Source organism: Schistocerca piceifrons, chromosome 1, assembly GCF_021461385.2.
Source record: "Schistocerca piceifrons isolate TAMUIC-IGC-003096 chromosome 1, iqSchPice1.1, whole genome shotgun sequence".
NCBI classification, from domain to species: Eukaryota; Metazoa; Arthropoda; class Insecta; order Orthoptera; family Acrididae; genus Schistocerca; species Schistocerca piceifrons.
This window is the reverse complement of record NC_060138.1, coordinates 622,223,266-622,712,379: the sequence shown is the minus strand read 5'-3', so window position 1 is coordinate 622,712,379 and position 489,114 is coordinate 622,223,266. Positions and strand designations below refer to the sequence as shown.

The window sequence follows — 489,114 nt, the reverse complement described above, 5'->3', positions numbered from 1 at the left end:
CCATGATTTTACGACGAGACCAGCGTGGGAAACACAAAAAGATGAGTGCCTAGTTTTTTGATTATTACATGAAATGACTTTATTAACTGTGCTCTAATGACACCTGCTACATAATATGACTGTTGTTGCCCGAAAGTGCAGTATTTAGCAGCGTGAGCAACACCACAATCGTTATTAAATGCTGACCTTCGTTGTGGTACGGTTGTTGGAACGTGGGTGCTCTTGCCGGGATAGGCAGCACTAAATATTCACAAATTAACTGTAGGAAAAAGTACACAGTGAATCTGTTATGAAAAACATCGACAAAAACCTGACAATCAAAAGGAGACAACCACAGGACGAAAAATGGACGCAAAAAACAATGGGACGACAAAGGATTTAAAATAAACACTACGTCTGGATTCCGACGGAGAAGACTTCAGCTATAAGTTAAGTAAAAATTCTAACGAATTTTGTTAATTAGTATTGTCATTTCTAGTGGTTCATTTTCTGTTAACAGTTAATAATGGATAAAATTAATGCAGGGGAAGAAATAGTGGGGGAGGATCAGAAACGCGATGGGATTGAAATAATTCTGCAGCTTCTGAGTAAGCAGAATGAAAACAAAAATAATTTAAAATCTGAGATGAGGGCTAAAAGTGACGAAAGGTTAGGAGAGAATTTGAATAAGCAATTAAATGCAGTAGAAACTGAGTTAACTGAGGTCAAAAATACTCTGGAAGGTAACTTAAAGGTGGTAGAATCGAGGGTAGACAACGTGGAGAAAAAAGTAATTGTTTTTGAAAATGAATTCATTGCTGAAAATAGGAACAGAGCCAGGGAAATTCAGGAACTTCAAAATGAAAATGAATCACTAGACGAAAAACTGAATGACTTGAAAGTAAACAGTGCTAATGCAGTCAGTAGTGTAGAGAAAATGGTTGACAGTTTAGAATCAAATCTTACCAATAAATTAGACACATTAAAAACTAAAATAAATCAAGTTGAAGAATATGTTGTTAACAAGAATTTGTACATTTATGGACCAGCATGGTCGAACCTGTTAGTGAAAAGCTTTCCTTGTGATAATTTGCACCCAGTTGATTTTTTTCACCATTGCAAGGACAATTTTGTGCCAGGAATGTCTGATAATTCAAAAATTAAGTTTGTCAAAAAATTTCTTGAAGGGGAGGCCCTATCCTGGGCTAACCAAAATTTCGATCAGTGGGAAACCTTTGCAAATTTTGAGAGAAGCTTCTTAAACAAATTTTGGTCAGAATCTGAACAGGGGAGAATTAAATCTGAATTTTTAAATGGACCTATTTTCAGTGGGAGAGTGGGCACCATGAAACCGTTTTGTAAAGATCAATTGAGAAAATTAATACATTTAGATAAACCTTTTGATGAAATGACATAAATACATGTGCTGAAAAGAAGGCTACCTGAAAAATTGCAATGGGATTTAGTTCATGGGCCTGATGATTCTTTGGAAGAATTTTAGAATTTTTAAAATATGTGGATAAATTGGATAGGGCATTAGGAAGAGGGAATATGCAAAATTTTAACAATGGTGAACACCAACAGAGGGGGGGGGGGTGGTATTCAAACAGGTATGGAGAGAGAAGAGACTGCAGAGACAGTAGATATGAACAACACAGGGGAAACAATAGGGATCATGATGGTAATGACAGAGACAGGGATAGAAATTTTGGAAATAGGAACAGGTGGGATGACAGAAACAGGGGAGAACAAAATTGGAGATCAAACAGAGAAAACAGGCACAAAAACTCTGGACCACCTCAATGAGGGTCCATAATTTTGGGGCGAGAAAATTTAATCACAATAGAACCTACAATAACAACTGGGAATTTACAGACACAGGAAGAAGGAGAAATGTAACTTATTATTATAATAAAACCAGTGGAAGACAAAACAAATATACACCACAAATAACAGACACTCATGTTCATCACCAAATTAATAGTTTAAATTTTGATCAGAAATTTTGGGATACGATAAGAGAAAATAATAATGTTGACAGCAGTAAGGTAACTACTTCTGAGAACAAGCCAGATGAGGATATTGCAATTGTGGCAGAATTTTATAATTGGGTGGAAAATGATAATCTGTGTAATTCTGAAGTATCTGACAAACATTACAGCTCTGATTTGAATAAGTTATTTAATGAAAATGAAAAGTTATGTGAAGAGAGAGAGATGGAACTTAATGTGACTGTGGACAGGATGCATGATAAGGAAAGTTTTGATTTTGATGAAAATATGGAAGCTAATGATGTTGATGAGAGTTGTACGGAGGTAAGTAATGGTGAAATTAATGCTGTAGGTGAGTATCAGGTATTCATCGAGATTATTTCAAGTGAAGTAGTGAAGCTATGTGATAATGAAGTTGATAATTGTGAGTATTATGATGAGGTAAGTTTGGTTAGAGATGAGGTAAGTATGGTTAGTAATGAGGAAGAGGACACTCATGCATCTGAAGAACAGGTAAAGTAAAGTCAGTGTAACCAATTTAATGTAGCAGAGGACTGTAATGTTGTGCCAGCTAATAGTATGTAGTATTTAAACCTGCATACAAGTTCTGAAGGAAAAGGCGAAAAATTTTTAAAAATATTATGGAACAGATGCAATTACAAAACAGATAGGGAAGAGTTGTGGAACTATTTAGCTAAAATTTGTAGAAGGTTATATCCTCACTGGTGGCAAAGTGTAAAATGTAATGAATATCTGTTGTATGCTCAACCTGTCGTATCCATAGATGATGATAATGAAAGTGTCAATGTGTGTGAAGTTGTTAAAAACTGATCAGGAAAATAATGATGGTACTTTTAGAGAAATTGAAAATGACCTGTTACATGAACCATTAAAAGAAAAAGAAGAAGAATGTGAATTAGGGTGTCCATACATTAAAGCTAAAGTAAACAATTGGGAGGGTAAATGTCTCATTGATACAGGGAGTCCTATTTAGCTATTTCAGAAAAATTTAGAAATAAAATCAAAGACAGTGTTGATTTTGTTGAGGCCCCTGTGATGGGAGTAAAGATAAGAGAAGCCACAAGTAAACAGATTACATTTAAATTAACCAGTGATTATTTCAGTAAGGTAGGTACTCCACAAGCAATCTTGTCAGACAATGGGTCACAATTTACATCAAAAGTATGGAAAGATTTTGTTGAAAATACAAACATAAAACATATTTTGATTTCAGTTTATCACCCATCCAGTATTCCAGCAGGGAGGTACATGAGAGAGATAGGGAGGTTGTGCAGAACATATTGTAGTAAGAATCATGTAAATTGAATTGAATATGTAAATCATTTCGAAGATATAATGAACAGTTTGCAACATATATCCACTGGCTTTTCACCATTCGAAATTATGTTTAACAAAAGACCCACTAGCTTTATTACTGAACGCATAGACATTCCAGTTTGTCATTTTTGTCACCTCAGGAGAGAGAACAAATTGTAAAAGACACCATGAGAAAACATGCAGATTACAGAAAGAAAAGACACGATGCAAAATGCAAGTTTTCACACTTTAAAATTGGTGATTTGGTTTTGGTTAAAATGATAGAAAAATCTAAACTTATGACTTCAGAATTAAAGAAATTTTTTGACATTTATATAGGACCATTTGAGGTGAAAAAAATCCTCACCCAAATGCTTACAGATTGATCTATCCAACATCTAGGAAATTATTTGGTTTGAGAAATGTAACTGAATTGAAACCTTATAAGTCTGATACCTAGAATGAAATTTGCAAATATCAGTAACCAGGAATACAAGGAAAACGTTTCACATTTTATGTTGTTTATGAAGTTATTTTCTTTCATGTGATATGGAAACTATATACGGTACTAAAGCTTACTTCATGTAATTTCTATTTTGATTACATGTAATATACATACTATTCATTGAATATGTGGCTAGATGTAAGAAAATATTTTGATGGTTGCTGCTGCATTTTATTTTCTTTGTGCGGTAGGACATGTGCTATTTGTGGTGTCACCGACAGACACCACACTTGCTAGGTGGTAGCCTTTAAATCGGCCGCGGTCCGGTAGTAAACGTTGGACCCGCATGTCGCCACTGTCAGTGATTGCAGACCGAGCGCCACCACACGGCAGGTCTAGAGAGACTTCCTAGCACTCGCCCCAGTTGTACAGCCGACTTTGCTAGCGATGCTACACTGACAAATACGCTCTCATTTGCCGAGACGATAGTTAGCTTAGCCTTCAGCTACGTCATTTGCTACGACCTAGCAAGGCGCCATTATCAATAGATATTTAAATTGTGATGCCTGTACCGTCAGACCGATGTTCTCCAATTGTGGATTAAAGTTAAGTATTGCATCAACTACGTATTTTATTTGCTACTATAAATTCCCTTAACTGTTCCAGACCTCACGTCAGTCTGCGTGAGCTTAAAAGCGTGCATTTCGGCCTCCTCTAGCAACACGGTGTTGGCTCTTCTGCCAACACTTCACTATTGTATTTGTAATTTACTCATGTTAGTTATTAGACATTTTAATGAACATTTTGACATTCATATTTTGTGCTTACTACTATTTTCTTCATGTGCTGTTGTCATTTATGCTGAAAACATTTTGTTGCTGTTATTATATTTTCTGAGCCTATATGTTGGAAAAGACTGAAATTGGAATATTATGAACAGGCTATGCCTGCTTATTTGCCCACTTGACAGCTGGGATTTATGAAATTGAGGACTTTCCACACTGTGGAATTAAATCATTCTTTTGTGTATTATTGGTAAACCATTCTGTCTGCCTAAGGAGGCAATACACAGACACTAACAATTCTCATTTTTCTTAATTTTGTCTTTTTATATAACATTTTTAGGATTTGTGTGATACCTTTTGATATTTTGCATATTATGTTGATGAAATGAAGATGATGCTTGTTGTAGAAACCAACCTCTACTGTTGTCATTTCGATAATATTCCTGGTGTTTTTGTAAGACTCAGTGCAGCCCTGAGCACCTTTCTTCCTTTGTACATGTCATATTGTAGGTTTTCATGCTACAGTTAGATTGTATCTGTATTAGGGGGGGGGTGAATATTGGGATAGACAATATATATCAGTGATGGGCTTCTTAAGCTACTGTAGGGGAATTACCACATTCGTCCGTTCTGCCACGTCTGCGTTGTATTTTATATTGGTGGGAGGCTGTTGATATTCTGCTATCAGTTATATTTTTGAGCCCTCCCCTTTTATTTCTTATACTACTGCCTGTCACTGATTCTATTCTATTTTTCTTCTGCTGCTGATGAGAGGGGGCTAGGCTGAACTCTCCAGTAATACCTATTTCTATCTTTCTTCTCCATACACAGATTTTGAGGTATCGCTCCTCCCTTGTTGCAGTGTCTATAATTGTACCATGTCCTCATACTCTTCAATACAGATCAACAAGCAATTGTTTTCTTAAATGCTGTCTGGTAAAACTTTTCTTTGTCACGATTTTCCATGTTAATGTAGTAAACTGTATCTGGTTGAATAACTTTGAAATTAATTTCCAAAATTTATTTATACACTATCATACCATATTATAGTGGAGTAAAAACTCCAATTACTTTCACATCAGAATGTTGAAGGCCTATGGATGATAAAAAGCTTTGCTAATGACATGTCACAAACAAGATTTTTTTAAAGTAATGTTAGAAAATGAGAAATTTAATGTGTGTTGCAACATATAGAATTTTATTGAATATGAATAATTTTTAGACTATTATAATTTTTCATATTGTTTCTTTTACGTCATTTTACTAGTGCTTGATCATTCTTGGTGACACAATATAACACTGGATATTTGTGTAGGAATTTATACTGAACTGAACAGTAAAGCCTATGTAATAATTTCAGATAAAGAACCCACCAGCTAAAAGGAACTATGTAAAGTGAATGCCTATGGACCTGTTATTAGAGGAAAAACTTAACTAAGAGAACAGGAACTACAGTGGTGAAATGGTCAGTGAGTTATATGTAAATGATGGACTGAAAATAACAATTGGACTCTTGTTTGAAAAAATTTTAATACTTTTCTTATTTTATTGCCAAGAGACATATTCTTACTCATGTATATAGTTGTAACTAAGATTCAAAAATTTTATGAGTTTTTCTTTGCATACAATTGTTACAGATTAACAGATTACATTTTGATATTTACATGTATTGTTGTAAAGAGAGTGAAGGGAGGCCTGTTGTAAAATTTAGTAAGTTTTGTAAGTTTGAAAAGATATGGCTAAAGCAAGTTTTAATCTATTACATTTCATTTCTTTAATATTATACCACGAGGATCAAGAATATCTATGTACTGTTTCAAAGCTACTATTATTCTCTATAATGATTACTGTAACTTACTACCTTATTATCTTGCTGTTTGGGACACCCAATCCCATGCAGCTTGTGCATGGAATTGTGTGTGTGGGTGTGGGGGGGGGGTATTGTAATGGTACTTGAATTACGTAACCATTATGGTACCTCATCTGAACCCCTTGATACCAGTAATATTCTACTGTGTTTCTGTTAACTACTTAACATATTTCTGAGACAACATTCAGATTTGATTTCACTTTTGATACATCGATATGTTTATATTGCAATGATATTATTCTTATGTGTATACTTTCTTTTGTCACTATGATCTTTGACGTACTTGTAACTCTGATTTTTGGACGCGTAAGCGAAAGTTAGTTAGTTGTTAACATGTTAGAGAGTCGGACCTTGAGAAGGTCAAGTCTTGGACGCCATGTTGGAAAGACGCGTATTGTAGTCCGCTTATAAAATGTGAACTTTAACAGTGACTGAAGTGATATTGCAATTAAAAGGAAGTGTAACTTAAATTTTGAGTGCTGATTATTTTTTTACATCACCATTGTGCTAACTTTGAAAGGTTTAATCTTGAAGAATGTTTTGTGAAGCGCATCTACAAAACTTTTGAATATAGCAGAATAAAACCTAGGCCTCTTTGCATCCGAGCTTGGAATCATAACCACCTAGATTTTCAACGATTGAGCCATGATTTTACGATGAGACCAGCGTGGGAAACACAAAGAGATGAGTGCCTAGTTTTTTTATTATTACATGAAATGACTTTATTAACTGTGCTCTAATGACACCTGCCACATAATATGACTGTTGTTGCCCGAAAATGCAGTATTTCGCAGCGTGAGCAACACCACAATCGTTATTAGTTGCTGACCTTTGTTGTGGTAGGGTTGTTAGAAGCCGAAGTCAGCTGGGACATTGAGTGGCGTTGTGTAATGCTTATCGACCACAGTAATGACCCACTCGTAGCAGATCGACGCCCATGTTTCTGTTGAAGCCCCGGCAAGAAGCCACAGGTAAAAGCCATTGTAGAGACCCATATTTCTCTATCTTCTGAAATCCAGGTGTGGGAAAATTTTGGAAGTGACAACAGGACGGATTTGGCACTTGTTGAAAGGAAGCTGAATGCTCGGCAGTTGTGGAAACTGTGATAAACTCTGGTGTCATATCCCTCATGGTCAGCGTACGTAATGGCTTATTCCAGAAGGCTGACAGCTGGCCACAAACGAGTGCATTTCTGCGACGGGCCAGAACAGCGGATCAGTTGTAAATTTGACTGATGCGGCTTGCCAATCTCAGTACCATTGTTCTCTACTAAAGCGCTGGCCCCGCCTATCGGATGTAGTCCTTCAGGCATGCGCTGAGGCCAGGTCCCCTCCTGTCTGGGGTAAATCGGCGAACTTTCATGACTTATCCACAGACCCACGACTAAGGTGCATTTTCTACAGGCCAGCCGCCGAATTTCGAAAGTTCTGGATATATCTCATCGAAAGTATGTTGTACAGTGAAAGTATTTAGGCCCTGTTGCGTTGTAATACGTTTTCGGATTTTGAAACTCGTTTATATCGTAAAGAGGAAGTTAGCTTGGACAATAGTAGGAAGAAGATAGTGGCTGTCACCAGAGGTTTGCACGGTATCTTCAGATATATTTGTTGAAAGAAGAATAGCACCAAATGTTCTTATTGGCACTCACCATTCCCACTGTTCATCCTGCCTTTTTCCGCTTCTTTCAGATGTCTCCTCCTTTCTGGGGTCTTCTCTGAGACCTCTGAGACTTGAGGTTGAATTTTTGTAGCCTAGTTTTTATTGCATTGTAGTCCTCAGCTAGGATATAGTCTAGAAATGGTACAACCATCTCTTCGTACGCCATTTTCTTCCATTCTTGTTCGATTAATATTAATGGGTCGATTTCCATAAGATGGTCTTCGATGTGGTTATAGGTCCACTCCTTCGCTATACCTGAAGCAAATAAGACTTGCTGTCACGTGAAAACCACGGAAAAACTCGCGGACTTTCCGAACGTTGCCCACAGCAGAAATGTGTTTTTGCGTGCCCAGTGAGAGAGGCTGGATCGCCGGTTCCCAGAACTGCGGGTAACGGCCCGAACGTCGCGCCTCCACCAACGCACAGGCGAGTCTTGCCGGTATTCCAGAATCCGTCGGAAACACCCGGCGCCCGTCGCTAAAATCCGCTTATGTGTTGTTTGTTAATGAAAGACCCCACACTACAGTTCACACAGAAAAGGCCTTGATGAATCTACAGATCTTTGAAATAATTTGTCACCCATAGAGGACGTCTTGGATGCGATGTTAAGACGTTCACTTTCATACCGGCCTCCAGCCAGCAATTTTCATGAATTCACACAGCACGTGTATCAGGCATGGCAACAAATTCCCCAAGAAGACATTCGGAAGCATTTTCTTCGACGACACAGATAGTATTCGTGCCCTTAGAGGTCTCTGTTCATTATCGTGTTGATGATGGACATCACTTCTGAATGGAACGAATGTTTAAACATTAGACGGCAAACATCTCCACCGAGTTTGATAAATTTCAGATCGATGCTTCATGATACAACACTTTCCATTTCCATCAGCGTATGTCACGAGTTTCTCTACCGGTGTGGTATTTTATATCGTGATTGTTATTACCAGAAGTGTGACATGACATTTGTAGGATGTCATATCCCACTTCAAAGATTCCGTGGCTACGAAAGGTGTTTGAAGACGTTTAGAAGACAAGGAGGGAAAGAGAAAGGCTACAATGGACGCCGTGACAAATTACTGTGGAACTGGCTTATGTTAAGATATACTTCTTGTCTTGATCTTGCACAAGCTATGTTGTTTAAGACAGTGTGCCAGCCTGATTAGTAAACGAAATTTCGTTGTGAAAGCTCATGTTGTTGTAAAAGAAAGTGCGAATACAGAAGGTTTCAGGTGCAATTGTTTACTTAATTTAAGTAGCTTTGAAGACAATCAACGCTCCCTCTCAGCATCTACCCACGCATAAGGTTTAAGGATAAGAAATCTTTTGAAGACTGCTGGAGCACGGTTAGGTACACTGATTAGCAGGTCCACCTAAGCAAACATCAATAAAGGCGACCGAAAGAAATTTTAGTAAATAAATCTACTGATATCAAACATAAAAGGATTACAGATCGTACAAAGGAGATGTAATAACGAAAAGTCACCGTGATTGCATTCTATACTGATAGTCCCAACTTGTTATATTTTTGCTGGAAAAAATAAAAGTTATTGTGACAACCAGCCGAAAGTGAAGGCTTCTTCAGAACAGTGTCACACTTACGAATACTCGAGGCACACAGAGTGAGGTGATCATTTCTTTGCATGATGGATACTGGATATTACATTTTTCGGATATGAAATGGAAGAGAGTTTGTGATGATGATGTTTGGTTTGTGGGGCGCTCAACTGCGCCGTCATCAGCGCTCGTACAAAGTCCTAATTTTTACAAAGTCCAGTTTTTTACGCAGTCCAATCTAGCCACTATCACGAATGATGATGAAGATGAAATGATGAGGACAACACAAACACCCAGTCCTCGGGCAGACAAATTTCCCATCTGGGGCCACGAAAAAAAAAGAAAAAAAAAAGAGAAGAGGTTGTGTTCCTCTATTGCGCCATTCATATATTATGCTGCTTGAAGGGAGAAAATATTTTGTGGCGCTGAAGAATATAGTGCTGCGAAACGGTTCTGTAGTACAGTATAAAAACGAACGCCTTGTTGTAATCAACATGAAATCTATATTTAAAAATGAAAAATATATAGATAAAAATTAGATGATGCAATAATAAAAAATGTGAGATATGATACAAATATATAGCAATTAGGGCACAAGACAGAAGTGAGACCTACTTTGCAATACTGAAGTCTAATTTTATCTTGCTAATTTTGAATTTCTACAATCTGTCAAAAGATGTATTATTTAGGACAAGACTGTAACTCTAAAAAGATGTAAATTTGCCGCTGACTAACACTCTTTTCTCAAAAGAAGCATATATATGTGTATCCTGAATTATAAAACGGGCATTTTTAACTATGATCTGCTCACGTTACAACTCGATGCTATATTTAGCAGAAAGGCAATAGGATGGCAGTCTCAGAAGCAAATACAAGGTGGGGCCTGCTTGCAAATAAAAGCTCTGTTGTGAGAAGAAACGCCGCTTTGAGATGTGAGACGCTCAGGCGGTGGACTGGCCTCCGCTACTTAGAGCTGAGGTGCGCTCTGTACGCAGCTACCGCCGGCGCTTCTGCAGCGCGTCTGCATTGTCCAGCAGGGGTCGAAGCACGGCCCGCTCCTCCGCGTCTGTCAGCAGGTGCTCTGCAGTCATCGGCTGAGGGCTCTGAAACAAATCGCCACACAGCCTGCTTACACTCAGGCGATGTCAATGTTACACGACGGCGATAAGAGCGAGCCCAGCGAGGGCTCCACCTCCCTCAACCCCCTCCAGAATCTAGGAAAAAAATCTTTGCAACTCGAACTTGCATCCTTTCCCGGGAAAAAAAGAGACCCATAAATTAAGTATCAGTGTGGACAAACCCAGAATATCGACGGCATATTATAATTAATAGCAAAAACTGGAACACGTGACAATATTCTATAATGTTTCAACACTACTGGCCATTAAAATTGCTACACCACGAAGATGACTTGCTACAGACGCGAAATTTAACCGACAGGAAGAAGATGCTGTGATATGCAAATGATTAGCTTTTCAGAGCATTCACACAAGGTTGGCGCCGGCGGCAACACCTACAAAGTGCTGACATGAGGAAAGTTTCCAACCGATTTCTCATATACAAACAGCAGTTGACCGGCGTTGCCTGGCGAAAAGTTGTTGTGATGCCTCGTGTAAGGAGGACAAATGAGTACCATCACGTTTCCGACTTTGATAAAGGTCGGATTGTAGCCTATCGCGGTTGCGGTTTATCGTATCGCGACATTGCTGCTCGCGTTGGTCGAGATCCAATGACTGTTAGCAGAATATGGAATCGGTGGTTCAGGAGGGTAATACGGAGCGCCGTGCTGGATCCCAACGGCCTCGTATCACTAGTAGTCGGCAAGACAGGCATCTTATCCGCATGGCTGTAACGGATCGTGCAGCCACGTCTCGATTCCTGAGTCAACAGATGGGGACCTCTACAAGACAACAATCATCTGCACGAACAGTTCGACGACGTTTGCAGCAGCATGGACTATCAGCTCGGAGACCATGGCTGCGGTTACCCTTGACGCTGCATCACAGACAGGAGCGCCTGCGATGGTGTACTCAACGATGAACCTGGGTGCACGAATGGCAAAACGTCATTTTTTCGGATGAATCCAGGTTCTGTTTACAGCATCATGATGGTCGCATCCGTGTTTGGCGACATCGCGGTGAACGCACATTGCAAGCGTGTATTCGTCATCGCCATACTGGCGTATCACCCGGCGTGATGGTATGGGGTGCTGTTGGTTACACGTCTCGGTCACCTCTTGTTCGCATTGACGGCACTTTGAACAGTGGACGTTACGTTTCAGATGCGTTACGACCCGTGGCTCTACCCTTCATTGAATCCCTGCGAAACCCTACATTTCAGCAGGATAATGCACGACCGCATGTTCTAGGTCGAGTACGGGCCTTTCTGGGTACAGAAAATGATCGGCTGCTGCCCTGGCCAGCACATTCTCCAGATCTCTCACTAATTGGAAACGTCTGGACAATGGTGACCAAGCAACTGGCTCGTAACAATACGCTAGTCACTACTCTGGATGAACTGTGGTATCGTGTTGAAGCTGCATGGGGAGCTGTACCTGTACACGCCATCCAAGCTCTGTTTGACTCTGCCCAGGCGTATCAAGGCCGTTATTACGGCCAGAGGTGGTTGTTCGGGGTACTGATTTCTCAGAATCTATGCACCCAAACTGGGTGAAAATGTAGTCACATGTCAGTTCTAGTATAGTATATTTGTCCAATGAATACCCGTTTATCATCTGCATTTCTTTTTGGTGTAGCTATTTTAATGGCCAGTAGTATACATCTACACTGCTGCCTTTACGGCCGCTCTGCCGAAGCCTTCTGTACACCGTTTGCCTGGATACGATACGTCCAGATGCCAGTCGCTGTGCAGTACTAAGACGGTACCGTAGTGCCGTTACAGCCAAATAACAGCTGTCTCTTTCTCATTCTCACGTTACATGTGTCCCCCGCCCCCCCCCCCCCCCCCCCCGTAATCTTCGGTATAGTTTCGATCTCTATAAGCTCTCGCCACAGCCGAAAAAAAAACAGAACGATTCACATTAAGCCATCGGGCCACATCAGTTTGCGGCTGTCCTGCTTCCATTCTTCCCACAGCCGTCAACCGCAGAGAGCCTGGTAACGCAAGTATCAACGGAAAAACATGGTGCCGCAGCCTTAAAACCTGGACTATGGAGCAATGGAAGAATGTCATTGCTCGGATGAATCTTGTTTCCGATCGTTTCCAACTTCTGGCATAGTTTACATCCAAGGATGAAATATGGCGTGGGTTCGGTGGTGATTTAGGTAGCGATATGGTGGTTTTCCACGAGCCCCATGGTTACACTGAGAGGACGCGTCACTGCCAAGGATTACGTGGCTGTCTGACTGTTTGGCTGATAGGATCCATTCCACGATGGGCTATAATGTTTGTTCCCCAGAGGTTATCTTTTGTTCCAAGACGACAGGGCCACTATTGACACAGGACTGGTTTTGTGAGCACGATGGATTTTCGCATCTCTCCTGGCCACCATAATCACCAGATCTCTCTCTTGCTGGCCGTTGTGGTCTACGTTGGAGGAAAGGGTGCCTGAACTTCCATTATCTCGCAGGAAAAATGGTACAATATTCCATAAAAACTGCGACTGGAAGCTGTTTTGAATTCCAACGATTTTCCTACGCATTATTAGGCATGTAACGTGTTGTGTTTTTCGCGTTTCCATACTTTTGTCCACCCCCTGTACATTTGAGACATGATAATTGTTACAAAGTGTTCTTGGGATATAGGTTTTCTAGACTTATCCAACAGACTTTCAAGACAACATCCTCGTTTGACTTTCAAGGAATCCAATTTAAATTCCCAAGCATTTACGTTAAACTTTTGTTTGGAGTACACCTATCTATTACGACACTGGCAGGGCATCTCTGAATTAGTTCGGTGTCTGTTGTCATGCGCACTTGATAAGGACTCGAAACACAGGAACATTACTCTCCAGTTCGCACCAGCGTCGTGTTTGCAACTTCGTTTACAAATACCCACGAAACAGAGATTCAAAAATAGTGAAAGTCGATCACATCGCAGAAGGTTCTGTACTGAATCAACAACAGTCACATTACAAGCAATGGCCTGCCAGGAAGATTCCAACAGTCCTCCTGGAAACACACCTTGACAGCGGACTTCTCGTCGATTCCAGTGGCACGTCGCTAGGAATTCTCACAATAACTGCTCCACAGAAAAAAGAAACAAAAACATTCCAGTTAACTTGCCAGACAGTGGTGAATGTGTGGTTACGAGCCTACATTGCCTTCAGTGTGAATTAGTGTCCTAGTTAGTGCAAATGATTTTGATTACTCTCCATCTAACTGGACTCAAATTTCACCCATTGTCCATGGATGGACAATGTGGTAGATGCACGATGATTAACTGGTATATTTTATTGCTTATATGAGATGATGTCTAACATACCAGTATGGTCGAAGGTAGATAGGTCGAGCAGGACCTGTACCTTAGCCTCCAAGATCATTTGAACTAAAGTCTCTGGATTGTTCTTTTTGGGATCAGCTGAAAAGTTGTAGCGTTTATACTATGGAAGAACTATAGCAGCGGATTGTAGAACTTTCTCAATGTTTACAAGAGGCTCTGCGAGTTAATACTCCAACTGGTGATGGGACTAGAGCATTTGTTAATCCAAAATGGCTGCAGGAATTGAAGCACTTTGCTGATGTACCAATCACCAACAGTAGTACTGATACCAGTGCGGATTAAACGACTGTTATAATCCAGAAAATTGTATTCGTCTACGTCAATCAGTAGCTGTCCTAGCGAGTTATTGACGTACACATATAGTATTACAGAAATTGGAAGGTAGCCGATGAGACTGCCAGACTTACTGTGAAAATTCTTGCTAACCATTACGCGGCAGGATTCTCGCACCATGCATTTTCTGCTCTCTCGCAGACGGCTCGTTTTTGGAATCATGTTTACTTCAATATTTTTGCATGTATTATCATATACACCGAAGCGGCAAAGAAACTGGTACAACCATGCGTATTCAAATACAGAGAGATGTAAACAGGCAGAATACGGCGCTGCTGTCGGCAACACCTGTATAAGAAAACAAGTGTTTGGTGCAATTGTTAGCTCGGTTACTCCTGCTACAATAGCTAGTTATCAATATTTAAGTGAGTTTGAACGTGGTGCTATAGTCGGCACACGAGCGATGAGACACAGCATCTCGACCATTCCACGAGTATACCGGGAATTCAGGAATCCGGTAAAACATCAAATCTCCGACATTGCTGCGCGCAGAAAAAGATCCTGCAAGAACGGGACCAACGTCGACTGAAGAGGAACGTTCAGCGTGGCAAAAGCGCAACCCTTCCGCAAATTGCTGCAGATTTCGGTGCTGGGCCATCAACATGTATTAGAATGCGAACCATTCAACGAAACATCATCGATATGGGCTTTCGGAACCGAAGCCCCACTCGTATAACCTTGACGACTACACGACACAAAGCTTTACGCCTCGCCTGGGCCCGTCAACGCGGGCATTGGACTGTTGATGACCAGAAACATGTTGCTGGTTCGGACGAGTCTTGTTCCAAATTAAATCGAGCGGATGGACGTGTACGGGTATGGAGACAACCTCAAGAATCCACGGACCCTGCATTTAGCAGGGGTTTCTTCAAGCTGGTGGGAGCTGCGTAATGGTGTGAGGCGTGTGCAGTTGGAGTTATATGGGACCCCTGATACGTCTAGCTACGACTCTGACAGGTGACACTTATGAAAGCATCCTTTCTGATCACCTGCATCCATTCATGTCCATTGTGCATTCAGATGGGCTACGGAAATTTCAGCTGGACAATGCGACACCTCACACGTCCAGAATTGCTAGAGAGTGGCTCCAGGAACACTCTTCAGTGTTTAAAAACTTCCGCTGGCCACCAAACTCCCCACACATGAACATTATTGGACATATCTGGGATTCCTTGCAACGTGCTATTCAGAAGAGATGCCCATTCTCTCGTATTCTTACGGATTTACGGACAGTCCTAAAGGGTTCATATTGTCAATTCCCTCCAGCACTACTTCAGGCGTTAGTCGAGTGCATGCCACGTCGTGTTGCGGCACTTCTGCATGCTCGCGGGGGCCCTACACGATATTAGGCAGGCATAGCAGTTTCTTTGGCTCTTCAGTGTACTTTCATACATGGCATTTGTTGCTATTGTGATACTCCGTCTGATAATGGATATTTACTAGTAACAGATATATTATTTGTTGTGATGTACAAAAATATTTCGTCAGTCGCACACGTGGGCAGCGAATGTCCAGGAAGGCCAAATTGACTTAAAATCAAGTCATCTGTTGTACTACATAGGAATAGAAGAGAGATAAAGTTCAAGTGTACATTTTATTGTACACAAGAAGATTGAAAACTATTTTACGGTTATAGCAAAAATCTTAGATGGAATAGCAAGACCCTTTTTAAAAAATAAACAAAGTATCATATTCCATGAAAATTGTAGTCTGCTCTCATATTATGGTGAGGAGGCAGAAGATCTCGGCTGAGAGTTACAGAAACTGGGAAATAACCGTATATCCCATTATAATGTGGCAGTGGTGGAATTTTAATACAAAAGTAGAAAACTTCGAATGCGATAGCAGAAACGACAGAGCTCATACGCTGTTAGAATTTACTGAAAGAAAAAAAAATCTTGGCTCTTTCTTCCAAAGAAGGCCAATCGAAATGCATATGGAAAGACCAATGGAGCTAAAAATGAAACTCACTACATTTTATCGCAGCACTTCATCCTAATCCCTGTTTCACGTTCACCGAAGATGAGAAGATTTAGATGTCCCGTCGCTTTGAAGAACACTAGAGACAGATCACTACGAACTGCTCATTTCCAGAAGGGTGGCATAGGAAACGAGGCTTGACCAGTTCTAGGGAACACTGCTAATATTTGCCACGAAACATTTTGAAGCCCTCAGAATGCTGATCCACCTCTCTCAGTTCAGAGGAATAGCAGACCACAATCCAGATTCTTTTTTCCGTGGTCAGGCAAATGTGGGAAGAGAAGCTTTAGCAAAGTGAGGCAGATTCATTTTACCTTTCTTAGCAGAACTTAAGTAACATTCATTTTCTAACAGTTGGTGATTTCTCAATGAACAGACGGGCGTTATCGTGTGTCACTGTGCGCTACATCTAGCTTGCCAGACAGAGAAATGAAACAAACCTGCACTAAATTCGCAGGTTGGATAAATAAACGCTTAGAGCCTGCTTGTGTACGGTTTCCCCGCACCTTTCTGGGCAAAATTCAAAAACACACACAAAACACTAAAATGGAAAGAACAAATTTTACACAACTCGCAGACAGAAGAAGTATATAACTTTTTCTTCGCATCTTAGGTTAAACTGGCTATGCAGTACTACTGCCAGTACCATGGAAAAGCAGATGACAGATTCAGAGAAAGAAACTTAAAAAAGTGTAATTCATCCACGAAAGAAGTGACTTAGAAACCACTTGTTTGATGGATTCTTGAGTGCTGCTCACCAGTCTGGGACCCTTACCAGGTTGGATTAATGGAAGATATAGACAAGATCCTACGAAGAGTGGAAAGTTTCGTCACGGGATTGTTTAACCGGCACGAAATCATACGAAAATGCTGAACTAACTCAAGTGACAGACGCTACAAGAGTGGTATTATGCTTCACAGAGAGGTTTACGATTGAAACTCCAAGATAGTATTAATGTCCAGAGTATGGAGTACATGATTTCCATATGTCACAGGCCACCGCCCAGTTCCAACTATAGCCACCTGCTGCCGTGATGATTCATCGTGATTTATAGTCACACACACCTGATCACTCGCAGTAAACTTGTTGACGTATCAACATAAGCCTGGATAAAAGGAGCAGGGCATTATTGGTGAAGCTCAATCATCAAAATAACAGCAACGCTGCAGCTGCACTTCGCGAATATCGCCGGCTGAAAGGGTTCCTGAAGGGTCCTCTTTAGCATGATGAAAAGTTCGAATGAACTGGAAGACCAGTTGAACCACAGGTGGTTGATGAAATAGGCAGCGCGTTTGCTGTGTCACGAAAGTTGAACATCCCGTGGTCCACTGTAAGGAAAGTGCTTCGAACCATTTTCAAATTGCATCAGTACAAGATCCATATCGTACAGCAGCTTGCACCACGAGACGCACAACGACGTGTTGACTTCGCTTTCACTTTCTCGCAAGGACTGAAATTGATGAAAGCTGACCCTGGACCATCCTATGAATAGACGAAGCTCATTTTTCTCTGACGGCTGAGGTGGACACACAAAATTGCCGTGTGTGGGGATCTTCACCTCCAGTCACTGTGTATGATGTTCCTCTGTATGGTGAACGTGTCACCGTGTGGTATGGCTGTACCGCTATATTCATCACTGGCGCATTCTTTTTTGAACAGGCTGGCGCTCAAGGATCAAAGACGTGCAGTTGGACTGGCCAGCGTTACCGCGGTGTACTTCGCCAGCGTGTCATACCCGCCCTACAGGAGACAGACGTATTGAACTCAACAGTTTTGATGCAAGATGGCGCCCTATCGCACATCGCTCCTGAAGTTCACCTGCTTCTACGAATCACATTTGGCCGACGCGATCATTTGATCTCAATCCCTGTGATTTCTGGTTGTGGGGCTACTTGAAGGACAGGGTTTACAGAGGAACATTCACACATATGCTGATCTGAAGCGCAGCATATCAAGAGAGGTAGCCAGCATACCTACAGACATGCTTCGTCCTGATGAGCAGAATGCAATCCTGCGCTTTCATACTCTTCTGGAGACTGATGGGCGCCATATTGAGCCCCTTTTGTAGCAGTAACGGTACCGGCATAATGGTATGCAGTACCATAGCAGAGCATTAAAAGTGTTTCAACTGAACTGATTCTGCATTATTTCTCTTCCCCATGTCCTTGATATTAATGTTACCAAGTTTGGTATTCGCACGTAATTAGTTTCTCTGTTATAACGTGTTAAATAGAGAAAGTTTAATTATAACCCCGCGGTATCTTCTCCCATATATGTCTCGCGGAATGACCACATCGAAAAATTCCTAGAAATTAAAGTTAATACGGAAGTTTAACGGCAGCTATTCTTCCCACGCGCTAATCACGAGTATAATAGGGAAGAAGGGTAAAAGAACGGATACGCAAAATTACAGACCAATATCCCCAACACCAGTTTACTGCAGAATCCTTGAACAAATGGTTCAAATGGCTCTGAGCACTATGCGACTTAACTTCTGAGGTAATCAGTCGCCTAGAACTTAGAACTAATTAAACCTAACTAACCTAAGGACATCACACACATCCATGCCCGAGGCAGGATTCGAACCTGCGACCGTAGCGGTCGCTCGGTTCCAGAGTGTAGCGCCTAGAACCGCACGTCCACTCCGGCCGGCGAATCCTTGAACATATTTTCAGTTAAACATAATAAATTTTCGTGAGACCGGAAAGCTTTGGTCCACGAATCAACACGTATTTAAAAAGCACCGCTCGTGCGAAACTCAGCTTGCCATTTGCTACGATAAAGAACGACAGGAAGATTCCATATTTCTGGATTTCCGAAAAGCATTTGACACGGTGTCCCGTTGAAGAGTGTCAATAAAGGTACGAGCATATGGAATGGGTTCACAGATATGTGAGTGGTTCGAAGACTTCTTAAGTAATAGGATCCAAGGTGTTGTCCTCGACGGCGAGTGTTCATGAGAGAACAGGATACCGTCAGGAGTGCCCTAGCGAAGTGTGATAGGACCACTATTATTTTCTACATACATGACTGAAATGCAGACACTGTGGGCAACAATCTTCGTTTGTTTGCTGATGATGCTGACGTGTACGGGAAGATGTAGAAGTTAAGTGACTTTACGAAAATACAAGATGACTTAGACAAAATTTCTATTTAGGATGATGAATGGCAGCTGGCTCCAAATGCAGAAATATGTAAGTTAATGCGGATGAGTACGGAAAACAAACCCTTGATGTTCAGACACAGCATTAGTAGTGTCCTGCTTCATACAGCCACGTCGTTTAAATGTCTCGGCACAACGTTGCAACGCGGTATGAAGCGGAACGAACATGTAACGATTGTGTTAGGAAAGGCGAATGGTCGGCTTCAGTTTACTGGGAGACTTTTGGGAAAGTGTGGTTCATCTGTAAGTGAGACCACATACAATATGCTGGTGCGTCCTATTATTGAGCACTGCTCGAGAGTCTGGGATATACACCAGGTCGGATTAAAGGAAGACATCGAAGAAATTCAGAGGCGGGCTGCTAGATTTGTTATCGGTAGGTTCGAACAACACGCAAGTGTTACAGAGATGCTTCGGGAACTCAAATGGAAACCCCTGGTTGGAAGGCGGTGTGCTTTTCGAGGAACACTAACGAGAAAATTTTGAGAACAGGCATTTGAAACTGACTGCAAAACGATTGTATTGCTGCCAACATACATTTCGCGTAAAGACCACGAAGATAAAGCGAGAAATTAGGACTCATACATAGGTACCGGGTGATCAAATAGTCAGTATAAGTTTGAAAACTTAATAAATAATGGAATAATGTAGATAGAGAGGTAAAAATTGACGCACATGCTTGGAATGACATGGGGTTTTATTAGAACAAAAAAAAGAAAGTATTGCTAGATGCGTGAAAGATCTCTTGCGCGCGTCGTTTGGTGATGATTATGTGCTCAGCCGCCACTTTCGTCATGCTTGGCCTCCCAGGTCCTCAGACCTCAGTCTGTGCGATTATTGGTTTTGGGATTACCTGAAGTCGCAAGTGTATCGTGATCGACCGACATGTCAAGGGATGCTGAAAGACACCATCCGACGCCAATGCCTCACCATAACTCCGGACATGCTTTACAGTGCTGTTCACAACATTATTCCTCGACTGCAGCTATTGTTGACGAATGATGGTGGACATGTTGAGCATTTCCTGTGAAGAACATCATCTTTGCTTTGTCTTACTTTGTTATGCTAATTATTGCTATTCTGATCAGATCTGTGAGACATTTTTTGAACTGTTGTATTTTTTTGGTTCTAATAAATCCCCATGTCATTCCAAGCATGTGAGTCAATTTGTAGCTCTCTATCTACATTATTCCGTGATTTATTCAGTTTTCAAATTTATACTGACTTTTTGATCACCTAGTATATAAACAGTCGATTTTCCCTCACTATTTATAGTGTAACAGGAAAGGAAATGGCTGGTAGTGGTACAAGGTGCCCTCGTTCACGCACCGTATGGTGGCCTGCGGACTATGTACGTAGATGTAGACATACAAGAGGACAACACACTGTGATACCAGAAGCACCCTATGCTCCGCCCCATAAGGTGGCTTGCAGAGTACAAATGTAGATGGCGATCGTGGTACATGGAAGAATTCAAGAAGTTTGTCGATCGGAAATTAAAGTAAAACGAAAATAATAAGAGTGTGAGTGTTGCAAACCAGAAACTTTTCGTCAGCCCCTGGCGCAGCCGGCTTCCCCGTGACGTCGGAGCCGTTCCGCAGCTGGCCCTGGGCGGGCGCGCCGCGTTTTTGCGTCCTGGCCCTCGCCCCGACCTCTGGCTCGCCCTCCGATCCCTCCTCCTCCTCCGCCTGCTGTTCTTCTTCCTGACGATGGCCTATCGGTCCCAAGTTGAACTTCGTGCCGAAGTTGCTGCTGTTTCCGAGGCCCAACAGTTCTAGGTCCTGCAACAAAGCACAGACGCTCTTCAGATTTTGAATATGGAGAAGACAAAACAATATGTAGTTTCATATCGTCCATTGTTGACAGTTTTGTCACCGTGACTCTACTACTTTCGTACAAAACAGTAGGGAAACAAACCGCCTTCAGTCACTAATCTTAATTCCGTTACAATGCACCACGTTTTAGAGCCGTTTGGGCTCATTTCTGGACCTCCATATTTTGCTACCGGACCCGTTATGTATACATAGGTATGTTACAAGTTCTGTAACGCAGGTACAATATTTTACGAAACTAAGACAAAAAGGGAATTTCTTACCATTTTCAACAGTACATAGTAAAATGAAACACCTGCAACCGTCGGTTTGATGTTATTTCATTATACTGTAACCAGTTTTGGAGACTCAGTGCACCATCCTCAGAACTTAACAGTCGCTGAGGGATGAACTCCAATCGTATACTCGATCCCCTCAGTGGCGAACATCTATGAACTGGCTTTCGTAGAATAATGTAAAACAGGGCCGGCCCGGGTGGCCGAGCGGTTCTAGGCGCCACAGTCCGGAACCGCGCGACCGCTACGGTCGCAGGTTCGAGTCCTGCCTCGGGTATGGAAGTGTGTGATGTCCTTAGGTTAGTTAGGTTTAAGTAGTTCTAAGTTCTAGGGGACTGATGACCTCAGAAGTTAAGTCCCATAGTGCTCAGAGCCATATGAACCATTTGTAAAACAGATGCTGTGTTATCAGCCATCAACTACCAACTTTCCAGTAGTGGATACGTGCTAAAGCATGTGTAAACATACATGTTAATATGTTTATACATGTTGAACCTAAAGACTATGTAACCACTGCTGACAACAGTAAGTAATACTCCTTCTTGTCTCGAGTTGATACGAAACTGTAGCTGCATTACAGCACTTGTAATAGATCTGTATACATTTAACAGGATCTGTAATGACTTGTTTCAAACAGTGATGTTAGAATCACGTCAGTGTCCTGAGGGAGAGCCCACAGGGCTCAAAATAGACCGTGCATTGTAATAAAATCGTGATTTATGACTGAAAGCAGTTTGTTTTCTCACTGTTTTTGCGAAAGCAATAATATATTTCTACTGAGTAGTAATTGCAATTCACTAATAAAATTATATCACAAGGCAGAACGATAACTCGTAACGACATTAAAAACAATTTAGTGAATAATTGTTGAAACAGACTTAATGTATATTTACATACACTGGGTGGTATGTAGTATTATCTGTGAGCATTCTACACCACGTTGACTTTTGCATGAGCACAAAGAGGATGCCATTATCCAGCATTGTCTATAAGAATGAAGTCTGATAAAAATAAGCAACTGTTGTTTACTTTGGGTGTCAAATGATCTCAAGATAAAATAAATGCTAGAACAACGATGAGGAAAGAAGTTTTATCAGAACTTTGGTAAAAATGAAGTAAAAGATTGTAGATGTCTATGAAGTATGGGATTTTAAAAATAAAAGTGACATATTGTTTACAAATAATGTGAAAGATTTTTTGTAAATAAAACTATGAGCTAAATCTTTACATTTTATAAATCCATACCATTTTTAGTATAATATTTTGGCCTATATATTCTTGCTTCATGTCGTTTGGGATCATAATATTGTACAGTTGGATAAAGACTGCACACATCATCTAATCTAATTTTATTGCATTTGTATGCCCACCATAAAAACTCTTGGAGTCGATTGTTTGACAACTTTGGGTAGTTATTTTAATTTTAAGCTTTTTATACTCTGCTGAGTTAAGATAATCACATTTCCACATCTTTACTAAATTATATCCTGCATTTCGTATTTCAGCACTTCTTGTTAAAGTATTTCGATAAACGTTATCCATTGTTTCTTTATTTATATTGTTAATCGTCGCACTTTAAAAAAAAATTTTACAACCAAGCCAAAAACAGACATGATATTGAAAAGCAGTATTTGTTTCTTTATCAAAACCATCTACTTTTGCTCCACTGTTTTATTTCTCCACCATTAAGTGCATGTTGAATATTTTTATTGTTTAACTATTCAACCAACCTGTAGATTCTTTACTATAATTTTCTTTTCTTTATTTATCCAATACAGCAATTGTGTTTTCATGTAAATATTTAGATCTGTAAATAGCCATACAAACTCTAGCAATAGTTAAATAAGAGAATGGGTCAATATTAGCAATCTCTAGAAATGGCTTAAAGCCAGGCATGCTCTTTTCAAAATATCTACATCAGAATTACAGCACTCAAATACTTCTTTCTTCATATTGAAACCTAATTTTCTTTAACTCTGGAACTATGCCACTTGAGAAATACTTCTCTGTCTTTCGGTTTCATAGTGTCAATATAATAATATACAGTACCTAGAATTGGTCCTATATAATTTTCATTTTCCTGCATATTAAACAACTGTGGGAAGTAGCCTTTCTTCAATTCTTTCAAATCAAATGTTTCTGGAAAACTACTAAGTGGACCTTGTACAAAATTACTGCTATCTACAATTCTTAGACATAACTGTTTTATCTCCAATAACATCAATTTAGTTCCTGCGTAGATAGTGTATAATTTTATTGTATTTTCAACACATTACTTCAGAATGAATTCTGAATCATATCCTTAGGCATAGTGAGCTATGAATGTGTAATCCCTGTTTTCTTCAGATATCATCCACCTATGGTATTCATCATTTCTCTTAAATTGTGACTATTATGAGATTTGGAATATGTACATCAGATTCTTGTTGAGATTCATAATCAAACGACATGTATCTTCCTGTGTAGGTACAATTTACTCTCATAGGGAATGCAACTTCACAACTCTCAAACTGTTAACTGACAACTATTTTATAGGATTCCCAGCATTGAAAAACATAATAATCTTGGAAGTCTCCATTAATGTAACGACCTCCTTCATTACAGTTTTCACAAGCATTGATTATAGTATGTTCAGCAAATTCTCCTTCAGAAATACCTACTTTTAGTAATCTGTTTTGCAAGTAACTTGTATGAGTTTTAATTTTCACTGCTTGTTTACAGTTTCTACATAATTCAAAACCACATTTATGTTCTTTAGATCTCAAACTAATGCACTTACATCCTTCGCAATTATAAACTGGGTGCAAAGTTCTTAGTGTTTTTTTAATCCTTCTTCGTTATAACAGTATCTATTTCAAGTTTCACAGTAAAACTTGTTTTCTGCACTTTCATGTTCAGGACAATTGCATAGTATACAGATTTTTCTCTCTATTTTCATTTGTCATTGTCTTTGTTGTTATATGGTCTGTTACATTTATAACAGAAATATACCAAACTGAATTAAAATTTTCTGCACACACGACATTTATTTGAATATCCAACAGTTAATCAACATTTTAATGTTATCTAAGGTAAACCCTTCTTTGTCTTACTAACGTAACTGATTACATCTGATTACATAATGTGTCAGTTACTTCTTTTTGTAATTGTATTTATCTTCTCTAATTTTCTTAATTTCACCATTGATTAGTTCTCAGCTCAAAATATTATTTGTATGGTGATTTAATACTGCGATTATTTGACTAGGACAGCACAGATTATCATTAATATTAATTCTTGTGATACATCTTTTAGTCTTTTTGTCTTCAGCTAGATTTATTATTTTTTTACCTCTACCACCTCTGCCTCCAGGAACTGCTAACATTTGAATATTAAAATATTTCAATATTAAACTTGAACAGAGTCTCGACTATTATTTGATGCATTATAGCCTGTAGAAATTGGATAAAACATTTTTGAATTTTTTGTTGTCATAGTCACCTTATCTCCTTTTATAAATTAGTTCTACTTTTTGCTCCTTCTACCATGGAACTGAGTGTTTTCGTTACATGATCTGTTTTCTCACTAATGCTATCGAGTTTGGCAATATTAGCATTGTTGAAAACAATTTTATAGTAAATGGACTATGCCTTAAATTTTTCATTAAATCTTGATGTTATTTCTTTAAACTCAAATAAATCCTTTTTAAAGGGTTTGGCCTCTTTTTCTTGTTCAAATAGTTTGCTACTGAACAGATAAATTTGGTCTAGTCTCACTATTTTTTCTTGTCACAGTGGTCGAATTTTTCCAATAATGTCATCGCCAAATCTGTAAAAATATTTTAGGTGCACTTTCTGGTCTTGATTTAGCATTCTAGAATAATTCTAGATAAAATGTGAACTTCTGAAACCCAATAGCATTAATTAACTCTGATTTCCTTACTTCACTGTATCCTCTAATAGCAACATTCTTAGTTCTAGCTATGACTTCAGCTATTTTCAAATTATCTAGTCATTTTAGGAGGTGGCAAATAAAATAAAATAATTGAATATATTAAATCATCTCTTCTACATCTGCTATACTCATAAATTATTCCTTCTGCAATAACCGAAAAGTTGAGTGATCATAAACTTTCTCAATGAAGTTTCCATATTATTTTTTATTAGAAAAAGTTTTTAATTAGACTTTTAAAAAAGGGTGTGCTTGTAGAAGGAGGCAAATTACATGAAACAATTAAATTAATTAAATCATGAAACTTCCTGGCAGATTAAAACTGTGTGCGGGACCGAGACTCGTACTTGAGACCTATGCTTTTCACGGGCAAGTGCTCTACAACAGAGCTACCCAAGCACGACTCACGCCCCGTCCTCACAGCCTTACTTCTGCCAGTACCTCGCCTCCTACCTTCCAAGCTTTACAGAAGCTCTCCTGCGAACCTTGCAGAACTAGCACTCCTGAAAGAAAGGATATTGCCGAGACATAGCTTAGCCACAGCCTGGGGGATGTTTCTAGAATGCAGCGGAGTGTGCGCTGATGTGAAACATCCTAGCAGATTAAAACTGTGTGCCCGACCGAGACTCGAACTCGGGACCTTTGCCTTTCGCGGGAAAGTGCTCTACTAAGCATCTTTTTCAGTCTACTATATGCTCGTAAATTATTTGTTCTGCAACAGTCATGAAGCTCAGTGATCATAAACCTACTCAATAAGGCTTCCATTTTATTCTCTTGTATTTAAAATTTAAAAAATTGAATAACATTAGATGTTTGAAAAATTTAGGACATTAGACTTTTGAGAATACTTTACACTTCTGAAGTTCTATTCTTGTGTCTCATTCTGATATCAATTGGAATACAGGTCTTACATCTACTTGAATGTTTGTCCTTAGATGTTGAACTACAATAAAAACAATTTAAATATTTAATTTCTTGAGAACCAATACATTTTATGCCCAGTTTGTTGTTTGTTCTTTTCGACTGATAATAATGTTTTAGAATGTTTATCACTCAAAATTCGTTTTAGATGTTACTTACAATTATGTGATTTAGTATATTTTCCATATACTCAGATAACTTTATTATTGTGTAGAATTGTTTGACAGTTTCTAATACATTCTATACATATACATGAATGCTCAATCTTTTACTGATTGTTGTGAATGAAAGTTTTCAATTGACTTCTCTACTTCACATTTTCTACACATCCAGTTAATAAGAAAATTTTTCATTACGTTAATAAAATTTAAAATGTAATAAATTAACACTCTTTCATGTCACTGCGTACTAGATAACTGTATGGATAAAATATTTACATTATTAGTTTTCTTTTTATCACTAACATTCTTACTGTGTATTTTATATTTCATATATGAGTTCTCAGTATAATACACTTTTCATGAAAAGAAAGTCTTACCTATAATGTCACACTCTGAAGGAAATAACTGAAACCTGGCTAAATAATTTTGAAATTATTACCCATAACAATTATCAGCTGAATTTATGAACTTAAAGAGAAAAATGTGTTGATATTTTAACCTTTCTGTATGGAATTTATGATGTCAAATATTCAGCACCTGAAAATTATTATAAAATTTAAAATGTAATAAATAGAATCAATTCAAAATACATCTGCTTCAGAATTACCTATGATGAATAGATGTGAATTTATTGAACATAGCAATTATTAGCTGAATTTGTTGGTTGGTTTATAGACATTTGCATACTGTTAATTAATCAAAGGAATATTTTAATCACTAATGATATTTATGTTTTATTAACTATGGAATGTCAGGGTGGATGAAACTGCATTGTATATACAGGCCTTGTGATGGTAGAACCTGAAATAATTAATAAAATTTAATAAAATAAAATAAAATTTTCTTAAATATTTATTTATTGTAATCTCGAATATACTGAAATAAACCCAATGATCCTTTGGCACTAGAATATGAACATATTCAAAACGAAATCAAGCAGTTAACTCCTAACAGTCTTGTTCAAAAGAAATAGATTTTATTATGTGTCAAAAACTTCAAAAAATCAGTAGTGAGTTGAGGAACTAAGGTTGATGATGAAATTAAAGATTATTCCAATACTTTAGAAAAAATATTACTCAATTGTCTGAAGTATACAGCAATTGTCAAAAAAATAGATCTCAAAAAAATTCTGAAGAACGAGTGATAGAAATTCAAGAAAAAGACCAAAAATGTCTATAACTAAGAAATATAGTTTCTGATGTAGTATGAAATGAACAGTTAACAAATTACTTGCATTGTCACATCTAAGCACTATGGCCAGAAAAATTATTTGGAAGTTGGTTGTCTATTGCCTAAAAATCATCTTTTAGGAAGATTATCTGGTTATAAACTATTTTTGCTAGAATTTATGAATATACTGATTATAAATTAGTAGAGCATAGCTTTAATACTTATTTTGGTGTACACAGAGAAGATAAAAGTAAAGAAAGATACAGTATTTTGTTGAGAAATTGTATGTCTCATCCAATAACATTGTTGATGAAATAAAGGAGAAGGGAAAAAATATTTATGATGAAACTTTGAATGTGCCCGATATAGAATTAATCTTTATAAAGGGAGTCGATCATTGACGTGGTCAACAACCAGCTGGCATATAACGGCAAGCAAGTCTATATACCAACTGATGATCAGAATAATGACTTCAAGGGCAGATGTAGCTATAAAAGACGTAGAGATGCTATTTATAATATACAGGATGTGTCGCTAACTATTGCCACCTGGAATAACTCCAAAACATGATGGTATCTTTAAAGTTTCTAAGGCAAATGTTGCAGGGGCAACAGGGGCCATAATATAATGTTGTTTTTTTTTTTTTTGTTGCCAGGTGGGATCGCATTTATATCACATTGTGTTCCTTGTTCCTAATAGTATTTCTTCCAATAAATGACCTAATATTTCTTGCAGGAATGCGCTGTACTCCCTACCATTAAGATTTCCTTTGATGAAATAGGGACCTATAATTCTGACCTCCAAAATCCCACACCATACATTCAACGACCAGGGTTTTTGGTGTGCAGCTTGCCGCAGCCAACATGGATTTTCAGTTGCCCAATAATGCATGTTATGAAAATTAACAATTCCATGGTTCGTTAATGTAGCCTCATCAGTAAATAAATTCAATTTAATAAATGTGTCAGCCATCTGAATCTGAAGTTGAGTCCACAGGAAGAATTACAATACTTACCAGTTAATTCTTGGTGGAGACTGATATGGTAAGGTTGATATTTATGGCGATACAGAACGTGAACAACACTACACTGGTTCGTACCAGATTCCCTTGCGATTTGACACAAACTAACGTTAGGATATCGAACCACAGTGGCAAGAGTACCAATTTCCATTTCCTTGTTAATAACATTCCTTTGCCAGATATGTTTCTGGTGTGTTAAAGAGCCAGTTCTTCTCAATTTATGATACAAATATTTAAATGTATGACGTGTAGGGTGAGTATGTTGAGGATATTTTTCAGTGTATGTCTCTAGCTCTCACTGAATTTCCTTGGCATTCTGTGTAAATGAGAAGCACATCGACATGTTCTTCGAATGAATACATCATTCACATTTGCTTGATTCAACGATACTAGTCTTATCATTCCTATTAGTGTTGTACTGTGAAACCATGGAATGGTATTTATGTGTCAATGGTACATTACATGGATACGCAGTATTCGTCGAATATTTACTACTTGCATGATATCTGAAAGAGAACTGTCAGAGCATGTGCTTTGATAAGTGTTGAAGTGATAAGGAATACCAACCAATCCATGGTAAGAAGATTGCAGCTCTGCACTGATACCAACGGTCATCACTTTGAACATCTTCTGTAAATGGATGGTCATGCCACTTTTGTGACTTTTGTTGACCTTCAAAGACCTTACTGCTACACGTTATTGGATTTGTCACGATAGCTGATATCAGAAAATAAGTGCCAAAATATAGTATCTCATATTGTTGACCTTCATATTTCTGAAGCGACCCCACCTAGCAAAAAAAACCAATGTCATATTATGGCCCCATTGTTTCACGCAACATCTGTCCCACAAACTTTTCAGCTCCTTTCATAATTTCTGAGTTACTCTTGGTGGCAATAATTATTGACTCACCTTATAGATAAAAAGGACACAAGAAATATGTAGTGAATTAGGTGTGTGTCAATCACTGGCACCTTGTAATATACAAACAAACACAGCTTTTTTCAACCAATCAGCTGTCTACAGACTTCTATTGAAATCAAAAATGCCTGCAGCCGAAACATTTATAGATTGGATAACTAAATAAGTTTTATCATCAATTAATGAACATGGTCAATATAAGATTAGAAAAGAAATAGTAGGCTTCTATAGAAATCAGACAGAAGATTTACAATAAATATGTAAATTGGATGAACAACAAATAAAACATTTTGAAGAAACAGTTCATAATGGTTTAAATGTATTAAACAGAAGAAACAGTTATCTTGTTGCTCATACTGAAGTCCATAATTTAAGACCAATTCCCGTTTTTTTTTAAAACTATTCGATGATGACAGTGATTATATTTACTTTCTCATTAGAAAACGAAGGAAAAATTTCTAAAACAATTACATGCTATTCAAGATAGACATCCAAATTGTGAAGAAATGTTTAGATTGAATTATGTTTCTAATTCAATAAATTTATATCAAAGAATGAGAGAAAACTTGGGCATGGTTTGCTATCAAATACATGGTTTGCTATTTTAATATTTTGAATGATAACTCAAAAGAAGAATTGATCGATGATACAATAAATATTCACCAGATTGATGTAGTATAAAAACGAAGATCGGTTATTCGCCACCTTCACAAAAATTCAACTTTTTTAATAAAAGTAATGGGGCCATCTATTCATCTCACTGACAAAATTTCCACTTATTAACAAAAATTTTTAAATATAAATGGTTAACAACTTAAGTGGTTTAGCAGATACTTATAACAACTTCTCTACATCTACATCTACATCCATACTCCGCAAGCCACCTGACGGTGTGTGGCGGAGGGTACCTTAAGTACCTCTATCGGTTCCCCCTTCTATTCCATTCTCATATTGTTCGTGGAAAGAAGGATTGTCAGTATGCCTCTGTGTGGGCTCTAATCTCACTGATTTTATCCTCATGGTCTCTTCGCGAGATATACGTAGAAGGGAGCAATATACTGCTAGACTCTTCGGTGAAGGTATGTTCTCGGAACTTTGACAAAAGCCCGTACCGAGCTACTGGAGTTTATCTATCATCTCCGTGACGCTTTCGCGATTACTAAATGATCCTGTAACGAAGCGTGCTGCTCTCCGTTGGATCTTCTCTATATCTTCTATCAACCCAATCTGGTATGGATTCCACACTGCTGAGCAGTATTCAAGCAGTGGGCGAACAAGCGTACTGTAGCCTACTTCCTTTGTTTTCGGATTGCATTTCCTTAGGATTCTTCCAATGAATCTCAGTCTGGCATCTGCTTTACCGACGATCAACATTATATGATCATTCCATTTTAAATCACTCCTAATGCGTACTCCCAGATAATTTATGGTATTAACTGCTTCCAGTTGCTGACCTGCTATTTTGTAGCTAAATGATAAAGGATCTATCTTTCTGTGTATTCGCAGCACGTTACACTTGTCTACATTGAGATTCAATTGCCATTCCCTGCACCATGCATCAATTCGCTGCAGATCCTCCTGCATTTCAGTACAGTTTTCCATTGTTACAACCTCTCGATACACCACAGCATCATCTGCAAATAGCCTCAGTGAACTTCAGATGTCATCCACAAGGTCATTTATGTATATTGTGAATAGCAACGGTCCTATGACACTCCCCTGCGGCACACCTGAAATCACTCTTACTTCGGAAGACTTCGCTCCATTGAGAATGACATGCTGCGTCCTGTTATCTAGGAACTCCCCAATCCAATCACACAACTGGTCTGATAGTCCATATGCTCTTACTTTGTTCATTAAACGACTGTGGGGAACTGTATCGAACGCCTTGCGGAAGTCAAGAAACACGGCATCTACCTGTGAACCCGTATCTATGGCGCTCTGAGTCTCGTAGACGAATAGCGCGAGCTGGGTTTCACATGACCGTCTTTTTCGAAACCCATGCTGATTCCTACAGAGTAGATTTCTAGTCTCCAGAAAAGTCATTATACTCGAACATAATACGTGTTCCAAAATTCTACAACTGATCGACGTTAGAGATATAGGTCTATAGTTCTGCACACCTGCTCGACGTCCCTTCTTGAAAACGGGGATGACCTGTGCCCTTTTCCAATCCTTTGGAACGCTACGCTCTTCTAGAGACCTACGGTACACCGCTGCAAGAAGGGGGGCAAGTTCCTTCGCGTACTCTGTGTAAAATTGAACTGGTATCCCATCAGGTCCAGAGGCCTTTCCTCTTTTGTGCGATTTTAATTGTTTCTCTATCCCTCTGTCGTCTATTTCGATATCTACCATTTTGTCATCTGTGCAACAATCTAGAGAAGGAACTACCGTGCAATCTTCCTCTGTGAAACAACTTTGGAAAAAGACATTTAGTATTTCGGCCTTAAGTCTGTCATCCTCTGTTTCAGTACCATTTTGGTCACAGAGTGTCTCCAAAATATATAAAAAATATGAAGTACAGTATACAAAATTTTTAAAGAAAGAATATTTGGAACTCCTTGAAACAGCAAAAGATTTGAATGTAAGAGATTCTTCTTAAAATCTAAAACAAAATTTAATGGAATGTATCGATAATGTACAGTTCAATTGTATCAATTCAAAGCACATCTTATATCCTAGAGATTTGAATATTGAAGCATTAAACATAAAACAACTCCAAGCTATTGCAAATAATTTAAAGATAGAAAAATACTACAACTGATGTAGAGAAGTACTAACAGATTTAATAAGAAACTATAAACAGCTATTTGAAAGATTTAAAGAAGAAGAAAGTTGAGAACGTAAAACAAACAGTAAAAGAATACAAAATACTTGGCTATTCTTATGTTAACGATAGTAAGAGTATTCGAAAAACAGAATTAATAAAATTAATATTGTAAGAAGAGGAAAGCTTTGAGAGATTACATGACTTTAACTTTGATTACATGCTGTTCCAAAAATATACCCCTTCTGTTCATCTCCTTCACAAAAGTTCACCTTTATTCTTGGCTGTAATTATAAAGACAGTTGGTGACTGGAAAAATCGACTGCTAAATTTTAAATCACGAAAAAAATTTTTAAGTATCAATAACCTTTTTAAAATACAATACAAGTTTGATTATCTTTTAAATAACAATAATGATTCATGTTGTGATTAGTTAATCGATTTATGAATGTAGATGAATCTTCATTAGGATATCATATGAATAGAAAGAATGAAAGTGAGTTTTTTCATTCTTAGTGTAGCTATTTACATGTCTTCCCAACTACTATGTGAACTAGCAAATCCCAAACATTTAACATATACTTTATCTCCTTTCTTTCTCAGTCCTTTTTCAACATGATTTACAAATTTCGTAGATTTCTGTGTCTGCAGTTATTGTTCATGTAAATACCTTTGGTATCTTTCAATATGAATTTGACTGGATTGCAATGAACAATAGATTCGATTTCAAACATTTCTCTTGACCAATTTGTTGAGTATCCTTTTTCAAAACGTTCCTTAAGTTTACTGATTCTAGCTTTATTTTCATTTTTAAATTTCAGATTATCATTAGACATAACACTAGTGGTTTTATAATTCTTTTCATTGACTTCTATTGGTTTCATTTTTATAGTTCAATGTTTTGTATTGTTGTAATTATCAACCAATTTTATGACGTTATCAACCTGTTTAGAATTCCTTGTGAGCAAATTTTTTCCTCATCTCTTCTATAAGTGTTCTATTAAATGTTTCAAAAACAGATGCTTTTAATGCAGTAAGAGTTGAATAATGATTAATGTTATATTTTTCAACTGTTCTTTAAATACTGTGTTATATAATTCTTTACTATTATCTGTTTCGAAATTTTCACGATTTTCTGTATCTAAATATTAGTTCAAAAGTATCAACTACATCTTACCCATTTTATCTTTAATTGGAATATCCCAAACATATTTTGAAAAAATATTCATAACAGTTAATAAATATTTATATTATTTACTTATTTTGACATTCCTTTGTATTTTCTGAAGTCCATTTCCACTATATTACCTTGCCATAAATCATCAATACCGAGAGAAATGACATTTCTTCATTTAAAATTTTTTCTTATTGGTTTATGAAATTCATCAATAATTTCTTCACGAATATTAATAGATTTTGCTTCATAACCTACAAATTTTTTTTAAACAAAGCTACTGTTTTTAGTATTACAAACTGAACAGAGACCTTCAATTTTTGACTTCCACTTCCAGTTGTTACTGTGTGAGGACTATTTGCTTCATTAACTTTTTTACAACTCAAACAGTAGCTATGTTTATGATTGTCCATTTACATAGAAAAAAATACTTAAATTTTAAAATATTTCAACAAATATAATTAACTTTAATTCAATTGTACAGTGTTAATAGAATGTTTTAATTTTACAGTTTGAAAATTTGACTTGTGTTCTATTTTTTATTGGCTGGACAGAATTAATAACTTTGTAAGTACACTCTTTGAAAGGTTTAAATCATTTAATTGTTAAATCTCTGTTTATACTTTTACCAGCAACAACAACATTTTTAAAAATAAAATCATACTCACTGAAACTACTTAGTTTTGTTCACCTTCAGTCATAAATTTGAATTCAATAATTTGCTTATCATATACTTTATCTTTTAAGATTACTTAACTCATTTAAGTATGGGATTAAATCTGTTGTTGGGAAATAATCTGAAAGAGCTCTGTCTACATCATTTTCTTTAAAGTAATAGTTAAATTAGTTTTCTTAATCTGATTCAAGTTTTTATCAAATTGTGATGCAGTGGCATAGTTACTAAGCTGTGTTAGAGTTCTTCTGTATTTAGATTTTGTAACAAGATTCGATAACTCATTTTTGAAATATTGTTTGGTAACTGCATCATAACCACATACAGGATCTTTTAAAACTACTAATCCTCTACCTTCAAAATAAGTATATCATTTAGTTACTTTAAAAATCTTATTAAATATTAAACTTTCTATGCTGTATCAGTTTTTGCTTCTTATTTTTTTTTATTTATTTGACCATTATTGGTGTGACCTTTAGGCTGCAGCTTATAAGTCAAAATATCATTAAACTTATAATCGTCTATGAAAAATTTTAACACAATTATACACAAATGAGCACAGATTACTTCATCAAAATTTTGTATTCACTCAGTATTGTAGTATAGATCATTCCCCCAACCAGTTACTAGCTGTTTTGGTAAAGTACCACCAAATAAATCAAAAACAAATTTTATATATTTATTTTTGTAATAATAAATCTAATGGATACCAACATGAGTCGAGCATTTGAATTTTCTATTGTACATACAAGATTCTTTGGTTTACTGGATAATTCGTCAATCATGAATACAATCAAAAAATACTTGATTTTTAATTACTTAACTTATTCTTCCATGTCAAAATTGTATAAAGGAAGCTAATGAACCAATCACACCTAATGCTGCAAGTCCACCTTCATGTTTTGTCAATCAAGGCCACAGGCTTAAGCCTGCCCCAGCTGGCTCTACACTATCTTCCTTTTTCGTCAGAGATTCGAGAATGTTTTTCAGAACTGGTATATCTAACATATAATTAAATTTCTGCAAATTTTTTCTTTCACTTCCTTTTTTGTATCAGTTAGAAATTGATCAATAGTATGCAACAGATCATTATTTAGTTTACTATTAATTCCTTTGGGTTTTGTCTTGCCCTTAGGTAGAAAAAGTAATCAACTCAAAAGTTATTCATTTATGTAGATAAAGAGTTTATAGGGATTAATATTTTTATGCCCCCCAACCATTTTCATCCACACCTAAGCACATATCTAATTCTCTCTTTCCATACATTATTATTCTAACTTCAGTACAGCTAAATTGTAACTAATGAAGCATCAGAAGCGCATATTCTTTTTTTATCAACCAATTGAAGTTATTTATCTGTTTCATGTCATTCTTCTATATCTTTATTATCTCTGTAGGCAAAATTGTGTTTCTTACATTGTTTATCTAATTTATTTATTCTGGATCACCATGTTCTTGTCTTTCTTCTAGTTTAGCAAAAGGCCTGGTATACAAGTAACCTAGTAGATGATCTCTGGCATTGGTAAATTATTTAAAACCAAATTCACTGAACCTTTACCATTCTTCTCACTTTTCCAAAATGTTTGAGGAACATTATTCTAAAATAATTAAATATGGAATTCGTTTCACATTATTAATAATAAAATCACTAAATTTATTTGTTAACTTGTGTGTTATTCCATCTCTTTCAGTTTGATAATTTTTATTTCCAGCTAGTTCTTCTCCATGAATTACAGCTAATCTAATCAAAATATCCATGGGCATGCTGCCGGTCTATAGTGTCCAACGGGCACAATATTTCGGCGATCATACATGTCGCCATCATCAGGTGAACTGACGGACTGAGCTCCTGTGAACGTGCCGGCACGGAGATCCGTACGCTATGGCTGCTCAGAGGGAACTGGGTTCGGTCGCGGCGGCGGCCGATTTAAATACCCTCCGCCCGCGGCGCGCTCCCTCCGCCGTCCGCACCCCACGCCACGGTCGCGCTGTGGAACAGATTGCGACGGCGTCTGAGATGACGTCGGTGTGATGGCTCTGTCCGCCGCGGTCGTCACAACTATACGTTTGCTCGATTTACTCTTGATTAACCCGATCGCTGGTTCCCAAGCCTTGCTAAGAATATAGCCACAGTCACGGTTTATGAGGTCGTCATTGGTGCGAATTTCGATGGCCTCTCTAACAACGCTGTCCCAGTATCTCGACGTCTGTACCAGAATCCTCGTGCGGTCATACTCCATGGCGTGATTTTCCGACAAACAATGTTCAGCGACCGCCGACTTGCTCGGATACATCAGTCGAGTATGCCTCTGGTGTTCACGGCATCGATTCTCGACGGTACGCATCGTCTGACCAATATACGACTTGCCACATTGACACGGAATCTGGTACTCGACGGCCTTCCTCAAACCGAGGTCATCTTTGGCGCTCCCCACCAGTGCACGAGTTTTATTTGGAGGACAAAACACAGTTCCGACCCGGTGTTTCTTCAGAATGCGGGCGATTTTCCCCGAGAGTGCGCCTGTGTATGGAATAAATGCAGTGCCTACCTCCTCCCTCGTGACTTCATCCACCTCAACAGGTTGTGCTGCAGTGGTTGGGCGGAGAGCACGTTGAATCTGCCACTCTGAGTACCCATTTTTTCGAAATACAGTTCTCAGATGTTCCAATTCCTGGGGTAGACTCTCTGCGTCAGAGATAGTGCGCACCCTATGTACTAGAGTTTTAAGTACCTCATTCCTCTGTGAAGGGTGGTGGCAGCTGTCTGTGTGCAAATACAGATCAGTGTGCGTAGTCTTCCGATACACCCCATGACCTAGGGTGCTGTCAGCCCTTCTCTTGACCAAGACGTCAAGGAAAGGTAATTTACCCTCCGTTTCAGTCTCCATAGTGAATTTGATGTTGGGGTGTATGTAGTTTAGATGTGTAAGGAAGTCAAGGAGTTTATCCATACCATGTGGCCAGATGACGAACGTGTCGTCCACGTAACGGAAAAAGCAAGTAGGTTTCCATAAGGATGACGACAGGGCTTCCTCCTCGAAGTTCTCCATGTACAAATTCGCTACCACTGGTGAGAGTGGGCTACCCATGGCGACTCCCTCCGTTTGTTCGTAGTATTCTCCATTAAAAAGAAAATACGTGGAAGTCAAGACATGCCTAAAAAGTTCAGTGGTCTTCTCGTCAGAATTGATTACTATCAGAATATAACGTTCATGGATGAATCAATATATCTACATAATTTGATAAAACAGTACCTGTAAATAGTGTATTCATATCTTCCATAGTAATCTCTTTTTTAGTTAACAGATTCAGTAAACCATGAGTTCCTTTATATAATCTACCACCAATTGTTAATATAGTCCTTCAATTTTAGTGGTACTTTACCAACAAATTTAAATGTCCATACACGTTTTAATCCGAAAAGCTTATCTTCATTATGGTTAATATATTCAACCATTCTTTCACTTATATTTATTTCTTAGTGGGTTGTTTCTATTTTTAACCTCTTCTCCATATTTATTCAATAAATCTTGGGTTTCTGATATGCTTAATGTATAATCCCTATCAGGTTGCTTAACAGCTCATATGTCATTAAAGTCTTCTGAATAATATTGATTATAGCAACCATTTGTTTATCAGGTTCTCTATTTTCCTCAATAAGTTTCGATACATTAGCCACTAATCCTGTAACACATTGTTTTACTTGTTGAATTGCACTGATAACTAGTTGATCTGATTTATACTTTTCACATTCTGTTCTTAGTTTCTCCATTTTTCAAATTTTTTTAATTGTTCTTTTACTTTTCTATTTAGCTTACGTTTTTAACAATCTCTAGATCATGCAACGAAGTTGTACTTAGTCCTTTAGAACGATCATATTTGGCAAATATTTATTACAGATGAAAAAAACATTAATTGAAATAATTTTTAACGTTTATGTTTATTAAATCGCTGAGAAATACTTGATTTCATCTCTATGTCCCTTCATTTGGTTTCCTAGTCATGTCTATTGTAAGAAATCCAAACTGGTCATTTCAACATTTCTTACACATTTCTTTAAAATATTCAAATTTTAAATCACCACCAACAAATTCAGGATAAATGTGACCTAAATTGAGATTATCTCTAATTGTTTTGATATTTTTTAATAAGTTTGAGCTAAATAAAAGCAATATAATCCTTTATGTCTACCTCTAGTAAAATATTCTCTAACTACTTCTTGATTTCCAAGAAGTCATCAAAACATGCAACAGAACTGAAACTTCCTGGCAGATTAAAACTGTGCCAAACTGAGACTCAAACTCGGGACCTTCGCCTTTGGCAGGCAAATGCTCTACCAACAGAATTGTCTTCACATCCATCTAGGGGTATAATTTAATCATTATTTTCAATAAAAGTAACAATGTTATCACTATGCTTATCTTCGATTTTTTCCAATTTTTATATATTCTTGAAATATCTGTTGGTCCAGACTTTTAGAATAAATGTAGAAATGATTTTTTCCAGTTTGGAAAAATTGCAGTTAAAATATAATTGTCAATCATTAATATCTTTTCTCACAATTACTTGGTCTATTATCACACATTGAATAGAATTTGTTAAAGGTTGCCATGTCCATATTTTGGTTTCTTCTCTGGATTTCTTATTTTTGGTTCTCAGTTGGGCTTCATTTAATTAAATAAAATTTATTAATAAATGAGTAGATTATTTAAATTGAGTTGTAAGTCATCTGTTCTCAAAAAAAGATTGACTGCACCTGTATGAAACAGCTTTGGTTTCATTCAATTTTTCTAACTCTCAATATTACATAGAAAAATAATAAACTTTATTGTGATATAGAAATAATGGAGATTCGATTCAATATAGTTTAAAAACATAGAAAAATTCATTCACTCGAAAAAGCCTAATATAAACATTCAAGCAGATGAAATTTTGAGTAGAGTTCTTATTAAAAGTGAAGTAAAATTATATGTGGATATAAAAGATAGTACTAGGACTTAGTAACAAAATTGTTGAAGTTAATGAGAATACAATTAATAACAATGGTTCTAAAATTATTCAATTTTAATTAGTTACTATAAATTTTAATTTAGCTGCTGAAATGTTCATAAAGCATAATGATCACTTTCACTGTGAAACTAATATAATTGTATCATTTAAGCCTAATGCAGGATTTGGTGGACCAATAATTCATGAATCACATTATCCTGTGTATATTCCGATTTTTTGTACTATTCAAGATTTAGAACTTACTGTAATTGAGGAGAATGATAATTTGACTGATTTAAATGGCGCTTGTGTAACAGTTTTTATAGAAATCTCTTAGTAAAATGTTTCCTTATTAAATCAGGAACAGGATCAAGAGTTATCAGTTTTACTCATTGCCTGTAAATGAGAAGGCCAAAAATAATCTAAATATCCCCAACTGGAACATGGAGATAATATAAATTTTGGAGATGGTTGGGTTCATCTTAATAATGCTGAGTTGTACATTGGTTCTAGTATTGTTGGAGCTGATAGTACAGGTTATCCAGCATGTGATGGAAAATCCAGCAAAAAAATAATTGAGAACTATGTGAAAAAGCTGTTTGGGGTCATCAGCATAAAGAAAAGATACTATATTTTGTCTTGAATAGAAAATCCTTTCATTTCTTCAAATGTCTTTTTGCAGTTGACTTCGACACTAGTTCATGAGTTAACCATGGATGGTCGTATTGTTAAGGGGTTCCAGAAAGATTCAAAATCGTTAAATGTTCAATTTTAATTTTTTTGCATTTTTAAAATCTACAGAGTTTGTCCTTTCAATTGGTATATAATTTATTCGGTTCAGAAGACCACAGCTGCTTTTAAAATATTTTTGAAATATGTTCTGCATGGGGGTGGCCCACTGGGCGCTGTTAAACTGCAGTCCAATGTTGCACTCATGAATCTACATGTTCATCATGCACATTTTAGTGATGTGAGAGAAAATACGTGTTAGAAAATAAGTGTTGTGCCTAACCTATGATAGATTTATAATCTTTAATAGATTTATAGGGTGTAAAGTAGAAGATGTCTGTATAGAATATATGAAGAAAGCTATGGGACAGGCAGTAATAGGAAACAGTGTTAACAGAGACTTGACTGCAGCATTCGATGGTACCTGGCATAAACAATGACATGGTGTAGCATCTGCCACCAGCATGTATACAGGGGAACGTTTAGATCTGCAGTAATATCTAAATATTATAGGTATCCACAAAAATATAAAGGTACTAATGAAAATAACTTCACAGCTAACTATAGTGGCAGTAATGGAGGAATGGAAGTGGCTAAGTGGCTGGTGTTGCTAGTATGTTTCAACTTTCGGTTGTGTGTGGTAAAGTGCAATATGTGAATTACGTGAATTACCTTGGTGACAGTGATTCTAAAAGTTTCAAACATATTCAAGAACTGACGCCCTAAGGTGATGATGTCATAGTGCAGAAATCTGGGTGTTCTGGACATGTACAGAAATGAATGGGATTAAGACTTTGGTGACTGAAAGCTTCACACAAAAAACAAAACTCAGTTATGGTAAACTGTTGGATAGGAAGGGAAGGTTAACTGACAGTGCAATTGACAAAATAAAGAACTATTATGGAATGGCAATTAGGCAAACCACACAGAGTGTTGATGAAATGAAGAATGTTTGGTCTCCTTTTTTCATACTTTTTCAACCAATGAAAGTCCTCTTCATTACTAGAGCCCCAAAAGAGAAAACACTTGGTGGAAATACAACAAGGGACTGCTAATTGGTGAAGTGTACACTCATGAACATAGTCTGCCTGACGTGGTAATGGAGGTGATCAAACCTCTTTTGCCGGGCGGGGTAGCCATGCAATCTGAGGCGCCTTCTCATGGTCCGTGGCTCTCCCCCTCCCCCCTCAGACATGGGTGTGTGTGTGTGTGTGTGTTGTCCTTAGTGTAAGTTAGTTCAAGTTAGATTAAGTAGTGCATAAGCTTAGGGACCGATGACCTCAGCAGTTTAGTCCCATAAGTCCTTACCACAAATTCAAAATCCAAACCTATTTTCAGAGATGTAGCAGTACATGAACTGTTCAGAAACTGTATTCATGGAAAAACTCACAACCTCAATGAAAGTCTAATAGTGTTATATGGTCAAGAATTCTGAAGACTGTTTTTGTTGGAACAGAAACACATCACTTTGGTCTGTATGATGCTGTTGCTTTGCTACTTTCAATTATGGCCACGTTGTAATGTGCAAAGTTTTTCGAAATATGGGATGAAGATAGGTTTCAACATGGTAAGAAAGTTTGGAAGGTAGGAGACGAGATACTGGCAGAAGTAAAGCTGTGAGTACCAGGCGTGAGTCATGCTTCGGTAGCTCAGTTGGTAGAGCACTTGCCCACGAAAGGCAAAGGTCCTGAGTTCGAGTCTTGGTTGGGCACACAGTTTTAATCTGCCAGGAAATTTCATGGTAAGAACAATGTTTGCTTTAGACAAGGAACGTCTTCGGGTTGCTGATAGGGCTGTAAATAGCCTAGAAATATAAATCACAGTAAACAGGACGAGGACAAAGAAGGGGCTGGAAGAGGAGTTTGGAGAAGATGAAGCTAATCCAGCCTACAAACCTGGAATGCACTAACAAGGTAGTCCAAACTTTGACACTCGTTTCTCAAAAGTTTTATTTTTTCATACAAATTACATATTTTCTCAGAATCTACCAAACAAAATTGCTTCAAAAGTTCAGGAAATGTTGCACAGTCTGTTCTGTGTAACTTAACACAGCGTTTTTCCCAAAACCCGAATATTGTTGAATTTATAAACAAAAAATGCAACAAAAAGTAGTGCATTTTCGTTACAATAGAAAGATTAGTCTCTAACAATTGAATACAAATTCTTAAAAGTCCCTGTGTTAATTTGTAGCCAATACTCCAGTAAACAAGCTGTAAAAATTTCAACTCGCTAGCTCAGATACTTCCTGGAGAAACATGTAAATTATAAGTACTACATTAACATTGGAGAGATAGGGCCTTCTGGAACCCTTTAACATTAGAAAGATAAAAAGTAAGAAAAATGAAGTACTTTTTCCACTATATTTGTTTGGTGTTTTTTTTCAGATATTATAAAGAACTGATTGGGAAGGAGATTTAATGGTAATCTTTACTTGGAGTGAAAGTACTGGAGATGCTATTTTTAGATGGGCTCATAAAAATGATACTGGAGTTGAAATAAAAGATACTCTTCTAAAAGAAGGTACAACTTTAGTAGAATATATACATATTCGTGTTCCAGTGGTAAAATATGGACCAGAATATTCACTAGAGCTAGAAGAAGAAAAATCCAAAAATTCTAGTTTCTTCCTTTGAATCACAAACAGCTGAAATAGCTGGTTTAGATGGAAAAAGAAATTTTGAAATAAATATTACTAATGATTATAATTCTTTAGAATTTGATATCCTTTAATTTTATTTTTGTTGTGTTTCAAACTAATGGAAAAAATAATCAGATAATTGATTCTTCTTTATTTTCTTATGTTAAGTTACGGATTATCTATTCAATGAATGGATGAAATGAAGTTTTTCCTAAAAAAAATGTGGAATCCAGATCCACCAAACAATTATCTGAAAGCATATGATGCTTTCCTTAATTTTAAGAGCGCCACTCAATTAAATGCTGATGTCAATGTAACTCCATTCAATTTTATTTAAAATTGTTCTATTTTTGTTATAAATATGTCTAGGAGAATGAATCTGCTAGCCACTTTTAATGATAAACTTCCAAAAGATATAATTGCCTACATATTTATGTATGGTAAGAAAAATTTGACATATTACACTCAACATAGAATTCCAAGTGAAAATTTTTAATCTAATTATTTTTTATTCTTTACTGTATAAATGGATACTCTACTGAAAAAGCTTAATAATGCAAACAGCTCTAATTTGTTTCAAAAGATTGGTGAGCTAGGAGTAAATGAAATGTGTTATATTATGGGTTGAGAATATTTAAAAACTAGATATGGGGAGAAAATTTGAATGGAAATCGATAACAAGTTTAAAATTATTTTACCAAACAGATATAATCCATTAATTACCAGCTGGGATTATTCAGTTATTTGAAAAGGTACTATTAAGCTTAGATATAAAGGAATGAAGAAATTTAAAAATAATGATAATGCATTTCATGATTTGGAGTTCATTATGTGAGAATACATTGTTTTGTTTTTATATTAAATTTGTGTGTGGGTTGATTTGCTCATTGAATTTTGTCCTAGCACATTCAACCTACCCACTAACTATTAGCATGATTAGTAACAGAATTATTGCAACAAAACCACAAACATGATGTGAAGTGCTAACATAAATAATAGCATAAGCCAAAGGTCGAAATACATAAAGTTTCCAAACTCTGCATCTAATAGCAGAAACATCCAAACATACCAGATGACAGATTGTGGACCAGTGAAATTAGAAGGTAAAAGCTAAAACATAAAATTGCTGAACTTGCTTCCAGCGTCAGAAGAGTCCTAACGTAACAAATAATAGGTTTTTTATTTATTTCTATAGACTTCATGACTCCCAGTGGCAATTTAGAAACAAGAGGCATTTTCTCACGCCGCGATTGAAAGATGGGGTTCATTGCAACCACAATTTAGGTCTTAGAATGTTATTTGATGATCCACCTACGACTGAATTTCACCTACTAGGTATTTGGGCATTGACAAGATGTCCTGCTGCTGCTGCTGCTAGGTAGTAGGTTACTTTTGTAATCATTTTATCCCATTTTTTAATTTATAAATTTTAGTCTTTATTATTTTCATTTCGTAATTGTTTAATGGAGTACATTACAATTGTTGTTCCACTTCAGATTTCAGATATGCCTGATGATAGAGGTAAGACTACGAAACAGTGGTCCTGTATAGTGACTTCTGTCGCGTAAGAATACAGTCAATAGAAGTATTTTGCTATTGTGGTGGATTTGTTCACCATGAACATGTTGCAGAACGTTGTGAACGTCCCACAAATAAAAATTTGTTGTCCAGTTACTGTCACTAAACTTCATGGGGCTATCGTCCTAGAGGCCATTTTTCTCACTACTTCTGCATAAGACGTCGTCAGACGAAAGAACGGGAGTTGCTAACGTCGTATTTCAAATTTAGGTCCGCTACTTTTTCATCACGTAGCTGTTACTTCGTCCTCATGGGCCAGAACCTACCTCGTTTCAGCCCTCCCAAGGAGGGAAAAAACTTGGCAGTTCTAAGGACCGAACGTTTTTATTACATGTAGGTGTCAGATGCACTGGCACTGTGGCCATGGATGTAGAGTCTAAGAAATCAGGTGTTCCAACTGTAACATGTGGCATGCATTTGTTAATTTATCTGCTTTCACCCATGATGCCACTCTTCAGCCTCTGATACAATAATTATACCCAAAAAAAAGTATTGACGAGAAAAAACACAAGTATCCTCAGCTTGATGAGGCAGTGATGTGTGTGATCTTGAGACCTGTAAGGAGCATGGGATGATGGTGCCATGAGCTCTTGGTAATATGATGAGGTAAGGGATTCTGATGCAGATGTACTGGTATGGGAAAGACGTGGGATGAGTTTAGAGAAGGGTCAACAGATATACAGTGAGATTCAGTTGCCCCTATCAATGAGGTTTCTGCAACTTACAACATGTTCAGAAACCAGGCACAAGATTTTCATATTCTCCCACTCGCTACATGCGAACTATTAGTTCTCCAGGTAAAATAAACATTACCTTTTTGTGGAAATTTTAAACTAGTTAAATTTTGTATTTGCATATGTTTTCTCTGGAGGCTACAGTTTTCGAATTATTCAATAAAAACGCATTTGACGGTCACAATTGCGTGTTTTGCTTAATACGAAAACTAAACCCTGTAATGAAATCCCACGACAAAATTTAACTACATTACATTTCCTGTAGGACTAATAATTTTCATGCAGCAAGTGCGAAAATATTAAAATCTTACATGTTGTATTTGAGAGCATTGTGGGTTGCACAAAATACATTGGTAGGAGCAGCTAAATCATTCTGCATGTGTTACCAGGCGGCTGGGATAGACATTATGCAGGGAAACTGCGGAATGGAGTCTTCACTTGGACTTGAAAAGCTAGGGTACGATACAATAAACTAGACTATATATAGTTGCTAGGATGGGTAGATTTCAGGAATGATTCCACGTTTACGATAAGGACATAGGGTGAGTTGAAGTGTAAGGAAAAGGGAGCGTGGTTATAGAAGCACTGCAGAAGAGCAGTATTGTCAAACATAGGGGAGGGGGGGGGTTATAGTGAGGTGTTGGGAGAAAATTTTGAGGAGACATAGGACTGGTGTAGATTTGCTAGGTGTTTGTGAAGGAGTGGGTACTTTATCAGCTGGAAGAGAATCGGAATCGGGGAGGGTAAATGGATACGAAAAGAGAGGCGGAGTGCATGACATATAGAGATATGGAGGGTGAAATAAACCTTGGGAGCGGTGGGCGACAAGAGGAGACCATATACACTCCTGGAAATGGAAAAAAGAACACATTGACACCGGTGTGTCAGACCCACCATACTTGCTCCGGACACTGCGAGAGGGCTGTACAAGCAATGATCACACGCACGGCACAGCGGACACACCAGGAACCGCGGTGTTGGCCGTCGAATGGCGCTAGCTGCGCAGCATTTGTGCACCGCCGCCGTCAGTGTCAGCCAGTTTGCCGTGGCATACGGAGCTCCATCGCAGTCTTTAACACTGGTAGCATGCCGCGACAGCGTGGACGTGAACCGTATGTGCAGTTGACGGACTTCGAGCGAGGGCATATAGTGGGCATGCGGGAGGCTGGGTGGACGTACCGCCGAATTGCTCAACACGTGGGGCGTGAGGTCTCCACAGTACATCGATGTTGTCGCCAGTGGTCGGCGGAAGGTGCACGTGCCCATCGACCTGGGACCGGACCGCAGCGACGCACGGATGCACGCAAGACCGTAGGATCCTACGCAGTGCCGTAGGGGACCGCACCGCCACTTCCCAGCAAATTAGGGACACTGTTGCTCCAGGGATATCGGCGAGGACCATTCGCAACCGTCTCCATGAGGCTGGGCTACGGTCCCGCACACCGTTAGGCTGTCTTCCGCTCACGCCCCAACATCGTGCAGCCCGCCTCCAGTGGTGTCGCGACAGGCGTGAATGGAGGGACGAATGGAGACGTGTCGTCTTCAGCGATGAGAGTCGCTTCTGCCTTGGTGCCAATGATGGTCGTATGCGTGTTTGGCGCCGTGCAGGTGAGCGCCACAATCAGGACTGCACACGACCGAGGCACACAGGGCCAACACCCGGCATCATGGTGTGGGGAGCGATCTCGTACACTGGCCGTACACCACTGGTGATCGTCGAGGGGACACTGAATAGTGCACGGTACATCCAAACCGTCATCGAACCCATCGTTCTACCATTCCTAGACCGGCAAGGGAACTTGCTGTTCCATCACGACAATGCACGTCCGCATGTATCCCGTGCCACCCAACGTGCTCTAGAAGGTGTAAGTCAACTACCCTGGCCAGCAAGATCTCCGGATCTGTCCCCCATTGAGCATGTTTGGGACTGGATGAAGCGTCGTCTCACGCGGTCTGCACGTCCAGCACGAACGCTGGTCCAACTGAGGCGCCAGGTGGAAATGGCATGACAAGCCGTTCCACAGGACTACATCCAGCATCTCTACGATCGTCTCCATGGGAGAATAGCAGCCTGCATTGCTGCGAAAGGTGGATATACACTGTACTAGTGCCGACATTGTGCATGCTCTGTTGCCTGTGTCTATGTGCCTGTGTTTCTGTCAGTGTGATCATGTGATGTATCTGACCCCAGGAATGTGTCAATAAAGTTTCCCCTTCCTGGGACAATGAATTCACGGTGTTCTTATTTCAATTTCCAGGAGTGTATTTTAAGGATAAAAATGCGCACTTGCAAGATATTAGCCCCATCAATCGATCCTGGGCAAAAATTTTGGACATTATTCTTGTAGTATACAGTTATGACCTTCTAAAAGTACAGCTTTTAAACTATCACGTGATTTGGATGTTTGCCACTCGCTCTACCGCACAGCAGCAATCTAATACCCGAGTGCGAAGTATTGTACAGTGTAGTAGGAGGTTTGTGAATTACTGTTCACATATTGTTAACAGGCTTTGTTCAGTGTGTCAAAAAGAGCGATTTCCAACCCGGCGCTGGTGCCAGAGATCTCTCTGATTTCGTTACTTTTACGTTGAGATTCACACTGGCAGTACAATTAATGAAACGAATTGGTTTGTCGTTAAAGAAGTGGCGTGGTGCTGTTCAGTTGTTAACAACACTGTTGTGCGTTACTTTCCTTGGATTTTAAAGCTAACAATGTCAAAGTGAAGTACTGTATATTTTCAGGAGATGTGCTATTCTTCAACGTGACTGGCATTATTAAGTTGTAAATCGAAAATCATTTACTTCATTTCATAATAATTATTAGGTTTATTCATTTTGATTTTGAGACCAATATATGGCTTGAGAATATCAATATGAGAATACTGTTACAATAATGTTGAACGTATGTGTCCGTGAGGCCAAATTATTATGTACTCATATTACTTCCCATTTTTCTCGTAAAACAACATATGTCGTCGAACAAAATTTCGAAACACGTTGGGCAGATGTATCCACCTCCCGCCTCTACTTCACTCGTGTGATATATCTCCCGAAAAGAAGTTCTATTCTATAAGTACTTCATGCTTTGACATTTAGAGGCTGCAGTGGGACGGAACAAATGACAAACAACTGGTGCGCGATAGATGTAAACAAACCTATATGATAACTTGTGAAGTATCAGAAGCGACTAGGAAAACTATTTCAAATGCGTGTACCAACTGATGTTTAAGTTGACAACTGTTGTGGAAGCAAGTAAACACTCGAAAGGCTTGATACAACTGTGAAGCATGGCATGTGAGCCCTGCTTGGTGGTGAGTAGACCGCAACAGCCTATTCTGGCCACTTTTCTTTCAGTTCTAGAACAATTTTAGCGTATTTTTGTGAAAAGTTTCGAAGTCAACGTTAACAAGCGTTTTATAACTGTACTCAAGTTTTCAGGAGCTACAAACAGTACATCGTTCCACTAAAAAAATACTTGCTTCATTATTATTCGGCATTATTGGTATAATACTTCATAATATTTCCCAAACAACGTTGCGTGCCCATCAACCTTCCATCATTTGCGGAAAACATTGTTTAGATCTCCTGAATCGTTCACGAATCAAAAGAACTGTAAGTTTTAAATGATTCGTCTTGTATGTACGGAGTGTTTCGGGAGGAATATTAAATATTTAAGAGGTCGTAGTATAGACTACTTTGAATGAAACATTTCACCTGGGTCCAGTTTTATATTGCTTACAGAGATACGTGTGACTACAGAGGTAAGTTTTCATTTCGCTTGTTCTTACTCAAAGAGGTATGCGTTTATTTTTCCATTGTCATTTTTGCTCCGGACTTTTAGTTGTCACGTTGCGCTTTAGTTCATTTGATTGAATTTTTCAACTGTAACTGTGACGGTGACTCGTTGGACTGTTGTATTACCGCATCGCATTACAGGGCCTGCAACGAGACTTTCCTGAAAAGGAGTTTCCAACATTATTTAAAGAGGATGCTTTAAGTATGAGAATGGGTAGTGCTGGCTTCATGAAAGAAAGTCAAAACGACATCAGAAGAGCTATAGGTGGTCTTCTCAAGAGGCATACAAAATATTACGAAGACTGAAGTGTAGTTTATGAAATCAACTTGAAGCCTAATCATTTGCCCTTGTTTAACACATTCTGTGAGAGTTCCTTTGGTTTATCTTATAACAGCTGTACGTCTGCAAGCAGTAGAAATTGGACACACATTATAAGGAATGCTTTATTAGAATCAGTTTATACTAGCACGTCCTAAAATATATACGAGGGGACTTCAAAAAGTAAGTTATATGTTATTATGGCACGCCAATTAACTTTTACTGAGTAGTGCACTACGCTTAAAAGTGACGCAGACACATGACACTACTTTTAAACATAGTCACCGCGCCTTTGTGGACAATAGTGAGAATGTCCTAACAAGTGTTGAATTCCTCGATGATAGGAATCCGCTCCTTGGTCACCGAGCCGTTTCAGAATCGTTGTGCGAACGAACTCACAGTTGGAAAATCTTTTTAACCAGATTTTTTCAGCTTGCCGAAAACATGGAAACTGCATGGTGCAAGACGTGGACTCCTTGATCAGCGTCACACACGTCTATAGGACCTTGGTCAAATTGTTGACGCCATTTCACTACTGCTGGACGTGAAATTTGCATGTGATTCGTACTCCGCCGGATTTTCACCATGAATCTATGTGGACGTTTTGCCCACAACAGTTGTACTATGCCACGTACTTCAATTTCTGTGTACATTTCCATTTTGCTGTGCAGTTTCAATCCCACGGTATGATGGTCCTATTATATATACCGTAGCAGAGCTGTGTCTCCAGGAAACCTGGAGCATGACTATGTGCCATTCCTGTTGCGCAATGGTCTTAGCTTGGAACATGTATCACTTGTTTTATTAAGTCCCTACGTACTGCTTCTCCTGAAACGTCTTATATACAAGATGTTTCACAATTCATTTTCTACACTTTTTGACGTTGTAGAGGGAACTTAGTAGATCACGTTTTACTTAGGAAGCAATGTCCTGAAACGTCATCCAACGACGCCACAGAGCCTCAAAGCTATAGGTGCTGGCGCCTGTAAATGTATGGATTTAAAGGGTGATTCAAAAAATGGTTCAAATGGCTCTGAGCACTATGGGACTTAGCATCTGAGGTCATCAGTCCCCTAGACTTAGAACTACTTAAACCTAACTAACCTAAGGACTTCACACACATCCATGCCCGAGGCAGGATTCGAACCTGCGAGCGTAGCAGCAGCGCGGTTCCGGACTGAAGCGCCTAGAAACGCTCGTCCACAGCGGCCGGCTAAGGGATGATTCCGTGAAGATTTTGCAAACTTTCAAGGATGATGGAGAAGGGTAACTGTATCAGTTTGAGGTAAGGATCCCTGTACCAGAGACGAACGAGGCGAAAGTTACAAACGAAAATCGTTCTTATACCTGTGACAGTGGAATACGGGTATCGGTATTGTTGTTGCTAAGAATGTAGGGAATGAAACTTTCAGAGGTGGTAGTATCGACCCAAAAAAAAAGGAAAAATATCCAGTAAACATGGGCTCCAAAATGCATATCTCAAGAGCTGTGAACACTTATTCAATAAGGGAGATGTCTTTCACACTAGCGAAGATGAAGATGTGCTCACAGCTCCTCAGGTATGATTTCAGAGCCCACTTTCACTGACATTTTTCCTTGTCTTTTGTCCATACTACCACCTCTGAAAGTTGCGTACCCTGCATTCTTAGCGACAACAGTACCGGTACATGTATTCCAGTGTCGGAGGTGTAAAAATTATTTTCGCTTGCAACTTGCGACTCTTTCGCTTCTGAACCAGGGATCCTTACCACAGATTGACTGTTTTATCCCTCTCTATCATCTTTGAAAGTTTGTAACATCACCACGGAATCATTCTTTACATACATACATTTACAGGTGCCGGTGCCTAAAGTTTGATGCTGTGTATAGCCGTTGGATGATGTTTTCGGACATGGGTTCCTACGTAAAACTTGATCTCTATTAAGACCCCTCTGCAACCTCTAGATCTTTGTAACATGAATTGCGAAACATCCCATATATATATATATATATATATATATATATATATATATATATATATATATATATATATATATATATATAGAGAGAGAGAGAGAGAGAGAGAGAGAGAGAGAGAGAAGAGGGGGGTGCCAGGAAGCGGCACATGCCGTGCCTTTTCTATGAGCTCATCCTCGCCCTCCATGGGCGCGACAGTCTGAGCCATCGCGTCCTGCGTCGCAAGCCGCTCCATTTCCGCCTGCGCCACGACCGTTTCAGCGCCAGCCCCGGCCTCAACTGCAGCTCCACCTCCAGCGGGGACTTCGGCTTCTTCAACTGCACGTTCAGCTTCAGTGCCAGATTCGGCACCAAAGTCGTCGGCCATCACGGGGGCGGCTACCTGCTCAGCCACCTGTTCATGCTGCTCCAACCCAGTCTCCTGGGTATGGATCTCCGCATGCTCGGTCTCCACGGACTTCTCCAGCGGACCTGGCTCCACCGGCTTCTCCAGCAGATCGGGCTCCGGTGGCTTCTCCAGCAGACCGGGCTCCAGTGGCTTCTCCAGCAGACCGGGCTCCAGTGCGTTACCCGTCTCCAGACGTCGCGTGGCCAGCTCCTCTGCCGTCCCTTCCTCTCCTGCACCAACCTGTCAAATGTACATGTCCAAATACACCAAACCTTGTCTCCTGGAGCAATAAAACGTAGCAAATAACTTTTTTGTCAAAATTCCTTATCTTCTATGTATATGTCTCTGGTTCCTTACATGAATGGTGTGCATGTATCCCTGCAGCCGCCCCCATCTACATCTACGTGATCACTTTGCTATTCACAATAAAATGCCTGGCGGAGGATTCAATGAACCACCTTCAAGCCGTCTCTCTACCGTTCCACTCTCGAACGGCGCGCGGGAAAAACGAGCACTTAAATTTTTCTGTGCGAGCCCTGATTTCTCTTATTTTATCGTGATGATCATTTCTCCCTATGTAGGTGGGTGCCAACAGAATGTTTTCACAATCGGAGGAGAAAACTGGTGATTGAAATTTCATGAGAAGTACCCACCGCAACGAAAAACGCCATTTTTTTAATGGTTGCCACTCCAATTCACGTCTGTGGCACTGTCTCTCCTATTTCGCGATAATTCAAAACGAGCTGCCCTTCTTTGAACTTTTTCGATGTCATCCGTCAGTCCCACCTGATGCGGATCGCACACCGCACAACAATACTCCAGAATATGGCGGACAAGCGTGGAGTAATCAGTCTCTTTAGTAGACCTGTTGCACCTTCTAAGTGTTCTGTCAATGAATCGCAGTCTTCCGTTTGCTCTATCCACAACATTATCTATGTGATCTTTGCAATTTAGGTTATTTGTAATTGTAATCGCTAAGTATTTAGTTGAATTTACGGCCTTAAGATTTGTGTGACTTATAGCGTAATCGAAATTTAGCTGATTTCTTTCACTACTCGTGTGAATAACTTCACACTTTTCGTTATTCAGGGCCAACTGCCACTTTTCGCACTATCAGATGTCTTATCTAAGATACTTTGCAGTTTGTTTTGGTCATCTGATGACTTTACAAGACGGTAAATGACATCGTCATATGCAAACAATCTAGTAGGGCTACTCAGTTTGTCTCCTATGTCGTTAATATAGATCAGGAACAATAGAGGGCCTATAACACTTCCTTGGGGAACGCCGGATATTACTTCTGTTTTACTCGATGACTTTCCTTCTGGTACTACGAACTGTGACCTTTCTGGCAGAAAATCACGAATCCAGTCACACAACTGAGGCTATATTCCATAGGCACGCAGTTTGGCTAGAAGACGCTTGTGAGGAACGGTGTCGAAAGCCTTCTGGAAATCTAAAAATATAGAATTAATTTTTGACATCCCTTGTCGATAGCAGTCATTACTTCATGAGTATAAAGAGCTAGTCGTGTTTCACAAGATGATTTTTTTCTGAATCCGTGCTGACTATGTATCAACAAATCGTGTTCTTCGAGGTAATTCCTAATGTTCGAACACAGTATAGATTCCAAAATCCTATTGCAAATCGAAATTAGTGATATGGGCCTGTAATTCAGCGGATTACTCCTATTTCCATTTTTGAGTATTGGTATGACTTCAGCAATTTTCCATTCTTCAGCTGCGGAACTTTCTGTGAACGAACGGTTGCATATAATTGCTACATATGGGGCTATTGTATCAGCACACTCTGAAAGGAACCTGATTAGTATACAATCTGGACAGGAGACCTTGCCTTTATTAAGTGATTTAAGCTGCATTGCTACACCGAGGATATCTACTTCTATGTTCTTCATCTTGGCAGTTGTTCTTGATTGAAATTCAGGAATATTTACTTTGTCTTCTTTGGTGAAGGAGTTTTGGAAAACCGTGTTAGAAGCACTGTCATCAGTGACTTCACCGTTGTTATCGCGCAGTCAAGGTACTGATTGCGTCTTGCCACTGCTGTGCTTTATGTATGACCAGAATCTCTTTGGAGTTTCTGCCAGATTCAGATTCCGAGACAGAGTTTCGTCGTGGAATTTATTAAAAGCATGTCGCATTGAAGTACGCGCTATCCTTCGAACTTTTGCAAAACTTTGTCAAAGCCCATCAGGCTACCATATGTTGTCTGCCGAAGAGTACATAGGTATATCTATCATTTTCCCCTTCCTGTTCCATCCCTGTGCAAAACCGAAAATAAGAGAAATGAAGCTTTTGAAATGTGGTGCTATTGAAGAACGTTGAAAATTAGGTGCGCGGATAAGATAAGGAATGAGAAGGTTCTGCACAGAATGGACAAGGAAAGAAAACTGTTTGAAGCTCTGATACAAGAAAGAAAGTGGATGTTCAGACACCTACATCTGCATCTACATGGATGCTCTGCAAATCACACTTAAGTGTCTGGCAGAGGGTTCATCGAATCACCTTCCCAATTCTCTATTATTCCAATCTCGTATAGCGCGCGTATAGAAAGAACACCTGTATCTCTCCGTACGGGCTCCGATTTATCTTTTTTTATCATGGTGATCGTTTCTCGCTATGTAGGTCGGCGTCAACAAAATAGTTCCGCATTCGGAGGACAAAGTTGGTGACTGGAATTTCGTGAGAAGATTCGCAACGAAAAACGCCTTTGTTTTAATGATGTTCATCCCAAATCCTACATCATTTCAGTGACAGTCTCTCTCCTATTTCGCGATAATACAAAACGTGCTGCCTCTCTTTGAACTTTTGCGATGTACTCCGCCAATCCTATCTGGTAAGGATCCCACATCGCGCAGCAGTATTCTAAAAGAGGACAGACAAGCGAAGTGTAGGCTGTCTCCTCAGTAGATCTGTTACATTTTCTAATTTTCCTCTCAATAAAACGCAGTCTTTGGTTAGCCTTCCCCACAATATTTTCTATGTGTTCCTTCCTATTTAAGTTGTTTGTAATTGTAATTCCTAAATATTTAGTTGAATTTACGGCCTTTAGATTTGACTGATTTACCGTGTAACCGAAGTTTAATGGATTCCTTTTAGCACTCATGAGGATGACCGCACACTTTTCGTTATTTAGAGTCAATTGCCAATTTTCGCGCAATACAGATATCTTTTTAAATCGTTTTGCAATTTGTTTCAATCTTCTGATGACTTTATTAGTCGATAAACGACAGTGTCATCTGCAAACAGCCTAAGACGGCTGCTTAGATTGTCTCCCAAATAGTTTATATAGATAAGGAACAGCAAAGGGTCAATAACAATAAGTTAGAGAACGCCAGAAATCACATCTGTTTTACTCGATGACTTTCCGTCCATTACTACGAAATGTGACCTCTGTGACAGGAAATCTCGAATCCAGTCACATAACTGAGACGATATTCCATACTTCACTACAAGTCGCATGTGTAGTACAGTATCAAATAGCTTCCGGAAATCCAGAAATACGGAATCAATTTGAAATCCCTTGTCAATAGCACTCAACACTTCGTGCGAGTAAAGAGTTAGTTGTGTTTCACAAGAACGACGTTTTCTAAATCCGTGTTGACCGTGTGTCTTCGAGGTAATTCATAATGTTCGAACACAATACACGTTCCAAAAATCTGCTGCTTATCGACGTTATTGATATGAGCCTGTAATTTAGTGGGTTACTCCTAATACCTTTCTTGAATATTGGTGAGACCCGTGCAACTTTCCCGTCTTTGGGTACGGATCTTTCGTCGAGCGAACGGCTGTATATGATTGTTAAGTATGGAGCTATTATATCAGCATACTCTGAAAGTAACCTAACTGGTACGCAGTCTGCATCGGAAGACTTGCTTTTGTCAAGTGATTTAAGTTGCTTCACTACTCCGAGGATATCTACTTCTAAATTACTCATGTTGGTAGCTGTTCTTGATTTGAATGCTGGAATATTTACTTCGTCTTCTTTTGTGAAGGCGTTACGGAAGGCTGTGTTTAGTAACTCTTTCTTGGCAGCAAAAAATGGTTCAAATGGCTCTGAGAACTATGGGACTTAACAGCTGAGGTCATCTGTCCCCTAGAACTTAGAACTACGTAAACATAACACATCCATGCCCGAGGCAGGATTCGAACCTGCGACCGTATCGGTCGCGCGGTTCCAGACTGAAGCGCCTAGAACCGCTCGACCACTCCGGCCGGCTCTTGGCAGCACTGTCTTTGATAGTATCTCCACTGGTATCGCGCAGAGAACGCATTGATTGTGGCTTGCCGCTAGCATACTTCACATGCGACCAGAATCTCTTTGGATTTTCTGCCAGGTTTCGAGACAAAGATTCGTTGTTAAAACTGTTATAAGCATCTCGCATTGATGTCCGCGTTAAGTTTCGAGCTTCTGTAAAAGATCGCCAATTTTGGAGATTTTGCGTCTGTTTAAATTTGGCATGTTTTTTCGTTTTTTCTGCAACAGTGTTGTGACCAGTTTTGTGTACCAAGGAGGATCAGCTTCGTCGTTTGTTAATTTATTTGGTATAAATCTCACAAATGCTGTCGATGCTATTTCTCTGAATTCAAGCCACATCAGGGCTGCACTTATATTGTTAGTTTGGAAGGAGTGGAGACTGTCTCTCAGGAAGGCATCAAGTAAATTTTTATTTGCGTTTTTGAATACATACATTTTTGTTTATTTGCGGAGGTTTTGGGAGTTACAATATTCAGTCTCGCTACGACAACCCTGTGTTCACTAATCCCTGTATCCGATTTTATGCTTTTTGTGAACTCAGGATTATTTGTTGCTAAGAGGTGAAGTGCGTTTTCACAACCGTTTACTATTCGCGTGGGCTCATGAACTAACTGCTCGAAATAATTTTCAGAGAATACGTTTCGCACAATTTCGGATGATGTTGAATGCGTACCTCCCAAATTAAACAGGGAACAACTTCCATAATATTGGAGGGAGCTAAAGAGGATAAAAACTGCAGGAGAAGAGAGAAATTGGAATACTCATATATCCAGCAGTTAACCAAGGACAGTTCGTGTAAGTGGTACAGGCTAGGTTGACACAGGAGAGAAATCCTTGTTGGGCGGTATCAAACCGGTCAGAGGACTAAAAAGTCACCCCCCGTCCCAAAATTTAAAAAAAAAAATCTACTAGGCAATGGTTTGTGGACATACTGTCTCTACCCCGCTGTATGATCTCGAATATCTTTAATTTTTGTGTCTTGCTCATTACCTCGGATATATGTTGGAGAGAAACGTATGATTTTGAACGTAGTACCTTGGAATTTTGGGAGTAAAACTCTCCATTATCAAGCATCTTTACTACACTGTCACGCTAAGCGAAAACCGAAACGTATCGTGTACTTATTCTCGACATATTTTCTTTCTCTTTCATCAGTTCAGTTTGTCATAAATCCCAGAAAAATGTACAATACTCAATAACTTGCCTAAGCAACCGCTTATGTGCGTGAGTTACACTTCCTTAATATACTTCCAATATATCTGAGACTGGCACCTGTCTTCCACGTAGTTTAATTTATATGATCAGACAGAAACTCGCTGTTACTTGAAGGGTATGACTTATTCAGTGACTGACTGCGAGCAGGCAGTGGTACTACTTGATCAAAAGCATCCAGACAATCCAGACATATAAAGGTAGTCATTCAAATGCGATGTGTCTACCCTTCGCCATTATGACGTCTTGAACTCTGCAGGGTACACTTTCAATGCGGTGTCTGAATGTCTAATGGGGGAATGGTAGCCAGTTCTTCCTCAAGAGTCGAAACGAGACAAGGGATTGATGTTGGACCCTGATGTCAAGAGCGAACCATTCGGTTCAGGTCGGGACTCTGCACAAGTCAATCCATTTCAGGAATGTTACTGTCCACGAACCACTGCCTCGGATAGCGCTGCTTTTTGACAGGGTGTGCTGTCATGCTGATACAATTATCGTCTCCGAACTGTTTCTGTACCGTATGCAGCACACAACGCAGTAAAACGTGTTCGTATTCTTACACACTTAGCATTTCCTTGAGCGCAATAAGGTGACCACACTCTTACCACGAAAAATATCCCCGTACCATAATACCACGCCTCGTATGTAATTTACTGTCGGCACTGCGCCTGATGGCCGCTAACGTTCTCCATCACTGCCACAGCACATCACTCCAAATCACTCATTTCCGGCTATCCTTTTCGAGTGGCATCGCTCTTTACACTACTTCAGGCGTCTCTTAGTACTAACTATCGAACAGTTTGTCCTGTTATTTTTAGCTCCCTATGACCGGCTACCGTGCAAGCAGAATCGCTGGTAGTACTTTCGAATTCACGAGTGACAGTCCCCGTCCGTCAGTACATCAGGACTGCCTGGACTTGGTTTAGCTGTTTCTTCGTATTTCCGCGTCACAGTCACATCACCAACAGACGACTTGGGCAGTTTGGAAGTGTTGAAATGTCCCAGATGGATTTGTTAGTCAAGTGACATCCAATGAATAGTCCATATTCGAAGTCACTGATCTCTTCTGACCGACTCATTCTGCTGTTAGTTCTTTGCTGTTGACAACACAATACCTCCTTTTATACCGACAGGTCCACTGCTCATGACATCCAGTCGTCAGGTCCACATTCCCTACGGGTGCCCGAATACTTTTGATCATATAGTGTGTACGTTTCATTTATGGCTTGTTTCATCTCCGGCAACGATTTGTATGCGTGAAAAATTTCAAGTTGCACAGTGGTTGGGATTTTACAGTGTGTGTGTTTGTGTGAATTCCTAAGGGACCAAACTGCCGAGGTCATCGGTCCCTAGACTGACACACTACTTTAAACTAACTTAATCTAACTTACGCTATGGACAACACACACTCCCATGCCCGAGGGAGGAGTGGAGGATTCGAACCTCCGGCGGGAGAGGTCTCGCAATTCGTGACATGACTCCTGTAACCGCGCGCCGGGGATTTTACAGTAAACTATAGATCTCTCTGTAGCTTAAGTCACTTCAAAGGTTAGGAAGGCAAAGACATACCACATCTAAAAGGATCATGCCTAGTGAAGCATAGCAGAGTTCAACTAACCTTTAGGTCGACAACAACTTTACACTGTGATGAAGGGAAAGACTGTTCAAATGGTTCAAATGGCTCTGAGCACTATGGGACTTAACATCTGTGGTCATCAGTCCCCTAGAACTTAGAACTACTTAAACCTAACTAACCTAAGGACATCACACACATCCATGCCCGAGGCGGATTCGAACCTGCGACCGTAGCAGTCGCGCGGTTCCGGACTGAGCGCCTAGAACCGCGAGACCACCGCGGCCGGCGGAAAGACTGTCAAATATAACTAATTCAGGAAGCATCGACTCTCGATCTCTGTTACTGTAATCACAAGTGGTACAGTGATCAATTGTATTAATATCAATTTCGCCCTATTGATTCGATTACCATTTGACTGACTAGTTGGGTGGAGGAGCTCCACTCAAATCGTCCGTCTACCAATCCGGATGTGGATTTTTGCAGTTTTCCCCCGCCCCGCACCTGTCCTATGAGCCCAAAATTTCTCTAATTTTACCACTGCCTTCATTACGCGAGATGTATGTTGGAGGAAGCAGTATGTTGCCCGATTCGTCTGGCCACTTGGGGTCTCGGAACTTTGTAAGGATCTCCATAAAGCACAACGTCTTCCTTTTGCATCTCCCGCTGCAGTTTATCGAACATTTCCGTGACATTCTTACACTGGTCATGCTGCCCCATATACACTCCTGGAAATTGAAATAAGAACACCGTGAATTCATTGTCCCAGGAAGGGGAAACTTTATTGACACATTCCTGGGGTCAGATACATCACATGATCACACTGACAGAACCACAGGCACATAGACACAGGCAACAGAGCATGCACAATGTCGGCACTAGTACAGTGTATATCCACCTTTCGCAGCAATGCAGGCTGCTATTCTCCCATGGAGACGATCGTAGAGATGCTGGATGTAGTCCTGTGGAACGGCTTGCCATGCCATTTCCACCTGGCGCCTCAGTTGGACCAGCGTTCGTGCTGGACGTGCAGGCCGCGTGAGACGACGCTTCATCCAGTCCCAAACATGCTCAATGGGGGACAGATCCGGAGATCTTGCTGGCCAGGGTAGTTGACTTACACCTTCTAGAGCACGTTGGGTGGCACGGGATACATGCGGACGTGCATTGTCCTGTTGGAACAGCAAGTTCCCTTGCCGGTCTACGAATGGTAGAACGATGGGTTCGATGACGGTTTGGATGTACCGTGCACTATTCAGTGTCCCCTCAACGATCACCAGTGGTGTACGGCCAGTGTAGGAGGTCGCTCCCCACACCATGATGCCGGGTGTTGGTCCTGTGAGCCTCGGTCGTATGCAGTCCTGAATGTGGCGCTCACCTGCACGGCGCCAAACACGCATACGACCATCATTGGCACCAAGGCAGAAGCGACTCTCATCGCTGAAGACGACACGTCTCCATTCGTCCCTCCATTCACGCCTGTCGCGACACCACTGGAGGCGGGCTGCACGATGTTGGGGCGTGAGCGGAAGACGGCCTAACGGTGTGCGGGACCGTAGCCCAGCTTCATGGAGACGGTTGCGAATGGTCCTCGCCGATACCCCAGGAGCAACAGTGTCCCTAATTTGCTGGGAAGTGGCGGTGCGGTCCCCTACGGCACTGCGTAGGATCCTACGGTCTTGGCGTGCATCCGTGCGTCGCTGCGGTCCGGTCCCAGGTCGACGGGCACGTGCACCTTCCGCCGACCACTGGCGACAACATCGATGTACTGTGGAGACCTCACGCCCCACGTGTTGAGCAATTCGGCGGTACGTCCACCCGGCCTCCCGCATGCCCACTATACGCCCTCGCTCAAAGTCCGTCAACTGCACATACGGTTCACGTCCACGCTGTCGCGGCATGCTACCAGTGTTAAAGACTGCGATGGAGCTCCGTATGCCACGGCAAACTGGCTGACACTGACGGCGGCGGTGCACAAATGCTGCGCAGCTAGCGCCATTCGACGGCCAACACCGCGGTTCCTGGTGTGTCCGCTGTGCCGTGCGTGTGATCATTGCTTGTACAGCCCTCTCGCAGTGTCCGGAGCAAGTATGGTGGGTCTGATACACCGGTGTCAATGTGTTCTTTTTTCCATTTCCAGGAGTGTATATTCTTCATTATCCAATGGATGTTGCAACGTAAAACTGTAATTTTGAGAAATGTGAAATGATAATGCACGGACACACTGCTCTTTTTGTTGATTCCTATCGGATAAATAATAGTCTAACGATGAAGTCAGTCACTGTTGCTTTCAAAAAAGATCCACTCGAGCCCCCACGTGCTTCAGTACGAATAAAAATTAAATAAAGAAAGAAAAACACTGTTCGAGGGCCTCCTAAAGCGTAGCTGGATTTCGAAATATTGGTTACGTCACTGTCGCGGGGCCAACCAACGCAAACGCCGGATTAACCCCAAATGAAATCAGTCACAAGTTAAATAAATGTGCAGGTAGGAATTTGGGGTGAAATAATGTTCGCTTCTCACAGGTACTTGATCTTGTCACAAACTTAGTTTATTGTACAAAAAACAGACGAAATATCTGTTCACACTTTTCACAGAAGTTTATTATTCAAATAATATTTGTTAGTTGAAGAACAAAGTAAATTAACCAGCATCACGTGTTCGCTTAACCTTTCGAAAAACCACGAAAATTATTTAAAGTTGCTTCAGCAAACTTCTAAGTTGACGTTTTGTAACAGTGACCTAACGGTATTTTAAGTGTTAATCACTCTCAAAGTTAACTGTAGAATAGTTGTTAAAGATTAGACTATGTCGCCTAATCCAAAATAACTCACAGTTCTCACACTGAAAATGTTTCAAAGTCACTGCGACCGTCATAAGCAAAATATTACAAGTCCTAACCACACAGTTCACCCGAAGCTAATTTTCCAAAGCCCACATGAGTTGAAAATATTTCAGAGCTCTCAAGCCTCATATAACGCCTATGACTTCACGAACTCTGCTCCAAGTGATTGCCGAATATCTAGTGCCCTGGGCGAAAATGGATGCCGTTACTTATAGCCTCGCACTGGCGTGAGTCAGACTCATGCACTTTACACTTATAAGCTACAAACTTAATGTTATATGTACTTATTACAAATGAATTTGGGCGAAATTCCATCAGCTTTTTCCAGCGTGTGATTTAATATTCACAAAAATATATATCACCACAGTGTAATAGTACTCACTGATGCCTATCCACTTACACAACGTCTGTGTGAATCGCTTATGCTATTAATTTTTAAAGATCATTTTATACCCAAAATATTTAACATTAAATAAGTTAAAATCTAAATCTGGTAGTAAGGGCGTATCTTTACTCACAAACTCGTCTAATTTTTGTCTTTGAAATCATGTGACGGGATTGTCTGTGACTGGTTTTATTTGGTTTTTATTTAGAGTTTCCCTTACTTCATGTTTTCTTTAAGCAGTCAATTCGGCGGCTACCCTCCCCAGTCCATTCAAACGGCCAGGCTTTTCCCACCATGTGGCTTGTGTCTCCAGTTGACTGACATGCTCTCAGGATTTCTCATACTTTGTCTGCCTGTTGTCACCTATTGACAATGCTGCAAAGCTCGTCCGGCTAGCCATGGTCCCCTCAGCTGTCAAAACATTATCTCTTGGCTGTCAGCCGCGCCGTTAGAGTGCGCCATGTCACGGATTGCGCGGCGCCTCCCGCCGGAGGTTCGAGTCATCCTTCGGGCATGTGTGTGTGTGTGTGTGTGTGTGTGTGTGTGTGTGTTTTGTGCTTAGCATAAGTGGTGTGTAAGTCTAGAGACCGATGACCTCAGCAGTCTGGTCCCTTAGGAATTTACACACACACAAACACACACACCTCTTGGCTGTCATAACATTTACTGATTAAGCTGCTAGCGTTACATCGAGACGTGCGCACATAGCTGCCTGCGTCTGTTCTTGCAGTTTTTCGTAGCCATTTCCGAGGATGTGCCGCCTGAATGTCTACCAGAGTCCGTCCTTCGGCAACCACGAAAAAATTAACAGCACGTTGGTCCTGTTTTCAAATGGCTCTGAGCACTATGGGACTTAACTTCTGAGGTCATCAGTCCCCTAGAACTTAGAACTACTTAAACCTAACTAACCTAAGGACATCACACACATCCATGCCCAAGGCAGGATTCGAACCTGCAACCGTAGCGGTCGCGCGGTTCCAGACTGTAGCGCCTAGGACCGCTCGGCATGGTCCTGTTTTGACGGATTTGGTAATAATGTCACCATAGTTCACGTTTCCGTATTTACTGCAAGCATGTTGGACAGAAACGAATGCCACACTAATCCCTTGCCTACATGTCAGTGCTTGTATACCAGCATCGGAGTAGTACTACGTTGCTTATGCGCTGCAGCAACGCCCTCAAATTTTTCGATATCCCCTTATACTAAATGCGGAAGGATATGAATACATTTAACACTATTGTGTACTGCGTACACTAGAGGAACAGTTCCAAGAAGATGATTTTTTGTATCAGCTTGACGATGCAGCCCGAACCGAACGAAAAACATTTGGAATGAGTCAGAACATCGAATTCGCTCTAGACCCCAGTGTCCAACATCAGTACCTTTTCTGGTTTCGGTTCTTGAGACTGGGCTATCATTCCTCCACCGACATTTAGACACCTCACTGAAAGTTTTTCCCCATCACACAGGCGAAGGGTGGGTACACACCATATTAATGTCCTCTAGTATGTGTCTGGATACTTTTGACCATATAGTGTAATACGTAGACTGGTGAAACAAGTATTCCTGAAAAAGAGAGATATGTTAATAACGAATGCAAATTTTAATAGGCGGTCGTTTTTCCCTCGCTCTGTTTGCGAGCGGAACAGGAAAGGGAATGACTACTAGTAGTACAGGGTACCATCCGCCACGCACCGCACGGTGGCTTGCAGAGTATCTATGTAGATAGAGATGTAGATGTAATGTGAGGAAGGCTTTTCATAATGTAGCGTATATTCGGAGAGTAGCCGTATGACAGTAGACGATAAACAGTACAGACAAGAACAGGATAGAAGCATTTTGAAATGCGTTGCTACAGAGAAGAGAGTTGAATACTAGCCTCGTATATCGCGTAACTAACGAAGAGGTGCTGAAAATAAATTTATTGCGCAACTTGGCTAAAAGTAGGTATATGTTGATGGCACGCGCCTGAGACATCAAGGGATAGTTTCTAGAATGAAATTTTCACTCTACAGCGGAGTGTGCGCTGATATGAAACTTCCTGACAGATTAAAACGGTGTGCCGGACCGAGACTCGAACAACACCGTTTTAATCTGCCACGAAGTTTCATATCAGCGCACACTCCGCTGTAAAGTGAAAATTTCATTCTAGAAACATTCCCCAGGCTGTAGCTAAGCCATGTCTCCTCAATATCCTTTCTTCCAGGAGTGCTAGTTCTGCAAGGTTCGCAGGAGAGCTTCTGTGAAGTTTGGAAGGTAGGAGACGAGGTACTGGCGGAATTATGGCTGTGAGGACGGGGCGAGAGTTGTGCTTAGGTAGCTCAGTTGGTAGAGCACTTGCCCGCGAAAGGGTAAGGTCCCAAGTTCGAGTCTCGGTCCGACATACCGTTTTAATCTGCCAGGAAGTTTCAAGGAATAGTTTGTTTGGTAACGGAGGGAAGGGTTAGGTTCAATTTATAGATGGAGACCAAGGCTTTGACACAGCAGACAGATTCAAATGCGTGCAGGGTGCAATAGTTACGCAGACACGAAGAGGCCTACGCAAGATAAACTAGAGTGGAGAGTTGCATCAAACTAGTGGTAGGACCTATGAGGGAACAATAGTAAACAAATCGGAACAAAAGCAGTTGTATCAGGCTACCTCGATAAACTACCTTCGCTGGAAACAACACCTCCCATTAAACTCTTAACGACGGTAATAGTCACACGGTGTGTCCTCATGTGGTATGGAATAAAATACATATCTTCATCTTTGGACCAAAAATAGCTAAATAATAAGAATGTATCTGTATGTTGTAACTTCCAAATTATTGTATATTATTATTTTTTACTGCAAATAAAGTATTAACTCTACGTAACAAAAGGTGAGTATATCCCACATCCGACTAGATAAATAATGCGCTGGTACCTAACTACAATATTCGCTATACACAAATTCCTTCCAGGGAGGATGGAGGGGGTTTGAGGGGGGATGCGATGGCGACAAGATGGGAATCCAGCCATACTCTGGTTCTAACACTCTTAAATCGAGTAAGTGATGTGCCGACCCTGTACAGGTGCGACATAAGGGCCAGGGGAAAAGAAGATACACACTGATGGAAAAAAATCGCAACACCAAAAAGTAATTAATGTAGAGTAATGAAGTTTCGGGAATGCATTTGTCTAGACAACATATTTAAGTGTCTAACATTGAAGATCACATGTTAACGTAATCGCAAGGTAAGTCGTTCTCGAATCGTGTTCTACAGGTACCCGATGTCAGCTTGTGGGATGGAGTTCCATGTCTGTTGTAGTTCGTTTGTCAATACGGGGACGGTTAATTCTGGTTGTGGAAGAGGCCGGAGTTGTCATCCGATGATGTAGAACATGTTATCGATAGGAGAAAGATATGGCGATCGAGCAGATCAAGGCAACATGTCGACGCTCTGTAGAGTATGTGGGATTACAACAGCGTTATGTCGACGAACGTTATCCTGTTGGAAACACACCCTCGAATGCTGTTCATGAATGGCAGCACAAGAGGTCGAGTCACCAGACTGACCCACAAATTGGCAGTCAGAGTGCTTGAGAGAACCACGAGAGTGCCCCTGCTGTTATACGAAACCACACCCCAGATGATAACACCAGGTGTAGGTCCACGTAGACAGGTTGGTTTCAGGCCCTCAACTGGCCTCCTCCTAACCAACATGGCCACCACTGGCACTGAGGCAGAACAAGCTTTCGTCAGAAAACACAAATGATCTCCAGCTTACCCTTCACGGAGCTCTCTCTTGACACTGCTGAAGTCGCAAATGGCGGCGGTTTGGGGTCAGTGGAATGCACGCTACAGGGCGTCTGGCTCGGAGCTGTCCTTGGTAATCGATTTGCAGCAGTTCGTTCTGGTACCAACCGCTGCTGAAAATGTTATTGCAGATGCAGTACGATGCGGCAGAGTCATACGCCGAACACGATGGTCTTCCCTCTCGATGGTGCCACTTGGCCGTCCGTGTCCCGGTCTTCTTGCGCGCGTACATTCTCATGACCACAGCTGCCAACAACGATGTGGCCAAGTCTTGCTACAGTATCGTAGAAGGAACATCCTGCTTCTCATAGACCAACTACACACCCTCGTTCAAACTTAATAATGTGTTGATAATGACCTCTTTGCCGTCTTAAGGGCATTCTTGACTAACACCAGTTCAACACGTCCAATTTCAAACGTAACTACTGCTCACGACCGTTATAGCAAACTATATTTGCATCTTCATTATGCCGCTACTAGCGTCACTTTTATGTGAGTGTAGCGAAAATTGAATAGACGTCATCTTTAAGATGAAGAAACACGTCTACTGACTTTCGTTTATGTTGCACAACTGCTTCTCGGTGCAGCGACTTTTTTTCCGTCACTGTATGACATAATTACGCTATTTTGCGATCTATTGTACAATAAAAAAATTACTCAGTTTTATTATCAATCGACAAGTCTACAAACAGAAGAAAAATTAACAGAAATGTAGCCGGATTTGATCTTTCAATAACGATATGTTTACAGGTTAGGGAAAGCTGGGACAAGCTGTCGCAATTTATAACATTTAACTCTTGAAGAGCCAATGTTTCCACCTCCCACTTTCTATCATTAGTGTATTTCGTAATATATATCCTTGGATATATTTTCTCACAAATGTGAGGCTTTAACAGCGTTTGGCTTTTCAAGAAAAGAAATAGTTCTATCGAAGTAAATTTATGTGGCAACTTGCCCTGACTACGGGTTGGATGTGATGGGTTATTTCGATGGGAAAAAAATAAATTACTTATTAAAAAAGTTGAATTAAGAATAGAAAAATTAAACAATGATTCTGGTAGAGCACTAATACAAATTTAAGACCAATTTAGCCACTAAAATAGAATGTAAGTAAATTTTTTTACAAAATTATATATTGTGTGTATTGTGTATTAAACCGGGGAATTAGAAACGGGCCGCGCGGGATTAGCCGAGCGGTCTCAGGCGTTGCAGTAATGGACTGTGCGGCTGGTCCCGGCGGAGGTTCGAGTCCTCCCTTGGGCATGGGGGTGTGTGTTTGTCCTTAGGATAATTTAGGTTAAGTAGTGTGTAAGCTTAGGGACTGATGACCTTAGCAGTTAAGTCCCATAAGATTTCACATACATTTGAATTTTTTTGAACCTAGAAACGGAGTCGGAGAGGCTTCATCCCGCCGTAGCCTTCAGTGGTTCACAACCGCACAACAGGCCACAGCAGTCCACTCACCTCACAGCCACCCCACACCGAACCCAATGTTCTTGTGCAGCTCGGCTCCAGTAGACCCCCCCACCCCCCGAGAACGTCTCGTACTAGACGAGCTTAACCCCAAATGTTTGCGTTCTAAACTAATGCTGCTGTATGCGTACGTGGAGGCAATGTTTGCGCAGCAATCCCAGACATGGTGTAACTGAAGCGGAATAAGGGGAACCAGCTCGCATTCGCCGACGTAGATGAAAACCGCCTTAAAAACGATCCATAGGCTGGCCGGCACACCGCACCTCGGCACCTAATCCGCCGGGCGGATACGTGCAGGGGACCGGCACGTCTTCACGCTCGGGAAGCAGCGCGTTAGACCGAGCGGCTAGTCGGGCGTGCTAAAATTATACACACATCAAAACAAGTTTTGCATCACCCCGGTTCCCAGAACTCCTAAAGATAAACGTTGACTGTGGATTTGTATCACAGATACAGACCCTTTGACTGTTCAGAGATTTCACTACACCCGCCCAAAGATGTAAACAACCATGCCTGAGCAGCATCTATTAGACGGAGGTGTCCGACAGCTGATCAGTTCCCGTCATTCCACCATGAACGAGGTACACGGCTCTTGTTGTTTGTAGTTCAGCCATGCCTTGACGGTCAATACCACGGTTGATGGCGTCCGCATGGTTACTTTGTCCAAGGAAGGGCTCTCAACAAGGGAAGTGTCCAGGCTTCTCGGAGTGAACCAAAGTGATGTTTTTCGGACATGCAGGGCATACAGAGAGACAGGAACTGTCGATGATATGCCTCGCCCAGGCCGCCAAAAAGCTGCTACTGCAGTGGATGACCGCTACCTACGTATTATGGCTCGGAGGAAACCTGACAGCAACGTCACAATGTAGAATAATGCTTTTTGCGCAGCCACAGGACGTCATTTTACGACTCAAACTGTGCGTAATAGGTTGCATGATGCGCAACTCCACTCCCGACGTCCATGGCGAGGTCCATCTTTGCAACCACGACACCACGCAGCGCGGTACAGATGGGCCCAACAACATGCCGCTCGGGATTGGCATCACCTTCTCTTCACCGATGAGTATCGCAAATGCCTTCAACCAGACAATCGTCGGAGACGTGTTTTGAGGCAACCCGGTCAGGCTGAACGCCATAGACGCACTGTCCTGCGAGTGCAGCAAGGTGGAGGTTCGTTGCTGTTTTGGTGACATTATGTGGGGCTGACGTTTGCCACTGGTGGTCATGGAAGGCGCCGTAACGGCTGTACGATACGTGAATGTCATCCTCCGAACGATAGTGCAACCATATCGGCAGCATATTGGCGAGGCATTCGTCTTCGCGCCCCCATCGTGCACATCTTGTGAATGACTTCCTTAAGGATAACGACATCGCTCGACTAGAGTGGCCAGCATGTTCTCCGTATCGAACAGGTCTGGGATAGATTTAAAAGAGCTGATTATGGACGACGTGACCCACCAGCCACTCTGAGGGATCTACGCCGAATTGTCGTTGAGGAGTGGGACAATCTGGCCCAACAGTGCCTTGATGAACTTGTGGATAGTATACCACGACAAAGACAGGCATGCACCAATGCAAGAGGACGTGCTACTGGGTATTAGAGGTACCGGTGTTTACAGCAATCTGGACCACCACCTCTGAGGGTCTCGCTGTATGGTGATACAATACACAATGTGTAGTTTTCATGAGCAATAAAAAGGGCGGAAATGATGTTTATGTTGATCTCTATTACAATTTTCTGTACGGGTTACCGAACTCTGAACCGAGGTGATAAAAAACTTTTTTTGATGTGTGTGTATTAGTCTAGTTACACCCGACTGCACCCTTACAATTTTCGCATGTTATTTGGACTTAAGGTGCATAATTCGTGATCCTATATCTTAAAGTCTACGCACTGGATCCGGGTTTCCTTAGGTTTACTATTAACAACAAATATATCTGCACTGAAGTAGCTGCCTTTTCGCCCATATTCCACATCCGAGAACAGTTGTCAAATTATTGAGAAAATATTCCACATTTGTTTAGTTGGAGCTATAAGGTCGTGCTAAGATGGTCTCCTTTGGTTTTCGTAATGATTGGTTCAAATGGCTCTGAGCACTATGGGACTTAACATCTGTGGACATCAGTCCCCTAGAACTTAGAACTACTTAAACCTAACTAACCTAAGGACATCACACAGATCCATACCCGATGCAGGATTCGAACCTGCGACCGTAGCAGTCGCGCGGTTCCGGACTGAGCGCCTAGAACCGCGAGACCACCGCGGCCGGCTTTCGTAATGAGAAACCATGGTTGAAAGAAAGAAAGATACGCTCAGCGAACCAGTCGTCTTTGGCACAACCATTCACCCGCCAAGATTTAGGCATTTAATAGAGTATGTCTCGCAAAGACAATAAGCCATTTGATTTCTTTTGGCGTTAAACAGTTGTAAAAATCGGCTGCTTGTTCATATTAGAAAAAATGTTTTCTATTTGGAAAATAACCAACGGTGGCGGAGGCCGAACTATCTTTTCATTATCAATCTCATCTTGAGGAATTTTCTAATAATATTTTCAAACATTTCGATAACTGATTTGATAATTGATTTGGTAATCAACTGCAGCTTTATGAATTGAGAGTGCCTCTTTTTTTTTTTTTCTTCAACTCCCTTTCCACTGAAAGGATTGAGTCCGGACCAATGTCTCTTCGTTTGACTCTTTCTAAGTTTTCTTAATATCTTTGCGTGAAACAAGAGAAAAAGTACTAAAAAGCTGCCAGTGTAGGTTGCCGCACGTGACAACCATCCCTAAAATTTTTGTAACAGTCAACCTGAAACAAATATTTCAGACACACACCGAGCTGAAAAAATAGGCATTGGACCTAATTTCAGTGTTGATACTAGTAATATTGTGTAACTGCCGTCCGTTACTGCGGGTTATCATGGCCAGCGCTTTGTGGGCCGGAACGAGCCCGTGTTTAGGATTGAGGGTGATTCACACTGTGCGTCAGTGGAACGGAAGGCGTCATCACCGTCAGATGGTGGAGTGTTCACATTAGATGAAATGTTAACAAGATGTTACTTCGCTTAAAGCGGTACCGATCGGCGGACCGCGCAGTTAGAGGCGCCATGTCACTAATCGTGCGGCCCGTCCCGACGGAGGTTCGAGTCCTCTTTCGGGCATGGGTGTGAGTGTTGTCTTTAGCGTTAAGTTAGTTTAAGTAGTGTGTAAGTCTAGGGACCGATGACCTCAGCAGTTTGGTCCCTTAGGTGGTGGTGGTTAGTGGTGGTTAGTGTTTAACGTCTCGTCGACAACGAGGTCATTAGAGACGGAGCGCAAGCTCGGGTTAGGGAAGGATTGGGAAGGAAATCGGCCGTGCCCTTTCAAAGGAACCATCCCGGCATTTGCCTGAAACGATTTAGGGAAATCACGGAAAACCTAAATCAGGATGGCCGGAGACGGGATTGAACCGTCGTCCTCCCGAATGCGAGTCCAGTGTGCTAACCACTGCGCCACCTCGCTCGGTCGTCCCTTAGGTAACAAAAAAAAAAAAAAAAAAAAAAAAAATTACCGATCGGTGAAAATGAGTTTATGACATAATATCTGTGATACCGAAAATTTGGACTATAGCATCAGAATTAAGAAACTAGCAATAATAAATTTTGGTAATGGACAGGGTAAAATTCATAACGGATGTTATTTATAAAGTTTGTATAGTAAACAGCTGAGAAGCGGAACAGTTCATACATTGCCGTGCAAACATATCATAACACCGCCATTTATTTGCTAGAGAAAGTACATACATACAAACTCATCAAACAATATTTAGTAGCCTATACATACAGCCTTTTTCTTACCCGTTGCATTTTTCCCCCTTTGTAAGTGCCAAATAACGCGAAAGACAACTGTTTTCTTGAATGAATTTTTCACTCTGCAGTAACGTGCGCTGATGTGAAACTTCCTGGTATATTAAAACTGTGTACCAGCCCGGGACTCGAAATTGGAATATTGATCGTGTTCATAGAAGAACGGCACGAATGGTAACACTCTTCCCAGACCCATGGGATAGCGTCGCCGAGATGCTGAAGGAAATGAATCAGCAAACCCTTGAATATCATGCAAACTATCCCGTTAAAGCCTACAAAGAGAGGCCCTCAGGGGTGGGATTGGCTTTTTGAAATTACCTGTAATGTTGCGTAGGTTAGACTGGCAGGTATCACACCCTGCAGTCGTTCAGCCTGGTCGTCACTCGTTTGTGAACAATCGATGAACATAAATTTCGTAATTTCGCGTGATGCTCTAGAGCTTTGAACGCATAATGGCACAAAGAGTGGCAGTATAGCTTAATGAGTTAAGTCTGCTTTCCACAGCCCTGCGGCGAGGACGACCTGTTTACGTCCCGTTCGCGCGGTCACGAGTGTCCGTAGTTGTTTACTACTTCGTCGCCGCTAGTTTAAAGAGTCCATCACTACCGACGTAGTATGGCACATTCATACAGAAAAACCATCATCAATGTCAGTTTTCAGCCATATCATGCACGGTCGCGGGCTTTTGAAGTGTACGTTTTCTACGTGACGACGTTAAAATTGATCCGCAGGACATAATTAGTATCCATCTCTCTATCATGAGCAGTGTTATCTACGTCAAATTAGTAAGTGACGACGTATGCAACAGAATCGTGAGCGCCCACATGCGGACGATCTTAAATTCAAACGTTCTGCTGGCCATATTGGGGCGGTCTCTATCGATCACGCAGGGCTTGGCCTTCATATGATAGGAGTCTTCGAATAGAATTCCCGTTCGAAGTACCACGGTTTTCCAGCCTTACAGCATAGTGGTCAGCCACATGGCCGAAAAATGGACCACCTTTACAAGGTACCCAGTTCTTAATGGGTACTACAGATCAAAAATGAACTGACAGAACATGTTGCTGTTGTTGTGGTCTTCAGTCCTGAGACTGGTTTGATGCAGCTCTCCATGCTACTCTATCCTGTGCAAGCTTTTTCATCTCCCAGTAACTACTGCAACCTACATCCTTCTGAATCTGCTTAGTGTATTCATCTCTTGGTCTCCCTCTACGATTTTTACCCTCCACGCTGCCCTCCAATACTAAATTGGTGATCCCTTGATGCCTCAGAACATGTCCTACCAACCGATCCCTTCTTCTGGTCAAGTTGTGCCACAAACTTCTCTTCTCCCCAATCCTATTCAATACTTCCTCATTAGTTATGTGATCTACCCATCTAATCTTTAGCATTCTTCTGTAGCACCACATTTCGAAAGCTTCTATTCTCTTCTTATCCAAACTATTTATCGTCCATGTTTCACTTCCATACATGGCTACACTCCATACGAATACTTTCAGAAATGACTTCCTGACACTTAAATCAATACTGGATGTTAACAAATTTCTCTTCTTCAGAAACGCTTTCCTTGCCATTGCCAGCCTACATTTTATATCCTCTCTACTTCGACCATCATCAGTTATTTTGCTCCCCAAATAGCAAAACTCCTTTACTACTTTAAGTGCCTCATTTCCTAATCTAATTCCCTCAGCATCACCCGACTTAATTAGACTACATTCCATTATCCTTGTTTTGCTTTTGTTGATGTTCATCTTATATCCTCCTTTCAAGACACCGTCCATTCCATTCAACTGCTCTTCCAAGTCCTTTGCTGTCTCTGACAGAATTACAATATCATCAGCGAACCTCAAAGTTTTTATTTCTTCTCCATGAATTTTAATACCTACTCCGAATTTTTCTTTTGTTTCCTTTACTGCTTGCTCAATATACAGATTGAACAACATCGGGGAGAGGCTACAACCCTGTCTTACTCCCTTCCCAACCACTGCTTCCCTTTCATGCCCCTCGACTCTTATAACTGCCATCTGGTTTCTGTACAAATTGTAAATAGCCTTTCGCTCCCTGTATTTTACCCCTACCACCTTTAGAATTTGAAAGAGAGTATTCCAGTCAACATTGTCAAAAGCTTTCTCTAAGTCTACAAATGCTAGAAACGTAGGTTTGCCTTTCCTTAATCTTTCTTCTAAGATAAGTCGTAAGGTCAGTATTGCCTCACGTGTTCCAGTGTTTCTACGGAATCCAAACTGATCTTCCCCGAGGTTGCCTTCTACTAGTTTTTCCATTCGTCTGTAAAGAATTCGTGTTAGTATTTTGCAGCTGTGACTTATTAAGCTGATAGTTCGGTAATTTTCACATCTGTCAACACTTGCTGTCTTTGGGATTGGAATTATTATATTCTTCTTGAAGTCTGAGGGTATTTCGCCTGTTTCATACATCTTGCTCACCAGATGGCAGAGTTTTGTCAGGACTGGCTCTCCCACGGCCGTCAGTAGTTCCAATGGAATATTGTCTACTCCGGGGCCCTTGTTTCGACTCAGGTCTTTCATTGCTCTGTCAAACTCTTCACGCAGTATCATATCTCCCATTTCATCTTCATCTACATCCTCTTCCATTTCCATAATATTGTCCTCAAGTACATCGCCCTTGTATAGACCCTCTATATACTCCTTCCACCTTTCTGCTTTCCCTTCTTTGCTCAGAACTGGGTTTCCATCTGAGCTCTTGATATTCATACAAGTCGTTCTCTTATCTCCAAAGGTCTCTTTAATTTTCCTGTAGGCGGTATCTATCTTACCCCTAGTGATATAGGCCTCTACATCCTTACATTTGTCCTCTAGCCATCCCTGCTTAGCCATTTTGCACTTCCTGTCGATCTCATTTTTGAGACGTTTGTATTCCTTTTTGCCTGTTTCACTTACTGCATTTTTATATTTTCTCCTTTCATCAATTAAATTCAATATTTCTTCTGTTACCCAAGGATTTCTACTAGCCCTCGTCTTTTTACCTACTTGATCCTCTGCTGCTGTCACTACTTCATCCCTCAAAGCTACCCATTCTTCTTCTACTGTATTTAATTCCTCCATTCCTGTCAATTGCTCCCTTATGCTCTCCCTGAATCTCTGTACAACCTCTGGTTCTTTTAGTTTATCCAGGTCCCATCTCCTTAAATTCCCACCTTTTTGCAGTTTCTTCAGTTTTAATCTACAGGTCATAACCAATAGATTGTGGTCAGAGTCCACATCTGCCCCTGGAAATGTCTTACAATTTAAAACCTGGTTCCTAAATCTCTGTCTTACCATTATATAATCTATCTGATACCTTTTAGTATCTCCAGGGTTCTTCCATGTATACAACCTTCTTTCATGATTCTTAAACCAAGTGTTAGCTATGATTATGTTGTGCTCTGTGCAAAATTCTACCAGGCGGCTTCCTCTTTCATTTCTGTCCCCCAATCCATATTCACCTACTATGTTTCCTTCTCTCCCTTTTCCTACACTCGAATTCCAGTCACCCATGACTATTAAATTTTCGTCTCCCTTCACAATCTGAATAATTTCTTTTATTTCATCATATATTTCTTCAATTTCTTCGTCATCTGCAGAGCTAGTTGGCATATAAACTTGTACTACTGTAGTAGGTGTGGGCTTCGTATCTATCTTGGCCACAATAATGCGTTCACTATGCTGTTTGTAGTAGCTTACCCGCATTCCTATTTTCCTATTCATTATTAAACCTACTCCTGCATTACCCCTATTTGATTTTGTGTTTATAACCCTGTAGTCACCTGACCAGAAGTCTTGTTCCTCCTGCCACCGAACTTCACTAATTCCCACTATATCTAACTTGAACCTATCCATTTCCCTTTTTAAATTTTCTAACCTACCTGCCCGATTAAGGGATCTGACATTCCACGCTCCGATCCGTAGAACGCCAGTTTTCTTTCTCCTGATAACGACATCCTCTTGAGTAGTCCCCGCCCGGAGATCCGAATGGGGGACTATTTTACCTCCGGAATATTTTACCCAAGAGGACGCCATCATCATGTAATCATACAGTAAAGCTGCATGCCCTCGGGAAAAATTACGGCTGTAGTTTCCCCTTGCTTTCAGCCGTTCGCAGTACCAGCACAGCATGGCCGTTTTGGTTATTGTTACAAGGCCAGATCAGTCAATCATCCAGACTGTTGCCCTTGCAACTACTGAAAAGGCTGCTGCCCCTCTTCAGGAACCACACGTTTGTCTGACCTCTCAACAGATACCCCTCCGTTGTGGTTGCACCTACGGTACGGCTATCTGTATCGCTGAGGCACGCAAGCCTCCCCACCAACGGCAAGGTCCATGGTTCATGGGGGGTGACAGAACATGTACCATCCTATCTTGCCATCGGCGGATGTAGGGCGATTATTATGTATGACAGACAGCCTCGCACTTGCTCTGGTTGTGGCCAATATGGACACGTCAGGTCAGATTATCTCTGGTTGACGGCTTTGCTCAAATCCCGACAGGTGAATCTATGGCTCCTTCTATGGTGACGACCCTTCATCTTAATTATGCCGGGATTGCACGGGCGGCCACCCTTTCTGATGCTGACCGCATTCGTCCGAAAGCCGCCCCCGATCGTGAGGCCACGATGGATGCTGCAGTACTGGATCCAGCCACTACAACGGCGCTCCCTACTGAGGACAATCACTAACCGACCTGGCAAGAAAGCACGGATGACAGAATGGTGATTGACCCATGGGCTGTGCTGACAGCAGCTTTTCTTCCAGACACTGGAGCAGCTGAAGAGATTCATCCACATTCGGATTCTAAAACACAAGTCCGTAAACAGCGTTGCCTGTGGAAACACAAGAGATGGCGGCGTGTTCCATCGGACAAGTGCTTGCAGTCTGAAATGGACTGCGGGCAATCCAACGACTGTACCAGCGGTTCAGATGCCACAGTAACTTCCCATCCAACAGATCGCCATGGTGACGGCTTCAGTCCCTCCGATCCCAGAGAACAGCAAGATCAAATGCATACAGCTGCTGCCGATTACCAGCCAACAGCTCCAAACACGTCTGTGCTGAGTGCCGCAGCAGCCACCAACTGATGGTGTTTCATGGCGACTGGGCAGATGACAGTGAGGTAACTTCCTTGCCCATCGTGTCGGACAACACACGAGGGACTTCACCCCACCAATGTTGATCCTTTTCCACCATCAGTGACAGCAATGAGACACCCTGACATCATGTGCACACACTCTTTATGAGGGCGTTGATGGCCAACACGGGTGCTATGGCTATACTTCAAACTTATCGTGTTGCGACTATAAACTATAAGTTGGCAGCTTGAATGAATGTCAAGTTCGTACTTTACAAGAGAGATTTTATATGTTTTAACAAGTAGATGAATATGTCACTTGACTTACTTTAGCGATAATGAGCAGATTTGCCTATCAAAATGTACGGTATGTAATGCAAAGGGATGACACTCAATTTTATGGTATCAACACACCGAACCTAAATCCTGCATGTCAATGAACAAAAGGTGACAAAAGCTGCTGGGGGAAACGTTTTAGTTTGGGGGCAGACGCAAGTTACGCCGTCACAGCCTCAGTACAATGGAACGCTTCTAAAAAGGGGTTGGTGACCTGCAGTGAGAGGGACAACGAATGCGCCGGGTGATACATCGAGAAGAGTGGTAGTGATCCAGCGCTGCTTGCAACGGAGACATTCTTTAGAAAACTGCGTTGGGGAATTTCCAGACGGATAGAAACACCACAGATGCAGTTGATCACATGAAATGCTCGTGGTACACTTGTGATGTATGAGTATAACTTTAAAGGTAGGCCCTCTGCAGTTGGCAGCGGTAGTTCCCACAAGATGAAAGGAATGCTCCCATTGGTCTGAAAAAGCCAGCGGGATAAGCCGAGCAGTCTAGGGCGCTGCAGTCATGGACTGTGCGGCTGCTTCAGTCCGGAACCGCGTGACTGCTACGGTCGCAGGTTCGAATCCTGCCTCGGGCATCGGTGTGTGTGATGTCCTTAGTTTAGTTAGGTTTAAGTAGTTCTAAGTTCTAGGGGACTGATGACCTCAGAAGTTAAGTCCTATAGTGCTCAGAGCCATTTGAACCATTTGAACTGTGCGGCTGGTCCCAGCGGAGGTTCGAGTCCTCCCTCGGGCATGAGTGTGTGTGTGTTTGTCCTTAGGATAATTTAGGTTAAGCAGTGTGCAAGCTTAAGTCCCATAAGATTTCACACACATTTTAACATTTTCGTCTGAAAAATCCGTGACGTGAAGCACAAAGGGACCCAAGTGTGGGACAGTTTGCTACGAAAGACACAAGACCGAAAACTTTGGGGACTCGCCTCTGAACCAGCGTTAAGTATAGAACAGGGCGCATCACGCTCCGTGCGACAGTAAACGAGGAATTTTGTGTGAACACTGCGATAACTTTGGCTGACATTCAGCTAGAAATTAGATGAAGAGTCGTTGAGCTCCAATAGCGGAGAAACGAAACAGCTGCGTAGTTAATTGTTCATGCGAGAACTGTGAGGGCGTTGAACCATACACGCTGCTCCATCTATGCGCGTGTATATCGTCATATTTTCCAGACTAGGGATGAGTCCATATCTTCTCGCCTAACGAGAAACATAGGACAGTTTCAGCTGATAAAATCACTACAGATTTTGATTAGCTTTTTATAGGATTTTCAGATGGCGATAGAAGTCATGCAGCTGACAGCAAATCACAGCTAAAAGGTAATTGCCGCTGGCAGAGGCGTAAACTTGTTTGTTCACCAACTTGCATCCACAGTGAACTCGAGCAACCTTGAGTAATCTTTTGCTCATCTTGTCACAAAAACTAACCATCCTCTGTAGACTTGATTGTCATCCTAAGTAGTACCGAACTTAGAAAAGGAATCGGATGATTTGTCGTAATATCGGCCAATTTCATGGTGTAGTAGTAAGAATAATCTTGTAGAGAACGTTCGCTTTAAATTTAATATTGTAGTGTTTAGGATTATTTCTACTAAACAGGATGTAATACGATGTATTGACAACTGTCCTGTAAGTGTCATGTCACAATCTATGAAAATTCGAGAACTTCTTCGACAATAATTCCGAAATCAAACAAACTGTGTACAGCTAAACACCGATGTGCTCTGTCAGAGAATAAGGGTCCACTCCTAACCCCAGTCATTTATTCTTTAGACGCTAACGCATTCACAGGGTGTTTTTGCTGATGTCTGACGAATGTGAAAAGGAGTGGCGTGTGAAATACCTGAACACTATACGGACAGGCGATAAGTTATCCTTGCTTCAGAATATGTTGAATTCTTCTTCCATCAATATAGCCCTTCTCCAGCAGCTGTACGTCGACAACTTCCCAGGCCTCTATGGTTATGACACAAGCGTCTCTCCAGCTTCCCCCACAGGCAGCGGCGTCGCTGTACTTCTTCGGAAAGGGATAGTGGTGGACGATATCCTCTTCCTGCCTGGGGCAAGAGGAATGGTACTCACAGTACTGGGTGTCCGCCTTATCAATATCTACGCGCCTTCTGGGACGGACAAACGTCGCAAACGTTCACGATCCTTTACGGTAGACGTCGCCCCGCTCTTCCAAGGCTGCCACGACCATCTGGTGTTTGGAGGTGACTACAATTGCGTCCTGGCACCCATAGGCTAACTCCCATGACATAATCCGTGACTGGAACTCGAGACGCTAATCCGAGACCTGGAGATGGTGGACACTTGGGAACATCTTCATGGCCACCGACCGGGATTCACACGCTTCACGAGTCATTCTTCCAGTCGCGTCTACCGGATTTATGTCTCACACAGGATGCGGAACTGTAGCCTGCAGCTTTCTCGGACCACTCAGCTTACGTCTGAGCCATCACCCTACAGCAACAACAAATGTGGAGAATCTGCAGCCGGTGGAAATTAAATGTCGCTCACCTGTTGTATCCACATGTCGTCAAGCCGTTGAGGATACGTAGCATTCGTGTGAAAACCACCGCTGTGTATACCCCACAACGATCCGCTGGTGGTTGGACTGCACCCAACCGGCACTGAGGCGAACGATAATAGCCTACGACTGCGACCACGCTGCTTGGCGTAGACATACACTTGATTTTTACATCAGGGTACTGAAAGACTGCGATCTATGGCACCATCTCCGGAAAACGGCGGTCCACCGTCCTAATGCTCAGCTCATCGCTAATATGCAATGCCGCCTAGATGGGGTGGTCATCCGCTCGAGGATGCAGGATAGGATAGCGAGCGAATGCCCACCTATGTTCCACGTACTCCGTGAACATAAACAACGCCAAAGAGCACTGACACGCTTCTTCGACACAAAGGACGGTCGTTGCCTCACTACGCAACAAGAAATAAGCACAGCGTTCTACGAGCATTATTCCCAGCTCTATTCAGCTCAGACTCCTGATCCGACAGCACTGGAGGACGTCTCTAAGACGATTTACGGCTCCATCACCCCATCAATGGAAGCGGCCTTGATGGAATAAATTACGGAAGAAGAACTGGTCGACGCCATTAAAAAAGGAGCTGTAAACAAGTCTCCGGATCCTGATGGCCTCCCCTTGGAATTTTACCTGAGTTTTCAATATTTATTAGCCACCCGATGGATGGACATTTGTCGCGAACTACTATCCTCAGAAGTGCCGCTCCATGCGACCCTTGTAGTAGGGTTGATTATTCCTATTCACAAACTGTCCGGTGGCTCACAGATGCAGAACTATAGCCCGCTGAAGCTACTGAATTGCGGCTTTAAAATCTTTTCTCGACTGTTGGCAGTGCGAATACACCATACTTTACAACACATCATCTCACCCAATTAAACGTCATTAGCAGGCGACAATAACATTCAAACAGCACTCAGTGAATATCGTGACTTGATCTCACTGGCGAGGGCATGTCGTCTGAAGGGTGCACTGGCGGCAATCGATTTCAGTCAAGCTTTCGATAGCGTGGACCACGACTATTTGGAAGCGGTCCTCCAACAAATGTGATACCCACAGCCATTTTTCACTGTCGTCATGCGACTACTCCGTGGCGCTACATCCAAAGTGATCGTCAACGGCCGACCTACGCAGCCCCTCACCATTTCTCGATCGATATGCCAAGGCTGCCCTCTGTCCACTTTAGTTTTCCCTGTGGCCATGGAACCACTCTTATGCGGCCTGTGCCAACGACTAAAGTGTATGACTTTACGAGGCCACACTTTTCGATGTAAGGCATACGCTGACGACCTGGTGATTGCCATCCGCAACCGCCAGCGCACTGAATTGGATAGCTACATATAGCATGGCCACTGGTAGTCGTACCAGCGTCACAAAGTCAGTGGCGATGAACATCGGGGTCGGACTGCCTGAGGACAGCGTCACCCCCTTACAGCTCAGAGATACTTTGAAATGCCTCGTCATTGATTTCACAACTTTCGACGGTTTTTACGAAATGTTCGGAATGGGATAGCCAACATCCGCCTACGATCACTGGAGATCGTCCAATGGACCTAGTATGTCAACACGCATTCCGCACATCGCTCAGATGTTACCTATACCGTTGATGTCAGCTCGCCATATACTGACGGCTTTTGGGTCCTTCGTGAGTTCAGGAATGATTTTCAAGATCACATATGAAACTCTCACACTTCCACCGGATCGGGGAGGTCTTGGCCTTTATCACGTTCATGAGAGAGCGGTCGCCCTATTTGTGAGCATGTTAATCAAACTATGGCACCGCCGTCCTGACGGTCTGACGAGTTTGTTAATAGAAGAACTAGTACCGCCCTCCCTCTCGCCACCTGTGCCGATACACCACGTCCCCTCGTCACTCTTCTACAACGGTGTCTTTTACCTCAAACTCAGTTAAGTTCGACTTGTCTTACCAGCAGTATTGTGTCCTGCAGCGTGGACGACCCGATAACATAGTGGAGAGGAAGCATCCGAACTTCAACTGGCGAGTAGTGTGCAGGACGGTTCACCACGTAACACTGGACATTGCCGTGACGGCGATGTGGTATATCATTGTCAACGGTAATCAGGTGACCAGATCAAAGCTACATGCGATCCATATGGTAGACTCACCCATGTGCAAGAGCTGTGGCGTTTAAGACAACGATGAACACCGTCTTAGCTGTGGCGAGTCTATTGCAGTGTGGCACTTAGTGAAGCAAATGTCAGCGTACTTCCTTCTAGTAACGCCGAATCATATCGTACCGAAGAATAATTATTCCCGGATGAGACGGATTACCCACGAACGAAAAATAGTGCCGTGATGTGGCTTCGTTGACACGCAGTACATTATTTGTTTCAAGACGGCAATAAGGACTCTTTAGACTTTTGGAACTATCTGCAGGAACGACAATGCAAGATCCTCCGGAACCCAAGATATCGACAGTTATTTTTCCAGTTATTTGTGGAGTGCTTTCCACGACCCTCCACGCAGCTCGATCATCATGGGTAAGAGAAGCTCAAATTACAAGACGATGATAGAACACCACAAGGTACAACGTGGGATATACCCTGTTCATTGGGAGAAGTCATACCCGGATGATAAAGCAGATGGAAAGTTTCGTCGTGACCCCTCGTACTGTGTAACAGTATTTGTCCCCTTTCCTCTTTTTGTCCTCAGTGCGAAAGGTTCTTCGCAGTTTTTGTTTTCCATCTGGTGCAAGATGTAGTACCGGTTAATGGTGGTACGCATTCCACCCTTAGGTTTCATTTAATGGCTTCCTTAGCCATGCACTTTGCTCTCTTTCTTTTTGGCCTATGCTGCAACTGTAAGTATGTTTTCAGTTATGTGAGTCCCCAATTCGACACATCGAGTGTACTTATCAGTCTCAGTTACCTACTGCTTAAAAAATTAATTAAATAAATAAAATAACAAAGATAAACAAGTATAAAAAACAAAAAATGAGTAAGATATGTTCCCCAAGTGCAGAAGGTTAAGGGTTCGGATCTCATCACATGATTTGATATTTTTTATTTTTTTATTTTTATGAAAATGATTTTGATCATTAATTTTACTCAGTTAATTGGTTTAAATTTAATTTTTCATTCCTAATTCTTAGTCACGTCATTTTAATAGTGGTATTAACTTTCTGATTCGCTCTCATTTTTTCTTTCTTTCATTCTTCTTACATTTGGAATTGAGTTCACGTAACTTTAATTATTATTGTGTATTAACTTTGATTTAATCTTATATTTTAGTGCATTTTATTGCATACATCACTCCTGTTCTCCATTTTCCTTGAACTTCGTTTTACTTACAATACCATTTTTCGTTGTACTTATAATAGCTTCTTTCATTTAAATCTTCATCTGCGCTACTTTGTCTATAGTGCACCAAGAATTTATGTTTTAAATGATTGTATGACGATAACCATTCAAAAAAATGTACATGTTGTAACGAATAATAAATTTTTCACAGCACTGCATAGTCAGTATAAATAGATTATTTCGTCCTTTGATTATAACCAATAGGTGGGCATTTCCAAATGCTTAAATATTATATTGGATAAATTAAAATAATTAAATTCACATGCATATGGATGCCAAACGGGAAAGCATGAAAGGAAGGAAAACGTAAGCACATTGTAAAGTTAAAATGATGATTAAAACGACTGGCAGTGGATTAGAAATTAAAAAATTACATTTACCAATAAAAATAATGATCAAAATCATTTCCACTAAGATTAAAAGATTTCAGAAGCATCTGTGGAGATTCAAACCCACTATCTTCTCCTTATCGGGAACGCACCTTAACTATTACGCTACGCCACTAGTCTCTACAACGGCTTCTACGTATAGAGCTCTAGGACATCACGCGAAATTACAAATTTGTTTTTCGTCAGTTTCTCACAAAAGATTGTCCACTAGGATAAATGGCTACAGGATGTGATAACTTGGACCTTAATCAACATCACCGTACAGATGGTTTCAAAAAATCGATCCCACGCCTGCTGGCCTCTATTTATTAGTAAGTTTCAAGAACCAGCGTTGAGTGATTAATCTATAGGACCCATATATCGCTGCCGTAGGAGTCGCGATTGCAAGAGAAGAAATTACAGCGCGCACAGAGGCTGTTAAATAACCATTCTTCTCACGGTCTGTGCGTGAATGGAACGGGATGAAGCCCTAGTAAATGATACAGTGGGAAGTACCCTCTGCCATGCGCTTCACAGTGCTTTCTGAAGCACGGATGCAGATGTAAATGTGGATAAACAGGGTGGTCCATTGATAGTGACCAGGCCAAATATCTCACGAAATAAGCATCAAACGAAAAAATTACAAAGAACGAAACTCGTCTAGCTTCAAGGGGAAAACCAGATGGCGCTATGGTTGTCCCGCTAGATGGCGCTGCCATAGGTCAAACGGATATCAATTGCGTTTTTTTAAATAGGAATCCCCATTTTTTATTAGATATTCGTGTAGTACGTAAAGAAACGTGAGTGTTTTAGTTGGACCACTTTTTTCGCTTTGTGATAGATGGCGCTGTAATAGTCACAAACGTATAACTGTGTGGTATTACGTAACATTCCGCCAGTGCGGACGATATTTGCTTTGTGATACAGTACCCATGTTAAAATGGACCGTTCACCAATTGCGGAAAAGGTCGATATCGTGTTGATGTATGGCTATTGTGATCAAAATGCCCATCGGGCGTGTGCTATGTATGCTGCTCGGTATCCTGGACGACGTCATCCAAGTGTCCGGAAGGTTCGCCGGATAGTTACGTTATTTAAGGAAACAGGAAGTGTTCAGCCAGATGTGAAACGTCAACCACGACCTGCAACAAATCATGATGCCCAAGTAGGTGTTTTAGCTGCTGTCGCGGCTAATTCGCACATCAGTAGCAGACAAATTGGTCGAGAATCGGGAATCTCAAAAACGACGGTGTTCAGAATGTTACATCAACATCGATTGCACCCGTACCATATTTCTATGCACCAGGAACTGCATGGCGACGACTTTGCACGTCATGTACAGTTCTGACACTGGGCACAAGAGAAATTACGGGACGATGACAGATTTTTTGCACGCGTTCTATTTAGCTACGAAGCATCCTTCACCAACAGCGGTAACGTAAAGCGGCATAATATGCACTATTGGGCAACGGAAAATCCACGATGGCTGCGACAAGTGGAACATCAGCTACCTTGGCGGGTTAATGTATGGTGCGGCGTTATGGGAGGAAGGATAATTGGCCCTCATTTTATCGATGGCAATCTACATGGTGGAATGTATACTGATTCGCTACGTAATGTTCTACCGACGTTACTACAGGATGTTTCACTGCATGATTGGCGATGTACTTCCAACATGATGGATGTCCGGCACATAGCTCGCGTACGGTTGAAGCGGTATGGAATAGCATATTTTCATTACAGGTGGATTGGTCGTCGAAGCACCATACCATGGCCCTCACGTTCACCGAATCTGACGTCCCCGGATTTCTTTCTGTGGGGGAAGTTGAAGGATATTTGCTATCGTGATCCATCGACAACGCCTGACGACATGCGTCAGCGCATTGTCAATGCATGTGCGAACATTACGAAAGGCGAACTTCTCGCTGTTGAGAGGAATGTCGTTACACGTATTGCCAAATGCATTGAGGTTGACGGACATCATTTTGGGCATTTATTGCATTAATGTGGTATTTACAGGTAATCACGCTGTAACAGCATGCGTTCTCAGAAATGATAAGTTCACAAAGGTACATGTATCACACTGGAACAGCCGAAATAAAATGTTCAAACGTACCTACGTTCTGTATTTTAATTTAAAAAAACCTACCTGTTACCAACCGTTCGTCTAAAATTGTGAGCCATAAGTTTGTGACTATTACAGCGCCATCTATCACAAAACGAAAAAAGTGGTCCAACTAAAACATTCATATTTCTTTACGTACTACACGAATATGTAATAAAAAATGGGGGTTCCTATTTTTAAAAAAACACAGTTGATATCCGTTTGACCTTTGGCAGCGCCATCTAGCGGGCCAACCGTAGCGCTATCTGGTTTCCCCTTTCAGGCTAGACAAGTTTCTTTGTAGTTTTTTCGTTTGACGCTTATTTCGTGAGATACTTGGAGCGGTCACGATCAATGGACCACCCTGTAGACATTCCGTTCCGTTCCGCCAGGTGTGAATCGCGCTCTCGCAGTAGTGTGGCGCGCGCAGAGACCTCGGCGGTGTGTGCGGGCTGCTGCGGGGCGGAGGTGAAGGCGGTGGTGGCGGCGTGCAGCGCGGCCAGCTGCTGCTCCAGGTACTGGTGCACGCTGTGCAGGCGCGTCTGCTCGCGCGCCGACAGCGCGTGGTACTCCTTCAGCAGCTGCTTCAGCAGTCGGATCTGGCGATCCCGCTCGTCCTCCAGTTCCTTGCTCGCCGCGCACGTCCCCTTCTCTGCAAAAGAACAGTATGTGCTGCACCATTACTAGCACACGCTCTTCACTTCAAAACTCTTGCAACCGTCGTTGGACAGAGTAGTTGAGACCGCTAAGGCACACCCGTGTGTAGGCACTCGACTCGGAAGTAGCCGATTGTACAGGGTGTTACATGGACATGTGTCCGGAAACGCTTAATTTCCATGTTAGAGCTCATTTTAGTTTCGTCAGTATGTACTGTACTTTTTCGATTCACCGCCAGTTGGCCCAGTTGAAGGAAGGTAATGTTGACTTCGGTGCTTGTGTTGACATGCGACTCATTGCTCTACAGTACTAGCATCAATCACATCAGTACGTAGCATCAACAGGTTAGTGTTCATCACGAACGTGGTTTTGGAGTCGGTGCAATGTTTACAAATGCGGAGTTGGCAGATGCCCATTTGATGTATGAATTAGCACGGGGCAATAGCCGTGGCGCGGTACGTTTGTATCGAGACAGATTTCCAGAACGAAGGTGTCCCGACAGGAAGACGTTCGAAGCAATTGATTGGCGTCTTAGGGAGCACGGACCAATTCCATGGCCTCCACACTCTCCTGACCTCAACCCTCTTGACTTTCATTTATGGGGGCATTTGAAAGCTCTTGTCTACGCAACTCCGGTACCAAATGTAGAGACTCTTCGTGCTCATATTGTGGATGGCTGTGATACAATACGCCATTCTCCAGGGCTGCATCAGGTGGATGCATGTATCCTCGCTAACGGAGGACATTTTGAACATTTCCTGTAACAAAGTGTTTGAAGCCACCCAGGTACGTTCTGTTGCTGTGTGTTCCCATTCCATGATTAATGTGATTTGAAGAGAAGTAATAAAATGAGCTCTAACATGGAAAGTAAGCGTTTCCGGAGACATGTCCACATAACATATTTTCTTTCTTTGTGTGTGAGGAATGTTTCCTGAAAGTTTGGCCATACCTTTTTGTAACATCCTGTATAGTGGTGTGCACATAGCCAAGCGGACAGTGATGCGTTGCGCGATGTACTATGTGACGCTCGAGCGTATGGCGACATTTTTCTATCTCTGCCTGTGGTGTGCTTTTCAAAGTGTGCGTAGAACATTTAGCACGGTTTCCATGTTAGTTTAGATATGATGATGGTACGGAGCCTCTGCACTGTACACAATGAGTGGTATAAAGCCAACATGCCTCCGCCCGTCTCCGAACCGTGAAACATGGATGTTGTCAGTAGTGGAGAGGCTTTCGTGTCTCAACGATACAGGTAGCTGTACCGTAGGTGTAATCAAAACAGAGGGGTATATGTTGGCAGGCCAGACAAACGTGTACTTCCTGACGAGCAGTAGCAGCCTCTTCAGTAGTTGCAGGGGATGATTCGCTGATTTGACTTTGTATCATCATCACAACGGCCTTGCTGTGCTGGTATTGCGAACAGCTGAAAGGAAGGGGAAACTACAGTCATTATTATCCCCAAGGGCAAGTAGCCAACTGTATGGTTAAATGATGATGGCATCCTCTTGAGTAAAATATTCCGGACTTAAAATATTTTCCTATTTGGATATCCAGGATGCCGTCATCGGGAGAAACAGAACTGGCGTTCTATGGGTCGGAGCGTGGAATGTTAGGTCCCTTAATTGGGCAGATAGGCTATAAAATTTAAAAAGGGAAATGGCCAGCTTGAAGTTATAGTGGGGATTAGTGAGGCTTGGTTGCAGCAAAAGCAGGATTTCCGTCAGGTGAGTACAGGATTACATAAGCAAAAACTTATACAAGTAATGAAATAGTACGTTTAAGAATGAATAATAAAATAGGAATGTAAGTTAACTAATAGAAACAGCATAGCGAACACATTGTCACAGCAAAAATAGAAACAAAACCAATACCCACCACAGTAGTACTAGTTTATATGCATACTAACTCCACAGATGAAGAGATTGAAAGAATGTATGATCAGATAAAATAAATTACTCAGATAGTTAAGCATTCCGTCTTCAGGCCACGAGTGGTCTACCGGGACCATCCGACCGCCGTGTCATCCTCAGTGGAGGATGCTGATGGGAGGGGCGTGGGGTCAGCACACCGCTCTCCCGGCCGTTATGATAGTATTCTTGATCGAAGCCGCTGTTACTGAGCAATAAGTAAAGGAAACCAAAGAAACATTGGAGAAGGAATTAAAGTTTAGGAAGAAGAAATAAAAACTTTGAAGTGTATTGATGACACTGTAGTTTTCATAGATTGCAAAGGACTTGGAAAAGCAGCTGATCGGAATGGACAATGTCTTGAAAGGAGGCACATGAACATCATCAGAAGCAAAAAATAACTGATGATAGCCGAAGTAGAGAGGAAGTAGAATGTAGACTGGCAATGGAAAGGAAAGCGCTTCTGAAGAAGAGAAATTTGTTAACATCGAATATAACTTTAAGCGTTAGGAAGTATTTTCTGAAGGTATTTCCTTGGAGTGTAGCCTTGTATGGAAGTGAAACATGGATAATGAACAGTTGAGACACTAACATCGAATATAAATTTAAGTGGTCGGAAGTATTTTCTGAAAGTATTTCTCTGGATTGTAGCCTTGTATAGAAGTGAATTGTGGAGGATAAACGGTTCAGACAAGAAGAGAACAGAGGATTGCGAAATGTGGTTCTGCAGAAGAACGTTGAAGATTAGATGGGTAAATCGCTTAACTAATAAGGAGGTATGAAAAGAATTGGGGGAAAGAAGTCTGTGGTACAACTTGACTTATGGAAGGAACCGGTTGACAGAAAACGTTATGAGACGCCATCAATTTAGTATTGGAGGGAAGTGTATGGGAGATGAGGAGGTGGTAAAAATTGTAGGGTGAGGCCGGGAGGTGGATTCAATAAGCAGGTTCAAGTGGATGTAGGTTGCAGTAGTTATTCGGAGATGAAGAGGCCTGCACAGGATGAGTAGCATTGAGAGCTGCATCAAACGGGTCTTCAGCCTGAAGACCACAACAACAACAACAACAACAAAGAAGCAAACACGACGAGTATTACGTTAAGAAGCGACAGCGACAGTGTAAAGTTCTAGTGAGAGCCAGAAGAAGAATGGTTCGGTGTGGAACTTCTCCAGGAATGTCAGTTATCAGGATAGGCAACGGCTGGAGCGTCATATGTGGGACGGAGACAGAGCGCACACTGGAGACGCAGTGAAGTGCCCGTTCTGCAGAACGCATCACGCATCCATCTTCTTAGTTGCACACTACTTAAATCCTGGTGGCGCAAGACATTTTCACTGTCGGCAAGGGATAAGAGGTGGTGCCGTTAAGTTCCTGACAACCAGACCTTGCCTCAAAGGTCTGGCTCTCTGCAGTGTCTCGTAAGTGATGGCAGCGATTCCTCGAATGAGGGCGTTAAGCACGGAGGTCCAGTGGTGCTATTCTCCGCCCGCACAGAGATGCATTCCGTCCCTTCTATCACCATTATCACAGAACACAAGCATCATACACACACAAACACACACGCGCGCGCATACACACACACACACACACACACACACACACACACACACACACACAGGTGTATCGTTACATATACTGAACATATACACGTTTAAAACTATACTTTACCACTCTTAGAGTGCTATTATATGGATGTGTAAGCATGCGATGGACAATCACTTTCCAGAGACAGCTCAAATGTGGTGTGCAGGGATAAACGGTGGCTAGCTGGATAAAAGAGAAATCCAGTAAAGAACAGTTTGAAGAAATAAATAACAAAGGGAGCATCACGACAACGGTTGGTAAGAGATAAACAAAGCTTTTGGATATTCCTTTACGCATGACAGCTTCTTCAAATTATAAAGGCTGTCCGGATAGTAGCTTCCTTCTTCACGTTTCATTTTAAGCAGCTTGAGGAACGGAGAAGCCGCTACGCTGATTCACTCAGTGGGTCAGTGCACTTGTAACTGAAATGGGGAAAAAGTCACATTGCACAGAGTTCAAACACGGTTACCGTTCAAAATGAGCGTTGTAATCACCTTCTGTGGTTCGATTTTTAGTGCGACAGAAGTCAGAAGTATTGCCATTAACGGCGGAATTTGTGCTGTACAGAGACGCAATGCAATTACTGAGGGTGTCAATGGCGTACTTCCTTTAGCATGGAACGATGAGAGTTCATGATGAAAGGATAAGTGTCCATTGCCCATGATCAGCAGCGAACTGTTACGGAAAACTGACGAAAATGTTCACGAAAAATCGGCGTTTCGCAATATCTCAATCGTTGGACAACTATCTGCAAATTTCTCGGGGAGTTTTTGCATGAAATTATGACTTAATATAATGGAAGCCAAATGTGAATGGAAAAGTAAGTAAACTATTTATTATTTCAAAATTAATCACCATAACTTTTAATACATTTATCCCATTGTGAGACAAGACTGTCGATGCCTTTATGGAAAAATGTTTGCGGCTGCCTACGGAACCATGATTGTACCCAGGAGTGCACTACTTCGTCCGACGTCAATCGGCAGCTGTAAATATCTTTCTTCGAAGCTTCAAAATTATGGATATCGCATTTGGAGGGATCAGGACTGTATGGAGGTTGTGTAAGGGATTCCCAGCGAAGCTTCTGCAGCCTAGTCAAAACAACAGGCACGCCAGCTCCGGAAAGTCACGATGACCTTTTTCTTTGACTGCAAGTTCCCGCTGCTCATTCACTGTGTAGAACACGGCGTCACAATTAACGTACAGCGCTACGTAGCACTTTGCAAAAATTGAAGCGTTTCATCAAGTCTAAACGCCAAAGAATGTTGACGGACAGCATCAACCTGCTGCAGGATGTCCGCCAACGTGTTGCGAAAGGTGTTTCGAGTGTGCTGCAGACGTTTCGCTTGGAATCCCTTACACATCCTCCATACAGTCCCGATCTCTCACCATGCAATTCCCAACTTTTTGGAGCCACGAAGAAAGATACCGTCTATTTGCTTCCAATGAAGAGGTTCACGGCTTGGTACAGTAATGGTTCTGTAGGCAACTGCAAACTTTTTTTCGTGCAGGCACAGACCGTCTCACAATGAGGTGAATGTATTAAAAGTTATGGTGATTACTTTTGAAATAATACAGAGTTTACAAATTTTTAAAAAGTCTGTCTCATTTCATTTGACTGCCTTCATAATTAGATTAGCAGATATTCTCTGACAGGTGAGTTCCAAAAGTCTGAGGCGACAGAATTTTACCCCGGACAGCCGTCGTATCCTTTATGATGCATTCTTCCGTTTCTTCCACTTGTTAAAAATGACATACATACACAATAAACACACATCAAAAAAAGTTTTGCATCACCCCGGCTCCGAGAGTTCCGGAACCTGTACAGAAAATTGAAATAGATAGCAACATAAATAAGATTTCCGCCATTTTTATTGCTCATGAAAACCACACATTGTATGTTGTACCACGACACAGCGAGACCTTCAGAGGTGGTGGTCCATATTGCTGTAAACACCGGTACCTCTAATACCCAGCAGCACGCCCTCTTGCATTGATGCAAGCCTGTATTCGTCGTGGCATACTATCCACAACTTCATCAAGGCACTGTTGATCCAGATTGTCCCACTCCTCAACGACGATTCGGCGCAGATGCCTCAGAGTGGTTGATGGGTCACGTCATTCATAAACAGCCCTTTTCAATCTAACCCAGCCATGTCCGATAGGGTTCATGTCTGGAGAACACGCTAGCTACTCAAGTCGAGCGATGTCGTCATCCTGGAGGAAGTCATTCCCAAAATGTGCACGATGGGGGTGCGAACTGTCGTCCATGAAGACGAATACCTCGCCAATATGCTGCCAATATGGTTGCACTATCGGTCGGAGGATGAAATTCACGTATCGTACAGCCGTTAAGGCGTCTTCTATGACCACCAGCGGCGTACGTCGGCCCCACATAATGCCAGCCCAAAACAGTAGGGAACCTCCACCTTGCTGCACTCGCAGGACAGTGTGTCTAAGGCGTTCAGCCTGACCGGGTTACATCAAAACACAGCTCCGACGATTGCCTGGTTGAAGGCATATGCGACACTCATCGGTGAAGAGAACGTGATGCCAATCCTGAGCAGTCCATTCGGCACGTTGTTGGGCCCATCTATACCGCACTGCATGGTGTCGTGGTTACAAAGATGGATCTCGCCATGGACGTCGGTAGTAAAGTTGCGCATCATGCAGCCTATTGCGCAAAGTTTGAGTCGTGACACGACGTCCTGTGGCTGCACAAAATGCATTATTCAACATGGTGACGTTGCTGTCAAGGTTCCTCCGAGCCGTAATCTGTAGGTAGCGGTTATCCACTGCAGTAGTAGCCCTTGGGCGGCCTGAGTGAGGCATGTCATCGACAGTTTCTGTCTCTCTGCGTCTCCTCTATGTCCAAATAACATCGCTTTGGTCCACTACGAGACGCCTGGACACTTTTGTCGAGAGCCCTTCCTGGCACACAGTAACAATGCGGAGGAGATCGAAATGCAGTATTGACTGACTAGGCATGGTTGAACTACAGACAACACGAGCCGTGTACCTCTTTCCTGGTGGCATGACTGTAACTGATCGGCTGTCGGACCTCCTCCGTCTAACAGGCTCTCTCCTCATGCATGGTTGTTTACATCTTTGGGCGGGTTTAGTGACATCTCTGAACAGTCAAAGAGACTGTGCCTGTGATACAATATCCACAGTCAACGCCTATCTTCAGGAGTTCTGGGAACTGGGGTGATGTAAAAGTTTTTGATGTGTGGAAGTACACATTACTAGGAACTGAATGTTAAGGTTTAGCTCCATCATCAGGTGGCACGTCTATTGTTTGGCTCAGGTGTATTCCTGCTGGGATGCCAACTATGTCGAAGTATCTGCAGTCCTGTTCATCTTCATTGTACATTTTTTTTAGAGCATTGCCACTGAACTTTCCATATTCGCTGCTTGTGAACGTTATCGCACAGTAACATCTTCGGTGAAGTATGTAAACAGCGAATGTGTTAAGCACAATGACAGTGCTCTCGCCGGCCGGAGTGGCCGTGCGGTTCTAGGCGCTACAGTCTGGAGCCGAGCGACCGCAACGGTCGCAGGTTCGAATCCTGCCTCGGGCATGGATGTTTGTGATGTCCTTAGGTTAGTTAGGTTTAATTAGTTCTAAGTTCTAGGCGACTGATGACCTCAGAAGTTAAGTCACATAGTGCTCAGAGCCATTTGAACCATTTGACAGTGCTCTCGAGAAAAAGTATAAATGAAGAAGCACAAGACTGCAGACATTTCGACATAGTTGATTCCCCAGGAGCAATGTACGTGAGCGAAACACCAGATGTGCCACGTGATAATAGAGCTAAGCCTTCGAAAAGCGTCATAAATAGAAAACTTCAGGTTTTGTGACTGGTTATGTTGTGTTCTTGTTTCTGTTTCAGCCCTTGTAGGTTTGAAGAATACGTTATGGATAAAAAGCAAAGGAGAAAGCTACGGCAGAAACGAGAGGAATATTTCTTACAGGTAACAAAAACTGGAACCTACTAAACCACGCTGAGTAGCGGGAAATGCAGATTGGTTGCAGCGAAAAGTCGTAACCTTTAGAAGATGATGAGACCTCAGGTTACTCTCCTGGAACTACAGACGTACCAGCACCATAGATTGCAACGGGAGCGTTAGTGTACTGAGGGATTTTCCGGGCGAGCAACAGGCGACACGAAATGCCCCTACCTCTGTGTTCGGCGCACGGGTTGGACCCCTCGGATTGCTCCTCGGGAGGAGGGTGCTCGGTGACGGGCGGCACCGGCGGCGTGGGCGCAGGCTCCTTGTAGTAGGCCGCGTAGAAGGCCAGCCGCTTGGGGTCCACGTAGCCGGGGTTCCGCGGCCGGAACTCCTCGTGCGCGCCCTCCAGCAGCCACTTCGCGAAGCAACGCAGGCGGGCGTCCATGGGCTCGCAGCGCGCCACGCTCACCTTCGGCAATCGACCCAGTGTTCGCGGTCCGTCAGTCAAACAGGCTGAGGACAAGCGAAAGCGCACATTTGTACAATGAGGTAACAGAAGTCATGGGCTACCTTCTAATATCGTGTCGGACCTCCTTTTTCCCGGCGTAGTGCAGAAACTCGACGTGCCGTGGAATCAACATATCCTTGGAAGTCCCCTGCAGAAATATTGAGCCATGCTGCCTCTATAGCCGTCCATAATTGCGGAAGTGTTGCTGGTGCACGATTCCGTGCAGGAACTGACCTCTCGATCAAGTCCCATATCGGGCGATCTGGGTGGACACATTATTCGCTTGAATTGTCCAGAATGTTCTTCTAACCAGTCGTTGACAATTGTGGCTCGTCACAGGACATCATTGTTTGGGAACGTGAAGCCAATGAATGGCTTCTAAAGGTCTGCCAGTAGCGAACATAACCATTTCCAGTCAATGATCGGTTCAGTTGGACCAAAGGACTCACTCCATTACGTGTAAACACAACGCACACCATTATGGAAGTACCACCAGCTTGCACAGGGCCTTGCTGACAACTTGGGTCCACGGCTTCGCGGCATCTGCACTTCACTCGAACCCTATTATCAGCTCTTATCAACTAAAATCGGCACTTATCTGACCAGGTCACGATTTTCCAGCCGTCTAAGGTCCAGAAGAAGAAACGGGAGTAAGTTTATAAGAAACGGGGGAACCAGTATTAGCATCAGAATTTAGGAGAGCTCTCTATGACTTAAGATAAATTAAGGCTGAAGAGATAGATACCATTCCATCAGAATTTCTAAAATCGTTGGGGTAAATGACTATTCAGTTCGTGTGTAGAATGTATGTCGACATACCATCTGACTTCCGGAAAAATATCGTCTATAAAATTCCGAAGACTGCAAGAGCTGACAATTTGCGAAAATTATCAGCTTAACAGCTCATGTATTCAATTTTCTGACAAGAATAATACACAGAAGAGTGTAAAATAAAATGGAGGATCTGTTAGATGATGATCAGTTTGTCTTTACCAAAGGTAAAAGCGCCAGAGGCAATTCTTCCGTTGTGGTCGATAATGGAACCAAGACTAAAGAAAAATAAAGACAAATTCATAGGATTTGTCGACCTGGGAAAAGCGTTCGACGATGTAAAATGGTGCAAGATGTTCGAAATTCTGAGAAAAAGTGGGCTAAGCTATAGGGAGAGATGACTAATGAACAATATTTGCAAGAGCCAAGAGGGAATAATAAGAGTGGACGGCCAAGAACGAAGTGCTCGGATTAAAAAGGGTGTAAGACAGGGATGTATTCTTTCGCCCCCTACTATTCAATCAGTACATCGAAGAAGCAATGATAGAAATAAAAGAAAGGTTGAGGATTGGGATTAAAATTCAAGGTGAAAGGATATCAATGTTAAGATTTGCTGATGACAGTGCTATCCTCACTGAAAGTGAAGAAGAATTACAGGATCTGCTGAACGGAATGAAGTCTAATGAGTACAGAATATGGATTGAGAGTAAATCGTAGAAAGACGAAAGTAATTAGATGTAGCAGAAGTGAGAACATCGAGAAACTTAACTTCAGGATTGCTGGTCACGAAGTGGATGAAGTTATGGAATTCTGTTATCTAGGCAGCAAAATAATCGATGGCGAATAGAGTAAGGATGACATCAAAAGTAGACTAGAACTGGCAAAAAGGGAATTCCTTAACTGGGGGAAGAAACTTCTGAGAATGTACGTTTGGAGCACAGCATAGTATGGTAGTGAAACATGGACTGTGGGGAAATCGGAACAGAAGATAATCGAAGCATTTGAGATGTGGTGGTACAGACAAATGTTGACAATTAGGTCGACTGATAAGGTAAGGAATGAGGTTCTGCGCAGAATCGGAGAGGAAAGGAATAAGCGGAAAACAGTGACAAGAAAAAGAGACAAGATGATAGGACACCTATTAAGACATCACGGATTGAATTGCATGGTATTGGAGGGAGCTGTAGACAGATATTGGAATACATACAGCAAATAACGGAGGAAGTAGGTTGCAAGTGCTACTCTGAGATGAAGAGGTTGGCACAGGGGAAGATTTCGTGGCGAGCCGCCTCAAACCGGTCAGAAGACTGATGACCCAAAAAAAAAAGAAAAAGAAAAAAAAGTCACGAGCCCAGGAGAGGTGCAACAGGCGATATCGTGCTGTTAGCAAAGGCAGTCGCGTCAGTCGTCTTCTGCCACAACCCATTAACGTCATATTTCGCAACACTGTCCTAAATGATAAGTTCGTCGTCCGTCCAGCGTTGATTTCTGCGGCTATTTCCTGCAGTATTACTTGTCTGTTAGCACTGATAACTCTATTGCATACGCCGCTGCTATCGGTCGTTAAGTGAAGGCCATCAGCCACTGCCTTGTGGTGAGAAGTAATGCCTGAAATCTGGTATTTGCGGCACGCTCTTGACACTGCGGATCTCGGAATGTTGAATTACCTAACAATTTCCGAAATGGAATGTCCCATGCCTCTTGCTCCAACCACCACTCCGCATTCAGGGTCTGTTAGTTCCCATCGAGCACCCATTACCACGTCAGAAACGTTCTCGCATGTCACTTAAGTACAAATAATAGCTCTGCCAATGCCTTGCCCTATTATACTCTGTGTACGCGATACCGCTGTCATCTGTACATGTGCATATAGCTGTCCCATGACTTCTGTCACCTCATTGTACACATACCAGTAAACCCCCTATTCTTTAAAGAATTGGACTCCCATGTATGAAACAGCTTCAAGCACCTGGTTACTTCACAAATGAGTTACTGTATTAAACGTGCTGGTGTACAAAACTTAAGGATGGAACTAATTATGGCGTGATGTCTCACTTTCAAGTAACATGGCTCGTTGAAACTTGGATCATACATAGAAAGAACTGCACAATATAGTACGGAAGGTAACTGAAAGAAATACGCAGTGACATGAACGGCAATGCAAGCTCTGCCACATGCTACCACGCTGGTCACTACGTTGGTAAGGAGTTCTGTGACAGGGCATTCCATTCCTCCACCAGCGCGTATACTGTCTCCTGGTTAGGATTTACTGAAAAACCGACAGAATAATTTTTGATCTATGTGATAAACTGAAAGTACTGTAGAAAACGAGAAACCGTGTGAAGCGAGAGATAAAACGTGATCAGTGACGCTGATGAACAATTACATGTGACTCTGTGATCTGTGATTCTGACTACAAAGGACGTTCATAATTACTATTCTTTCCTTCTGTTTGCCCAGTGAACAAGGACTGACTCTAGCTCTCTTGAGATAACCGCTGCCTTAGACGGACGTGACTTATAGCTCTTATTAAGATACAGATCTGTTAATAACACTGGGCAACAACCAAAATAACGTCATGGGTTTCTCAGCTGATTTAGACTAATTTTGGTGTTCTGAGTCCGAATATCACATTGATTTTGCTCTATCAGGTCAACTTTTTGAGATACAGCCATAGGCCTACATGACCATTTTTCCCTGAAATGTAAGCCTTTTTATAGGCTTCAATATGCCAATATTAGGGGTTTTAAGGGGATTATTCAGGACATATGAAAACAAAAGAAGCCTTTAAGATTGTAACAGTTACTCATTCCAATAGATGCCTTTTTTTCTTACTATAGTATAAAATTTATTCTAATTTTTATTGTCTGACAGTCAACTGCATATTTCTATTACTATTTCAGATTGATATGGCTTCTGCGCGACGTTCATGCATGAATAATCCAGACGTTTTCTGCTACATCTGCGGAGAATACACGCTTTCAGTGGACAGGAAGAACATCACGGGATTTGTGAAGAACGCCTACCAGGCTTACTTTCAAGTCAAGCTGGGTGACCAAGATACGCCCTGGGCACCGCACACGGTCTGCAAGAAGTGCGTGGAATACCTCCGGCGGTGGACGAAGGGCACGAAAACTTCACTGAAGTTTGGGATTCCGATGGTTTGGAGGGAGCCCTTTGACCATGCATCGGATTGTTACTTCTGCGCCATCAATACTACTGGCATCAACCGGAAGAATCGGCACAGCCTCCAGTACCCCGACCTTCCATCTGTCCGCCGTCCAGTTGCTCACTGCGAAGAAATTCCTGTACCAGCGTTCACAGAGCTTCCTAACATCGACGACGAGGCCACCACTGCAGACGAGGGAGGATATATAGCAGACGAGCAGTATGAAGCACAAGATGGTCGGCAGCTCTTTTCACAATGTGAGCTTAATGATATTGTTCGGGATCTCAGCTTGTCGAAGACTTCATCCGAGCTGTTGGCCTCCAGACTCAAAGAGAAAAATCTACTTGGCGAGGACGCGCGTATCACTTTCTTTCGTAGAAGGCATGAGGACTACATGGGCTACTTCTGCCAGGAGGAAGACCTAGTGTACTGCCGAGATGTCGCCGGTCTTCTTGTTAAACTCGGGGCTCCAACATACGATCCGAGAGATTGGCGACTCTTTATTGACAGCTGCAAGCGCTCTTTGAAGTGTGTGCTCCTCCACAACGGGAACGAGTTCGCCTCAATCCCTCTTGCTCACCCCACAACTCTCGTAGAGAAATATGAAGCAGTGAAGTACGTGCTCGACAAAATCCAATATGAGCAGCACCAATGGATCATCTGCGTCGACTTCAAGATGGTGAACTTTCTACTTGGTCAGCAGTCCGGGTTCACGAAATACCCATGCTTTATATGTATGTGGGACAGTCGAGACAGAGCCCAGCACTATGTAAAGAAAGTGTGGCCGCCACGAGAGCAGTTAGTACCTGGTGCGAGAAACATCATAAACGAACCTCTTGTTGACCGGGAGAAGATATTGATCCCACCGCTACACATGAAGCTTGGGTTAATGAAAGAGTTCACGCGTGCTCTGGACAAGGATGGGAGGTGCTTCCACTACCTGTGCCGAGCCTTTCCGCGACTGACCATTGAGAAGCTGAAGGCCGGCATTTTCGCTGGGCCACAGATACGGCAGCTCATAAAGGACACAGAGTTCGAAAACTCCATGAACACGTTAGAGTGCGCCGCGTGGAAATCGTTTGTGCAGGTGGTGAACAACTTCCTGGGGAACACGAAGGCAGCAAACCACGCCAGACTTATCAGCAGCATGATAGAGGCCTTTCAAAAGCTCGGGTGTTTGATGAGTATAAAGTTGCACTTCCTGTACTCACACATGAAGTTTCCTGAAAACTTTGGGGCGACGAGCAGGGAGAAAGGTTCCATCAGGACATGCGCCAAATGGAGGATAGGTACCAGGGGAGGTGGGACGCAGTCATGATGGCGGACTACTGCTGGATGCTGAAGAGAGACAACCCAGCAGCTGCTCACAAACGGGAATCGAAGAAACGCCGATTCATGCCGTGAACTCTGAACTTTTGTGTCACGTAACGCTCATTGTTATACTAATATTATGATAAATATGCTTATTTAATTTGATGGAGTAAATAAAAACTTAATGAATTTGCATACGTTGACTTTTATTTCTTGAGGAAAACGGAAAAAATCTTCCGGGGTTTCTCAGCAGATGATACAAAGAAATTTGTTTTTTTACGAAAAATCGATTTTTAAAAATTTCTGTAGCAAAAAATCCTGACCTGATAGAACAAAACCAAGGTCATTTTCGGACTCAGGGCATCAAAATTAGTCTAATTCAGCGGGAAAACCCTAGACTTTTTTTAAAAAAATTTTTTTTGTTGCCCAGTGTAATTACTGTGTGAATTATTTACTTAAGTGCTTTCAGCATACAGCAGTATATTTGATGACTACAAAAAACCTCTTTCATTTCTAACTTAAGATATTCAAGATAGTTTTACGTAGCTCCAGTCCTCTAATGTTGGCCGCCATTGCTATCGACCTCACTGCTTTTGTCAATTATGGTCTTCAAGCCTGCCTACTTATGAAAAAGTTCATTCAGTCTTTATCCAAGTTTAAAGGTAAATGTTTAATAACAAAATTTGTTGGTTCTTTGTAAAAATAGTGGTCGTAGTAGACATATGTTACGGAGCACATGTAGCCTACCATATTTGCCCTCACAGCAATCACTGAATATTTACTGAAAATACAGGCTGGTTGCGAAGTGAACATTAGCAACAGTGTGATACCCCTTTACGTAAGAACGAATCCGCTTCCGAGTGAAATCTCTAATTCATGCTGTACTGACATTTATTGCTCCGATGTGTTTAGAAGTAATGTACATAAACCTTTTCCGCTTTTGGCCACGAATAGTTAAAATTTGACATGGCATCAGAGTGTTGTTGGCGTCATAATTGTGTTTGAGTATGAATGTGGTTTTCTGGAAATAGTATCAGTTTTAATGCAACATTCACTTTCATTTGCATTATACGTATACTGAAAGATCATTGAAACCACAAAGCAACATATCAAATACGTGGAGTCTAGGAAACCTGCAGTCTCGGATTGCTAGACAACATTCAAACAAATCGTATTAATTATTTTCATTACGAAAATTAAATGACAATACTTAACTATGAGAAATATACAGATGTGGCGCCAGCAAAGGGCGATATACAGCCGGCCGGGGTGGCCGAGCGGTTCTAGGCGCTGCAGTTTGGAACCGCGCGACCGCTACGGTCGCAGGTTCGAATCCTGCCTCGGGCATGGATGTGTGTGATGTCCTTAGGTTCGTTACGTTTAAGTAGTTCTAAGTTCTAGGGGACTGATGACCTCAGAAGTGAAGTCCCATAGTGCTCAGAGCCATTTGAACCATTTGAAAGGGCGACATACAAATAAGAAATCTCTTCGGTATATAGAATTCCGAAGTCGCTGGTCTTGAAGTAACTAATCTTGATGCTGCTGTAGAAGTGGGCCGCGACCACTGACTCACTTAAAGCACAGACTGAACCTCGAGTCCGATGGGGCAGGGGTCTAAGCACCGAAGCTGCTGTTCCTCCTTGGTAGGCAATGATGGTAACAATGGCCTCTGGTCCTCAGGCTACTTTCGAAGATTTTCGAAGTAGGCGATGGCGACTCCGTCCTCTGGGGCAGGTTGTCTTCTACCGGAGCGCCACTCCTCCTTCAGCCACCTCTTTAGACGTACTCCCAGTCGTCGGGGGTGAAGATGGGCAGGGCGTTGATCGCTCGCAGCTCCTTCCGAGACACCAGCTCGTGCAACAGACCACAAGTGTGGCGGAGGTCGCACAGGCGGTGGGGAAGGGGAGGCTTGGGTACATCAGGTGGCGTAAATGGATATGGGTTGGCGACTGAGGGTACGACCCATCCTTGATTGGCGCCGCGATTTTCTTAACAAAGGGTTGCACACTGCGGTCATCTGGGAGCGGCAGGCACAGGAGCAGCTACTCCTCCTCGAAAGTCCCTTCCTCGACGTGGGAGGTAACTGGCTGCGCCTTTTTCCTGGTTCGTGGGACCGCCGCCAAAGCGGGAGGCAGTCCAGGTGAGTCGACGTCCATAGCCACCCGCATTTCTGAAGGTGGCGAGGTGATGGGTGTCTGCGTGGCGGCGTCCGCCCCCATCGGGCGCACCGCACGGGAGGCGGGTGCAGGTGCGGGCACCTTCTTCTTTAGAACTCGCATCTCCTCACGCAGCTTCTGGAGCTGACGATGAACACTTACGAGTTCTTCCTTAAGCGCAGCCCGTCCGGCCGCAAAGGCGGCTTGGAATGGCTCTGAGCACTATGGGACTTAACTACTGTGGTCATCAGTCCCCTAGAACTTAGAACTACTTAAACCTAACCAACCTAAGGACATCACACACATCCATGCCCGAGGCAGGATTCGAACCTGCGACCGTAGCGGTCACGCGGTTCCAGACTGTAGCGCCTATAACCGGACGGCCACTCCGGCCGGCGGCGGGTTGGAAGGCGGCCATGGCGTCGTCAGCGGCGGCTTCGAGTCGGCGCGGCTCGCACCCCCGCTAGCGCGGGAAGGGGGGGGGGGGGCCGGCCGTCCTGGCACCAGACACCGCCGCAGGGCGTGTCGCGGCGGGCTGGCGGCGAAACTCCTTGAGATAGCCGCAGCTACGCGAGTTGGCGGCGTGGGAACCGCCGCAGTTCGCGCATTCGTTGGCCACCCCTTGTGGGTTGGTGCAACTGCGAGTGTCGTGTGCTGCTTCACACTTCAAGCACGCGACGGCGTTCTTGCAAACATTCGCAGTGTGCCCCAGTTGCTAGCACCGGTAGCATTGCACGTCCTTGCGTTTCCGCTGAGAGCGCTGAGGCTGTCATCGGCGGCCGCTGTTGCTCCCCATCACGGCGATGAGAAGCTCCAGTGCAGCTGGAAGCTGCTCTCCCTTGCGGCCAACCATGGCGTTGGGCTAGTGGCGTTGGCGTGCCTGAGCGGCGGTAACGAAGTGAGCCGCAACGAGTTGAGCAGCGGAGTGCGGGCGTGCGTAGCGGGTCGCGAACAGTCGGTGCGGCGCCTATGTCCTCTTCGCATAAGGGCCGCTGCAGTCGCGTTGTCGTCCTGGAGAGGGGTCGGTCAGCGTGCAATTGGCTGACGTGTTCTAGCCCTCCCTGCTCTAACGTTTCCGACTGGCGTGCCGGCGCTTGACTTTACGCCGTAACACATTACGCTATGTAAACACGGCACGACACGTTACACTGTCACTCCATAACGCGGGGCTCGATAACAGAATTTATCTATAAATTTGCGTAAAAATATGTGATGTACTTTGTGCTAGTGAAGATATGTTTTCACTTTCATGTACTATATTAAGGAATCTCAATGACTCACAACAACCAAGAAAGAAAACTTGATGAGTACGAAAAAAATAACGATGTTTATTAAAAATTACACGGCATAGTATGCTGCGGAAACTGACACGCGTAAGGGTAAGTGTGCATAAGTATGTCTCTTCAGGTCGTTTATCAACAGTACTACGACGTATGCGCAATTAAAAGTTTTTAAGTTGTCAGAAAGTAAGCAAACGAAGCGCGACTAGCGTGCGAAGTAGCAACTGCGAGCTATTATACTGTTCTGACAAACGCTAGAAAGCGGTTTTGTTGACAATTTCCGTATATATGCCTGTGTTTAATATTAGGTTGTGTATTTATTGTGTGATAACGTGTGAGCATTATAAAAATTTGACAATATGGTTAGACCAAAGCGTACAGAACGTAATGACGTCGACGAAATTTACGACGCCGACCAACAGGAAGTTGTTCGTGAAACTGACAACGAACAGATATTACACAGTTAACGGCTGAAATTCCTACAGAGGAAGAAGATTAGTACGAAATAGACCAAACTGCTATTGCCACTGACAAGGGGAAGGCCTCAGACACGGCCAACCGATTCGGCTCAAATTCGGCAGCTCGCCTGCGTACAATCTGAAACGAAGGAATCTAAGATATTTTGGGTCAATGCCCTCCCGTTTTTGAGAAAATCACCTCTAAAGGTGATGACGAGCAATTGATTCAAATGTGGCGGGATCAATACATAAATGTAAATAGACCATTTATCGTCATCAGGTACGGGATCCACAAATGCATACTTTTCCGGAAATCGAGGAAAGAAACTTTTACAACTGTCGCTTATGTACCGACATGGTAAACGCTTTTCGCCGAGAGCGCCAATAGCGCAACGGCCATGGTAACACCAGCACGGTAGCCCAGCGTGTTCGGTCAGAGGATTAGTTCCCCTCTGTAATAAAAAAATAAAAAAATAAAAAAAATTGAACGGATCCACAATGAATTTCAACGGGTGCCATGGGACGTCCGTCCCGAACAAAAACAACGAACTATAACGAAAAAAAATTAGATTAAAAAAAAAAAGATAACTTGCCGGGAAGCGGAGAACCCGGTTTCGAATCTCGAGGAAACCTAGCGGATGTTATTCTTCTCGTTCGTATTTTTCCATATTTCAATAGATAGGAATAGGAGGGTTAATAAGGTAAGTAAATCAATATGGAAAGATAAAAAGGTAGACAAATAAATTTTTCAATCCTCATTGCCTCGAAAATCGGTGCTGAAAGTTGGTTATGAATTATGCTGTGAATAGTCATTTCATCTGTGCGGTTTTGCGATGCCCACTGGGTTTCCAGAAGCACACTGCAAGTCTGAAGCCTCTAAAATAAAGTTTTTAACCTGATGATAGAAATAAACATCACACAGCTGGCACAGAGGCGTGCAGTTTCGCGGTATTACTTTTACCGTGCACGTCGGTTGACCCTCGTCATCTATGAACATGGTGTCATACAATAGAGTATTAGTTTGTCTACCCCAGGAATCCAATATTAGACAAAACTTGTTATCAGCAACGTATGGTCTGTAAATCGCATTTGTCAATTTTCCGGATTTGAAGCAAGTAACGTAAACATTTTTCAACAAGTCAGTTAAGCGATTGACTTCTTCTATAACCCGAGGACTAAATGCAACATTCGTTTCTTGTAAACACAGGAAAACCTTAGGCAACACTTTTCCAGAGGCTGTGATGGCATATTGCGCCTTGTACGAATGTGTTAGTTTTTTTTTTTTTTTTCACTATCAGCTGCGACAAGGGTTCGTTTTTCTCCGTTGTGCGATAACGTGCGTCGAATGTTCATACGATACGCATCCTGTTTGAGCGGTGTTGATCACATAATCACACTTAACACTGGTCACAAATGACACCGTTTGCGTGAGGAATGTAGCCGCCACTTTCTGTATATCTGCTATATTTTCTACCTCCTTGTGGGAGACGTACTTACTGACGTGCCGTTGACGAAATTTATATTCCGATTTGAAATTACTTGCCCAGGATAATGATGCAGCAAACGTAAAATCCTTCTTGGTCGTATACTGCGCTGCACCTGCAGCCCACTTGTGAGTATTCTCGTTGTTATATTCTCGTTACAACGACCAGATTCGACAAATCGGTCATATGTCGACTTATTTATCGCCTGGTATTTGTCGTATCTTGTCCCTCCTTTAACGACACCATTTCCCCACAGTTTTATGTCCTCCTTCCTTTTCAGGGCAGTTGTTGCTCCATTCTTTTGCAGTGTTTGTAGGTTGCAATTTGGATTATTCCTGGCTAGCGCTACCGCCTTTACTTTTACTTCAAGTGGTGTGCGCCACTGTTCAATCGTTTAGTAGCCGTTTCGTATTACTCATCGAGAACAGATGAAGCACAGACTGCTTGCGACGTCGACATTTCCAAAGTATTATGACCATTTTGCGATTCACTATTCGAGGCATCTTCCACTGATCACCTTCTGCTTCGCCTTCATGGTATAGCTATTCAGTATCAACAAAAGTCATTTCGTTTGTCTGCTCCAAAAATCGCTCGACGATAGCCACTCCTATCAATCTGGAACGCCGAGTAACAGAACTGCCTGCTTCGAGTAGTGCATTGATAATACATTTGTCTTGCAACACTTTTACAAACCAAAACACGGCGTCGGTAACTTCCCGCTTGCTGTCGTCTGTGAATGGCTCCCAACTATATACTGTATTTCAGCGCTGGTCGAAGGGTGTACATTCCCCATAATTCAGATTATGCAATTGAAAGATATGACACAACAAATAATAACTACGGCATAAACAGAAAAGCTAATTACTACAATCTACATACAGTACAAGTCATATGTTATTTAAGGAGGATCACTGAATTCTTTCACAAAACATATTTTATTTTTTCGGCGGATTAACGATGAAAAATCATTACATGTATACTCGAGGTTCGCGGCAGCCTAATGACGGAAAACAACTCTTTCCGATTGACTTATATAAGGTTCGTGCTGGACACTCTCACTCTTCGAGGTTCACCACTATAATATGACGAACAGGCAACCGGGACAACATAACTCTCCTCGCGTGCATTCTGTCCTGCGCCTCGCTGTAAACAAGCGTCGCGCGGTAGGCTATCTGTGGTCCCTCGTGAGGAATTCGCAGCACTCTTACTCGGAGTTGTTTTCATGTGAAAAAGCTTAAAAGTTTAATTCTTTACTAATTCACTTCGTTTGGGAAATTAGTTTGCCTACCTTATTACTATTATTATTCCGTGTTGAGATGCATCACTTATTAACTTTCCTATCCCTATGAATTCTGATACGAAAAACTACAGTTTAAAAGAATGAAAACCGTGCAGTTCCCTCGAGATTCGAACCCGGGTTCTCCGCTTTCCAGCCAGTTACCTCGGGCGTTGCGCTATCTGCATTCTCGGCGAAAAGCTTTTACCATGTGGATACATAAGCAGCAGTTGTAATAGTTTCTTTCCTCGATTTCTGAAAAAGTATGATTTTGCGGATCCCATACGTGATGATGAAAAATGTTCTATTTACAGTTATCTATAAATGCCACCAATTTTGAGTCGACTGCTCATCGTAACCCTTAGGGTTGATTTTCACAAAAACGATGGGGTGTTGACTCAAAATATCTTAGAGTCCTTCGTTTTAGGTTCTACACAAGCGATCTTCCAAATTCGAGCCGAGTCGGTTGGCCGTGTCTGAGGCCTTCCCCTTGTGAGCAAGAAGCAGGAAGTAGTAGCAACACATACACTGTAGCCACAGTAATAGTGTTGCTAGTATGTCTGTGCTGGGGGTGGCGTAAACTAACCTTTCGACACATCCAAAACTAGAAAAAGACATAGTTTCGCACTTAGTTCGAAAGTCAGGAATAAGGGAAAGAGAGCGCGAAGAAAAGCAAGCTAGGCTTGAACGAGAACGTGAAGCTATAGTAAGCAGGCTTTAATCGAAGCCGGACAGGGTGGTCGAGCGGTTCTAGGCGCTACAGTCTGGAACCGCGCGACCGCTACGGTCGCAGGTTCGAATGCTGCCTCGGGCATGGATGTGTGTGATGTCCTTAGGTTAGTTAGGTTTAAGTAGTTCTAGGGGACTGATGACCACAGCAGTTAAGTCCCATAGTGCTCAGAGCCATTTGAACCTTTAATCGAACAAGAACGTGAAGAGAGGCATGCTGGGATTATAAAGAAGCTATGTAGAACTTATTGAAAAGGAAAGAGATAAATACGAGTTTATGGAAGAGGAAGGGGAAAAGAGAAAGGAATTAAGAGAGAAGGAGTTAGGCAGTTGAATGTAGCTGTAACTACTCGAAATGCAGAAACAGAGAAACGAATGAATATGGTATTAGACGCTAGAGGTAAAGTTATCGCTGATGCTCTAAGCGGATAGTTGGATAAGGTGCGAACTGAGGTAATATCCGTGCAGCAAAGCTGCAAGGGCTTACCACGCCAGATTGAAAGACTATGTACTGATGTAGGTAACATACAGCTCGCATATAGTAAGATCGAACAGCGAGTTAAGGACGTCACTTGTACCGTGGAAGAAATGTCATCAGGTTGAGGAGCACCAGTAAAAAAGAAGTCAATCAAGAAACAGGTAACGCTAAATGTAAGAGTTACTGTTGGTCAAGGAGACGCTTGGCAAGGTTTGCGTGGGTAGTTAGCCAACCTCAGAAGTATGTTACAATCTACTTTTGTGATGGTACGTCACATAAATTGACATTTCAGTAAAAGAAAAAAGTTTTTGCTTGTGTCACGTGTGAATTATAAATTTTCCAAGACTGTGTGCGCGATGTATAAGAAACATTAAACAAATTAAATAATACCTCCAAAAATCACAAACAGCGATGCGATATAAAAAATAAACATTTTTTGTATAATCTCTGTGTAACATAAGCCATGAAGATCAGAGACAATGCTTTGATTGAACCTCTCTCCTGTTTTTGTTTCGTCAAGCTGGATAATATTTAATGTAAGTTTGGTTATAATTTAATAAAATATACTTATAATTGTTATTAGAAAGTGTGTATTATTGACTTAGTTGTCACCTCTCATGATAGTAATCATTAATTATAACTAACAAAGTTTTTTACAGAACTTCGTAGTTCAGGGAGCTCATTCCCCTACCAGGATTTAGTCGGCCATCACGCTGACTGTATTATTTAATTAAAATTTCATGTCATAATATTAAATGTAAATGCGAAGAACTTCTCAATTTTGATCTTTCGTTAATTTCAAAGTTAAAAAGAGTAGTGACAGATTTCATTTACTAAAATCCGCAGCACTGAATGAGTTCAGTATGTTTCATTTTGGCCACCTAACAGCAGATGAGATTCTCTGCAGTTTCGCCTTGCAAATATGAACAAGAAATATTGAAAATCATTCCATTCAATAAGCTCAGAAATATCTCAGTTAATCTTTGTGTAGTTTGGTACATAAATAACCAGTAGCCCCTGAGATCCATATTAATAATTACAGTTTGCGTAAGAATACGCATATTTTCTTTTCTAAATAGCAGCGCTCACGCAAACTATAATTAGAAGGCGGTGAGTCGCGCTGTGTTTAAAACATACACTACTAGCCATTAAAATTGCTACACCAAGAAGAAATGCAGATGATGAACGGGTATTCATTGGACAAATACATTATACTAGAACTGACACGTGATTACATTTTCACGCAATTTGGGTGCACAGATCCTGAGAAATCAGTACCCAGAACAACCACCTCTGGCCGTAATAACGGCCTCGATACGCCTGCGCATTGAGTCAGACAGAGCTGGGATGTCGTGTACAGTTACAGCTGCCCATGCAGCTTCAACACAATACCACAGTTCATCATGAGTAGTGACTGGCGTATTGTGACGAGCCAGTTGCTTGGCCACCACTAACCAGACGTTTTCAATTGGTGAGAGATCTGGAGAATATGCTGAGCAGGGCAGCAGTCGAACATTTTCCGTGTCCAGAAAGGCCCGTATAGGACCTGCAACACGCGGTCGTGCATTATACTGCTGAAATGTAGGGTTTCGTAGGGATCGAATAAAGGGGAGAGCCACAGGTCATACCACATCTGAAATGTAACGTCCACTGTTCAAAGTGCCGTCAATGCGGACAAGAGGTGACCGAGACGTGTAACCAATGGCACCCCATACCATCACGCCGGGTGATACGTCAGTATGGCGATGACCAATACACGCTTCCAATGTGCGTTCACCGCGATGTCACCAAACACGGATGTGACCATCATGATGCTGTAAACAGAACCTGGATTCATCCGAAAAAATGACGTTTTGCCATTTGTGCACCCAGGTTCGTCGTTGAGTACACCATCGCAGGTGCACCTGTCTGTGATGCAGCGTCAAGGGTAACCGCAGCCATGGTCTCCTAGCTGATAGACCACGCAGCTGCAATCGTCGTCGAACTGTTTGTGCTGATGACTGTTTTCTTGCAAAAGTCCTCATGTGCTGACTCAGGGATCGAGACGTGGCTGCACGATCCGTTACAGCCATGCGGATAAGATGCCTGTCATCTCGACTGCTGGTGATACGAGGCCGTTGGGATCCAGCACGACGTTCCGTATTACCCTCCTGAACCCACCGACTCCATATTCTGCTAACAGTCATTGGATCTCGACCAACGCGAGCAGCAATGTCGCGATACGATAAACCACAATCGCGATAGGCTACAATCCGACCATTATCAAAGTCGAAAACGTGATGGTACGCATTTCTCCTTCTTACACGAGGTATCACGACAACGTTTCACCAGGCAACGCCGGTCAACTGCTGTTTGTGTATGTGAAATCGGTTGGTAACTTTCCTCATGTCAACACGTTGTAGGTGTCGCCACCGGCGCCAACCTTGTGTGAATGCTCTGAAAAGTTAATCATTTGCATATCACAGCATCTTCTACCTGTCGGTTAAATTTCGCGTCTGTAGCACGGCATCTTCGTTGGTTAGCAATTTTAATGGCCAGTTTTGTATTATATCGTACGTACTTCGGGGCACCCGATGTCCGTACGAGTTTATCGCAGTATAAGTTAATTAAAAGTCTCAAGCTAGCCCACGATATTTAAAGCCACCCCAACTAAAATCATAAAATATAATTATAAAAATAAAAATATATAACTATCCCGTGATACGTGGTCCCACACATCCATGTATATAACTATACTGTGATACTTTCTCAGAGCTGCAAAGTAACACACAGTATCTGGTAACAGAAACTGAACAGACAGTGTGTAATGATACACTGTTGAACAATGGAATGTATGGTCTGTGCAGAATACTGTGGCCGGTAGATGCACGGATTACAGGGCACGCGACGGCAGAAGGGTAGTGGTGGCGATTACAGGGCAGGCGGTGTAGGGGAAATGCCGATAGCTGCAGGGGAAGTGTCGTACTAAACTGAAGCCCACGGTCACATTTTTTTTGTAAATATTAAGCGGGGAGCCTCCACGCCCACACTTGCAAGGTAACCATTCAAAAAGATCTGTCACTTCTGCTTTGGTTGGTATCTAAAACGAATTTCGCCGAAAATGCAGCGATTTATTTTCGCCTGGCTTGTTAACCATTTGTAACTTTCAGGGAAGCATCATGAGACGAATTTTGAGTGAAAGCTACACAGTTCTCTTGTTGCCCTGTTAAAATCTGCTTCTTTTGCTGAAACAACACATACACAGTCTCACCTCACTAACATGGGGTGCAGGCGCAATTATGAGAGAATTCTAAAATAGTGGTTTACTTAGTTCATTAAGTGAGGAGCTGAGGAAAAGTAAGCTCAGTATCTTATGAAAAAGCACATCGTCGGTACGAAATAAACATGTAATGTCTCACTTATGTTGTTCCAAAACCCATAGCATTTCTCGTTTCACCAGCTACCGTTGCCCCTTAAAAATTACATTCTTTCATTGAGAAAGTCGGTAGTTACTGGAAGAACATGGTAGATAATGGAGTTTTGCATAATAACCACATAGGAAAATACTCTCCACTTTGCTTGCTATCATGTTCCAAAGTCTCATTTCGATATCTTAAACCGTTTATGAAATATGAGAAATGTTATGGGTATTTCTCTCTGGCTTTATCGCTCGCGCGGCGCGATCGCAAATTAGTGTGCTACGTCAGATCAATTTTCTCGAGGCTAGTGACATATAGAGACCTCCACCCAAGTCTAAAGAAAAATTCAATATATTTGTTAAATTTCACACACAGCAACATATGTAATATGCACCAAAAGCAAAATCGCAACGATTTCTATTTTTCATTGCAAACTTTTTCAACTATCGCACAGTGTCTTACTTCCACATAAATATCACAATAACTATGACCATTAGCGAAATGATGGGCACATCACGATGGACCTGACATATAAAGCTACAAGTAACGCAATTTTTTTTTTTTTTTTTTTTTTTTTTTTTTTTTTTTTTTTTTTTTTTACCGAGTAGTTTCTGTAAAAGCATTTGAGAAAGACTGCAGGGTGTGCGCCTCGATTCTGTCAACATCGACAGGCCGAAAGGTGGCAAACACTGTTGGCCTCCCCTTCGGAACAAACGAATGAACTCGCCCTACGCTTTGGACGAAAATTGGTCACTGCGCAACAGCTACCGTATCCTGCGCGGACTCTATCCAAGGCTGCATCGTACTACGGAAACACACCTTAGTCACAACCAGTTTATGAACCCATGCATGGAAATGACATGAGATCATACACCTATGAACATCAGAAATACGTAGGAATCTAGCTAGCCCTGAACAAGGGATGACTACATTGACAAATCTTATGCAAGAAGAAAGCCTTATAAAACATAGGCAATTTCAAACATTTAATGAAGCTAGCAAGAAAAATATTCACCCAGTAGTTTGCAAAAAGATTTTAGGAATGTACTACTGCAGTCATGAAGAGAACGTCAGAGAATGCAGTTTACACCGAAGATGTGTCATTTGGGTGCTATCCACAATGGAAACATGTGATACATTCACGGAATTTGAAAGAGCTTTCTTGGGACGTTTTTGGCCACCTCCCGTACAAGAACCTCTAAGAAAAGCAGTTCACAACCCAGGACCATACAATCCCAAGGTAGAAAGCCTCAGACGGTATTCTGACAAAAACATTAATCTTACTAGAGACTGGGACGAGCCTATCTCGCATACCGATGTACTGCGAATACTTGAGGCACGTTTGCCAGTAAATATTAGATAGAAACTGGTGATTGTACCTGACATATATATAAAAAATTTCTTATCTGTGATAGACTCACTAGACTTAATATAGAAAGATGCTTAGAAGTCGTGTAACAGTAATGGTTCAGACCGGTCTAATAATAACAGCAACTGGAATCATGCTAAACAATGGAATGATGGTAGTCCAAGAAACGGTTGTTCTAGATTACAGAATACAGATAATCCTAGTCCGAATCATAATAATACGCTACAGTTTGATAGCAACAGTAACAGTTACCATCATAATCACAACAATAATGGCAACTATCAAAACGGTAGTAGTAATGGCTTTGAACAGGAAAAGAAGGAACGACAACGGCTATAAGAACCGGAATAGAAACATGCAACGAATGGGTCGTGGCAGGACCTAGGACCGAATGGATGGAATCCTTGCGCAGGGCCACCACCACAGCAACAACATATAAATCAAGTATCGGCTATACGTTGCCTGATGAAAATTATCAGCAGCATCGGCAATCGCCACAGCAGAATGTGCAACAAAACCAAAGCCCAACACAATGTGTGTGTTTTATAGATCTGACAGATGCCAAGAATAAAGAGCAGCGGGCGTCAAATTTTACGCGAACTCTGTAGGCCTCCGTCAGAAATGAAGGCACTGGCCGACAACGAAACCTATGCATGTTACGGTGCAATGACGGGAAGGATTTACTGCAAGAGCTCTCGAATAAACCCGTAATTGCGCTTGCGAGAAAGTCGAGGTAGTACAAACTGCCACTAATGATTCGATAAATGATAATAGACACTGGCGCGTCCGAGTCAGTTACGGAGACAAGTTTCTTTAAACAGGTAAACCTGGTAAAAGTTTACCAATTTCTCCAGTGCAGGACTGCAAAGTGGTAGGTGCAAAAGGTACGAAAAGCCAACTCATTAGTTACCAGGTGCTAGGTGAGCTATTATATCGAAAAGGAGCTATCAATTGCACTTTTCTCTTAGTGAATCACTGATCCGTTTCTGTGAACCTGGGCTGGGAATTCATGCGGAAGAGGACCGTACAAATAGACCTCTCACGTGGACTTTTTCGACTGATGAACCATGGAGAAGAAATGGTACTGAAATTAATTAAGAATGTAGACATGCAGAGCAAATATTGCATTGCTGTTAAAATAAAGTTTGATCGAACAAGGATTTTGTTCTTACACGATGATCAATTGCAAGAGGATCATTGTAACTACGTGGCTGACCAAAATAAAGAAACGAAAACCACTAATAGTCCGACAGGAGACAAGGTATCAGAATCTGACTACCTGAATACTATGCAACGACAAGAATTAGCTGAGCTTTTATATAAACATGCTGAAGTATTCTCAGAGTAACTTGTGGTTATCAGAGGATACATTTATGTCATGCAAGTCTGTGATTACCAGACTTACTGCCATGCCGCATATTCAGAGCCGTGGACACAGAAATACGCCGTCAATCAGAGAGATACGCAAAATGTTAGGATGGTAAGTAATAGAGACATCTCACTCAGACTATAGTAGTTCGTCACTAGCTGTAGCTAAAGCGAATGGTAGCATTAGTTTGGTGCTCGATACACGAGACATCGATAAGATCATCATACCGGTGAGAAGCCGACCTGAGAACTTGGTTGGACAGATCCAAACTTTTTTGCTACACAGTATTTCAGTTCGATCAATCTGCTTTCTTCTTACGGGCAGATAATGTTGTCTGAGCCCTCACGTAAATACACTGCGTTTATTTTCGCTGGGAGGAGTTAAAGTTTTACCATCTGGTTTGAATGTAAGCGCAGGCATATTCATTGCAGCGCTTGACGCAGTTCTAGGGCCAGAATTGCTTGATCGAGTCACGTATATGTAGATGATCTACTTATGGCCAGTGGAATCTTGGAGGAGCATATGGAAGTAGTAGAAAAAAATTCGAGGTAATATGGAAATGCAGAAGCGATTGCAAATTTAAAGAAATCTAAGCTAGGGTGTCAGGAGATAAAGTTCCTGGGCTATTTCATTTCGTCAAATGGTCCTCGCACTGGGAAAGGTGGAAGCAATACAAAACTTCCCGTACCCAGGAATAAGAATGCAATTGAAAGCTTTCAACGGACTCCATCTTTATGCGTTTTGTGCCGGCACAATTACCTAACAGTGATGTGCTTTTGAGTGTAATAAAGAAAAATGCTCACTGGTGCTGGAGTGATTCTTGTAAAGAAGCGTTTGATAATATCAAACAAGCTCTAGTGAAATCAGATATATTGCAGCACCCTGATATGATTAAAGATTTCTGTCTAGCGACAGATGCATCGACTTGTGGATTCGGCGCTGGCGCTTGCCTTCTTGCAGACCACAGACATGTCAGGAAAAGTAGAAATGCGTATTACTGGGTTCGCAAGTAGAAGCTTATCAGGCTGTGAAAGACCATATACAGTCACTGAGCTGGAAGCTTTACTCGTCGTGTGGGCATTCAAAAAGCTTCCATATTATGTCTACGGCAAGCATATCTTTTGTGACCACCAGGCGTTACGCTTCTTATTATTGTGGAAGTTATTACCTGCTGGACTATCGATATGGACGCTGGCTCTGCAAGAGTATGGTTTTGAAATGCACCGCATCAGAGGACAGGATAATGTTGCGGACGCATTATTTCGCTCTCCACAGGGACTGCCAGAATTCGCAGACATAGTCGAAAAATCGACTGAATTTAGAGTGTTGCTTATAAAGGATGCTACATACAGGAAAAATTTTTTAAATATGTGCAAAGATCTCGACAAACTGCAAGATGTACACCCAATGTGGAGAAATTTTAAACATATCATAAAGACAGACCGCAAGTATGTTTCATCAACGTAATCAGTTTCAGGACGAGGCACTGTTTCATAAGCAGGGCATAACGGAGGACAAATGGTGTGTCTGCATAACAGAAGATAGTCCCGAAGACATCACGTCTGGTGTACTCACAACTCATGGTATAATTTTAGTATAATAAAGTGTATGAATAAGATAGCTACCTATTGCCACTATCCGAATTTAAAAGAGACATGCGCAACGGGTAATTAGAACGTATACTATTTGTCATAAAGCTAAAACCACTAATGTGTGTTGTTGAACTGAACTGCATTCTGTTCTACCTACTTAACCTCACCAGTTAACTGCCCTCGATGTCACTGGACCTCTACCGACAACTTGAGGAGAAATGAAGTATTTGGTTGCTTTGCACGACCTCTTTACCAAGCATATTAAATTATACCGTGTTTCGTCCGCAAGCAGGAAAATTGCTACTGATTATTTGACGTCTGTTGATAAACCTGCTGCCATCGTGTCTGATAAGGTTTCATACTTCACCAGTAAAAAGTGGAGAGATTTCATGCAAGCGCACTACGTTAAGCGTATCCTGATACCACACTTATCTCCGAGCAGTAGTCCAGTGGAAAGAATCTTCAATTTAATCGTGTCATTAGAACATACGCTTCTGGCAAACAGAGTAGATGGATAGAATATGTTGTTTCTTTTGAACCATCTACAGTAATTTACCCCTCATTTCTACTGGCTTTCCACGTAATGAACTAATGATCGAGGCAGTAGAGTCAAATGAATAGATTAACGATCTACCTCGTATTCCGAGCGAGAATGCAAAACAGGAAACCAAGATACACCAAACTCTTGCTAACCTGACAGAACAAGCTCGTATTCGCAAGATAAAGTTCGATAGAAAGTAACTAACAAACAATCTTACCAGATTGGCGACCTAGTATTAATTAGGTCAAACCCTAAGGCTTCATTGTTAAAGAAGCAGAATAAAAAGAGGCACCTACTATACACTGGGCCACACAAAATAATAAGTATTCCTCAAGAAGAATGTTACTTTCTGGCGCATGCACATCTGATGAAGTGCAAGTGGTACTCTGCCAAGAAATAATTGCGATTCCATCAGACTATAAATAAACAGTAATGACAGACCCATTGAGTAAATAGAGTCAAGACATTTTTCTCTTATTTTAAATGTTTACCCGTATGACCTTATTTATTTGTGTATGTATATAATACTGTGTATTTCATGTGTAAACATACAGAAGTCACTAATTTGTATGTTTGGAATCATAACGTAGCATAAGTGACTAAATGTACCCTATAGGGAAGCACATGAGCCGTAGACCTGCGGGTAGCGATCAGATAAGAACCGCGATTTTACTTAATAGTACAGGGACAATTTTAGCCCACTTGTGACGAGTATATTCTGTGGTACTCAATTAAGATCCTTTTGTCATATTTTTGCTCGTAGGTTTGTTCTGTAATAGGATAAACGCAAGCATACGAACCTTAATTTCACGTGATAATGACCAACATCGCACCTTTTGAATGAATCAGCAACAACACTGTACAACAAACTCGGCACGTATAGTCCGATATGTTCAAGTGATCGTAATTTGGACAGAGGACGCCATACAATCATGCGTCATCATTGGTTGTAATGACAAAGACCATGTAAAAGTGCATCATTGTTGAAAATTTCATCAGATGTTTTCACAGTAACAAAGTCAGAAAACATTAATAATATTCAAGTGTAAAGAACCAGTACTTACATGTAGATTTGATAACGGAAAGTACGGTGGTAAAAAAGAGCTAACGTATGCTGGAACATGCAGTTGTTGCTAACAGTGTTGTCAGCGAGAAGTATAAGTGGACTGATTAGCCATATTATGGAGTGCAATCAGTGAGTTGAAAAACGCTCTAAGAGTAATATGAACACCTTAACATGAGCGAAAAAGCGTTCAAGTGCTAATTAATTAATGTATAAGTGTTAAATTGTTATTCAGACCTGGACTATGAGCAATTTATAAGCCAAACTTAACGCGGTGATAAAAGTTTGTGGAGCAGACTATATTGATTCAGCGCTCAACGATTCAGGCTGATGTGGGCGCCACTACAAACAACGAAAGAAATAAACAAACAAATAATAGCACGCGCAAAGTGTACGGACGCTTAACATAATGTAATTCAGCGATGCAGCATGAGCCGCCCATGGTGACCGAGCGGTTCTAGGCGCTTCAGTCCGGAATCGCGCTGCTGCAACGGTCGCAGGTTCGAATCCTGCCTCTGGCATGGATGTGTGTGATGTTCCTAGGTTAGTTAGGTTTAAGTAGTTCCAAGTCTAGGGGACTGATGTCCTCAGATGTTAAGTCCCATAGTGCTTAGAGCCATTTGAACCATTTTCTTGATGCAGCGTGTTTTGGCCCTATAAAATCAGTATACGGAAATAGCCATATCTGCAGTAACTAAGCTGGAATATATGTAGTCAATAAAGCCACATACAGACACACAAACTACGACAAGAGCGAGTAAAGTGCAAAACAGAAATGCTAATTTCCTTCCTTGCAGGTAGTTTGGAATAAACTATTTGGATTAACGCTATGATTTCATGATTATCCGGCAACCTGAGACGTAGAAGAAGCTGCTACCTGAACTGCAGAGAATTTCAAGCAGCATGCATTCCTGACCGCTGCCTCGCACCGAACCACACCAGTACTAACTGCAGGAGTGTTCCAGACCACCACACGACGTGAGATGAAGACCGTCATCAAGACCATAATTGCAATCAAGAAAGAAGAATGTACAGTAAAACTTCGTTGAAAACCTGTAATAGAAACATGGACACACTGTAAAAAATGCAAACTTAATAACCTCAAAGACATTTCAGTACTACTGACAAATTCTATTCGAGGAAAAATCTATAAACCTTGTACGAAACTGTATAATTCTGTTCTGTAAATATATCAGTGAAATAGTATACCTTAATGATGATAACGCAATCAAGATTCACAACCATATACAAAGTTAACGGACACAACACTAGTGTAGTGAATGTAGTCTGAAGCTTTGGGGTGGTTTTCTCCCTGCATTTATCATGCCCGTGAACCCAAATAGGGGGGCAATGACAATTTTCCCGGGAATTCTACAAAGTTTATTCCGAACTATAATCATGTAGACTATACAAACACAATAGATACACCATGTTTAACAGAACACAAAGAAGAACTCAAACCTTTTGCTAAATAACAAGAAACCTTATACTAAATAAAATATGAAAACAATTCTTGTGTCACTTTGTAGAAATTCTTTAATTTATCTACGTATTCATGTAATGATGAACTAATTGACAATTTATTTACTTGTTTACTAAAAATGTTTGTGAAATTGTCGAACTACGGTAGACAAGTAATGGCCTATGAAGCCATGAACATTTCATGTTAGTGACACTAAGGGTCCAGGGGAAACATACTGTCACCCGGTTGGGATTTACTGAAAAACCGACAGAATAGTTGAGCTACCAGCACGCTGGAATAACTGTGGGTCAGCAACTTCTGTTAATCAGTACAACGAAAAACCACTCCAAAAATGTAAATATCACTCTTTTTATTTACTAGATTAGTTTTGGGCCGCTATCCATTTTCAAGTGATCGTAACATAGCAAAAACGTGCAAACGAACAGTTACAGTGCATACAGATAACTTATCTGAACACGCTGCAACTGTTCCTTTGCTCATTTTTGACATGGTTTTTACATTTTCGGAAATACCATTTTTAACTATCTTATAAAGACTTGAAAATGGGTATTGGCCCAAAACTATTCATCGTGTGATTTAAAAAAGTTATATTTGCAACGTTGGACTTGTCTTCCATTGTCCCGACAGAATAATTGTTGGTCTGTATGAGAAACTGAAAGTACTGTAGGAAACGATACAAATCGCGTGAAGCGAGTGATAATAGGTGGTCAGCGACGCTGATTACTATGATCGTGAGGTCTCTGATTCCGATTACAAAAGACTTTAACAATTACTATTCTTTCCTTCTGTTGTTCAGCGAACAAACACAAGTCTGTTAACAATAACTGTATGAATTCTTTACTTAAGCGCTTTCAAAATACGTTAGTATACAGGGTGGTCCATTGATCGTGACCGGGCCAAATATCTCACGAAATAAGCGTCAAACGAAAACACAACACAGAACGAAACTCGTCTAGCTTGAAGGGGGAAACCAGATGGCGCTATGGTTGACCCGCTAGATGGCGCTGCCATAGGTCAAACGGATATCAACTGCGTTTTTTTAAATAGGAATCCCCATTTTTATTATATATTCGTGTAGTACGTAATGAAATATGAATGTTTTAGTTCGACCATTTTTTTCGCTTTGTGATAGATGGGGCTGTAATAGTCACAAACGTATAAGTACATGGTATCACGTAACATTCCGCCAGTGCGGACGGTATTTGCTTCGTGAGAAATTACCCGTGTTAAAATGGACCGTTTACCAATTGCGGAAAAGTTCGATATCGTGTTGATCTATAGCTATTGTGATCAAAATGCCCAACGGGCGTGTGCTATGTATGCTGCTCGGTATCCTGGACGAATCATCCGAGTGTCCGGATCGTTCGCCGGATAGTTACGTTATTTAAGGTAACAGGAAGTATTCAGCTACATGTGAAACGTCAACCACGACCTGCAACAAATTATGACGCCCAAGTAAATGTCTGCTGTTGCGGCTAATCCGCACATCAGTAGCAGACAAATTGCGCGAGAATCGAGAATCTCAAAAACGTCGGTGTTGACAATGCTACATCAACATCGATTGCACCCGTACCATATTTCTATGCTCCAGGAATTGCATAGCGACGACTTTGAACGTCGTGTACAGTTTTGCCACTGGGCACAAGAGAAATTAAGGGACGATGACAGATTTTTTGCAAGCGTTGTATTTAGCGACGAAGCGTCATTAACCAACAGCGGTAGCGTAAACGGCATAATATGCGCTATTGGGCAACGAAAAATTCACGGTGGCTGCGACAAGTGGAACATCAGCGACCTTGGCGGGTTAATGTATGGTGCGGCATTATGGGAGGAAGGATAATTGCCGGCCGAAGTGGCCGAGTGGTTCTAGGCGCTACAGTCTGGAACCGCGCGACCGCTACGTCACAGGTACGAATCCTGCCTCGGGCATGGATGTGTGTGATGTCCTTCGGTTAGTTAGGTTTAAGTAGTTCTAAGTTCTATGGGACTGATGACCTCAGAAGTTAAGTCCCATAGTGCTCAGAGCCATTTAAACCATTTTGAAGGATAATTGGCCCCCTCATTTTATCGATGGCAATCTAAATGGTGCAATGTATGCTGATTTTCCTACGTAATGTTCTACCGATTTTACAACAAGATGTTTCACTGCAGGACAGAATGGCGATGTACTTCCAACATGATGAATGTCCGGCACATAGCTCACGTGCGGCTGAAGCGGTATTGAATAGCATATTTCATGACAGGTGGATCGGTCGTTGAAGCACCATACCATGGCCCGCACGTTCACCGGATCTGACGTGCACGGATTTCTTTCTGTGGGGAAAGTTGAATGATATTTGCTATCGTGATCCACCGACAACGCCTGACAACATGCGTCAGCGCATTGTCAATGCATGTGCGAACATTACGGAAGGCGAACTACTCGCTGTTGAGAGGAATGTCGTTACACGTATTGCCAAATGCACTGAGGATGACGGACATCATTTTGAGCATTTATTGCATTCATGTGGTATTTACAGTTAATCATGCTGTAACAGCATCCGTTCTCAGAAATGATTATTTCACAAAGGTACATGTATCACATTGGAACAACCGAAATAAAATGTTCAAGCGTACCTACGTTCTGTATTTTAATTTAAAAAACCTACCTGTTTACAATTTTTCGCCTAAAATTGTGAGCCATATGATTGTGACTATTACAGCGCCATGTATCACAAAGCGAAAAAAGTGGTCGAACTAAAACATTCATATTTCTGAACGTACTACACGAATATATAATAAAAAGTGGGGGTTCCTATTTTAAAAAACACGGTTGATATCCGTTTGACCTATGGCAGCGCCATCTAGCGGGCCAATCATGGCGCCATCTGGTTTGCCCCTTCAAGCTAGACAAGTTTCGTTCTGTGTAGTTTTTTCGTTTGACGCTTATTTTGTGAGATATTTGGCCCGGTCACGATCAATGGATCACCCTGTACCTGTTAATTATAAAAAACTTCTTTTATTTGTAATATAGTACCCTCACCTGAGACATTTAAAATGGTTTAGTAGCATCAGTCCTCCATACTTGGCCGCCATTGCTATTGGCCTAACTAATTTTATCAATTATGGCTCTTCAAGCCGACTTACATATGAAAAAGTTCATTCAATCTTTATCCAAGGTCAAAGGTAAATGTTTAATAACAAAATTTCTTGGTTTTTGGAAAAACAGTCGCCGTACTGGTCATACGCTGCCGAGTACGTTCAGCTTACCGTATTCGCATCACAGCGATCACAGAATATTAATTAAAAATAGAGGCTGGTTGCGAAGAGAAAATAAGCAACAGTGTAATACACCTTCACATACAAAGAATCCATTCCGAGTGAAATCGCTGAGAACTTTATTAATTCAGGCTCTACTGAAATTTATTGCTCTGTGTGTAGAAGTAATTTACGCAAACCTTTTGAGCCCTCTCCCACAAATAGTTAAAAATATTGACATAGCATCACAGTTTTGTTGGCGTCATAAATGTCTTTGAGTATTAATGTGGTTTCTCAGAAATTATCGACGATAATAACTTTAACTTTCATTTGCATTTGAAGCATATTTGACGATCACTGAAACCATAACGCAATACACTACGTAAACACGATACGACACGTCACACGCGGTTGAAATGGCTCTGAGCACTATGGGACTTAACATCTGAGGTCATCAGTCCCCTAGAACTTAGAACTACTTAAACCTAACTAACCTAAGGACATCACGCACATCCATGCCCTAGGCTGGATTCGAACCTGCGACCGTAGCAGTCGCGCGGTTCCGGACTAAAGCACCTAGAACCGCTCGGCCACCACGGCCGGCACACGCCACCCATTCGCCGAATATCCTCTCATTCCAAGAGCTGCTCCACCTGCGCTGTTCACTGCGGTCGTGAATTGTCGAGGGATGGCGGTTATCGCTGAAACAACCGGTTTTCGGTTATACCGTTTCTTTTTTTAACTCTATTTTAACCAACAGTTAAATAACCGGTTTCTCAAATAATCAATTTCCGGTTTTTAACTGCTATTATTTCGTGTATAAACGCAGACATCGAACAAAGACTGAAATATTCTGACTCTCTCAGACATTTACATTATCAAAATAATAGATCAAATTGGCCAGTCAATCTCCATCTGGCGCGTCCCCAGTTGGCGGATAGGCGAATGCCCGGTAGATATGCAGCGTGAGTTGGAAATAAAATACCACCCGTGGACCAAAACGACAAGCAAAATCCATGCTGTGTCTGACATGGAGCAAGCGGCAGTATGGTCAGCGTGTGTTCACCAAGAGGTGCGGCTGCAACATGTGCTCCAGAAACTGACAATCCCTGGTTCTAACAAACCTAGTGGGCAACCACTGGACACCATTGCTTACAAGCAACCATGTCCCGTGCAAGTAATAACAGCAATACTCCAGGTGGTAAACAATTCATACGCCAACAGACGGCTACCGGGAATGCGGATCCTGTGGAACCCGGGCTTCCACGAATACAGGCAAAATCAGAGTTGTCTGGCAAACTCCCACTCAAAACAACAACCTACTTAGGGTCTCTCAACATTTAGACTCTCATACTGCCTGGAAAGCTGCACGACCTAGTGAAACAATAGACAGAAGATTGATATCATTGCGCTTCAGGAGACACGTATCACACACGAAGACACCACGAATTAGGCAAATACCACATCTTCAAAAGCAAAACTGACAGGTGCGTTACAAAAGGCCCTCCAATACCGTGGATGCCCTTCATGGTTCACAAGACCATAGTCGAATTCATAAAAGAAGTTACACCTGTAAACTACCGTCTGATGACTATGCGGCATCAGTGCGCTAACAAAAAGTACACACTGATCAACGCACACGCCGCCACTAACCAGAGTAACAAGAACGAACCACAGGCCGCAGAAAAATTCTGGTGGACCCCCGAGAAAGTTATGTCCAAAGTCCCCAGAGATGACATCAAACTCCACGTTGGTGACTTTAATGCACATATCGGCAGAGAATAACGACACAGGAAAACAGTCGGAAATTATCCAGCGCATAAATTTACTAAAAAAAATGGCACATGGGTCATAGAACTCTGTCAACAGAACAACCTCAACCTTATGTCGACATCCCTCAGAAAAGACCCCATAAACAGAAAACCTGGCTCTCACCAGCCCAGCAGTTAGGTGAGCTCCAAATCGACCATGTGGCAATCTCGTACCCAGTACAGAAAGAGATCCACAACGTGCATGTACGCAAGGGAGCCAATATCGACTCGGATCATTACCTCACAGGTGTCAAAGTCAAATTCACCCCAAAGAGAACTTTCAGTAAGAAAACCCCAGTAAGAAAACCAAATTTGACACAAAGAAGATCGCAGAATCTGGAGTGAAAGAAGCCTGGGAAAAAAACATGTAAATGACTGGCAAAATTTCCACCGAAAAATCACAGAAAAGGCGCAAGACCTCATTCCTCTGAAGAAGAACACCAAACACCCTTGGTGGAACACCGACTGCGAGAATGCACTCGTCACTAGGAAAGTTGCATGCCAGAAACACAATAGCAAAAAATCCCCAGAAAATTTACAGGCTTTCAACAAAACACGAAAAAAAATCGCAAAAATTATCCGACAAGCCAAGAGAAAATTCATGAAAGAACAGTTGGACTCCATACTGGACAACTTCCGTAACTACAAGAAATTTCTACAGGACGTTTGCAGGGCAAGTCCGAGGATACACATCACCGAACCTCTGCTTCAGGAAAAGGGATGGAAAATTGGCACTGACACGTAAGGATAACTGCAAGGTGCTGGCACAGTATTTCTCAGAACTTCTGAATTGCCCAGAACCCACAGAGAGGTTCCTAGAGGAAGAACCGACAAAAAGCACACGGACTCACTAACCATCCCCCCTTCTCCGACACAAGAGGACGTCCACAGACACATTTTCAAACTCAAAAACAACAGAACATCTAGTGAAGACGGAATAGTGGCCGAACTACTAAAGAAACTCGGACCAAACTCACTCAGAGAACTCACACAAATTATCACAGACATCTGGACATAAGAAAAGTTGGCAGATGACTGGAAATGCGCACTGATTAATCCATTACATAAAAAAGGCGACAGCGCAGACGTAAATAATTACAGGGGCATTTCCCTACTACAAGTCACATACAAGGTCCTTTCAACATGTCTACTCAAAAGGACACAGAACCAGCTGGAACATAAGATCGGCGAGTACCAGGCGGCCTTCCGACCTGGCCGCTCCTGCGCAGAACAAATGTCTAATTTGAAGACTATGCTGAAAATCAAAGCCGCAGAAATACGCCAGTTATATGCACTTTCACTGACTTTAAGAAAGCGTATGACTCCGTTGACCACCAGTCATTGTTCAACATCCTTTAGGAACAAGGTCTGAACAGCAAGACACTGTGACTGATCAAACAGACACTGACAAACACGAAATCAAAAGTGAAATTTGGGGAAAGCTCTGAACCCTTTGAGTTCAGGACAGGCGTGCGTCAAAGGTGATGGTCTCTCACCACTCCTCTTCAACCTGGTATTGGACAAAGTCATTAAGGAATGGGAGAAAGAGCTGAAATTGTAAGTAGGCTGTTTAGGTTTTTATGTTGGTAACGCCACGTAGCGCTCTGTATGAAAATCATTGACTGTGCTGTGTGCTATGTAAGTAGGCTGTTTAGGTTTTTATGTTGGTAACGCCACGTACCGCTCTGTAAGACAATCACTGACTGTGCTGTGTGCAGTCTGTGGCTGGTTTGCATTGTTGGAATATTTGCTATTGTAGTGTTGGGCAGTTGGATGTGAACAGCGCGTAGCGTTGCGCAGTTGGAGGAGAGCCGCCAGCAGTGGTGGATGTGGGGAGAGAGATGGCAGAATTTTGAGAGCGGACGATCTGGACGTGTGTCCATCAGAAAGAGTAAATTTGTAATATATATGATGACTTTTGAATATTATTAAGGTAAATACATTCTTTGTTCTCTATCAAAATCTTTCATTTGCTAACTATGCCGATCAGTAGTTAGTGCCTTCAGTAGTTAGAATCTTTTATTTAGCTGGCAGTATTGGCACTCGCTCTATTGCAGTAGTTTGAGTAACGAAGATTTTTGTGAGGTAAGTGATTCATGAAAGGTATAGGTTATTGTTAGTCAGGGCCATTCTTTTGTAGGGATTATTGAAAGTCAGATTGCGTTGCGCTAAAAATATTGTGTGTCAGTTTAGTGAATGTCTGAGTACGCTCAGTTGTGCTCAGCTGTTTGAAAATCAAATAATGTAGAGGTTTTCCAGCACTGTCATTTATAAAAATTTTCTAAAGGGGTGTTTCAAAATTACAAGGATACTGGAGCAGATGCGATTAGGACGACCCAAGGATGAATTGGTTATTGGCTCTTTAGCCTTCACGGACGACCTGGCGCTACTTGCAGACAACAAAGCCAAAGCAATTAGGCAGGCAGAAGTACTCAAAGAGTGGGCATAAAAAGTAGGGCTACAGATCTCCTTCCAAAAACAGAGTTCTTCTGCACGAAATTCAGCACACTGAATTTAAACACAGAATATGGTATGATCAACACAGTAACACATTTTAAACATCTAGGGGAAGTCCTCGAACAGACCGGAAAGGAGAAAATCACGCAGAACACCGGGTTACTGAAGATGAAGGGAGCCTTATAGAAAACACAGGGTATCTACAACAAAAAATGGCCGTCCCCCCATCAAAATTCGTCACTACGATACTGTAATCAAACCTGAGGTGCTACACGCCTACGAGATACTGACGCTACACACCAAGGGCGACCTGAAAATCCTCACAGAGGAAAGAAAAATTATCAGGAAGATTATTGGACCAAAACTCACAGACGAAGGATACCGGCTCCACTCCAGAGACACCACAGAGAAGTTGTCCAACCTCGCAGCAGACATCAGAAAAATGTGACTAAAATTTTTCGGCCTCATCAGCAGACTCCCACAGACCAGACTCATCAACAGAATACTCAGATGCATACAGAGGCTAAAAAACGCTACACCTTGGATGGCACAAGTCAAAACAGTCCCCTAGAACTTAGAACTACTTAAACCTAACTAACCTAAGGACATCACACATATCCATGCCCGAGGCAGGATTCAAACCTGCGACCGTAGCGGTCGAGCGGTTCCAGACTGTAGCGCCTAGAACCGCTCGGCCACCCCGGTCGGCCGGAATTTATTCATCCAGTATTTGAGAACGAGAACACTTTGCGATCTCCAGCAGAATTTACACATAATTTTAAACTTTTAAGAAACTTTTTCTCGCCGACAGCCCCCCTCCTCCCCCCCTCGCAACACGTTGAAAGGGGAAAAAAATTATCTTTTATTACATTTCCGCTAATCATGTAGATAGACTTCAGACTGAAGCATGACTTTTGAATTTATTACTTCTTTAGTATCGACTCTATTCGCAGTACAGTTTGCAGACAGTATCCATACATATCACTGAATGTACCTGCAAAACTATATCATTGTACAATACAGACACACACTGACGAAACAATGTTGAAACACCGAAAAATAATTAATTTAGGGTAATGAAATTCCGGGAATACATTAGTCTAGGTAGCGTATTTAGGTGATGTACATTGCAAGATCATAGGTTAATGTAAACTTAAGAAAGCTACTGCAGATGTGAAATGCTTCCACATTAATAACCGACGAATCCGCCAGAATGTTGCATGCAAGCTTGCAGACGTACATGCATTGTGTTATTCACGCGCCAGATGTCAGTTTATGGGATGGAGTTCCATGCCTGTTGCACTTGGTCGGTCAATACAGGGACGGTTAACGCTGGTTGTGGATGATGCTGGTGCTGTACGATGATGTCCCATTTGTGGTCGATTGGAGACAGATATGGTGATCGAGCAGGCCAAGGCAATATGTCGACACCCTGTAGAGCATGTTGTGTTACAATAGCGATATGCGGGCGAACGTTATCCTCTTGGAAAACACCCCCTGGAATGCTGTTCATGAATGGCAGCATAGCAAATCAAATCACCAGATAGACGTACAATTTTGCAGCCTTGGTGCATGGGATAACCACGAGAGCGCTCCTGCTGTCATAGGAATTCGCTCTCCAGGCCATAACACAAGGTATAGGTCCAGTGTGTCTAGCATGCAGACTGGTTGGTTGCAGGCCGTCAACCGGCCTCCCTCTTACCAACACGCTAAAGGGTGTTTGGCTCGGAGCTACCCTTGAAGTAACCGATCTGTAACAGCTCGTTGTGTCACTGTGGTGAAACTGCTGCTCAGATTGCTGGTGGAGATGCAGTACGATGCGGCAGAGCCATACATCGAACACGATGGTCTTGCCTCTCTGTAGTGCCGTGTGGCCGCCAGAGCCAGGTCTTCTTACGACCGTACATTCTCGTGACCACCGCTACCAGTAATCATGTGCAGTGGCTACATTCCTGCCAAGTCTTTCTGCAATATCACAGAAGGAACATCCAGCTTCTCGTAGCCCTATTACACGACCTTGTTCAAATTCAGTGAAGTGTTGATAATAGCGTCTTTGTCGCCTTAAAGGCGTTCTTGACTGTCATCAACTCTCATGCGACTGGCGCGAAACCGGAATAGACATCATCCTTCAGATGTAGAAACAGACCTATCAACTTTCGTTTATGTCGCACAACTCCTTCTTGGTGATGCAATTTTTTTTTTTTTTGTCATTGTAGTTCAGGAGACATAACGTCATAAACATTGAGTTGCGTCAAACACAAGCCTTACCTAACATGGAACGCAACTTACCCATATTACAAACATCCAGCGTTTCATAATGAGAACACCTAGCGACTTCTAACAAACTTTAAACTTTGTTTTAAACCTTTTGTTAATTTTGTCTCGCTTACATGCTTAACATCAAATATTTAACACATTAACTCGTTTGTAAAGTAATTAGACGTTTGAAGCTCTTTCACACACGAGCGTTCGATTCTTTAAAGAAGCAGGGATTTACTTGCCGGTTATAAAACACAGGAGCTATTCGTTTGTCAAGGTCCGATCGGTAGTGGAATAGAAGCAACAGTGAAGCTCCGATGAAGCTTTGCACAGATGTGTTGGGTAATGTATCTAGTACGCCTGCCGATCGCATCAAGTCTCTCTTTTCAGTACTGAGCGCACACGGAGCACGTAAAGATGCCTAGAAGATAGTGCCTGCTGAGAGGTTTCATCAGATTTCGTGCAGCCCGCATAAACGTAACTGTCATGCATTTCCTTCTTCATCGCAAGTCTCGGCCGCACAGTGCAGTGGCATTAAGACGTTCTTGCGGCGTTCTTGGTGGCAAATGTTTGAATACGCATCATATAGCCCGGACTTGACTTCTTATGAGTTTCATCTCTGCTCACATGTTCCGCTAGCTATAAAGACAACATTTTGGCACAGATGACGAGCTACAGACCAGCGCAGAAAATTGCCAGAAGCCACAGGCACCGGCTTCCTATGACTACGCATTGGAAATTTGGTACAATGCTACGACAAATGTCTCAGTCGCAGCGGCGACTGTGGTGTCACCGCCAGACACCACACTTGCTAGGTGGTAGCCTTTAAATCGGCCGCGGTCCGTTAGTATACGTCGGACACGCGTGTCGCCACTATCAGTGATTGCAGACCGAGCGCCGCCACACGGCAGGTCTAGAGAGACTTTCTAGCACTCGCCCTAGTTGTACAACCGACTTTGCTAGCGATAGTTCACTGACAAAATACGCTCTCTTTTGCCGAGACGATAGTTAGCATAGCCTTCAGCTACGTCATTTGCTACGACCTAGCAAGGCGCCATGTTCAGTTACTATTGATATTGTGAAAAATGTACAGTCAAGAGCGACGTTCACCATTTATGGATTAAAGTAAGTATTCCACCAGCTACGTCCGTTTTTTCTAAAGTCTAATTTCCTTGTCCTGTTCCAGACCTCACGCCAGCCTGCGTGAGCTAAAACGCGTGCCTTTCGGCTTCCTCTAGCAACCCGGTGTTGGCTCTCCTGCCAACCCACAACAGCGACTATGTATAGAAGTAGCTGAAAAGTTTAGCTAACTGTTGAAAAGGAAACATTTTTTATTTTCACCGTGGTTTCCAATTCGCGATTTATCAGACCTTATAAACGAATAGCTGTCGTCGTTCACAACAGACTTTAAGTCGTCGCCCACATGAACCGTGCATTTGAACGTTCAGTGTTGAGCGTTGAGCGTGAGGAGTTCCTGACGCCATTTCGTGGAAAAAGCACGTTGGGGAGTCTTTCCAAAAGTGATGAGCAATATCTAGCATGACAGATATTCTGAACGTGCGTTTGAACGTTGACCTGTGAGATGGAAGAACGTCAGCTACGTCACGTTCACGCCATCTCTCTTCAGTACAGTGTCGCGAGACGCCATATTGCCTTTCAGCTGAAGCCTCAGCAAACTGAGGATCTCTCGAAAAGTCGTCGTCAGTTGTATGAATTGTTGCAATAAAATGACGGGAAACCTGATATTGGTGGTTAAAGAATTATTGTAACTTGCATATTAGGGAAGTATGCCGTTTCAAGACAACGGCACCCTGAGGATCCAAAAGAAATGCAATGTTTCTGCTTGAGTTTGTTCTAATTAATGTCAGTTAATAACATATCTAAGATTAGAGCTCTCAGGACACTGTAAAATGGGAAGTTTGGTCGTATTACACTCAAGGCTGGTAAAGTGAAGTGAACAGATACGAGAACTGTGACATATGGACTAGTATGTTGCCAATTTACGTCTAGCTGGACAAAAAGAAAAGGAAAGAAATACTGATCTTCGCGTTTTCTTATAGGGTCTGATACTTTCTCATTAGTTTAATAAAAGTGTATTCTATAATATTCGATATTATGCAAATTTATACGCTCTTTCTGATTAGTGGGTTTGTTCGAGAGGCTTAATTGACACGATAGCTTGCACTACCAACGGTAAGATATTTTACACTTTGTTGCTTTAAGTTTTGCACTTCAGATGTTGTAAAGATGACGATGAATGGGAAGAGTAATCTAGTAAGACTGACCTTAGGATTTTAGTAAAAAGTGAAAATGATGAAATAATTTTTATCTTACGTGGAGAAATATAGTAAATTTGTATCGTATTATTTGTAATGGAACTTTTATAAGCCGATGATCTTATTGACTTGTAACGTGTCCATGGGTATGGAAGTTTTTATTTATGTATACTAGGAATAGAACAACATGACTAGCGAATGGACAAGGGAGCAAATGTGCATTTTAATAGAGCTAACAAAGGAATTTTACCGCTCGTCCATTTCGTAAACAGTGTGACGTGCCGCATTAAGAACACTTAGCGTGTGCGTAAGCTGCATCGTTTCTGAGCGTTCAGCAGCGCGTTGAACTTGGCACGCTCAACGTTGACGTTCGAAAGGCCCAGGTGCGGCGAGTTCCGAGTCACATCACTGCGTAACCGGAAGTCATTCTATTTTATTATACTTCTAGGAATTGTTTTCTGAGGAATTTACGAAATATGATTAATGTAAGGTAATTCGAATGAAGAAGACAGGAGTGTTCGCCCGCCACCCTGCAGCGGCTAGCGGCTGACCTCGTTATTGACGATCTCGGCGACAGCGTCGGTGAGCTTGGCGAGCAGCTGGTTGGGACACTGGTGTCCGGCGCACGCAGTCGCCCCTGGCGGCCGGTGCACCTCCGCCTCGGCCGCCTTGTCGCGCTTCAGGAAGGGGCCCAGGTGCTTGCTCACCTCCTTCGACTTCTCCACCTGCCTCAACACCTGCAACAGCCGCGCCACTGTCGCTCTCACTTCAAAACTAACAGCGCCACCTAAGCTGGTGGCTTCGTAATGTTTCGGCTGGATGGGGGACCTCTACCCACCTGGAGCCACAGACAGAGTGGCGAGAACGTCGCTTTAAGAGTTTTCACATAAAAATTTAGAGGCGTTACTTTGTCGCGCGCCCTCGTACTACTGTGGGTGGTTAGTGTTTTCATTGTAATGTATACTGGAAAGATATTGATTATTTCGTAATTGTGTTTTTGCAATGGGTAACTGAAATCAACTAGCCCTGTTCCTTATCAGATTTATTTTGTGGAAGTGAAACAGTTGTAGTGTACTCTATTTATATTTCTGCAGCTGTCACACCTTACCTTTTTATTCTTTATTAATTAAAAATGCCATTTTTGTGTGTGTTTTATAATTAACAAATTAACTTCCTTTTACATGTGGCTCACTATCTGCTGCACCCGTTTCTACTCGATGCTATTTCAGCAACTTGTGTTTTTCTGTATGTCAGGTGTGTGGTTGTCTAGTGTTGGTGACTGTGATCAGAACGTTTAGAGAGTAATTTCTGATTATGTTGTTAATAGTAATGAGAGAGGATGGAGAGGGAGAAACCTGGTGTCTAGTAGTCACGAATAGCACCAAGTAGGCCTCCACAATTAACGTCCTTACCAAAAGAATTTATTTCCATAAAAATCATTGTTGAGAGAAAACTCATTATTGAGAGACTGTTTAACCTGGGATACTCACGCAAAGTCTGCTGATCAGGAAATTTACTCCATAACATTTCCTCCTCTGGTCTTCACCAGAATACGAAGCGTCACTTTCATTGTCCAGCACCATCACACAAGTGTGCGGTAATAGTTTCAGCTGTAGGTATCTGTAATTTCTGTCATTTCTGTAATGTCTAACTTTTCACGGGACTGTTTACTCCGACAACATTAGACAGGAGTTTACAGAGGAAAAAAGGTTCACAGAAGGAGATGCGCTACTGTTCAACAAATAAAACATCATTCCTCCATGCCATGGAGTGTAACAGACCGACATGTAAGGAATGGCGAGATCTTACCCATAAAAGGAAAAGGAATAACCGATTAAAAGTTATTCCTGAGCTCGTAAACTAGGATGGGATGTTTGAGAACTCTGGCCGTGGCAGATCCCAGTGGGACTGGAGCGAGAAAAACTGGTGTGCGGTAACCAACTGCAGTATTTTCTGGAGCTCCTTAGTTCGTAAACGTGTAATTTTCAATTTGTTCTTGGTACAATACGTCCAAAATAAAAATATGAGTACCTACTATGTGGATATAGTCGATAGTGATTGTAACAGAGTTAAGTCGATGACTTACTCAACAGGCAACGAATTGTAGTTGGCCATGGTTGAGCTGAACCGTGTCGTCGAGCACACAACAAAAACAACGTTGATACCCGTCAAACTGCCTGTGGGAACGTATAACGGTATTGTTGTTGTTGTTGCGGACTTCAGTCCAGAGACAGGTTTGATGCAACTCTCCATGCTACTCTATCCTGTGCAAGGTTCTTCATCTCCCAGTACCTACTGCAACCTACATCCTTTTGAATCTGTTTAGTGTATTCCTCTCTTGGTCTTCCTCTACGACTTTTACCCTCTTCCATTTCTATAATACTGTCCTCAAGAACGTCGCCCTTGTGTAGACCCTCTATATAATCCCTCCATCTTCCTGCTTTCCCTTCTTTGCTTAGAACTGGGTTTCCATCTGAGCTCTTGGTATTCATGCAAGTGGTTCTCTTTTCTCCAAAGGTCACTTTAATTTTCCTGTAGACAGTATCTACCTTACCCCTAGTGATATATGCCTCTACATCCTTACATTTGTCCTCTAGCCATGCCTGCTTAGCCATTTTCCACTTCCTGTCGATCTCATTTTTGAGACGTTTGTATTCCTTTTTGCCTGCTTCATTTACTGCATTTTTATATTGTCTCGTTGCATCGATTAAATTCAATATATCTTTGTTACCAAAGTATTTCCATTAGCCCTCGTCTTTTTACCTACTTGATCCTCTACTACCTTCACTATTTCGTCTCTCAAAGTACCCATTCTTCTACTACTGTATTTCTTTCCCCCTTTCCTGTCAATCGTTCCCTAATGCTCTCCCTGAAGCTCTCTAGAACCTCTGGTTCTTTCAGTTTTAACCAGGTCCCATCTCCTTAAATTCTCATCTTTTTGCAGTTTCTTCAGTTTTAATCTACAGTTCATAACCAATAGATTGTGGTCAGAGTCCACATATGCCCCTGGAAATGTGTTACAGTTTAAAACCTGATTTCTGAATCTCTGTCTTACTATTATATAATCTATCTGATACCTTCTAGTATCTCCAGGGTTCTTCCATGTATACAACCTTCTTTCATGATACTTCAACCAAGTGCTGGCTATGATTAAGTTATGCTCTGTGCAAAATTCTACCAGGCGGCTTCCTCTTTTATTTCTTACCCCCAATCCATATTCACCTACTATGTTTCCTTCTCTCCCTTTTCCTACTATCGAATTCCAGTCACCCATGACTATTAAATTTTCGCCTCCCTTCACTATCTGAATAATTTCTTTTATCTCATCATACATTTCATCAATGTCTTCGTCATCTGCTGAGCTAGTTGGCATATAAACTTGTACTACTATGGTAGGCATGGGCTTCGTAACTATCTTGGCCACAATAATGCGTTCACTATGCTGTTTGTAGTAGCTTACCAGCACTCCTATTTTTGTATCCATTATTAAACCTACTCCTGCATTACCCCTACTTGATTTTGTATTTATAACCCTGTATTCACCTGACCAGAAGTCTCGTCCCTCCTGCCACCGAACTTCACTATATCTAACTTTAACCTATCCATTCCCCTTTTTAAATTTTCTAACCTACCTGCCCGATTAAGGGATCTGACATCCCACGCTCCGATCCGTAGAACGCCAGTTTTCTTTCTCCTGATACCAACGTCCGCCCGGAGATCCGAATGGGGGACTATTTTACCTCCGGAATATTTTACCCAAGAGGACGCCATCACCATTTAGTCATGCCCTCGGGAAAAATTACGGCTGTAGTTTCCCCTTGCTTTCAGCCGTTCACAGTACCAGCACAGCAAGGCCGTTTTGGTTAGTGTTACAAGGCCAGATCAGTCAATCATCCAGACTGTTGCCCCTGCAACTACTGAAAAGGCTGCTGACCCTCTTCAGGAACCACACGTTTGTCTAGCCTCTCAACAGATAACCCTCCGTTGTGGTTGCACCTGCGGTACTGCTATCTGTATCGCTGAGACACGCAAGCCTCCCGACCAACGGCAAGGTCCATGGTTCATGGGGGAGGATAATGGTATTACAGTTACTGAAAATTAAGTCCTCTTTTATCATAAATATTTGCAACAATTACCTAATAAAGTTTTCCTTATCATCCGCGTTGTCGCATTTTAGCATATCCTAACGAAAGCTCCCTCAAAGAAACATCTACATCTACATCTACATTTATACTCCGCAAGCCACCCAACGGTGTGTGGCGGAGGGCACTTTACGTGCCACTGTCATTGCCTCCCTTTCCTGTTCCAGTCGCGTATGGTTCGCGGGAAGAACGACTGTCTGAAAGCCTCCGTGCGCGCTCGAATCTCTCTAATTTTACATTCGTGATCTCCTCGGGAGGTATAAGTAGGGGGAAGCAATATATTCGATACCTCATCCAGAAACGCACCCTCTCGAAACCTGGCGAGCAAGCTACACCGCGGTGCACAGCGCCTCTCTTGCAGAGTCTGCCACTTGAATTTGTTAAACATCTCCGTAACGCTATCACGGTTACCAAATAACCCTGTGACGAAACGCACCGCTCTTCTTTGGATCTTCTCTATCTCCTCCGTCAACCCGATCTGGTACGGATCCCACACTGATGAGCAATACTCAAGTATAGGTCGAACGAGTGTTTTGTAAGCCACCTCCTTTGTTGATGGACTACATTTTCTAAGGACTCTCCCAATGAATCTCAACCTGGAACCCGCCTTACCAACAATTAATTTTATATGATCATTCCACTTCAAATCGTTCCGCACGCATACTCCCAGATATTTTACAGAAGTAACTGCTACCAGTGTTTGTTCCGGTATCGTATAATCATACAATAAAGGATCCTTCTTTCTATATATTCGCAATACATTACATTTGTCTATGTTAAGGGTCAGTTGCCACTCCCTGCACCAAGTGCCTATCCGCTGCAGATCTTCCTGCATTTCGCTACAATTTTCTAATGCTGTAACTTCTCTGTATACTACAGCATCATCCGCGAAAAGCCGCATGGAACTTCCGACACTATCTACTAGGTCATTTATATATATTGTGAAAAGCAATGGTCCCATAACACTCCCCTGTGGCACGCCAGAGGTTACTTTAACGTCTGTAGACGTCTCTCCATTGATAACAACATGCTGTGTTCTCTTTGCTAAACACTCTTCAATTCAGCCACACAGCTGGTCTGATATTCCGTAGGCTCTTACTTTGTTTATCAGGTGACAGTGCGGAACTGTATCGAACGCCTTCCGGAAGTCAAGAAAAATAGCATCTACCTGGGAGCCTGTATCTAACATTTTCTGGGTCTCATGAACAAATAAAGCGAGTTGGGTCTCACACAATCACTGTTTCCGGAATCCATGTTGATTCCTACATAGTAGATTCTGGGTTTCCAAAAACGACATCATACTCGAGCAAAAAACATGTTCTAAAATTCTACAACAGGTCGACGTCAGAGATATAGGTCTATAGTTTTGCGCATGCTACAAACTGATCCCTGTTATGCATGCTTACAGCGTTGTGAAATGCGCTGTAGCACAAGGGGCATATCAGTTACTGAATATATAAGTATGGATAAGATTATGACACAAAACAGTTTTTGGAAAAAAATTGTGTCTTTCAATAAGTGCTGGTAAAGGAGGGGCGGGCTGTTGTAGTGTGAGGGGTCCACTTGTACGTGGAGCCCGATTTTGTAACATAATTCATGAAACATGACCTGAAACGATTGTCATATGTAGAGATATTGTATTTTTGACACCACTGAACCAAAGATGTTGCCTGAGTGGCAGAATCAATTGTAAGTAGGGGCGCGTGGAGCGCAGTTGCAGTTGCCATTGCACTCTGTTATAGGTAGGATGTAACACTTAAGTGGCTAGGTGAGAGAATTTAGTTGTCGGTCTACAGACGCAGCAGAATACTATTTTCATAAAATGAAGTGATGAATGTTACTGAAACTCAAAGATGAAGCAACTAGATCAATTTTGTAAGGTAATGAAATTTTGTATATTTAGTTTTAAGTATGCAGCAATGCAATGTGGCTTTCGCTAATTTTTACAGCGCTGATCCTTGACTGTAGGAACCAAGTGTTTTCCATCTGGTTTAATGTACAGGTTGATTAGGTTTATCCGATTTGTAATATTTTGTCAAGCGATGTCAGACTCTTTTTCATGTAACAATCCAAGTGTTTTTAATTAAAAGTAAGTGAGAACTGTACAACAGTTGAGAAGTTCATTGATTTTGAGGTTAATGTAAAATGTTTTATATCAGATTTTGTGAAAGAGAAACTTTATTTTGAATACAATATTCAATCTGAAGCATTCGGTCTTAGCATATCAACTTATCAGTACCTCATCCTATTCCATGTCGTGTTTACTTGAACCCAATGAATAATTTTTAACAGAAATCATTTTTCAATCAGAGTAAAAAACAATTAATGTGCCAGAATCAGAAAAGTGTTGATGTTTGTAACAGCTTCAATGCAGGCAGCATTACACAACGCTGAGCCAATATCCAGTTTTTTCACTGAACATTTGCAAGGTTATTCATTTATCAACCAATCTACTGATATTATTTGTATGAAGCTATTTTACGCCCGACATTGCACTTCGAGTGCCAAGACTGAATATTTTCTATACCTACTGCCGAGAGGACAGAATACCAAGATTACATCCGTTGCGACTCTAGAGCTAAGGAAAATTTATTTCATTGTTTATTTGCACAGAGAAGTTTATTGCACAGGGACATATAACTCGGTGCTCACGACACTGGGCAAATTTCTGTAGGATTGATTTCATTATGAAACTTGCGTATTGGTTTTGCAGATTAAGTCATTTGCTCAACAACACATCACACAGTAAATTTGCATGACACAAACATTACGCAATTCATATTCATTGGCAAACAAAAACACCAATCAAGAACGTTACTTTATTCTTTTCAGTCATATACCCTAGAAAGCTGGGAATGGGGAGAGTCATTCCCAATTGGGAATATTTGTGAGCGGATTTCCTCTTCCGGCGTTCATCTAACAACCAATGGGAACCTCCCGAACGCCTTGGTCAGAACTGGAGAAATGTAACTATTTCAGTTTATGTCTGGGACAATATTCCGCAAAGCACAGTATATATATATATATATATATATATATATATATATATATATATATATATATATATGTGTGTGTGTGTGTGTGTGTGTGTGTGTGTGCACGTATGTTCCTGATGTGTTAGCACTATGGTCATCGTCCCTGCATAACTTGCAATCACGTCACCATAACCGAGGTCACCTGTCAGTAAATGGCGAGCAAAAATGTTTTCTTATTGAACACATTCTGATTCTCACCCCTTCTCCGTCACCAGACACTGATCAACGACAGAAGTCAGTTTTTATTGACTGAATTTCAAGCGGCGCTATATACATACCTCACGAAAATGCTTTGTGTTCTGTGTACACCAGATGGCAGCTTGATGAATTTTTGAAAAGCAGTTTTTAATGCTCAAGAACAACAGAGAGGAACAGCATTTTGCACAAAACTGTGATGAGTGAAATACAGAACTTCAGGAACGATTTCTCGTGTGACTAATTTCTAATCTCAAGATGGAGCTGATATTTCGAATACAAAATTGTTTCTTAATAAACGGACGATGTCGGCTAGTTAGAAGAAACCATGGAAATAAAGGCCAACAATACTTCATCATGAAGGACAGACAGCATTTATAGCTAAGAAACAAAACTAAATGCTTACGTGACTAGATGATTTTAGGCAATGATGTGAAAATATTAATGGTAAACATACATTCTAGCTCTTTGTTTTATGTGGACGTTCGTTACTATCTCAATGAATGGCTCCTCCAAACTAATCGACGATAAGAGAGATTTTGACTGAACATTGACTATTCAAGAAAAAAACATTTTTCCTAACTACAGGGTCTCCCCAGCACATTTGTTTCTGGGCTAGTGGCGCGCACGTTTGTGTCTTATGCGTCCAATGGCGCGCACGTTTGTGTCTTATCCGTCCAATCTCTTGGACGTATTATTCTATCCCTCAGACAAGGAACAACACAACATGTTCTCCCAAGAGTGCACAAATCTATTGAAGTTGACAGCGGGATATTCGAAAAATTATTGTGAACTGTACAACAGCTATAGTATGTATGACATGTATGATGATGGTTAGAGGTAAATGTGTAGAAAATACGTATTTTTCAATAGATACTTTGTGAAACGCAAGTTGTAATGTTACTAACAGTTGTACATGTGTATACCTGACAGTGTATTGCACAATACAGAAAATAAATAACAATGTACATAAAATTAGTTCTATCACTAAAACTATCCGGAATATGAAGGTTTTTTTCCCCAAATGATCGTTCCCGTTGTATCCCTGAATATTCACCATTCCTCCAGGGTAAACCTATAATTTTTTTCTTTATCAGACATGTGTAATAAAATAAGATTATCTTGTTGGGATGAAGCGTTCTCCTACCACCCATCTCTATAGCTCTGCAAGTCAAAGCTGGCGCAGGATCGAATCACTCCGGCAGATTAACGGTGAGGGTCCGTGTGCTGGCCAAGCAGCACGTGGTTTTTAGACGGTTTCCTACGTCCCACTAGGTGATTGTCGGTCTGGCACCGAAGTCCCGCTTCGATTAGAAAATTTTCGCCACTTTCACCTGAATAACGCTACATGCAGACAGTTGGGCTACACATTTTCCGTCCCGGAGTTTAAATTAATCATGCCTAATCCGTTAAAACCATGCCGACCCTTCGCCAATGCGGAACTAAAGCACAAGGAAAAAAGGAAAATGTAGCGTTCTCCTTATTACAAATGCAGGAATATCCGGTGACGTTTGAAAGTAATGAAGAAAAGTATCCGCCGTAGCCTAAGTAAGAGAAAATTCACGTACATCCCGATAACGCAATAAGTAAACAGAGAATGCTAACTTCGATGTGTTAGAATACAGCGCTCTTGAATATTTTACAGGTTACACCTCAGTCAGCATCTTCAATTTTTTGCCATTTTCCAAGTAACTGTACCGTCAAACTTGCTGTTCACGTCTGACTCATTTATAGAGTGGTTATAATTGAACTTTCGCTACTTGAGAGGGCACCCGTCAAAAACTAGTGATCGTAGGACCATGAAACTTTGTGGAAACATTTGTAAGATCGCGCGGAAGAGAGATAACGAATAAAAAATTGAAAGAAACACATTTTAATTTCCACATGAGATGCTAACATTTGTTAATTGCGTACCGTGTTAACGTACGAGGTTACAAACGTTGCTCAATGTGACGAACATCTGCATCTACAACAGCCTGGAACCACACTGGAGATACCATTTCACAATTGTTCGCAGCACTTTTCGAAACATGGAGTGTTCAGCTGTTATGTGCCATTAATTCCAACTTCCCATTTATGTTCTTCAACCACAATGCGGAAAGAGGGCCTCGCCGTATTCCTTTAATGTGTCGATACTCGCGAAGAGTAGCAGCACTTTTGCTGTTGTTTTGATAAAACAACTTTACGAGCAAGGTCCTGCTCATCTTGTCGAGACCCATATTGACTGTCTGTAACTGTAATGCACAATGATACTTGTGTTTCTTTTTAGGGAAGTAGTCTGCATCACAAAAAATGTGATGCGGAATTAAACTGCAAAAACACACTGAAGATTGTACACCAGACTGTACAGTCATTAACAAACAAAGTTGAAATAAATATACTCCTCAGGAGTGAATGGAAAGATGTTTCAGTTTTATGTTTTTGTGAGCATTGGTTACAAAATGAGTAATTACAATACCTAAAAATATTGCCCCCCCCCCCCCCCAATGAACCATAGACCTTGCCGTTGGTGGGGAGGCTTGCGTGCCTCAGCGACACAGATAGTCGTACCGTAGGTGCAACCACAACGGAGGGGAATCTGTTGAGAGGCCAGACAAACGTGAGGTTCCTGAACAGGGGCAGCAGCCTTTTCAGGGGCAACAGTCTGGATGATTGACTGATATGGCCTTGCAACACTAACCAAAACGGCCTTGCTGTGCTGGTACTGCGAACGGCTGAAAGCAAGGGGAAACTACAGCCGTAATTTTTCCCGAGGGCATGCAGCCTTACTGTACGGTTAAATGATGATGGCGTCCTCTTGGGTAAAATATTCCGGAGGTAAAATAGTCCCCCATTCGGATCTCCGGGCGGGGACTACTCAAGAGGACGTCGTTATCAGGAGAAAGAAAACTGGCGTTCTACGGATCGGAGCGTGGAAATGGATAGGTTTAAGTTAGATATAGTGGGAATTAGTGAAGTTCGGTGGCAGGAGGAACAAGACTTCTGGTCAGGTGACTACAGGGTTATAAACACTAAATCAAATAGGGGTAATGCAGGAGTAGCTTTAATAACGAATACAAAAATAGGAGTGCGGGTAAGCTACTACAAACAGCATAGTGAACGCATTATTGTGGCCAAGATAGACACGAAGCCCACACCTACTACAGTAGTACAAGTTTATATGCCCACTAGCTCAGCAGATGACGAAGAAATTGAAGAAATGTATGATGAAATAAAAGAAATTATTCAGATAGCGAAGGGAGACGAAAATTTAATAGTCATGGATGACTCAGATTCGATAGTAAGAAAAGGGAGAGAAGGACACGTAGTAGGTGAATATGGATTGGGGGTAAGAAATGAAAGAGGAAGCCGCCTGGTAGAGTTTTGCACAGAGCATAACTTAATCATAGCTAACACTTGGTTCAAGAATCATAAAAGAAGGGTGTATACATGGAAGAATCCTGGCGATACTGACAGGTGTCAGATAGATTATATAATGGTAAGACAGAGATTTAGGAACCAGGTTTTAAATTGTAAGACATTTCCACGGGCAGATGTGGACTCTGACCACAATCTATTGGTTATGAACTGTACATTAAAACTGAAGAATCTGCAAAAAGGTGGGAATTTAACAAGATGGGACCTGGATAAACTGACTAAACCAGAGGTTGTACAGAGCTTCAGGGAGAGCATAAAGGAACAATTGACAGGAATGGGGGAAAGAAACACAGTAGAAGAGGAATGGGTATCTTTGAGGGATGAAGTAGTGAAGGCAGCAGAGGATCAAGTAGGTAAAAAGACGAGGGCTAGTAGAAATCCTTGGGTAACAGAAGAAATATTGAATTTAATTGATGAAAGGAGAAAATATAAAAATGCAGTAAATGAAGCAGGCAAAAAGGAATACAAACGTCTCAAAAATGAGATCGACAGGAAGTGGAAAATGGCCAAGCAGGGATGGTTAGAGGACAAATGTAAGGATGTAGAGGCTCATCACACTAGGGGTAAGATAGATAATGCCTACAGGAAAATTAAAGAGATCTTTGGAGAAAACAGAATCATTTGTATGAATATCAAGAGCTCAGATGGAAACCCAGTTCTAAGCAAAGAAGGGAAAGCAGAAAAGTGGAAGAAGTATATACAGGGTCTGTACAAGGGCGATGTACTTGAGGACAATATTATGGAAATGGAAGAGGATGTAGATGAAGGTGAAATGGGAGATATGATACCACGTGAAGAGTTTGACAGAGCACTGAAATATCTAAGTCGAAACAAGGCCCCGGGACTAGACAACATTCCATCAGAACTACTGACAGCCTTGGGAGAGCCAGTCCTGACAAAACTCTACCATCTGATGAGCAAGATGTAAGAGACGGGCGAAATACCCTCAGACTTCAAGAAGAATATAATAATTGCAATCCCAAAGAAAGCAGGTGTTGACAGACGTGAAAATTACCGAACTATCAGTTTAATAAGTCACAGCTGCAAAATACTAACGCGAATTCTTTACAGACGAATGGAAAAACTGGTAGAAGCCGTCCTCGGGGAAGATCAGTTTGGATTCCGTAGAAATGTTGGAACACGTGAGGCAATACTGACCTTACGACTTACCTTAGAAGAAAGATTAAGGAAAGGCAAACCTACGTTTCTAGCATTTGTAGACTTAGAGAAAGCTTTTGACAATGTTGACTGGAATATTCTCTTTCAAATTCTGAAGGTGGCAGGGTTAAAATACAGGGAGCGAAAGGTTATTTACAATTTCTACAGAAACCAGATGGCAGTTATAAGAGTCGAGGGATATGAAAGGGAAGCAATGGTTGGGAATGGAGTGAGACAGGGTTGTAGCCTCTCCCCGATGTTATTCAACCTGTATATTGAGCAAGCAGTAAAGGAAACAAAAGAAAAATTCGGAGTAGGTATTAAAATCCATGGAGAAGAAATAAAAACTTTGAGGTTCGCCGATGACATGGTAATTCTGTCAGAGACAGCAAACGGCTTGGAAGAGCAGTGGAACGGAATGGACAGTGTATTGAAAGGATGATATAAGATGAACAACATCAACAAAAGCAAAACGAGGATAATGGAATGTAGTCGAATTAAGTCGGGCGATTCTGAGGGAATCAGGTTGGGAAATGATACTCTTAAAGTAGTAAAGGTGCTTTGCTATTTGGGGAGCAAAATAACTGATGATGGTCGAAGCAGAGAGGATATGAAATGAAGACTGTCAATGGCAAGGAAAGCGTTTCTGAAGAAGAGAAATTTGTTAACATCGAGTATAGATTGAAGTGGGAGGAAGTTGTTTCTGAAAGTATTTGTATGGAGTGTAGCCATGTATGGAAGTGAAACATGGACGATAAATAGTTTAGACAAGAAGAGAATAGAAGCTTTCGAAATGTGGTGCCACAGAAGAATGCTGAAGAATAGATGGATAGATCAGATAACTAATGAGGAGGTATTGAATAGAATTGGGGAGAAGAGGAGTTTGTAGCACAACTTGACTAGAAGAAGGGATTGGTTGGTAGGGCATATTCTGAAGCATCAAGGGGTCACCAATTTAGTATTGGAGGGCAGCGAGGAGGGTAAAAGTCGTAGAGGAAGACCAAGAGAGGAATACACTAAACAGAATCAAAAGGATGTAGGTTGCAGTAGGTACTGGGAGATGAAGAAGCTTGCACAGGATAGAGCATCATGGAGAGCTGCATCAAACCAGTCTCAGGACTGAAGACCACAACAACAACAACAACAAATATTGCATTTTAACCTTGCAAACCGCTTTTGTAGAATGGAATCAAAATATGGGGGAACTTGTGTATATGTAAAATAATACGTAGATTATAAGAGTATAGCCTCTGTTTGCAAACTTGATTGTGAAAGAGACTTTGAAATCTCTGTAAGTGAGTTAATGTTCGAAAAACTATTATTTTATGTGTGTATAAATCTCCTGTTAGCAACTTAAGTGGTTTTTTTTCAAAAAACTTGACCTAGGTTTATATTATCCTTACAAGGATTTATAGTCAGAAAAATATTGGATACTTCCAGTGTTTAATCAGCGAACTATCTTGGAGAGAAGTATATGATACTTCTATTACCGATGAAAAGATGAAAAAATTTTTGAACATTTTCAAGCATAACTTTGACATAGCTTTTCCACAAAGGAAAGTGATTTCCAGAAGCACAAATAGATTCAAAAACTGGATTTCATCAGGTATTAGAGTATCTTGTAAAAAGAAGTGGAACTTTTTCTGCAGTCAAAAACTGACAGCAGTCCATAATTTCTTAGTTATTTCAAAAAACACAAGCTAGTTTTTAAGCATGTCATAAAAGAGGCAAGAATTAAGGAAAATGACAAATATATTATGAAGTCATCCAATAAAACTAAGTCCACATGGAAAGCTGTGCAGGATCTTAGAGGAGGAAGACAATACACAAAAATATTGTGATATCACATGATGGCAAGAATGTCACTGACCCTAGGGCAGTTGCAAACCACTTCAATTCCTTTTATGCAACTGTTGCTGGAAAATAAGTGAAGGAGAAATTTTGTAATCCACCTAATACAACATGGAAAGAACTTTCATCTATTGAAATAAATAATATATCCATGTTCCTCAGTCCAATATTCCCAACATAGCTCCTAAATAACATTAATTAACTGAAGAGTAATTATTCAACTGGTATTGATGATATTCTAGATTATATTATAAAAATAACAGCAAGACAAGTATACTCTCTCCTTTATTAGACATATGCAGTTCATCCTTATCATGTGGTGTCTTCTCACAGAAACTGAAAATGGCAAAAGTAATACCCCTGTATAAAAAAGGTGATCAACAATAGATGGGTGACTACAGGCCTATGTCTTCACTGTCAGATTTTTCGAAAATTATTAAAAAAAGTGTTCCTTTCACAACTAACTACATTCTTCGACAAGAATAATATTATTTCTGGATGTCAGCATGGCTTCAGACCACAGTGATCAACTGAAAGAGCCACTTTCAATCCGATAAACCATGTCTTAAATGCAGTGGACAACCACAGAAATGTCTCAGGTTTATTCTAGGACCTAACAAAAGTTTTTTTTCGATTGATCATTCTGTGCTCCTGAGGAAGCTTGAATGGTAGGATGTAAGTCGTAAGAGGAGTGCCAAATCAGTGGATTATGTCATATTTGGAATATCGCTCTCAGGTAACTGAATTCAGTACATGAAAGGAAATGAACTCCAGGTACACCTTTCAAAACCATGTGGACTAAGTCATGGTGTTCCACAGGACTCTATTTTTGGTATACGTTAAGGATTCCCCATCACACGTTAGGGATTGTGAACCAGTGCTGTTTGCAGATGACACCAGTCTATTGATTGAAGGGAATAAAGAAGAAAATCTTACTATATCTGCGAAAGATATTACAAAAGAAGTAACTGAATTGTTTACCAGAAACAGGCTAATAGTTAATCCTCAAAAAACGGTACTCATGAATTTCCACACAGATCAAAATAAAAATGTGGTACAGCCCATGATAAGTATAGATAACAAAAACATTAGTGCTGTCAATGAAACTACATTTCTTGGGATTAATATCCAGGGAAATCTTAAATGAAGCACTCATATCACATCCCTAAATTCAAAACTAGCAAAAATGAGGTATGTAGTAAGAATTCTTTGCAACAATACTAGTGCAGAAACAGTTGGGGCTGTATACTTTGCTCGTGTACATTCAATACTGAGGTACAGTATCATTTTCTGGGGAAATGTACACCAGGTTTTCAGGAAACAAAAGGCAGTTATAAGAATACTGACACAAGTGAGCAGCAGAAAGCCATGGAAACCTTTCTTTAAAGATCTAAAGACCTTACCCCTTCCCTGCATTTATATACTGGAAGTAGTCATGCATGTCAAAAAAAGTACACTGTGAAAAGAAAACCTTTCTCCTTCAAAACAAAAGTGTCCATGATTACAGTACCAGGTCAGATAAGTGACATGTTAATCACTGTAACATCACATTATGCCAAAAAGGTATATCATGCAGGAACAAAACTATACAACAGACTACCAAGACATATAAAATCTCTTCCTGAACTACAGAGCTTCAAAAAGTCTGTGACAGCCTACCTTCTGAAAAACCGCTACTGTTCAGTCTCACAGTATCTTACGAAAGAAAAACGTAATCTGTATCTTTAATTGTAAAAACAAGTTATAAATATACAGTATTTTTTAAAAAATTGTAATTACTAAATGTATAGAATCAATTTGTTATAAAAATTTAAATAATGTATGTTTGATGTTTGAAAACCAATAGAAAGAATGTCTTCTGTCCAATATCCTGTGTACGATATATGTACTGAAAAAGAGATTTATTGAAATGGACAAATAAATAAATGTTTCAGCCTACGGCTCCGTACCAGTGCTGGCGCCTAGCGGCAAGTCACGACATTAACACTACTGAGACGCAACTCCTGCAGCGCACAGTCTAAACATCAAGTTGGGTAGCCACACGGTAAATAGTTTTCCAACTACACTAATTCAACTAGCGAAAGTTTAAATATATACAACCTGTAGCATATACCTCCGGTATATTATCTGTAGTGCCTGTGATTAAGGGTGGGTTCGGTTTCATATTTAAATAAAACATCGAACCCAATGAGTGTCTGCAAATTCCCAAGAACCAGACTAAGTTAACATCTGTCAACGATTTACCCTGTGAATCCTAAATATCAGTACCAGAGTTCTGAACTCTCATGGATCTTTACTACCGCTCGTGACACGATATATCACTAGACCACTTGTAACCATTTATAAACTAAGGTGTTGACAGACTTCGTTGTCTTTTAGTCATACATATATACAGACTAGTGCTCTCTCTCTCTCCCAAAAATTTGCCTTCACTGAAGCACAGAAACTATAATAGAGGGAAAATGGAGAAGCCTTCAAAAGGCCTAATGGGATACCAAAATCAAAAGTTTATTACACAAATGACCAGGGATTAGTGGTTGAATCCAATTAGGACTCAGATGCGGATAACGACATGCCCGATGAGCGGCAGCAAGACGTTACCACACCAAAATTCTGAAAATTAATTAGACCCATTCACATGTGGCAACAACTGGATCCCAGTCACTGACCTGTGTACAAGACGCTTCCCTGAGACACACAAGTGCAGCTCCTTCCGCATATTCGGTACCAGACCGCTGCATTGGTACCCGCGGCTCAACTGATTAGGTGATCAGCACGGCAGGGCCATGCACGGTGTCTACCAAATGTCTGTCATTGCCACAAGTTCTACTAACACCGCCACGGAGTCTCCGCCATACCTATGACCCCACTGCCGCTGATGCCCCCAGGCCGTAAACTGCTAACCCCAACATGACCATCCAGACCGATGGTAGCCAAACTCTGTCGTTCTCCCTACGAGACCTCTCGCCGATTTACCTGTAGCCTTGATAGTAAGTTCGCCCTCCATGCTGTCGTAACCATCAAATCCGATCGCCTACTAAAATTCAGACAGCCAAAATACACTTATTATCTTAAATAAAAAGGGGAGCAACTTACATTTGTCGATGCATGTAAGGTTGTACACGTCTTTAATCTTTGGCTGTGTTCACTAGAAAAAAATAATGACAGCAGGAACAATTTCCAAACGTTCGGACACGACGAGAACATCTATACAAGAAAGGAGAGAGTGGAAGAAGCTGGACCACAGAGCGAGTCAATTGATCAAGCAGCTGTCACGTCGCAGCACACAGTAGCCAGCAGTACCAGAAAACAACGAATGTGGGTGTTGCAAATTGCTGTAGGCTATTAACAAAAAGTTCATGGGTGCAGTATTCGAGTAATGATAGATGCTGTAATAGGCTAAATAGTGTATTCAGAATTGCATGAGATGTAAAGTGATATTCACGAAAGGAGTTGGGTAATGTTCAGGAAAACTAACAGGGAACATAAAATAGTGTAAATAGAGATAAGGCCCAGCAGATGTGTGTATAAGTGAGGACGATTATTAATTGAATCTAGGGAAAACGGGACAACAATGTGAAATTAAATACGAAAATGGGTCTTATGAGGAGTACCAATTGGTAACTCAACACAGTTCTCATCTGACAGTAGCATGGGGCAAGAACGTACCAGGGGAAATCTGGCCAACACCAAACGTTAAGCGCGGGAAGCATAACCACGCACAGAACGGCACAGGGGGAAATCGTAATGACATGCACAAATAGTGACTATGACACACACATAGAAATACCAAAGACCAGGATAGGAACTGATACTGACCTGGATCTTATACTAAAGGCGTTACGGAAAATTTTAAATTGTCAAAAGCAATGGAAATAGATGGAAAATCAGATAAGCGAGTGAAAGAAACAAAATAAAACCAGAACTTCGAGCAATCAAATAGAATCAGGAAAGACAAGCAGTAACTTCTGAGGGAATGTTTAAAAAATGAGAGAAAGCCATAGGTGAGAAGATAAAAATAGGAGCAGTAAGCGCAGAAGGAAACGAACGATATAATGAAGGAACAGATAGGAAAACTAGAAAAAAAACCATTAAAAACATGGGATAACAGCAGAAACAGCAGCACGAGAATGTAACAAAAGATGATGAAGCAATAGCAGTTCTGGTGAATATGAACGCAAAAAAACGAATAGAAATCACTATACCTATAGATGAAATCGAACAAAATGTGAAAGGCGTGAATCAAGTGGTGAGGAAAGTAAAAAAAAATGCAGCAAACAATACAACAACTGGTCGAGCATGCAGTATGGAACAAAATAAGCAGTAAAGTAGGATGAAGGAACGGTTCGACACCAATAGCAGGTGAAAACGACCCCCAAATGGAAGTTATACGCAATTGTAAGTTCAATCAATTCCATCCTAAAAAAAGGGACATCCATTGACATTCATCATAAATTTCCACATTTTGTTGCCAGAAATATGGGTTGACAAGATATTGATTGCTTACGTCGTCAACCAAACGGACGTCAAAGTTTATAATTGAGGTCTGCAGACGGAACGTTAAAGTATATAGAGTTCGAGAACATATTCCTAAACAAATACTGGTCCAAGAACAGGCAGGACGATATCTTAATTTCGATATGCAGTTGTCATGTAACCGAAGATTGGGTGGGACGTACAGAGAGTTCTTAGAAAAAGAACTGGAAAGAAACCAATACCATGACGCCCCATACGACGAAAGGAATGTAGTGAGCTGGGTAGTACAAGCACTGCCGCGTGAAATACACTTAGCCACCTAATAGAAACGATAATCGAAAAAGTAAAATAAGCCAGGATAATCTTCACACAGTTAGAAAGTGACGAATGACAGCTAGAAATGCAGAGAGACATTTTCAGCACAGTGGAAACGGCCCGAAGTGGGCCGTGAACTATAAATAAGGAATGAACTATGAGATCGGAGAGGCTGAGGACGAGGCGTTTATGGCTGTGGATACTACCAAGAACAAGCAACCACGTGGACAGGAAGGAGGAGACGGGCCGTGAGATAACAGATAGCCGAGAAATGGCGCGGAGCCGGTAGCCAATGAAGGCGTGGGAAACAAACTGTAGTTTCGGGACCGGGCCGCCTGAAACGAATGTTGAAGGGCCAACAGAGGTGACGACGACTTGAGAAACATACATGTTATAAAAATAGAAGAGTTAATTGACGTAGAGGAAGAATTATAGAAGATAATATTATACTGCTGGGTAAGGCAGTGATACTACCTATCGTGGAGGCAAAGATATGTGAGCAAAAAATGATGTCTAACTGATTTATGCAAGCCAGTTATTTGTGATCGAGTAAACGTATACAACGAACTACTGAAGTCAGGAGCCGAAATACTGAGTCTGTCCGTTAACGGATTCAAGATAATCGATGAATATGGAAAAGCAATTAACTGTCAAGTACTCTTGGATTTCCAAACACGAGAGGAAATGTATCACATAGTCGTTGTAGCAGTGCTTAATTTATATGAAGAACTAACCGTAGGAACCGATTGATTGATTGAGCACCATGCTGAAACAAGCTACAGAGGAAATTAAATAAGGTTCTAGGAAGAACAGGAAGAGGAAAGGGTGAAATTTTTTGAGGAAACGACAATATACAGGATACCAGTTTTTTTCCCAAATATACCATGTAGCAGTATATGAAAATTACGAAGAATTTTTGGTGGACGCTAACCAAGGCAGGATAACAAAGACAAGTGAGCGAGAGGAAGGTGAACTCTCCAGGGAAGAAATCAGCAGTAAAATGTGTCGGATTACAATCTCAGGTTGTGAAGAAGCAGTACGGCTGGCCGAATTAGTAGGAAAATACAGAGAAATTTTTGCAACGAAACCGGGAGTAATCAAGTGCCCACCTTAGGGGATAAAGATAGAACCTCATAAATCATATTTTAGGCCATCTAATCGAATACAACATGGCAAGGAAAGAAGCTGTAGAGAAAGAACTACAGAAAATGTCTGCATCAGGCGTGATAGAAAGAGGTCATAGTGAATATAACAGTGCCTTGGTCGTCATGACAAAGAAGACTGGCGATGTGAGGCTTGTTCTGGACGCTCAAAAAGCTAACAAAGTATTTCAACTGGAAATAGATCGCGCAGCTAATACGGACGAAATCATAAAAATGTTTAGAGGAGCGAAAAATCTTGAGAAGTCGCGATTTAGCATCACCAACATTATCGCACCGCAGTATGACGATAACCTTTGACCTAGGACGTGATAGGTCGGCCTGTTGACTGGGGATCGAACTGTATCAAAAGGAAGAGGAGAATGGAATAGTCATGACAGCGACAGTTTCTTTTGGCAGTTGTGTTTTAACCATGCGTGAGCACAAATATTCTGCAATTTCAGAAAGATTAGGTATTACATGGCCAGACAAAAGTCAATTGTAGTGAGATATCATAAAGCTCCACCCTTTATCTTGATAAGTAATCTGTGCCGTGGCAGACTAACAAGACAAAAGTTAGCTCTTCAAGAATTTGATTTTTCCATACCCTACACTGCATATCAGGCATGCAACAAATGCTGGCATATGTACTTTTATGCTTGCGTCTAGGTGTAGAAAATCAGCCCATACCACCAAAAGTACAGGATTATAATGTGTACCTGATAAATGGTATCATGCCTGAAGGAACTATATGGGGTATGTTACGGAACATTAGGAGAATAGCAGATTGAAGACAAGGAATTGGTACTAATCAAAAGGTAATGTAATAGTGCGACTGAAGAAAAGATTAGGACCTATTATATTATACAGGAGGGCAAGTTATACCAAGGAATAACGAAGATAAAAAGGAACAGAGAGTATGTATTCCCGAACAAGGCATAGAAAGTACATTGTGATATACCCACCTCAACAGTATGCATTTCCATTCAAAGAAGTGTGCGGATAAGCTATGGCAAGATTTTGGTTCTCTAATATGGCCAGGTGAACAAGGTATTCATTGGGACAACACAAAAAAGTTTCATGCACACATAATTGTCCGAAGAATTTACGGGAGCAGTCGCTGTGGATTTTTTAGTAATGATCGAGTTCATCTCTCGTTAAATATGTTTATACACACTAAGAAAATCCCCCAGAAGCAAAATGTCAGAAAAGTTGACCAAGGTTGATTTTAACAAGATGTGCAGGCCCAAACGCATCATTAGTGACGATGGTAAACAGTTCACTAGTAAAGCGTGGACAAACGTATTGCATGAACAGAGCGTGGAGCCAAGATATATTTCAAGGTACTGGCAGTCTCCAACCCCACCAAACGACTGTTGAAAGAAATAAATTGGTTTGCTGGATCTATTGTCACAACAGTCACAGTCGATAGCCACAGAGAATTATTACATTCAAAGATATCAACAAAGGAATATGCAGTTGTGGAAGTTTTGTTTAACCACCTACCAGACAGCCTAAGGAATATGCGTTAGAAGAATGTTACATGGGACGAGAAAATCGAAAAAGCAGAATGGACTCTTATCAGAAGGGACAAGACATGCAAGAAACAGTACAATAAACTTATACATCCAATTGTGTGCAAAATTTGTGACTAGAATTGATACAAACACGTGGTTAATCCTCCTAAAAGGATGAACATCAGATGAAAAAGTTATATCACTTGTGTAAAGGTTATATAAAATCATGGAATTGAAGCATCCGAACACGTTTGAGCTTGAAGAGTGATAAAGCGGTAGGTGGAACGGATTTTAACATCTTGAAAATAAAAGAGGTATTACACCAAGGATCTGATACAGCGAGAGGAGGATAACGAGGGAAATGAAGAGTAGAATATCAGACGTAAATATCAACTAGGCATGACTGTTGTGAAGGACCAGTATCAATATATATACAATTAAATACGCCTTTTTTTAAAGACAGTGCTATGTGTTTGTTTTAACTTTGTTGTAGAATATGGAGAAGAAGTGTTGTGTGTGTATACTTGAAATGAGGTAACACTAAAGCTATAAACATATTTACCAGCAACTTATATAGATTTTTACAATACCCCATGATGCTTGTGTCGTGCACACGCCCTGATATCTATTCTGCTACTCGTTGAACCTCTTTGGTTGTGTTGCTACGCTACTTGGGTGTTATTAAAAATTGAAAAGTTTAAGTACTATCACAGCATTCTGCTCCGTCGGCTTCACGCACAAGCGTAGTTTATTTCACATTATAATATTTTTTTATTAACATCGTGCTCCGTCTGCTACATAAATGTGTATAGTTTGTTACTTTGTCATACGTTAGTTTTTTTTACCCGTCCCTTTTAGTATTTATTATAAAAAATTGAACCTTGTCAGCTTTAAAGACGTGTACAAACTGTTTTCTTTCAAAAACTTTATATTAATAGTTTCACTGTCTGCTTCAAAAATGTGTATAATTTTTTGTTCTTTTCAAATTTTTCGTATTAATGATTTCACTCACTTGGTCTAATAAGCTTTGAAAGTACAGTTGAGTCTGATTCACAGAGAGGTTCAATTTGTTGCAAGTCATTTTGCATTTGTGGTTTCACTATCTGCTTCACAGACGTGTATTGGACATTAAATGTCAGATATCTGCTACTGTTTACTACAGAACTGTCGCTAAGGTCTTTGTTAAAGTCTTATACATTTATCAGAGTCTGAAGTTTTTTATTGGGTTTGTTTATCTATGAAATCAAAAGTTTGCACGTTGTACCGAATCAATTTTACTTGTTTTGATACTTCTAATACATATCTCTGTAGTAGATAAATTATTATTATATTAAGTTATTTTATTTACGCTTAGCACCTTACTACTCTCTGATGCCAGTTCCCTACCAGCTCAGTGATGTAGTGGTAGATAGGTGTGGGCCCAGGAATTGCAACACTCGTTAGGTCATGTGACAGGTACGAGTAGCCTAATAAATCTGTCAGCAGAAGCTGATAATAGCCTGACACATACCTTTTGTTAGACGGGGCGAGCCGAAGGCGACGGGAGGCAGCACTAGAGAGCCTGTGGCCCTCTAGGCAGCACTCGACCGTAGCGCCAGAGACAACCGGGCAGTGTGTGGCAATAGTCTACGACAGCGTTCGGAGCGTCGGCAGCTCCGGAAGAGAACAGTGGTAGCATTCGAACCAGCAGCTAACCTAAATCGCAGGACAGCGGGGTACAGCCGACTACCTCGATCAGCTGACCGAGCGTGGTGGCTTAGTGGTTAGCGCACTGACTCGCGTTCGGGAGAGCAACGGTTCAACCTCGAGTCCGGTCAGGCTGACACGAGTTTTCCGTGATTTCCCTAAATAGCTCCAGGCAAATGTCGGGATGGCGCCTTTGAAAGGGCACGGCCAATTTCCTCCCCCATCCTTGAAACAAATCGAGGTTCCGCTCCTTCTCTAATGACTTCGATGTTGGCGAGACACTAAACCCCAAACTTCCTTCCTTTCTTTGATCAGCTGGGCAGAGCAGTGTGCTGCCTCTTCGTCGTAATTACCCAACGCGGCGCCGTACCAAGTGACGTGCGAAGAAGGCGAATTGGCAGCTCACAAAATAGTGAAATATTTGCATGTGTGCAGTCCCATACCACTCCATAGTGTCCCCATGGAAGTATAGTTTTAAGTGAAAAGACATGATACTGTGTGCACGAAATCATCGGTGTTACTTTCTCGTACTTTCTTCCAGCAAAGTTGAGTCTTTCCATATTCTCAGATTCTGTCTTTAACGTCTACTTTATATCCAACTGTTACATGAGACAAGATCGCTTAGAAAGCGAAACGCTAATGGCTTTGCATATAATTAAGAATACTTCAGTACTAATGCGACTCTTCTGTAGGGTTTGCCAATTTCACTGAAGACTGTTTTTCAGTTTTGATATGTGTTTAATACGCTACTTTCTTGCAGATCTGAAAACACTGTTCCAAGAGATTTGGAAATGAACTGAAACTAAATAAGATTGTAAAATGTCATGATTTTTGTTAAACAGTTTATGTCATGTATAAACAAACTCTGTAAGAATTATAAATTGGCAGGGATGGATGGATGCGATGTATGTGCTCTTTTATGATACTGACATTCAGACGATTAATGTAAAAATGAGCGAGCCATTGCAATCCGTGGTTAGATGTCTGTTTTTACAATATTTCCATTACATTTTGGAGATTTTATTTTCCTGCTCATTCTTTTCATTAGATTGGGGGACTTTTTTATATTTCCGAAAATCATTCATTCTTTCGGATTTTGGAAGCATTTAGCAAGGAGATGCAAGGGTACAGATATCAATCCTGTCCTGAATGCAGCTTGACGCCCACAATTTGCTTTGGCGCGCTCGAATCAGTCCCGCCTGAATCTTCTTAAAGATAGGATCGCGAGAGTGTGTTCGGCACGCGATCGGGAATAAAAGGCCTTTATTTGTGGAACTGAAATTATTTAGATGATGAGGGGATGACTTTAAATTATGGACGAACTATAGAACTTACCATCAGTGGTAAAATCGATTCAAATGCGGCGGCAGAGCGAATGTGATTAGGCTCACAGGATAATCGTGTTTGTGATTAACGTGCAATAAACCGAGTGCTGTCAAAGCTATGTGAACTTCATTTAATCTGGGCATATAAAAATAAAAATTATGGGGAATTTTGGAAACCGTAGATGGGGCACGTGTCAGGAGCCATATGATTAAGAAATTTCTCGAACTGGCGCGTGTACCTTGGAAGTAAGTTCTCCCTCCATGCTATCGTAACCGTCAAGTCCGATTGCTTATTAGAATTCAGACAGCAAAAATGAGCGAGTTAGCTTAAATAAAAGAAGTAACTCACAAGCTGTTGCCATTTGGCAGTGGGTGGAACCGCAGAAGCTTCCTGGAATTTGGTTGACTTGTGGATGTTCGGTGTGGAAACGTCTCGCTCCTGCTCACCAGGCAAGTTGTCGCTCGTGGCTGAGGCCTAGTTACGACTCTTGTCCTTGGCTGTGTTTTAGACCATAACGGATTTAACCAAGGTTAGAATGAAGTGGTGACCAATTGAGGATACGGTTTGTTCAATTGCGAATTGAAGGATCCGACACTTCGTAGGCTGAAAAGATGAAAGACAACCCGTTAAGACATCAACAATAAAGTTTTGATTAATTTATATTCCTGCTGACTCTCGAGAAGATGCTTATCGTTTTTACTTCTTTCCAAAGAAAATGCAATAATCATACCTAACGTATAATATAACTGCCTTAAATGTGGAGAGTTTCTTTCGGGAAGGTCAAATTGAGCCACTGAGCAGACAAGAAACTCAGGAAGCCTTATATAATAATTACAGCACCCACAGTCATTCAAAGCCAGAAGAGCATCCGAAAGCTAACGCTGCACTTCTCATTTGAATTGCAACGTGAACTGTTGTTATTCCAGTGTAGCCTGGACGAGATGCGCCTGCTGTTCTAAGAATAAAAAGGAAGCTGCTACTGGGTAGTAAATGCTAAATACTTTACCTCATCGACAATTCCAACGATGGCTTTTCCACTGTGAACGCCCTCCATTTCTGGGTCTTCACGAGGCCCTTGTGAAGTCTGCTCTTCGATGTCGTTGAGTTTCTGGATTTTACTCGAAGAGTTTTGATTATTTTTCCCCATATTTTGTTCCGTATGCGCTTCCGCACTGCGCTGTTCCGTCTTATTTGACGAAGCATTATGGTGCTTATTGTCGAACTGATTGTCCCACAAGAAGTGGTAGCTGTCATCGTCTTTTAGTGATTTTGCAGACGACCTTTGTCTCGAAGAGTGGCTCATATCGAAGAGGTCGAAATTTCCAGGCGAGTCCTCGAGGATTAGTTGCTCCTTGGTCGCTGCGGCAGCAATGTCGTTTCCGACTAAATGGCGCAAAGAATGTTTCTGCTTAGCTGAAGAATGACTTTTCAACCTACCAGAATGTGGCTGCCGTAACGTAGAATATTTATCACGGCTAAGCGATTCTTTTGCTTCCGTCGCGGCCTTTCTTTGTTTCGTTGATTCGTAGTTGGCTACAGGAGCGAAGGAATATCTAAAACGCTTGTTTTTTCTGTATTTTGAGTTTTGCTCATGGGTTGTTCCTCGTTCACGCTTACTTTCAGGCACCTGTTCCATCAGTGTCCGCCGTTCGTTGTCGTGCCCGTAATCATTTCCTTCCGGGTGCCTACCTGTATATGACATTAATCTGCCTCTTCCGCTGGAATATCGGTTAACATCATTATTATTTAGTTCATCCCATCTTCCAGATTTTCCTCCGCTCAGTTTCTTTCTTTCTGTGTCAGCACCACGAAAATTAGTCTTTTGTATCCTTCCATCAAGAGAGAATTCAGTTCCTTTGTCATTAAAAGGTGCTCCATACCCTGATTCGATTCCGTTTTTCTCCTGTCCAAGATGCTGCCTGAGAGCGAGTGAATTTTTTTGATAAGGGATTATTTTATGTTCTCGTCGGACAGGAACACCATTCCGGTTATTTTCAACCATGACTGACTCAAGCTCATGCTGTCCTTGAGGTGAGTCGTATTCGCTGCCTGTTTGGCTTCTAATATCAGATGGTGGTATATTATCTGCCTTCCGTGGACTTTTCTGCTCGAATATTTCTTCATGGGACTCAGGTCTCTCCATCTCTGACTCAGTATCTAATAGAGACCTCTGCATATTTCTGGGATAATTGTCCATTCCAGTTAAAACATATCTATTTGGTAACAATGCATTTTTACGCGTGTGCTGCATACCACCCAGCTGACTTTGCGATGACAAACCATCTGCTGTTGAGTTCCCATAGAATTCTCTCATTCGTAATGTTCTAGGTGCAGCCAAATCGTGGCCCGACATACTTTCCAATCCATACTGCTCTTTGCTGGGCGTTTGAAACTGCTTCGACATTTCAGCTTCCTTATACGTCTGGTCTCCCGCATACGGACGCCGTCCTGAGTAGCCCATTTCCCTGCTCAAGTCATGGTATAACTCTGGTCCCTCATCACTTGTAGGCACATAATCTTTTCTCGAACCATACGGTATGGCCATCCGATGCTGTCGTCTCTTGTTACGCTTGCTGGCTTTTGACCCACGCTTTACGGTAACGCTTCCAGAGTTAATCTCTTCAAGTTCTCTCAGGATAGCAGCTTCGTCGGAGGCCTCGTTGTCAGGCAAGGAGGGCTCATCGAAACCTTGTAAACTGAAAATGGAAATGATCCTCTATTATTCTCAACTTATTGTACAGTTATTTTTATACAATATAGCCTTTCATGGCCGATGTCTACAGTTAAAACTTCCAGGCTGATAAGCTCCCTGTCGCTTCTTGGTCAATTGCGGAAGATATTTCAGATGTAAAACGACAACTGCAACCGTAGCTTGAGGGGTCGTCTCACTTATAGAACAACTTAGGGAGCACCACCATTAGTCACTCGATGTCGATTGCGAGATTATCTCTGGCTGACGCTATCGTCGTCGATTAAAAGTTAAATAAAAAGTCGACTTTGCGCCAACAGAAACACAGTCAATTACTTTTAATCGAGAACGGTGGCTCCCGCCAGAAATAATCAGGCAGTCGGCATCACATGGGTGCTCTATAAATGCGGGGCCCCCTCGAGTCATGTCTGTAGTTGCCGTTTCACCTCCAAAGGATATCTCTCACAGTTGGAGACGAAACGACGGAGAGTAGTTTTATATATCAACCAAGACCTGTCAATCCGGAAGTTTTAACGGAAGTTATTTTTATGCTTCGAAATACAATAGGAAATGCATTAAGAAAAAATTCTGAGAAAAATACCTTATTCCTATTTAGCTGCCATTACTGAAACAGTCGAAATATTATTATAAGCTATTTCACAACAAAGTACTAGGTTGTACTGGTAAGTATAGTGGTTTCTTACGATTAACGGGAAATATTGGATGACATGGCTCTTGTTAAGTGCTAATTTTGTAATAGTTTCATTCAGAATACTAAGTAGATACAAAGGGAGTTTGTTTGCTGGTTGTTATTTAAGTGACCAGTTTATAAACAAGACTAAGGTGCAGTGGAAAAACCTTTTTATTTACAAACGTAGCAATGGCCCAGGATAAGCTGATCTAAGAGAAAGAACGCAAAGTTCCTCTACAGAAATAGACATGCATCCCGCAAACAGGATTTGTGAACTTCAGCTCGCCCAAGAGACCCAGATGGCGCCTAGGTTGATAGATGCTATGTACCTCGACTTTTGGTAGGCATTCGACACAGTTCCAGAGCGCCACATTGAGAGCCAAAAATGAGGTCACGGAATATAAGATCAGCTTTGTCACAGATCCCAAGACTTCTTAGCAGATAGAACTCAACACGTCATCCTTAACTTGGAGAAATTGTCAGACGTAAATGTAGATTTGGAAGTACACCAAGAAAGTGATAAGGGAGCGTTAGTGTTCACAGTATTTACTGCGTGTTACTAAACAGTCACGTGTTCCTACAGAAGGTAATATTGGTCAAAACTAAAAGAAAAGTTCCTATAATGATATGTTCTGAAACCAATACCCGCTGAGATTTGGGCTGCTTTACTCGTGGCGAATAATATATAGTACATGGTGTTTTAGACTATCTTACAAGAGAGGGCATAATAAACTACTACAGTATCCAGGGGAGGGGATGAGAGGAGAGGGAATGAGAGGAGAGAGCAGAAGATGAAAGAGAGGAGAGGAGATGAGATGATCGCCATATCATCTTGCTTTCATATGGCTGATTTCTGCAAATGGCAAGCAAAATAGCTCAAAAGGTTTTCGTTTACTTTTGGCACGTCAGTTCATCCTCTTTCAATAACGCTATTATTATTAGTGTGTTGGACACCCAAATAATGAATTTCTGGTATTTTGGCTTGGAGATTCTGAAAGCCCACCAGAGAGCATAGAACTGGATCTCAACCGCAAGGCGAAACTGTTTCAACTCTGAGTGCTATCAACAATTTGCACGACACAACACATTAATCTGCAGGCCTATTAGACTTCGCTGCCATCGTATAACTACTGCCGAGGAGCGACATGGGACTCGGTGGTGTATGTGCTTCTCTATCGTCTCACCATCATAACACTCCCTGCAGATATATGGTACCCACCCAATACAAATGCAGAGGTCACTTCCCAGGTGGAAAGCCGCCAATCTGCGTTTCCGCCATTTAATGATACCAAAGCGGATTACGGTGGCTAAAACAACGCCCACCGCCTTGCAGATCAGTGATGACAGTTGCTTACGGTCGCTCTTCTTGTCTCGAGCTTCCCCAGATACATTTTCCTTTCTCAAGAAGTTGGGTCCTCTCTGGAATCCAGTGGCCTTCGGATTAAAGGCAATGTGCGCGTTACTGTCAACTTATTATTCACAACGATTCCATTTGGCTACAGCACGACTCGAGTTTCAGCAATACCTCAAACAATCTAGTCAGTTGTATCGCTCCTGAGTGACTGGTTTATAAGGCAGAAGCGATTTCACTTGCGTAAGCCCAGCATGCAAAACCTCTTACACACATTACTTAATAAGAGATGTACGACGTGCATTCAAGTTCTAAGGCCTCCGATTTTTTTTCTCCGGACTGGAAAGAGATAGAAACATGCGCATTGTTTTAAAATGAGGCCGCGTTCATTGTCAATATGTCCTAGAGATGGCAGCACCGTACGGCAGATGGATTTTTACCGCCAGCGGCGAGAATGAGAACTGTTTTAAATACTTAAAATGGCGACATTTTCCTTACTTGAACAGCGTGCAATCTTTCGTTTTCTGAATTTGCGTGGTGTGAAACCAATTGAAATTCATCGACAGTTGAAGGAGACATGTGGTGATGGAGTTACGGATGTGTCGAAAGTGCGTTTGTGGGTGCGACAGTTTAATGAAGGCAGAACATCATGTAACAACAAACCGAAACAACCTCAGGCTCATACAAGCCGGTCTGACGACATGATCGAGAAAGTGGAGAGAATTGTTTTGGGGGATCGCCGAATGACTGTTGAACCGATCGCCTCCAGAGTTGGCATTTCTGTGGGTTCTGTGCACACAATCCTGCATGACGACCTGAAAATGCGAAAAGTGTCATCCAGGTGGGAGCCACGAATGCTGACGGTCGACCACACGGCTGCCCGTGTGGCATGTTGCCAAGCAATGTTGACGCGCAACGACAGCATGAATGGGACTTTCTTTTCGTCGGTTGTGACAATGGATGAGACGTGGATGCCATTTTTGAATCCAGAAACAAAGCGCCAGTCAGCTCAATGGAAGCACACAGATTCACCGCCACCAAAAAAATTTCGGGTAACCGCCAGTGTTGAAAAAATGATGGTGTCCATGTTCTGGGACAGCGAGGGCGTAATCCTTACCCATTGCGTTCCAAAGGGCACTACGGTAACAGGTGCATCCTACGAAAATGTTTTGAAGAACAAATTCCTTCCTGCACTGCAACAAAAACGCCCGGGAAGGGCTGCGCGTGTGCTGTTTCACCAAGACAACGCACCCGCACATCGAGCTAACGTCACGCAACAGTTTCTTCGTGATAACAACTTTGAAGTGATTCCTCATGCTCCCTACTCACCTGACCTGGCTCCTAGTGACTTCTGGCTTTTTCCAACAATGAAAGACACTCTCCGTGGCCGCACATTCACCAGCCGTGCTGCTATTGCCTCAGCGATTTTCCAGTGGTCAAAACAGACTCCTAAAGAAGCCTTCGGCGCTGCCATGGAATCATGGCGTCAGCGTTGTGAAAAATGTGTACGTCTGCAGGGCGATTACGTCGAGAAATAACGCCAGTTTCATCGATTTCGGGTGAGTAGCTAATTAGAAAAAAAATCGGAGGCCTTAGAGCTTGAATGCACCTCGTAATTGTCCAGTTGGCTCCCAATGACGAAGTACGCACGTCATCCCTCGAGACAGACGATAGATAACCCATCATTAGAAGATATTTTGACAGTCACGCACTCTTTCGAAATTGCGCAGGCGGCAAATGAGCACGTCATGGTCAGATTGCAAGTAGCAATGGTCCAGAGGGCACATCGCGTCCCACCAACACGAAATGCTCGTACACCATTTCCAAGACGGCGGCGTCGTGTTTCGTCAGCATCAGATGCATCAAGGGCCTCTCAATAACCAGTCATACCATGTCGGCCCGGGGAAGTTGGGACTTCCGCCATGTCAAGGTGGAGTTGTGATTTGCCAGTATCAGATTCATAAATGGTCTCCCTACAGTCAGTCGTACCCTGTGGGCATGGGCAGTGGGGACTTCCGTCATATCCAGGTGGCACCGTGATTTATCAGTATCAGATGCATCAAAAGCCTTTCAACAGCCTGTCATATCCTGTAAGTGTGGGCAGTGGGACTTCCATCATGTTCAGGCGGCGCCATGGTTCGTCAGTATCAGATGCATGAATGGCCTTTCAACAGCCAGTTGTACCCTGTCGGTGTGAACATTTCCATTTCCCTGTAAAGGCACAGGACGGTGCATGAACTACCGACAATATTTTCCCAGGTGATACTCTAGCTAACACTCTATTTATAAATCCCAAAGCTACGAACAATGATGTCGATTTACAGGTGGACACAGTGGCTACAATTTCCTTGGTGAATCCTCAAAGGTATGCTAAATTCTCATCTAGATTCCCCAGCCTACAAGATGGTCGCATGGCTGATAATGCTATATGCTGTTGATAGTAACTCAGCTAGAAACATATTCTGTCTGGACGTCTTCTAGTTGTTTGGATTCTCCATCAATGATGTACAGGCCTTCTTTGATAAGGTTCCCTACCAAGAACACGACGATCTGTGTGTTGCATTCACACCAATATTCGTATGTGGAGTGTACCAAAGGTTTGTATGCTCATACCACCGTGCGACTAGACGAGGTGCTTCGTTTGTACCGAGCATAGCCCATTCTTATCTCCTTATGCCAATTAAGTAGAAACTCGAGCGACTCAGGAAGGCTTGGGAGGTTGAACTAAAAAGGCCTGAGTCATGTCGCTGGTGGTAATAAAGAAAACCAAAATCTGCCTCTGTCTCTACAGTAACTTTAAATCAACACTCAATGTTTAGACACAAGTAAAAACGTACCCTACACAGCGTCAAGAAGACCTCCTCACAAACCTTGCTGGAGGAGAATATTTTTCTAAGTTCGACCTTGTTGATTCATATTTGCAAATACCGCTGGATGAGCAGTCGCAGAACATCTTAGTTATCAACACTTCCTACCGTTTGCACAAATAGAGGTGCTTTCCTTTTAGGATCTCTTCTGCTGAAATAATCTTCCAGAGACACCTGGAACGGTAAACAATGCCTGTCCCTTCTTGCTGACTGTAGACAACTTAGCTGTCTTGGACGCTATGCATTAGCAACAGCTGCGAAACCTTCGCACAGTATTTATTACAGTACGTGATGCAGGGGTAAAGAGCCACTTAAACAAATGCCAGTTTTTGTGGGAGGAAGTGGAATGCCTTGGGCACTTGCTAAACAAAGAAGAGATCCACATCACAGATCATAACCTGGTAGCTAAAGACTTCCTGCTCAATCCCCAAAACTTACATGAGCTGCAAGCTTTTGTTGGGAAGGTGAATTATTGTACAAAGTTCCTCATGCTGGCCACAAGATTAGCAAAAGGTTTTGTGGTAGGGCGTTGCGTTCCTCCACCGGCGCGGTTGACAATTGCCGAATGGTTGTTGGTGCCTGTGGACGTGCTGCAGTATATCTTTCCAACGCATCCCACAAGTGCCTGAAGGGCAGGCTACTCCATTCGCCGAATATCTTCTCTTTGCAAGAGCGCCTCCACTTGCGCTGTTCAACGCACTCGCGCATTGTCAGCCATAAAAATGAAGTCAGGGCTGAATGCACCTCTGAAAAGACGCACATGGGGAAAGAGTACAGTGTCACCATAACATTCTCGGCGAGTGTCCCTACAACATTATGCCTCCCCACCTGGTCCACCAAAACCATTACATTTGACAGTGTTCTTGGATGTATTACGTGTTCCCACCTCTCGTCATATGAGGATACGTCCGGCAATGAATAACATCCATTCACAGCTCAAATTAGCAGTTCCTTCTGCATGCATTTTTTTAAGTTACTAAACGGAAAAAGTGACATGAGGCCAAATTTGATATTGCGATGAATAAGGAAATATTTCTACGTTCAGCTCGTACACTTCCGCCTCCACCATAGCCATTGTGCGGGCAAGCACGTTCTCCTGCTAAAACAACATTTTCCTGTGTGGTATTATTTTGTTTCAGCGGTCTGGTTAAGTTGCATAATAGAAAAGGAAGAGTCGTATGACATTGTTGACTTATGAATGGGCAGTTTCAGTCACCTTAATGGAAATATTTTGTTTCTTCGTGCACAGTTACACTTATCCTTCGTAAAGTGTATGTATTATGTTTTAAGTGTAACTATCACTTTTTGATGTTGGGCAGAGTGTAATGCCATGCCATGCTTGTGTTGGGCAAAATGTTTCTATTTCTAAGCCGCTTCAATTGATATAGGATTTTTGAGCTTCCGGCGGCTGTCAACGCCATCGTAGTCAAGTCTTAAAAGTTCTGACTACTGAGATAGGCAAGGGTCCGCCTTAAGTGAGACATGTTCCATAGGGGGGCCAAATCAACGCGTTTGCGGTAAAGTGAGTTAAGCCACGTTTTCACATGCTCCCCCCACGCCCACCCCCACACATTGCCCTCCGAGGCCAGTAAGTCTTTCCACACGTGCAGTCAGGTTTTCTTCTTACACTTTATTCAAGATGGCATAATCTGAAACAAATAGTGCAGGAGTAAGTGCAAATGTGTATTTTTTTTGGCTCAACAGCTCACGTTAACGAAAGAACACAATCCCACAAATATTTGGTATGAAAATGGATTTCTTGTAGAATTATACTGTGGCTGATATTTGACCGAATGTTGAGATCGTTGCGAGAGAAACCAGATGAGGCTGGACTGATCGGTCTGGAGGCGTCAACAGCGGATCGCCGAGTGGGAACGGAAAAGACAAGTACAGGGAAATGAACCTGTGGAGACGGCACTACAGATAAACAAAGTCGAGCAGTTAACATAGAGAGACCGCCTAAGGCATAACAATGATGCAGACCAAGAACCACCGGTACATCACGACAACGAGACGATAGCGAAGTGCAGACGGCACTACAGATAAACAAAGTCGAGCAGTTAACATGGAGAGACCGCCTAAGGCATAGCAATGATGCAGACCAAGAACCACCGGTACATCACGACAACGAGACGATAGCGAAGTGAATAGCTACTCAATCCCATGTCGTTGTACAGCGGAACTTGTAGATCTCCATCTCTGTGTCTCTGTCCAATGAAATTTCCATTGGTTTTCAAGGGTGCAAGTTAAAACTGTGAGGTGGTGGCACTGACGATGGTGGGCTTTCTAATCTGGTGTGTACCACTGATGGTGGTGCAGTTGGTAGATGTGGGCAGAGTTGGTTTGTATAACAGCATTCCTCGCTCTTTGCTGTGTCGACTGACATGATGTGCCACCCACACATATTAACAACTGTGTCTTTTGCTCGTTATGAGGATCCCCACAGTGCTGTCCCCAGTGGGTGCCTGCTTCATGGTTAATGGGGCTGTGTGGCCCGGAGCCAGAAGAACATTCACAGTTAGGTCTCACGGAGGAGCTCCACCAGGCTATGGTCCTGGGTGGGGATGGTCATGTATGTGCTCAGGAACAGCGTGAGGGCTCTTGTTGTGTTGGTGGTTCCCACTAATTTCAACATTTGCTGCTCAAATGTCTACGCCATATACTCTGCTTCACCATTTGATGATGGGTGATATGGAGGACTAAAAGATGTTTTGCAATTTTTGGTGTGCAAAACTGACTGAAAGACTTTGCCATAATTGGGGACTCATTGTCCAGTATTATAGTTTGGAGAAACCCTTTGATGCCTTGTATCTGGACTAGCATGTTAACTGTGACTTCTGTTGTGGAAGACGGCATGCTTGTCACATATAGATATTTGGAGCAGGCATGTGCGACTGTTTGCCACACAGTGCCCAGAAATGCTGACAAAGTCTGGCCGGCCGCAGTGACCGAGCGGATCTAGACCATGCGGCTGCTACGGTTGCAGGTTCGAATCCTGCCTCAGGCATCGATGTATTTGTAGTCCCTAGGTTAGTTAGGTTTAAGTAGTTCTAAGTCTAGGGGACTTATGACCTCAGATGTTCAGTCCCATAGTGCTTAGAGCCATTTGAACCATTTGAAAGTCCAAATGGATGTGGTCCCAAGGTTGATATGAGGTGGGCCATGTTGTGAAAGATTGTGATGGTGCTGCATGATGCTGGGTCCAAGTTGAACGACTGCACTCCATGGCTTTTATGTCCCTGGTCAATAAGCATGTCATCTCACAAGAGTTTTCACCCTTTACACTAGAGTTTTCACCCTTTACACTCCCCATGCCCATGATGAAGTACTTGTAAAGCCTGTGGCTGGAGGGCAGCCAGGATGGCGACACAGTACATATCTGTCTCAGCATATATTTTGAGGACGTAGTTGATGACTAATAGATGGTTGTAGACGCAAGACCAGGGATGGAAATCTTTACTTTTGTTTTTTGAAATGTATGTGAGCCATCCATGAAGCATACATATCATAACTTGTCATAAGATAGGGCCAGCGCGCATGTCTGCAGCGATTCATGCTATCATTATGGGAAATCATTCCAAGACCTGTCGCCTTTTTGCATCTGTGTGAAAATATAAGATTTCCTGCTGGTCAAAGGCCGAGTCTGGTTCCGTGGGACAAAACGTCTATTTGCATGTTGCATTGTTGACTTGTCCTTAAACGCATAATTGTAGAAGCTCAGGAAAAGTGTCCAACGTTGAAGGCATTAAGCTATTCATTCTGAAAGACTGGAATGTTGCCTGAATACCGCTACTAGTGGATTGTGGTCCGTGATTATAGTAAACTTAGTTCCAAATAGGTAAACATGGAATTAATTGATTGGAAATACAATAGCTAATAATTCCTTTCCTACCCTCTGAGAGTAGTTCTTTTGTGTTAGTGTCAGCATCATTGATGTACCTATTTGCCAGCGCTGCACCAGTGTCATATGGAGAGGCACCTGTGGCCAGGACCAGTCAACACATAGGTGAAAATGGTGTAAGAAAGTTGTTGCGCGCAGCATACGCTTCAACTTTTTGAAGGAGCGCTGAAACGCGGCTGGCCTCCTGTACTGGACATCTCTCTTCTTCATCTGGTTTAGTACTTACATCATATAGACGCTTGTTATTCATTGCCGGACGTATCCTCATATGACGAGAGGTGGGAACACGTAATACATCCAAGAACACTGTCAAATGTGATGGTTTTGGTGGACCAGGTGGGGAGGCATAATGTTGTAGGGGCGTATTGGCCTCCAAATCTTCGAACACGGAACACTCGCCGAGAATATTATGGTGACACTGTACTCTTTGCCCATGTGCGTCTTTTCAGAGGTGCATTCAGCCCTGACTTCATTTTTATGGCTGACAATGCGCGAGTGCGTTGAACAGCGCAAGTGGAGGCGCTCTTGCAAAGAGAAGATATTCGGCGAATGGAGTGGCCTGCCCTTCAGGCACTTGTGGGATGCGTTGGAAAGATATACTGCAGCACGTCCACAGGCACCAACAACCATTCGGCAATTGTCAACCGCGCCGGTGGAGGAACGCAACGCCCTACCACAAAACCCTTTGCTAATCTTGTGGCCAGCATGAGGGCACGTTGCAGAGTAGGCATTGCTGTCCGTCGTAATCACGTACCCCATTAAGAACCACGTCCCGCCGTTTGTAACGTCTAGGGGACTATAATGAATAGAGGCATCTTCAGTGTAATAATTATCTTTGAGTAGAAGTGCCATTTCTGTTCGTCTCATTGCGTATTTCTTTCAGATACCTTCTGTACTACACTACAGAAGTTCTTTCTACTTATTGACAAACTTTCATCGGCCTATCATCTGGCAGTGACATATTATGGGAATGTTACTTTCGTCCTTAAGTTTTACACGCCAGCCTATTAACCGGTTAAATATAGTTCTTACACATTTACACAACCCCCTACACTTAACGGGACTCCTGTCTCACCTATACTCAACTTTCTTCAAGTAGCCTGGATGGCCCCATGAGTCCAAAACTTTCTAGACTGGATTAAATAAAAATAGAGAAAAGTTAAGATGATGGTTTTAACACTTCAGGTGCTTTACATAGTCTCGCGCCACTTGATCACATGGCGCAGAACGTTTATACAGCCACGTGAAACTGTCAGAAAAGTTCTTCTTAGGGACGTTGCTCCCCTAGTGTGTAACAATAGCTTCAGTGATGATGATGATGTCCGTTTGTGGGGCGTTCAACATCGTGGTCATCAGTGCCCGTGTAAGTTTCAAATATTTCCAGTTCCAGTCTCGGCACTTCCCGAATGATGATGAGTACAACACAAACAGCCAGTCCCCAAGCGGAGAAAATCCTCGACCGGGGAGAGAATCGAACCTGCGACTCTGTGATCCAGAGGCAGCAACGCTAGCCAATAGACCACGAGCTGCGGACAATAGCTTCAGTCTTTGTTATATCGTGAGAGCTTTGCCCGTTCATATGAATTTCTGCACTTTGTCATTTTGTAGTAGGTTTGTTTTGATTACATCAAGTCTCGTCACCCATGATGATGCGAGAAATTAACTGTCCGAGTTTTGCATTTGTTTTGTCCGAGAGTCAAAATGTGCGGCACAAACTCCGCACATACTTTTCTCTTACTGAAAACGTTCTGGAAAACGTCTTGAACATTCGATTTAGAGATGTTGCTCTACTGTGATTTGCGACACGACAACGTTTGCACACTTCGGTCGCACGTCCACTACTTAACACTGCCTCCTCACAGCTGACTGGTCGAACGCACGTCTCTTGTTTATACTTGTTAGTTCAAGCTGCCACCGTAGCTACTGCTCTGACGTCGCTTGTACGCCAGGATAAATAATTCTCTGAACTGTTTGGACGGACGGAGTACTTTCCCGACCCACAATCTATCATTCCCTCCATGTCAAAGATAATCGCTGCCCCTGGCTTCCCGTATCGACCGAAACTCCCCAACACATATCACATACCAGTCAATGATGTTCCCATCTCTTCAACAATACAATGAATATATGTGTCTTCTGCAAACTCACTAGTTAACATGTCATTGCTTATGGCCTTCTCATCAACCTAGATTGCTACCGTGACTACGCCAGCATATCTCGGCTTCCCTCCAAATTCATACTCCCTGTGTCCTCTCACGTTATAATTTTAATAGTTTCTCTTTAACAAACAACAAAATGCGGCCCGATACTATCATTCCCATACGAGATGGAGAGTGGCTGTAGGAACTGGGCTAGTGTTTGGGAAGAATGGGGTTCAAATTCCCGCCCGGTAATCCAAATCTATATTCTCTGTGGTTTCCCTAAATCATATCAGGCGAATTCCAGGCTCGTTCCTTCAACAACGTCGTTACTGTTTTCCTTCACTATGGTTACACTGTCCTAATTTAGTCACCATCAGAATGAGATATTCACTCTGCAGCGGAGTGTGCGCTGATATGAAACTTCCTGGCGAATTAAAACTGTGTACCCGACCGAGACGCGAACTCGGGACCTTTGCCATTCGCGGGCAAGTGCTCTACCATCTGAGCTACCGAAGCGCGACTCACGCCCGGTACTCACAGCTTTACTTCTGCCAGTATCTCGTCTCCTACCTTCCAAACTTTACAGAAGCTCCAGGAGAGCTTCTGTAAAGTTTGGAAGGTAGGAGACGAGATACTGGCAGAAGTAAAGCTGTGAGTACCGGTCCTGAGTCGTGCTTCGGCAGCTCAGATGGTAGAGCACTTGCCCGCGAATGGCAAAGGTCCCGAGTTCGAGTATCGTTCGGGCACACAGTTTTAATCTGCCAGGAAGTTTCTTAGTCACCATCGTTTACGAAGTAGAAGATAAACTCTAATATTTTTCTTCGACAGAGGGTGTGACCATGTTGTGTCAAAAAGCATTGCTGAAATATCCGACATACTGAAGAAGTACCTGCAACAACACAGATTGTACTTTTCACATTAAGGAGGAGCCTATTTTCAAAGTTCAGGTTGGCTGATGAGAGAGGTATATCCATTACTTCCATCACATATTCAATGAGACTTGAGAAACTTTCCTACAACTGTACAAGTGTAATGTGCTAGTACAGTGGATCTGTAATTTCGTCCTAAACGAGCAATGACGGTGAGTTGATACTGAAGTTAATATGATGATTGTTTAATAAATAACGCCTCAAATTTATTTACAGTCGTTAATGAATACTAAAGGGAAAAAATCACAACACCAAGAAGGAGTTGTGCGACGTAACGAAAGTTGTTAGGCATGTTTCTACATCTGAAAGATCATGTCTATGCGAATTTCGCGCCAGTCGCATAACACCGGAGCTAGTAGCGCCACTATGAGGATACCAATCAGTTTTGCTTTAAATACATGCTGTACAGGCTGTGAACGTCAGTTACCTTTGAGACTGGACGTGGTGAGTTGATGTTAGTCGAGAATGCCTTTAAGACGCCAAAGACCCCATTATCAACACCTCACTCAGTTTGAATGCGGTCATGTAATAGGGCTACGAGAGGCTGGATGTTCCTTATGCGATACTGCAGAAAGGCTTAGCAGGAACGTAGCCACTGTACGTGATTGCTGGCAGCGGTTTGTCACGAAAATGTACGGTCGGAAGAAGTATGGGTTCCGGATGGCCTCGTGGCACTGCCGAGAGGGAAGAACATCGTATTCTACTTATGGCTCTGGCGCATGGTACTGCATCTGCAGCAGCAATATGAACAGCAGTTGGCACCACAGTGGCACAACGAACTGTTACAAATCGGTTACTTCGAGGTGCAGCTCGAGCCGACGCCCTTTAGCGTTCATTCCACTGGTCCCAAACTACCGCCATTTGCCACTTCATTAGTGTCAACGAAAGCTCATTGGAGGGCAGGGTGGAGGTCTGTTGTGTTTTCTGATGAAAGCTGATTCTTCCTCGGTGCTAATGATGGCCTTGTGTTAGCTAGAGGGAGGCCAGTTGAGGGCCTGCAACTAACCTGTATGCGTGCTACACACATGGGACCTACATCTGCAGTTATTGTCTGGGATGCGAATTCGTACGACAGCAGGAGCACTCTTGCGGCTGTCCCACGCATCCATGCTGCAAAACTCTTCATTCGATTTGTTGTGCTGCCATTCATGAACAGCATTCCAGGGGATGTTTTCCAACAGAATAACGCTCGCCCACATACCGCTGTTGTGACCCAATGTGCTCTACAGACTTTCGACATATTGCCTTGGCCTGCTCGATCACTATATCGATCTCCATTCGAGCACATACGGGGCATCATCGGACGAAACCCCCAGCGTCATCCACAAACAGCATTATACGTCCGTGTTTTGACCGTCCAAGTGCAACAAGCACGGAACTCCATCCCACAAACCGCCATCCGGCAGCTGTACTACACAATGAATGCACGTTTTCAAGCTTCCATTCAACATCCTGGCAGTTACACCTGTTATTAATGTACCAAAATTTCACATTTTCGATGGCTTATCCCGTGCTTGCATTAACCTGTGATCTTGCAATATTAAGCACTTCAATATGTTACCTAGACAAATGTATTCCCAAAATTCCATTACTCTACATTAACTGTTTTTTTGTGTGTTGTGAGTTTCTTGGCATCCGTGTATGTAAGAAAACTTCAAATTTAATGTTTCTTCTGCACGTGTACTACGTTTCGAACCCTTTAGACTGATGGTATAGCTGTAGTGAAGCATCAACATTACGTCTATGCAAGAGACATTCCTTAAAATCATCGTTCTGTCATTGAATTCTTGACTGCGGAAAAAGATGTCGTCATGAAGAGTCATAAACGTTAGTGTGCAGGACGATAGATAAAGGTAGTTAAAGAGTCGTGGAGTGCACAAACCGAGCTCCATGATCGGTCACGTTCAGGACATCCTGCTACAACGACTGCTCCTGACCTGGTGAATAGTGTGGATGTCATTATTCGTGCAGACCGACGCAACACAACTCCACGATTCGCTCTACTGATATCGGTGAGTACTGGAAGTGTGTGTGTGCAATGAATGAGACTCTTGGATGTTCACGGGTGTGCTGAAGACGTATTTCAAGAATGTTCACAAAAGACAATAAGATTCAAAGAAAAACCGTTTCATCTGAACTGTTGAACTAGTTTCAAACCAATGGACAAGGCCATTGTGTCACTCGGGTGGCATTACCCGCAATCACCAAAAATGAATAAATTCAAGACAGCTTCCTCTGCTGGCAAAGTCAAGATAACAGTCTTTGGGGGCAGTGGTGCTGTCATTATCGTAGATATGTTGCTAATTTAGAGGCATTTATGAAGACTCTGAACAAGCTGAAGAAACGTAACTGACATGTTAGGTATGACAAGAAATCAAAGGAAATCTTGCTCCCGCACTACAATGCACGCCCATACACAAATCTCAGGACCCGTTAATACATCGCCAAGTAGCTTTGCACACCGGTGCCTCATCTACCGTATAGCCTAGACCTAGTGCCCCGAACTTCCATTTGTTTGAGCCATTTAAGAAGTGTGTACGTTGTACACCTTTGGAAGATAATGAGAAAAAACATAGCTACGAGCACAGGACAACAGCTTTTACCAACAGGGAATACATGCTCAAACACAACAGTGGCATAAGATCATAGCATGTAAAGTATACGTTGTAGAAAAACAGTACACGTGAAAAACAGTTGTCTGGCGTTGTCACCAAATTCTGACCGCTAAGAATAAATATGTTATGAGAAAAAATTATGGGGTGTTATCTGCTGAACGACCGTCGTAGTTTCCCCAGAGACTAATGCCGCTCTGCTGTAAAGTCGACTCTTCGGACACGGCTGTGACAAGCACTGGAGGCAAGTTAGAGGCACGATCCAACACTGAAGATGGAGTTATACCATGTGTCCGCCACGCGCGGCCTTTTCCAACACCACGTCACTGCGCGTCAGTGGAGCACTTACTGCAGGTACAGTTTCCTGTTGGTTAGCTGTTGCATTTGAACCATTAAGATCCAAAATCATAATGGAGGTTCTCAGATGGCTGCATGCATATGGTTATTGATTGTTCATGGCGCCACGTTTACTGCAATACTTACTCGAATTTGCGCTTTAGATGCTCGGAACATACTAGTGATGCGGGAAACCTCACATGATGTTGCGCAATGGCTCGATTCTGTACGAGGTTTTTAGTCAAGTGCTGCTTGATTAGTGGTGTCAATCATTTTATACTGCTAATACTTTTCGGCGAATACGCAATGTTACAGTGTTCACTGATAACAAATTCTCATTGTAAACAATTACTGTTTTACAAGTGAACACTTCTCGTCTCTTAAACCTCTGCTTACCAGAAAATCTGTACAGCGTTGCCTACCTGTCGGGCCCGAGAAGCATAAAATGACACTTTTTTGGCTATTTACGAAGTGAACGGCTATTGAGGTATAAATACTCATAAATTAATTTTATTTATTTAAAGTTTACATTTCAAAAACACATTTTTTATACTTTTACAGGTGGCTTTTATTCTTAGTGAAAATTTGCGCAGAATATACAGACAACTGACTGTTCCGAGCATACAGGTTTGGTGCACTTATAACATGTAATGTGACATTTTCTATCTTTCTTCTACACTCCTGGAAATTGAAATAAGAACACCGTGAATTCATTGTCCCAGGAAGGGGAAACTTTATTGACACATTCCTGGGGTCAGATACATCACATGATCACACTGACAGAACCACAGGCACATAGACACAGGCAACAGAGCATGCACAATGTCGGCACTAGTACAGTGTATATCCACCTTTCGCAGCAATGCAGGCTGCTATTCTCCCATGGAGACGATCGTAGAGATGGTGGATGTAGTCCTGTGGAACGGCTTGCCATGCCATTTCCACCTGGCGCCTCAGTTGGACCAGCGTTCGTGCTGGAGGTGCAGACCGCGTGAGACGACGCTTCATCCAGTCCCAAACATGCTCAATGGGGGACAGATCCGGAGATCTTGCTGGCTAGGGTAGTTGACTTACACCTTCTAGAGCACGTTGGGTGGCACGGGATACATGCGGACGTGCATTGTCCTGTTGGAACAGCAAGTTCCCTTGCCGGTCTAGGAATGGTAGAACGATGGGTTCGATGACGGTTTGGATGTACCGTGCACTATTCAGTGTCCCCTCGACGATCACCAGTGGTGTACGGCCAGTGTAGGAGATCGCTCCCCACACCATGATGCCGGGTGTTGGCCCTGTGTGCCTCGGTCGTATGCAGTCCTGATTGTGGCGCTCACCTGCACGGCGCCAAACACGCATACGACCATCATTGGCACCAAGGCAGAAGCGACTCTCATCGCTGAAGACGACACGTCTCCATTCGTCCCTCCATTCACGCCTGTCGCGACACCACTGGAGGCGGGCTGCACGATGTTGGGGCGTGAGCGGAAGACGGCCTAACGGTGTGCGGGACCGTAGCCCAGCTTCATGGAGACGGTTGCGAATGGTCCTCGCCGATACCCCAGGAGCAACAGTGTCCCTAATTTGCTGGGAAGTGGCGGTGCGGTCCCCTACGGCACTGCGTAGGATCCTACGGTCTTGGCGTGCATCCGTGCGTCGCTGCTGTCCGGTCCCAGGTCGACGGGCACGTGCACCTTCCGCCGACCACTGGCGACAACATCGATGTACTGTGGAGACCTCACGCCCCACGTGTTGAGCAATTCGGCGGTACGTCCACCCGGCCTCCCGCATGCCCACTATACGCCCTCGCTCAAAGTCCGTCAACTGCACATACGGTTCACGTCCACGCTGTCGCGGCATGCTACCAGTGTTAAAGACTGCGATGGAGCTCCGTATGCCACGGCAAACTGGCTGACACTGACGGCGGCGGTGCACAAATGCTGCGCAGCTAGCGCCATTCGACGGCCAACACCGCGGTTCCTGGTGTGTCCGCTGTGCCGTGCGTGTGATCATTTCTTGTACAGCCCTCTCGCAGTGTCCGGAGCAAGTATGGTGGGTCTGACACACCGGTGTCAATGTGTTCTTTTTTCCATTTCCAGGAGTGTATATACAATATGCATGTCTTCCCCTTTACTTAACTGGTAATTTCACTGCCCTTCCCAGATCGGGTGCTACTAATGAATCCACTGACTTCCTTACCCCTGCTAGCTGCTTTTCCAAATTGATGATGAAAGTCCGAAGTGGCATTTTTTATTCGTATTATTTATCATCCAAATTATGTCTACATTCATTACACTAACATCGATTATTTTGAAAAAAACTACAAATGGGCAAGGCTTCTCTACTTTTGATGGTAACACCGTTGGTTGATCATAAAGAAAGGAAAAACGGTAACAGTTTTGTTTTTGTTAGGAACGTAAAAGGCTATCATCACATCTGGTTGAAAACCAGGTGATGTAGACTATAGTTCACGTCCTTTAGGTATAATAAAATCGGCAGGCAGTTCAACTTTGTTTTTTTCTGCTAGTACCGACCAGTGTTAGATCTTTTGACAACAAATAATGAGATAAATCGAGAGATGTAAAAAAATATCACAGGCTCTATTATGTCCAGACTTTTCAAGTTCCATCACCAGGGTTTTCGCAACATTCTCTCCAAATTGCACAGCTCTGGTTTCCTCCTTATTCCCCAAATACAGTTACATGGTGCAGCAGTACCTTGTTGAACTGTCACAAATTGCCAAGAACTTTATTCCGTATCTACCAAGTTTTGATGGGATGTATTGTAGAAAAGGACAGCGACTTCGAAATGTGAGCAGCTGTTCATCCACAGTCATGCACCATCCTGGAATGCAGGCATCTCTAAGGGTAATTTCCTACGTATCAAAAACTACTCTGATTTGTTCCAATTTGTCACTTGACCTACGTTCAAGTCGGGCTGCTGCATTGTTAAAGCGCAACACCCTCAGAATACCATGGAAGAGGTTGTGAGACAAAATTTCACTGAACAGTGTTCGGCCATTCTCAACACTCCAAAGCTGACTGATACTCGTATCTTCTTTCCTTGAATTGTAAACTCCAGTCAGGATCAGAACACCAATAAACTTTTTCATTTCATGCATATCTATGTGCACTCAGTTTTCATAAACGATTCGACCTTCTTTGTTGGTCCACATACATACTTTGCCAATGAGGGGCACACGAAAGAACAACATAAAAAAGATTCTGCATTATCACAGTTTCTAATCGAATTACTTGTGGGGCTCTGGTCTTCTTTCAATACGTCTTTTTTGCTCCGCCTCCCAGAAATTCGATCTTGAGGAGCTGTATCAAGTATTTCATTCCCATTACGAGAAAACAATAAGTCACACTCAACAGAAATTGCACTGAATTGTTCTTCTCTGTCTTCGTACAGGCATTCTTCATCATCATCATCATCGTCGTGCAGGTTTGAGTTTTCGGCGACTTGCATCTCATTATCATCATCATTGGAAGATTCACATTCACTAGGCGGGATTTCAGAGTCAGAAGACTGCTCCAACAATTCTCTTATCTTCTCATCTGATCCCCGTAACATTTGCAGTTTGTAGAACTGGCAATTGTTATGAAAAAATGCACAAAAATAAACATGTTCTTATCACAGGACTGGTGAACACTGAATAATAGCGTGAGTCAACAAGGGCAAATGACGTAACACAGCAGCGCAGACAGACATCTGGTTGTTGAAAAATTGCAGTTGAGGCCCGTACGGGAGGAAACTTGCACCAATACCTTAACATACATCTCTAACATTCTGCGTGGTGTCTGTTTGTTCTATATCGTGTCTCCCTACCACTTTCGCGCAACGACGCTCTGAGCGTGTTTTTTTAGGGAATTGACTAGTTTGAACCTGGGACCTGCTGCTGGTAAGGAGACGTCAGACCACACATGACATGTAGAGTTCAGAAGAGTTCAGTGAGACTAGCGATGATATAACCAAATACTTAATGATTTCAGCGTCAGCTCCACTGCACTCCCTGTAAAAGAATCTTAATACTAACTAAATTTAGTGGAAGGGGTTCAAGGCTTTCCTATTTTTAGTTAGCTGGTAAAATAACGTCGAAAAAGCAGTTAAGTTTACCATTGGAAATTTTATTCTACTCACAAAACATTGTTTATAAATTGCACTATTGATAAAAGGAAATGTTTTAATACAGGATGGTAAAAACCAACTGCATTCAACAAAAATGTGAACGAATATTCCCTGAATGGGTTTCCAAGTTCTACAATGGATCGAAGGATGACCTATGCCATATCACATCTATAATCTAGGTTTAAATTAAGTTTCACAAAAGAGAAAACTACCAAAATGGTCTACAGTGACCCTTAATTATCTTTAATTACTTATCTAACTTGTCGTAAATTGCAGTGGCTGATGTGGTTTCTCAATAACTATATAACAGAAAAATCATCGCGTTTCAGATTTTTACTTCAAGTGGCAGATGTGAACACCATGAGCTTTAATTGACGATCGACACTAGTATTACGCAAAAAGGGGGTGTAACAGTTGAGACTTCTGCAGTTCTGAGTGAAGCTTTATGCGCTGTTATGCAGCATCGCGTGCATTCATTACCTTGTCGGTGTTCATCAGGGGGCGGCGGGCAGCACAGCTCCGCTCACCTCGCCGTCTCGGAAGCAACTCTCTCCTAACTTCTCCTTACTACAATTTGCCGAAGTTGGTTTAAAAAAACTATCTGGTTGTGTTTTCATCTGACCAAACAGGGTCTCAATGTTAACCTAAAGCTCCGCCTACAAAAATTCTGTCTATCCAATGAGAAACGTTATACTTTTCGTGGTGGGGCAATGTTTTTAAAGTTTGAAACGTAACAGAGACGCGAAAAAGTCTCACGCTAAAACTTGCAGCTGGTGTGGTCATTTTAATGTTATCGTAAGATCTATACTGTTCTTCTGGAGGGCTCTACCTTTTAACATGGTTGGGGGGTGGTCCTAACGTAACAGAGACGCGAAAAAGTCTCACGCTAAAACTTGCGGCTGGGAGGGGGGGGGTGGCCATTTTTGTGTTATCGTAAGATCTATACTGTTCTTCTGGAGGGCTCTAGCTTTTAACGTGGGCTGGGGGGTGCTCCTGACGTTACAGAGACGCGAAAAAGTCTCACACTAAAACTTGCAGCTGGGGTGGTCCTAGTGGTTAGCTGGCGACGTGGGTGTCCAGTCTGTCCCTTATCGTAGGGCCTTCTAGCTTAACACGGTTCTGCTCTCGGCTTCTGTTCTCGTTTCTCCCCTCGGAACTGCGTCTGTCTCACAGTGGGAAGGTATGACATGCATTTAGGCATTCTTATGTTAGTCTGTGGTATTCCATTTGCTCACTCGTTACTTGTATTACTTTGGTTAATTTAATGTCACGATTTATTCGGAGCTATGTGACATACTACTGGATTTGCTTATCATGTCAGGGTTTTCATGGAAGGCGTTGGATTTGCCTGACACCTTACACATCCATAGGTAAATTTTCATAATTTTTTCCAAAATTGTGACTAACTTGACAAATTAGGAAAATTCATAAAACTTGATTATCATAAAATGTATAGTTACTAATAGAGAAGACATTAAACATCACGGACGGGCCTCTGAGGCACGGTGGTAGGTAAAGGGTTAATTTTGCGGCCTGTATGTCTCAACTAAGTTGTACACGGATTCACTTATTTTAATTTGTTTGTCTATGGCGAATCCTGTGTGTGGCTGTATAAATAGCCCAAACAGCACTGACAACATGTTAAACTTGCAGCTTTCCACTTCTCCAAACGTAACACATACGAGCATTTCCTTCCGTTTTATTTCATACAATTCGTGCCGTCGCACACTTCCTGAATTTAAATTGTGTTCTAGAATATTTCCGTGATCGAGACTGAAGAGCGACGATAACTGACTGCTGTCACTCTTTCCGCCCGTGAGAGTATGTTCCAGCGTAGGTCTGAAACACTTCGAGAAATTTCGACCAAACCTGGTACACATGTAACTTATTACCACGAGATAATTATCGTTGAGACAAATCACATCTAGCGCCCATATTTGTGTAAGTGTCGTAAGAAAGTGGTGACATGTAAGCGTTACTCTGCTAGACACACTTTCGATGGGGTGTCTGAACGTCTGTGGAGGAGTGGCAGTCCATTCTTCCTCAAGAGTCGAAGCCAGAGAAGGCAGTGATGTTGGACGTTGGGATCTGGATCAAAGCCGACGTTCGAACTCATCCCAAAAGCTTTCCATTGGATTCTGGGCAGGCTATTCCCTTACAGGAATGTTATTGTCCACAAATCATTGTCTCAATAATGTAGCTTTATAGCAGATGTATTGTCATGATTTAGTGTTCTGTCAAGTGCGATAAGAAGACTATATCCTAACCATGGAAAACTTGTCCGTTTCACCTTCCATGTACTTCACTGTTGGCACTGCACTTGATAGCAGGTAACATTCTCCAGGCATTCGCCAAACCCAAACCATTCCAACGGATTGCCACAAGATATACCGTAATTCATCTCTCTGAATCACTCGTTTCCAGTCATCCAGTGGCCAGTAGTGTCGTTCTTCACACTACCGCAAGCACCGCTTAGCTGCTGTTTCGTTTATTTTCTGAGATAATTCACCGAACTTTTCAGACGAATCTTGGATGTGGCGTCCCCTCTAGAGCCTTTTGTAGACAACACTTTAAGCACACGCACATACATTGACAACAGTTTCACAGTATATTTACTCTCTTATGAAGATTGTTTCCAGTATCGAACAATAATTTGACAGTAACAGTAACACTAATAAATATAACACCGAACGGTCAAAGGAAAAAGAAAGAGATTGAACGTAGTTAAGAATAAATCACTGTTGTTGCTGTGCGATGGGCAAGCATACAAAAGTGCAAAGAAGGAGGCAAAACAAGCCGTGGCTAAAGCTAAAGCTGAATCAGTAAGGGAGGCATACGAACAACTACAGAAAAATCAGGATATGAGACAACTGATACGGATAGGCAAATCAAGAGATAAAGCTTCTAAGGATCTAACAGCAATAAAACAAATGAAAGATGAGACAGGAATAATTCTGCATGACCATGGAAAAATAATCCAAAGGTGGTTGAATTATTTTGAGAAATTGCTGAATGAAGAAAACGTAAGAGTGAAAACTGAGGAAGGAGGGGCAAACGAATGATTAACGATGGATATAAGTAGAGATGAAGTCGAACGGGCAGCTGAAAAGATGAACAATGGGAAGGCAGTTGGACCAGACCAGATCCCCGTTGAGGTATGGAAGTGTCTCGGTAAAAAGGGAATTGAGCTCGTTTGGGATTTAATGAAGAAGATTTGGCGACAGGAGGAGATGCCAGCCGAGTGGAGAACTAGTGTACTGATCCCAATATTCAAGGGGCAAGGTGATGTGCAGGACTGCAGTAACTATAGAGGTATTAAACCGATGGCACACACAATGAAAATTTGGGAAAGAGTTATAGAGGCAAGACTACGCAAGGAGACTGTGGTATGTGAAGAACAGTTTGGGTTCATGCCTGGAAGAGGAACGACTGATGCAATACATGCTTTAAGGCGGGTAGTGGAGACACAAGGGGAGCTACAAGCCGACTAAATATGGCTTTCATTGATTTGGAGAAAGCATATGACAGAGTCCCAAGGGACGAAATATGGAGAAGCATGAAAGAGCAGTGCGTGCCAGAGAAGTATGTGAGGTTAGTGAAGGAAATGTACAGAAGAGCAATGACACTGGTGAGAAGTAGTGTGGGCATGACAAAGGAGTTACCAGTAAAAGTAGGGTTACATCAAGGGTCTGCGCTTAGTCCCTACATCTTTGACCTGATTATGCATGTGCTGGTGAAAGATGTGAAGAAGGAAGCGCCGTGGAATATGATGTTTGCGGATGATGTGGTTCTTTGCGAGATGAGCATCGACAGACTTGAGGAAAAGCTAGAGGATTGGAGGAAGGCACTAGAGGAAAGAGGGATGAAAATTAGCAGGACAGAGTCAGAATATTTAGCACTGAAGGATATGCAGATGAGGTCTTGCAAGATCCAGGATGATGAGCTGAAATCGGTCTGCAAATTTAAATACCTGGGGTCGTACATACAGAGGGATGAAGGACTGGAAAGCGAGATACAACACCGAATAAATTGCGATTGGAACAACTGAAGGAAAATGAGTGGAATGTTGTGTGACAAGAAGGTGAGCATTGGGTTGAAAGGGAAAGTGTACAAGTCGGTGGTAAGGCCTGTTATGATATACGGGGCAGAGACATGACCAATCACAGTAGCCCAGGAAAGGAAGATGAAAGTGGCGGAAATGAGGATGCTGAGGTGGATGTGTGGGGTAACAAGGAAGGACAGGATTAGAAATGAATTTGTTAGAGGAGCTGTGAAAGTGGGACCCACGGGGAAAAAGATACAAGAGAGCAGACTAAGGTGATACGGACACTTAAAGAGAAAAGGGGAAGAGTATATCGGAAACAGAGTTGAAGATATAAAGATTGAAGGAGCGAGAAGGAGAGGAAGACCGAAGATGAGGTGGAAGGATAAGATTTCCGGGGACCTAAGGGAGAAAGGATGGAAGAAGGAAGAGGCAATAGATAGAGTACTATAGAGGAGAAGGATCCAGAAGAGCAACGCGGACCATACGTGTCGTGGGACAAGGCGACGATAAAGAAGAAGAAGAAGAGAGAAGTTGCTGTTGTGATCTTAGGTCTGAAGAACTGTTTGATGTAGCTCTCCACGCTAATTTAATCTGTCCTGTGCAAGCCTCTTCATCTCTGGTTAGCTACTGTAGTCTACATCTATTCGAACCTGCTTACTGTACTCAAGCCTTGGTCTCCCTCTGCAATTTTTAGTCCCCTCCCCCCCCCCTCCCCCGCTACGTCGATCCGTTAACATTCTTTGACGCCACAGAATGTGTCCTATCAACCGATCCTTTCTTTTAGTCAGCTTGTGCCATAACGTCTCATTTCGGACTCTAATTCTACCAGCATCAGCATTTACCTATTAAAAAAAGGAAAATAATTAAGAGGTTGAGGGAGAGAGATTGGACATAGTTAAGTATGAATCACAGTATGAATGTAAGAAAAAGAAGTAAATCATGAAATGTAAATGGTTGGCGTGTTGTCATATTTTCCCTTGAACAAGTGTACTATAATTGTAAAACTGACTCGTTTCACATCATAGGGAGAGGCCACTGTTATGACCGATGGAAGACACAAGTAACTAGCTAACTGACTAGATGTGGGACTGACGATGGGAAGGCGTGGGACAGGGCAATTACAGTATTATTGCATGACATGTGGAACAATTTCAGCCAAAGTAAATCGGCTATGCCAAAGTAATCAGCTCGTTAACAGTAAAGCACCCAGAGGCAAATGAATGAGTGGGTAGGGGGAATAGTCTAATAAATGTAGAAGAAAAACTTCAAAAAGCAAAGATCGCAAGTAGGGCATTTGTTTCTACGTCTGGTTTCGATACGACTGCATTACCATCTTCGGATCTGCAACGGATAGAACCAAATTGGCAGGGTAAAACAAGTGCGGTATAACTATACACAGAATTAATTGTCCACACACTTGGAAAAGTAACATACCTTATGCTCTATAAATGCACACAATTACTTCCCTGTGTCCTATGTATCGTGTCACATCATGAATATCCATGTGAAGATCATCAGCATCACTGGATATCTGCATGTCAAATTTAAAGCAAATAATATGTATAAAGACAAGGACAGTGCGCCGAATACGAGCAGACTGAGATGCAGAGTACTCACAACACTCATTCCATTAGCCCACGTGGCACTGTGGTAGGACAATTTGGAATCATCTTGTGTAAAGCCAAGGCTTGATTACACAATACCGAGTAACTCCATGCTTACTAAAAAAAGTGCTTTCAAAAAACCAATATTTATGTACAATGCATCATCCAAATCAGAAATCGTAGTGATTTTAAAACAACAATTTATTTTCTACAAAATGTTTTAGCGTATTCTTAAAAGAGTCAATTACATTAACATGAAAGACTGGTTTACATAGTCAGTTTATAATGTAATGTAGTAAGTTATCAAGCCAAAACCCTTCATGCTCTATAACATACATCAATAAAACAGGCTCCAAATTGTCGAGTTTGTGTTTAGAACAACACATTGAGAAACTAAATCTACTATGTATTCATATTCCATACCAAGAAATAAGTCTTAGAAGTTTGTAATGGGAATTTCTCAGCATCCTGTATATACTTATTATGGTATCTTATACATTACACGACTATCAATAAAGTATGATATCTTGTGTCGGCCGATGTCCCTGGTGAATTTACGTTATGGCTAATTATCGAAAGGTGGCGTTAACCATTTTAATTTAATTCATAGATACAGTTTAAGTTCATAGCGTTTGAATAAGACCACTTAAGTAAAACAACCTGCACTATATACACTGATGAGCCAAAGAAACTGGTACACCTGCCTAATATTGTGTAGGGCCCCCGCGACCACGCAAAAGTGCCGCAGCAAGACGTGGCATGGACTCGACTAATGTCTAAAGTAGTGCTGGAGGGAATTGTCACCACGAATTCTGCAGGGCTGTCCATAAATGAGTAAGAGTAGGAGGGGGTGGAGATCTCTTCTGAACAGGACATTGCATGGCATGTGAGATATGCCCAATAATGCTCATGTGTGGGGAGTTTGATGGCCAGCGGAAGCGTTTAAACTCAGAAGAGTGTTCCTGCAGCCACTCTGTAGCAATTCTTGACGTGTGGGGCATCGCATTGTCCTGCTGGAATTGCCCACGTCCGTCGGAATGCACAATAGACATGACTTGATGTACGTGATGAGGCAGGATGCTTACGAACGTGTCAACTGTGAGAATCGTATCTAGACGAATCAGAGGTCCCATATCACTCGAAATGCATACGACCCACACCAATACAGAGCCTCCACCAGCTTGAACAGTCCCCTGCTGACATGCAGGGTCCATGCATTCATGAGGTTGTCTCCGTACGCATACACATGAGACTCGTTCGACCAGGCAACATGTTTCCAGTCATCAACAGCTCAGTGTCGGTGTTGACGGGCCTAGGCAAGGCGTAAAGCTTTGTGTCGTGCAGTCATCAAGGGTACACGAGTGGGCTCTCGCCTCCGAAAGCCCATGTCGATGACGTTTCGTTGAAGGGTTCGCACGCTGACACTTGTTAATGGCCCAGAACTGAAATCTGCAGCAATTTGCGGAAGGATTGGACTTCTGTCACGTTGAACGATTCTCTTCAGTCGTCGTTGGTCCCGCTCTTGCACATCTTTTTCCGGCCGCAGCGATGTCGGAGATTTGACGTTTTAATGGATTCCTGATATTCACGGTACACTGGTGAAATGGCCGTAGGGGAAAATCCGCACTTCATCGCTACCTCGGATATGCCGTGTCCCATCGCTCGTGCGCCGAGTATAACACATCGTTCAGACTCTCTTAAATCTCGATAACCCGCCAACAGTAACCGATCTAACACCTGCTCCACACACTTGTTGCCTTATATAGGCGTTGCCGACCGCAGTTCCGTATTCTCCCTGTTTATATATATCTGTATTTGAATACGTATGCCTATACCAGGTGCTTTGGCGGTTCAGTGTAATTAATTTCATCACATTTAGAGCATAAGCTATGTTACTTTTCCAAGTTATGGACAATTAATTTTTATACATTGTTGTAATTGACCCATCGCAAACTAGAAGATGGTAACGCAGTCTTACGGAAACCAGTTATCGAAATAAATGCTTTACTAGCAATCTTGGCTTTTTGAAGTTTTTCTTCTGACCTTATTGCATTGCAGATCCCCATATTCTGGCACAGTGGGAGGAATATATACGAACAGCTTAAGATTTGAAGCGTCTAGGAGCTGTGAATGGTTAGGGAGGTTAGAGATGGGTGTAAAACCTCGACGTGGCATCGCCCTACTTGTCGGCTGCGGGCTGGGCTGACCTCTCCTGGTCGGCGTCGTCGCTGCCGGCGCCGGGCCCCCTCAGGCCGACGGCGTCGTCGTCCACGCGCTCGTACGAGACCCCGGGCCGCTTGACGACGTTGCGGCGCTGGCGCTGCGGCGGCCCCACGTCCTCGCCCAGCGCCGGCAGCTGCAGCTCGCGCTGCGCCGCCTCCAGCTTGCGCAGGAACTCCTCCAGGCCGCCGCCGCCGCCACCGCCGCCGCCGCCGCCGGCCACCTGTCCCCGCCGCCTCCACTACAGCCATTCCCGCAGTTACTCTCTACTTCATTCTAGGCTTAAACCTCGATTCAAATTGGACGCCAACGGAACGAAACGAGGTGGCAGGCGACGCTGCCGTCAAATCGTAGTGTCTTCACACTAGACGAAACGTCAACACGGCGTCCTTCGCTTATGCCTGTACCGCAAGGTGAATTTCGGGTCATGAGATACCATCTGTGATACACTACTAGCCATTAAAATTGCTACACCACGAAGATAAAGTGCTACAGACGTGAAATTTAACCGACAGGAAGAAGATGCTGTGATATGCAAATGATTAGCTTTTCAGAGCATTCACACAAGGTTGGCGCCAGTGGCGACACCTACAACATGCTGACATGAGGGAAGTTTCCAAACGATTTCTCATACACGAACAGCAGTTGACTGGCGTTGCCTGGTGAAACGTTGTTGTGATGCCTCGTGTAAGGAGGAGAAATGCGTACCATCACGTTTCCGACTTTGATAAAGGTCGGATTGTAGCCTATCGCGATTGCGGTTTACCGTATCGCGACATTGCTGTTCGCGTTGGTCGAGATCCAATGACTGTTAGCAGAATACGGAATCGGTGGGTTCAGGAGGGTAATACGGAACGCCGTGCTGGATCCCAACGGCCTCGTATCACTAGCAGTCGAGATGACAAGCATCTTATCCGCATGGCTATAACGGATCATGCAGCCACGTCTCGATCCCTGAGTCAACAGATGGGGACGTTTGCAAGACAACAACCATCTGCCCAAACAGTTCGAGGACGTTTGCAGCAGCATGGACTATCAGCTCGGAGACCGTGGCTGCGGTTACCCTTGACGCTGCATCACAGACAGGAGCGCCTGCGATGGTGTCTCAACGACGAACCTGGGTGCACGAATGGCAAAACGTCATTTTTTCGGATTAATCCAGGTTCTATTTACAGCATCATGATGGTCGCATCCGTGTTTGGCGACATCGCGGTGAACGCACATTGGAAGCGGGTATTCGTCATCGCCATACTGGCGTATCACCTGGCGCGATGGTATAGGGTGCCTTTGGTTACACGTCTCTGTCACCTCTTGTTCGCATTGACGGCACTTTGAACAGTGGACGTTACATTTCAGATGTGTTACGACCCGTGGCTCTACCCTTCATTCGATCCCTACGAAACCCTACATTTGAGCAGCATAATACACGACCGCATGTTGCAGGTCCTGTACGCGTCTTTCTTGATACAGAAAATGTTCGACTGCTGCCCTGGCCAGCACATTCTCCAGATCTCTCACCAATTGAAAACGTCTGGTCAATGGTGGCCGAGCAACTGGCTCGTCACAATACGCCAGTCACTACTCTTGATGAACTGTGGTATCGTGTTGAAGCTGCATGGGCAGCTGTACCTGTACACGCCATCCAAGCTCTATTTGATTCAATGCCCAGGAGTATCAAGGCCGTTATTACGGCCAGAGGTGGTTGTTCTGGGTATTGATTTCTCGGGATCTATGCACCCAAATTTTGTGAAAATGTAATCACATGCCAGTTCTAGCATAATATATTTGTCCAATGAATATCCATTTATCATCTGCATTTCTTCTTGGTGTAGCAATTTTAATGGCCAGTAGTGTACAAAAATGTCGGAACATAGTACCAGATTTAAACAAATAGCAATGATAAAGTTTATTAATGTCCAAAGCGAACTTCGTAACTGGTGTTCTTGAGAAACTTTGCGTGGTATGGTACACTGCTTAGAAGTGAAACAACAAAACAAGTGTCGTCTAAACATTTCAAATCACCGACTTTTTATTTTCTAGAGAAAATACCCGGTAAGTGCAAAAAGTCTCTAGCCTGGATTAATAAAAAATGGACAAAAGTTATGATGGTGGTTTTAATGCTTCAGTTGTTCTCCCCCTCTTTGAGTTCAACGCATAGAACGTTCAAATAACCGTACGAAACTGTTAGAGAAATCCTTCTTTGGGATGTTCAACTAGGGCCCCACTTCCATTTGAATGTCGGCTATGTCGTCAGTGCATCGACACAGTGAATTTCTGCATTTTATCGTTGTGCTGTGGGTTCGCATTGACAACATCAGGTCTCGTTTATTCGAGAAAAGAATTGTCCATATTTTGCATTTCAGTCAAGTCGCGGCAGGTGTCCACGCGTAGTTGTTTTTGTACAGGCGGTCTAGTTAAGCGAGACCCGGAGATTTATCTCCGCGCGGGGACTGGCTTTTGGGTTGCCGTTACGTTCGTGTCGTGATAAGTATCATTCCTCTGTCGAGATGGCTAGACGGGGTAGGTCCCGAAAGCCAAAAAAAAAAAAAAAGTTATTTTTGGACAGACAGTACACAGGGTGAGTCACTAACTGTTCCCATCAAGAATAACTCCGAAAGTATGATAGGAGCTGAAAACCTTGTGGGACAAATGTTGCATGGCATAACGGGGGCCATAATTTGACGTTCGTTTTTTGTGGCTAGGTGGGGTCAATACAGAGATATGAAGGTCAACTTTATTTTTTTTAATGGTATGCTATAGTTTTATACTTACTTTCTGATGGTGGCTATCGAGGCGAATCCAATGATATGTAACAGTAAGGTCTTTGACGGTCAATGAAGATAAAAAAGGCGGAATGAACGTCCATTTACGGAAGGTGTTAGAAGTGATGACCATTGGTATCAATGCAGTGCTGCAATCTTCTTATCATGGATTGAGTGGTATACCTTATCGCTTCGGCATTCATCGAAGCACATGCTCTGATAGTTCTCTCTTGTATATCGTGCAAATAGTAAATATTCGCCGAATACGGCGTATCCATCTTACGTGCCATTGACATGTAAACACCATTCGACGGTTTCGCAATACAACACTAATAGGAACGGTAAGACAAGTATCGTCAATCAAGCGAATGTGAATGATGTATTCCTTCGAAGAACAAGTCGATATGCTCCTCATTTACGGAGAATTCCAATGAAATTCAGTGAGAGCTAGAGGCTTACACGCTGAAAGATATCTTCAACATACTCTCCCCACATGTCGTACATTTAAATACGTGTATGATAAACTGAGAACAACTGGATCTTTAACGCATCGGAAACATATTCGGCAAAGGAAAGTTACTAACGAGGAAACGGAAATTGGTACTCTTGCCACTGTGGTTCTAGATCCTTGTGTTAGTTCACCTCAAATCGCAAGGGAATCTGGCATGAGCCAGAGTAGTGTTGTTCGTGTTCTGCATCGCCATAAATATCATCCTCACCATATCAGTCCCCACCAAGAATTAACAATGGGTTGCATTGAATTCTTCCGATGGGCTCAACTTCAGATTGAGAGGGATGACACATTCATTAATTTGATTTTACTTACTGACGAGGCTACATTCACGAACCATGGAAATATTAATTTGCATAATACGCAGTACTGGGCAACTGAAAACCCATGCTGGCTGCGGCAAGTTGCACACCAAAAACCGTGGTCGGTGAATGTATGGTGTGTGGGTTCTGGAGGACAGAATTATAGGCCCCTATTTCATCGAAGGAAATCTTAATGGTAGGAAGTACACCACATTCCTGCAAAAAACATTACAATATCCAAATCGTTGAATTGGACGCGGAGGAGACGTGTCGTGGGCGGCTCGCACGCCAGACTTGACGCCTCCGGATTTTTTCTTGTGGGGATTCGTAAAAGACGTTGTTTATAAAGACTTTCCAACTACACCTGAAGATATGCGAGACAGAATTGTCAGAGCATGTGCATCGATAAGTGCCGGTGCGATAAGGAATACCACTCAATCCATGATAAGAAGATTGCAGCACTGCATTGATGGTCATCACTTCGAACACCTTCTGTAAATGGACGTTCATGCCAACTTTTTGACCTTCGTTGACCTTCAAAGACATTGCTGTTACACATCATTGGATTCGTCTCGATAGCCGCTATCAGAGAATAAGTACCAAACTATAGCACCCCATAAAAAAACTGACCTTCATATCTCTGAAGTGACCCCACCTAGCAACAAAAATCCAACGTCATATTATGGCCCCCGTTGTCCCACGCAACTTTTGTCCCACAAACTTTTCAGCTCCTATCATACTTTCGGAGTTATTCTTGGTGGGAATAGTTAGTGACTCACCCTGTATTTACATAAAAACGCAGCAAACGATATTTATAAGGTAATACATAAAACCTCTTCATCTTAGCGACTGTATTTTCTTTTTTAAGTAGCAAATGAAGTCAAACCAACAATATTTCTTCTCGCTCAGTAAACCTGACCTTCTCACTTTTTAAGAAAGTTTATTTAACTAAAATCGTTTCTTCCGTTCTTGTCCATATTCGTAAACGGAGTAAACTTTTTCTCTGTCCGGTTATTGTAGACCTTAACTCATTTTCGCTTTCACATATCTCGCCTCTCTTGTGAACAACACTCAACAGCAAAAAATATTAATGTCGCCTTGGAAAATTTGCACCTCGTCCCAAAAATATAAACACTAAGACAACATAAAAGAAACGAAATTCAGTACTATGAGTGAGAGAGGCGAGAACAGATCAATTTCCAGTTCTAGGAAATGACGGCAGAGTTATCCCCCACCAATGTCATAACCAAAATTTTCTTGTCGACAAACCCTGACCTTGACGTCCCATTCCGTTGGTGGTCTGTATGAGTGCAGCCATTTGCAATGCGTTGTGGGACGTTTTGACGTTCGTTCCATCCAGTTCCATTCCGTCAAGCGTTAATCAACCTTAACACTGTGCTAACCTTTAAGTACGCAAACTGGACAAAAAAATAAAATTAAGTCACTCCAAAGAGACCGTGAAGCACCGCCGCTAGTCTTGATAATGAACACATTTCGACGAGGAAGAGAATCCAAAAGTATCTTCAGATATGGCCTATCAATCTGATGCCATTTATTGATAATTAGACTCAGTAAGGCTACCAAGCTGCGGGGAAGTTGATTGCTGCGTTTCCACTGCTGTTCAACGCTCATGCTGATAAATTAAGGATAATGCTGATACATGGTGAAACAACGCTCTGGTGGGCGGTTTGCAGGTTTAAATCACCTCGGGGTATGACCATGCGGTGCATTTGACCTGCGGTCGTCGCACGGTGGCACTGGCAGCAGTCCACATATGTTGAGGTGTGTTGGTGCATGTCAGAGTACGGTGCAGCGAGTAAGTGTGCAGATGTCTTCAGACATGCTAATGGTGACTGTGTGTTGAAAATGGCTCAAAGAACACATATTGATGACGTTATGAGGGATATAATACTAGGGCGACTGGAGGCTGGTCAAACACAGCAGGTCGTAGCACGGGCCCTCCGAGTGCCACAAAGTGTGATCCCAAGATTATGGCAACGATACCAGCATACAGGAAACGTGTCCAGGCGCTAGAGTACGGGACGTCGACAGTGTGTAACACCACAAGAAGAACGATATATCACCATCAGTGCCCGCAGACGGCCACGAAGTACTGCAGGTAGCCTTGCTCGGGACATTACCGCAGCCACTGGAAAAGTTGTCTCTAGACACACGGTCTACAGACGACTGAACAGACATGGTTTATTCGCCCAGAGACCTGCAAGGTGCATTCCACTGAGCCCTGGTCACAGGAGAGCCCTTAAAGCTTGGTGTCAAGAACACAGTACATGGTCATTGGAACAGTGGTCCCAGGTTTTGTTCACGGACGAGTCCAGGTATAGTCTGAACAGTGATTCTCGCCGGGTTTTCATTTGGCGTGAACCAGGAACCAGATACCAACCCTTTATTGTCCTTGAAAGGGACCTGTAAGGAGGTCGTGGTTTGATGGTGTGGGGTGGGATTATGACTGGTGCACGTTCATCCCTGTATGTCTTTGAACTGTAACAGGTCAGGTGTATCGGGACGTCATTTTGCACCATTATCCGCCTTTTCAGGGGTGCAGGTGGTCCCATCTTCTTCCTGATGGATGATAACGCACGGCCCCACCGAGCTGTCATCGTGGAGGAGTACCTTGAAACAGAATATATCAGGCGAATGGAGTAGCCTGCCTGTTCTCCAGACCTAAACCCCAATGAACACGTCAAACGCCTGCGACACTTCAGGAGCTCCGACAGGCACTGGTGCAAGAATGGGAGGCTATACCCCAGCAGCTGCTCGACCACCTGATCCAGAGCATGCCAACCTGTTGTGCGGCCTGTGTATGAGTGCATGGTCATCATATCCCATATTTATGTCGGGGTACATGCGCAGGAAACAGTCGCGCCTTGTAGCACATGTGTTTCAGGACGGTCTTCTCAACTTATCACCAATACCGTGGACTTCCAGATCTGTGTCGTGTGTGTTCCCTATGTGCCTATGCTATTAGAGCCAGTTTCGTGTAGTGCCACGTTGCGTGGCACCACATTCTGCAGTTATCCTTAATTTATGAGTATGAGTGTAAGTATTCCTAAGGATTTTCTGCGCGGTTAATATCGGGTGATTCACCGAACAAGTCGAGGTGCAATAGGGTTTCTGATTGTCCATTATACCAGGAACGTATGTGCGCAGTTCTGTGGTTGTTATCTTGGAAGGCAGGAGTGTCCACAGCATACTCATCACAAAAATGTAAAAGAAAGGCCAACACTTGAACACGAAAAATGTTCAAATAAACTTCCTGGTTTACGGTTTAGTAACCAGAATGAGTAGATCCAAATCATGGTACGAAAAACAGTCCCAAAACAATGTTCACTGGAAAACTGGTTGAGAGGGACCTTCATTCACTGACAGCAGAAATTCCTGTCGGGTACGAAACCGACTACCACGCACAGATTATGACACTCGCCTCACGTCGCTGTAAGTTCAGATCTTTTTTACGACCAGTGTTCTTACGCCATGCTACAAGGCTGTGAGTGGTAGGCTGTCCTTGGAGACACATTGAACAATCCGTATCGACACGTCAACAAACCGAGCAACTTCATTCGCAGTGTGTTCTTGGGCCTGTACAAACACAATAGGTTCTTTCTGCCATTTTATCACGTCACCCCATCTTACTGCGCAAAGTCTACACAACTGCTGACACATACAGCACTTAATTGACATTCTCTCCGTCAGCGATAGAGCATCATATGACCGCCTGGTAATTGTTCCACAACACACACAGCGCTTCAAAGCGACTAGTGTGCTCCTTTGAGGCTTTGAATAGTATTTTGTCCAGTTGCGTCATGCTACCACATCACCCTAAACTTTTTAAATCAAGCAAAATCATAACAATAAGAACCAAGAGACGGCAACGTCTCAGACGCCGAACCGAGCAGGCGCGCCAGCAGCGGTAGCCGCTGCAGCAGTTTTCTGATACGCAGTAATTTAGCTTAGTTTGTGTCCTTTTTTTTCACGTGCTTCGCAAAGAAGTGAACTATATTTTACTATGTCCACTATTGGTGCTTATCCTTGTGTAAAGCAGCTTCTTAGCATAATTCTCATACCGCCAGAGGCTCCACGTCACGCCACTAAGTGTAAATCTCGTATGGTACACAGTATATAGTTTAAATCAGTGAATTCTAGTTTGCATACTTTTCTCGTGCAGTAGCTTTGGGAAAGCAGAGTTTCTAGTAATAAGTTGACTGTAGATACATCCACTTCAGTACAGAAATTTATATATGTTAAAGAGCTTTCTGTCTCAGAGTATAGTGCGAAATTTGCAGAGCAGTTTTTAGTGTTTCTTTAGTCTCCTCGTTATATTTTGCGTACATTCCAAACTCATTAGCGCCACTCGAGGTCTTATCTCTATTTTTTATACACTACGAAATGGCTAGAGACTGTGCTTGTTGTGAGCGGACACAAGGAACATTGGTTGCTATCCGTAAACAGCTGGAAGCAATGTTGGCTGCCGTCGACATGTTTCTGGCTAATGTTCAAAGTTGTGGCGACATCTTGGCGCTGGTGACGATACCTGCGACACCTTTGGTGCCGTTGGAATTCGCTGGTGACCCATGTGTCGCTGCATCTTCTGATACGCAGCCTCTGACTGAACCATCCTCATTCGGCCGCGCGGGGTAGCCGCGCGGTCTCGCGCGGGGTAGCCGCGCGGTCTTGGGCGGCTTGCCACGGTTCGCGCGTCTCTCCCCGTCGGAGGTTCGAGTCCTCCATGAGGCATGGGTGTGTGTGTTGTCATTAGTGTAAGTTATTTTAAGTAATGCGTAAGCCTAGGGACCGATGACTTCAGCAGTTTGGTCCCATAGGAACTTACCACAAATTTTTTCATCCTCAATCGAGAGTGGGTGGCAGACAGTGCAAGGTTTGCGTGTCACCGGGCGGAAGGCGAAAGAGGGGCAGGCCGCACGGCCGGCTCCCTACGCCTTAGCAACAGGTACGGAGTGCTACCCAGTGTTGATCAGAACTCTGAAACGGCACGGGATGTCTCTCCCGTTGGATCAGCGGCCGATTTTTCTTCCCGGACCAGACAAGTGCAGAGGGTGGGTACGCTTGTCATTGGGACCTCCTTGACATGGAGGAGACCCTGCCGGCGGCTATCGAGCGCACTGGGTACAACCGGCTGCATACAGAGGCACAAGTCGGCACGAATGACGCCTGCTGCTTGGGTTCTGAGTGCATTCTCGGCTCCTTTCAGTGGATGGCTGATTTGGTGTAGGCAACTAGCCTGGTCCGTGGTGTGCAGGTTATGCTGTCTATTTGTAGCATTGTATCCAGGGTTGATTGCAGTCCTCTGATTAGGAGCAGAATGGAAGGTCTAAACCAGAGGCTCAGACGACTCTGCGACGGTTTTGGAACGGAATTTCTCGACGCCCACTATCGGTTGCAGAATTGTAGGGCTCCATTTAATAGGTCAGGCGTGCACTACACGCATGAATCGGCTACGGGTGGCGCGCACATGGGGCTTTTTTGGTTAGAGAAACCCTCCCTTGGTATCAAAAACGATTTGCCAGATAAATTTGCCACAATGTCCTCAGAGAACGTTCGTCGTCCCAGATCAGAGATAGGAAAGTTTAATATGATTTTAGTAAACTGAAGCAGCATCAAAGGAAAGGTTCCAGAATTAGTATCGCATATTGAAGGTTATAATGCACAGATAGTATTAGGAACAGAAGGCTTGTTGGAACCGGACGTTAATGACCACGACATCCTAAGTTCAGACTGGAATATTTATCGTAAGGATAAATCAGCTGTCAAATGGTGGCAGCGTGTTTATTATAATAAAGAAATCAATAAAACCTAGCGAGGTTATCACATACCGCAATTGTGAATTAATCTGAGTGAAGGTTAGTATGAAAGATCGGTAAAAAGTGGTAATCGGAAGCTTTTAAAGGTCGCCTGGGTGAGGAGCTTTAGTGATAGGGCTTGCAGACAATCGTTAATAATTTTCCTGATCATGCCGTTCTAATAGCGGATGACTTTAATTTGCCAGGTATAGACTGGGAGTGTCATGCCATAAAGACTGGTGCCAGAGACAGGGATTCGTGTGACGTTGTTCTGGATGTCTGAAAAGTACTCTGGGCAGATAATTAGAGACCCAAATCGCGAGGGTATCGTCTTAGACCTCCTGGCAACAAACATACCTGAACTTACCTAACCAGTTAACGTAGAGGAAGGTATCAGTGATCATAAGGCGGTGATAGCATCTCCGAAAACGAGTCTTACAAAGAATGTTAAGAAAGATAGGAAGACACTTTTGCTTGGCAAGAGTGGTACAATACGAATTTCAGAGTACCTGAGCAGTCAGCATCAAATATCCGGTGATGAGGACGAAGATGAGGAGAACAAAAGAAAAAAAAATCAAAGGCATCGTGTAATATGTCCTACACAAGTATATTCCCAGTAAGGTCTTAATGGATGGGAAAGACCCGCGATGGTTAAATAGCCGTGTTATAAAACTGCTAGGTAAACAAATAGAACTTCATCTCAGATTCAAGAGAAGTAAAAATCTAGCTGACAAACAAAAGCTGAAGGAAGCGAAAACGAGCGTCAGGAGAGAAATGAGACTTTTAAAGTAAAATTTTGTCAGCCGATATGAGTAAAAAGTCTAAGAGGTTTTGGTCGCATGTAAAATCAGTAAGTGGGTCAAAATGATCTATTCATTCACTCAGGCATCACACTGGCACCGAAACGGAAGATAACAGAGAGAAGGACGAAATACTGAATTCGGTCTTGCGAAACTGTTTCACCGTGGAAGATCGTAACACGGTTTCTCTTTTCAATCGTCTTAAGAACGTCGAAATGACAAATATTGAGGTAAGCGATCGTGGAAGAGAACTACAATCGTTTAGTAGTGGAAAGGCGTCAGCACCAGATGAGATACCAACAGGATTCTACAAAGACTATGCGAAAGAACTTGCTGCCCTACTAGCAAAAATTTATCGTAGATTGCTTAAGCAACGAAGGGTACCTAGCGAATAGAAGGAAACTCAGTTCATTCCCGTTTTTAAGTAGGGCCGTAGGACAGATGCGCACGATTACAGACCTACATCGTTGACGTCAATCTGTAGTAGAATTGTGGAACATGTTTTACGCTCAAGAATTATGACATTATTGGAGAAGGAAGTTCTCCTCTATAAAAATCAACATGGATTCCGCAAACAGAGACCCTGCGAAACTCAACTCACACTATTCCTCCATGAGATCCACAGCGCCGTTGACAATGGCGCTCAGGCTGATGTCGTGTTTCTTGACTTCGGGAAGGCATTTGACACCGTCCCGCACTGTCGTTTAGTGAACAAAAAAAAAAAAAAAAAAAAAAAACACAAGCTTATCGAGTATCGGAGAACATTTGCGACTTGATTCATGAGCTTCTTGCAGACGGAATTCAACTCGTCGCTCTTGACGGGAAAAATCGACAGACGTGAAGGTAATTTCCGGAGTACCCCATGGAAGTGTGATAGGACCGTTTCTGTTTACAATCTATGTAAATAATCTAGTAGAAAGCGTAGGAAGCTCTTTAATACTGTTCGAGATGATGCCGTTGTCTATAAGAAAGTAGCAACGCCTGAAGACAATATCGATTTGCAAAATGATCTGAAGAGAACTGATGAATGCTGCAGGCTCTGGCAGTTGACCCTCAACGTAAATAAATGCAGCGTATTGCGCATACATAGAAAAAGAAATCAACTACACCACATCTACACTAGTGAAGGCAAATTGCTAGAAACAGTATCTATCAACATATCTAGCAGTAACTATCCACAGCGATCTTAAGAGTAATGATCACGTAAAACATATAGTAGGAAAAGCAGATGCTAGATTGAAATTCATATGAAGAATTTTAAGAAAATATAACTCATCCACGAAAGAAGTGGCTTATAAAACGCTTGTTCGACAGATTCTTGGTATTGTTCATCTATCTGGGACCCTGCCAGGTACAACTGATAGAAGGGATAGAGAAGATCCAACAAAGAGCGGAGCGTTTCGTCGCGGGATCGTTTAGCCGGTGAGAGAGCGTTACGGAGATGCTCGAAAATCTCCAATGGCAGACGTTAAAATAGAGGCATTGTGCATCACGGACAGATTTACTATTGAAATTTAGAGAGAGCACTTTCCGGGAAGAGTCGGACATGTTACTTCCCCCCACATACGTCTCGTGCAATGACCACTAGGAGAAAATTCGAGACTTTGGAGCCAATACAGACGCTTACCCACAATCTATCTACATCTACATCCATACTCCACAAGCCACCTGACGGTGTGTGGTGGAGGGTACCCTGAGTACCTCTTATCGGTTCTCCCCTCTATTCCAGTCTCGTATTGTTCGTGGAAAGAAGGATTGACGGTATGCTTCTGTGTGGGCTCTAATCTCTCTGATTTTATCCTCATGGTCTCTTCGCGAGATATACGTAGAAGAGAGCAATATACTGCTTCACTCTTCGGTGAAGGCATGTTCTCGAAAGTTTAACAAAAGCCCGTACCGAGCTACTGAGCGTCTCTCCTGCAGAGTCTTCCACTGGGGTTTATCTATCACCTCCCTGACGCTTTCGCGATTACTAAATGATCCTGTAACGAAGCGCGCTACTGTCTGTTGGATCTTCTCTATTTCTTCTATCAACTCTATCTGGTACGGATCCCACACCGCTGAGCAGTATTCAAGCAGTGGGCTAACAAGCGTACTGTAACCTACTTCCTTTGTTTTCGGATTGCATTGCCTTAGGAGCTACTGAGCTACTGAGCGTCTCTCCTGCAGAGTCTTCCACTGGGGTTTATCTATCACCTCCCTAACGCTTTCGCGATTACTAAATGATCCTGTAACGAAGCGCGCTACTGTCTGTTGGATCTTCTCTATTTCTTCTATCAACTCTATCTGGTACGGATCCCACACCGCTGAGCAGTATTCAAGCAGTGGGCTAACAAGCGTACTGTAACCTACTTCCTTTGTTTTCGGATTGCATTGCCTTAGGATTATTCCAATGAATCTCAGTCTGGCATCTGCTTTACCGACGATCAACTTTATATGATCATTCCATTTTAAATCACTCCTAAAGCGTACTCCCAGATAATTTATGGAATTAACTGCTTCCAGTTGCTGACCTGCTATTTTGTAGCTAAATGATAAGGGATCTGTCTTTCTATGTATTCGCAGCACATTATACTTGTCTACATTGAGATTCAATTGCCATTCCCTGCACCATGCGTCAATTCGCTGCAGATCCTCCTGCATTTCAGTAAAATTTTCCATTGTTACAACCTCTCGATACACCACAGCATCATCTGAAAAAAGCCTCAGTGAACTTCCGATGTCATCCACAAGGTCATTTATGTATATTGTGAATAGCAACGGTCCTATGACACTCCCCTGCGGCACACATGAAATCACTCATACTTCGGAAGACTTCTCTCCATTGAGAATGACATGCTGCGTTCTGTTATCTAGGAACTCTTCAATCCAATCACACAATTGGTCTGATAGTCCACATGCTCTTACTTTGTTCATTAAACGACTGTGGGGAACTGTATCGAACGCCTTGCGGAAGCCAAGAAACACGGCATCTACCTGTGAACCCGTGTCTATGGCCCTCTGAGTCTCGTGGACGAATAGCGCGAGCTGGGTTTCACACGACCGTCTTTTTCGAAACCCATGCTGATTCCTACAGAGTAGATTTCTAGTCTCTAGAAAAGTCATTATACTCGAACATAATATGTGTTCCGTAATTCTACAACTGATTAACGTTAGAGGTATAGGCCTATAGTTCTGCACATCTGTTCGACGTCCCTTCTTGAAAACGGGGATGACCTGTGCCCTTTTCCAATCCTTTGGAACGCTACGCTCTTCTAGAGACCTACGGTACACCGCTGCAAGAAGGGGGGCAAGTTCCTTCGCGTACTCTGTGTAAAATCGAACTGGTATCCCATCAGGTCCAGCGGCCTTTCCTCTTTTGAGCGATTTTAATTGTTTCTCTATCCCTCTGTCGTCTATTTCGATATCTACCATTTTGTCATCTGTACGACAACCTAGAGAAGGAACTACAGTGCAGTCTTCCTCTGTGAAACAGCTTTGGAAAAAGACATTTAGTATTTCGGCCTTTAGTCTGTCTTCCTCAGTACCATTTTGGTCACAGAGTGTCTGGACATTTTGTTTTGATCCACCTACTGTTTTGACATAAGACCAAATTATCTTAGGATTTTCTGCTAAGTCAGTAAATAGAACTTTACTTACGAATTCATTGAACGCCTCTCGCACAGCCCTCCTCACACTACATTTCACTTCGCGTAATTTTTGTTTGTCTGCAAGGCTTTGGCTATGTTCATGTTTTCTGTGAAGTTCCCTTTGCTTCCGCAGCAGTTTTCTAACTCGGTTGCTGTACCACGGTGGCTCTTTTCCATCTCTTACGATCTTGCTTGGCACATACTCATCTACCGCGTATTGTACAATGGTTTTGAACTTTGTCCACTGATCCTCAACACTATCTGTACTTGAGACAAAACTTTTGTGTTGAGCCGTCAGGTACTCTGTAATCTGCTTTTTGTCACTTTTGCTAAACAGAAAAATCTTCCTACTTTTTTCAATATTTCTATTTACGGCTGAAATCATCGATGCCGTAACTGCTTTATGATCGCTGATTCCCTGTTCTGCGTTAACTGTTTCAAATAGTTCGGGTCTGTCACCAGAAGGTCTAATATGTTATCGCCATGAGTCGGTTCTCTGTTTAACTGCTCAAGGTAGTTTTCAGATAAAGCACTTAAAAAAATTTCACTGGATTCTTTGTCCCTGCCACCCGTTATGAACGTTTGAGTCTCCCAGTCTATATCCGGCAAATTAAAATCTCCACCCAGAACTATAACATGGTCGGGAAATCTACCCGAAATATTTTCCAAATTATCCTTCAGGTGCTCAGCCACAACAGCTGCTGAGCCAGGGGGCCTTTAGAGACATCCAATTACCATGTCTGAGCCTGCTTTAACCGTGACCTTCAGCCAAATTATTTCAGATCTTCGTCAATTTCCTTCGATACTATTGCACTTCTTATCGCTATAAACACTCCTCCCCCTTCACTGTCCAGCCTGTCTCTGCGGTATACATTCCAATCTGAGTTTACGATTTCATTACTGTTTACGTCTGGTTTCAGCCAACTTTCTGTCCCTAGTACTATATGGGCGTTGTGACCGTTTGTTAATGAGAGCAGGTCTGGCACCTTTCTATAGACGCTCCTGCAGTTTACTATTAGCACATTAATATTGTTATTCCTTGTTGCATTTTGCCTACTCCTACCTTGCCGCGTCTCAGGAGGCGTCTTGTCGGGCCTAGGGAGGGAATTCTCTAACCTAAAATCCCCCATGTGCACTCCACACGTACTCCGCTACCCTTGTAGCCACTTCCGGCGTGTAGTGCACGCCTGACCTATTCAGGGGGACCCTACATTTCTCCACCCGATAGCGGAGGTCGAGAAATTTGCACCCCAGATCTCCGCAGAATTGTCTGAGCCTCTGGTTTAAGCCTTCCACTCGGCTCCAAACCAGAGGACCCCGATCAGTTCTGGGAACGATACTACAAATAGTTAGCTCTGATTCCACCCCGCGAGCGAGGCTTTCCGCCTTCACCAATTCCGCCAACCGCCTGTACGAACTGAGGATGACCTCTGAACCCAGACGGCAGGAGTCATTGGTGCCGATATGAGCAACAATTTGCAGTCGGGTGCACCCAGTGCTCTCTATCGCCGCCGGCAGGGCCTCCTCCATATCTCGGAAGAGACCCCCCCGGCAAGCAGACAGAGTAAACACTGGCCTTCTTCCCCGATCTTTCCGCTATTTCCCTAAGTGGCTCCATCACCCGCCTAACGTTGGAGCTCCCAATAACTAATAAACCCCGCCCCCCGTGTGCCTGCTCGGACCTTGCTGAAGGAGCAGCCACATGTCCACTCGCAGGCAGAGCGGGCGATGCCACACGGCCAGCCTCCACATTTACCCTCCGCCTCGTGCGCCGCGAACGCCGCTGAACCCGCCACTCCCCTTGGGGAGAGGGTGGCCCAACCGCGCCCGGTACCCGCGAAGATGTCTCGACAGCAGGGACAGTGGGTGAAGCATGTAACACCTGGGGTGTACCATGTGACACACCAGACACCCCACTGCCGCTACACTCCGAGGCAGCAGCCTGAAGACGGCTGACCGCGGCCATCAACACGCTCAGCTGTTCGCGAACAGTGGCCAGCTCCTCCTGCATCAGCGCACAGCAGTCACACATCCTATCCATCCCAAGGAATCAATTTACTGTAGAGAGTTAATCAACTTTTAACTAGACTGCTAATTCACTAAAGGCGGCTGATTGTTGACTAAACTGTGATTGCTAGCCACTTCTTGTAGAAAACAATGAAAATAGCACTACCTGTCTCTGGACTGTATTCAAAACAAATACTAGCACTACTGGCACTGTGGCTGACTAAAGGGACTGTATTCAAAACAAACACGAAATCTATGGAACACTGTTACTAGCACTCGACAATTAAAGCTTCCTAAAAGCAAAAACACACTGAAGAAGAAGTGACAAGTAAGAAAAATACAGTTAATACTTAAATTAAGGTAGCTCGCTGCACACCAGACGTGAAGCAGGCGGCAGTTACGCGAGTCGAACAGGGTTGGAGAACTCAGTTAGTGGTACAAAGGTACACTCAGCCACACACCATTAGGTGACTTGCGGAGTATGATGTAGGTGTATCTGTGGGACGCACTGTGAAGACACCGGAGTATCTCGAGGATCATATATGCTTGCTCCTTAATGTTTTAAAAGTGTTCAAGAAAGAAAGATTTACATTTCAACATATTTTTGTGCTAGGAATCAGCTTACAACAACACATATTTAGTAATTTAGGGAAACAAGATTATTGAATGTTTTTAAAGTACAATTATATTTAAGAAGAAAAATTAAGAACAGTATCCATAGACTTGCAGAATAGGTAACTTACACTATCCATACAATTCAAGAAAAAAAAGAAAAAAGAAAAACTGAACGCAACACACAAGGATGGAGAGAAAGTTTGTTCATATTCAGCAGTAGATGGCTTTTTTATTACATAAATCTGAAAATATTATTCCTATTTGGCATTATTAAACACAGTGTACTCAAGAAAAGATCACGCATCTTGAATCTGAACGAAAACAGAGAAAGAAAATCTACATTTCTAAATTTGTTTACATATCGCGATTTGCGCTGTCCGAAACGACTTGTGATGTTTTTGAACAGTGTGTGCCATCAGCAAATCAGGCACAAGATTAATTAAGTCTTTTCTGTCCGTAAATTTTGATGTAAAAAGTACGCCTGAAGCTTCACACCAGATAATTGGAACAGTAGAGGAAATTACGAGGAACGCCGAGCAACACTGCATAGTAGCAGCCATGCCATCTGTAAGGAACTAAACAACGATTACGGCATAATTCTACAACATTTAGAGAAAGCTACATAGTAACAAGTCTATTGCACCTGACTCACAGTGGATCATGGTTCTATGCGCAAAAAGTTCGAGGCCAGACGACTTTTCACAATTCATTAAGGGCGGCAAAATGTTGTTCCTTATTTCAATGACGCACGAAAATGGTGGTCGTACGATGAATTTCTCTGAAAGAAATGGCGCATGAAAAGTGCTGCTTTTGCATGCGCGCGCGCGGGTGTGTGTGTGTGTGTGTGTGTGTGTGTGTGTGTGTGCGTGTGTGTGTGTGTGAGTCCTTTATCTTTTCTGATGTAGTCACTGCTCTTTGTAACGTTTCAAATACTATAATAATAGTGATGATTAAAAATCTCTTAGTGTTTTCGACGGCTGCGGAGAAATTTGTGGAAAGACGTTCCTATCTGAAGTTAAGACGCTTCTGTAGGTTTCTATACTTCGGACAACGTGTGTTACATGACAAAAGGAGAACTGAGTACCTAGAGCTGGGCTATCTTTTGTAGTAATTGAAGGTGAAGACGACGCTCAGCACAGTCGCTGATGGGTGTAGCAGAAACAAGATAATGTACGACTTTGGACCAATATTCACTTGTTTTGGGTTGCTACTAACTCTAGTCCAACATACAATGCAGCTTGCTCTGGCAGTTTTGTCCCATCCTGTGTTGTCTTCGCTGCGTTTTGTTTCGTGTGTCGCTAACTTCACGTGTCACGTCCGCTTTCGTATAGACAGAGCCAGTAAGCTCGGGCCTACGGTATCGAGATGGATCTCGACGGGTGCTTGTATTTTCGTTAGACCAGTGTGCTCCGCGGAGCCGTAGGGCTCTGCAAGGCCTCTCTGAGGAAACAGCCAAAATAAAATACACAGTACATCAAGTCTCGAAACATACACTGAGAAAAACAACTCTTATTAATATCACATCAATGTTGATTTTTCTTGTCTCAGAGCGAAATAGTCCATAGTGAGGCGAAAAGAGCGTAACAAATCTACAATAATGCCACGACGAAAACATACGAACAAAAGAATTAAGCTTGTACGAGTAAGTGTATGACGACTCGATACATGTCACTGACTACACACGTACTTCTGTTTCGCTGCATGCTGTCTCATCTACACACATGTCTGCAAACCGACCACCACGAGTAATGGTCTGGGATGTTGCTTCATTTCATAGTACGACCACTTTGATTGTCATCTGCAGCACCTTTACAGCAGTGCGGCAAATCGACGATATTCTACGTCCGCTCTGTTGCCCTTCATGACAAGCCATCCTGGGCTTACATTGCAGCAATATAATGCACGCCCGCACACGGCGAGGGTTTCTACTGCTCGTCTTCGTGCTTGCCAAACTCTGTCTTGGTCACCAAGTTCGCCCGCCGGATCTCTTCCCAATTGAGAACGTCTGAAGACTATGAGCGGGATCTTCCAACCATATCGAGGTTTGATGATCTAACGCCGGCCGGAGTGGCCGAGCGGTTAAAGGCGCCACAGTCTGGAACTGCACGACCGCTACGGTCGCAGGTTCGAATCCTGCCTCGGGCATGGATGTGTGTGATGTCCTTAGGTTAGGTAGGTTTAAGTAGTTCTAAGTTCTAGGGGACATATGACCACAGCAGTTGAGTCCCATAGTGCTCAGAGCCATTTGAACCATTTTGATTATCTAACGCGCCAATTGGATATCCCTCAGGACGATATGCAACAACTCCATCAATCAGTGCCGAGCCGGACAGGTGCTTACGTAAGAGCCAGAGGTGGAACGCACATTATTGACTTGGTCAGTTTGTCTTTCGCTGGAATAAATCATTCAATTTTTCTGAAATTGCAGTCATTTGTATGTCTGTACATGTACAGTCTTAGACATAAAACCTGGCCGCCGGCCGGCCGCCACAGAGACGAAGTCCGAGTCGTTCAGTAAAGGTGGCCAATGAAACTGACCGCCCCTGACAACCGGCTATCTGCACAATCTGGCAACACTGTAAGATGCGGAAGTGTTAGGAGGAAGTGTTGTCTACTTCCGAGTGGTTCTCGGACTGGGTGAGCCCGTGGTCTAATAGTTTGCCGGCACGGTAGCTCAGCGTGTTCGGTCAGAGGTTTAGCATCAGTCTGCCTTCGGCAGGGCAACAGAGCGGACGCGTACGTGTTGACTTCGTGCGGCGCGCGAGCTCGCCTTGTTTACTTTCTGACGGCCGTTGCTTAAGTGCCGGCTTACCTTGTACGATCCATGGCGAACCGTTACCGTAAATCAACACTCCGATTTACTTTCTGCAACGATTATGCCCGACCCAAAGCACTTGAGGTGGAGCGTTTTCTGCGAGAGGAAGTGAAGATCCCGGCGACCGATATTATAGGCATACATTTGTCCATCGTGAGCAGCACGGTCTATGTGAAAATCATTAACGACGCGGCGTGCGAACGCATACTACGTGAGACCAAACAGGGGCTCCGCTTCTGTCACGCTGATGGCAATGTGGGAGAGGTAACCATCGACCACGCAGGCTTAGGTATGCGAACGATACGCATTTTCGAATTGCCATTCGAACTTCCAGCTGAGGAAGTCGTCGCGGCACTACGCCCATACGGCACAGTCCACGGCCACACTGCGGAGAAGTGGACACAGTTTCGGACGTATCCTGTCCTAAACGGGGTCCGACAGGTCACCATAGATCTCCGAAGCCACGTCCCGTCCTACTTACAGATCGGCGGATGCCGTGCCATAATTATATACGATGGCCAGCCTCGGACCTGTTCCGGGTGCGGCAAAGAAGGCCACCTTAGATCCGAATGCCTACAACGGCGTATTACGCAACTTCCAGCTGCCGAAAAACCGCCCACGTCGCAACCTACAGTGCTACCGGTGACCTATGCCGCTGCTCTGGCTTCTCCTACCACTTTGCAACGTCGCCCGGTCACCACAAACGACGCCACCAACGAGCCCGACCAGACACTGACGGAGAGCGCCTCGGACGACCCGCCGCCTCGGCCGGCCATTGACGCCGCTCCGAAGATGCCGACGCAACCAGACGCTGACCCTGATCTCGGAAACACGATGGAGATCGACTCGCTCATCGTTCCTACAGCGGCCTTTCTGCCAGAACGACGTGACTCCCTTCCGTCGTCGGACACGGAGGGTCGCACAAGGAAACAACGTTCCCCGAAACGTCGCAAGCGAAGACGTCGCACCGTTTCCGGCCAAGAGGAGACGTTACAAGTCGAGGAGGACGTACCCGTCGACCAGCACGAAGCCTCAGAACCCGCTACAGCTGACGAAGACGTCATGAGCGCGGAGACATCTATCGGTGTGTCTGCGCCCCGTGCTGACGCTGAACTAAATCATGAACGTCTCACAGGCGACACGACACCACGCACAATTACAACATCTTCTGAAGACAAAATGGACGATACACCAGTTTCCGCTTCCACGGCGTGGCACGAGGAGGAGGTCACGGAGCAGGAGCCGTTACGGGACCCTGCGCCGTCACGGCCGCACCACTAATCATACTCTCCCCAGACTCCCCTGCGGCCCAGCGGGATAACGTTCCGCTGCGACGCCCACACCCTTGCGCGGACGGCGGAGTGGACCAGCCACCAGCAATCCGACACCAGGCCTACCGGATAGCAACCATCAACACCAACAACATCCGTTCCAGGGTGAAAATCCGCCTTATGCAGGAGATGTTCTGGGCTTCGGATATTGATTTCGCCCTTCTGCAGGAAGTTCACTTGGCTAGTCTCCCGGATATTAATGGCTATACCGCCCACGCCTCTGCGAGTGATCCTATGGGCCGCGGCGTGGCCATCCACGTCCGCCACGGGATTTCTGTGACCGATGTCGCCTTCCTTCCATCAGCTCGGGGCATGGCACTCACTGCCATGGGGACACGCATCATTAATGTCTACGCTCCCTCAGGCACCGAACGACGGCATGAAAGAGCCCAGTTTTATTCCGAGGAAATCGCTCCCCTGTTTTTAGGGCGTTATGACCATTGCCTACTAGGAGGTGACTTTAACAGCGTTCTGCATCCTAAAGATCAGATTCCCCACTATACTACATGCCAGGAGCTACGTATAGTGGTGCGAGACCTCCTGCTTCACGATACCTGGGAAGTACAACACGGCGACCTTTCTGGCCATACCTTTCTTACAAGTCATTCCGCAAGCCGACTAGACAGGATATATGTCTCACAAACTCTTAGATCTGCGATACGGGGCGCCGAACGCTGGCCGCTGGCCTTTTCCGACCATTGCGCTTACATCTGTACGGTCCTCCTTCCGCCGCAATCAGTATGGCGCAGCCGTGCGCCATGGAAACTCAATACCTCACACTTGCATGACCAGGCGTGTCGCCAACAAGTCACTGACACGTGGACAGCCTGCGAACGACGCCTTCCCCGCTACCGCTCGACATTGACATGGTGGTTGGACTGCGCCAAGCCGGCGATCAGGAGGACACTGATGAGATACGGGAAGGACATGGCCGACTGGCATCGCACCACTGTTGACTTCTATTACGCGATTCTCCGAGATCTGGATGCTCAACCGCCAACCCCGGACAACCAGTTGGAACGGCAAAGAACTAAGGCGAAGATAATTGCGCTGGCACGCCGGAAATTGCAAGGGGTCGTGATACGGACGCGGCGCCACGATCACGCGGATTTAGAAATTCCATCCATGCATGATATAGTGTCCGACAAACGAAGGCGTCGTCGGCAGATCATCAGCACTCTGACCACGCCTCATGGAACGCAGGTGACCACTCAGAATGACATCGTCCGCGCATTCGTCGAGCACTACCGTCGTACTTATAGTGATGACGACTCTGAAACTGCAGCAGACGACTCCATTTTGAATTACGTCACGCGCACCCTCCCCCACACGGAGGCGGATGCTTTGACAGTGGCGGTCACGCTAGACGAAGTCAACAACGCAATCGCCAAAGGTGCAGTCAACAGATCGCCCGGCATTGACGGCTTACCGATTGAGTTTTACCGTACCTTTCGGGACCTCATGGCCCCACGGTGGACGACTATGTATCAAGAACTGATAACATCTGACCAAGCAATCCCACCCGCCTTTGCTGAGGGCATCATTATACCAGTCCACAAACCAGCCCGTGGTTCGATGGTCACGAGTTACAGACCGCTCACCCTCCTCAATGCCGATTACAAGATTTTCGCGCGCTTACTGGCAATGCGGCTCCGAACTACACTCCCTCATATCCTCTCGCCAGAACAAACGACGCCTGGCGGACAGATTAACATACAGACTGCCACAGGGGAATGCCGCGACTTAATTGCGATAGCGGCGGCCTGCAGGCTCCGGGCAGCGGTCGTCGCTATAGACTTCGACAGCGCCTTCGATAAAGTGCGTCATCGTTTCCTGTTTTCGGTGGCAGCCCGAATGGGCATCCCCCCTCCGTTTCTCGACGTCATCCGGCGTCTTTACGACAGTGCCAGTTCACGTGTCCAAGTCAATGGACGTGTAGCAGGGCCGGTACCTATCTGCCGTTCGATACGGCAGGGGTGCCCCCTCTCTACCCTCCTGTATGCTATTGCCCTTGAGCCCCTTATTGGGGGCTTGACGACCAAGCTTTCTGGCCTCACCCTACGCCAACACACTTTTCGCTGTCGGGCATATGCTGATGACCTCCTCCTCCTCATTCGCTCCGGCTCTGAGATTCGGGATGTCCTCGACTTGATTACCCGTTATGGGGCTGCCGCTGGCAGTGCCACGAATGTCGCCAAATCTTCTGCAATGCACATTGGACGAGGCCTCCAGGAGGGTGAAGTGGCACCACTGCCGCTTGTGCGGACTTTCCGGTACCTGGGCATTACCTTTACCCCCACGGTCACACGCACGGCGGCAACGAATTTCCGTCGCCTGTTACACGTCATCCGCAACGACGTCCGCCAGAACCTCTTGCGCCGCCAGGACACACTTCAAAGGGTTGCGTTTATTAATCTTTATGTGGCATCAAAATTGGTTCACATCGCGCAAGTTCTCCCTCTGCCAACTGCAATTGGGCGCAACCTTCAGGCGGCTTTTGGCTATTACCTCACGGCTGGTTCAATGTTTAAAGTCCGTTATGAGACACTTACCCTGCCCACACGGTATGGTGGCGTCGGGCTCGTCAATGTCCGTATGCGATCTGCAGCCTTGTACATGAGTACCATGAGAAAACAGTGGATGGGCCAGGGTACATCTCTAACACGCAGCTTGCTTGAGGTCCTCCTACCAGCTTCCACCTCACCACCAGTGTCTGTCGGCCATATCGTGCCTCATTTGTCCCATCTTTCGACCTTTTTCGTCGACTACAGTTATATACATACCAGTCTCCCAGATACACGCCCACCTAGGACTAAGGATTTTTACAGCCTGTTGCTGCGCTGTGTTCCCCGGAATGTGATGGAGACCAAACACCCCTCCATCCAGTGGCCCATAGTGTGGACTACCGTCCACCAGCCCTTCCTCCCTACGAACGTCCGGACGCTGTGGTATCACATAGTCAACAGGAAATTTGCCACGAAGCAGCGCCTGCACAACATTGGCTTGTCAGAATCCCCCCTTTGTCTCCTTTGCCAGCAACTGGACACTGATGAACACCGTCTGACATGCGCCTCATCGCAAGATGTATGGCGCTTCGTGCAGCAAATCATTGCCTGCTATCTCCGGGTGCCACCAGACACAGTCGAGCCTCGAATGTTTCTATACCCGGAGGACCGACATTTTCCCGCCGCTAAATGTCATGCTATTACGTGGGTCAAAGGGTGGGCGGTCGCGTATCTCTTTAATGAGGGACCTAAATCCCGCCTCGACTTCTGGACCTATTTACGAACAGCCCATGCAGCTCTCGAAAACACGCCACGTTATCGAACATTATTTGCTAACTATCTTCGAGCGGTCCTTGTTAGACCTCCACTGAGTTGGGGGGTGCCTGGCACAGAGGGCTCCCTCCCCTCCTCCCCCGGCGGTGTCTGAGTTTCAACCGCCTACGATCTATTCTACTTCTGACCTCCGCGGATGGGAGAGCGCGCCGCAGATTGCGCGGATTTTATTTCTTTTTGCTTTTCCTTTTTCCTTTCTTTTTCTTTACCTAGAATTTATATTTCTTTTATCTTTCGCATATGTGTTCCCATAATTTCATGCTATTAGTGAATATTACAAAAACACATGCAAATAAATAAATAACAACGCCTTCCACTACTGTTGATTCCTGTTTCTCCCACTTCCCTAAGCACCACAGGCTCGGTGGAGGTGCGGGGGACACTGTGGCCAGGCCTCAGGTTTCGACCCCTGCCCACTTTGCCCCCCGAGCCCCCACCGGTCCACTAAAAAATTAAAAAAAATTAAAAAGTCTTCCCTTGAGTAAAAAGTTAAACTTTTAAATAAAAAAAAAAAAAGTTGGTAGAGCACTTGCCCGCGAAAGGCAAAGGTCCCGAGTTCGAGTCTCGGTCGGGCAACACAAAAAAAAAAGAAAAAAAAAAAAAAAAAGCGATTCTAGGCGAAAAAAAAAAAAAAAAAAGCAGCCCACTGTAATAAAAAAAACTGAGCTAATCGATCAACAACGAAATTAAACGGATGTCTTACGACGACCGCACCGAGCAGATGCAACGAACAAAAGCGAACAAAATGAGATAAAAAAATGGTAATCGTCGTGCATTCTAAACTTGAGGTCGCATGTTCGCGTCCGGTGTATTTTTTTTTTTTTTTTAACCACATGTTGGTCTAAAGTTGTGAGTCTGATTGAACATGGAAGATAATTCGCTTAACATCCTACCCACCAGCAATAACAAGTATTCCAGAAACAATTCCGCAGGACAGCTCGTGGCTGCGTCGCGATCACAACAGCTTACGCTCGAGCGTTTCCTCGCGCTGCAGCGGCTACCGGCCACCGGCCAGACGCCACCCGCCGCCTGAAATACGGCGCCGCCCATGTGAACGCGGCGCGACGCTGTCAGTGTATGTATCAACTGTCATTTTCGAATTTGATGTTCTAATTATCATCTTGCAGTTAAGCATTGGATTTCTGCACACTTGAAAATCATGAACTACAGTTCAGCATTGTAAAATTGAGTCGCAAGTGGAAAAAGGTGTAACACTGCAACACAACGTTTACTTTTGGTATAACAGAGGGGTGAACGCAGAGGAGGCAGCTAGAAAGATTTGAACTGTGTTTGGCGTATTTTTCGCAAAAACACTCGCTCCAAAGACCGTTCTGGCATGAATGATTTTCCACGTTAAAGAAGTCTCGACTACTGATATATGTGAAAGGTTACCATTTTACCATCATGCGACATTTGCATTCAACAGGCAAAGTTCAGAAGTCTGGTGTAGGAGTACTGCATGCTCTAATTCGAAACATCAAAAATCAACGGAGTGACTATTATTGAACGTCATCAGGTCGCTCATTGAGCAGTCCTATGCAGTACTGATACTGGTGAGGTGTTATGATGCCTTTATCGTTATCCTCCTAAGAAGAAATGAAAGTCTGAGCTCCACTAAAAGACGTAAACTCGAGCAAAGAGTAGTGTGAAATAATATTTTACATCTGATAGCTCCAAAAGTGTGTTTTGGGCTACGAATTCTGCCCCAAGGGGTGTGTGCAACACAGCTGGAATTTGTTGCCAACAACACCCAGGAGATTGATAGGAAAGTCGTCTCACAGGCACTTGAATTGATAGGGAACTCCTCTCCCAAGCACTTGTCCCTCTCGTCATATATTCGTAAAATTTTACCTTTCCCGCTCTTGATCGATCAACCGTCAAGGCCATTCATTTCTAGACGATAACACTCTTAAAACTACACTGGTTTAATGACATTGTTAGAACCAGTGGGTTTCTACGGGCGTAGAATTTGTAAACAACTTTAGCATTGTCAGATTGTATTAGATATCGTGAAAGAAAATTCTGCTGCTGATTAATTTCTCTTTAATGATTACTGTTGCGTTTAGTAAACTAATGGAAAATGGAATTAAAATATTCACTGTACAAATACAAATTAAATTCAGCTTACTACAGAAATACCACGACGGCAGTCTATCTTAATAAAGCATTAAGTTCAAAAGTGTTTCAAATGGGTCTGACCATTATCGGACTTAACTTCTGAGGTCATCAGTCCCGTAGAACTAGTTAAACCTAACTAACCTATGGGCATCACACACGTCCATGCCCGAAGCAGGATTCGAACCTGCGACCGTAGTGGTCGCAGGCCCCAGACTGTAGCGAAGCATAAAGTGTCTCTGAGACGATTGAGGCTATTTTAACAAAAATTAGTGTGATATTACCGACTTTTGACCCCGAAAAGGTCTGTATTTACTTCACTTCCTGTATCATTCGCATGTGTTATGAAAATGTGGCAATTCATAGGTAAAATTATGTATTCACTACAACAAAAAATATGTCGGCAGAAAACAAAAGTGGCATTATGAAATCGGCAGTACCGTATAGTTTTCGCTCTGACACTAGGGATTACTGAAAGTAGCAAGACGAATTTTTCTCGAGTGTTATCTTATGATTCCCTTATTGATTTTGTATCTGCCTGCTTGTAGCTCTGCTAGAAAAGAATTAAAAATCTGGCCTTCACCGAGTCTCGAAAGGCGCTTGCACCTGACAGCCAAGCATGTTAGCTGGGAACTGATTTTTTCCTAAAGTGGGAAGATATCCTTTTGTGGTTAAATTGTTGGCAGATGTCAGTCACACGTGTGCCGTTGGTCTAATCGTTTCGGTGTGTTGAATTTGTACCAATGATTTTTCTGTACGTTTTTTCAGTCCCAAATAGAGAGTTGAAGTCTCCCGCTAGTATTTTCACGTCATCTTGGTGAATTTTGCTCATAGTATCTTCGAGTGTGTTCCAGAATTTTTCGATATTTCCGGTGATTTTCTTACTTTCGATGTTGGTGGGGGCATGTGCATTGATGAGTGTATATTTTTTACTGGGGCTCTGAATGAGCATAGGCATAAGTCGATTGTTGATGGGTGTGATTTCTTTGACAGAGCTGATGATAGATCTGTGTTCGAGAAATGCAATGCCGAAGACTGGTAAGCTTTTCGCTACCTTTTGTTGTATTTTGCTCTTGAAGATACAATGGTTTCCTTAATGCAAGATTTCATTGTCAGTTAGCCGTGGTTCTTGAAGTGCAAGGATGAGAATTTTTTGTCGCTTGAGTTCTTTTGTGAGATTATTTATTTTTCATATTTGGATCAATGTATCGACGTTTAGTTTGCAAATGCATGTTTTCTGCTTGTAGGGAAATTTACCAGAGATCTTCGATATTCTCTGCCATGCTGACCTGGACTCCCCAGAATCCGAAAATCCAACTGCCGCCTGTCGACAGCCGGGTTGTGTACCACCAGGGGTAAAGTTGACTTTGCTTGCGTAGTTCATGTTTGCTTGTGTTTCATTGGTTTGGCCTGGGTGATTCCAGGACCGGACTGGACCAGAGGGTGTTGAAGCCTTTGAAAGCGAATATTTTCAGCCGAGATGATTGAGCTAACAGACGGTGACCAGAGTAGCGGTGATTTTCACTCAGACGTGTCTGGATTTTGGGTTCAACGGATTGAGTAGCCACTCAGGATTGTGTAGGAATTTGGTTCACCCCAAGTAATTGAATTCAAAGTGGTTCAAATGGCTCTGAGCCCTATGGGACTTAACTTCAGTCCCCTAGTACTTAGAACTACTTAAACCTAACTAAACTAAGGACATCACACACATCCATGCTCGGGGCAGGATTCGAACCTACGACCGTATTGGTCGCGCGGTTCCAGACTGTAGCGCCTAGAACCGCTCGGCCACCCCGGCCGGCAGTATTTGATTTCCTCGGTACCACCCATATGGGGTAGGGTTTCCCCTGTCCGCCACACGGGATTATTATTATTATTAGTGTCATTATGTCATCAGCAAATCCGATATGGTGTATCATCCCATCACTGAAATAGATGTGTATTGTTCGATCCAGTATTTCCATCACATACATATGGGCTATAATTACGTTACATTGCTGCTAGTAGACATATTTCTCACTTTTTCTTAGACAGTTGCTACCTGTTACTCCATCATAAGAATTTATGTGCTCAGCATTGTTGCAATACAGACGTTTAAATTATCCGATTTCTGTAATTTATTTTCGATACCAGATCGTTCTAATCGGATTCAGCCATTCAGTCTTAATGTGGATATCCCATTACGACTCTCATCATATGATGAATTTTGTAAAGCACATTCTTAATCGGACTGTTGAATCTAGATCACTTATCTATGACAGGGCCTGAATTCTTAAACACTGTGGAAAATAATAATCCAATATGCTTATTACAAACACGTTATTTAAATATAAATCCATGAACTAACGAGATAACAGTTTATTTACAGGAGCAGAGCCCCATCCATCATAGCAGAGCAGTGCGAGATTGGTTTCAGCGCCAAGAGAGGATAAAGCTGTTGCCGTTTGTTCCACGATCACTGAACATCAACAAGATATAGAATATGTGGGCAGAGGTAACAAGGTCATTGCCATGTGGATCTACTAATGCAAGCGCCCTTTGGACGAATATCGAAAACGTATGGTGGGAAGTAAACCACACTGTCGACGACTTAATGAAATCATTGCCCCTACGCCTTCGAGAAATCATTCGTAATGATCGTGGGTGGGTTGGTTACTAGTATACTCGTCCACAAAACCCATATGGACAATTATCTGATAATCGGTCAAGCTTTGCTTTGTCGCAGCTCTTTGGCTTACAAGTCCATTTACTTTCAGTCTCCTCCATACAATTCTTGCAATGCAAGGTAATTGAAAAATCTCATCCACTCAACGCCAGCTGAGGAATTGACTGATGCATGTGTTGCTCAACACACAGTAGTTGTCACCCTCACTGGAATCAATGACTGTTTTCGTGCGTGCCCGCGCGCGCGCCTGTGTGCGTGTGTGTGTGTGTGTGTGTGTGTGTGTGTGTGTGTGTGTGTGTGTGTGTGTTTTCGTGTTCACGCACAATCTGAAGCAATACTATTAACATTGGAAAGACAACCAACAATAAATATTGCATCAAATATGACTGTAAAGTATTTTAATGCGATGGGAAGTTACAAACTCAATTTTTACCCAACCCACGTCCTGCATATTACGTTAAGTAAGATGTATTAACTCCATAGTATAGTTAGCAGAGACAGTGCGCTCTTGTTGTTGAGGCTCGCGACAAGTGCAGCGATTAGCAGTGCCCAATGCCGCCGCGATTTGTTTACGTTGGCTGAGCGTGGACACTGCAGCAGACGTTTTGCCATAAAGAGAAAGAAATCACCTTGGCTCTGACTGCAGTGAGCGGATATCACTGCCTGCGTGTTCTTATAGTAACCAACGTGAGACTCTACTCACAGGTGCCATGGAGCAATTACAACGGGTATCATGGCATTAGTCATCAGAATATTAACCAGTGATGAAATGTCCACTTTATTTGAATCCCAAGAAAATAGGAACCTTCTCACAAAGGCATGTGGGGTGATATCAAGATTTATCCAACACACAAAAATTAACTGCGGGGCTTTCATGTATGCAGTAGTAGCACACAAGGAAATATTGTGTCTTGGAAGCGTATATTTCATTTCCTCCTCTCATATTAACGCCCTCGTTTTAGTATGAAGTGAAAAAATAAACACGAATAACTAAAGTTCCTTAGAAGCATATAAGTCATTTCCTCTTCTCATATCATCACTTTTGTTTTAGTATGAAGTAAAAAATTAACAGTTTAGGGTTGTGAAGCGTAATATGACACCAGATCCTTATCGTAGGCGCTATCGGAAACGCATAAAGCAGGGAGCTGTCCATTCTTTTGTCCAACAGTCTGTTTCCTTTCATGCATTACTCCCGCAGGAGATTCTTATTTAAGGACTTGTGGGCATCAAGTTCTTCGGCAGAATAAGCCTTGTGTTATTGTGCTAATTACGGTATGGAAAAAATTCAACAAAGACTAGTTCCCCTAGAGCAGCGAGGATATTTGCACATGTCTGTATTCAGAAATGACTGCCAGCTGCCACAACACTTCACAGAATCCATGCGGCAGGCAACACAAATGTGCGTGCACTTCAGACTTCATTCAGTATGACGCCAGGCGATGGATGGAAACGTCAAATTAACGTCGTTTTCCGAGTCGTATTCAATCCAGAATGAGGTGTTATTAAGGTAGTTGAGCGTTCTAGCAATTACACTTTTATAATTCCCACATGATTATTTTGATAGCCAAAAGAACCCGTTAGTGTGAAACCATCGGGAACTGCATTAATATCAAACTGCAAGAACTTGAGACAATAAGTGGACTCTTCCCTTCGCTGGGTGATCTATTACTGTTATTTGGGATTCTCCCCGTCCTAGTCGTAATGCAAATGGAACTTCAGAGGCGCTTTACGCTATTCTTGACAAACATCAACAACTTGTAATCGGTGCGAGTAACAACTGCGTGATGATAATGGTTCAGGTTGTCAGTAGTCGTGGTGGTGTTATGCTGTCAAACTGTGTTCAGTAACGTTAATGGTGGCGCACATAATTTAACACTGACTACTTACTTAAGTAAAGATAGTGTTGTGGCGTCGTCGCTTCTCTTTATTTGGCCTCAGCTTGAGTAATCCGATTTAACGAACATAGTACTCCATTCGCGGGCTGCTAATGATACAGTATGACGACAGAGATAATCGTGCGGGTATTACATTAATTCTGCAATGAATTGCTTTGCAAATATTACCCTCAGCTATGCAGCTGGAATGACTCATTACACAGGTACTCTATGTTGCACTTGGTTAAGTGATCAGTTAGCTGCAATGCTGCTTCTACTGTTCGTAAATACTTGTATACTTCAAAAATGGTTCAAATGGCTCTGAGCACTATGGGACTTAACTTCTGAGGTCATCAGTCCGCTAGAACTTAAAACTACTCAAACCTAGCCGCGCGGGATTAACCAAGCGGTCTCAGGCGCTGCAGTCATGGACTGTGCGGCTGGTCCCGGCGGAGGTCCGAGTCCTCCTTCGGGCATGGGTGCGTATGTTTGTCCTTAGGATATTTTAGGTTAAGTAGTGTGTAAGCTTAGGGACTGATGACCTTAGCAGTTAAGTCTACATCTACATCTACATTTATACTCCGCAATCCACCCAACGGTGTGTGACGGAGGGCACTTTACGTGCCACTGTCATTACCTCCCTTTTCTGTTCCAGTCGCGTATGGTTCGCGGGAAGAACGACTGTCTGAAAGCCTCCGTGCGCGCTCGAATCTCTCTAATTTTACATTCGTGATCTCCTCGGGAGGTATAAGTAGAAGGAAGCAATATATTCGATACCTCATCCAGAAACGCACCCTCTCGAAACCTGGCGAGCAAGCTACACCGCGATGCAGAGCGCCTCTCTTGCAGTGTCTATCACTTGAGTTTGCTAAACATCTCCGTAACGCTATCACGGTTACCAAATAACCCTGTGACGAAACGCGCCGATCTTCTTTGGATCTTCTCTATCTAGCAATACTCAAGTATAGGTCGAACGAGTGTTTTGTAAGCCACCTCCTTTGTTGATGGACTACATTTTCTAAGGACTCTCCCAATGAATCTCAACCTGGTACCTGCCTTACCAACAATTAATTTTACATGATCATTCCACTTCAAATCGTTCCGCACGCATACTCCCAGATATTTTACAGAAGTAACTGCTACCAGTGTTTGTTCCGCTATCATATAATCATACAACAAAGGATCCTTGTTTCTATGTATTCGCAATACATTACATTTGTCTATGTTACGGGTCAGTTGCCACTCCCTGCACTAAGTGCCTATCCGCTGCAGATCTTCCTGCATTTCGCTACAATTTTCTAATGCTGCAACTTCTCTGTATACTACAATATCATCCGCGAAAAGCCGCATGGTACTTCCGACACTATCTACTAGGTGGTGGTGGTGGTGGTGGTGGTGGTGGTGGTTAGTGTTTAACGTCCCGTCGACAACGAGGTCATTAGAGACGGAGCGCAAGCTCGGGTTAGGGAAGGATTGGGAAGGAAATCGGCCGTACCCTTTCAAAGGAACCATCTCGGCATTCGCCTGAAACGATTTAGGGAAGTCACGGAAAACCTAAATCACGATGGCCGGAGACGGGATTGAACCGTCGTCCTCCCGAATGCGAGTCCAGTGTGCTAACCACTGCGCCACCTCGCTCGGTTATCTACTAGGTCATTTATATATATTGTGGAAAGCAATGGTCCATAACACTCCCCTGTGGCAAGCCAGAGGTTACTTTAACGTCTGTAGACGTCTCTCCATTGATAACAACATGCTGTCCCATAAGATTTCACACACATCTTTTTGGAACTTAAACCTTAGGACATCAGACACATCCTTGCCAGAGACAGGATTCGAACTTGCGACCATAGCGGTCGCGAAATTCCAGACCGTAGATCCCAGAACCGCTCGGCCACTCCGGCCGGCATACTTGTATACCGACCATTCGTTATTTGACTAAATATGAACTACAATCTGATTCGCATGTATATGACATGGGCTAGTGTTGGCACAAAGCAATGACTAAGGGTTGGATGCCGTTGAAGTCCTGTTACATTGATGGCAAGACAAATGTTCGCAAATCACCTCTATTGCCTCAAAAAACAATTGCATCTTAAATATCGAAGGACCGACGCCCACACTGTCACAGCGCGTTAAAATACTTCAACGACGGCAGATGAAAATTTGAGACAGACTGGGCTTCGAACCTGGACCTCCTGCTTACTAGACACACGTGCTGATCACTGCACTATTATTTTTTTTAAGTTGAGAAGACTTTCAGCGCCAGGTAGGCGGTGGCAAAGAGGGGAGGGGTCGAAGATCCGAGGCCTAGCCACAATGCCTCCCCCATACCTATCACCATATATTACTTTAAATTGTAGAACAAAATTGATGTAGTTATTAAGGTAAAATAAATTACAGATTGCAGCCTCCAATGGCGTGCGTTCCTTGTAGAACATAACTTATAACAGTGAAAAGGGTGACGGAAAAATACACAGCAAACATTCATTCAGAAATATATTCATAATTTAAGTTATTATGCACTGGATGCATATGAGGTCTGTAACGAAGCCATTTATTTTTCAACAAATGAAAGAAATTTCGGAGCCGGAGGGATTTTGCCAAATTATAACAGTTCTGATTTTAGAATCAACGTAAAAGAATATTCCAGGGATTAAAAAAGTGAAAGAATAGTATTCTGCTTAAGAATATTCCAGGAATAAAAAAACGTTAAAGAATAGTATTCTGTTTCTAATCAAAAAAACTGTCCACCTCTTTGTAGCCAACATATAGATAAAAAAATTTGAAACCATTTCTTATATTTGTTATTCTTCTTCAGCTTAATATATTCTTCTGTAATATAAAACAGGTACTCTTCTAAGTTCTAAGTTTTGTTTGTTACGACGTAAAACAGAAACTGTCCCAGAAGCCACGAATAACTGTTATTCTTAGCGGACGGGTAACATTTCCAGTCGGGATGTAAAGCTTCAGTTATCGGTATATGACTTCCTGCGGTTCTGTTGATAGTGCTAATTTCTTCCTAGTCCAGTTCCAAATTCTGATTCTATTTTCACATAAGAAGATGTGCGCTACAGTTTCTACAAGCCGACATTTGTCGCAGTATGGAGATGGTCTGAATTTGATTTTCCATAATCATTCCGCTGTGGATATGGTTTCGTTTACAACGTCGCACCATACGGCACTGACTCTAGTTGGCAGAATTTTATTGTTGATATTTTTCCAGACGTTCCTCCAGTTTTTTGTAGGTTAATTTACCGGGTTTTGTTTTTTGAAAACGTTGTTCAAATGGTTCAAATGGCTCTGAGCACTATGTGATTTAACATCTGAGGTCATCAGTCCCCTAGAACTTAGAACTACTTAAACCTAACTAACCTAAGGACATCACACACACCCATGCTCTAGGCAGAATTCGAACCTGCGACCGTAGCAGTCACGCGGTTCCGGACTGAAGCGCCTAGAACCGCACGGCCACCGCGGCCGGCGAAAACGATGTCTGGTAATATAATCATAGACGGTTCTAGTGTTAGTTTGTGCTGGTGGAAGTCTTACACAGCTCCAATTGCCATAGTACTTTCGGACGTAATCTAGGCTGGCATGCCGCATTAACAGGAGCGTTCCTATCCCCAGGATCTAACGAGAGGAACAGAAGTTTCGTATTGCCTGTCTTAGTGGCATGTATTAGTTTAAAAGTACGTCTTTAATTCCAAGTCCTCCGTTTTGCCTCTGCAAAGTCGCCGTGTGGAAGGATACTTTGAAGATATTTTGTTTCCACACGTACCAAGAGGCTACAGCTAATATTTTATGTGCAGTCACCTGTGGTATCGGTAAGACTGCTACGACTTGATATATTTTGCTAAGTATGTATGTATTTATAAACTGAACTTTCTGCAGTCGGTCTAACGATCGCATGCCATGCTCCTTCAGCCGGCCGCGGTGGTCTCGCGGTTCTAGGCGCGCAGTCCGGAACCGCGCGACTGCTACGGTCGCAGGTTCGAATCCGGCCTCGGATGTGTGTGATGTCCTTAGGTTAGTTAGGTTTAAGTAGTTCTAAGTTCTAGGGGACTGATGACCACAGCTGTTAAGTCCCACAGTGCTCAGAGCTATTTTTGAGCCATGCTCCTTCAACAAGGTTCCGATGACATTAAGTTTCCGCTCCCAATTGTTCGTGGCCATGCGCTTGGGATTCGCCCTTAACCACAATCCGAGTTGGAGTCTCTCATCAGTTACATCTAACCAGTGCGCACCTATTGCACTATTGTAAGAACCGAGATGCAGTATTTTGGATTTAAAATTTTGTAAATTTGTTGTAAGAACTTATGAGGCCAAGCTGCTTAGGTCATCGGTCCCTAAGCTTAGACACTACTTAATCTAACTTAAACTGACTTACGCTGTGGACAACACACACACACATGCCGGAGGGAGGACTCGAACCTCCGACGGTGGGCACTGTCGGGACACAGCAGCCAACCTCTCTGCAGCACATATCTACATACACACGCTCCTCGTCAGACGCGAATTCCCATCTTTGCCGCATACGCAGTACCCACCGCCCCCGCCCCTACTCCCCCCCCCCCCCTCCCCCACCCCAGGCCGTTATTGCACTCGCTCGCGGCCACACTGTATTCCCGCGAGGGTTCGGACCATGTCATTAGTCTAGCACTGAAAACTTTCGATGACCCGTTGAGACCCAAATAATTATACCGGATGTTTCAGGAGGAATAGTAAATATTGTAGGAGGTGGTAGTATAGACAAATTGCAGAAAAAAATACCATATAACACCCTCTATATGGATACATGTGTAGTGTCTTCTTTCGGACATTTCCGAAAGAAGAAAGACATTACGAATCCGGGTTCGAACTTGGTCAGGCACAAATTTTCATCTGACGCTGTTGTTGTGTTTTAATTCTCATGACAGCCTGGACATCTGTCCTTCAATCTTTACCGGTTTAACAATGCTGTCTATTTCGATTCTTAGTGTCTGTTCTTTCGGGAATGTCCGAAAGGACACACACACACACACACACACACACGCACACACACACACACATACACATACATTTTTATCTTAAGTGCTATCGGAAAATGTTTGGCAACTCAGTGATAGTGCCGGACTGCAGCTGCATCAACCTACTCATTTCACTAGATTTAATTGTAATTTTCTGAACAATTCCTGTTTAATAAGTGACAGCGACATTGTCTCTCATTGTTTACTTTGTCGGAAACCTGCTTCTTTCTGCCATAGCCTATACTGTAGCAATGAGTGATTGCTCACATTCTTGATACCTCAAGAATAGCGAAAGATTCAAATCCCGCTGGAAAAGTATGCTTCAAGTCAGATGGTTTTGCTGCTCCCCTACTGTCATAGAAAACGATCACAACGAAATTAAGTATAGGTATCCTATGAAACCCTTGAGTTCATACTGCGGTGCTGTGAAGATGAAAAAAGTAGTTTTTCACAATTATCAGATGACAGATGGAATTAGTCAGATTCCACTAATTATGATCGCATTATTAACTGTTGGTTCACAGGCGCTTTTCTGCCGCTTATTGTAACTGTTATTTGAATGTTAGAGATGGAAGAATAGAAACATCAAATTTTCGCCATATGGAATGTTCGAATTCACCTTAAGTCTTCACGTTTCGAGCAAAGGCAGAGTATCCGTCAGGAAAAATGACAACAATAAGCCAGGCTATGCCTGTCTTCTGGTGGATGGGCCAATGACTGTGATCTCATAACAATATTGTACAGCAAAGATACATTGCCAACTCAACCACTGTAGAAGCTCCAAAATTGTGAATCGCGTCTGGTGAATACGCTTTCTAGGTTTCGGCCCGATTAAGACAGTAAAACACAAATAATTGTCGCAGTTGGATAAATCTTGATATCACCTCACATTCCTTTGTGAGAAGGTTCCTATTTTCTTGGGATTCAAATAAAGTGGACATTTCATCACTGGTAATATCTGATACCTAGTGCCATGACACCCGTTGCAATTGCTCCATGGCACCTGTGAGTAGAGTCTCACTTTGGCTACTATTAAGAACACGCAGGCAGTGATATCCGCTCACTGCAGTCAGAGCCAAGGTGAATTCTTTCTCTTTATGGCGAAGCGCCTGCTGCAGTGTCCACGCTCAGCGAACGTAAACAAATCGCGGCGGCATTGGGCACTGCTAATCGCTGCACTTGTCGCGAGCCTCGACAACAAGTTCGCACTGTCTCTGCTAACGATACTATGGAGTTAATACATCTTACTTAACGTAATATGCAGGACGTGGGTTGGGTAAAAATTGAGTTTGTAACTTCCCATCGCATTAAAATACTTTACAGTCATATTCGATGCAATGTTTATTGTTGGTTGTCCCTCCAATGTTAATAGTATTGATTCAGATTGTGCGTGAACACGAAAACACACACACACACACTCACAAGTGCGCGCGGGCGCGCGCACAAACAGTCATTGATTCCAGTGAGGGTGACAACTACTGTGTGTTGAGCAACACATGCATCAGTCAATTCCTCAGCTGGCGTTGAGTGGATGAGATTTTTCAATTACCTTGCATTGCAAGAATTGTATGGAGGAGACTGAAAGTAAATGGACTTGTAAGCCAAAGAGCTGCGACAAAGCAAAGCTTGACCGATTATCAGATAATTGTCCACATGGGTTTTGTGGACGAGTTTACTTTTAATGTAGCGTGGTGGTTTACTTCCCACAACACATTTTCTATATTCGTCCAAAGGTCACGTGCATTTGTAGGTCCACATGGCAATGACCTTGTTACCTCTGCCCACATATTCTATATCTTGTTGATTTTCGGTGATCGTGGAACAAACGGCAACAGCTTTATACTCTCTTGGCCCTGAAACCAATCTCGCACTGCTCTGCTATGATGGATGGGGCTCTGCTCCTGTAAATAAACTGTTATCTCGTTATTTCATGGATTTATATTTAAATAACGTGTTTGTAATAAGCATATTGGATTATTATTTTCCACAGTGTTTAAGAATTCAGGCCCTGTCATAGATAAGTGATCTAGATTCAACATTCCGATTAAGAATGTGCTTTACAAAATCCATCATATGACGAAAGTCGTAGAGGATCTCCACATTAAGACTGACTGGCTAAATTCGATTAGAACGATCTGGTATCAAAACGAAATTACAAAAATCGGATAATATTAAACGTCTGTATTGCAACAAAGCTGCGCACATAAATTCCTATGATGGAGTAACAGGTAGCAACTGTCTAAGAAAACGTGAGAAATATGTCTACTAGCAGCAATGTAACGTAATTATAGCCCATATGTATGTGATGGAAATACTGAATCGAACAATACACATCTATTTCAGTGGTTCTCTGCCTCGTGATGACTGGGTGTTGTGTGATGTCCTTAGGTTAGTTAGGTTTAAGTAGTTCTAAGTTCTAGGGGGCTGATGACCATAGATGTTAAGTCCCATAGTGCTCAGAGCCATTTGAACCATTTATTTCAGTGGTGTGAAGATACACCGTATCGGATTTGCTGATGACAATAATAATAATAATAATAATAATAATAATAACAATAATAAAAATAATAATAACGTTTGGGGATAGGGGGAATCCTCCACAATATGGGCGGTACCGAGGAAATCAAATACTTGGGGTGAACCAAATTCTAACACAATCCTGAATGGCTACTCAGTCCGTTGAACCCAAAATCCAGACACGTCTGAGTCAAAATCACCGCTACTCTGGTCACCGTCTGTTAGCTCAATCATCTCGGCTGAAAATATTCGCTTTCAAAGGCTTCAACACCCTCTGGTCCAGTCCGGTCCTGGAATCACCCAGGCCAAACCAATGAAACACAAGCAAACATGAACTACGCAAGCAAAGTCAACTTTACCCCTGGTGGTACACAACCCGGCTGTCGACAGGCGGCAGTTGGATTTTCGGATTCTGGGGAGTCCAGGTCAGCATGGCAGAGAATATCGAAGATCTCTGGTAAATTTCCCTACAAGCAGAAAACATGCATTTGCAAACTAAACGTCGATACATTGATCCAAATATGAAAAATAAATAATCTCACAAAAGAACTCAAGCGACAAAAAATTCTCATCCTTGCACTTCAAGAACCACGGCTAACTGACAATGAAATCTTGCATTAAGGAAACCATTGTATCTTCAAGAGCAAAATACAACAAAAGGTAGCGAAAAGCTTACCAATCTTCGGCATTGCATTTCTCGAACACAGATCTATCATCAGCTCTGTCAAAGAAATCACACCCATCAACAATCGACTTATGACTATGCTCATTCAGAGCCCCAGTAAAAAATATACACTCATCAATGCACATGCCCCCACCAACATCGAAAGTAAGAAAATCACCGGAAATATCGAAAAATTCTGGAACACACTCGAAGATACTATGAGCAAAATTCACCAAGATGACGTGAAAATACTAGCGGGAGACTTCAACTCTCTATTTGGGACTGAAAAAACGTACAGAAAAATCATTGGTACAAATTCAACACACCGAAACGATTAGACCAACGGCACACGTGTGACTGACATCTGCCAACAATTTAACCACAAAAGGATATCTTCCCACTTTAGGAAAAAATCAGTTCCCAGCTAACATGCTTGGCTGTCAGGTGCAAGCGCCTTTCGAGACTCGGTGAAGGCCAGATTTTTAATTCTTTTCTAGCAGAGCTACAAGCAGGCAGATACAAACTCAATAAGATAACGCTCGAGAAAAATTCGTCTTGCTACTTTCAGTAATCCCTAGTCTCAGAGCGAAAATCGTACGCTACTGCGTCACTTTTGTTTTCTGCCGACATATTTTTTGTTGCTGGGAATACATAATTATCTAAGAAATTCCACATTTTCATAATACTTGCGAATGATACAGGAAATGAAGTAAATACAAATCTTTACGAAGTCAAAAGTCGGTAATATCCTACAAATTCCTGTTAAAATAGGCTCAATCATCTTACAGACACTTAACGCTTTACTGAGATAGATTGCTGTCGTGATGCTTTTGTAGTAAGCCGATTTTAATTTGTATTAGTACAGTAAATATTTTAATTCCATTTTCCATTAGTTTACTAAACGCAACAGTAATCATTAAAGAGAAATTAATCAGCAGCAGAATTTTCTTTCACGATATCTAAAACAATCTGACAATGCTAAAGTTGTTTACAAATTCTACGCCCGTAGAAACCCACTGGTTCTAACAATGTCGTTAAACCAGTGTAGTTTTAAGAGTGTTATCGTCTAGAAATGAATGGCCTTGACGGTTGATCGATCAAGAGCGGGAAAGGTAAAATTTTACGAATATATGACGAGAGGGACAAGTGCTTGAGAGAGGACTTCCCTATCAATTCAAGTGCCTGTGAGACGACTTTCCTATCAATCTCCTGGATGTTGTTGGCAACAAATTCCAGCTGTGTTGCACACACCCCTTGGGGCAGAATTCGTAGCCCAAAACACACTTTTGGAGCTATCAGATGTAAAATATTATGTTCACACTACTCTTTGCTCGAGTTTACGTCTTTTAGTGGAGCTCAGACTTTCATTTCTTCTTAGGAGGTTAACGATAAAGGCATCATAACACCTCACCAGTATCAGTACTGCATAGGACTGCTCAATGAGCGACCTGATGACGTTCAATAATAGTCACTCCGTTGATTTTTGTTGTTTCGAATTAGAGCATGCAGTACTCCTACACCAGACTTTTGAACTTTGCCTGTTGAATGCAAATGTCGCATGATGGTAAAATGGTAATCTTTCACATATATCAGTAGTCGAGACTTCCTTAACGTGGAAAATCATTCATGCCAGAACGGTCTTTGGAGCGAGTGCGTTTGCGAAAAATACGCCAAACACAGTTCAAATCTTTCTAGCTGCCTCCTCTGCGTTCACCCCTCTGTTATACCAAAAGTAAACGTTGTGTTGCAGATGTTACACCTTTTTCCACTTGCGACTCAATTTTACAATGCTGAACTGTAGTTCATGATTTTCAAGTGTGCAGAAATCCAATGCTTAACTGCAAGATGATAATTAGAACATCAGATTCGAAAATGACAGTTGATACATACACTGACAGCGTCGCGCCGTGTTCACATTGGCGGCGCCGTATTTCAGGCAGCGGGTAGCGTCTGGCCGGCGGCCGATAGCCACTGCAGCGCGAGGAAACGCTCGAGCGTAAGCTGTTATGATCGCGACGCAGCCACGAGCTGTCCTGCGGAATTGTTTCTGGAATACTTGTTATTGCTGGTGGGTAGGATGTTAAGCGAATTATCTTCCATGTTCAATCAGACTCACAACTTTAGACCGACATGTGGCTCAAAAAAAAAAAAAAAAAAAAAAAAAAAAAAAAAAAAAAGAATTATACACCGGACGCGAACATGCGACCTCAAGTTTAGAATGCACGACGATTACCATTAGACCACGGGCTCACCCAGTTCGAGAACCACTCGGAAGTAGATAACACTTCCGCATCTTACAGTGTTGCCAGATTGTGCAGATAGCCGGACTTAAGAGTTGTCAGGGGCGGTCAGTTTTATTGGCCACCTTAAGTGAAGGACTCGGACTTAGTCTCTGTGGCGGCCAGGTTTTATGTCTAAGACTGTACATCACATCTACCGATTTCCGTCCCATCCGGGTAATTACTTAGTGATGCATATTTTGTTTTGTTTTCTTTACGGTTAGCAAAATTTCGAATAGTCCTTGACCGATTTACTTCAAATTACAAGACACTCTAGTAATCATTTAGACGCACATACGTAAATATTTTTAAGATATGTAATCGATAAATATGTACTACTATGTAGTAGGGAAACGTTGGTAGCAAAAATCCCGAAAAGTTCTCGACCAATTTACTTCAAACTTTTTATACACTGCATTATATTTTTAATGCACACTCCTGGAAATAGATAAAAGAACACATTGACACCGGTGTGTCAGACCCACCATACTTGCTCCGGACACTGCGAGAGGGCTGTACAAGCAATGATCACACGCACGGCACAGCGGACACACCAGGAACCGCGGTGTTGGCCGTCGAATGGCGCTAGCTGCGCAGCATTTGTGCACCGCCGCCGTCAGTGTCAGCCAGTTTGCCGTGGCATACGGAGCTCCATCGCAGTCTTTAACACTGGTAGCATGCCGCGACAGCGTGGACGTGAACCGTATGTGCAGTTGACGGACTTTGAGCGAGGGCATATAGTGGGCATGCGGGAGGCCGGGTGGACGTACCGCCGAATTGCTCAACACGTGGGGCGTGAGGTCTCCACAGTACATCGATGTTGTCGCCAGTGGTCGGCGGAAGGTGCACGTGCCTGTCGACCTGGGACCGGACCGCAGTGACGCACGGATGCACGCCAAGACCGTAGGATCCTACGCAGTGCCGTAGGGGACCGCACCGCCACTTCCCAGCAAATTAGGGACACTGTTGCTCCTGGGGTATCGGCGAGGACCATTCGCAACCGTCTCCATGAAGCTGGGCTACGGTCCCGCACGCCGTTATGCCGTCTTCCGCTCACGCCCCAACATCGTGCAGCCCGCCTCCAGTGGTGTCGCGACAGGCGTGAATGGAGGGACGAATGGAGACGTGTCGTCTTCAGCGATGAGAGTCGCTTCTGCCTTGGTGCCAATGATGGTCATATGCGTGTTTGGCGCCGTGCAGGTGAGCGCCACAATCAGGACTGCATACGACCGAGGCACACAGGGCCAACACCCGGCATCATGGTGTGGGGAGCGATCTCCTACACTGGCCGTACACCACTGGTGATCGTCGAGGGGACACTGAATAGTGCACGGTACATCCAAACCGTCATCGAACCCATCGTTCTACCATTCCTAGACCGGCAAGGGAACTTGCTGTTCCAACAGGACAATGCACGTCCGCATGTATCCCGTGCCACCCAACGTGCTCTAGAAGGTGTAAGTCAACTACCCTGGCCAGCAAGATCTCCGGATCTGTCCCCCATTGAGCATGTTTGGGACTGGATGAAGCGTCGTCTCACGCGGTCTGCACGTCCAGCACGAACGCTGGTCCAACTGAGGCGCCAGGTGGAAATGGCATGGCAAGCCGTTCCACAGGACTACATCCAGCATCTCTACGATCGTCTCCATGGGAGAATAGCAGCCTGCATTGCTGCGAAAGGTGGATATACACTGTACTAGTGCCGACATTGTGCATGCTCTGTTGCCTGTGTCTATGTGCCTGTGGTTCTGTCAATGTGATCATGTGATGTATCTGACCCCAGGAATGTGTCAATAAAGTTTCCCCTTCCTGGGACAATGAATTCACGGTGTTCTTATTTCAATTTCCAGGAGTGTATATACTGTATGATTAAGGTTGGTCAGAAAAAGTCTGCAAAGCTTGTCAGGGTGTTGCAGGGTAGGTTGTGCTGAGAAGTAACTGTTTAGAAAAAATTCGAGACATTGCGCTGTTTCCGAGTTATTTAGTACTGAAGGTAGGTTGGTTGGTTTGTGGGGGTTGAAGGGACCAAACTACAAAGGCCATCGGTCCCTTTGTACTGAAGGTAGCCTATCAGGTCGCTACGCGCGCAAATTCAAGCACTTCCACGCACTAAAATGCGGTAATGTACAGACATCTGTGATCCGTGAGTTATCACTTGTTGAACACTCATTACCAGTTGAAATGTGCCCTTTTCGGAAGTAATAAATTTAAGCTAGGTGAGCAAAAGCTGCGTTTGTTCGGTCTGAGGAAACCAGTCATTGTCCTCTGGTTTCGAAGAGAGTAGAACATCTAAACCAGAGCTTCAGACGATTCTGTGGCAGTTATCGGATGAGAATTTCTCAACCTGCGCTATCGCGTGGATAATTGTAGTAATCCCTTTAATCGGGCAGGCGTACGCTACACACAGTAAGCAGTTATTAGTGCAGTGGATTGTGTAACGCGTGCACATAGAGGATTTTTAGGTTAGAGGAAACCACGTCCACTCCCCTTGGGGTCAGAGACGGATTCTCTACCAAAATCGATGATACATCAGCGATAATATTCTCAGAGACTGCTCGTCCTCGCTGATTGGACACAGAAAAGATTGAAATGACATCAGGGAACTGTAGGGGCATCCAAGGAAAGGTCCCAGTATTAGTATCGCTTTTTGAAGGTTATTATGCCCAGATAGTGCTAGGAACAGAAAGTTTCTTGAAACTGGAAATGAACAGCAACAAAATCCAAAGTTCAGATTGGAACATTTTCGTAGGAATAGGTTAGTCACCCATGGTGGCGGCGCATTTGTTGCGGTAAAGAATTCGATAATATCTAGCGAGATTGCCACGGATTCCGAATGTTAATTAATCTGAGTGAAGTTGCGCATCAAAGGTCAGTCAAAAATGTCCGCTGGGTCTAGAGCTGAAGTGGTAGAGCGCTTCAGAGAGAACTTGCAGAATATTATTCATAACTTTCTTATCACGCCGTTGTAATATGGGGTGACTTCAGCGTCCCACATACAGATTGGGAGAGTCATGCTATCAAAACTGATGCCATTCATTATTCTGCATGTGTTTTCTGAAAATCAGTTTGTGCAAACAATCAGAGAACCAACTCCAGAAGCTAACGTCTTAGATCTCCTAGCAACAAAGAGACTTGACCTTATCGAATCAGTTAACGTAGATGAAGGTATCAATGATTATAAGGCAGTGATAATAACTATGACTAAAGGTATTACAAAGAATGGTAAGAGAAGTAACAAAAATCTTTATTTAGCGGGAGAGCAGGGCACAAATTGCAGAGGATTTGATTAATCAACATCAAATATTTAGAACCAGGGACGAAGCTGTGGAGCATAAATGGAAAAAATTCAAAAGCATCGTTCAATATGCTTTAGACAAGAATGTTCCAAGATGGGAAAGACCCACCGTCGTTTAATAGCCGTGTTAGAAAACTGTTGCGTAAACAGAGTGTTTCATTACAGATTCAACAGAATCAAATCCTAGCAGACAAATAAAAGGTGAACGAAGTGAAGGACTGCAATGAGAGAAACGTTCAATAAGTTTGACAGTAAATTTTTGTAAACCAATTTGACTGAAAACGCTTACTTGCAAAATATCGTTCATAACTTATGTAAAATCTTATGTAAAATCAGTGAGCGGTTCGAAATCATCTATTCAGTCACTCCGTGACCATACCGGCACCGAAACGGAAGATAACAGAGAGAGGACCGAAATACTGAATTTAGTCTTTCGAAATCCGTTGATTGCAGAAGATCGTAATCGATACCCCCTTTCAGTCGAAATAGCAGATATAACAGAGAGAGGACCGAAATACTGAATTTAGTTCAAAAATGGTTCAAATGGCTCTGGGCACAATGGGACATAACATCTTAGGTCATCAGTCCCCTAGAACTTAGAACTACTTAAACCTAAGTAACCTAAGGACATCACAAACATCCATGCCCGAGGCAGGATTAGAACCTGCGACCGTAGCAGTTCCACGGTTCCGGACTGCAGCGCCTAGAACCGCACGGCCACCGCGGCCGGCCACTGAATTTAGTCTTTCGAAATTCTTCCATTGCGGAAGATCGTAATCGATACCTCCTTTCAGTCGAAATGGCAAATATTGAGACAAACGATAGCGGAATAGAAAAGTAACTACAATCGCATAGTAATGGAGAGGCATCGGGACCAGATGAGATATCTGTAAGAGTCTACAAAGATTATTCGGTAGAACTTGCTCCCTTCTAGCGACCGGAAAATGCACAAATCATTCCCGTTTTTAAGAAGATCTAGGACAGATGCACATACTTACAGATCTACATTGCTGACACCAAGTTGTTTTTGGATAACGAAAATCTCCTCTATAAAAATCAACACTCGATTCTGCAAAGATGTTATGAACTTAGCTGGCTCTGTTCCTCCATGAGATCCATAGCGCTGTAGACAACGGCGCTCAGGTTGATGCCGCTTACCGAGTATCGGAGCACATTTGCAACTAGATTCAAGAGTTCCTTGCAGACAGAACTCAACACGTTTCTCTTGACGGAACAAAATCGACAGTTGTAAAGGTAATTTCCGGAGTACCTCAATGAAGTGTGATATGATCGTTTCTGTTTACAATATACACTAACAATCTAATAGACAGCGTCAGAAACTCTTTAAGACGGTTCGAGATGATGCCGTTGTCTATAAGAGAGTAGCAACGCCAGAAGACAATATCGTTTTGCAAAATTATCTGAAGAGAATTGATGAATGGTGCGGGCTCTGCCAGTTGACCCTTAAAGTAAATAAATGTAACGTATTGCGCTTACATAGGAAAAGAAATCCACTACACTAAATCTACATTATTGAAGGCAAATTGCTGGAAACAGTGTCTATCGTAAAAGATCTAGCAGCAACTATCCAGAGCGACTTTAAGTGGAATGATCACGTAAGACATTTAGTAGGAAAAGCAGATGCTAGACTGAGATTCATAGGAAGAATTTTAAGGAAATATAACTCATCCAAGAAAGAAGTGGCTTATAAAACGCTTGTTCGACAGATTCTGGCATTGTTCATCTATCTGGGACCCCCACCAGGTACGACTGGTAGAAGGGATGGAGAAATCCAACGAAGGGGATCGTTTAGTGGGTGCGAGAGCGTTACAGAGATGCTCAACGGACTCTAGTGGCAGACACTACAAGAGAGGCGTTGTGCATCTTCAGATGTTTACTGTTGAAATTTCAAGAGAGTACATTCCCGTAAAACGTCGGACAGCATATTACTTCCTCCCACATACATGTCGCGAAATAACCAAGATAACAAAATTCGAGGAACAGGGGCTACTAGAGATCCTCACAATCATTTTTCCCGCGTGCCATTCACGAGTGGAACAGGAAAGAAGACATCGGTTAGCGGTACCAGACGTACACTCTGCCAAACACAGTCATGTGGCCTGCGGTATTGATGCAGACGTAAATTATTATTTCTATCTGTAATAATACATAAAACAGAAACGTTTAACATTGTTTCCAATAATCTCGAAAACTTCTTGACCGACTGACTTCAAATTGTTGCCCGAAACACCAGCAAACATTTGACATTTGGATGCACATAGGCTGTATAACATATATGTAATAGGCAAATGTTGTTCGCAAAAATCTCGTAAAGTTTTCCTCAGGAATGGGTGGACGAATCAAACTGAAATTTATCTGACATGCTAATATCTATGGTCCGTTGGCCATGTAAAAAATTACGCTTCTACGTGAATTCAGTCAAAGGGTATCGTAATTTAAGTCTCATATTTTGATACTCGCAAACTCATTCGTAAAAACCTATAGGTTATCTCCCGTTGACTTACAACATGAAATTTGGCGGGAAGCAAGATTCCACAGCATAAAAAAAGGGAAAAATCCGAAAATTATCTCTACTTACACACACAAAAGAATTTTTTTTTAAATTTTTATCCGACTGTCTGTATGTTCCTCTAATAAGACCCCTTTTTTCTCAGGAACGGGTAGACTTATCAGGTTGAAATTTGTACCAGATACTGTACAGAGGTGACAAATGTCCTGGGGTAACGATAAGCACATTGTAGACTGCGGTAGTATCGCAAACTCAAGGTATAAAAGGGCAGTGCATGGGCGGAGCTGTTCAAATGGTTCAAATGGCTCTGAGCACTACGGGACTTAACATCTGGGGTCATCAGTCCCCTAGAACTTAGAACTACTTAAACCTAACCAACCTAAGAACATCACATACATCCATCCCCGAGGCAGGATTCGAACCAGCGAGCGTAGCGGTCGCGCGGTTCCGGACTGAAGCGCCTAGAACCGCTCGGCATCAACGGCAGGCGGCGGAGCTGTCATTTGTGCTCAGGTGATTTATGCGAAAAGGTTTTCGACGTGATTATGGCCGCACGACGGAAATTAACAGACTTTGAATGCGGAATGGTAATGCGACTAGCCGCATGGGACATTCCATTTCGGAACGCGTTAGGGAATTCAATATACCGAGATCCACAGTGTCAAGAGTGTGCCGAGAATACCAAATTTCTGGCTTACCTATCACCGTGGACAATGCAGTCGCCGACGGCCTTCACTTAACGACCGAGAGCAGCGGCGATTGCGTAGAGTTGTCAGTACTTGGTTCAAAAAATGGTTCAAATGACTCTGAGCGCTATGGCACTTAACTTCTGAGGTCATCAGTCCCATAGAACATAGAACTACTTAAACCTAACTAACCTAAGGACATCACACACATCCATGCCCGAGGCAGGATTCGAACCTGTGACCGTAGCGGTCGCGCGGTTCCAGACTGTAGCGCCTAGAACCGCTCGGCCACTCCAGCCGGCAGGTGTCAGTACTAACACACACGCAACACTGCATGAAATAACCACAGAAATCAATGTGAGACGTACGACGAACATACCCGTTAGGACACTGCAGCGAAATTTGACGTTAATGGACTATGGCAGCAGACGACCGAACCGAATGCCTTTGCTAAATGCAACGATATCGCCTGCAGCGCATCTGCTGGGCTCATGATGACCGTATCTGTTGGACCCTAGACGACTGGAAAACCCTGGCCTGGTCAGATCAGTTCCGATTTCAGCAGCACTTCCGCAGTTATCAATTATGGACGGCTATAGAGGCAGTATGGCTCAATATTTCTGCAAGGAAAGGATGTCCGACAAGATATTGGGAGGTATTCCATGACTTTTGTCACCTCAGTGTAAAGCTTATGGTCCCTTGGCGGTGTAAAACATTTCAGCTTCTACATTAATGTAATCAAAAAATAGGGTCATTTGCGTCACACATTTTGATATCTTGTCAGTATCAATATCAGCAACAGGCAAAAATCGCAGACATTCGCGATTGTGTGGTTGGATGAACTATCTATACACATGATTAACTTTGTGCAGGTAGTTGTATACACAGTAATTTGCTGTTTTGTTTTCTTCCTCGCAGTTGGTTTTAAAAGATAACAGGGAAGTTGTATTTATGGCTTTTTGGCTTATGATTAGACTACTACTACGGAATATGAATCATCCAAAACTTTGCAATGCTACGCGGTTATAGATTAAGACTACATGAAATACTGTCATTGAAGCTGGAAATGTCTCTCTCTTACCTCATTTACCACTGATCTCTACCGATGTACCCATTCTTTTTAAACACCTTCAATTCTCAATCTCTGCAACACCAACACCCATAAAGTAAGCTCAGGGTCACAGAGAATCGGAAAGAGCAGGTACACAGAGGCTTGGAGAGGGGATGGGAGGGTGAGGAAATGGACATAGGGAGAGGGGAAGGAGGAGTTGGACAGAGAGAGGGGAAGGAGGATATGGAGGGAGAGAGGGGGGAGGAGATGGACAGAGAGAGAGGAGGATGGAAGTGATGACCAGAGAGAGGTGAGAACAGGAGGAGAGGACAAAGATGGCGGAGAGGAGGAAATGGATAGAGATCGGGTGGGGGGGAGGGGGGCAAGGGAGAAAGGAGATTAGTATGTAAATACCATTCCTGTATATATATAGCAATTACGAAGCACTGCCAGATTCGCTAGTACATTATAAAGTGCTTAAATATGTAGAGCTTTCAATGTTTACAAATGAGACACAAAAGACATCCTCATGTCCTACAACAACAAAGACAGTCGAAAATGCCAGAAAGTACACATCGCGGTATATGTGTACATTCCTTCAGATGATTTTAAAATTGGTCATTAGACCAAAACACCGACTACAAAACATCGTGTGTTCCTAGGTTCACTACCCTCCACGCACAATGGTCTCTCCTATATTGCTGGAAAAAAAAAATTAGTCTCCATTGAGAGTTTTCCAGTTCATTCAAAATATTGTAGAAACAATGCAGATGTAGTACCTGGAATAGTTATGTTTATAAATTAATAGCTCAAGCATTTCTGAGGTATCAGGTACGAATGCATCTTGAAACATCAATACTAACATGAAGTGTAGATCCAAGAGTGGCGATGTAGGCACTGACTCTGGCATGCATTCGATCGTAAAGGTGATGAATACTATCTTGAGATACGTTATTCATGACCTATTTGGGACCGATGACCTAGCAGTTTGGTCCCTTCCCCCCTCTTTAAACCAACCAGCCTAACCTGTTCAGTCTATTCATGTAGGTCTGCAAGAGCTGTGAGTGGATTTGTTCCATTAACTGCTCCACTAGAGACAAGTCTGGTGATCGTGCTGGCCAAGAAAGCTGCTGCACATCTTGCAGAGCACGTTGCGTTACAATGATTGTGCTTAGGCGAACGTTCCCCTGTTGGAACAGCACATCAACCTTCCTGCTGCAAGAATGACAGAAGAAATGGTCACACAACATTCTGCACATATCGAGCACGTCATAGTTCCCACTAAAAACACCAAAGGTGAACGACAGTTACAGCTTATCGCACCCCCACATCATGCTGTGTGAACTATGTACCACAATATTTTAATTACTTGTAATAAGCTGTATATTCACTTGTAGATATTTCTTCTTAGTAAGATAATTTAACTATTGTTTGTTACTCATATTCTGTCTGTATCTCACATATGTATTCTGCTATGTGAACTACGTACCACAATATTTTAATTACTTGTAATAAGCTGTATATTCACTGGTAGATATTTCTACTTAGTAAGATAATTTAATTATTGTTTGTTACTCCTATTCTGTCTGTATCTCTTATATTTATTCTGCTATGTGCAGTACGCACCACTGTCATTTCTCATCACACACCACCTTTTTTATATTTTGTCTATATATCCTGTACGTATTCTGCTATGTGAGATATGTACCACTACTGTCATCTCTCATCATATACCATCTTAACATAATTTTCAAATTGACTTGTCCTAGATCATGATGTGCTTTGCTGTTCAAATTGTTTGATCTACAGGACCAATAATAAATCAAATCAAATCAAATCAGGCCTAGGGAGGCACCAGTGTGTCTCGGATGAACGCACTGCTTGAGACAGCACTCACTAGGTCTATGCCATATGTGGCAACGATCATGATTTGCATGCAGGCAGTATCTGTTTTCATTGCTGAAGACCACGGCGTGTCAATCCATCCTCCAGGTGACCCTCTGATGGCAACAGTCAAGCCGTTCAGATCGATACTGTGGTGCGATTGGAAGACTGGCTTCAGTTGTGTGTAACCGTAGTCCCACTGCTAGTAACTGCTTCGCAACAGTTCGTGATGACACTTGAGGGGTCTCATTAGCTCTTATCCTTTCTGTGGAAACGGTACGATCTACCACTGCAGCCCACACAATACGACTGTCTTGGTGAGCATGTATGTTCTTTGGTCGTCCAGAACCTCATCTATGAGTCTGAGAACGTTCACGTTTCTGCTGCTACCTGCATCACTGACATGGCACATCCAACTTGTGTGCCAATTCTCCAAAACAACCATACAGCCACTCGAAAAGTTACAATTTCGCACCTCTAAAACTCGCTTAGTTGGCTGTAGGAAGCACGATTGCTTCTTCTTGTCATGGTACCTGCTTGCTCTACACGTCTGCGTCACACTGAGCCTTTTAAAGGGTAGATATAGATGGCGTTCTGGTAGCTATGCGGCTATGTCATCTGCTGGCGGATGACACTGAAATCATTACCACTACAACTACCACCCCCAGGTAGGATATTGTGTGATTGGATCAAAATCGACAACATCTTTCAAGGTGCCATAATTTCTTTCCAGCAGTGTAACAGTAACAGTCGAGATAAATTGCTATGAAGTAATTAATGAGTAAAAAAAGTTTGTACAAGCGGAGTGCAATAAAGGTTATTAATACACTTATTAACACTTAAATGTGGTTTACTGGAGCACTTGTTTACACATACGTAAATGCTTAATTACAATAGTATATTGATTACATAATTTACATATTAATTACATACATTTACAGTTTACCATTACTTGTAGTTACTTGAAGCAACATAGGACAGTAGTATACGTGCTAAAATGTATATAAATGTATAATTTTAATTGTACGATAATCAGCTACGGTTTCACTGATAAGTACTGCTACTCAAAAGTACAATTCTTTTTAACTGCTCTCCGTAAATTCGTCGACTGGGTAACTTCATGCTTTTTAGTCAAGTCTTCTAAAACCTTTTTAAACTTGAGTAAAAGAATCAAGTGGGTTGTTTCTGACGATTTGTTTCTGGCAATTGTTTGAGTGAGAATGTGGTGAATATGGTAAATCTATCATGTAGCTATTTCTTTTATTGTGTTAATGAACATTATTTCTTAGTCTAAGTTTCTTTAAATTTTCTGTGGCATAAATTAGAGAACTATATACGATGTGAGTTGTGTTGCTCATTTTCAGTTCAGACAGTACCCCAAAAATGTTGATAAGAGAGACATGTATAGAACTGGTCTTGCTTCTCCTATACAGCGGCTCTACACCTACCATTGACTCGTCACTCACAGTCTAGTAGTTTAATAAACAACCGACGTCAGCATCTCTGGCGCCCAACTTGTAGGACAACAACTTATTCTGGCATAAAGCAGCCTGACAGAACCACCTCTTTACACAAGATTTGTAGGACCCGCCGTTCTGACGACAAGACAGTTTCCACTGGAGAGGACAGGATGCCTCTGGTATCTCTGATACATGAATCGAGGTACTTCGTCCAACTCGCTCAGTTCGAGCATCTTCCAATGAGTGACTTATAGCGGGCAGCGAATAACAACTACTTCAGCTGTGAAATAATTCTCTAGGCAACATTGAGATGTTAACGTCCGTCTCCGTTAAAACAACTGATTCACCTCATACCCCATAACATATTAACAGTGGGGGCTGTAATGTGGCTTGTGCAATATTTATCTGTAAACTAAAGAGATTATTTTAAATTAACCACACTAATTCTCTGTTAAACTGAGAACCTGTTACGCAACAAGCATTGCAAGTTCTTCTTTAAGATTTGCTAATACATTCAAGGCAGTAGTTTCTAATGGAACAAGAGAGGATCCTGAGTCAAAATTACCGATTCTTTGAAGCAAATTCGATGTCTTGTGCTTTTGTCTAGGCTATGCTCCGTAACAGACTGGCGTAACTTGTCTAAATGAGGGTTAATGTGCGACAAAAGTGGACAATGGAGTATGTACACTACTGTTGAAGGGGGAAACTCACTGGAACACGACATGACGGTTATAATACTCGCAAAACACTATATTAGACCAAAGCAGTCGATTTTGTAAGAACTAAGTTTACATCATGGTCTTAAAATTTCCAGTGCAGACTTGGAAGAAACAGGTCAACGAGAGGGTAAAGCGAAAAATGTTGCACTAATCAATGTTGCTTCACAACTGTAGATTTACTACGAAAAATGTTGCACACAACACACATAACATTCTGAAAATACTCAAAAACATACATTTTATCATTCTTTACTGAAACTGGGAGGCAATGACGTGGATAGGGCTACTGTTGTAAAAACTTCTAAGAAGCGCAATGTTGTTTACAATTGTCGATACGGTACGATGCGAATTTTGTGTAGCACTACGAAACGTTCGAAAATACACAACATATCATGAAACAAAGAAGCCTCAATACACTTAATAAAAAATAATGGGAAAACGAGATGAACAGTAAAACAACACACTGTAGAATATCGAAATGGATCTCTCTGCCACATGTTGTCTCTCACAAATGAAAATCCAAAATTCGATTTATACATGTAAAGAAATGTGCGAAATGCAAAGATTTTTTCCTTTAAGTGAAATTATGACACCTTTTGTCCAGTGTGCCAAAGATGAACACTTTAGCTTCAGTTTACCCACTCAGAATGCCGAAAAATCAGGTTCCAAACCACTTGGATTTATAATTTTATAGCAACTAATGCCAAAAATCTATTATGTTATTTCCAAATATAGTTTTGTTACTGGGCTACGAGACAAGAGGGAAAGTTAGATAAATGTCATTTCTGTGTAACAAGCTTACCAGAAACATAGATGCTCCACAAACTAGCAGCAGTTCCCATGCTGGAATGCAGTCCTGCTTCGGACTTAAAATCATATGCGAATCAACAAGTAAATATCATCCATACATTATCAGTGGCATCTGTTTTGCAAAAGAAGTCACAAGGCATTGACAACAGTTCTACTGAAAACAAAATCTTTGGTTGACAAAGAGTATTTATGGCGCGATCTGAGAGTAAAATTTTCGTTAGAAAAGGGGTGGCAGCTACCTCAGCAATAAAAGTTAGTCCTGCACTACATATCTCAAGTGCAGAATGGGCTAAATCAAGGTCAGTTCAAAAGTAAACCTTAATACTCTATCTCGAAGTAGGCTATCTCACGTAAGTACAGAACACCATACAGCCTATATTTATTTATGAAAAATCTGTGTACTATTTCCCATCTTGTCGACTGGAGGCAATGAGTAAACCCCAGATTTGTTAAAGAATCGAACTACAAACCATCTACAAAAACCTCATTACTTAACAAATAAGGTAATGCGTTAAATATTAGGGTAACTTACCAGATCACTTGCAACCGGTATACATCGAGCGCGCGATAAGTTTGGCAAAAGTTTGAAATCACATCTGAAGTCTGTTGAAGATCGCTAAGTGTTCTCAATCTCAAACACTGAATGCATAAAAGCCCAGATAAGCAACACTCCGTTTTAAGCAATAGCTGGTTTTTCATGTATCTCAAAGTCTATGGCGCAGATCTCCTCAACTACGCGCCATACATCGGTAAAATTTTTCACGTACATTCTGTGATATCTGCGAATACTGCCTGTAAAATATGTTGCTAATAGAGTTAGCACGTGAGACAATACTGACCTTACGACTTATCTTAGAAGAAAGATTAAGGAAAGGCAAACCTACGTTTCCAGCATTTGTAGACTTAGAGAAAGCTTTTGACAATGTTGACTGGAATACTCTCTTTCAAATTCTAAAGGTGGCAGGGGTAAAATACAGGGAGCGAAAGGCTATTTACAATTTGTACAGAAACCAGATGGCAGTTATAAGAGTTGAGGGACATGAAAGGGAAGCAGTGGTTGGGAAGGGAGTAAGACAGGGTTGTAGCCTCTCCCCGATGTTGTTCAATCTGTATATTGAGCAAGCAGTAAAGGAAACAAAAGAAAAATTCGGAGTAGGTATTAAAATTCATGGAGAAGAAATAAAAACTTTGAGGTTCGCCGATGACATTGTAATTCTGTCAGAGACAGCAAAGGACTTGGAAGAGCAGTTGAATGGAATGGATAGTGTCTTGAAAGGAGGCTATAAGATGAACATCAACAAAAGCAAAACAAGGATAATGGAATGTAGTCTAATTAAGTCGGGTGATGCTGAGGGAATTAGATTAGGAAATGAGGCACTTAAAGTAGTAAAGGAGTTTTGCTATTTGGGGAGCAAAATAACTGATGATGGTCGAAGTAGAGAGGATATAAAATGTAGGCTGGCAATGGCAAGGAAAGCGTTTCTGAAGAAGAGAAATTTGTTAACATCCAGTATTGATTTAAGTGTCAGGAAGTCATTTCTGAAAGTATTCGTATGGAGTGTAGCCATGTATGGAAGTGAAACATGGACGATAAATAGTTTGGACAAGAAGAGAATAGAAGCTTTCGAAATGTGGTGCTACAGAAGAATGCTGAAGATTAGATGGGTAGATCACATAACTAATGAGGAAGTATTGAATAGGATTGGGGAGAAGAGAAGTTTGTGGCACAACTTGACCAGAAGAAGGGATCGGCTGGTAGGACATGTTCTGAGGCATCAAGGGATCACCAATTTAGTATTGGAGGGCAGCGTGGAGGGTAAAAATCGTAGAGGGAGACCAAGAGATGAATACACTAAGCAGATTCAGAAGGATGTAGGTTGCAGTAGGTACTGGGAGATGAAAAAGCTTGCACAGTATAGAGTAGCATGGAGAGCTGCATCAAACCAGTCTCAGGACTGAAGACCACAACAACAACAACAACAGAGTTAGTAGCAAAGAAGTGATAATTTAAAACGTCATGCCTGATGCTTAAGCTTTGCTCTGTGAACAGCGAAGATGTGGTAGGCGGTTACTTTCTTTTCTTTCATTATTTGGTGGAGGGAATCAACGAGAAAAACTTTCGTAAAGATCTGAAGTTATGTGTAAAGTTTGTCGGAGGTCAGTAAGTGGTCTCATTCTCAAATACTGAATGAATCAAGTCTGGGTAATTTGCACGCCATGAGTTACACAGCCTCATAAGTGTAGCAATTGTTAAAACTGTAGCGTAAGATTATAGCTCTTACTGAATAGAACCTGCAGCTGTCACCGTGCCTTGGTTTAATCATTCAGTAATAGACATCACTGGAAAAAGAAAAGATCTGAATATTTCGACGTGCCACACGCGTGCAGTTAGAACGGTACCTACAGACGCACCTGTGCAGTTTTCCCTATCATGTCACCCTGATATTTATTGATCCATCACGGACTCGGCATACGGCGCTGTAGCGATACTGTGTTTAGTTCAGACAAGCAAATTTAACGTTTCATATGGTCTATAGAAATGTTAATGAAGAATCAAGAGCATTTATATATCAGTTTCTTACAAGAAATTATTTTACTTTACTTGCCTGAGCTCCAATCAGTTTCAGCAGATTTGATATTTAAACATGAGTTTCGTTTCAGATCTGCAGCCTGGTGTATCTTTGGTGACTCAGACAGGCAACCAAGCAGCAGAACCCCAGAAAGAAGAACATGAAGATGTAGTCCGTCGTCATTTGGCTGTCTTCCTCAATGGTGAGGATGACCCAGAGGACAAACCCACACTTTTCGGATCCTCCCCACAAAAAAGGCGCCAGGACATGACAATGTCACCAATCAGTTAGTTAAAAACACCCTTGGCGATCACACACCTCGCAAACGTCTTCAATGAGATTACTTGTTCCCAGTGTGCTGGAAACATGTGGAAGTGGTTGCGATACACAAACCAAGGAAATACCCGCTATTCCCGCAGCACTATAGGCTGATTAGCCTCTTGTCAACTCTCAGCAAGATCTATGAGCGACTCCTGGTAATACCCATACAGGAACATATTACCAGAGAGCAACTTCTGCCGGATTTCCAATTCGGATTCCAGCAGAACCACTCTGCCCCACAACAGATCATGAGGGTGCTTTAAGCAGCCACAGAGGGCTTCAAACATAGAGGCTACTGCGGGATAGTGCTACTAGATGTAGCCAAAGCTTTCAACTCAATATAGCATAGAGGGCTACTCTACAAGTTGTACACACAAGTGTTCCCCGGGAGCATAGTTAAGCAGATCAAAAGCTATCTCACGGATAGGGCTTTCTCTATCAAAGTAGAAACCGCCACCTTCACCAAAAGGCGTATTCCTGCTGGGGTGCCACAGGGATTGGTCCTGGGGCCCGTTTTGTAGTCTGTACACTTTGGACACACCAACAGCCCCCCTGGTGCACACTGCACAGTACGCAGATGACACAGCCTTCTACACACGAAATACGAACAAGGACCTGGCCATCCATAGGCTACAAAGGGTTTTAGGTGACACAGAAAAACTCGGACCTGTCACTGGCACATTATCATCAACTCTGAAAAGACACAGGATATGCTGATCAACTGGAGGTTTTGACTTCCTCAACGCACGCACCCCCCCCCCCCCCCCACCTTCACCTAAACGGAACCCAATTCCCCTGGTGCAGAACCGCCAAGTACCTTGGACACTTGTCTTACGTGGAAACCCCACATAGATGAGGTTCACAGGGTCTGAGCCAGAATATCCATCCTACACCCAGTCCACAACTCAACCAGCTCCCTCTCCCACTCTGTAGGTGTTAATATATATCAGGCCCTGATACAGCCAGTAATGGAATATGCAAGCCCTGTCTTGGGATATGCCGCAAAGCAGCACCTGGACAAACTCCAGAGGCTGCAGAACTGCGCCCTCAGGAGGGCACTGCATCTACCCCTTGGATTCCCTACCAGTGATCCGCACGCTGGTGCTGAAATCCCATTCCTGAAAGAGTGTTTCCAAGATCTGGCAACGGACTTCTATGAGAGCAGAGCTCTTCCAGATCAGGAAACGTCCTCATCCACTCCCTAGATTGGTATGATATGTCCTGCAACATGCACAAACACTCAAGACTATCTTCGATGCCTAATCCTCCTCCCTCCCCCTTATCAATCATCTCGCCAACCACAGGCAAGTACCGGACACACAGAACATTCATCACATTACGCAGACACCCAAAAATTACAGAAGTAACCACACACAGAAGTAAACATGTGGAGTAAAAACCGAAATACTACAAACTCCGCCACCCACTTCTCCAAATAGGGGAAAGTATTATATGAGAGTGAGAGCGATTGCCAAGCATTGTTTAGAACTCATTCATTCTATGAACTATAATGATGTCAAGATTTTCACACAAACATTGAGATACTGGGACAGCAAATCTATTGAGATTAAGGTCGCAGATAATCTCATTAGCCGGGACACCGGTTTCCTGCTGAGCTTGGCTTGCAACCTGGCACTCTATCTTCTGAAGACACAGTGGAGGCAACATCAAGACCCCAAGGAACACAAGTATGAAGATGAAATTAGAGATAACAGCCCAGTACCTGTAACAAAGGACTCACATGAAATGGTACCTCAGACAAAAGACACAATATCTGAGGATGTTCTTCCAAGTCTCGAGCGGCAAGGTGAACACCATTGAAAATAACACTGCAGACATTCCTTGGGGGGGGGGGGGGGGCAAAGACTTAAGACAGAATGCCTAACATGGCACACTATGGTAATAGTATGTCCTAATACACAGGAGGACATAAATGTAATATCCACAAAGAACATGCACAGCATTCGGGACTGCAGCAGCTAGAAGAGAACGCTACAGCTGCTGCTATTGGTCGGCGCACACCACAAACAGAGCACGGACTGCAGAGGGAATGCCTCACACAACGCAGGCATAAATACTGGACTCGTTCCACACTGGAATCAGTATCAGACAGCACCTGAAGAAGACTGTGAGTCACACGGTTGAAATATCATTAAGGAAAGATGCGAGTAGCAGGCAGAAACCTAGTTAATCAACATTAAATGCCTCGCTGGGAAATCCTGTAGAATTATCTTGAATGATGCCCTGAGGCACACACACTGAGTGCATCTGATGATGTTCCTTGCAATCCCTGGCTGCTATTTCCCATGTGTTGTAAAATTCAAAACTATTTTGCCATTCACTGCTATTGTCCTTGCAACAGAAAATGTATAGTGTCTTTAGGTCCTAAAAACTTCTGGAAATGTAGTACCCTCCATTCACAAAGTTTTTTCTCATTTAATTAACCAATTACAAAAACTACTAAAATGTGAACATAGCAAGAATTCATATTCACATTACCTGATATCAAAAATAGTGTGTACAAATCTCATGCAAACTATCCTTCCTCAATTAACAATATTGTAAGCTCAGTACACCAATGTACTCTTTTGGCAGTGTTCATAAAGTCGCTGAAAAACTGGTTTAGCCCTCTTTAGTGACAGAGAGTAACTGATGTCACATATCTTTAGGTATTCAGTGTATTTGCAAATTTTGGCCCTCTCAAGTTATTCTTCATTGGCCAAGGCTGAGAAGTATTCTGGATATTCTAGAGCAGCTGCAGGGTGCTTATCCAAGAAGTTACACATACAGATTCCTGGTTGTGGGTGGACTTTGCCATGCTGGTAGACTCCATTTTTCAGTTCTGTAGAACTCTGGCTAAATGGCCCAGACACAACAACAACAATTTCGTAACACCACTTCAGTGTTTACCACTTGCACTCAGGTGGTACTGGTAGTATCAAGTCTCATCTCCTAGTCAGATAATCTGAAAAAAAAAAAAAAAAAAAAAAAAAAAAAAAAAAAAAAAAAAAAGATTACTCTTTGTGAAACATGTCAGCAAAATTTTCAAAATCTCAAGCACTTTTCTTCTGATAGCCTTCTGTTTGTTAGTCTGTTATATGTGTCATGAAATTTGGTGCAGTTCTTTTGCTCACCAATCAGTGTGAATGATAGTGTTTGTACTGTCCTTACCTAGACAAGTTTCTCCTGCTAACCAGAGACTGTCATGTTTTCTGCCAGGATCTCTCACACATTCTAAACTGTGTCAATTGTTTTACTTGCTGAGAGCCAGCCTAAAACTGGTGTTTCATCATCCATTTCCTTGTCATCCAAAAAGCATTTGAGCTAATCATGAAACACATTTTCTGCTCTTGGTTTCTGTAGTTTGTGCTCATGCTACAAATGGGTGTCATCACTGCAGTTATTTTGTAATTTGTAGTAAAACTTGATGTTTATACTTTGCTCAATTACTTTGGGACAAGTCTTCACATTCACACATTTACTGGCTTCAGCAGGCAAACCTATTTTACTTCGGCAAGTTTGATGCTGGCATGTGCTTCTTGACATGCTTCTCTTTGAGCGTGGGCTATTTTTCAGACATAATTACAATTCAAGTACCAATTAATTCAACATAGTTTAGAAATACTTAGAGCAAGTGATTTCTATAGCTCAGGTCACTAATGGACATTGTTGTAACAATGTTCACCCTAGTGGTAGTTGATTCAGATTCTACTAGTGTTAGACCCATATTCTCTAATGAAATGATGACAGATGCTGCTGTTGATGCAGCAACTGCAAGAGAATTTTAATCTCAGTTCCTTCATTGGTGGCTTATTTGAAAAATACCTGTTTGTCAGCACAAGCTATCCTCAACTCCCTTCAGTCCATATCTTCAATCAACTGTAACAACATAAAAGATCCACAATGACTCATCAGTGATCGAGATGAGAAATATATGCATTTAACATTCTATGCTAAAGAATTGGGAGTGGAATCTTCATTGGTATTTCAGTATGTGCCAACAAAACTAGTTAAATGTGTTAGAATGTTTTGAGTTCAATCTAATGACCAGGCAAGACAAGCAATGATACGAAGAAAAATGTTTGGTATTGTTGGCTATGTACCGGTAAGTTTCAGAGCATTATGTGATAACGTCACCTGATGTATGTTAGCATTAGGGTGTGTTGGTCACCAGTTGTAATGGCTGAAGCAAGAATTTGCCTGTTTCATCCATATCACCCTCTAATCCCACACAATTCTTGATATTGTAGTCAGACACTTCCTTACTGAAAAATTCACTCGGCACTACCATAAACTTAAATTCTAATCTGAGTGGAATACCAATGACTCACTAAATATCATGCTAAACTTTTTCATCAAAGCAGTCTTCTGACGGATGTGACTTTTTTGAGACCTGATTGTCCAATACACTAAGTTATCTCAGTGGTATACTATGATAACCACAAGTTTTTATTTCCCTATTCTTTTGAGCCAATTTGTAACTTCAATAATGACTTTCCACATCTCTTTAATCTAACAGTACTTCACATTACTTTCCCATGTCAAGTCCATCAAAGGCTATTCTCTGGTTATAATCTCGTAACATTTTTTACATTAACATTAAAAAAACTTCCAAAATAGAAGTTTTATTGCCCACACTGTAGATGTCATATCGTGATTACTAGTTTCAGCAAAGTTATATTGCCATCTGCAAGTGTTACAAATATATTGCAAGGTTTATAATTATCATACATCACTTTCAAAAAACATTAACTCAGTTTTACATATCATTCGATGCGTGAATTATTAGGACGGTGCATAAGTGCGATGAAACCAGTCCTGGATGATGTGAGCTGTGTGAACACTGGCCCAGTCATCTTGAAACACCCTTCACATTTGAGGAACAAAGACTGTACCACGGAATACACTTGATCGGCCAAAATGGCCACATAATCCTTGGCAGTAATGAGACCTTGTATAGTAACTATGGGGCCCATGGAATACCACAATATGGCTGCCCAAATTACCACTGAATTCCCACCACATTTCACACTTGAGACAAACTCAGCCAGAAGTTGGAAACAGTGTGCAACCAAATGAGTTTCTTCCACTGCTTCACAGTCCAGGTTTTAAGGCTTTGGTACCACTTTTTCCTGTTATGGACATTTGCATCACTGATGAGTGACTTTGGAATTCCAGCTCACCTTGCAACTCCCAGCTTATGAAGCTCCATTAACGTTGTTTTGGTGTGTGACATTCAGTTCTGTTGCGGCTTTAGCAGCTGTTGTCCTCATATGTCTTCACAACCCTCTTGTGTGACAGTCCATCACCACCACTCAACACACACTTTCATCTGCACTGACTTAACAGATAATGTTCTTCCGCTTTCCCTGTATGTGGTATAAATTTTCAATACAGTGCCTCTTGAAACATCAAAAACTTCAGCTACCTCACTTACAGAAGCAACCACTATATGAGCACAAACAATTTGGCCACATTCAAAGCCACTTAGCTCTGACATAATGCACTCAAAACTACACCCAACATGATCAAACAATGACTGACACCTGCAATGTATTGAGGACATGGTAGAAGTGCCATTCATAATTAAATGCAACAATACAACCTGCAGTCTTGGCTACCATCTGCAATTACGTTGAAGTACGCATTTCTCATTGTGTTTCTATATTTTAATTCAATCCTTGTATTTCTACCACAACTGTACAAATGCACTGCGTACGATTCAGCAGCTGATACCCTACTCGTTTCCCTTGACTGACACCTTGACACACAGTTTAACAACTGGCATCGGCCCATGAACATTGCTGGCATTAGTGTGGTCCAATGAACTCTGGTTTCAGCTGAATCAAGTGATGGGTGCTCATGAGTGAGGTGCATAACTCATAAAGCTATGAGTCTTGCTTGACAAACAATGCTCAGCTGAAGCAAGCTGTTGTTCAGTTATGATCTCAGCTGTATTCATATGGTCACAATTAAGCCTCTTGTATGGCTGCAGTAAAAAGTGCATGCCACGTGGAAACACTTGCAAATTATCTGCATCCCTCTATGGCATTACAATGCCCTTATGGAGATTTATGATTCAATAGGACTGCTAATTCGATGCACACAGATGGTTTGATGAATACTCTAGCGCATTTGCGACCATGGCTGAATGGAGTGATTAAATGTACATATATTTTCAGCAAGCCACCTTGTGGTTTATGATGAAAGGTACCACTGTCACTTCCCCTTTTTCTAGCTCAGTCACAAATGATATGCAGTAAGAATAACTTAACAAATCTTTCTACAAGATTGAATCTATCTAATTTTATCTTCATGCACTTTTCATGAGGTATATTTAGAAGGAAGCAATACATTGAGTGACTCTTCTAGCATCATATGCTCTCAGAATATTAACAGTAAACAACACCATGATGCACAACACCTCTTCCCGTGATGGATCAAGCATGCCGAGGAAGCTTTTACACTAACTACTGTATTTACTTGAATCTTAGCCGCACTTTTTTTCCGGTTTTTGTAATCCAAAAAACCGCCTGTGGCTTAGAATCGAGAGCAAAGCGGAAGTTCTGAAAAATGTTGGTAGGTGCCGCCACATTTAACTTCTGCCGTCGAATATATGTAGCGCTACACAGGCATGCTTTGCAGGCACAAAGATAAATACTGGCGCCAGAACGTCTGCGTCAGTAAATAAATTAAAAAAAAGGTGGAAGACGAGCTTTTTTTTCTACGCCCCGAGACTGGCTAGACTGTCTGGGATGTTTGTCAATATAGCCAACTCTATGTTCTGAATTTTTTCCTACCTGTGACAAGTGATGGTTGCCAATAGGAACTTTTATGAATTGTGAATCACATGCAGTATCTTACAGTTTCTAAATAGTGTACATGTGGGAATGTTTGAATATTTAAAAATATCAACTAAACTGTTTTCCACGTAAATTCATTATTCAAGGTAATGTTTTTAAGGTGCTGGTTCTAATGCAGCACTTAGTTTTACTGGGAAATCAGTTAATTAGAAATGGCACCTAATTGGAAATCCTAAGGTAACATAAAAAGGGGAAAAAAAGTGGACTGACATATATTTCAGAGCATACCGACACTATTTATAAAGGCTGGTAGTTCAATTTCAAATAGCATACCATATTCCGAATACTTTGAAACTAACTAATTTATGAGATAGTTAATATTCAGTTTCAGAAATAGCTACATTTTCCATTGGGAATTTTGCCTCAGTGCTTGTTAAATTCCAACCTTTGCTGCTGTACTTTTGTTAACATGATTTTTATGCAGCAGTAGACATACTTGATTTACTGATTAGGTCATTAATTAAGATTTTTGTGTAATTTTCAATACAATACTTGTACTCTTAAGTAAGGTGTTCCCAAAGCAGATGCATAAAATGTTTCCATAAACTTTTCTAAATTCCTATATTACAATTTTTTTGTAAACCCAATTTTTATCAATACTTATTCGTCCATTCTGAGTAGCAAAATTTAATCTAACCATTTTTTAAATAATTGCGGAGTTTCTGAAATAAGAAGTTGTTCATACACCAGTCTTCGAATGGTCAGATGTCACTCAAAATCAGCAGTATGCACCCAGTCCTGGTCAAGCTAACTGTTCGCATAAATATGTATATCAGTATGTGCAAAAACTCAATTTTGCCGCCTAAAAACTTTTGTTTGATTCCTGTAACTCAAATTAATGAGTAGTTTGTCTCAATTGTGTTTGTGGTTGGTAAGAGACTTGGACTGTCATTTTCATTTGAAAGAGCTGTTGTTGAGAGTGGTGACTTTCATTAGTGACTGAGTTCAGTAAATTATTGCAGTGTACTTTTACCTGATGTATTAACTACAAGGCAGTACTGTATGTGGACTGTGACATTTAGTGTAAATATGAACTGTGTTTCCTGCCAACTTAAATATTTGGTTAGCGATGTGTTGAGGCTAGTACTGATTATCGGACAATGTTTCATTAACTTGTGCTTCACTAATTTTACAATTTCTCTGAGTAATTTTGCCAATGAAATCATGGCCATTTTTGAGCACTGACCTGATAGTAAGTGCTAAAAATTTTCTGAAGTTCAAAAACTGGTCAGCTTCCTAACAATAATGTCCTTGAGGATAACAAAATGTGTGAAAAAGTGAAACTAAAATTGTTTAGTGTACATTTTTTTAAAAGCAAACAATAAGATTTTTCAGCTTCCAGATAACAGACTAATGTGTTATTGATAAGGCAATGGAGGCTACAGAAAATCATGTTGGTGATTCTTGAAAGTGGTAACCCCAAGAAAACTGCTACAAGTGGGATGATTACTTGTTTTATATGGAGGGAAATAAAATCCAGGGGTTGGAAGCTGTACATTGTTTTTGTAAGTACAAATTCCAATGTCAACAAAGTGTGTGTGTGTGTGTGTGTGTGTGTGTGTGTGTGAGACCACGAATCAAAGATTAGCAAGTGTTTCTTCTTCAATCAGTAGGTTTTAAAACTTGCAGATGTATACCCATCCATAAGTACGTCTAGACCATATAGGTTCCACTTATTTTGATTTCACCTAACTTCAGTCTCCCAGTACTGGAGAAATCACAGTAGTGACTGACGCATCAGAATACATTCCAGTTCCTTGAAATTCATCCTACTGGAACCTACAGTATCTATGGAGTATTATGTGCAAATGTATTATGATGTCATTGACCACTTTTAGATGTGCATGTTAATTAGTAGAAACAGCATACTGAAAAATGGATACTTAAGCCATAATTACTGACAAATTTAATTTCATAATAGGTGCCAATAATGAAAGTTAAAATGTAAATGCCTTCTCAAAGGCATCACATACCAGTACTGGGAAATAAGAGGAAATATTTAAATTCTATATTATCAAAGATCTCCTCTCTCCACTTAGAAGGCTCAAATGAAAGCAAGGGCACCTCTCACTGTTGAGTGTATACTAAGGACAAAAAACAACAGCTTATGCAACATGAAATTTGCAGACAAAGAAAGTAATAACACTGAGTTCCACCTGCAAGTGCTTTCTGTTTTGTGTCTGTCCCCTTCTTAATAATTGTAGACAGCGTGAAGAGATTCTTTACTGCCAAAACCAAGGTAACAAAACAGTATTTTATTAGTAAAATTGTCTAATTCACAGCAGAAACATCTGAAGAAGTACTAACTGCACAGACCACAGTCTGGCAAACTGTAGATATGTGAAAATATTATATTTTATATATTACATTAAATAAGTTTCCAAATCAAACACAAGCTTTACATCATCAGATACAAACATGCTTACATTCATACATAATCACACGACATTTCAAAAAGACATTAACAATATACAAACATATACAACCTGCTAGTTTTAAAAAGGTATCCGTATTAAAATCAGACACTTCTTGTTGAGCATACCCTGGTACATAGCACTGCTGCTGTCCACACAACTTTGTACAACACCTTCTTTACATTTTGACACAACAAATATGGTAGAGTAATAATGTACTCAAATACACTACTTGTTCTACACACATATAAATTATATATGGTACATGCCAGTCAGTACTCCAAGACTGTGACTACTGTTTTCATCAAACATAGAAAGCGCATGAAATAAAGTCAAACAAGTGCCAAATGCTTCATAAACATACAAGATTGCCCCTTTTTTGTCAAAGACTGCATCTTTCTTTTTAAAAAGTTCCATACTCCAGTGAAAGAAACATAATATGATTTTCATCTATGTATGTCTCCTTGTGATATTCAGTCTTTGATGAACAGGAAAGATGTGTATTAATTTATATGTAAGTGAGTAACATTTAATCAAGAATGTGGAGCAGACTTCCAGTTTTACTACACACCTACTATAATTTTGGTATTAATTTAATAGAAAATAGATTCCAGTCTTCTCCGTATAGTAAAAAGTGCAACTACTGTTAAAATGGCTAGGAAAACTTTCCTGCAGCACACTCAATCTTCATACACAAGCAGTATCAAAATGAAGTTCATTTGTAAACACTCTGTCTGTGAGTACAGTAGTTCATAAAATTACAAAGGGCTATAACTTGCTATAACAAAAAGGTAAAATTGCAAAAGAAACAAAAACGTGACTAATGTAAATAGATACATTTTTTTTTATAGTTTATAGCAATGAGAAAAGCAAATGATGTTCACAATATTGACCATAAATGTGTAGAACATAAACATTTAATACACACACTGGGTTGATAACTTAAATGCACTCATAAAAAAGTTTTTACAGTTGTGTATGTCACATAAATTGTAACAGAACAGTCATCAAACTCCCCACTTACACCAGAAAACGCAACATTAACATGTAGGCAGGACCAGCCACCATTTAATCTTTATGACATACTGTGAAGACTTAACATAGTTGCTTCCATTGTGGATAAGCATTAAAATTTTATTAGTCAGAAAAAAATTTCTGCAAGCAATTGTATGATCTCAATGTAACAAATACATTGTGCACTTAAATATGGACCATCTTCCAACTCTGTGGAGAGACCACTTTTGTCCTGTGACTAAAATTTCACACCAATGTGATATGTAATGGCCCAGCAATAAGTACACTGGATTTCTTAATGAGGAACAACTTATTGTCTGCTACACAATCTTTAATGTTGTACACAAATACATTATTCATTTTCTTGCACATGTAACTTACAAAATAAAGGACAATTTAACTAAGCTCAAACCCAGCACCTGCTTGAATTGCGTACAAAAGTTTATCACGTAATGTGTTGACATCTGGAAACTCTGGCAGCTTAAGTAAATTCATACAAGTACTTGCTGTTGGAAGGCGATCTGAACTTCCTGCATGCTGCACACAGAAAGGAGGCTCCAGCTCCTGTAAGAAAACAGAATAGTTTTGCACTGATCAAGGCCTGAGAAAACTAACAAGTAATCAACGCAATTTTTTGTTTTAGATTGCTAAAATTTAGAGACAACCACGTGACCCTTGCAAAACGTTTGCACTTCCATAGTTTTAAATAATGACCCACTTGGAATGAGTGTAGTCAGTGGGATTAGGATAATTGTGTGAATTAACAGAAACCATCTTTAAAAATGGACCAAATGATGTGCAATAATAATTATGAATTTATGACAAATCTTTGTAAATACATTTTTGTGCATGTAATTTTGAACAAAGTTCTTTACAGAGCATTACACTATCCCAGTGTAAATGATATTTGACAGAAGAGAGTATTTTATGGAAGCACGTAAAGCTGTAGTAGCAATAGATAAATCACAATTCAATGCAACAGTGTCAAATATGTTTGTTCCCTGTTGTCCATCATGGATATGAGACAGTGGCCAGTCAAATATTTACCAAAGGAACATTGCCAAACACCCATATGTTTTCAAAACATATGAATGTTTGGCAATTTATCTTTGGTAAATATGTTTGTTGTTTTGGAAAGTATATTCATTTAGAAAATTCAACTTGTCATACTGACAGAGAGAATGGACTACTGCAGTGATCACAGTTATTATTTATGACAAGTCTGTATACAAATCAACCAGTTAATAAGTACGTTAAAACAAATAAAATGGTATTTGCAATAACATAATACAAAAAAGGGGGTCTCTTACTTGTGATTAATAAGTTAGTTCTGCAAAATATTGGTATCAAGTTGGGTGCCTGTGATGCCCTTTTGTATATGATAGTTCAAATTTTCAATAAATAATAAGTTTCAGTGCAACATTGATCATTGATATGCAGTGTCAGAAGCCAGCTGAAAGGCTGTCTGATGATACCGCATTCATCCCAGTATGATTACTATGTGTTGAGAAAAGGGACGTTGACTTGAGAAATAATACACAGTATATTATCAGAAAACAAAGTAAAATATTATGCACAAATTCCAACTAAAACAACTGCTTTGGTGCACATATGAAAAACAGTACACAAGACAACATTATAAAGAAAAAAAAAAAAAAAAAAAAAAAAAAAAGAACAGGACAAAAACAATGAGGACAATTTAAAAGTGATATGGTAGAAACTGCAGTAGCTGTATGTGGAAAGAAAAGTGACAGATAATGATGGAAGGAGACATGGTGGAATGAAAGAGTCGAGGTTGTAGGAAGAAAGAACAAAGCCTTCAGATAGTGGTTCTGAGAAAGGACCGAATTAGCGAGGGAGAAGTATAAAAAGAAATAAGAAAGAAGCAAATAAGACAGTGGAAAGGAGAGAAGAAAGTACTATATGAAATGGTAAAATGTGAAAGGTTTGAGAGCGGGTTCAACAACGATATAAAGAAATGATTAAGAGGTTAATAACAAAGAGACACTGAAGATAGTGTGGAAGGAATACTTTGAGCACTTGCAAAATCCGAACGGGCTTGGAAATAAGGATAACAGACCTAAAAAAAAAAAAAAAAAAAAAAAAAAAAAAAAAAAAAAAAAAAAAAAAAAAAGATGAAAGGGGAAAAGATACCAGGTACGGACAAAGTAAGTGTCGAAATGGTGACGGCAGCAAGAGATGTTTGTTGGTCTTCAGAAAAATTGGCATGTATTCAAGAATGAAAGTAGGAAGGTTTGTAGAAACTGCAGGGGAGTCACACTGTGCCAAGGTATATGAAAAGGTCCTCGAGAACAGAAACCAAACAAAGGGTGAAACAAATTGAGAGAGGAACAGCATGGCTTCAGACCTGGGAGCTCATATCTGATTGACACAGCACCAGGCACACCACTATGAATTTGGGGAAGACCTTGTGATGGTCTTTCTCAGAATAGAAAAAGCATTTGATATGTCTGTAGAAGAAAGGTCGGGGAAGCACTAGAGTAGAAGGGGACGATGGGGGGAGGGGGGGGGGGGGGGAAGGACAAGAAGCAGAGTTGGGGAAGATGTACTGTGGAACTCCGAGTTGTGTGGAAATGGGAAATGAAAGGCTGGATTGATTCCAGGAAAATAAAGGGTATGAAACGGAGCAGGACATTGTCACCTCACCTCTTCACTGTGGTCTTGGATGAGATAATGACTAAGATGACAGAAAAAACTGGAGAAGGCAAGATGAAAGCAATGGTGTTTGTGGCTGACTTGATGGTCTATGGAAACAGGGTGGAGGAGATTCAGGAATAACTGGATGCTTCAGAAAAAATGGTTAAGACGGCAGAGTATGAAATTTAATGTAAACAAATATGAGATTGTGGTTACAACTAGAAAAAAAGATAGGACCAACTATCGGAATAAGGATTGAAGGTGAACAATTGAAGAAGATGGAAAGTGTCAGGTACTTGGAAAGTGTGATACAGGAAATTGGACCAAATGAGCAAGAGATCAGTGAACATGGCAGACAGGCAGAATCATTCCTGCAAGGTGTTAGGAGCCTGGCATGGAGCAAAGACCTCCCACAAAGAAGCAAAGTAGAATTATATGGGAAGTTTCTTTATCCCAGTGCTGACCTATGTTCTGAAACATGGGTGATGATGAAAAGATCTGTAAGCAGATTATAGGTAAGTAAAATGAAGTTTCCTGAAAGTAAGATGGGAGAAACAAGAAAAGAGAGGGCGAGGAATGAAGCAGTAAGGGAAGCAGTGAAAGAGGGACCTTTGTGGAGTGGGATACAAACATTAAGGCTAATATAGAATGGGCACTTAAAGAGAATGGAAAACGAGGTTTCCCAAGAAGATACATGAAATGGAGAGGCAAAGGAAATGACCAAGAGGAAGAGCAAGGAATAGATGGGTGAAAGGTGTAGAGTAGTTTACCACAGGACTGGACCAGAGTGAATGCAGAAAGATGGTGGGAAAACAGCACTAGATGGCATGGCTTATAGAAGATGATGATGATGATGATGATAAAAGACAAATAGTATCTGAAAATCAGAGGTAGTTCATTGTAATTTGTATTTCACCATTGAAAAAAGTTTAGGGGAGACAGTGAGGCCTGTTCTTCCAAACAGTGACTGATGTTATCATATGGATTTCAAAGATTTCTCATAATCTGAAAAGATCAATGGACAAAATAAAGCAGCATTGGTCAGTCGAGAGCAAGATTGGAATGCAAACAAAAAATCAATCATAGTCATCATATACTTTACAACAGGAACCATCACTTAGAAGGACTTGTTTCCTAATGATGAAACTATCATCTGGCAAACTCACTTTGCCATTTTTTGAAACAAGCCTCGTTGTATTAGAAATTAGAATCACAGTCAAATTCAAATTCACAACTGTTGTTACTGTAAGGCAACAGAGATAATATGCTGGGCAAAATAGACCGGAAAATACTTGTTTTGTGTTTTGACGGGCATTGTATTTTCGTTGCATAGTGTTTTGGTTTTCTATTAATTGCAACGAATTATAAAAGTGTGGTGATAAATGTGTAAAATTATATAATGCATTTAGATTTAAGTATTTAAATATTATAAAATGCTGTAAACGAATTGTGGCCATGTTAAGGGATTATTTTGACTAGTGTGGTGTCATGTGACCCGACTCAGGACTGTGGATATGAGCGGGAAAACGGGGTCTTTTTGTGGTTGGCCGTTGTGGTGGGGAGTTGGGAGTGGCAAAGTGCCGCGAGTGCAAGCATGGACGCCAGTGTATGCGAAGCAACAACGTGAAAGTGTGTGGGTGTGAGACAAACAGTCTACAAATCGCACCGATTATTATTTGTACAGATCAAATTTATTTGTGAACGTAAAAATGCATGGCCACAAAGTTAAAGTGTTTCTTTTGAATAAATAAGTTTCAGTCTGAACGTGTATAGTTCATTTCACTGCTGTTCAAAAGTTAGTCAATATCTGACTCAATAATAGGGCGCAAATGCAACCGCTTACTACCAACCCCCTTTGCAGATGAGCCACGTGAAAAATAGGTAGTAAACGAGCCCGAGTTCAGTTGCATTACGTTGCACGGAAAGCATAGAAAGCAATCGCAGAAACTACAGTATTTTCAGAGTACGAGAAGAATAATGTTTAAGTATTCTCTTGATGATCTGCATGAATGTGCCATGGAGAAGCAATTTCTTAAATATTCTGACAGTACATGTAATACCAAATCAGTGAAAACTTGGCAGTTTTATTGTACAGATCTACACTTTAAGGACAGCAAAGGAGTAATCAGAACCACTACGTTGCCCGTAAGATCCTGTTTTCAAAAAATGCCTGAACAGACTTGTAATGATGTATGAAGATGGTATCTGTTCTTTCAGACATGTCCGAAAGAACAGATCCCATCTAAATATAGTTCAAGCTAACTGGCCATTGACCTCCTCCTGTGCTGGATGCACACACATTGTCCGAACTCTTTACGGGACTCGGTAAGATTGTCTGCCGTGAGTAATGAGTGTAATGGGCAGGGGCACTACGAATGTAGTGTAAGGACATTAAGTTGGGAATGTGGGTTTCATGGGGAGCGTGCAAGGGATAAATCTCTGCAGTCGCAGTATCCCTCTCTGCCCTTGGTGGCTCAGATGGATAGAGTGTCTGCCATGTAAGCAGGAGATCCTGGGCTCGAGTCCCAGTCAGGGCACACATTTTCAACTGTCCCCGTTGATGTATATCAACGCCTGCCGGCAGCTTAGGGTCTTGATTTATTTATCATTTCATTGTAATGATGTGTTTTCAGCAATATACGGGGGTTGTTCTAATTAAACCGATTGTGTTCTGAGTGCTGCAGCGAAGGCTACATAAGCCGCAAGATGCTGAAACATCATACATATGTTCCATTAATTGGCGCACATTTCCTGCCACTAGGTCAAAATATGGCACTGTAAGCAGTCAGAATGTGGTGTGGCTGTAGAAAAAGGGGAGAAACAATAAAACACATGATAATGGTGGTTCCAGCACATTTACTAGGACAGGGTCACAAGCGTGCTCAATATGGTCTCCCAAATCAACAACATGCGCATCTGTAAAACGGCATGGTCGACAATTGCTTGCAACATATCCGGTGTAAGTAGAGCGTTATGTCGTCGCATGCTATCCTTCAGATCAGGAAGAGTTCACATACATTCCTGATACACACAATCTTTCAGATACCCCCACAACCAAAAACACGTGGATTTAGGTCGAGGGATCTGGACAGCAACCCACCTCAAAATTGCCTAAAGGTGATGCAATCATTATCAAAGGTTTCTTGGAGCATATCTTTCACCTGGGAAGCGACATGTGGTATTGCACCATCTTGCATAAAAATAGTTGTGTGGACACAGTTGCATTCTTGCAACGCTGGAATCATGTGTTGGGCAATTAGGTCCTTTCAACGTGCATGTCACTGTACATCTAATAAGTCCACGAGACATCATCATCTTGAAGAAAAATGGACAGAGAATGAAGGAGCTTGTGAAACCATATCACACAGTCACATAAGCTGAGTTCAGAGGAAGTTCCTGTGGAAAAAAGGTATATGACAGTTCTGTGCATTTATAGCACTGTGCAGAGTGAAATGTAACTCATCCATTCAAAGAATATTCCCTGGTCACATGTCATCCATTTCTATCCTTGCCAAAAAACTAAGGGCAAAGTCATAGTGCTCTAGTTTGTCTTGGGGCTTAATTTGGTGCACATTCTGAATCTTATGAGGATACCAGTGTAAAATGTGCCACAACATTTTTTGAAATATTGACCAGGAGAGAGACAAATATCAACACACAGCTTGAGCACTGGCTACAGACTTTCAGGTGTGTGTTGCAGGATCGGCTATAGCTATTGCAACTTCACCTGCAACTGCCATTGGAATGGGCTGCCTCTTCAAGACACACTACCTAATTCACCTGTTTCTTCAAATTTCTTGATCATATTCTCTAGCCCATTTAATGACATGGGGTCTCTTTGAAGCTGTTTCTGTCAGTGATATTCCTGCAGTGCAGCTCTGCTATTACTGCCATTCTGATAAAACAACTTTACCAGCAGTGAATAGTCTTTCTTCTCAGTATCCGTTAAGTTTTGTATGGAAAACTTCAACCTTCTTAACCTTTACATCACCAGTCACTTAACAAAAGAAATCAACATGCATCACAAGCAATGAACAGCATACTGATGTCAAAACAGGAAAAATTTCACTTTATGACTGCTCACAGCGCTATATTTTCAGCTGGTGGCGGAAAGTAGAACTATTTTTTTTTCAGCATATTCTGTGAGCGAACATATTATTACTGAATATACCTATGATGTTTCAGTGCCCTGTGATTTATACAGTCTGCATTGCAGCACTCCAAACACCGTCAGTTAACTATAGCCATCTGGTAACTGGAAAACAGCATTTTTATGGGAAAAAATGAAGCAGCATTGTTCAAATAGTCATTAGCTTAATGAAACATGCACCAACACACACACACACACACACACACACACACACACACACACACACACACACTATGTACTCAAAAGTATCAGGACACCTACAAAAACATATGTTTTCCATATTAGATGCAATGTGCTACCATCTACTTCCAGGTACTCCATATCAGCAACCTCATTAGTCATTAGACATCATGAGAGAGCAGAAGGGGGCGCTCCGTGGAACTCACGGCCTTCGAACATGGTCATGTGATTGGGTGATTGGGTATCACTTGTGCCATACGTCTGTACGCGAGATTTTCACACTACTAAACATTCCTAGGTCCACTGCTTCCGATGTGAGAGTGAAGTGGAAACATGAAGGGACATGTACAGTACAAAAGTGTACAGACTGACCTCGTCTATTAACTGACAGAGACTGCCGACAGTTGAAGAGGGTCGTAGTGTGTAATAGGGAGACATCTATCCAGATCATCACACAGGAATTCCAAACTGCATCAGGATCCACTGCAAATACTTTGACAGTTAGGTGGCAGGTGAGAAAACTTGGATTTCATGGTCGAGCAGCTGCTCATAAGCCACAAATCACACTGGTAAATGCCAAATGATGCTCGCTTGGTGTAAGGTGCGTAGACATTAGACGACTGAACAGTGCAAAGATTTTGTGTGGAGTCACAAATCATGGTACACAATGTGGTGATCTGATGGCAGGGTGTGGGTATGGTGAATGCCCGGTGAACGTCATCTGCCGGCATGCATAGAGCCAACAGTAAATTTTGGAGGCGGTGGTGTTATGGTGTGGCCGTGCTTTTCATGGAGGGGGCTTGCACCCCTTGTTGTTTTGCATGGCACTACCACAGCACTGCATGCAGCTTTACTGTATGGTTAAATGATGATGGTGTCCTCTTGGGTAAAATATTCCGGAGGTAAAATAGTCCCCCATTCGGACCTCCGGGCAGGGACTACTCAAGAGGACGTTATTATCAGGAGAAAGAAAACTGGCGTTCTACGGATCGAAGCGTGGAATGTCAGATCCCTTCATCAGGCAGGTAGGTTAGAAAATTTAAAAAGGGAAATGGATAGGTTAATTTAATTTAATTTAATTTATTTATTGTTCCGTGGGACCACATTAAGGAGAAGTATCCATGGTCATGGAACGAATCAATACATGAAATTATAACACGATAGTGGAAACAGATAAAATGAAATATAAGAAACATATTCAGGCAACAATTCGTAAGTTTAAATAAAGAGAATCAACAATGTAACACTGGAATTCGCTTAATTTTTCAGCTCTTCCAGGAGCTCCTCGACAGAATAGAAGGAGTGAGCCATGAGGAAACTCTTCAGTTTAGACTTAAAAGTGTTTGGGCTACTGCTAAGATTTTTGAGTTCTTGTGGTAGCTTACTGAAAATGGATGCAGCAGAATACTGCAATCCTTTCTGCACAAGAGTCAAGGAAGTGCATTCCACATGGAGATTTGATTTCTGCCTAGTATTAACTGAGTGAAAGCTGCTAACTCTTGGGAATAAGCTAATATTGCTAACAACAAACAACATTAAAGAAAATATATACTGTGAGGGTAATGTCAGAATTCCTAGACTATTGAATAGGGGTCGACAAGAGGTTCTCAAACTTACACCACACATAGCTCGAACAGCCCGTTTTTGAGCCAAAAATACCCTTTTTAAATCAGAAGAATTACCCCAAAAAATAATACCATATGACATAAGCGTATGAAAATATGCAAAGTAGACTACTTTTAGTGTTGAACTGTCACTTATTTCAGATACTGTTCTAATGGTAAATAAAGCAGCATTTAGTTTCTGAACAAGATCCTGAACATGGGCTTTCCACAACAGCTTACTATCTATCCGAACACCTAGGAACTTGACCTGATCCGTCTCGCTTGTAATATGCTCATTCTGTCTGATCAAAATATCGGTTCTTGTTGAATTGTGAGTTAGAAACTGTAAAAACTGAGTCTTACTGTGATTTAGCATCAAATTATTTTCCACAAGCCACTAACTTATTTCATGAACTACATTATTTGATACTGTTTCAATATTACACACAAGATCCTTCACTACCAAGCTGGTGTCATCAGCAAACAGAAATATTTTTGAATCACCTGTAATACTAGAAGGCATATCATTTATATAAATAAGAAACAGCAGTGGCCCCAGCACCATCCCTTAGGGAATGCCCCACTTGACTGTGCCCCACTGGGACTGAACATCACTACCACTCTCAATATTGCGGAGAATTACCTTCTGATTTCTGTTCTTAAAGTAAGAGGCGAATCAATTGTAAGCTACTCCCCTTACTCCATAATGGTCCAACTTCTGTAGTAATATTTTGTGGTCAACACAGTCAAAAGCCTTCGTTAAATCAAAGAAAACACCTAAAGTTCGCAGCCTTTTATTTAATCCGTCCAAAACCTCACAGAGAAAAGAGAATATAGCATTTTCAGTTGTTAAGTCATTTCTAAAACCAAACTGTACATTTGACAGCAAATTATGTGAATTTAAATGCCCCAGTAACCTTGTATATACAACCCTCTCGATAACTTTAGCAAACACCGATGGCATAGAAATAGGTCTATAATTGTCAGCATTATCCCTGTCTCCCTTTTTATAAAGTGGCTTCACTACCGAGTACTTTAATCAGTCAGGAAACCGACCACTCCTAAGGGAAAAGTTACAGATAATGCTAAGTACTGGGCTAACATACATAGAACAATACTTCAGTATTCTGCTAGATACCTCGTCATATCCATGAGAGTTCTTGGTCTTTAATGATTTAATTATTAACTCAATCTCCCTCTTGTCAGTATCACGGAGGAGCATTTCAGGTAACGGTCTCTGAACACTTTTTTCTAAGAGCGCTATATGATTCCCTGTTGGGACTAGGTTTCTATTTAGTTCACCTGCTATATTCAGAAAGTGATTATTAAATACTGTACATATATGCGACTTATCAGTAACACGGACATTCCCACTACGCACTGATTCTATATCCTCGACCTGTCTCTGCAGGCCAGCCACTTCCTTTACGACTGACCATATGGTTTTAATTTTATCCTGAGACTTAGCTATTCTATCTGTATACCACATACTTTTTGCCTTCCTAATAACTTTTTTAAGCACCTTACAATACTGTTTGTAATGGGCTGCTGCATTTAGATTGTGACTCTTTCTAACATTTTGATATAATTGCCACTTTGTTCTACCAGATATTCTTATCCCTTTAGTCAGCCACCCAGGCTGCCTGTTTGTGCTAGAACCTGTTTTGAATGCTCGAACGGAAAGCAACTTTCACAGAGCATGAGAAAAGTCTTCAGGAAAGCATATTTATCGTCTACTGTATCAGCACTATAAACATCTTGCCACTCTTGATCCTTGATAAGGGTTACAAAGGTCTCTACAGCAACTGGATCAGCTTTCCTAAAAAGTTGATAACTATATTTAACATGTGTTGCAGCACAAAAATCTTTTAGAGTTAAAATTTGTGCATCATGATCTGAAAGGCCATTCACCTCTTTGCTAACAGAATGCCCTTCTAGTAATGAGGAATGAACAAAAATATTGTCTATGGTTGTTCTACTGTTCCCTTGCACTCTCGTTGGAAAGAATACAGTTTGCATAAGATTATATGAATTAAGGAGGTCTACCAGCATCCTTTTCCTTGCGCAGTCACTTATACAATTAATATTGAAGGCACCATATATAACTAACTTTTTGTGTTTCCTATAAAGTGAACCAAGAACTTCCTCTAGCTTTAGCAAAAATGTTGTGAAATCGGAGTCTGGGGATCTATAAATAACAACAGTAAGAAGTTTAGCTCCATTAAATTTAACTACACCTGCACAACATTCAAACACCTTTTTCAGTGCAGTACTTTGACACATCAATTGACTCAAATGGTATACTATTTTTCACATACATGGCTATTCCCCCACACCGCAAAGAGCTCCTAGAAAAGCTGCCAGCCAACCTGTATCCTGGTAAAGGAAGCCTCTGAATTATCTCCTTATTTAAGAAGTGTTCAGATATACCAATAATTTCAGAGTCAACATCTATAAGCAGTTCACTAACTTTATCTCTAATACCTTGTATATTTTGATGAAATATACTAATTCCCTCATTAATCGGATACCTAAGCATTGTCAAAAGTGGTTTCTTTGTTAGAGAGACTTCCCTTAAGCAGGAATACCTATCAGCTGACTTCAATCTAAAAAAGGTACAACTCTAACACCCACAACTACTGGAATTTTTCCATGAGTGATCCCACAACCTCCACCTATGCTGTCACCTATAAGCTTTGCCAACCTCCCCTTTCCATAGCTGTTGAGGTGCAGGCCATGTCTAGTGAAACCCGTCCTGCTGATAGACTCCACCGACATCTCTGAAATGTGACTCATGCCTTCTGTCATCAGCGCACCCCCAAGTCTCATGTTATTACGCCTGACGGCTGTAGTAAGATGAGGCCGATCGTGACGCTGAAACAGTTCCACGAAATGCACATTCGTGTTGCCAGTCTGAGTGGCTATCTTTTCCAGGTCACCATCTGTCATACTCCCCATCCCTGTCAATACTATTACCAGCCCCACCCACAATCACTACCTGATCCTCTTTAGTAAAATTCCTACATAGCCCCCCTATGTTAAGTCACCTGAGCCAATCCTGCATTAGGCTTCACAATGCTGGTGACCTGGTACTCACTCCCCAAAACTTCCTGCAACTGCTGGCCTACACCTCTACCATGAGAACTACCTAACAGCAGAACCTTCTTCTTTCTCTTAGACTTTTCAACTGTCCTATCCACCGTAACTGCTGAGGTCTGCTGCATACTTCCTACATCTACAGCTAGATATACATCTACATCTACAGTTAGATATAGTGGGAATTAGTGAAGTTCGTTGGCAGGAGGGACAAGACTTTTGGTCAGGTGAATACAGGGTTATAAATTCAAAATCAAATAGGGGTAATGCAGGAGTAGGTCTAATAATTGATAAAAAACCTGGAGTGCGGGTAAGCTACTACAAACAGCATAGTGAACGCATTATTGTGGAGAAGATAGACATGAAGCCCGTGCCTAATACAGTAGTACAAGTTTATATGCCAACTAGCTCTGCAGATGATGAAGAAATTGATGAAATGTATGATGAGATAAAATAAATTATTCAGGTAGTGAAGGGAGATGAAACTTTAATAGTCATGGGTGACTGGAATTCGGTAGTAGGAAAAAGGGGAGAAGGAAACATAGTAGGTGAATGTGGATTGGGGGTAAGACATGAAAGAGGAAGCCGTCTGGTAGAATTTTGCACAGAGCATAACTTAATCATAACCAACACTTGGTTCAAGAATCATAAAATAAGGTTGTATACATGGAAGAATCCTGGAGATACTGGAAGGTATCAGACAGATTATATAATGGTAAGACAGAGATTTAGGGACCAGGTTTTAAACTGTAAGACATTTCCAGGAGCAGATGTGGACTCTGACCACAATCTGTTGGTTATGAACTGTAGATTAAAACTGAAGAAACTGCAAAAAGGTGGGAATTTAAGGAGATGGGACCTGGATAAACTGACTAAACCAGAGGTTGTACAGAGTTTCAGGAAGAACATAAGGGAACAATTGACAGGAATGGGGGAAAGAAATATAGTAGATGAAGAATGGGTAGCTCTGAGGGATGAAGTAGTGAAGGCAGCAGAGGATCAAGTAGGTAAAAAGACGAGGGCTAGTAGAAATCCTTGGGTAACAGAAGAAATATTGAATTTAATTGATGAAAGGAGAAAATATAAAAATGCAGTAAATGAAGCAGGCAAAAAGCAATACAAACGTCTCAAAAATGAGATCAACAGGAAGTGCAAAATGGCTAAGCAGGCATGGCTAGAGGACAAATGTAAGGATGTAGAGGCTTATCTCACTAGGGGAAAGATAGATACTGCCTACAGGAAAATTAAAGAGACCTTTGGAGAAAAGAGAACCACTTGTATGAATATCAAGAGCTCAGATGGAAACCCAGTTCTAAGCAAAGAAGGGAAAGCAGAAAGGTGGGAGGAGTATATAGAGGGTCTATACAAGGGCAATGTTCTTGAGGACAATATTATGGAAATGGAAGAGGATGTAGATGAAGATGAAATGGGAGATACGATACTGTGTGAAGAGTTTGAGAGAGAGCACTGAAAGACCTAAGTCGAAAAAAGGCCCCGGGAGTAGACAACATTCCATTAGAACTAATGACGGCCTTGGGAGAGCCAGTCCTGACTAGTAAGATGTATGAGACAGGCGAAATACCCTCAGAATTCAAGAAGAATATAATAATTCCAATCCCAAAGATAGCAGGTGTTGACAAATGTGAAAATTACCGAACTATCAGTTTAATAAGTCACGGCTGCAAAATACTAACGCGAATTCTTTACAGACGAATGGAAAAACTGGTAGAAGCTGATCTCAAGGGAGATCAGTTTGGATTCTGTAGAAATATTGGAACACATGAGGCAATACTGACCTAACGACTTATCTTAGCAGAAGGATTAAGGAAAGGCAAACCTAGGTTTCTAGCATTTGTAGACTTAGAGAAAGCTTTTGACAATGTTGACTGGAATACTCTCTTTCAAATTCTGAAGGTGGCAGGGGTAAAATACAGGGAGCAAAAGGCTACTTACAATTTGTATAGAAACCAGACGGCAGTTATAAGAATCGAGGGGCATGAAAGGGAAGCAGTGGTTGGGAAGGCAGTGAGACAGGGTTGTAGCCTTTCCCCAATGCTATTCAATCTGTATACTGAGCAAGCAGTAAAGGAAACAAAAGAAAAATATGGAGTAGGTATTAAAATTCATGGAGAAGAAATAAAAACTTTGAGGTTCACCGATGACATTGTAATTCTGTCAGAGACAGCAAAGGACTTGGAAGAGCAGTTGAATGGAATGGACAATGTCTTGAAAGGAGGATATAAGATGAACAGGAACAAAAGTAAAACGGGGATAATGGAATGTACTTGAATTAAGTCGGGTGATGCTGAGGGAATTAGATTAGGAAATGAGACGCTTAAAGTACTAAAGGAGTTTTGCTATTTGGGGAGCAAAATAACTGATGATGGTCGAAGTCGAGAGGATATAAAATGTAGACTGGCAATGGCAAGTAAAGCGTTTCTGAAGAAGTGAAATTTGTTAACATCGAGTATAGATTTAAGTGTCAGGAAGTCGTTTCTGCAAGTATTTGTATGGAGTGTAGCCATGTGTGGAAGAGAAACATGGACGATAAATAGTTTGGAGAAGAAGAGAATAGAAGCTTTCGAAATGTGGTGCTGCAGAAGAATGCTGAAGATTAGATGGGTAGATCACATAATTAATGAGGAGGTATTGAATAGAATTGGGGAGAAGAGGAGTTTGTGGCACAACTTGACAAAAAGAAGGGACCGGTTGGTAGGACATATTCTGAGGCATCAAGGGATCACAAATTTAGCATTGGAGGGTAGCGTGGAATGTAAAAATTGTAGAGGGAGACCAAGAGATGAATACACTAAGCAGATTCAGAAGGATGTAGGTTGCAGTAAGTACTGGGAGATGAAGAAGCTTGCACGGGATAGAGTAGCATGGAGAGCTGCATCAAACCAGTCTCAGGACTGAAGACCACAATAACAACAACAACAACGACAACCACAGCACAGGCCTATATTAATGTTTCAAGCACCTTCTTGCTTCCCACTGTTGAAGAGCAATTCAGGGATGGCGATTGCATCTTTCAACTCAATCGAGCACCTGTTCATAATGCATGGCCTGTGGCAGAGGGGTTACATGACAATAATATCCCTGTAATGGACTGGCCTGCACAGAGTCCTGACCTGAATCCTACAGAACACCTTTGGGATGTTTTGGAATGCCAACTTTGTGTCAGGCCTCACTGGCCAACATCGATACCTCTCCTCAGTGCAGCATTCCATGAAGCAAAGGCTCCCATTCCCCATGAAACCTTCCAGCACCTGATTGTACATATGCCTGCGAGAGTGGAAGCTGTCATCAAGGTTAAGGGTGGGCCAAACCATACTGAATTCCAGCATTACCAATGGACGGCGCCATGCACTTTTAAGTTTTTTTCAGCCAGGTGTTCAGATACTTTTGATCAAATACTGTATATACAGTGAATGAATGTTGGCAAAGTGACACTGGCTGATATTATTTCCACACAATAATGTCAGTCCACATTTTTTGTGCCTTGTTCTGTGTGTTCCATACACAACACATTACTAGAGAAATGTCTTAACCAAAGCCAATGTATTTACATCTTGAGAACATGATTTAAAACCGCTCTTAAAGGATTACATATTTAAGAACTCGCATAAAACGTTTCAGTTAAACTGAAGACCACAATCTATCTAATTTTCCTCCTATGGATAACATATTGTCAGTTAAAAGGATGACCTTCATCTTTCTGTATTGTTGCAGCAACTTGGAGGAGACTTCACTAATTATTTACTTGAGTAATTAGTGCTACACTTTTAACAATATACATGTCTACCCAGATCTGTAAACACAATAGTCCTACTGACATGGGCAGGATTTAAAGTTAGGTTTGTCTGATACTATATAGTTTTACTGTAGTAGATAAGAAACAGAATTTGATCTGAATATAAGTGTTATGGAAGGAATCTATTTCTGATATTTTTTTTTTTTTCTACTTTCATATAGGGTATGCATTCCTCTCTATGGTTTTATACTCTGATGCAAAAGTGTCAAAGGACATCAGACAGAAAACTGAAGAAAAACAGAACTCAAACATGAAAGAGTATCTTAATATTTGGAATCCTATGGTAACACTAATATTTGTATTACACACATCTTGACCTTGTTGAATATAGACAGCTGATAATGACCTTGTTGAATATAGGCAGCTGATAATGGTCAGTGGAAATTTACATAAATGTTTTGTCTGATGTATTAAATAATAACAGTAGCTGAGTAGTAATGAAGGAGGACAGTAGCTTTCTTCACAATATCTGTTTCTCCCTCAATGCACATATTAATATGTAAAATAATCCAGAAGTAATTCACATAATTGTCAGTGTGTGTAGATAAGCACTAATTGTAATTTGTTGTTAGTAGTATACTTTACAGAAATAGCCAATTTTTGTCTGTTTAATATACAACTTGAATCATTTCATATCCTTGAACGCTCACCTTCAATTTATGGAACATAATGAATGAATGAATCTACGGACATGATGCCTAAATCCACGTATATTGAACTGTAATGGTTTTAAGACTGAAGTCAAATCCTTCTACTCTGGTGCATTTCTTGTTAACTGCATTTGATGTCATATAACTGCTCTTGTTTAAAAACCCAAACTGAGAATGGAAGTTACAATGTCACTATTTAAAGCATTTGCAGCAAATATATATAACTTTAACAAACTGTCTTTCCAAATGTTGCAATACAGTTAATGCTTATTAAACCAATGGAATTTCTATATGATTTCAAAAGTATGTTCAGTTTGTTTTATTAGTTTTACAAAATGTTATTCCAAGATTTAAAGCAGTTATAAAGTTTCTGCCTATATTGAATTAGTAATATTTATTCATTATGTTTCTTGCTGATTTTCAAACAAAAATGAGCGAAGATTTACAGCCAGTCCTTGTGAGGGTACCTGATTTTCCAGATATTTTGTAGCCAAAGTTTAGAAATAAATAATTTCGTTGAGTGGAATTGACATCTCATACTAATTCTTAACATAAATGAACAATCTTTACTAGTAGAATTGTATGCATTTTTGTTACCCAGGATGATCATTCAGAATATAAAATTTTAATTATGTAAGAAGGTTTAATAGGCAACAAGTCATGTTTTGTGTATTTTGCTTTTTACATGAGGTATTCTGTCTGGTCTCCATGCCTTTACATGTGAGCTAAAGACATACTTAAAGAGTCCTGATGTGAAAAGAAGTCAGAGGTGACAACGAGTCTTGTGCGCCAGACACGCTGTCAAGGAATACCAGCCTGTTATTTGTTACCCGGAAGGTCTCCTGTAACAATATACTTATCATCCAATATGTGTTATATTCAAAGGAGCAATAAAAGCCTTAAAAAACAGAGTTGCCAGCACCTGGTTTTTAGTAAGAACTACTTTATTCTGTATATAAGAAGAATATTAAAAAGTCAGGAGTTCACACTCTACTCCGAGCTGGTGTGTGTGTGTGTGTGTGTGTGTGTGTGTGTGTGTGTGTGTGTGTGTGTGTGTGTGTGTGTGCGCCCGCACGCAGCATTTTCAAATGAAGTCCCAAGAGTAACATGCCATCATAAAACATTCGTTTCAAAAAGTTTATTGCTAACAGCAATTCATACAATTTTTGCAAAGGGATATACTCCTTAATTTTCAACAGTCAAGAAAGAGGAGGTGCATTCAAGTAGGATTGGACTTCACTTGATGATTTACAAAGAATGTCCATAAACTACAAGGGTCGTTCAATAAGTGATGCCCCACATTACGGAGTTACAATTTGGTGACAATATACATCAACATGTCTTGTCCACGTCCTATTTTTCTATGTAGTCTCTATCACGTTCTATGGCGGAACGCCAACATTGTGGAAGAGCATGTACTCCCTGCTGGTGAAAGCTCTTGTCCTGTAGGCCTAGCCATGTTTTCACGGCATGACCGACACACTTGTCATCTTAAAAGTGTGTTCCCCATAGAGAATCTTTAAGCGCCCCAAGAGATGGAAGTCCGAGGGTGCCAGGTCTGGACTGTAGGGGTGATGAGGAGCAGTGGTTGTGACAGGACGTCCCATGCATAGATTATTAAGGAGCTCTGCCCAATTGTACTCTCATCAACTGCAGGATCGCTATACACTGCACACAAACGGTTATGGACATTCATCACGGTTTCTTTTTCTGCACACAGGAATTCAATAACAGCACACTGCTTGTAACGTGTGTGTATGCAGATGCCATTTTGATGCTGTACCATGGCTCTGCCATTTGCCAGAACAGTTCAAAGCAAACATCAAATGCAAAGCACCACCAAGGAAGTTTGTCTAAAAAAAATGTAGGGCTTTACTTACTGAACGACCCTTGTACAACCACAAATTAAAAAATCAACACCAGAACAGTATATTGGATGACCAGCAATTATAGGTGTACAAATTAGCTGACACCATAGGTTTATCAGAGGAAAAAATATGGTAGATTTTATATTAAAAATGGTGAGAAATATTTTTTTTTTACAAATGAGATTATGAAATGAGTGCTTTTGGGGGGGGGGGGGGGGGGGGGGAGATAGTATAAGATATACACCAAAGTTAAAATGGGAAAAATGGGTATTTAATCCAAGTAGTGGCAGAATGCAAAGCCACGATTATTTATGTGAAGCTCTCGCTTCCAACTGCCCGCCTCCATGGCTGAGTGACCAACTTGATACACACTCATTCAGGGGACTTGTGTCCAATGCCCGCTACTGCTAAGGATTTTTACTTGCTGGGGGCACTGGACTTGGGTAAAATCAGCCTCATGATGCCATCTGAGGAGCTACCTGATTCGGGGGCAGTGGCTCCAAGGTCAAAACATAGACAACGGCCATGACTGCAGTGTGCTCACCCCCTGCCCCTCCATACCGCATCCAATGATGAATGACTGAAGATGAAACTGTGGTCAGCTGACTATTACATAGCCATCAGGGTCTAATTGCAGAGTCCCACCCCCCCCCTCCCCACTCCTTTCAATAACCAATCAATAGATGTGTCATTCAACTCTTCTTGTACACTTCTGTGTCTTCCTAAGCCTTTCTTCCATTTTATTCTAGTTTAGAAAGGTTTACTGTTCCTCCTTCTACCATTGTACTTTATTTTCTTTCCCGATATCCCGATAGTTCCTAGTCTTAACCTTACCTCCACCTCTAAGTCACTCCACCAATTGTTAATGGGGGGGGGAGGGGACACATATTTCTGTGGCATATATTTGCCACTCTTTTTCAGAACAATTTGTTATTAGAGCAAAATCTTATCCTTCTCGCCTAAATATCGAAAATAATCTTAGCCATGAGCTAACTACACCATGTGATCAAAAGTATCCGGACACTTGGCTGAAAATGACTTGCAAGTGCATGGCACCCTCCATCAGCAATGCTGCAATTCTATATGGTGTTGGCCCACCCTTAGCCTTGATGACAGCATCCACTCTCGCAGGCATACGTTCAATCAGGTGCTGGAAGGTTTCTTGGGGAATGGCAGCCCTTCTTCATGGATTGCTGCACTGAGGAGAGGTATCAATGTTGGAAGGTGAGGCCTTGCATGAGGTCGGTGTTCCAAAACATCCCAAAGGTGTTCTATAGGATTCAGGTCAGGACTCTGTGCATGCTAGTCCATTACAGGGACGTTATTGTTGTGTACCCACTCCATGCATTATGAACACATGCTCAATCGTGTTGAAAGATCCAATCATCATTTCCGAATAGCTCTTCAACAGTGGGAAGCAAGAAGGTGCTGAAAACATCAATGTAGGACTTTGCTCTTATAAAGCCATGCAAAACAAGGGGTTCAAGCGTTCTCCATGAAAAACATGACCACACCATAACACCACCGCCTCCGAATTTTACTGTTGGCATTACACACGCTGGCAGGTGATGTTCATTGGGTATTCGCCATACGCACACCCTGCCATCGAATCGCCACATTGTGTACTGTGATTCGTCACCTCACTTGATGTTTTTCCACTGTTCAATCATCCAATGTTTACGCTCCTTACATTGGAAACAGTGGACCTATGGATGTTAAGGAGTGTGGAAATCTCACATACAGATGTATGACACAAGTGACACCCAATCACATGAGCACATTCAAAGTCCAGGAGTTCCACAGAGTGCCTCATTCTGTTCTCTCACGATGTCTAACGACTACTGAGGTCGCTGATATGGAGTACCTGGTAGCCTGTGGCAGCATAATGCACCTAATATGAAAAACATATGTTTTTGGGAGTGTCCGGATACTTTTTATCACATAGTGTATGTATATGAAGACACTTACCTTGAAACCAAGTAAAGGTGGTCTTGAGCAGCTAGTGACAAACTTTAATAACTGCCGTTTCTGTATATCCGAAAAGCCTTCAACTACTTGCCAAAATGCAAGTATTGTTGGGTGTTCTTGTGTGTAACCACCAGCATATACGGTATGTTGTTTAAGATCTTCTACATCAACAGGTACTTGGGCTCCTGAGATTAATACCTGCAGTTCTTTGTTGTTAAACATCTGCAGCCATTCTGGAGGTATAACATTTGCAAGACCCTGTATATGGAGACAAGTGTACATATTAGTAAAAAATACACCTCAAAGTTGCATGATCATTAAGTCAAAATGCAATTAAAAATTGTTCCCCTTATACGTGTATTTCCTAACAAAACTGAGCTTAAACACCTGATTAAGTAAGTAACTATTTCTTTCAAATTCATTCACGACATTTTTCCACTATCTGGATTGACGGCAAGGATACATTCTGCTCTTTCCTCCAGAACTGGAACAACTATTCCTAATCTTCTTCAGCTGTTCAATCTCAGCTCAATCAGCTACCAACACGGATGTTTATCTGTAGTTCTGTGATAGTTTCATAAAAACCTGTCACTATCAAACTCACCAACCACAAAGAATATCTCCACTTTGACAGCTGCCATCGATTCTAAACCTGGACTGCCAATATTGGAGTGGGAAATGGGAGTTACTTGAATATGCTGACAATCTTCCCATACCTCTTACATACGAACATTTATTATTTGTTTATTTACCATCATACACGAGGCCTGCTGTCTAATGGGCCTGCAAACCATGCGAACTACTACAGAAAATGATAAGCATAACAAACTTATTAAATAGTTTCTGTTGTTACTTAAATTCCAGCATAATGTATTGTTCATCTACTTCAATAGACAGGGTGTACAGAAAGTCCAAAAAAACTTTCAATTATTTATTGCACAAGAACTAAACATTGCACAGATGTCATTCATTCATATTGCATTTTGAAGAGAAACTCTTAAAGTTTCTTTCACATACATTCGATGCGCAAACCATGAGTAACCCGGCAGATGTCAAATTCTTGCCATACCCATTCCAGCATGGCATTGCCGATTGTGACAGTTGCTTCCCATATTCTCTCCCAGAGCTCTGCTAAGTCACGTGGTAGAGGCAGTACATGCACCAGATCTTTAATGTGTCCCCACATAAGAAAGTCACACAGAGTTAGATCTGGTGATCAGGGAGGCCATTTTATGAAACAGCTGTCCCCTTTTATAGCATGGCCAATCCATCAATGCGGCAGCTCCGTGTTCAGGTACCCACGAACTTCACAATGAAAATGAGGTGGAGCCCCATCCTGCTGAAAGATGAATGGAGAGACTGACCGTATTTGAGGCATCAGCCACTGCTGCAACATTTCCAAGTACGAATATCCAGTGACAGTGCTCTCGGTGAAGAAGAATGGCCTATACAGTTTTCGACGTGACAAGGCACAAAAAATATTTACCTTTGAGGAATCACGCTCAAATTCAACGCATTTCTGTGGATGCTTTGTACCCCAGATTCGACAGTTATGCCTGTTCACTTTCCCATTGGTGTGAAAAGTAGCTTCATCGTTAAAAATTAAGTGTTCAACAATGCCAAACCCATCCTCATTCAACTGTTGCAACTGTGAACAAAACTCAAAATGCTTATCTTTTTCGTCATCATTGAGCTTCTGCACTTGCTCCAATCTGAATGGTTTCATGGCAGGACTTTCCACATTGCTACTGGAGCCATTTCGAGTTCACGGGATGCACGACACACCAATTTCTTTGGACTCCTTATGAATGTCTCTCGTACACATTCACTTCACTCACACTGGAACATCCGCTTCTCTTTGCCAGGCACAAGCAACCCGCCTTAACGAACTTCTTGTGTCAGTGGTAAATGGCCTACCTTGTCAGTGGCTTCTTACCATCCTTCGTTCTAAACATCCATTGAACAGCTGTAGCACATTTATTTTTGTCGAACTCCCACACACAGGAAGCTCACTCCACACCTGAACCCGCCATGTTTGCGATTAGCGCTGACTATCAGCAAATTACTGTGGCGATATACAGGGTGTTATAAAAAGGTACGACCAAACTTTCAGGAAACATTCCTCACACACAAAGAAAGAAAATATGTTATGTGGACATGTGTCCGGAAATGCTTACTTTCCATGTTAGAGCTCATTTTATTACTTCTCTTCAAATCACATTAATCATGGAATGGAAACACACAGCAACAGAACGTACCAGCGTGACTTCAAACACTTTGTTACAGGAAATGTTCAAAATGTCCTCCGTTAGCAAGGATACATGCATCCACCCTCCGTCGCATGGAATCCCTGATGCACTGATGCAGCCCTGGAGAACGTCGTATTGTATCACAGCCATCCACAATACGAGCACGAAGAGTCTCTACATTTGGTACCGGGGTTGCGCAGACAAGAGCTTTCAAATGCCCCCATAAATGAAAGTCAAGAGGGTTGAGGTCAGGAGAGCGTGGAGTCCATGGAATTGGTCCGCCTCTACCAATCCATCGGTCACCGAATCTGTTGTTGAGAAGCGTATGAACAGTTCTACTGAAATGTGCAGGAGCTCCATCGTGCATGAACCACATGTTGTGTCGTACTTGTAAAGGCACATGTTCTAGCAGCACAGGTAGAGTATCCGGTATGAAACCATGGCGGTGAATCAAGGAAGTACAGTACATACTGACAAAACTAAAATGAGCTCTAACATGAAAATTAAGCGTTTCCGGACACATGTCCACATAACATCTTTACTTTATTTGTGTGTGAGGAATGTTTCCTGAAAGTTTGGCCGTACCTTTTTGTAACACCCTGTACATGGAGGGGGGAAAAAAATTTCAGGGTCTCTCTTCAAAATGGCATATGTACGATATATGTACAATGCTTGGTTCTTGTGCAATAAATAATTGAAAGTGTTCCCAGACTTTAAGTACACCCTGTATTCACTGAATTAAAACTCTGTTAATGTTACACCTAATTACCAAAATAATTATTACATTTTCTGTCTCTAATACATCATTTTATCAGATGACTCTGACATGTTATGTTCAGAGCAACAAATCTGAACTGTTCTGGAATATCTGTCACTTGTTCCTTGATGCACAAATATTAATGAACTGTGTTAGTTTAATAACTATTTAAACATGTTCCATCATTAAATTATTCTCCAACCTCATTTCTCAAATCCTATTTATAAAACTGAATGCCTTATCACTACACATTCTGATTATCATAACACATAAATTTTCTGATCAAACTAAGTTCTGTGATCAGCACATGAAGAAATGTAAACTTGAGCAATTAAAACATGGGGGAGTCTGTTCTCCGCATCACCTATTTGCTGTTTTATCAATGTGACGCTTGGAGTCTACCTAAAGTTCCCTTTAAAAAAAAAAATTAGCAATTAATTTACAGCACATAATGTCTGTTACCATATTTTGCAAATAATCAGTTTTTAAAAATATAATTTGATAGATAAAAAAATTACTCAGCAAACGGTAGCAGGAGAAAATATATATGAAAGTTATGGAAAAATGCAAGCTTTTTGAGGCAGTGGCAAAAGAGTTTAAGGGAAAGGAGAAGAGAGATAAAGGGAAAGGGCTGATTTGGTTTAGGAAATGGGGAGAGTTATGGAAAAGTCACCCCGAACCCTGGGTCAGCAGATTCTTACCGAACAGGACGAGAAGGAAAGTTTCACAAGACATGCAAGGAATGTCAAATCGGAGAAAAATGGCATTTATTCGCATTCATGATGTGTCTAAACAGCTCCCTACTTACACTGAAAATTATTTTCAAAATAAATGTTGTAATGCTACTGGATATTTTTAATACTGCATATTCTCTTTGCTTGTCAGGTTGACTATCACTATGTGCTCTTTTTCTTATTCTGTTCTTGCAGTCAATTGACATACCACAAAAACATTCAGTCCTTATCAGTGTCCTCATTTTGGTGTTATTCTGCCATCTCATGTGATCCCTCCTCATTTCTTTGATTTTCAGCTGCACTTCCATCTTCTTGTTGATTTCCATCTTTTTCCTCTCATTTTTCAGTTAAATGTCCTCTGGGTTCCATCTTTCCTATTGTTATAAATCTCATTCACTACATCACAGAATATTCCACCCTCAACTATATTATATACATTTTTATCTGTCAATATGTCTGCTCTTACCCCGTCACATGTAACTGTACCGCACACCCCTCAATAATATGCTCTGGTGGTCCAAGTAGCATGCAGTCACATACAACACTATTTTATTCCTTTATCTTCTTCAGGGGCATTTGATATGGTTCATGATCAAACTTAAAGAAACTAAACCTCTGAGATGGATAGATATCTCCATCAGTAATCTTTCCTTGATGTTGGAAAATATTTCTTAAACATGTTTCCTGTATTGCTACTATCTCTCTCTTGTTCCCTGCCACTGTCTCATTAATTTATTTCTTATTTCTAATTTCCTATCATAATCACTCACCTTCTCTTTGTGCATTCTCCAAAGCCAATACACACACATTTACATCTTATGATATACTTAATTGGTCACATTGTTAAAATGATCACAGAGGTGTATCCTGTTGCTGTGTCACTCCTGTAATTCATAGCATTACTCCATTTTGTGTGTAGCACATCTTCAACCATGCTGCTCCTCTGACTGAGTTCATACAATAGATTCATATGCAACAACATTAGTAATAAAGTAAAGGGGTATTTTCTGGTTAGCTGCAATAGCAGTGCAAAACTACTTGGAAAACAGTCAGTATTTTTTTCATTTTTTTTAACTATCATAGTTCGTAACATTATTTGCACTATGACTGAGGTTGTTAAACTATGTACACTGTTTTATGAACAGTATCTTTTAAGTAATTACAGAGGTACCATTTGTGTAGGTTTTCACTCTAATCTTCTGCCTGTCTTCTGAATCCTCTAGCTATGATTAGAAGCAGGTCATATGAGTAAACCACACAACCAGCCACTTATTGTGCAGCTGTCACTTTTGTCACAGGAGCTCTATCCCCAGATCCTAAAATTCTTTTTCTTTTTCTTCTTCTTCTTCTTCTTTTTCTTCTTCTTCTTGTGCACTATGTCTTTTGATCCTCCCATGAACCATGGACCTTGCCATTGGTGGGGAGGCTTGGGTCCCTCAGCGATACAGATAGCCGTACCATAGGTGCAACCACAACGGAGGCGTATCTGTTGAGAGGCCTGGTGTGGTTCCTGAAGAGGGGCAGCAGCCTTTTCAGTAGTTGAAGGGGCAACAGTTTAGCCTTGTAACACTAACCAAAATGGCCTTGCTGTGCTGGTACTGCGAACGGCTGAAAGCAAGGGGAAACTACAGCCGTAATTTTTCCTGAGGGCATGCAGCTTTACTGTATGGTTAATGATGATGGCATCCTCTTGGGTAAAATATTCCGGAGGTAAAATAGTCCCCTATTCGGATCTCCGGGTGGGGACTACTCAAGATGGCGTCGTTATCAGGAGAAAAAAAATGGCGTTCTACGGATCGGAGCGTGGAACATCAGATCCCTTAACCGGGCAGGTAGGTTAGAAATTTTAAAAAGGGAAATGGATAGGTTAAAGTTAGATATAGTGGGAATTAGTGAAGTTCTGTGGCAGGAGGAACAAGACTTTTGGTCAGGCGAATACAGGGTTGTAAATACAAAGTCAAATAGGGATAATGCAGGAGTAAGTTTAATAATTAATAAAAAAAATAGGAATGCGAGTAAGCTACTACAAACAGCATAGTGAACGCATTATTGTGCCCAAGATAGACACGAAGCCCACACCTACTACAATAGTACAAGTTTATATGCCAACTAGCTTTGTAGATGACGAAGAAATTGAAGAAATGTATGATGAGATAAAAGAAATTATTAAGGTAGTGAAGGGAGACGAAAATTTAATAGTCATGGGTGACTGGAATTCGACAGTAGGAAAAGGGAGGAAGGAAACATAGTACGTGAATATGGATTGGGGCTAAGAAATGAAAGAGGAAGCCGTCTGGTAGAATTTTGCACAGAGCGTAATTTAATCATAGCTAACACTTGGTTCAAGAATCATGAAAGAAGGTTGTATACATGGAAGAACCCTGGAGATACTAAAAGGTATCAGATAGATTATATAATGGTAAGACAGAGATTTAGGAACCATTTTTTAAATTGTAAGACATTTCCAGGGGCAGATGTGGACTCTGACCCCAATCTATTGGTTATGAACTGTAGATAAAAACTGAAGAAAAATGCAAAAAGGTGGGAATTTAAGGAGATGGGACCTGGATAAACTGAGTAAACCAGAGGTTGTACAGAGTTTCATGGAGAGCGTAAGGGAACAAATGGCAGGAATGGGGGAAAGAAATACAGTAGAAGAAGAATGGCTAGCTTTGAGGGATGAAGTAGTGAAGGCAGCAGAGGATCAAGTACGTAAAAAGACGAGGGCTAGTAGAAATCCTTGGGTAACAGTAGACATATTGAATTTAATTGATGAAAGGAGAAAATATAAAAATGCAGTAAATGAAGCAGGCAAAAAGCAATACAAACATCTCAAAAATGAGATCAACAAGAAGTGCAAAACGGCTAAGCAGGACAAATGTAAGGCTGTAGAGGCTTATCTCACTAGGGGTAAGATAGATACTGCCTAAACGGTGGAAGGAGTATATAGAGGGCCTATACAAGGGCGATGTACTTGAGGACAATATTATGGAAATGGAAGAGGATGGAGATGAAGATGAAATGGGAGATATGATACTGCGTGAAGAGTTCGACAGAGCACTGAAAGACCTGTGTCGAAACAAGGCCCCGGGAGTAGACAACATTCCATTAGAACTAATGGCGGCCTTGGGAGAGCCAGTCCTGACAAAACTCTACCATCTGGTGAGCAAGATGTATGAGACAGGCAAAATACCCTCAGACGTCAAGAAGAATATAATAATTCCAATCCCAAAGAAAGCAGGTGTTGACAGATGTGAAAATTACCAAACTATCAGTTTAATACGTCATGGCTGCAAAATACTAACACGAATTCTTTACAGACGAATGGAAAAACTAGTAGAAGCCGACCTTAGGGAAGATCAGTTTGTATTCCGTAGAAATACTGGAACACATGAGGCAATACTGACCCTATGGCTTATCTTAGAAGCTAGATTAAGGAAAGGCAAACCTATGTTTCTAGCATTTGTAGACTTCGAGAAAGCTTTTGACAATGTTGACTGGAATACTCTCTTTCAAATTCTGAAGGTGGCAGGGGTAAAATATAGGGAGCAAAAGGCTATTTACAATTAGTATAGAAACCAAATGGCACTTATAAGAGCTGAGGGGCATGAAAGGGAAGCAGTGGTTGGGAAGGGAGTGAGACAGGGTTGTAGCCTCTCCCCAATGTTATTCAATCTGTATATTGAGCAAGCAATGAAGGAAACAAAAGAAAAATTCAGAGTAGGTATTAAAATCCATGGAGAAGAAATAAAAACTTTGAGGTTCGCCGATGACATTGTAATTCTGTCAGAGACAGCAAAGGACTTGGAAGAGCAGTTGAACGGAATGGATGGTGTCTTGAAGGGAAGATATAAGATGAACATCAACAAAAGCAAAACGAGGATAATGGAATGTAGTCGAATTAAGTTGGGTGATGTTGACGGTATTAGATTAGGAAATGAGACACTTAAAGTAGTAAAGGAGTTTTGCTATTTGGGGAGCAAAATAACTGATGATGGTCGAAGTAGAGAGGATATAAAATATAGACTGGCAATGGGAAGGAAAGCATTTCTGAAGAAGAGAAATTTGTTAACATCGAGTATTGATTTAAGTGCTAGGAAGTAGTTTCTGAAAGTATTTGTATGGAGTGTAGCCATGTATGGAAGTGAAACATGTACGATAAATAGTTTGGACAAGAAGAGAATAGAAGCTTTCGAAATGTGGTGCTACAGAAGAATGCTGAAGATTAGATGGGTAGATCACATAACTAATGAGGAGGTGTTGAATAGCACTGGGAAGAAGAGAAGTTTGTGGCACAACTTGACTAGAAGAAGGGATCGGTTGGTAGGACATGTTCTGAGGCATCAAGGGATCACCAATTTAGTATTGGAGGGCAGCGTGGAGGGTAAAAATCGTAGAGGGACACCAAGAGGTGAATACAACAAGCAGATTCAGAAGGATGTAGGTTGCAGAAGGTACTGGGACATGAAGAAGCTTGCACAGGATAGAGCAGCATTGAGAGCTGCATCAAACCAGTCTCAGGACTGAAGACAACAACAACAACAACAACGTCTTTTGAGACAAGGATTGGGAACCATCCTGGAGTTTCCATAGATAATGACAGGTAACCACCGAAAAACCACACTTGCGCTAGCCACAGTATCACATCAACAGTCATTACTCTGCTGCATGTATCCAAAGTGTGTCTCAATCATTTACAGATCTCCCAAATTAAAGCACTGCATGTTAAGTTACAAGAGCTCAGCCCTAGAGCCTATAATATGGGTCTCAAAATCAAGTCCTGCTGAGAACCTCTTGTTGTTGCTTTTAGCATAGCTTCACTTAGACAGTAAATCCACCAGAAGTCCCTTAACCTTTTACACAAAACTGCTGGAAATCTCACTCAACTGTGGAGACAGGCAAGCCACTACTGGTTATCACATGATCCTGCAAAGTCAACCATCATTCCCACACTGCAAGTGTCTGTTGTATCTTTTACAAGACTTGTGTTCTACTGATAGCATCTTCATTTGGTTCCTCGTTCTGAAACCCATACTGACTACCACTGAGACAGTTTAGTTCTCTTAGTTCTGCAAGCCTCTTAGAAAGCAACCTCTCTTGTTTTGCTAAATTATAACTCATATGAGACATTATGACTACATTAATGCGGGATTCTGATAATCACTTTTCTACAGTTTGAAAGCTTGTGGTATTATCTTTAAAATTAACAAAAAAAATGGCTCTGAGCACTATGGGACTTAACATCTGTGGTCATCAGTCCCCTAAAACTTAGAACTACTTAAACCTAACTAACCTAAGGACATCACACACATCCATGCCCGAAGCAGGATTCGAACCTGCGACCGTAGCAGTCACGCGGTTCCGGACTGAGCGCCGAGAACTGCTAGACCACCGCAGTCGGCTAAAATTAACATTCATTCACTATATAGCCTTGCCAATTAAGGCATAATCTTGTCCTACAGTGCTTTAAGTATCACAGCCTTCATGTAATCATACGCAGAAGCATTTCTTTTCTTCCATTTAATGATTCAATTTACTGGAAACAAAATTCATCCACAAATAATTACTTATGGCAATGATTCCCTCCCCCCTTGTACTTCCATTATTTTGTGCTGTGCATTCTCATTGTGCTACAGATGAGTCAGTTCAAAATATCTATGCAGAATAATTTAGGCTGACCAGATCTCCAAAATCAAAATAAAGGACACATACGGGTACCGAAGATTGCGATACCAAACCTTGGCTTTGATCCGTGACTTCATCAACATGGCGGTCAACCCTTAAAAATCATACAATATGGCAGACCTTGACGTCACTCATTAATGTAGGCAGACACAAACACAGGAATTAATACACATAGTATAAGAAGACACAAAGCTACATTTTTGCTTTCCAAAGCTAACATGCTGTGTACGGATGCAGGAGGAGCTGGCCACTGTTCGCGAACAGCTGAACGTGTTGATAGCCGCGGTCAGCCGTCTTCAGGCTGCTGCCTCGGAATCTAGCGGCAGTAGGGAGTCTGGTGCGTCGCATGGTACACCCCAGGTGTTACATGCTTCACCCACTGTCCCTGCTGTCGAGACATCTTCGCGGATACCGGGCACGGGGAGTGGCGGGTTCAGCGGCATTCACGGCGCACGAGGTGGAGGGTCAGTGTGGAGGCTGGCCGTGTGGCATCGCCCACTCTGCCTGTGAGTGGACATGTGGCCTCTCCTGCAGCAAGGTCCAAGCAGGCACACGGGGGGAAGGGGTTTATCTGTTGTTGGGAGCTCCAACGTTAGGCAGGTGATGAAGCCCCTTAGGGAAATAGTGGAAAGGTCGGGGAAGAAGGCCAGTGTTCACTCTGTCTGCTTGCCGGGGGTTCTCATCCGAGATGTGGAGGAGGCTCTGCCGGCGGCGATAGAGAGCACTGGGTGCACCCGACTGCAAATTGTTGCTCATGTTGGCAACAATGACTCCTGCCGTCTGGGTTCAGAGGTCATCCTCAGTTCGTACAGGCGGTTGGCGGAATTGGTGAAGGCGGAAAGCCTCGCTCGCGGGGCGGAATCAGAGCTAACTACACTCCTGGAAATGGAAAAAAGAACACATTGACACCAGTGTGTCAGACCCACCATACTTGCTCCGGACACTGCGAGAGGGCTGTACAAGCAATGATCACACGCACGGCACAGCGGACGCACCAGGAACCGCGGTGTTGGCCGTCGAATGGCGCTAGCTGCGCAGCATTTGTGCACCGCCACCGTCAGTGTCAGCCAAATTTGCCGTGGCATACGGAGCTCCATCGCAGTCTTTAACACTGGTAGCATGCCGCGACAGCGTGGACGTGAACCGTATGTGCAGTTGACGGACTTTGAGCGAGGGCGTATAGTGGGCATGCGGGAGGCCGGGTGGACGTACCGCCGAATTGCTGAACACGTGGGGCGTGAGGTCTCCACAGTACATCGATGTTGTCGCCAGTGGTCGGCGGAAGGTGCACGTGCCCGTCGACCTGGGACCGGACCGCAGAGACGCACGGATGCACGCCAAGACCGTAGGATCCTACGCAGTGCCGTAGGGGACCGCACCGCCACTTCCCAGCAAATTAGGGACACTGTTGCTCCTGGGGTATCGGCGAGGACCATTCGCAACCGTCTCCATGAAGCTGGGCTACGGTCCCGCACACCGTTAGGCCGTCTTCCGCTCACGCCCCAACATCGTGCAGCCCGCCTCCAGTGGTGTCGCGACAGGCGTGAATGGAGGGACAAATGGAGACGTGTCGTCTTCAGCGATGAGAGTCGCTTCTGCCTTGGTGCCAATGATGGTCGTATGCGTGTATGGCGCCGTGCAGGTGAGCGCCACTATCAGGACTGCATACGACCGAGGCACACAGGGCCAACACCCGGCATCATGGTGTGGGGAGCGATCTCCTACACTGGCCGTACACCACTGGTGATCGTCGAGGGGACACTGAATAGTGCACGGTACATCCAAACCGTCATCGAACCCATCGTTCTACCATTCCTAGACCGGCAAGGGAACTTGCTGTTCCAACAGGACAATGCACGTCCGCATGTATCCCGTGCCACCCAACGTGCTCTAGAAGGTGTAAGTCAACTACCCTGGCCAGCAAGATCTCCGGATCTGTCCCCTATTGAGCATGTTTGGGACTGGATGAAGCGTCGTCTCACGCGGTCTGCACGTCCAGCACGAACGCTGGTCCAACTGAGGCGCCAGGTGGAAATGGCATGGCAAGCCGTTCCACAGGACTACATCCAGCATCTCTACGATCGTCTCCATGGGAGAATAGCAGCCTGCATTGCTGCGAAAGGTGGATATACACTGTACTAGTGCCGACATTGTGCATGCTCTGTTGCCTGTGTCTATGTGCCTGTGGTTCTGTCAGTGTGATCATGTGATGTATCTGACCCCAGGAATGTGTCAATAAAGTTTCCCCTTCCTGGGACAATGAATTCACGGTGTTCTTATTTCAATTTCCAGGAGTGTATTTGTAGTATCGTTCCCTGAACCGATCGGGGTCCTCTGGTTTGGAGCCGAGTGGAAGGCTTAAACCAGAGGCTCAGACGATTCTGCGGAGATCTGGGGTGCAAATTTCTCGACCTCCGCTGTCGGGTGGAGAAATGTAGGGTCCCCCTGAATAGGTCAGGCGTGCACTACATGCCGGAAGTGGCTACAAGGGTAGCGGAGTACGTGTGGAGTGCACATGGGGGTTTTTTAGGTTAGAGAATTCCCTCCCTAGGCCCGACAAGACGCCTCCCGAGACGCGGCAAGGTAGGAGTAGGCAAAATGCAACAGGGAATACCAATATTAATGTGCTAATAGTAAACTGCAGGAGCGTCTATAGAAAGGTCCCAGAACTGCTCTCATTAATAAACGGTCACAACACGCATATAGTACTAGGGACAGAAAGTTGGCTGAAACCAGACGTAAACAGTAATGAAATCCTAAACTCAGATTGGAATGTATACAGCGGAGACAGGCTGCACAGTGAATGGGGAGGCGTGTTTATAGCGATAAGAAGTGCAATAGTATCGAAGGAAATTGACGAAGATCTGAAATAATTTGGCTGAAGGTCACGGTTAAAGCAGGCTCAGACATGGTAATTGGATGTCTCTAAAGGCCCCCTGGCTCAGCAGCTGTTGTGGCTGAGCACCTGAAGGATAATTTGGAAAATATTTCGAGTAGATTTCCCGACCATGTTATAGTTCTGGGTGGAGATTTTAATTTGCCGGATATAGACTGGGAGACTCAAACGTTCATAACGGGTGGCAGGGACAAAGAATCCAGTGAAATTTTTTTAAGTGCTTTATCTGAAAACTACCTTGAGCAGTTAAACAGAGAACCGACTCATGGCGATAACATATTAGACCTTCTGGTGACAGACCCGAACTATTTGAAACAGTTAACGCAGAACAGGGAATCAGCGATCATAAAGCAGTTACGGCATCGATGATTTCAGCCGTAAATAGAAATATTGAAAAAGGTAGGAAGATTTTTCTGTTTAGCAAAAGTGACAAAAAGCAGATTACAGAGTACCTGACGGCTCAACACAAAAGTTTTGTCTCAAGTACAGATAGTGTTGAGGATCAGTGGACAAAGTTCAAAACCATTGTACAATACGCGTTAGATGAGTATGTGCCAAGCAAGATCGTAAGAGATGGAAAAGAGCCACCGTGGTACAGCAACCGAGTTAGAAAACTGCTGCGGAAGCAAAGGGAACTTCACAGAAAACATGAACATAGCCAAAGCCTTGCAGACAAACAAAAATTACGCGAAGTGAAATGTAGTGTGAGGAGGGCTGTGCGAGAGGCGTTCAATGAATTCGTAAGTAAAGTTCTATTTACTGACTTAGCAGAAAATCCTAAGATAATTTGGTCTTATGTCAAAACAGTAGGTGGATCAAAACAAAATGTCCAGACACTCTGTGACCAAAATGGTACTGAGGAAGACAGACTAAAGGCCGAAATACTAAATGTCTTTTTCCAAAGCTGTTTCACAGAGGAAGACTGCACTGTAGTTCCTTCTCTAGGTTGTCGTACAGATGACAAAATGGTAGATATCGAAATAGACGACAGAGGGATAGAGAAACAATTAAAATCGCTCAAAAGAGGAAAGGCTGCTGGACCTGATGGGATACCAGTTCGATTTTACACAGAGTACGCGAAGGAACTTGCCCCCCTTCTTGCAGCGGTGTACCGTAGGTCTCTAGAAGAGCGTAGCGTTCCAAAGGATTGGAAAAGGGCACAGGTCATCCCCGTTTTCAAGAAGGGACGTCGAACAGATGTGCAGAACTATAGGCCTATACCTCTAACGTTAATCAGTTGTAGAATTACGGAACACGTATTATGTTCGAGTATAATGACTTTTCTAGAGACTTGAAATCTACTCTGTAGGAATCAGCATGGGTTTCGAAAAAGACGGTCATGTGAAACCCAGCTCGCGCTATTCGTCCACGAGACTCAGAGGGCCATAGACACGGGTTCACAGGTAGATGCCGTGTTTCTTGACTTCCGCAAGGCATTCGATACAGTTCCCTAGAGTCGTTTAATGAACAAAGTAAGAGCATATGGACTATCAGACCTATTGTGTGATTGGATTGAAGAGTTTCTAGATAACAGAACGCAGCATGTCATTCTCAATGGAGGGAAGTCTTCCGAAGTAAGAGTGATTTCAGGTGTGCCGCAGGGGAGTGTCATACGACCGTTGCTATTCACAATATACATAAATGACCTTGTGGATGACATCGGAAGTTCACTGAGGCTTTTTGCAGATGATGCTGTGGTGTATCGAGAGGTTGTAACAATGGAAAATTGTACTGAAATGCAGGAGGATCTGCAGCGAATTGACGCATGGTGCATGGAATGGCAACTGAATCTCAATGTAGACAAGTGTAACGTGCTGTGAATACATAGAAAGAAAGATCCCTTATCATTTAGCTACAATATAGCCGGTCAGCAACTGGAAGTAGTTAATTCCATAAATTATCTGGGAGTACGCTTTAGGAGTGATTTAAAATGGAATGATCATATAAAGTTGATCGTTGGTAAAGCAGATGCCAGACTGAGATTAATTGGAAGAATCCTAAGGCAATGCAACCCGAAAACAAAGGAAGTAGGTTACAGTACGCTTGTTAGCCCACTGCTTGAATACTGCTCAGCGGTGTGGGATCCGTACCAGATAGAGTTGATAGAAGAAATAGAGAAGATCCAACAGAGAGTAGCGCGCTTCGTTACAGGATCATTTAGTAATCGCGAACGCGTTAGGGAGATGATAGATAAACTCCAGTGGAAGACTCTGCAGGAGAGACGCTCAGTAGCTCGGTACGGGCTTTTTTTAAAGTTTCGAGAACATACCTTCACTGAAGAGTCAAGCAGTATATTGGTCCATCCTACGTATATCTCGCGACGATACCTTGAGGATAAAATGAGAGAGATTAGAGCCCACACAGAAGCATACCGACAATCCTTCTTTCCACAAACAATACGAGACTGGAATAGAAGGGAGAACTGATAGAGGTACTCAGGGTACCCTCCGCCACACACCGTCAGGTGGCTTGCAGAGTATGGATGTAGATGTAGATGTTTTATTTACTAGTGCTTCTTGTACTTACAATTGCTTCTTTCGAAAACACTTCATTTTTAGTATGGTCTGTTGGTAGAAAAATGGAGCTTTCGAGTATAAGATGATCACAACACAAAAAATGGTTAATTGCAAAAAGAACATGAAATCAACAGGGGAAGTGTAGAAATTAATGGGTTTTGGGTGGGGGCAAACTAAATATATGGCAGTTCCAATAATGAAGATGTACCAAATCAATCACTAGTGCAAAAATTAATCTGACGTACTCACACTAAAAAAGTCGAAATAACTTGAATCACTAATCAAATAAATATTTTATTGTTGTCACAATCAAATAATTGGGAGAGACAATGATTATTACTTATGGAGATTACTTATTTCTCTCTCAATTATATTTTGCAGAAGCATGTAGGTCATTCAGGAGTTTGGTATTTGCAGATAGAATTTCACAAAAATCAACACACAAAGTATCCTGAAAATGAGTTTTTGCTATAATTACTTGTTGCATACTAAATCTGTTCTTTTCATCAATCCATAAACTATCTGTGACAGAGAACACTCTTTCTGCAGCAGCATTGGTGCCAGGTAGAACTAACACAAATGAAATAATGAGCTGCATATTTCTGCAATAGATATTTTCAGCTGCAAGCAAGCTGAAAATAACAGACCATTTTTCACCAACACATTTCACAGTTTTCAATTCATCAATTTTTACTTCACATATTTTTGTCATGTGGATCATCACTTCCTCACAAAGCTGATCTTCACATATTTCTTTCAGAATATTTTCATCAAATTCTGATAAAGTTTTAAGACTTTGCTAAACAGACTTCCGAGAAGAGGATATTTGAGGTGAACCCAATTAAATTGTTTCAGCACATGAAATGGGTAAGCCCGCTTCTCAATACAATCAATTAATGTCTCACAAAATAAACCTGAAAGGTCAAAGAAATCAGACTCTTTCTGTAAGCAATCATCTTGCAATCTACTTATCAATGACTGAATTTTCATAGTTTGAAAGTTTTACTCCTTGCTTGATTTAACTTTCCTTTTCAACGTCTGTAACTCCTCCAAAGCCTCATTTGCTGGCATATCTGCTGCTTTTCTTGAGACAAAAAATAATCTTTTAGTTTGTTGTAAATACTGATAATTCTGTTAACAGCCAGTTCCAAGGACAGCCATCTACTTTTAAAATTACCGACCACCTGTTTGTATTCTACTTCAGAAAACTTGCAAATTTCTTGTAATTCTTTGACACAAATGATGTAAATGTGGAAATATCAAAAAAATTTCTTTATAATTGTTTTTATGTCCACTGGGAGAGTATCAGCCCCTGTTTGTATTGCATTATGCACTATGTGAACTGCACAACCTACACCATGAATTTTGCTCTTCAGAAAAGGTTTAACTCTTGCAAAGGCATTGTTTTGTCCCTTTCTCCCTGCACTTCCAAAATTTGTGTTGCAACTGTCTCCACAACATGCAACAATTTTACCCCTGAGATGGTATTTATCAGAACTTCCATGATAAGACTTGTTATAATGTCAGCCATTTCACCTGTTATATTCTGGAAGTCAATCACGTTTACTTGAATACCCTTACTTGGCACAAAATATCTAACAATCACTGGTACCAATATTACATTTTTATGATTGGATGTGGCCACCTTGACTTAAATATATTTTGCATCTTTCAGTTCCATGCATATTTGATGAGATGCATATTTGATGAGATGCATATGGAGCCAGCACATTCACTATTATGGATTCACACTTTGTTCCTAAACAAGCAAACTTCTTCTCAAACAGCTTCCTAATGACTGCAGCAGTGCAGTCGATTGATCTAAAGGAACGGTAGTGTGTCATTACATGAAAAGCTAGCAAAACTTCCTCAGCAGGATGCTTTTCTTCATCGTTCACATAACTCGTCTCACAGTTTGTAATAAAAGACATCATACTTTATGATGAAGTTTTGCTTGAAACAGCTAACTTGTGTTTCTTCACATTAAAGTGTTGCAAAGCATCAGATCAACCTCCATGATCGACTGTAAAAGTACTTTTACACAATGTGCAAAATAATTTCTGGGTTTGCAGTTCTAATTTCAAAAATGGAAATTCAGCTTTCATTTCATCAGTAAATACTCATTTATTTTTGGCATTTCTGAGAAATTTAAACTTATGCAATATAATGCACCAGGCAACGTAATCAGCAACTCTAACCATCTAAAATGAGTTAAATCACACTTCTAATCACAGCAACCTCAGGCAACAGACAATTAAAAAAGAAACACAAAGTGATAAACTGCTCGTGTTTTACTGCACGGTGCCGGCATCGAAACAAATGAAAAATGAAATAGGGGTTGGTCGTCTGGATTTCCCATGATCCACATGCCATTACCAACTCCTGCATGCAATGGAAAAGCTACCAGGTGAAAGCACTATATAGTACCAACCATAGAGTACTTTTTTTGTTCTCTATGACACCAACCAAAGAACTTCTTATTCAGTTTGATTTAATCAGACTATTTACTTTATTATTTGGTTATGACCATATTTGTTCTCCATTTGGTTACACTACACATTATTTAAAATCACGCTACTTCAAAATATATGGGAGGGTTAGTAAAAAATGGGACCATATAGGACCCGTATTTATTTTGATGGGACAATGGGACAGTTAAGTTAAATAAAGGATGATCCGGTAAACTACAGGATGTCTGGTCACCCTAGTATAATTTGAGCAACACTTGCACTAGTTCTATTGGTGGTTGCTAGCATGACCTACCAATAAAAAGTAAAGATGTCATAAATATGAAGGTTATTTTGATCACCACAGGGCTTTATGAGGCATTAGAGTCGATCCTACAAGCGGTGGTTCATCACTGTTTCCCTCTAATCAGGTACAGTGGGCCTACAGTTTAACGTGAATTTCGGACCTCAGTGTAAATGTCTGTTTTTACATATACGAATGGCTGACATAGATGAAAGTTAGGTAATAGCCAGGACAAATCCTAAGATCAACCAGGAATTGACACTGAACCCAGTAAGACAACAACAAATTCCTGCAGATTACAATATTTGTCATATTTCTGTCTGCCCAAGACAATACATATCTCTGCTGAATAAGTGCAGGAAATAAGCTACAAGATTGATAATCAGCGACTCTCACATTCGTCTGACAAAATTTGAATAATAATAATAATAGTTAGGGGAAAAATTAACAATGAACTGTGGGATCTTCTACATAGAAATAATATTAAAACTCGATTGTTAACTTACACTGATGAGACAAAGAACTCACCTGTTTGAAAGCATTGCACTGAGCCCTCATCTGCCTATTCAGTCTGTAATCTGCAACTAGATGAATATATTCTATCCTGTTTAAAGCAGTTACTTGAATGTTTGCACCACCTTCCTTCAATTCATCCACCTATTGCAAAATAGATGACTCAGTTCATGTTATTGCAAAACAGTGTACTCTATTAAGACTCTTTTCCTATATTTGGAGAGTAATGATGCACTTACTCTTGTTTTTCCAAGTTCTTCATTCAGAACAGTAAAATCTAGTCCCAAATCGGCAACATCACCATCATAATTCTTGAGATATAAAAGATTACGATACATAAGAGGATCTAGAGATGCAAGATGATGTACATCAACATCTGAATGCCGTCCAACCAACTTTGACAGAAAAAATTCAGCAAATGGAAGCTCTACTAGCAAGTTTTCATACAGTGCCTGGAATAAGAAGAGAGTTATATGTTTTTCTTTACTTACAAAGTTCATTATTATAATGAAATTATTCACAATTAAATACCCAATGCATGATGTTACTATACTTACTTTTCCCAACATTCGTCCAATGAAGAAGTAATGCTTTGGGAAGTCATCAAAAAGCAGATGAACACTAGGATTAGGGTACAGAAAATTATCTTTCGTGAGACGGAAAAAGCCTCTGTTAGGGTCAAAGGCTGTTTTAAGAAGTTCAGAAAGGAATTCTCTGAAGATACCGCCACCATCAACACCTGCTTCATCCATTCCAACCTCATTAACCAGTTGAACTCTCATTTTCAGGCGTAGTTCCGGTTCTATACAAGAAAAAAATTAGTACTAATACAACAAATGTTAAAATAAAATGACTTTACCAAACAATAAATAATATAAGCTAAAAAATTGAAAGCATTACGCTTCCAGTTTTTCTACACTAAATAAATTCAGTTATGATTTAAAAACATATAATAAGCAACTGCTGACTGGAAAAAAATTACTAACCATTCTCAAGCGATAGTTTATCAAAAGCATCTTCATACAAATAATTTCTCCTTATTGCAACTTGTATACTTGGTCCTTGAAGAAAATGACTCTGTTCTCCTTGATGTTCCATTTTATCTCTTATTATTAAACTCTGGAAAACTAAAACACGCTCTTGAAATGGCACTACAAATGGCAGTTCTCTGAGAATGGTTATTGTGCGGACTTCCTTTGTTGATAGCGGTGGGCCTTCCTCTAAAACCAATAATTATATTTAATTTACACATCTGAATTTGCATCAAATCTATTCTATCAGTACGTAATCAATATTCAGTATGATGATATCAACACCAATGGTTTCTTAACATATTTAATATTAGGATGCATAAAATATGATGAAAGGTGTACCTTAAAGTGACATGACAAAGTACTTCACTACACACCTAAAGAGTGAACACCACAATACAAAACTACAAAAAAATTGTTAACATGGACCACTTTACAGTGAATAAAAAAAATGTGGAAACTGAAGAAGACACTAGAATTCTCAGTGGCACTCTTCGAGCTAAGTCTGAACTTGATTTCTTATTGTCTAGAACTTATAAATAAGTATGTATTAATGTATATCATTGAAACAAACAACTTATAATGGGCTTTCAATAAATAACGCAACAATTTTTTTTTCTCAGCCAGGATCGGTTGAAAAAAATGTGGAATTTGTTGTGAGATACTGTGGGACATTCCTGCTTCAACCTCTACAGTGTCGTGAAGTTCCAACAGGTGGCGTGCTATACATAGCCTTCAAATGGCATTCCAAGCAGAGAACTGTCTTGAGTTTTTGAGTTTCTTTTGATGGAAAACTAGAGTATCATTTATATTCATAGGCACTTGCACAATGTCTACAGAGACTTGGCAGAGAACAAAAACATGGTGAGTCAGGGGCAAGGCATTTGACAAACCTGTCTGATCTCTTGTGTGCCAGCTAGCCGCACACAGTTGTGACTCCCGCAATGTTGCACTGTGCAGACATTCTCATCTGAGGCGATCGACAGATCACAGTCAAACACCTTGCTGAGCAAGTCCTCGAGTTGGGGTATTCAAACGTGCGTGCCCGCTGGGTTCCTCACCACTTAACAGAAGGCCATAAAGAGCAACAAAGGACCACCTGTATAGCATTGCTTGCCAGTTTTGTACATGTCACAAGCAATGAAACATGGGTTCATCACTAAGAACCGGAACAGGAATCCACGGATTGTCACTATGCCACTTCTCTTCTGAAGAAAAAGTTCAAAGCCGCACAGTCAACCAGTAAAGCCATAGTGATGATATTCTGGGACTCTGAAATGGCTATTTGTTTGCTGTACTGCCTCAGGATTCAATAATAAACTCTGAAGCATACTGGGCTACTTGCAGGAAACTGAAGAAATGGCTCCAGTGTGTTTATTGCCACAAAATTGCAAACAAACTTCTCCTTCTCATGAGTTAGCACACCTAAAAGAAACTCACAAAACCTCACTGGGCTGTTGTCCTTCATTTATTCTATAGCCCAGATCTTGCACCTTCTGACTTCCCAACTGTTTGGTCCACTGAAGTATGCAGTCTGTGTGAAGAAGTACACGGATGATTGGGAGGTTACTGACACAGCAAACCGGTGGCTCCAATGTCGACTAGTAGAGCGGTACAATGCAGGCATACAGGCCATCCCAGTAATGTGACTTAAGGCAATGACATCGAACGGAGATCATTTTCAAATTATGGCTTTGTAGCCGAAAGAGTCGGGAATAAAACGGTGTACTGGAATCCTGAAGAAAACCAACCTGCTTTCAGAAAAGAAAAGTGTTGCATTACTTATTGAATGCCCCTTGTATTTCACATTGGGACTTATTCCCCAGTGAAACAGACCAAGAGCGATTAAAACATAATGAAAAGCAAAAAACAGAGATAACGACTATAAATTTCAAAATCACTGAAAATTTAGCAATGACTAAAGCCCTTGTTAGTATAGTGAGAATGGGCTTTGGAAAGACCACCTGGAAGTTGTTAAAATTGTTTATTTACAAATTTCTATAATGGATATTCATGGCATGTCTGAACAGCTATGGAAACAATATGCAGCTTTAGTTACAATGAACGCCTTATTTTCAAGAATAGTACAAAAAACTGCTTCATAGTAAGTTTAAGGAGAACATTTTGAAAATCTCTTTTCGGACTATTTCACATCACAACGGTCACTTTGAAATAAGAATGTTGACACTTGGAAAGGTAAACTGAGAGTTTGCATTGTGTGGGTCAGAAATCAAATAGCAGAGTGGAAAGGAGACAAAGACATGGGGAGTTAATTATTTTGATGTGAATTTTATTGTCTCAGTATTCCAATGTGGCTACTGAGAATGACAATGAGTTCCAGTGAGCTCCCAGCATGTTCCACGAAAGGACGTTCCCATTCTCGGAATTAAATCATAAATCATGTAAGCAGAGGTTTCAATTGGACAATTGGACTGTGCAATTAGAACTAATGTTGAGATATATCTGCTGAAACCAACAAAAAGAAACCAGTCACTTACTGCAATGTGCATGCTACTTTTAACATCAAGATTGTAGATACAGCTTTGCTTCACTGGAGAAAGAATTAATCAAAATTCATATGAAAGAATTCAGCATTTATCTTTCACAATACTGCTGTCAATACTTCAGATGAGGAGCATGAAAAGGATGACCATGTATTGTTGGGAGAAGAGTGTATGAAGAAATTTCCAGTACCTACAGGAAATGAAGCTAACAATAGTCATAGTGCAATGAGGGTGGCATTTATTAACGATGTATTTACATAAAGAGTTAAAAATTGGAATAAATTTATGAAGTGTCGGTTTGAAAGCCTGATCATCTGTCTCTTATTTCTAGTAATTTATTTAGTTGCATATCAGAACATGGAGTGGACAAGAAAATCATGAATAATATTGTAAACTACCTTTTACACAATAAACATGTTCAAAACTTTTATCAGAGCATATTGAAATGTATACACATAGCACTTCTTATGACTTCGGGATGAAAATTTGCATCACCATAGTAGATGAAATAAACTGTGGCTTCACACTGCAATAATTAGCTTCTGTCTGCTGCCCATAACAGTAGGCTTCATGAAATTACTGCCTCTACTTTTTATGTACTTCAAACTTGAAAAGTTATGACACTGTTCCTACAGTAGTTTATGCACCACATGCAATCACATAAAGACAAAACGTAATAACTGTGAAGTGCATCTTACAATGAATCACATCATGCATGAATGATTTCTTGGTTCTTTTCATTCGTTATTTTCATAACACACTTTCAAACTCTCCCAGTCATGATCTGTCCCGATTTTCTGTGAATTGAAGTCAACAGCAACTTCTTTCCACATCTCTGCCTTGTTGGCCGTTGTAGCTTTATCAACAACCCCCCCCCCCCCCCCCCAATCCTGCCACCTTCTACCCTTATATCAGCTCAATACAATTTTAAGCAGCAAACCTTTTTCATATGAGGAACAGTTTGAAGATTTTCACTTTCCCCCGTCTTTATAATACTGGGTGGTTATAATTAAAGTGTAGTTACCCACAGAGGTACAGTGTGTTCTGTAATTATTGTGTGGCAGTGAAACTTGGTAGATATTGTAATGTGTTAATGAGCAATTGATGTATGTTGGAAAAAAAGTAATTCCAATCTTGGTCACCAGATGTTAATCTGGTGCTGTCGATGCAAGATGATGTACACAAATGTTTCCATATATAATGGATTAGAGAACAGAACATGGGCGGGGAAGGTCAAACAAGTGGCGTAATCTTGATTTTATTATTAACCACTGCTTATACAATTCATTCAATATGAACATCAAAGACGCTGAAGAGATGCTGTACAGCACCAGTTTCGCACTTGGTGGCCAATATAGGAACTACTTTTAATTTATTTTCTTTTTTTTCTTTTTTCCAGCATAAATCTGTTCCACATTAACACATTAGCATATCTACCAAGTTATGCTGTCAGATGATAATTACTGCCAATACTTCATGAACAGATGCACTTCAATTATAACCACCCAGTACAACACCTTCAATAATAAATACTGTTCCTCTACAATATATGATTAATATCAAGGGCAAAGCATGATAATTGTGCTTATAGCTGATGTTAGCCATGATGTAAGCCATATTGTCAAGCATGTTTTGTGCTTTCTTAGATCAACACTGAATCTCCTTTGGTGGATTCCAGTTTAGTGTTATACAACAGAGAAGATACCTGAACAGTGTTCAATTTCTGAACTAACATCAAATTTGAGCTCCTGTCAGCAATGATTATACAATTGGCCCTTAGAGAGGTAATGGGAGCAAGGGCTGGATTCCAATATTGTCTACGCTGAAACCATTATTTCAGGCCCACAGTCCACTGCCCAAAGGATGTCCATGGAAACACATGAATACAACTTTACCATTTTATATGGAAAGTTATTTTACAAAAGTCATGTTGCTAATAGGCACTGACATACAGTGTCACACTCTTTTTAGTAATAGGTTTCTTTGTTTTGCTATCTAATAAAGGGGTAAAGCACAAAAGCCCAACACATAATACAAATACCATCCATACACCAATCTGGAAGAACACGCAATGTAAGAACTCTGCACATTACCAGACGTACTGCCTTAGTAAACACAAAATGCACTAAAATGACCAGTGATAATGAATTTGTAATTAATGAACTCCCTTAAGAAGGTACAGATCCTTTGAAAATAATCAAGAAGGGAATTATAGGAAGGCCATTGGTAGCTCTATCAAAGTAGGATATCACAATAGAGACTAGGATCATAGTATTAGGCAAGCAAGAGGTAGAGGAGATTCAAGATTGCGGTTTGGAAACATGTGGCCAGAAGATAAAATCACACTATTAGACTTGAACTAAGTGAATGATGGACACAGGAGAACTTTGCAAAAATATTCTTTCATTCGAAAGAGGGCCAATTTGTAATATACGCAATATCTCACCCACGAACACTCACAATGAGAGAAATTCTTCGTAGAAAAACTAAAGACCTTTACAATGCAGATTGTGGAGGGTTAATTGGAGGTTAAGGCACTAAACAGAAGTCATCAGTCTCTCATTCATTCATAGGAGTTAGTGATGTCAATCAGAAATCTGACTGAATTGTGATATTGCGTAGGAGTGGTAAAATCAAGGCACCAAGAGAAATATTGATACCACAGATGGTAAATAATTGCATGAAGGATAGAAGTAATAATCAAATAACTGTTATTGACTAATCACCTTAATTACGAAGTTATAAGTTCCTAAAAAATTGCAGAAATGAACATTTTACAATCTTAAGTTTAAAAAAAAAAAAAAAAAAAATCAGGAAAGGTGCTGATTACATTTCATTAATTATATACGATAAAATATTTTACAGAGCATAATTACTTCCCTCCTGAGTATATAGTAAACCTGTCTACAACAGATTTTGTCATCGTGGCTTACTGACATTGGTTATGCTGAGAGACATCGAAAATTTTTTATTCCGTGCAGATCAGAATAAAGGATAGGAATAAAACTGCTTTTAAACCAAGTAACGTCACAAAGTTCAAGGGATTTTTCTAAGTTGTTGCACTTTTTCTAACAGGTGACATCACAAGATACGCAGTTCACCTATTTATCCATACTTATTAATAGAAAACACACATAATGGTCGTTGTCATGAAGTACAATACTGAATGTTGATCTAGTATGAATGCAGAAACACCAAATGATTTAATGATCAGTAAAATGAACCATTTGTCTTTAGGGGGGGAGTATGTTACCAAAATAATTTTGCAAACGATCATATTTGGGCTGCAAAGAGCGCAACAAGATTACATTTCAAGAGAAAAGTATCTTCAGTCACCAAAGAAAATCCAAATTCTGTGTTATACAAGTACAGGCAGACCCAGGAAGAAAAAGAGGCAGTGGGTGAGGAAGGGTAGTGAATATTTCTGTATAAAATATTGAAGATGGGCCTCACATTTAATAATGCAAGCGGATTTTATTTCCATGTTTTACTTTTATTTCCATTAATGGTATGTGAGATACATTTGTACTGATATTGCAATATTTGAAAAATTACAGAAATGTTTGTAAAGCACACTTGATGTTTTACTAAACTAATTTCTAGCCTTTTCAACTTAACCTAATTTGTTATTTACCATTTTTTTCTGTGGAAAATCATCTTTATTCAAGGTTGGAGAGTATATCAAATATAGCATTTAAAAGCCTAAATCAGGCTTCTAACTTTTAAAATTTTCCAGCCGAGGGCCCCAGACTCCCCTCCATATTTGGCATGTGGTTACTGATAACCTCTTCTCAAGGTCGGTAGCTACATAAAAGTGTAATAAACAATAGGACAGACAACAGTAAAAACATGGCAACAGAAATAATCAGGTAGGTAGTGTAATGGTACTTGAATTACATAACCATTACGGCACCTCACCTCAACCTCTCGATACCAGCAATATTCTACTGTGTTTCTGTAAAGCAGTTAACATATTTCTGAGACAACATTCAGATTTGATTTCATTAATGTAGAGGTACTTTGATACATCGATATGTTTATATTGCAATGATATTATTCTTACATGTAGTCTTCCTTTTGTCACTATGATCTTTGTCGTACTTGTAACTCTTGATTTTTGGGCGCATAAGCGGTTATTAGAGAGTCAAGTCTTGGTCGTCATGTTGAAAAGACGCAAATTGTAGTCAGTTTATAAAATGTGAACTTTAACAATGAGGAAGGTATTTTCAAGTATGTTTTATATTGTGAAGTGATGTTTTGTGTGTTACATGATATTGCAACAAAAGTAATAAAAAAGAAGTGTAACTTAAATTTGGAGTGCTGATTACTTTTTTTACATCACCATTGTGCTAACTTGCAAAAGTTTAATCTTCAAGAATGGCTTATGCAACACATCTATAAAACTTTTGAATATCGCAAAATAACACCTAGGCCTCTCTGCATCCGAGCTTGGAGTCATCACTACCTAGATTTTCGACGATTGAGCCATGAGTTCACAACGAGCCCAGTGTGGGAAACACGAAAAGATGAGTGCCTAGTTTATCCATTATTTCATGAAATGACTTTATTAACTGTGCTCTAATGACACCTGCCACATAATATAACTTTGTTGTTGCCCGAAAATGCAGTATTTAGCAGCGTGAGCAACACCACAATCATAATTAATTTTTGACCTTTGTTGTGGTAGGGTTGTTAGAGTATGAAAGTGCAGTTGAGAGTGCCACAGGGCTCAGCTTGCAGCAGAAGATGTTCCCCACCACAACCATTTCAGACCTGAAGAAAAGAAGATCACAGTTGAATGTCCCATTGAGAATAAAATCATTAAAGACAGAACACAAGTTTGGATTAGAAATGCATAGCGAAGGAAATCAGCCATGCCTTTCAAAGGAACCACCCCAGCATTTACATCAAGCAATAATGAGAAATCATGGTAAATCTAATCTGGATTGCTGGACATGGATTTGAATTGCCGTCATCCCAATGCGAGTCCAGTGTGCTAACCACCGTGCCATCTCGCTCAGTCCTCACACTCGGTCTGAAATAGTCAAAACATTAACAGCGAGAAGAGAACCCACTCTCTCAGAGGAAATATAACAACCTTTTCAATTGTTCTTTTGTTATTGGCTAGTATGAAGGATAACAAACCTTGTAAGGTGTTGCATTCATCAGAGCACTATATGAAGGAGACAACCTAAAAAAGGACAAAAGGATGCAGCAGACAGGAATAACCACATCTGAACATATTTAACATAGAGTGAAAGGGATATGACAAGAGTGGCTGGCAGAGGAGGTAGGGTTGAGATGCCCATCGATACAACATCTGGTAGGATGTACCCGAACCCCAATCACTGCCCCAAAAAACAATTTGAAACATTAGATCTGAGGATAAAAATCCCTTTCTCAGAGTAAACAACGTATCAGTTCAGTTTTCATATGCCATCCATCAACAATAAAGGCCAAAAGTTTGGAAGACCCCACTTGGCATGGAGAGCTGAGAGGAAGGGGCATTCCATCAGGATGTGAGCTACTGCCTGTAAACTTCCAAAACTACAATGTTGGAATGGCTCATAACATAAGCTAAAACTATGGGTTAACATGGTATAACTGATGAAAAACAATAGGTGATGGTGGGTTTCTTCTGGAGCAATGGAAGGAAGAATTTCATACAGGCACAGTCTCCTTGAGAGTGTAGATTTTATTAGACTGTGCAGGAGCCCATCAGATGATGTTCCACCTCTGAGTGAGTAAGCACCTTATCTGCATCCAAAAACACATGCCTGTGATTATCAAGATGAATGATGAGTGAGTAGTTACTATTCTAGCAAAACAGCTGGGCAATTCATACCGTGGGAACCTAAATGGCGTGTTAGATGCAGAGAAGTTCTCAAGCATATTGGCCACCTTCAACACCTTTTCACACAACATTGCACCATTTATGAGAATACTGAAAGCACATGCTGTCTAAAACCAGTACTTTATAATTCTTCCAGCTCTGTATATATAGATTAACTGGCATATGTCATCTTGTTTTAATCTGCCACTTTCCAAAACCATTTCTGACAACAGAGTTCATCACAGACACAGGTATCCCTAACGCCTGTGTTAATGTGATGTGGGTTTCACAATGAACTTAAAATCTTTTGAGAATTTTTACTCTCTTCATAATATTTTCCATTTTAAAACTGCAACAGAAAACATTAAGCTTTCACTTGAAAGAAACCACTAACAACACAACATCTTGATCACCTACACAAGGCTATGAATGATTCTACGTGGTACATGCAATTAACTCTTAGCATGGTTGTTGACAGCAGTAGATATGTAAACTGAAACTGACTCGCCCTCTGTCTGTAACAACAGCTTTATGGCGCAGGCAATGTGGTCAAGCCTTAATGAGAAAATGACACTGTGTTCAGTGCACACACTATCCACAAACCAAACTATACTATTAGTTATGAATTCTGGGAAGTAGATGTCCTCTGCATATGATCATAATCACAGGCAGCTTTAAATTGAAACAATAAGGCTACAATAACATCAGCTTACTACTGAACGCTAAGGTTGGGAATGACAAGAAAAGTTAATGTTTGTCTGAAGTAACACCTTCTTCAGACTTCTGTCAAAACAGCTGCTCCTGTCACGATTAAGCTGAGTAGCGCCTGGCAATGGCAGGAGATAAAGTGCAAGCACCACTGATTATTCCAAAGTCTGCTAGTCCAGATCCACTGAGTAGAGCACCCAAGGCTCAAGAAAGTTAACTGTTTAACATTTGTAAACATTTGTTGAAGGCCACACCATGCCAGCAATATTTTATGTAAACAACATCAGTTTTTTCTCCACTGTTGCTTCATAAAGAGTGAATCACAGGAAAATTATAAGTATGTTAATGCAAAATGGGTGCACCTTAGCACTGAACATAGGATATTAGATGGGAGTGATAAAAAGGTGTTACGTTAGTTTTGAAAAAAGGAAAATCTGATTCTGAGTAAAACTTGATACTGTGTAGTGCTACCTCATCCATTATAACATGCTGGATCATGCTCAGTACGCTGTGCAAGAGGCGATATAGACTCTGTTCCTCAAGCCTGACCCCCTCTACAATGGCAGCCCCCTTGAGGGCATCCAGCATTGTGTGGCCATTTCCTGCAATGACAGACTGTAAGTTTCAGCTAGTCCCAAGCATGCACAAGCAACCAGTTTCATATCAGCAGATACTGCAACACTACTCCATTAGGTTCATTCCTACTTTCTGCAAGAAGGTGTTCACAAGGTTGGCACAGTGTGCTCAAGTATTTTCACCAAAATGCCAACTGTCGGGCTGTACAGTAGGTAGGAGGATCCTGTCTTGATGCTGCTGTACAACCCCAGCTGCCAGTCGCACCTTGAAACCCAAGGAACTAGTAACTTTTATTGTCTTTGTATCTCGCTAAGATTTTAAATTGTCTAAACTTCCGGCCATCCATCCCAATAAATACAGATATTTTATTGGACTTTATAACTTTCATTCGTCCCCAACAATGCACCTGCTCCTCCATGCCAGCATCCTACTCATGCCATTGTGCATACACCATAGCCATCATTATACCCTCAATAACGATGTAAGGTTCTCATATCTGTACATGATACCAGCGCAGAATGTGACTGACCAACTGTCCTGTTGTATTTGTGGAACTGCCTGCCTAATATATGCAACGATATGTAGTGACCTCTACACTTTCCTATGAAAATTGGCAAATGTTACATTAGTCCCGCACTTGTCAGTGAAGTGAGCCTGGTGACAGCTACAGGTTCCATTCCAGCTGTTCACTTACCCACCATCTTCACACACAGCTGTGCTGTAAGTGATCAGGATGAGATGGTTGCCTACTTTCTGAGTTGACACAGCCCTCACAGAATGCACACTGTTCTGTAGCATTATACCTACACGCCATAATTCTTCAGCTGGTGATGTTGACTGCAAGTAACTGCAAAGAGCCATATCCTCAATGTTTTGTGTACACCCCATGGCAAAAGTTTAATGTTCAAATGACGTTGCTTCAGTGCCGCCGATGTGGTGAGCAACTTTCTGTGCTTACAATCCTATCTGCCATAAAGTAAGAGGTTGAGACAGACTGAACCATGTAAACAGAAGTCGCATAATCCAGTTCACAATTGGAGGCATAGGGCACTCTACTGCAAAGCACTAAGTATGCAAATTTACCTCCACTACAAGTGTGGCTGTCTGTAGAAATTTTGTGTGGTCAAAACAGTATTGAGAAAGAGGTTTCCAACAAAATAAACATATACAGTGCAAGTCAAAAGCATGGCGCATAAAAAAAAAAATTAGAACAGTTTAAATTGAAGCTTGACACTCGTGAACACGTTACCTGCAAAAATTAATTAGTGCATCTCAACAAGCTTGCGAAATGTAGACTGAAATGCTTAAGCATGTAACCATAGCAAATGGTTTGCCTGAGAGGATCAAAGGTAAAATACTTCAGAAATGTGAACATCGATATATGGCTGTGTGCCATGGAGAGAGGGAGAGGGAGAGGGAGAGGGAGAGGGAGAGGGAGAGGGAGAGGGAGAGGGAGAGGGAGAGGGAGAGGGAGAGGGAGAGGGAGAGGGAGAGGGAGAGGGAGAGGGAGAGGGAGAGGGAGAGCATGGCAGTATTTAGATTTAATAAGTGCAAAATGTTTATATGCCAACTAGTTCTGCAGATGATGAAGAAATCTATGATGAAATAAAAGAAATTATTCAGATAGTGAAGAGAGACGAAAATTTAATAGTAAGACAAAGATTTAGGAACCAGGTTTTAAATTGTAAGACATTTCCAGGGGCAGATGTGGACTCTGACCCCAATCTATTGGTTATGAACTGTAGATTAAAACTGAAGAAACTGCAAAAAGGTGGGAATTTAAGGAGATAGGACCCGGATAAACTGACTAAACCAGAGGTTGTACAGAGTTTCAGGGAGAGTGTAAGGGAACAAATGGCAGGAATGGGGGAAGGAAATACAGTAGAAGAAGAATGGGTAGCTTTGAGGGATGAAGTAGTGAAGGCAGCAGAGGATCAAGTAGGTAAAAAGACGAGGGCTAGTAGAAATCCTTGGGTAACAGAAGAAATATTGAATTTAATTGATGAAAGGAGAAAATATAAAAATGCAGTAAATGAAACAAGCAAAAAGAAATACAAACGTCTCAAAAATGAGATCGACAGGAAGTGCAAAATGGCTAAGCAGGGAAGGCTAGAGGATAAATGTAAGGATGTAGAGGCTTATCTCACTGGAGGTAAGATAGATACTGCCTACAGGAAAATTAAAGAGACCTTTGGAGAAAAGAGAAACATTTGTATGAATTTCAAGAGCTCAGATGGAAACCCATTTCTAAGCAAAGAAGGGAAAGCAGAAAGGTGGAAGGAGTATATAGAGGGCCTATACAAGGGCGATGTACTTGAGGACAATATTATGGATATGGCAGAGGATGTAGATGAAGATGAAATAGGAGATATGATACTGCGTGAAGAGTTTGACAGAGCACTGAAAGACCTGAGTTGAAACAAGGCCCCGGGAGTAGACAACATTCCACTAGAACTAATGGCGGCCTTGGGAGAGCCAGTCCTGACAAAACTCTACCATCTGGTGAGCAAGATGTATGAGACAGGCAAAATACCCTCAGACTTCAAGAAGAATATAATAATTCCAATCCCAAAGAAAGCAGGTGTTGACAGATGTGAAAATTACCAAACTATCAGTTTAATACGTCATGGCTGCAAAATACTAACACGAATTCTTTACAGACGAATGGAAAAACTAGTAGAAGCCGATCTTGGGGAAGATCAGTTTGGATTCCGTAGAAATATTGAACACATGAGGCAATACTGACCCTACGGCTTATCTTAGAAGCTAGATTAAGGAAAGGCAAACCTACGTTTCTAGCATTTGTAGACTTAGAGAAAGCTTTTGACAATGTTGACTGGAATACTCTCTTTCAAATTCTGAAGGTGGCAGGGGTAAAATATAGGGAGCGAAAGGCTATTTACAATTAGTATAGAAACCAAATGGCACTTATAAGAGTTGAGGGGCATGAAAGGGAAGCAGTGGTTGGGAAGGGAGTGAGACAGGGTTGTAGCCCCTCCCCGATGTTATTCAATCTGTATATTGAGCAAGCAATGAAGAAAACAAAAGAAAAATTCGGAGTAGGTATTAAAATCCATGGAGAAGAAATAAAAACTCTGAGGTTCGCCGATGACATTGTAATTCTGTCAGAGATAGCAAAGGACTTGGAAGAGCAGTTGAACGGTGGTGGTGGTTGTTGGGATGTTTAAGGGGGACTAAACAGCGAAGGTCATCAGTCCCCCATTCCAAAATCAGGCGAGCCGAAAATCTACGGAGCAGGTAAAAACCAAAGGGGGAGGAGACGTCCCCCCAGGCGCTAAAAGAACACAAATGCAGCAACAAACACTACAGACAAGAACAGGACAGAGGAACACCAGACAGAAAGAAACAGAAGAAAGGAAGATGGCCGGAGACTGGTTGACGGACCACGAGAACAAAAAGGGGAAAGAGTCAACCATCGCACGGCACACCAGAACAGCAACAGACACAAGGACAAAAGACACAGAAAGGGAAAGGTGCAGGACCTCCCTAAATCGAACCATAAAACGGACTACCACGGATAAAATTTAAAACGTCATCAGCCATGGAGGCATCGTCGGATAAAACCAAAGCCAAAGTGCCCGGGAGATTAAAAGATTGCCGGAGTGTGCGCAATCGAGGACACTCCAGCAAAATGTGGCCGACCGTCAGCCGGGACCCACACCGAAACAGGGGGGGATCCTCCTGACGCAACAGATGGCCGTGCGTCAGGTACGTATGGCCGATGCGCAGCCGACACAGGACCACCGAGTCCCTGCGAGAAGCCCGCAGGGAGGAACGCCACACAGCGGTCGTCTCCTTGACAGCCCGCAGTTTATTCGGGGCTGTCATGCCACGCCACTCAGCAGCCCACAGCCCAAGCACCTTACAGCGCAACACCAGCTGCTGGTTGCGAGCCGTAAGGCCGATCTCCAAAGCTGGGGCGTCTATCGCCCTTTTGGCCAGCCTGTCAACACGTTCGTTCCCCGGGATGCCAACGTGACCTGGCGTCCAAACAAAAACCACCGAACGACCAAAGTGGGTAATGGTGGAAACAGACTCCCGAATAGAGGACACCAGAGGAGAAGAGGGATAGCAGCGGTCGATGGCCTGGAGGCTGCTCAGGGAGTCACTGCAGATGACGATGGATGCACCTGAGCAGGAACGCATATGCTCAAGAGCGCGCAAGATGGCCACCAGCTCTGCAGTAAAAACACTACAGCCAGCTGGCAAGGAGTGCTGTTCAACATGGGCAGCATGAGCAAAAGCGTAGGCAGTGCGACCATCAACCAGGGAACCATCAGTGTAGACAGGCTCACAGCCCGGAAATGAGGCGAGGAGCGCAAGAAAACGGCGACGGAGGGCCACAGGCGGAACCGAGTCCTTGGGTCCCTGTGCCAAGTCCAGACGGACGGTCGGCCGGGGCAAACACCAGGGAGGTGTAGGTGCACGGACCCGGAAGGGAGGCAGAAGAGGGAATGACCCCAGTGCGGACAGCAGGGACTGGACGCGGAGAGCTATGGAAAGCCCAGACCGAGGTCGCCGTTCGGGCAGATGGAGGACCGTGACAGGGAAAAGCAGGCGACGATTGGGATGGCCTGGCAAGCAATGAACGTGGACAGCATAGTCGGATAGCAGTCGATGGCGGCGAATCCGCAGCGGGGGAACCCCGGCCTCCACCAGTAGACTATCCACGGGGCTCGTACGAAAAGCGCCAGTTGCAAGCCGGACCCCACAGTAGTGTATGGGGTCTAACAACTTCAAGACTGAGGGTGATGCAGACCCATAGGCCAGGCTCCCATAATCAAGCCGAGACTGCACAAGGGCTCTGTACAATCGCAGCAGCGTGCAGCGATCCGCACCCCAAGACGTGTGGCTAAGGCAGCGGAGGGCGTTGAGGTGCCGCCAGCATTTTTGCTTCAGCTGAGTAATATGAGGAACCCATGTGAGCCGGGCATCAAACACGAGTCCCAAGAAGCGGCAAGTGTCCACCACTTCAAGCAGGTGGCTGTCGAGGTAAAGTTCAGGATGAGGGTGGACCGTCCGACGCCTGCAGAAGTGCATAACTCGTCTTGGCTGCAGAGAACTGAAAACCGTGAGTCAGAGCCCATGATGCTGCCTTCCGAACGGCTACCTGCGGCCTGCGTTCGGCGACTCCCGTAGTCGTGGAGCTAAATGAGATGCAGAAGTCGTCGGCATATAAAGAAGGAGACACCGACGACCCCACGGCTGCAGCCAGACCATTAATGGCCACTAGAAATAAGGACACACTCAACACCGAGTCCTGCGGGACCCCATTTTCCTGTGTATAAGAAGAACTAGAGGCGGCACCGACTTGCACCCGGAAAGAGCGGTGCAATAGAAAGGTTTGAAGAAAAGCCGGGAGCCGACCACGAAGACCCCACTCATACAACGTGGCGAGGATGTGATGCCTCCATGTGGTGTCATACGCCTTCCGCAGATCGAAAAATACAGCAACGAGATGCTGACGTCGGGCAAAGGCCGTACGAATAGCAGATTCCAGCCGCACCAAATTGTCCGTGGCAGACCGGCCCCGACGGAAGCCACCCTGGGATGGAGCGAGGAGACCGCGCGACTCAAGGACCCAACACAAAACGCCGCCCCACCATACGTTCGAGCAATTTGCACAAAACGTTGGTGAGGGTAATGGGACGATAGCTGTCCACTGCCAGTGGGTCCGCACCGGGCTTCAAGATGGGGACAATAACACCCTCTCGCCATTGCGACGGGAACACGCCTTCGCTCCAAATGCGGTTAAATACCGCGAGAATGTGTCTCTGGCAGTCCCGGGAGAGATGCTTCAGCATCTGCGCGTGGATGCAGTCCGGTCCTGGTGCTGTATCAGGGCAATCGGCGAGGGCAGCGAGGAATTCCCTCTCGCTGAAAGGAGCATTGTATTTTTCAGAACAACGCGTGTGAAATGAGAACTGCGTCCGCTCGGCTCGCTCCTTTAGAGAGCGAAAGGCGGGGGGATAAGATGCAGTCGCCGAGCTCGTCACAAAGTGCGTGGCAAGCTGTTCAGCAATGGCGGCAGCGTCCGTGCAGACAGCGCCGTCCAAGGAGAGCCCAGGTACACCCATAGGGGTCTGGTATCCATAAATCCGCCAGATCCGGGACCACACGAGCGAGGGGGAGACACGGGAGCCCAAGGAGGAGACATACCGCTCCCAGCACTCCTGTTTACGCCGTGCAATAAGACGGCGGGCCAAGGCACGGAGCCTCTTAAAGGCGATGAGAGTCTCCAGAGACCGGTGCCGCCTATGACGCTGGAGAGCCCGCCGACGGTCGCGAATAGCCTCAGCAATCTCCGGCGACCACCAGGGTACAGCCTTTCTCCGAGGGAGTCCAGAAGAGCGGGGGATGGCAGCCTCGGCCGCCGAAATGATGGATGTGGTTAAGACACGGACCACCCTGTCAATGTCACCTTGGGGGGGGGGGGGGGGGGGAGACTCAATGGTTGCAGCAGAAGTAAAAGCCGGCCAGTCAGCCCTGTGGAGAGCCCAGCGGGGCAGGTGCCCAGAAGAATGACACTGGGGCAGTGACAAATAGATGGGAAAATGGTCACTACCACAGAGGTCAGGATGCACTCGCCAGTGGAGGGATGGGACAAGTCCGGGGCTGCAAAGAGAGAGATCGATGGCCGAGAAAGAGCCATGGGCCACACTGAAATGCGTGGGAGCACCGGTATTCAAGAGGCTAAGGTCGAGCTGAGCCAACACGTGCTCCACGGCCCGACCGCGGTCATCGGAGACAGTCCCACCCCATAGAGGGTTGTGGGCATTGAAATCGCCTAGAAGCAGCAAAGGTGGCGGAAGTTGAGCCAGTAGTGCAGCCAAGACATGTCGGGGGAGCTCCCCATCAGGAGGAATGTAAACAGAGCAAACAGTAATAGCCGGCGAGAGCTCAACCCTGACAGCGACTGCCTCTAAAGGCGTCTGAAGGGGTACTGGCGAGCTACAGACAGAGTGGGGAACAAAAAGACAAACCCCACCTGACGCTCGCTGACAGGCAGCGCGGTTCTTATAGTATCCCCGATAACCGCGAAGGGCGGGGGTCCGCAGTGCTGGAAACCAAGTTTCCTGCAGAGCAATGCAGAGAACAGGGGACTCACTCAGAAGCATCCGGAGCTCAGGCAGGTGGCGGAAATAACCACCGCAGTTCCATTGGAGAATGGCAGCAGGAAGGGACTGGGAGGGCGTGAATGCGACTAAGAGGCAGACAGCGCCTCAGAGCCAACTGCCGCCACCGGGGGAGAGTCAGCTGAGTCCATAGGAGAGGCCCCCAAGGGTTCCGTGAGGGCGAGATCCGCGGCAGAGGCGAGGATCTCCACCTCATCCCCGGAGCCAGGACTATGTACAGCAGGCGGTGCTGAAACCGCCGGAACGTCCTTCTTCTTGGACACATGCCGTTCCTTCTTCTCACGTCGGCCCTTAGGGTGAGAGGGCTGGGAGAGCTTCTCTGAAGGAGCGTCGGAGGCTGACGACGACGCAGAAGCCCTATGACCAGCAGGTGGCGGAACCTTCAGCCACCGGCTGACATCCAGCTGGGTAGGAGAAGAAACGGAGGAAGGGAGAACCCCGAGGGACCCCTTCCGCAAGAGAGGAACCGGCGGAGGCAACGCCGGCGGAGAAGGAGGGGGAGGGATCGAGCCTCCCGGTTGTGGAGCAGATGTCACTCCCGAAGTAAGCGTGGGGGGAGCGACAGAAGAGGGTTTGCCCCCAACTGCTAAGGGGGCAACAGAGGAAGGCTTGCCCCCAGACACGAGGGGGGCAGACAGAGATACACGGCCCCGAGGGCCCACTGAAGGCGGCACAGATGAGGCGACAACCGTCGCTCGCGTGGGCGACGATAACGTGGCTGCAGCATAAGATGGTCGAAGGGAAGCAGGATACAACCTTTCATATTTCAGTTTTGCCTCTCAATAAGTAAGCCGGTCCAGGGTCTTAAATTCCATGATCTTCCGCTCCTTATGAAGAACGGGGCAATCCGGCGAGCATGGAGAGTGGTGCTCCCCACAGTTGACACATACAGGCGGAGGCACACATGGAGAATCGGGATGAGAGGGGCGTCCGCAATCTCGACATGTAGCGCTGGATGGGCAACGGGAGGACATATGCCCAAACTTCCAGCACTGGAAGCACCGCATCGGGGGAGGGACGTATGGCTTCACGTCGCAACGGTAAACCATTACCTTGACCTTCTCGGGCAAGACATCACCCTCGAAGGCCAAGATAAAGGCACCGGTGGCCACCCTGTTAGCCTTGGGCCCTCTATGCACACGACGGACAAAATGGACGCCACGTCGTTCCAAGTCGGCTCTCAGCTCGTCATCGGATTGCAACAAGAGGTCACGATGGTAAATAATCCCCTGGACCATATTTAAGCTACTGTGGGGAGTGACGGTAACAGGGACGTCACCCAGCTTATCACACAAGAGCAACGCTTGTGACTGGGCTGGGGAGGACGTCTTGAGGAGGATGGACCCATTCCTCATTTTTGACAACCCCGCCACTTCCCCAAACTTATTCTCCAGGTGTTCCACAAAAAACATAGGCTTCGTCGGAAGAAAGGAGTCACCATCAGTCCTGCTGCAGACAAGGTATTGCGGTACGTAAGGCTCCCGCTTGGCACTAGATCGGCGGCCCTCCCATGGCGCAGCCAACGAGGGGAACGTCTAAGGGTCATATTGCGCAGCATCAAAGTCGACTCTACCTCGCTTAGAGACGCTGGTGGCTGTGCGACCACCAGCTTGGTGTGATTTATTGCGCTTCATTGCGCCACATCCGCCCAGATGCCACCTACTCGGAACGAGGGCTCTCCCCAAGGGCGCCACCCAGCCAAAGCAACGGGTACCTGGCCGATATCCCGTTGCCCGGAGTCCCCGTGCCCCAGACAAGATGGGCACATACTCCTTGGCATGCATGGGGAGGAAACAGCTCTGGCATCTGTAGTGTGATTCCTGCGTGGTCAGGGGGCTACCACCAAGAGGGTACATGACGACCCCACCACAACGGACTGGCTACCGTGCTGGATTTTAGGTGTTGAAAGGGTCCACAGTTGTCGTGGGCGCTAAGAAGAAGAGTGCGGAGAAGGCGAGAAGGAGACAACCCAGAAGATGTTGGGCGTAGTCCCCCCCCACACGACAATAGGTAACATGCAAGATGGTGGAGCAAGATGGACCAATAGAAAAACACCACGTAAGGTGTCCTTCCCCAAATGGCACGCACTGACAACGGAAATTTGGAAAAAAAAAAAAAGGAGGTCAAACCCAAGAGGGGACCATCACAGAAGGCCGAAACGTTTGAGACTCCTTTTAGTCACCTCTTACGACAGGCAGGAATACCGCGGGCCTATTCTTACCCCCGAACCCGCAGGGGGCAGTTGAACGGAATGGATGGTGTCTTCAAGGGAGGATATAAGATGAACATCAACAAAAGCAAAACGAGGATAATGGAATGTAGTCGAATTAAGTCGGGTGATGTTGAGGGTATTAGATTAGGAAATGAGACACTTAAAGTAGTAAAGGAGCTTTGCTATTTGGGGAGCAAAATAACTGATGATGGTCGAAGTAGAGAGGATATAAAATGTAGACTGGCATTGGGAAGGAAAACGTTTCTGAAGAAGATAAATTTGTTAACATCGAGTATTGATTTACGCGCTAGGAAGTCGTTTCTGACAGTATTTGTATGGAGTGTAGCCATGTATGGAAGTGAAACATGGACGATAAGTAGTTTAGACAAGAAGAGAATAGAAGCTTTCGAAATGTGGTGCTACAGAAGAATGCTGAAGATTAGATGGGTAGATCACATAACTAATGAGGAGGTGTTGAATAGGATTGGGGAGAAGTGAAGTTTGTGGCACAACTTGACTAGAAGAAGGGATCGGTTGGTAGGACATGTTCTGAGGCATCAAGGGATCACCAATTTAGTATTGGAGGGCAGCGTGGAGGGTAAAAATCGTAGAGGTATACCAAGAGATGAATACACCAAGCAGATTCAGAAGGATGTAGGTTGCAGTAGGTACTGGGAGATGAAGAAGCTTGCGCAGGATAGAGTAGCATGGAGAGCTGCATCAAACCAGTCTCAGGACTGAAGACCACAACAACAACAACAACAACAACAACAAGTGCAAAATCTGTACGGACGTTTCCAATGCAATACAAAGTTGCATACTGAATACACAACATCAGTTGCAATGCAGATTAAAGCCAAGACCAGTCACTGACAGAACAAATATAATAAAAACACAGAATCTGGATGTACAAACTCAAACATGGTACACGTGAGAAGTTATACATTAGACGAACAGGCTTTTTGGTACAATATAATGAAAACACCTGCCAAAGTAAAATATCAGCATTTGGTCAATATTTACTTTAATGCATGGTAGAATCAAGGACACTTTCATGTTCATGTGTACAGCTCCTTAGAGACTGCAATTGGTTGTACTGGAGGAGGCGGAGCTTTAAATATGTAATGAATTTGTCTGAGAAAATTCTAAATGTGTTTAAATGTAATAGCTATATTTACACATTTGTCCATTTACAAATGCCTTATATACCTTCTCATCCACATACCACAGATGTTACAGTATATCTTGAAGAAAAAAATTTAAAAAAAAAATAGGGGGAGAAGAAGAACAAAATTGCTGAACAAAAGACTACTGAGAGGTCTCTGTCCTACAACTATATTAGTAGATTGCAGTATATGCATAAATTCAAACAGGCAGTTAACTCTAAATTGTAATGTTAAAGACTCATAAATTTGCAAAATATGATGTGCATGTACTGAGAAGTCAGAGAGAATCTCAAATTTGATACATACCTCAGATAGATATGACTGTGCACCCACCATTCAAAACTGTATTTCAAACGATCAGCATACAGGGATTGTGACAAAACAGTTTTAAAAGTACTTAAAGATAGCAAGCTAACAGGTACAATCACAAGTCATGCATTTTGGAATTAGAAGATGTCACTACATATACAGTGAATTTGAAGACAGTTGGTACTAGAAGCAGAACCACATTATGTTATGTGGCTGAGGCCAATCATTATTCAAGTGTAGTAACATTTCCATATTGAGTACCCAAAGTTTCTTCCGTTCAAATACTAAAAAATAGTGAAGACTGACTTTTATGTATTATACTGGAAAAAACAAAAACAAACACATTCATGCACGCACGCATGCACATGCACTCAAAGACAGAACACAGAGAAATTAACACTAAATTATTCTCTTCACATGTAAACATGAATATTACTCAAATTTCTACTTCCCATCAACACAGAAGTATCTTCAAAAATTTATTTATGCTCAGAGTTATTTGCATTACCTAGTTCTTCCTTTGTGAACGCTCTCAGTCCTTGAAATGGCCTGTAAACTCTCAGTCGACGTCGCCTTAATGTGAAATCTGATGGTTTATCAACTGGTATGGTAATCTGTTTTGAAATCCAGTGGTTTTCAGGACAGAATGGTCTCCTGATGTCACGAGAGTGAAGCTGTCGCACTAGACCTACAGTAACCTGCAACGTCAAAAGGTGGTGACTCAGTATCATCTTCAAGACACATGAGTGTCCAATTTTTATTTATATTATGCTGACATACCTAAAAAAACTAAGAATATTCTGACAAACAAAAATGAAGGCAACCATTGAGAGTATATGGTTGATCTATAGCACTTGGAGACAAGTATCAGCTCAAGAAATTGCCCCAAGCTCTACCCTGTGCACCAAGTTTCCTTACCTCCAAGACGATTTTGGATTGTTTGATTACATCTGGAAAAGAAAAATACTCTAGTCACATTTTATGAGCTTCATGCTCATTATGGGTTTCTCTGTGGAATCCACAAGGAAGAGAATATAAGGAATACTCAAACTAGCAGAAAGGACAGGATAGTAGAACTTTTATTAAGACATCAGTGAATAATTTCCATGGTTTCAGAGTGTGCCATGGGAGACCACAATTACTGGGAAGGTGAGGTTAGAACATATAGAACAAATAATTGAGGAAGTTGGGTGTAGGTGCTACTCAGAAATGAAATGATTGGCACAAGAGATGAAATTGTGGCAGGCAGAACAAAACAGGTCAGAAGACAGGTGACCCAAAAAATTAAAATGGTTATTCTAATTATTATCACTGCAAGGGGCATTCAATAAGTAATCCAACATTTTTTTCTGAAGGCAGATTGGTTTTATTCAGGATTCGAATACACCATATTATTCTCCATTCTTTTGGTTACGAAGTGCTATTTTTCAACATAATCTCCATTCAATACGATGGCCTTATGGCACCTTATTTGGAGGGCCTGTATGCCTACATGGTATCACCCCCTGGTCAATGTCGGAGCCAACGTCTTGTTGCAACAATAACCTCACCATCATCCACATACTGCTTCCCATAGAGTGTAACCTTCATGGGGCCAAACAGAAGGAAGTTGCAAGGTGAGAGACCCGGACTGCAGGGTGGATGAGGAAGAACAGTCCAATGAAGTTCTGTAAGCTCTTTTCGGGTGCACAGACTTGTGTGAGGCCTTGTGTTGTCATGAGACAGAGAACTTCATTAGAATTTTTGTGGCAATGGGGATGCTGTTTCTTCAATTTCCTGAGCATAGTACAATAGGCTTCATAGGTGACTTGCATTATAAGGGAGAACATCAAACAGAATAACCCCTTCAGAGTCCCACAGGACTGTCATCATGATGTTATCAGCTGAGGGTATATAAGGTTACACTCTATGGGAAGCAGTATGTGGATGATGGTGAGGTTATTGTTGCAACCCGTCCTTTTTCCCCTGAAGGTAAGTCTTTCCGCTCCCGGGATTGGAATGGCTCCTTACCCTCTCCCCTAAAACCCACATCCTTTCGTCATTCCCTCTCCTTCCCTCTTTCCTGATGAGGCAACAGTTTGTTGCGAAAGCTTGAATTGTGTGTGTATGTTTGTGTGTCTTTCGACTTGCCAGCGCTTTCGTTTGGTAAGTCACATCATCTTTGTTTTTTGAGATATATATATATATTAAAAAAACCCACAGCTGGTAACATCATGATGACAGTCCTGTGGGACTCTCAAGGGGTTATTCTGTTTGATGTTTTCCCTTATAATGCAAGTCACCTATGAAGCCTATTGTACTATGCTCAGGAAATTGAAGAAACAGCATCCCCATTGCCACAAAAATTCTAATGATATATATATATATATATATATATATATATATATATATATATATATATATATATATATATATATATATATATATATATATATATATATATATATATATATATATATAATAGAGGGAAACATTCCACGTGGGAAAAATATATCTATCTATATCTAATATAATTCTTTTTATATATATATATATGTGGGCGGTTAGTAGACCCGCAACCGAGCGCCTCCCCAGGTGGCGGATAGGGGAATGCCTCCTAGATATAGGTGGTACCGAGGAAATGAAATACTCGGGGCAGACCGAAACTACTAGTAGTGTCTGTTCCCACAGTGGGCGGCTACAAAAGGCGTCTGCTCCACATGTCAGTGGCGGCCTCAACCAACCTCCTGATCTGGAAAGTCAGGTTGTAGTCGGCAGCATGCCATACATCCAACTACTAAACATCATGATGGTACAACGAGAAAAAATCTCGTTACCCAAGGGCCCCAGTCAATAGACTGGGATCGTTGTGAGCATCGGATTCCGGGGGCTCACGGACATCATGAGAAGAATCGGAGCTTCTCAAACTCCCTCAAGACCAAACGCAAACACTACATCGGCACACTCAACGTGAACACACTGATGAAGACAGGAAAGATGAAACAACTGACAGACACTCTCGAAAAATTTCAAATCAAAATATGTGCACTGCAAGAAACACGATTCACAGACCAAGACCATTTCAACATGGAGAATTTCAGAATACACAAAGGAAAACCATCGAGACAACTGAAAAACCTAAGGCTTTTTGGCACAGGATTTGCAGTACACAGGTCCATCACGGACAGCATAATCGACTTTTCGTCACCAAACGAAAGAATCAGCACCATCACAGCGAAATCAGCCAATAAATCCTACACAATAGTCAACGTGCATGCACCGGCTAATGACTACAACAGGAAAAACCCGAATGAAATTGATGACTTCTGGACGATAATGGAAGAGACTATCAGAAAAATTCCTGCACGTAGAGTCAAAATAATACTGGGAGACTTCAACGCTAAACTCGGAAAAGAAAAGATATACAGACATATCACAGGAAAACATACTCCACACAAGGACACCAACAAAAACGGAAAACATCTGATAGACTTTTGCAAAAGCCACGACCTCGCCATTATGTCAACAAAATTCAAGAAACCAACACGAAAACTTACCACATGGAAATTCCCCAGCGGAAAGCAAGAACTACAAATCGACCACGTAATAGTCCAGAAAGACTCACAAAAAGAAATTTTGAACAAAGACACCCGTAAAGGCTACTTCGACTCAGACCACCACCTACTACAGATCAGGATTCGTCTTTTGCCCAAGAAAAAGCTCCATAAGAACAAAATTGTTAGACCAGATCCGGAATACGTTACTTTAAACCAGACACAAATATTACACAAAATTAAAATGGAGAAAATGACAGACTGGACACAACTTTCACGGAGAATCCGAGAGGCCATGAAACTAGCACAAGCACCACGCACACGGAAACACCGTTGGTGGAACCACACATGTGGCCAAGCTACTGACCAACGAATCAGTGCATGGAAAAAATTTAGTAGCCATAAATCCCAAGAGAATTGGATGAACTTCTTGAAAACACAGAAGCAATCAAGCAAAATCATTCGCAGTGAAAAACGACAGTATGACAAACGGCGACTGACAGAGATCGAATCGGACTTCATGAAGAACAATACAAGAAACTTCTACAGAACGTTCAGAGAAAACATGACTGGATATCAACCACCCAACTTGTGCTTCAGAAGACTGGATGGAACCCTAGAAACCAATACCAAAAACAATTGTGACATTCTGGCAAAGCACTTTGAAAAACTGCTCAACACGGACCCCCCTATGGAAGAAATGATGACAGAAACGAGCACATACAATCCAGATAGTGAACCTCCAACTCTAGAAGAAGTTAAAGAAATAATCAAGTCACTCAAGAATCGTAGAGCACCAGGAGAAGATGGCATCATTGCAGAAATCTGGAAGTTACAAGACCCAGAACTCACCAAAGACATCCACAGGATCTTGGAAGACATCTGGAAGACCATGAAAATTCCTGACGACTGGAAAACTGCCCCGATACACCCACTACACAAAAACGGTGACAAGACTGATCCGAACAACTACAGAGGAATATCCCTACTACTGGTCACATACAAGATCCTCTCTAAAGCTTTACTGAACAGACTAGAATGCCAGACCGACCACTTGATTGGGGAATACCAAGCAGGCTTCCGTAAAGGGCGGTCTTGTGCGGAACAAATGTGGAACCCGAAAATGATTTTACAACACAAACAGAACCTGATCATTACCTTTGCTGACTTCAAAAAGGCGTACGACTCTATCGACTGGAAAACTCTCTTCAAAAATCTAGCAGAATACAAAGTAGACAACAGAACACGGGCTATCATAGAGCAAACTTTAACCAACATGACCTCCAAAGTAAAGTTCTGTGGGGAACTATCAGAGTCCTTTGAAATTCGCACAGGTGTCCGACAAGGTGATGGCCTCTCACCTCTCCTTTTCAATCTGGTGTTAGATAAGGTCATAAAAGAATGGGAAACATCATAACAGGGGATAACCTTAGGAAACCTACAGATTAAATGCCTGGCTTTTGCAGACGATTTGGCGATTGTCACGAAAGGTATAAAGGAAACAAAAGATGCTATTGAAAAACTGCACAAAATCGCTTCCAAAACTGGACTACAGATCTCTTACGAAAAGACACAGTTTATGAGCACAAAGAAACTCTCATCTCTGAACACAAAGTATGGCACGATTTACAAAATGGCAAACTTCAAATACCTCGGTGAAACACTACAAATGAGTGGACATAACAGAGACTCAAACGAAGAAAGAAAGACTAAACTGGACAAGGCATACAAAGTAGTGTGGAATCATTACAACAAGAAGTCTATCTCACAAAAAGCCAAATTACGCCATTACGAGACAGTGGTGCTCCCCGAGGCACTATATGCAGCAGAGACCACACTAATCCTAGGGCATACACGTATCAGACAATTAGAAAAAGTAGAATGGAAAATACTTAGGAAAATATTTGGCGCAACTAACAACAATGGAATATGGATCAAGAAAACTACAGAGGAACTATACAAACATACGGAGACAATCACAGAAAAGATTAGAAAACGCAGACAACAATTCTATGGACACCTATACAGAATGCCATCACACAGGCTGACCAAACAGATCTTTGACTGGGTAACCACTAGAAACAACAAATGGGTGGCAGAGGTAGAAAACGACCTGAACCAACTCAACATAACAGCAGAGACAATAAATGACAGAACAAAATTCAGAAACATCATTAAGAAAAGTAAACTACACGAGATACAATGTGACAAACGAACAGGCATAAAATGGACCGAAGAACGCAAGCAAGATCACAGCCAGAAGATGAAAGAAATATGGGCAACCAAAAAGGCAATCAAGATGAAGCCGAAGACACAAAGCCAACAAAAAGCATAGACAGAGGACCAGAAACAGAAACACAGCGAGCGAATGGGGGAAGTTTGGGCAGCAAGGAAGGCAGCAAAAGGAACTGGCCATGTAGTTTAGTCCAAATTTGCTCTTTAAAGGCAAAACACCAAAATATATATATATATATATATCAAAAAACAAAATTGATGTGACTTACCAAACGAAAGTGCTGGCAGGTCGAAAGACACACAAACATACACACAAAATTCAAGCTTTCGCAACAAACTGTTGCCTCATCAGGAAAGAGGGAAGGAGAGGGAAAGACGAAAGGATGTGGGTTTTAAGGGAGAGGGTAAGGAGTCATTCCAATCCCGGGAGCGGAAAGACTTATCTTAGGGGGAAAAAAGGACGGGTATACACTCGCACACACACACATATCCATCCACACATATACAGACACAAGCAGACATATTTAAAGACAAAGAGTTTGGGCAGAGATGTCAGTCGAGGCGGAAGTGCAGAGGCAAAGATGTTGTTGAATGACAGGTGAGGTATGAGTGGCGGCAACTTGAAATTAGCGGAGATTGAGGCCTGGTGGATAACGGGAAGAGAGGATATATTGAAGAGCAAGTTCCCATCTCCGGAGTTCGGATAGGTTGGTGTTAGTGGGAAGTATCCAGATAACCCGGACGGTGTAACACTGTGACAAGATGTGCTGGCCATGCACCAAGGCATGTTTAGCCACAGGGTGATCCTCATTACCAACAAACACTGTCTGCCTGTGTCCATTCATGCGAATGGACAGTTTGTTGCTGGTCATTCCCACATAGAATGCGTCACAGTGTAGGCAGGTCAGTTGGTAAATCACGTGGGTGCTTTCACACGTGGCTCTGCCTTTGATCGTGTACACCGTCCGGGTTACAGGGCTGGAGTAGGTGGTGGTGGGAGGGTGCATGGGACAGGTTTTACACCGGGGGCGGTTACAAGGGTAGGAGCCAGAGGGTAGGGAAGGTGGTTTGGGGATTTCATAGGGATGAACTAAGAGGTTACGAAGGTTAGGTGGATGGCGGAAAGACACTCTTGGTGGAGTGGGGAGGATTTCATGAAGGATGGATCTCATTTCAGGGCAGGATTTGAGGAAGTCGTATCCCTGCACTTCCACCTCGACTGACATCTCTGCCCAAACTCTTTGTCTTTAAATATGTCTGCTTGTGTCTGTACATGTGTGGATGGATGTGTGTGTGTGTGTGTGTGTGTGTGTGTGCGAGTGTATACCCGTCCTTTTCTCCCCCTAAGGTAAGTCTTTCCGCTCCCGGGATTGGAATGACTCCTTACCCTCTCCCTTAAAACCCACATCCTTTCGTCTTTCCCTCTCCTTCCCTCTTTCCTGATGAGGCAACAGTTTGTTGCGAAAGCTTGAATTTTGTGTGTATGTTTGTGTTTGTTTGTGTGTCTATCGACGTGCCAGCGCTTTCGTTTGGTAAGTCACATCATCTTTGTTTTTAGATATATTTTTCCCACGTGGAATGTTTCCCTCTATTAATTTACATCATTAATTTGAACCCAACAATTACGTTTGTTATTGTCACTGTTGCATTTCGAAATCTTTTCTGTCATCTTATTTTCTCTTTTTGTTTGTGCCAGTAGTTTCACTTTGTATTCACCTTCTCCTTTTTACCGTAATCTACTATACAATTTTATCCCGCCTATATAGACTCAATAATACGTCACCCACTTCCAAAGCATAACCAAAAATTTTTTTCCGCTTTCAACACTACCGCTGCTATAAAATCCACCGTTTCTAGCCCACAAACAGTTCATTTCACCTATTAAACAACCTTTTCGTCTAATTCTGTTAACTTTCGCTTTATTTCCATTTCCGTTCTTCCCACATCACTGATAATTTTTAGCCGCTTCCCACAGGTTTTAACGTCATTATTTCTTCGCCAGACAATTGTTAGCCTCATTTTCATAATCTGCCACCACAAAACCACTCTTTTTAATACATTTACATGCCATTTTTTCGAAATTGTCCTGAATCTCTCCATCCTTTAACGTGTTTTGGCGGCAGCACAACCACCTAACCTATGTGCACATCGTTGTCTACCAACCCAAGTTCACCACAGGATCAACATAGCCCAGCTTTAACCAACACTTTTACGCCTTTTTTCACAACAGATCTCCAGTTACTTTCTCCAGTTATTTTCATTTTCATCTCAACCTCATGTTACACTTTCCACCTTCTAATACCATGTCACCCTCACAACACCCCCACAACGACCCCATTAAGTTTTATTTACATTCCCTCCGCAAACATGCCTTCACCCTAGCCAGATTACGCTCGCATATTTTATTTTCTCAGGCTTGTCTGACATTTGGCATTACCCCCAAAGGCCTCACACTTAAAGTTCTCATCTCTGGCTGCAACCCTTCTTTCCATCAGTCCCTATACCAGTTCCAAACTGAACAATCCATTGCCCTTACCCACCTAATCCTTCACCTACACATCAACTCAGCCAATGAACACACCCGTCAACTCCTATCCTTAATGAAAGTCCTCAATCTTTACTCTCCCACATACACACCGGCTGTTCAGAGCATCCTCCTACAGGCCAACCGCAAATTAGAACAGCACGCCACCCTTCACCTCAAAAAACTATCCAATCTCCTGGTTTCCCACCTCCGGAAAGGCAACTCACTCACCCTTCACAACCTTTCCAGCAAACATCAACCTCCTCTCATTGCACACAAACCCAGTCCTTCCCATCTACTAAACCTCCCACTTCCAGCTCCACTCCCTCCAAAACCTCAAAATTCCAATCAACACAATCTGGAACCACAACACCCTAATTCAGTAGTTAACCTTTCCTCCAAACCTCTCTCCCAATCCGAAACCTCTGTCCTATCCAACGGCCTCACCTTCAGCTCCACTCCCAGATTCAATCAAACAGCCCTCATCAAAGATTTACTGTCCTACACTCGTACTCTCTGCTGGAAGTATCACTCTGCCACGAAGAAAAATGATCCTAATCCTACTCCTAATGATCCAACTCCCCAAGACACTATCCAAATTGAACCCTGTCTGGAACAGTTCCGTCCTCCGTCACAGCGGGACCCACCTCCTCTTCCTCAAAATCACCCTCTCCAAACCTTCCAGGAATTTCTGACTTCCAGCCTTGCCTCTCAATCCTTCTTAAAAAACCTTAATCCTACTCCCAACATCACCACTGCTGAAGCCCAGGCTATCCGTGATCTGAAGGCTGACCGGTCCATCGTCATCCTTCCGGCGGACAAGGGTTCCACGACCGTGGTACTTTATCGTCGGGAGTATGTGGCTGAGGGACTGCGTCAGCTTTCAGACAACACCACATACAAAGTTTGCCAAGGTAATCCCATTCCTGATGTCCAGGCGGAGCTTCAAGGAATCCTCAGAACCTTAGGCCTCCTACAAAACCTTTCACCTGACTCCATCAACCTCCTGACCCCACCGACACCCTGCACCCCTACCTTCTACCTTCTTCCTAAAATTCACAAACCCAATCATCCCGGCCACTCCATTGTAGCTGGTTACCAAGCCCCCACAGAACGTATCTCCGCCTACGTAGATCATCACCTTCAACCCATTACATGCAGTCTCCCATCCTTCATCAAAGACACCAACCACTTTCTCGAACGCCTGGAATCCTTACCCAATCCGTTACCCCCGGAAACCATCCTTGTAACCATTGATGCCACTTCCTTATACACAAATATCCCGCACGTCCAGGGCCTCGCTGCGATGGAGCACTTCCTTTCACGCCGATCACTTGCCACCCTACCTAAAACCTCTTTCCTGATTACCTTAGCCAGCTTCATCCTGACCCACAACTTCTTCACTTTTGAAGGCCAGACATACCAACAATTAAAGGGAACAGCTATGGGTACCAGGATGGCCCCCTCATACGCCAACCTATTCATGGGTCGCTTAGAGGAAGCCTTCTTGGTTACCCAAGCCTGCTAACCCAAAGTTTGGTACAGATTTATTGATGACATCTTCATGATCTGGACTCACAGTGAAGAAGAACTCCAGAATTTCCTCTCCAACCTCAACTCCTTTGGTTCCATCAGATTCACCTGGTCCTACTCCAAATCCCATGCCACTTTCCTTGATGTTGACCTCCACCTGTCCAATGGCCAGCTTCACACGTCCGTCCACATCAAACCCACCAACAAGCAACAGTACCTCCATTATGACAGGACCTGGTACAGAAGCAAATAACCAGAGCCACCCTCATCCTCTCAAACCCAGAACCCCCCCACAGAAGAAACACAAAAGTGCCCCACTTGTGACAGGATACTTTCCAGGACTTGATCAGACTCTGAATGTGGCTCTCCAGCAGGGATACGACTCCCTCAAATCCTGCCCTGAAATGAGATCCATCCTTCATGAAATCCTCCCCACACCACCAAGAGTGTCTTTCCGCCGTCCACCTAACCTTCGTAACCTCTTAGTTCATCCCTATGAAATCCCCAAACCACCTTCCCTACCCTCTGGCTCCTACCCTTGTAACCGCCCCCGGTGTAAAACCTGTCCCATGCACCCTCCCACCACCACCTACTCCAGTCCTGTAACCCGGAAGGTGTACACGATCAAAGGCAGAGCCACGTGTGAAAGAACCCACGTGATTTACCAACTGACCTGCCTACACTGTGACGCATTCTATGTGGGAATGACCAGCAACAAACTGTCCATTCGCATGAGTGTCCATTCGCGCGAGTGTCTACCCGTCCTTTTTTCCCCCTAAGGTAAGTCTTTCCACTCCCGGGATTGGAATGACTCCTTACCCTCTCCCGTAAAACCCACATCCTTTCGTCTTTCCCTCTCCTTCCCTCTTTCCTGATGAGGTAACAGTTTGTTGCGAAAGCTTGAATTTTGTGTGTATGTTTGTGTGTCTATTGACGTGGAAACATTCCACGTGGGAAAAAATATATCTAAAAACAAAGATGATGTGACTTACCAAACGAAAGCGCTGGCACGTCGATAGACACACAAACATAAACATACACACAAAATTCTAGCTTTCGCAACCAACGGTTGCCTCGTCAGGAAAGAGGGAAGGAGAGGGAAAGATGAAAGGATCTGGGTTTTAAGGGAGAGGGTAAGGAGTAATTCCAATCCCGGGAGCGGAAAGACTTACCTTAGGGGGAAAAAAGGACGGGTATACACTCGCACACACACACATATCCATCCACACATATCACAATAATATTCTGTTTCTGATCAGTGTGGTGAAGTTTTGCATTTGTGATTTGGTTGTCATACGAGAGGACTGTCAAGTCGTTTTACAAGTAAGTTAAAATGTTCTTTCACATTAGATTTGAACCAGCAATCTATGGACAGCAATTTGTAAAATTTGACAGTCTACCGCTCTAACAACAGTTCTACTGAACAATTGAGGTGTAGTTGAGTAAAACAACAATTTTCACTAGGAGTTTAATTTTGTTGAATGATGCTATCTTTTTTGTAACAGTGGGAGAGCGTATCTCAGAGATAAGTTGTAACTTGAGTTGCTATCATGTTTTCAAATGAAGCACTAGTGAAATGACTGAATTCATGACACCCACAGATTTATGGCACTATATGAAATCATCGTTTATTTGGAGAGGTGCATATGGGACCTGAAGACGGCATAGTGGAAGTTGCACAGCTGTTGGAGAATTTCTCTGATATTGACAATTAATTTTAATTAAGTTAGTGAATTTGTGTGTCAACATGGTGGAAATTTGCCAGTGAAGCGCTTCCACATTTTATGCATCTTCATTTCAGGAGTTTCTATAGATGTATTTGTATAGTATGGTACTACAAACCATTTATAACCTATTTTGCAAAGCATAAATTTCAAAACAGGACATCAGTATGACTTAGCATTATGAAGTAAGAGCAGCGAGCTAGCCAGTGATGTCACAGACACCTCATGATTCGAATGGAGCGTTTTAGCGGGCTTTCAAATTACTTTAATTTCATATCCATTTTTGTAGAAGAATACTGAACTTTCTAAGAGGGAGAAAAGCATGTTAGGATCATAAAATGACATACTTAATCATTTAAAACAATTTCCAGAAAACAGTCAAATACCCTATTATCAGTCTTAACTTCTATGAAATAATCAACAAAGTTAAAAGAGTAAATACTCTGAGCTCCTCTAATATAAAATATAATAATAATAATAAAATTCACTCATTGAACTTTTTGTACTTGTACTTCACAATTTCATAAAAAATGACAGTCTGATCTGACTGCTGAAAGTAGATGTAACAACTTTTCACTAAATGTTTACTATTTCCAAAGCAGTAACATTGGTGATGGACATATGTACAAGGACAATTGAGGTATAGTGAAAATTATATAAATTACCATAGTTTATTTCATTGTCGAATAAATTACACAAAACTTATTTTACTAAAGAGAAGGGTGACTAGATAATCAACGAAGATGGATACATTTATTACAAGGAAAAGCAAACTTAGTCATACCAGATATAGTTTGAAGGAATGCCAGGTCAACACTGTTCAAAAAATGATGACAATATGGAAAGGACAGATTGCTACTCACCACACTGACGAGGCGATGAGCTGCAGACTGGTCCAGTGAAACAGAATACTAAATATATTCAGCCACAGGACTAAGCCCTTCATTATTCAAATGCATTCCAATAAGTACAACACACACACACACACACACACACACACACACACACACACACACACACGTGCCAGTGTTGTCTACAAGGTGCTAAAGCCAGCAGAAGAATTGTTAGTGGTGGTTGCTGGGATGTTTAAGGGGGACTAAACAGCGAAAGTCATCAGTCCCCAGAAATGTTAGTGTTTAAAGTTCTGTCGACAACACGGTCATTACATTTGGAGCATAAGCTCACACTGGGGAAGGATGGAAAAGGAAATTGGCTGTGCCCTTTCAAAGGAACCATCCCAGCACTTGCCCTACATAAAACTGGATGGCGGGACAGGGATTTGAGCCATTGCGCTCCCAAATGTGAGTCCAATGTGCTAACCAATGTGCCAACAAAGTCAGTTACAGACACTAAAATTCAACTTCTCACGGTATGTGAAAGCATTAACGGATGTCCTGGTCAAGTTTTATGACACCACAGTGTGGAAATACATGCTCTACTACAAGGCAAAGCATGAAAGAAAGAGTCTGCCAAGTCAGATTTTTGCCTCATAGAGAGAAATAGTCATATTGGATTCAGTCATATGGAGTTGAACACCATATTTGGTGGTTTTTGTATTATAAGGTATGTGCTATGACTATAAGTTGTTTCAGAGCATCAGCACATGGAGAATCTCTCAAAAACAGCTTTTTTGGTAAGATTTGTTGCAATAAAATGACAGGAAAACTACATATTGGTAGTTAAAGGTTTCTCTTATTTTATGATTTTCATACATATATGAAATTTTTGAAAATATTGTTAATTTTAAATTGAGAATGCTTGTATTTTGAAATGTGAACTGCTTCTCAGTGTAAGAATGGTGGGACTGGCATTTTAATCTAATTCCTTTCCTGAGATTATCTCCTTAGAAAAAATGAAGTGATGTGTTCACAAATTATATTCAATAAAGTGATCAAAATGAATGCATTATTTTGTTGGTAGTTTGTCAATGACTTTTCATATGGTCAATCCAATTAGCATTATATGATGCTTATAATGGAATTCAACAGTTTATGAAATGCTATATTTTAAGCTGATATTTGGGAATGTTTTGTCACTTGTCTCAAGCCATCAACGAGTCCAGAACTTTTTCATGATTATCTCTGCTCTTCTTTAACAGTCAAAAAAGAGGATGCAGCTATTTTATACGTGTCCATTTTCATAAACTAGTGCAACAGATGCAGCCAACAGCTGCCTCTGGAGGCCAGTGTGGTCATAAATCATGATAAATTCTGTCAGATATATCAGGTCATTTTGGAGCATTCAGCAAATACGATGGACACCATGTCTGCCACACTTTGCGATGAGAAACACTGATTAAGCAGGTATCTTTGCTGGAGTGGGTAGTGGGGGATACAGAAAAGACACAGAGGGAGAGAGGCAGAGGAATAGCGGGGTAGGGTGGGGGAACATGCTGGTACTGCCTGTGGAGTGTGCAGGGATCTGGTGGGGATGGATAAGGCTGCTATATACTGGGGGTGAGGGAAGGCTCTGAGCACTATGGGACTTAACTTCTGAGGTCATCAGTCCCCTATTGCATACAACTACTTAAACCTAACCAACCTAAGGACATCACACACATCCATGCCCAAAGTAGGATTCGAACCTGTGACCGTAGTGGTCGCGCAGTTCCAGACTGTAGCGCCTAGAACAGCTCGGCCACCCCGGCCAGCGGGGAGAGGGAAGGGGGAGGTGGAAGGGTAAATAATAAATATAGAGAAAGGAAGATTATGCAAGTATATTAGTGTGGGAAAAGGGAAGGGGATAGGCAGGTGAAGGACAGGAACTAGTAATGGTGGAGGCCAGGAGGGCTACGGGACTACAGTATTTGCTGTAGATAGAGTTCCCACCAGAATACTCCAGAAAAGCTGGTATTGGTGGGAAGCATCCACATGGCACAGACGAGGAAGCAGCCATTAAACTGAAGCACATTGTTTTGGGCAGCATGCTCAGCAACACGGTAGTCCAGCTGTCATTCGGCCACAGCTTGGCAGTGACTATTTATGCGGACAGACAACTTGTTAGTTGTCCTGCTTACAAAGATTATGGCACAGTGGTTACAGCTATGTTGGTAGATCACATGGCTGCTTTTACAGTTGGCTCTATCCTTTTGTAGTGTATGAGATACCTGTGACAGGAATGGGGTAGTTGGAGTGTGAGGTATATGGGACAGGTCTTGCATTAGCAGGAGTATGAGCCCTGAGGCACAGGGCTGGGAGCAGGGGTCGAATAGGAACAGCCAGGAATATTTTGTAGGTTGGGTGGGTGTCAGAACATTGGGGAGGATATTTCCCATTTCAGGCATGATGCGAGATAGTCAGGCATAATGAGAGAGAGTCACACCAGGGTGAAGAATGTGTTCAGATGCTCCATTCCTGGATGATAATGTGTGATAAGAGGGGTACCGCTTTGTGGCCAGACAGTGGATATGTGGGAGAGGGTAGGTGACTGGGGAGTGACAGCACTAAGGATCTATTTTTGGGCAAGCTGGGAGAGAAATTCTGCTTGGTGAATGCCTCTCTCAAACCCTTGGTGTTTTTGGAGACGGACGGCTTACTATGACAGGTGTGTCAACTACGGCTGTGTAGGCTGTGTGGAAGGGTCTTCTTGGTGTAGAATGGATGACAATTGTTGAAGCGGAGGTATTGTTGGTGGTTTGTAGATTTGATGTGGGCTGAGGTACTGATGTAGCCATATGGTTGACATTGATGAAGGGCCTAGGGTTATGAGGAGGGGCTAGAGATCCTGCTGTACTTCCGTAATAGGGTCATTGTGGCAGGGTTGTAGGTAGACGTTATCTTACAGCTGGTGGAGATCATCTACAGGTAATCCCTGTGGTTCATAACCGCATTGGTGGAGCATTGTTCAGCAGGTAGAATTATAAGGCCAGTATAAGGTTTTAGGCAGTTGATTGTGGTTCTTTCTGCAGATGTGAGGTTGGTTTCCATGTTTAGGGATCTGGGGAATGATTGTGAGGTATGGTTCAAGGTTAGGATATTCTGGAAAAGTTAACAGGGGTGATTTGGATGCAGCAGGTATGGATCATGGTTGGAGGAATAAATTGAGTCACGCAGCATTCAGTATTGTTTTTGGGCTGAGTCTTATTGTTGGGGTTAGCGAGGAAAAAGTGTGTCCACTGACTGAACCATGAGAAGGAGAGAGGGTCTTTAACAAGCCTAGCATGATGAATTTGGGAGTGGGGCATAAGGTAAGGCCTTTGGAAAAGGCTGTACTTCTCCAGGACTGAGGCTTTTGGAGGAGAGGTACGAATGTGCTGCAGGTTTGTTTATGCTCTGGATTCCGTAGCGTCGAGGGAGGGAATTTCTGGGGATGGCTTAACATAGAATGTCTGCAAGCCATGGTTTGTAGGCTTTTGTGGTGACGGTGGGTGATGGAAATACTAGGCAGGAGTATGAGGTGAATAGATTGGACAATTTTTCTGAGGTGGTGGTGTGCACGCTGCTCTAGTGCCTGGAGGGTAAGTGTTTCAGCCTGGGAGATTGGCTTCAGAAACTTGGGATTTCAGAGGATGAAGATTTTAAGAATGGAACGGAAGTAGCGCAAGATGGTTTGGTTCCGATTAATATGATTTTGCAGGACTAGGTTTGTGAGAGGCATAGACTGAGGAAACTGAATTATGGAAGGAGAAATTGCAGCTGGAGATGGGCAAATTGACGGTCAAGCCATTTGAGGCTATCCATGAACTAGGTAACAATGCAGGAACAATATGTGAAACTGAGTTCTGGCTAGGAATAGGGAAACTTTTCTGTATTGGGCATTGGTACAGATGGAAGGAACAAGGTTCCGTAGTGGAAACGGAAAAAAAAGATAAAACCTGAGTAATTAGAGTCTACAGTGAAAAATGAAATAAAACAGATGTGGAATCAAGATGAGATCAAAGTGAAAATAAGAATAAAAATAAATAACAAGATAATAATAGATTGGGGCACAGGTTAATGGGTAGATATGTGCGAACAGGAGGGACAGCAGATATAACTGGGATAGTTGATGTTAGTAAGATGCCTGTTCATGGCTGACAATTATTACGTATTGTCCAGTTATGGTGCTTTCACCTTAATTATGGTGTTACGGGAAGTTTCTAAAAACTATGGAAATAGAAATTTTACAATTTGATGTTTTTAAAAAATGGAAAAGGTACTGGTTGTGTTTTGCTAATTATATGGTACTAAAATGTTTTACAGATTGTGACGATTTCCTTCCTGAGTACATAGCAAACTTGTCTATGAATGATTTCATCACCTCAGCTTACCAAGACAGGTTATCCTGAGTAATGACTAATTATGAATTATGTCAGCTTAAAGAATAGGAATAAAACTGCTATTGAATCAAGTGATATTATAAGGTTCAAGGTATTTGTCTGTAGGCTGTTTTCCCTCCAGGTGGCATCATAAGATACTCAATTAACCTATTTATCCTTCCCCATGCTGGTGTTACTATAGTAATGGCAGTCTACTTTAATTATTTCAAAATTGTGCTGACAGTAAATTATTAAAGACTCATGAAATTTTCGGTAATTTTGTGACACTGTTTATGTTCAGTGTTTCCATTCGTCTTTTTAGAATTCAAAAACAGTGTAAACTAAAAAACTACTTTGCAGTGTTTTGTCAAAAAAGCAGGGAATCAGACTTTTTTGTTCCTTCGACAACTGTTAACAGTTTCCATAGAGACAAGCCTGACACAAATTATTACATGAAATTACACAGTGCAAATGATATCTGGAGTGAAGTAAGGCAGAAGCATTTGCAGATGCTCCAAAGACTAGTAGCCATGTATTTACTTACCATGTCGGCTGTAGTAAGAAGGAAAGCGAAAAAAATGAAAGTTAAAAATATCACAACGAAAAAGTGATAACTGTAAAAGTAGACCTAAATACTGTAGTAAATTTGGGAAATATCACAACAAAAAAGTGATTAATGTAAAAGTAGACCTAAATACTGTAGCAAATTCGGTGATTACTGACAGCCTCTTCTTAAGCTTGGCAGCTATGTATGCTTGAATAAGAGGAGGGGAGGGATTAGGGTGGAGGATGTAAACTGTTGGGTATGAAATTCAATAGGGTAACAAGCTAGTTCTGTCCCAGAAATACTCTCCCAACTCCCCTCCTCTCCCCTTCCCTTATTCCAGATTCCCAATTTCCTCAAGTACATATACCCAAGCACCCAGGATGCCCCATTGGGGCTGGTTACCGCTCCCCCACAGAGGCAATCTCTGCCCTTGTGGACCAACATCTTCACCCGCTTGCCCCTAACCTACCTTCTATATAACAGTTATAAACCACGACCTCTACTGAATTTCAACAGTTCTTGTTCCTTTAGCAACTGGTACCCTGCTCATCACTGTCAATGCCATCTCACTCTACACTAACATCCCCTATGCCCATGGGCTGTCACTGCTAAACACTATCTTCCCCATTGCCTTACTGAATCCAAACCACAACCTCCTTTCTGGTCATGATGGCCAACTATACCTGACACACTATTACTTCTCTTTTGAAGGCATCATCTAAACGCACATCCCTTGTATAGCAGTGGCCACCCACTTAGCACTGCCCTATGCTAACCTATTCATGGGCCATCTAGAGGAATCCTGCCTAACCATCCTGAATTCCAAACACCTCAACTTGGTTCAGATTCACTGATATCATCGTCTTGATCTGGACCACGGAAGAGGAAGCCCCACAAACATTCCTCCAGAACCTCAACACCTTCTCCCCTCTTTGCTGAACCAGGTCGTTCAGCCTCTCCATCACTGTACGACATATCTGTAGTGAGGAGCAGCCCTCTCCAAACATGCCAAGAGTTAGAGAGGTCTTCAACAACCAAAATTATCCTCTCACCTTCTCCAAAAACAGATCTGGTGTGCCTTGTCTCCTTGGTCACCTACCGTCCCCCAGATACCCACTGTCTGGCCACAAAGCACAAAGCAGCACCCCTCTTGGAACACAGTATCATCCAGGACTACAGCATTAGAACCACATTCTCCATCAGTTCCATCCCAGAAACACTCTCTCAAATCCCCCCCCCCCCCCCCCCCCCCGGTCTCATATCATGCCCTTAAATGGAAAATGTCCTCCCCAACCCTCCGCTCCCCACCCAACCTACAAAATATCCTTGATTGTTCCTACTCTACCCCTGCTCCCAAACCTGTGCCTCATGGTTCATATCCCTGCAATCGACCTAGATGCAAAACCTGTCCCATACACTCACACTTCACCTACCCCAGTCCTGCCAGAGGCATCTCCTACACTACAAAGCGAAGGGCCAATTGTGCAAGCAGACATGTATTCTACCAACTTAGTTGCAATCACTGTGCCACAATCTTCGCGGGCATGACAACCAACAAGTTGTCTGTCTGCATGAATAACCACTCACAAACTGTGGCTGAGGGACAGCTTGCTGAGCGTGCTTTAATTTTTGCTTAATTTTATCCACTGCTTCGCTGTCAGTGCCATGTGGATTCTTCCCACCAACATAACATTTTCTGAACTGAGCAGGTGGGAACTTTCCCTGCAACTAATCCTTCATTTCTTAACAACCCTGGACTCAAATCTTCACTAGTCCCTCTCTTTCACCTGCCTATCCCATACCCTCCTCCCACTCCAGTACTATGAATGCCTTCTATCCCACCAATGCACTTAGATAGTCCTTTCCTCTTCTCTACTTCTCCTCCCCCCCTTCCCCTACGCCGTACACAAATTTCTGATGCTACCCCAAGCAACTTTACTTCGTCCTCAGCACATCCTTGCATGGTTGCACCCCATGCCTCTTCTGTACCCCCACTACCCACCCCACCAAAGATTGTTCTTACCCCAGCTACAATCACAGTCAGGCCTTAGTGCCCGGAAATAAAAAAGTGGCCATGTGTGAGTGAGTTATGCTGGTGTGACAGTTTTCTATGAATGATGAAGGAATTAGTCTGATAGCTGAATATATCAAGCAGTCTTTTTTCACTGTGCCTATGAGACTCAACAGTAGCTCTAAGTGGTGAGTATCAATCTAGCCTTTCCAAATTATTGTTATTACATTCTGGGTTTTCTACTCACAAAATGAGCATGTCTGAGCTGAGGAAAAGTGAAAGGCCAGCAGTGGGGTGGTGGGAGAGACATTTGGCTGACAAAGGGACATGTCAACTCTACAATTTGTATGAAACACATTAATTTCATACAATGAATTAAGTGAGTCTGTGGGTCATCAGGGTTCTTACATCTTTAATACTGATGATCAGTTATTGTCTGACACAGCCTTGTATACCAAAACCTGGTTTAGAAGACTAGTAAGTACTGCTGAAAATCTACTGTTTGTATATTGACCGACAAATGACAGTTAACAGCTCACAGCAGTCCTGGTCATGATATGAAAAACAGGGCCTCAAATAATTTCTCAACACAGTGTGTGGAACACAGGTCTGCCATGGGCAAAGTAAAATTAAAAAGGTGAATTACATAAGCATTAGCCACACATTTTAATAGCATTAGTAAAGCCATTATGTCAACTTGCATCACTACCTGGCAGCCTGCATTCCATGAAAGACTCATAATGCACATTGTGTAGTAGCTAACCTTACACCATTACCAACGTGTGCAAAATACAAAAGAAAATGCATAACTTTTTCTATTTTTTTTAAAAAGAAAATGTGTTGGATACAGTAACAAGCCTCACACTTTTGTAACTGCTTTAGCAGAAGGTATCCTGTAACAAACAAAAATAAAAAACTTTGGAAAGTTATTTGCAGTTAACAGACCTTAAACAAATGTGCCCACATCTGTGTGTCCTGTGGACATGCTGGAGCTGGCTGCTCTCTGCCCCGTACTGCTGCCTTATAATCATCACGTACAGAAGGCCTTGAGTCTGGAAATGCCAATTCTACCAAACCAAGGGAGACTTCTTTGAGTGTTAGCGACAGCTGTACAAGGCTTGACAATGTGAAAGGCATTGTTGGAGGGCTACCACCTAAAAATCAAAGAACATAATTATTCAAGAAAGCTTAACTCATTTTCTTAACAAATCACAAAAATTCACTTTAAGTCAATGAGTACCACAGCTTACAACAGCGCCCATACAACAGTCAGTAGTAGGGAGGGAGGGAGGGAGGGAGGGAGGCAGGAGTAAATCAGAGGGGAGGGGGGTTTATGAAGTATTTGTAATATTTTGGCTCACTATAACCACCTAAATGGTACCTAAAACAATTTTACGCTATTTCTTGTAATCTGTTTAGAATAGATGATAAATTGCTGAAGCAATATGCAACAGGATATGTATGTATCCAAGGTTCTCGGGTGTCCAGCCGGATCCGTTCATCGAAGTTCCACTTCGACGAACAGATCCGGCTGGACACCCGAGAACCTTGGTTACAGCACATTTGCCGGGAAAGCCTGAGATCTCAGGATATGTATGTTTTGCATATTTCACTTTCACACCATCATAAAATATCATTTGACATTGAGGAAAGTGTTTGACAACCTCATGGACCTCTGAACCCTCTATCTATATTACTATGTAAAGACAGGTTGTAGTTTAATATTGGTACCAAAAATCTCATGAAGTTCTTGACCAATTTACTTCCTGTTTTTACACAATACTCTACTAACTTTCAGGCAGACATAGGCTACATGTTTTTAATATACCGGATGATCAAAAAGTCAGTATAAATTTGAAAACTGAGTAAATCACGGAATAATGTAGATAGAGAGGTAAAAATTGACACACATGCTTAGAATGACATGGGGTTTTATTAGGACCAAAAAAATACAAAAGTTCAAAAAATGTCCCACAGATGGTGCTTCATCTGATCAGAATAGCAATAATTAGCATAACAAAGTAAGACAAAGCAAAGATGATGTTCTTTACAGGAAATGCTCAATATGTCCACCATCATTCCTCAACAATAGCTGCAGTCGAGGAATAATGTTGTGAACAGCACTGTAAAGTATGTCCGGAGTTATGGTGAGGCATTGGCGTCAGATGTTGTCTTTCAGCATCCATAGAGATGTTGGTCGATCATGATACACTTGCGACTTCAGGTAACCCCAAAGCCAATAACCGCACGGACTGAGGTCTGGGGACCTGGGAGGCCAAGCATGACGAAAGTGGCGGCTGAGCACACAATTATCACCAAACGACGCGTGCAAGAGATCTTTCACGCATCTAGCAATATGGGGTGGAGCGCCATCCTGCATAAACATCGTACGTCCCAGCAGGTGTTTATCAGCCAGGCCGGGGATGATGCGATTCTGTAACATATCAGCATACCTCTCACCGGTCACGGTAGCAGTTACAAAACCAGAATCACGCATTTCCTCAAAGAAAAAAGGCCCGATAATGGTAGATGTGGTAAATCCAACCCATACCATGACTTTCTCGTCATGCAATGGAGTTTCCATGACAGTTCTAGGATTTTTGGTTGCCCAAATTCTGCAGATGTGAGCGTTGACAGACCCTCGGAGCATGAAATGAGCTTCATTGGTCCACAACACATTACTCAACCAATTGTCATCTTCTGCCATCTTTTGAAACGACCACACCGCAAATTCCCTCGGCTTCACTAAATCGCCAGGTAACAGTTCATGATGCCAATGGATTACGTACAGATAGCATCGGAGGGTACGCCTAAGTGCCAACCAAACAGTAGTGTATGAAATGCCAGTGCAACGTGCGACTGCACGAGCGCTGACTTCCCTGTGTATAGACAAACTCGCTAAAGTCTCCATTTCTTCCTGAACTGTCTCAGCCGCATTACGCCTTGTGCTCGGTCGGCCACCACGGGGTCTATCATCTAAACAACCTGTGGCTTCAAACTTCGAAATCATTCTCCCCACAGCTGCATTTGTCAACAGACCTTTACCCGTTCGAATCCCCTTCCTATGGCGATAGGATCGTAACTCTGAACTAGCACATTCCCCATTCTGATAATACAGCTTCACTCAGCTTCACTAAAAGCGCCTTTTCAGGTAACGTCAACTTGCTGCGACTGCTGGCGCATCTGATTCTCTCTCTCAATACAGCTCCTTTTATACACGATTGTCATGTGCAGTCACTGACGTTTTGCTGTCCAGCGCCATCTGTTGGACATTTTCTGACCTTTTTTTTTGTTTTAGTTCTAATAAAACTCCATGTCATTCCAAGCATGTGTATCAATTTTTACCTCTCTATCTACATTATTCCATGGTTTATTAAGTTTTCAAATTTATACTGACTTTTTGATCACCCAGTACATTGTACAGAAACATATACTACATAAAGAGGAAATGTAGTTAGCAAAAATCTTGAAATGTTCCTGACCAATTTACTTCAAATTTTTACATGCAACTCATATGCTCTGTAAAGAAATAGAATACCCATTTTTTAAACAACATACACAGTATATAAAAATCCTATACCTACACACCTGTACAAAAATACGTTGTTTAACGTAGTTACCAAAAATCTTTCATAGTTCTTGACTGATTTACTTCAAATTTTTCCGTGTTGCCTAAGTAAACATCAGATGGACAATGACTATATGCACGGGTCATTCAATAATTAAAGAGAGAAATTGGTCTGGAGGGGAAAAAAAAAAGAAAAAAAAAGTGTATTTTTACGAAACAATACTTTTTCTACTTTTCAACATAGTCCCCTTGAACATTTATGCACTTGTTCCAATGACCTACAAGCTTTTTCATTCCAGCTGCAAAAACTCTTTATCTTGATGTTTTGAACCAATTTCTCACAAACTTTTTCATTTCCTTGTTGTCCTGGAACCTCTTCCCATGTAATGCCTCCTTCAGTGCACCAAACCAATGGAAATCACTAGGTGCTAAATCACAACTGTAAGGGAGTTGAGGCAGTACCTCCCAGCCCATTTTGTAGATGGTTTCATGGATTAGTTGAGCAATATGGGGACGTGCGTTGCCTTGCTGGAGAATCACACCTCTCATCTGAGATTTATGACGTCTCTCTCTCTCTCTCATGGCTACGCTCCTCTTTATGAGATAATCACAAAAAACTGGAGCTTCAGTATCCCAGAACACTGTCAACATGAATTTTCCTGCTGATGCTTGGGTTTGAATTTTCTCTTGACCAGTGAGTTGGTGTGCTTCCACTTCATGCTTAGTCTTTTTGATTCTGGCTCATAATAGTGAACCCAAGTTTCATCACAAGTTAAAATTTTGTTGAAGAAGTGCTAACCTTTTCTTTTGTAATGATCCTTTAGCTCTGTGCACACTCTCAACCCTGTTTCCTTGTGAAGCCGTGTCAACTGCTTTGGGACCCATCTTGCCCATGTCTTGTTGTACTTCAGCTTGTTACAGATACTGTTATGAACTATATCGGTACAAACTTCAACCTTATCAACTTCATTTCCCACAGTCACATGGCGGTTGGCACGAATAATGTCAGCAATTTGACTTTAAAATGAGGGACTTGTAACTTGTCGGCCAGAACAGTGTTTGTCAGTCACTGAGTCATGACCATTTTTGAACTGCTCTACCCGCTTGTAAAAATTTGCACGATTCATACAACATTCAGCATAAACTTTAGACATTCTACAATATGTATTCACTGGTTTCTCGCCTTCTGCAAGTAAAAAACGAATAACAATACGTTTTTCAACTAATATGGACGTTTCAAGCACACTTGCCATCTTGAAATGTATTTTTGATATTATAAACAAAACAATGTTAATACACCAGCAGATCAGGGCTCATCCCAGTGATGCCTACTAACAATTTTTACCCACATCAATTTGTCTTTTTAATTATTGGATGACACTCGTATATACAGGTACACTATGTGATCAAAAGTATCCGGACAATTGGCTGAAAATGACTTACAAGTTTGTGGCGCCCTCCATTGGTAATGCTGGAAATCAATATGGTGTTGGCCCACCCTTAGCCTTGATGACAGCTTCCACTCTCGCATGCATACGTTGGATCAGGTGATTGAAGTTTTCTAGGGGAATGGTAGCCCACTCTTCATGGGGTGCTGCACTGAGGAGAGGTATTGATATCGGTCAGTGAGGCCTGGCAAAAAGTCAGCATTCCAAAACATCCCAAAGGTGTTCTATAGGATTCAGGTCAGGACTCTGTGCAGGCCAGTCCATTACAGGGATATTATTGTCATGCAACCACTCCACCACAGGCCATGCATTATGAAGAGGTGCTCGATTGTGTTGAAAGATGCAGTCACCATCTCTGAATTGCTCTTCAACAATGGGAAGCAAGAATGTACTTGAAACGCAAATCTAGGCCTATGCTGTGGTAGTGCCACACAAAACAACAAGGTGTGCAAGTCACCTGCATGAAAGCCACACCACTACCTCCGAGTTTTACTGTTGGCACTACACACTCTGGCAGATGATGTTCACCGGGCATTCGCCATATCCACATCCTGCCATCGGATCGCCACACTGTGTACCATGATTCATCATTCCACACAACATTTTCCCACTGTTCAACCATCAAAAGTTTAGGCTCCTTACATCAAGCGATGCATCGTTTGGCATGTACCGGCATGATGTGATGCTTATAAGCAGCCGCTCGACCATGAAATCCAAGTTTTCTCACCGCCCGCCTAACTGTCATAGTACTTGCAGTGGATTCTGATGCAGTTCGAAATTCCTGTGTAATGGTCTGGATAGATGTCTGCCTATTACACATTACGACCCTCTTCAACTGTCGGCAGTCTGTCAGTCGACAGACGAGGTCGGCCTGTTCGCTTGTGTGCTGTACGTGTCCCTTCATGTTCCCACTTCACTATCACATCAGAAACAGAGGACATAGAGATGTTTAGGAGTGTGGAAATCTTGCATACAGATGTATGACAAGTGACACCCACTCACCTGACCACATTCGAATTCTGACAGTTCTGCTGAGTGCCCCATTCTGTTCTCTCATGATGTCTAATAACTACTGAGGTCGCTTGTTTTTGGTGAGGTCCAGATACTTTTGATCGCATAGTGTGTGTGTGTATCTCACTCACACACACACACACACACACACACACACACACACACACACACACACACAGTATGTAAATCTATGTTACCGTACACAGAGGTGACAAGTCATGTGACAGTGATAAGCACATATACAGATGCCGTTAGTATTGCATACACAATGTATAAAAGGACAGTGCAGTGGCAGAGCTGTTACTTCTACTCAGGTGATTCATGTTTAAAGGTGTCTGATGTGATTATGGCCACAACAGACTTTGAACACGGAATGGTTGTTGGAGCTAGGCTCATGATTTCAGACTTAACTATCATGATGGACAATGCAGTGGCCACCTGCCTTCGCTTAACGATCGAGAGCATTGGCATTTGCGTAGAGATGTCAGTGCTAACAGACAAGCAACAATGTGTGAAATAACTGTGGGACATACAACAAATGTATCTGTTAGGACATTGGGGTGAAATTTGGCATTATTGGGCTATGGCAGCAGGCGACCAATCCAAGTGCCTTTGTTAACAACACAACATCGGCTGCAGTGCCTCTCCTGGGCTCTCGGTTGGATCCAACACAACTGGAAAATCAAGCCCTGGTCATATGAGTTCCAATTTCACTTTGGAAGAGCTGATGGTAGGGTTCAAGTGTGAAGCAAACCCATGAAGCGATGGACCCAAGTTTTCAACAAGGTACTGAGCAAGCTGGTGGTGGCTCCATAACAGTGCGGGCTGTGTTTATGTTGAATGGACTGGGTCATCTGGTCCAACTAGACCAATCATTGACTGGGAATGGTTATGTTCGACTACTTTGAGACTATTTGCAGCCATTCATGGACTTCATTTCCCAAACAATGATGGAAATTTTATGGATGACAATGCGCCTTGGCCCTGGGCCACAACTGTTCACAATTGATTTGAAGAACATACTGGACAATTTGAGTGAATGATTTGGCCACCCAGATCGACAACATGGGACATAGTCAACAAGTCCATTCATGTACAAAATTCTGAACTGGAAACACTTGGGCAATTATCGATAGCTATAGTGACAGCATGGCTCAATACGTCTGCAGGGGCCTTCCAACAACTTGTGGAGTCCATGTCATGCTGTGTTGCCACACTGTGCCAGGCAAAAGGAGTTCCATATGATAATAAGAGGTATCCCATGACTTTTGTCACCCCACTGTACAAAGAAAACGTTCATAGTTGTTAGCGAAAATCTGGAAAAGGACTATCCCAGTTTACTTCAAATTTTTGATGATGCTCTACTAACCATTACACAGACACAAGCTATACATTTTTAATATATGTGGTATATAAATATATGTATAATACTTATAGAGGAATTGTCACTAGCAACAATTTCAAAAAGTTCTTGCCCGTTTAACTTCAAACTGTTATATGATACCCTAATAACACTCAGATGGACATAGGCTGTATATCTTTTCAAATAACAATGTATAGATTATCTGTTAAAACTGACTGTGAGAAAGAAAATGCTCCACTTTGAAAATGTGTGGTTTTGTTTTCTTTCTCACACTGAGTTTTATCTAAGATGTCAGGGCATTTAAACCATTAAACAAATTATTTCTTCCACATATATTCTTTCTCCACGTACACAATTTTAAACAGGTATTATATACAAAACAGTGTGCTACTTTGTTTCCTTTATCACAATCAGCTTTAAGAGGGAAGTATTTATGCCTTATTGATTAATGAGTAGAATACTAGTATGGAATATGAATAAACTGAAACTTTACAATCCTACCTGTTCAAAGACTAAAACTATGAGAAATACTGTCTCTCAAGCTACTATCCTAACAGATCCAGCAGCTGGAGAGATCTCTCCTGCACCCCTCATATTAATGACCTCAACTGATTTACACATTCATTTTAACTGACTTCATTTCTCAATCAAGGTTTTGTTTGCAGTAACAATAAACAAGGCTCAAAGTCAGAGAGAGAGAGAGAGAGAGAGAGAGAGAGAGAGAGAGAGAGAGAGAGAGAGAGATGGACAGAGTCGGGGGAGGGGAGAAAATGGACAGAGAGAGATGGAAGGAGGAAACAGAGAAAGAAGGATGAGGAGGACATGGTGGGAGATTTTTTGGGAGGTTAAGACATACATACAATTCCTATATATATTCAGTAATTGCAAAGCATTGCCAGTTTCACTAGTTAATTATAAAATGAGGCCTTGCACAGAGCAAAAGCATGTTCAAACACTTTCCTGTAGCACAGAGATGAAGGGAAGCACTAACATAGAAAAACAGCTTGCAGTGCTTCTTTCAAAATTCTGTTTTGATGTGTTTTATTACTGGGAAAAATTATATTATATATAGAAAAGTTTCATTGTTCGGGTCCTGAATCTAGTATCCCAAGTTGCTTCAACAGAGGCCAGAGACTGATGATTCACTATTGAAATAAGCAAATGATGCAACTCACTCTTGGTGGTAGCTATTAGCCCAGCCTGGACCAGACATTTCACCATGTTGTTGCTCTTCAGCCTATGTCACTTCATAGCATTAGTTAGTGACTTGTACAGTATTTTTGTCTTCTTCAGTTGAAGTCTGGTCTGGGGCAGCTATCCATGCTAGTCAAGCCTGCCTAAGTTTCTTTATAACTACTGCAACCTAAATCCACTTGAACCTACTTACAGTAGTCAAGCCTCTACCTCTCTCTGCAGCTTTTAATACCGTACCACCACTTGCTTTACACACATTTCCTTTCATTACAAAATGGAATATTCCTCAATGCCCCAGAATGTGTCTATTAAAAAAAAAAAAATCCCTTCTTTTTGTTTAGTTGTCAGAGCACCTTTCTCTCACATTCTACTCATTAGTTATCTGGCCTAAGTAACCAAACTTCACCATTCTTCTCTAACACACCATATCAAAAACATCTACTCATCATTTGTTTACACTGCTTATTGGAAACGTTTTATTTCCATACAAGGCTAACCACAACAACAAATTTATATTCAGTCTTTTTCAGAAACACATTTTATGCTATCGCCAGTCAACATTTTATATCCTCTTTACTTTGACCATCGTCAGTTATTTTGCTACCAAAATAACAAAACTCATCTACTGCTTTTGGTGTCTCATTTTATTTATTTATTTGTCCATATAAATCTCTTTTTAAGTATATATATTGTACGCAGGATATTGGACGGAAAACCTTTTTAGCTATTGGATTTTCAAATGTCAAACATACATTTTATGAATTTTTATGACAAATTGGATCTATACAGTTAATAATTACAAATTTTTGAAATACTGTATATTTATAACTTATTTCTACAATTAAAGATAAAAATTACTTTTTTTCTTGCATAAGATACTGTGAGATTGAATAGTAGCAGTTTTTCAGAAGGTAGGATGTCACAGACTTTTTAAAGCTTTGTAGTTCAGTAAGAGATTTTATATGTCTTGGTAAACTGTTGTAAAGTTTTGTTCCTGCATGATATACACCTTTTTGGCATAATGTGGTGTTACAATGATTGACATGTATGTCACTGTCTGACCTGGTACTGTAATCATGGACACTTTTGTTTTGAGGAAAAAGGTTTTCTTTTCTCAGCATGCTTTTTTTGACATGCGTGACTACTTCCAGTATATAAATGCAGGGAAGGGGTAGGATCTTTAGATCTTTAAAGAAAGGTTTGCATGATTTTCTGCTGCTCACTTGTTTCATTATTCTTATAATTGCCTTTTATTTCCTGAAAACTGTTATGGCCTGATGTACATTTCCCCAGAAAATGATACCGTACCTCAGTATTGAATGTACATGAGCAAAGTATACAGCCCTAACTGTTTCTGCACTAGTACTGTTGATGAGAATTCTTACCACATAGCTCATTTTTGCTAGTTTTGAATTTAGGGTTGTGATATGAGTGTTCCATTTAAGATTTTCCTGGATATGAATCCCAAGAAATTTAGTTTCATTGACAGCACTAATGTTTTGGTTATCTATACATACTACAGGCTGTGCTGGATTTTTATTTTGATCAGTATGGAAATTCATGAGTACCGTTTTTTGGGGATTAACTATTAGCCTGTTTCTGGTAAATCATTCAGACACTCCTTTTGTAATATCTTTTGCAGATGCGGTAAGATTTTCTTCATTATTCCCTTCAATCAATAGACTGGTGTCATCTGCAAACAGTACTGGTTCAGAATCCCTAATGTGTGATGGGAAATCATTAATGTAGAGCAAAAAAAAAAAAAGAAAGAGACCTCGAATGGAGCCCTGTGGAACACCACGAGTTAGTCCACATGGTTCTGAAAGGTGTACCTGGAGTTCATTTCCTTCCATGTACTTAATTTCAGTTACCTGAGAGCGATATTCCAAACATGATTTGATCCACTGATTTGGCACACCTCTTACACCATACCATTTGAGCTTCCTCAGGAGTATAGAATGACCAATCACATCAAAAGCTTTTGTTAGGTCCAAGAATAAACCTGAGATATTTCTGTGGTTGTCCACTGCATTTAAGACATGGTTTATCAGATTGAAAGTGGAAGTTTCAATTGATCTCTGTGGTCTGAAGCCATGTTGACATCCAGAAATAATATTAGTCTTGTCGAAGAATGTAATTAGTTTTGAAAGGAACACTTTTTCAAAAATTTTCGAAAACCCTGACGATAGAGACACAGGCCTATAATTACCCATACATTGATGATCACCTTTTTTATATAGGGGTATTACTTTTGCCATGTTCAGTTGCTGAGGGAAGACACCACATGATAAGGATGAATTGCATATGTCCAATAAAGGTGAAAGTATTTGTCTTGCTGTTATTTTAATAATATAATCTGGAATATCATCAATACCAGTTCAATACTTACTCTTCAGTGAATTAATGGTATTTAGCAGCTCTGTTGGGCTTACTGGACTGAGGAACATGGATATATTATTTATTTCAATAGATGAAAGTTCTTTCCATGTTGTATTAGGTGGATTTCCAAATTTTTCCTTCACTAATTTCCCAGCAACAGTTGCATAGTAAGAATTGAAACTGTTTGCAACTTCCCTAGGGTCTGTGACATTCTTGCCATCATGTGATACCACAATATTTTTGTGAGTTGTCTTCTTCCCCGTAAGATCCTGCACAGCTTTCCACATGGACTTAGTTTTATTGGATGACTTCATAATATATTTGTCATTTTCCTTAATTTTTGCCTCCTTTATGACGCGTTTCAAAACTAGCTTGTATTTTTTGAAATAATTAATAAATTCCGGGCTGCTGTTAGTTTTTGACTGCAGAAAAAGTTCCCGCTTCCTTTTACAAGATATTCTGATGCCTGGAGTAATCCAGTTTCATCAAAGTGATGCTTGAAAATGTTCACAAAATGTTCCATCTTTTCGTTAGTATTAGAGGTATCATATACTTTTCTCCAAGATTGTTCACTGATTAGGTACTGGAAGTATTCAATATTTTTCCCCCTATAAATCCTTTTATGGATAACATTTTCTATACTGGTCTATTCTCTCAGCATCCACTGTACATCGGCTACACTCCCTCATTTGACCTTTATTGATGTGCATCTTATAACATTTTTTCAAACCACTGTCCATTCATTCAATTCATCTTTCAAGTCTTTTGTTTTGTCTGGCAGAATTTCTATGTCATCGGCAAACTTTATCTGAGCTTTTATTTATTTATTTATTTATTATTCTATTCTGCTGCAGCTGAATTATTTTTCCAAAGTTCTCCTTGATTCACTTTACTGCTTATTATAAGTACAGACTGAATAACATGAAAAATAAGCATAATTCTTGTCTGACTATCTTTTCCCCAATTGCCTCCTTTTCACAGCCTTCAACTCTTAAGTGCTGTAAGGTTCCAGTACAAGTTCCAAATAGTCTTTCACTTGTAGTGTTTATCCCTGGTAAATTCATAATTTGAAAGAGTGTATTCCAGTCAACAAAGTCACTAAGTCATAGGGCCTATCTCCCTTGTGTGTTCCTACATTTTTCCGGAACATGAACTGATTTTCAACCAGGTTGGGTTCTATCAGTTTTACCATTCTTCTATGGATAATTTGTGTTAAAATATTGACATAACAAACTGATGCTTCAATAGTATTCACACTCATCAGTACCTTCTTTTTCTGGTAATAGTCTTATATTCTTTGTGTGGGTGGAACAGTTTTGGCATGGTTGGGTCTCCCAAGGATATGAACAATTGTGAGGGAGTGCCACTTATCCCATGTGCCTTGTTTCCACTTGGGTCACTTGAAGCTGTCAAATTATTCTTGTCTGTCAATCTCAATATTTAGAAATTTGTATTCTCTTTTGCCTGCATCACTTACAGTTTTTTTTCTTTTTTTTTCTTTCATCAATTTAATTTTATATCTTCCTACTGAACCTCATCATTTTGCTGGTTGTTGTTCTGCTGCCTTGACTATTTCATCTCTCGAAGCTACCCATTCATGTTCTATTGTATTTCTGTCACCTATTTCTGTTAGTTCATGATTAATTCTCTGTACAATTTCTGGTCATTTCAATTTCCCCAGTCCCATCTTGTTAATTTCCTACCTTTCTGCAATTTCTTCAGCTTTAATCTACGTTTAATAACTAATAGATTATGCTCAGAATCCACATTCACTCTTGGAAATGTTCAGCAGTTTAAATTCCAGTTTCTAAATCTTTGTCTTTTCATATCTGAAATGTTCTGGTGTCTACATGTCTCTTCTATAAATATAATACTCTTTCATGAACCTTACACCAAGTGTTAGCAATGATTAAACTGTGCTATTCTACCAGGGGTTTCTCTTCGCATTCCTTTTCCTCAGTCCATGTTCTCTTCCTACCTTTCCTGTCTATTCTCTTCCAACTTTTCCTGCTCTATCAGTCCTAGTCCCTCATCACAATTAAATTTTTGTCACCCTTAACATACTGAGTAATTTCTTTTATCTCACCCCCCCCCCCCCAATGACTGCAATGCTAGTGGGCATATATACAGTGGAATCTCATTAGTACCTCTCTCATTACCGCATTTTCTCGCACAGTACATCCATTTTTGGAAGTCCCAGCACCAACTGAATTAAACAAATGTTAAAATGACTAGATTGTGAATTTTCCAACCCCACTTGGTGCATTTAAATTTGGCAGTGTGTAATGTTTGGCTGCTGCACTTTTTTCCTTCGAGAGTTGTGAGAGTGGCAGGAGACGATAATCGCAGAAATATTCAGGGAGGCAGAGCTATGCAGGCGCCGGAAATTTTGCAGGTCATACAGATCATTTGCTATGGTAGAAATGATGCACAGAAGTAGTTCATATAGGGTGGTGGTAGCTCTCTAATGACTTCTGTAGTGGCCAAACAAACTGAACAGCATGTAATTCACTTGCTGGTCCACTTTGTTGACACTTTAGTATTTGACTGACTTTCAGTCCATGATTGTTTTCAGTCCACGATTTTTTTTATATGTACCAGTTTGTCATGGATAGAGGACAGTGAGACAGTTTCCAAACAAAGAAAGTGGAACATTATTCAGGAAGTAAACAAAAAAGTTAACACAAAGTCACACATACGGCGTGTTGATATTGCACGAGAAATGAACATTCCTCCATCAACATGAAATACCACAGTGAGAAAATGAAAATAATTGAAGCAGCATGTTTGCAAGGAGGAAACAGCAAATGAAAGAGAGTGTGCAATGGTCAGTTTCCAGAACTAGAAAACGTGCTACTAAAGTGTTTAAAGCAAGCTTGTACTTTGAACATTCCAGCTGAAGGTATAATGGTTCATGCTAAAGCAATATACTTGGGACAAAAGTTGGGACTTGTACATTTCAAGGTATCCAATGGCTGGATCGAAAGGTTCCAGAACAGACACAATTTATTACATAAATATGTTTGAGGTGAAGCTGGAAGTGTGAACATTGACACTATATGGCCACAGAAAAACACTCTTCCATCAATCGTGGAAAACTACAGTCCCAATGATGTTTTTAATGCAGTTGAAATGGGCTTATTTTTTCATCTTCTGCCTGACAAGACTCTTGAATTCAGAAAAGAAAAATGCCATGGTGGGGAGTATAGTAAAGAGAGACGGTTTTATTACGTTGCAATGAAAGTGGAACAGAAGTACTAGTGCCACTAATAACTAATAATTGGAAAGGCAAAGAGTCCACAACGCATCAAAAATATGCAGACAATATATATCTAATGTGAGTGCATGGGTAACAGTAACTACATTCAAACAATCCTTGAGTGCCTGGGATGCGCAATAGGGTTTTAGAAATAGAAAAATCATCCTGTTTATCGAGCACCATGCAGGGCATCCCCAAGACGCATCATATCTAGGTAATACATATGAAGTGTTTTTTTTTCGCAACTGTACAAGCCACCTTCAGCCACTAAACCAAGGCATTATAAAATGCCTCAAACAAAAAGATAGGGAGATCCTTATACAGAAGAAGCTGGCTTACCTTCATTCTACTATGAGAAAGGTTACAATCTTTGACACTATGTATTTTATATAAAAACAAAGATGAGGTGACTTACCGAACGAAAGCGCTGACAGGTCGATAGACACACAAACACAAACATACACACAAAATTCAAGCTTTCGCAACAAACTGTTGCCTCATCAGGAAAGAGGGAAGGAGAGGGGAAGACGAAAGGAAGTGGGTTTTAAGGGAGAGGGTAAGGAGTCATTCCAATCCTGGGAGCGGAAAGACTTACCTTAGGGGGAAAAAAGGACAGGTATACACTCGCACTCACGCACATATCCATCCACACATCTATCGACCTGCCAGCGCTTTCGTTCGGTAAGTCACCTCATCTTTGTTTTTATATATAATTTTTCCCACGTGGAATGTTTCCCTCTATTATATTGATAACACTATGTATTTTGTAAGATGTGTCTGGGAGTCTAAAAGCACAATCTCAGATAGCTTCAAGAAAGCTAGCTTTCATCAGATGCCAATACTTACTGAAGACATCACACTGGAAAATGAAGTAGTTGCAGCTGAACAACGGCAGAAAACAATGGGGCTAGAAGAAAACACTGACTACCTTAGCTTTGATGAATATGTTGATTGTGACGAAGATGTTTCCATCTGTCAGTCCATGACAACTGATGTAGTACTACAGGAACAGATGGCAAAGAAACAAGAGGAATGTGTAGATGAGGATCAATTGGAACCTCTACTGGCTCCTACAATGTCAAAACCTACAATTAAGCATTATATCTAGAGTTTTGAAATCAACAAAGAAGCGATGGACTCATTAACTAAGGCGGACAATACAATATTAAAATCAGGACAAAAGAAACAGTCGACTGTTGAAACGTTTTTCAAACCTTTATGAAGATAGGACAACGAACTGTATGTTATCATGCTACAGTGTGGTTAGGCTAACTAAATGTACGATATACCAATAATTTGTTGAAATGACTACCCCTGTTCTGTTACCAGTAGTAATTCACTAATGGGGGGGGACACTATATGAACCGTGTCTGTCTGTTTTTAGAGCAGTAATAAAAATTGCAATTTTAGTGTATTTTTCTTTTTCTTTACCAGATGCCAGGTACGTATTTTGGATACTAGAGAGTGCATTCTCACATCATGGGACTTTCCTCCATTACAGTTTGGTGATGGCAAAAGTATATATGCCCAATATACCGGATTTACAAAATGTCACTGTTTTGCTTATTGCATAATAAAGCATAAGTTTGAGAGTTTTTGGGTTTCATGATCCGAATGTGATCTTGAAAAGGAGCATTTTAAATTATAATTTTTTTGCTATAGCATGTCATGGTCCCATATTGCCTCAAATGTAGTACCTGCAATTCTACATTTTCACCAACGAAAAATCCGAATCATTACTAAATTAGTCATTTTTAGTAGCCACATGGAGATAGTACATTACATATTACACGTGTACATTTCCCATGGGGCAAAAATGTTTTGGTGTATTTGGCACTTTTTGCAATGTGGTCACACACAAATCTACATGTACATCTACATCTACACAGATACTCCACAAGCCACCATACGGTGTGTGGTGGAAGGTACCCTGTACCACTACTGGTCATTCCCATTACTGTCTACATGCCTCCATGCATAATTCCTGATATATTATCCATGGTCCTTAAGCACAAAGTATGTTGGTGGCAGCAGAATCATTCAGCTGTCAGCTTAAAATGATGGTTCTTTAAATTTTCTCTATCACGTTCTGCAAAGAGAACGTTGCCTTCACTCCAGGGACTCCCATTTGAGTTCCCGAAGCATTTCTTAACAGTTACGTGTTGTTCAAACTTACTGGTAACAAAACTAGCAGCCTGCATCTGAAATGCTTTGATGTCCTACTTCAATCCGATCTGGTGCAAATCCCAAACACTTGAGCAGTATTCAAGAACAGGCGCACCAGCATCCTATATGTGATCTCCTTTACAGATGAACCACACTTTCCTAAAATTCTCCCAATAAACCTCAGTTGACCATTCACCTTCCCTACCAAATCCTCACATGCTCATTCCATTTCATATCACTTTGCAACACAACGCCCAGATATTTATATGACATGACCATGTCAAGCAGGACAGTATTAATGCTGTATCCGAATGTTACAATTTGTTTTTCCTATTGATCCACATTAACTTAAGTTTCTGCACATTTAGTACTGCATATAGTCTACAGTATTTTGTAAATACAAGGCAACATTCCAACAAAATTACATGGGATTTTCAAAGTTACCACCATCCCAAGAATCTTTCACCACAAGGGGATAAAGAACAAAAAAGTTATGTAAACTTTGAACAGATGTGATTTTTGTGAACATCTACCTGAAGAGGAACCTGTCGGTTCAAAGCCGATTACGGCCCTATTTACTTCAATACAGAGCATTATTAATAATGGCTGATTGCTGTCCTTTTCTATGAAAGCATCATATACATTTTGTACATAGCCACAGTCTCAAAACATCACTTTCAGAAAATAGCACAACTTAAAACCAAAAAAAAAAAAAAATCCTAAAAACAAAGATCCCATTTATTTTTTCTCTTTGACTAAAGCTTTCTGCTTTGCACAGGACAGAAAAATTACAGATTATTAAGATAGTGTTTACATGGTATGAAACTGATGTATATCGTTAAAAATGAAGTGGATTAAGAACAAATATTAAATGTGTGTATCTCATCTGAAATAGGGTGGGGGAGACCAAACTGCTTGGTCATGGGTCCCTTGTTCCTACTGTAACAATTCCACAAGGGAAAATATAAAACAAACTAGACATACAGCACAATACCCAAGAACGACAGAAGAGCAACGAACACCACAAGGAACAAAATGGGACAAGAAAAACACAGAGAGGTGCAAGAAACAGGTGGAAAAGAGTAAAACATGAGAGAAGAATACTGTGGCTGGCTGATCATGAAAATAAAAGGATAAGCCAGCCACTCTGCAATACATTAAAACCTCCACCCTAAAATCACTATGGTGGAAGACACTGGTCGAGAAGCCAGTTTTGAAACTTATCAGCCCCGACGACAAAAGCACAGCCAACACCTTGGACGGACTTGGAACCATCAGTGCACAAAAATATTTTATCAGCAAGTTGTGAGTGAAGGTCGAGAAATTTGCAGCGATAGGTCAGCTCTGGAGTCGAATCCTTCGGAAACGAGCTGAGGTCAAAACGAACACAAACCTGTGTCTGAAGCCAAGGTGGTGAAGGCTCTCCACCATTCGGAAAGTGGCAGGAAGTGTCAACTGCAGCTGCTGAAGCAGGTGACAAAAGAGGATGCGGGGAGGTCACAGAGAAGAAATGTACATCTCATACTGGCAGTCAAGAATGTCATCAAAAAAGGGGTCAAAGGTTGGGTGGCCTGGCATGGAAGAAAGCCGACACTCATACCTACTGAGTAGGATGTCACGCTGGTATGACAGTGGTAGTTCATCAGCTACTGCGTAGAGATTCTCAACAGGGCTAGTACGGAAGGCACAGTGGTGAGACAAATCCCCAAATGATGTATTGTATTGAGGCGGCGTAAGATAGACGGCCGTGCAGAGGAGTAGACAATGCAAACATAATCCAACTTGGAGCGGACAAGAGATCGATAGAGGCGGAGGAGGACATTCCGGTCAGTTCCCCAAGAGGTACCACTCAATACACGAAGGACATTTAGGGACTGGGTGCAGCGTGCAGCCAGGTAGGACACATGGGGAGACCAACTGAGTTTCGTGTCAAATGTAAGCCCCAAGAACTTCACGGCATCCATGAACGGGAGAACATTTTGGCCCAGTCGCAAGGCCAGTGGAAGAAACACCTTGCACTGCCAGAAGTTGACGCAAACGGATTTGGTAGCAGAAAAGCGGAAACCTTTTGTGACACTACATGAAGAGAGACGGTCCAGACAATGCTGAAGACAGTGTTGCAGGAGACACGGCTGCTGGGAGCTGCAATAAATAGTAAAGTCGTTAACGAAAAGAGAGGTGGAAATGCTAGTTGGAAGGCAGTCCATAATGAGGTTGATGGCTATGGCGAAGAGGAGCCCTGAGGCACCCTGTTCTCCTGTGAAAAAGTGTGGGATAAGGAGGAACCCACACATACCCGAAAAACTCGGTCTGTTAAAAATTCCCAGATGAAAGTGGGAAGACTACCATGAAGGTCCCATGTGTGCATAGTACATAGAACGCCTGTCTGCCAACAGATATCATAGGCTTTCTCCAAACCAAAGAAAACAGCTACTGTTTCTCGCTTCTGCAATGAATGTCGACAGGGTGACGAGATGATCAACTGCTGAGCGGCACTTTCGGAATCCACACTGAGCATTAGTGAGAAGATGGTGTGACTCCAGCCACCACACTAATCAACCATTGATCATGCGTTCCATCACCTTACAGACGCTGCTGGTAAGGGAAACTGGACGATGGCTGGAAGGAAGAGATTTATCTTTGCCAGACTTAGGTAGGGGAACAATAATAGCTTCATGCCAAAGCATGCGAAATACACCATCAGTCCAAATATGGTTGTAGGTACCGAGGAGAAAGCATTTTCCCGCAGGAGGAAGATTCTGCAGCATGAGGACGTGGATTATATCGGACCCAGGAGCAGAAGACCTGGATGAGGAGCGAGCACGTTCGAGCTCCCTCATAGTAAAAGGAGTATCGTAGCAATCTCGATTCAAAGAGAGAAGAGAGATTGCACGAGCCTCCTCCACCTGTTTCAGAGGAAGGAAGGCAGAATGGTAGTGGGTGGAGCTTGAAACCTCCGCAAAGTACTGGCCCAAAGTGTTGGTTGGTTGTTTTGGGGAAGGAGACCAGACAGCGTGGTCATCGGTCTCATCGGATTAGGGAAGGATGGGGAAGGACGTCGGCCGTGTCCTTTCAGAGGAACCATCCCGGCATTTGCCTGGAGTGATTTAGGGAACTCACGGAAAACCCAAATCAGGACGGCCGGACGCGGGATTGAACCGTCGTCCTCCCGAATGCGAGTCCAGTGTCTAACCACTGCGCCACCTCGCTCGGTCCAAAGCGTTGGAAACATCTACAGGATCGACTACGACATTTCCCGCCACAGTCAGACCAGGGATTGGGGAGTGGGCGGTAGACCCAGAAAGCCGGCGTAGGCCACCCCCAAATGAGAGAGGACGGAGTAAAACTGCTAAACGAGCTGGTGATGGAAACCCAGCATGCTTTCTTGCTTTCCTTAATAGTGCGATGGCACTGCACACGTAGTTGCTTGTAGAAATGCAGTTCATTAACACAGGATGACGGTGAAAGACGCGAAGCGCACATCGTTGGGCATCAATTGTATTGCCGCACTCCACAGTCCACCAAGGGACCAGGACCCGACGGGGAGTAGTAGTAGAACGAGGGATAGAGGATTCAGCAGCTGAGAGAATAACTTCCACAAGGTGCTCAACCTGATCATCACAGCTGGGAAACGTCTGTTCGTCAAAGACTGCCAAGGAGGAATATAGCCTCCAGTCAGCAAGGGAGAATTTCCAATGAGTGGGCCACTGTGGCGGGCTATGATTGTACAGGTGAGTCACACAAGGGAAGTGGTCACTCGTGTAAGTATCGGAAAGAGCACACCAATCGAAACGTCGAGCAAGCTGGGCAGAGCAGATCGAGAGGTCTAAATGGGAATAAGTGTACATGGAATCAGAAAGAAACATGGCTTCGCTGGTGTTAAGGCACACAATATTAAAATGATTAAGAAGATCCACCAAAAGAGAACCTCTCGGGCAGGTGACAGGCGAGCCCCACAGAGGATGATACGCATTGGTATCACCAAGGAGCAGAAAGGGTGGAGGAAGCTGAGCAACAAGCTGCATCAGGTCTGCCCTAATGACAGCAGAAGACAAAGGGATATAAGCGGTGCAGAGGGAAAAGGTAAATTCGGGAAAGAAAACACAGGCAGCAACCGCTTGCAGGTGGGTGTGCAAGGGGATAGGGCGATGACAAACATCATCTTGTAAAAGCAGCATGACCCCACCATGAGCAGGGGGTCCATTCAAAGTGAAGTAAAATGGGAGAGAGCAAAATGGTCTTGAGGACATACCTTCGTTTCTTGGAGACAGACGACAAGCGGACAGTGCGATTGCAGGAGCAGCTGCAGATCTGCCCTGTTAGACCGAAGGCCACAGATATTCCATTGTAAAAGGGCCATAAAAATTTAGAAACACCAGAGAAGGAAGAAGAAACTCACCTCGATGGCCGCTTAGGGAGAGCTGTCGAGGGAGGATGGCCACCGGAATCCACAGGAGAAGGATCTTCGTCCATCAACTCAGCAGGATCAATGGAGCTTCCTCGGTGTTGGTCAGTTGAAAAGGGCCGACGAGTCAAAGAGAGCTGACGAGTCAGAGAGGGGAACACTTTTTGCCTTTGGACGATTGTTTTGGCTTTTGGCGATTGGCAAAAGAGCCAGACAGCTGCGAACTTGAAGTACACAAGAAATCTTCCTGGAAATAATCCTTTTTGAATTGACGTGTCGCTGGCTGCGTTGCAACCATCTTCGCCGGTGAGGGCGAGTAACAGGTAGCAGAATCTACTGAAGCAGGAGACGGAGTGTCAGCCTGAAGGCGAGATGACTTTGCCACTATTGAACTGAACTGTAAGTCACAAGTCTGCGTAGCCATGTTTTTTGTGGGACGGGGAGAGGCTAACATGGTCCTGTAGCTTCCAGACGAAGGGACATTCGGTTTACGGCTCTCCAACAGTTTCCAGGCAACAGGAAAAGATACCTTCTCCTTCACCCGTATCTCCTGAACAGCCTGCTCGTCTTGATAGATGGGACAAGAACGTGTTCTCATTTGCATCCCTGCTACAGGTGACACATTTGGCCGTGTTTTTACATGACGTGCTGGTATGATTGAACTGGTGGCATTTATAACACCTCAACGGATTGGGAATGTAAGGGTACACAGAGATGACTTCATAGCCTGCCTTGATCTTGGTAAGAAGCATTAACCAATCGAAAGTCAGCAATAATGTGCGAGTGGGCACCAATTCGGCAGCTTCCTTCTTCATAACTCCATGAACAGCAGCAATGCACTGATCCAATAGATAATTAGTTATTTCATCCTCCGTCAAGCCAGCCAACAGCCGGGTGTAGATAACACCGCGGGACGAGTTAAGTGTCCCGTGATCCTCTACTTTTATAGGATATTCATGGAGGGTTTGGGCCTTGAGTAGTTTCTGGGCCTGGAGAGCACTATCAATTTCCAAATGCAGCATTCCATTGCAGAGACGAGAGCATGACTTCACAGGGCCGGTGATGCCATCCACTCCTATTTGTATAACAAAGGGGTTTACAGAAGCGAAAGTCTGGTTTTCATCTAAATATGAGACTACTAGATATCGAGGCGCAACAGGAAGAGATGTTGAGGTAGGAGCCTTATTCCACTTTCATTTATGCGAAACACTTGGAGAAAGAGAAGCAAAATCAGTCATTGGGAAGAAGTCCCCCATGATTGTCGGCATCTCCGATGGCGCCCTCCTTGCAGCAGGGGCCCTCCGAAGGGGAGCCCCTCACCTTAGGTGATTGTCCACACCTTAGGTCACACCTCCTTAATGACAGACACAGGGACCAATCGGCAGAGGAGGAAGGTAACAGCTCAGGCAATCACCCCTCCCTGGGCCTGGCCGGTACCAGGGGGTACATGCGGGCCCTACATGACAACCCGGGGCTGGGAATTACCCGTTACCCACTCTCCTGCTCCACGTCAAATGCATGGGTGGCCGTCAGGCACACACAGGGAGGAGAAGAAAAGAGAAGGAAGAAAGGGAGGATGGCCTCAAACGCCACAGCGGAGTAAAAGGAGAGCAGAACAAGGAAAGAAAGAAACAAGGGAAGAGCGGAAAGAGAAAACTTTGCGGGGAAAGGGGCAGTGCGGGGAAAGGGCAGTGCGGGGAAGGAGCGATACAGGAAAAGGGCAGTGCAGGGAAAGAGCGATACAGGGAAAGAAAAGTACAGAGAAGAGCAGTACAAGAGAGGAGAGACCTACAAGTAAACCAATGCAAATGAGCTTCAAGAGCCCATGGAGGCACGAGACATCTCCCCAAGAGAGGGGAAAAGGACAGAAGAAGAGGAGACAAGCAGCACTGAAAGAGAAGCGGTGCTGCAAGGGCCGGGCCCCCGTGGTCACCAAGCATGTACTCACCAAAGAGCGGTAAGCCCCTGGGGGGAGAACAATAGTAAAACAAAGGTAGAGAATGGTTCCCTAAGAACAAATGGAAGGAACTAAAAGGTTATGAACCTACAAGAAAAGAAGGGAGTTAAAATACCTCTCCTATGATTAGTACAGGTAATTAGTGAATGAGGGAAGCACCTGATGCTCCTAGTTCAGAGGAGAAACAAATCCAGAGCAAGCCAAGACAGGAAACAGGGAATTGGACCTACAGTACTGCAGTCTTTTATTTCTAGTATGGCAGTAATCCAACAAGACCACCCTCTTGTTGGCACCACTTTCCACCAAAAGGTGCAAATCCAGATGGCCACCTCTGAAATAAATTGGGGAGAGCTCAAGTCAGGGGCCCAAATTCAGGAAGGTTTATCTGGACAAGGGTGGTCCAATCTTTGTGAGGGGACAGGAACAGTGGATTGGCTGTTCAAGATGTCTCCACAAGATGTGGGAAGCTGCCAGTCAAGATAACCGTGCAACTATTCAAGGCTGCCAAGTTATCAGTCTATGTAACAAAACTACTTAAGGATGTTCCTCTATAGAGACTGTTAGAGACAGTATGAGTTCAGAACCAGACATGCTGGCGAACCGGAAGTTTGGTTGGTTGATTGATTCGGGGGAGGATTAGAGAAGGATGGGGAAGGAAGGCGGCTGTGCCCTATCACAGGAACCATCCTGGTATTTACCTGAAATGATTCTGGGAAATCACAGAAAATCTAAATCAGGATGGCCGGACGCGGGTTTGAATTGTCGTCCTCCCAAATGCAAGTCCAGTGTCTTAAACATTGTGCCACCTGGCTTGGTCAGAATGTTGGAACTGTTGGCCAAACCTGCGAGAGGCCACAGAAAAATGCCTGAGGGAAATGCAGGAGCAAGCTCTAAAATATTATTCAGGGTCATCAAGGGCATCATAGGTGACAGCGGTGGCTGGAAGCAGTGTAGATAAACCTGCAGCACAGTAAGTGGGCAACTGCTGCCTTGATTTGCCTTCTGAGAAGACAGAAGATGGACATCGCCCTGATCCTGTAGCCCAAGTTGCATTTAGTGGGCATATTAGGCCTTGGAGGAAATAGAGATAAGTTAATTTATGCCAGGAATCTGACAACATCCAGGACCTGAATTTATGTTTAAAATGGAATTTCAGCCATAATGATGGCAAGCGTCTGTTCCAAGGACTTCATGACCATCAGAATGAAGCATTGTGAGTAAGAGAGCACAAGGAACGTGGTACTGGCCTCAGCATACTTTCCTTATGAGGACAGTGCTCCTCCACCCAAGGAAATCAGGAAACTCAGACAGCTGCTTGCAGGTGAACATCAACTACTGGTTGCTTGTGATGCCAATGGCCACAACCTGGTTTGGGGAAGTAGTGATATCAACAGGAGAAGTGAGTTCCTACTTGAATACCTGTTGAAGCGTAACCCGGAAATCTGAAATTATCCTAATCTGACCACATGGACATTGAGTTTAAGATGGAAACAGGTGCTAGACAGACCACTGCCTGTAAGAATCCTAAGAAAGCAGACAAACTCAGACCTATATAAAGTTAAAATATGAAGAAATCCAGAAGAGTTAGAGGAAATGGCAAATGTGAAGCACTGGTTTACAAGTAACCAGTGGGAGAAATGGGAATCTGGCAAGGAATGTATGGATTCCAAGACACTCCAGCAGTTTGTGAGAATGTTTCAAACTTTTAAGTTACTGGTCCCAGTTGTTATCTTTCCAGCTTTGTTACAACAAGCAGGAGAGGGATTAATCAGCCTCATATGTGGCCTGTTTTTGGGTCAGTCTAGCTGCAGGAACCATTCCTAATGTTTGAAAAACAGTGTAGGAGCTTAGGTGCATGAGCCATTCCAAATGCCTGGAGGACAGAGAAGGTCGTTTTCATTCTGAACCCAGGGAGGATTAATCATACCATGGCTCAGGTCACGAAACTGATCAGTCTGTCCTCCTTTCTTCTACAGACGTTAGGAAACTGGTTAATGCGTATGTTGGGGAAAGGAGGTTAAGTGAGGTTTCTCTAGATGAAAACTTGCGTACATCAACCAGGCAAATCGTGTGAAACAGCACTTCACCAACTTGTTGGGAAGCTAGAAATGGCACTACACTTATAATGGGTAATAAAGCCCATTTTTTTGCTTCTAGTGTTGTAGGTGTGGACATCACCGTTCTTCTCAAATCGTGATGGATTATTTATGATGAATTTCATTAGCAACAGCACAGTTAAAATTTCTAGCTCCTTAAAGAAGAACCTACACGACATCTGTGAGTGAACACCACATAATATTCCTACTGATAATTTTTCTGCAATTAATACTTTCTTTCTCAGCAGTGAGTTATTCCACAAAATTATCCCAAACAACATTACTGAGTGGAAACATGCAAAATATGTCAGGTTAATTCGCTTGTTTCCTAGATTAGCAATTATACGAAGAGGAAAAGTAGCGGAACTTACTGTCTGAGAAGCTCAGTAATATGTTTCTTCCAGTTTACAAGTTTTCATTAATATGTACACCCAAAAATTTGGAACATTGTAGCCTACTGACAGGCTTCTGCTCATGTGCTACATCAATTATTGGTGTGATTATTTGTTGTACAGAACTGAAAATTGTCTCCCCCCCCTCCCAAAATTAGGGAGAGTCCGTTTTCTGAGAACCATTTAATAATTCTTTGGAAAACATCATTTACAGTTTATTCTGTTGTTTTCTCTCTAATGGGATTTATTATAACTCTAGTGCCACCTGCAAACAGCTGATTGTTAAGTGGACGATCATTCACATGTACACTGATCAGCCAGAACATTATGGCCACCTATGTAATAGCTGGTATGTCAACCTTTGGTATGGATAACAGTGGTGACATTATGGCATGGAAGCAATGAGGCTTTAGTAGTTTGCTGGAGGGAGTTGGCACTACATCTGCGCACACACACATACACACACACACACACACACACACACACACACACACACACACACACACACACACAAGACACGTAATTCCCATAAATTCAGGGGAGGGAGCCGAAGAGCTCTGATGCCATGTTCAATCGCATCCCAGATGTGTTCGACCGAGTTCAGACATGGTGAACTGGGAGACCAGCACATCAATTGGAACTTGCAACTGTGTTCCTCCGATCACTCCATCACACTCCTGGCCTTGTGACGCCATGCATTATATTGTTGAAAAATGACACTGCTGTCAGGTAACATGATTGTCATCAAGGAGTGTACGTGGCCTTAACTGGTGTACAATACTCCTTGGCTGTCATGCTGCCTTGCACAAGCTCCACTGGATCCATTGATGCACACTTGAATGTTCCCCAGGGTGTAATTAAGCCACTGCCAGCTTGTCTTCATCCCGCATTAAAAGTGTCAAGGAGCTGTTCCCCTGAGAGACGATGAATTTGTAACCTCCCACTACAAGATGAAGAAGGTATCAAGATTCATTAGACCATGCAATGATCTGCCACAGTGCCAATGTCCAGTGCCAATGGTCACATGCCCATTTCAGTTGTAGTATTAACACTTGCACATGCATGGGTCATCAGCTGCAAAAACACATCATTAGGAGTATTCAGAGCACTGTGAGTTCAGACACACTTGTGTTCAGCCCAACATGAAAGTCTGATGATAGTATCGCCAAAGTTCACTGCCTGTCCTGTTTTACTAGCCTGCCCGGCCTACAACGTCTGACATATGTAATGAAGGGTGGTCGCCCAACCCCACGATATGAGGATTTGGTCTCACCTTGGTTTCACCATATGTTGAAGACACTCACCACAGCTCTCCTCAAACACTGGACAAGTCATGCGGTTTCCGAAAAGCTGAAGCTGAGTCTCTGGGCCATCACAGTCTGCACTCTGTCAAAATCAGATAGATTGGGCGCATTTCCCGTTCTTTACATAGACAGCATGCTCGCTGATACTATATGCACCATACATGTGCCTGACTAGCAGTCATTCCTCACCAGGTGACTCTGCTATTGCAGTGGCTTTATACCAATATAAGGTCAGTGGTCATATTGTTCTGGCTGATCAGTGTAGTATAATGAATAGGAATGGACCCCAAACTGAACCTTGTGGGACTCCCTTTGTGATTACTCCACAGCCACTAAAATATTCTACCCTTCCGACATTGTTTGAATTATTCACCACAACTTCTTGCAATCTGTTTGCTATGTATGATTCAAACCCGCTGTGTGTAAAGCCATCAGTTCCATTAAACATGAGTTTTTTCTACAAGAGTAATATGATCTACACAATCAAATGCCTTCAAAAGATAAAAATGCCAAATGGCAATATTTTATTATTTAAAGCTTTTGCTATTTGATGAGTGAATATATAAGCAGCATTCCCAGATAAGCAACCCCTCTGGAATCCAAATTGTGATATGCAAACTAAATTGTTTCTACTGAAGCATGAGATTACTCTTGAGTACATTCCATCAACCCTATGTAAGTTAGTTGCTCTCTCTCTCTCTCTCTCTCTCTCTCTCTCTCTCAGGAGTCTGCTATTTCAGTGAAGGTGGTTGGTGCTACTTCTAGTTGCTTAAAGTTGTATGTGACGACATTTTCAATATAGCCAGTTGCTTCTTCAACTGAACTATTTACTCTATTTTTGCTACTTCATTTAGAAAGTGACTGTGAAAAGTACTCTCAATTTGTGAATTATTAGCCACAACAACATTTGTCTTTTAGTTTAATTGTTATGGTGTCTTGTATACTGACTGACTGTCCTGTCCTCTGTTTGATAATATCCCTTATAGTTTTAGGTTACTATTCACATTATTAATTTCTATTAGTACATACATACTTCTTGACATTTTAATGACTTTCCTTAAAATATTACAGTATTTTTTGTGCTGTGCACGTAATTGACTTCTTCTAGCCTTTATATAAATTTTCCTCTTCCTCTTACACGAGATTTTGATTACCTTAGTTATCCATGCCTTACCTTTCTTAATGAATATTCTTGATATCTTTTTACGAACTGAATTTGAAATTAGCATCTCTTTTTTATATATATATATATATATATATATATATATATATATATATATATATATATATATATATGTGTGGATGGATATGTGTGTGTGTGCGAGTGTATACCTGTCCTTTTTTCCCCCTAAGGTAAGTCTTTCCGCTCCCGGGATTGGAATGACTCCTTACCCTCTCCCTTAAAACCCATATCCTTTTGTCTTTCCTTCTCCTTCCCTCTTTCCTGACGAGGCAACCATTGGTTGCGAAAGCTAGAATTTTGTGTGTATGTTTGTGTTTGTTTGTGTGTCTATCGACCTGCCAGCGCTTTTGTTTGGTAAGTTTCATCATCTTTCTTTTTTTATATATATATATATATATATATATATGCTCTAATGATATTGAGCATAAAAAAAGCAATTTTCACATGCAGACATGAACAGCATAGAGTGAACACCTTGTCCTCTAAAAAACAGTAAGACGAAGTAAGAGTCATTATACTACTGATTTGAGCTAACTAACATTTTATGACAAATTATGTTTATAACTTTCATTCATATGACAATATTATTTTTTCAAATAGCAACAAATGAAAGAAATCAGAGCAGAACAAGCAAAAGCAAAGGATACAGGGCACAGAGAGTGAAGAGGGATAACAGCATGAGAGATGTTTTGTTTACCAACCAGTGACATATTTTAATTTGATCTCTCTCTCCAATACATACCTATCATTGTATCATCACCATAGAATTCTCCGTCATGCAGTGTTATGAGAAGCAAACTGAATAAAGAGCAGAACACTGCTAGCAGTGGCACTATGCGTGCAGAATCATCACTCGACAGTGGCAGTCCCCTTGATACAATATGCAGTAGTGGTGTGGCACTGCCAAAGAGCGATGTCTGCCTTACAGCCAGAATAGCACTCCACAAGTGTCGCAGGAAAGTTGGTCGAAATGCTAGCATGTGAATTAGTCTGAAATAGTTAAACAAAATTACAAAGTTTTATTTTTGTGGTCAGGAATCCATTAATGTTTGTGCTCTATAAAACATGAATTAAAATACACTGTAAAGACATAGCATTTTAAAATGTTTCTAACAATATTTCACTTACTTTCTGTGAAGTTCTGCCAACAGTTTTTAGACTTTCTGCTTAGATCCGCTCACTTATTGAACACAGTTTCAAAGTTTTAAACGAATAATGTAAAATGAATGAAAAGGGGCAACAGGTTTGATTTACAGGCAGCAAACAGGATTCAAAAATAGTGTACCTTGGCAACCATCCACAGTAAGCATGGAATGATGTAAGCTAGTGACCTAATATAACATTAAAAAGCCTAAGGAATATGACAGCCTTCATATGATTTTTTGTGTTTTCAACATTATGATCTTTATCAGATTAATCACTTCAACACAAGAGAAAAGGCTAAAGGGGTGGGTAGTTTGGTAGGAGATTGGAAGGGCAACTGTCATGTTTTCTAAATTTCATGTCATCCACATTTCTTCTATGTATGTATTGTAACATTTGCTGCACTGGTAATGGGTAGTAATAAGTACATATGGCTGAGACAGATTTTGGCTTCAAAGTCAGCTGTAAATGAAAACTGGAATTAAACTAAGTAAAAGAAGAGAGAAAATGAATTTCATGGCCTTTATTATTTATGAACGTCATTATGAATGAAGTGTACACAAGCCTTTTTTCTTCTTTATGTTATATTTTACTGACACAAATGTATAAAAGTATTTTAGACCTAAGCAAGTCACTGCATTCTATTCTTAATCTTGACTTCATATTCACGGCATCTGGTCCCCCCTTGTTATATGCATATGCGGCACTGTGCAAAAAAACCAATGTGATTTGAAAATGCTCCCAGTGCACATGGCAGAACTAGTGCACTGAAAGAATACACACACTGCCCACCACAATTCAACTGCAATGAAAACACTTACTATTCTAATTAAGTTCCAAAATAATACAGTCTGCTAAAACCTGATACTGGAACCAGTGCACTTTTATAAAGAATGAAAGTAGTTTAGTATTTTGCATCTCATTACCGATGAAGTCACTAGAGAGACAGCACAGTTAGGATTAAGGAAGGCTGGGGAAGAAAATCAGCCATGTCCTTTTCTCAGACAACTGAACCCATAACTTACCATAAATTTGAAAGGAAACTTCGGGGCATTCTAAACCTGGATGAGTAGATGGGGATTTGAAACCTGGTCTTTCTAAATGCTAGTCTATCATCTTAACTGCTGCACAACTTCATCCTCACTGAGGAAACTGTCATAGTTCAGTTCGCGTTCACCTTGACCTCAGCTCGCTCCAAAAGGAGGTTACCCCAGCTTCGGTATACCACTCCTGGTTTGTTGAACTTCGTTCGAAGTCAATTAATGTGATCTTCATTTATACAAATGGCTTTAAGACCAATGGCGGTGTTGGGTGTTCTTTTATTGTCGGGGCACACAGTTTCAAATACCGGCTCCATGGCCATTGTTCGGTCATCACAGCTGAGCTATTTGCCCTCTACCAGGCTGCTCTTTACATATGCCGTCACCGACATTCTGCTTATGTCATCTGCTCTGATTCCCTCAGTGCCATCCAGAGCCTCAGTGATCCGTATCCGGTTCACCCTTTCGTGCACTGGATCCAACGCTCTCTTCAGCAGCTGGCAGACGACGGTTCTCTGGTTACCTTTATGTGGGTTCCTGGCCATGTTGGTATCCCTGGGAATGAAGCTGCAGATGCCACAGCCAAGGCTGCGGTCCTCCAGCCTTGGACAGCTTCTTGTTGTGTGCCTTCATCTGACTTTAGCAGGGTCATTTGTCAGCGAATTTTATCGCTGTGGCATGCTGATTGGGCTACACTTATGGACAACAAGCTTCGGGCCTTGAAACCTCTTCCCATGGCTTGGACGACCTCTTCACGCCCTTCTCGGTGGGAGGAGGTCGTTTTGGCCCGGTTACGAATTGGACACTGCCAGTTCAGCCATCGCCATCGCCATCTGCTGACGGCTGCGCCGGCGCCGTTCTGACCGGTGCCGTTCTGACCACGTGGGCAATTGCTGACAGTACACCACATTTTAACGTCCTGTCTGAATTTTAATACACTGCACATTGATCTTGGCCTGCCATGTACTCTGGATGCCATTTTAGCGGATGACCCAGGAGCAGCTGCTCGCATTCTTTGTTTTATCCACTTGACAAACCTGTCTAAGGACATTTGATTAAGCTGTTTTCTTTTCATCCCATGCCTGTTAATATAGCTTTTATAGTGTTGTCCCTTTTAGTTTCTGTTTTAACCTTGTGCCTCGCAGTGCATTCCTAGCTTAGTCTGGGCGCTGCTAATGACCATCGTAGTTATGCGCCCTAAAACCAAAAAAAAAAACAATTTGTGAAAAGGCTTTGTGGCAATAGGGGATGTTGCAATGAGCTGTATTAACTGTGATGCCCTTTGAAACAGTTGATAAATGTGATCCTGAAAGCTTACTCATGAAATTGATGGTTCAGAAGTTTTGGGTTTAGTGCTGAATCGTCAAGAGTTGTGAAAACAACTCAGCAGCAAACTCAAAAACTAGTAAATCAGCTCATAAATAAAATTATCATGAGTGAAAATTCTGAACAAAGTTAGACAAGAGTGATGTAATCAGTCTTCCTACTCCTGAAACATGTTCAGGAGAGTAAAGCCTCTACACAATATTTCATTATGTGTAATTTAGGAAACTACTACTTTATTTTGAGCTATGCAAATACGGCAAATGACAAAGCAATATAAACCTGTGTGTTGTGTACGTGGAATTAAATGAGAGAGAGAGGAGAATACGTGCTTTCTTTAACAACATGGGATGTCTTTCCACAAAGTCTTAGTTAAGAAGCACTAGAAGGTATTCAAACTGTAATTCCACAACCTCACTCGAAAATATGCACTTTAGAATGATACTGGCATTATGCTAACACCAATCGATACTTACAAAGAAACTTTTAATGAAATACATCAAAATTATCTCCTGTTTTCTGTTCATATTTCAAAAGGAAAAACACTATTTCAAGAGCGCAAGATTGAAATTTTATTACTTTATTTATGCTGCTTTTTCATTCAATTTAATGTGCAGTACTGGCAAGTATATGCCACAGTTCAATGGTAGTTCATGTATGGTTGTTTCAGTTTCTGATTTTACTTGTTCAATTTTATTCATCCCCAACACACATTCCTAAATCACAATGAAAATGTGAATGCTAGGAGACTAATGAAAGCTGTACATTTATCATTGTCATTATGAATGGCTGAGTGTATGATGAAAGGACCAACAGAAAAAACAGTTTTCAATAAGGCATGCTACAATTTGTTAAAATGAAACACACTCAAGACAGATATGTCATTTGTCCTATGATTTACAACCAAACAAAATGTTTTAAGTAGGATTTCTCCAGTTGTCATAGTCATCCATATTTTTACACATATTCTCATTGCTAAAATTATTTCAATATATAATTATTTTTGATGTAATGGACATGATGCAACATTTTATGCAACCATTAAAACTTACAAACATATTTGCATGAAAAGATTTGATTTGACAGATGACACTATACAAGATTCTGCTCCATCCAGAAGTGATCCACAAACTGGAATAACATGGATTGATATTCATTAGAGATGAATGCAGCATATTACACTCACATTATGAATAAGACAAATTTTGGATATGCTACATACCTGTAGCAACACACACGCTCACAATGCAACCTTTTTGTGAATCAACAGCACCTGCACCAGAATCTTTTTCTATTTAAATTGCCTGACAAAAGCAGTGAAGCACTCAGAAGGCATAGTTGGTCGACAGTGCACGTGTATACACCATTGGCAGGTACATAGCTGATTACAGCTGTGATTCTCAACAGCGGGTAGAACGACCACCAGAGTTGTTATCAGGTCTGGTAGAGTATATAAGGGGAGTCAATGTCATCAGATGTTGAATGATCACTGTGAAGGACAAAAATACAACGCTGACTCACACTAGTACGCAGTATCACCATCTGACAGTTTGAAACTGACCTCACTGTATGCCTTTACTTGACTGACTGGTCAAATCGTGCAATATAAAGAATTATGGGGCATATGGATATCACAGAGCCTAATTAACGTTTGACTGCATGGGAATGTGAGTTGAGGCATACTCGTCACAGAGGTTCTAGTCAGCCTTGTCTGACCACCACAAAGATGTATATGAAGATAGTAACTGTTCCGAAAGAACAGATACCAATGATGACTATGCAGCTTCTCTAGATAGAAATGATAATTAATCAAAACCCCCTGCTGCCAACAGGTGTCACTGGAAGTGTCTCAGCCACTGGAAAAAAAAGATCACATTAGGGTAAATTTCCCCATATTGAAGAGTGCTTGCTAAAGTTGATAAGCCAGTTTAGAGGACAAAACATTCCCTTAAGTGGCTTCATGTTGAAGGAAAAACAAAGTCCTTTGTTCAGTCCCTTGGGATTGAAGGATTTGTGGCAACTGAAGGGTGGCTCCCATTTTTAGTCATTCCATCATGTTAAAAAAAATTCTTTGGAGAGAGAGCCAGCATGGAAAATTCTCTCTGTATTGAACGGTTTGATGAACTAAAACAACTTTTGAATGGCTAAGACTTACGCAACATATTCAACATAGGCAAAACTGCCCTTTTTTAAGTATATAAATGTCTTCCTGATTGCACCCAATAGTCAAAGATGAAAAGTGTCATAGAAGGAATCTGCACAAGGGCAGAATAACTGTCCTTCTGGCCTGTAACATACATGGATCTCAAAAGTTGAAACCACTCACAATAAGGAAATCTTTGAAACCACACTATTTCAAGGGAATAAAATCATTTCCCACAACTTATCGCTAAAAAAAGTCATGGATGATGATGGAATTGTTTAATGAATGGCTGACCTAAGTTGCCATATGAAAAAACAGAAACACAAAATTTTACTATTTTTTGACAACTGCACTGTACCTAATGACCCACCATCATTAGATCTTGTAAAACTGATTTTTTTTTTTTTTTTTTTTTTTTTTTTTTTTTTTTTTTTTTTTTTTTTCCAGCCAACGCAACATCAAGATTTCAACCACTGGGCCAATGCATACTACAAAATTTTAAAAACTCTCTGTGCGAGAAAAACTGTTTTACTTGTGCTGGATAGCACTGAAAAAGGTGAGAAGGCAAACATAATAGTTTTGACTATGATATGGCCTGGAAAAATGTTGATCGTAACACACTGTATAACTGCTTCAGAAAGTGCAGGTTTAAAATGTAAAACAGCCATCAGACTCACGAGAATTAACAAATTCGGTGAGGGAACTTCTATCCAGCTGTGGTGAGTTAACGTTTGATGATTTCATTCATGTTGACAATGACACTGGTGTCCATGGTGTTCTAACTGATGCTGAACTGTTGGCCTGTCAAGATGAGCATGAGGAAGTGGAAGATAACAAAGAATAACTGCCAACTCCAGTCACACTTAGTGAGGCACAGTCATCTGACCATACTCAATGCTCCTATGCCCTCAGATGGAAGCTAGTGATGATTTCTCCTTAGCTCCCATCACCATTGAAAATTCACTTGGCAGTGCTATATGGAAGCCACTCTCTCAAAACAAAATCAATGACTATTTTTCAAAATGATGTGTAACATTTTCATTGGTATGCTTTTCAAATTGTACCATATGTCTATATGTATATATTATTTTGGTCATTATTAAAATAAATATAATGTACATATGTGGGTAACAGGTATCTCATTTACTTGACTTTTTTTCCTCAATTCCTCTAAATTATTTGAATAATTCATATTATTTTGAACACTTGTTAATGTGAACTTTTTCTGATCCCTTGAATTTCAAATTATTGAGAGTTCACTGTAATACCCATGAGAGGTCATCAATATGCAGTGCCCAGATAAACTGATGAAGCAAAAACATACATTCTTCATACAAAGTAAAAACTGATTATCTTCTCAAACTTATTACGGCACCCTTTGGGGCAAAATGAAGTCATTCAAATTAGGATTAACACAGTTTTCGCATTTTCTGCCCCTGAAACAATTAGATTTAGAAATAAAACATTTTCATAATACAACTATTTTATATATTCTGAAGCTCTGATGTCAAAAACACACCTTTCATAGTGATATTGAGCACTGTTTTTCCTCTTCACTAGTTCACTCCTCGTTAATGTATCGGATCTCTGAGCTGAAAAGTACCAATTTCTTTTGTACTTATTACTCTCTAGGGAGTACGCTTTATATTTTGTACACGATTCACCTTTTGATGCAATTAGATACTGTAACAATGAATGTTTACCACTTTAAAGCTCCTGGAAGGTCATTTTTACAACCTGCATATGATGTGGACTTCTGTACTAAACTTTATGTATGTAACATTAACAAGTGCACTATGGGCAAACACTATCAATGTTGTCATAGTCCTCAAAATCGTGCGAATGTTCATAAAATTACAGTAACACTCACAATAATAATAAAAAAAAAAAACCTGACTCTTTCTCAAACATCTGACATTCTGACTTTAAACAGCATTCAGTGTATCTTGTTAATCCTATAATCCTATTTCATAAAATTCATGAAAAACTTATGGACCATTAAACGTGGCAGAGGTGTGGGGAATAAAGCTTAATCATAAATTACAGGAACTTATGCAAGGGAGATTTTTAGTTAAATTTATCAATTCACAGAGAATATGTTGGTTAGGGCATATGTAGGTAGATGGCAGATGAGAGGCTGCCTAAGAGAAAAATCCAATGGAAACTGTACTCCATAAGAAACAAGGTGCAACAAAGAGCAAGAGCCAGAAGCAATATTTTGGCTAACCTTACTAGAAATGGAGATCTGAAGATGTAAGAGGGAGGGTGAAGGAAAGGGGGCGGGGGGGGGGGGGGGCGATGGAAGCATTCAGAGACAAATTCCTATTTGTCCTTTAAAATTAAACCTAATAATAATGGCAAGTGATTCTCTTAGTTTGTTGTGCATAAATAATCAACATATATTATAAAAAGAAAAGAAAAAGCTCTACTTACTTATACTTATGAATAGCAAATTTGTTTGATATCAGCAGGTTGTGGCACACTTGACAAAGAGCTTGTAACACCTGAGGATCTTCAGACTGATCTATTGCAGACAGTAAGTACTGCACTCGTGCTGTATCATTCAACATCTCGACACAGTATTCCAGTATCTAAAAGAGAAATTAGAAAATGAAAGCCTATGTTTAAACTGATTTACTTGACAAAAGATTTCAGTAAAAATTAATAAGCATGTTTTGATAATGTCACAGATTTCCAGCAACACTTGGCAAACAACAGAATGATGCTCATTACTAGGAGTTCTTTGTAAGGTTTTAAAGTACCTATTTATTTATATGCATGTCCAAAGAGAATATGTTTTCTAACACACCTGCTCACTGTACTTTTAGAAAATAAATACACTCCTGGAAATTGAAATAAGAACACCGTGAATTCATTGTCCCAGGAAGGGGAAACTTTATTGACACATTCCTGGGGTCAGATACATCACATGATTACACTAACAGAACCACAGGAACATAGGCACAGGCAACAGAGCATGCACAATGTCGGCACTAGTACAGTGTATATCCACCTTTCGCAGCAATGCAGGCTGCTATTCTCCCATGGAGACGATCGTAGAGATGCTGGATGTAGTCCTGTGGAACGGCTTGCCATGCTATTTCCACCTGGCGCCTCAGTTGGACCAGCGTTCGTGCTGGACGTGCAGACCGCGTGAGACGACGCTTCATCCAGTCCCAAACATGCTCAATGGGGGACAGATCCGGAGATCTTGCTGGCCAGGGTAGTTGACTTACACTTTCTAGAGCACGTTAGGTGGCACGGTATACATGCGGACGTGCATTGTCCTGTTGGAACAGCAAGTTCCCTTGCCGGTCTAGGAATGGTAGAACGATGGGTTCGATGACGGTTTGGATGTACCGTGCACTATTCAGTATCCCCTCGACGATCACCAGTGGTGTACGGCCAGTGTAGGAGATTGCTCCCCACACCATTGATGCCGGGTGTTGACCCTGTGTGCCTCGGTCGTATGCAGTCCTGATTGTGGCGCTCACCTGCACGGCGCCAAACATGCATACGACCATCATTGGCACCAAGGCAGAAGCGACTCTCATCGCTGAAGACGACACGTCTCCATTCGTCCCTCCATTCACGCCTGTCGCGAAACCACTGGAGGCGGGCTGCACGATGTTGGGGCGTGAGCGGAAGACGGCCTAACGGTGTGCGGGACCGTAGCCCAGCTTCATGGAGACGGTTGCGAATGGTCCTCGCCGATACCCCAGGAGCAACAGTGTCCCTAATTTGCTGTGATTACATTTTCACGCAATTTGGGTTCATAGATCCTGAGAAATCAGTACCCAGAACAACCACCTCTGGCCGTAATAGCGGCCTTGATACGCCTGGGTATTGAGTCAAACAGAGCTTGGATGGCGTGTACAGGTCGGTGCGGTCCCCTACGGCACTGCGTGGGATCCTACGGTCTTGGTGTGCATCCGTGCGTCGCTGCGGTCCGGTCCCAGGTCGACAGGCACGTGCACCTTCCGCCGACCACTGGCGACAACATCGATGTACTGTGGAGACCTCACGCCCCACGTGTTGAGCAATTCGGCGGTACGTCCACCCGGCCTCCTGCATGCCCACTATACGCCCTCGCTCAAAGTCCGTCAACTGCACATACGGTTCACGTCCACGCTGTCGCGGCATGCTACCAGTGTTAAAGACTGCGATGGAGCTCCGTATGCCACGGCAAACTGGCTGACACTGACGGCGGCGGTGCACAAATTCTGCGCAGCTAGCGCCATTCGACGGCCAACACCGCGGTTCCTGGTGTGTCCGCTGTGCCGTGCGTGTGATCATTGCTTGTACAGCCCTCTTGCAGTTTCCGGAGCAAGTATGGTGGGTCTGACACACCGGTGTCAATGTGTTCTTTTTTCCATTTCCAGGAGTGTACATACAGGGTGTTTCAAAATGAATATACAGGTTTTAAGGCTTCGCAGCATTTATTACGAGGGTCACTACAAAAGAAATGCACACTACTTTTTTTTTAAATCCATCTTTTATTCTACATGTTTAGAAGTTTTACGGTGTGTAGATACATCCTTTATGAACAATATTTTCATTTCTCCACATAATTTCCATCCTCCACATAATTTCCATCCCTCTCAACTGCCTTACGCCATCTTGGAACCAGTGCCTGTATACCCGCATGGTAAAATTCTGGACCAACCTGTTGGAGCCACTGTTTGGCAGTGTGCACAAGGGAGTCATCATCTTCAAACCTTGTTCCACGTAGCATGACAATTTGTTCACTGTGATGCGTCTGTCAGCAGTCACCAATTCGTTAACTCCCTGCACATTGTCTGGAGTGTGTGAAGTACGAGGCCTGCCGCTGCGAGGACAATCCTCAATATTGCCGTGCCCGCTTTCATCACGTAACCTGCTTGCCCATTGACTGACTGTACTGCGATCGCCAGCAGCATCTCCATACACCTTTTTTCAACCTCTTGTGGATATTTTCCACTGTCTCATTTTCACAGCACAGGAATTATATGACAGCACATTGCTTCTGACGAACGTCAAAAGTAGCAGCCATCTTGAAGACATGCTGTGACGGTGCCACTCACGGGAACAGGTTGAAATAAGTTTGAAAACAAGCAGGAAGGATGTATCTACACACTGTAAAACTTTCACACATGCAGAATGAAAACCGTATTTTTACAAAAATAGTGAGCATTTCTTTTGGAGTGACCCTCGAACATTCACCTTGCAAATATAAATAATACATCAAATGAAAGAGCAACTCAAACAGTTGTGTATACCTGTACGCAAAGGGAAGAGACTGGAACGACCAAGAGTGACTGAAGAACATGCTGAACAAGTGAGAGCCTTTCACGTCTAGCACCAAGAAATCAGTTTGGTTGGCTAGTCATGATTCATCATTTCCAGTGATGTCTCTGTGGAGACCTTTAAGGAGATGCTTACAACTATGTCCTTATTGTCTGCCATTGTTACTAGCTGTAAAAAGCCTACAGCATACAGTTTGTGTGTCAACTTTGCAAATGAAACGCTGCTGCATGAGGATGAAGATAATCTGAATCTTGTCGTCTTCAGTGATGACTTGACATTTCACCTAAGTGAACACTTATAGAAAAAACTGTTTCAGCAGCTCTTTCATTTGATGTATTATTTATAACTGTAAGTTGAACATAGTAAATACTACAAAGCCTTAGAGCCCGTACATTCATTTTGAAACACCCTGTATTATTTTCAAATGAGCACTCAGGTGCCTTCTAAGCTAAAGAAGTAGGATGATGAAAAGGACACCAAGAAAATGGTGACAATTACAGAGGTCTGAAGCCAAAGAAAAGCTACAATGAAGAACAGAGGGATGAAAAAAGGGCAACTGAAAGTGAATCTGGGGCAGATTGAAAGATGGAGCCACCAATTACTTCTCTGCGATTCAAAAACAAAAAAAAAAAAAAATTCCACAATCTCACCAATGTCTCTACAACCTCTCCCAGACTCCAATCTTATACACCCCCACCCCCGTTTCAGTCAAACATCAAATGCTTTGCTGGTGCTATCCTAGCAACAAACAATGCTGGACCAAGCTCTGCAAGTGGACCTCATTACTACTGAGTGACTTTTAAGCGACTCTAGCAAGATTGATATACATATAATACTGTAAGTTTCACTTTCTGTAACAATCGGTGCATTTCCTTTCTGTCACCCACATAATGAACACCCTGATACCAAAATAGCTGTGATTGAATGTGCACTAATATATAATTCATCACTAAATAAATCCACACAAAACCAGAGAACAGAATGGCAATGCTGAGTAAAGTGGTACACTGTCTCTTGTTACTGCACAACTTCCCTCTTCTTGCCTTCATACAAGCACACCATGCTTTAAAAAGTGATGGTCAAAACGGAATTTAGGGTCATTATCATAACTGCTTTGTGTAAAAGATGCTGCTAATGGCTAAACAGACTGGGATATATGAACACAGCACATACTAATGCTTAATATGGTCAATGTGATTGTTTCTACTGACAGAGTTTCTCCTCTATATCAAGATGATTTGAGTTTTACACAATAGTATGTGTACAACAGAGTGGCTCATATTCAAGTTTTAATTTCTTTTTTTCTTGTGTGTGCTACCCTACAGTTTGGTTTTATTGCACAAAAAAGCTGAGTTTTACGTAATTTAGGCTCAGTGGAAAAAGGGTAAGTGTTTAACCCTTGGCCGAAACCTTGGGGCAGAAAATGAAAAATCACATAAAAATCTTGTTTATATTTTATACTAAGTAGTATTGTTGAGAAGTAGCTGATTAACCGAGAGCTTCATTAGTAACACCTTAATAATTAATACTGTTGTATTAATTTCAATAATAGAATATATAATGCTACTGTGTTCAATTTTGTGAAACAAATATGATTAGAAAATCTCTTGACAAAATTTTCTTTGATAATATCTCTTTTATGCTCTGCACCCTGAATCACATACTACTTCTGTTGCTCATTTCTACAAATCAATGAGCTTGACAACTCACTCAGTGAGTCATTTAAAAATTTCAGTTTAATGATTAAAATTGATCATACTTAATTTTCTTGTCACTGAGATGGATCTGTTTTATGAAACTTGTCACTAAAATCAAACCTGGAAAGAAAGACTCACACTTTATTACAAACTTACTGATTCATACTTGAATCCCTTTAATGTTTTCATCTGATAATTCTGCCTCATGAATCACTGCAATGAGCATTTTCTTTCTTACTTTTTTTCAGAAGAGAAATTACAAATGAAGATGGCAATAGCAACATACTGAAAAAGGTGAAAGGTACTATAAATTATTTTTTTCCATTTTTTTAAAGCCATGCACGAGATATAATGATTGACAAGCTGGTATTTATAAGGTTTTGAAAGAATATCATTCAAACACAATGATTTGGCTTTATAAATGGGGTACAGAATTGTGCCTTCAAATCCAGCTACATGTAAAATATAAATATCACAAACTTATTTATCTTCTTCCAAACAATTAAGTAGCTTTCGCCAACCATCTTGCCTAACAGACAGTACCTGGAACATGGAAAGATACTCCACGAGATGCTGCTTCAATATGGGTAATTAGAGGTTGTTCTAATATTTCAACATAATTCTCCCTAGAATGTTGTTCTCTTCGTTTACCTCAGACCAAATTGAGGCTTTAACATGTATTAGCCTGCACCATGTGTTCACTGAGACATCAGCACGGAATTTAAGTTTGAAATCCATTAATATTTCCAGTATGATCAGATATGTTTCTCTACAGCTCATATTTTCCTCAATGACACACCTGAAAATGATTTAATGTATCTGATGCATGCACGGTAAGTACAACAGATTCTTTGCCAGAACATTTTAAATCAAAGCACATGCACTTCTAAAGATATTTGATGCAGCCACGTAATACGAGTGGCCAGCAGCAGCAGCCTCCACTGCCGTTGGTGTTAGCACACACTGTTTGGTTTACATTTTTGCTTTTCTTACAACCTTCCATCAAGAAGTGAGTATTATCTGCGTGTTTATCTAACTGAATAGTGACTGTTTATGTTTAAAGCCTTCTTATTTATTTCCTGCATAATTTCATTGAGTTAAGTCTGTAGTGTAGTATCACATTGCTATTTACTGCTACTGTCACATAATTCACTTTGAATTTGTGACTGTTGTGAACAGTAGGTGATTAGTCAGTCTACATCCAGCTACCGACACAGGAGGAGCAGCCAGCAGCAGCAGTTTGATTAATAAACATCATTTAATTCATGAGTTCTGCTGTCTTTAGTACCGATAGGAACTGTAATTGCTGCATTTCGTTGGAATCTACTTTTGTGACCTCTCTCTCATAACTCTAGGTGGTGCTAACTTCAATCACACAGACTGAGGCTGTTGCCAATGGGTATCACTGCAGGGGGCCAAATGTGTGACCAAAGGGGGCCCAGTTATTGCCTGCACTGAGGTTGACCCTCACTCCTGGTCGATTGGGAAGTCATTTTGAAGTGTGTCAGGCAGCAAAAGGCTTCCCAGAACACTGATCAAAAGGTCTGCCTGGTTTGCCTGACAAACAGATTTCAGGCGCTATCTGTGAGCGATAAAGATGCTGAGCCAAATGCAGTCGCTACCCCGTTTCACAGGAAATCTCTTGGCCTATAAGACAAGGGCATTTACAGATCATGGAATTCTGGTGTTTGGAGGTATAATGTTAAATGTATAACAGATCCCTTAGGGGCATATGGCTGGCAAGAAGGGGAAGAAGTCCTAGATGCATTCTGCATACTGGAGGTAGTCATCCCAGATCTGGAATACGTCCTTCCAGATACCATGAAGAGCAAAGGGTGCAGCCAACTGCAGGTGGTGCCTCATGTCAGTGCCAGTGATGTGTGGTACTTTGGATTTCAAGAGGTTCATGTTCTTGACAGTTATTTTAATCAGTAAAGACTGTCTGTCTTGTTTGTGAGATGAAAGCAGAGCTCACCATCTGTAGCATCATCAACAGGACTGATTGCTGACCTATGGTAGACAGCCGAGTGGAGTTTTGGAATGAGAGGCTCAGATGGCTCTGCAACTGTGTAAACTTCAGATCCCTCGACTTGCACTATAAGGTGGTAGGCTATCAGGTTCCTCTTAATAGGTCAGAGGTCCACTGCACACAGGAGGTGGCTACACAGAAAGCGGGGCCAGTGTGCAGCGGACTGGGCAGATTTTTAGGTTAGAAAGTCTCAAAAAGTACGAAACGGGCATCAGCCTCAAAGGGTGCAGCTCAAATTCAGAATAAGGGTAGATTAGGAACCATTGGTACATTGTGTAATGACCATATATGGCCATATTAGTGTGATCCTGAGCAGTGTACTGCAGCATCACTGATGGCGGGCAAGTGTGGATGTTGTTACTGCAATAATTCAACAAGGCCAGTGCAATGTTGTGAGGCAGGTTAGCTTGCTGTACTCAGTGGTATTGCACCGACTAGTAGTGCAGCAAAGCATAAGGCAGACTTTCACACCGAAAGTGGCAGTGGAGTTTTAAGATATGTGACTCGTAGGGGAACATATGCATTAGGATCCTACAGCTGATTATAAGCAGTGGTCATCTTTGTAATAGAATTATTGTAAGTCTCACAACCAAACCCTCCCTGGACTTAGTGCCATGGCACGATTGGTCACTCACCTCATCTCCAGCAGCACAGTCTAGCGCGATGGCGGGGCTGGCCACACCAAGTCACCTCCAGCAGCACAGCCGATTCCTGCTGAAGCGGCAGTGAGTTACTTCCTATGCACATCAGCCACCATCTGCCACCACCGGACAGGCGTCTCAGTGCAGTGTTCACCCCCCACCATGATGCCAAAGGATACCACTGTCAAATTCACACACTGCTGGCATGGGGTCCATGCAGCCAGCTTATGTAACGAGGACACCATCATGGTGTAGTACCATGTCAGCAACAAAGGGTGTGCAGGCAGTCAGCCCAGCCAATAGCCAATCACAAACCCAGTGTATCAAGTAAGTGTCAATAAAATGAGTTTATACATTTGGAGTTGCCTTTGTCTGGAGCCAGCTGGAATCCAACCTTGCCCTTACCACCACACCAGACCATCCTGGCTCATAGCCACCACACCTTGGGCCAGAGGGGCACTATAGTTTGGTGCCAGAATTTGAAGAATTGTCTTCACATAGCACGGCATATGGACCAAGACCTACTGTGTCAGCATGGTGCGGTGACTGATGAACTATTTGGTTATGTTGTTGAGAGTGTAATAGACAAGGAAGTGAAGTTTAACTGTCATTTTAACTTGAAGGTTACTTCGTTTAGGCTGAAGGAGCTGGCTGACTTAGTGGAGTTTAAAGGTAATGGCAGTGGGCAATATTTGGTGCCTGTCAGATGCATGCAGTGTAACTTACTTGGTCATCATGCATAGAGTCAGTGCCTTTAACCCATTACACAGGTCAACAATAAGGTCACATTGCAAGGCAGTGAGATAATCTAGGTGGCCCATGATGTGAAGTTAAGACTAATTTGCAGTGATCTTTTGGAATTGTAATTAATCTTGTTCTGTTGTATTACTGTGGGTAATAGACAGTAAGAGTGTCACAGCGGAAGAGTCAGACACGAAATGTGTGTTGGAGCCAGAAGCAGTACAGATATTGTTAGAATGCAGCTGACGGCAAATAAAACGCATCTAAATGGGCAGTTGGCAGTTGAAGATGGACAGTTAGCAGTGCTTCAGGTACTGCAGCATGAGGTGGATCCAGCTGCCACAGAACTCATTGTTCCCTGTTCTGAAAAATCATCAGAGGACGTACGATCATTCTTAGAGGACCTTAAAACATCGGCAGAGGTGAGTGGTTGGATGGATAGTCAGTTGTGTGTACCAAAATTGTGGGCAGTTGGGGGAAACAAAAACATACTCTGAGGTGTATGGAACAATTAAAGGATGCAGCAAGCTTTTGGACAGTTAGGGAAAGGATTTTTGCAAAGGTATAAGAAACAGAACAGTACAAGATATTTTCAGGAACAGTTGATTGCTACTGAGAAGAGGTATGGGGAAACTGTAGAAAATGTAATGAAACCAAGTACAAGTTAGGGCAGAGTGATGCAGCAAATGCAGTTTTGTTGCAAAAAGTTGGGCAACGGGTGCTTGGTGATTTTCCAAGGGGATTACCATTGGGCATATCAAGGAGGATGCATACCGCTGCATCAAAGGATCTGTAGTCTGCTATTAAGTTAGCAATGGAGTGTCTTTTGTAAACATTAAGTATTACAGGTACGGAAAGAAAGGGCATTTCCAGAGGCAATGTTGCCAGCACCAGGAATGTAGAGGAAAAATATCATAGGAGAATTTGGCCAACGTACATAGGGGTGGACGAGGAGATGGTAAGCAACTGTTAAATGCAAGAGGCAACACGAAGTCCACCTAACAGTGTTCCCCGTTAAAAATGGATGCAACAAATAAATTTGCAGATACGGAGCAGGCATTAAGAGATGTTAAGAGGTAAAGAGAATAAGTTTTTTTTTTGGCACAGGGACACACATTTCAGTTGCCAGCAGAGACTTAGTTGGTCGAAGGCAGCAGAAACCGTCACACTATAGGTTACAATGGGGTCAGAGATAATGATGTTGGACTGTTGACTTCAGCGGATGTCGATTTTCATATAGAGACTGTCTGATTTTAGCAGGTAGTACCACATGTGTGAGAGGGCTACAGAATGTTTTTGGTGTTAGACTTTTTGTAGTAACATTGTACTAAAACTGACCTTTCGCAACATACAGTAGAACATAGTGGAATTAGATTTCAGCTAGGGAAAACTGCTGCCAGCATAGAATTGTCGTGAGGGGCTCTAGAATATTGGACACACCAGTTAAATAGTGTACTATTCCACTAAGGCTTGATTTGCATGACTGTGTGCCAGGTGGCACTGGAAAGTCACTTTGGGTGAGTGTAGAGCTACCTCTACCCACAGATACCGTATTTACTCGAATCTAAGCCGCACTCGAATCTAAGCCACACCTGAAAAATGAGACTCGAAATCAAGGACAACAAATATTTCCGAATCTAAGCCGCACCTGAAATCTGAGACTCGAAATTCAAGGGGAGAGAAAAGTTTTAGGCCACACCTCCAAATCGAACCAAAGTTGGTCCATTGTAATATGAGACAAAATTTAGGTCGAATGAATGACGATACAGCTGCAGTAGTTTGGTTCGAGTCATAAGCTTAGCAGTTAAGCTTTACCAGGTAGCCATTGCTATGAGTCAGGCGCTCCATCCATATTTATACGGGTGCCCTTCCTTTTTCACGTGCTTCGTCTGGTTTGATTTGATTGCTTATTTTTCTTTGATCTGATAAGTGCCGCTCTCTTTGTTATAGGTGTTTACGTCACTCTAAGCTGAAAATGCATTATTGTACTGTGTCATGCATTGTTTGTCGCATTCTGATAATGCTTTTGTGCGCGCTACCACCTCTTACAATTAAAAAAAGAGAGGAATTGTCTCATAAGCGAAACAATGGCAAGAGACTGATATTTGTTGTTACTTACACTGCTGCTTTCTTTGATAATGATCAACAAGAACCCAATAATAGACTGTGTATGATAGAAGATGATCTGAATGAGAGTTTAGGGAAAATTTTTCTCCGCTTGAAAATCTTTGCAGACGCCTCTTTAGTACAGTACATTCTGCACAGAAATTAGAGTCATCTTAGATTTAAAAATCTAGTCAATTGCCGTGCTTCATTTCTGATTGTATCACTATTAGGCATAAGAATAATATGAATATAAACATGACATGATATGCATATTCTTCCACATTTGCTATTGTCTCACTCTAGTTTCGTAGTTTATTAGGCAGACAGGATTTAAATGAGACAGCAGCAAACACGAAACAATAAATGGCAAAATGTTTATATTCGTATTATTCTTATGGTGAAGAGAATACTGCATGTGATTCACAATTCATAAAAGTTCCTTTTAGCAACCATCTCTTCTCGCAGCTAGGAAAAAATTCAGAACGTAGAGTTGGCCATATTGACAAACACCCTGAACAGTCTTGCCAGTCGGGTTTTCGTAGTACATTGAAATGCTGCTACATTCGAAGATGAACAATACGGAATTTGTATTTACTTCGTTGGATAATGTATGAAAATGCAGTGGTTGAAACAAGAGGCGGAGAAAAAAGCTCGTCTTCCACCTTTTTTTTAATTTATTTACTGACGCAGAGGCTTTGGTGCCAGTATTCATCTTTGTGCCTGCAAAGCATGCCTGTGCAGCGCTACATATATTCAATGCCAGAAGTTAGTTGTGGTGTCACCTACCAACATTTTTCAGAACTTCCGCTTACTTTGCACTTGGTTCTAAGCCGCAGGCGGTTTTTTGGATTACAAAAACTGGAAAAAAAGTGGAGCTTAGATTCGAGTAAATAAGGTATGTTGTGTGTTTTGTAGTGTCTGGAGAAAAACAATACAATGGATCCAGCAAGTTGTTTTATTAAGAAAAGTATTGTATGTGTGCATGAGATAGGGTGGGAGAGTAAACAAAGGTAGTGTTTAACTTCCAAGAAATAATATTGATGGCAATAGAGAGATTTATACCAAATAAACCAGTAACAGAAGGAACTGATTCCTCACAGTACAAAAAACAGGTCAGAACACTGTTGCAGAAACAATGTAAAAAGCAAGCCAGATTCAAATAAAAGCAAAAGCCCCAAGATTCGAGATTTTTTACAGAAGTGTGAAGTTTAGCACAGACTTCAATGCGAGATGCTTATAATAGTTTCCACAACGAAACTTCCTCCTGAAATCTGGCAGGAAAATACAAAGAGATTTTGGTTGTATGTAACGTATGCTAGTAGCAAGACACAATCAATGCCTTCTCTGTGCAACAGAAATGGAAATACTGTTGATGACAGCACTGCTAAAGCAGATATACTAAACACAGCCTTGCGAAATTCCTTCACCAAAGACAACAAAGTAAATATTCCGGAATTCAAATCAAGAACTCTGCCAACATGAGTAAGTTAGAAGTACATATCCTCGGATTAATGAAGCCACTTAAAACACATAATAAAGACTAATCTTCCAGTCCAGATTTTATGTCCACATCTCGTCCTTTCAGAATTTGCTGATATATTGGCTCCAAACTTAGCTACTGAACACAGCCACTCGCTTTACAAAAGACGCAAACATAAAGAATGGAGAGTTGCACAGGCTGAACAAATACTCAAAAAAAGAAGTAGGAGTAATGTGCTGAATTACCACCCATATTACTAATGTTGATTTGCAATAGGATTCTGGAACATATATTGCATTCAAACATTATGAATTACCTTAAAAAAATGACCTGTTGACACACAGCCAGCACACATTCAGAAAATATTATTCCTGTGAAACACAACAAGATCTTTAGTCAGACGTAATAATGAGTGTTACTGACACAGAATCTCAAAATGATTCCATATTTCTAGATTTCTACAAGACTTTTGACGCTGTTCCCCCACAAGCAGCTTCTAATCAAATTGTGTGCTTCTACACCTACATCTACATTTATACTCTGCAAGCCACCCAATGGTGTGTGGCGGAGGGCACTTTGTGTGCCACTGTCATTACCTCCCTTTCCTGTTCCAGTCACGTATGGTTCGCGGGAAGAATGACTGCCGGAAAGCCTCTCTAATTTTACATTCGTGATCTCCTCGGGAGGTATAAGTAGGGGGAAGCAATATATTCTATACCTCATCCAGAAACGCATCCCCTCGAAATCTGGACAGCAAGCTACACCGCGATGCAGAGTGCCTCTCTTGCAGAGCCTGACACTTGAGTTTGCTAAACATCTCCTTAATGCTATCACGCTTACCAAATAACCCTGTGACAAAACGCGCCGCTCTTCTTTGGATCTTCTCTGTCTCCTCTGTCAACCCGACCTGGTGCGGATCCCACACTGATGAGCAATGCTCAAGTATAGGAGCCTGGGAGCCTATATCTAATATTTCTTGGGTCTCATGAACAAATAAAGCGAGTTGGGTCTCACACAATCACTGTTTCCGGAATCCATGTTGATTCCTACAGAGTAGATTCTGGGTTTCCAGAAATGACATGATACGCGAGCAAGAAAAAATTTCTAAAATTCTACCACAGATTGATGTCAGAGATATAGGCCTATAGTTTTGCGCATCTGCTCGACGACCCTCCTTGAAAACTGGAACTACCTGTGCTCTTTTCCAATCATTTGAAATGCTCTTTTCCAATTATTTGAAACCTTCCGTTCCTCTAGAGACTTGCAGTACACGGCTGTTAGAAGGGGGACAAGTTCTTTCGCATATTCTGTGTAGAATCGAACTGGTATCCCGTCAGGTCCAGTGAACTTTCCTCTGATGAGTGGTTTCAGTTGCTTTTCTATTCCTTGGACACTTATTTCGATGTCAGCCATTTCTTCATTTATGCGAGGATTTAGAAAAGGAACTGCAGTGCGGTCTTCCTCTGTGAAACAGCTTTGGAAAAAGGTGTTTAGCATTTCAGCATTACACGTGTCATCCTCCATTTCAATGCCCATTATCATCCCAGAGTGTCTGGATATGCTGTTTCGATCCACTTACTGATTTAATGTAAAACCAGAACTTCCTAGGATTTTCTGTCAAGTCGGTACACAGAATTTTACTTTCGAATTCACTGAACGCTTCACGCATAGCCCTCCTTACGCTAACGTTGACATCATTTAGCTTCTGTTTGTCTGAGAGGTTTTGGCTGTGTTTAAATTTGCAGTGAAGCTCTCTTTGCTTTCGCAGTAGTTTCCTAACTTTGTTGTTGAACCACAGTGGGTTTTTCCCGTCCCTCACAGTTTTACCCGGCAAGTACCTGTCTAAAATGCATTTTACAATTGCCTTGAACTTTTTCCATAAACACTCAACATTGTCAGTGTCAGAACAGAAATTTTCGTTTTGATCTGTTAGGCAGTCTGAAATCTGCCTCCTATTACTCTTGCTAAACAGATAAACCTTCCTTCCTTTTTTATATTCCTATTTACTTCCATATTCAGGGATGCTCCACTGATTCCCTGTTCTGCGCTTACAGAGTTGAAAAGTTATCTCCACGAGTCGGTTCTCTGTTTAATTGCTCGAGGTAATTTTCGGATAGTGCACTCAGTATAATGTCACTCGATGCTCTGTCCCTACCACCCGTCCTGAACATCTGAGTGTCCCAGTCTATATCTGGTAAATTGAAATCACCACCTAAGACTATAACATGCTGAGGAAATTTGTGTGAAATGTATTCTAGATTTTCTTTCAGTTGTTCTGCCACTAATGCCGCTGAGTCGGGAGGTCGGTAAAAGGCGCCAATTATTAACCTAGCTCGGTTGATGAGTATAACCTCCAACCATAATAATTCACAGGAACTACCCACTCTATTTCACTACAGGATAAACTACTACTAACAACGACAAACACGCCACCATTGGTTGCAAGCAATCTGTCCTTTCTAAACACCGTCTGTGCCTTTGTAAAAATTTCAGCAGAATATTTGGCAGAGTTTATCTCTGGCTTCAACCAGCTTTCCGTACCTATAACGATTTCAGCTTTGGTGCTTTCTATCAGCGCTTGAAGTTCCAGTACTTTACAAACGCAGCTTCGACAGTTTACAATTATAATATCGGTTGCTGCTTGGTCCCCACATGTCCTGACTTTGCCCCACACCCTTTGAGGCTTTTGCCCTTTCTGTACCTGCCCGAGGCCATCTAACCTAAAAAACTGCCCAGTCCACACCACACAACCCCTGCTACCTGTGTAGCCGCCTGCTGTTTGTAGTGGACTCCTGACCTATCCAGCGGAACCCGAAACTCCACCACCCTGTCGCGCAAGTTGAGGAATCTGCAGCCCACATGGTCACAGAACTGTCTCAGCCTCTGATTCAGACCCTCCACTCGGCTCTGTACCAAAGGTCCGCAGTCAGTCCTGTCGATGATGCTGCAGATGGTGAGCTCTGCTTTCATCCTGCTAGTGAGACTGGCAGTCTTCACCAAATCAAATAGCCGCAGGAAGCCAGAGAGGATTTCCTCTGATCCATAGTGACACACATCATTGGTGCCTACATGAGTGACCACTTGCAGATGGGTGCACCCTGTACCCTTCATGGCATCTGGAAGGACCCTTTCCACATCTGGAATGACCCCTCACCCCCGGTACGCACACGGAGTGCACATTGGTTTTCTTCCCCTCCCTTGCAGCCATATCCCTAAGGGGCCACATTACGCGTCTGACATTGGAGCTCCCAACTACCAGTAAGCGCACCCTCTGCAACCACCCGGATCTTGCAGACTGAGGGGCAACCTCTGGAACAGGACAAGCAGCCATGTCCGGCTGAAGATCAGTATTAGCCGGGGACAGAGCCTGTAACCGGTTCGTCAGACAAACTGGAGAGGCCTTCCGTTCAGCCCTCCGGAATGTCTTTCACGCCCTGCCACACCTCGAGATGACCTCTCACTCTACCACGGGTGAGGGGGCAGCTTCAATGTGGGCAGTATCCCGGGCAACCACAGCCGTAGTCCGATCGGGGGATGCGTGGGACGAGCTGGCCGTCCCCGACAAACCCCCATCCGGACCCCCACAGTGATTCCCATTGGCAACAGCCTCAAGCTGTGTGACCGAAGCCAACACTGCCTGAAGCTGGGAGCGAAGGGATGCCAACTCAGCCCGCATCCGAACACAGCAGTCGCAGTCCCTATCCATGCTAAATACTGTTGTGCAAAGAACATCTGAACTAATCTACAGAGAGCACAAACAATTTGACACAAAATTTAAATGGTTATTAAAATACAAGACTGCCTAGTAAATGCAGTAATGCTGCTACTTGCGCACTGCTGGCACACTGCTCGGCGGCAGAAGGCTAACTGCATTGTCAGTAATGTACAAATACTATTTGAAAGAAATAAACAAATGACAGACGACTATGTGACTCTACCCATCACAGATATTAAAATGCAAATCTGCCTCCGCTAAATACGAAACTACACAATGATTTGGCAGATTTAACTAAACAAGTGCACTAAGAACACTCAAAAAAATTTTCCAACTTCATTACTACACTTATACGAACGCTAAATAAGCCACTTGCTGCTACTTGCACACTGCTGACACACTGCTCGGCGTCAGAAGGCTATGGAGCATTGTTTCAGTTGTGTGATGGGATTCATGACTTCCTGTCAACAAGGTCATGGTTTGTAATAACTGATGAAAAGTCATCAAGTAAACTGATGTGCTATCCGGTATTTCCCATGGAAGTGTTATTGGCACTCTGCTGCTCCTAATCTGCACTAATGATTTAGGAAATAATCTGTTTGCACATGATGCTACCCTTTACCATCTAGTAAAGTTATCAGAAGATCAAAATTGGTTGTAAAATGATTTGATAAGATATATCCTAAGGTGCAAAAAGCAGGAATTGACTCTTAGTAAGGAGAAGTGTGAGGTCATCCAGATGAGTACTAAAAGGATTTCATTAATTTAGTTTACATAATAAACCATAAAATTTATAGGCTGTAAATTAACTATATGCCTAGGGATTACAACTATAAACAGCTTAAATTGGAAAAATCACGCAGAAAATGTTGTAGGGAAGGCAAACCAAAGACCGCATTTTATCAACAGAACACTTACACAAAACTACAGATCTACTAGACTGCTTACACTTTGCTTGTCCGTCCTCTTCTCGATTACTGCTGTGCAGTGTGGGATCTTTACCAGACGGGGTTGATGGAGGACTTCAAAAAAGTTCAAAAAAAGGGCAGCTCGTTTTGCATTACTGTGAAATACGGGAGAGTGTGTCGGGAATATAACGTGCGAGTTGGAGTGGCAATTATTAAAACAAAGGCATTTTTCACTGCAGTGAGATTTTTTCACAAAATTTAAAATACCAATTCTGTCCTCCAAATGTGAAAGTATTTTGTTGTCACCCACCTACATAGTGATAAGCGATCATTATAACACAGAAGAGAAATTAGGGCTAACACTGAAAAATTTAAGTGCTTTTTTTTTAAATAAGCTGTTCCAACAGTGGAATGATAGAGAAAGATTCTGAAAATTGTTCGATGAACCCTCTGCTAGGAAATTAAGTTTTAACTACAGAGTCATATGTGTTGTAGATGTAGGTGTGCCAAATCCATTTTTTTAGCTTAGGACAGAAAATACCATTTACAGGAAGTTTCTTAAAAAGGGTGTCCCACATAAAACCAGTATGCCTCATGTACCAGTTAATCATCTCTGGTCAAATTGCTTGTGAAGTGGCAATACTGTCTTGGAAGTTGGTTACACTATGTTTTATTGGAAAGTTGAGTGCAGCTGTTTGTTCATACATCAGTTGTTGTGAGAAGACTTGTTTCAGTGGGACCCTGTCTTCCACCAGACTTCTCCTGTGAAATGACTACAATTACAGGCACTGGTAAGTTCACAAACAGGTGTTTATTATTCCAGTTACTAATTGGTTTAAATTCTGATCGACAATAACTAAAAATCCAGAGCAAGAACAGACTCTCATGATGCTTCTGAGTCAAATCCAGTTCTGTGTTTTCTACAGGTCTCCACAGTTACCAAATCTCATTATCACAGAACTTCACCATGGATGGAGCTCCATGCACACCACACTGTTCTGCAGATTCAGAGCACTGCCTGCTCTGACATCATAAGCAGCCGTATGGTATCCCCGGAACATTTCCAACGCAAATTACCACACCAATCCAAACAGAACCTAATTTTCTTTTACTTATAACTATTTACTTAAACCTAATATTTTGCACTTCAATTCTCGGTGTTACACACATTTCTGCAAACACACACAATCTCAAATCAGCAGTATGTGTGCATATCACCAACTCCCACTAACCATCATGCACACTTGCACCCTTACAGCTAGAACAGGGAATTGATGTTGGAGTGCTACATGAATCCAGGCCCCATCAATGACTGTAAAGAAATGTTTCAAGTGAAGTATCCAGGTAGAAAATTCCCCGCAACCAGCAGTATTCAAGATCTCTACAAAAAATGGAGGATCCGTTCAGGAATAGGTGACAGACAATGAGGACCCCTAAAACTACAGACAGAATTCACATGGACATTATGAGAAGTCCCCACAAGTCGGTAAGGAGGTTTTCACAACAGATTGGTGCATCTCTCACTTCATGTCATCATGAACTAAAAAGATATGAAATCATAATATGAGTGTGGTGCAAGAACTGAAATCTGTAGGTAAGGGGGGGTGGGGGGTGGGGGAAGAGTTAATTATTGTAACTTTCTGTTAACTCCAATTCTGACAGTTACTTGGATTCTTGCTTTACTTCATGTCAGACAAGGCTTGGTTTCACTTGTCAGGTTGTGTAAACTACCAGAATTGTAGAAACTAGTTGCAGGACAACCCACATATTCTATGTGAAGAACATCTCCACTCAGAGGTGATAGGTGTTTGGTGTGTGTTTTCCAGCATGCACATTATTGGCCCCATATTTATCAATAACACCTTAAACAGTGCTGGATATCTAGAGATCATAGACTCTTTTTATGCACAGTTAACTGATTCAGAGAAGCTGTATTCCTACAAGATGGCGCAACCTCTCACACATCCAACCAAAGTATGGCCCAGGACACCAATGTGTGTTCCCTGATGAGAGACTTGTCAGTAGAGGCCTCTGCCACCCAAGATCTCCAAACTTAACATCACGTGATTTTTGTTTATGGGGCACACTAGAAATCACATTGTGTGCTGATAATCCTTGCACAATAGACAATCTTAAACAGAACATTACAAGAGAAACCAACAGCATCACGCCTGCAGAATTACATTGTGTTGGTCAACATCATGACATGAGGTCAGTGACATGTGGATGCCTATGGCCACCACTTCCAGCATCTCTTACATGTTTGTTATTGTTACTATTACCTATTCTTTTTAAGTTAGTTCACTGTTACTTGAATATCGGGCATGAGGCACACTGTTTTATGTGGGACACCCTGTACAACTTTGCCTCTCATCTTCCGTAGTACTTAGATGACTGAAATATGTATAAAACTACCAGCATAGAATGAGCAGTTTCTTTCATTTTCAAACACATTTGCATGTGAAATATAGATATACCGGGTGATCAAAATGTCAGAATAAATTTGAAAACTGAGTAAATCACGGAATAATGTAGATAGAGAGGTAAAAATTTACACACATGCTTGGAATGACATGTGGTTTTATTAGAACCAAAAAAATACAAAAGTTCAAAAAATGTCCCACAGATGGTGCTTCATCTGATCAGAATAGCAGTAATTAGCATAACAAAGTAAGACAAAGCAAAGATGATGTTCTTTACAGGAAATGCTCAATATGTCCACCATCATTCCTCAACAATAGCTGCAGTCGAGGAATAATGTTGTGAACAGCACTGTAAAGCATGTCCGAAGTTATGGTGAGGCATTAGCATCGGATGTTGTCTTTCAGCATCCCTAGAGATGTCGGTCGATCACGATACACTTGCAACTTCAGGTAACCCCAAAGCCAACAATCGCACGGACTGAGGTCTGGGGACCTGGAGGCCAAGCATGACGAAAGTGACGGCTGAGCACACGATCATCATTAAACGATGTGCGCAAGAGATCTTTCACGCGTCTAGCAATATGGGGTGGAGCGCCATCCTGCATAAACATTGTACGTTCCAGCAGGTGTTTATCAGCCAGGCTGGAGATGATGCGATTCTGTAACATATCAGCGCACCTCTCACCCGTCACGGTAGCAGTTACAAAACCAGAATCACGCATTTCCTCGAAGAAAAAAGGCCTGATAACGGCAGATGTGGCAAATCCAACCCATACCGTGACTTTCTCGTTGTGCAATGGAGTTTCCATGACAGTTCTAGGATTTTCGGTAGCCCAAATTCTGCAGTTGTGAGCGTTGACAGACTCTCGGAGCATGAAATGAGCTTCATCGGTCCACAACACATTACTCAACCAATTGTCATCTTCCACCATCTTTTGAAACGCCCACACCACAAATGCCCTCCGCTCCACTAAATCGTCAGGTAACAGTTCATGATGCCGATGGATTTTGTACAGATAGCATCGGAGGGTACGCCTAAGTGCCAACCATACAGTAGTGTATAGAATGCCGGTGCGACGTGTGACTGCACGAGCGCTGACTTCCCCGTGCATGGACGAACCCGCTACAGTCTCCATTTCTTCCTGAACTGTCAACAGACCTTTACCCATTCGAATCCCCTTCTGGCGATAGGATCGTAATGCTGAACTAGCACATTCCCCATTCTGATAATACAGCTTCACTAAAAGCGGTTTTTCAGGTAACGTCAACATGCTGCTACTGCCGCCGCATCTGATTCTCTCTCTCATTACAGCCCCTTTTATACATGATTGTCATGCGCAGTCACTGATGTTTTGCTGTCCAGCGCCATCTATCGGACATTTTGTGAACTTTTTTTTTTTTTTTTTTTTTTTTGGGGGGGGGGGTTCTAATAAAACCCCATGTCATTCCAAGCATGTGTGTCAATTTTTACCTATCTACATTATTCCGTGGTTTATTAAGTTTTCAAATTTATACTGACTTTTTGATCACCCGGTAAGTACATAATTTATTGGATTACTCAATTTTATATTTGCTTTAATTTCGCCTCTTCACAACTACCACTATTCACTCTGAAGCTCTCTTTGTCAAGCAGCTGTTGACTGATTTCCTGTGTCAACTCTAAGCCACTGGATGATCATATTCTGACTGCCTTCTTCAACAGCAATGGTCTTAAAAGCATTAGCATGTGTTCAAAATCACTGAAAGAAATCTGATTCTTTTCTTGTGAATTCCTGTTGTGCTTCCGGCATTGAAGATAAAATTTTCTACGACATTAGGTCACGTCGAGTTAGATGTCAATTTCTTCTACATGACTGACTTGCAAGGCCTCTTCTGGGGTCTTATTCAATATCTTCTAGTTTTCTAAGTTATCTGAACACCTTTAGTGACAATGGCCATGAAAGCCAGTATATCTTTGTAATTGCCTCTGTGTTGATTCAAAACTTTTAATGATGATATGCAGTTTATCAACTCTTGTGCTAGAATACAAGCTTTTTCTAACCTTCGCACCTAACACAGTTTATCTGGTGGCTTGATGCACAATTAATTTACATACCACAAATTGCAAGAAGAAATCGTTAATGTTTGTTTGATAAATGGGTATTTACTCCCAATTATTTCATACATGTAAAAGCAAGTAAATATATTACCTCCTGGAAGTGAACTGAAAACGGAAACACTGTTCATGCTACAGATGTTGCCTTTCCTTGAAAGTAAAAGATAGTTGTGTTGGGATGTGCAGAGAAAAGGTTGAGCTTAGTTTGCTCCACTCTCCCTCTACTTGTCTTGGGGGGATTGAGTCACTGACCTGCCATGCTAACCAGCTCATGTGATCTGTGAAATGTGAATGCATTCATTTAAGAAAAAGTAAGTAAACAATTGGCCTGCATTAGATAATGAATCAATTTATCACATAGATGTAATACTTTGTGAAGCTCTCTCTTTCTGGATTTTCTGTTTTCGAAGGCCCAAGGGTACTCTTTCCTCACATCCTACTAAGCCCAAATTGCACACAGCTCTTTCTTGCATAGAACGGTACAGCAACATGATTCAAGAAAAATTATCAGTAACTTTAAACAATGCCATACATGAATCTCTCCAATGTACATAATCAACATATACTGCAGTTAAATGGTCACCTCTGATTTTTTTTTACACTTTTTTAATACTAGTACCGTGACCAAGTACACTAAAACTACAGAAAACTCGGGACAACAGAGGAGCTGTATCTTTATTTGCAATACGAGGGAAACAAGGCAAGGTGGTTAACTACTAAATTTTAGTCACAGCAATAGCTGCAAAACCATAATATTTCTCACATTCAGCAATAATTACAGACCCGCATTTCCTGTGCATCTGCACCTTCATGGTCCATCTCTTCTGCAGAATCATCAGAGGCACTGTCATCCAATACTCCTTGATTCCGAGTTAATGCAGTGAAGTTCTTTGTCAGAGCAGCCAAAATTTGCAAGTAGCCAAGCAACAGGAGGTGTTCCTCATCATCTCTCCCTGCAACTAAGATACATAATGTTTTTATCTTGTAATACAATTTTATTAACTATGGTACATAATAAACAGACTGTGCAGGCCTCAGAATAACAAAAACAGGAAAAAGTATGTTACAGGAAAGTAAAATGAAAGTGGTACAAAGCATCAAGTTATATTAGGAAAAAGTCACTCTGGAATGATACAGGTACAGAATAGAATTTAAGAAATGGTATACTGTGCAATGCAAGAGTGCAGATTTGCAAAAATGAACAATACTCCATAAGGCTAGGAAGAAGTAATACAAAAATGCAGAATAAGTAGTTATTAGAGGATTCAGATGGCTATCTTTTTGCAGTGGTAGTACGTATAAATATCAGGCAGTACAAATCTCAGATTTCAAAGAGTTTCAGCATACTAATGGTGTGCTACTCTGGAACACGTGAGGCAATACTAACCTTACGACTTATCTTAGAAGAAAGATTATGAAAAGGCAAACCTACGTTTCTAGCATTTGTAGACTTGGAGAAAGCTTTTGACAATGTTAATTGTAATATTCTCTTTCAAATTCTGAAGGTGGCAGGGGTAAAATACAGGGACCGAAAGGCTATTTACAATTTGTACAGAAACCAGATGGCAGTTATAAGAGTCGAGGGACATGAAAGGGAAGCAGTGGTTGGGAAGGGAGTAAGACAGGGTTGTAGCCTCTCCCCGATGTTATTCAATCTGTATATTGAGGAAGCAGTAAAGGAAACAAAAGAAAAATTTGGAGTAAGTATTAAAATCCATGGAGAAGAAATAAAAACTTTGAGGTTTGTCGATGACATTGTAATTCTGTCAGAGACAGCAAAGGACTTGGAAGAGTAGTTGAACAGAATGGACAGTGTCTTGAAAGGAGGGTATAAGATGAACATCAACAAAAGCAAAACGAGGATAATGGAATGTAGTCAAATTAAATCGGGTGATGCTGAGGGAATTAGATTAGGAAATGAGACACTTAAAGTACTAAAGGAGATTTACTATTTAGGGAGTAAAATAACTGATGATGGTCGAAGTAGAGAGGATATAAAATGTAGACTGGCAATGGCAAGGAAAGCGTTTCTGAAGAAGAGAAATTTGTTAACATCGAGTATAGATTTAAGTGTCAGGAAGTCGTTTCTGAAAGTATTTGTACTGAGTGTAGCCATGTATGGAAGTGAAACATGGGCGATAAATAGTTTGGACAAGAAGAGAATAGAAGCTTTCGAAATGTGGTGCTACAGAAGAATGCTGAAGATTAGATGGGTAGATTGCGTAACTAATGAGGAGGTATTGAATAGAATCGGGGAGAAGAGGAGTTTGTGGCACAACTTGACAAAAAGAAGGGACTGGTTGGTAGGACATGTTTTGAGGCATCAAGGGACGACAAATTTAGCATTGGAGGGCAGCGTGGAGGGTAAAAATTGTAGAGGGAGACCAAGAGATGAATACACTAAGCAGATTCAAAAGGATGTAGGTTGCAGTAAGTACTGGGAGATGAAGAAGCTTGCACAGGATAGAGTAGCATGGAGAGCTGCATCAAACCAGTCTCAGGGCTGAAGACCACAACAACACCACTCAAAAATAACTATGTTACTGGGGTTAGAGTCAGAGACAAATCAGAAGAAACTATGTTATAAGATTTAGGTCACCACATGTCCAGTGTCTAAGAAACTGCAGTAAAAGGACACTTTGATGGATCCATTTAGGCCCAGGTGGAGTCACTGCAATACTTTAAAATATGGAAATTTTAGTAATACATAAAACAACCCCAACCTAGAAGTTTTCAAGAAATCAAAGGACTAGTGATTTCTATCAGTTCCAGACATATGAGGGTCTCCCAGAAAGTAATGCACCAATCCCCTTCCCCCCTCCCAAACTTTTGTACCTGCTCAATGTTCTTTCATGGCATACAAAGTTAAAGTGGTTCCACCTTATTTCAATTGTGCTTCTCACTGTGCACATGAGGTGCTCTGTTAGCACACATTGAAACATTCTCAAAATATAAATCTTTCATCTGTAGCAGTATGAAATGCATGGAATGTTCACTTTATGTAAAATCGTGAATGCACTGTTACTCTTTGTTCATATTTTTACGATTTCACATGAAAGATTCATAAAATGCTCGAAAAAGGTACAAAGGGAGCACAGAGATCATCTTATAATGAAACCATCATCTTACATTTTTCAGCCTCAGGTCACATAAATACTGTACTTACACGAATCTAGAGTACACTTTTTTTTGTTTGCATTAGGTAGTCATGAAATGAAAGGCAAGCAGAGAAGAATATCATATGAACCTACTTTCAAGTGTAAAGTAATTCTTTATGCTGAAAAATATTGTAATAGAAGTGCAGGAAGAGATTTCACTGTAGATGAGAACAACGTTTGCTTATGGAAGAAACAGAAATTGGCATTATTTGCAGCTACTGCTACTAGAAAGAAATTCAATGGACCTCACGAAGGAAGACATCCTAATGTTGAAGTGAATGTTTTGGAATTCACCCGAGAAAGGAGAAAGAATGGGCAACCTGTGACCAGTGACACTTTTTTAAAAAAAGCAAAAGCGGTGGCTGCAGCTCTTAATATACTGAAGCGAGAGTTTAAGGCTAGCCGGGGGTGGGTTGATTGCTTTGTGAAATGAGCGGGCTTATCTCTGCGACACTGGACAACAACATGCTAAAAACTTCCACAGGATTTCCAGAAGAAACTTCAAAAATTTCAGCAGATGTGACCACACTTCAGAAAGAAAAGAATTTTTCAATGGGCCAAATAGGCAACACTTACAAGACTGCAATGTGGTTTGATACGCCACATAATTACATGACTGATGAGAAGGGTACAAAAGTAGTTACCATCAAAATGTTTGGCTGTGTAAAACAGTGTGTAACAGTAATCCTGGCAATCACAGCAGATGGGAACAAACTTCCCCCTTTTTTAATCTTCAAGTGAATAACAAGACCCAAGACTCCAAAAAAAGAAAAGCTAGTCCCTGATGACGCCATTGTTCAGAATCAAGAGAAGGGATGGGTGAGTGAAACTTTGATGCTTGACTGGCTCCGAAACGTGTGGGAACTCCGTCCTTGTGGGCTTTCCAAGCAACCGTCAATGATTTGTCTCGATGCATTTCGTAGTCATCTCACCGAGAACATAAAAAAGAAGATCCACAGCCTACCTAGTGACCTTGTTTTTATTCATGGAGGAAGACTTCTGTATTACAACCCTGGATATTAGTATAAATAAACCTTTCAAATGTTACATTCGGGAACAGTACGAAAAATGGTTTTGCAAACCAAATCAAGAACTGACTCTGGCAGGAAAAATTAAATGTGCGGCACCCTCATTATTGCACACTGGGTTTTGGCTGCCTGGAAACGTACTGAAGCACCAATGATCGTAAAATCATTCAAGAAATGCTGTATTTCAAATACTCTGGATGGCAGTGAAGATGATGTGCTCTGCAACGACACTGAGGATGGCAGGGAAGGAGGAAAGGAATCTATTTCTGATGTAGACTCTTCCAAGGATTCCAGTAATGATGATATTAATGAATAATGATCACGTAACACCTGTAATTAAAAGTATGTTTCTTTGTATGTCATGTAGGTAATCAAGTTAGGCATTCTTTTTTAATAATGAAAATGTCACTTATCACCATAATGAGTAACTTAAAAACAAATTATTATTGTTTTTTATAGTTCATGTATACATTCACTACTTTTTGAAATAAAGTTAGCATTGTAAAATAAATTTCAACAATCCAAAATACGCTATCAGTGATGTGCCAAAATTCATTTTTTTTTTTATTAATGTAATTTTTAAAATTGGGGTGCGCATTACATTTGATGGTGCTGAACTGTATAGTGAATCATCATGTGATTGTTTGAATGTGTTACAAAGTAACCTGTCAACTGAGCCTGGCCTTTTTGGTTACTATGTAATCTATTAAAATCATGTGATGATGAGATGTTAAGAGATTCAAACTGGTAATGATGTTATCTGTGTGATTCAAGGCTGGAGGAGAAAAAAATGTTGCTAAAAACATTTACACCACCATTATGATTAGCAGAGTTTGTGGTTTTGTATCAGAATTATCTTTCTGAATATTATTTCCACCACAGGAAATTAAGACTCCCTGATTAACATAGTTCATAAGAGTACCTTGTGCCTCTAACCACAAACAGAACAATGGGGCTTGTGAATATTGTTCAGTCCGAGATACCTCAAAAGGTCACTCCAAGCTTAGACCACACATGCTGTCACTTTACACCAAGAATAACTGTGAACACGGGTATCTGCCTGTCAAAACATTTAAATATTTAACCTCTAATGTGAGACACAAAACACTGATGGTCTGCCTCATAGTGGTCACCCACAGTCAGCAACATCACATGAAAATCACTAACCATAAGTTATGACTTTTAACTACCTTGAGAACAATGGGTCAGAACTGTGCACTGCTGTTTAGAGGCAGCTGTGGAAGGGGGCTGAGTTGACCCATGCAGTATACTATTGACTCCACGCAATCAATTTCATCTCTAGGCATCCATTATGAACAACAGTAGAAACCCATTTGCTCTGTATTGCATGAAGAAGGCATGTAAGTGAAAACCTGGAAAATATCAATAGTGTCAGCTTCTCTTCATCAACAAGTGTAGGGCACCTCTGATACTTGTTGCTCATAATAGCGTGGAGGCAGCTAGGGTGGTGAAGCATGTCTCATGCATGCAGTTTTGGAGGTTCATCAGGGTGATTTTGGGAAGTTACCATGTCCACATCTCTAACATCTCTCACTACCATCAAGTGTGGATCCTTTAATTGATGCTCCCTTCCTCCAAGAACATTACATCAATGAGTTCATCATGTAGATGATAATGCACAAGCACACTTGGCCCACTTCCTCAATAACTTCCTCCGGGAGACAGGAATCAGACTAATGGAACAGCATGCAGTAATTGCTGGAGTGAGTCTAATTGAGCATGCTTGAGTCCATTGAAACTTGCAGCATGCTGTCTAAAGAACCCTCCTCAACCACTGTGTGACTTCAAGATGGCCACTGTCAACAACAGGACAGGATTGTGCAGCACCTTCTTGAGAACCTTGTGAACAGCATACATAGGACAAAGCATGCAACGATGTACAGGGAGGAGCATGTAGCATACATGTTACCAGGAAACAGATTTATTAAATTATAAGACTGAATTGCTGACCAATATTTACCATCAAACATATGAAATTTCAGTACTTCCAGGCAACACACATAAACATACTTACCCAATTGCTGTGAGGATGAGGACATTCCATCTCATACTGGGGTCTGAGTGACCTGCCCTTACATTTTCACGATCCACAATCTATCCCTTGCTCCTCCCTGAGGAATGAACTACAAGGGTCATTCAATAAGTAATGCAACATAGGTTTTTTTTCTGAAAATTATTCAGGATTCCAGTACACCATATTATTCCTCACTCTGTTGGCATCAGTAATCTCATCATCATTCATATACTGCTTCTCATGGAATGTATCCTCCATTGGGCTATGTCGGACAGTACAAAATCTGGTCTGAAGGGTGGATGAGGAAGAACAGGCCAATGAAGTTTTGTGAGCTCCTCTTGGGTTTGCAGACTTGTATGAGGCCTTACATTTTCATGGAGAGGGAAAAGTTAGTTTGCATATTTGTGGCAATGAGCACACTGAAGTCTTTTCTTTAATTTCCTGAGGGTAGCACAATACACTTCAGAGTTGATCGTTGCACCACAAGGAAAAATGTCAGAGAGAATAACCCTGTCACAGTCCCAGAAGATTGTCACCTTGACTTTACCGGCTGAGGGTGTGCTTTGACCTCCTCCTTCAGAGGAAAGGTTCTGTGGTGCCAGCCATGGATTGCTATTTTGTCTTGGTTTGAAGTGATGAACCCATATTTCATTGTTTGTGACAATGTCTGGAAAAAAAATTGGCACGATCAGCCTCATAATGTGCAAGCAATTCTGCACAGACAATCTTTAGTTGCCCTCCATGGTCTTCCATTAGATAGTGAGGAACCTAGCTGGCACAGACTTTTGAAGACCCCACCTAATGGACGAGTGTGTCTGAACTACCAACAGTGATGTCCAAGTTGAGAGCAGTGACGTGTTTGTTTGTGATTTGTTGATCACCTCGAACGTAAGTGTCCACATATCCCAAACACTGCAGGAGTCACAGCTGCGTTCGGCCGGCTGGCCCGCAGGAGATTGGGCAAGTTTGTGTGACCTTGTTGCGATGATGACAGATGTCTCGCCCAATGACTCACTGAGCTTTTGTTCAGCAGATATTCTTCAAGCATCTATGAATATCTGCAATGCTCTGGTCTTCGCCAATAGAAACTCAATGCCAGCTCTACACTGTAAATGCACCATCATTATTGACAACATTTTTGAGGCTACGTGTAATACCCTCACCATTCAGAACTCCATGAAACTGTAGGGGCTGAAGCAAAAATATTCCCTGATGTCCCACAACAAATTCCACATTTTTTCAACTGAAATTGGCTGAGAAAAGAATGTGTTACAAAACTTATTGAATACCCCCCATGTTAGTTCCAAAAGCTAGGACAGTAATTTTGTATGTGTCTATCTGTAGTACTGAAATTTCATCTCCTGAAGCAGCCAGCCACCAATTCAGTCTCATGTCTCATAATTTTGGAGTTTTTTTTTTTTTTTTTTTTTTTTAAGCAATTTTTTCTTTTGGTAAAAGAAATACTTCTATTCTGAAGATAAACATTTTCAAACAAACTCCCTTTATGTTGATTATCATGTTTTTGTTTCACAGTAATGAAAAATGTTTAGGCTCATTTTTTTCTTCCCTGCTTCCCTTGAATCTAGTCCTACATTTCACAGGTCAGTGGGTGGTGCAAACATTTCTGAGTGTACAATGCGAAACAGTTGTGAAAATAGTTTTTCCAGTCACTATGCTGTAGTTTTTCTCCCCACCTATGATCATCCAATGAGTCAAAATCAGAACACACACACATCAAAGAAAAATGATTCACTATTCATATACTGTCTGGGGCATTCCATGTCAAATCAACACAATTTTAATATGATCAAACAATGGAAACTTCAGGTAGTAAGATCAACAATGTAGGAAAAGATAGATTGCTACTTAGTGCAAAGAAGGCACGTCAAGTTGCAGACAGGCATGATTAAAAGACACTCACATATAGCTTTCAGCCACAGCCTTCATCAGTAAACAGTGAAGACAGATGACACACACACACACACACACACACACACACACACACACACACACAAAGACAGCCATCTTCCACACCTCAGACCGGAAGTGCTGGCAAGTGTTCAACCAAGCATAAATTCACTGTATTATGGGAAAATGTAGTTCCTGCCCAGGAAGTGACCCAATAAAAAGTACGCTAAGAAATACATTTGATAATAACATGGTTGAAAATATCATCCTCCGACAGTAGGTTTCAGCACACAGATGTAACTTAGAAACAACGCAGAAGACATGAAAGGTGTTTATTGAATTATTTTCTGAAAAATTGACTGCACTGATACTCCATGATTTTCTAGCTAAGCAGCAAAGCTCTTTCGTAAATGAAGTCAAGGAAAACTTGCATGAGGGAGAATATGCTGTTAATGTGACTTCTCTGGGAATTACACTTTCACATCCAAGATGAGACCCAGAGTTATCACTGGTCAAGTGGTGATGCAGCAGTGTTTTAATAATCAACTTCAAACTGATATACAGAAGATATGCTACTCTTTGGACAGCTGTGCAACCCAGTACAAGAACAAAAATTATTTAACTTGCTGCCACGAAGATTTTGACATGGAAACAGGACAGTTTTTCCCACCTCTGCTCATGGAAAAAGACCTTGCAATCATAGCATTGGCATTATTAAGAGATTAGCAACAAAAGCAAGTCTTTAGAGGATGTATGATAGCCAAATTCTACTCCATAACTACTTTTTGATTGAACAGTTAAAAATATTACATCTGTACACTTTAAATTTTCAACACAAGAGAGATATACTGAAACTGAATGATTTCTTGAAGTGCACCTCAGTCAATCTGTTACCACTAAAGGGACACATGCCTCCCTCTACACCAATAGCATCAAGTACATCAAAAACATTAGTTAATACTTTTTCAGATACAACGTACTCTCCTGTTGAAACGGTCACAAAATCTCCAGAAAAATTGGCTACGGATACGTGATCGCCATCTGGGACAAGAAACACTGGCTAGCTTATGTTTTAACAAAACATGAATGTCTTGAGTTACTTTCCTTCATCCAGCTGGCCCATCATATTCTTTCACATATCCTGCAAAACTCGATATTCTATGGGTATTTGTGAATGATGTTCATTACAAAGTGAACCCAGTAACACCAACAGGAAGAACACATCAAATTCCTGGGGATGATACTCTAAAAACAAATGAAGCTGTTAAAAAGATACTGTTTGCATCAGGTTTCACAAGGGACATTTCAAATGTGTGTGTTAACAGTACATTTGTATGTGTACATAGATACATTAAGAATAAAGTTGTGATTAGATTAGATTAGTTTTTCATTCCATAAATCCATTCTGAGGAGATCCTCGTGGATGTGGAACTTGTCACTTTTTTTTAAGCTGAAATAACAATACTAATAGTATGATTATATACAATACATCATTTTTTAAACTGAAATAACAATACTAATAGTATGAGTAAATACAATACATCATTTGTTTCGATTAAAAAATTCGTCAATGGAGTAGAAGGAGTTGGCCACTAGTAAGTCTTTCAGGCTTCTTTTAAATTGATCTTTATTTGTAACTAAATTTTTTATGTTTGCTGGCAAATTATTGAAGACGAGTGTTCCTGAGTAGTGGACCCCTTTTTGAACTAAAGTAAGTGCTTTTAAGTCCTTGTGCAGATCATTTTTGTTCCTGGTATTGTATGTATGAACCGAGCTGTTTGTTGAAAAAGAGATATATTATTTAGGACAAATTTCATTAAGGAGTAAACATACTGAGAGGCAGTAGTTAGTATACCCACTTCTTTGAAGAGGTTTCTACAAGATGTCTGTGAATTTACTCCACAAATAATACATATTACATGCTTTTGGACTCTGAAAACTTTTGTTTGACTTGAAGAGTTACCCCAAAATATTATACCATATGACATCATGGAATGAAAGTAGGCAAAGTATGCAAGCTTTTTCATTTTTATGTCACCTATGTCTGCTAACACTCGAATTGCAAATACAGATTTGTTAAGGTGTTTCTGCAGTTCTGTGGTGTGCTCCTCCCAACTGAATTTATTATCAAGTTGTAATTGCAGGAATTTAAGACTGCCAACCTCTTCTATCTGCTCTTCTTCATACTTTATACATATGCTGGGTGGAAACCTCTTACAAGTTCTGAATTGCATATAGTGAGTCTTTTCGTAGTTTAATGTCAGTGAGTTGGCTTTCTACTTAAGTCAATCAATTTTACAAAAATATCATTCTTAATGAAACATGTAATTCTGAAATTTCATAAAGGTGTGAACCCATGACAATCTCATATTCATACTTAGGGAATTAGTTAACAATAGTGTGAAGTGTTGTGTATAATTTTTCAAAAATTCTAAGATGCACTATTTGATTAATTAAAAAACTTAAATTTTCATTTAAGGGGAGACAATGGCAGTCTTGCACTGATATTTTTATAAATCCATATCTTTGCCATTTTTGTTCCATCTCATTGAAATTTTGCACACTTATGTATAGAGATCTAATATGATTTTTTTAAAAAAAATCAGAATTTTTAATAACAATCTAATGCAGTGAGATAATTTTGAATTTTTTATTGCATTATTATTTTAAGGTACACTTTTTCATAATTTTGAGTCAAATTTTTTAATGGTAAAATAATCTAGACTAATAGGTGTACAATGAAGTGCACTAACTTTTTGGTAAATTAACGCTATTATTTTTCTGTGATATTTTGGATTCGAACATTTTTTATAAGCAAACTTTTCAATATATTATCAACCACAAAACTGTGTATAATATTTCGATTAAAATTTTGTTCCACTTAAATATTGCTTCAAAGTAAAAAAATAGGTGTGCCAAATTTCATTGCAATCCTTCCAGTAGTTTCTGATATATGTGTTCCTGAAAGCAGAAAACCTTAAGTTGCAGAAAAATCATTTTAAAGTTTGGACGAGATGTAAAAAAAACAACAAACTATCACACCTTAGCTAAAACTGTCCGTATCCATATTCCATTTCTTCCTCATCATCCTCTACAGCTCTTTTAGCTTCTCTGCTCCTTTGCCTAGCAATTTTTTGTATGTTCTGGACTGAAGTCTCCGCCTTTGCGATTCTTTGCTTATCAATGATCTACAGTATGTGCTCAGTGAAGACTCCAGATGTAAAGCCCAACTTGCTGAGGATGTGAAGTCTTGCCACATTCCCATCATTAAACACTGTTGTAGCTTCCAAAGCAGAAATCTTCACCACCAAATTGGAAACAAACGCAGTCTTTGGACATATTTTCCAAATAAGAGCATTGAAACTTTCATTTGGGTTCTGTGTTTTCTCATGCAGACATTTTTCTAGCAGTTCTGGTGAAGTTTGTTTATTGGCCACTGAAACCTCATGAGGAAGGTTATTTTTATGGGTATAAGCTTCCCCACTTTCCTTACTTTTCAAAAATTTGCACCATTCATTAGAAGAGAGGCCATGTTGAGGTGTAGCGTCTGTCGACAAGTAATGAAACCAAATGGCCCATACTGCTTTCCTCATACTGTCCAAGCTTGTGAGGTTACTTCTAATTGCAGCACCATAACAGACTTGTAGGCTGTCAATTCTCTTCTTTGTTAGTCTGCTTTTACCTCCCAGTGGCTTCCCATCCTCTAGTAGCTTGCCTTTATTCTCTGCAACAAGTCTTCGGAGTCATTCACCCATCCTCGTCTGAATATGGCCTAAGTACTCCAGTTTCTCAACAGTGCAATCTTTTCCATAGGGCTGACTTTCAACTACATCCTTGAAAGCACTAGAGTCTCCATCTCCTAAATACTGAACGTATCTTACTCTATACTTTTGCAAAGCTCTATGGAAAATGAATTTCATACCTGCAGCTTCCATCCCACCACTGGAGCCTGCACAATTTCTGCTACAAACAGCTTTATGGGCTTTTTGCCATTCTGTTTCTTTACCTGCATCAATATAGTTCTTGTGCAAGGAACATGCAGAACAATATTTAGACATCACCTCTAATACTTTTCCAGTGTTGACACTAATGATTGTTGAAACTCCATGCAGTGAAGTATGCCCCCTCTTCATCCAGGAACTGTCACAGGAAACTGCTATATCGTTGCTATTAGTTGCTTCATAATTTTCTTGAATTACCCCCAGGAGTGCCATTTTCATGCTCTCTTCACTTACTTCTGCAACTGCATTGAGGAGACCAGTATTCACTGCAGGAAATTTTAGGGGAGGACCAGGCATGTTCATAATACCACATAAAAGGTTTCCACCATCTCTTCCAATCCCTATACATCTTAGTCCATAAGCAAATCTCATATTGGATTCATAGATTCTATTAGCATCACAGTTTTGACACAAAATGTGCAATGTGCAAACCAAACCTTCTCTCTTACCATCATCAACCAAATCCACATTTCCTCCACGAACAGAGCACTTGCAGGCTTTTCTAAGTGCTTCTGCCACCATTTCCAGATCCATAATTCTGAAACCTGTATTTCAGTCATTTGTTTCTTCTGACACAATCCCTGTCCCAAGTTTTATTTTAGATGCACTTGGAGACAAGCTAATATTTGCATCTGCAGGCCCGATCCTAACCTCAATGTCAGTTTTTCGCTTTATATTGGAAATATGGGACTTACTATATTTTTTAAATACTTTACCAGGCCTAGGCATTGTAAAAAGGGATCAACAGATTCAACCTCGAACAAAGAATGGCACAATAAATCAAGCATCACTCGAATTCCACAGAACAGCATAAAACTTGTTTATAACACTCCACAGCATTCTATACCACACTGATTGAACCAGAAAATGGCTCCACAGCCTTCTTTACAACACTGCTGTTATGGATACAAAAAATCACAGCCTTCTAAAGCTATATTTTCTAGGTTGACAGGCAAAATTCTGCAATAAAATTTTTCCTCCATTTGGTACACTGAAAAGCGGGTGTGGTGCATTACACTGCTTAGGGTTTTAATTTTTTTATGCCATTTGTAGTTCGAATTTCAAGGAAAAAATTTGGGATAGTAATCTCAATTATATTTACTATCAAATAAGCAAATAAAAATAATTTGTAAATTTTTCATTATTTCTGCCACTGTCTCCCCTTAAATTTGAAAAACATCTCAAAACCCATATTGTATTGTATATCATAGGAAATCTTGTGAAAATGCTACAACATGACACCTCTCCTATAAATTTAGCTCAATTAGGAGAGTTGCTACAGTAGTTTTAAATCAAAGCAGACGGGCATTTTTTGGTGATTTTTGCCAGCTTCCAACATGGGGTTGACATATTTTAATGCAATTAGGTATTTTTCTTAATGTATACATACACTAGCACTGTGCCAAATTTCATCAAAACCTGAGATGGGGAGTGAAATCACTGTGTTGACTCGACATGGAATTACTCGCCTTGTTCAACAGGTCCCAAGTTTTCACAACTGTTTCCCAATGAATTAGTTCCCACTGAACAGCAGATCTTCAGATAATAACAGTAACAAAAAATTCCCCTTCAGTTACTCTAAAATTTCTCGAGAGGCAGGCACACACACAGCAAGAAAAAGGAGCTTTCTTAACTACCATTCTTTCCTTCTTCACCTTCGCTCTCTTGGAATGTCTGTCTGTTGCTGAGTAGTGATATCCCCTTCATCTTGTTTGATGCATTTCATATTATGTATTATACACAACTTACACAAAGTCTTCTCATTTGACATTGTAATTACTTTTAACCATTTCATCATCTTCCCAAATCTCAGCTCAATGCGAATCTACTTCAATCTTCCATCGCTAATCTACTTCCACTATCGATGTTGGAACACTATATTTCACTACAATTTTTATCATGCATACTACTTTGGCCCTCAGAGAGACATTAAGCTGTCAATCATCTAAATGCTTAACAAAGGCAGCATCAAAACTAAACAATTTGATTTGCTATTTGGTATAAATAATTTCTGTTAACTACATTTTAGATCGCAATATTTTCTAAGTGTTGTTATAAATGTAAATCTTACTGAAATGTTTCTTCTCAAGTAATAAGACAGAAAAAAGAAGCCATGTAGATCTTTGGACACTGCCTTCTCCTTCAGCAAATCCTTCACAATCTCTCAGTGCATCAAGAAGCTCACGGAATGGGAACAGAGGTAAATCAACCAGGGCTGGTAAGATGAACATCTCTACTGCTTCAGTCATGGGAGATGCCAGGATGTGTTGACATAAAGCTTGGAGAACCAGTGCACTGAAAAACAGCAGAAACATCAAATAATTATCATAACTGCACATAAGATTAATAAGAATAGTAGTAGATTTGTCAGCACAATGAAATAACAAGTTCATAAAATAGAGATCCAATCTTCAATATGTTTGTTTATTTATTTATTTATTACATAAAAAGCAGTCTTAAAAATGTACTGTCAATACTTTACACTAGTTTTTGATTGTATAATTACTGTAAATACTGAATCATACTGCCCATCATTTTACACTAACATTTGCTCACCCCTGGTACCACATCTAGGATTAAATTTTGAAAAGCATTTAATTTTTTGAGAAATGTAACACTGTGCACTTCATAAAGTACAAAACTGTGACACTTTTTGACTAAATGATGAATCTCACAATGGGGCTTCAGACACACAAATACCTGAAGATAAAAATATATGGGAATACAAAATGAAACAACCAAATAGATAAAGTTGAGTCACAGATAGGCACAACAAAAAGACTGTCACAATACAAGCCTTTGGCCGACGAGGCCTTTGTTGAAAATAGATGACACACACACACACACACACACACACACACACACACACACACACACACACACACACATATATATATATATATATATATATATAAAACAATATATCTAAAAAGAAAGATGATGAAACTTACCAGACAAAAGCGCTGGCAGGTCGATAGACACACAAACAAACACAAACATACACACAAAATTCTAGCTTTCGCAACCAATGGTTGCCTCGTCAGGAAAGAGGGAAGGAGAAGGAAAGACAAAAGGATATGGGTTTTAAGGGAGAGGGTAAGGAGTCATTCCAATCCCGGGAGCGGAAAGACTTACCTTAGGGGGAAAAAAGGACAGGTATACACTCGCGCACACACACACATATCCATCCACACATACACAGACATAAGCAGACATAAGCAAATGTCTGCTTATGTCTGTGTATGTGTGGATGGATATGTGTGTGTGTGCGCGAGTGTATACCTGTCCTTTTTTCCCCCTAAGGTAAGTCTTTCCGCTCCCGGGATTGGAATGACTCCTTACCCTCTCCCTTAAAACCCATATCCTTTTGTCTTTCCTTCTCCTTCCCTCTTTCCTGACGAGGCAACCATTGGTTGCGAAAGCTAGAATTTTGTGTGTATGTTTGTGTTTGTTTGTGTGTCTATCGACCTGCCAGCGCTTTTGTCTGGTAAGTTTCATCATCTTTCTTTTTAGATATATTTTTCCCACGTGGAATGTTTCTCTCTATTAATTCATATATAAAAAACAAAGATGATGTGACTTATCATACAAAAGCGCTGGCAGGTCGATAGAAACACAAACAAACACATACATATATATATATATATTACTGCTGCCTCTGGCAACTGAAGCCACACTTAGCCACATTTCAGCTGCATGAGCATGTCTGTTGTCTATTTTGTTGTTGGCCGAAAGCTTATATCGTGAGTCTTCTTGTTGCGTCTATTTGCAACTCGGCATCTCCGCCATTTGGTGCGTAGCAACTTTAGGCAAGGCAACAAAACTATGCATGAAAGAAGAGCCTACTGTGTGAAATCCAAGGAAAGAAAACCTCAAGGTCTATCAAAGGTCAACAAAGCCTAGGTAAAGAAACAAAGAAGAAAAATGGGGAAAAGGAAGAAATGCTGGTAAGGTGCCCCATCCAGGAAGCAGCAGGAGGCACTCAAAGGCAGAAACTGTGATGGGACCCCTCACCACCATCCCCACTCCCCCGCCACTTACTAGAGGCACCCCAGCCAACAACACACAATAAAGACTAGCGACACGGCCATGGCAGGTGCAGCACAGGAAAACAGAGTAAGAACGACAAGTGAGGCAGAAAACACAATAATGGGAAGAGGAGCAAAAGAATGGGTAAGGTGAGGACTGGGACAGACCACCAAGCCCAGATAGCCACTACCCGGTAGGAGCAGTGGAGGCAACAGGGCATCTTGCCATCCCCTATATGAGCCAAACCGCCTTCATGAATAAACCTTAACACCAGGTCAGTCACCAAGGCATTGTATGCTAACATCAGGATAGTGAGTCAGGAAGAGTTGGGTTGATTTGGTGGAAGAGACCACACAGCGAGGCCATCTATCTCATTGGGTTAGGGACAGATGGAAAAGGAAGTCGGCCGTGCCCTTTCAAAGGAATCATCCCAGCAATTGCCTGAAGTGATATAGGGAAATCACGGAAGACCTAAATCAGGATGGCCGGATGCGGGATTGAACCATCATCCTCCCGAATGCGAGAGTCGGGAAGACTGAGATTCCATCTTAGGATGGCGAGGTTAGGACAGTCCAGCAGAAGTGGACCACCATCAAACAAGCAATACACTGACAGTGGGGCAGATCTTCACACTGGAGGAGATGACCATCAGTCAAGTATGAGGGATGCGGAGCGGCAAAGGGTGGTGGAGTCCTTGTGAGAGGTCCACATGGAGGACATCCACAAATTTGTGGTCTCCTTTATTGCCCACAGTTTGTTTCGCGAAGTCAGAGTATGCCACTCCTTATTCTAAATACTTTGAAATTAATGGCATAATACTGATCGAAGGTCTGGTGATAGAATACTGATCTCAAGATGTAGCTTGCCAGTAGCCAATGTGACCAACCTGTCAGCAAGTCCTGATTGAGAGGGAGTGGGCAATGCCCCCTGGGATGCTTGGGAGACCTCGTCCAACAACTTACACATCTTCATCATCTTATTCTTCTTCTTTGCAGGGTGAAAGGAGGTGTGATTGGGGAAGAGAGCAAGTCACAGCACTATGTGGACATGAGAGAGAACAAGCAGCTTAGAGGCCCACAGCGTGTGGGTCCAGTGTCCTACTTGAACTAGTACACTTCTTGTCCTCGAGATGTAGAGGTGGGGGGTTATCAAGGGAACCCAGCAGGTGCCAAAGAAGAAGGTTTTCTCTATGGCCGAGGAAAAGAAACAGTTCCATGATGGGAGTGAACATGAACCACCCAGGAGGAAGAAAGGGAAGGGGGATAGGGTGGAGGAGGAAGAGTAGGAGGAGAAAGAGGAGGGCAAGAGGAAGAAAGGGTGCAACAGAAGCAAAGGTTGATGATAGAGACACCAGGTTGATGATAGAGACACCAGGTTGAGATGGATGAGTTTCTGTTGAGCCTCGGAGAAAGACAGACTGTCAAGAGTTTTGAATTCCTGAATCTTATTTGCCTTTTTAATAGGTTGGTCAACCCAACAAGTGAGACAGTGTGAGCTGGAACAGTTCATGTACTTGGGCGGTTGGGTGCAAGAACTCATCACATGGAAAGGGTAGCCACACTTGTGTGACCAAAACAGAGCTAATGGAAAGACTGTATGGGAGGTCAGATATAGGGCTTCACTTCACAACATTAAACCATAACCATGATTTTTTCCGGGAGAGTATCCCCCCTCAAAAGCAAGAGTGAAAGTGCTGGTATCAATGCCAGATGAAATGAACGCCACATTAGTCCTCAGTCCTCATCACACTGAATGGAAGATAATGCCCCGGGTCATATTTAATGACTGGTGGGGAGTGCTGCTCACCAGGATGTGTTCACACACACAAAGATAGGTTGACTGACTGGGAGAAGAGGTTTCAACCAATATAGAATGAGATCACATCTTACTGAGTTAGTCTCCTTCATCAAACTTATCTTCTACGTGTTCAACAAAAAGAGTGGTTTGGTGGCGGCTAAAGTCTCCCCATCTGTCCGGGAACAAAACAAGTAATGGGGAAAGTATTTCACCACAAGCCCTCCTCCCAGGGGGTAGCCAGGGAGGGGAAGGCTGAGGAAGGAAGAATAGGAGCAGAAATCCTTTCTGATGAGACAGCTGCACAAGAGCAGTCAGAAGTATGGAGCTTAGCACATTTCACGTGCAGAGCATCTCACATTATTTCACTCACACAATAAAGCTAAAGAAGGCTTGGAAAATCTTACAAAACTGCGGGCCTACAAAAGAATCTTCTCTAAGTCTGAAACAAACTTTTTAGAGGATATTGGCAAACTAAACACATGATTAAATGTATATGCAAAAAATGGTAGATGTGAAATTCTGTAAATTCTACACATCATTCAAATTAATACTTGAGGAAACATTTAAGAAAGGGTCGATCGACTTCAACAACGGCAGTTAATGAAAATGAATGGATAACTGTGGCTATTAGGAGGTCCTTTGAGACTCAAATACCTCAGTTATCTATGAAAAACACTGCACCAGTCCAAAGTTCCTAAATTATTTTCACAGGTACAAAAATATATACAGGAGGGAAGTGCTTGGTGCAAACAGCCATTCAATGACAAAATGATGTACAGCATAAAAATAATAAAAGTAAAATAGAATGAAGTGTCATAAAACAAGAAACTGGAAGAGGTAGACAAGTACATTAACGCACAAATTAAAGATGAAAGTAGATTGATAGAAAATCCACAGAACCAGAAAATGTTGTAAGTGTTGTTAGTTTGAAACTTTTCTTTTGAAACGGCTTTTGTGTGCCAACTATCTTCTGACCTAACATACGACACAAGACTGGAAACATTAATATTCTCATGAAGTAATGAAACTTTAAACTTCCTGGCAGATTAAAACTGTGTGCCCGACCGAGACTCGAACTCGGGACCTTTGCCTTTCGCGGGCAAGTGCTCTACCATCTGAGCTACCGAAGCACAACTCATGCCCGGTACTCAGAGCTTTACTTCTGCCAGTATCTCGTCTCCTACCTTCCAAACTTTACAGAAGCTCTCCTGGAATGAAACTTTAAGTTTGTGTGTTTTGTAATGTTCATTATTTTTCAATAATTGTAATGCACTCCCATTGGCCACAAAGTTTTGAGTTGGTTGCTCCATGTTGACACCAAGCTTTAGTAAGAACATACAAATTACTGTGTTTTCAGGAGCTGTGTTGGATGCTGCACTGTATGCTTCCATTGCAGATCTGGTAATGCATATTTGCCTGTGAGATGTCCAAGTAACAGGCCCACTGGCTAATATACTGAAATAATGCACTGTTTAACAGTAAGTATTAGTATCTCCAGCAAAATCAGAATCTCACAATACAAGAGTTTTAAGACTGCTACACTGTATTTAATACCTTTGTCTCTCGTACCTTGAAGGTTTTTAGGATACGTTTAAAACCAGTTTAATGCTCAGGTCCAGCACTATTGACAAAGCATTAACTTGACTTACAGAAAATATTATGTCACGTGTTATCATTGTGGCAGCAAACATCAACCCACCTACAGCCTCATGAAAGAGAACCTATTCCATGGACTTTTTTGTCTTCATTAGCTGGCCACTGTCCCAAGTACAACTGTAAACTGTAATCAGTAGATATTGCACGAGTCTTACAGTCATTCGTGTTTTTCTTAGAGGCAATTAATATAGCCCTCTTGACAGACAAACAATTCTTTGGTTTCACTGTCTTGCCTGATTTCCAAACCTACAAAGTACTAGGATCATCATTTCAAAATGAAACCTGAATTCAAATATTTTGTTTATAGCTGCGGCTGATATACTCTGAACTCGTTCGTCATCAACAAAAATGGCTAAAGCATTTTTTGCCCATCAACTTGAGCAGTGAACATACAGATATAAGAATAAAGCTGTTTCAAACCAAAAAAACTTTATAAAATGAACAAATTTTGATTCAAACATATCTTGAAGGCTGCTTCAGTCCATAAAAGCTTTCCTTTAATTTGCAGATAAAGGCTGCATTACCATTCATGAAACCTACAGTCTATTAAATGAAAATATCTTCTTGCAAATAACCATCTGAGAAATGCAGTTTTCACATCAAACTATTTCATGTCCATATTGTACTGTTCAATTAAAGCCAAAAGAATGCCAATCAATTCATACCTAATAGGTGAAAAAGTTTCTCCATAATCAAGTCCAGAATTCTGGGAATATCCTTTTGCACATAATACAGTTTTATACTACACTGAAGTACCATCTGCTTCCACTTTGCTGAGAGTTTGTGGTTCATCAATGACTGCTATGCAATTCCCATAATTTTGAAAACGAAGTTCACTGCAGTTTCTAGGATTCATTCCACCTGTGTAACATTCTCAGCAGCATACAGACCTTGATGTTGCATGACTACATCTCCATTTTCCACAGTCTGTTGAACTTCGTCTTTAAAAACAGCAGAATAGTTGGCTCCACCTAATGATCTGAGTGGCATCTTTACAAAATATACGGATGAACAAATTTTCCTGCAGTACAGACATGAGCTGACAAATCTGATCTAAATTCCTCCCTAAGCAATTTACCATACTGACACGACTCAAAAAAAATATATTGCTTTAAGCCCTTGATCTTAAATTTGGAATCAAACCACAGTCAGCCATTGTCTTCCAATTCTCATGGTTTAAATGTCCCAATCTCTTGTGCCATAATACAGCTATGTCAGATAATGCACAATGTGTTTTGCGAGTATTTTCCACATAAAACAACATTCTGTAACACTAATTTTTCATCTTTTATACCAATTACCACTGGCCTTTCAGTATGTCCCTCAATCTTCTTGTTGCCGAATATGAATTTTAAACCTTTACTGGCTGCTGCTGCTTCCAATGGAATATGATCTTTCTTCACACCAGATGTATCCTCCAGTGTACAGGGTTTCCTCACACAATTTACTAGTGCATTCAACTTAACTAATCAATACTTCAGCATAGACAACTGAATTATCGCATATATGGATGGGCACTTCAAACTTCTCTAATAGTTTAAATGTCGAAAACCATTCCTTGTGTGCAGCACTGTCAGCAAACCAAACACTATCACAATTAATAGCCAAAAGTTTATAATTTCTGCACTCAGAGTTTGAGGTTTAGTTTCTGTACTTTCTCTTGACAATTTGAAGTCTCTTGTTGCACTCAGGTTTATAATGCCCATTCTTGTGACAGTAACAGCGATCAACATTATTCTTGTTCACAGGATTTTTGCTTAACTTGCTTTGCAAACACTGACTTCTCCTTTTTGTGCTTAACCTTACAACAGCAGCAAACAACATTGCCATTTCTTCATCTGTGACAGATATTGCTCTTCTTCGAGTAACCTTGCTGCCAAATTATCGAAATTCTGCTTGCTTTCATCACAGTAACCCAAAGCAGTAACAAAAGACTCATACTTTGCCAGAAGTTGATCTAAACCTTTGGCAGTCTTTTCCGTATCACTCACTAGTTCACTAACATCTGCAAGGGACTGGGCAGTCTTTCATCTTTCTTAATATGTTGTGCAGTAATATCACAGCGCAACATTTTATAAATGATGAACCTCTATTTCAATATAAATTTATTTATTTCAGAACTCTGTTCATGAATTATCTTAAGACAATTCCACATACTATTTACCACAATTCCCAAAAGAACAGTTTGCAGTAGGTGAAATAAAAAGTACTGCTTTAGCATTAAGCTCATCCCACAAATTCTGTGCAGATGTGTGTTCAAATGGCTTACTTTACTTCTACCAACAATTTCCAGTACCAATTTCTTAACACAGAAGATAATTTCCATTAGATATTTCCATAACTGAAAATTACCTCCATCAAATTTCTGTACACTGAAAACTTCATTCCATACATTTTACCTTTTCATTTTCCAAGTGTAAAACCTTCGATGCAACTGCACTCTCTTCAAAGAGCTGATTAACATGTAGAACAAAATAAGATATTATGCAGATAATAAACACATTTCATGGACCCATAAAAAGTTTGGAGTGAATCAGTCTGTGGACCAAAAGGCTATTTACAATTTGTGCAGAAACCAGAAGGCAATTTTAAGAGTCGAGGGGCACAAAAGGGAAGCAATGGTTGAGAAGTGAGTGAGACAGGATTGTAGCCTATCCCCAATATTCAATCTGTACACTGAACAAGCAGTAAAGGAAACCAAAGAAAAATTTGGAGTAGGAATTAAAATCCAGGGAGAAGAAATAAAAACCTTGAGGTTTGCCAATGACATTGTAATTCTGTCAGGGACAGCAAAGGACTTGGAAGAACAGGTGAACGGAACGGACAGTGAGTAGAAAGGATGATTTAAAATTAACATCGACAAAAGCTAAACGAGGATAATGGAATGTAATTTAATTAAATTGGGTGATGCTGCGAGAATTAGTTAGAAAATGAGACACTTAAAGTAGTAGATGAGTTTTTCTATTTGGGCAGCAAAATACCTGAGGATGGTCAAAGTAGAGAGGATACAAAATGTAGACGGGGGATGGCACAAAAAAACCATTTCTGAAGAGGAGAAATTTGTTAACATTGAGTATAGATTTAAGTGTCTGGAAGTTTTTTCTGAAAGTATTTGTACTGGGTGTAGCCACGTATGGATGTGAAACATGGACGATAAACAGTTTTGATAAGAAGAGAATAGAAGCCTTTGAAATGTGGTGCTACAAAATAATGCTGAAGATTAGATAGATAGATCACATAACTAATGAGGAGGTGCTGAATTAGGGAGAAGAGGAATTTGTGGCACAACTTGACTAGAAGAAGGCATCGGTTGGTAGGACACGATCTGAGGCATCAAGGGATCACCAATTTATTACTGGTGGGAAGCATGGAGGGTAAAAACCATTAAGGGAGACCAAGAGATGAATACGCTCTGCAGATTCAGAAAGATGTAGGTTGCAGTAGTACTAAGAGATGAAGAGGCTTGCACAGGATAGAGTAGCATAGAGAGCTGCATCGAACCAGTCTTTGGACTGAAGACCACCACAACAACAATAAATGTGATTATTCAGAGAGGCATAGCTTCAGTACTATTGATCATGGAGATGAGGGGTCAATTGTTTTGGGAAGCCCTTGGCCTAGTGACCATTTATATACCTATCATAATAACAGGCATGCTGTATCTATCTTACAGTATAGGGTCAAAATTTGATGCTTACACACTTCTTCCAGGGTTCTAGGGTCATTGCATGGGTTCCGAGGATATAACGCTATGTTTTTGGTCAAAATTTTTTCACCAGTAAAACTTTGTGGCGGGTTGCCTCAGCATAATGGGTACTTCACACTTACACAAATATACCCAAAGTGGTACCGTAGTGACAAAAAATGTGCTAAGAAAGATCTTAACTTGCCTGAAAAGAACTTAAAATGACAGCCAAAAATTATGTAAAACTGGAAACACTGCAAAGTCAATAAAATATTTCTAATAAGATTTTTACTCTTTTAAGAGAAAGCCATTAGCTCAGCATTTTCGATGAATTTCAATTGACGAGTTCCATAAAAAAATATAAAGTAAACAATTTTGTGTTAACCTTATATTATGCATACTTATTTGTTGTTTGTATGTGTCAAAGTATATAAATGTATTAAAGAATATAAATAATCTGTCAAAACTTTACTGACCTATACAGTTTGTTCTATATAAGCAGCACACCCTGTTCCATCAGGGAAAAAAAGAGTGTCAGTGGAAAAATGTTCCTGTTGTGGTACAAAAGAGGCAAATATGTTCCTATTTAACAGACACTGACAGAAAAGTGGGTAACCAGCTGTCTCAATCCACATCCCACCTTCCTCATCAAACATTTTGGTGTGTGAACATATCTGTGCCTTTTTATGTTGAAAGATATCAATACCAGCAGAGAGACAGTGACAATGGAAGAAAGAGGAGACAGTGCCTGTGTGTGTGTGTGTGTGTGTGTGTGTGTGTGTGTGTGTGTGTGTGTGTGAGAGAGAGAGAGAGAGAGAGAGAGAGGGGGGGGGGGGGGATGTGATGATGGGAGGGAAACAGTGGCAGAGGAAGAAAAAGTGAGATGGATGAAGACAACAGCAGTAGGAGCCAAAGAGAGAGGAGATATTGATGATCAGTGATAGACAGTAAACGAGAAAGACGGATGGATGGTTATAGAAGGAGTGGAAGCAAGAGACAGGAGAGACAGTCGAAACGAAAAATATAGATGAGTGGAGACCACACACAGGCTGGGGGGGGGGGGGATTAGGGGGCGGGTCTGGATCTTCCCAAATCAGTGAACTTTAACACACCCAGCTATACGAGAGTACACATTCCGGATCAAAATTTTGAACATGTGGGAATAGGGAGGGGGGAATTAGACAGACCCCTCAAACTTTCTCAGCAGACAATGCAGTAGGAAAAAAAAGACAAAAGGGGACAGTGAGAGAGACAACAGTGGCAGTGGGATATACTGTAAATCAATGCGAGAGAAAGTAGGCAGTGGAGACAAACATGTACAGACAGTGGTAGTATGAAGGCGATGCTTATTACACAGGCTTAACCAGAAAGAGTGACTAGGTAAAACGATTTAGAATGTAGTGTATTTTTTTGTATGATTATCTTCACACACTAAAATAGGATTGAGGCAGCTGGTTCCATGTTTTTCTGTCACAGTCGTTTCAAGAGGAACATGTTCACTTTTTCTATGCTGCAACAGGAGCATTTCTCTGCTGGTAAGTTTTATTACTTGAGTAAAGGAAAGGCACCACAGAACTAATTCCATTAACAATGATAAGTCTACAAAGGAATAAAAGTTCATGTGTCAGGCGAAAATGGCAAAGATATAAAAACATCAGATGCACTAATAAGATATTATCTACCTGCACATAGAGATCACAACATAATCAGCAAAACAAGCCATAACATTATAAAATAAGCAGTCAGCAGGTCTAGATGAAGTGTCAATTTTTGTTCTAAAGGCATGCATGGACAGCATAAAAACTCCTTTAACAAAAAATTAGTCTTTCAAGTCACGTATTTAGAATCTAAAGCACGCACTAGCTGTACCTCTAATAAAGAAGATAATGTGGTAAGTTTTGAACATAACAAGCCAGTTTCCCTACTCTCACCACATGCAAAAATAAATGAATCAATAACGAAAGATTGACTAATGAGTTAGCTGAGTAATTACAACCTCTTTAACGAAGCATAGTTTGGCTTCAATGAGAAAACAGAATTTATGAAAGGTCTTGATGACTGGATAGGGATGACTATGTTACAGGTATATTTTTAGGCTTGCGGAAAGCTTTTGAAACTGCTGATAATGAAATACTACGCAATAAACTTGGGAATTTGGGGTGCAAAAGGTAGAGACAGACCACACTTCAGATTATGCTAAAATATTACTGAAAAAATTATTAGACTTCGATCATAACAACATTTGTGTTCCTCAGGAGAAAATACTGGGACCAATTCTGTTCATAATATATGTATATCAATGGTACAGGTACAGACCAACACAGGTACTTTTATCTTTATATGTTTTGCAACACAATTATATGAGCAGACTAAATGCACAGGTCGCAAGCATACCACACCCAACCCAAACAGAATGTCATCAGTATAAGTCATCAGGGAACTACCATCAGTGTTCAACAGTTAGTGCCTTCTGGTGTGATACCACTCTTAATATTGATACTCTAGTTTTTAATTCTGATGAAGGTTGTTTTGTTTTTTCCATACACTGAATCAGTCCTTCCAGCAACCATTTCTTCTTTGTTTCCTTCCATTTTTCCTGCAGCAATTCATGTTGACTTCCCTGAAATTCCTATTTATTTCAAACTCATGTAATTCTGAACTATCACCTGGATTATTCATTGCCACAATATCTACAGCATTAAATAATTTCAAATGCTTCTCATCCTTAAAAGCCAATATCCTAATTTCCGGATCTTTGCCTGACCACAACATAAGCCAACTTCAATTTTCCCATCCCTGGGTCAAACGATAAACAAACTCAAACCAGTCTATGTATACCAATTCCTCTTGCGGTTTTTGGACAGCGTATTCACTATCACTATCACTAGCTGAACGAAGCTTAATTGTTCTTTCTCTTTTCTCATTTCTGCTGTCATATTCTCCCATAACTACCTGGTCAGTATCCTCATATTCTTTCCCTATCTCTTCATCTTTGCTTGTGATAATGGCATGTATACCTTGAAATGTATTTAATCCAGAGATTAATTTCCATTACTATAGTAGTTGATGCCAACGGCCTTGCCGCAGTGATAACACTGGTTCCCGTCAGATCACCTAAGTTAAGCACTGTCGGGCTTGGCTAGCTTTTGGATGGTTGACCATCTGGTCTGCTGAGTGCTGTTGGCAAGTGGGGTGCACTCAGCCCTTGTGAGGCAAACTGAGGAGCTACTTCATTGAAAAGTAGCAGCTCCAGTCTCGGAAACTGACATACAGCCGGGAGAGTGGTGTGCTGACCACATGTCCCTCTGTATCCGCGTCCAGTGACACCTATGAGCTGAGGATGACACAGTGGCCGGTCAGTACTGTTGGGCCTTCATGGCCTGTTCAGGAGTAGTTTAGTTTTTATAGTAGTTGATACCAACATTTACTAAAGCACTTGATATGAACTTGTATATGAGTTATGAGATACACGTGATCATATATAAGTAGTGCCCAATAAGAGGCCTCCAGGCCAATGGCGCCAAATGCTCATTTCCATATACATATAAGTAGTTAATATAATAGAAGGAAACATTCCACGTGGGAAAAATTATATATAAAAACAAAGATGAGGTGACTTACCGAACGAAAGCGCTGGCAGGTCGATAAGACACCCAAACAAACACAAACATACACACAAAATTCAAGCTTTCGCAACAAACTGTTGCCTCATCAGGAAAGAGGGAAGGAGAGGGGAAGACGAAAGGAAGTGGGTTTTAAGGGAGAGGGTAAGGAGTCATTCCAATCCCGGGAGCGGAAAGACTTACCTTAGGGGGAAAAAAGGACAGGTATACACTCGCACACATGCACATATCCATCCACACATACAGACACAAGCAGACATATTTAAGGACAAAGAGTTTGGGCAGAGATGTCAGTCGAGGAAAGACAACATTTTAGGAAAGACAACATTTTTACTGGAATTGAGGATGTTTCTGTACAAGGGAGAGACACGAACAAGAAGGTTATTAATTTTCTTGCTGTAAAGGCACAGTATTTCATGGCAGTATTAAAAACTCTTTGTCCTTAAATATGTCTGCTTGTATCTGTATGTGTGGATGGATATGTGCGTGTGTGCGAGTGTATACCTGTCCTTTTTTCCCCCTAAGGTAAGTCTTTCCGCTCCCGGGATTGGAATAACTCCTTACCCTCTCCCTTAAAACCCACTTCCTTTCGTCTTCCCCTCTCCTTCCCTCTTTCCTGATGAGGCAACAGTTTGTTGCGAAACCTTGAATTTTGTGTGTATGTTTTTGTTTGTTTGTGTGTCTATCGACCTGCCAGCGCTTTCGTTTGGTAAGTCACCTCATCTTTGTTTTTATATATATAAGTAGTTATTTTGATCAGTATGGGTTGCAACTAATACAAGCCTTTTTTTGGTGTTGACATGAGTACAATGCAGACATATAACGTAAATCAATAGAAGTGCAAAATAATGATTCAAGTAGCACTTTAGTTTCCTCTTATACTGTCTATTAAAAATGTTACATTATGTTCAGGAAACTGTGAAAATTTTATTATAAAGACACTTCACATTGAACTTCATTATCTAGTATTTAGTTATCAGTCTCCTGATTGTAAAAGTGCAGCTAGTTGAAATTAAAAAGCCTACAAAGTATGTACCGCATAAAATTTCTATACACATAAAGTTATTTACATCAGTGCATCTCAACTGAAACCTTTTCTCCTGTTTTGGAAGAAGAATTTGCTTTTTCCAGAAACATTTTGTATGAAAAATTACTGATGACAGAATATTTCTTATTGTCAAATTGAGAAAGATTTGAATGACCAATGCTGTATTGTAATACTAATTTCCTGGTTTCTGAGAATTAAACTCCTGCCAATATTAATGTCCTGATTATGAAGTTCTTGTACTTAAAAAGATCCTGTTTCTCAAGTTCTTGTTGGCAATGTGATTATAGATATGGGCGTCGTGTGCCAACTACAACTCAGTCTCATTCTGTGTTCTGTTTTTGTGATTTAAACATACTATTTATTCACTTCTCTTTCATCTGAAAATGTTTGCACTTTATTTCACATATGTATACAAATGGTATTATGAACAACTGATCTGATGATAATAAATCACAAAAATGGCAAAGAAATGTATCATTATGAACAAACCCGACCTCAGACAACAAGGAGGAAGCACACAAGAAAGATAAGCAAAACATATTTTTGTTGTAATCATTTCTTCCCAACGTTAATTAAGTAGTGTAAAATGGAGAACACTTATGCTTAAAACACACTTACTTTGATGTCTAACATTGCTGCCTACTGACAAAAAGGAACATTACAATTGGAATTTCTCGTCTGGTATCTGAGAAAGTATACTGAAACACTACTGCATTTTGTATTTTGCAATGCTGTAAATAGAACTACATACAAAAACTGAAACAAATAAAAGGTGGTGACAAAATACATACTCAAATGAAAAAAGTGGCACACTAAAGTAAGAATACTGTGGACTGTTGAGAAAAATTGTATTTTATTTTTGGATTTTTGTTATAACTATCAGTGAACTCTTTTAAAATGACTATCACTGGGGGAAAGGTAAAAGGCCAGTGAAATAGCAAGGGAAACACCATAGTTGGACAAGACTGTTAATAATGTAGGGGAAGAAAGTAAGACTCTAGATTTGACAGAAATTGCAAAAATGTTTTCAGTTCAACTAAATCAGGAATTTTTGAAGTTCACAGCAGGACACAGCGAACAGCTAAAATTAGAGTTACAAAGGAGTCTGAAATAAAATCAATAATGCATTCAAACAGTAAACAACTACTGACAAAAATTAGAATAGAATACAAATAGGCTTTCAAAAACTGAATGTTACTTCAGAAAAGGTTTCAGTGTTTAAAACTTGGGTCAAGACTGGATTCAATAATTTAGGAACTAAACTGGGGGGATTAATATCTAAACACGATAAATGTAGAAAATCTTTTAGGAAAGACAACATTTTTACTGGAATTGAGGATGTTTCTGTACAAGGGAGAGACACGAACGAGAAGGTTATTAATTTTCTTGCTGTAAAGGCACAGTATTTCATGGCAGTATTAAAAATAAAGTTGAGAATACTGATATCAAATGCAATGTTGAAAAAAGTTTGGATTTAAATGTCATTCAAAGCAACAAAATGTTAAGGAAACATCACAAACAGTGACAAAGAAAGAGTACTATGCAAATAAATATCAAATATGAAGAATTGGCAGATTTGTCTGTAAAGTATCTGTAATGAAGATGGTGAAAATTTCAAGATGTTGACTCAAACCCATAATAACATGCTTGTAACTAACTTGGATGATATTGAAAATCATTGTTTTGGTAAGTATCTGATAATGTTGGAAACTTCAGTGTGGAGAAAACTGTGTGAAACTAAAGTTGTAAGTGATATATTTACAGGTAAAATTACAACAAAATCTGTAAAAAACTTAATTTTTATGTCAATGTTATCTTTTGTTACAATTTTGTGCAAGGATGTGTCAAGAAACAGACAGAATAACTCAAAAGAAACAGGTGATTTAGAAAACAATGGTGATTTAAGTGAAAGTCTGTGCCCTCAGGAGGGTCATGAACCCTCTTCATGTATGTCTGGCAAACACAGCACTGTTTTTTCTGTTTTCTTCCTTCTGTGCTACATCATTTCCTCAATTTTTCTGTTTATCATGTTATCTTTTTCTGTCATTCTATCCTCTTTCTGTTACGCAGAAATGTCCAAGAAGCAATTTTGTTTATTTTATTTATTTTTTTCTACTTCTTATTGTTTCTGATAGAAAATATTTCTGAATGAAATAACATTTTATATGCTTCGTGTTTCTGTTTTGTCTGGATGCACTGAAATATATGTTCATTAATTCTGCCTATATTTGGGAAATTATCAAGCTTTATTTGAAAGAACTTGTTTTGTGCTAAATTATTTAATGTAATGCAGAAAGTCAGACCTGTTGTTTTTGTAATATTATATTATTTTCATCAGCAACTGGATATGATTGTTATAGAAAAACAGGCACAGTCAGACCTGTTGTTCCTTCTACTGCACTATTATATTAGTTTAGTCAGCAACTGGATACAATTATTATGGAAATGCACACACATTATTGAAATTTTTGTGGTGAATCGAGATCTTTTTGCACTTTCACAACACAGCAATGGGAATTCTATTTCTCCCAGTGTGGTGGTGCATGTAATCGTACTTTCTTGCATCTGTTGGCACTGCTTTTTCTGTTTCTCACCAGTTGATTAAAACACCATAAGCTTCTATTTTGATATAATGATATTCTATTTTGAAAGTCCATTATTTTAAACAATGAGGGTTCACATAAGATAATTTTATTCTAAATTAATCATGAATTATGTGATATCTCATTTGTTCAGAAAGTTCTCTTGTTGAAGGGTCACACAAAATTGCTTTCACTGCTGTTTGTTGGGCCTGGCTGATATTACATCATTCGTTAGTGTGTTGCTGATACCATAATTAGAGGAGTTGAGCATAAGCCACAAGCTATACATACTACCCAACGGGAACATCTTAACGCGAGGCACAGATGATACATGTTGGCACGAACATGTTGTACTGGAATTCATCAAATTTTATTTATTATTCCAGTAGCACTAAAATAGAGATTGTTTATCACACTACATAACTACCGAAATTATGATAGCTGCGTGTTGTGTAAGTACTTGTCGAGATCAAATTGAAGAAATGTTGATAGTAAACTGGTTAAGGAGATGATAGCTGTGAATACATAATAAATGGTGATGAAGCAAATATGAATATGCTGTATGCAGAATTCTTTTTTTTTTTTTTTTAATTTTTTGTTGACTTGTTGAGGATTGTGATGAAATTTGGGGGTTTTCTTCATGTCAGTCAGGCCATAGCCGCTCACCAAGACAGAGCAGCAACAGGAAACTAATCAATTTTGTGACATTTTACGAATTCCTAAACTGGAGCAAATTATATAGTTTCACCTGTGTGGTTTTGTATTTTAGTTTTTGAACTTTGTCATGTTAATTTAATATTTAATAGACACATCTTGCATTTTTGTTTGTGTTAGAAAATAAACCGATTTTGTGACACATTATAAGTTCTTAATTGTATGTGAATTATTTAGTCTGATCAGTGTGCTTTGGTAGTTCAGGTTTTGAAACTCTGCATGTTAAACTAATTTATCAGACAACCTTTTTGTGTTTTTGTTAGTGTCTACAGTAGAGGTCCGCAGCGCATGTCGATAGTCCTTTCTTTGTCTGTGTAGCGTAATTTTCCATAGTCTTTAGTACCGACAGGAACTGTGACTGCTGCATGCAGATGAGAACCAAGTTGGCCAAACTTCACTCTCAGCTCTCACTGTGATGGGTTCAGTTACACAGCCTGTTTACTCTCAGTTCCAGCTATGTTGACTTCAGTTACACAGCCTGAGACGCAGTCGATGGGATGGGCATGAGGATCAAATGGACATCCAGCATGACCCTTGAGTCCACTGATCAGTCTGCACCCCTTAACGCTAGCACTGAGGCTGACCCTCCACTCATGGTCAAGTGAGAGGGCATCCTGGGGCTTGAAGGTTATGAACAACTTTCCAAGGGGGCCAAATGTAAGACCTCCCCAGATAGTCTGATAAATAGGTTCCAAGTGCTGTCCCTCAGCTGGATGCAGTCACTTGTCTGTTTAAGAGGAAACCCCTCAGCCTGCAAGATCTGGGCAGTCACGGGGAGTGGGATTATTGGTAGTTGGGAGCTCCTATGTTGGGAGCATTATGGGGCCCCTTAGGGACATGGCTGCCAAGGAGGGGAAGAAAGCCTGTGGAGGGAAAGAAAGCCAGCGTGCACTCTGTGTGAATACCAGATAGAGTCATTCCAGATGTGGAACGGTTCCTTTCGGATGCCTTCAAGAGCACAGGATGCAGCCACTTGCAGGTGGTGGCTCATGTTGGTACCAATTATGTGTGTTGCTTTGGATCAGAAGAAGTTCTCTCTACCATCAGTATTACAGTTACAAATTGTTGTATGTGTTGGGAAGGCACCACAACTCCAAGTGCTAACAGAAAGCACTGAAACGCAAATTGTTATAGGCAGCTGAAAGCTGGCTTAAGCTGGAGATAAGGCCACTGAAATTTTTGTGAAGGAATTAATGGTGTTCAGAAAAGACAGACCAAATGCAGTTGGGAGTGGCATGTTTGATTCTGTTAGTAGTAGTTTACCTAGTAGTGAAATTGAATTACATAGTTCCTGTGAATTAGTATGGGTAGAGATCATTCTTGGCAACCGGAAGGAAATAATTGGTTCCTTTTACCGATCTCCCAACTCAGATGATACAACTGCTGAAAGTTTCAAAGAAACTTCAGTCTCATTTCAAACACATACCCAACTCATGAATTATAGTTGGTGGTACTTCAATTAACCCTCTTTTTTTTTTGTCATCAGTCTCCTGACTGGTTTGATGCAGCCTGCCACGAATTCCTCTCCTGTGCTAACCTCTTCATCTCAGAGTAGCACTTGCAACCTCCATCCTCTATTATTTGCTGGATGTATTCCAATCTCTGTCTTCCTCGCCTTCTACAGCTCCTGCTAGTACCTTGGAAGTCATTGCCTCATGTCTTAACAGATGTCCTATCATCCTGTCCCTTCTCCTTATCAGTGTTTTCCATACATTCCTTTCCTCTACGATTCTGCACAGAACCACCTCATTCCTTACCTTATCAGTCCACCTAATTTTCAACATTCGTCTATAGCACCACATCTCAAATGCTTCGATTCTCTTCTGTTCCAGTTTTCCCACGGTCCATGTTTCACTACCATATAATGCTGTGCTCCAGACATACATCCTCAGAAATTTCTTCCTCAAATTAAGGCCGATATTTGATATTAGTAGACTTCTCTTGGCCAGGAATGCCATTTTTGCCATTGCTAGTCTGCTTTTGATGCCCTCCTTACTCCGTCCGTTATTGGTTTTTTATTGCCTAGGTAGCAGAATGCCTTAACTTCATCTATTTCGTGACCATCAATCCTGATGTTAAGTTTCTTGCTGTTCTCATTTCTACTACTTCTCATTACCTTTGCCTTTCTTCGAATTACTCTCAATCCATACTGTGTACTCATCAGGCTGTTCATTCTGTTCAGCACATCAAGTAATTGTTCTTCACTTTCACTCAGGATAGCAATGTCATCAGCGAATCGTATCACTGATATCCTTTCACCTTGGATTTTAATTCCACTCCTGAACCTTTCTTTTATTTCCATCATTGCTGCCTCAATGTACAGATTGAACAGGAGGGGTGAAAGGATACATCCTTGACTTATGTCCTTTTTAATACGCGCACTTCGTTCTTGGTCATCCACTGTTATTATTCCCTCTTGGCTGTTGTACATATTGTATAAGACCCATCTCTCCTTATAGCTTACCGCTACTTTTTTCAGAATTTCGAACATTTGCAACATTTTACATTGTCGAACACTTTTTCCAGGTCAACAAATCCTATGAACGTGTCTTTATTTTTCTTAGTCTTGCTTCCATTATTAACCACAACGTCAGAATTGCCTCTCTCGTGCCTTTACCTTTCCTAAAGCCAAACTGATCATCATCTAGCGCATCCTCAACTTTCTTTTCCATTCTTCTGTATATTATTCTAGTAAGCAACTTGGATGCATGAGCTGTTAAGCTGATTGTGTGATAATTCTTGCACTTGTCAGCTCTTGCAGTCTTCAGAATTGTGTGCATGATGCTTTTCCGAAAGTCAGATGGTATGTCGCCAGACTCATACATTCTACATACCAACATGAATAATCGCTTTTTGTCACTTCCCCCAATGATTTTAGAAATTCTATACCTTCTGCCTTATTTGATCTTGAGTCCTCAAAAACTCTTCTAAATTCTGATTTTAATACTGGATCCCCTACTCTTCTAAATCAACTCCTGTTTCTTCTTCTATCACATCAGACAGATTTTCCTCCTCACAGAGGCTTTCAATGTACTCTTTCCACCTATCTGCTGTCTCCTCTGCATTTAACAGTGGAATTCCCGTTGCGCTCAAGGTTATCACCCTTCCTTTTAATGTCACCTAATGATGTTTTGACTGAATATGTAGGCAAAATACGTGTTTAAATCCAGAGGGACAAATAAAACACCATCAGAAATTATGCTAAATGCACACCCTGAAAACTATTTCGATCAATTAGTTCATGAGCCCACTCAAATAGTAATGGCTGTGAAGAAACTTGACCTCTCAGCAACGAATAATCCTGTGCTAATAACGAGCATAAAATGGATGCAGAGTTAGTGAACACAGCGTTGTTATAGCAAGACTGAATAACGTAACTCCCAAATCCTCCAAAAATAAACGAAAGATATATCTATTCGAAACAGAAGATAAAAATTTGCTTGACATCTCCAAGGGAGACAATCTCAGCTCCTCCCAAACAAACAATGTAAGTGTAGACCAGATGTGGCTTGAATTCGAAGAAATAGTATTGATAGCAACAGAGAGATTTACAACCAAATAAATAATAAATAACATGTGACGGATATGATCCCCCACAGCACACCAGAGATTAGCGATATTTTACAGAAGCTTGAAGTTTAGTGCAGGCTTCAACATCAGATGTTTATAAAGGTTCCCACAACAAAACTGTTTCTTGAAACCTGGCAGAAAATCCAAAGAGAGTCTGGTCGTATGTAAAGTATCCTTGTAGCAAGACACAATCAGTGCCTTCTCTGCATGATAGCAATGGGAATACAATTGATAACAATGCTGCTAAAGTAGACTTACTAAACACAGCCTTCCAAAATTCCTTCATCAAAGAAGATGGAGTAAATATTACAGAATTCAAATCAAGGACATCTGCCAACATGAGTAACTCAGAATTAGATTCCTCGGTGTAATGAAGCAATTTAAATCACTTAATAAAAGTATGTCTTCCAGTCAAGACTGTATACTAATTAGGTTCCGTTCAAATTATGCTGATGCAATAGCCCCATACTTAACAATAATATACAACTGCTCGCTTAACGAACGATCCATGTTTAAAGACTGGAAAGTTGAATGGATCGCACCAATATGCCAGAGAGGTACTAGGAGTAATCCACTAAATTAAGGCCCGTATAATTAATGTTGATATGGAACAGGATTTTGGAACATATATTCTGTTGGAACATTATGACTTATGTCGAAGAGAATGATCTATTGACACACATTCAACACGGATGTAGGAAACATCATTCTTGTGAAATACAGCTAGCTCTTCACTCATGTGAAGTTGATTGGTACTGAGAAGTGATTTCAAATTGATTCTGTGTTTCTAGATTTCCAGAAAGCTTTTGACACTGGACCTCAAAAATGGCTTGTAATCAAATTGCATGCTTATGGAGTATCATCTCAGTTACGTGACTGGATTCATGATTCAAAGGAATCCATTAAACTTCGGCTACACGATAAAATCAATCAAATCTAAAGGCCATAAACTGAAGTACATACCTAGGAATTACAATTATGGACAACTTAAATTGGAAATAAGATACAGAATATGTTGTGGGGAAGGTAAACCTAAGACTGTGTTTTATTGGCAATACACTTAGGAGACCTACTAAAGAGACTGCTTACACTATGCCTGTCCATCTTTTGCAGTACTGCTGCACAGTGCAGGATCCTTACCAGATAGGATTAACAGAGTACATTGAGAAAGTTCAAAGAAGGGCAGAACATTTTATATTATTGAGAAACAGGGGAGAGTGTGTCAGTGACATGATACAGGATTTGGGGTGGACATCACTGAAACAAAGGTGTTTCTCGTAGCGGTGGGACCATCCCACAAAACTTTTATCATCAACTTTCTCCTCCAAATGCGAAAATATTTTGTTGATGCCGACCTACACAGGGAGAAACGATCATCACAGTAAGAGAAATGAGACTACACACAGAAATATATAGATGTTTGTTTTTTCCATGCACTGTTCAAGAATGGAATAATAGAAAATTATTGTGAAAGTGATTCGATGAACTCTCCACCAGGCACTTAAGTGTGATTTGCAGAGTGTCCATTCAGACGTAGATGTTTATGTAGATTATGATGATGAGCTGAGGTTCTTTGCAAATTATGACGATACAGTGAAGGTTGAGGTGATGTGTGATGTATTAAGCTGTTATGAGGACACTGATGATGCTACTGATAATGATGATGGTGTTAAGAAATTTTAGTACTGAATTGTGGAAGTTCATTTTCACTGTGTCTTGTGGTACGTATTTGCAACAAAGAGTCAGATAATTTAACGTTGTGCTGACAGTGGGTCTTATGATTCTAATACAAATACGGATTACAGCTATAGTCTGATCCATGAAGGATGGCAGTTTGTGCAGGTCGGAACAAGGATGGAGACTGCATTGTTGTTAGTTACAAGCAACAGTTGGGGTATGCCCACAGAGAGGCTTTATGCTTGAAGTAAGCGTATATCCTGCAAATTATGTGTCTCGCTTGCATGTATAAAATTTGTCACTTGCCACCACCATTAGCCCTATCAGCTTGCAACAAATGAAATAAAAATTCATTAAATAACTCACTACGATCACATTTAATGCTTGCATCGCATACAACATTCACAGCAGAGCACCCAGAACACTACTAACCACTCATTGGCTGTTGGTGAATGCACCACGTAGGTGTGCAGAACAAGCCTAAACTCTACCATCATCATTTGGGACTCCAAAATATAATAACTTTGCAATGATAACATGTTGACAGAATGATAAAGCAATAACAGTTAACTGTGAAAAATATTTAGTAAAGTAATGTTGCTGACAATGAATAAGTAACACCATAGTGAACAGCAGAAACAAATGTCTGACATATTCAATTAACAAAATAGAAACATGTATAAAAGGAAATGCGGAAGGGGGAGGGGCATTGTAACAGGAACTATGTTAGAAACTGATTTACAACAGCCGATAGATACAGGCTGTACTGAGCTGAGGTAAGTACTGGCCAGCCCCTCTATCTCTTTGTTAGTATTTGTTTCACATCTTTATATGAGATTTTCCATTAATCATTTAAACTGATTTATAAGTAAAATTAGATGGGGGTGATTGTTACTGCAGAAATGTCAAAAGATTTTACTGCTATAATTTAAACAAAGAGATCACACTTTAGTGAATATATTTCTGTTAGTAACATAGTTTTGAAGAAAAATCTTTGATTGCTGTGAAGTTATTTTTAAATCTTTCCATCACTCATAATGTTGACAGGATTATTTTGCAGGTTATATATAGTTTTAAAATGTGATTAATAATTAGTCAATATGGTCATTTTGCTTCATGGTCCTTTGAGTACCAATAACCTGGTAATTAGTTCTTTAATGATACAAACCTGAATTTTTGTACAGGGAACACCACTATTTAAGGAGACATCATATGAGAAATGTTCACTTTAACACTGGATTTTGTAATCAGTATCATTTTTATCTACTCATATAATAAGAATTGACATTTGTAGAACTGGGTATTATAACTATCCACCTGAAGCTAACATAATCAGTATGTTCCAGAAAATGTCAGACTTCAATTAAAGATTTTTCAAATTAAACATTATTTAGTTATCAGTCTCCTGATTGTAACAGAGCACTTATTTTTATTAAAAATATTTTATTTAAAGAAATATGATGAACTTACACTGTCTACAACATATGTATTGCATAAAATGTGTACACATATGAAAATTATTTATACTAGTACTGACATAACCTCATCTAAAACCTTGCCATTTTTGAGGCAACAATTGCTTTTCCAAAATATTTTGTTTGAAAAATTATTGATGATGGAAAATTCCTTATTCGGACCATTCTATAGTCAAACTGTAAAAGATTTGTATAATCAATGCAATATTCTCATAACTCTAATCTGCTACTTTCTAAAAATGTAAACTTTTGTAAAAACTAATGTCCTAATTATAAAATTATTGTAATTAAAAACTTTGTTTCTCAAAAGTTCTTATGGCCAATGCAAGCTCATAAATATGGGCATTGTGTACCTATGTCTCAGTCTGTTTTTTGTTCATCCCGTAAACATAATAAATTCCCTTTCTTCAGAAGTTTGTACATTTGTTTCAATCATGTGTAGAAATGGTATTCTGAATAGTTGATCTGACAATAATAAACAACGAAAATGTCTACAAAATGTGTTTCAGTCATCGTGTAAGAACTAGAACTTGTACGATGAGCAGGAAGCAAGAGAGAAATATAAGCAACACATATTCAATTTGTAATAATTTCTTCAAAGTGTTAATTAAGTAGCGTAAGAATGGTGAGCATTTATACCCAAAAAGCACTTATTTTGTTTACTCTGTTCAACTTCGTTGCTTCCCGTCTGGGACGGAATACTGCAATCCATTGATTTGCTGCTTATTCTGACGAGATTGACTCTAGAACTGAAATGGCTCTGAGCACTATGGGACTTAACATCTATGGTCATCAGTCCCCTAGAACTTACAACTACTTAAACCTAACTAACCTAAGGACACCACATAACACCCAGTCATCACGAGGCAGAGAAAATCCCTGATCCCGCCGGGAATCGAACCCAGGAACCCGGGCGTGGGAAGCGAGAACGCTACTGCACGACCACGAGCTGCGGACTAGAACTGAAATATGCACAGTGACTCACTTTCTCCTTATCTTGCACTGTGTAAGTAATCCTACTCCCATTATACAATTTTTTGTGCACTGTTACTTATTACCTTACATCTGTCTGGACATAAATCATTATCCCCTAAATGCTTATTCTCTTTGTACTCAATATATAAGCAGCAGCTGGGTTTGAACCTGGGACCCAGAGCGTTAAGATTACTAGTCAAAGATGTCACCCTTAGACTACTACACTAAACTATTCCTGTGTGCACTCACTTTTTAGCTAAGGGATTATCTTCTGTAGATCAAATGCACAAAACATGGACAAAATTTTCAAACTGCAGTAAAACTGCCCATCTTCAGGTGTTGTAACTTGGTGCTGTGAGCCCTGAGCGCCGTAGTAGACATGTACGAGGTGCGGTGTGCTACCTACGAGCACAGAGCATGGAGTACTCACAGCACCAAGTTACAACACCTGAAGATGGGCATATAAGAGCCCAGAACCGATCGTGTTATAATAAAAGATCTTAACAACTGAAGTGGTGTTTTCAATCTCTGGTATAATGCTCAGATGCGAATGTTCCTCCAACAGGGTTGTTTGTCTTACTTACTATCATTTCACTGGGCAGAAAATGAACTAACTGAGCAGTTATGCACATCTGATTTCATATAAACATATATGATACAGTAGATTTGTAAGGTCAGTGCCAATACCTATACAGCAGTCAACAACACAACAAACTCAGCTATGTAAAGTTCTGTTTATTTTTCACTACCACTATTCAAAACCAAAGTACATTTCCCTTTTAGTTCATATAATATAATTTTTTGCACAATGTTTCAGATGTAAGATGACAAAGTTTCCTACCTGAAACGGTTATCTGGAACTCTTGTGACAACATTAAGTGGCCGTGCAATCAGTTCAAAAAGGCAGGCTGCCAGCTGTGTGGGTGGATTAGAACTGGGTCCCATCATCGGTGGTGTTCGGCTGTCAACTAGTCGACGCACTTGCCTGAAGTAGCCATGTGCTATTAGGTGAGAGAACAGTTTTACCAAGTATGATGTAGCGCCATTTGTTCCAAGTATACGGATACTGTTCTCCCATGATGTAAACACTTCTACCTGACAAAAAAGAATGGAAAAAATAATTTAGTTGAATAACAAAAAAGAAAATGACATTAAGACATTGCACAGAACAGGAAAACTTGTGAACATTGTGTCTAGTACAACTACCCACTCAGAGTAACAAATTAGTATGTCTCCCATGTTGAAACTAAAAATGTTTTCACTGCTTAAAGAATTATATTGTTATACAATTACATTCTGAGAAAATGACAAGGAAGGAAAGAGATTTACATTTGTGGTATATAAATGAAGCAATTATATTTGCTACATGGCCGGCACGAAAATAGGGCTTCAAGGTCACCTCACCATCTTACAGCATTGCCAGTTTTTAGTGATAGGTTCAAATGTTCACACACACACACACACACACACACACACACACACAAAAAGGCAACTCTATTTTTAGTCTAGAATATGATGGAGTACTTTCCAAAAGAAAATTCTCACTAGCTGCTAGGAAAATAATGAAAACTAACATTATAAGAAATTCTGGAGGAAAATAATTTTTTTACTTCAACCTGTGGTAGTAAAAGTTCACAGAAGCATATGCTGCATCTTTTACGAGGGCCGTTCAGAAAGTAACCTCCGGTTGATTTAAAAAAATGCACCAAGTTAAATAAAAATATTTTAATATATACATCTTACAACTATATCTTTGCACTATTTTTCTACATAGTCTCCATAGCGATTGAGGCACTTATCGTATCTCTTCACAAGCTTTGAAATTCCTTCTGCATAAAAATCACCCGCTTGTGCCTGGAGCCAGCCTGTGACCGCATCTTTGAGCTCTTCGTCGTCATCAAACCGCTGTGACCCGAGCCATTTCTTCAAATGCATGAAGAGGTGATAATCACTTGGCGCCAGGTCTGGGCTGTAAGGTGGATGGTTGATAACGTCCCACTTGAAGAACTCAAGAAGGGCCGTTGTTCTGCGAGCAGAGTGAGGACGGGCGTTATCGTGCAAAAAAACGATACCGGAAGTCAGCATACCACGGCGTTTGTTCTGTATAGCCCGTCGTAACTTTTTTATTGTTTCACAGTACACGTCTTGATTAATGGTCGTACCACGTTCCATGAATTCAACCAACAACACCCCTTTGGCATCCCAAAACACCGTTGCCATCAGTTTTCTGGCAGAAAAATCTTGCGAGGCTTTTCTTGGTTTGGTAGGCGAATTTGAATGTGCCCACATCTTTGATTGTTCTTTTGTCTCAGGGTTCACGTACTTAATCCAGGTTTCGTCACCGGTCACGATTCTGTTTAACAATGGTTCTCCTTCGTCCTCATAACGTGACAGAAAGTCTAATGCAGAGGCCATTCTTTGAGTTTTGTGGTGGTCGGTAAGAATTTTGGGCACCCATCGTGCACAGACCTTACGGTAACCCAATCTTGCTGTCACTATCTCATACAAGAGAGTCTTGGAAATCTGTGGAAAACCAGTAGACAACTCCGACATTGAGAAACGTCGATTTTCACGAACTTTTGCATCAACTGTCTGAACGAGTTCGTCAGTCACCAATGATGGTCTACCACTCCTCTCTTCATCATGAACATTTTCTCGTCCACTTTTAAATAAACGTACCCATTCACGGACAACTCCTTCACTCATAACTCTTGGTCCGTACACGGCACAAAGCTCACGATGAATAGCTGCTGCAGAATATCCTTTGGCTGTAAAAAACCTTATGACAGCACGCACTTCACATTTGGCGGGGTTTTCTATTGCAGCACACATTTCAAACTGCCACAAAAACTAAACTAGCGCAGGTACGACGTTCACTCGACCACGGCTTGATGCCGACTGACCTGTTGAGTGCGTGAACGCACAGATGGCGTCGCTACTCCCCCCACAACCCGCACTGTGACCAATCGGAGGTTACTTTCTGAACCGCCCTCGTATTTCAGAAACATAAAAGTATTCTGAGATAAAAAATAAAATATTACAAGAGGTGTGAAACTGAGCCAACTGTGTAGCGGAAAATGTAGTCACTGATGAATTTTCATTCTGTAGGACTTCCCACGAGAAAGTCGTTAAGAAAACTACAAAATTATTTTTGGTAACATTTCAGACATCATTATTGTGTCATATCACATACAGAGGCAAATTACTTCCATGATATTCCGTGCGCAGCAGTGCACGAGTCGTCGTAGGCTATTGCCAAAAGTTTTGTTTGGACAGCTTACTTTAATATGACCGAGAATATTCCCTACTTCCCGAAAATATTTTACTGGCTGCTAATACATATCCTTCGACATAGCATCCATCACTCAAAACACCAATATATGCTATGCAAAACTACATGTAGTTATTTTGTATGTCCTCTACAACTGAAATGAATAGACAAACTTTTAAATCAAGTCAGCTTTTTACATAGTCGGCACTTACCTAAATTGAAGGATCTTCTGGCCCCTTTCTTCAGATTCACTGTCGCTTGTTTCAGCCAGGTGTATCATCACAGATTCCACTGTGGTGTCTCTTAAACCCTGGTTCAAGAAATCAGTTGCTTCTGCGTGTTTTATGCACCTCTCGAAGTCCTGCTGAGTAACATTGTCAAGAGCTTCGTGTGTTAGCTTCTTGACATCAGCAAGTTTGAAAGTAGTATTTCTTTTCACTACTTCTCGCTTTACTTGGGGCCATATCAATTCAATGGGATTATACTGGCAGTTATACGATGGTAGACATACCACTGTGTGTCCCATTTCGTTTGCCAGTTGATCTAATTCTAAGTCTTTTTGGTACCTATGATTTCTTCCTTACACAGGAGTTCAGCCTTCATTTGATCGACTGAAAATTAAACATTCTTCCTCTTTAACCATTCCGTAATATCTGACTTGTGCCAATCTGAACGTGGCAGCTTTTCTATCGGAATGGAGTGGTAGCTGATGTTATCCATCATGATAATTGACCCTTCTTCGAGCACAGAAAACAGTCAAATAAACCAATTCTTAAAGCCTTCTCCATTCATTTCTGAAAGGTAATCGAATTGGCAAGAACTTTTCCCACCATGAAAAACAAGTTTGGCCTCTGGTATGAAGCCTGTGGTTAATGAGTCAGCGTGCGCGATGATTAATCGGCCACCTCTACCAGCTGGCACTTTCAAACGCAGTTTCCTTTGGAGTCATGCCATATATACTTATTGGTGTCGTTCTGTGAAACCCAAGTTTCATCCAAGTACACTACAAGCCTGGTGTCTCCAGCACGCAAGAAGCGCATTGTATGCAAAAACTTTGCTCTTGCTGCTGTGTTCCATTAAGAATTCCCGTCCATCATTACACTTCTTGAATCCGATACCAAGGGAGCGGAGAAGATGAAGAACAGAGGTCCGGTCCCTGGGCCCAAGTAATTAATTTTTTCACAGAGGTCAGCCTGTATTTTTTAGCCATTGGATACTCTCCTCTGTCTTAATATCCAAGTACAGTTCTACGCACGTGCTCTTTATTAAAATCGTCAAACTTGGTTGATTTCTGTTCACGTTTGTATCCCTTTTTTGGAGAATCGAAACACTCATTCGTGTCTGGAGATTCTGTCAATGATACAGATTTGCTAATAAGGTCTACAGTCAACTTGGAGACACCACACGCTTTAGCAGTAAGTTCATGCATCTGCACAAAATTTAAGTTATTCCTCACTTCTTCATTGTCAGTCACATCAATAAAAGACTTGAGTACATTCAATATGATAAGTTTCGATTGTTTACGAATGTCTTTCCACCCTTTACGCACACCGTCTGGAGGAGTACTACAAGGAGGGCGTTGCTCCTGCATTGCTGTTCACCACCGAACACACATCGAAGCACCTTTCTAAAGACAGTAAGGCACTGAGATCAGACGTGAACACTTGATATAGCACAGCAACAATGAGCTTTCAGCTGCTCTGACCTATTGCACCGCTAGTGGTACCTACATGGCTAGAAAGCCGAGAGGCAGGCGAATCACAGTCCACAGCCCCTGCTGGCAGCAGGCAGCGACCATGACCTCGAGGACTCTACTTTCATGTTGGCCAATCTAGTGTCTTGTGTGTCTGAGTGTTCCTTGGAGAATTTCAAATTTCTTGAGACAATTCAGAGATGCACCCTGAATGGGAAGTCACAATGAAACAAAATGCACATCTGAGTGGCTGAGCAATAAACTAAGGAAAGACAACAGATGTTAAACCTCAGCTTGTAAGCACTTATTAAATATTAATAACTGTAAACAGAATATAGTGGTAACAGATTAAAAATAATAAGGAATTCTCATTAGTAACTGGACTGAATTCAAAAAGTAACTCTTGAATCTCATGACAAACAGAACAACATACAATTCGTGGTAAAGGCACAGGAAGAGGACAGTACCTGTTTCCTCAATGTAAGTAAAACAAAGGCAACTGTACCACAAACTGCACTTTGTGATTTCAGTAAAGCCTTTGACTATATACCCTTTAATGAGTTACTTGCAAAACTGAAATTTTATGACATATACACCACATCTTTAGCTATAATCAAGACCTGTTTAAGAAATAGGAGTCAGTTTGTCTCACTTAAAAACAGATGCTCTACAGAGAAGGACTGGTGTGTCACAAGCTTCAGTCCTTGGTCCATTTCTGTTCAACATTGGAATTAATGAACAACACAATGCTGCTCAATGCATTACCCAACACGTAGAATTGCATCAGGCAAACTCAGAAAAAAATTTAACAACAATAACTGAAATACCTGGATGGAATAACACGTAAAATGAGAGAAAGGCAACTGCTCGCCTATATATTGGAATGTGTGGAGCATAGAAACACACAACAAAAACATTATTCACACTAGCTTTCCCAAACTTGCTCTTTTTCTAGTGAAGTACACACACTCATACACACAAGCACACAGACATCCAAATGCACTCTCCTGTGCTGCGGAATCTGAATGATCAAGTGTCTGGTTAAAGCAATTACTGAAAACTTTATATACAATCCATGCCAATAAGCATCTGAAACCACTCCTTAAAATTTCTGCCAGTAGCAAAACTTAAAAATCAGAAGTCCAGGTTTCAATCTCAGTTATGTTACTTCCATGGCAGGTCAAGTGGTTACAGAAACTAGGTTGGGACAAAGGCCTAAAGATTTGTCAAGTGCTCATGAAAAATTCAGGTTCAACTTCTAGTTCTGTGACAAATGAAAATGAATACTTTCTTGGCAATTATTTAACGAGTGTACAAATGGTTCTATGTAATCATGTTAAGACATATTTAGCTCTTTGAAATAATTACCAGGACCAGCAAAAGTTAATTATTTAGCTGTGCATTACTTTCATCTACAGATACACGTACCGAGAGGTACATGATCACAGAGAAAACTAAGTGTCAGCTGCTGAAAACAAAATCAGAGAAACTAATAAACCAATTACAAGTAACTGTCTTTTAATTTCTCTTCAGCATTTTGAATTTGCCCTAAAACAAAGTTCAGTTGCAAGAAATGATGCTACAGTTTCAAAATGAGTCAAGTCAATCGGATATTACTCGTTTTTCATCTTACTTTGACGTCATCTTACTTTGATCAAAAGTATCCGCACACCTGGCTGAAAATGGCTTACAAGTTTATGGCGCCCTCCATCGGTAATGTTGGAATTCAATACAGTATTGGCCGACCCTTAGCCTTGATGACTCTTGCAGGCATACGTTCAGTCAGATGCTGGAAGGTTTCATGGGGAATGGCAGCCCTTTATTCATGGAATGCTGCACTGAGGAGAGGTGTTGTCTGTCGATGAGGCCTGGCACAAAGTCGGCTTTCCAAAACATTCCAAAGGTGTTCAACAGGATTCAGGGCAAGACTAAGTGCAGGCCAGTCCATTACAAGGATGTTATTGTCATTTAACTATTCTGCCACAGACCGTGCATTATGAACATGTGGTTGATCGTGTTGAAAGATGCAATTGCCATCCCAGACTTGCTCTTCAACAGTGGGAAGCAATAAGGTGCTTAAAACATCAGTGTAGGCCTGTGCTGTGATAGTGGCACACAAAACAACAAGGGGTACAAGCCCCCTCCATGAAAAACATGACCACACCATAACACTACCACCTCCTTATTTTACTATTGGCACTACATACACTGGCAGATGACTTTCACCTGGCATTCGCCATATTTACACCCTTCCATCAGATTGCCACATTGTGTACCGTGATTCATCACTCCACACCAGGTTTTTCCACTGTTCAATCGTCCAATATTTACGCTCCTTACACCAAGTGAGGCGTCATTTGGCATTTACCGGTGTGATGCGGTGGTTTATGAGCAGCTCCGCAACCATTAAATCCAAGTTCTTCAGCCTCCCACATAAGTGTCATAGTACTTTCAGTGGATCCTGATGCAGTTTGGAATTCCTCTGTGATGGTCTGGATAGATGTGTGCATATTGAACATTATGACCCTCTTCAACTGTCGGCGGTCTCTGTCAGGCAACAGATGAGGTCGGCCTGTACACTTTTGTGCCGTATGTGTCCCTTCACGCTTCCACTTCACTATCACATCAGAAACAGTGGACATAAGGACGTTTAGGAGTGTGTAAATGTCGCGTATGGATGTATGACACAAGTGACATTCGATAAACCTGACCATGTTCGAAGTCTGTGAGTTCCACAGAGCAACCATTCTGCTCTCTCATGATGTCTAATGACTACTGAGGTCGCTGATATGGAGTACCTGGCAGTAGGTGGCAGCACAATGCACCTACATTTTTGAAGGTGTCCAGATACTTTGGATCACATAGTGTATTCAGAGTTGTTTCTATGAAACATATACTTGTATTAATATGCTACATAATGAAAAAGGTGGATTGAAATTTAACACCTGCGTGTAGTATGGTGCTTGCATGATTTGTGTCACTGATCAACATCATGTGGTGTAATTACAACGGACTCTGGGGGAGGTGAAGATATTGTTTACGTAACAATGCAAATCTGGCGTGCCTGGATAGGTTAGTTGGTAAAGGGCACTTTTCCCAAAAGGCAAAGTTCCAAGTTCTAGTCCTGATTCAGCAACTACCTTAAATCTCTCAGGAAGTTTCATACCAGTACACATTCTGCTGCACAGTGAAAGATTCATTTTAGAAAGTTTTGAATGTTCAGCATGAACAGAGACAACATAATGCTAGAAGTGATTCCACTTCTGAGAAAAGTAAATGAAAAGAGTATATTCTCAAATTATAATAAACATCTTTTCAAAACAGGGTGCAAAATTATCTTCAATTTGTGAGAGATGAGGTCTGGTCAAGAGAAGTACAACATGAGCTTAATGGAAGGCTGAAGACTGAACTGCACATAATGGCTTGAAGAAAACAATAGATTAGTGTGAGAGGCTGTCAGTGTATGGTGATCACTGTTGGTATGGATTGAAACTATGGGGGACTAGCTAGATCCCACTTTTCTAAAACAATCTTACTAGATACGTTATCTGGTAATGCTTTACACATTTTGACCATCTCTATGGAAACAAGAATAAGCAGGCAAACTCTCCCTCCAGGTTATCTCAATCAGAAGTTTCTAGTGCAGTTGACAGGTAGAAGAGATACAATTGATTTTCTGTTCTAGCCCACCCATACTTGATACCCCACAGAGTTTACTTGTGATTGATTCTGCCATCCTGCAGTAAGCCAAACCCATTGGTCACATTTTTGGAGGACATTAAAGCTGCCTGCAAAGAAACTCCACTCAAAATTTAGTTATGTTGCTCAAGTAGTAGTAGTAGTAGTAGTAGTAGTAGTAGTAGTAGTAGCAGCAGCAGCAGCAGCAGTAGCAGCAGTAGCAGCAGCAGTTGTTGTTGTTGTTGTTATAGGCTATGCTCGGAAATATCTGCATTCTGGCCTCCATCATTATAAACACTTATTGTAATTATGGACCCAAAAAAGTTTTCTGCTTTCTACCATCTTATTATCTACCTTAAGTGTAGCAATAAGAAGCCCCTGTGATGGTTAAAGAACACTTTTCATTATTTTAATTTCCATGAAACTATCCAGTCAGTTAACAGAGTCGCAAAAAAGAAAAAAAAGAAAGGAAAAAAAAAAAGAAAGAAAGAAAAAAATAGTGCACTCATGGGCCTGCTTTCACGTTTACATGTGAATTAGTAGCACTGATATATTCTCCACTTGGATTTCCATTGTTGAAATGGATGGAATATGATGCTACCCCTCTTTGAATGCTATATGTACATATGTATTCCTGTATTATGAATGTAATGAACAACAGACTAAACTGCAAAAAATGGTTCAAATGGCTCTGAGCACTATGGGACTTAACATCTGTGGTCATCAGTCCCCTAGCACTTAGAACTACTTAAACCTAACTAACCTAAGGACATCACACACATCCATGCCCGAGGCAGGATTCGAACCTGCGACCGTAGCAGCCGCGCGACTAAACTGCAGTTGCTGGAGGTTGATACAGATTAGTAGTGTGCACATTAGCTGACATTCAAGCCACAAGAAATGAAGAAAAAAAGTAATAAATGCTAAACACAACAAGAAATAACAAGCAACAGATCAATCACCTGTTTTCAGCACACTAATTCTTCAAAACTTAGTTTATGCATATACATCTGAAAATTAAAAATAATTTCATGGGTAAATGTAAGCAAATAATCTAGTTGCCGAGTTCTCGAGAGGCACATAAGAAAGTCTGAAAATGTTGCTAGCTTTCGGATGACGCTACACAGTTCCAGCTGATTAAATGGCACAATAGCTGTTATATTTCAGCCTATCTATTTCATGTGTCATTTTCAATACATGTATATGTTTCAGTGAAACCAGTGAATATGTAGTGTTTAGACAGTTTGCAAAATTAATTACAGAGTGTCTGCAGGGGACAGTAATTCCTCAAGAATGGAACAATATTGAAAATATCATCCTCCAGAAAACAGAAGACAAGTAAGGCAATTTCCTTTCTACAATATATGACATTCACTAAAATTATCATGAAACCAATGGATATTTCACAATGGGCCACTTGGAAATCATGGATGAAAGTATGAGATGAAGCAAACATATGAATTACTGTTTTGTATGAGATTCATAAATTCTGAGAAAGTTTCTGACTCAATGATAACTAAATCACCACGAACACTTGCAAAATAAGGCACTGATTCAATTTGTTTTAGTTTTTTTGACCATCAATTCTAAGGATAGTCTGACACTGTTCACAGATCCAGTCACTTGTAAACTAATAGTGTAAAACTGGTACTCTACATTGCCAACAATTTGCATTATACACTCATATCCAGGCTTCCCTCAGTAGTTTCTTTCCTTCCACCATACCTTCAATAAGTTTTCAGTGGCAGCTCATTTCACATAGACCAGGGCTTCATTCTTATGAAGCTGTGATCTAAATACAGCATCTGATGAATCTGTTTATGGTCTCAAGGTTTATATTTTTGGATGTTAGCAGCTACTACTATTTTTTCCCTTTAAAAAGAAACAGGGTGGTGGGAAGTAGCCACCTGGCATATGCCACCAGTGCACACAATTACCTTAGTTTTCTTTTTGTTTACGTCCATATTACAGCTAGCACATGTTCTAGTTTACTAAGCACTTCCTTTCACTTATGGGGACCACTACAATGTAATCAGTCAACCATATTGCTATATCCTCAAGTAGCTGGACATCACCACACGCATCAGAACCAAAGAAAGAAACAACTTAAACAGCAAGGCGGAAGGACAGCTTGCAGAAGAGAACATGACACCAAGTGGAAGCTGAGCTAAACAAGGCTGACTGACAGCACACACACACACACACACACACACACACACACACACACAAGACCTAAACAACCTACATAAACACTGAAGGCAAAATAGATGTCAACAGGCCAAGAGGAAAGAAAGAGACAATCCCAATTGTGACCAGAGACAAATACCAAGTGCCAAAGGAGGTTGTTACCCAGTAGTCCCACAGTACAGTGATGATAGCAACTGACAATATTGCACATGAGTACAGAACTAACTGACTGTCCACTGGGCAGCTGTATTTATATTGGCTACCAAGAATACTATTGGCCAATACTAATGTAGTGAGAAGAGTGGCACACTCACACTCCAGTGCAATGCTGTTTCCTATAATGGCCATCTAGGTTACCTGCAGCGGGCATTCAACTTCTGCAGAGCCAAATACCTGAACCTTCCCCCTGAAACAGGTGCATATGGATGAAAACGTACTGGGCAGTGCAGTGGAATGTGGAATGGAGGCACAAGTGAAGATCCTGTCCCTTTGACCGCCAGCTGTACCAAGGGAGGGTGTCTGGCAGCATTCAACACAACATTGCTGCAAAGGGCATACCAAGGGGTTCCACCAATCCATATGTATGCAGAAGGGATCGAAAGTCCGATAGGGCGGAGTTGTAGATTGCCACCAAAAGCAATGACCATGGGGCCACATTGTGACTGGAAGGCAGCAGGGAACTGGCAGCAGATGCAGCATCTGCACTCAAAGCCAGAGTTCGTTATGGCAGCACTCGAGCCCCTTCTGTGTTTGGACCAATGTAAGCCATTGCCCATGCATATTCACAACTGTCACCAGTGTTCAAGCCTCAGTACTCCAATAGGACCAGGCCCACACAGCTGTACCATGTGTTTAATATGGAGGGACAGGGGTGGGGCTCTGGAGGGGGCAGCATCAGGTGGAGAAATAGGGTTCGCAATTGCCGCATGTGGAGGAGCTCAATGGAGCTATGATAATTAATTGTCATGGTTTGATAAGTGCTCAGAAACAGGGTGAGACCTGACTTCATGGCAGAGATTTCAGCAACTTTTTTCATGTGCTGCTTTAAGGTCTGAACTTCCACTTCACCATTTGAGGGCTGCAAGAATGTTTTTTGTCATTCGCCTTGAAGAAATCTTTAAGGCAAATGGTGTTCAGGAGCTGAACTCATTCACCAACCAGCGGGGTAGGTAACTGGGCCAACCATGGGTCACATAAGACCTGCCGCAAGGTAGGGTACTGGCACCTGACGGCAAATACATGAATAGCCACAATGGGGAAAAAGTCCAACATATCTTGCCGCTCAGTATCAATGTGGAAGCAGAGCACCTCCTGTTGATTGAAATCAGGATTCAGGTCAGCATGTAGATGTACAATATGTCTGAATTGAACTGCTGAGCCGTGGGTTTGCACTGGATGGTATAACTGTATGCATCCAGGGACAATGCCCAGCTCTGGAGGCATTGGGCTGTTTGCTCTGGGAGGCTGTAGTGCGGCCTGAATAATTCAACCAATGGATGGTGGTCGGTAATTGGGGAGAACTGTGTCCAAAATAGATAGACATGACACTTTTCAATGACAAATACTGTCGCCAATGCCTCCTTTATGGTCTGCGAGTAGTTCCACCATGCCAGCGCCAATGTCTTTGATGAGTGTGCTATAAGCTGTTCGGAGCCACCCCATGCCTGTGCGCCAAGATTGCGCATATGCCATATGCAGATGTTGACAGATGCTTCAAACAATGGACAACCAGGAGAGATTGGTGAGAGGCATGGGAAGGAGTTCAGCATGGTTTTCAATTGGGTAAAAGTTCAGTCCCAGGTGAGGCTCCAGTTGTAGGACACACCCATTTTATGCAACCGAATGAGGGGTTATGCAATGTCAATGTGGGCTTGGGGGGGGGGGGGGGGGGGGGTGTGCCCAAAAACCCCTGGAATTCTGGTAAGTCTGTCAGGTAAGGTAAGGAGTATATCACAGAGACATTCCACGAAATGGTCTGATTCCCTCTTCAGTGAGCCAGTGCCCCAAATATTCCACTTCTGGACGAAAAAACTGGCACTTCTCTAAATGTCAGTGCAGGTCTGTGTCCTGTAGGGTCGTTAAAAGGATACAGAGATTTTTGTAAATGCTTAGTGGGAGGGTGCCATGATAATAAGATCAACCAAGTAATTCATGCAAACAGGAACATGCTGTGTCAGCTGTTTAAGAAACCTTTAGAAAATTGGGAGAGGGAGGAGGAGGAGGAGGAGGAGATTAGTGTTTAACGTCCCGTCGACAACGAGGTCATTAGAGACGGAGCGCAAGCTCGGGGAAGGGAAGGATGAGGAAGGAAATCGGCCGTGCCCTTTCAAACGAACCATCCCGGTATTTGCCTGAAGTGATTTAGGGAAATCACGGAAAACCTAAATCAGGATGGCCGGAGACGGAATTGAACCGTCGTCCTCCCGAATGCGAGTCCAGTGTGCTAACCACTGCGCCACCTCGCTCTCGCTCGGTAGAAAATTGGGGGGGGGGGGGAGGGGGGGGGGCAAAGGCAATGTCAAATGGGAGCTGTTTACACTTGTACAAATCAAAAGGTATATTAATGACAGTGATGTTCTGTGATTTCTCATCTAAGGGTAGCTGGAGGTAACCATAGGTGAAGTCGATCTTTGAGTAGTATTCCCCTCCAACAAGTTTGGTGAGATAGTTTTCTGGCTGTGGATAAGATAAGTTTTCACCTACAATTAAACAATGATTACAGACTTGAAATCTACACAATCTGAAGGAACTATTGGGCTTTATGATGAAGATGGGGTGTGGCCCATGCACTAGACTTCACCAGCTCGATAACCCCAGCAACCTGGAGATGACCTGGCTCCTGCTTCACATCAGCATATACTGTAACCAAAGTTGGCCTGATGTAAAAATGAGGCATGGCATCAAGCTGAAGAGTGATATGTGTCTGAAAGTGTGAAGCACACCTTAAATATGGCTGAAACAGAGATGCAAATGTAGTGCAGACAGTTTAGTTCCTGGAAAGGAACTATGTCTGATACAACCCTGACTTCATCATCAGAAATAGAAAGCCCAAATGATCTAAATGCACCGAGGCCAGAAATGCTGATAGCAGATGGGTGTTCAACCACAAATAATTTTATGAGCATGTAACACTTTTGCAGGCTGCAACCTTTTTTTGAGTTTTCCATTCATCAAAAAACAAAAGTCACGGTATATTTTATTACTTTTAGAAATACAGATGTGCCAAATCACATGATTCTTTTTGGTACACCCTGTATATTACTGCACCATAAGTTTCTTTGTTTTTCTTAATTTGCCCTCTTGTATTAGTCATAATGATGTAATTGCTTCTCAAATGCAACTATGTCTCCCAAAACCAAACAGATTCACTAGGAACCTATTTTTAATTTTTGCTTACATTCTTTGATAAGGCACTTTTGTGAGTATTAAGTTGCCTGTGATGTTAGATCTCTGCTCTTTATTTCTCCTATTTTCATATATAGGAGAAAACATACCTCAATGCTACACCTTCTATTAAGACTTCCTCAGGCTAACACTTAACTAAGAATTGAAAGAAGAGGCACCGGGATACAAACAGCAAAACAAAAAATATTTTAGCAGCCATACAGAAAGTCATCTTGCCGTCAACACTTTGACAACCAGACACTTAGAAGAATTTTGACCCTAGAAAACCAGCCATGCATGCAATTTTTTAAAGAATTATTGGGGCATAAATAAATGTTACGTCTTAAAGAGTAATCCACACAAAAAAGTACCAAGTTCCAAAATTTATTTTCTGTATTTACCTTAGTTCTTTGATAGATTACAAATTTTAAAATAAAGGTGACAAAGTATAATTATCTTTCCATAAAAAGTGTGAGGTGAGTTACTGAGCAATTTCTTCCTCTTGAGCTTCCAAAATTTCTTGCTCACTCAACAAATGTGATGTGTCTGTAGCCGAATTACAGTGAACTGCAAAACCTAATGAGAACGTGCATGACATTATGTCAACATGATCACACGCTGGCTCAGCATGTGACAGCATCTGTTACACTTGCTAATGTTTCTTTGAAATAATCTAGAAATTGGCAACAGAAGGCAGCACCTGTCAAGGGACACATAGCAAGATATCTGTATATTGTTCTCATATGAATTTAATCCAGTTTTTGAGCGATAGGTGACACACACACACACTGAGAAAATCACGGCCCAATCTGTACCTGCATACGGTCTTTTGAACACAGCTTTGTGGCCCAAGCTATGCTCGGGTATGTTAACCGAAGTGTTAAAATGGGAAAAACAAGTAGAAACATAACTTCTTGTTGTTGTGGTCTTCAGTCCACAGACTGGTTCGACGCAGCTCTCTATGCTACTCTATTCTGTGCAAGCTTCTTCATCTCCCAGTACCTACTGCAACCTACATCCTTCTGAATCTGTTTAGTGTATTAATCTCTTGGTCTCCCTCTACAATTTTTACCCACCACGCTGCCCTCCAGTACTAAATTGGTGATCCCTTGATGCCTCAGAATATGTTCTACCAACCAATCCTCCTCCTCGTCAAGTTGTGCCACAAATTTCTCTTCTCACCAATTGTATACAGTACCTCCTCATTAGTTACACGCTCGATCCATCTAATCTTCAGCATTTTTCTGTAGCACCACATTTCGAAAGCTTCTATTCTCTTCTTGTCCAAACTATTTATCGTCCATGATTCACTTCCATACATGGCTACACTCCACACAAATACTTTCAGAAATGACTTCCTGACATTTAAATCTATATTTGATGTTCAGAAATTTTTCTTCTTCAGAAACACTTTCCTTGCCATTGCCAGTCTACGTTTATATCCAATCTACTTTGACCATCATCAGTTATTTTGCTCCCAAATAGCAAAACTCATTTACTACTTTACAGGTCTCATTTCCTAATCTAATTCCCTCACTCAGTATCACCCGACTTAATTCGACTACATTCCATTATCCCCATTTTACTTTTGTTGATGTTCATCTTATATCCTCCTTTCAAGACACTGACCATTCCATTCAACTGCTCTTCCACGTCCTTTGCTGTCTCTGACAGAATTACAATGTCATCGGTGAACCTCAAAGTTTTTATTTCTTCTCCATGGATTTTAATTCCTACTCCGAATTTTTCTTTTGTTTCCTTACTGCTTGCTCAATATACAGATGAATAACTTAACTTAACCAGTTACTATATGCAAAGCACCTTGGTTCTGCAGATGACACTGTACTGTTTGCCTCCAGTGTAAATAAATATCAACAACGCATGGAGGAGATTAATACAAGGTTAAAGCAGGCCAAGAAATCAATGACAACAAGGTAAAACAAAAAGAAACAAGAAAAAATTAACAATAAAAGTATAGAACAGATTGAGTTTTGTATTTTGGGCAGAAGAAGAAGTAGTTTGTCAATAGCAAAATGAAATAACACAAGAGTAAAAAATGACCTGGAGTAATTCTGGTGGACTAAGTGGTTTTAAAAACTGTTTCCTAATAGGTCTGTAAAGGGATGTTAACAATCAAGCATGTGTTAGTAGTTTTGCTTACAGCACTGGGACATTCACTTTGAATGTGAAAACCATTCAAAATCTAAGGGTTGCTCAGTGATAAATGCAAAAATATTATTATGTTGGGAATTACTAGGAGCAACAAACAAATGGACCCAAATTAATGAATAGTAGATGAAAGTTCTTTGCTGGATTCCTGCAGATAAGAAAAGAGTGAGATGATGACATCATGGAATGTGGGTAGAGAATATTAGTAAACACACAAAAATAAATAGTATGGATACCCTTAATCTAGTACTGCTATTGCTGCTGCAACAATGATGATGTATGTTTATGAATACGGAAGCAGAGTACAAGTCTGAAGCATATATCCATGTTGCACAATTTTATTTTATATCATTAGAATACCATCAGTACTCTTTTTGAAGGAAAATCATAAGACACAGTTATTTTAAAAGAATAAACACAAATGGCTCTGACGTATCACATACACATTGTTAGTAAAGAGAATTACAAATTTTGAATGATGGCTTGTTCACACTGAGACCCATAAAGAGTTAACAAGCACAGTAATGACTGAAACAATTCTTTAGAATAAACTTACTATGCGTAACCCAACAGCGAGCGAATCACGGCTACCAGCTCGTTCCATCTGTTGTAAGTTTAGGTGCAACAGTCTCTGTATTCGCCACAGCCAACTTTCATCAGCAGTTTTTAATACACTTTCATGCTGTTTAAGTAACAATTGTGAAACTGAGACCTGTTAGCAAAAGAAAAAAAAATTCAACATTAATTTTGTTGTTGAGGAAAATGTAAGTGCATAGAGATAAATATTGTTAGACTGATAAGGGCTGGAAAATTTGTGAGGTAATTTAATAAACAAAGACGTGACACACACAATTTCACAGCTGTTGAATCATTTATAAATTACAGTCAAAGAAATATCTTCACTGTGAGTATTCATAAGCTTAGTAATTTTTCATCTTACTCAGTTTCTCTCTACACTGTTATAGTTTTCTTACTCATTCCTGCTCAAGAGCCTCATCATTTATTTCAGCTCAAATAATTTCTTCATCCATTTACAGTGCCTTATACAACACAACAGTTATCTTTTCCTAGGTTACATCTGTTTACTCTGCAAACACTTCCAAAACTGATGACAGAAAACTTTAATAAATACCTTTGCAAATACGTGTGACAAATGAGTCAATGGAGACCTTTGGTAACATTGGTTGGCTTATAGTGATATATGTAATGGTATTGTGAGGGTGGCGTCATGCTTAAGCACTACATTTGGAAGTTAGTTTCTTTTGTATGGGGGCTCTTGTTCTGTTAACTTGAGTTAGAGGAGAGTGCACCCCACAAACCATGGACGTAGCTGAGGCAGGGTAGCCTATATGCCTCTACGATACAGGTAGCTGTGGCGGGTAAGTGCAACCCCATGGGAGGGGTATCTGTAGAGAGACCAGACAAACATGTTGTTTCTGAACAGGGTCAGCAGTCTATCAGTAGGTGCAAGGGCACCAGTCTGGATGACTGACTAATACCTGGTCTTGTAACATTGATCAACATGGCGTCGTTCTGTCGGCATTGTAAAGGGCTGGAAGCAAGGGGCACTACACCTGTTATATTGTCCGAGGACATGTGGATCTACAGTATGGCTTAATGATGATGGCATCCTACTGGGTAAAATACTTTAGAGGTAAAGCAGTAGTTCAGTCAGATCTCTGGGGAGGTAGTACCCAGGACGTCATCAGGAGAAACAAAACATTTGTAGGCTTCACAGCCTGGAATGTTTGATCCATTAATGAGGTAAGTATAGCATAGTGAACGCCTTATAGTAACCAAAACAGACACAAAGCCAACACCAACCATAGTAGTTTATACGCACACCAACTTTGAAGAGGACAAAGAGACAGAAAGAATGTATGATGAGATAAAAGTAATTATTCAAATAGTTAAGGGAAATGAAAATTTTATTGTCATGGAGGTCTGGACTTTGATAGTAGGAAATTGAGAAGGAAAAATAGTACAACATGAACTGGGGATGAGAAATGAAAAAGGGGAAGACACCGGGAAGAATTTTGACCACAGCACAATTAATCATTGCTAATACTTGGTTTAAAAACGTGAAAGCAGGTTGTGCATGTGGAAGAGACGTGGAAGCAATGGAAGATTTCACACAGATTATATAACAGTAAGAGATAGATTACAAAACCAGATTTTTAACTGCAAAAAGTTCTAGAAGCAGATGTGTAGTCTGGCCATAAATTACTGGTTATTAACTGCAGATTAAAACTGAAGGAACTGCAGACAGGTAGGAAATTAAGTAAAGGACACCTGGATAAGGTGAAAGCATCAGAGGTTGTTGAGAGTTATTATGGGTGCCTTAGGCATCGATTGACTGAAACAGCAGAAAGGAATTCACCAGAAGACATATAGGTACTCTTGAGAGATGAGCAGAGGATCAAACCGACAATAAGGTACAGCCCAGTACAAATCCTTGGATAACGCATGAGATAATGAATCTAATTCATGAAAAGAAAAAATATACGTATGCCAGTGAGCACTGATTGCCAGCAAGGGCAACCCTCTGATCTCAGTGTCACACATGGACTGTAACACGAAGATTTTTGATCTTCCAAATGAAGTTTGATACAGACAAGTGGATGTCAATCCCATGAATAAAATCATGAGGAAGATAGTGACCCTTCTCAATGCCTAAGATCTGACATGTAACATCAGTGATGGTGTTAGAACACAAGTGGCAGTGTCACAACAACTATATGGCCCTTTAAGGTACACAAGAACGAAATTCCTCTGAGGCCCAGTGTTAATAAAAGTCTTGCACCTACATACCAGATAACAAAATACTTGAAAGCAATCTCAGTAAATACATAGGGAAATATGAACATCACTTTCACAACTGCAGTGACTCCATAGAGCACCTAAGTCAATTGCAGCTCTAGAATAAGGACATTAAAGTCAGTTTTGATGCAGACTCCCTCATTACGTGAATTCCACTTTCTCATTTCTTGGAAACAATTGCAGAAAAGTTAGATGATTGTTTCACATAACTTTTTAGGCACTTTCTGAAGTCAACTTATTTCCTGTTTGACAGAAAATATAACAAACCCATGCCATGGCAATGGGTACACCGTTATTGTTTGCCATGGTGAACCTATACAAGGAGCACCTTGAAGCAGAAGCACTAGGATCCACCTAGTTGAAACCGATGTTTTTCTATTGGTACCAGGAGACACCTTTGTAGTGTGGAAAAACTCGAAGATTTCCTGGAACACTGAAACTCAATCCACTGTAATATAAAATTCATGATGGAACTTGAAAAAGAGGGACAGCTACCTTTCCTCGACCTGCTAATTAAGAGAAGAAAGGACAGATCCATGGGTCACGGTGAATATAGAAAACTTATGCAAACTGATCTCTATCTCCACACTCTGAGCCATTATCATCTGTCACAAACAAATTCAGTGCTAAGGATTCTGTTCCATATAGCTTTAACACTTTCAGACAAGGAAACATTCACCAGAGAAGCCAAAAATCACTTATCTACCTCGGTAACCCAAAATCCAGAAAAACCAGCAGACTCCTCCTCCTTTGTCTTCGGAAACCAGGGTGCATAATGCATTCTAAGCGAATGTGGCGCATCTTACATGGATGAAAGAAAGATTAGAGTTTAACATCCCATTGACAGCACAATCATTAGAAACAGAGCACAAGCTCATAATACAGAAAGATGGGGAAGGAAATTGGCCTTGCCTTTTTCAGGGGAAGCATCCTGGAATTTGCCAGGAGCAATTTAGAGAAACCACAGAAAACAAATCAACAGACAGGGATGTGAACCACCATCATCCTGAATGGGAATCTAGCGTACTAACCACTGGGTCACCTTGTCCGGTTGTCTTACATGGGGCAGACCATCAAAACAGTATAGGAGAGGCTGTAAGTAATGTCAGCAACATACCCAACTTATAAAATAAGCAAATCAGCTGTCAGCAAGCACTGCCCCAAATACTATCATGAAATGAAATTTGATGAGACCAGTATATAGTGGGGCAAATGCCAAGTTCCTGGGCCAGCATAATTAAGGAGTCCATCAAAATAAAGGTGTCAGATAACATAGTACACAGGTATGGACATCAATATAAACAAGGTTTGGCGACAGGTACTGAATTAATTAAGATCTCATTGGACCCTGTATCTGCCACAGCTGGAAAATGCTGAGACAATTTGCATTTCTGAAGAATATCAGTTGCACTCTAAAATAAAAGAACATCAAAGGGCATAGTGGTCATCAGAAATCAAATTCTGCTCCAAATAACAGTCTGAGACCAGCAAGAGTTCATTCTGGCACGATTCCAGGCAATGACTGCTAGTAAAAGCCAAACTCATAGCACATGAACATTAAAGCAGGAATGACTTGATGAGAAATGCAAGGCTGCAGAATCATGCACGATTATAGCAGAATCATGCAAGATTGTAAGAAAGGTACATTTACATGATTATTCTGTAACTGAATAGATTAAAAATCTACTCACCACATGGTGGCAGGAGAAAAAATAAACAAAAAAAGGTTTTATGTATGCCAGCTTTTGGAATCAGGGTTCTGGGTGGCTATTCTGATCTCTACCCTTTTTCCTATACCTCTTCAGTCCTTTTCCTTCACCCCTCTTCCTTCCTCTTCAATCCTTCTGCCATAAGAAAGAGCCACTGGCTCCAAAAGCTTGCTTTTGTAAAACCTTTCTTTAAATGTGTGTCCTCTTGCCACCGCTTCGAGTGTATTTTTTTTCTATGCAATTATATTATATTGACAAAAATTGGTTATTTTCCTTGTTATACATAATTATTCCGCAATTCAGAGTTAAGTTCATGGCAGAGGGTTCACCAAACCATCTTTAAGCCATTTCTCTATCGTTCCACTCTTGAACAGCATGCATGAATAATGAACACACAAGTCTTTCCATGTGAGCTCTAAGTTTTCTTATTTCATTTTGATGATCATTGCTCCGCTCCCTATGCAGGCAGGCACCAACAACAAATTTTCAAACTCTGAGGAGAAAGTTGGTGACTGAAATTTCATGAGAAGATCCTGCACAACGAAAAAGCCTTTGTTTTAATGATTACCACCCCAATTCATGTAGCACATCCATGGAGCTCTCTCCCCTATTTCATTATAGCACAAAGTGAGCTGCCCTTCTTTGTCCTATATGATGCAGATCCCACTCCAGACAGCAACACTCCAGAAGAGAAAGCACATATATAGTGTAGGCAGTATCTCTGGTTGATCTGTTGCATTTTCTCAGCATTCTGTCAATAAATCGTAGTCTTTGATTTGCTTTACTCATGACATTAACCATGTGATCATATCAACTTAAGTTATTAGTAACTGTAATCCCTAAGTACTTAGTTGAATTTACAGCCTTTAGAATTTTATGAGTTATCATGTTACCGAAATTTTGTTACTCATGTGGATGGCTTCACACTTTTCATTATTTAAAAGTTAATTGACACTTTTCACACCACACATATATATTGTCTAAATCGTTTTGATCATTTGATGACTTTATAAGACGGTAAATGGCAGCAACATGTGCTAACACTTTAAAAGTGCTACTCAGATTCTCTCCTAAACCATTTATATAGATCAGAAACCACAGAGAACCTATAACAGTTCCTTGAGGAATGCCAGATATTACTTCTCTTTTACTCAATGACTTTTCATCGGTTACTACGAACTGTGATGTTTCTGATAGGAAACCACAAATCCAGGCACACAACTGAGAAGGTAAGTCCATAGGTACACAATTTGATTAGAAGTCTTCTGTAAATATAAAAATATGTAATCAATTCCACATCCCTATCAATAGCACTCATTATTTTGTGACAATAAAAAGCTCAGTGTGTTCCAAAAGAACAATACTTTCTCAATCTGTGTCGGCTCTTTGTCAATAAATCATTTTCTTCAAGATAACTCACAGTGTTCAAACATAGTATATGTTTCAAAATACTACTGCAAATCTAAGTTAGCAGTATGGGACTGTAATTTAGAGGATTGCTCCTATTTCTTTTCTTGCTTATTGGCTTGACTTGTGCAACTTTCCAACTTTTAGGTACAGATCTTTCTACAGGAAATTGATTGGATTTGACTGCTAAATATGGAGCTACTATATCAGCTTAATCTGAGAGGAACCTGACTGGTATACAATCAGGACTGAATGCCTTGCCTTTATTAGTGATTTAAGCTGCTTTGCTACACCAATAATATCTACTTCTCAAAGTTACTCATGTTGGCAGTTGTTCTTAATAAGTCTGCTTTAGTGGCACTATCACTGATAACATCACCATTATTATGACACTGAAGTATTGATTGTCTTTCTGCTAGTGTACTTCACGTATGAATAGAATCTCTCTGGATTTTCTGCCAGATTTTGAGACAAGAATTATGATGCTGAAAGTATTAAAAAGATCTCGCACCAAAGTTCACACTACATTTCTAGCTTTTGTAAAGTTTCAGCAATCTTGATGATCTTGCACTATTTTAAATATGGAATGCTTTTTTCCTTGCTTACGCAACAGTGTTCTGACCTCTTTACCATACCACCTCTTATTAATTTATTTGGTATATGGCTCTTAATAGCTGTTGATGCTATTCCTTTGAATTTAAACAACATCTGGTCTATACTTACTTATTCAGATTGGAAGGAGTGGAGACTGTCTCTTAGGATTGCCTCAAGTGAATTTTTATCTGCTTTTTAAAATAGACAGGTTTTGCGTTTATTTTTGGTGGGATTGAATGTTATGGTACTGAGTCTCACTACAAGAACCTTGTGGTCGCTAATCCCTGTACCCGTCAAGATGCTATTTGCTCTGGATTATTCGTTGATACGAGGTCTAGCAGGTTCTCGCAACCATTTACACTTTCAGAGGGCTCCTGAACTACTACTTCAAAATAATTTTCTGAGAACACATTCATAACAATTTCAGACAACATTTTATGCCTTCTCTGACTTTAAACATGTATTTTCACTAATATATTGAGGGTAGATTGAAGTCATCAGTAACTATAACTGTGCAAGTGGGGTACCTATTTCAAATGAGACTCAAGTTTTCTTTGAACTGTTCAGTAACTTTATAATCTGAATTAGTGGTCAGTAAATGGAACCAATTATTAATTTATTTCAGCTGTCGAGTATAGCCTCTACTCGCTGTCGAGTATAGCCTCTACTCGCTGTCGAGGATAACCTCTACCCATACCAACTCTCAAAAACTATCTACTTTGACTTCACTAGAAGGTAAACTACCACTGACAGCAATAAACACTCCACCACCTACTGTATTTAATCCATCCTATATGTGCGTGGTTCTTTGTAAAAATTTAAAATGAACTCATTTCCAGCTTTGGCCAGCTTTCTTTGCCTATAACGATTTGCGCTTCAGTGCTTTCTATTAGCACTTGGGACCCTGGTTTTTTTTTAACACAGCTACAACAATTAACAAATACAATACAGATTGTTTCTAGGCCTACTTCCTAGTGTTTGTACTGCACCCTTTTAGACTGACACCCTTTCTGTAGTTTGCTGAGACCATCTAAGCAAAAAAGAAAAAAACACCCACTCCCCTCCATACAGTCTCTGCTACCCTGTAGCAGCTGCCTGTGTGTAGTGGACACCTGACCTACTAAGCAGAACCCAGAAACACACCACCCTATGGTGAAAGTCTAGGAATCTGCAGCCTACATGGTTGTAGAACTGTCTGAGATTCTGATTCAGACCCTCCACTAGGTTCTGTACCACAGTCAGTTCTGTCAATGATGCTTAAGATGCTGAGCTCCGCCTTCAGCTCACAAGTAGGGTTGGCAATCTTTACTACTTCAACTAACCGCCTGAAACTAGAGTGTCTCTCTTCCAGTCCAAGTACCAACATGAGCCACCATAAGCAGTTCAATTATTGGAACGTCCATCTCCAGCAGTTTCCATGTAGCCTGTTTGGCCACCCTGTAAGCAAGTTCGCTGCCTGGGATTCCGACATGTCCTGGGGTCCACACAACCACCACTGAATGACCAGACTGTTCCAGGGCATATATGGACTCCTGGATGATCGCTACCAAAGGATGACGAGGGTAGCACTGGTTGATGGCTTGTACGCGGCTCAAGGAGTCAGTACACAGTAGAAAAGACTCCCCAGGGCATGAACGGATGTGCACAAGAGCACGAGATATAGCCACCAGCTCTGCAGTGAAAACACTGCAGCCATTAGGCAAGGTGTGCAGTTCTATATGTCCTCCATGGACATAAGCGAAGCCGACGTGACCATCAGCCATCGAGCCGTCTGTGTAAACCACTTCATGGCCTCAGTACATGTCAAGAATCGAGAGGAAGTGACAGCGGGGTGAACTGAGTCCTTTGAGCAATTTGAAAGGTCCAGGCGAAGCCGCAGCCTAGGTGTACACCACAGAGGTGTAGGCAAATGGACCTCGAGTATAGGTGATAAAATCAAGGACTCCAGTTCAGATAGAATTGGACACGAACTGCAATTGTAAGCCCTGACCTGGGCTGTCAATGCGGGAGATGAACCACCGTGGGTGGGAAAAGGAGACGGTAATTCGGATGCGCAGGAGAATTACCAATGTGTGCAATGTAACTGGCGAGCATGGTGCACGCCTGACCTGCGATGGAGGGACTCCAGCCTCTGCCAGGATGCTGGTCACCTGACTTGTCCTAAGAGCTCCTGTCACTAGTCGAACGCCACAGTGGCACACTGGGTCTAGTAAATGAAATGCTGAGGGCACCGCCGAACCATAAATCAGACTCCCACAGTCAAGACGGGATTGAACGAGGGCTCTGTAGAGCCGCAGCAGCGTAGAGTGATCTGCACCCCAGTTGGTGTTGCTCAGGCAGTTGGTGGAGCAGTACGAAATGCAGAAGTCATCCGCATTCAGAGAGGGTGAGGTGGACGGCCCTACAGCTGCTCCTAGACTGTTGAAGACCTCTAAACATAGTGATACACTCAATACAGAGCCCTGCAGGGCCCCATTCTCCTGGATATGGGGGGAACTATGGGAGGCACCAACTTGGACAAAGAAATTACGAAGCAATAGGAAATTCTGGATAAAAATCACGAGTGGGCCTCAGAGACCCCAATCGTATAACATGGCAAGGATATGATGTTGCCAGGTGGTGTCATACACTTTTCGTAAACAAAAAAAAAAAAAAAAAAAAAAAAAATGGCAACAAGGTGTTGGCGTCTGGAAAAGGCTGTTCGGATGGCAGACTCAAGGGACACAAGATTATCAGTGGTAGAGCGACCCTGGCGGAAAGCGCCTGGCACGGAGCCAGCAGGCCACGTGACTCCATGACCCATCCCCACCGCCAACACACCATATGTTCCAGCAGCTTACAAAGAACATTGGTGAGGCCGATGGGCCCATAGCTATCCACGTCAAGCGGGTTTTTGCCGGGTTTGAGCACTGTTATGACGGTGCTCTCCCGCCAGTGCAATGGAAAGACACCATCGCACCAGATCCGGTTGAAGATCACAAGAAGATATCGCTTGTAGTCAGACGAGAGATTTTAAACATCTGACCATGGATACAATCTGGCCCAGGAGCTATGTGAGGGCAATGTACAAGGACACTGAGGAGATCCCACTCTGTAAATGGGGCATTATAGGATTCAATGTGGTGTGTAGTGAATGAGAGGACTTTCCCTTCCATCCGCCGCATGAGAGTGTGAAAGGCTGGGGGGTAATTCTCCGACTTAGAGGCGCGAGCACAGTGCTCAGCAAAATGCTCGGCAATCACATTTGCATTGGTAGATCACACACTATTTATGTTAACACGGGGAGCACCTGTTGGGGTCCGGTACCCAAAAACTCGTTTGATCTTTCGCCAGACTCGGGAAGGTGACGTATGGCACCCAATGGTCAAGACGTATCTCTCTCAGCACTCCTGTTTCTGTCTTTTTATAAGCTGGCAAACATGGGCATGGAGCCGTTTAAAGGCTATGAGGTGCTCCAGGGAATGGTGGCACTTATGCAGCTGTAGAGCTTGCCGACACTAATTAATTGCCTCAGTGAATTCCTGCGACCACCAAGGGACGGTCTTTAGCCGGGGCACCCTAAAGAACAAGGGAGCACGTTTTCCGCCACAGAAATGATTGTTGTAATTACATGCGCAACCACCACATCGATGTTACCATGTGGGGGAGGATTCAATGGTGACAGCAGAGATGAAAGCATCCCGGTCTACCTTGTTTAAAGCCCATCTGGGCAGGTGTCCGTGGGCCTGACGCTGGGGCAGTGACAGGAAGATGGGGAAGTGGGAACTACCACACAGGTCGTCATGTGCTCTCCAGTGCATAGATGGGAGAAGGCCAGGACTGCAAACCAAGAGATCAATGGCCGAATATGCGCCATGTGCCACACTGAAAGGAGTAGGAGCACCTGTATTTAAGAGGCAGAAGTCCAGTTGTGACACTAAATTTTCAACATCTCTGCCTTGGCCAGTAAGCACGATGCCACCCCACAAGGGGTTATGAGTGTTAAAATCTCCCAAAAGTAGTAAATGTTTAGGGAGTTGATAAATCAGTGCAGCCAATGTGTTCAGGGGTACTGCACCATCTGGAGGAAGATATACAAGGTGATTCAAAAAGAATACCACAACTTTAGGAATTTAAAACTCTGCAACGACAAAAGGCAGAGCTAAGCACTATCTGTCGGCGAATTAAGGGAGCCATAAAGTTTCATTTAGTTGTACATTTGTTCGCTTGAGGCGCTGTTGACTAGGCGTCAGTGTCAGTTGATGCTACGATGGCGACCACTCAACAGAAAGCTTTTTGTGTTATTGAGTACGGCAGAAGTGAATCGACGACAGTTGTTCAGCGTGCATTTCGAACGAAGTATGGTGTTAAACCTCCTGATAGATGGTGTATTAAACGTTGGTATAAACAGTTTACAGAGAATGGGTGTTTGTGCAAAGGGAAAAGTTCTGGACGGCCGAGAACGAGTGATGAAAATGTAGCACGCATCCAGCAAGCATTTGCTCGCAGCCCAGGAAAATTGACTCGCAGAGCTAGCAGAGAGCTGCAAATTCCACAATCAACTGTATGGAGAGTCCTACGAAAAAGGTTAGTTATGAAACCTTATCGTCTGAAATTGGTTCAATCACTGTCTGCAGCTGATAAGATTAAAAGAATTGATTTCTGTGATTTTATCCTTGCTCAAATGGAAACAGATGAATCTTTCGTTTCATGGTGTTTCGGCCACCTCTCCCAGCCACCATTGATGATTTGAAACGAGAAGTAACAGCAGATATCCAAACTGTTACGCCTGATATGCTACAGAGAGTGTGGAACGAGTTGGAGTATCGGGTTGATATTGCTCGTGTGTCTGGATGGGGCCATACTGAACATCTCTGAACTTGCTTTTGAGTGAAAAAAAACCTTTTTAAATACTCTTTGTAATTATGTATAACAGAGGGTTATATTATGTTTCTTTCATTAAATACACATTTTTAAAGTTGTGGTATTCTTTTTGAATCACCCTGTACTATGCAGACAGTTATTTCCAGTGTTGTCCTTATCCTGACAGCCACAGCTTCAAGAGAGCTTTGAAGGGGCACAGGTTCACTGCATACTGCCTTCAGGACACAGACACGAGCTCCACCTGACACTCTATTATAGTCACTATGGTTCTTGTAATATCCCCTATAGCCGTGGAGGGCAGGGGTCCGCATTGCCGGGAACCAGGTTTCCTGGAGGGCAATGCAGAATGCAGGTGTAAAGCTTAAGAGTTGCCGTAGCTCAGCCAGGTGGTGGAAAAAACTGCCGCAATTCCACTGGAGGATGACGTTATCGTGTGGCTGGGAAGGCATGAAGGCAGGTTATGCCTCAGGGTCACCTGCTGCCACTGACTGAGTATTTGTAGCCATTTCTATGGTGGATGAGGCATCAGTGAGACCCAGGTCCGCAGAGGACGCTAAGATCTCCACCACATTCTCAGATGCAGAATTGGTAGGGAGTGCTGGTGTTGGGGCAACCAGAGGGCCCATTTTCTTAGCAGACTTCTTTGTTTGCTTACCCTGTCGCTTCTCTTTAGGGGCTTGCTGGGAGGACTTCTCTGAAATAGCTTCAGGCACGGAGGAAGACTGAAGCTCTTCATCTAGCAACTTTTGGCTCCTTGAGCCATTGGTAAGTGTCTGCTGTGGCATTAGAGGAGACCTTGCGAGAGAGGGGCCCAATGGACCCCTTCCGCACAAGACGAGCTGGAGGAGGCTGTTGCTTCTCCAGCAAAGGGGGGAGGGAACCAATGTCCCCTGTGTTGGGGGGGGTGGGGTGCCTTGCTCCAGAAGTAGGTGCTTTGGGAGCAACAGAGGAAGATTTGCCCCCTACCACCAAGGGGACAGATGTATTCTGGTTTCCCGGAGGGCCCACTGTTTGTGGCACAGGGTGAGGAACCACTGGCACTTGGGACAGCGATGGTGACGTAGCTGCAGAATATGTCGACGTCAACCAAATGGGATGTAATCTTTCAAATTCACGTTTAGCCTCTGTGTAAGTCAACTGGTCCAGGGTCTTGTACTCCATGATTTTCTGCTCCATTTGGAGTAATGGGCAGTCTGGCAAGCAGGAGGAGTGGTGCTCTCCACAGTTGATGCAATTGGGAGGAGGTGCACATGGAGTATCTGGCTGCCGGGGACATCTGCAGTCTCGACATGTGGTGCTGGAAGTGCAGTCCGAACTTCCAGCACTTAAAGCACAGCATAAGAGGAGGGACGGATAGTTTAACATCACAGCAGTAAACCATCACCTTGACCTTTTCAGGCAATGAATCACCCTCAAAGGCCAAGATGACGGCACCAGTAGCAACCCTGTTGTCTTTGGATCCCCTGTAAACGTGCCGGATGAAATGAACACCCCACGTTCTATACTTGCACAGAGCTCGTAGTCACACTGCAAGAGGAGATCATGATGAAAAATGATCCCCTGGACCATATTGAGGCTTTTATGCGGAGTGATGGAAACAGGAATATCATGCAACTTGTCACAAGCGAGTAACGCTCGGGATTGGGCTGGTGATGCTGTCTGAATCCAGACTGCGCCGTTTCGCATCTTGGACACTGCTGCCACTTCTCCAAACTGGTTCAATGAAAAATTGAGGCTTCATAAGTAGAAAGGAGTCCCCATCAGTCGGAGGCGAATATGGCTCTGTCCGTTCTGTAGCCCTATGTTCGTTCCATGGTGTAGCGATCCCTGTGTTGTCAGGGGGCTACCACCAAATGGGTACATGATGGCCCCACCACAAAAGACTGGCTACCATGCTGGATATTGGGTGCAGAGAAATCCAATATTGTCATGGGGCAAAAGAGTACAGGAGACAACGGAAGAAGATGACATACCGTGGAAAGCATTCTTGCCCAAACAGTTGAATCGCAGGTGGAGATGCAAAGCCATGACAACAGATTCCGAAGATCGAATCTAAGGGCACTGTGGATAACTCATGCACCATGTAAGGCATCCTTCCCCATATGGCCTGCACTTCTGTAGAATTTTGATAGTGGCAGGTCAAACCATAGAATGGGATCTGAACTCATAGGGCCAAAAGTGAGAGACTCCCCCTGGAACCACAGGGAGATCAAATTGAGGAGTAGCACTTGCATCCAATATCCTCAATTCCCACAAGTACCACAGAAGTTATTCCCTGATGTCTTAAAACATGCACTATCATCCTCTCCCTTCTTCTTATCAATGTTTTCCATTTGTTTCTCTCCTCTCCTCAATTCGGCAGAGATTCCCCTCAGTTCTTATCAGTCCACCTAATTTTCAAAACCCTTCTGTAGCACGACATCCAGCGCCGGCTTTATGGTGGGGCGACTCAGGCGGTCGCCCAGGGCGCCGGGGCCCAAGGGGCGCCACGTACTAAACGCATGCAAAAAAAAAAAAAAAAAAAATTTACAATTTACAATCACCCATTTCGCGAAACTAAAATGTTATTCAGTCTCATTCAACATACGTCGCTAATCTCACGAATGCGCAATGAATTTGGGGTAGCAGAAGAGAAATCATGCTGAATGCAATCTTCGTATTGTCTGCAACCATCCATGTTTGACGCAGGCTAGCACGGGCTCTACCAAAGCGCCTCTCTTATTTGTTTCAAGAACTGCAACAACGAAGAGCCCATGCAGCCGCACCATCTCTCGTTTACAACAGAAACTACCGGTCGCTCCAAATAAAAGAAAATACAGACTGTGAAATATACATTACATTATGATTTAATTAATACGAATGTATTTATATCGAATATTTGTGACTTAATGACTCATGTACATTAATTAATAGATCATGCAATGCGTGCACTGCATTCATAGAGAATTCTCCCCCAACTTACTGAAATAATACAGCGCCACACAATGTTTGTTAGACTGCATATGTTAGCAGCGCTACGATTTGCACCCGCATGTCAGTAATTGTCAGTAAGAGTCGGAGGCAGCGGTCATGTTTTCGTGGCTGAATAATTGTGAGTGAAACGAGTGTCGTGACTGTGTCAACATTTTAATTTTCTGGTAGGTGCGAAAAACATTTTTATCTTTCAGTTCAGGTTTTTTTCTAGTTACGTCTACTGATAGGTGAATTTCTTTATTTGTTATAGATCGAATATTGTGGTCGCGAAATAGAGCAGTGTCCAAGCAATAATTTGTCAAATTATTAAATCATGCCAGAAGAGAAGGAAATGATTAAAAAAAAGTTTTCTGGTTCAGAAAATCGGAAAAGAAAAGCTGAAAAAGAAAAAGTTCTTGAAGAAACTAAAAAACACATGAATATTTATAAGTACCTTAAAGGAAATTCTAAGGCAAATACTTCAGATATTGAATCAAAAGTCCATGTATCAGCAAATATTTCTTCAGACTGTGAACAATTATACACAAAAAATATACTATCACCTAGTGAAGGTGATCAAATTGACCAGCGCAGTACATCTCTGCATGAATCCTCTGATATTTCTCCAAGTCAAAATCAACACATGACATCTGTGGTCGATGAAAGTATCAACGTTCTTGCAATAAAAGAATACAATGTTTCTGATGTAGGTACGTGGCCAAAAGTACTTAATGCTAGAGATATAGATCGCATTATAATATGTGGACCCTCACAAGTATGTCTAAATAACTTTCCAAAAGATGAAAATGGGCGTCATTTCTCTTCAACTCATTACACAAGAAAACTATCAAACGAAGAAACTATCAGACGATGGTGGCTAGTTTATTCTGTATCAAACGACAGTGTCTTTTGCTTTTGTTGTCGACTGTTTGATTTAAAGTCAACTACTAATTTGACTACCACTGTGGGTTTCAGAAATTGGAAACATTTAAGTGAAGCTCTGAAACTGCATGAAAATAGTCCTAACCACAAAAAAGCATTTACTCAATGGACTGAAGCTGAAATCAGGTTTAAAGCTGGATTAACTATTGACAAGGAAGAACAAAAGCTAATTTCTAAAGAAAGTTTACGATGGAGCAATGTGCTTCAAAGATTGATGCACATTACTTTGTATTTGGCTGAAAATAATATGGCATTCAGAGGGTTATCAGATAAATTATTTACCCCAAATAATGGAAAATTCTTAGGTCTTGTACAGTTATTGGCAAAGTTTGATCCAATCATGGAAGAGCATGTCAGACTGGCATTGAATGGTGATTTGGCTGACCATTATTGCGGCAAAAATATACAAAATGAATTAATAGAACTCATGGCATCACACGTTATGTCTACAATCGTATCCCGCATAAAGGGTTCAAAGTATTATGCAATCATAGCTGACTGTACTCCAGATATAAGCCGCAAAGAACAACTTTCGATAACTTTAAGATGCGCCGACATAACAGAGGATGGCGTAAGTGTAAAAGAACATTTCATCTCATTTCTGCAAATAGATGATACAACCGGTGAAGGCCTCACAGAAAGCATTTTAAAAACATTGAGTGATCTTGACCTTAACATTAATGACTGCAGAGGACAGGGCTACGATAACGGCGCGAACATGAAGGGGAAAAATAAAGGCGTCCAGAACAGAATTAAGAAGTTAAATCCACTAGCTTTTTTTGTGCCATGTGGATGCCATAGTTATAATTTGGTATTGTGTGATGCGGCAAAATCATCAGTAAAATCCATGACACTGTTCGGAATGTTACAAAAAATGTTTAATCTATTTGCTGGATCGGTAAATAGATGGAAAATTTTGACCGACCATTTGAAGATATACACCCTGAAAAATGTAAGTGACACACGCTGGGAAGCTCGAATTGATAGCGTCAAAGCGGTTCGTTATCAATTATGCGAAATGCATGACACTTTGGTTTCCTTGGCCGATGCTACTGAACAAAGCGATGCTGCGGTGTCACACGAAGCGACAACACTAGGAGGACAATTAAAAGACTTCAGCTTCATTGTTTCTCTCGTGACATGGTATGATGTTCTGTTTCAAATTAACGTTGTGAGTAAAGCAAGTCAGTCACCCACAATCAACTTTGCCGAGTTTATGGGAATCCTTGACAAATGTTGCTCTTATTTGGAAACATATAGACAAACAGGTTTCGAACAAGCTATTGTAACAGCAACTGAACTGGCTTTGGATCTTGATACGCAGCCATTATTTAAACCACAAATGCGATTAAGACGTATTAAACGCAGGCCAGGTGAAGAGGCTGTTGATGATCAAATAACTGACCCAAAAAAGAAGTTTAAAGTAGAGTTTTTCAATGCATTGTTGGACACTGTGCACATATCCATGAAAGAAAGATTTGAACAGATGCAAGAATTTTCTGCGACGTGGAGTTTCTTGTTTGACATTAAAAAAAATCAAAATAAAGAAGAACTAATACAATGCTGTTCTAAATTACAAGAAAAGTTAACTGTCAACATGAAGTCAGATATTGATGGAAATTTGCTGTGCGACGAAATTTTAGGCCTGCAACACTATCTCGAAGACAGCCAGGCAACGCCTACTGAAGCCTTAAACTTCATAAAAAAGCATAATCTTCAAGAGTTATATCCCAACATCTGAATAACGTTACGTATTTTGCTAACAATACCAGTGACTGTCGCAAGCGGCGAACGCAGTTTTTCCAAACTGAAGTTGATAAAAACGTACTTGCGGTCTACAATGTCTCAAACAAGACTAACCAGTTTGGCCTCACTGTCCATTGAAAATGAAGTTGCAGAAAACCTGGACTTTGCTAATCTGACCAGAGACTTTGCCGACAGAAAAGCGAGAAAAGTAAAATTTTAGTCGTTTATAATTGTTTTTCATTAGGCGTAATATGTTTTGTGTTCAGATGACTGACAGAAAATATAGGTTTATGGCTTACAGTTATATTAAATTCAATAAAAATATGGTACCCAATTCAAAATTAGTGTTGTTTCATTATACATATTACCTCCTATATATAAAAATCAATTGTTGTGTGTTAGTCTCACCAAAACAAAGAAATGGCTTGACCAATTTGAATAATTTTTGTTTTGTTTTGTTCGCTTTAGTACAGGGGTGCTTCAGAAAAGAAAAGAAATATTTGGGATATACGAGCCTGTTTCAACCACATTTTATGCATCTTTTCTTTGTTTGGAAGACGCAAAAACAATTTTCTGGAGTTGTTGTAGATGTACAGTGCAGTACTACGCAATATTTTTAGACAATTTCCCAAAACGTGAATGCCCAAACAATATATCACTGCTATACTGACTGTTACGGCAGTGACAGCAGCATGCTGGACTGACGTCACAGGCTACACAAGACTCACATGGAGCGTCTTAGTGGGCTTTCAGATTATTTGGATTTCATTTCCATTTAAAAAAATAAAATACTCAAATTTACGATGGAAAAAACCATGTTATGATCATAACATGACGCCATTAACCACTTAAGACGATTTCTAGAAAACAGTCAAATACCGTGTTGCAAAGCACTGCCAGGTTCGCTATTTATACAATAAAGGGCGCCAACTGGACGACTCGCCCGGGGCACCTGGATGGCTAAGGCCGGCCCTGACGACATCTCATATGCTTCAGTTCTCTTCTTGTCAGGTTTATACATGTTGCAAAATTTAACCTCCTTAAAATGCTTTGCTTCAAATGCACTTTCTCAGAAAATTCTTCCTCAAATTAAGGCCCATGTTTGATAGCTTCTTTTGGTCAGGAATGATCTCTTCACATGGACTAGTCTACTTTTTACATCCTCCCTGCTTCACCCAGCATTGCTTCCAAGGTAGCAGAATTCTTACACTCCATCTACCTCCCAGTCCCCAATTTTAAGCTTATCACTAATTCGCCATTCCTAATTACTTTTGTCTTCTTTCGGTTTACTCTCAGTCATAGAGTGTGCTCATTAGACTGTTTATCCCATGTAACAAGTCCTACAATTCTTCCTTACTTTCACTGAAGATAGCAAAGAATTTCATCTGCAAATCTCGTCACTGATATCTTTGCACACTGAACTTGAACATCACTGCTGAAGATTTCTTTCATTTCCATTATTGCTCCTTCAACCTATAGACTGAACAATAGGTGCAAAAGATTATACTCTCGTGTTATACTTTTTCTAATCCAAGTTCTTCGTATTTTTTCCTCTTGGTTTTGGTAGATCTTGTACATAACCCATCTTTCCCTATAGCTCACTCCTATTTTTCTCATATCTTGCATAACTTTACAGTATCCAACGCTTCTTCCTTATGGACAAGTCCTATGAACCTCTTCTGATGTTTCTTCAGTCTTCCTTCCATTATCAAGTGTACAGATTCTCATTTTCTTTGCCATCCTCCTGTATATTATTATTGTCAGCAACTTCAATGCATAGGCCTTTACACTGCTTGTGTTGTAGTTCTCACACGTATCTGCCTTTGCTACCTGCAGGAATGTGTTAATGACATTTTTCTGAAAGTCTGATGATATGTTTCCAGCCTCATAGATTGTACACACAAACTTGAACAGTCATTTGGTTGTCACTTCTCCCAGCGATTTTAGAAATTCCGAAGTTAATGTATTTATGCCTTGAATCTTATTTGATCACAAGTCTTCCACAGTTCCATTAAACTCCGACACTACTATTGGATTCCTATATCTCCCATATTGAATGCCATTTCTTGTACTATCACACCACCAGTTCGGTCTTCTCCTGTGTAGAGGCATTAAATGTGCTCCTTTCACGTATCCACTCTCTCCTCTGCGATTAGCAGTGGACTTCCCATTAAGTTCTTAACGTTGAAGGCTGTTTTGTCTTTTCTATATTCTGAATCAGTCCACTTGAAAAATATTTCCTTGCATTTATTAGCTTCTGCTTCACTGCAATTCCTATTTCATATGGTTGTATTCCTGTCTTTTTATGAACATTTTTGTTCTTTCCTTTTCATCGTTCAACTAGAAGTACAGGATTATGTAAAAATGACTTTACAACTTTGGAATGATATAGAACTTTATTGAGATAACTTACACAATCGGTACATGTTGCATTTTGTGGCAAAAAATGTCAAGTTTCACATAAAGGTGTCATTCTGGTTTGATGTGACTGCTATTTGTGAAGCAGCAAACATCTCAATGGTAATCAATTTCTTCCCACACTTGTTGCAACAAATTGGGCATAACTTGTGTAACAGCAGTGAAGATTTGATTTTTCAGGTCAGCTAAATTGTTTGGTATGGGAGGAAAATAAACATGGCCGTTAATGAAACCCCTTAGAAAGAAATCCAGTGGTGTCAAGCCTGGACAGTGGGGTGGCCATGCATTTGGTCCTTCATGGCCAATCCACCAACCTGGGAAGCAGTTATCAAGGAAACCTTGAGCTTCCGCGAGGAAATAAAGTGGTGCGCTGTCTTGCTGGTAGTGAACCACCCCAACTCTTTCTTCTAAATCAATCTGTGGAATTTAAACAATTTCAAGCACATTCAGATACAAAATACCAGTGAGTTTTCCGTGAAGAAGAAATGGCACACTTTACCTATGGTGCTGTCAGAAACATGTTCCAGGTTGCATGTGGATTTTTGCTGCCCAGTATGAAATGTTGACTCATGACTGAAGATTACTGTGTTCACGTATGTCTCATCATCCTCTACTGAAGCAATATTTCCACAGAGAATTACCCTCAAGCAACGTTATCTGCATCACTAATATGCTGTGTCACTGTGCATCTGTGTGGTTTCAAGTGTAAACATCTCTGCAGTACTCACCAAACAGTCTTCTGTGGAATGCCAGTCCTATGGAATGCCAGTCTCATGAGATGCACACTGCATTGATTTTTGTGGAATGTGGGCAATGCTCTCCCTAACCTGTTTGACATAATCATCAACATACAGGCGACTTCGTGATTTATCATGTCACAGGGAACAACCCATCTCAACAAACTTCTTGTGCCAAGAGTAAATTGTAGGCCTGCTTGGAGGTTCTTTGGTGTATTTGGTCGAAATTTATGCTGAGCAGTTGTTGCAGAATTTTTTTCATGAAAAAACCAAACCACACAGCAAGCATGCACTGCAACAGTGAAATTAGGCATTTTAACTGCGCACTATGCTGGCACTCCTGCTGGCAGAGCAGGGTACTGATGCACTACATGACTCAAACTTGAGGCAATTTGCTACAAAATGACATCTACAGACTCTGTAAGCTATCTCACTAAATTTCTATATATTCCAAAGTTGTAAAGTCCTTTCTGATTCATCTTGTATTACTTCTGTTGCCCAGGATGTCTTCACAGTTACTTTCCGTGTATCTATATTTGTCCATCCAACTGCCGTGACTGATCTTTTCAGAGATGTCCATTCCTCTTCAACTGACCTGCCTACAAAGAAATTCACAATCACAATATCTACAACATTAGAGAACATCAAAAGCACTTCATCTTTTCTCAATACTTCACACCCCATGTCTTTCCACATGGGTTCTCTCAGAAGATTCTCCTGAACTTCAGTCTGCTCTTCATCATTGCTAAATTCTGCTCCAAGTCTTCATCCGCTTCTGGGTACACTTTACATTCCAATATCTGATTTTGGAATCTCTTTCTGGACATGACGTTATCTGGCTGGTATCTTCTCATGTCTCTAAGCTTTTCCCAAGTATACCTGCTTATTTATGATTTTGGAACAGTGTATTTGCTATTAATAACTGAAATTTACTGCAGAACTCAATATTAGTCTTTCTCTCTCTCATTCCTATTAGTGAACCTGTGTTCTCCTGTAACCCTTTCTTCCATTCCTTCCCCTAGAGCAGCATTCTAGTCAGCCATAATTATCTGATTTTCACCACATTCTCACACTGAATTTCATATTCAATATCCTCATATATTTTCTGTATATCTTCATCATCTGCTTGTGACATCAGCATGTATATTTTAACTACTATTATTGGTGTCCATTTGCTTTCAACTTGGTGAGAATAATCTGATCACTGAACTGACCACAGTAACTCTCTGCCCTGTCTTCTTGTTCATGACAATTCCTATTCCAGTTGTATTGTTATTTGCTGCTGTTGAAATTACTCATCTAATAGAAATCCTTATCTTCTTTCCATTTCACTTCACTGACCCCACTAGTTAATGTTTATCATCCATATTTCACTTCCATACAAGGATACACTCCAGACAAATATCTCCGGAAAAGATGTCCAGACACTAAAATTTAAGCAATTCCAACATTCCATTGGTATAAAGAGTAGTGACTCAGTTTGTTTATAATTTACTAAGGTTTTTGCCACAGTTGCATATAATTGTTTTCAGTGGTGACTAGTTTTGAACACTTGCATTCATTTCCAAACTATTGCCTGTGTCTCTGATGTTAGATTTACATAATTTCATTTGAACATTTGAAAGATTTTGTGCATACATCCTAACATTATAACAAATGTGATTTGATTGTAATATAATTCCAATGACAAGGAAATCATAATAAATTATAAATACTTACATTTAAATTTAATCTTAATGAATTTCTCCCTGTCAGAAATGCTTTTCTCAAAATAAACAATCTGCTTTTTATGTCCTCTCTGTTTTGACCTTTTGTAATTTTTTTTTTTTTTCTGCCCAAGGAGCAAAACTCATTATTAGCTTTAGTATCTCATTTCCCAATTGAATTCTGTAAAGATCACCTGATTTAATTCGACTATATTTCATTACCTTTATTTTTCTTATGTTGATATTTAACATATAACATATTTTCAAAATGCCGTTGATTCCACTTAAGTCTTTTGCTGTCACTGAGAGAACTGCAGTGTCATTTGAAAACATTAAAATTTTTTATTTCTTCTCTCGGAACTTTAATTCTCTTCCCAAATATCTCCTTGGTTTCCTTTCCTGCTTGGCTCAGTGTACTAATAGAACAACATCACAGAGAGGTTAAACCATGTCTGACTCCCTTCACTACTGCTTCACTTCTGTGTACATTGAATCTTCTAACTGCAGTCTGATTTGTATATAAGTTGTAGATAACCTTTGCTCCCTGTATTTTACCCCTACTACCTTCAAAATTTCACTGTATTTGTTCCCATTGGCATTATTAAAAGCTTACTGTACAGTATTTTGGACTCATGCTTTGTTATTCACACCTGTTTGCAGCAGCCTTCTTTGGAACAGAAATTATTACATTCTTCTTGAAATCTGAGGATATTTTGTCAGTCTGATATGTCTTGCATCCAAGTCCATGTATAAACGATACTCATAATGATACACTAAAGCTAGTTCCATCTTGTCACAGTGCCAGCACTCAACATTACACTGTAAAATAGTTGTGTAGCCTCCTGTTTGCCATCTGAAGATGAGCATGATATGGTTCTAAAAACAGTTTGTGGAATAAATGACATTTAAAAAAAATGACTTGATGCAGTTTTCTGTATTTATATTGAATATATAGTCAAGGGTTCCTAAACATCTGTAATGGACAAGCAGTAAAATACTTTCCACCTCATCTTCATTTACTTCCTCTTCTCTGTCTATAATACTGTCTTCATATTTATTTCCTCTCATTTAGCTCCTCTGTGAACATGTAGCTTTTAGCTGAAAAAATGTCATGATGATCTTTTCATTGGCAAAGATTCCGGATTAGTTCCAAATATGGATATTTTGGATGGTACTGCCAGGGGGAAGATCAGCGTGAGAAAAAAACTGAATAATCAATGAAAGGGTAACATTATACAGACTACAGTGTGAAATGTCAAAAGTCTGGATGTGGGAGGGGAAATAGAAAAATCAAGTCATTAGGTGTAAAATGGTTTCTTTCTGAAGACTCTAAATAAATTCTCAAGTCCCATGCCATAATACAGTTGAAAACCTCCAACTGATTAATAAGATATATCGACAAGCGTTATTTTTACATATTCCTTAAAGATGTAATCCCAGAAGGATCTTGTTAGGGCAAGATTTAATAAGATATATCGCCAAACGTTATTTTTACATATTCCTTAAAGATGTAATCCCAGAAGGATCTTGTTAGGGCAATATTTCTGCAGCAGAATAGTCCATAGAATATCCTGTGGGGGTACAATGCTATGACTGACTTATGGGCTGCAAATGGCGAGGGTGGTAATTGTGTGTTCAATGCACCAGTCACATACTGTGCATGTGTGACCAATGTAGGGTTTCCACATGGGCATAGAGTTCTGCAAACTCCCAACTTCTGCTATCCCAAATTATCCTTTACAGAACAAACTGAGAAAACAGCACAAGATTTTGGAGGTGGCCGGTAGAGATCAGAAATGGAGTGGGTGTGAGAGCAACATTGAGGGCTGCCTGTATTAGACTCACAGCACCGCCGTTACATCAGTGCTATACTAGCTTCTTTCCTTCCTTCCTTCCCACTGCAGATCCACTAACATGACAAGTCTGAGAATGGTAGTGCAGCAGTCACTTCCTGCTCGTCAACTCGTTCCCTCTTGTACATGCAGGACATTAAAGCTAGGCATGACTTAGCACGGAGTTTGAGTGCATGAAATTACTGTCGTAGCACTGACAGGGTAAAAATGATTGACTCTTGGGATCAAATGGCATCTAACACAGCTGTATTTTCTGAGACTGTGGAAAGTATAAGATGAAAGTTAAGTGTTACAGTGTATAGAATTGCAAATTTTCTCTGTAAGAGGAAGAGTGATACCTGCTGCTAGAGTGCACACTTAAGATGGTAAAAGAAAACTGCATCCAACCAAAACAAAATGATTGTATTACTGTTTAATAAATTTACAGCAGTCTTCAAAAATCTTTCATTCATATAAATATGCGTTACACACACACACACACACACACACACACACACACACACACACAATATACCTACATAAGTACATTACATACTTAGATATGTGTGTATACACAGTAACTTTTATATACACAAATAAATGGAATAATACTCATTGCTAACTGATCAGTCAATTTACAGGTACATAACAATCATCAAGCCACTGCTTCTCTTGCATTGTAATATAATTTTTTTTTTTGTAAAATGGTTATGTCTTGGATACGATAAATAATAAATCAAGCCCAACAGTCCTGTATGTAATGGCAGTGACACGAGTCCTTGGCTATATTTGCGAACTTGGTCCCGACAACAGACCCAGTTACTGAGTTTTGGATAAATGGGCCAAATTGAAGAGGTGTGGAGAACATCTATTGTATCTGAACCCAGACTGTAGGTGGTTCCAGCTCCTTAGCAAGGCCATCTCTGTCAGACATGGCATGTGCCTGGAGCACCAATGTTCTACATAAGCCCACTGTTTGTGAAGGGTGGCGCCAGCTAGATACATGCAAACACAGATCCATGTTTGTGGGCTTATAGGAACAGAATGTCCCAATGACTCATCCCCTTTCCAACTGACCAAGACATCCAGAAACAGCAGACAGCCACACTTCTCCACTTCCAGCTTGAATTCGATATTCTTTTGGATTGAATTCAGATATTGAAGAAACAGTGAAAAAAAGGGGGGGAGCACTACAACAGTATCATTTACATATCACCAAAACCTTTGGTTTAAGTTCTCGGGTCATTCCATATCAAATCACCCAATAAAAAATAAATTTTACACCCACCTCCTTAGATTTTCATGAAATTTGGCTCAAATGGTTCTAATACCATCCTGACAACACACCTGCAATTTTTTTTTTGCTGTATCTCTTATAGTTTTTTTTATAAATTTTTAAATTTTTTATGTTTTGCGTTTTCCGAACCTTCGGAAATGGTAAATTTAATTTGTATTCAAAACTTTAAAATTGCTTATCTTAAAAACTCTTTTAGATAACATCATGAATGTTTGCAGCAAGTTTATTTATTATACATATTTGAAGATAAAAATGATACTATTAAAATATATTAATATTTTCTATGAAACATATATATATATATATATATATATATATATATATATATATATATATAAAAAAAAAGAAAGATGATGAAACTTACCAAACAAAAGCGCTGGCAGGTCGACAGACACACAAACAAACACAAACATACACACAAAATTCTAGCTTTCGCAACCAATGGTTGCCTCGTCAGGAAAGAGGGAAGGAGAAGGAAAGACAAAAGGATATGGGTTTTAAGGGAGAGGGTAAGGAGTCATTCCAATCCCGGGAGAGGAAAGACTTACCTTAGGGGGAAAAAAGGACAGGTATACACTCGCACACACACACATATCCATCCACACATACACAGTGTGGATGGATATGTGTGTGTGTGCGAGTGTATACCTGTCCTTTTTTCCCCCTAAGGTAAGTCTTTCCTCTCCCGGGATTGGAATGACTCCTTACCCTCTCCCTTAAAACCCATATCCTTTTGTCTTTCCTTCTCCTTCCCTCTTTCCTGACGAGGCAACCATTGGTTGCGAAAGCTAGAATTTTGTGTGTATGTTTGTGTTTGTTTGTGTGTCTGTCGACCTGCCAGCGCTTTTGTTTGGTAAGTTTCATCATCTTTCTTTTTAGATATATTTTTCCCACGTGGAATGTTTCCCTCTATTATATATATATATATATATATATATATATATATATATATATATATATATATATTTTTTTTTTTTTTTTTTTTTAACGGATGTTTTGTTTTATAAGAACTGCAATATCTAGAGTCTCAGACCTGATAGAATACTCAAATTTGTTTGAATTTACTCTTAAACATATAGGCTAATTGATAAAACAAAAATAATGATGGCTTTTTAACATGTTTATTAATTATAGTAGATTACATTAGAATTATGTACAAAGATAGTGTACTTACGACACTTATGTATAACCCAACTGATTGCTTGAAACATTGAATTTTTGAGTAATTTTGTCTTTTTAATAAACATTAATGCTGATTCAAACTGTTTTTCCACTTCATCCAAGAGCTTTCAGTTCTTTTGATACAGTCTTTTTTGAAGTAATACATTCTTCTAGTGCCGCTTGATTGAGGTGCATCTACTACACAGACTATGTGCTCCAAAGGCACTATGCAAGAATCTTCTCTTTCAGGCCAATAAAATTATGCAGCTGGTCCTGAAGGATGTAGAAATAGAATTTCTGCATCTTCTTCATCATTGAGTATTGTTTTTACCAGTCCAAAGTACCAGTTACCATCATAATTTGCAGCCACATAGCTATTTATGGATGGTTCAACTGAACCCAATCAGAAGAAGAATGGTAAGAAAAGACTAAGGAGGGTTTTACACTATCTGTAGTCCTAATTTCAAGGTTGTTTGTTGGAAGTGGTTTGAAGTTATGAAAACTTCTTGTTCCAGGAAAGGTTCGGGTTGCTGAAAAACGTTTTTCTAGTTTTAACCGTAGCAAATCAGCTTCTTTTTTGTCAATAAAATGAAAATGAATGTTTTCAATATTTTTTTCACAAAACTTGTACACATCGATTGCTGTCATTATTTGTTCTTCGTCTGAAAGCTGTAGACTGGCTTTCCTTAAAATTCTTTTAATAGTTCCTCCTAGGCCATCACAAATTGACTTCCCATGACTTGTTGCAAAAAAAGAGTGTTGGGCCTTCAAATTAAAGTCTCTCAAGTGTTCAGTCAAATTTTTAAAACTTTCTATTTTTGTACTGCCCAGCACAACCATCTGTAAAGTAGTGAACTGAGTCAATGTCAGTATGATGTAATGACAGCCACTTTGTAATTTCTTTTTGTACAAAGTTAACTAAACCAGTATCATGTTCTTGGTCATCACTAATAAAACAGTGGTTGGAAACAAAAACATTGTTTTCCTCATTTCTTAGAAAAACTCCAACTAGGTGTAGAGTACAACCACCTCTATTCCAGTGGTAACTTTGGATCTCATTTTGTACAACAACGGAATAATTTTCACTGAAATCCATCACAATAATTGCTGTTTTGGGTGGTGGGTCTTCTTTCAATCTTTTAAAGGCTGCTGATTGGGATTTTGCTATAAACGACTGCGGGGTGAGCTTTTCCAATGACCTAACCAATAAAGAAATGTAGTCTTCAACACTGATAGACTGTTTGATCATTTCTGCCCTGTCTGTGTTAACCCACTGACTGATTACAATTTCTTCTTCTAAATCATAATCTTCACTTAGATCTTTCAGTTAACTACTCAGTTAGTGCAGTATTTGCAGGACAGCTGTCGCAATGATGTAGCATGCAGTTTTGGTTTTCCGTGTTGCATACAAGCATCTTAATTAGGTCTTTATAAGATTCTTCAATTTCCCCAGCATCCAGTAATAGTTTAACATTCTGGTGTATACTGCATACACATACAGTGTGTGTGCCTGCAGCACCAGCAAGGATACACCATTTAGGTCTCAAGAAACAAAATTTCGAAAATCCTACTTCTACCTCGGGATTCTCTCATTTGAAAGAATAATAGAGTTCTCTCAAGTTACACAAAATGAGTCTTTTTTGCATGTACACATTTTTTTGAACACTTACTTTGTCTTTTGTTCCAGGTAGCACTCTGGAACTTTCATCCTTTTCATAAAAATCTGTTACAAGTCTTACTGTATTTTCAGAAAGAGTTTTACCTTTTTTTGGACCAGGAGTTTCCAAAATACCCTTTTCAGATTTTAGCTTTCTAGCTTGTCGCACCATGTACTCACTTACATTAAATTCTTTCATCACTTTATTTCGACTCCAAGAATCTGGGGCAAAGGTCAGAATCTGGATTTTTCTAGACCTCCCAACAGATGAAATCTTCTCTTTCATAAGAGAAATAATTACATCAAAATCCTTTGCTTTCTCAACCACACTTGTATCTTCTTTGTCATCATCAGAACTTGGTGCATCATATTTTAATGCTTTTGAAACCACCTTTTTTTGCAGTCTTTTCAATACTGCTAACCTTCCTTTTAAAATAAGACCCTTTACTTTGTTCTGACAAGCCATGAAGCTTTATCAGTGTTAAACCTAAATTATCAAGAGCAATGTTTGTTTGTATGAGGGATTCATTTCTGGATTCCAATGATTCTAATTCAATCATGACTTCATCATCTGTTTCACTTTCATTGACTTCAACTCTTAATTTTTCCTCACAAAAGTTACGGCATGTTGAGCAAAGCTTTTGTCCAGGTTTTATGCTAATATTTTTTGTCAGTAATTGTTTAGAAAGATCCAAGCCTACACTTCTCAACGATTTTTTGATGAGCTTTTTGTGTTTTTTTTTAGTGGGTCTACACATGTTGTTTGATACTTTTCAAAAACATTTAAAAAGTAGTAGCTGTGGTGTGAACATATATTCTTAAATTCACACAGATTAATTCCGGATTGTAAGTGGATCAAATCTTTTTCTTCCTCACTCAATTCAGATACCGGTTGTAACTGTTTTTGAAGGTGTGTAGGTTTTTTGGGAACGGTCAGATTTTTTTAAATAACCCTACGCTACAGGTTTGAATAGCTGACATACTGATTTCACTTTTGGTCTGATTACTGTTCTGGTTACTTTTATAGGATATTGGAAAAGAATCTCTGTAAACTAAGTAACAGTACTTAATGAAAGTTCGAATAAACTTAATAAAATTCTATCCAAGCACTATTTAACACTGTAATAATTTTTTACTTCAAAACACAGGAGTAACAAAACAAAATCCAAGCGTACATTGTTACACGAAGAAGACAAAAACTTATTTTTGGTGTCTAAATCACTTGGTACTTTTTATTTTTAAAATATAATTAATATTATTTTAAAAATTAGATAACTATTAAACAGGTTAAAAAGCCAACATAATTTTTCTTTTATCTAATAGCCTATACAATTAAGAGTACAATTTTGAGCTTTCTATCAGGTCTGAGACTCTAGATATTGCAGTTTTTGTAAAACTAGACATCCGTTAGCTTAAAAAAAACACTTGTAATTTTTTTTTCATTTGGAAGATTTTAATATATCTTTATGGTAATTTTTTAACATTTAGATATAATACACAAACTTTTCCAAAATTTCATACTGATATCTTGAGTATTCTTTAATATACAATTTTTTGTTGTTGTGAGGACACGTTTAAGTTATGATTTCCGACTGCTGAAACAACGCCAAATCTAAAAACTTTAAAAATTTAATAAAAAAACTATAAGAGATAGAGCAAAAAATTTTTACAAGTGCTTTCAGGGTGATAAAAGAAGTAATTGTACCAAGTTTCATCAAAATCTGACATGGTTGGTGTCAAGGCCTGGGTGACTTGACATGGAATGACCCTCTCTCTAATTGAGTGCCCCCCCCCCCCCTCCCTCAAAGCCTTCCATAAAAACATTTGTTACCAGAAGGGAGGAGAGACTCATGGCAACACCGTCAATTGCTCAAAATATACACTGTAGAATAAAAAGTAGGTTGATAAATTACACAACAAAAGAGTGCTGCTATACTAGCTTTGAACCTACTCCCAATGAGAGAGAACAAATCCATGAGAAGGACTCATAGTGAGGAGTGAGACATCATCTAAACTTTCTAATAAGTTTGATACATTGAGTCATGGCAAATTCAGTACATTAAAGACGTCACTAGAGATGTGAGTCAAATGTAAGCATTTTCCCATGACAGGTTTCAGTAACAAAGGATGATGTCTAGCTAAGTCATATGTTGGAGCACCTATATTATTCGTAACAGCTTATAATGACATCCCTTCTTTGTGAATTCTGAGAGACCATATAAGCTTGGTCGAACAGAGCTGTGAGGTCTTAAGCTTTATGAAACTTCTTGCAGAAGAGAAGAAGAATTCAACAATGTTGACTTTTTCTTTCCACTCTACCTGTGGGGTATTTATCAATCTTCCAGTATGTTGGTTCAGTAAACAAGCTGTAAATCTTCTGGCCATAGATCTTATGTGGCAACTGCACAGTGTCATTTCTCTTATGCACTGCAAGAACAATAACATGAGGATCTTTCCAAAGCTTGTGTAGTGTGGTCCTTTCTGTAGAGGAAATATTGTTCTTGTAATGCAGAACTCTCATAAGCAGGCAACATGTTTCATTCCTTACTTCTTCCACATCACTCAGAAGAGGTCCAACAGCTTCTTCAGTAACACTAATAAAATCAGTTAAAGGCAACATTTTAGTGTGGGCACAAAGTTCAAACCTTTCCAGAGCACTGACAGCATCAACAACCTCCACAACCTTACCCGTGAAATTGACCATGAAGTGCCAAATGGCATCTTGTAGTGAAAGGCTGGCTAACTTCTAGAATTATCTTGAAACACACTCGTTATGGACCAAGTCCAACTTTGTCCAGGTCACATCATTAACCCATTCTCAGGAGAGGGATGGGAGACTGGATGCAATTTCCATGTGCAGATAAAACAGCAGTTCTGAAGTGGTGTCAGTTCACAGTGAATAAAATGAAACCTTTCCTTCATGAGTGCTAGGCTTCCCTTACTTGTGATGCACTTTGCACAGCCAATCACGATAAAATGTTATCACTTAGGCAAACTTCAAGATAATGCCATTTTCCTGGCACTTCAGTAAAAACCACAAAGAACTCAACAATGTCACACATTTATTACATAAATTGTCCACCATTTGGTTGGGTGATACCTGCTTCCCAAAGATATACTGAATGTGATTCTTGAAGTTTTCCCGGCTTAATGAGTATTCCACGAATTTCTGGGATTGCTGATAGAGACAGTCTTTCTAAGGAAATGGAACACCTACAATTTGTGTCCAAAGATTACAGATATTCTCCACATGAGATCAACACAGCTCTATGAAAGAAGAAACATAACCACTGGCAAGAGCAAGAGGAGCTGTTAAAGTCCTGGGCACTTCTCCCATATGTCAGCAATATTTAATTGAAATTAGGCTCAATCCTAGGGAAACACTGCAGAAGTCTGGAGTCTACAGAGTACCATGCTAAAGTGGCAAAGCCTACATTGGTCAGACCATTCACACAGTACATGAAAGGTGTCTTGAATACGACTGCCATACTAGCCTTTTGCATCCCAGTAAGTCAGCCATATCCGAGTATTGTATCTCTACAGGATACTCTACCTCTATGGATTATTCTGCCTCTATAGGAGTGCTAGCAGCCATTGCCACAAGGTTACAAGTATATATGCACTTTTCTGACACCTGATCTCTGCCAAAATTGCCGTTAGTTAACAGAAGGAAGTAGAAGCCTAAAAATGGGAAATCCTGTCCTGATCAGGGATGAAGAATGCTCTCAAACAGAAAAATCAGGATTAGGAGGAGGATAACCAAAGAGAAGGGAGAAAACGAAAACAGGACTTTTCAGAACAGAAAAATCTCATTGTACCAAAAATAAATTACTCATATCTTGTCTGAGAACTGATTCAGTAAAAAAAATACATTTGTGCAGCATGTAGATGTAGTTTTGGTGAAGACTCAACACCATGTTGTAAATATAAAGAATACTGTGATGATGACTGACTGGGTTACAAAGATGTAAGCCATCACTGTGACTACTGCTGAAAAATCTCATGTGCAAACTCTTGCCCAACTGAATACATACTCTTATGCAACTGTGCAAGTAGGAGTAGGCTACACAGTTCACACTTCTGTCCTCTCGATCTTATTGGGTCTCTCTTAAGAGGAAAAATACATCCATTTTTACAATTATCAATATGTAGGATCCAAAATGACAATTTGATATATAAATAAATAGATTACAATAAAAGTTGACTGTAAGTAGAAATGCTCATTTATTTCTTATCATCATGCTCTTACCCAAAAGTTCCTTATTACTGTTGTTTTTTCTCCCCCAGACTCAACTTCTCCCACTGAATCTGCAAAGTTTCAACAATAAAATCCCGTCTTTTGTTGGTATTTAGTTTTTGGCAATTAACCTTACAAGTCATTCTGTACATTATTTGTCAGTGTAATTCTTTTCTTTTCAGAAAGTTTATGCACTTGATGTAATGGTATCCAAGAGTTTAACTGAGTTTGACAGATTAACCAAAGTCTTCAATACCATATTTCATTCATTACAATTTCTGTATGCTGTAATGATATTGGACAATTATATTGAGTTTTATAGATGAAGTGAAGTCCTCAACATCAATTTCTTTATTGTGTTTTGTCATGGTTTTAATATATATTCATCATCATTGGCTGATTGGGGCTGGCTGGCGCATATGTTCTTAGGGAGAGAGAGAGGGGGGGGGGGAGAGAGGGGGGGGAGAGAGAGGGGGGGGAGAGAGAGGGGGGGGGAGAGAGAGGGGGGAGAGAGAGAGAGAGAGAGAGAGAGAGAGAGAGAGAGAGAGAGAGAGAGAGAGCATGTGTGTTACAGCAGCTGACTTGGTTGAATGATATGAAGGCACCATTTAATAAAAGAACTGTTACAGTGGCCACTCGTCTAGGTTAGGTTGACAGCTAAAAGGCTGGTCTGTGAGTTGGCAAAGGCACAAATATGAATATGAAAGCTTCGATGTTGTGACAATGATTGATAGAGTAAACCAAAGTCTCTGCTAGTTGAAAGATGATATCTGCATTCAGTGATGCATATTGACAGATGATGACTCGTTTATCAGTCGGTACTGCTGGGCCTTCCAAGGTCTATTCAGACCAAGAAGAGAGTGGCTACCAGGGCAATGAAATTCCTATACTGGTGTCCATATGATTAAGCATTCATCCACAGACTGTGAATTTCCAACCGCAAGTCTGGCATCCATGAAGGTCAGCGAGAGGTGAGGAGCTATGAGATGTACATGTAATGAGTATCTGCTATAATACATCAGAATGAAGACACCAGCAACAACATTCAAATCAAGGTCAACGCTCAGGAGACTGATTTATTCAAGTACTGTGTACAGAAGGTTTCAATATGGTCGTGTGTGCAAGACAGACAGCCACATTTGTACCACTTGCCTCAGGAGTATGCATTTTCTGTGGTCATGTCAACCATGTACACTCCACTGCTGATCAAGGGTGCAACTAAACCCACCGATACAGGATGTCTGCTTTGTCCTGTGGTATAATGACGACATGGTGTGTGATGCCATGTGTGTGTAAATAGAAAGAGAACAATGCACTTACGATATTTCTTTTGGATCTAATTTGTTTGTGAAATGCAGGTTTTGGTAAAACACTGATCTATAGAGTCACCTAACATCTAGGTTACGTAGAAAGCTAAAAGGTTGGTCAGTGAGTTGGCAAAGGCACAAATGTGAATATGAAAGCTTCGATGTTGTGACAATGATTGATAGAGTAAACCAAAGTCTCTGCTAGGTTGAAAGATGATAGTATTTTTGTGATTTAGCATGGTAGTATCACAACACATCGATTCATATGACCAATGGAAGATCAGAGAGTATTGACATACCTTTCAAAATACCAATAAGTATGATTTGGTTGAGTGAGGAGTTGGCTAAGGGTGGTATTGGATCACCCCCTACTGCTTAATCTTGGTTGTGGTGACAAGAGTGATCTGTAGCACAACCCAATGCCTGAGTTAGGTTCAAAGGTGACAATTTGGTTGTGAGGAAAATCTGGTTGTGGTAACAAATTGACCAGTGGTGAAGTATAATGTTTATGTTCGCACCATATTGAAAAGGTGAGCCGGTATAACTGAGTGGGGATGGGGGAGGAGGGGGCAATGTGTAACTTAAAACTGGGGCCCATTATTAATAAAATCATCAGAAAAAAGCAGTATCTGGATGCATACTGCAACACCTCCATGTTTTCCCAAAGTAAACTGTGATTGTGGTGTTTTACAGGCACTTATGGCTTTAAAGCTTATGGGCATCTGTATGATGATGAAATGTGCAATTACGTCATTTCAGAGAATGAAAAGAAGAAATTTCCTACTTAACCTGTACAAAAATATATTTTGCAGAAGACAATTAACAGAGCGGTTTGGCCAACTTAATCCTGAAACATAAATAACACAGAGTGCATGAGATTGTTTTGCGAGGTATGCTATTACTGTTTTTAAGCATTGTTCTCCTCCTCTTGAAAGCCTTGCCATACTGACAGACTGATAAAAAAAATTGCACTCCTTTCCTATGTAGCATGGAGCCACTATCATTAACAAGACACATTGTCAAACTGATAGCGATAATAATCACACTTCCGAACTCAAGAACTAGGTACTTGTAGGACTGACATGCCCATTTTGTAAATTTAAATTACTTACCTAAGACAGCACTATAATCTTGTTTGTACACTGTTATGGGACTTTCACTTTGTTTAAGTTTCTTAATACCAACACACAACATCTCAAGATACTTCAGTAATTTTTCGTTGAATTACCAAATCATTGTGTAAAGCATGTACAATATAGATGCAATTCATTACAAGAAAGCAGTGCTACATGTCTGTCAACAGCTGATGTAGAATGTGTTTCCTTGTTTAGTATGATAATAAAGCGAAATAAACTACTTTTCCTCACCACCTTCCACACACAAAGAACATTTATTGATAGCTACAGATATCCTTTAAGTTATCATATATACTTTAAACTATATACCATCAACCAACATTTAAAAAAGGAACTGAAGGTGCAAACAAAATGTGATTTTTGAATGGAACTGTGCTTCATACCTACCAAATAAGTAAAGCAGTTAACAGCCTACTTATCACTTACCAGTCTTTGTACATCCACAGCTTCATTATAAAAAAATAATAATTTCTGAAGAAGTAATGCTAATGTTTTTTCTGGCGTTATTTTAGCCTTATAGGCTTCCAACATCTTATCAAATTCGTCACGCTGCATTTTTTTGTGTCTCAGTCTGGTCAAGTAACTCCGTACAGATGCTTGGATCATTATTGCACTATTCTGCCGGCGTCTTAGCTCCTGAACAAAAAAACATTGGAAGATATCGAAATAAAATCAAGTATACCATAACATTACTACTTTTTTATGTAGTACAGGACTACTGTCTACCTCTCGTTTACTTCGTTCAATCTGCGCTTTCTGCAGCAGTTCATTTCTCTCATGTTTCCTGCTGGCACCGGAGAGATTCTGTTGTGGTCTTCTTCGAAATTCGCCTTCAAAACTATACATTATTTAACTGGTGGTACTAAAGATCTGTAGAATTTAAAAGAAGGAAAAAAGTTTTATATATCTGTACAATGACAGTGTGATACAGCATGAAATATAAAACACCACTAACATCTCTTCCTCATGTATATAAACGTGATTAAACACGACAGATAATTATTTAGACGTTATCTTTTGTTGGACCTACGACACTGAGCTACAACTTCTGGACCTTCACATCAAAATGATAACACAGCAAGTACTAGCTTGTCACAGGGAGAGTGAACCGAATACTGATCCACAACAGTTGTCAGTAACGCTGTCAAACCTTTATGTACAGACGATGGTCGCGCCAATCATCCGTACAGCAGTCTTGCGTGACAATGTAACTTTTTGGATTACTCACACTGTAAAAATTTAATTACGTGACGTTGGCAGCAGACGAAGAATAACGATGCCAAACGTTCCTATTCCTTTTACTTTCACTGTGCACAACAATCCTTCACTAAATCGTTTACTAACTGTAAAAACACACCAAACCACATCCTATTTCCCGACTAGAGTCACACAGCACTGACACTACAAGCAAAGATGCTATTGACATAAACTAGCGATTATCATTTTCCCAGTTTACAATCATTGGAAAGTTAATATTACAACATCGGTGATTTTGTGATCTCTGGCCGCTGTCTCTAGCAACTTGATAGTTTTCAATATCGTTGTCAGAGGATATGTATCGGAGGAAAGCGGTCTACACACGCAAATGCATTATTAGTTGAAGCATTGCTTGCAGATTGTAAGTTCCTGGTTTCAATTCCCGGACGGGATAGAGATTTTCTTCAATCGAAGACTGAGTATTTGTGTTGTCATTATCATTTCATTTTCATCTTCATCGACGCGCAAGTTACCGAAATAGCGTCAAATAGGAAGATTTACACTGAGCGGCCAAACGACTCTACACGGTATCTCCCGACCAGTAACAGTATACGATCAATCCATTTCAGCTGAAGCAATGGAAAATCATCCCTGAATCAGAAGGCGTCATCTAGCAAAGAAGTTCCTTCTGAGGAAGAGACAAGATTCAAACCATATTTTACACGGACTCCTTCAACAGATGCAATCAACGGATCATGAAAGAAATTTAAATTTAATTCAAATTTCTACATGGTTTTTGATGTTATTAGTAGCAGACAACATCCATGAGCTGCATCATATCAAAACAATTGATATGGGTACTTCATTTCAATTCCCATTCAATTGCCAAATAAGTAATATTATAACTCAGTACTGAAAACCGACAAGTCACTCTTCCTGTACTTGGAACAAGAACGTTATAAACTGGATCTTTGAAGTTTATCTAAGGCATCATTAATATTTACAGACAGTTCAAAAATGGACTCAGTAGATCGGTTGGTTGTGCTTTCTTATGTCCTTAACTGTCTTACATCAAGCAATGTATCCACCCAGCACTCTTCTCCATCTTCACACCAGAACCAATATCTATAAATGAAACATATTTCGTTGACAAATAAGGCATCGCAACATTGCAATTGCATCAGATTACAAAAGTGTTATTCTGTTGTAGAGTCCAACGTGAAACTATGATACAAACATAATTGAAACTGTTCATATAGTGACGCAAAGCAATGACATCCCTTCCTTCATTCAAATGCCTGCTTTCTCAGCAGTTACACATAATGCAGAGGTACCAGATCACATAGCGACGTCAACAGTTACATCAGGAATTTTATATGCCACAAGTTCCTAAATCAGGCCTTAATCCATGGATAATGGAGAAAATTAATATCCACTGGAAAGAATATTGCAATTTATCTGTATCTAAAAAAGGCAAATGGTATGCATCAATACAACCATCTATTCCACCTAACCTTTCTTACACGACAAAAAGTTTTCAAGGAAATTAATAAATAGTTTCATCAGTTGCTTGATGACCATGAGTATTTTCCATCAATTCTTTACCAAATACTAATGTTGAATTCTCCTTATTGTGACTGTAATACCGCCTGTGCTGATCTCAAAATGTATTTATTATTTGAGGAATGCTGACATCCACATAGCCTGTGATTTCCCCAGTATCTTTTATGCCAACTGCAACCATATATACAAGACGATATTTAGATTTATGACATATTCTCAGATTATAGTCTAACTTAAATCTATAGCACCTAAATGTGCCAGATTATATTATTTATATTTAAGAACACAATTATTTATATTTAAGAACACAATTATTTGTAATAATTATTTGCCATGTATTGTATTTGTAATATGAACCATGTAATATGAACCATGAACCATGGACCTTGCCGTTGGTGGGGAGGCTTGCGTGCCTCAGCGATACAGATAGCCGTACCGTAGGTACAACTACAACGGAGGGGTATCTGTTGAGAGGCCAGACAAACGTGTGGTTCCTGAAGAGGGGCAGCAGCCTTTTCAGTAGTTGCAAGGGCAACAGTCTGGATGATTGACTGATCTGGCCTTGTAACAATAACCAAAACAGCCTTGCTGTGCTGGTACTGCGAACGGCTGAAAGCAAGGGGAAACTACGGCCGTAATTTTTCCCGAGGGCATGCAGCTTTACTGTATGATTAAATGATGATGGCGTCCTCTTGGGTAAAATATTCTGGAGGTAAAATAGTCCCCCATTCGGATCTCCGGGCGGGGACTACTCAAGAGGATGTCGTTATCAGGAGAAAGAAAACTGGCGTTCTACGGATCGGAGCGTGGAATGTCAGATCCCTTAATCGGGCAGGTAGGTTAGAAAATTTAAAAAGGGAAATGGATAGGTTAAAGTTAGATATAGTGGGAATTAGTGAAGTTCGGTGGCAGGAGGAACAAGACTTCTGGTCAGGTGACTACAGGGTTATAAACACAAAGTCAAATAGGGGTAATGCAGGAGTAGGTTTAATAATGAATAGGAAAATAGGAATGCGGGTAAGCTACTACAAACAGCATAGTGATCGCATTATTGTGGCCAAGATAGATACGAAGCCCACACCTACTACAGTAGTACAAGTTTATATGCCAACTAGCTCTGCAGATAACGAAGAAATTGAAGAAATGTATGATGAAATAAAAGAAATTATTCAGATAGTGAAGGGAGACGAAAATTTAATAGTCATGGGTGACTGGAATTCGAGTGTAGGAAAAGGGAGAGAAGGGAACGTAGTAGGTGAATATGGATTGGGGCTAAGAAATGAAAGAGGAAGCCGCCTGGTAGAATTTTGCACAGAGCACAACTTAATCATAGCTAACACTTGGTTTATGAATCATGATAGAAGGTTGTATACATGGAAGAACCCTGGAGATACTAAAAGGTATCAGATAGATTATATAATAGTAAGACGGAGATTTAGGAACCAGGTTTTAAATTGTAAGACATTTCCAGGGGCAGATGTGGACTCCGACCACAATCTGTTGGTTATGACCTGTAGATTAAAACTGAAGAAACTGCAAAAAGGTGGGAATTTAAGGAGATGGGACCTGGATAAACTGAAAGAACCAGAGGTTGTACAGAGCTTCAGGGAGAGCATAAGGGAACAATTGAAAGGAATGGGGGAAAGAAATACAGTAGAAGAAGAATGGGTAGCTCTGAGGGATGAAGTAGTGAAGGCAGCAGACGATCAAGTAGGTAAAAAGAAGAGGGTTAGTAGAAACAGAAGAAATATTGAATTTAATTGATGGAAGGAGAAAATATAAAAATGCAGTAAATGAAGCAGCCAAAAAGGAATACAAACGTCTCAAAAATGAGATCGACAGGAAGTGCAAAATGGCTAAGCAGGGATGGCTAGAGGACAAATGTAAGGATGTAGAGGCTTATCTCACTAGGGGTAAGATAGATACTGCCTACAGGAAAATTAAAGAGACCTTTGGAGATAAGAGAACCACATGTATGAACATCAAGAGCTCAGATGGAAACCCAGTTCTAAGCAAAGAAGGGAAAGCAGAAAGGTGGAACGAGTATATAGAGGGTCTATACAAGGGCGATGCACTTGAGGACAATATTATGGAAATGGAAGAGGATGTAGATGAAGATGAAATGGGAGATACGATACTGCGTGAAGAGTTTGACAGAGCACTGAAGGACCTGAGTCGAAACAAGGCCCCCGGAGTAGACAAAATTCCATTGGAACTACTGACGGCCTTGGGAGAGCCAGTCCTGACAAAAATCTACCATCTGGTGAGCAAGATGTACGAAACAGGCGAAATACCCTCAGACTTCAAGAAGAATATAATAATTCCAATCCCAAAGAAAGCAGGTGTTGACAGATGTGAAAATTACCGAACCATCAGTTTAATAAGCCACAGCTGCAAAGTACTAACACGAATTCTTTACAGACGAATGAAAAAACTAGTAGAAGCCGACCTCGGGGAAGATCAGTTTGGATTCCGTAGAAATACTGGAACACGTGAGGCAATACTGACCTTACGACTTATCTTAGAAGAAAGATTAAGGAAAGGCAAACCTACGTTTCTAGCATTTGTAGACTTAGAGAAAGCTTTTGACAATTTTGACTGGAATACTCTCTTTCAAATTCTAAAGGTGGCAGGTGTAAAATACAGGGAGCGAAAGGCTATTTACAACTTGTACAGAAACCAGATGGCAGTTATAAGAGTTGAGGGACATGAAAGGGAAGCAGTGGTTGGGAAGGGAGTAAGACAGGGTTGTAGCCTCTCCCCGATGTTATTCAATCTCTATATTGAGCAAGCAGTAAAGGAAACAAAAGAAAAATTTGGAGTAGGTATTAAAATCCATGGAGAAGAAATAAAAACTTTGAGGTTCGCCGATGACATTGTAATTCTGTCAGAGACAGCAAAGGACTTGGAAGAGCAGTTGAACGGAATGGATGGTGTCTTGAAGGGAGGATATAAGATGAACATCAACAAAAGCAAAACGAGGATAATGGAATGTAGTCGGGTGATGCTGAGGGTATTAGATTAGGAAATCAGACACTTAAAGTAGTAAAGGAGTTTTGGTATTTGGGGAGCAAAATAACTGATGATGGACGAAGTAGAGAGGATATAAAATGTAGACTGGCAATGGCAAGGAAAGCGTTTCTGAAGAAGAGAAATTTGTTAACATCGAGTATAGATTTAAGTGTCAGGAAGTTATTTCTGAAAGTATTTGTATGGAGTGTAGCCATGTATGGAAGTGAAACATGGACGGTAAATAGTTTGGACAAGAAGAGATTAGAAGCTTTTGAAATGTGGTGCTACAGAAGAATGCTGAAGATTAGGTGGGTAGATCACATAACTAATGATGAAGTATTGAATAGGATTGGGGAGAAGAGGAGTTTGTGGCACAACTTGACCAGAAGAAGGGATCGGTTGGTAGGACATGTTCTGAGGCATCAAGGGATCACCAATTTAGTATTGGAGGGCAGCGTGGAGGGTAAAAATCATAGGGGGAGACCAAGAGATGAATACACTAAACAGATTCAGAAGGATGTAGGTTGCAGTAGGTACTGGGAGATGAAGAAGCTTGCACAGGATAGAGTAGCATGGAGAGCTGCATCAAACCAGTCTCAGGACTGAAGACCACAACAACAACAACAATGGCTGTATGACATTTTTTTGCTAAATGTCAAAGAAAATTAAATAAAAAAGTATGAGTATCCATAGAGGAATTAGTTAAGGGCGCAGAACAGAATTTTTGTTGACAACGTACATTACTTCAAAAGTCACATCAGTGTGGTACAGTGTTAGGGTCCAATCACACCCAACGACCTATCTTCACAAAAGTCTGTGCACAACACATCTGCGCACACAGGTAGTTTTCTATGAATAGGAGATGACCTGTGCAGGTATGAGATGTGTGCAATTGTGTTCAAATCTGTGGGTTCAAATCACATCTGTGGAGACAAGTTCGAAGACGTGGATAGGAGATCGCCGCAAATGTGACGCTAAAACATTTTGGATCGCTGTTTATTCAGTCAGATGTTTCTCGTCTGTGTGTGCAGAGTGCATTTTAAAACGGCAGTTATGTCGGTGTTCTAGATAATTCACTGCCGATTTCATCATAATGTATTGGACTATATTGGTTCGTGGAAAACTAAACGCAGAAAATATTGCTTTAGGAATAAGAAAGCAGCTGCTTATTACTCTTTAACAGAGAAATTACGAGCCGTTAACCCTGTGGCAAACAGGAAAACGGTACATAGTTAAAAAAAATTGTTGCCTACTGTTTACCCCAAGGAGCTAAGCAAGTGAACAAATCCTTTAGATCTGGTGGTGGAAGATTGTTAGCATACTTTCAGTCGGTAGTGTTTGTATCACAGTCTGATGGGAGTTGTGGCAGTGTAGCAAAACAAAGTAGACCCTATTCGATTTTTGAAGAGTATAGTCAGAATATTGTGTTAAGCTTATAATGGAAGACATTGAAACAGACCCCTCAGGCATGTAGGTGTTATTACATGTCATTTACTTCCTGTTTTACTTCCTAATGTTATATGTGGTTCATTATAAGAGTGGTTTAGAGGTGAACTGTAGAATTCACAGCCAAAATACTACAATTAAAGCTTTCCAGATATACTACGAATCCCTGTCTAGAGTTCAGAATGGAATTTTACGTTCTAGTGCAAAAGCTGCTGGTAGACTTCAGATACAGAATCGAAAATCTCGAGTTAGAAGGAAACTGAACTATAGCTCACTGGCCACATATATAACTTTTAAGAATATACTCTGTATTAAACACGTCTAAAACTCCAAAAATATTATCTTTATCTTGTCAGCATTGAGGCACTGTACAATACATTACTTTTCATCATGAAATCATGCTTCAGGACAGCGTAAATAGATCACGTATGTTTTGTATGACTTCACTGAATGCTTGTTTCGAAACTGCAGTGGCAAATTCTAGATCCTTCTATTTCTTATTTCCAGGAATCTTAACAACGTCATCAGCCGCTTGTGTGGAGAAATTGCTCTCCTCATATAAGTTTTTTTATGAATGTCAAAAGGTGATTGTATGTTTCTAAATCCATCCTCAAATAATTTCTCCAGTCGGCGAGTTCGGCCTGCAACTCGTGTGGTAAATTGCGTGTGAAAACTGCCTTTGCTTAAGCAGTCACTGTGTAGATCATTTTGACCTGTATCTCTATTTCTGGCTTTTTTCTTTTTTTTTTTTTTTTTGCAACACAAGCTACAGATATAGACAGTAACATAATTTCCTCCATTTCTGAATAAACGGAATAAACTTTGAGGTTATGTAGGAGAGTCCAGTCGCTTGCCACTGAAATTTCTTTTCTGTACCAATGAATGGCGAGCTAGCAGTAAATTGGAACTTGTGTCATGTGAATATACTACATTTGCAATTACCTATTGCAAGCACAGACATTTGCACAGATCCTTGCGTAGGTAGATTACTGCATATGGACAGGCTTTAAAGTTTCCCTGTCAGCACTTTGAATATTTTGAATATCACTACATAGCTAGTGCAGAGAATTTCTGTTCAAGGGTGCCATGTATTTTGTAAATGTGTGTCATAGGTATCTTAACCCCCCCATGTCATGAAGGCACATATAACCTCCTATTTTAATGCACATCCGTGGTTGAGGTTATTTTTGTGAAGGACCGTATGGTTAAACAGTCACCATAACAACGAAGGCGCATCAGTCTGGAACCGTGGGACTGCTACGGTCGCAGGTTCGAATCCTGCCGCGGGCATGGATGTGTGTGATGTCCTTAGGTTAGTTAGGTTTAAGTAGTTCTAAGTTCTAGGGGACTGATGACCTAAGATGTTAAGTCCCATAGTGCTCAGAGCCATTTTTGAACGAAGGCGCATCGAAACAGGGGACATCGTCATTGCACATGGTGCATCTGTGCCGGGAAAACAGTTAAAAGGCCGTAGTACATTGAATCCGTGGTTGAGGTAATTTTTGTGAAGGACCGTATAGTTAAACAGTCACCATAACAACGAGGGCGCATCGAAGCAGCAGACGTCGTCATCGCTGTATCAACGAGCTGCAGTACAGCAGGGCAGCGCTGCCAACATACACGACGAGCAGGGACCCTGGAACTAGTATGGCTGGCGAAGGAGATTGGACTCGCAGTTCCAGCACACCGAGGCTGCAGCATTCAAAGAAAGATAATTTTGTTATATTTATTGTGTGTCTGTGTGTGTGTGTACTGAAAGGCAGTAACTTGGAAAGCGATCATGATTTTGTAAATATGACAAAAGAGGGAGGACTCTCATTCAGTGTACATGCTTCACAAACTAACACACCTGTACAGAGAGAAGGAGTAGATGTTAAAGTAAAAGAGGAGGTTTGTGACGATATTTCTTTTTTATTTGTGGATAGTGGATTAGAATCTGCTTGAAGTATGTCAGTTAATGTAACTAGTGGGGTTAATGTAAATCCTGAAATTGACATTAAGCATAAAATCGGTAACAACCAATTGTGTGATGACAGTGTTGGTAGTGTTACTGAATCAAATGTGGATACCAAGTTTGGTACAGTACTGGTGGAACAAGGTGAACAGAAAATAGTAATGCAGAAAACAGTACCTGGAAGTATGCAAGAAATGTTTGCAGCATTAATGGATTCTATAAGAGATGAAAACAAACAATATACTAATTTGGCTGAAACAATGGGTCAGAAAATGAACAAACTTGATGAAAAACTTGAAAAGCGGGCTGCTGTTTTAAAAGAAATGTGGAAAAATGATTTGAAGTCGTTAGAAAGTAAAGTGGATGGCAAAATTTCTCTGATTAAAGGAAGTGTGCAGAAAGTAGAGGTTAAAATAGCGGCGATAGAGTCTACATGTGTAAATGATAACAAATTGTTAGACAGTAAAATCATTTCTGAATATGGCAAATGTATGAATGAAGTAAAAAGTGTCTGATGTAGTGGGTGAGTTTAAAGAAAATGTTATTCACCTAACTAAACAGTTAGACGAGGTTGAAAATAAGTTAGATGAACATAGCAGTAGATCATACCAAGTTGAAACTAACCCCAGATGTAGAACTAACAGTAGTGGGTCTAGTTTTGTAGCAGAATCGTCTGAAATATATGTTACTAACAGCAGTTTTTACGTTTTGATCCAACAGGAAATATACATCCAAAAGAATTTTGGAATGATTTTGGAGGTGTTCTACCTAATATGTTGTGAGACAGACTAAAAAATAGGATTTATTACGTCTAAATTCTTGGGAGAGTACTGAACAATACGATACTCTAGATAAATTTAAAGAGGCTTTTTTAAAAAATATTGGGGCAAGCAAAAACAAATGGCGTTGCCAAATAGCTTCTGGGCTAGGAAAAAGTTTAATCCCAGAAAAGAAAGTGTAAGAAAGGTTGCAATAAAATGGGTGACAAATTTGTCATATTTAAACAGCAAAGTCGAGTCAGAACAAATTGCTATGGGCCTGGAAGGTAAACTGGACATGAACTGGTGAAACAATATTATTGCAACTCCGAGGGATGACGTTCATAAATTCATTAGTTATTTGGGGAGAGTTTAGAAGTTGTTGCATGAGGAGGAGCACGCAAATCGTAATATCAGCCCACCAAGTAATACAGAACCACGACAGAATGTAAACGTTAACACAATTGGCGTGTACCATGGAAACAGCAGGAGCAGAGGTGCTGGGAGGTGGCTTTATCCGCAAATGATAGGCGAAATAATGGGGAGCAGGTGCGTAATTATCGATCGTATTCTTTGGTGCGAGAGGATGATGATGCGCCAAGGCGACAGAAAATGGGGGTCAACATAAGAAATGGTACAGAATCCCAGAATCCGTTAAAGTAAATGCTGTCTGTGAAAGGGCTAGCGTTTACAAGAAGGGAAGTAGCAATTTGATCCCACTAGCAAAACCCTTTGTACATGTTAGAACTAAACAGACACAGATTATAAGTGAGGTGCAGAAGAAGGTAGTAACAACAGACGAAATGAGCTACATAAAAATCTGTACTTTTAACGTAGGTTTAGAGAATTTTTTGGACAGACATAAACAAAATAAGCACTGTGTTGCAGAGGAAATGGGTGATGTATTAGCGGAAAATGTGACAGGAGCTGATTGCCAGAAAGTCATTAGCAACCAAGTTGAAATCGAGTCATGTTCTAAGGAAGGAGAAAGTACAGAAGTTGCAGAACTATGGAAGATTAGTTATGTCAGTGTAGAAGAAATACTAGCATCTGTAAATGACGACATTTGTAAGACTATAAGTGAGAGGCAGGAAAATGATAACCAAAATGGGGGCAGCCAACTAATTGTGGAGAAAAGGAAGAGAGAGAGGAAAGGGAGAACGGCGAAACGCCAGAAAAAATGGACAGAATAGTTAGTTTGGGAAAGAAAAGTGATGAGAGTAATTCTGCAAAAATCTGTGTAATTTCTGGAAACAGGGAAGGTTTCGATAGAAAGGAGGTTCTGAACGATTTGTTGAGGAGGGTTCTGACACTAGCAATGAAAGGAAGGTGTTGAGTCAGCCAGTAATTTGTCTGCAAGTGTGTAACGAAGAAGTACTGTGTGCAGTAGGTAGTGACTGTGATTTATGTGCTGTGAGTAAAAGTTGGTTAGAATAGTTGCCAAACAGAAATGAACTTGTAATAATGCCAGTAACGTGGGAGCAGATAATTGTAGCTACAGTAAAGTGTTTGAGAACCTCAGAGGGTGTTATGGTGTCTTATGACTCAATAAGTTTTATGATGAGAGAAACTGGGGTCAAATTGTAATGGAGTGAGGTGATGACATAAGTATTTTAATGTAGGGAAATGAAAGAAACTGGATGTGACAAGTGCAGTTAATAAAGGAAATTTTGATGATGAACATTAAAGGGTAGTGGTCATGAAAAGGTGAGTTGTAATGACGAAAAGGGATATACAGTGGCCATATAGGTAAAGGAAGTTTAACAAATATGATGAAGAATATGCCTAGATAAGGCTGAAGAACATTTATTATGAAAGGAATATGAACAATTGTGGAGACTATATATATACAGGGTGAGTCACCTAACGTTACCGCTGGATATATTTCGTAAACCACATCAAATACTGACGAACCGATTCCACAGACCGAACGTGAGGAGAGGGGCTAGTGTAATTGTTTAATACAAACCATACAAAAATGCACGGAAGTACGTTTTTTAACACAAAACTACGTTTTTTTAAATGGAACCACGTTGGTTTTGTTAGCACATCTGAACATATAAACAAATACGTAATCAGTGCCGTTTGTTGCATTGTAAAACGTTAATTACATCCGGAGATATTGTAACCTAAAGTTGGCGCTTGAAACCTCCGGCGTTCAGTTGCGTGTTGTAACAAACGCGGGCCACGGTCGGCGAGCAGCATCTGCAGGGACATGTTTACGATGACGACCGTGTTTACGAGTGTGGCTGTAGTGCACTGTTGTGGTTTGGTCTAGCTGTCGCAGTGTCCGCATGTAGCGCTTGCTGCTATTGTTATTCTGCATTCGTCTCCGCACGCAGACCAACTGTAGTACACCGTGTTACCAGACGTCTGTGATAGTGTAGTGTTGTAGGAACTGTGGCCATGGTGTATTCGAACTCTGAAAAGGCGGAGATGATACTCATCTATGGCGAGTTTCGACGAAATGCAGCTGAAGCCTGCAGGGTGTATGCAGAACGGTACCCGGACAGGGAGCATCCAACGTGCCGCACATTGCAAAACATCTACCGCCAACTGTACGCAACAGGTATGGTCGTAGCATGCAAACGGGTCCGTAACAGGCCCGTCACAGGCGAAGCGGGTGCAGTTGGTGTGTTAGCTGCTGTTGCCATGAACCCACACATGAGTACACGGGACATTATGAGAGCCGGTGGACTGAGTCAAAGTAGTGTCATGCGCATACTGCATAGTCACCACTTTCACCCGTTTCATGTGTCGGTACATCAGCAATTACATGATGATGACTTTAATCATCGAGTGCAATTCTGTCAAAGGGCAGTGAATCCACGGAACATGCATCACTGGTCCGTGGACAATCCTCGCTGGCTCAGACAGGTAGAGCGACAGCGACCGTGGACTGTAAATGTATGGTGCGGAATCATTGGCGACCACCTTATTCGTCCTCACTTCATTGCAGGGGCCCAAACAGCTGCAACATACATCACGTTTCTACGGAATGATCTGCCAACGTTGCTCGAAAATGTCGCACTGGAAACGCGTCGACGTATGTGGTATCAGAATGATGGTACACCTGCACATTCCGCAATTAACACTAGGTTGACCCTTGATAGGATGTTTGACGGGCGTTTCGTAGGACGTGTAGGACGTACAAATTGGCCAGCCCGTTCTCCTGGTCTTACACCTCTGGACTTCTTTCTGTGAGGTACGTTAAAGGAGAATGTGTACCGTGATGTGCCTACAACCCCAGAGGATATGAAACAATGTATTGTGGCAGTCTGCAGCGACATTACACCAGATGAACTGCGGCGTGTACGACATCCATTACGCCAGAGATTGCAACTGTGTGCAGCAAATAATGGCCACCACATTGAACATCTATTGGCCTGACATGTCGGGACACACTCTATTCCACTCCGTAATTGAAAACGGAAACCACGTGTGTACGTGTACCTCACCCCTCATGGTAATGTACATGTGCGTCAGTGAAAAAGACCAATAAAAAGGTGTTAGCATGTGGACATAATGTGCTGTTCCAATCTCTTCCGTACCTAAGGTCCATCACCGTTCCCTTTGGATCCCTACGTAATTCGGTGCTCTCTGATACACACGATCGAACAGCGGAGGAGTGGTACCCAAGCATCAACTTTAGGTTACAATATCTCCGGATGTAATTAACATTTTACAATGCAACAAACGGCGCTGATTACGTATTCGTTTATATGTTCAGATGTGCTAACAAAACTAACGAGGTTCCATTTAAAAAAACGTAGGTTTGTGTTAAAAAACATACTTCGGTGCATTTTTTTATGGTTTGTATTAACCAATTACACTAGCCCCTCTCCTCACGATCGGTCTGTGGAATCGGTTCGTCAGTATTTGATGTGGTTTACGAAATATATCCAGCGGTAATGTTAGGTGACTCACCCTGAATAAATATATATATATATATATATATATATATATATTATAAATAAAAAAATTGTTTCCTGTTCAATAATGGTAAAAAAATAAGAAGTGATGCAAAGAGACACTGCATAAAAGTGGTAACTAGGTATTATAAAATGTTTGTACATAATTGCTTTGTGTGAAATGTGTTTTTCACAATTAAATTTTCTCCAGTTTGCTTCAAGTAAAAGAAAAAGTTTAATTTTGTTTTCAGTAGCAACTAGTTCTTTTAAAAAGATGCATTAAATCTTTTAAAGAGAATAAATTGTTGAAA

The 489,114-nt window shown here is 41.5% G+C and overlaps 1 protein-coding gene and 1 pseudogene across 5 annotated transcripts; one reads left to right on the top strand and one right to left on the bottom strand.

Moving 5' to 3' along the window:
* Nucleotides 1-249,991: 249,991 nt before the first annotated feature.
* LOC124804441 (ubiquitin-protein ligase E3C) lies at nucleotides 249,992-476,369 on the bottom strand. Of its 5 annotated transcripts, none has more exons than XM_047264752.1 (17): nucleotides 476,191-476,369; nucleotides 475,689-475,832; nucleotides 475,389-475,598; nucleotides 440,998-441,153; nucleotides 424,901-425,154; nucleotides 399,300-399,523; nucleotides 385,882-386,057; nucleotides 364,411-364,568; nucleotides 357,071-357,318; nucleotides 329,549-329,757; nucleotides 309,769-309,958; nucleotides 288,751-288,984; nucleotides 288,322-288,566; nucleotides 288,004-288,216; nucleotides 287,780-287,908; nucleotides 269,664-269,921; nucleotides 249,992-250,239 (listed from the first exon to the last, which is right to left on the bottom strand). In XM_047264752.1, the coding sequence occupies exons 2-17, from the start codon at nucleotides 475,806-475,808 to the stop codon at nucleotides 250,072-250,074; spliced, it is 3,192 nt and encodes a 1,063-aa protein (XP_047120708.1). In that variant the 5' UTR covers nucleotides 475,809-475,832; nucleotides 476,191-476,369; the 3' UTR covers nucleotides 249,992-250,071. The 5 variants fall into 5 exon arrangements, with proteins under 5 accessions (XP_047120708.1, XP_047120710.1, XP_047120711.1 ...); XM_047264754.1 differs by having other exon boundaries at nucleotides 385,882-386,051; XM_047264755.1 differs by having other exon boundaries at nucleotides 475,700-475,832.
* Nucleotides 411,464-411,581, top strand: LOC124728093 (annotated as a pseudogene).
* Nucleotides 476,370-489,114: the final 12,745 nt, after the last annotated feature.

What these genes read in the sequence shown, in the direction of transcription:
- LOC124804441 (XM_047264752.1), bottom strand. Translation starts at nt 475,808, where the DNA reads ATGTATAGTTTTGAAGGCGAATTTCGAAGAAGACCACAACAGAATCTC. An exon ending in GTTCACAAAGGAAGAACTAG is followed by an intron (nt 288,985 to 309,768) that starts GTAATGCAAATA and finishes TATTGGTTTTAG; the next exon opens with AGGAAGGCCCACCGCTATCA. An exon ending in AAGAACTTGGAAAAACAAGA is followed by an intron (nt 287,909 to 288,003) that starts GTAAGTGCATCA and finishes ATTTTGCAATAG; the next exon opens with GTGGATGAATTGAAGGAAGG.